This window comes from Uranotaenia lowii, chromosome 3, assembly GCF_029784155.1.
Source record: "Uranotaenia lowii strain MFRU-FL chromosome 3, ASM2978415v1, whole genome shotgun sequence".
Lineage (NCBI taxonomy): Eukaryota > Metazoa > Arthropoda > Insecta > Diptera > Culicidae > Uranotaenia > Uranotaenia lowii.
In genome coordinates this window covers 275,974,499-276,551,214 of record NC_073693.1, presented here as the reverse complement: position 1 = coordinate 276,551,214, position 576,716 = coordinate 275,974,499, and the positions used below count along the sequence as shown (strand labels likewise).

The 576,716-nt window shown below is 35.5% G+C and overlaps 10 protein-coding genes across 10 annotated transcripts; all 10 read right to left on the bottom strand.

Moving 5' to 3' along the window:
* Nucleotides 1-65,572: 65,572 nt before the first annotated feature.
* On the bottom strand, nucleotides 65,573-67,120 carry LOC129753461 (uncharacterized). The gene is made up of 2 exons (XM_055749279.1): nucleotides 66,832-67,120; nucleotides 65,573-66,708 (listed from the first exon to the last, which is right to left on the bottom strand). The coding sequence occupies exons 1-2, from the start codon at nucleotides 67,118-67,120 to the stop codon at nucleotides 65,573-65,575; spliced, it is 1,425 nt and encodes a 474-aa protein (XP_055605254.1).
* A 6,652-nt stretch (nucleotides 67,121-73,772) lies between these two features.
* On the bottom strand, nucleotides 73,773-78,374 carry LOC129755047 (myotubularin-related protein 9-like). The gene is made up of 4 exons (XM_055751351.1): nucleotides 77,793-78,374; nucleotides 76,020-76,960; nucleotides 75,344-75,957; nucleotides 73,773-74,509 (listed from the first exon to the last, which is right to left on the bottom strand). The coding sequence occupies exons 1-4, from the start codon at nucleotides 77,940-77,942 to the stop codon at nucleotides 74,496-74,498; spliced, it is 1,719 nt and encodes a 572-aa protein (XP_055607326.1). The 5' UTR covers nucleotides 77,943-78,374; the 3' UTR covers nucleotides 73,773-74,495.
* An 8,223-nt stretch (nucleotides 78,375-86,597) lies between these two features.
* On the bottom strand, nucleotides 86,598-88,168 carry LOC129755410 (peptidyl-prolyl cis-trans isomerase D-like). Its single transcript, XM_055751898.1, has 4 exons — nucleotides 87,981-88,168; nucleotides 87,651-87,898; nucleotides 87,269-87,586; nucleotides 86,598-87,203 (listed from the first exon to the last, which is right to left on the bottom strand). The coding sequence occupies exons 1-4, from the start codon at nucleotides 88,069-88,071 to the stop codon at nucleotides 86,733-86,735; spliced, it is 1,128 nt and encodes a 375-aa protein (XP_055607873.1). The 5' UTR covers nucleotides 88,072-88,168; the 3' UTR covers nucleotides 86,598-86,732.
* A 12,153-nt stretch (nucleotides 88,169-100,321) lies between these two features.
* LOC129753460 (uncharacterized) lies at nucleotides 100,322-103,921 on the bottom strand. The gene is made up of 2 exons (XM_055749278.1): nucleotides 103,401-103,921; nucleotides 100,322-100,856 (listed from the first exon to the last, which is right to left on the bottom strand). The coding sequence occupies exons 1-2, from the start codon at nucleotides 103,919-103,921 to the stop codon at nucleotides 100,322-100,324; spliced, it is 1,056 nt and encodes a 351-aa protein (XP_055605253.1).
* A 6,668-nt stretch (nucleotides 103,922-110,589) lies between these two features.
* Nucleotides 110,590-439,430, bottom strand: LOC129756435 (neuropeptide SIFamide receptor-like). Its single transcript, XM_055753311.1, has 11 exons — nucleotides 438,329-439,430; nucleotides 381,600-382,326; nucleotides 364,925-365,364; nucleotides 330,713-330,863; nucleotides 259,932-260,222; nucleotides 250,146-250,322; nucleotides 249,569-249,640; nucleotides 202,876-203,020; nucleotides 154,499-154,667; nucleotides 134,471-134,572; nucleotides 110,590-111,909 (listed from the first exon to the last, which is right to left on the bottom strand). Exons 3-11 carry the CDS (start codon nucleotides 365,312-365,314, stop codon nucleotides 110,896-110,898), a joined length of 2,511 nt encoding a protein of 836 aa, XP_055609286.1. The 5' UTR covers nucleotides 365,315-365,364; nucleotides 381,600-382,326; nucleotides 438,329-439,430; the 3' UTR covers nucleotides 110,590-110,895.
* A 36,014-nt stretch (nucleotides 439,431-475,444) lies between these two features.
* LOC129753457 (uncharacterized protein K02A2.6-like) lies at nucleotides 475,445-476,287 on the bottom strand. The gene has a single exon (XM_055749277.1). It carries the CDS (start codon nucleotides 476,285-476,287, stop codon nucleotides 475,445-475,447), a length of 843 nt encoding a protein of 280 aa, XP_055605252.1.
* A 7,875-nt stretch (nucleotides 476,288-484,162) lies between these two features.
* LOC129756440 (CLIP domain-containing serine protease B4-like) lies at nucleotides 484,163-503,109 on the bottom strand. The gene is made up of 5 exons (XM_055753315.1): nucleotides 502,950-503,109; nucleotides 502,718-502,884; nucleotides 484,923-485,188; nucleotides 484,572-484,864; nucleotides 484,163-484,510 (listed from the first exon to the last, which is right to left on the bottom strand). Exons 1-5 carry the CDS (start codon nucleotides 503,014-503,016, stop codon nucleotides 484,209-484,211), a joined length of 1,095 nt encoding a protein of 364 aa, XP_055609290.1. The 5' UTR covers nucleotides 503,017-503,109; the 3' UTR covers nucleotides 484,163-484,208.
* Nucleotides 503,110-515,097: 11,988 nt separating this feature from the next.
* Nucleotides 515,098-526,992, bottom strand: LOC129756443 (CLIP domain-containing serine protease B4-like). The gene is made up of 5 exons (XM_055753319.1): nucleotides 526,819-526,992; nucleotides 526,537-526,703; nucleotides 515,999-516,246; nucleotides 515,649-515,941; nucleotides 515,098-515,586 (listed from the first exon to the last, which is right to left on the bottom strand). The coding sequence occupies exons 1-5, from the start codon at nucleotides 526,889-526,891 to the stop codon at nucleotides 515,285-515,287; spliced, it is 1,083 nt and encodes a 360-aa protein (XP_055609294.1). The 5' UTR covers nucleotides 526,892-526,992; the 3' UTR covers nucleotides 515,098-515,284.
* An 11,537-nt stretch (nucleotides 526,993-538,529) lies between these two features.
* LOC129756441 (CLIP domain-containing serine protease B4-like) lies at nucleotides 538,530-549,118 on the bottom strand. The gene is made up of 5 exons (XM_055753316.1): nucleotides 548,935-549,118; nucleotides 548,684-548,850; nucleotides 539,339-539,589; nucleotides 538,992-539,284; nucleotides 538,530-538,925 (listed from the first exon to the last, which is right to left on the bottom strand). The coding sequence occupies exons 1-5, from the start codon at nucleotides 549,011-549,013 to the stop codon at nucleotides 538,624-538,626; spliced, it is 1,092 nt and encodes a 363-aa protein (XP_055609291.1). The 5' UTR covers nucleotides 549,014-549,118; the 3' UTR covers nucleotides 538,530-538,623.
* A 629-nt stretch (nucleotides 549,119-549,747) lies between these two features.
* LOC129756442 (CLIP domain-containing serine protease B4-like) lies at nucleotides 549,748-563,748 on the bottom strand. The gene is made up of 5 exons (XM_055753318.1): nucleotides 563,547-563,748; nucleotides 563,290-563,456; nucleotides 550,520-550,764; nucleotides 550,168-550,454; nucleotides 549,748-550,099 (listed from the first exon to the last, which is right to left on the bottom strand). The coding sequence occupies exons 1-5, from the start codon at nucleotides 563,626-563,628 to the stop codon at nucleotides 549,798-549,800; spliced, it is 1,083 nt and encodes a 360-aa protein (XP_055609293.1). The 5' UTR covers nucleotides 563,629-563,748; the 3' UTR covers nucleotides 549,748-549,797.
* Between the last annotated feature and the right edge of the window lie 12,968 nt (nucleotides 563,749-576,716).

The window sequence follows — 576,716 nt, the reverse complement described above, 5'->3', positions numbered from 1 at the left end:
CAATTGCAGCCCCAAAACCATTCCCTCCCTCGAGTCCATTTAACTTCGACAAATCAGTTCAATCAAGGCGATCCAACTACTCATATGGAACGCAAAATAGCTTCAAGACTTCAGCCTCACCGCAAAGCAATTTTAGAACTTCTCATCCTCCATCTTCGCAATTCCGAAAATCGGGTATGTCAAAAAACTCTTATAATCAACCAAGATTCCAATCGGAAGAAATCCAAAACTCGGAACAATGTTTTAATGACTACGAACCAAACAACTTTCTCAATACCTATCCACATCCTTATTATTATCAAAACCCATACGATCAGCCAATGTATCGCCTTCACCCTATTACTAACGCAGAAATTGACCAAGAAGAAAACACAATTCCCAAGTTAAATCAAACCCCAGAACAAAGAAATGCGACATCAAATGATCAAGATCAGCTAAATTTTCAGCTGGTAACATCAGAAAGGGATCCGGTATGAACCCCCAAAATTTTATCCCATATATAAAAATCCCAACAGCCCAAAATTTTGACTTAAAACTTTTGATTGACACAGGGGCAAACAAGAATTATCTGTCCCCTAAGCTTGTGAAAAACTCAATCCCTCTCTCTACCCCAACGATAGTTTAAAATATTTCTGGCAAACACAAAATAACAACTTATGTAGAATTTAACCCTATCCCGACAATATCTTCAAAAACATACAAATTTCACGTATTCGATTTTCACAAGTATTTTCACGGTCTGATTGGCTATGAAACATTGCAAGAATTAAGGGCAAAAATCGACACCACAGACAACACCCTAGACATAATGGGTACAAAAATAAAAATGTTTCGGAAATACCCAGAATTACTTTCAAAAGTTATATCCCAAAACTCTCTTATGAACATCGAGATACCCGTTTCCGAGCAAAATGGAAACTTTTTGATAGAAACTGATATAGAAATACAAGAAAAACTACTACTCTGCGCAGGTCTTTACAATGCCAACGATGGCAAAGCCACCGTTGTTGTAAAAAATACCAGCCAAGAAAATCTTACTTTTATACTTAACTCTCCCCTGGAAGTTAACATTAATAATTTCGAATGCCTTCAAGAAACAGAACTTAACCACATGGAAAACAAAATTCTAGCAGAGAGATATAAAAAACTCATTAACCAATTACGTTTATCTCATCTTACAAAAGGAGAAAAAACTGAGCTGCTATATGTTATCAATGAGTACCAATCTATATTCCATATTGAAGGGGAGCCCCTTTCAACAACAGACACAGTTAAACACAAAATTCCTACGGACAACGAGATACCAGTATACCAAAAAAGTTACAGGTATCCTCATTGCCACAAGGAAGAAGTTTGTAGACAAGTAGAAAAAATGCTCAAAGATAACATTATCAGACCTTCAACTTCTCCCTGGAACTCCCCAATATGGGTGGTTCCCAAAAAACTAGACTCAGCTGGCATCCAAAAATGGAGAATTGTCGTTGATTATCGCAAACTAAACGTGAAAACGACCGACGACAAATTTCCCATTCCAAACATCAGCGACATTTTAGACAAATTGGGTAGAAGTCAATATTTCTCTACCCTGGACCTTGCCTCCGGTTTCCACCAAATTATGATGGACGAAGAAGACAGTAAAAAGACAGCTTTTTCTACAGAAGACGGTCACTGGGAGTATCTCAGAATGCCGTTTGGCTTAAAGAATGCCCCGGCAACTTTCCAGAGAACTATAAATTATGCTCTTATAGGCCTTACTGGGAAAATCTGCCTTGTATACATGGACGATATAATTGTCTTCAGTAAAAGCCTGCAAGAGCACTGCATAAATCTAAAAAAGGTATTCAAAGCACTCAGAAAAGCGAACCTAAAAATCCAGCTCGACAAAAGCGAGTTCTTGAAAACCGAAGTCTCTTTTCTCGGACATATTGTAAACGAACAAGGAGTCAAACCCAACCCAGAAAAAATCGAGACAATTAAAAATTGGCCTGTTTCCAAAACTGAAAGAGATATTAAATCCTTTTTAGGAACGTTAGGTTACTACCGTAAATTTATACGAGACTTTAGTCTAATAACCAAACCCCTCACCCAATGTCTTAGAAAGGACGAGAAGGTGACACACTCTCCAGAATTTCTCAAAACATTCAACAAATGTAAAGAAATTTTAAGTAGTAGCGATATCCTCATACACCCAGACTTCAAAAAGCCTTTTGTCCTCACAACTGACGCATCGAAATATGCAATAGGAGCCGTCCTATCACAAGGCCCTATTGGCAAAGACAGACCAGTAGGTTTTGCGCCTCGAACGCTCAATAAAAGCGAAGAGAAATACTCCACTATAGAAAAGGAGTTATTAGCAATCTACTGGGCAACAAAACATTTCAGGCCTTATCTATTTGGGCATAAATACATACTATACACAGATCACAAACCACTGACATGTGCAGTCAACTTGAAAGATCCTTCAAGTAAAATTGCTCGTTGGATGATCGCTCTTCTTGATTACTCGTACGATATCCAATATCGAGCGGGAAAACAGAACGTTGTAGCAGACGGGCTTTCACGGATCCCACAGGAAATTAACGCTACCGAAGAAGAAGAACAATCCTCCTCAGATGCGGCCACACAACATTCGGCAGACACAGATGTTTCAGAATTTATACCATGTACAGAGAAACCAATAAATTTTTTTTCAAACCAGATTATCCTAAACATAGGTTCCGACGAATGCGAATCAACAGGGGAACAGATATTTCCCAAAGTATTCAGACACACCTTTACAAAGATTAACTACGGTGTTCCTCTCCTACTTAGAATTTTCAAAAACTTCATGGACCCGAAACGTATAAACTGCATTTATTGTCCAGAAAGCCTTATAAACTCTCTACAGATAGTTTACAAAAATTACTTTTCGCGTATTAAAACATTCAAAATAGTTATTTCCCAAAAACTTCTGACTGACCTAACCTCCGAAGATTTGCAAAACGAAATTATGCACAGCACCCACGATAAAGCCCATAGAGGAATTGAGGAAAATTTAGCAGTAATCAGCAGAAACTACTTCTTTCCAAATATGAAAAGGAAAGTACGAACTCATGTATTACTATGTGAAACTTGTAAAACAGCTAAATACGAACGTCATCCATACAAAGTGCGTCTCGCAGAAACGCCCATTCCGGAAAAACCATTAGATATTGTACATATTGACTTTCTTATATGTGCCCCTTGTATCTTCTTATGACGTTGACCCATCGATAAGGTCACGTCACATGAATTACATAAATAGACCACATTACCAGCTAGAACAGGAATATGCATGGTACTATCCTCAAGACCCCTCCTTACATTTGTACGGCGAACATAGTGACCCAGTTAACAGCGCTGAAATGGAACAGCAACAACCAGATCAAATTTATACTGACACAGCAGAGTCAACGACCAGCGAGCCATCATCAGCTGATGTGCCACAAGATGAAACAGATGATCTAAATTTTCAAGCGGTCACACGTTTACTGCCACTAACGTAAACAATTTCATACCGTACATCATAATTGAAACCACTAAAGGCCCTCTACGATTTCTTATCGATACAGGAGCCAATAAAAATTATATCGACCCAAACCATGTTAATTTAGAACGATGTAAAACTACAACACCATTGCGTGTTCGAAATGTAAGCGACTCACATGAAATAAACCGCTTTGTAAAATTCAATCCCTTCTCTCAATTTGAAGACCTAGAAAAGTCAACATTTTTTGTATTTCATTTTCATCCTTTTTTCGACGGCTTAATTGGCTATGAAACGTTGAAAAATGCCAAGGTGAACATTGCAACTGAAACAAATGAACTTCAATTCCCAAATGGAAAAATTAAAATGTATAGGAAATATCCCGACGTCCAAAACATCCATTTGAATTCACACGAAACTAAAGTTATCAGTCTACCCATGGATTCAGTCTCCAGTGGAGATTTCTTGCTTGAAAACGATCATGTACTTCAATCACAAGTACAAGTGATGATTCATTCTGGATTGTATAGTGTATCTGATAATCAAGCTCAAGTAGTAATTACGAATTACTCGAACGAGGCCTGTAAAATTAGATTGAACGAACATTCTTTGAAACCAGAAATTAACAATTTTGAATGTGGAACACGAACTTCAGAAAAACCTATCATAAAAAAATCTCTTCTCGAACAACTTCGACTCTCGCATTTAAACGATGAAGAGCAAAGTAAACTTGTAAAATTAATCCATAAATATGAGGACGTATTTTTCATTGAAGGCGACAAGCTTACCTTCACCAGTGCCATAAAGCATAACATAAAAACAAAGGACGATTTGCCAGTGCATGTGAAATCTTACCGATACCCTTTTTGTCATCGGGAAGAGGTGCAACGGCAGATTTCCAAAATGCTCGAGCAAGGTATCATTCAGCATTCTAGTAGTCCCTGGACGTCACCTGTGTGGATCGTCGCGAAAAAATTAGACGCTTCCGGACACAAAAAATGGAGACTAGTGATAGACTACAGAAAACTGAATGAAAAAACCATCGAGGATCGTTATCCGATTCCGAATATAACAGACGATCTCGATAAGCTAGGCCGTTCAATGTATTTCACCACACTCGATCTCGCCTCTGGTTTTCACCAGGTCGAGGTAGAGAAGACTGATATTCCAAAAACTGCATTTAGTGTCGAAAACGGGCACTATGAGTTTTTGCAAATGCCCTTCGGCTTAAAAAATGCCTCTTCAACATTCCAGAGAGTGATGGATAACGTATTAAGGGAGCATATTGGTGTCATCTGCCTTGTTTACATGGATGACATTATAATTTTTTCTACTAGTCTTACAGAACATCTGGATAATTTGTCGAAAATTTTCACAACGCTTCAGAAGCATAATTTGAAAATTCAGTTGGACAAGAGCGAATTCTTACGTAAGGAAGTCGCATTCTTGGGCCACATTGTAACTTCTGAAGGAGTAAAGCCAAATCCTGACAAGATTGAAATCATTCGGAAATGGCCTATTCCCCAAAACGAAAAAGAACTCAGAGGATTCCTAGGAATCTTGGGCTATTACCGAAAGTTTATTTGAGATTTCGCCAATATAGCGAAACCTCTCACTAATTGTCTCAGAAAAGGTGAAGCAATTGTACATTCGAAAGAATTCGAAAGCCTTCGAGAAATGTAAGAATATCCTTTCTGGAAGTGATATTCTTCAATATCCAGATTTTGCCAAACCTTTTATTTTAACGACGAATGCTTCCAATTTTGCAATTGGAGCAGCCCTATCCCAAGGTCATGTTGGAAGTGATAAGCCAGTAGCTTTTGCTTCCAGGACATTGAACAAGTCAGAGGAGTAGTACTCTGCCATCGAAAAAGAACTTCTTGCAATAGTTTGTGCCTGCAAATATTTCCGGCCTTATCTTTATGGGCGAAAATTTGTTTTGTATACTGACCACAAGCCTCTTACTTACGGATTGAATTTAAAGGATACAAACAATCGATTAGTTCATTGGCGTTTAGCGCTGAGCGAATTCGATTATGAGATCAAGTATCGGCCCGGAAAACAAAACACCGTTGCTGACAGTCTATCTCAGTCTATTACGCCTTGAAGCGGCTGGGGCAGCTGAAGCTGTTCTTCAAGCTCAGTCACAGGCAAGAATTCAAATGCAACCTAGTGTTACTCAAAATAGTGAAATCCAAAGATTGAAAGTATCCTTAAAACTATGCAAACACCAAAAATTGTTAAAGATTTGCCTTCGTTTTGCGGTGAACAAGTAAAGTTACATGTTTTCATTAGATCTATTGACAATCTTATGCCACGTATTGAGTCAGTTCAAGGCACTCCTGTGTATCAAATTTGGCAACATTTGGTTAACTTTGAGAGATATTCCTTATATGGCTGAATTGTCGTTTTCTATCTTAGAGAAGCACGCATCCATATTGACATGCAAGGGAACCTGCGGACTTATCAAACGAGCTGATGCCAGTTTGAGTCACTTCGAACTACAACCTTTCCTAAAAGTTCTAGAGATGAGATTAGAGTCGGAGCTTCCAGGAAAAGAAAGTGGAGGGATTAGAGGTTGGATTGTAAATAAGAAAGATCCCTCAACCCACACTCCATCTAGACTACCTCAGTTAAGTTATCCCATCAGGGCTAAGCTGAGGCTTCCTCCTCGCTTCAAACGTTTGTAGACTCAAAAAAAACCAACTAGTTGATTTAACATAGAAAGAGTAAGACAAAAAATTTTTTAAACAACTCTTCCTCTTGTATACAAATGATCTTATCCTCACAATGTTGAAAACTCAAATCTTAAATGTGATTCTGCTCTGGATCTCATTGGTTCATGAAACCCTGTCAGGCAGTTGTAAAATCACAGATAGGACCTTAGACACAATAAACAAACAGCTAGCTGAAAAAAATTTCATTTCAAAAGTAGAATATGTTGACACTGGGTCTCATGAGGGGTTTCTTAGGCCCCCTTTTCACAATTATCACCTTGTGGACAAGAGTCATTTGACCAATCCCAATATACTTAATCTCCATTCCAAAATTTCCATTCCAGTTTAGAATCAAGTGAATAAAGTTTAAGAAGTGAAAGTGTTAAAAAGTAATATTAAAGTTTTTTTTATTATGCTCGCCACGACTAGAGCAAAACTTTCGCAGTCTGGACACAGTTGAAAAGTAATGTTACTAGTGAAGTGAAGATAAGTGAAAAAAAAAACTCAAATCGGAACAGCAACTAGCCACGAAAAGCGGCTCATCCAAATTCAAGGCGAATAACTAAAGGCCCGGGAAACCACTGACAGGAGGATACTGATCAACTTGCGACCTTTAGGGAGGAGAAGCAGTCAACTGGAACTAAAACCTACAACCATCACTAAACAACGAGGCTAAGACTCCGGGAGAAGTAATTTTTCTATACATAAAAAACAAGGGACTACTAACGATCATAAGATTGAGAAAAAAATATTTTGGTTTCTCACTCTTAATTTCTCGACAAAGAATTTTTCCTTTCATGAAAAGAACAGAAAGATTTGACCAAAACAGAGAAATGTCTGAAGAGATGTCAAGGGAAGAGCTAATCGCTCATTTGAAAAATCATACTGATAACCAAAAAAGTTTAATTCAAATAATATATGAACTGAAAACAAGGGCAGACACTAGATCTTATTAAATAAATTGCCAAATTTTAAAGGCAATAAAAAAGAAGCGCAAGCTTGGGTAGAGGATGTAGAGAATACTCTCGAGCTATTTTCGTGGTATTTACACAGCCCGCTCTACCCACAAATAATTAATAGCTTCAGGAAACCGCAATACGTGGAAAGAAATCAAAGAAGCGAACCTTAACTCCTACGGAGATCGCAGAGATTCATATCCAATCCCTCTTCTATATCCAACAGGGAAAAAGAACCATTACGGAGTTCTACAATACAATAAAAGGGATTGACACCTCAATAAAAGCAACGGCAGAGTCCGTACGGTGGATAGTATTCCTGTACACACCAAGTCATACAAATATCTAACGTGTGTGAAGAGGAAGTACAGAATCAAATTTAAAAAATGGCTAACTCATCTGGATCAAGAAATTTCGTTTATTTATCGACTATCGAAAACTTAACGAAAAAGAAACGATAAATGAGAAATACCTTATACCTGAGATATCGAATATACTCGATAAATAACGAAGGTCGAAATATTTCTCCACAATACACTTAGTTTCTGGCTTCCACCAAATTGAATTGAATGAAGCAGACCAAAAAACGGCATTTTCAGTGAACGGTGGCAAATACGAGTTTACGCGTATGCCATTTGGACTCAAAAACGCACCAGCAACGTTCCAGAGGATGATGGACTGTATTCTTAGAGATTTAATTGGAAAATGTTGCTTCGTCGACATGGACGATATCATAATATTTTCCAGCTCTCTACAAAACCATTTGACAGATTTAGCACTTGTTGTGGACAAACTTCAGGACGCCAGGTTGAAAATCCAGCTGGACAAATGTGAATTCTTCAGAAAGGAAACACAGTTCTTAGTTCATACAGTTTCTGAAGACGGAGTCAGACCCAACAGTAATATATAAGTTATAGACAGGTTGACAGAAGCGCAACACAAATTTGCAGAAACACTGGCTTCTCTAGAAACAGCGACAACATCGCTGTCGCGGTAGGATAGTGCGTGTGTGGAGTTAAATACTTAGTTTTGTTATCGGCAGCAGCCATTCTCAGAGGTTTACCGAGAATTTGCATCGCGAACGAGATAATTAATTCCCCCGCAGAAGAACTACCAAAAACATCAGATGAATAGGGTAAGTCATTTTTAATTATTATTACAAGTTTAGAGTTCAAGTGAAAATAACGGTGGCTTACTGTTAAATCGAGAAGTTTTTAAAATAAAAGTTGATTTATATTAGAAACTAAGCTTCAAGATAAAGTGTACAAAACGAATAATAATTATAAAACGGTGGTTTACTGTATAGTGATTATTCAACCTTAATCAGGAAAATTTAAAAGCAAAAAGCACACTTTTCACAAAAAACAAAGTGGAAGTATCAAAGATTTCCAGTGATTATAATTAGCAAAAAAAAAATGGCTCCAACGACTAGATCGGATGAATTACAACAGAGAATCGAAGAGTTGGCTGCATTGATTGAAAACCAGCGCGCACAGCTGGAAAGACTTTCAATTAACTCAGCATGCGTTGCGACAAATTCGAGCGAACACTTTCAGGCACATTCTAATTTAACTAAAATACCCGATCCGCTCAAATTAATTCCGACCTATGACGGGGACGCTAAATACCTCCCCGCCTGGCTGAATTCGGTAGAGATAAAACTAAGTCTCTGTCTAAGGGACGTGAGAGCTAGTGACGTTTCAGTAGTGATGCCACTGTGGGAGAACATAATTAGGTACAAAATAATCGGTAGGGCAAGTGAAGCGTTGCTCGCACACCATTGTGGTTCAACTTGGGAGAATATGAAAGCCCTACTAAAAGAAATATTTGGAGATAAGCGTGATTTGCACACACTAGGTGCAAAAATACCGTCTCTTCGACAGGGTAACAGAGACGTTACATTGTTTCACCAAGAGTGTAAAACACTCTTAGTCGATATACAGGCAAAAATAAATCTTCACGAGGAGATGCGCCCCTGTGCAAGAATCATTTCTGCTAATTACGAAGAAATGATCAAACAAGCCTTCATTGACGGACTACAGGGAGAAATTTCAAATTAAAAAAAAATTGTATTATAAAAGATACAAAACACCTTCTTAATATTTATATATTCAAGTTTATCAATTTAACCTTGATTTTTAACGATTTATTTGAAAAAAAAAATTATAAAAGAAAAAAATCTGTAATGCTGCCTACATTAAGGGGCAAAAATTATAATGCTTGCTAAATAGTTTAAGCTTCAAAATACAAATGAAATTTTACCTTAACACATTCTCCTACGCCCTTCCACTATTTCCTTTTTAATTTTTTCTTCAAAGTTTAAGAATTGATACGGTTCCTATCCATTTGTCCAAAACGGGCTTACTTTTAGAAAATGTCCTTATTTTTTAAATATCAATAATTTATCATAAAATGACTATAAAAATAGCACTATAACTGTTCATATACAAAGAAAAATAGTTGTTCTTTCACATTAAACAGCCTGTTTGCTTCCAAATGCTTTTTGGTTTCATCAGGAGAACTGTTTGTTTGCGAGCCTTTTAAATATAGATATTTTAAGATTTTGAAATTAGAGTTTTTACTTGCAGAACAAAATTACAAATACAAACCAGATTGTGCCTATTTGATACTCAATTCATAGGCTTTCAAACGTAGCAAACAGTTTTCGAAAATTCAAACTATAGACTGAGTTATTGATGATATTGTGGAAAAGTTTAATGTTGGTCAAATTTACCCCGGTAATCAAAATTACCCTGTTTTACGGTACCAATGCGACTAACGACTTTATACCTTACGTAGCAATCATAACATCTAAAGGTGAAATAAAACTCTTGATCGGTACTGGATCAAATAAAAATTATATTTCACCAGAGCATGTTAACATCGCAAATTGCAAGAGCGAAAAAGCAATAAGAGTAGGCAAGATCAATGGCAAAGCACATCTTTTGACCCATTTTTAATTAACAAGAAACTTAAATTTTATGTGTTTAAATTCCACAAGTTTTTCGACGGCTAGATTGGCTACGAAACACTAAGAGTCCAAATATTTCTCCACAATCGACTTAGTTTCTGGCTTCCACAAAATTCAATTGGATGGAGCAGACTAAGAAAAACCCGCATTTTTAGTGAACAGTGGCAAATACGAGTTTACGCGTATGCCATTTGGGCTCAAAAACGCACCAGCAACATTCCAGAGGGTGATGGACTGTATTCTTAAAGATTTAATTGGAAATGTTGCTTCGTCGACATGGACGATATCATAATATTTTCCAGCTCTCTACAAAATCATTCGACAGATTTAGCACTTGTTGTGAAAAAACTTCAGGACACCAGGTTGAAAATTCAGCTGGACAAATGTGAATTTTTCAGAAAGGAAACACAGTTCTTAGTTCATACAGTTCCTGAAGATGGGATCAGACCCAACAGTAATATTTATACACGTTACATCATTCCCACCGGCTCCAATACATGGCTAAAGAACAGAAGCTCGCCATGCGCTAGACATTACAATGGTCTGGCGTATCATGTGTCCAACACTTCGCCACTTGTGCCGAGGGCAAATCGGACGACGACGACCACCCTACGACGAGGATGGTCTACGTTACGAACGGAATTTCAAGATAGATGTCGTTAGTTAGTTAGTTAGGAAACAAGTAGAATCAGTTTACTTTTAGTGAGTGAGTCCTTTTTAAAAAGTATAAATGCTAAGTGTTAGCATAACTGGCGCAGTCTACGGAAGTGAGTGAAATTAGTGCGTTTTAGCAAAGTTTAGTGAAAGCAACTTACGCACCACGAAAGCATCGGTTAGCGAGCATCACACGGTTTGTGTACTGCAGAACGAAGACGACCCACCCACAACGAACCAACCAACCCGAGACACGAACTAGTTCGAAAACTCCTGGAGAATGTTGGTAATCCTGCTTTAAGTAATCAGAAAGAAATAAACCGTTGCTCACGAAAAGGCCTAAGCGCATAATTAATCATCCCAGAGTTAAACGGCAATAAAAAAACAGCAAACGTTAGAACTTTTTGCGGAATATGAGCTCGAACCCTGCTATCAGCAAGTATTGCGTGTAATAAGGTCAAAAATAGTAGGCGAAGCTAGAGATGTTCTCTTAGCTAGAAGCAAATCATTGCAAAAAATCTTTGTGACATAAAAAGGAGACGGATAAGGTAAAAAAGTGCTAACAAGTGAAGAGAAGTAAATCATTGCAAAAGTCATTGTGACTTAAAAAAGACAGATAAGGTAAAAAGTCCTAACAAGTGAATAGAAGCAAACCATTGCAAGAAGTCATTGTGAGACAGATAAGGTAAAAAGTGCTAACAAATAAAGCTTAATTAATATAAGTTAAAATACATATGAACCAAGTGTTGTTGTGTAAAAAACAGCCGAAAACCCCATCGATTGGCACGCCAATCAAACTTCCGTCAACCGGCGCCCAGGGAATAGGCCCCGGAAAATAAAACAATTCCTAACTGGCGCCCGAAGAGCTCGTGTGTAAGCGAGAAAAATCCTAGTGCCCTGCACAAAGAAACAGAAGGTACCCGAAACACTTCCGATACCGATCCAGGAGACAAGCGGAGATTCCGTTAGTAGCAAGCCAGCAAAACCGAGAAGAACACCACTTCGAGAAGAAGTAAGTAGTCACCCTCCTTTTTCAAAACTAACCAAAGAAGAAAATGGCCCAATCACTGGAGTCCATCAATAGAGCAATGGTCGCTCTTACCGAAAGATTAAATTATCTTTTAAGGGTAGTAAACAGTGAAACGGAAAATCAATACGAACCCTTCGTTATCAAAAATGAAAGGGGGATTCCAGTAACGGTAACACATAGTGATCCGTTATCACTACTCAAAACTATAAACACTTGGATGTTTCATAAAGATTGGGCAACGCTGGTCCAATCTCACAAAAGTAGTTGGTGTAATATCCGCCTGGTGACTCCATAGGGAATGGATACGAGGAGGATAGAATGACCATATCAGCAAAATGATCCAATAAATCGAATTGATCACCCGATTTATTGGTCAGTTATTCGATACCAGGACAAAGCATGTGGCCATTCGGAGGCGACACCAACGTGGAGAATTCCATTACGATGCACGATGTGGCATCGTATTCGATGGATGGGGCCTTCATTGTGGCCCTAATCATCGCAGCGATCATCTTTCATTGGCGGCGCAGCCAACGCCGGCTGCGCCAACTAGAAGAGCAGGCCAAGCGCGCGAAACTTGGCTTTGCTCAAGTATAAGGAGCCCGCGCACATTTAGTGCTGACGCGGATCGCACATTTACTGCTGATGTCAGCAGCAGTAAACTGTGAGAAAGTACAATACGTGTAGAAATATTTCGGAAAATATATTCAGTCTAGTTTTTAGCACTCAAGAGAACGGTTTGGTCTTAACCGTAGAATTTATCACCGCCCTCGAATTAAGTGATGTAAAAAGTGTTAAAGTTTTTCCCTCGAAGATCTTGTGAAAGTTCTCCCCCCGAAAGTCTTGTGAAAGATGTAAGTGCAACATAAACTATTGGTGACCCTGACGTGATCACCCGCCGCGCGCGCGACGCGGGTGAATCAAAACGTAAGAATTTTATTCCCAAACGGAGGGAGAACTTGTCAAAACGAAATAAATGATAACCCACCACGTGCGCGACGCGGGTTAATGATAATCTAGAAATTGCTCTCCCACACGGGGAGAGAACTTCTGAAAGTGAAATAAGTGCGCAAAGCGCGCGACGTGAATTAATCATTACGTAATAATTGCACTCCCACACGGGGGGAGAAATTCTGAAAGTGAAATAAGTGCGCATGGCGCGCGACGTGAGATAATCATAACGTAAAAAGTGCACTCTCACACGGGGGGACAACTTCTGAAAGTGAAAATAAGTGATTAGTGAACCAGCAAGAGGTTAACATTCGCGCTGCCCACATTTGCAAAGATGGATGAAGAAGAGCTTAACGTTGTGAAAAACCAGCTTACCGGCTTGGAAGCAGCGATCAAGTAGCTTCGCGATGACTTCATCGCACCTGCTGCAAGAACACTTCCCCGAGTGGAATTGAAAACGAATATCGCCGTGCTTGACGGACTGTATACCCAAGCTTCCGCGGTGCTTGTAAAATTGGAAGGTTATGACGGGCCCAAACTTGAAAGAAGAACCATGCTGATGAAAATCTACATAGAGATGAAGTGTAAAGCTTCTCCTAGAAGACGATCCTAGAGAAGGCTCCTCCGGTCACGTGCTAGACCAAACACTACAACACCAAACTGGCAGAGGTGATCATCTCCCAAGGATAGATCTGCCTCGGTTCACTGGATCACCAACAGAATGGTTGTCGTTCAAATGGCGGTTCGAGAAGCGAATCGCCAATATCGTTTGGAGCTTTTTGAACCCACAAGAATATTAATCAAGGTAAAGGGTCTCCGAGCAGACTAATCGATGCTATGGAGGGACATAAGCCACCCTCAATCTACAAGATTACCAATAGTGGTTAAGGGTATCCTAGTAGACAAATCGAGGCTAAGGAAGGACATAAGCCACCCTCAACTCACAAGATTGCCGATCAAGGTAATCAGTCTCCAAGCAGACACAAATTTGCCCTTGATGAGGGGAGAATATACAACTCACGTCCAGCCAGCGACATTACTAAAAGGCAATTAGCATCGGAGATACTTAGATTATATGATCCACTAGGGTTAATACAACCACTTATAATCACAGCAAAGATCATCTTCCAGTAACTATGGAAACACAAATTAGGTTGGGACGAGAAAATTCCGAAAATCTATCAGGCTCTACCAATTAGACCACACTACTTGGAACTTCATGGCTTCTCCGATGCATCAACACAAGCATACGGAGCTTGTATTTACTTTTCCCATATAGATGGAGAAGCGAATATTTGCACCAACTACGTGATTACGCCAAGTGGACGAAACAACGAGCTTATGTCAAGGTCGGTGACATCATACTCATCGGAGACGACCATGTTTCCATATCGAGATGACCTATGGGAGTTATCATTTATGTAAATCCAGGCGAAGGTGGAATAGTTCGAGTAGCCGTAGTACGAACCTCCTCCGGAACATACAAACGCAATGTTCGAACTCTCGCTCCACTACCGATAGAGGAGGAGTCTGACATTGCGAACACAGCGGAAAATCGTAATGAAACCACTCACAACGAACAGCAACCTCAAGCCGAAATCATCGAATCGGGTGATGATCCCGCACCTCAGCTCATCGAACTTGAAGACGATCCCCCTCCTCAAGCACCTCAAATGATTTGGGACGGCAGACTACGTCCACGTCCCGAAGGGGGGAGAAAATGGAAGTACACAAATTCAGAGTGGGTGACCACCCTATGATTTCAAAGGCACAGCGATCAGCATGACGACTGATGCGTCGACTGAGTCAGCGAGAAAGCGCAACGTTCCAAGTTACCACGAAACTCGGAACTTCATCAAAACCCTAAAACGAAAAAAAAAAACAAATAAATTACGATTTGAATCCGGACTCAAATCAATACGCTGAAAGTAATCGATAAGCAACAATGTGGCCATCCAGTAGTGATGAAGCGGTAAAGAATTCGATATCGATATCGATATTGCATCATACTCCGTGGATGGAGTCTGCGTTGCGGCGATCATCATTGCCATCATCGTGTATCTGTGGCTAAGAAACACCAAACGTTTGAAGCAATTGGAAACCGCGAGTTAGCAACGGAGCTAGCCGATAGGCGACATCGATAGGTTGCTAACGTTGGTTATTGGAAAAAGCGTGGCTGCACGAGGACGGCGAAGTTGCTGAGCATATCATTTCGAGTCGATGGGAACCATCATGTAAACTAGCACCTTTTGGGCAGAAGCAGCTTGAGTGTGAACTGCAATTGAATTAAATAATTTTTGAATAAATCAGTTCGTGTTAGACTAGCGAGTAGAAAAGTTCGGTTTTTTTTAAAAAGGTTATCACATCCGTAAAAACTTAACTGGAGGCTCCGGCGAGATCCTCTTGAGCGGGAACAGTATAAAGTGTTAAGTGCAGTGTGAAAATCTTAAGAATAACTGCAGGAGATTACCTCCTACACCAGCTCCTAGAAACTTTCATCCATTCCAAGTTCCTCAAACATTCAGACAAAGCTTTCAACCTGTACCCCAATTCTCTGCAACTCCTAAACCTTCATTTTATTCAGGTACTCGAAACTTGCAACCACCAGATTTAGATTTTCTGCTTATTCTTTGAAATATTGAGATTTTCCTGTGTGACCGGACTTTTTTGTCACTCTGTACTTCTACTAAGTTAAGAGTAGTTTTCGATGCGAGTGCCAAAACTACTACGGGAGTGTCACTAAATGACATTCAAATCGTGGGACCCACGATTCAAAGAGACATATTCGATCTTCTTATCGAATTCAAAACACACGATAAGGTGCTAATGGCAGACGTAGCCAAGGTGCGAGTGGAAAAGATACACTCAGTAAACAATCCAGAACACTGGAAGTATATCTCTACGAAGGAGAACCCGGCTTAGCGTTAACCCGTTCGAGACCGATTGCACACCGTGTGTGCAATGGAATTTTTGTGCCTTTGTCAGAACAATCTTTCATTGTGTGTTTAGTATTGCTCGGAAAAATAATATTCTTATACCAATGGAATCCGCAAATGTTAGGCAAAATGTATTGGGAAATGGTTTTGAAGAAAATCAAACGACATAAAAGTTATCTAAGAGTAAAGTACTATGAGCACGAACATCGTGAAAAGGCCTCCGTCTCGAATGGGTTAATAGAACGAATCATGCAAGCTACTTCATACCCAAACGAAGTATCCGAGATAAAGAAAACAGCACGAGTGCCGATGAAAGGACCCTTCCAGCACCTGAATGCAACTGTTAAAAATGGAATCATCCATGTCGCAGGAAGACTGCATAATGCGGAAATGACGTCCGCACAAAAAAATCCAACTGTGATCCCGAAATCACACCCATTTTCCCGTGTGATACTAAGAAACATTCATGAAAGTAGTTTCCATGCTGGATTGAATCTGACAATGAATGAGTTCAGACAAAGATATTGGATGAAGGACCTCCGAAGGACCGCCCAAGGAGTCTTCCAACACTGCATCCTATGCACACGAGCTCGACCCAGACGGTTTCAGCAACAGATGGGTCAACTACCAGCACCAAGGGTGATTGAATCACCAGCATTCACACACACTGGAGTGGACCTGTTCCTTTCGAAGTGTTAATCTGTGGTGGATGCGGCCCTGCAGTAATGCGCACAGCGCAACGATAAACTTTAAACAGCAAGATCAGCATAACGCCACTCGACCTATGTAGGGCGATCGCGGCTTATGCTGATCCAAGCAAAAAGGGTCACGTAGCCACCACCGAAAGCGAGGCCTCGGTAGGAAATAAACTTAAGAATAAAGAGTTCTGATCGTAACGTTACTGGTGTGCAGTTGTGCTTTTGAAAAGATATCACGGCAAAGTTTGGGGGTTCTACGGACTTAACATGGCGATCCTAAGCCAGTTTGAGTTTAAAAACAAAAAATAATTAGGGATAATAATAATGGGAGCAGTGAAGACTTAAAGTGAAACGATTCGCGCGTGAATAAAACTTTGAGACGATGGGTTGGTTTTCGGCGGACGAAAAGTCAATCATCAGCATTCGATTGTAAATTATGCCGCAGAGCAGCAACAACAAAGGGACCGAGTGTTTGTGACTAATCAAGCGAAGTAAATAAGAACTCAACATGATTGAAGCGGAGGCAAGGCAATTGTTGTACACGATGTGCTTCGTGCAACTGGGTAAAATGAAAAAAAAAAAAACTACGGTGAAAATCGGCGGGATTTTTCACTCCGGAAGCAATCTATGCACAAACGAAAATTGCGAGGGCGTTGTTCGATTTAGCAGCCGGAGCAGCAGTTCAAAATCATCTGAAATATAGTGCTATGGAAGCACTAGTACAACAGTTACGGGATATTGAGGACATCCTAGAATGGAACGCAAGGCCGAGTCAATAAAAATAAAAATAAAAATAAAAATAAAGGAAACAAAAAACGCAGAGGAGCGAAAAGAAAATAATAAAAGGAAGTATAATTCCAATTAATGGATTTTTTTTTTATAATATTAAATGAAAATGTTGCCTAGACAGTCAGAGAAAAAAAAAGTAAGTCGATTTTTTTTTATTATTATTACTAACCACCACCACCGCACATATGTATGGAAGATGACAAAATTGAACTCGAGAATCTGTTGGGGAAATTAATAACTATTTTGAAAAATTTAAGAAAATCACCCAACAGAGAGTATCAAAAAATAACTCTCGTTAAAAAAAGGGAACAAGTAGAACCTTCGTTCAGATTATACAGGGAAAATTGAAAGCTCTTAAAGATCAATTGACTGAGCTTGAATATAATTTTTATAGAGAGAGCTCGAAGAAAGCTTTCAGAGAAATACTTGAGATAATAAACCCGAAATTAGACAGCATTAGAAATTTGATAAAATTTAGATCTGTTGTTTGGTCGCTCATTTTGAGCAAAAGACTAAAAAACACACTAAAAAATAATCTAAAAATGGCGAACAGGTTGGACCTATCCCTGGCGATGAAAGTCGTGGACAAATTTAGCAGGGAAAGTCTACAGCTGGGACACTTCCTAGAAACCATAGACCTTTTGAAAGCCTATTCGGAGAATGTACCTGAAGGTGACATTCTGGTATTTCTGAAAACCCGGCTGGTTGGTGCAGCACATGGGTCAATTGAGGGCTCAGAAACGGTTGAGTCTGCGAAACAAGCCCTCCAGAATAAGTTTGCGGTAAAGTTAACACCGATAGCGTGTGAGGCAGAATTAAAATTAGCCACACAGAAGAAAATGACAATAACCGAATTTGGGAAGGAGGTGGAGCAACTTGCTGCGCGATTAGCGACAGCACATGTTTCCACTTAGACTTTCCCAAACGAAGCAGCTGCGGATGCCATTGTGCGACCGGCAGCTATAAATGCCTTCATCAGTGGATTGAACAATCCACAGACATCGTTTTTTGTTCGGGCAAGGAACCCGCCAACATTAAATAGGGCGATATCAGACGCATTAGAGGTTCTGACAACAAAAACCGATGAAGTTAACTGGTATCAACCATCAACATCCTGGAGATACCAAGGGAATCCTGGTAATAGAGCCAGAGGATTCAACCACTCGGGTTTCCGAGGGAACTTTAGAGGAAGGCAAAATAACCAATACCAGAACAATAACAATAACTACCAGTCACAAAGGGGAAATAGTACTGGTACAGGAAGAGGCGGTAGAGGTCAGTTTCCTAGAAACAACCACTACAACGGACACACTAACAACAATAACAGCTATCGTAACAATAATCGAAGAGGAAATGCACAACATTCGTGCAATTGTTTGCAACAGGGGCAAGATCGGGAAAATAACGATCGCCCAGACAATCAAACGAGAGAAGAGGTGAACACACTTCAGGAGTTATTTCGTGAATAACCCGGTGGTAGCCTCTAGAGCGTATTTTCAAATAGACAAACAGACCCGAAACATAGAATTTATAATCGACACAGGAACATCCTGTTGTCTGATTAAAAAAGATTTAGTACCCAAAAATGGCAAAATAGACACGAATGAAAGATTACCAATAAACGGAATCGGAGGAGCAATAAGTACAATAGGCACTACTTTCCTAACACTTACGTTGAATAATTTAAAATTTTTGTGCAAGTTTCACATTATTACTGGTAATGTGCTAAACTCAGTGAATGGAATTTTGGGGAATGATTTTCTCACCAAATATGGAGCACGAATCGATTTTGAATGTAATAAATTGTCCTTAGAAAATGGGCAAGGAAGAACCGATTCCTATTTAAGAAACACTGCTTCGGAGATGTTTTCAATACCTTCGAGGAGTGAATACATTACACATATAGCAATGGATGTTCAAGGTGATTACGTGATTTTTCCAAACGAAATCGCCAAAGATGTTTTCGTTGCGTCATCAATTGTGCGAACAAATAAAGGTAAAATTCCTGTGAGAATTTTAAACACACGGGAAGAAATTATTCAAATAAAACATTTCAAGCCAATTATCTTAATTTTTATTATTACAAAAAACGGATTTCGAAACTGAAGGCAGAGAAAAATTACTTCAAAAAGTTGTCAAAAGTTGTCGAGGAAGAAGTAGAAAAGATGCTACAAAACGACATAATTGAAGAAGCATCATCACCCTGGTCAGCGCCTGTCCTTTTAGTTCCAAAAAAGGCAGACGAAAAAGGCCAAAAGAAATGGAGATTATCGGGCTCTTAACGGAAATGTTAAAGACGATAAGTTTCCACTACCAAATATCACTGATATTCTTGATTCATTGCCAGAGGAGCTATTTATTTTTCGCATCTGGACTTGAATCAAGGTTACTATCAAATGCTGGTTGACCCTAAGGATAGAGATTGCACAGCATTCTCCACCAATAAAGGTCAATATCGCATGAAAAGATTGCCAATGGGATTAGAAATAAGTCCCTCAGCTTTTTCACGATTAATGACAATTGCAATGTCAGGTTTGAATTATCAAAAATGTTTTGTGTATTTAGATGAACTGATTGTTTTTGGTAAAAACATTGAAGATCACAATAAAAATCTTCATGAAGTTTTTCAACGATTAAGAGAGTCAAATTTGAAGTTGAATGCTAAAAAGTGTGAATTTTTGGAAACACAAATATTATATTTAGGATTTGTAGTGTCAGATAAAGGAATATCTCCCGATCCGTCCAAAATTGATGTAGTAAAAAACTACCCGAAGCCTACAAAGTCAGACGAATGCAAACGATTTGTGGCATTTGCCAATTACTATCGGCGACATTTAAAAAACGTCTCGCAGATTGCCTACCCATTAAATAAGTTGACACGGAAAAATGTACCATTCGGGTGGAGTGAAGAACACGAAACAGCTTTTAAAACACTTAGAAGTAAACTTATTAGCGCGGAAGTGCTAGAGTTTCCAGACTTTTCGGAACAAAATGTATTCGTTGTAATCACGGATGCGTCAAAGCATGGTTTAGGAGCGGTATTACAAAACAGCTCCGGAAAACCAGTGGCTTATGCTAGCAGGATGCTCAACTCTGCTGAACATAATTATTCAACTATCGAGAAAGAATTGCTAGGGATCGTATGAGCAGTCCGACATTTTAGACCATATTTATATGGCAGAAAACTCAAAATATTTACGGATCATCGTCCCCTTTTTTATTTATTCAGTATGACAGATCCTTCTAGTAGATTAACCAAATTTCGATTAGCACTAGAGGATTACTCATTTGAGGTATTTTATAAGAAGGGAACGGATAATGCAGCTGTAGACGCATCATCAAGAATCTCTTCTGATGAATTAAAGCAAATAAGCAAAGTTCATGATAACGAATGTATGATAACAACCAGGTATCAAGTACGCCAAAAGTTACAAAAAATGGAAAAAGAAAATAAGGAAGTTCCTGTCGATAGGATTGATCACCCTTCGATAGTTGAACTACTTAAGAAACCATAAGACTCATTAGAGCTAGAATTTCGAAAAAAGCCTAAGCAAGGAGAAGTCAAAGCTAAGGAATGTGTCGGAAAAGAGTTATGCTATTATGTCCCGAAAAGTGGAAAAATAATTTTTAACTGCGCAAAATACGTACAAGGAAAAACAGCTATTGAGGAACGAAAAGTAAAGCTAGACATCATGTTCAGGCAGTTGTCAGCAGAATTAAAGTCCTTATGTAAAAGAATTAACCAAAATTCGGTAGTTATCGTACTAAGTGACGATAATCCAATAGCAAAATTGTACGTTCAATTTATAAAAAAGAATAAAATACGGGATCCCAAATTAATCATTATTAAAGCGCGCAAACGATAACAAAACAAGCGAACAAAGAAAGAATATTAAATTATTTCCACACTGGAAAAACAGCGGGTCACATAGGCATACAGAGGATGTATAAGACCATACGTCAACACTATTACTGGAAAGGTTTAAAATCTGACGTGGAAAATTTCGTAAACAAATGCATTATGTGCAAAAAGACAAAGCACCATAAAACAATGAAGCAACCATTGGAAGTGACTACAACAGCTAGGCATTCCATGGAAAAGCTTTATTTAGATTTGGAGGGTCCTTTACCAAGGGACAACCACGGAAAAGAATATATTTTGACCGTGCAGTGTGAACTAAGTAAGTTCATTATTGCCAAACCTATCGGAGACAAGCAAGCTGAAACAGTAGCTCAATTGCGACGGATAGAGGAGCTGAGTTTATAGCACAGGTCATGAAGGACGTGGCAGATCTGCTAGGTATAGATATAAACACACGCATCACTTACATAATGGTTTCTAACGCTACTCGTAGATCAAGAGCTAGAGCCAACGGCGCGCAACGATCGTTTTTCGATACGTTGTGGTTGAGTGTGTTGAGGTGTGCAGCGCATCCCCTCACTTTTTGTGTTGTTTTATTCCTTGTTTTGTTTGTGGTTTCTGAGGTCGTTATCTCGGAGGGACCCTTCGAATACATCGATAAGTTGCTCAAGGCGGAGCTTAAAACTGAATTATCCAAGACGGAAAAGTTTCTGCTCACTTTGATAGAGAAATTTTTCAATATCATAACTGCGCAAAAGAACAAGGTCGCGGCATTGTTGGGATATTTAGTTCCTCTGGTGATTAACCCATCCAGAACCAAGTTGCTTATCTTTGTTACTACAGCTATTATTGTTGTGGCTTTCCCTTCGATTAGCGTCTACTCACATTTAATTACAGCTCTGGCCCTCTTTTTCTACCTTAATATATCTAAGATAGAACACAGGGCTATTATTGCCTTCCTTTATGTCGTTAGTATTACGATTTATTTCCACGTTGTGGTTAGCCCTAACGTTTCAAAGGACTACAACATTCGTGGAACTAGCACCACTGTCAAGTCCTAAATCTCTTGGTTCCTGCCGGTCGGATATCGATTTTAGTTCCGCCTCACCGGTTTACAAGATGTTGGTGCAGTTTGGGCGTTTAGAGTTTTCTTCTGATTGCTTTAAAGCCACTATCGGCAAAACTTGCAGTTTGCCGTCCCATTGCAATTCTGTCACTACTCACCACTTGAGTGTTGACAGTAAAATCATTTTAATTTGCGTGGGGTACTTGGGTGACCCCACCACTCTCAGAACTATTCGGTTTTATGAATTCGCACCGCTGATTACGATAGTCCCGGAGGATCTCTTGTTTGTAGTGGTTGAAAAGCTAAGTGGGGGCTTCGATCATGCCTTTCTCTTACCGGGAGCGCTTGTTCGTGCTTTTGCCCCCCACCCAGTTCTTTCACATGATTTTTACGTTAACAAGGAATTCAAAATTTGTAAGCGGGGCGATTCTATTTCGGCTCTATTGCCTTTTACTAAGCGTAAGCTTACTTTAGGCAAAGGGTTGATTCATGAATATGTTCTGGATTATAATCACGTACCTTTTGTGTGTCTGACCGATCGCAGATATAATTGCGTTGACACTCAGCTATACTTGGATGAGAATTTTAAAAGGAGTACGTTCAGATCGCTCTTCGTTGTTAATGCAACTCATGCTCTCTGTAGTCATGTTTGGGTGCAATACCCTGATAAATTGTGTCCCACTGATTATAAGTACAGGACTGGAATGTTTGCGTATCCTGAAATGTGCACTTCCATTTCTGAATCAGACGAATCTAAAATCAAAACCGAGGGCAACTGGTTGACCACAGCCTTAGTAGCTGCCGTTGACTGGTTGTTTAAGGCTGCTGAGAAAGTCATTGATTTTCTAGAGAATTGTTTGATGATAATATTCAGCAGGCTATGGGTGTTAATCTACAAACAGATAGAGAGCATAGAAGCCTTATTCGAAGACTGGGACGAGCAATATTTGTTGTTCGAGTTATTATTGATAAACTTTATCATAGTTTATAAATCTAATTCGATAGCAGCTTTACTGTTCACTTTAATTTTTGGTATATTGTTTGGATATAACAGAAACAGAGAAATGGCTGAAGAGATGTCAAGAAAAGAGCTAATCGCTCATTTGAAAAATCATACTGATAACCAAAATAGTTCAATTTAAACAATATATGAACTGAAAACAAGGGCAGATTCATTTTAGGACACTAGATCCTATAAAAAACATGCGAAATATTAAAGGCAATAAAAAAGAAGCCCAAGCTTGGGTAGAGGATGTAGAGAATACTCTCGATCTATTTTCGGGGTATTTACACAGCCCGCTCTACCCACAATTAATTAGGGCTGTAAAATCTAAAATAATTGACGAAACTAAAGAAACATTAATAGCTTCAGGAACCCCCAATACGTGGAAAGATCTCAAAGAAGCGATCCTTAACTCTTATGGAGATCGCAGAAATTCATATCCAATCCCTCTTCTATATCCAACAGGGAAAATGAACCATTACGGAGTTCTACAATACAATAAAAGGGATTGACACCTCAATCAAAGCAATGGCAGAGTCCGTACGGTGGATAGTATTCCTGTACACACCAAGTCATACAAATATCCATACGTGTGTGAAGAGGAAGTACAGAATCAAATTTAAAAAATGTTGGAAGATGGGATCATCAAATAGTCCTATACATCAAAGAGTCCGATACATCAGAGTCCTATATGGGTGGTTCCCAAAAAGGCTAACTCATCTGGATCAAAAAATTTCGTTTATTCATCGACTATCGAAAACTTAACGAAAAAGAAACGATAAATGAGAAATACCCCATACCTGAGATATCGAATAAACTCGATAAATTACGAAGGTCGAAATATTTCTCCACAATCGACTTAGTTTTTGGCTTCCACAAAATTCAATTGGATGTAGCAGACCAAGAAAAACCCGCATTTTTAGTGAACAGTGGCAAATACGAGTTTACGCGTATGCCATTTGGGCTCAAAAACGCACCAGCAACGTTCCAGAGGGTGATGGACTGTATTCCTAGAGATTTAATTGGAAAATGTTGCTTCGTCGACAAGGACGATATCATAATATTTTCCAGCTTTCTACAAAATCATTCGACAGATTTAGCACTTGTTGTGAAAAAACTTCAGGACGCCAGGTTGAAAATCCAGCTGGACAAATGTGAATTCTTCAGAAAGGAAACACAGTTCTTAGTTCATACAGTTTCTGAAGATGGAGTCAGACCTAACAGTAATATATATACACGTTACATCACTCCCACCGGCTCCAATACATGGCTAAGGAACGGAAGCTCGCCATGCGCTAGACATTACAATGGTCTGGCGTATCATGTGTCCAATACTTCGCCACTTGTGCCGAGGGCAAATCGGACGACGACGACTACCCTACGATGACGATGGCCTACGTGACGAGCGGAATTTCCAGATAGATGTCGTTAGTTAGTTAGTTAGGAAACAGGTAGAATAAGTTTACTTTTAGTTTAATCGTTGAGTTCGTTTTAGCAAAGTTTAGTGTAAGCAACTGACGTACCATGAAAGCATCGGTGAGCGAGCACCACACGGTTTGTGCACTGCAGAGCGAAGACGACCCACCCACAACGAACCAACCAACCCGAGACACGGACTATCTCTAAAACTCCAGGAGGATGTTGGTAATCCTACTGTAAGTAATCAGAAAGCAACAAACCGGTACTCACGAAAAGGCCTAAGCGCACAAAAAAGCCTAAAAAACAAACGCTTGCTTGGATAGAGGATACCGAGCAAACGTTAGAACTTTTTGCGGAATATGAGCTCGAACCCTGCTATCAGCAAATATTGCGTGTAATAATATCAAAAATAGTAGGCGAAGCTAGAGACGTTCTCTTAGCTTCAGGAAATCCGAAGGAATGAACCGATATTAAGGAAATTCTAATGAATGCGTTCGGCGATAAAAGGGACATTACATCCCACATACAATCCCTGTTTTATAGAAAGCAAGGAAGCAAGCCTATAGCCGAATATTTCCAAAAGATCAAAACTTTTGACACCGCAATTCAATCAGCTGCAGTGCAAATGGACGATTATAGAGGATCCATGGAAGCAGGTAACAAACTAATTAGCCTGATGGAGCTTACCAGGTACATTGATGGCCTTAACAGCGAGAACCTAACAATGTATGTTAGAAGTTACAGACCAAAATCTCTTGAAGAAGCACACGAAACTACGGTTTCGTCCCCGAAAGGGAGACGAAATAAATTTTCAAATAGCCGAACGGGCAAAGGCAAAAGATTAAATAATTTCATTCCATACATTACAATAAATACTACTAAAGGAGAAATGAATTTTTTTATAGACACTGGAGCTAACAAAAACTACATTACTCCTGAGCATGTTAACATCAAAAACCCTAAAAATTAAAAGGACCTCAAAGTAACTAATATTAACGGAACCTTTAACATCAACAAATCCGTTTCGTTCGATCCGTTCTCTATTAACAAAAAAATAAAATTCTTTGTTTTCAAATTTCATCATTTTTTCGATGGACTCATTGGCTACGAGTCATTGAGGGACTTGAAAGTCCAATTAGACATTGGAAAAAACAAAATTAGAATTGGACGCAAAACAATTGAGTTAAAGAAAAGGTTTCCGGAAAAACAAATTATGAACTTAAATGAACAGGAGTTTCAAATCATAAAAATAAAAATTGTCAATGAAGGAGACTTCATCGTCAGCGAAGAAAAAGTTTTGGGAAAATTCTCAATTTTACCGGGAATTTACCAAAGCAAGAATAAAACTGCTTTTGTAATGACTAGAAATCACAACAAATGCAGCTTAGAAATCAACACAACAGAAATGGAATTCGATGACGAAGAATATTTTTAAATAAATCATCCAAGATTTACTACTAGAAATGAATTTGAAATATCGGATTCTTCACTTAATAGCAAAGAAAAATCGGCTATTCAATAAATACTCAGAGAAAACTTTGAAATATTATTTTTTGAAGATAAGAAACTTTCGAAGAAGATGTTGAAATACGGGATCATTGAAGAATCTATCTCGCCTTATACATCACCAGTTTGGGTGGTACCGAAAAAACTTAGTTTCTGGATTTCATGAAATCCAGCTTGATAGCAAAGACATCGAGAAAACAGCTTTCTCTGTAAGCTCAGGGAAATACGAGTTTACTCGCATGCCTTTTGGGTTAAAGAACGCCCCAGCGACCTTTCAAAGGGTCATGGACGCAGTTCTCAGAGAACTGATTGGAAAATGCTCATTTCAAGAGCATGTTAAAGATATACAAAAGGTCTTCAAGAAATTACGAGAAGCATGCCTAAAAATCCAACCAGACAAATGCTATTTCTTGAGAAGAGAAGTGCAATTTCTTGGACACACCGTCACAAAAGACGGCGTGAAACCGAATTCTGACAAAATTGACGTCATCAAAAGTTGGCCAATTTCCAAGAATGAAAAAGAGCATAAGCAATTTCTCGGCACTATCGGATTTCATTAAATACTTCGCCAAGATGGTGAAACCATTAACGAAACTGTTAGGAAGAATTCTCACTACAGACGCTAGTGACTTCGCGATCGGAGCAGTTCTATTACAGGGTAAAATAGCCACAGACCGTCCTATTGCTTACGCTTCCAGGACCCTGAGCGAAACAGAAGAAAACTATTGCACCACTGAAAAAGAACAGTTAGCTATAGTTTGGGCAGTCAAACATTTTCGTCCACACTTGTACGGAAGAAAATTCAAATTTGTCACGGACCACCAACCATGTCTATTCCATGAGCAGTGCAAACCAAAAAATTATCAGATGGAAAATGATAAACCTTAGCAAATTCGACTTCGAACCAATTTATAAACTGGGAAGAGAAAACGTACTGGCAGACACCCTTTCTAAATTAAAACCCACAGAATTAAATGCCATCGAACAAGACGAAACAGTCAGCGACGACATGACAGTACACTCAGCTGAAACCAGCGATGACCATTACATCTGGATGACGGAAAACCAATTTAACTATTTTCGAAACCAACTGATATTCAAAATCTCTGACTTAGATATGGACACACACTATGAAGTTTTTCCAAATTTTCCCGATTTACAATCTCAAGACCCGAGCACAACGAACAAAACGTGGTAAAATGCCCATTGTAGAGCAGAAAGAGTACACGCTGATGCAGCTAGAACCAATCAATTTTAATTTATATCTTACCATGAATGATAGAACGTTCAAGTTTGATAAACCTACGAGCCAACATGCGGAACTGGATGTATGCATGTATGGAGGAAATTAAGAGTTAAAAAAAAAAAACAACTCCAGGGGAAAACTTTCTTTGGAAGTGCAAATTCTGCAATAAAAAATACCATGCTGCCCGTGTCGGAGTTCAAAGACAACGGGAGCATTATATCACCGCATTTATGGTACCGATGGCCGACTGCCAACCAATTTTACGGAGGGAAGTGGACGTAAGAAAGTTGCTTTATCAACAGGAGCAACTAGTGGATGCAATCCATTCACAAACCGACGCTAAAATTCTGCTTAGTCTCAGAATTATTCGACAGCATTGAGCACCTGTTCAACGACGTAAAAGAAACGTCGGCATATTTAAATCAAAACAATTCACACATGCGCAGCGCAGCTGTGGCCTCGACTGATTGGTTGGAATGCAGCGTGGCGAGCTTCATTGGAATTATATTATTTAAAATACAAGTGTTTAGCTAATTGAATTAATTAGAAAGAACCATATGTTCTTTGTGTTAGGATTGTATAAAAAGGATTATCATTTGGAAGTAACTTCAGAATTAGTTCTGACTTAGTCAGGTTAGGAGTGGTTCTCATAATCTAGTGTTAGGTTATTATGAATAAAATATATTTTTTTATTCAAACTTTGCGCGTGATTATTAATTGGCGCCCGAATAGGGACTAGTGTAAAGTGAAAGTGTTTAAAGTGAAGAAATATCCTGAAGAATCGGTAAACTGTAAGAGGATTTTACCTAATTCAGTTAAACAACAGCACTTCGAATAATAAGAACTGTTAGAGGTTTTCTTAGTTCGAAAAACCTTTCAAAGTGTCTCTAATCGCGTTAAAAGCAGCCGTGAAAGTGGAACCTGAGTCCGAGAGTACTCGAAAAAGGATTTTTCTGTTTTCACTGAGAGGAGATTCAACTTGTGCTAGTTCATCGTTCCTATATTTCCCGTTGACCCGGAACGGAGGAGTTTCTTTTTAGAGAAGTATAAACAACTCATCGTGTGCCCCCACTTCTCCACGAGTTTGTTGGTGTTTCCAACGAATGATGAGGCTTTACATGTAAGTACAAAGAAAAATAATTACTCAAATAAGCGTGAACAGGGTGCATACCCCTAAGTGCATCGGCAATCCGTAATTTGAAAGAAATCAAAAGAAATCAAAGAAAAATAAAAGTGAAAAAGTTTTACACAATTAACACACGACGTATTACAGGACACGACACTTAACGTTCTTACAAACGGAAAAAAGGATTCAAAATTACCTTTTTTGTCGACCGGTTTCGGGCTCGATGTTGCCCATCTACAGGACTGATCACACGAAGACATTACTGGCAGGATCGTACTACGACTGTCATAGTATTCGTCGAAGGATGGTTCCTTTTTTAAATTTTTCTTTTGGTGAAGGTGAAAAGCGGCGACATAATTGGTGGGTCATCTTCATTCTTTTGCGGTTTCTCTGAAGTGCTAATGAACATCGACTCACATGCGTTCAAATGTGAGGCTTTTCTTACACATTTCTTATAGCTCACTTTTTCCCAGTTAATGGAGTGACCCATTTCCGTTGCGTGGGTGGCTACGCTAGATTCATTGGCCCTGTTGTTGTCTACAGCGTTTCTGTGTTCTTTAAGTCGAACTTTAAATTTACGACGAGTTTGGCCAATGTAAACAGCTGAGCAACTCTCACAGGGAATTTCATAAATTCCGGATCTCTCATCTTGCGGGATCTTATCCTTCAAGGAGACCAACCGATCCTTAAGCGTGTTGCCGCTCTTGTATGCCGTTTTCAGACCATGTTGAGAAAGAATTTTTGTTATCCCATTAGTTAGTTTAGGGTGGAACGACAGGCTAACTCTATAGGGCTCTTCTTTCTCTGGCCTAAAGGTGGTGGCATCACTTCGGTACTTTTTTTTGGCATGTTTCCGGAGAATTTTTTTTCAGCTCATTAATCAATTTTTATTTTCAGCATAATAATATTTTTTGTTTTCAGCATTTTTCAAAACACCATCAAACATTGACGAACTAGTCAATACTTTCAGCAACCTTCAAATTAAATTCCCAAGAATTCCTAAAACGAATTCTGAACAAATTTCTGCTCTTCTAAATAGGATAAGTGAGAGATTGGCATTTCCTACGGAAATTGATGATAGTGATCCACCAATTCATTATACAAAACCTGATTGATCACCAGTTGATCTACCAATTTTAGAAAAATTTTCAGATTTAGTAAAAGGTTTACCCGTTTTTACTGGAAATCCAACTGAACTTAGTCATTGGATCCAAGATGCGGAAACTCTTGTAAAATTATACACACCGAAAGAAAATTGTAATATTGATTCAATTAATAAATTTCACATGGTTTGCAGAGCCATTAGAAGAAAAGTACAGGACGAAGCTAATGATGCTTTAGTTGCATCTAACGTTAACATAAATTTTTATAGTATCAAAAAAGTTTTATTGATTTATTATGGAGAGAAAAGAGACTTAACAACATTGGATTATCAGTTAATGAATACGCAACAAAGAGGAAGACCTTTGTCGATATTCTATACGGAAATATCTAAACTGTTGTCCCACATTTCCAATCATGTAAGAATCTGTAACGAATATTCTCATCCAGAAGCAATAAAGGCTATCATAAATTGCTAGAATAGAAAAGCAATTGATGCTTTTATGAGAGGATTGGATGCCGATATTGGAAAATTTTTAAGAAATTTCAATCCAGATTCTTTAGCTACTGCTTATAATTATTGCATTACGTATCAAAATGTAGAATTCGGAAAGAACATTATTCGCAGAGTTCCAGATGTCCCACCAAGACCACAACCCAGGATTCAACCTCAACAACAACCTCAACGGAATCAACCTATATTTGTTCCAGTACCTATACAAAATTATAAATATCCCAATAATCAATCTTTTCAGCCAAGACCGCAACATCAAACGTTTCAACCACGACCACCAGTTCCAGCTAAATTAAATAAACCAGAAGCTATGGATGTAGATCAATCCATAAGATCTCGACAGGTAAATGATGTAAATCGGCCTTCTACTTCAAGACCTCAACCACCCTTCAAAAGACAAAGAGTATTTAATATGAATACTTTAGATCCTGATCCCCAAAATTCCACAATATTGGAAGAAGAAGAAGAAAATATTCAAACTGAAAACGATTTTTCAGAAGATGTAGAGTTAGATTCTCTAACATTTGAAAAGTATATGCAGACATACGAAAAGCAATGTAACAAAACTGAAGAAACTGAAGAATTTGTGCAGGAATATGAAGATTGTGTAGATTGTAATTTTTTAGAATAAAATCTACTTTACCATATTTTTTATTCTATGGTAAATTGAGAGAACCGTTAAAAATTTTAGTAGACACTGAGTCTAATAAGAATTACATTCATCCCAAGTTTACGAGAAGATTTCATAAAGTTAAAAAACCTTTTAAAGTATCTTCTGTTGGAGGAGATCTTACAACTGAAAAATATTCACAAGGAAGATTTTTTCCATGTTCTAATCTTATGGTAAAATATTATCACATGGAAGAATTAAAAACATTTGATGCAGTTTTAGGTCATGATACCTTAAAAGAATTAAAAGCAATTATTGATGTAAATAATGAAAAGATTATCTTGCCCAATAATTATGAAATTCCATTATTACAGAAAGAATTTCAACAAATTAATAAAATACAAATTAGAGACGATCATTTAAAAATTTATGAAAAAATGGTTTAATGAAAATTTTAGATAAATATCAAGATTTATTTCAAACCCCTGATGAAAAATTGCCATTTACAACTAAAATTAAAGCTACTATCAGAACAACTGATAATGATCCGATATATAGTAAATCATATCCTTATCCTCAAACTTTTAAAGATGAAGTTGAGAAACAAATTCAAAAATTATTGAATGACGGAATTATTCGAAAATCTCATTCACCTTACAATTCACCTGTATGGATTGTTCCCAAAAAAATGGATGCCTCAGGACAAAAGAAATTTAGAGTTGTTATTGATTATAGAAAATTAAATATCAAAACAATTAATGATAAATATCCGATACTAGATACCGCTGCAGTATTATCAAACTTAGGAAATAATAAATATTTCACAACTTTGGATTTAGCATCTGGTTTTCATCAGATTGCAATGTCAGAGCATGATATTGAGAAAACAGCTTTTGCAGTAAACAATGGTAAATATGAATTTTTAAGAATGCCCTTTGGACTTAAAAATGCACCTGCAATATTTCAAAGAGTTATGGATGATGTTTTAAGAGAACATCTTGGAAAAAATTGCTATGTTTATATTGATGATATAGTAATTTTTGGAAAAACTTTAGAAGAACATTTGAAAAATTTACATACTGTATTTGAAACTTTAAGAAAAGCTAATTTTCGAATACAACCAGATAAATCTGAATTTTCAAAACAAGAAGTAGAGTTTTTAGGATTTATTGTATCCCAAAATGGTTTAAAACCTAATGACAAAAAGGTTCAATGTATTAAGAATTACCCTCAACCAAAATGTTTGAAAGAATTAAGAGCATTTCTAGGACTTTCAGGTTATTATAGACGTTTCGTCAAAGATTATGCAAAAATTGCAAAACCCCTGACAAAACTCTTAAGAGGTGAGGATGGCCATCGCCAAGTTCTTAAAAATGAATCTAAAAATTTTAAAATTAATTTAGATGATGACGCAATTAAATTATTTAATTTTCTTAAAAATATTTTGAGTTCTAAAGACGTATTAGCGTTCCCAGATTTTACTCGTCCATTTATTTTAACTACTGACGCCTCTGATAAAGCTATTGGTGCAGTACTTTCACAAAAATTTGATGATGGAGAAAGACCAATTACATTTATTTCGAGAACTTTATCTCAACCCGAAGAAAATTATTCAACAATTGAAAAAGAAATGTTAGCAATAATATGGTCATTAAACAATTTAAGAAATTATATTTATGGTATGAAGATTAAGATTTATACAGATCATCTACCATTAGCTTTTACGATTTCTCCAAGGAATAACAATGCAAAATTAAAAAGATGGAAAGCTTACCTTGAAGAACATGATTATCACATTGAATATAAACCAGGTAGAGCTAATGTGGTTGCAGATGCTTTATCTCGCATCCAAGTTAATTCCTTAACACCTACGCGACACTCGTCAGATGATGATGACAATACTTTTATTCCCTCTACTGAAGCACCTATTAACGTTTTCAAAAATCAAAAATTATTCCTAACCAAAATTCAAATTATCAATTAGAAACACCGTTTCCAGAATTTAAAAGACATATATTATGTGAGCAAACTTTTGATTTTTATTAAATAAACTAAAAAGATATTTCAATCCAAGAGTCATAAATAGAATATTTACCAATGAACCAATCATGGGTAAAATTCAAGAGTTATATAAACAACATTTTAATCCAAAATTGATTAAAGCAAGGTACACAAATCAAAGTAAGAGATATTTCGGATGAAAATTTACAATTAGAAAAGATTAAAGAAATACATGAAGTTGCTCATAGAAATTCAAAGGAAAATGTGTTCCAATTGTTAAAAAAATGTTACTTTCCCCAAATTGGAATTAAAACACGAAACTTTATTCGTAATTGTCAAATTTGTAAAACAGAGAAATATGAAAGAAATCCCCAAATGTATATTGATATTAAAACCCCTAATCCCACTTATCCAGGAGAGATAGTTCATATAGATATATTCGAATTCAGTACACAAAACTATTTTATAACATCATTGGATAAATTTTCAAAATATGCCAAAGGCAAACCGGCGAAAATACTACTCCGGCGAAAATCGGCGAGATTTTTCACTCCGGAAGAAATCTATGCACAAACGAAAATTTCGAGGGCGTTGTTCGATTTAGCAGCCGGAGCAGCAGTTCAAAATCATCCGAAATATAGTGCTATGGAAGCACTAGTACAACAGTTACGAGACATTGAGGACATCCTAGAATGGAACGCAAGGCCGAGTCAATAAAAATAAAAATAAAGGAAACAAAAAACGCAGAGGAGCGAAAAGAAAATAATAAAAGGAAGTATAATTCCAATTAATGGAAAGATTTTTTTTTATAATATTTAATGAAAATGTTGTTATTTTAGGTACAAGGAATTCCCATAAGAGAGCCTAGACAGTCAGAGAAGAAAAAAAAAATGTAAGTTGATTTTTTTTTATTATTATTACTAACCACCACCACCGCACATATGTATGGAAGATGACAAAATTGAACTCGAGAATCTGTTGGGGAAATTAATAACTATTTTGAAAAATTTAAGAAAATCACCCAACAGAGAGTATCAAAAAATAACTCTCGTTAAAAAAGGGAACAAGTAGAAACCTTCGTTCAGATTATACAGGGAAAATTGAAAGCTCTTAAAGATCAATTGACTGAGCTTGAATATAATTTTTATAGAGAGAGCTCGAAGAAAGCTTTCAGAGAAATACTTGAGATAATAAACCCGAAATTAGACAGTATTAGAAATTTGATAAAATTTAGATCTGTTGTTTGGTCGCTCATTTTGAGCAAAAGACTAAAAAATAATCTAAAAATGGCGAACAGGTTGGACCTATCCCTGGCGATGAAAGTCGTGGACAAATTTAGCGGGGAAAGTCTACAGCTGGGACACTTCCTAGAAAGTAGAAACCATAGACCTTTTGAAAGCCTATTCGGATAATGTGCCCATGTATTTATTGCAAATACAATGGCAAATCCAATAAATGGTACAATTCCGATACGTATTGTAAACTTGAAAAATAAGCCAATAAAAATCTGAAACTATAAAACCAACATAAACCCGCTTCAGTTTATAATGTTTTTGATTTGAAACAACTTAAAAACAACAAAGACAAGATAAGAGCAGAGAAACTTTGAGCTTTGAGCTTTGAGCTTAGATAAACCGTACATTTCAGTAGTTGCAACTCCGTGATTGACAAGAACCATCAAAATTGTACATAGATCCAAATAAATGGGGCTTGGGATTAGCTTACCATTCTCTGTGTACACGTTTCGAAGGTTTCTATTCTTATATGGTCAATAACGGCGCCGGCCACGTCCTTACGGTTCATCGGGGAAAGGGAAGGATTGTTAGTTCCACTTCCGTTGCTACTAGAGACCGAATACACCTCTAAATCTCCACGGTCGTCACAGGAAGGGTGGTTTGTTAGTGGGGAAGGTAAATAAGATCTGGATTCCCTTTGGGAAGGGATGTGATCAAAGCAAAGTGAAATATTTAGTGATCGTCGCGTCGCACGCTATCGAGTACATCGCGTTTTTATTTAGAGCAAATACGTCCTAACGTGGTATTTTAATACGCGTACAATGCCACCGATGCAACTCACCGAATATTACCGCGCACTCAAAACGAGAAAAGCAAAGCGTCCTAACGTGGCACTGTCATACACGTTCAACGCACTTGGAACATGTTCAACTCACGGAATTTTACCGCGCGTTTATAACGAGAAGAGCAAGACGTCCTAACTGGGCATTGTCGTACACGTATAATGCACCTTGCACCGTTGCAATTCACCGAATTTAACCGCGCGGTTATAACGAGAAGAACAAAACATCCTAACATGGCATACATGTACAATGTACTTAGCACCGGTGCAACTCACCGAAGATTATCGCGCGCTAAAACTAGAAGAGCAACAAACGTCGCAACGTGGCATTGTCATATGTACAATGCACTTGACACCGGTGCAACATTCCGAATTTTATAACGCGTTTAAAACGAGAAGAGCAAGGACGACCTAACGAGCAAAAATGTTCTAACCCATTATGCAGTCGGCGAGAGAAAGAGAAAGAGAGAGAGAGAGAGAGAGAGAGAGAGAGAGAGAGAGAGAGAGAAAAAAAACGCATCCGATCGCGCCCCGCTTGCCTGATATACTCTGTTTCCAAGCAACTATTCTTCTTTGCACTCCTCGCAGCCTTAAGACATTTGTAAACACCGACGACTGAACCAACCGATCACGTCAAATGACCCCACACACAAGCACACACACACACACACACACACACACACACACACGAGTTTCATAAATAATTTATAATACTGGTACGCAGGCATCGCGAACCAATGGATTCCTTCCTCTTATTTAACATTTTTATTTATGCTACCCAACTTTGACCCAAAAATACATTCAAACATCAGTCAGTTTTATTGCGCCAAAATTATTCTCGCTCAAGTGTTTGTATGCATTCACAGCAAACGCTAAAGGTAAAGCTCACAAGAAGCTGGTTCATTTGGGTTAGTTGGTTCTTTTTCGTGTGCAAATATGGATCTTGAGAGAGACAATAACGGGACGCGTTTTTGGTTACTGAAAATACCGGGAGATGGAAATTGTTTATTCGGATCCATTGTGCACCAAGTTTTTGGGGTAACCCCGAAACACCCGCTCACAAGATAAGAGCAGAGAAACTATTGAAAAAGTTAAATTTTAACCATTCACATAAAGACGAAAAACAATTGATTAGCAAAATATGTCTAAAATATTCGGATATATTTTGTTTGGAAGGTGATAAACTTGAAACAACAAAAGTATATTGCCCCTCTATATCAGTGAAAGCTAACACACCGCCAGTCTATAGTAAGCCATATAGACTGCCTATTTCACAAAAAACTGAAGTGGACAACCAAATTGACAAAATGCTAATAGATGGAATCCTCGAAAAAGCGCAATCGGAGTGGAATAGTCCCATTCTCTTAGTACCTAAAAAGTCTGCCAACGATGAGAAAAAATGGCGACTCGTAATCGATTACAGGAAACTAAACAATGTGTTAGAGGATGATAGATTCCCTCTACCGAACATTGAAAACATAATTGATTCACTTGCAGGTGCGAAGTATTTCAGTCATCTCGATTTGTCGCAAGGATATTATCAGTGTGAGTTAAAAGAAAAAGACAAACCATTAACAGCATTTTCTACACCAACCGGTCAATTTCAAATGACTAGGTTACCAGTAGGACTTAAAACAAGCCCATCAAGTTTTTCTAGACTAATGACTGTAGCAATGTCTGGATTGAATTTTTATAAATGCCTGATATATCTTGACGATATAATCATATTTGAAAGAACCCTGGACGAACATAACAAAAATTTAATGGAAGTTTTCCAGAGGTTAAGAGAAGTAAACCTTAAACTTAATCCGTGCAAATGCAACTTCCTAAAAAAAAGAATTACTCTACCTAGGACACTACATATCTGCAGAAGGAGTCCAACCAGACCCTGAAAAAACTGAAATCATTAAAAAGTGGCCTAAACCAACAAACGCAGACGAAGTAAAAAGGATTGTTGCATTCGCAAACTATTACAGAAAGCATATACAAAATTTTGCTTTCCTTTGTACACCATTGAACTATTTAACGTGGAAAAATGTAACTTTTGAGTGGAATATGGATTGTGAAAGGTCATTCAATTTGCTTAAAGAGAAATTTTTAAACACACCAGTTAGCACGCCTACCCTATTTGGAAAATATAAAGATTAGGAAACGAACGCGACTTATGCTGTGCGCATTTATTTTGCTCGCAACAACATAAAATTGCCACCCGGTCGGATGATAAACAAAACAGTGACCGTGGAAAATATAAAGATTAGGAAACGAACGCGACTTATGCTGTGCGCATTTATTTTGTTCGCGACAGCATAAAATCGCCACCCGGTCGGACGATAAACAAAACAGCGACCGAACGCGCATTTTGTTTCGTCTGTCACAAATCTCTTTGCCCATGGGAAACGTTATGCTTAATCATTCGCATAACATTCCGATGCTAAGTAATAAAAGGGCAGTCAGGAGAAAATACGCCGTTCAGTCCGTCGTATAATCGTTCTCGTTTAGTTCGTTCAGTTTAGACCGCAATAAGTGCAAACCCTAGAAGAATACAAGTGTTAAGCAGAACTTTCCAATTGCTTTCAATAAGTGCAAACCCTAGAAGAATAATAGTGTTAAGCAGAACTTGCTCATTGCGCACAACAAGTATAAACCTTAGAAGAACAAAAGTGTTAAGCAGAACTTTCCAATTGCTTTCAATAAGTGTAAACCCTAGAAGAATAAAAGTGATAAGCAGAACTTTCCAATTACTTTCAATAATTGTAAACCCTAGAAGAATAAAAGTGTTAAGCAGAACTTTCCAATGGCTTTCAATAAGTGTAAACCCTAGAAGAATAAACGTATTAAATAAACTCTCTAATTGTGTTACGCTTGTGATAAAACATCCGAAAGTCAAAGTATCAAAGTTGATGTCCATAGTAGACATCAACATTTAAGAACATTCCTAACTCACCTATTTTAGATTTTCCAGATTTTTCGGAAGATTTGCATACAGACGCATCTTGCTACGCAATCGGAGCAGTTCTTTCTAATAAGAATGACAAACCCGTTGCTTACGCCAGCAAAATGCTCAACAGTGCAGAAAAGAACTACCCAACAATAGAAAAAGAGCTTTTGGCTATGGTTTGGGGCATACGACATTTTCGACCATATATGTATGGACGGAAATTTGTGGTATACACCGATCATAGACCTCTAGTCTATCTTTTTACATTAACTGACCCTTCAAGCAGGCTGACGAAGTTTCGTCTAGCGCTTGAAGAATACAATTTCGATGTCTATTACAAAAAAGGTTGTGGGAACGTTGTAGCGGACGCGCTATCACGTATTTCAACAGCCGAATTGAAGGACATGAATAAAAAATTAAGCCAAGAAGCATTCATAACAACTCGAATGCAATCTAGAAAAGAAAATACGGAATCTTCCGCATGTAATGTGGTCAATGGCCATGATACTTCACAGGGAAAAAAAGCTCAAATTAAAATACAAAATAATGATTTTCAAGAGAACGTAACGTGGATCCCTGAGAAAGAAGAAATAATTATTAAACCAACAGAATCCTTGGTATCGTTACGACGAACAATGGATAAACTTGGAGCAATATGCAAGATTAATAACGTCGACGAATTATATATAAAATCAACAATGAATATGCGCACAAACACAAAAATAATAAATCATGATTTAATTAGAGGGATACCAAATATAATAAAAATCTCAAACAAGGTGAAAATTATAACGGACGAATTAACTAAAAAGTTGATCCTTAATGACTATCATTTGTTGTCAACTGCAGGACATGCAGGCATCAAAAGAACAACAAACACGATCAGACAAATATACTACTAGAAAGGCATGAACCAAGATGTAGCGAGATTTATTAAATCTTGTGTAAAATGCCAAAAATATAAGTCAATCAACAAAGACAAAATTCCTATGACAGTTACCACAGCAGCTAGCGCAACGTTTGAAAAGATTTATTTAGACCTTTTTGGACCGTTGATTCCTTCAGAGGGCTATAAGTATATCTTGACCACGCAGTGCGAGTTGACAAAATTCATTACCGCAACTCCAATAAAGGACAAGGCAACTGAAACAGTAGCCTCAGCTTTCGTAAAAAGCGTCGTATTAAAATATGGCGTGCCAGAGAGGATTGCGACTGATAGGGGAAAACTCCTGAATATTGAAAAACTGAATAGCACGACATACCACCATGAATCAATAGGAGCGTTAGAAAACTCACACAAAGCATTTGGAAATTTCCTAAGAATCCAGTGTGATAACAAGTTATTTTCATGAAAAGGCTGGGTACCGTATTATGAATTTGCCTATAATAATACGGTTCATTCTACTACACAATCTACACCTTTCTATCTCGTATATGGCCATCATTCTAGAATGCCATCAAATCTAACAGACAACAAACCTGAACCTATTTATAACTTTAACGATTATAGTAAACGCATGAAACTACGACTACAAATTTGTCACAACGAAGTAAAGGAAAGATTAATCCGAGAAAAAACCGTCAGAACAGAACACATAAATAGAAACGCAAAAATAAGGAACTATAAACAAGGAGATTTGATCCTACTAAAGAATGAAACAGCAAGGAAATTGGATGAGAAATATTCTGGTCGTCTGTATATCGACCAAAGTCCAATGTGAGGGCTCAGCGCAAGATGCTGACTACTCACTTTCGGACTGTACCATGTTCGGACGATCATCGCTCTAGAATTGTAAAGAGGAATTAAAAATAAAGTTAGTCTTAAGTGAACCTCGAACGAGTCCAGTTGATTATATCACAGCTCCTGAGAAAAGCTTATAACCTCACATAGGGTAATACCTCATCACTGCTAAGCAACTCTCCGAATTTTCGGGCAACCGAAAGGAGCTCACCATGTGGATCGACTGTATGAGGCTTTTAAAATGAAAAGGTAGAGTGGCGCTCCTGACTCGATGAATTTATTTTACATACAAACTATTAAAAATAAAATTAAAGGCGAAGCTCGCGTCACTTTGAGCACGAACGGGAACCCATGGAACCCATTTGGGTCGTACCACAAAATAAATGGACAATTACGTGTAAAAAAATCGGATAGTACTGATAGTAGTCGATTACAGGAAGTTCAACCAAAAAAACTCCTGCCGATCGATATCCCAGTCCAGAAATAAGCGAAAGCCTACATAGCCTCGGAAAGGCGCCATATTTTACCTTCTTGGATATAGCAGAGACATTCCGAAGACAGCGTTCAATAAAGACAACGGAAAACTCGAATTCGTTCGAATGCCGTTTGGCCTGAAAAACGCCCCAGCAACTTTCCAAAGACTGTTGGACTCAGTCCAAAGGAGGCATTTGGGAATAAGATGTTTCCTCTATTTGGACGACATCATCGTATCAAAACTTCTCTCAACGAACACATCAAGGACATCACGATGGTCTTACAAACCTTACGCGATGCGAACTTAAAAGTGCAATGCGATAAATCGAAATTTCTCCGAAAGGAGGTGGAATTTCTAGGTCACACGGTCACCAGTCACCACCGAGGGCGTTGGGCCTTATGAGAAAAATCGACTCTAAACCCCCAAACAGTTTAGGTTCTTCCTCGGGACGGTTTCCTTCTAGAGAAGATTGATTCCAAATTTAGCGAAAATTGCAAGACAAAGAAAAAATATTAAATAATTTCCACACTGGAAAAACAGCGGGTCACATAGGCATACAGAGGATGTATAAGACCATACGTCAACACTATTACTGGAAAGGTTTAAAATCTGACGTGGAAAATTTCGTAAACAAATGCATTATGTGCAAAAAGACAAAGCACCATAAAACAATGAAGCAACCATTGGAAGTGACTACAACAGCTAGGCATTCCATGGAAAAGCTTTATTTAGATTTGGAGGGTCCTTTACCAAGGGACCACCACGGAAAAGAATATATTTTGACCGTGCAGTGTGAACTAAGTAAGTTCATTATTGCCAAACCTATCGGAGACAAGCAAGCTGAAACAGTAGCTCAATTGCGACGGATAGAGGAGCTGAGTTTATAGCACAGGTCATGAAGGACGTGGCAGATCTGCTAGGTATAGATATAAACACACGCATCACTTACATAATGGTTTCTAACGCTACTCGTAGATCAAGAGCTAGAGCCAACGGCGCGCAACGATCGTTTTTCGATACGTTGTGGTTGAGTGTGTTGAGGTGTGCAGCGCATCCCCTCACTTTTTGTGTTGTTTTATTCCTTGTTTTGTTTGTGGTTTCTGAGGTCGTTATCTCGGAGGGACCCTTCCAATACATCGATAAGTTGCTCAAGGCGGAGCTTAAAACTGAATTATCCAAGACGGAAAAGTTTCTGCTCACTTTGATAGAGAAATTTTTCAATATCATAACTGCGCAAAAGAACAAGGTCGCGGCATTGTTGGGATATTTAGTTCCTCTGGTGATTAACCCATCCAGAACCAAGTTGCTTATCTTTGTTACTACAGCTATTATTGTTGTGGCTTTCCCTTCGATTAGCGTCTACTCACATTTAATTACAGCTCTGGCCCTCTTTTTCTACCTTAATATATCTAAGATAGAACACAGGGCTATTATTGCCTTCCTTTATGTCGTTAGTATTACGATTTATCGATCATCGCTCTAGAATTGTAAAGAGGAATTAAAAATAAAGTTAGTCTTAAGTGAACCTCGTACGAGTCCAGTTGATTATATCACAGCTCCTGAGAAAAGCTTATAACCTCACATAGGGTAATACCTCATCACTGCTGAGCAACTCTCCGAATTTTCGGGCAACCGAAAGGAGCTCACCATGTGGATCGACTGTATGAGGCTTTTAAAATAAAAAGGTAGAATGGCGCTCCTGACTCGATTAATTTATTTTACATACAAACTATTAAAAATAAAATTAAAGGCGAAGCTCGCGTCACTTTGAGCACGAACGGGAACCCATGGAACCCATTTGGGTCGTACCACAAAATAAATGGACAATTACGTGTAAAAAAATCGGATAGTACTGATAGTAGTCGATTACAGGAAGTTCAACCAAAAAAACTCCTGCCGATCGATATCCCAGTCCAGAAATAAGCGAAAGCCTACATAGCCTCGGAAAGGCGCAATATTTTACCTTCTTGGATATAGCAGAGACATTCCGAAGACAGCGTTCAATAAAGACAACGGAAAACTCGAATTCGTTCGAATGCCGTTTGGCCTGAAAAACGCCCCAGCAACTTTCCAAAGACTGTTGGACTCAGTCCAAAGGAGGCATTTGGGAATAAGATGTTTCCTCTATTTGGACGACATCATCGTATCAAAACTTCTCTCAACGAACACATCAAGGACATCACGATGGTCTTACAAACCTTACGCGATGCGAACTTAAAAGTGCAATGCGATAAATCGAAATTTCTCCGAAAGGAGGTGGAATTTCTAGGTCACACGGTCACCAGTCACCACCGAGGGCGTTGGGCCTTATGAGAAAAATCGACTCTAGACCCCCAAACAGTTTAGGTTCTTCCTCGGGACGGTTTCCTTCTAGAGAAGATTGATTCCAAATTTAGCGAAAATTGCAAGACAAAGACAAAGAAAAAATATTAAATAATTTCCACACTGGAAAAACAGCGGGTCACATAGGCATACAGAGGATGTATAAGACCATACGTCAACACTATTACTGGAAAGGTTTAAAATCTGACGTGGAAAATTTCGTAAACAAATGCATTATGTGCAAAAAGACAAAGCACCATAAAACAATGAAGCAACCATTGGAAGTGACTACAACAGCTAGGCATTCCATGGAAAAGCTTTATTTAGATTTGAAAGGTCCTTTACCAAGGGACCACCACGGAAAAGAATATATTTTGACCGTGCAGTGTGAACTAAGTAAGTTCATTATTGCCAAACCTATCGGAGACAAGCAAGCTGAAACAGTAGCTCAATTGCGACGGATAGAGGAGCTGAGTTTATAGCACAGGTCATGAAGGACGTGGCAGATCTGCTAGGTATAGATATAAACACACGCATCACTTACATAATGGTTTCTAACGCTACTCGTAGATCAAGAGCTAGAGCCAACGGCGCGCAACGATCGTTTTTCGATACGTTGTGGTTGAGTGTGTTGAGGTGTGCAGCGCATCCCCTCACTTTTTGTGTTGTTTTATTCCTTGTTTTGTTTGTGGTTTCTGAGGTCGTTATCTCGGAGGGACCCTTCGAATACATCGATAAGTTGCTCAAGGCGGAGCTTAAAACTGAATTATCCAAGACGGAAAAGTTTCTGCTCACTTTGATAGAGAAATTTTTCAATATCATAACTGCGCAAAAGAAAAGGTCGCGGCATTGTTGGGATATTTAGTTCCTCTGGTGATTAACCCATCCAGAACCAAGTTGCTTATCTTTGTTACTACAGCTATTATTGTTGTGGCTTTCCCTTCGATTAGCGTCTACTCACATTTAATTACAGCTCTGGCCCTCTTTTTCTACCTTAATATATCTAAGATAGAACACAGGGCTATTATTGCCTTCCTTTATGTCGTTAGTATTACGATTTATCGATCATCGCTCTAGAATTGTAAAGAGGAATTAAAAATAAAGTTAGTCTTAAGTGAACCTCGTACGAGTCCAGTTGATTATATCACAGCTCCTGAGAAAAGCTTATAACCTCACATAGGGTAATACCTCATCACTGCTAAGCAACTCTCCGAATTTTCGGGCAACCGAAAGGAGCTCACCATGTGGATCGACTGTATGAGGCTTTTAAAATGAAAAGGTAGAATGGCGCTCTTGACTCGATGAATTTATTTTACATACAAACTATTAAAAATAAAATTAAAGGCGAAGCTCGCGTCACTTTGAGCACGAACGGGAACCCATGGAACCCATTTGGGTCGTACCACAAAATAAATGGACAATTACGTGTAAAAAAATCGGATAGTACTGATAGTAGTCGATTACAGGAAGTTCAACCAAAAAAACTCCTGCCGATCGATATCCCAGTCCAGAAATAAGCGAAAGCCTACATAGCCTCGGAAAGGCGCAATATTTTACCTTCTTGGATATAGCAGAGACATTCCGAAGACAGCGTTCAATAAAGACAACGGAAAACTCGAATTCGTTCGAATGCCGTTTGGCCTGAAAAACGCCCCAGCAACTTTCCAAAGACTGTTGGACTCAGTCCAAAGGAGGCATTTGGGAATAAGATGTTTCCTCTATTTGGACGACATCATCGTATCAAAACTTCTCTCAACGAACACATCAAGGACATCACGATGGTCTTACAAACCTTACGCGATGCGAACTTAAAAGTGCAATGCGATAAATCGAAATTTCTCCGAAAGGAGGTGGAATTTCTAGGTCACACGGTCACCAGTCACCACCGAGGGCGTTGGGCCTTATGAGAAAAATCGACTCTAGACCCCCAAACAGTTTAGGTTCTTCCTCGGGACGGTTTCCTTCTAGAGAAGATTGATTCCAAATTTAGCGAAAATTGCAAGACAAAGACAAAGAAAAAATATTAAATAATTTCCACACTGGAAAAACAGCGGGTCACATAGGCATACAGAGGATGTATAAGACCATACGTCAACACTATTACTGGAAAGGTTTAAAATCTGACGTGGAAAATTTCGTAAACAAATGCATTATGTGCAAAAAGACAAAGCACCATAAAACAATGAAGCAACCATTGGAAGTGACTACAACAGCTAGGCATTCCATGGAAAAGCTTTATTTAGATTTGAAAGGTCCTTTACCAAGGGACCACCACGGAAAAGAATATATTTTGACCGTGCAGTGTGAACTAAGTAAGTTCATTATTGCCAAACCTATCGGAGACAAGCAAGCTGAAACAGTAGCTCAATTGCGACGGATAGAGGAGCTGAGTTTATAGCACAGGTCATGAAGGACGTGGCAGATCTGCTAGGTATAGATATAAACACACGCATCACTTACATAATGGTTTCTAACGCTACTCGTAGATCAAGAGCTAGAGCCAACGGCGCGCAACGATCGTTTTTCGATACGTTGTGGTTGAGTGTGTTGAGGTGTGCAGCGCATCCCCTCACTTTTTGTGTTGTTTTATTCCTTGTTTTGTTTGTGGTTTCTGAGGTCGTTATCTCGGAGGGACCCTTCGAATACATCGATAAGTTGCTCAAGGCGGAGCTTAAAACTGAATTATCCAAGACGGAAAAGTTTCTGCTCACTTTGATAGAGAAATTTTTCAATATCATAACTGCGCAAAAGAACAAGGTCGCGGCATTGTTGGGATATTTAGTTCCTCTGGTGATTAACCCATCCAGAACCAAGTTGCTTATCTTTGTTACTACAGCTATTATTGTTGTGGCTTTCCCTTCGATTAGCGTCTACTCACATTTAATTACAGCTCTGGCCCTCTTTTTCTACCTTAATATATCTAAGATAGAACACAGGGCTATTATTGCCTTCCTTTATGTCGTTAGTATTACGATTTATTTCCACGTTGTGGTTAGCCCTAACGTTTCAAAGGACTACAACATTCGTGGAACTAGCACCACTGTCAAGTCCTAAATCTCTTGGTTCCTGCCGGTCGGATATCGATTTTAGTTCCGCCTCACCGGTTTACAAGATGTTGGTGCAGTTTGGGCGTTTAGAGTTTTCTTCTGATTGCTTTAAAGCCACTATCGGCAAAACTTGCAGTTTGCCGTCCCATTGCAATTCTGTCACTACTCACCACTTGAGTGTTGACAGTAAAATCATTTTAATTTGCGTGGGGTACTTGGGTGACCCCACCACTCTCAGAACTATTCGGTTTTATGAATTCGCACCGCTGATTACGATAGTCCCGGAGGATCTCTTGTTTGTAGTGGTTGAAAAGCTAAGTGGGGGCTTCGATCATGCCTTTCTCTTACCGGGAGCGCTTGTTCGTGCTTTTGCCCCCCACCCAGTTCTTTCACATGATTTTTACGTTAACAAGGAATTCAAAATTTGTAAGCGGGGCGATTCTATTTCGGCTCTATTGCCTTTTACTAAGCGTAAGCTTACTTTAGGCAAAGGGTTGATTCATGAATATGTTCTGGATTATAATCACGTACCTTTTGTGTGTCTGACCGATCGCAGATATAATTGCGTTGACACTCAGCTATACTTGGATGAGAATTTTAAAAGGAGTACGTTCAGATCGCTCTTCGTTGTTAATGCAACTCATGCTCTCTGTAGTCATGTTTGGGTGCAATACCCTGATAAATTGTGTCCCACTGATTATAAGTACAGGACTGGAATGTTTGCGTATCCTGAAATGTGCACTTCCATTTCTGAATCAGACGAATCTAAAATCAAAACCGAGGGCAACTGGTTGACCACAGCCTTAGTAGCTGCCGTTGACTGGTTGTTTAAGGCTGCTGAGAAAGTCATTGATTTTCTAGAGAATTGTTTGATGATAATATTCAGCAGGCTATGGGTGTTAATCTACAAACAGATAGAGAGCATAGAAGCCTTATTCGAAGACTGGGACGAGCAATATTTGTTGTTCGAGTTATTATTGATAAACTTTATCATAGTTTATAAATCTAATTCGATAGCAGCTTTACTGTTCACTTTAATTTTTGGTATATTGTTTGGATATAACAGAAATTCATTAAAAAAAGAAAAAAGGCTCTGCGAAGTAGTTCCACCTCTTCGTGGTGCAGAGTGGAAACGTGTCTGCTTTATGCAGATGTACGGCCGAGAGAACTACAACCCCACCCCCCCGTATATTTACCTCGCGACTCGTGGGATCAACATGACAACAAATAATAATCGAAACAACAGAACGCGGATGGATGTGAGTGAGGCGGAGAGGGACACTTGTCCCAATCCGTTTGGTAGAAGCGGGCTAAGGCGCTCGCCGGTTAGGCAACCCGCCGAGCCGGTGAGGACGCCGGTCGAAAGTGGTGAGGGCGGTGACCCCCTTGCAGAGGTTCAGCAGGCAGTCGAGGAACTCCTAAGCTCTCCGGAGCTTCAGGACCCTGAGACCCCTGCTGAACTGGCCGTAGCGATGGCCGGGATGGAGGACCTTGTGGACTGCGTTAGGAAAAAATCTAACATCCACAAGGAGGTGCGAGAGAAGCTCGCAAACGTGATGGCCCTGTTCGTGAAAGCAAACAGGGCGGTGGTGAGCTTGCTCACAGCTCCGGAATGCCGGACGAGGGCACGCGAGGACGCTGCGACTCCCCTTCGGGCAGATACAACCCGCCCGAAGAAGGTCAGCGTCTGCGTACAAACGGACGGCAATACAGAGGTAGCCGGAAACGGCAAGAGGAAAAGGGGGTCACCAGGCGAGACGAGGCCAGGAGCCCCAAAAAAGCGGGCCCGGGATCCTACGGTCCGGCAGGATCCGGGCGATGATAACGAGAGTGTTGGAGACGCGGGCGGCCAAAGTTCCTGATGCGCCAACTGGGTGGCAGACAGTTGGGCGTAAGAGGAAAAGGACCACCAAGGCCAAACCCAAACCCAAGCCCAAGCCCAAACGGGTCAGGGACAAGGGGGAGGCTTTGGTGGTAAAGGCCCCCGAAGGCACCTACGCTGACGTCCTCCGTCAAATGAGGACGAGCGATAGGCTGGTGGGCCTTGGAGGGGATGTGAGGAGAATCCGCCGAACTCGTTCCGGCGAGATGATCCTCGAGCTCCGACGTGGCTCCCAGATCGAGAGCTCGGAATACAGCGCCCTCACGCAAGAGATTGTGGGGGGAGCTGCAGAAATCCGTGCCCTCAGCACCACGGTTACCGTCAGGGTGAAAAACCTTGACGAGATAGCCGCGGATGTTGAGGTGCAGAACGCGCTGAGGGATCTCTGTAATATCGGGACTGACCAGATCTCGGTCAGGATGCGCGACGGCCCTCCCAAATCCGGGACACAGGTGGCCTTTGTGAAGCTTCCGGTTGCAGCAGCAAACGCCGCACTCAAGTGTGGGCGGCTAAAGGTGGGTTGGTATATCTGCCAGATAGCCATCCCCCAGCAACCGGAAAGATGCTTCCGATGTGTGGAATATGGGCACAAGTCTTTTGCGTGCAAGGGCGCTGACAGAAGCGGGTTATGTTGGCGGTGCGGCGAAGCTGGCCATCAGGCGGCTAGCTGCACCAAAGACGCGAAGTGTCTCCACTGCGGTGGAGGACACAGGGCTGGCAACCCTAGGTGCCCCGCCTTTCAAAAGGCGTCGGCTGCACCTTCGCGGGGATAGAAGCGGTTCAGCTCAACCTCAACCACTGCCAATCAGCACACCAGCTGTTGCGGCAGTTGGCATTTGAGGAAAAGTTGGACCTGGCGTTAGTGGCAGACCCGTATCGCAGGACCACGGATGGCAGCAATTGGGTAACCGATAGAGCCAAACTGGCCGCGATATGGGTTACAGGAAGATACCCCATACAAGAGGTGGTTTCCGCTGGTGAGGAAGGCTTCGTTATAGCCAAGGTCAACGGGATCTTCGTCTGTAGCTGCTACGCCCCCCCGCGGTGGTCTCTGGAGAGATTCGGCGTCATGATGGACAAAATCGTCGAAGGTCTCACGGGTCGGAGCCCCGTTGTCATAGGCGGGGACTTCAACGCGTGGGCCGTAGAATGGGGTAGTCGCCTTACAAACCCCAGGGGACAGCTTCTACTGGAAGCCCTGGCGAGGCTGGACGTTGACCTGGGGAATGTAGGCAACACGAGGACCTACCACAGGAATGGGAGCGAGTCCATCATCGACGTCACCTTCAGCAGTCCGGGCTGGACGAGCGACTGGAGGGTAAGCGACGTGTTCACCGATAGCGATCACTTCGCGATCCGTTATCGTGTGCGCACAAGTTCGCGGGCAGGTAGAAGAGGTACGACAACAGGAGCACGTCTCTGGAAGACAACACAATTCGACCAGAACGTCTTTGTCGAAGTGTTAAACTGGGAGCGGACCTTGGAAAACCTGTCCGCGGAAAATCTAGCGAGGGTACTCGCACGTGCATGCGACGCTGCGATGACGAGAAGGGCGAAGCGGAAGGACACTCGACAACCCGTCTACTGGTGGACGGCGGAAATCGCAGACCTGCGTACAAGCTGCCTTCGGGCTCGGCGACATATGCAGAGAGCGAGGTCCCCGTCAGCGAGAGCGGAGCGGAGAGTGCCCTACGCAATTGCGAGGTCTGCCCTCTGCAGGGCAATTAAGGCGAGTAAAAAGGCACGATTCAGGCAACTCTGCGAGGACGCCAACGACAACCCCTGGGGCGACGCCTACAGGATCGTCATGGCCAAAACGCGGAGTGGAGGTGCGCCACAGGAATCGTGTCCGATAAAGCTGCGTGAGATCGTCAACGAGCTGTTCCCACAGCACGCGGAAGTGACATGGCCGAGGGTCCCATACGTCTGGGACACGATGCCTTCTGCTACGAGAACAGGCACGTGCCCGACGTGCGGAAACATGCCAGAGAGAACTCGCTGTCCAACTGGCAGCACCAGTGGGACAGCTCGGAACGTGGCCGGTGGACCCATCGCTTGATCCCTAATATCGGATCCTGGATGGATCGAAGACATGGTGAGGTGGACTTTTGCATGACACAGTTCCTGACTGGTCACGGATGTTTCATGCAGTACCTCCATCGGTTTGGACACGTGGCTTCGCCATCCTGTCTAACCTGCGGAGACATAGTTGAGACGCCAGAACACGTAGTGTTCAGCTGTCCAAGGTTCGAGGAGGTACGTGCTAACATGCTTGCCGCCTGCGGACCAGACACGACAGCCGACAACATCGTGCAGAGGATGTGCGAGGACGCCAACACTTGGCGCGTGGTCAGCGATGGGTTCACCCGAATCATGACTGCCCTGCAGAGGAGTTGGAACCAGCACCAGTCCGCGATCGGTGTAGGGTGACTCCTTCGTCGGGGAGCACCTGAGTAGTGTGCGTCCGACCCTGGCAGTAAAGCATACAAAGATAAGACTCTACCTTCTGCGTATGCCGAGCTGCTAGGTACGTCGCGCGTCTGTGTGTAGGATACCTCCATCGTTATCGTCGCGGAGTATCCGAGTCGAACGCGCCCTCTGCGACGGAGGCTGTGGGGATAAGACACGACCTTCTCCGCAGTCGAACTCGTAGGGGGAAGAGTATTCACGTCGCGGAGTACTCTCGGGTAGAGTGGTCTCACGTCGCCGCCGGATGAGCCACTTGAGTCGGGTAGGATGACATCACCGTCGGGATTCATCTGAGTCGCAAGCGTCTAAGACCCGTACGTGTGCTGTGACAGGCGCGAGTCTAGGATAAGCTGCTCTCGATTCGGCACACGGCGGGCAAAAACCCTAGGGTTGCCAGCCAATAAGGGAGGAGGAAGACCGGACCACGGTCGGAGTAGAATGTCCTTTCGGCGGGGGGCATTCGAGTAGTGTGCGTCCGATCCTAGCAGCAAAGCATACAAAGATAAGACTCTACCTTCTGCGTATGCCGAGCTGTTTAGGTACGTCGCGATCGTTGTGTAGGATACCTCCACCGCCGCGGAGTATCTGAGTAGAACGCGCTCTCTACGAGGGAGGCTGCGGGGATAAGACTTTACCTTCTTCGTAGTCGAACTCGTAGGGGGAAGAGTATTTACGCCGCGAAATACTCTCGGGTAGAGTGACTTCACGTCGTCGGCGGGTGAGTCATCTGAGTCGGTGTAGGATGAATTCTTCGCCGGGAATCATCCGAGTAGTTTTTCGTAAAGCCCCGGACGTGTGCTGTGACAGGCGCGTGTCTAGGATAAGCTGCTCTCGATTCGGCACACGGACGGGCAAAGAGGAGAGGGCCTCGAGCCAAGCCAGGCGGAGCCAAGACCTCAAGTCGTTAGAGGCGAGGTCATTGGTCTCTTGCAGTGGTCTCGAACAGAGGCGGAGCGCACGTTTTTCGTGGGAACCAAGCTAGTCTCGATTTGCGAGTAAAGGCCGGATCTCAAGTCGTTAGAGGCGAGGTCCTTAGTCTTGAATCGTAACAAGAGGCAGGGTATATATGCTGGAGTTTGACTCGAACTGGAGTTTGCCGAAGAGCGCTTAAGCGCGGACTTGGTCTCCCATCTTGGGTACAGCCTTCGTTGCAGGTCCGGATGGGAATTATGGCCAGAGGCCCCAGGTGGACTTTATGGCGTAGGGGTACATAGTATCATGAGTCGTCCAATTGCACCCATGGACCCAGAGTAGCATACTGGGGGGACTCGGTCGCTCGCCGTGCCTTGGAATGCAATCCGTAAAAAGGATTTACCACCTGGGTGATCAACTAATAAAAAAAAGATCTGCTAGGTATTGAAAAATTTACTAGTACTGCTTACCATCATGAATCCATTGGAGCTCTCGAGAACTCACATAAAACTTTGGGAAATTTCTTGAGGGTTAACCAAAGAAATCAACCTTTTACATGGTCAGAATGGATACCATTTGGGACATTCATGTCCAATTCTAGCCATAATTATTCCCCGTTTGAACAACTGTTCGGAAGGAAATGTATTCTTCCCTCACTGAGCCAAAATGAAACAGAACCTATGTATCATTTTGAAGATTACGCAAAGGAGCTTAAGTATCGATTACAAAAAGCAAATGACGATGCTAGAAAAACGATAATACTTAACAAAGTTAAACAAAGTAAGGAATCCCAAAAGGGTGCAAAAAGGATTGTACTTCAGGAAAATCAAAAACATTTCATAAAAAAGGCACGTCACCCTGAACAACGTGAGTGCTCTGTGATCGAGCGACACCATCGATGGCACATTTTGTGCTTACCACGCACTATTCAAGTGCACATTTTATGCCGACGGAGGCATCATCAACTGCCATCATCGAATAAGTTTGAACCATTGTAAAATTTGAATAATGAAGTTTCTTATTTATATCACATTCCTTGCACCTCCGGGAGGTTTCCCGGAGTAGGTTTTGTATAATTTCAGGATCTGACTTTGGGGGATACCATTTTTGGTGACCCCGACGTGATTGCGCGTGCAATCACGTTTGTTCTAGGCCAACGAGGCCTACAAATGTCGAATTAATCAGTTTTTTTCCAATCACCCGTCAGCGCGCGATACGGGTGATTGCGAAATTGAATAAAGCTGCCTCGCGCGCAGCACAGTGAAAGTAAGTCCCAACGAGGGCCAAAAAATAGTGATCTGACTCAGCCGCTAAGTGTAGTGTAAGAGATCGAGAAATCAAAGTGAACGATGGAAGGTTTCCGGCCGTGTGATTGAAAACCATAACGCAAAGCTTCCCCCGTCGGGGAAATCAAAACGCAAGAAAATGAAACAAATTGAATAGTGATGTGCATCGCGAAGGCAAATGAAAGTGAAAATAAGTGATTAGTGAACCAGCAAGAGGTTAACATTCGCGCTGCCCACATTTGCAAAGATGGATGAAGAAGAGCTTAACGTTGTGAAAAACCAGCTCACCGGCTTGGAAGCAGCGATCAAGAAGCTTCGCGATGACTTCATCGCACCTGATGCAAGAACACTTCCCCGAGTGGAATTGAAAACGAATATCGTCGTGCTTGACGGGCTGTATGCCCAAGCTTCCGCGGCGCTTGTAAAATTGGAAGGCTATGACTTGAAAGAAGAACAATGCTGATGAAAATCTACATAAAGATGAAGTGTAATTTGGAAAAGCTTCTCCTAGAAGACGATCCTAGAGAATGCTCCTCCGGTCACGCGCTAGACCAAACACTACAACACCAAACTAGCAGATGTGATCATCTCTCAAGGATAGATCTGCCTCGTTTTACCGGATCGCCAACAGAATGGTTGTCGTTCAAAAGGCGGTTCGAGAAGCGAATCGCCAATATCGTTGAGGATGCGTACAAATTCGCATTTGTGGTAGATGCCCCCCCTAGCTACGCCCATGCGAACATTCTATCGCGACGATCTAAGGTTCAGTCCTTTATGCTGACACAAGCAAAAGGAAACTGTACTTCGATCGTCCGATGTTTGTTTATGCGAGCTAAGCATACTTGATAAACATCCTACATCGACCCATGGGCAATGGACTGCATATGCTGACGCGACGGATCATGTTCAGTCTGTCACCGCGCGATAGATTTAAGTAAACGAATAATAAAGAGTTCTGTACCAACCACCAACGACTTAAGGTCTACATTTTATCACGTCCCCAAAAAGTTCAGTTCATAGTTGAGGAGACCAGTTCATGGCGATCCAGGCAGTGTAAAAGTTAACCTGAGTGAAATGCGAATTAGTGTAGTACGAAAATTTTCGGAAAACCAGTGTTAAGGACCACGATGAGACACAGTGAAAAAAATAAGTCGGTGTGATTTTTCCAGGGTGACTGAAAACAGAAGAAACCCGAACTTTGCACCCAGGGGCACCCAGTGAACAGAGTGCACGAATAACACAGTTTCGCGTTAAAACTCTGCATTAGCTCTAACTCTAAGTGAAACCGAATCAAGCGAGGAGCAGAAAAATTAAATCTCGAGCCATGCTAAATCAATAATTGACGCGTATGGAGAGTGTAGCGTAATTAATTACCAGTGCAATGGGCTGGTTCTCGGCGGACGAGATCGTCGCGCCAACAAGTAGTGCGGTGGGAAACAGTCAGAATCACACAATTCAGACCATCGCGCTATGTGCGCTTGCCATCACGGCGGCAGGGTACATTGTCGTAAAAGCAGTGACGAAAATTCAACGCCAACACACAGAAAGAGTAGCAGACCGAGTTGCCCGGCGTGTCGTTGCACAAGTGTAGAAAAAAAAAAAAAGTTACACAGATAAGCGAATGGAGAAAAGACGGTGATGGACAAAAATGAACAGTTATATCAAAAGTGATAAAAGACGCTAAGAAAATCGCACAAAATGGCTAGTGACAGAAGCCTTGAAAAAACAATCATTAACGAGTGCATTGAAGCCCTAGAGCGTGAGTCAAAATATTGGTCTCGACTGGGCGCAGAAGAAATATTCAAGCTAGCAGCAGCGGCAGTAACGAAAAATCAGCAGCGATACGGGAACCACGAGGAGACATCGAAAGTCTATTATGGGACTACCGGGAACTGGAAATGGTTCTCTCGGAGTACGAGCGTCTACAATTATAGGGAAGTATCCATAATTAAAGTTATCGTAAAAAAAAACATATTTATGCAGATTACTATTTTTATGTTCTATCATTCCAATGATGACGCAGTAATTCAAATATAAACGTGAGTAATTGATTTGGATTTAGTGAATTAGTTTAGTGAGTAATTAATGGAAAAATTTTTTGAGGCTGGAGATCGTGTGAAAAACCTTCAGCTCCAACTCAAGAAAAAATCAACATACACAGAAGAAACAAAAAAAGCAAAAGTGAAAGCTATAAAGCTTATACTTTTAGAATTGAAAGAGGTCATTTCGAAAACGGGAAAAGATAACTGAAGAAAAAATGGTAGCCATCCTCGATTTATCGTTAGCTATGAAGCTAATTGATAAATACGATGGAGAACCATCGAAACTGTCTCTGTTCATAGAGACAGTAGAGCTCTTGGTGATGGTGGAATACTCCACGGATGTTCCACCAACAGCCATAATCAAATTTTTGAAAACAAGGTTAGTGGGCGCAGCCCATGGTGCAATCGACAATGCACAATCCGTCAAGGAGGCATTCGATGCACTAAAAGCCAAATTCTCGATCAAAGTAACACCGAGGGCGGTGGAAAAAGAAATGTTGTCTAAGAGACAACAATCCAAGACTATTTCTGACTATGGATCAGAGTTAGAAAAACTATCCGCTAAACTAGCCGCCGCTCACGTCTCAATGGGAACATTCCCAAATGAGGCAGCGGCATTAAATATAGTAGAACCCGTAGCGGTCCAGGCCTTTGTCGAAGGACTGAAAGATCCCTCGACAAAATTTTTCTTGAAAGCGAGAAACCCTACCTCACTAAACAAAGCCATATCCGATGCGTTGGAATGCCAAAGTGCTCCAAACGCAGATGCAAGTATTGAGAACATGATGGCCCTATGGTGCACTGCTGGAAGCAGACACTATAAAGGAAATTTCAGCAATTATGGAAATTACTGGAGAGGCCGGGGAAACCCTAGAGGCCGCGGTTTCTCCAGGGGAAACGGGGGTTACCGAGGAAGAGGCAATTACTCAAATTTTAACAACGGTAACTACTCCAATTTTAACAACAATCGAAATAACTATTACGGAAGCTCCAGAGGTAACGGTCGTGGTCGTGGACGTGGAGGTTCACACACTGCAAACGTTGCCGAAGAATGTCCTCAAAGACAGCAAGAACAACAACAACAAAATAATCGACAAGAGGACGCAAATCTCATAGATTTATTTCGTTGAGTTAGACCAATCTAAACTCATAAAATCACCACGAACAATTTTTTCTGTTTTTAATACAAACATAAATTTTATTATAGATAGTGGCGCGTCCTGCTGTCTAATTCATAAAAAATATTTACCCGTTACTGCATATGCTGACGCGACGGATCATGTTCAGTCTGTCACCGCGCGATAGATTTAAGTAAACGAATAATAAAGAGTTCTGTACCAACCACCAACGACTTAAGGTCTACATTTTATCACGTCCCCAAAAAGTTCAGTTCATAGTTGACGAGACCACCAGTTCAGCTGTATGAACATCCCAAACTGACCACCATTGAAGGTGCTGTTGGCACACCATTCCAGAAAGGGCCCATTTTGTGCTGATCCAGCGACACCCGAGAAGGCACACGAGGAGACAAAGGTTTGGTGCGCGATCGAGAAATAAAGTGGAATAAAAGTCAGTCTAGTTTTTAGCACTCAAAAGAACGGTTTGTCTTAACCGTAGAATTTATCACCGCCCTCGAATTTAGTGATGTAACAAGCGTAAAAGTTTTCCCCCGAATATCTTGTGGAAGTTCTCTCCCCGAAAGTCTTGTAAAAGATGTAAGTGTAACACAAACTACAGTGTATAATGTGAAAAACTACAGCACACCGTTACAAAAGTGCGTTATAAAGCCGGAACGAGTGAAAATTGTATTCTTTCCGTGGCTAGAAGATCGCGCGAAAGAAAATATGAGGCAATGGGCCAATTGCATCAAAGTAGATGTAGGAAAACTTAAAGCGTTGGCAGAAAAATTGAGTCAAAAAAAAAGCAAATATGATCACTTAAATGCTCGTTCTCTTTGGTTCCCGACCCGACAGCAGTAAGTGCTTCATCAGTAGGAATTGATTTAGACTAAGCTAGTCTAGTGATAGTGATTAGTGGATAAGTATGAGGAATGTGAAAAAAAAAACCTTTTTAAAAACATCCTCGGAGACTCGGTCTCATAGGGCCCTATTACATAAAACGAGTCGAGCAACTCGACTCGACTCCAGTCACTGACGAGTCGAGCAAAATATCGTATTATGGTAGTCCTGGGGGAGGAAGACTGGAATTTGCTGTATCGTTTTCTGTATCGTTTTTTTACTGTTCGGCAAAAAGCCAGCAATTATTGAAAAGATTTGTGATCGTTCAAATTGTAACTTTAGATGATCAGTTTCGTGTAGCGAGTCATGTAACTCAGTTGTTTAGGTGCTAAATTTAGATTTAGCTATATTTTTGGAACAACCATCAATCAAACCATTTTTATTTATCAGCTTCAAAACTTTGACGAAATTTGAGCGACTCAATACGCCTGATCATGAAAGAATTTGCCAGAGCAAAACAAAACCTAATTAAATTTTTATTTTTTATTTACATAGTATTCCGTCTCACGACATAACTTGACGAACATAATTCCTAAAATTCACTCGGTTCATAGCAACCGTTCTCCAATTTCTCGGGCACCCCACGTTCGCCAGATCACGCTCCACTTGGTCTAACCACCTCGCTCGTTGCGCCCCCGCTCGTCTTGTTCCTACCGGATTCGTAGCGAACACCTGTTTTGCAGGACAGTCGTCCGGCATTCTCGCAACATGTCCAGCCCAGCGTATCCGGCCAGCTTTCACCACCTTCTGGATACTGGGTTCGCCGTAGAGTCGCGCGAGCTCGTGGTTCATCCTTCGCCTCCACACTCCGTTCTCCTGTACGCCGCCAAAGATGGTTCTTAACACTCGTCGCTCGAATACTCCGAGTGTACGCAGGTCCTCCTCGAGCAATATCCTCGTGCCCGTAGAGAACAACCGGTCTAATAAGCGTCATATACAGGTTACACTTCGTACGAGGGCAAAGTCTTCTCGACCGCAGTTGCTTGTGGAGTCCATAGTAGGCACGACTTCCGCTGATAATTCGCCTCCGGATCTCACGGCTGGTGTCATTGTCTGCGGTCACCAGTGAGCCGAGATAGACAAAGTCTTCGACTATCTCCAGCTCGTCGCCGTCGATCATGACCTTGTTATTACTGGACAAGCGGGTTCGGTCGGTCTCGGATCCGCAGGCCAGCATGTACTTCGTCTTGGACGTATTAATCATCAACCCAATCCTTCCTGCTTCGCGTTTCAGTTTGCGGTAGATCTCCTCCACCGCCGCAGATGATCTAATTAAATTATTGTTTTATACAAAACAAGTGCTTTACAGCATCAAACAAGTTTTAATAAAAATCACTGAATAAGAAAGTACAATTTTGAACCTTCGCACTGGTCGGTAGATTAATGAGAGAAATTTGACTTTTGAAAGATTTTTTTTATTTTTATTCAGTCTTCCTTCCCCAGTGGTAGTCGAGTGAAACTGATCGAATTAATTTGACTGCTCGAATGGCAACTGTCATTTTTCAAACCGTATTTGAAATATTTCCTCATGTCAAATATCAGCAAGGGTGTCAGATGTCCCGATTTTGCAGGATTTGTCCTGATTTTCGAGAGGCCTGATTTTTCAAAAACGCTTGAATTGTCCTTATTTTTGAAAAATGCCCTCTAAAATATCCTAATTTGTCCTGGTTTTTCAAAAGATATCTAAACTATAACTAAATTCATTGTGAAATGGTGAGAAAATCAAACAAATCTTTTTAGAATTTGCGGTCTCTCGAAAATCAGGACAAATCCTGATAAATCAGGACACCTGGCACCTCTGCTGCAGGACCATACCAAAACAAACTTGGCTCGCTTAATCGTGACAGCTGAGTCACGAACTTTCAAGCAGTCGACTCAGTCGAGCTACTCGACTGAAGTTTGACTCGATTCGACTACTATAATGCCAAAATGGATCACTCGAGTAAAATGACTCGTGACTCGTCTTATGTAATAGGGCCCATAATTGGCGCAGCCAACGGAAGCAGCTGTAGTGAGTTCTGATGTTAAAAAGTGGATAAAGTCGATCAATAACCGACTTCCAAAAGTTATCTCGCGAAGAAAGCATCGGGACAACGCGGATGACCTGTCATCGTCTCGAGTTGAGGATCGATCCCCCCGTGTTTTATTACTTTTCACCTCAAATAAAAAAGATTGGTGTTTATCTTAGTGAAAGCACTACCAGATAGGCCTCTTTTCACTCGAGTACTACCAGATAGGCTCGAAAACTAAGATAATCGTTTATCGTTTTGCGCCCCGAAACTGCACAGGGAGTGAGGCGACATATTTTGTGTGCTCCCAGTTAAAACAAAGTGCTAGCGTTTTAATTTTTTTTCCCCAGAGTACTACCAGATAGGCTCTGAAGTTAAGAAAATTGCTAAAATATTGTTGGTATTGATCTGTACTATCAGATAGGCAGATCTCTACAAAAAGTTAAAATAAACTACATAGTCATCATTTGAAACGCGCATAAGGCGGACTAAGCAAAGCGCAAAGTGTTTACAAAAGGAGACTGAAATAAGATTCCCTCTGCTCGTTCATACTGATTGAGCCAAAAAAGTGTCGAGTTCTGCGGATTTATTTTTGTTTCGGCGTCGTTTTATATGTTTCGCAACCTACTTCCGAATATCACTAAGTACGTCCGTTCGATACAACTATATTCAATCAACTGACGCTTGTTCGTCGTTCTTCGGTTTTCTTTGAAATAGGCCTTTTCGAAATACACGCAAACCAATACAGCCTGAATCAGATATGCGTGGATTCACTAATCCTAGTATAATATAACCGAATCAGATTTGTCGAATAGTTTCGGGTTTCGTTATGCGTTGTTGTGTGTTCACAGACAACGTATATTTTTACTAATTTTTTTATGTTCATTTGTCAACACAATGATAATAATCAGAATGTTCGTTTTTTTTACTCATTTTTATGCTATGATCTCTTATTCTCTACATAAAAGTATTACATCAAGTAAATTAATGCCAAAAGAAAAAAAGCTAAGCGCTTTGAAAAAGGTAAGACAATTATTCAGTTCGGAAATTATCTTTAGTGATATTTCGGAATCATAAATTTGGGAAGAATCCGCTGAATTTTCACACGTTTCTATAAAAAAATCCCCCCGATTTAGGAGCACTGAAACTAGAACAAACTAAAATGGAAGACCTCGTGGCACAAATCACGCACCTAACCACTATGGTCAGCCAAATACATTCAACCTAAGACCAACAACAGTTGGCAATAAACGCACTAGCAAACAATAATCCAAATTCAGTTAATGAACCAACAGGGAGATTGGAAAATTTATTTGCTATACCAGACCCCATCAAATCAATTCCTAAATACGACGGAAACAGGAAGAAACTTCCAGCTTGGCTGGATAACGCTGAGAGAACACTTAACGTTTTCAAACCGCTGCGCATTGTAGCCGATACTGATGTCAACATTCGTCGCATAGCCAGATGACATAAGATGAACGAGACCACCCAGTGAGATCATCCTTCGGATCGCGGGGACCGTACCAAAGATTGGATTGTTCCCACAGTCGTGCTGTACTAACCAGAACTAACACGTTAGCATAAGGCACAAATGTAATTTAGTCTTAAGTGAGAACTCAAATAAAGCAGAGCATAGCTCTGAAAAATATATTTTATTGATCTTCTCGAAAGAGAAAGTTCTAACTGGCGCCCGAATGGGGACCAGCCGTGTGAAAGTAGTTCAAAACTGTTAAGTGTTGAAAACAACTGTTAGAATTGCTACGTAAGAGTATCGCAATCAAACAGTAACATCACAGTGAGTACCAGTTAGTGAAAACCGTTAGAAGTTTATCACAGCTTGTTACCAACTCGGCAACATTGTTTTGTTTTTTTTTTTTAAATGAATTGTTGGATGGGTTGGAGTTAGGTTTAAATATTGTAAACAGCTAGCTAATGGCAACGCAACGGCGAATTCGAATTCGAGCCCGTGGTGGTCAGCAGCGCAGAACAAGGCGATAACGAAAACGCACATGGCCCGAAGCGTTGCGTATAAGCCGAACGCAACAACCACTCAAGCACGCGTTCAGAAAAAACGCACAAGTAAGCGAACATCGAGACTCGGAGGTTTCTTGGTGAGTCAAGACGGATCACCAAGCCTCTTGGTTCCCGGCAGCGGTTGAGTTCAGACGTGCCTTGCGATTGCTCTCATAGTTCGAGTTTCCACGGTCCGAAAACAAGATCAACGAAAGCCGTGCGCGAGGTACCGAATAGTGTGTGGTGAAACGAAACCATAGTCCGAGGTGTGCCAGCCTATTCGCGCAATACCCCCAAAACCAAGCAGCAGTTCAGTTGGTTGGACTTGCCATTATTTGCGATCAGCCTTGTGTGCGCGTGATCGATCAGCTAAACCGAACCTCATCGAAGACTGTACGCGCATAGCCATTAGCGCGTGGTTGGTTTGCCCATCCGAGCCGAAGAAGAGAGACAGAACCGCATCATCTAGCCGGTAGTGCGTGGTATCGCATTATCGCCTCCATCTCATCCCGACGATCGATCCAGCCGAAGACCGAGGTACGCGCCTAGTCCAAAGCGCGTGGTCGGTCTGCCAGCCATAGGAGAGAGACCGAACCGATCAACCGTTAGTGTGGTGCGTGGTACCGCGCCGCTCCTCCCGTTCCATCCAGGCGTCGCCCGTCCCGTGGCGATTCCTACGTTCGACCGAGTGGGCGATTTCCCAGCTACCAGCCCGACCCCCGTGTGCTTTCTACCCGAGATCGTGAATTCGCCGAATACATCGATTTTACCAAAGGTATTTATTTTTACTAGGAATCCACCCCTCCGAAAACTCCCCCAGCCTAACATACGCCCTGAGACCCAGGAACAAACGAGGCCTTGAGCGCCCAAACCCGTTAGTCCCCGTGGCTTTAGACCAGGGACTGGGTGTTGCTGGGCAGCCCCTTCTGGGTTGACCCGTTCCTGGGGAAAAAGTAAAGTTTCAAGCTGCAGTTTTGAAAGAAATCTTCCCGGATCGCGATAAGCAGCCGTCGATTTGGTTCCCAAGTATCCTGAGCAGCTAATCACTCGCTCAACGAAAAAAGGGCTCACTCAACCAATCGTACTGAGAAGGGGGAAAGTCACAGGCACTGGTTCTACCTTGATTGGGTTTCCAACTGCAAGCCCGGTGGCATCGTAGTTGATCGAGGAGGAGGTAATAGGATTCGATAACAATCGACACGCGCTCCAGAGTGTTCCTGGTTTTCACCGTAAGAGGCCCGGAACTGGACATACGTATCCCCACAAGATGTCGAAAACTAGTTGGTAAGCATAACTACCTAATAAAAAGAATTTTCTTCACTGCTATGAAAGAAAAATAGTGAAGTGAAAACAAATATTTAAAGTGAAACGAAAAAGTGAAACAAAGAAGTGAAAAAAAAATAAAGCACAAGTGAAACAAAGAAGTGAAGAAAAATAAAGCAAAGTGAAACAAATAAAAAAAAATATTTAAAAATATCAAAGTGAAACAAATAAGTAAAAATAATAAAAATATTAAATTAATAAAATACTCGAAAAGCTAAAATAACTAATAAAAAAATAATAATACAAATCAAAGTGAAAAAATCAAATAACCCACAAAGAATTCTGCACAAGAAAAAAAAAGTAAGTAGAACAAAATTTAGTTTTTCAAATAAACCGATTTATTTTTCAAAAAAATAACCAGGATCAATTAGCAGAGCTTTTGAATAATTTTCATCTGAAAACAAACAAAATGGCTCGAACCCCAGTTGTGGAAGACATTTTGAACAGGATTGCTGCACTAGAAGCAAACAATTTTTAATAACATACTACGGAGAAACACGTGACTTAGAAACACTAGACTATCAATTAATGACAGTACAACAAAGAGGGAAAACACTTGAAATTTATTATGACGAAGTGAACAGATTACTTTCTTTAATTGCCAATCAAATCAAAACGGGCGAAAGGTACGCTCACCCTGAAGCTTCGAAAGCCTTGATTGAAACGTATAATAAAAAAGCAATTGACGCCTTTATTCGAGGTTTAGACGGAGACATTTATAGATTCATACGAAACTATGAACCTACTTCTTTAGCAGGGGCTTATAGCTATTATAATGATTTCCAAAATGTGGAATGCCGAATAATGCTCACCAGACCAAAACATTTCGAACACAATACAGCTCCTAGGAATCTAATTCCACTCAGCCCTCCAAGGCTACCACCAAGACATTTGAAACCTTTTCACAGGATTCAATCTCAACAACCACAAAATTTCAAACCAATCCAAAGAAATTTCCCGCAACCTCAATTCCAGAATTTCAGACCTTTCCAACAAGCACCATCAAATTTTAAAAATTTCCAAAACTCTTTCCAACAACAGCCTAAAATACAACAAAGAAACCAAATCTTCCACCACCAGAACCCATGGATGTGGGTAGATCAATTATATCGGAACAAATTAATTATGGGATATAGCTCTGAAAAATAAATTTTTTTGATCTTCTCACGAAGCGGTTTGAACACCAACCCAGCTATGAATGAGATCGAGCAGCTGAGGGAACCAGTTGCCCAGCTTAGCGAACTAGTTAGGAGGAGCCATAACCATTGTTTGGTTTCCGATCGCATTAAGCAACTCTCCGAATTTCCGGGCAACCGAAAGGAGCTCACCATGTGTGAGGCTTTTAAAATAAAAGGCGAGAATGGCGCTCCTGATCCGATGAATTTGTTTTACATACAAACAATTAAAAATAAAATTAAGGGCGAACCTCGCGTCACTTTGTGCGCGAACGGGAACCCATGGACATCGCCCATTTGGGTCGTACCAAAAATAAATCGACAATTCCGGGAAAAAAATCGGATAGTAGTTGATTACAGGGAGTTGAATGAAAAAACTCCTGCCAATCGATATCCCATTCTAGATAAAAGCGAAATCCTAGATCGCCTCGAAAAGGCGCAATATTTTACCTTCTTGGATCTAGCAAGCGGTTTTCACCAAATAGAGATAGATTCCAAAGACATTCCGAAGACAGTGTTCAATATATAGACCACAGAAAATTCGAATTCGTTCGAATGCCGTTTGGCCTAAAAAACGCCCCAGCAACTTTCCAAAGACTGATGGACTCAGTCCTAAGGAGGCATTTGGGAATAAGATGTTTCGTCTATATGGACGACATCATCGTATTCTCGACTTCGCTTAGCGAACACATCAAGGACATCACGATGGTCTTACAAACCTTACGCGATGCGAACTTAAAAGTGCAGTGCGATGAATTGAAATTTCCCCGAAAGGATGTGGAATTTCTAGGTCACACGGTCACCAGTCACCACCGAGGGCGTTGGGCCTTATGAAAAAAATCGACTCAAGACCCCAAAACAGCTTAATGGAACACGGGGTGCACGCGTAAAGTCTTAATTAAGCATTGATTACTTGAATGCAGCTCAAAAGGAATAGTTACAAAGTGGCTAGTGCGTGAGAGTTAACTGAATAAATCAAAGTAATAACAGAGCCAACATTAGCAAAAAGATGTAAACAACAGCACGAAACACATGTCAACAAAATAAAAGTTAATCTATCTTATATGAAACTTCCAATTAAATTACATTAGTGAAGAGTGTCGAGAAAATTACGATCTTTTTACAACCAATGCAAAATACTCATTACGATATTTGGCTACAGGCCATAAGAGGAAAAATTATCGGCGATGCAGACATTATCCTTTAAATGTATGGAACTCCTCTTTTCTTGGGATTCCATCAGAACCAATTTAATAACATATTATAGGGATAAAAATATGCTACTACCTTAACAAGAGAACTCTTCTCCCTTACCCAACGGACAGGTTGAAGAATTTCATAAACAGGTGCAAAGAATTTTATCACTGCTCATAATTTGGGGAAACATTAATATTGAAGATGGCAACATTCGAGCTGACCACATAATACTCTTCAGGTATTCCTCTCCGGGTTGAAGGAACCCATTGATGGTAATGTTCGGGCTAGACAGCCTAACACCATTGAAACTGCGTTGGACGCATGCCTCGAAGAACAAAACTTTCTTCGTAGAGTAATCCACACTAGACCGGACTTACCTCCGAGACCCAAAAATTTATTCCGTCCTTTGAACCACCACTTATTCCCTTCAGAACAAACCAAATGCCATTCCATTTTAGAAGTAACCCTTTCCCATTCAAAACAAATCCATTTACACCACGAAACTTTCCTCAACCAAGCCCATTTTCACCTCAATTTTTTTTCCCAACAAAACGCTTTTACCCAACGAAATAATCCACAACCAAGACCTACTCCAATGGAAGTAGATCAATCTATAAGGAGTCGACAAGTCAATTATATGAATCGACCCACTCCAAACTTCCAATATAGATTTAATTCGTTTTTAACTCGTCAAGAATTATATAATTTCAATGCAATGCTTGATGGAACATCTAACGATCCGTTAAACTATCGAGACTGCGATCCTTATTAATATTGGAGAATTACACGAAATCAACAAGTGTCCTTATATCAACATTTTCCACGAAATGTCAACGTTCGGACAGCCCTTCACCAGTATGAGTTGTTCCGAAAACACTCTGGTCTGGTCTGGTCAACATAAGTGGAGGTGAGTCATAGGCTATCGAAAGCTTAATGAAAAGACCATTGAGGACAATTATCCCATACCGAATATATCCGACATACTGGATAAACTCGATAAATGTCAACAATATTTTCCCACTTGGGACTTGCATCTGGTTCTCACCAGATAGAAGTTCAAGATGAAAATATTGATAAAACGGCATTCAGCGCACTACGCCTTTAGACGCATGCCATTTGGGCTTCGTAATGCACCCTCGATCTTGTAGCGCGTGATGGATAATATTCTGAGAGAACACCTTGAGAAAAGATGTCTTGTTCCATGTAGACAAGACATAATAGTGTTCTCTACTAGCCTCCAGGAGCATATGGAAAATTTATCAAAAAATTTCCATGCCCTCTTAAAATATAACATGAAAGTACAACTCGAGTTCCTTCAAAAAGAAGTTTACTTCTTAGCAAAACCGGGATTTCATTAAATTCCAATGTCAGAAAATGATATCGACTGATATTGACCGCATTCTTAGTTAACAATGGAAAATGCGTTCACGTTTGCCGTTTGGTTTGAAAAATGCACCTGCCATTTTTCAACGAGTAATGGATTTTTTTTAAGGGAGCATTTGGGAACAATTTGCTATTGTTTACATACATTACATTATCAGCTATGGAAAAACTTTGGATGAACATTGAGGAAATTTGAAAACAGAAAATTTTTTTCGTTTGGGGGTTCTCGTTGATGTTGTTCGGTGATGTTTAGAAGAAAAGATTTGCTTGTTTTTTACGTTTCGGTTTACTGCTTTATTTTAACCATCTTCAGAAACTGTTTTGTAATGTAAAATGAGGAGAATTTTTTTTTAATAATAACTATAGCCTAATTAATAAAACGTTAAAGTACAAAAGTAAAAACACTCACAAAAAAGCTATTTTTCCGCCTGCTAAGGTCGTTGCTTAAATTGGAAAGGAAGTCAAGTCTATTGCTGCTGCTGCTGCTGGTTGTCGTCGGGACGTCGGTTTATCAGAGTTTTTTGGATTCTCTCGTTCTTTCTCCTCTCTGAGTTTGGTCCATATTCCGTTGTAGGCATTGGAAACTCCCTTCGTATCAATCTAGAGATTAACCGCTTGGTTCCCTCTCAGTTTGATGTGCAGTTTTTCCGCAATCAACCTATGCGACTTGTGGCTGATCCTCTCCAGAATTTGGGTTTTCGCAAAATCGAACGTGTGGTCAGCGTCGTCTTCCAGTGCGTGTTGCGCTAGGCCAGTTTGTTTGTTTTTCACTCGTATGCTGTTTTCATGCTGTTTGGTCCTTTTTTCCAAGGTTTGCGACGTTTGGCCGATATATTCTTTACCGCAGCTGCATGGTACTGAATATACGACGTTGGTTTGCATCATTTTAGGGATCGGGTCTTTCAATTTCGTGAAAACTGTTGACTTTATTTTGTCACATGGTTTGAAGGCGGCAATCACATCATGTTTGCGAAGGATTCTGGCCACCCTTTCGCTCAGTCCGGGTATGTACGGGATCGATGCCATTCTTGAAGATGTAGATTCGAGGGGGTTCTGGTTTTCTAGTGTATTGTACATTGCATGTGTCCTTTTCTCGAAGGTGTTATGTAGTATGTATTGTGGATAATTGTTTCTGCCGAGGATGTTTTTCACCGCATCGATACTTGTCTTCCTGGTTTCTGGATCAGATAATTTTAGAGCGCGGTCCACAAGAACGAAAATTGTATTTTGTTTGTGCGTGAACGGGCTCTCCGAATTGAAGTCCAAGTATCGTCCGTCCGGTTGTTTTGTTAACCATGTTTTGATAATTTTATCATGTTGTCTAGATAAAGTCATGTCCAGGAATCGAATGATTTGTTGTTCCTCCTTCTCGAGCGTGAATTTGAGGGTTTTATGCGCGTTGTTAAATTCCTCGAAAATCACATCTATATCACTTTCCTTGGCGACTACAAAACAATCATCGACGTAGCGTTTGTAAACAATCAGCGAAATATTTTTTTGTTTCAAACGTTCGATGCATCCTTGTTCTAATTTTTCCATGCAGATTGAAGCGATGCATCCCGATATTGATGATCCCATGGGTACACCGTGTATCTGTTTATAGTAGTTGTTGTTGTATTTGAAAAAGGAAGATTTGAGGACAACGCTTAGGGCTTGTTGTAGGGAGGCAAGGGAGAGTGTTGTGTACTTGCGCAGCCTGTGCCATTGGTCCTCTATGAAGTCATACGCGTTTTCTGCTGGAACATTGGTTTATAGCGATACGACATCAAGAGAGAACATCACGCAGCCTTCGGGGATTCGCACCTTCGAGATGTCTTCGGCAAAAACGAAACTGTTTTTCTCATGATATTCCGTTTTACCTACGATGTTGTTCAGAATGTCCGTGAGATATCGCGTCACGCTATAGGTAGCCGAACCTATCGTGGAGACCACTGGCCGAAGTGGACGATCGGGTTTGTGGATCTTCGGCAAGCCGTAGATTCTTGGCGGGTGGCAGTGGAAAGTTTGTAGTTTGGTTTTCGTGAAGTAGTCGATGTGTTGGTCTTGGTGCCATTTTTCCACAATTGCGTTGAGTTTTTTTAGTATTTTGGAAGTTGGATCACAATTCATTTGTTGGTATGTGGTGGTGTCCGAGACCAGCAGTGACATTTTTTGGCGGTATTCCTGTGCTGATAGTATGACCGTTTTATTACCCTTGTCCGCCCGAGCAAATCTTTTCTTCTAAACATCACCGAACAACATCAACGAGAACCCCCAAAAGATAAAACCAGCGGTGATCTAAACGGTCGTAAATAAACAGAAAACTTTGAGCGAAGCTAATTTTACAATCCAACCAGATAAATCCGGATTTTTGAAAATTGAAGTTAAGTTTCTGAAGAAGAATTAAAACTGAACATGAAGGTAGCGTGTGTTCGAAAATAGTCTGAACGCAAAATTTGAAAGAACTGAGAGCCTTCTTGGGACTCTCTGGTTATTATAGAAGTTTTCTGAAGAATTATGCGAAAATCGCAAAACCACTTACGAAACTTTTAAGAGGGAAGGATGGCCATCGCGAAATCTTCTAATTAAATTCGAAAACACAATTATCAAACTTGACGACGACGCAATTAATTCTTTTAATACACTTAAAGAAATATTATCCTCTAATGACGATCTTACCTTTCCAGATTTTAATAGACAATTTGTCCTCACAACAGATACATCAGACATAGCTTCAGGTGCCGTAATTCACTAACCCCAAGACAGCATTCAGCAGATGATGATGACAGTTCCTATATCCCTTCCACCGAAACACCTATCAATTTCAATTTAGAAATCAAATTATCTTTCAGACTGAGCCCATTTGATCCTATGAGCATAATGTCCCCTTTGAAAGATATAATAGACACATATTCATAGAACCAGAATTTGATGTAAAGTTTAACGCAGGAGTAATAAAAAGAATACTCACCGAAGAACGAACTATAGGAATCATACAAGAGGTCTAAAAATCTCATTACAGTCCCAGAACCGCGAAGGCTAGATTTTCTCAAAAAAAGGGTCGAAGATATTGAAGATGAAGAACGACAACTACAAGAAATAAAGGACATACATAACTTTGCTCATGGTAACGCCAAAGAAAATTAATTACGAATGATAACAAAATATTTCTTTCCTCGAATGCATAAACGGATTGATAAATATGTAAAAACATACAAAATTTGTAAAATGGAAAAATACGAACGTCAACCACAGAAATTTATACAAGTTAAAACACCAATACTAAAATACCCTGCTGAAATTATACACATTGACATATTTGCATACAACGCAAATTTTCTATTTATAACATCCCTTGATAAATTTTCTGAATATTTCAAAATGAGACCTATAAAATCGAAAGCAATCTCAGATGTAAAAGAGGTTCTCATGCAACTTTTATATAATTGGGATTTACCAGCTCAAATTGTAATCGACAATGAAAGTTCTTTTGTATCCAATGTTATAGAACAACAAATAAAAATTTAGGTGTACAAATATTTAAAATGCCTGTCAATCATTCAGAGACAAATGGCCAAAGACAAAGTCGAAAGATGCCATTCAACATTGAGAGAAATTGCTCGATGCATCAAAAATATTCATATAGGAGAAAATGGGTATTCTTCCTATCAAGAAATAGCGAGGAACCGAGAGAAAAACAATGAACGAATATATCAACTGTACAAACAAAAAAAAAGAAAAAATCAAACCAAAAAATTATCAGTCATATAAAATCAATTCTTATGCATATAAAAAGACAAATTCAAATAGCAAACGCAAAAGCAGATATAATATGGTTAAAGTGAAAGAAGATCATAATATTTATATTATTGATTCAAAAAAATAGAAAAATTCATAAGTGTAATCTACGAAAAAACTCCACTGATTAAATAATGTTTTGTATCGTTTCAGTGCTAGCCTGCTTCTTTTCGTGTCTATTATTCAGGCTGCAATCCAAATACACGACCTTACAAATAATCCATTAGCCATTGTACCTCTCGGTGAAGCAAAGATAAAGATAGGCTACGTATATTTCACCATATTGATTTAACTCAGATAGGAGAAACAATAGCCAATATTAATAGAGACATACAGAACAATCCTTCTACTAACCCACTCTATGAACTAATACAAATTAAAAATTATAAATTGCACGAAACATTCTTAAAAATTAAACCATTTGTAACTCGGAATAAAAGGTGGGACACAATCGGAACAGTTTGGAAATGGATCGCCGGAAGCCCCGAAGCAGAGGACCTACGAATGGTGAACTCTTCAATCAATTCCTTGGTTGAACAAAACAACAGGCAAGTTCTTATCAACGAAGCCATCGATAAGCGAATTCAAGAGATTACCGATATCACGAACCAAGTTCTAAAGATCGAGAACGAGCGAGAAAAAAATCATTCCATTGAAATAAGCCAGCTGATAATTCTTTCAAACCTTGAATCCTTGCAGAATCAAGTGGAAAACATTAGAAGAAGCTATTCTAATGGCCAAACATGGTATACCCAGCAGCAAGCTTCTATCTATGAGAGACTTTGCGAAACAACATTCAACATCAAAGTCATGATGTGCATATAAATTCTTTTGAAGAATTATTGTCACAATCAAAGGCGCAAGTTTTGTAAAATAAAACCCACATTATTTATATGCTTAAAATCCCACAGATGTCTAAAAATGTTCCCGATATGATTACATTGATACAATTATCAAAAACACGAAACGCATAAAAATTAACAATAACTACATAATTAGAAATCTTTCATATGTCTACAAGTTGACCGAACATTGTGAAGATCGAGACGATTTCTACCTATGTGACGACACCAAGCTAGATCATGCCAACGAATGCATCTACAAACTCGCAACAGGGAAACATTCTAATTGTACTTTTGAAAAAGTATATTCAGAAGGACTTGTGAAACGCATCAACGAAGATACCATCCTTATCAATAACGCTGTAGCTGAAGTATCATCAAATTGTACTGAATCAAGCCAAGTACTCACCGGATCATTCATAATTCAATTTGGTCAATGCAACCTTCACATCAACGGAGAACAATATTCAAACTTCGAGTTAACCGTACCTGGAAGGACATATTTTCCAACAACTGGTCTTCGAGTTAACGAGCTTCATACCATAGATGCACACCCTGCGGAATATATTCAGAACCTAATCATCGAACATCGAGACAAACTGGAATACCTGAAGGTGCAGAATCATTCATTAACATGGAAACTGAACCTTTTCGGATCATTTGAAACTAATACAATAATTCTCGTAATTCTCACAATAATAGTTTTTTGCTATTTCTCAGGACGCAGACCAACTTAAATTTTTTTCCATCAGATTCAACAAGTCAACAGAAAAAAATTAAATCAAAGAATTGGATACATTACTGACATCGAACAAAGGAAATAAAACAGAGTCCACAGAGGAATTATCAGAAGAAAGGAAAAAAAGAATTTCAAGCTTTTTTCGATGCTCTAACTCCGTTAAGAACAAATCAAAAGTAATCTTAGCGGACAAAGATGCTTAAGAGGGGAGGAGTTAGCAACGCATCCAGAATCGGTTCGATATCAATTAACAAAACATAAACACTTTCGCTTATTCGCGACGTCTGCATATTAGCAACATTGTAGCCGATGCTGATGTCAACATTCGTCGCATAGCCAGATGACATCAGATGAACGAGACCACCCAGTGAGATCATCCTTCGGATCGCGGGAACCGTACCAAAGATAAACACTTGGATTGTTCCCACAGTCATGCTGTACTAACCAGAACTAACAAGTTAGCATAAGGCACAAATGTGATTTAGTCTTAAGTGAGAACTCAAATAAAGCAGAGAATAGCTCTGAAAAATATATTTTTTTGATCTTCTCGAAAGAGAAAGTTCTAACTATAGGTAAGGTGAATGGAATCGTAGAAAGGTTTTTTTCGACGTTGACAGAAACATATCGATGCAATCAACACAAATTTGAAAATCTGACGGAAAAAGAAAAGTTATTGATATCATGTTCATTGGACAATAATACTATACACACTTCAACAAAAATGAAACCTCGAGAAGTATTTTACGGTATAAAAGATGGCCAAGAAAGACCTCTGGACCGTAATCTAATGCTAGAATTCAGAGATAACTTGCACAAAGAAGTAGAAGAAACAATTTCCAAAAACTCAAAAATCACAACATGAACAACGCAATGTAAGAAAAGAGGACGCTCCTATATTGGAAACGGATCAAAATGTTTTTAATCGAAAGCAAGGTATTAAATCCAAATTAAAAGAGAGGTACCAATGCGTTAAAGTACACTCAAATAAAAACCAAACATATAGTTACGGTAGAACCCAACCAACGATAAATCAATCAGCGATCACCTGCAGATCACCTGACATGGAGACATGCCAGCCATCAGCAGCGCACCTGCGAGAGTGCAAGCTCAGCAGTTAATCCCAAAAAGTGCAGTGAGCAGTTGGACAAAATGAAAACAGACAATACAGTGTTGAAGTTCACTCAACAATCATCAATAGAGTACATCAACCCAGCTAAGGGCTATTGTTTTTTTAACAGAAAAGTATGCAGTAAGAGTGGCGCGACGAGTCCATCGCCGGGTGAACTCCCCGGTATGACAATACCAAAATGGACGGATCCACAAAACCTGCACGGACGATTGTATTACTTGACCCTGAAAGCTGCAGATGGACATAAACTTCCACAAAAACGTTTACATTCCCGAAAATATACCACATCCACACCCTGCTTATTGCAACAAATTTAATAGAAATTTTAGTAGTTGATTCGAGAAAAAAAAAAACAGATAAGTTAAATAACCTAAAGACAATGAAGACAATAAATTGGTACGTTTGGGCTTTATCTTCGATTCATACTGTAACCGCATGTTACATATTTTTGTGCGTGGCTCCGCCACAAAATCCAGTCATCCCTGTCCTTTAGGAAAAATATCACAACAGTAGCTCAGTAATAGAACGGCTAACATCCCACCTATCTGTCATCTCACAGCCACTCTCTTTCTGGGTTATCCATAGGCGTCGTGCTCAACCACTGGTGTTACGGGGAAGTGTTACCACCCGGAGAGCGGCGCCCTTTTCTCAATTCTCGCAATCTTTGCCGACGTCTTGATACATATCGGCATTGCAGAGTTGGTTCTTTCTGTTCGTGACCGTTTTAGATGTCTGAAGTGCGCGCGTTTTAGAGTACGTTAATTTTGGTGAAAACATGTGGTGTAAAAGTTTCAATGTATTATTTCTACTATTTACAGGCTAGTTAGCATAATCAACAAAGCTAGTTGAACAGAAACATATATACTAAAAGTTAAAAGTGTACGATTTGTAAAATAAAAACAAATATAGTACGGTTAGTAAGGTACAAAAAGTAAAATATAAGTGAACATTGTTAAAACTTATTCTATTTATAAATAACAGCTAAAACAGTGGTTAAAATTACAAACACAATTATAAGGAATAAGCCGATACAAACAAAAACTGTAAAAAAAGGTAAATTTAATGGAAAAATGTAAATGTTAAAAACCACGTGCAAATCCTATGACGTCACAAGTATTATAACCTCTTGCGCAGGTCCAAGAGGGCCTTTTTTTTGTATGTTTCGTTTCACAAAACAGCTCTCGACGCACCTAACCTAGAAAGCGGACAGAAAGGGTTAATCGGACTACCAATATTTCCGATTTAACCACGAATCGGAACACAACAACGTCCGATCGACATCGAATCGGAACCCCAAAAACTTCCGATCGAACGACGAGATTTACCGACGCAGTTTCCACCGTTGGCAACAGGACGACGAGTTTGGAGGCTGACAATCGCTGGTCGTGGGCTCTTCCGGGACGCCGGAATTGAGCCTGGGACACTCCAGAAGTCCATCAATTCGTCCCACGGGTCATCGTTCGTCGCATCAACAGACCCCGAACAGAAAATTAAATGGAATGCCCGACTACCTGTAAAGTGCCCGTAGTAAACCGCAAGTATAATCGAAGCATGTGACGTCTTCAGGGAAATTTTTGTTAATAAACCCCAAAAATGTACAAATTGAACCCCTTGGTACCGTTAATGTAGCTAGTAGAATAATCTCGATCCTTTTACACTACTTCTGCTCGTGATTCCGTTTGTGGCTGAAAGCCCCCCTTTGCTCTTCTCTCTAAATCGGTCCGTTCTGGGAATTATCGACTCCGCCCACTTTGATCCTAAAATTTAGTTGCAACGGTTGGTGACATGAGAGGTACCCACCCGTCTACGCCTTTGGTTGTCTGGCCCCGAGGGTTTCCCTAAGGTGAGTTCCTCCGAAGGAGAGTGCTGTGTTATCCCGACCCTGAGTTCCCTTGTTTACCTCTAATTACATCCACCCACCCACCAAACCACCCACTGAGCTTTCTCCGAGTTATAATACTTAATGGAGAGGTTAGAGTTATGACAACACCATCAAGCAGTTTATCAACACCATCCAGATGGTCAACGGTCAAAACAGCTGTGGTCTCGAGTTGATTGATTGGAATACGACCAGACGAGCTTCATCAGAAGTGTATTATTTAAAAACAGATATTAGCTAACGAAACTGATTAGGAAAAAACCGTATGTTCTTTGTCAGAGAATGATATAAAAGGGGTTTTACATTAGGGAAGCTTTAGAATTAGTTCGGACATAGGCAGGAGTAGTTCTCACTTGTAACATAGTTTAGGTTTATGAAGTGAATAAAATATTTTTTTTATTCTAACCTAATCCTAAATTATTAATTGGCGCCCGAATAGGGACTAGTTAAAAGTGAAGGTGTTTAAGTGAAGAAATAAACTAAAAAAACGGTAAACTGTAAGAGGATTTTATCAAGTTCAGTTCAACAGCAGCACTTCGAATTTAAAAGGACTGTTAGAGGTTTCCTTAGTTCGAAAAAACCTTTCAAAGTTTCTCCAAAGTGCTTGTTGCAACAAATTTAATAGAAATTTTAATGGTTGATTCGAGAAAAAAAATAAGTAATATTAACTACAGACCATGTAGACAATAAATTGGTACGTTTGGGCTTTCTCTTCGATTCATACTTAATGGGGAGATTAGTGTTCGATTTTTTTTACCTTGCTTGTTGCAACAAATTTAATAGAAATTTTGGTGGTTGATTCGAGAAAAAAAACATATAAGTAAAATATCCCAAAAACAATGTAGACAATAAATTGGTTCGTTTGAGATTCGATGTCTTTCTCTTCGCTTCATACTTAATGGAGAGGTTAGCGTCCGATATTTCTTTTACCCTGCTTGTTGCAACAAATTTAATAGAAATTTCGGTGGTGGTTTCAAGAGAAAAAAATAAACGGATAAGTAAAATAACCTAAAGACAATAAATTGGTACGTTTGGACTTCGATGTCTTTCTCTTCGGTTCATGCTTATTGGAGAGGTTTGCGTCCGTCGTGAGGTCGTCAAGTAGTCAACACATCTTGTTCCAAAGATTAAAAAAAAACAACTGGTGGTCGTTTTAACTAGTCGAGAACACCTGGAACACAAAAATTATAGGTCAAGAAAGCGTTTTGCCTTATGTTCAGATTGATGTCGTTGCTGAGTCACGTACACGGTCCAGTATTCCATTGTCACAAAAGCCATTGGAATCAACCCGAAATTCTTAAGTTTTAGAATTAAAAATTATACTTAACATAAACAAATTTCTGAGTCGTTAGAGCAAACAGCAAGAATTCAATGTGCACTGCCTAGATGTGGGTGTACCTTATTTGCAATCTTCAATAATGGTAACATATTCAATGTGTTTTTCCGGACTACGAGCTTTCGAGCTTTGAGCAACTTTTTGGTTTCTGAAGTGTTAAAGGCCCTGCAACTACTATGCGTTGGACTGTCTCCGTTTTCTACTTTCCTGTGTCAACTCGAGACTATTACGGGACAAGAGTGAGTTCTCAGATTGCTGATTCTACTTCATATTGGGATATTTTTCCGTTCAACAATTTTTTGTTTTCCCATTCGTCAAGGCAAGTGGGACACGAATCACACTTTCGATATTTTTGTTTGTTTGAATAAAACGATACGAACTCTTCTTTACGTAGCACGCGGTATGAAATCGAAAATTGACTTTGAGGATTCGATCGGTTTTGGTTTAAAAGTTTTAAAAAGATTAAAATTATTTCTTATCAGTTTAGACGGGAATATTGCGTATCGCGGAACGGGTTGACTTGTTTCCTAAAATAATCCTAACAATCTTAATAAAAACTGTTTTTTTCTTTTGTTTTTGCAGAAAGAGATCACGTTATATCCATCTTATGTTTGTCATTATCATTTTAGCACCTAAACGTTAGCGAATGAAGCTGTTTATACTACTTACTGTCGTCGATTTCGTCCTCGGTGTCAACTAGTAGACTTTCCTCCTCCTTCAATCGATGGAATTCGCGTTGCAGTTCCGACAGCTCCCGTCGCATTTTGCGGACCCTGCTCTCCAGTTCTCTTTCCTCGGACACGATCATCTGCATGCCCGTTCGGAAAGACTTTGACTGGGATTGGTCGACAACCCAGCGGAGATATAGCTCGGACCAAAGCGTGAGACTGAGAGGAGCTACCGAAGGCCAAATAACCGTCATGTTCGGTACATACATCGGGTTGAGCAGGGTATCGATCACTTCCGGTCGGTTGATATGGCTCCAAAGACTAGTGGTGCGTTCCCGTACTCGCAGTTCGGTACGTTCCCGTTCGCTATCGCCCAGGAATGTTCCATACTGGCTGCAGTAACTGTGCTCGAACAACATCACCAAATAGCGTGAATCGAACTCGAAACTTCCGGGAAACTGATGGAATAGCTGATAAACACAATCCAGAAAAAGAACAAACGTGGCACTCGAGGTTTTGTGGCGCTGCGAAGCAGGCGTGTAGCAAGAATGCTTGTGCCGGGTCGAAAAGGGAAACCCGGCTTGGAGCCACTCCCGAAAGATTAAAGCTTGCAGCCTGTAATAACAAAAAAAATAAGATCAATCAACAAGAGTGTTTCTAACTTCTGGAAAACCTACCCTTTTATTGTCCTGCAGTCGGGGTTGAGTATGATTTGCGTAATTGAGCTGATGATGAGCGGGGTGTCCAGTCCTTTGCCTCCATGCAGCACCACCGGAACACCTTCCATGGCTAAGCACTGGGCCACGGTGCAGGAAACATTCATCGCACTCAAGACGTAACTTAACCACCCGCAGGCATCCAACCGGGAAAGCCACTTGTCGGAGCTTGAGTTCAGATCGTTGCACGCCTCCATCAGCTTACAGAAACTGTCCAACAGAACGGAAATCGAGCTGGACAGGGGTCCAATGGGCCTGTTTAGTACCCTCCACTGGGGATAATGTGGTTCGACTTCTGTGTTGGTGGATTTAGTTTTTCCCCAGGTATCAAAAATGCATCCCTTCTTACCGCCCGGTTCGACAACCGAGTTCAGAATAGCTTCGTCGGCGCGGCACCGTTTCACTCCGGGTCCTGCCAATGGCTGGGAACACCGAAACAGCACAGCCCCATTCGAGTGTCTGTAGGCAAGGACAGGAAAACGACCACCATCTCGGAAGGCAGCCGATTGGATCAATTGTTCGTCCGTAATACATTTCGGTACCACCACCTTCTGTCCGTAACTGGGACAAACGAGAAAATCCTGATTCACTGTGGACAGCCGCCAACAATCGTCCTGGTCGCGGAGTTGCCGCGCGAACTCCGTTTCAACGGCGTACTCCGTGTGACCGTCCTGCATCACACTGTACATGGGAATGTAGAAGAAGGGATACAACTTCTTCGTTTCCTCCAGATTCGACAACTGCTCTATCGAGTTGGAAATGTTGAAATACTCCTGGGGGCTGTTGATACGCAGCTGGATGATCCGAAGGTCTTTGCATTTCAGAATTATAACGCCACCTTCCAGAATGTTGTTGGTGATGTTTGGCTTTCGTTCAACGATATCCACGTTCTGGTGGAGAAGCTGGAAAGAAAAAGAACAAGATTTATGTAAGGTGTTTTCAGGATTTACTAAATATGATTTTTAGGTTGACTGTTGTAGATCGCAAAAGTTAGATCGGCATTAGAATAAGTCATGTCAAAAGATTTCGGTGGAGTGGAAGCTTGAAGTGGAACCCAGGAAACCAACCGATCGTTGGTCCTCGGAGGATCCTCCGACGATCTATGTGTGGACACCCGGAGGACGTAGTTGGTAATACGTTGATTTCTGGTTTTACCTTTATGATTCAATAATAAAGAGAGAATAAAGAGAGGTCATAAAGAGGAATCCAGAAAATAAGATACACATCGTTGAAGCTACACAAACATAATGTTCCGTACGTGGTTTGCTGATGGTGAAACGAAATATGAATACCTACGTAGGTTTAATTTTTACAAAGTATTATTTTATGATCCTTAAGCCTAGTCCACACTAGGAGACGATTCGTCTCGAGACGGTCTCAGCGTCTCCCATTTTCTTCGGGAGACACTGAGACCGTCTCAGGTTTCCAACAACAACAACAGACGACGAAGTTTGTCTCATAACAAAAATCGCAGTTCATGTTGCCTAGTGTGGACTAGGCTTTATATTTTATTGTATACATTATACTAGCTCCATCAAAAAGTTCTGCGGTTTTAAAGTCGCGTATCGAGTTGCTGTACAGAACACAAAGAAGCTGATTGTGTTTCGATAGTTGAGTCTTTCTCGGAAAAAAGAACACAATCTTCAATGGTTGCCTTGCACATTTCAACCATATGGAAGCCATACCAGCTAGCATTAGACTATTTAAAACAGAAAAAAAAACCGAATCACTTACCCACAGCTCTCGAGCCCCTTCCTTCCGGGTGCTGAGGATCAGATAGTGGCCGGTGATGCACAGCGTTCCGTCGATCGGTTCCCGCCTGAGCTGCTCGTACAGCAGAACGCCATCCAACTTGGGAGTTCTTATTAGCTCGGCGAACTCCATTTTGTTGCTGCCGTTTCCCTGGTCCTTGCACTTCCAGTCCGACCGATCACGTTCCGCCCGTTTGCCGGTTGGTCGAAAACCTCCGAGGGAATTACTTTTTAATGTTCACCCGGCGAATCAGAGCGACATGGGACGGAGACCGACGAATAACACGTATGCAATTTGCACCGCCCGCGACAGGAAATTATGGGTTGACTCAGCAAAATGTCATTCTGATGTTTTCCACTCGCGGTCGAGTTTCTTCGCAGGAATAAACGTTCCCGTACTTCTCCACTGACAACACTAATCTAATTATGGAATTTGTGGTCGTCGTGAACAAACGCAGTTCAAGAAGAGATTCCGTAAACGAGAACGCCGACCGCGACGATTGACAAAAGAAACTGAAAACGGAATCGGCGGAACTCAAAAATTTCTTCAACCTCGCTCGCTCGCAACTGGTACGCACGATTAGAGTTTTTCAAGCATTGTGCGAATTATTTCTAAACATCTTCAACTGCTTTGAAACTTCAATGGTTCGAAAATAACCATTGAGGTAAGTTTTTTTTTTTAAATTTGTACTTCCGCCAAACCGTTTCGAATTTAAGACCAAAGAACATAGAATTATAAATAGACAAACCTTTTCGAATAAACAAAAACTCAACATAATTCAGATTTAAATTCCATAAAATTAAAATTTTTGTTTAGCAGACGGACCAGCCGGAAATTAACCCACAGATTAACCGTCCTGAAATCAAATTTGACGTTATAATATTTTCTTGATAAATCGCATATGTCGGTTCAAAAATATGAAGAATTTGTCAGTTTTCAGAACCAGTGGGTGATTTTCGATGCGGAAAAAAGTTTTAAAAAATTAACAAAAAGAATTATTGTAAATAAATTTTCTTTGCGGTTGATTAATATCAGATTTCATATTTTTTGCATAACATTACAGAAATACGTTTATACTTTTCTGTTTAAAAATATTTACAGCCACCGTACAGTACTCCCTCTTTAATCAGACCCGAATACGAAAATATTGTAACATAACAGTTCCTGTTGAAGTTATAAAACGATTAGAAACAGCGTAAAAAAACGTTTAGAAAATGATATCTGAAACCATAAAAAACATTGCACTTATCTTGAATTCCAAAACGACGGTCTGTTGAATATGGCGTTAAGTTATGTTACTGTTTAAAACTGTTGAAACAGTTGTATGGAAGAACTATACTACAAACAGTAAGGTTAAGATCCAAAATCTGCTTATGGAAAACGTTTTTCGTTCATCAAACAATAACTGTTACAGTTTTTTTTTAAAAATTTTCTCGTAAAGAAACATTTACTGTAATGGTTTTTTACCAATCTGACACGTCGTTCCTTCCAACATTATTAAGACTTTTCTCCAAACCGTACTTTAATAAAGCACACACACATGCATAAGTTTTTTGTTTATTTTTTGCAAAATTAAAAACACATAATGTATGGTTTAAAAAATACAAAGATTTTAATTGATTGCCATTGAGATTTCACAATTTTTATTTAACATCACACTAATCACATTATCTATCCTCCTTCTGGAACGGCCAGCGCCGTTGAATACCCTTCCGAAAAGAGAACTAGGTACCATCTCAATTCACATCGAGTCCTCATTACAAGGTTCCTTCTTCCGACGATGAATATCCTGCAGGAGAAACGCTAACGGGGCGGAGCAGGTCGCAGGAGTTTTGAAGCACCGCCAATAGGGCTTATCGCATTGGATGGGATTAGTTTCCCCCCAGCGGGTCAAAGTTTTTTTGGCCGTCATTTCTCCTATGCAAAATCGATGAGTATCTGAAAACGAAAACGGTGTAGAAGTATTGAAATTATAGGAAATTTTATCAACAACTTACGTGATGTGTCTAATGATTTGTGTTTCGGGGTATTTACTTATATTAGAATCAGTTGTATAATAAATGTTACGTTCAATCAATTAAAAATCGCGAGAACAAAGACGGCTGGAACACAATTCCGAAGCACAAAACTTTCCGGCTGTGGGCAGTGGTGTCAGGCATATCGCTTTTCCTATAATCTCATTGATGAACTTTGTAGACTTTTCCAAAATTTTTTATACATATACATTTAAAAAAACTTAATCAATTCTTTTATGCAAAATCTTATTTAATAAGTAGTGGTAGCAAAATACTTTTCACTTATTCTCAAAAAGAGATACTGATCGATAAGCCTATTGGTCATATATATTATTTTTCATATTAATAAATGGAGATGTTTGAAAAACTATAGCTGGAATCTTAATAATTTATTAACGAATGTGAAATATTAAATTCAACGCGTATTTTGGAAGTTCTTGGAAACATCTTAAAAACACGATTGCTGACGAAAACATTAATAAAAACAGCTTCATTGAGAGTCTGAGCTTAACACCTTAAGAATGCTTAGTACGCATTTTATTCATACAAGAATGAATGTGGTGTAGTGTAATTTAGTCATTAACCATAGTTTTATATGATGTAATATGTAGCTTCCAAGTTCAATTATTGTCGTTGAAAGTACTCTAGAGTCGTAGGAAATTTCAAAGATATTTCCATAAATGAGTACTGATTTCTGTGCTAAATCATTTGGCATCTCTGGCCGGTGTTCTTTTCATATTTGACGTGCGTATGAAAGAAGAAATGAACGGTAAGGATAATGGTTTGAAATCCTTTTAACGATTAAAGATAAATTAAAGGAAATCGTCCAACCATTCTATCACCTTTATTGATACCATCACTTTTTCACAGGAACGTTTATGTTTCGTTCTTATCAATGTCGAAGTAAAGTTTAATAGAACAGCTGCGTTTACAGAGACAGTCACTATTTCTGAAGCCGTAGATGTTTCGTTTAGACTGTTTAAGCTATAGTTTTTTAGTATGCGGGGACGCTTTTGGGACCGAAGGGTGTGTCGGAATACCGAAATATGGATCTATATGTTGTAGGATACAGATGAACCATATAGGAACTGAATAAAAAAAAAGGTTAAACATTTTAATGATCATCAAATTGATTATTATTTGTTGAGTGTGTAAAAGGCCTTTTTAGAAAGTGTAAAAAGAAAAAAAAATGAAAAGCGAATGTTCGTGAAAGAGTCAGTCGATTGACGAATTTTGGCGGCAACGGTTGCATTATAGTGAAGTTCTTAAAATTGCTGTCCGAAGAGGATCAACGAATCCGACAATGAACCATATAGGAACTGAATAAAAAAAAAGGTTAAACATTTTAATGATCATCAAATTTATTATTATTTGTTGAGTGTGTAAAAGGCCTTTTTAGAAAGTGTAAAAAGAAAAAAAATGAAAAGCGAATGTTCGTGAAAGAGTCAGTCGATTGACGAATTTTGGCGGCAACGGTTGCATTATAGTGAAGTTCTTAAAATTGCTGTCCGAAGAGGATCAACGAATCCGACAATGGCACATTCGGTAGGACGAAGTTTCCCGGATTAGGTAAGCATTTCCCGGATTGAAAGGAGAACTTTGAGAGATGGGCGAAGTGAATGTGAAGATCAAATTGAAATCCAAGTAATTCTACTTACGGAAAAAAAATAGAAAGTGCACGTAAATTTTTATGGATAGGAAAGATACCTTAGAAGCTCATTCCTCAATAGAAAGAAACAGTAAATTATATTAAATGAAAGAAATGTGTTAGATTTAATGTTTATTTCAAAACCAGGACTTCGATGGGAAGGCGAAGATCCTAATTATTGATGAATAAAAAAAAATAAAATTCAGTAATCATGAAACTTCGATGGGAAGGCGATGTTTCTAAAAGAAAAATAATTTCACTCAAAAAAAAAAGAAATATGAAAAATAAAATTGAAAAAAAAAATGATTGAACGGACTTCGATGGGAAGGCGAAGTTCATATTAAACAATATTTGACTTCGATGGGAAGGCGAAGTTGAAAAAATTTTTCACTGTAGAATTTCGATGAGAAGGCGAAGTTCTAAAAAAGATAAATGAATAAATCAATGCGAATTAAAAAAAAAAAAGAAAGGAAAGCTTCTAAGGTTTCTAACAAGTATTCAGAAAAAAAACAATCTTTGGTTAAAAAAAATGAGACTGTACATACAAAAATTGAATAAAAAGTTTTCAATGGTGAAATTTAATTGGTTTTAAAACAGGAATGGTAAAATGCTACGAAAGAAAAAAAATAAAAAGGGACAAAAACAGAAAAATGGAAGCGTTTGAAAATCGATTATTACGATGATTTGATAGTCGGTATTAATTGAGTCTAACGGTTCAAAATTTAGGCTGCCAGAAGGAGATTAGAAAGAGGAATGGTTAAAATACGTTAACGAAAACTCAGAATCCACTTATTTTAATTTAAAAAAAAGTTCGATAAAAAAAAAGAAGATAAGTATAAAAGGAAACGAAAACAAATCAAAGGAACAATTTATCAAGCAAAAAGAAAAATAATGAATTGAAGGCGGTGAAGGTGGCAAACGAGAGATTGAAAGCTTAATAACACAAAAAAACTAAAAAGAAATTAAAAAATTTAATTTAAATAAAAAAAATCCTTGAAAAAGTTCTGGACAAAATAATAGAAACTTAATTGAGTTGAAATTTTAAAAATCGAGGCTTCAAGAAAATGAATGGAAGAACAAATAATGAAGAAACAATATCGTAAAATTCAAATTTATCAAGCAAAAAGAAAAATAATGAATTGAAGGCGGTGAAGGTGGCAAACGAGAGATTGAAAGCTTAATAACACAAAAAAACTAAAAAGAAATTAAAAAATTTAATTAAAATAAAAAAAATCCTTGAAAAAGTTCTGGACAAAATAATAGAAACTTAATTGAGTTGAAATTTTAAAAATCGAGGCTTCAAGAAAATGAATGGAAGAACAAATAATGAAGAAACAATATCGTAAAATTCAAATTTATCAAGCAAAAAGAAAAATAATGAATTGAAGGCGGTGAAGGTGGCAAACGAGAGATTGAAAGCTTAATAACACAAAAAAACTAAAAAGAAATTAAAAAAATTTAATTTAAATAAAAAAATCCTTGAAAAAGTTCTGGACAAAATAATAGAAACTTAGTTGAGTTGAAATTTTAAAAATCGAGGCTTCAAGAAAATGAATGGAAGAACAAATAATGAAGAAACAATATCGTAAAATTCAGCATCCACATTCTAGAGTTTAATGATTGCAGTATGAATCAATGATGAAGATGATATGGCAAAAAAAAATTTAAAAAATATTTATGAAGGCTTAGAAAAAATTTGAAAAAAAAAATTTCAATTAAAAAAAATAAAAGAAAATGTAAAAAATAAAATTAAAGAAATTTCAATTAAAAAAAAAAAAAAACATAAAATGCTTGCTAAGTATAAAAAAATAGCTCTAAATCATAAAAGCAAATGGAAACAAATTAAGAAATATTACGAGGAACAATTTATCAAAAAATAAAACGAATGAATTGAAGATGTTGAAGGCAATATCAAAAGTAAAAGGGGAAGATTAACAAAAACAAAAGTTTAATGAAAAAAAAAATTGTGCTTAAAAGAGAAATTTTATTGATTTCAAATCCTGGAAAGAGAAGGGGCTACGAAAACAGTTTTCAAAAAAAAAAAAAAAAAAATCAATTAAGTAACATAGTAACAAAAAAAAAAAAACGAAGATTATTACGAAGAACTCATAATGATTATTGATTTAGTTTAAATTTGTTTAATTCAGGCAACAAGATGTATGGAGAGGATATATGTGGAGGAGGATGTAAACAGAAATAATTAGGAATAAATGAATGATGAAGATGATATGGCAAAAAGTAACAAAAATTGCGAAGGTTTTAGAAAATTGAAAGAAATTTCGATCTGAAAAAAGTGAATGTAAAAATAAATTGAAATTGATAACTTAATAAAAACAAAACTGAATTTGTTCTTAACGTTGAAAATTTTATGAATTCCAAATCCTGGAAAGGATAACTTTCATGTAAAAAGGGTTGAAATATATCAAGTGACAAAACAATCAGACTTAACTGAGATGAAATTTTAAAATTTAGGCTTCAAGAAGAAGATTGGAAAAAGAAATAGATACGATGTCGTAATATTCATATGGCATGATATGGCAAAAATTACAAAATCGTTTCATGAAAGCTTTGAAAATTTGAAAGAAGTTTCAATTTGGAAAAAAGATTTAAGAAAATTATGTTTCAAAAAAAATGCTTGCAAAGTATAAAAAATAGCTCTTAAGATTAAAAGCAAATGAAAATAGAATGAGAAATATATAACGAGGAACAAATTATAAAAGCTAAACGAGTGATTTGAGAACGATGAAGGCAATATTAAAAGAGAAATGGAAAGGTTATCAAGAATAAAACATATTTTTTGAAGATTTAAAAAAAATGGAATTTAAACTTACAAAAAAAGTTGTTTGAGAGTCACTTTCTCGAAACAAAAATTGGGTAAAAAAAAATTATTTCTTGTAAAATTTCTATGAGTAGACGAAGCTCAAAAAAAAAACTAAACTTTATGATTAGGAACCAGAAACGAACAAAAGACAAGGACAAGAAGTAAACTCAGTATTTATATTGGCCTAGTATATAGAAGTTAATTATTAGAATTAAAAAAGTGGAACCAAAATATAAGAGATTCATCACATTCACAATATGACATAAAGACATCTATAGTGTATATTCGGCAAATTTAAATTCATGTAGCGAAGATTATATATTTCTGATATCGTTCTAGAACATTTTTGAAAACAGTTTTTAAACTTATTGAATACAATGTTTATTTTTTTAAGCTTAAACTCAAAAAAAAAAAAAAAAAACAATGCTCAAAATTCTTATAAGCAGTCTTAGTATCATCAAAGTCGAAGAGTAGGGGCGAAGGAGATTGTAGGATACAGATGAACCATATAGGAACTGAATAAAAAAAAAGGTTAAACATTTTAATGATCATCAAATTGATTATTATTTGTTGAGTGTGTAAAAGGCCTTTTTAGAAAGTGTAAAAAGAAAAAAAAATGAAAAGCGAATGTTCGTGAAAGAGTCAGTCGATTGACGAATTTTGGCGGCAACGGTTGCATTATAGTGAAGTTCTTAAAATTGCTGTCCGAAGAGGATCAACGAATCCGACATATGTAATAGCTCAAATAAATCCAAGTACAGACCCCGTTCGATTTTGGCATCACGCCCGTACAATTTGTGTTGCCAAAATCAAATGTTGCCAAAATCGAACGGATTTTTAAATCAATTTTTTTTTCAGTTATTTTTACAAAATAGTTGTTATTATTATTAAAAACGATATTTTTAGTCAATTTCCGACCATTTGAAGTAATTTCTAATTTTTTTCATCATGTTTTTGATGCATTTTGCATTTTTCTTATTTTGTTTAGAATGTTTGTTTTCATTCGTTTCATTTGCAGTTTTCATCATTCTTCATCATTTTCCAGTTGTTTTTTTTATCATTTTCAGTCTTTTGTTTGAATTTGTTTTTTGACTTTTTGAATTTTTCATCTTTTTGTAATTTTTGAACACCTTATAAATTTTTTAAAAAACTTTTGTTTTTGTTGTTGTATTCTATCACCATTTCTGAACGTAAAAACGTATTTTTGGTTTTTGTCTAAATTATATTGGTCCTGTTATACAGAAAACGAAAAGGTCATGTCGTTTCTAAAAACCGTTCGATTTTGGCACATGTGCCAAAATCGGATGTTGCCAAAATCGAATGTTGCCAAAAACGAACGGGGTCTGTATATACTTATTGAAAAGATTCCTAATTCCAGCTCTGACCTGAATGACTTATAAAGTTAAAGGGTCATTAATAAATATAATTAGGCCGGAACAAATTTCAAATTCTTCTTTTGTCAGTCGGAGTTGGAACATCGCAAGGGGGGACAATAAAAAATAATGCGAAAAACAAATAAAATAGAATAAATTGCTTTAAATCTTGTAAACAACAAAATTGCATTCTATATCATTGCACAAAACATACAAATCAAGTAATTTTTCATCGATAAATTCAATAAAATTAAGAATACATAAGGTGAAATAACTCTTATCTTCCAAAATTTAGTTTATTGGTCTTGTAATCTTTCGTATACTTTAATTTTTTGTCGAAATTTTCATAAAATACTTCAAATTTTATTTATTTCCCCCTTCGGGTTTTTTGAAAATTTCGAAGGGGGGGGGGGGGTGACAAAAAAAGCAATTGATATTTGTTCCAGCCTTATTATAGATTCTTAATTCGAAATATAAATTTTGAATACGAAACTGAATTCTCGTTTTGAAACCTGAAAACAAATTCAATTTCTGAATTCATTTTCTATCTGAACCTTAAATTCTAGTTCTCAATTTTCTTTCAAAATTCAAACACTAAGTAAGTTGTAATCTTTTTCTTCATTTTGAATCTCAATTAAAAACTTAATAGGATGATCTTTTAAAAATTCTTGTTGAAATATCAAAAAACAGATACCTTGCTATTGAATGTTTAAATATATTATGTATTTAACCTTAACTTGTGTCAAATATTTTTTCATCATTTCCTGCTATTGCTTTAGAATGAAAGTCAAGAATTCATATCTTGATTAAGATGGATGAACAATCTGAAATTATTTCTAAAATGTCTAAAATCTGGATGTAAATCTAAACCTGTTTGATATTCCCAATAATTTGCGGAAATATTTCAAGTAAGAATAAACGACAAGCTAATAGATCTGCAATATGAATATATTTCCATAGAATAAATTTAGCTTAAACAATGACTGCACAACACATTTAGACATAATATGTCTAATTACTTATACTTTGGGGAAAAAGTTGAATAAATCACGGGTCACGGAGGAATTATTTGAACAAATTAGTGAGAGCAATCCGCTGCTGAGCCCGGTAACAACCTAGATCGGTCTTGGCTTTGTCGAGCTCAGCTTGGACGAGCCTATCGGTTGGAGCCTTTGCTTGGACCCGACGTAAATCGTCAATGGCCAGCTCGTAGTTCTGCAGACGATTGTGGGCCTGACCGCGTCGAAACAATGCCTTCACATTATCCGGATACAGGGCCAAGGCAGCGTTGCAGGCAAAAAGCACAGCCGTGGAGTCGTTCAACTTGAGAAAAACGGCCGCCTGATTCAGGCAATTGGTCAGCTGAAACTGCTCCAGAAGAGTGCGATCTTCATAGCGACGAATTTTGTTGTTAAAAAAGTTAAAGTATCGTTCGGCTTTTCGATACCGTCGGCAGGCTTCGACCCAATTCCGTTGAGCGAAGTATTGATTTCCTGCCGCTTTAATCATTTCCAAGCGAGAGAGCATTTCCGTTACCTACAATCAAAAGAAGAGAATTTGGCAGGGTTTCCTTTTAAGACTCTTTAAAGACATTTTCCTACATCAAAGTCCGCCTCAAATTTCTCCCAGTCCTTCGGAAATAACGGTAAACAATCTCCAGTCCCATCGTTATCGTTCAAACCCCAATCTTGTCCGGGCATCAACTGGCCGCAGTCTGCAATCACAATCTCCCTAGTTGGCTCGCCCTCTTCGCTAGCAAAACGTTCCATTTCTCCGATAACTCCGATTCCGCGAATAACGTAACCGACGACCACATTGGTACCGTTCAGATGGGGACACTCCCCGGAGGTAATGAAAAACTGAGACTGATTTGTGTTTGGTCTACCCAAATTGGCCATGCTTACTGCTCCATCTTCATGCTAAAAGAAATAAAGCAGTTCTCTTAACACGCAAACCAAAAAGCAAAAAAAAAAAAACACCAACCAAAAGGGAAAAATTCTCATCCTCGAAGAATCGCCCATAGATGCTTTCCCCGCCGGAGCCGTTATAGTTAACGATGTCCCCTCCCTGGGACATAAACAGCGATTTAACCTTGTGGAACTTGCTGCCCCGATAGTGCAACCGGGCCCCGGTCGTGGTCGAATGGCCCCGCTCTCCGGTGCACAGGGCCCGGAAGTTTTCCGCCGTCCGCGGAACGACATCAGCTCGCAGCTCTATAAGTAGTCTTCCGACTTTTCGAGATTATAGAGCGATCAATAAATTTATGAGCTTTACTATACAGGTACGAGAAAATTAAACTTGTCAGTATCTTACCTCGTTCCTCGCCGATTTTAACGTCGAGATATACCAGCGGGTTGGTGGGATCGTAGATTTCACGGTTCAAACGGATGAATTCTTCCGGCATTTTAGATTTTTCGTTGCTCGATAAATGCGGAGTTCAGAAAAATTTATTGTTTACAAAACAGCTGAAAAAAACATCAACAGGTTGCAAACGCTCGTTTCGGGACAATCAAATTCGGATAAATGTTTACTCAACACGCTCACCTGATTTCCGCCATTTTTCAATAATTTGAAAACCGTTTGAAACATTTGCGGTTAGTAAAAATATTTTGACTGTTTTCAATATAATATATTATGACGAAATATTATTTAAATTCAAAATTGTAGTGATGTATTTTTATGAGGTTAACAAAACAAGAATCAAGCGTTTAAAAAAAGATGAATTATTTTGATTCAGAAGTTGCATTAGCCTACAAAACTATTATTTTTATATTTTCATTGAATATTCTTTATTAACGGAGATCAGTTAACTCTCCTGAATTCTGCAATTTGGTAGGACATATAAATTTTATTCATGAAATTGAATAAAAACTCATGAGATGGTTTTAAATATTCATGAAATGATTTAACATGAACGAGCGTGTTATTGTTTATTTAAATACACTTCGTCTAGATTAGTCATCAGTGGTTGAAAAACAAAAATTATACACGGAAAAAAATAAACCGAACAAATCAACCGAAGGGGCTTATAAATAATCGGAAACCGTTTGTATAAATTTGGAAAGCTGTTTTTGAGCCATTCTTCTTTTTTTGGATTGCTAAACAGCAATTTTCTGACATAAATTAATGCTATTTGTACACTTTAATTGAAACCAACAATGATTTTTTTTTAATGATAAAACACGCGTTTATGAAAATATTTATTATATTGCCAACAATCACTTTAAGAACTTTTGCTACTTATTATAATAAGCTCTAAAATCAAAAAAATGACAAAAATGACAAAAATGACAAAAATGACAAAAATGACAAAAATGACAAAAATGACAAAAATGACAAAAATGACAAAAATGACAAAAATGACAAAAATGACAAAAATGACAAAAATGACAAAAATGACAAAAATGACAAAAATGACAAAAATGACAAAAATGACAAAAATGACAAAAATGACAAAAATGACAAAAATGACAAAAATGACAAAAATGACAAAAATGACAAAAATGACAAAAATGACAAAAATGACAAAAATGACAAAAATGACAAAAATGACAAAAATGACAAAAATGACAAAAATGACAAAAATGACAAAAATGACAAAAATGACAAAAATGACAAAAATGACAAAAATGACAAAAATGACAAAAATGACAAAAATGACAAAAATGACAAAAATGACAAAAATGACAAAAATGACAAAAATGACAAAAATGACAAAAATGACAAAAATGACAAAAATGACAAAAATGACAAAAATGACAAAAATGACAAAAATGACAAAAATGACAAAAATGACAAAAATGACAAAAATGACAAAAATGACAAAAATGACAAAAATGACAAAAATGACAAAAATGACAAAAATGACAAAAATGACAAAAATGACAAAAATGACAAAAATGACAAAAATGACAAAAATGACAAAAATGACAAAAATGACAAAAATGACAAAAATGACAAAAATGACAAAAATGACAAAAATGACAAAAATGACAAAAATGACAAAAATGACAAAAATGACAAAAATGACAAAAATGACAAAAATGACAAAAATGACAAAAATGACAAAAATGACAAAAATGACAAAAATGACAAAAATGACAAAAATGACAAAAATGACAGAAATGACAAAAATGACAAAAATGACAAAAATGACAAAAATGACAAAAATGACAAAAATGACAAAAATGACAAAAATGACAAAAATGACAAAAATGACAAAAATGACAAACATGACAAAAATGACAAAAATGACAAAAATGACAAAAATGACAAAAATGACAAAAATGACAAAAATGACAAAAATGACAAAAATGACAAAAATGACAAAAATGACAAAAATGACAAAAATGACAAAAATGACAAAATGACAAAAATGACAAAAATGACAAAAATGACAAAAATGACCAAAATGACAAAAATGACAAAAATGACAAAAATGACAAAAATGACAAAAATGACAAAAATGACAAAAATGACAAAAATGACAAAAATGACAAAAATGACAAAAAAATGACAAAAATGACAAAAATGACAAAATGACAAAAATGACAAAAATGACAAAAATGACAAAAATGACAAAAATGACAAAAATGACAAAAATGACAAAAATGACAAAAATGACAAAAATGACAAAATGACAAAATGACAAAAATGACAAAAATGACAAAAATGACAAAAATGACAAAAATGACAAAAAATGACAAAAATGACAAAAATGACAAAAAATGACAAAATGACAAAAATGACAAAAATGACAAAAATGACAAAAATGACAAAAATGACCAAAATGACAAAATGACAAAAATGACAAAAATGACAAAAATTACAAAAATGACAAAAATGACAAAAATGACAAAAATGACAAAAATGACAAAAATGACAAAAATGACAAAAATGACAAAAATGACAAAAATGACAAAAATGACAAAAATGACAAAAATGACAAAAATGACAAAAATGACAAAAAATGACAAAATGACAAAAATGACAAAAATGACAAAAATGACAAAAATGACAAAAAATGACAAAAATGACAAAAATGACAAAAATGACAAAAATGACAAAAATGACAAAAATGACAAAAATGACAAAAATGACAAAATGACAAAAATGACAAAAATGACAAAAATGACAAAAATGACAAAAATGACAAAAATGACAAAAATGACAAAAATGACAAAAATGACAAAAATGACAAAAATGACAAAAATGACAAAATGACAAAAATGACAAAAATGACAAAATGACAAAAATGACAAAAATGACAAAAATGACAAAAATGACAAAAATGACAAAAATGACAAAAATGACAAAAATGACAAAAATGACAAAAATTACAAAAATTACAAAAATTACAAAAATGACAAAAATGACAAAAATGACAAAAATGACAAAAATGACAAAAATGACAAAAATGACAAAAATGACAAAAATGACAAAAATGACAAAATGACAAAAATGACAAAAATGACAAAAATGACAAAAAGACAAAAATGACAAAAATGACAAAAATGACAAAAATGACAAACAATGACAAAAATGACAAAAATGACAAAAATGACAAAAATGACAAAAATGACAAAAATGACAAAAATGACAAAAATGACAAAAATGACAAAAATGACAAAAATGACAAAAATGACAAAAATGACAAAAATGACAAAAATGACAAAAATGACAAAAATGACAAAATGACAAAAATGACAAAAAATGACAAAAATGACAAAAATGACAAAAATGACAAAAATGACAAAAATGACAAAAATGACAAAAATGACAAAATGACAAAAATGACAAAAATGACAAAAATGACAAAAATGACAAAAATGACAAAAATGACAAAAATGACAAAAATGACAAAAATGACAAAAATGACAAAATGACAAAAATGACAAAATGACAAAAATGACAAAAATGACAAAAATGACAAAAATGACAAAAAATGACAAAAATGACAAAAATGACAAAAATGACAAAAAGACAAAAATGACAAAAATGACAAAAATGACAAAAAATGACAAAAATGACAAAAATGACAAAAATGACAAAATGACAAAAAATGACAAAAATGACAAAAATGACAAAAATGACAAAAATGACAAAAATGACAAAATGACAAAAATGACAAAAATGACAAAAATGACAAAAATGACAAAAATGACAAAAATGACAAAAATGACAAAAATGACAAAAATGACAAAATGACAAAAATGACAAAAATGACAAAAATGACAAAAATGACAAAAATGACAAAAATGACAAAAATGACAAAATGACAAAAATGACAAAAATGACAAAAATGACAAAAATGACAAAAATGACAAAAATGACAAAAAATGACAAAAATGACAAAATGACAAAAATGACAAAAATGACAAAAATGACAAAATGACAAAAATGACAAAAATGACAAAAATGACAAAAATGACAAAAATGACAAAAATGACAAAAATGACAAAAATGACAAAAAATGACAAAAATGACAAAAATGACAAAAATGACAAAAATGACAAAAATGACAAAAATGACAAAAATGACAAAAATGACAAAAATGACAAAAATGACAAAAATGACAAAAATGACAAAAATGACAAAAAATGACAAAAATGACAAAAATGACAAAAATGACAAAAATGACAAAAATGACAAAAATGACAAAAATGACAAAAATGACAAAAATGACAAAAATGACAAAAATGACAAAAATTACAAAAATTACAAAAATGACAAAAATGACAAAATGACAAAAATGACAAAAATGACAAAAATGACAAAAATGACAAAAATGACAAAAAATGACAAAATGACAAAAATGACAAAAATGACAAAAATGACAAAAATGACAAAAATGACAAAAATGACAAAAATGACAAAAATGACAAAAATGACAAAATGACAAAAATGACAAAAATGACAAAAATGACAAAAATGACAAAAATGACAAAAATGACAAAAATGACAAAAATGACAAAAATGACAAAAATGACAAAAATGACAAAAATGACAAAATGACAAAAATGACAAAAATGACAAAAATGGACAAAAATGACAAAAATGACAAAAATGACAAAAATGACAAAAATGACAAAAATGACAAAAATGACAAAAATGACAAAAATGACAAAAATGACAAAAATGGACAAAAATGACAAAAATGACAAAAATGACAAAAATGACAAAAATGACAAAATGACGAAAATGAAAAAAATGAAAAAAGAAAAAAATGAAAAAAAAATGAAAAAAAATGACAAAAATGAAAAAATTACATAAAATACAAAAATTACAATAATTACAAAATTTACAATTATTACAAAAATTACAAAAATGACAAAAATGACAAAAATGACAAAAATTACAAAAATTACAAAAATTACAAAAAATGACAAAAATAACAAAAAATAACAAAAATAACAAAAATAACAAAAATTACAAAAATTACATAAATTACAAAAATTACAAATATGACAAAAATTACAAAAATGACAAAAATTACAAAAATTACAAAAATTACAAAAATTACAAAAATTACAAAAATTACAAAAATTACAAAAATTACAAAAATTACAAAAATTACAAAAATTACAAAAATGACAAAAATGACAAAAATGACAAAAATTACAAAAATTACAAAAATGACAAAAATTACAAAAATTACAAAAATTACAAAAATTACAAAAATTACAAAAATTACAAAAATTACAAAAATGACAAAAATGACAAAAATTACAAAAATTACAAAAATTTCAAAAATTACAAAAATTACAAAAATTACAAAAATTACAAAAATTACAAAAATTACAAAAATTACAAAAGTTACAAAAATTACAAAAATTAAAAAAATTACAAAAATTACAAAAATTACAAAAATTACAAAAATTACAAAAATTACAAAAATGACAAAAATTACAAAAATAACAAAAATTACAAAAATTACAAAAATAACAAAAATTACAAAAATTACAAAAATTACAAAAATTACAAAAATTACAAAAATTACAAAAATTACAAAAATTACAAAAATTACAAAAATTACAAAAATTACAAAAATTACAAAAATTACATAAATTACAAAAATTACAAAAATTACAAAAATTACAAAAATTACAAAAATTACAAAAATTACAAAAATTACAAAAATTACAAAAATTACAAAAATTACAAAAATTACAAAAATTACAAAAATTACAAAAATTACAAAAATTACAAAAATTACAAAAATTACAAAAATTACAAAAATTACAAAAATTACAAAAATTACAAAAATTACAAAAATTACAAAAATTACAAAAATTACAAAAATTACAAAAATTACAAAAATTACAAAAATTACAAAAATTACAAAAATTACAAAAATTACAAAAATTACAAAAATTACAAAAATTACAAAAATTACAAAAATTACAAAAATTACAAAAATTACAAAAATTACAAAAATTACAAAATTACAAAATTACAAAATTACAAAAATGACAAAAACGACAAAAATGACAAAAATGACAAAAATGACAAAAATGACAAGAATGACAAAAATGACAAAAATGATAAAAATGATAAAAAGGACAAAAATGACAAAAAATAACAAAAATGACAAAAAATGACCATAAAATTCAAATTTTTGGTTAGATTCAAATCCACTTGGTTGAAATAGCATTCGAGAAAAAGTTAGTAATGCACAAATTATTCACCGACAGAAATTTGAAAAACAGCAGCAAACCTACAGGCTGGATAACTTTTTTGCCGGCTGTTGATAAGACTCCTTCTGAATTTGTTTGTCGCAAAGTCTATACAATGACATCGCAATAATAGTTGCATCTTTTGTAACGAGGTTTGCCTTTTAAACGCATAATGAAGGAAAAAAAATGGTAGTGATTCTATGGTGATTCATTTATGTATCGTTAACAAAAAAAAACAATGTGCAAACATAGAAAGCTTTCGTCTTTCTAAAAAATGGTCTCGCGTGAGCGACATTTCGGTGAACAGAAAAATAGGTTTGCCTCGACTAGATTGTATGCACACAATATCAACATGAGCCGAAATTATGTTGAACGGAATGATACTGAATTTTAGTCGTTGAAGTAACGATTATAATAATTATTAAAAGTTTGATTTCAATTATATACAAAAAAAAAACCAAAAATATGTTTTAATTCTGAATTCACTAGGAATAACAGTAAACGGACATAAAAAATAACAAAATCTATGGGATGTGAAGTGGCTCTAGAGAAACGTATCAGGAGCCACCTTTATATTTAAATACGAATACTCAAAGCTCAAAGTTAAATTGAACAGAGAAACAGAAATCTTATTACGAAAAAAAAAACAAGACTTTAAGAATACATTTTGGCAGACGATTAGATTTTCAATCTATATTACGAAAAAAGGAAATCTAAGGGCCGTACAATGCTTATTAAGATGATAACCAGAAAATATTCTATTTCGAATTGTAGTTCAATTGAAACTGTCACAGTAAGGCAATTCATATTTGTATAAAGGCCAAAAATGTGTTTCGAAAATAAACGGATCTAGGACTAGATTCATTTGTCAGTACATTTGGCCAAAACGATGATGCAAATAAGCTAAAATTGAAATCACACTTCCATATGTACTGATGAGTCGTCAGGAACTTTTTACGTTTTTTCAAATTTTCTTATCTGTTTTTCAATCTGCACTTCTCAGTGCTAAATAAAACTATTTTCATTTTATTCTATTAATATTTTTCTCTTTTCTTTACAAAGCATGAGAAAGTCATCGGCCGGCGCAAAACCCGGAAGAAAAAGAATTGCCGAACCTTATTCAGGTCCATCGGCCAAAAAAAGTTGATATTTCCAATTCATTCGATGTCCTTAATAATATCGGTGATGAGGAAATATTCATATTTAATTCTGATAATAGTAATAAGAAACATTCTCCATCTTATACTCTTAAAAATGAAAAGATTCCACCAATTACGGTCACGGTTCCTGACTTCAATGCCTTTTCGAAAAGATCATCAGTTCTGTCAAGGATGTGCAAATTTCAGATCTTTCAAAGGTTTTAACATTATTTTGAATTACTTAAACACCAAAAACATTCATTTTTTCACGTACGACACGAAAAGTGATTGTCCGTTCAAAGTTGTTGTTCGTGGTCTCACCGGCGATCAAACACCTCTGATGAAGTCACAACTGAATTTTACTCTTTGCTTGGTCCAATCAAAGTTTTTAAAATGAGGAAAAGGGCCAACAAGAATAATCTTAGTATGGGCTACCTTCCTGAACTTTATCTGATACATTTTAAGAAGGATTAGATTAACAATTTTAAACCGCTTGAGAAGGCTCGGCTTATGTTTTTTGCAAGGTTAAATTTGAACCATTTCCTTGAAAATTCTAATGTTATTCAAAATATTACTCAATGTCATTGTCAAGCTTTTTGTCACGGCGCTTAGAAATTTAAGAGTGAATGCCAGATGCATGCTTTGCGTCTCTTTTGAGCATGAAAAATCGAAATGACTTTTTGACGGTGATAAATCACAAGCTGAATACTTCAAGTGTGAATGTCACAGGTAATCATTCCTCCAATTCCATGCACTGTCCCGTTAGAGCAAAAATTATTGCTTCTAAGAAAAATCCCAAAGTTGTCAGAAAAAATTCTTCTCTGCCTTCCTCTTTCTCGTCTACTCGCGTCAGGCCGACAAACAATCTGCCTGTTTGCGATCAGCCTCGGTCAAATTTGGAATCACGACTTGGTAATGTTCGATTTGATTTCAATGTCACCTGGGCTGATTCAACACCACAGACTTGTTGTTTGACGTTCTCAGCGGTTGTTGAAAATGGGTTGCCTGCTTCCGTATACCTAATGAAAAAAAAAACCAAGTCTCAACGTTCATGCGAAAGCTTGGGAAAATCCCCAAAATTCAAATACCTTTTCTTCTCCTTCATTTTCTGAACCTAACAATTTTGTTGATTTAGGTGAGATTATTGAGGAAAATATTTAAATATTATGAATTGGAACGTTGCTGGCTAACCAAGATGAATTCTTTTTATTTTTGAAAACTCAAAACATACATATTGCTGCCATCACTAAAACTTTTTTAAAGCCGCACAATAACTTGAAAAGCAATGCTTTCTTAAAAATTTTGCGAAATGATTGACTTGATCGACAAGATGGGGGTGTAGCTATTGTAATCAATAGTCGTCTCAAATTTAGACTTCTTCCTTCTTTCAACACAAAAGTCCTTGAAACAATTGGAATTGAATTAGAAACGTTTATGGGGAAAATTTGATTCTAACGGATTTAGGCGAGCATTGTAGTCAATTAGTTACTCATGCGGACCTCGATTCAGACCACCTTCCAGTAACTTTTTCTTTATCCCAAAGTCCCATTGAAAACCCTTTAAAATCAACTTTTAACTTTCAAAAAGCTGACTGGGAGCAATATAGGAATTTTATTGAACGTTATTTAGATGTAAACGTTCCACTGAATTCAATAGAGGGTATTGATTTAGCTGTCGAAAATTTGACAACTTCAATAGACGATGCTAAAGCCGCTTCAATACCTAAAGTTAAACATACATTTAATCAACCTTTGATCGATGATGACCTTCAGTTTTTGATACGACTGAAAAACATTCGTCGACGCTAATATCAACGTACTAGGGATCATTATTTGCAATTTATTTATTGCGACCTTCAAAAAGAGATGAAACGTCGTTTAAATTTTATTCACAATGAAATTTTGCAAAAACAGTAGAGGACATAAAACCTTACTCAAAGTTATTTTGGAAATTAACTAAAATTCTGAAAAAGCCCCAGAAGCCAATTCCCAATAGCCCATCAGTTTGAGTCTGCTCATGATTTTAATTTAAACGTTGTAGGTCCAATTGATGCTCAAATTTCCCTAGAATTTGATGATATTCTTTCTAAGCAAAATGTATTTGAAAGTTCTTGCGAGACAAATATTGATGAACTGAGATTGATTTTCAATAAATTTAAAAATATGAAAGCTCCGGGGAATGATGGGATTTTCTATGTTCTTATTAAAAAGTTGCCTGAAAGCACTTTAATTTTTTAGTTAAAATCTTCAATAAATGTTTTCACTTAGCTTATTTTCCCAATAAATGGAAAAATGCCAAAGTAACTCCAATTTTGAAACCTGGAAAAAGTGCTTCAGAGCCTTCAAGTTATCGACCCATTAGTTTGCTTTCTTCTTTAAGTAAACTATTTGAGAGAATTATTTTGAATAGAATGATGATTCACATTAATCAGAATTCTATTTTCCCTGATGAACAATTTGGTTTTCGTCATGGGCATTCTACTACACATCAACTTTTGAGTGTAACTAATATGATTAACGCTAGTAAATCTGAAGGTTATTCAACTGGTGTTGCTCTTCTAGATATTGAAAAAGCATTTGACAGTGTTTGGCACAAAGGTTTAGTAGCTAAATTAGCTCGATTTGATTTTCCCGTATAACTCACCAAAATTTTTCAAAATTATTTGACTAGCCGAACCTTACAAGTAAGCTATCAAAATTCATGCTCTGAAAGGACACCCATTAGAGCTGGTGTCCCTCAGGGTAGCATACTTGGGCCAATTTTATACAATATTTTTACTTCTGATCTTCCTGATGTACCAGAAGGAAAAGGTAGAAGATTATTTGCTGATGATAATTTGCTTTCAGTCAAAGGTCGATATTTACGGATGGTACGCAGTAGATTGCAACAAAATTTAAATTTCTTTTTGAATTACTTGAAAATGTGGAAAATTTCTCCTAACGCTTCCAAAACTCAACTTATTTTATTTCCCCATAAGCCAAGAGCTAAATTTTTAAAACCTAATGAAAATCATTCCATAACTTTTAATGGGGTTTCATTAGAATGGTCTGATCACGTGAAGTACTTGGGACTCACACTTGATCGGAATCTTACTTTTAAAAATCACATTGAAGATATTCAATCTAAATGTAATAAATACACTAAATCTCTTTATTCTCTCATCAACAGGAAATCCCGCCTATGTCTGAGGAATAAACTACTAATCTACAAACAGGTGTTCCGACCAGCGATAATGTATGCAGTTCCGATTTGATCTAGCTGCTGCGCGACGAGGAAGAAAGCCACACAGAGGATTCAAAACAAGGTTTTGAAAATGATTTGGCGGCTTCCATCTTGGCACAGCACCGAAGATCTTCATCGGATTGCGGGCATTGAATCGATCGAAGAGATGGCCAACACAATCATCTCTAACTTCAGAGGCAAATCGATGCAGTCTTCCTTCGGGACATTCGTTCACTTAATAAATAATTAGTTTGATTTTAGTATAGAGGGTGTCCACGATGAAATCGCCACACTGTGAAATTGCTCTCACTTTTTAACCGTTGGGTAGAATTTAATGAAAATTTGGGTGGATTTAGTTCATAGTGCATTGTTTACATCCTACAAGTTTTAAAGTTCTGCATGTTATCAAAACTCGCGGAAATGAAGTCGAAAGAACAGCTCGTGCATGATAAAATCGTGCGCATTCATCACGGGAATAAGGAAATGCCCCTAATAGCGACGAGAAGCAGAACAAGTCCGCCAAAACCCGTGCCAGGAAGTTGTACCTCAACATGTTGACAAAAGTTGAATGCTGCATCATGGACGACGAAACAGATGTGAAGGCCGACTTCAAACGAATCTCCGGCAACCTGTTTTTCCTGGTCAAGCATAAGTTCAGCCTTCAGGAGAATGTCCGCACACAGAAGATGTCCAAATTTGCGAATAAATTCCTGGCTTGGCAAGCCATCTGCATGTGCGGGAAGCAGAGTACACCTTTCTTGACCCAGGACATGATGAAAGGACAGGTGTGTCGAGACCGACCCGTTTTTCTACACATATTTTGCTGTGTCCAATCTCAATAACTTTTCTTTTCTACATCAATTCAAAATTTAACTTTTCTAGCCATCTTCTCTCACTCAAATACGTCTGTAAACTGGTTTCATTTTTCACTTTCCTGCCGTCACACACTCCTCTCTTTTTCCAAAAACTCTACACAGTCCCTCTCGCTGATTACCACGAGACACGAATGCTCTTACATTCTCTCGAGTAAATATCGGACATGTTTTGCTCTCCTAGTGTTGCCAATCTTACGGTTATTCATTTTTCTTTTATTCCATTCAAGATACTCGCTATATTCCCTACAAGGTGTGCATGAAAGAGTGCCTCCAGAAGCGGCTGCTTCCACTCCTGAAGGCCCTCAACGTCCCAACAATCTTCTGGTCAGATTTGACGTCATGCCACTACTCCAAGGACGTGCTGAAGTTTTTTTTTTTTAATTTATTAATTAATCTGACCTTTACGTTTACCGCCTTAATTGGTCAAGCGTTGTTTGTTTTTTTTTTGTGTTACATATCAATATTACAATTCATTATTATTTGACACACACTTTTATAGAGATTATAATTCTTCTGTTGTAAAATACTTTTTATATCTGGAAGAACACCGAATTTCCTCAATTCAATCCAAAGAAGTCGCCTGTCCCTCGATTCAAAGTTACAGCATTCGAAGATCATGTGATTCGGTGTTGCCTCTGCACTCCCACACAAACAAGATGCTGAAGTAACAATGTTGTTCCTGTACAGGTGTGCTGGTAGTCTCGAGTGATTGGAGATAACTTCTCGTCTGGTAAGATCGTACGTCACGAACCATGGATTATCTTGGACTTCAGGAATGATATCATTCCTTTACTTCCAGTACTCCACTGATGTTGCCACTCATGCAGTGCATTCCTTTTAGATGGGAAATAGAAATCGAACTTTGACAATTCCGCTGTGTTGAGAGTTCCATGCTCAGCTGCGTATTTCGCAGCCGTATCAGCCGATTCGTTTAAGGTAATTCCTTTATATGCTGGAACCCACAACAGAACAATTTCGTATCCCAGGTCGGACAGATTAGCAATACATTTTCTTATGCGAAACCACATTTCGCCCATAGCACTAACAACCTTATTATTCTGTAGGTACATTAAACTGCTTTTACTATCTGACATAATCAGATATTTGCTTTGAGGCTGGGTTGAAATTATTTCGAGAGCGCATTGAAGCGCAAACAACTCAGCTTTGAAGACTGAAGCCACTTTTGGTAGTTTGTAGTGTGTGGGATGAATACCAAAATTTGTCACTAATCCTGCTCCGACATTCTCTCCGCTCTTGGATCCATCTGTTGCAATCTGCCTAAAATTTTCGTATTTAGAAAGAACCAACTGGCTCAAAACACGATTTCATTCATCGCTGCGTAACACTCGTTTTTTAGTAAATGTAAGCACAGAGAACAGAGTTCGAGCTGGAGCTCAACACGTGTGTTTGAATACCAACCTAAGTTTCGAACCAAATTCGTAAGTGGACTAACATCCATAAGATGTCGCTACCGGTACACCTATTTTTATTTTCATTTTTTTGACACGCTTAGAAATTAATACTCATAGCTTATCTCAAATGAGGCCAGTGCAATGTATGACAGTAACACAATTTTTTGTGTAATAAATTTTAAAACATCATGATTTAAAAAAAAATGCAAATCATATTTCAATCACACTTGAACGCTGTCATATGCACCAATCAAACAATTTTGGCGCTGAATTGAAAGTTGAATTCCAAGTGTTAAAGTATGTGTTGGGATTTTACTATCAGTTAACGGTTTACTAGAACAGAAAATATGAACATAAATGTTATAATTGTAAATTATGGCTCGATATTCTGGTTGATGTTACCTCCCAACAAACACTTTTTGCTGAATAAACGCTGAAAAAATATCGTGGTTTAATTTTTAATCAGCAATCTGGCTAAAAGAAGGTCTCAAAAATTCACTAATTCACGTGTCTTCAGCCTTTAATTATCTTGATCTGAAGAAGTTATTCAGCAAACGTCATTAAACGTCAATTGACGGATCATCAAAAAAAAAAAAATAATAAAAAAAAGGCAAATGTCTGTCTGTCAGATGTTCCGCACACACTTTTTCCCCTCTGTGTTGTTTTTTTTTCGTTTCAACTGTCCCGACTTTTAAACTTGTTGGTCGCATGCCGCAGTACGCAGAACCAATCATGAAGTCTGCGGCGAGATGAAAATTTGTCAATCTTAAGCGACCAACCTGCCTCTCAACCGAATTTTTTTTTCAAATAAGTGTGCGAGAAATGATCTTTTTTTTCAGTTTTGGGCACCAAAAATAAAATTTGTGAGAAAATTTATTCTTTATTCTTTATTTCAAAATTAAGCTAAATGAGAAATCATAAAAAAAATCTCATTGCATAAAGAAAACAAAAACTCCCCTCTCATTTCAATCAAGCCGCCATCATGCAGGGCAATTTTACCACAGTTCACAGTCTGTCAAATTCCAATGGTAGCGAATGGTTGAACAAAGGCTGAAATGGTGTTATGGAAGCAACTCTTGAACTCCTTTCATTGGATGCACTGAGACTTCTTTAAACGCTGAAACATGGTTATAGTTTGTCTTTATTCAACCATTAAGCTGTAGCAGCAATTACGCTTTAGCTCAGCTTTTGTTCAGCGAATTGCCATTCTTAAGCAGCCAAAATGTTTATTGGGCTGAGATCGATACATGAGGACTTGTAACTCAGGGTTAGTAATCAGTACAAATGAGTAAATAATAACTGAGTTACACATGAGATAACATCAACCGGAATACCGACCCATAATTAACAATTATAGCATTTATGTTCACATTCTCTGTTCTAGAAAACTATTTACTGACAGACATACTTTAAAACTTGGAGTTCAACTTTCAATTCAGCGTCAATATTGATTGAACAATATGGGGCATATGCTGGGACATATGACAGCGATTAAAGTATGATTGAAATATGATTTGCATTTTTTTTAAATCAAGATATTCTTAAAATTTATTACACAAAAAGTTGTGTTACTCTCATATATTGCAATAGCCTCATTTGAGATAAGCTATGAGTATTAATTTCTAAGCGTGTCGAAAAAATGGAAAAATATGTGTACTGGTAGCGACATCTTATGGATGTTAGTCCACTTACGAATTTGGTTTGAAACTTAGGTTGGTATTCTCACACACCATTTCAACACATTTTTGTTCGGGGCTCGATGTCTGTTCTCTGTGGTGTAAGGTCGATGGTCGGGGTACAATTACTAATTTCTCTCTCGTAGATGAAACAGGGTAATGTCGGTAGTATATTTACATTAGGTTCGTGGTTATTTATTTCCAGTATGCTACGTTGTATTTGTGTAACAGGCGTTGCTCCCAGTACAACAGGTCTGACATACTCGTTGTGCCAGTTTTCAAGAGAAAATCTTTTGTTTACGAATTTGTCCGAGGCAATGATTCGCCTATGCTTGAGAGGCATCAAACCAGCGATAACCTCTAGAGATGAAGTGTGTGTAGTTTGGGTCGCACCTATGCACACTCTTATACACTTCCATTGGATACGGTCAAGTTGAATAGCAATCCATTCCGAGCAGTCTGCCAATAAGAGACCTCCGTACTCTAGAATTGCTCGGATATTTGATTTATAGACCTTCAGAAGCACAGATGGATGGGAACCCCATTTCTGACCAGCCACACTTCGCAGAAAATTTATGTAAGGAGCTGCACGTTTTTTTAAATAGCAAACATGTCGATTCCACGATAAAGTTGTAGTTAAATACATTCCAAGAAATTTGACATATACGTCATACTGTGCAACATATGCATTGATTCTCAACACAGGGAGGTGGCCAGGTTTTCTACTTGCAAACATCAATGCTTTGCATTTCTGAGGAGAAAGCGCTAAGCCCAGATCGTCTATCAGATTGGAGAAACATGAAATTCCGTCTTGAACAGTCGATCCAATTTGTTCAATATCAGTTCCCTTTGCAATGAGCGAAACATCGTCGGCATAGTTCACCACAATGAGTCTAGGAATAGCAGCGGTTGTCCGGATTGCATTGTTGATGAAAATGTTGAAGCAGATTGGGCTCAACGGAGAACCTTGTGGAAGTCCAACCCACGTAGTCCTGTGTATCACTGTTGAAGCATCCAAAGTGACTGCCAGATGCCTTTCACGAAACAGTTCGTAGACCGCTCTGACGATTTGTGGAGGAATCTCCCACCTTAAGAGCTCATCGACTAGTTTGTTTATGTTCACACAATCGTACGCGCTTTTGATATCGAGCATACAGAAAAGAGATCGTTGTCTGGTAGTGAGAGCTTGTTTGGCAGTATTTACATCCACATGTAAAGCATCTTGAGTCCCTCGCCCCTTTCGAAAGCCATACATCTTGTTAGCAAAAAGACCCCTTGATTCCATATGCCACTCCAGACGAGCTTTTAGCATACCTTCGTATAGTTTCCGCAAACATGAAGCTAAAGCTATAGGTCTGTACGATTTAGCTTCAGTAGACGGCTGATCGGGCTTTAAAATAGTCACTATGCGAAACGTTTTCCATTCTTCCGGAATAAATCCAGAGTTGAAAATTGCGTTGAACGTTTGCAGAAATATTCTCTTAGCAGCATATGGCAATTTCCGAATGGCAATGTATGGGACTAAGTCAAGACCAGGAGAAGTATTTTAGGTTTGATCTATAGTATTCGTAAGATCACTCATCGAGAATATGTCAGATGTTGAGGCTCGTTGTCCAATACACGACATGTGGTAGGGTTCAAGAACTGAGGGGGGAGCAAGGTTATTTACTATTTGTTCTACTAGTAGAGGACCTCTCAGTTTATTGGATTCTCCAGTTCTCACTTTGAAACGTTTTGCCATTCTCCAAAGACTCGATAGAGAGGTTTCGCCTGTGAGAGAATCACAAAAACTTTCCCACGAAGCTCTTTTCTTTTTCTTGAAGAGGATTTTCAGCTCCTTTTCTTCCTTTTTATAACTTTCGTATAAACTGTATGTGTATCCGTTTTCTCTCCATCTACTGAACTTTGATTTCACTATCACTACTTTGGATTCCAACTCTGAATCACACCATGGTTGGAGTTTTCTCCGAGTATTGTTTTGAGTTGAGGAGATGGAAGCACCCATCATAGCGTCAGTGATCACACCCCTAAAGCCCTCGTAGGTCAGTTCACTGTTTTCACTCACTTTATCGTTCACTATTTCACTGTACACCTAGGTTTTTTTTTACGCGGTTTTTTTTTACACGGTTTTTTTTTACACGGCTTTTTTTACACGGTTTTCGGGAATTAACACGGTTTTTTTTTACACGGTTTTCGCGAATTAACACGGTTTTTGAGAGAAAATCCTTTTCAAAGGAAAACACTTAGAATCTTTTTGAAGTTGGGAAAATCTTAGCTCTGAGACTAAGAACGTGAAACATGAGACCCCTGAGACCTGGAACATGAGCCTTGGGACCTTAGACCTGAGACCTGAGACCTTAGACCTGATACCTGAGACATTAGACCTGAGACTTGAGACCTGAAATAAGACATTAGACCTGAGACATAAGACATTAGACATAAGACCTGAGACATGAGACCTGAGATCTCAGACACGAGACACGAGACATGAGACTTTAGACCTGAGTCATGAGACTTGAGACCTGAGACATGAGACATGAGACATGAGACATGAGACATGAGACATGAGACATTAGACCTGAGACATTAGACATGAGACATGAGACATTAGACCTGAGACATTAGACATGAGACATGAGACATGAGACCTGAGACCTGAGACCTGAGACCTGAGACCTGAGACATGAGACCTGCGACATGAGCCCTTAGACATGAGACATGAGACATTAGATATTAGACATGAGACCTGAGACCTGAGACATGAGACCTGCGACATGAGACCTGAGACTTGAGACATGAGTAATAAGACATTAGACATGAGACTTGAGACATGAGACATTAGACCTAATGTCTCATGTCTAATGTCTAATGTCTAATGTCTAATGTCGAATGTCTCATGTCTCATGTCTCATGTCTCATGTCTCATGTCTCATGTCCCAGGTCTCATGTCTCATGTCTAATGTTTCATGTCTCTTGTCTCAGGTCTCAGGTCTCATGTCTAATGTTTAATGTCTCATGTCTCATGTCTCATGTCTCATGTCTCATGTCTCATGTCTCATGTCTCATGTCTCATGTCTAATGTCTCATGTCTCATGTCTAATGTCTAATGTCTTATGTCTTATGTCTCATGTCTCATGTCTCATGTCTCATGTCTCATGTCTCATGTCTCAAGTCTAATGTCTAATGTCTCATGTCTCATGTCTCATGTCTAATGTCTCATGTCTCATGTCTCATGTCTCATGTCTCATGTCTCATGTCTCATGTCTCATGTCTCATGTCTCATGTCTCATGTCTCATGTCTCATGGCTCAAGTCTCAGGTTTAATGTCTAATGTCTCATGTCTCATGTTTCATGTCTCATGTCTAATGTCTTATGTCTCATGTCTCATGTCTCAGGACTCATGTTTCATGTCTCATGTCTCATGTCTCATGTCTCATGTCTCATGTCTCATGTCTCATGTCTCATGTCTCATGTCTCATGTCTCATGTCTCATGTCTCATGTCTCATGTCTCATGTCTCATGTCTCATGTCTAATGTCTAATGTCTAATGTCTAATGTCTCATGTCTCATGTGTCATGTCTCATGTCTCAGGTCTCATGTCTCATGCCTCATGCCTCATGTCTAATGTCTAATGTCTCATGTCTAATGTCTAATGTCTAATGTCTAATGTCTTATGTCTAATGTCTAATGTCTAATGTCTAATGTCTAATGTCTCATGTCTAATGTCTAATGTCTAATGTCTAATGTCTAATGTCTAATGTCTAATGTCTAACGTCTAATGTCTAATGTCTAATGTCTAATGTCTTATGTCTAATGTCTAATGTCTAATGTCTCAGGTCTTATGTCTAATGTCTAATGTCTAATGTCTAATGTTTAATGTCTAATGTCTCATGTCTAATGTCTCAGGTCTCATGTCTCATGTCCCAGGTCTCATGTCTCATGTCTAATGTCTCAGGTCTCATGTTTTGTGTCTCAGGTCTCAGGTCTCATGTCTCATGTCTTAGGTCTCATGTCTCAGGTATCAGGTCTTAGGTCTCAGGTCTCAGGTCTCAGGTCTCAGGTCTCAGGTCTCAAGTCTCAGGTTTTAGGTTTCAGATCTCAGGTCTCAGATCTCAGGTCTCAGGTCTCAGGTGTCATGTCGAAAGTCTCAGGTCTCACGTATCAGTTCTCAGGTCTCATGTCTCAATTGTCAGGTCTCAAGTCTAAGGTACCAGTTCGCAAGTCTCAGATCTCAGGTCTCATGTCTTAAGTATAAAGTCTCAAGTTTCAGGTCTCAAATCTCAGGTCTCAGGTGTCAGGTCTAAGGTCTAAAGTGTCTAGTTACATGTCTTATTGTTTCAAGTTCCAAAGCTGCATAAATTTAAAGGTCTTTTTTTCACGGTTTTCCTCAATTAGCACGGTTTTTTTTTACACGGTTTTCGGGAATTAACACGGTTTTTTTTTACACGGTTTTTTTTTACGCGGTACGTATATCAGTGTAAAAAAAGACCTAGGTGTATTTGTTCCAGTCAATCTTCTTGAAACTGTTCACATAGCTCATTCCAACTAAACTGTCAGTTTCGATCAGGATAGGGATGTGATCACTACCATACGGATAATCCAGAGTATTCCAGGTAAACTGCAAGCTTATTTCCGGCGACACCACTGTTATGTCGATAGCACTGGGTAGATGTGATCGGTCGAATCGGGTGAAGCTTCCATTATTCAGCACCACAAGGCCTACGTCGTCTACAGCCTCATGCATGATTTCACACCTCCTGTTGTTCTCTCTGTTGCCCCAAACCGTGTGTTTCGCATTCCAATCGCCACCAATGATACATGGCTTAGGTACAGTAGTTAGAAATTCGGTCATTTCATGGCTGCTAACAGTCGCTTGTGGGTGGATGTACAGTGACACAACATATAATTTCCCAATGGAAGTTGTTATACTACAGCAGACCGCTTGTATTGTTCTTGGACTAGGGATGGTCAACGCAATTGGAGATAAATTGTTTCTTGCAGCGATAAGAACTCCCATCGAGTTTCTTCGGTTGTCCAATCTGAAAACACAGTGATCTTTGATGTTAAAATTTGTGGTGGTGTCAAGGTGTGTTTCCGAAAGAAGAAGTAAGTTTGATTGCTGATCGTTGATGAGACTTTCAATAGCGTTTTTCTTGGTTAATGCTCCCCTGCAATTCCATTGAATGCACCGTATAGGAACGGAAACGGCTAGGGTGCCTTGCGTGACCATTATAACCTATTAGGGATTGTTTTTGGATCAGTTCTTTCCTCGTTCTCTGTTTCAACCAGCCACGTCTCCACCACCGGCGGTGGACCGTTGTTATCGTTGATCTCCTGAGCATCGAATTCTACTTCGTTCTCTTCTACAATCATCTCCTTTTCTGTGGAGTTGGTAGGAAACGACGTTCCACCACTACACGCATTTGCCTCACCATTATTAGTATTGACGTCAGAGCTTACACTGATGGTATCTTCGTCTACTGTACGTACACCCAAAATAATCGGCACGTTGCTGCTACGTGAAAAACTACATAATATTTATCCAATTGATTTTCACGTAATTTGTACGGATAAAATAAGTAAACGCTCCCCTAATAGGAATTTTGTTCTATGAACATCACGTGCAACTTACGTGAATTTTTCATGCGTTCAACGTTTTATGAAAATGAAAGCTACGTGAAATGAGTTTAGTATCGGAATGATATTTAGATTCTTTCTATTATTTTCTTCGTTTCGATTTCTGATAATTTAAAAGAAAACAAATTGAATTTAATCAAAAATGAGATTTATTTTCATTACCACCATATTCGTCACACTGTCACTACACTTAAAACCCATTATTTAAACACAATTCTGGAACTTCTTTCCATCGAGCTGCATAGTTTGTTGAATTCTGTAAAACATGGAAAATATTTAACAATTAAAAATAGAATCATCAAATTGATAAATAATTTACCTGGTTAGGATCAGTAGAAACTAACTTCCGTCCGGGACGACTTGGTGCTTGGGCTTCCTCTCACGGCTCTTCCTCGTCTTCTCCATGGATTTATTGGAGCTTTATTCTAAGCTGGAAAAAACACAAACCACAGCATAAATTGCATGAAATTTCGAAAGGGAAAACAATTCACACTTACCACTTTGCTCCAGAGGCTCGGGTTTGTATTTCTCGTGTTTGGGACCCGCAAGACGTCCTTTGTGGTGTACTGCTCGTCTTCCGATGCTGAATGCTCTTGAGCTGCCGCATCCAGACAAAATCAAGTTAGATAACTGACAACAATTCCCTTTTCCAATAGGAAAATACCACCACATGCTTGAGAAAATGGCAAAAAATGTATTCAAACCCATCCACCTAGACTTTACGTGAAATTCATGTGACAGTTATATGCAAGTACAGTAGTTACTACAAAGCATACGTAGAAGCGATGTGATGCCACAAAAGCTTAGTTTACGTGAAAAATCCCGTATAAATAATTTCTAAATTATTTTGGGTGTATCTTTATCGGCGGGAATTCCTCATCATAATCACTTATATCTTCAGTGCGATCAGCGCTCTTCCTCTTACTTGCGGGCTCGATAGACACGGTTGTTACAAGTGAATGTTGTTGAGAAGTGGGAGGTAGCGCTGCAAACCAGTCAGTTTTTCCTTGGGAAAGACTGCTCTCACGCTTTTTCTCTTCTTCTTTCTTTTGTGCAAAAAGAGGGCATTTACTCCGATCGTTGGCTCTGTGGTTACCAGAGCAGTTGATACAGATCGGATTACCCCCGCACTCATGTGTTTCAGCAACTTCTTTTTCTTTGCAGAAACTGCATCTTTTGTTACTCTTGCACTGATTTGTCACGTAACCGAACCGCCAACATTTTTGGCATTGTCGGCAATATATTTTCTTACTGGATATAGAACATTATCCAGTTCAACATGGGATGGTAGTTCATTGCCAAGGAAAGTAAATTAAATCAGGGAAAGAGGCTTGAACCCCGATTCTTCTTTTTTTCCATCCGCCTTGTTTCGACAATTGGTAGATTGTAGAGTTGCATTGATTTTGATTTTTCGAAAACTTTTACACGATTCATATCCGCGTCATCTACGCCTTCCATGGACACTACCCCAAGACATTCGACAAGTCTTTGAAGGATGTTGAAGGTAACGTTCGGATACACTTTTTTAACCAGTTCATTTGCAGCAGAAGCCGATGCCATGAGCACTTTCATCTTTTTCCGCGACATACTAATAGCTTTTACATATGATCGATTAAAGTCTTTTATGATACGTTTCGAGATCTTAGATTTTTCTAGATTGTCCTCAGTAGATTCCGCGATTACTAAAAACGGTCCAGTGTGCAACTGGCCGTATTGACGAATCCGGCGGGGCTTTTCTCTTTCGACGCTAGACATTATCTCAAGGTCACCGATTGGAAACGAATGTAAAAACACGTCTGTCTCCTAAGAAGGTTCGATAGAAACTGACGTGCTGAAGTTGTATGCGGACGATAAGGTCAATTTCGTGCCGAAAATGTTCAACACTCCGGTGCTCCGCCACATCGAGAAGTAGGTACTGGGCGGTTATGAAACAGCACCTTCTAAAACGACCTAAGGTAGTGAAGACAGTCGAGGAACTGAAGAAAGAGTTAAATGTTACAATGAAGTTTAATAGTTATGAAAATCCCGTACAAAGACAAAAAACTTTCCAGTTTTATCCACAGCACGTGTGTGAAGAACAGGAAAATCGAAAACGTTTATTATTATTGTTAACAGATCAAACTGTACGCTGTACGGATAGCCTCAACAATGACAATGAAAAACTTCTAAATACCAACCTGATCAGAGCAGTTTCCGGTTGCTTGAAAAAGTTTCGGACTTACAATAAATGCTTGAAAACGATAAATTAATCTTTTAACATAAATTCAAATATTCTGATATGATTTATTTTCAACAAAGCCTCACATACACTTTCTTATGCCTAAGATTCTTTCGTTCCGTTTTCTTCTTCTTCTAAAACAACACATGGAAGCAGCACTGTTCCTAATAGCGCTCAGATCTATTTGGAATAGGGTAGGGGGTAGGATTCTCAAATTAGAGATCTCACTTGAGCAAACACAGCAAAACCGAAAACTTCCGTTTTCCGTTTTTTTTATTCTTTTGATTTTTCATCTGTATTTAGTCTCACAATAATTAATAATCCATCACAGCATAGCAGCGTTAGCAAATTAACATCTCTTAACTTCACTCGCCCTAAATGCAAGTTTCCCGCTTAAGGGTGGTGGTGGAGGTTAGGTCAGCACCTCCGCCGGACTTGTCTCCTCCCGCTGTTTCCGGATCGTCGTAACCATTTACAATTAGCTGCGGGTAATGATGAAGATGGTGATGATTCGTTGTCGTCGTCGTCATCTGGTGAAAGTATGCCGGCGGTTGATGATGATGGTGGCTGCCGTAGAAATGATGGTGATTATAATGCTGTTGTCCTTGTTCTTGCTCCTCCTGCTCCATTGGGAGATCTGGGGAACTTCCGGCACTGGAGCAAGACGATTGCCGCTGCCGCCGTTCCTTTGGTGTCACTTGGCCGTTGTTGGTGGGTTTGGTTTCTTTGGAATGTAAGGAGGACCTGGTCCTGTCCTGGTCCGGTGGGAGTAGTACTAGTTGAACATTTTCGAACGATTCGGTCGACAGACTGGAGGAGATGGAGTGGCGGCGATGGTTTCCATTTTCTCTGACCGTCACCGCCACTATTCCTTTCAATCTGGTGGGTTGGTCATCGATGCCGGTGGTATTTCCGTTCCGGGTGTGATTGCCGGTGCAGTTATTTACATTGTTATTACTACTACAATTAGCACCGGCTCGTTCCGGATCGGAAGCTCGGCAATTGTCGTCGTCGTCTTCGTCTTCGTTGTTGACAAACGATATCGTATGCTGCGGTAATGGCACCTGCAAGCTTACGTCGGTTTCGTCCGAATCCGATGCCACAACAATGGTGTTGGAGCACATCAAATTGGCCCCAACCGATGGAATCGTCGTGGGGTCGTCACTCGGAATCAACATCGAGGGGGAGCAGGAGCTGGTCGTATAACAACGTGGTCGGTTGTTGTTTTCCAGCATGACCACCAGGTCGGATCCGCCATTGGTCGTCGTGGCCGTTTGCCGAACCGACGATGCGGCTGGTGGAGACGATTCGATGAAGGACGAAGGCTGTTGCAGGTCCCGATGATGGGTGCTGCCGGCAGGCGAAGGAGTCCGAAGGTTGCCACCGATCTGTGCAGAATAAACGAAAACGGAGGAGGAGGACAATGAGAAGAAGAAATATGGTTATTGTATCACGTGCAGAGCTATAAGATTTAAGTTATGGATGGCGGAGGGTTTTTTTTAGGGAAAAGTGAAATTATGAGTCGACGTTGTCATGTTGTAAATGTGCGATGAAGGTCCATCCGTATTCTGGACCACCAAATTCTTCAATTATTTTTGTCCTTCATTTAAGACAAACAAAACGTAACTTATGGCAGAGCTAATCGTAAGCATGGAGCTCCATGAAAAATTTGTTTTAGGGAAGTGAAAGTGGAAAGGTGGAAAGAACATTTTTCAAATGTGTGCAACACCGCACACAGGAGTATTTCACTCAAAAACCTGGCCAAAACTCAAAATTTTAGTTTCATTAATTTCTTGCATGTCAATGTTTATTTGATTGTTGAATAAATTTAACACCATGTCAATGTTTATTTGATTGTTGAATAAATTTAACACCATGTACCGGTAATTTTTTTGACATCTAATTTGTTTATAAGCTGTAGCAGCTGTCCAAACTTTAGTATTTTTATGAGATAGAATTTTTCTTCAAATCGTTGAATCAGCGGGACTAAGTCAAATCTTTGAATAAAACTTTCATAAGCGACTTAAAATGAAAATTTTAAATGGAGAACTTTAATAGAAGAATGTCAAACACTTTTAAGTATAGTACACGGTAATTTTAAATTATTCAGAGACTGCTTTGTTTCGATTCAGGTGTCGCACCATGTATGAAGATGAAACAGACTGAGTGAAAAACCTTCAAAATTCTGAGTTGTTTTCATCTAGCGAGTTCCAAATCCTGGGACTTAGCAAAGACTCACACTTTTTCGAGCAAAATAGATAAAAACAACTCAGAGAGATTCAAAACACAAAATGATTGTCGGTATGCGACGCTCGGAGTGATTGACGAAAAAATAATGGTGAGTATAAATAAAATATTTCGAATTTAAATAATAATAATGTGATTTTAAATGGAAATTCAACTAATTAATCTTTTCTTATAGGAATCGCTACGGTAGTCGGATAAAATTTCAAGTTTCGAAACTCGAGGTTCGCCGGAACACTAATGGCAGGGGCTGTAGCATCAAATGTTAGACACCGGCAATCTACGAATCTACCTGATGTAGTAGCAGGACTATGGCGAGCATTAACTAACATAGGAAGATCCGATGCGGGCAGTGGCCGTCTGTTAAATTAAAACGAACATCTCGCCCTGGTCATAAAGTTGAACATTAATAGTGAGACTGGAAGTGGAAACAGAGAAACTTCTCCGTTCAAGGAAACTGAGAGTTGCAGATGAAGTAACAATCACGATAAGTACAACTTTTAGTTACTTACATAAAAGATTTTATAAACGACAAAGGGAAAACTTGTCTATGGCTGGACAACATAAATATTTCCAAAACGCATTATCCCAATAATGTACGACACCATAAAAGATAGTAAATAGTGGGCTAATATGGTTATCTGATCTGCAAAATTTAACCAATATTAGACGTTGAAAAATTTTGGCTAGTACATATTACGATAATGATCGCCTAAATATTCCTAAATTTTTGTGCCATTTGTGCAAACATTGATTGATCAAGTTATTTTTGTGACCATTCATCACTTGTGGATTTGATTGATAACTATTTTATTTCGTACTGCAGTGTCCTTATCGTAATATTGTTACTCTTCAAATCAGTGGAGGAAAATATAATAACAAAAAAATATAATGTTTGGAGGTATATGACTCAAATCCTTAATTGTCCGGTAGTAGACAAGTTCCCCCTATATTTACAAAATATTTAGATAGGGTAGGTGTACCCTCCTCCGTCGTATCCCTCTGATTCGTCGCAATTCAAGAATGCATGTTTCAGAGCCGAAAAATCACTTTCCACTTTAATTGGCTACTTCACATGATAAACTTAAGCTTGTGAATTTATTTTCTATCACAAATTTGTCACTTTTAAAACTATTTCCTAATTTATTTGATATTGAAATCGCGAAGTGAATTGAATTATTGACGCACTCCGCCATATTGTAAAACGAACTTAGTGATCCCCCCAACGTGTTTCTTTTTTTTATCGCTTCCTGCCAATGCATATAACGATCAAAATCATAAAATTCGACAGAAAAGTGTTGAAATAAAATTAGAAAAATGATTTCAAACTAATCTGAACTATATAAATTTGCCAATATTCGATTGAAATCGAACCGCTCGGGCCCCATAATTCGTCGTAATTTTGCGACAGGAATAGGAAACCGTTTTGCAAGAATTGGAATTAGACCGGTTCATTTTTACTATTTTTTGCTGAACACAGTCGGACTTATAGAGAATGAACATAATGGGTTTCCAAGTAATCACAACACAATACAGTAATTTGTTTATTTTGAAGCTAGAAACTTGATGCGCTGGGAGATAAGTGCAAAAAGTCTATTTATATTAATAAATTACTTGAATGTATTCAGCATTGCTTATGATGCATGATTTCAAATTAACAAAGAATTGATGGATTTTTTAGCTTAGTGGTTGGTGTTTTACAAAATATTTACTAACAGTATCGTGCATTATTAAATAGACGTTTGGGTGCACGCAAGAATATCTCCAACTTTCACATTTCTAACATTCAACTCCAATGACATTGTTTCTTCAAAATTATTTCATATTTTAAGATTTGATTATATTTTGTTCTATTATCTGATGGCACTAAACCTTTCTCAAGTGTTTGAAACATGAGATACATCAATTGTTTAAAAATTAGACTATTTGCATTCAAACTGCAATATCTCACATACGACCAAACGCTTTGCTCTACGGAATGGTCTGCAGTTTACAAAAATTCTCTAAATTGGGATCAACTCGAGGAAAAAATTTCAATTCCTGGACCGAAAACCTCGATTTTTATTGAATCTTTACGATGCATAGAAAAACGATGCAAAAAAATCCCGTTGTAGGTCAAAATGACAAGAGAATTTGGATGAATGGATCATTTAAACTTTGAAATAAGAGTTCATGAGTCTCTGGTTTGGATCTAAATACAAGTTTGGATAAAAAATCGGTAGATATGATTTTTTGTACATATAATCGTTCAAAATTAAACAAAATCAAACCCGCTTATATTCTGATTCTAAGTTTTAATACTTGACTCATATTTGCTGCATTTTTATAAATTCTCAGTGAATTTTCAACAAAAGATGTTTTGTCGTTTTTGACATATTACAATTTGAATGAAAAAAGTCGAAAAGTTTAATTTCAGTTGGATTACTCTACGCCATTTCCCAAAAATTTGAACCCAAACAACAAAATGTTAGAATAACGAAGCGTCAATTTCCGAAAAAAAAAATTTTTTTGCAAAAATTTTTATCGCTCACAAAAATACTTGAATAGATGAGCTGAACCAGTCTAATGCGTATTACTCGCATCAACGTGGCTTTGCTTTGTGTCGATATCCTTCGCCAGGGTTCCCACATGTATAAGAATACACATGTTGACAAAACGCAAGTGTGATTCTGCCTCTCTTCAAATGTCTTACTATTCAGTCTCATTGCGTAGAAAAACATATAGTACTATTACAAATGTTGATGTTCTTTAAATATATGCAGTTACTGTGTAAATTTGTGCCATTTAATTTGTGAAAAATGTCTGTTTGAATGTTATAAAATCTTAATTTACAGACAAATCTTGGATCATGGCAGCTCTGTCCGTTGGAGAGTATGTTGGTATAAAATACATTTTCAGGGTGGATTCAATTTGTAAGGTCTAATATTGTGCTGCCTGCAATTGCCTTAGGCAAGCAATGGTACCTAGCTACAAAAACGCTACCTTGGGATTTCTTGGCAAGTCAATTTTATTGCGACTTAGATCTCATTCGAACTTTGCAGTTATCCTGCGCGGTCGATCCGTGCGAAGTAAATATTCGCATTTATATGAACCGCAACCACAAAATTTCAAATCTATACCTCATGAGGGAGGAATAGTTTGAGACAATTTCGGTATAACTGAATTGAAGGTAAAATATTTTGCTGCCTGCAGATGCATTAGCCAAGCAATGGTAGACCTGTTTAGAATAAAGCTATCCTAGTTTCATAGCTTATTGCGACTGGTTACTCGAGAGAACTTCTGCTGTTATACTGCGCGGTTGATCCGTTCGATGTAAGCTGATGCCAATTGCGTGAACCGCAACCGCAAAGTTTTAAATGTATTTCTGAAGAGGGTGGAATAAATTGAGACAATTTCGGTCTCCTTGTACGACGGAATTAGGAACCTGGTACGACAATGAAGGAACTTGAATGAGGAAAATAAATCATAAATTGACTCAAAAGTACGTAATGGATTGATCTATTTCCTTCATAGTTTCATAAAACAGTATTTGAAATATAGTTCAATGAATTATTATCAGTTTCAAATCAACATGGAAGGCAATTCTATTGAATTGATGAAAAAAGCTTCCTTAAGCCGTTGGCTTAGGTACATTTACCCTATTAATTAATGTTATTTCAAATAAAGAGATAAAAAAATCAACCAATTTATCCTTTTTTTTCTATAGAAAGGAATATAGGAATCATAACGAAAGCTGGAAAAATTTAAGTTTGTTTTGTTTTTTGTTCTATTTATTTTGTTTCCCTATAGGTTAATTTCCAACCGATGCGGCGCAGCTTTTCGCCACTGGGATCGGTGGAAGTTCCGGCTGAACAGCAGATGCCTTTAGGACTGAGAATGTATTTGAGAACGAAGAAAATGCTGGTTGCTGATCATCCACTACGACGATAAAAGGCAACGGGTAAGATTTTAAAATTCACGAGTTTTGTTTATTTTCAGCCATACTCAATCTAGCTCTTCCTATACAGGTACATTCCAGTCGGATGCCGCAGGGGAATCTTGTTCCTATCCGCAGCAATCCTCAATCGAGTTAGCACGAAGAACAGCCAGGATCGGTACTACCGGAAGGTTAGGCAGATTACACGGTACATGAACAGTCGTGATAAAAGTACCGATAGAGAAGTAGACAATACCGTACGCTCCCTTGTACCAGTGCTTGTACATCATCGAATATTTTGTCGAATTGTCAGGAGTCAGAAATATGCTATACTCGTCAACATCAGAATATGGTATATGCTTGTTGTCACACATCAAATAAGGTGAAAAATTTACGACGGGAAATAAACTTATTTTCTGACTTTTTTTTTAATTAATTTTGTTTCATTCGAAATTTCAATTTATTTCTCAAAAATTTATAATCCCTTTCGAAACCGTGTCAAAATTTTAAAAATTCTGAGTTGTTTTGGCTCAGACCGTTAAGACGCACCTTTAAAATGCCTGATTGAAAATAACTCAGAATTCGCGAAAACCCCTACTATTCATTTCTGAGTTGTGCCGTTCTAATCAAATTTTGAGTTTTCCCAGTTTTGGCGCATTTTGAATTGTTTTCCTTCAAATCTGAGTCAAGGAGAATTAGAGTGTAGATAAAAATCGATGATTATACACAGCAAGAAAAAATCGTGTAATTTTAGACTGAAAACGATGCACGAAAACGAAAAATCGATTTTGATGTAAAATTCTATCACGATGTATTTTTTCCAAGAATGTAATTTTTGAGACGTGTACATTAAGTTCGAAAACAATGCACGAAATCGGACGACGAAAGCCGTCGTGTAAAAATACACAGGGATGTAAATTTTAGGATTTATTATCGTAAATATTAGAAATCTGCTAGTATTCAGGTTTTGCTGTTGTCGATGAATGAATACGCTGCTTTTAAAATTTTAATTGCGCTTGTATTTCCATAAATAACCTAAAAAAATATGCACCATCTCGCACAGCGTCAGCCTGGAATTTTGTTTCATCCGATGATTCCCAGCACGATGATGTTGTACAGATGACCGTCACCAGGATCCTCGATTCGTCCCAGAACCATTATTTTTCGGTCAGCGTCACCTCCGCCTGACGAAAATTTCTCCGAAAAATCACTGCCGCTGCGAAAAATCTGATCTTGCTGCAATAGAGAGAAAACTAATTAATTACAACAGAATTCTTTTTTCAATGACATTTTTATGAACCTACCAGCTTTTGAAGGATTCTGGAAATGCTAGAGCTACGCCTACGACTCGTTTTCGAATAATTTTCTTATTTGTTCATACTTTGTATCCGACGCGTGCCACACAAGTTAAACATTTCCATTTAATTTTAAATCAAACATACAATTTTACACTGTTTGTGATATAAAATTCATTGACCGCTTGATCTTTACATCGCGGAATGTAAAATTATAGCAAAACAATGTATTTCTATTAACTTTTTGAAAAAAGACTAAAATTACATCAAAAGGATTTGAAAATTACATCGTCTCCGATTTACACTTGTAAAAAATTAGACTACTCGTGTTTTAGATTACGTATACTTTTAGAAATTTTTTGCTGTGTAGAGACAATATACAGTGCTTTGAAAATTCTTCTATTTATTTTTGTTTTAAACGGTGATTTTTTTTACAAAATAGTGTTTTTGTTTATGTTCCCAGCAAGTCCCAGCAAAATTTTTGCTATCATTTGAAAATTGATAACTTCAATAATCATGCGCAAAAGAACTCGCGCATTTTGGAAAATTTAAAGTTTGAAGATTAAAAATTTTGATAAATTTTTTCCACAAAAAAGTCATCTAGGGCTTCGTTTAATTTAAATTCAAGCTCAGTAGAATTTATGTTCTTTTTCGAATATTATCAAATGTTATTTAACTTTCATAAACAAATAAAAAAATTCTATATTTCTTTAAATTTTACAACTTTTGTAACCTGGATTATCTATCATGTCATGTAAAAGTTAGAAAATTGCTAATAGTAAATTATGAAAAATTACGAAAACGGTGAAAAATATATTAAATGATCTTGAAACCGCTTGATAAGTCAAAATAAACTTTTTTATTGATTTCATACCTAAAAACTACTTTTGGCCAACTTTTTCTTCTACGTACTCCTGTGTGCACCGGCAGAAAAATGATCCCCAAAATGACGCGGAAAGTTATTAACGTGAAATTTGTGAAAAAAAAATAGGTCTCTCAATTACAATCATTTTAGCTTCAATTTCCTTTTTGAACATTTTTGGAATAAAAAATAAATAAAATTTATGTTTATTTTGCACAAGATGTTACGGCGACTTTCACATCTTCCAGGGGGATAATCCACCTTTTTGCAGCTGTACCACTGTAAATTTATTAGAATTCAAAATTTACAAATGTTTTAGTCTCTTCTCGATTGTTATTACTTATGATCGATCGATCGATTGATCGGTTTTGAGGTTAGTTCTTTTTCTGTTGATGGTGTCTAGTAATCTACAAATTTAATAATTACTTTGCTATTTTTGTTAGAGAGCAAGCAACGCAAGATGAGTTTGTGGAAATCTAGGCAATCCATGGTTTTCCACTTTTTGCTATGTCATGTTAAATAAAATCATTCTTCATAAAGCTATTGAAGAAAACAGCCTTTAATTTACAAGACACAATAGTTTTTTGCGACGAGAATTGAGAATGTCTCCAGCGTTCGAAGGTAGACTTCTGCGGATACTCGAGAACCAAATCCGAATGCTAGAAGAATTCAGCCGGCAACGAAACGTTCCAGCTCAAACCACAGGCGAGGGATCCAGCCAAAAAAAATGGTCATTAGAATCCGGAAAATCCACGCCGGCAGAACCAGAGCAAATATGTGATCGAATTCCTGTCAAGTGGAATCCACGAATTCAACCACGATCCGGAAGCCGGAGTTACATTTGAAGCATGGTTTGCGAAATACGAGGACCTTTTCGAAGAAGATGCACGAGACCTGGACGATCCTGCTAAAGTCAGGCTCCTTCTCCGAAACCTTAGCACTGTAACTCATAAAAAATATGTGACACTAGCTGACCCGGTGTGCTTTCCTACACCTTCTAAAAATCAAAAAAATGTGTGAAAAAAATTTCATCATACATTTTTTCCTCGATATCTTTATAATGAGAGCTTTCACAATCAAATTGTTATTGGAATACAAAGAACCCGAATAGAATTATTCCGTGAAAAAACCATGAAGTTCATGTTCACATTACCATCATGGTTGGAACAATCATTTCTATGGTCCACGATACCGTGAATGCACATTGGAATTCTTAGTTTTCGACCATAAATTTCATCGTATTGACGAAAATAACCATGAAAAAGGGGTATTGTTATGCAGCGTGACCATGAAAAAAATGGCGATTTTCCATACATTCAGAAGTCAAAAAATATCAAGTTCATGGTAATAACAACTTCCATTTTTTCATAGTAAAACCATGAAAATCCATTTATTTTCATTGTTAACCCACTGAAATAAAAAAATCTGCTCGTAGTGGGATTTATTATTTACTAGCTGATTTTACCCGGCCCTGCTCGGGTTCATGTAAATAAATTTAATCAAAATGAGTCGTTTGGCTTTTCTAAACTTTAGAAGCTTTATATTCATCATTCTGAGAAATTTAACCGATTTTTGGTCATGTAATTTCAGTTTTTTTTTTAAATTTTTTTAATGAGATTATAAACTGTGTTTATTGTTTTCATGTTATTGGAAAACGTATAGATATTAGGTTTTCAATAAAAGAAATTTAACATGATTTCCCATGCATAAAATCCCATAACAAAAGACATTATTTTTACCCACCATTTTTTTTAGAAAGCTTAACACTAAACGTACCGGAGGCGGTCAAATGACGGTTTTTGAACTTTAAACAATGATTACGCCTTATATAATTGTTTTTTCGCAAATCTAACGACAGGACTATTTTTATTTTTGAAATGCAAGTATTTTTGCGTTTTTAAATTTTTTTTAAGTCTTACGGTTTTCGAATAACGCATGTGGTATACCTATTCATACCGCGAGCGGTCAAATGACGGCAAACACCGTTTTCGCTAAAACTCCCTTGTTTCTCAGCCGATTTCTACCAAATTTATAGTTTTGAAAAGCTTATAATTCGACTCAAATATGTTTCTCAGACAATTTTCAGCTACAATCAATAACTATAAAGTTATTTACAGTACAAGAAAAATTTTATGAAAAAACATGCTTCAGGAAAAAGATTGTAAATCAGCTATTTAGAGCTCAAAAAAAATTTCACTTAGTGCTTGAGAAAGCTGAAGTTAAAAGCTATATGTTGCACATATGGAACATTTTTTTTAAAATTTTCTAAGGTCATGGCCACAAAAAATGTAAAAAAGTTGTGTAAAACCCATACTTTTCAATCAATCAACCGCCAAAGCTGTTCCTGTTACAGTAGAAAATTTTGAAAAAGTGAAATGAAAAGTAGACGTAATTTGTCACATTTTGGCATCTTTAGATTTTTGAAATACGAAATACATAATTTATGACAACTTTTCAAAGGTAGCTGTTTTTCAAACATCAATTTGGATTTTCTAAGACAATTCCTACACCTAAGCTCAGCTTTCACTGGATTTTGAGTAAGTTAACGTAAGGTTTAGGCAATAAAACTATATGCAAAAGAAAGCTTATTTTATACTGGTTCTAGTGGTGTAACTGCATTGGCGGTGCAATGCTTGACAAAAATATGATAAATAAAACAGTGAACTAGTTTCTGAATTTTGAGAAGTCAGCACAAATTCTTGCTTGGCAGACGGGCGCAGTGGGTGGTAATATCTCAAAGCTATTTTGCACACGAAGACGGATGAAAAGAAACGAAAAAACAAACAAGCATTAGCTCAAATTTTCTAGTTTTACTTTCAGAAATATATTTATTATATTTTTGTAAAGCATTGCACCGCCAATGCAGTGACATCACTAGAACCGGCATGAAATTTGCTTTCTTTTGCATATAGTTATATTGCTGAAACTATACGTTAACGTACTCAAAACCCAGTGCAAAGCTGAATTTGGGTGTAGGGATTGTCTCAGAAAATCCAGATTCATAAAAAGTTTGCAAAACAACTACCTTTGAAATGCCGTCAAAAATTATGTATTTAGTATTTTAAAAATCTAAAGATGCCAAAACGTGACAAATTACGTCTACTTTTCAATTCACTTTTTCAAAATTTTCTACTGTAACAGGAACAGCTTTGGTGGTTGATTGATTGAAAAGTACGGGTTTTACGCAACTTTTTTACATTTTTTGTGGCCATGACCTTAGAAATTTTAAAAAAAAATGTTCCATATGTGCAACATATAGCTTCTAACTTCAGCTTTCTCAGGCACTAAGTGAAATTTTTTTTGAGCACTTAATAACTGATTTACAATCTTTTTCCTGAAGCATGTTTTTTCATAAATTTTTTCTTGTACTGTAAATAACTTTATAGTTATTGATTGTAGCTGAAAATTGTCTGAGAAACATATTTGAGTCGAATTATAAGCTTTTCAAAACTATAAATTTGGTAGAAATCGGTTGAGAAACAAGGGAGTTTTAGCGAAAACGGTGTTTGCCGTCATTTGACCGCTCGCGGTATGAATAGGTATATACAAAGTGTCGGTATGTTTAGTGTTAAATAGATATTTTTATCTTCAAATGATAAAACTGTTTTTTTTTTATCTTTCTCATCCGCCATCCAATAAAAATCTCTTTTGGAGATTATCCCACTATTCAAGATGTACCCCGTACATTGCTCACACACAAGACTCACTTTGCATTGTATTTGTGCTTTTTTTCGCTGTTTAATTTCACACTGTCTTATGTTCAGTTTTAATTAAATTGAATGTTCCACTAATAGTAATTTAAGTAATCAAGAACAAATCATTTCGGAACTGAAAACGTTCATTTTATAATATTATGATAAAGGTTTAATTTAAATTTTTCAATTCTTGGAAACAATTATCAAAATAATTATTGTTTAGAGTGACCACTGTAAAGATTTTTAGATTCTACTTGTTTGAAATCGCAGTAATGCACGGCTGTACAATAAGTTTTCTCAAAATTGGATGGTAGAATTGAACACATTGATGACCAATAATAACTCAAAAGTGATAAATTGATCAATGAAATTTAATTGTATAAAACTAAAAACTAAAGATTGAATTATATAATCAATTTTCAAATCCCTCGATTAAATTTCCCGACGGCTATCAAAGCGTTGCAATCGTAGCCTTCAACTTTTAACTCTGAATCTTATTAATTTTTCTTTCTCTAAGAGGAACTCTAAAAATATGAAAATGGTTGGTTCTAAAGCTGGATTTTATGAAAATCGGTCCATTAGCTTCCAGCACTTAGTCTGAATAGTTTTTCAGGTGAAGAAGTCAATTCTCTGTTAACTTTTCAGTTCACTGTATATTCATATAGTCTCTCAAAGCCCCCCAGCGGCGGTAGGGAGCACTTCGAAAACCACTCCATTTCAAGTCAATATATTCCTAACAGGCTAGTTGTATTTTTCAAACCAAAATGTAGGCTCTTTATTGCTTCCAAATATCTCGTACCGATAACACGTGCTTAAAACTGTAGAAGGAAAAAAGCCCGCCAAAACTATCCGCCATCAAATTTTCCATCAATAGCAGGCTTGGATTTGCTATCCAGTACACATGAACTCTGGCTGGATGGTTGCTTCTAATGCCCGGCCCATGGTGATGGTGAAAACAACCCCGCCAAAGGAAAAAAAATTGGTTCTGAAAAATGGGTGCCATGACTTTTGGTTTGTGGAAATAAAAACGAAAGTTGTATGGGAGGGTCCCTTTTCTCAAATGGGAGGGGCTCGAAACTATTACTAAAACCTTACCATGGTCCAAACACATAACTGTACCAAATTTCAGGCTGATCGGTTAAGTGGTGTGGATTTGTATAAGGTGCATACAAACATATATAGTCCAACTCATCTTTATATATTAGATTTTTTGTTTGTCATCATTTTTCTAGAATGTTTTGATTAAAAATAAATTAATTTATTTCATTTATTATTTATTATCAACACTTGATTCATACATCCCGGTTGATAATCCGGGTTTTTAGAAGAAAAAAATCACTATGATACACTTAATTGGCATTAATTTGATTGTTTTTTCATCACCTGCACTGCGACCGGCTGGCTACATCCCGCGCATCTATTCTCGGGAGACGGATCTGGCGCACATTCTAACCACAGGATGTGCGAATATATTCGCACGGGTTGTGCAATTGCATGCGCCCACGGCTGAAGCTGCTGAAACTACCTCTGCGAAACTCTGCAGCATGCTCTCTCCATCTGTATCTGGAAGAAAAAAAAAATACAAATAACTTTTAAGCCTTATGTAATATACTCCAGTACTCACCGCTATCACCATAATCCGTGCCGTCGCTTTCCGATCCCATTCTTTCACCTTCATTTCCAGCAAATCAGAAATTGTCCGGAATAACCCGGTTCCGACCGCAAGAAATGCAAAACATGGCGCCCAAATTTTCCATTAGGGTATTTCGGGGGAATATGCACCTGCTAAGGGAAACGACCGAGTATGCGGAATACATAAGCTGAACACCCGAATACATTGCAACATGTGTTTCGTATTTCTATCTTCTACTCATATTCTGTCAAAAATATCACTTTTTAATGTAAAAACTATGAGAATATTCGATTTTTTACAAACGCCTTCAAAAGCAACCTTTGAAATCATTGGATGTTAAACGCCCCAGTGTAAGCAAATGATGCTCCAAAACATTGGATCAAAACGACTCGAAAACGACACAATATTCACAGTGAAAAAAAAAAATTCTGTTATTTGATTCGGAAAAAAAGTGCAAAAAATGTGCAAAAAAGTGCAAAATTTTTTTGTACAAGTTTGTCTACACATAAAAACAAGTGGTTTTTTAACATTTCTCAATGAAAAAATGAAATTTTTTGAAATTCTTGACTGTATTTTGAACTGTGTCAGTTTCAACCAAATTTTTCTGCTGCTTTTGGCGACAAATTTAGATAACCGATTCGATTTTCTGTGCACGTTTTTTTACTCAAATCCAATCAAAAGTTATAACTATTATGCATCCTAATGATAATTTAGGACTAAGCAAAGAAGAAGATCGATATATCATTTCGATAATCGGTCTGTATTCATGGAAAACTGCACTCCAAAATTTAGAATAAAACACGTGGTTTTGTTTACATCTTACCGAACAGCACCTTGAGAGGAGGGCGATTTGTCCATACATTCATGGGGGCATTTTAATCGGATATTTGAATTTTAATATGTCTTCGGTTTACCATAAAACAACAATTTCCTACAGTTTTTCATCAATTGATAATTCAAATATATGATTTGAACTATCAATAAAATCAACGGTGAGGATGTTTTAAGCAATCATCTTGGTTTAAAAGCCTATTTCATTTGATAACTTTTTACAACTTATGTGATGGATAGCCACCTCAAAATTTAATTTAATTGTTATTCGTGTTTTACTGAATATCTGATAACCCTTTTTATTAAAATTACAAGGTATTGGTTTTAAGAACACATTTGTGTAAAAAGAATCCACTTAAAACTTCGCAAATCTTCAAAATTTATCAAAATATAGTCGCTGGCGTTTTACCCCGCAAGGGCATTATGGACAGAAGTACCCTACACGAAAAAATATGAAAATGTAAAAAGAGCTAAAGTTTACCGTTTTCCATTGTTCGGATTGTCATTTTACCTTAAAAAACACTGTTACATTGAAAATCACAAGAAGATTAATGAAACATGGTGATTAAAGTGGTTAATAAAGATTATGATGTTACGATGAAATTTATAGTTACATTAGAAATCATTGTTCGGTTATATTAAAACCACGGTCTTTGCTATTCGGGAAGATAAGATTCTCTGAAATAATTTTTTAACATGTTTCGAAATTGTATTTCAATAATGGTTTTAAATTTGATATTAATAACTCGTTTTTATTTTCCTTTCTTCCCTGCAATGTGGGAAGGGTTCACGAACTGCCACTTTCCTTCATCCAGTTTCTCCTCTGGAAGAAGGAGAGGTCTTGAATCTTAAAAAGAACCCTTTCATGTAAAATATGGTTTCTATAGCTTAAACAGTTTCAAAAACTATGTGGCTTGGTACTGTATGGAATCTCTCCTTTAAAAAAAATTGAAAAAATTTTCAAACTCGAGTTATACAAAAAATTGTGCGGAACTCCTTTTTCTTTCTCTCATCCCCCACTGAAAGGTGAAAAGGGTTTTTTTTAATAACAATAGAATCATTTCAAGTACACTTAAACTCTCCCCTGTAAAATTTGGGTAAATTAATTTGATGAGCTCTTCAATTTATCAAAACAAATGTGTGACACATCATTACTCTTTCGGGTCCCGTGAGGGGAACCAAATCATTTTGGAAATATTTCTTGTATTTAAATACTCTTCGGCAATTTGTTACCATCTGCTAGATTAGCCCTCGAGTTATTAAAATAAAATGTATGGTAGCTCCGCCTCCCCCTTCCTATCGAATCAGTGAAAGGGAGAACACGCCTTAAACAATCATAGAAAAAAATTCTACTCCAATACCCTCTGCTATTTTAATAAATAATTAGTTTTCGAGTGATCCAAAAATATTGAATGAAAAACTTCTTCCTCCTTCCCCTCTTCCTGCTGGAGAGAGGGAGAGGTCTCGAAACATAAAAAACATTTCTCGTACTTTAACCCGATCAGGAGGGAAAAACTAAATTATATCAAGATGAGATATTTTGAAACTTATATTTTTCCTATCTAAATGAGTTATTATTCAGTACTCGTAGGATGTTGAAATATCTCAAATTATATCAAAAAATCTATGCGATCATAGCTAAATTATATCAATTTTAGATATGCTCCTTACAAGATTATATCTCGTTCAGATAGCATAGTTTGATATTGGGCAGAACAAAACCTATCAATATTATAACTTATCAAGATATGAATGCTTCGAGAAAATTTTCTAGTGGAATGTCAATAAACCACATTATTTGCTTAAACCATACCCCATTTTTGGTTTCCCAAAACTGGGATTCAATTTTATGAATCTGTTGAGCGAAACTCATAAACGTACGGTTTGGGTCGTTGACTTCTATGTCCGTGTTTCAGAAAAAGTTGTACGTATATCAAAATAAGATATAATCTTTTTTTTAGGACAATCCGAAAAAAATCTTGATCATTGAAAATGAGCTCAACCCCATCCAAGTCTGTCAATCAGAATAAGATATAATTCAGATTGGAGAAACTTAAAATCGAAAATTTGTAGTACTTAATTATAACTGAATCAAATGTAAATATCTTGGTGAGATACGCTTAAGTTATTATTTTGATATGCTCTCCTGATCGGGAATATACTTCCATGATAAATTTAGTTTTTATGTTTGACAATTTCTCGAGTGATGCATGAAAGCAAGATCCCCTCCTCCCCTCCTCCCCTCCTGAAAGGACAGATGATTCCCAAAACTTCGGAGAAACTTGACTCGTAGCATTATACCTTCTGATGTGAAATTTGGATTCATTTGCATGATTATCTATAGAATAATGCATTAAATTGTATGTAAAAACCCCTCTCCCCCACTTTGTATTTCCCCAATCGAAGAGGGTGGAGCCCCTATTAATAATAGAAACAATTCTCATACCCAGGTAACCACCCATGTCAAATTTGGTTCCATTTCAGGGTGGCCACAGAACCGAAAAAACCGGGAAAAAACCGGGAATTTAGACCTAAAACCGGGAAAATTGACCAAAGGAAACCGCAATTCAGTTTTGGTTCCAAGATCAGGGATTCAATTCAAAATTCATAATTCTGTATTATAATTTAAATTTCCAAGACAAAAATGAACAGTTAAAAAAACATTAAATTCAAAAAGTCTTCTAATTTTTTTTCAAGTATCGCACATCATTATTCATTAAAAAAACACTATCAATCATTTAAAAACAAGCGAATCAAAGTTAAATTTTTGTTTCAAATTTAAATTATTTTCGAGAGTTAAACACGAGACAATCATCTTTACGCACGTCACGGTGTTTTTGTAGCTCAATAATAATAAATTTGACAAGTTGTGCTTTGAAAAATAACATTTTCCGATGATTGGTCATAATTTATCCAGAAAAATTCGAATTACACTTTTTAAAGCTTGGATATGTTGAAATTCCTTTGAAAATTTTCGAAAATCGTGACAACAATTTTCAAATCTAATCTTAGTAACACTGTTCAGAATTTTTACGAGCTTTTTTTATGAGGATGCAAATTCTTTAAAAATGTTAAAATCAGGGTTGGCATAATTCAACGGTCAACGGTAAAATGGTCCTTCAAACTCATTTGACTGTTCCTTAACGACCAGTCACTTCGTTTGCCAGTCATTCATTCCCCAGTCATTTGAAGCTAAAATAATAACCTAGTCAAGCAATCGCATTTCAACGACCGATGACGAAAAAGAAACGCATTTATTATTATTGTTACTCCTGCCAGCAAGCCCGTTTTCAGTTTTTTATTGCTATTGTTGCTCTCTGCCAGCAAGTCGTTCAATTAGTTGTACCTGCCGGCAGCAGCCGATCGAGAATGTGTAGGAGCTTCGCCAGTCGCATGACGGAGAAATGATGATTGTTGTCGTGCTTTATCCGTCATGCGAGTAGTGAGGCTCCGTCAGTTGAGTAAGGTGCCGGTCGTTTGATGAAAAAAAAAACTAGTCGGGTCAAGCGTTACGGGCGAAATTTACCAACCCTGGATTCAACATTGCATGGTACTTAAAATATACATATTTCTCGCGTGAGCTTTCATTACGTCGTATGAAACAAAAAAAAAACAAAGAGTTTTATTACGAAAAAAATACAAAAACTGACATAAACTAGTCGCAATTTCTTTTCATTTAGAATATTTGTAACCTGGACAACATATTCTAGATGTACAATACAAATTTTAAAATTGTTTTGATAACTTTTTCATCAGTTTTCTGTGAATTCTTTAGATGTTTCATACGACGTAATGAAAGCTCACGCGAGATTTGTGTTTCGAGTAAAATGTTTAAACAAAAAAAAAAAATTACGACATCATTGATTATTTTTATTTTTTTCTTTTTTATGGTACACGGCAACAAAATTTACGTTTTTCCGTTTGAAAGGGTTTAAGAGCTGATTTTGACTGATTTGAGGGCGACATATCCAAATATGCAGTTTGGTTTTTTTCCTGCTAGCTCTAGTTTTTGAAATTCAAGGAAGCAGAATGAATTTTAGAACTCTTCTAAGATACCTAAATCGAAGGTTTCAAATCAACGATCAACTTTTTCGAAGACCGCGAATAGTTTAAACTTCTGTGAAAACTGAGGCGTCCTTTAAGTTTATTCATCACAGTATGGTAAATTATGAGAATTAAAAGATATTTTGGATTCTTTTAAATTTAAAATTTAAAATTTTCCAATGCATAAGTCGAAAAATTCACAGTCTCCAACAAAGTTGTTAATGAAATTTGAATCTTTGATGTTAAATGCTCATAAATGTTCTGCAATGATGTCAAAAATAGTTATATTTTTTCTTTTATATTTTTAACACTATAGAAAATTTTTTCTAGTATTGTTTCTTTGAAACTAGAAATGCTTGGTAATGTATTAATCCTCTATCAAACGAAGGACAATAAATAGATTTCAAATCAGTTTTTGTTTTTTAAAGAGGGTTGTCGGTTTATTGATTGATTAAGCTCCAAACTTAGTAAAACCCAATAGCACTAAATTTGATAGAGTCTGATAAATTATTCGAATTCAAGACGGCAAAATCAATTTTTAAAACAATGGCTTTATTTATTGTAATCTGCATTTTATAACTAAGCTTAAAGTTTTAAAAAGAGTTATGTACACTGTTAAGTCTTCTTTAATTCAAAACTTTTAAACCTTTAAACTTCGTAACCTTTAAAATTGGTTTTTCATAAATCCTTAGAGTTAGCCTTAGCTTAGCATGTGTTTGCAAAATTTATAAGATTTGTTTGTAATTTCATTACTTTATCATTAACCAGAACAGTTATTTCTTCATAATTTAACCCCAAAAAACTGACTCAAAATAAAAATGTAAGTTGAACAATCAACAGTAACTTTTTTCACTGAAATAAAATCCATATTTTTCTGCAAAATGAAGCTATCCATCTTCTGAATGAACCATAAAAACGATTAATATTTTTTTTAATGAAAATATATTATTTTGCAAAAAAAAAGATCAGTGTAAATTATGTATGAAATTACTTTTTTTTAAATTATAAATATATTCTTCAATTATTTACAGAACTTAATCATGCTAAAAATATTTCTAAAGAAGTTCGAGACCATAAATGCAGTAGAGGATTTAGAATTTTTTCTTTAAAACATTTATGGCTACTACAAAAATTACATTGTTCCTTTTTAAATTTCATTCTAAATTTTCAAATTCAATTTTAAATCCAAATTTTATCTTAAACTTAAAATTCGTGGGTTCTAAAGTTGTTGTTTTTAAATTGAATAGTTATTTTAATTAATTTTTTTTATCAATTTTAACTGTAAAATTATAAATTACAATATTACAACGCTATGAAAATCGAAAATAAATGTTTCTAATTTTTATTGATTTACGATAATAAATTTAGATATCACAATTTTGAATTCTTTATGCATTTTGTTTAAATATTCATTTCACATTTGAAATTCCTTAATTTGAAATAAAAAAAACAATGGGTTTTTTATTTTTCTTTATCTCAAACTTTGATATACTTTGATAATCCCTAAAACTGTTAAATCAAGACGATGCAACTCGTTGTCCATATACTTTTTAAACTTTTAACTCAGAATTTAAAATAGATTATTTCCATGTTCTGCACTCAAAACTTAACGACATGCAAAACTACAAATTTCTGATCAAGTAGATTGTGGACTGCAGGCAAAAAAAAATAGGTATCGATAAATTATCGCTTTTCGATACAGTTTTCAGTGTCTGAAAGTTAACTGTGCTAAAACTCAATTGTTTAAAAAACAATAATAACATCGATTCCAATTTTTTTTTTCAAATTATTGGCATTTTTATTTAAAAAAAATCTTTACTGAATACTAAAGAAAATCTTTTTTAAAACTTGGCTGAAAACAGAAGAAAAGTTTTTCGGAAAAGGTTAGGGTAAATTGAGGTTATTATGAAACAAAGATTTTTCTTGTTTGGTCCTATCTGTCCATTAAGTGCAATTTTAAGTGTTGGCTATATTTCTAGATAAATCTAAACACTGCGTCTAGATAGGATTAATGGTTTTTTTTTTTCAGAATTTACCCTTAATTAGTTATGGGCAATTGTAAGATAGGAACAGGGTATCATGTCCTACAATCTCACATTTACAGAATTTTAGAAACTGATTAAGTTATGTATAACGGTTTGTTTTCGAGATCTTGATGATTATTGGTACATAATTAATCATGAAAGATAAGTTTAGATAATCAAAGAATGCCTAAAAACAAGTGCTCATAATTACCCCATATTTTGAAAAACATGGGAAAATTATAAATCATCCTTTGTGAATCAGTGAGATAAATTTTTAGTAAAAATTTATATTACACTTGAAGATGCATTTATTACTGAATGTAAAACCTCTGGAAAACACATTTTAACTGAATTTACTGTGAAAAGAGAGTTACATGATTAAACGCCCTCAGAACAATTTCGAATATTCTCAGAGACGTGGATTAAGCGACCTGTAGTAACACTCTCGGTATCTGTAACTTATGAAAAAATGGTAGAATGTCACATGACGAATGATTGATTGAAAAGTCCTGACACACCATTTTTTAATTTTTTTGTAAACGTAACTTAAAAAGGATTTTTTTAAATTATTTTAAGAAAATGTGATGAAAAGCTGAAAATAGGATCGTGTTCTTCTAAGTATTCAATGATTTGAAACAACCAAATCAATGAAATATATTGGAAATTTTGCTATGTCCCGACGAGAGTGGACAATAAAAGCCTGGAAAACCTTGAAATTTTGACCGGGAAAACCGAGAAAAAACCGAGAATTTCAAAATGAAAATGTTGAGGCCCCCCTGCTTAATTTTTGTAATTTTTGTAAATTTTGTTATTTTTGTAATTTTTGTAATTTTTGTAATTTTTGTAATTTTTGTAATTTTTGTAATTTTTGTAATTTTTGTAATTTTTGTAATTTTTGTAATTTTTGTAATTTTTGTAATTTTTGTAATTTTTGTAATTTTTGTAATTTTTGTAATTTTTGTAATTTTTGTAATTTTTGTAATTTTTGTAATTTTTGTAATTTTTGTAATTTTTGTAATTTTTGTCATTTTTGTAATTTTTGTAATTTTTGTAATTTTTGTAATTTTTGTAATTTTTGTAATTTTTGTAATTTTTGTAATTTTTGTAATTTTTGTAATTTTTGTAATTTTTGTAATTTATGTAATTTTTGTAATTTTTGTAATTTTTGTCATTTTTGTCATTTTTGTCATTTTTGTCATTTATGTCATTTTTGTCATTTTTGTCATTTTTGTCATTTTTGTCATTTTTGCCATTTTTGTCATTTTTGTCATTTTTGTCATTTTTTGTCATTTTTTGTCATTTTTGTCATTTTTGTCATTTTTGTCATTTTTGTCATTTTCGTCATTTTCGTCATTTTTGTCATTTTTGTCATTTTTGTCATTTTTGTCATTTTGGTCATTTTTGTCATTTTTGTCATTTTTGTCATTTTTGTCATTTTTGTCATTTTTGTCATTTTTGTCATTTTTGTCATTTTTGTCATTTTTGTCATTTTTGTCATTTTTGTCATGTTGGTCATGTTGGTCATTTTTGTCATTTTTGTCATTTTTGTCATTTTTGTCATTTTTGTCATTTTTGTCATTTTTGTCATTTTTGTCATTTTTGTCATTTTTGTCATTTTTGTCATTTTTGTCATTTTTGTCATTTTTGTCATTTTTGTCATTTTTGTCATTTTTGTCATTTTTGTCATTTTTGTCATTTTTGTCATTTTTGTCATTTTTGTCATTTTTGTCATTTTTGTCATTTTTGTCATTTTTGTCATTTTTGTCATTTTTGTCATTTTTGTCATTTTTGTCATTTTTGTCATTTTTGTCATTTTTGTCATTTTTGTCATTTTTGTCATTTTTGTCATTTTTGTCATTTTTGTCATTTTTGTCATTTTTGTCATTTTTGTCATTTTTGTCATTTTTGTCATTTTTGTCATTTTTGTCATTTTTGTCATGTTGGTCATGTTGGTCATTTTTGTCATTTTTGTCATTTTTGTCATTTTTGTCATTTTTGTCATTTTTGTCATTTTTGTCATTTTTGTCATTTTTGTCATTTTTGTCATTTTTGTCATTTTTGTCATTTTTGTCATTTTTGTCATTTTTGTCATTTTTGTCATTTTTGTCATTTTTGTCATTTTTGTCATTTTTGTCATTTTTGTCATTTTTATCATTTTTGTCATTTTTGTCATTTTTGTCATTTTTGTCATTTTTGTCATTTTTGTCATTTTGGTCATTTTTGTCATTTTTGTCATTTTTGTCATTTTTGTCATTTTTGTCATTTTTGTCATTTTTGTCATTTTTGTCATTTTTGTCATTTTTGTCATTTTTGTCATTTTTGTCATTTTTGTCATTTTTGTCATTTTTTTCCCGCCAAGACTGCAACACGATTGAACTTTAAAAAAAAAAATTATTGCGGTCTAAAGATAGTATTTAAGCCACAATTTATCGTATCAAACACAATAATGTACTTGGTGTATTCGTCAATACTATTTTTGATATTTGCTTTTTTACAGTTGGACCAATCTTCTTGAAATCTTGTTGTTCACATGTTTTTCGATAAGTTTTCTTCTTGTACGTCTATCTAATTCGTTTCAGCTAATGTGGAGATCGTAACCCTTTCAGGATCTACCATCCAGAACATAAGAGTCCTACAGTTCTGTACCTGTGATTTTAGCATTTGTAACGCAAGGTCTTATCTTTTATTAAGTTTGAATGGACGAAAATTTTCATTTCGGCTGATTCCTGATTCGGCTGAATTCACTGCTTCTTTTTTTTTGCAAAAATCTCAGGGAAGACTATCGAGTAGTTTTTTAAACTTTTTTTAGACACCTTCAGCTCTTCCTGAGATCAAGTGCGAAGTTGGAAAAGTCGAAAAATCTTGCTGGCTAAAACAGGAATATACCTGTGTATCTGGTGAACAAAAATTATTCATTGATGAATATTTAATAAGATGGAAATAAATGCGTTATTGTATGTTTCTGGTAAGTATTCAACGAGGATTTCAATTATTAAACCATTGTTCAGATTTTCCCCACCCTGTGAGTGAACAAAAAAATTGTTCGAAAATCAATTAAAAATCCCCATTTGTTTTCCAATTTTTTTTCCTTCAGTACTGCTGAACAAAATACACCATTTAAGTATAATCGTGGGCTGACATTGCAGAAATATTTCGAAACCAGCCGGAAAACCGCACTCGTTATTCGAAGTTTAACGATATCTGAATAATATAAATCAGCACCCCGCAGCTCGTCACAAAACGAGAATCAATCACGTCTCGTCGACTTTCGAGAGCTCAAAATCGGAACCCGGCTACCGGTAACTGCCAGGTTAATATTTTCCGCTCCCCGAGGTTTCCATTCATGAAAACGAGAGAGAATCAGAAGTTGTGGGCAACCGAGGGAGTAATAAAGTTAATCTTTACCTGTAACGAATTTCTCCGGATGCAGTTATCGTTGTAACGGACGCTGTTTCCGCTGCCTTTGAATCGGGTTCGCTTGGATTGCATCATCGACCGGGCCCGGAGCTGCAAAGTAAGCACAATGCAAGCAAAAACAACAGTTGCAGTTATATGTTGGTATGTTTATTGAAAGGTAGGACGACAAGTTACAATATGACACGATATGGCAAGTAGGTAAATGGAACTGTTGGAAAATTGGTAATTGGTAGTTGCTGCGGTAACTCCCACAACACAACAGCCATCGCCACCCTTTGGCACTTTCAGACAATTGCAATTCATAAATAAAGCGATTGCGGTGAAAGACTAAAGGTGGGTGGGTGGCATAAAGTGAATGGAGCTACCTTTTGGGCTCCCTACCGAGTTTCTAGTATGTGGGGATATTGTTGTTTCTCCTAGTCTAGAGTTGCAGACGATGATGGCGTGAACTTGCACTTTCCGGTAATTGGGGGAGACGTTCGGTTATTCTCTTCTAGACTCGCATGTGTGACTGCTTTTGAATGAGTTGTAGAAATAGTACTTGAGATTTTGACTAATATCTTGCAAGAAAACTGTGTAGTGATTTGAACCTTACTTGCTTTCTTTCAATTGGAAAACTTTGTTTGTCGAACAAAAATCATTGGCAAAACACTAACTCAAGTGGCTCCAGAGAGTAAAATTTTATTGATTAATTTGCAACTTTGCCTAAACCCACTATAAATTCCAGAAGACTCATTATAAATACGAATCTATTTATTCTTTAAATATTTTCATCAAAAGCTATCAAAAACCAAAGGTGGCTCCAGAGAAAAAACAAATTTCAAACTACTTCATAATAAATAATTTGAATTCGTAATCCTATTTTTGTAGCAAGGTTTTCCTTCATTGCAAACAATATTTCTGAATTCAAATTGTTTTCAAGAACGGTATTGCGATAATTGTGCATGTCAGGCTTCAGATATCTCTCTGGAGCCACCAGAAGGGGGCTCTTTAACCCTCTACTGCATGCAATATGAATCCGTTGAGAAAAAAAATTCGCCAACGGAAATAGATTTGTTGACCTTTGAATAAGCAATTGCTTAAAAAAAAAGTTTTCATTGTTTAAACAGTGTAAAAAATAAAATAAAAAATTTCAAGTTTAACGTATAATATTTCTGATTATATTATCAAAATTGTCAAAATTGTCAAAATTGTCAAAATTGTCAAAATTGTCAAAATTGCCAAAATTGTCAAAATTGTCAAAATTGTAAAAATTGTAAAAATTGTGTTAACTGTCAAAATTGTCTTAATTGTTAAAATTGTCAAAATTGTCCAAATTGTCAAAATTGTCAAAATTGTCAAAATTGTCAAAATTGTCAAAATTGTCAAAATTGTCAAAATTGTCAAAATTGTCAAAATTGTCAAAATTGTCAAAATTGTCAAAATTGTCAAAATTGTCAAAATTGTCAAAATTGTCAAAATTGTCAAAATTGTCAAAATTGTCAAAATTGTCAAAATTGTCAAAATTGTAAAAATTGTCAAAATTGTCAAAATTGTCAAAATTGTCAAAATTGTCAAAATTGTCAAAATTGTCAAAATTGTCAAAATTGTCAAAATTGTCAAAATTGTCAAAATTGTCAAAATTGTCAAAATTGTCAAAATTGTCAAAATTGTCAAAATTGTCAAAATTGTCAAAATTGTCAAAATTGTCAAAATTGTCAAAATTGTCAAAATTGTCAAAATTGTCAAAATTGTCAAAATTGTCAAAATTGTCAAAATTGTCAAAATTGTCAAAATTGTCAAAATTGTCAAAATTGTCAAAATTGTCAAAATTGTCAAAATTGTCAAAATTGTCAAAATTGTCAAAATTGTCAAAATTGTCAAAATTGTCAAAATTGTCAAAATTGTCAAAATTGTCAAAATTGTCAAAATTGTCAAAATTGTCAAAATTGTCAAAATTGTCAAAATTGTCAAAATTGTCAAAATTGTCAAAATTGTCAAAATTGTCAAAATTGTCAAAATTGTCAAAATTGTCAAAATTGTCAAAATTGTCAAAATTGTCAAAATTGTCAAAATTGTCAAAATTGTCAAAATTGTCAAAATTGTCAAAATTGTCAAAATTGTCAAAATTGTCAAAATTGTCAAAATTGTCAAAATTGTCAAAATTGTCAAAATTGTCAAAATTGTCAAAATTGTCAAAATTGTCAAAATTGTCAAAATTGTCAAAATTGTCAAAATTGTTAAAATTGTCAAAATTGTCAAAATTGTCAAAATTGTCAAAATTGTCAAAATTGTCAAAATGGTCAAAATTGTCAAAATTGACAAAATTGACAAAATTGACAAAATTGACAAAATTGACAAAATTGACAAAATTGACAAAATTGACAAAATTGACAAAATTGACAAAATTGACAAAATTGACAAAATTGACAAAATTGACAAAATTGACAAAATTGACAAAATTGACAAAATTGACAAAATTGACAAAATTGACAAAATTGACAAAATTGACAAAATTGACAAAATTGACAAAATTGACAAAATTGACAAAATTGACAAAATTGACAAAATTGACAAAATTGACAAAATTGATAAAATTGACAAAATTAACAAAATTGACAAAATTGACAAAATTGACAAAATTGACAAAATTGACAAAATTGACAAAATTGACAAAATTGACAAAATTGTCAAAATTGTCAAAATTGTATAAATTTGTATATTCAAGTTCACAAATTTTACAAGCCACGCAGTTAAGCTTCATTTTGAAAACAGTTGACTGAAACTAGTGTTCGAATGGTTTTATTTTGCTTCTTATGTATTTGAATCAAAAATTTATTTATGAAAAATCTAAAATTTTTCACTGGAGCCACCATTTTTAGTTTAAAAAAAATACAATTTTTCACATAAGTCTCAAACAAATGTGCGCGTATACTAGTTCCATGCAATGGAAGATTTGTTTTGATGTGATACAGTTCAGCATAAATAAGTCTACGACACGCACAGTAAATGCTTTCTCTCTGGAGCCACTTGCTTAAAAAAAAATGCCATAGTGGATTTGTTAAAAAAATGTAAAAAGTTTTAAATGTTGCTCTGGAACTACTTTAGCAAATTTCAGTTAAACTATTGACTTGAATTTTAAATGGTGGCTCCAGAGATTTTTTTTAAATTGTACTACAGATTTTTTATGATTTGAACAATAGGTAAATCTTTGCTTTTCAAGGAATGATATTTTTCTTGTGCAGTGCCATTAGTAACAAAAAAAAACTACCTTAGAGTCCCTAACTTTTAAATAAGGCTGAGTGCTGAGCATGTTTGCTAGCAACTTGCGGAAATAATCAGTTCGTCAAGAGCCTTAAATGATCGGGATTCGCAATTCAGATTCAGTAACTTTTCGAGAAAAAAATACTCTAAACTAGGATTCCATCGAAAGGCGAAGAATAGAAGCAGTCAATATTTGCCTCGATAGCGAATCGATCTCCTGGGGTAGACTTCCTGGAATGCCATCCACCTGATGCATGCTGATGGTGACGATGCGCCTATACAATGCATATTCGTAGTAGGAGAGTGTCTGATTTAAAATGTCATTGTTATCGCATATTTTTGTTGCCATCGTCCGAACGAGGCATTGAAGGGCTCACAATTTATGCTGCAGCGTCCGCATCGGTCCGTTATTGTGTCGGCAATTTCCACTATTCATGAATAAATTCTATCCGCCGCCTCATACTATTCAAAGTTGCTGTTGCACTACTGTTTGCCATCGTCATGGAGCGGTAAACACTTGGCAATTCAACGCAACCGAAGCGAGATGCGAGGGTCGGATTCAGCATTGCTTTGCCATGCTTTGTATCGATTCATTGTGTTTTGGTTTGTTATTCCTAAGAATTTCATAGAAATACTGCCGGCTTTAGATTGGTTGGCATAGTTTAATCTGCATTGTCGAATCCTGAATGACAAAGAATTATGTCAAACTGTCGTATCATTGTCAGAAAGTTGAAAAGTCGACAAATCTGAGCTTAGCTTTTGAGTGAGAAAAATATTAAAAACTGAAATTGAACTTGCAGACTTGCTTCACTTTTTTTTAAATATTAAAATTGTAGTTCATCTTCTGTTTTTTCTCCACTGAGCAATTGGAATGGAGTACCATTCCATGTATGTAATCGTTTCAGTATCATCACTTTCAAAACATCAGTTCTTCAACTCCATTGGACTTTGTCAGGGAAAAAATTCAGTTTAATCATAAGATTTATGTTAATTTCTTAATGACAAGAAACTTTCTTAAATTTCTTTTAGAATAACAATTCTAAACTTTCATCATTATCAAGGATGAAGAAATTGAAGAGAATACAATACACAAAACTGAACCCAGCTATACAAAAAATCAAAATATAAAAAATGACTTTTTCCGCTCACCGCCCCCTTTCGCCAAATGTCTGAACTCAACGTCCTTCCCTCCTTTTTTTTGATTCCAGTAAGATTTTGGGAAAACCCCTGAACAACCAATTAAATTTCCAAAAGATCAACATGACAAAAAAAATATACCTCTAGATTGGTTAACAAAAATTTCTAACAGATTTTGGTATTGGAAATATGAAAGAAAAAGCAAACTGTTTTTTCCTAAAATTCAAGTTTGTACTTAAAACTATACAATTTCAATAAAGTTTTTTTGTTTTTCTGTCTAGGTTAGGTAATCATGTTTTAAACGATTTCAAATAGATGAATCCAGAAATTTTTATGAACCCTGTTATGGATAGTGCTGTTTTAAAACAACACTAATTAAAATCCAAATACCTCGGAAACGCTAGAATATCTTTGAGTTAGGCCAAAGCAAACTAAAAATTCTTTTCTTGACACCCCCTCCCCCTAGATTTTCCCGAAAATCCCAGATGCCTTCCCAAAACTAGAATATCGAAATAAGAACTTGAAAAATAAAATATTGAAATATAAATATATCTATTCCATTCTATTTTTGTTTATTTTAAGAGGATTTTAACCTTTCCAGTCATTCGTCCTCTGATCAATAAATATATCTAGAATAGTTCATCTCTTACTTAAGTTAAGGAGCAACCTAGAGTAAGCATTCGAAGGAGTTTTCTCGCATTTTGCGGGCTGCGAATATCAAGATTTCAAAGAATCGAAAAAATTAAGAAGAATATGAAGAAAATCACCTCAAATTTCAATTTTTTTTCTCATCGAAAATTCCAAAATTATTTTTTTTTGAAAATTATTTTCCAAATTTAATGGACCATAACTTTTATAATATTCAAAACAATGACTTCTAACGTGTTCAGTTGGGTTGTTCGAATTAAAATGTTAATATTCCACTGAACCAATAACTGCTATTCTAATTTAAAAAAAAGTCATTCATTACAGGGTTAATACGTTTACTTTATAAGTAATGGTAACTGCACTAAAACAGCAGCTAATTTTGCCGAACCTAGCTCACAGCGCTAAGAAGGAACAGAAAAGCTCTAAAGCTATTGTTGAATATAATTTTGACAAGTTGTAGTGCTTATGGTTTCTTGGGTTAAACTTTAACATTTTTTGACAGGAATGTTAAAAATATGCAAATTATGAATATATTCACGTTTACTTAATTGAACTTTGAGTCTTTTTGGTTTCTGAGTTTTACCCGGGCAATATCTGAGTTAATATCGGGTATTATTATAATTTTTCTCTTTCCAATAATTATTATTGAAATTTCCGTTGGTTAATAAATTCTTAACCCCTTTTTCTCTCCTTTTTTTTGTTTATAAAATCTGTAAAAAAATCTGTAGTTGCTTTTATTAGACCAATCCACAGTACTGAGTTCCTTTGTTGAATGTCCATACCATTTTAGACATGAAATTCGGGTCGAAATATTTTCAACTGATTTATCCTAAATTTCATCCTCTACTGAAGTAAATATCCTGAATTCAGCCTATCATTTTTCAAAAGATCATTCTCGATTTTTTTATCATAAAAACGATCTCATAGTTGAGTTGCTAATATCATTGAGTGATTCTCTCAACATGAATATTTCTTTGTTTTTAATCTTATCTTTTTCCAGATTCAATTCATTGAGAAATTCAAGTCTCGTGCTGTTTCTTCAGTTACTGAAGTTTAGTTATGTGGTTTTCCTGAATATTGAGAACTCAGGATCTTTGTTTAATATACGAATAAATTTGGTTTCCTTATCTGACTTTTTTCAATGATAATTGATTCTGTGTTTTAAACATTTAATCTCTGTTCTGAATTTTCTTTCAATCGATCATTTTTGCACTTATTACCCCTTTGGCTTTGAGGGCATCTAATGAAACTTAATATTTAGAATAACAACTAGATAACTGAATCAAAGCAATCGAAAGATTCCTTTTAATCCAACCACGGTAAATGAAAAGGTCAGATATCGATATTACGATAGCAACTTACTATCTCCTTTAGTGAGCGTTTTCGATTGAAGAATATAGTTAGTATGTTGCTATCGATATACCGGTATCTGAACTTTTCATTTACCTTGGTTGAATTACATAAAAGGAATCTTTTGAATGCTTCGTATCAGTTGAACATTCAAACAAGTAGGCTCACAACTCACAACACAATATAATTAGATAAACGCACTTCTGGATAGGAGAGAGTCTCCTCTACAATGTGGCAAATTTTCAGAGATACTGATTTTTTTCTTGAAATTATTCTAAACAAGACACCATGCCAAAATTAAAACATGATGATTGGCAGCAAGATTGTAAAAAAAACTGCTTTCATAACAGAGAGAATCTCAAATTTTGATCTTTCAACACAAGATGATGATAATGCCAATAATGACATCAAAGTTTATAAATAAAAAAAAATTACAAAAATTAGAGAATCTTTCAAATTTGTTTTTTTTCTGTAAAATCTATGACCTAAGACACGGATTCTATGGCAAAATCTACCTTCTAATGGTTCAAAATATCACAGAACTAAAATTTTGAAATCTTTTTCGAGTTGTTCCATGTTTTGGAAAAAATTTGAACCCTAAAATCGATTAAATTGATGTTTAGTGAAACTATTTAAACCAATAATTGAATTTATTTCGATCTTCAATAAAGAAGCCAAGCTAAATACATAAGACCGTTGCCAAAAATGACTTTTTGCTCCCATACGTTTTTTCGATGCCTTCAGCATCAGTGTAAAATTTGAGATGATTTGGTTGATTCATGAGTTAGCGCAATGCATTTCAATTTTGTATGGAAAATGAAATTTTTGCACATTTAATCATCCAGAAAATTCAAATAAGCTTGAAATGAAGTCGGTTTTTGATTTTTGGTTTTGACTATTCTTAAGCTTCATTTTTCGCTTACATGATAAGCAGTTAAGTATTTCATAAAAAAAGTTATAACCATTTCAAAATATTAAATCTGAATTCATTGAAAAGTATTTAAAAATGGAGGACTTTGCATTCTAGAACCTTAAATAATTTCATGAAATATTGTTGCATAAGTTATATAAATAAAAAATTCCCTGGCTATGCAAAGCAGTTTTTTGAGATTTTTTATTTTCATCCTACGGTTTCACAGCTTACAAATAAGCAGTCAAAAACGCTAAAATTAAAAAAATAGCAAATAAAAAAAATACAAAAATTTTGTATAACATTTAACATCTTTTCTGGGATAGAACTTAGGTTTTGCTTTATTCACATCAATTGTACTGCAAAAATCAAGGAATATTTTTTATGCAAAGTTATATTTTTCAGATGTACTGAAAGTACATCTCTGGGGATTTTCAATGTAAATTTTGATTTCCCATAAAAATTTCCATAAAAAATTAAAACTCGTTTTGCTAATTCAGAACTGGATGAATCACTTCCAAATTTGTTATTGATATTTTTGGCAGCAAAAACAACCAAAAAAAAGTTATGGAAGGTGTAAAAATTTAATAATTTGAATTTCCATACAAAGCTTGCAGCGGTCTTACGCTACATATATTAAAGATGGGTGTTTCTGGTTGAAAACACTTTGATTTTTTTAATACTTTGTTAAAATTCTGTGTAAATTTCACAAATGCCCTTAACAATTGAATTTCAATTGTAAACTTAAATAAGAGTTCCTTACAGCTCATTGTGTAGCAAAAAAAATGTAAATTTTCAATTAACTACCTAATATAACGCCGTTTTAAATTGTAATAATGTCAAATTTAATTTGAGATAATTCACAAAAATCTATGAATTAAAAATTGCTTCACAAAGTTTGTGACACAAACTCTGTGTAGACATCTTTTTGTTCTGTTTGACATTGCCGACGTTATAAACCATAAATTGTAAAATTATAAGAAAAAAAATTGGCTGATAAATTTTGATAACAAATTTTAATCACTGCTTGAAGTTTTGCTTTGTAATTTCTAGAAATGTACCGAATATTCAGCCGGCCGAATACAGCCAAAAAACCGTTTATAATAATTTATAAAGTTTCAATCGATAATGTTGAAATAGCTACAAAATCACCAAAAATTTATGGTTTCAGTTAAACATCTTAGGTCTGTCTGTAGATAGAAGATTCTCTCAAAACAAACACACTTAATAAATACAAAGGTAAAGAAAGAACAACATATTTATATTGAGTTGAGTATTGAGTAGGGTGGCAATAGATGTATAGGAAAAATTTCATGATCGCAAACCGATCCTATTCGTTTTGTAGATTGGCCCAAAAAAACAGACCTGTGCTAAATTTAAGCTCAATCGTTTTGATATAAAGAAGACCTCAAAGGGCTTAAAATTTCGGTTTTTAACCTTCAAAAATTATCAAAAAGAGGGCCAAAGAAAATCGGAAAATTGAAATTTTATGCCAAATGTTCTGAAATGCATTAAAAGTCGCTACCTGGAAATCAAATCCGAATGGGCTCTCAACTTCACTTCATTGGTTGTTCTTGACCTTTATGTGTATTGAGTATATTTGTTTTGAGAAAATTTCCTTTAAAATATGATAAATTTTCAGAGATGCCAAAATAGTGTTTTCTTGAAATGGTTCTAAAAACCATTTGGCCATTTGGCTGCCACACTAGTGTTGAGTGAGTAATTTTTTCAAATTTTCGATAATAATCAATCCTACTAAATACTTCAATCATATTTTTTTCATGCTTTAATTTATTGTAACTTCATATATAAGTTGATTAATTTACGAAACATTAATAAAAAATGAGATTACGAAATTTATGTTTTGGGATGAAAAATTTAAAATTTACGATACAATTTATCTAGAAACTCAAAAGTTGATGATAACTCTGTTAAAATCTCTCAAAAGAATTCTAATGAAGGTTTTTGTTTACAGAATCAAAGCAATACAAAGATTCCTTTTAATTCAACCAAGAAGGATCACAAATTTTATATCTATTACTATCAAAACCAGAATTCCCAGATAAAACCATCTTTTTGATAATAATAATTGAAAGTTTGTAACTGTGTTTAGTATAGAGCTGGTTTTATCTGGGAATTCTGGTTTTGATAGTAATAGATATCAAATTTGTGAGCCTTCTTGGTTGAATCAAAAGGAATCTTTCGATTGCTTTGATTCAGTAAAAAAAAAGCCTTTATTAGAATTCATGAAGACATTTAGCTAAATTTTCATGAACATTGTTACCTTTAAAAGTCAAGTTTTTTTTTATTTTTGTGAATGTTTTTAAGCATATAATTAATTTTTAAGATCATAGCTGGTTGTCACAACGTGTTTGATAAACTTCCAAAAAGCCTTGTATCCTTCTTTAAATAGATTTTCAAATTGAAATCGGAATATTTTTTCCAGGAAAAATTAAATGTTTTTTTTTTTGGGAGGTACAAAACATAATTAAAGAATAATTCCTAACTTTCTTCCTCAACTCAAAACTCCATTTTCTTGTTGAGGAATTGGATGATCAGTCAATAGGATGAAAATCCCTTTAAAAAAATCTTATGTTGATAGAAATGAATGCGGCAAATATATTGTTATTAAAAAGTACTTGTTATGTTATGTTTAAATATGGAAAGTTAAAAAAAACTCATATATGCTTTGCTACAACTGTAAAAACAAATGAAATTTGTAAAAATTATTAATTTTTTTTCTGTTGGCGTCATTTTAAATTAATTTCAGTATAAATCAGAAGCGTCCATTTTGGAACGAGAACTGCAGCATGAGTTTCGATTTGCCATTCAAAGATACTATCGTTTAAGGGGGGGGTAGGGTCTAACGGGCACAAAAAAACACCATTTTCACGATTTTTTTCTGGAGCTTTCGTCCAAACAAATGTATTCAAATTTTTTGCATTATACAAAGCATTGTTAAAAGAACATTTAGTAATTTTTTCGTAGAAAAATATTGAGAAATGAGCCAGTGACGGAGCATTTTCGAGGATGCCTTTTAGAAAACAGGATTTGCGGTGGACACTGTATCTCTGCACAGAATCATCTGAAGTCAAAAAATCAGAGCAAAATATTTTTAATAGATGTTTTTCTGGACCACAACGTTTTTATTTAACTTAAAAATATTTTTATGAAATTTTTGTGGCTGTTTGAAGTAAAAACTACGATTTTTCACGAAAAAATCCGCCATTTTTCACCTGTAAAATCTCCCCAAAGTAAAAAAATCAAAAAAGAAAAACGTTGGGGTCTGGTATTTTATATATAGAAAATATGTTCCAAATTTGAAAAGAATCGGATAAGTAGTTTTCAAATGACGATGTCCACGGTCTTTAAAAATGTGCTTCGAGAAAAACGCGTTTGAAGTTTCTGCTCTTGCTTTCTTGCAGTATTAGATAGGAGGAGATAAAGGCCTATAACTTCTACAGTTTTGCTTCAATTGACTTGAAAATTTGACACAACATTCTTGAAATGTTTTACAATAAGAAAATAACAAAATAAAAAAATCGATTTTTTGAAAATGTTAGACCCTACCCCCCCCTTAATTTAGTTAAACTCATTTTTTTAAATTTGGTTTTCAAGAGCTGAAATTTTAATTTTTTTTTATAAGTTTCATGAGTTCTACAATTATGTCAAAATGTATGTTTTAAGGTTATGAATTTTCCTCCCTCTTCCTCTTCCAAAGTTATTGAACTACCATAAAACATTGTTTTTAGTATCTTAATAACGCCACATTCCACACTTGGCTTCATTTATTTGAAAAGTGGGCTAACCAAAAGTGCCATATTTACGTTCCCAAATTTTGTATTAAATATCCGAGCAAACCCGGATAAAACCGGGCAATCTGACAACCTTAATATAGATTAATGTGGCAAATTTTCAGGGCTGCTGAATTTTTCATTTTGAGGGACCTTAAAACGACACTATGTAAAATTTCAAATATTTGAATGTAAAAAGCTTTAAACTTAAACGCTTCCAAGAATAGGAAATCCTTCAGCTCAAAGACAACAAACTGCCTAAGGCAAATGATTCGGGATCGATCGTTTCCCATTATTCACCCACCGCCATTGCAGCGTCACTCAATCACTTTCCAATTTATGGCGGGATAAACTCCTGAATGCTCATTACCGTATCGTGCGTTCATCCCTAGCCAGCAGCAAAGGTCAATCCTGGAATTTGGCGCTTGGCACGGCAAAAACGTTCTACCTTCGCCTCATACCTGTTGTGTGTAGCTAGTAGATACCTGCCAGGGTATAATTTTTTGCCATCATTTCTCCCCAGCCGGAGATTTATTGAAGCTGGCTAAAAGTTGAATGATGAATTTGCCAACCGACGACCGGCTCGATAAACAAAGATTGATGTTGCGGAGCTTGTTTGATGATTTTTCGGATGATGGTGTGTTCAACATTATTTTAGATTTGATCACTTTCCACTTGTAGATTGTTTGATTTTTGGGGTGGAATGGTATATCAAAAACTTCGAGCTAAAAAAAAGAAAGCGGAATTTTTTTGGAAGACTTTAAAAACAGATCTCCCTTGCCAGCTACAAATAAAGATAATTTCCTAGTAAATATGATGCTCAGAAAGAATCATAAAATGTTAAGAACCGGAGAAACCTCAGAAATGGTTTCTGTTCATAAATGATCCTCTTCGTAGAACGTTTGCGCCCCTTTTTTGCGCCCATCGGAGCAACTGAGAGATAAGCCGATTCCAAATATGCACTTGTAACAACGCGCAAATGCGTGGGTGATTTGCTTGAATTTTCGCTTCTGCCTGATTCTTGACGGTTGAAAAACATCACGCAGGAAGCATCAATCTCGCAAAGCTCGGGCAAATAAATTTTAGCGTACCATATTCCTACCAGTCAGTCAGTGGCTTCACCTCAGAACCAAAAAAAAAAAGCAAAACAACATCAACAAAAAAGGAGGAAGCATCATCAGAAAAACAATATATGGGGAAGCTAAAGTTACTTTCAATCCGCGTGTTTCGTATATCAAGTAGGAAAATCCCAACCAGAATCTCAATCCTCTCCCTTCCCATACTGCGGCCGGGTGAACTTTTCGTTATTAAAATTATTGTTTTTCTCTGCACTAGGTTCAGGAAATGATGATGCAAACGTACTTAAATATTATTCTAACAACAGTGTTTATTGTTTAAGCATTTCCTCTTGACAACAAATGATTATTAATACATCATAATACCATCTTTTTCCATTTTTCATGTTTCAGAAAAAGATTGAGGATGTAGTTTTAACACAATGTTTTGAAAAGTATGGAAATCAAAAACTGGCTGCAAAAATTCAAAAAACATCTGAATCTGATTTCTGTATGAAACTTATTCGAGCTCTTACTCTTATATAAGAAAACCGAATTTAAATTTTTTGTTTAATATATTTCTATTAAACTGAACCCAAACTATTAACTGAATATGTTCGAGCTATCAAGGAAGATCAGTCATCGGTTCGCAGTGAGGTACGAGATGAGCTTCTGAAAACCCGTGCTGTCGTAGACAACTTGGTTGAAACAAACAGGCACATCGAGGAATCACAAGAATTCTTATCCAGCAAGTTTGAAGAGCTTAGAGGAAACTTTAAATCAGTTAGTAAGGCGATAAGGGAAATGCAGTTAGACAATGAAGAATTGAAAAACACTGTTAGTATTTGGCAGCAAAAACATAGCGATTTGTCGAACAAGCTTGAGCTTGAGCTTGCTATCAACTACGGTCCACCTACGGCCCCTCCTGGCCAATGGCATAATGGTTGCACTCCGTGATTGGTTCGAGATAATCACCATTGCACAATGAACCAAATGAAAGGTGCTGGGAACAAGCATCACAATCTCACTGTGCAGTTTTGAGAATCTCATACATTTATTTGAACCAATAACGACGCCGGCCAAGTCCGTGTAGTCGATAGGAGGAAGGGAAGTGCAGCACATGTGAAGATATGTTTAGCGGAGGCCGGCTGTACGCCATCCCTCCACAGATCTCCACGCTGAATGTTTGGGGGGAAAGGTATTGTGGCATGGGAAATTACCTTGGTAGGTAAAGTAACCACTTTGAACCTATGCTCCTAGTCTCCTATACTTCCTACGTTTCCTATTGAAACTCCTATTTGCTCCTAATGAGGCCTTGTAATGAATTCGCATGAACATGACTAATGTACGATTGAACTATATGAGGTTAAAATAATCACATTTTAACCCTAAGGATTCTAAACTGTTTTTCTGTAGCAGAGTGTTAACAACCAAAAATAAATAACAACAACGAACAGAACAAAGCATAGCAAGCAAAAAAGATATTATTTTTTATTTAACCATGTTATTTTCCTTATAGTTGCTCTGGGTATACCTATCTACGCTACGGCCTCATCTGTTAATTCATCTGACCACCGAAGAGGTCTGCATTTAGAAATTCCTGTTTTGAAAATTCCTTATCGAAAGATTTACTTTTAACCTGAATGTCTTAAAGTTCTTTTTTTCATTTCTAGTAAAACTTGGCTGGTACTTGAAATTTTCAATTGAACCTAATTCGTTGAGTTTAATGATGGATTTTATCTGTGAAAAAAAGTCCGATTCTACAATATCCAAAAAACTTAAGAGTCGTGCGATGAACAAGCAAGTACTGTATGCATAACCTATAAAGCAGCCTTCCAACACACGGATGCTTCTAATATGTCAAGTACTCATTATGTACATATATTATTAACACTGAAAATAAAAATAATTGAAAAGTTTCAAAATAAACATATGTTGGTTGGTCCCCTTGTCGGAAACAGAAAAGTTAAGCGTATTTTGTTACAATTAGGTTTGTTCCAATTCTCGGTGATGCAAAGCCGATTCGATCTAGTCCAATGCTTGATGTCGCAAGGACAGTTTCTCTATATATATGTCACATTATTTCAAGAATTGTAAATTTTTAACGGTAAATTTTGAGCATATTTTACAGCTAAAAAGACCAGGGTTTCTTTTTGACTAACCCACGAGCTGACGTTAAATACATATAACTAATTATAAACAATTGAGAAGTGGTAGTGTTTATCATTAACATGTTATTGAGCCTGGACCATTTTCAAACACTTAACATGATTTAAAACCAAGCAAATTGTAATAATTGCTTGATAACTTCAGAATCGATTACCGATCAATTGCATGAATCTATATTAAAATAAAATTCGAAAAGTTCCCTCGCATTTTTAAAAAAACTGTTAATTTACTTGCTCATTACTTTGATCAATTGTCCAAAGATTTATTTTGAGCACATCTTCAAAACGCCTAAATTGCTGCAAAAGTATAGTACCGTTCGAAGTTGCTCAAATAGCTTTTTCTTGCATGGCAACTTGCGTTCAAGTTTCCAAGTATTCCAATTAGATCTTGAAATATTTCGTGGCGTGACATTTTTTCCAAAGGGAAAATTTTGTTGTCTAATTTTCTAATTTATCAAGTGAAATAATCAATTTTCTTATGAACCATAAATTGGGCTATGAGACTGCAACAACATAAAATATAAAATTATCTACTTATCTTAAAGATTGATCTGCAATATGCAGTAGTACAACTCGCTGGTTCAGTCCTTAGGCTCTTCCAACTGAGCATTTCTCCTCGGCTGATCCGGAGGGCATAGCGCCAGCACCATCGTCTCGTCGTTTGGAAATAAAATTCACAAAATCACACTTTGTTCATTATCTAACATCACTCCATTTTTCCACAGGTAAAGATTTCATTGCACTGAATTGTGTCCGGAATTGATAAATTCTCGATTTTATGCACAATTTCACGATTTTTTTGGCTGTTTAAACTATTATGTTGCTAAATTTTCACGGAGCACGAAAAAATTACCACATAGCGATTTGTCGAACAAGGTAGAAAAACTAGAAATGGAGTTAGACAAGGCAAATAGAACTTCTCTAGAGAAAAATGCAGTGGTGGTCGGGCTTCCGACAAGTGCAAACGAAAACACATTGAATACTGTTCACAAAATGGCTGCTGCTATAGGTTGTCCCCTGAAAGAAGGTGAAATTACCGAGGCCAGACGACTAGTAAGCAAATATCCTTCGAACAGAACCACACCAATCCTACTTTCCTTCGAATGCGTTACTACCAAGGAGCTACTCTTTCAAAAAAAGCGTGAACATGGAGTCTTGAAAGCGGCGCAAATCGACGAAGCTTTTACGGGGTCATCCAATAAAGTTTCAATCCGAGATGATTTAACTAATCTTGGAAAAGAGTTGCTGACGGAAACAAAGAATTTGCAGGATGAGCTTGGAATCAAATTTGTTTGGCCTGGTCGAGATGGCAAAATTCTATTTAGACGACATGAAGGGGGTAAAATTGAGCAGATTGGAAGCAGGAATGATATTCGTAACCTTGCTAGGTCTACCAAGAAACGTTCTTTGAATCATTCGATTGATATGGAAGCATCTAACGCCACTATGCCGGAAATGTCATCACCAAAACGGGTTAACACTGGAGCAGGAGGCAATTGATTATTGTATTAAACCGTTTACGCTGATACCTAGATCTTAAGTCAATAATGGATAATAAAAATCGAAATATATTGCATGACTCAATGGATTCTTTGAATAATAATAGCCGAAATAAAAATAATCAACATTTTTTAAGAGTACTACAACTTAATATCAGAGGCCTCAATGATCCGAACAAATTGGATTTCATTAGGATGTTCCTAGAAAAATTCCCAGCAACTGTTGATATCTTAGTGTTGGGAGAAACCTGGTTGAAAGAAGATAGAAAACACTTCGCCTGTATAAATGGATATCGTAGTTTCGTTTCCTGCCGCCCTGATTCTAGTAGTGGAGGTCTCGCTGTTCTGGTTAAAGAAACACTTGTAGTTTCGGAAGTTAAAAACACGCATTTTGAAGGTTTTCATTTTATTCACTTGCGCCTTGAACCTGGAGGTTCACCTATCGATATCCACGCTGTTTACCGACCACCTTCTCAAAACTCACAGCTATTGTTCGACAAACTTGACTCTGTACTTGCATCCCTTAAGCCCACCTCAAAGTTCCTAATGGTTGGAGACATCAACATCCCAATAAATCATGCAACTTGCCCCAATGTTCAGCGGTACGTAGACCTTTTGAAATGTTACGGTTGTTGTGTGACCAACACGCACATAACTCGTCCAGCCAGTAGCAACATACTAGACCATGTTGTTTGCTCGGATTCTATTGTAGAGCAAACTTTGAATGAAACACTTCCGCTTGAAATTAGTGATCATAGTTTGATTCTTACAACGATAAATTTGAAAAAAAACTCTAATGCACCGAAAGCTGGAAAAAGTAATCACCCAGCACGAACAACTGAATGCCGCTTTTCGAGTTGAATTTGATGAATTACAAGCGCTTAATCCCTCGGAAAAACTTAACAAAGCGATAGACTTATATAATGTTCTGAAAAATAGGTACTCGAGAACAGTATCTATTAAAGCAACAGTTAGAGGATACTGCCCATGGATGTCGTTCGATGTGTGGAAACTGATGCAAATTAAAGATCGTGCTCTTACCCGATGTAGAAAATTTCCTGCTAACGGAGGCTTGAAGGACCTTCTGTTGCACGTCTCAAAAAAACTACAACGTTCCAAAGCAAAAGCGAAGCAAGAATATTTCCACAAACTGTTCAACAAATCAAATCAAAAAACGATGTGGAAACATTTGAACGATTTGGTAGGGCGAAATGAGTCACAAGGCGAAGAAGTTAAACTAGAATTGGATGGAGTTATTACATCAGAATCCAAACCCATAGCTAATGCGTTCAATAATTTTTTCTGTAATATTGGAACTCAACTAGCGGCTACAATCCCAAGAAATTCTCACACAAATCACACTTCAGCAGTCAACCACCACAGCAGTATCTACTTACGACCAGCAACCGAACAAGAACTTATTGTCCTCATAAACAAACTTGATTCCTCAAAAAGTCCGGGACCAGATGGGATCACCACGCAATTTGTCAAAGCTCATCACAGTATCCTAGCACCGTTAATGAGGGATCTGTTCAACGAATGTGTTCGGACCGGGGAATTCCCAGATTTTCTTAAGACTGCACGTGTCGTTCCAATTTTCAAAGCGGGGAAAAAGACGAGCTGTAGTAACTACCGTCCAATATCGGTTTTATCGGTTTTTAGCAAGATTTTGGAACAACTTCTTGCAGCTCGTGTTACGCAATACCTGAAACAACACAATTTGTTGTATAGCTATCAATACGGGTTCCGGGAAGGCTCAAGCACATTAACTGCAGCGACCGAACTGGTCGACGATATTCACACTGCCCTTGATCATCGAAAATTCATGGGAGTATTGTTCCTTGATTTAAAGAAGGCGTTCGATACGATCGACCATTCGATACTGCTCAAGAAACTGGATGCGCATGGAATCAGGGGTGTAGCGAATTCTCTCTTTGCAAGCTATCTCACGAATAGGAGACAGTTTGTGCAAATCAACCGCACGACAAGCGATCTAGGAAACCTACCTGTTGGAGTTCCTCAAGGCAGCAATTTGGGGCCCCTCCTGTTCATCCTGTACGTAAACGATTTAAACAAACTTCAGTTAAATGGTAAACCTAGACTTTTTGCTGACGACACTTCATTGTCGTATGAACACACTGATGTTAGCAGAATAATATCTCAGATGTCAGAGGATCTCGTTACCCTACAAGGATACTTCGACGCCAACCTACTGTCTCTGAACCTTGATAAAACTAAATACATCATCTTCAAATCAACAAATCGACCAATCGACTGTCATAGCCACCTCCAAGTTGGCCAAACGGTGATTGAAAAGGTCCAAAGTTTCAAGTACCTCGGGCTAATCTTTGATGAGCATATCAAATGGGATGTCCATATAGAACGATTACGGAAGGAACTTAGTGCTATACACAGCATAATGTGGAAGATATCGAGATTCGTTCCTACCAAAAATCTTATTTGCCTGTATCATGCATTTGTGCAATCTAAATTGCAATACATGGTTCCCATTTGGGGAGCCGCAAGAAAAACCAATATAAGATCACTACAAGCTATGCAAAATAGATGTCTCAAGGCGGTCTATAAAAAATCCAGACTTTTCGGCACGCTTCGCTTGTTCCAAGATGCATCGCCGTCTATTCTACCTATAGCCGCACTAAGAGAACTTCAGAGTATCGTACAGATCCACAACCTGCTGCACAATCCGCTGTTCCACCACAACAAACAACTTTTGTACCAGGATCATAGGTTTCCAACACGTTCGAGAGGAAATCTAACACAAATAAGGGCGAACACCGAGCATATGAAGAGATCTCCTGAGTATTTTAGCAAAATGAAATACAACAGTCTACCACAACACCTTAAACTCATAAAAAATAGAGCCAGTTTCAAACGACAAGTTACAGTCCACCTGAGGACTAATTTACCTAACTTTCTAGTGTAAAGTTTTAAAAACAAACTCGATCGCTGTACCAGCTACAGATCAACCAATTCTCCAAAGCCTCCTTAACAGAGAGTAATCTCACTGGAGGCTCAGAAAATGTCAAGTTCCTCACTTGGAAGATTACTGTCACTAATTGCCACAAACCATTTTTATCTCGCCCTCTCCACCAGCCACCTCCGCCACAACCACCACCGCCGTCACCCTCCACAACCGCCGCATGCCGCTAACCACCACCCAAAAACTGAAAAAATTAAAATTATGAAAAGTGAAGAAAAGAAATATTGTTAAACTTTACAATTGTATTATGCAAACAAAATAACTAAAAAAAAAAATGAATAAAAAGTGAGGAGGTTTTATGCCTTCGGGAGAATGGTCTTGAAAGTAACCAACTCCCGGGGGCTTTTCCCTGCTCAATTAAAAAAAAAAAAAAACCCAGCAAAAGAAAGTTTGGGTCAAAAGTTTAAAGAAATTTCTGAAACTGTAACCGCAGACTTGATTTTATCCTGCAGCATACAGGAAGCTCACTCACAATCCCCAGTCAGTACTGATTCTCTGAGACGTAATATTCCAATCGGTTTACACACATATGACTCGACATTAAGGCGGAAAAAGCTGATTTATAATCCGACGTAATGAGAAAGAATAATGAAAATCGCAAACTGGAAGCCATCGTCGGGGGAAATCTGAAACCCGATGCTTGTATTTTCTTTTTCCGATATTTCGCCGTCGTCCTAGAAATCTCATCAATCATCCATATCTTAGACACACACTCGTCAGATTTCACATATGGTTATTAGTAGTTTAATCTTCCTTCGGCTTCCGTCCTGTTTTACCTGACTGAGAGTTTCAACGTTACCGATTTGTTCTCATCTTAAAGAGATTTCTAAGAAAGTACGAGCTCCCTCACATTTGTACGTTATGGGATTTGCTAAATTGGATCAGAGACCGCCCAACTGTGGGTGAGCTCTGTGCATGATTTGGGAATTAATTTGCTCTTTACAGTCTTCTAGAAGGTAAGAATTCTTTTCTCGAAACATAAAATAACAATTACCAATCGTTGGAATTGTTTTCCAGATGACTTTACTAGATCGGTGTCACATTACTTCGCTTCTGCGAACAAAAAAAAACAGCAAAAAAAAACCCGGAAAACCCCACGAAAGTAATTAATCTTCCAACAGTCAATAGGCCACCTACTGGGAAATGTTTGACACCCTCGCTCTCGTTCAGTTCAAAAGTGGTAGGTTGGTGGGAACTTTCCAGAAGCTTACCAGTTTCGAGTTCTCGCATCCGGCATTGATGTCAATGGTAGTTTCCCGGAAGCTCGATTGATCTCGGGCGAATCCGGCTCCGAATCCGCGCTTTCGACCGCAGAGCGTCTCCCGAAATGCGACCCGATAGCGGTGGGACATCACGTTGTACAGGATCGGGTTGATGGTGCTGCAACGACAAAAAGATATATCAATCAATAATGTTGTCCTTTTTGGTGCAGTTTTTTGGAAAAAACAAAGAAAATGTTTAAAAAGGTCCAGTTTGAATGTTTTATTTTTGAAAAAAAAAATGAATGAATTGCTAATTTTTTCATTTGTTCATTTGTTCATATGTTCATTTGTTCATTTGTTCATTTGTTCATATGTTCATTTGTTCATTTGTTCATTTGTTCATTTGTTCATTTGTTCATTTGTTCATTTGTTCATTTGTTCATTTGTTCATTTGTTCATTTGTTCATTTGTTCATTTGTTCATTTGTTCATTTGTTCATTTGTTCATTTGTTCATTTGTTCATTTGTTCATTTGTTCATTTGTTCATTTGTTCATTTGTTCATTTGTTCATTTGTTCATTTGTTCATTTGTTCATTTGTTCATTTGTTCATTTGTTCATTTGTTCATTTGTTCATTTGTTCATTTGTTCATTTGTTCATTTGTTCATTTGTTCATTTGTTCATTTGTTCATTTGTTCATTTGTTCATTTGTTCATTTGTTCATTTGTTCATTTGTTCATTTGTTCATTTGTTCATTTGTTCATTTGTTCATTTGTTCATTTGTTCATTTGTTCATTTGTTCATTTGTTCATTTGTTCATTTGTTCATTTGTTCATTTGTTCATTTGTTCATTTGTTCATTTGTTCATTTGTTCATTTGTTCATTTGTTCATTTGTTCATTTGTTCATTTGTTCATTTGTTCATTTGTTCATTTGTTCATTTGTTCATTTGTTCATTTGTTCATTTGTTCATTTGTTCATATGTTCATTTGTTCATTTGTTCATTTGTTCATTTGTTCATTTGTTCATTTGTTCATTTGTTCATTTGTTCATTTGTTCATTTGTTCATTTGTTCATTTGTTCATTTGTTCATTTGTTCATTTGTTCATTTGTTCATTTGTTCATTTGTTCATTTGTTCATTTGTTCATTTGTTCATTTGTTCATTTGTTCATTTGTTCATTTGTTCATTTGTTCATTTGTTCATTTGTTCATTTGTTCATTTGTTCATTTGTTCATTTGTTCATTTGTTCATTTGTTCATTTGTTCATTTGTTCATTTGTTCATTTGTTCATTTGTTCATTTGTTCATTTGTTCATTTGTTCATTTGTTCATTTGTTCATTTGTTCATTTGTTCATTTGTTCATTTGTTCATTTGTTCATTTGTTCATTTGTTCATTTGTCCATTTGTTCATTTGTTCATTTGTTCATTTGTTCATTTGTTCATTTGTTCATTTGTTCATTTGTTCATTTGTTCATTTGTTCATTTGTTCATTTGTTCATTTGTTCATTTGTTCATTTGTTCATTTGTTCATTTGTTCATTTGTTCATTTGTTCATTTGTTCATTTGTTCATTTGTTCATTTGTTCATTTGTTCATTTGTTCATTTGTTCATTTGTTCATTTGTTCATTTGTTCATTTGTTCATTTGTTCATTTGTTCATTTGTTCATTTGTTCATTTGTTCATTTGTTCATTTGTTCATTTGTTCATTTGTTCATTTGTTCATTTGTTCATTTGTTCATTTGTTCATTTGTTAATTTGTTCATTTGTTCATTTGTTCATTTGTTCATTTGTTCATTTGTTCATTTGTTCATTTGTTCATTTGTTCATTCGTTCATTTGTTCATTTTTTCATTTGTTCATTTGTTCATCTGATCTTTTGAGCATTTGTCAGTTTTATAGATTAGAAAAGTGCAAAAATAGACAAATTTTCAAAATAAATAAATAAACTTAATCCACATATGAGCCGAAATACGTAAATAAAGAAAAAAAAAACAATATAAATAAAGGTAGAAAAAACAAAATTGACAAAATAAACAAAAGGAAGAAAACAAAATGTTGAAAATGAAATAATGACAAAAATGACAAAAATGACAAAAATGACAAAAATGACAAAAATGACAAAAATGAGAAAAATGACAAAAATGACAAAAATGACAAAAATGACAAAAATGACAAAAATGACAAAAATGACAAAAATGACAAAAATGACAAAAATGACAAAAATGACAAAAATGACAAAAATGACAAAAATGACAAAAATGACAAAAATGACAAAAATGACAAAAATGACAAAAATGACAAAAATGACAAAAATGACAAAAATGACAAAAATGACAAAAATGACAAAAATGACAAAAATGACAAAAATGACAAAAATGACAAAAATGACAAAAATGACAAAAATGACAAAAATGACAAAAATGACAAAAATGACAAAAATGACAAAAATGACAAAAATGACAAAAATGACAAAAATGACAAAAATGACAAAAATGACAAAAATGACAAAAATGACAAAAATGACAAAAATGACAAAAATGACAAAAAAGGACAAAAATGATAAAAATGACAAAAATGACAAAAATGACAAAAATGACAAAAATGACAAAAATGACAAAAATGACAAAAATGACAATTTGACAAAAATAACAAAAATTTGCAAAAACGACAGAAATTTTAAAAAATACAAATATTACAAAAATTACAAAAATAACAAAAATTACAAAAATTACAAAAATTACAAAAATTACAAAAATTACAAAAATTACAAAAATTACAAAAATTACAAAAATTACAAAAATTACAAAAATTACAAAAATTACAAAAATTACAAAAATTACAAAAATTACAGAAATTACAAAAATTAAAAATTACAAAAATTACAAAAATGACAAAAATTACAAAAATTGCAAAAATTACAAAAATTACAAAAATTACAAAAATTAAAAGAATTGCAAAAATTTTAAAAATTACAAAAAAATCAATATTTGAAAAATTATAAAAAACACAAAAATTTAAAAGAAAAACTCGAAAAATACAAAAATGACAAAATTAACAATAATTACTAAAATTAACAAAAAAATACAAAAATTATATAAATCACACATTTACCAAAAATTAAAAAAAATAACAAAAATGACAAAAATAACAAAAATGCCAAAAAAACAAATATTATAAAAAATCAAAGAAAATTGATAAAAATGGTAAAAATGATATTGAAAACCGACCAATGAAATGCTGAAGTGAAATCTGAATCTGAAATCTGAATCTGAAATCTGAATCTGAAATCTGAATCTGAAATCTGAATCTGAAATCTGAATCTGAAATCTGAATCTGAAATCTGAATCTGAAATCTGAATCTGAAATCTGAATCTGAAATCTGAATCTGAAATCTGAATCTGAAATCTGAATCTGAAATCTGAATCTGAAATCTGAATCTGAAATCTGAATCTGAAATCTGAATCTGAAATCTAAGATAAGTTAACCACCGTTAATTAATTTTGTAAATTTATTTTTCGGCATATCGGTGAAAAGTAGTTATGAAATTGATAAAGATGGATAGAGAAGTGAGAAGAAAATTTACAGATGTTGAAAAGAGCGAAAGAGCATTTTTGCGAGGAAACTTATTAACGTACACCATACTTTACCCTGCAACATTTCATTATTTAGGAGAAGTAGTACCGGGATAGAGGTGGCACTACCTTAACCTATACAATGAAATCTGGTTGGTCCGAAGTCTACATGTGGTGAACACGTATACTCCGGACGGGCAAAATATGGCGTACGTTAAGCTCCAGAAAGCTTCCCTATTGCGCGCAATGGTTCTATCGATGCGCTAGCCGTGTTGATATTTCGTTATCACGGCATGAATGCACTGTATGAGTGCTAATCATTAGGGTCAACGGTCCAATTTGGCTAAGCCCGAATTATTTTGAACCATTGATTTGATTTGATTTTTAAAGCCTATTATTATGATTTTTAAGATAAGTTAACCACCGTTAATTAATTTTGTAAATTTATTTTTCGGCATATCGGTGAAAAGTAGTTATGAAATTGATAAAGATGGATAGAGAAGTGAGAAGAAAATTTACAGATGTTGAAAAGAGCGAAAGAGCATTTTTGCGAGGAAACTTATTAACGTACACCATACTTTACCCTGCAACATTTCATTATTTAGGAGAAGTAGTACCGGGATAGAGGTGGCACTACCTTAACCTATACAATGAAATCTGGTTGGTCCGAAGTCTACATGTGGTGAACACGTATACTCCGGACGGGCAAAATATGGCGTACGTTAAGCTCCAGAAAGCTTCCCTATTGCGCGCAATGGTTCTATCGATGCGCTAGCCGTGTTGATATTTCGTTATCACGGCATGAATGCACTGTATGAGTGCTAATCATTAGGGCATGAATGCACTGTATGAGTGCTAATAGGCTTTAAAAATCAAATCAAATCAATGGTTCAAAATAATTCGGGCTTAGCCAAATTGGACCGTTGACCCTAATGATTAGCACTCATACAGTGCATTCATGCCGTGATAACGAAATATCAACACGGCTAGCGCATCGATAGAACCATTGCGCGCAATAGGGAAGCTTTCTGGAGCTTAACGTACGCCATATTTTGCCCGTCCGGAGTATACGTGTTCACCACATGTAGACTTCGGACCAACCAGATTTCATTGTATAGGTTAAGGTAGTGCCACCTCTATCCCGGTACTACTTCTCCTAAATAATGAAATGTTGCAGGGTAAAGTATGGTGTACGTTAATAAGTTTTCCTCGCAAAAATGCTCTTTCGCTCTTTTCAACATCTGTAAATTTTCTTCTCACTTCTCTATCCATCTTTATCAATTTCATAACTACTTTTCACCGATATGCCGAAAAATAAATTTACAAAATTAATTAACGGGTGGTTAACTTATCTTAAAAATCATAATAATAGGCTTTAAAAATCAAATCAAATCAATGGTTCAAAATAATTCGGGCTTAGCCAAATTGGACCGTTGACCCTAATGATTAGCACTCATACAGTGCATTCATGCCGTGATAACGAAATATCAACACGGCTAGCGCATCGATAGAACCATTGCGCGCAATAGGGAAGCTTTCTGGAGCTTAACGTACGCCATATTTTGCCCGTCCGGAGTATACGTGTTCACCACATGTAGACTTCGGACCAACCAGATTTCATTGTATAGGTTAAGGTAGTGCCACCTCTATCCCGGTACTACTTCTCCTAAATAATGAAATGTTGCAGGGTAAAGTATGGTGTACGTTAATAAGTTTCCTCGCAAAAATGCTCTTTCGCTCTTTTCAACATCTGTAAATTTTCTTCTCACTTCTCTATCCATCTTTATCAATTTCATAACTACTTTTCACCGATATGCCGAAAAATAAATTTACAAAATTAATTAACGGTGGTTAACTTATCTTAAAAATCATAATAATAGGCTTTAAAAATCAAATCAAATCAATGGTTCAAAATAATTCGGGCTTAGCCAAATTGGACCGTTGACCCTAATGATTAGCACTCATACAGTGCATTCATGCCGTGATAACGAAATATCAACACGGCTAGCGCATCGATAGAACCATTGCGCGCAATAGGGAAGCTTTCTGGAGCTTAACGTACGCCATATTTTGCCCGTCCGGAGTATACGTGTTCACCACATGTAGACTTCGGACCAACCAGATTTCATTGTATAGGTTAAGGTAGTGCCACCTCTATCCCGGTACTACTTCTCCTAAATAATGAAATGTTGCAGGGTAAAGTATGGTGTACGTTAATAAGTTTCCTCGCAAAAATGCTCTTTCGCTCTTTTCAACATCTGTAAATTTTCTTCTCACTTCTCTATCCATCTTTATCAATTTCATAACTACTTTTCACCGATATGCCGAAAAATAAATTTACAAAATTAATTAACGGTGGTTAACTTATCTTAAAAATCATAATAATAGGCTTTAAAAATCAAATCAAATCAATGGTTCAAAATAATTCGGGCTTAGCCAAATTGGACCGTTGACCCTAATGATTAGCACTCATACAGTGCATTCATGCCGTGATAACGAAATATCAACACGGCTAGCGCATCGATAGAACCATTGCGCGCAATAGGGAAGCTTTCTGGAGCTTAACGTACGCCATATTTTGCCCGTCCGGAGTATACGTGTTCACCACATGTAGACTTCGGACCAACCAGATTTCATTGTATAGGTTAAGGTAGTGCCACCTCTATCCCGGTACTACTTCTCCTAAATAATGAAATGTTGCAGGGTAAAGTATGGTGTACGTTAATAAGTTTCCTCGCAAAAATGCTCTTTCGCTCTTTTCAACATCTGTAAATTTTCTTCTCACTTCTCTATCCATCTTTATCAATTTCATAACTACTTTTCACCGATATGCCGAAAAATAAATTTACAGAATCTGAAATCTGAATCTGAAATCTGAATCTGAAATCTGAATCTGAAATCTGAATCTGAAATCTGAATCTGAAATCTGAATCTGAAATCTGAATCTGAAATCTGAATCTGAAATCTGAATCTGAAATCTGAATCTGAAATCTGAATCTGAAATCGGAATCTGAAATCTGAATCTGAAATCTGAATCTGAAATCTGAATCTGAAATCTGAATCTGAAATCTGAAATCTGAATCTGAAATCTGAATCTGAAATCTGAATCTGAAATCTGAATCTGAAATCTGAATCTGAAATCTGAATCTGAAATCTGAATCTGAAATCTGAATCTGAAATCTGAATCTGAAATCTGAATCTGAAATCTGAATCTGAAATCTGAATCTGAAATCTGAATCTGAAATCTGAATCTGAAATCTGAAATCTGAATCTGAAATCTGAATCTGAAATCTGAATCTGAAATCTGAATCTGAAATCTGAATCTGAAATCTGAATCTGAAATCTGAATCTGAAATCTGAATCTGAAATCTGAATCTGAAATCTGAATCTGAAATCTGAATCTGAAATCTGAATCTGAAATCTGAATCTGAAATCTGAATCTGAAATCTGAATCTGAAATCTGAATCTTAAATCTGAATCTGAAATCTGAATCTGAAATCTGAAATCTAAATCTGAAATCCGATATCTGAATCTGAAATCTGAATCTGAAATCTGAATCTGAAATCTGAATCTGAATCTGAAATCTGAAATCTAAATCTGAAATCTAAATCTGAAATCCGAAATCTGAATCTGAAATCTGAATCTGAAATTTGAATCTGAAATCTGAATCTGAAATCTGAATCTGAAATCTGAATCTGAAATCTGAATCTGAAATCTGAATCTGAAATCTGAATCTGAAATCTGAATCTGAAATCTGAATCTGAAATCTGAATCTGAAATCTGAATCTGAAATCTGAATCTGAAATCTGAATCTGAAATCTGAATCTGAAATCTGAATCTGAAATCTGAATCTGAAATCTGAATCTGAAATCTGAATCTGAAATCTGAATCTGGAATCGGAATCTGAAATCGGAATCTGAAATCTGAATCTGAAATCTGAATCTGAAATATGAATCTGAAATCTGAATCTGAAATCTGAATCTGAAATCTGAATCTGAAATCTGAATCTGAAATCTGAATCTGAAATCTGAATCTGAAATCTGAATCTGAAATCTGAATCTGAAATCTGAATCTGAAATCTGAATCTGAAATCTGAATCTGAAATCTGAATCTGAAATCTGAATCTGAAATCTGAATCTGAAATCTGAATCTGAAATCTGAATCTGAAATCTGAATCTGAAATCTGAATCTGAAATCTGAATCTGAAATCTGAATCTGAAATCTGAATCTGAAATCTGAAATCTGAATCTGAAATCTGAATCTGAAATCTGAATCTGAAATCTGAATCTGAAATCTGAATCTGAAATCTGAATCTGAAATCTGAATCTGAAATCTGAATCTGAAATCTGAATCTGAAATCTGAATCTGAAATCTGAATCTGAAATCTGAATCTGAAATCTGAATCTGAAATCTGAATCTGAAATCTGAATCTGAAATCTGAATCTGAAATCTGAGTCTGAAATCTGAATCTGAAATCTGAATCTGAAATCTGAATCTGAAATCTGAATCTGAAATCTGAATCTGAAATCTGAATCTGAAATCTGAATCTGAAATCTGAATCTGAAATCTGAATCTGAAATCTGAATCTGAAATCTGAATCTGAAATCTGAATCTGAAATCTGAATCTGAAATCTGAAACAGAAATCTGAATCTGAAATCTGAATCTGAAATCTGAATCTGAAATCTGAATCTGAAATCTGAATCTGAAATCTGAATCTGAAATCTGAATCTGAAATCTGAATCTGAAATCTGAATCTGAAATCTGAATCTGAAATCTGAATCTGAAATCTGAATCTGAAATCTGAATCTGAAATCTGAATCTGAAATCTGAATCTGAAATCTGAATCTGAAATCTGAATCTGAAATCTGAATCTGAAATCTGAATCTGAAATCTGAATCTGAAATCTGAATCTGAAATCTGAATCTGAAATCTGAATCTGAAATCTGAATCTGAAATCTGAATCTGAAATCTGAATCTGAAATCTGAATCTGAAATCTGAATCTGAAATCTGAATCTGAAATCTGAATCTGAAATCTGAATCTGAAATCTGAATCTGAAATCTGAATCTGAAATCTGAATCTGAAATCTGAATCTGAAATCTGAATCTGAAATCTGAATCTGAAATCTGAATCTGAAATCTGAATCTGAAATCTGAATCTGAAATCTGAATCTGAATCTGAAATCTGAAATCTGAATCTGAAATCTGAATCTGAAATCTGAATCTGAATCTGAAATCTGAATCTGAATCTGAAATCTGAATCTGAAATCTGAATCTGAAATCTGAATCTGAAATCTGAATCTGAAATCTGAATCTGAAATCTGAATCTGAAATCTGAATCTGAAATCTGAATCTGAAATCTGAATCTGAAATCTGAATCTGAAATCTGAATCTGAAATCTGAATCTGAAATCTGAATCTGAAATCTGAATCTGAAATCTGAATCTGAAATCTGAATCTGAAATCTGAATCTGAAATCTGAATCTGAAATCTGAATCTGAAATCTGAATCTGAAATCTGAATCTGAAATCTGAATCTGAAATCTGAATCTGAAATCTGAATCTGAAATCTGAATCTGAAATCTGAATCTGAAATCTGAATCTGAAATCTGAATCTGAAATCTGAATCTGAAATCTGAATCTGAAATCTGAATCTGAAATCTGAATCTGAAATCTGAATCTGAAATCTGAATCTGAAATCTGAATCTGAAATCTGAATCTGAAATCTGAATCTGAAATCTGAATCTGAAATCTGAATCTGAAATCTGAATCTGAAATCTGAATCTGAAATCTGAATCTGAAATCTGAATCTGAAATCTGAATCTGAAATCTGAATCTGAAATCTGAATCTGAAATCTGAATCTGAAATCTGAATCTGAAATCTGAATCTGAAATCTGAATCTGAAGTCTGAATCTGAAATCGGAATCTGAAATCTGAATCTGAAATCTGAATCTGAAATCTGAATCTGAAATCTGAATCTGAAATCTGAAATCTGAATCTGAAATCTGAATCTGAAATCTGAATCTGAAATCTGAATCTGAAATCTGAATCTGAAATCTGAATCTGAAATCTGAATCTGAAATCTGAATCTGAAATCTGAATCTGAAATCTGAATCTGAAATCTGAATCTGAAATCTGAATCTGAAATCTGAATCTGAAATCTGAATCTGAAATCTGAATCTGAAATCTGAATCTGAAATCTGAATCTGAAATCTGAATCTGAAATCTGAATCTGAAATCTGAAATCTGAATCTGAAATCTGAATCTGAAATCTGAATCTGAAATCTGAATCTGAAATCTGAATCTGAAATCTGAATCTGAAATCTGAATCTGAAATCTGAATCTGAAATCTGAATCTGAAATCTGAATCTGAAATCTGAATCTGAAATCTGAATCTGAAATCTGAATCTGAAATCTGAATCTGAAATCTGAATCTGAAATCTGAATCTGAAATCTGAATCTGAAATCTGAATCTGAAATCTGAATCTGAAATCTGAATCTGAAATCTGAATCTGAAATCTGAATCTGAAATCTGAATCTGAAATCTGAATCTGAAATCTGAATCTGAAATCTGAATCTGAAATCTGAATCTGAAATCTGAAATCTAAATCTGAAATCCGAAATCTGAATCTGAAATCTGAATCTGAAATCTGAATCTGAAATCTGAATCTGAAATCTGAATCTGAATCTGAAATCTGAAATCTAAATCTGAAATCCGAAATCTGAATCTGAAATCTGAATCTGAAATTTGAATCTGAAATCTGAATCTGAAATCTGAATCTGAAATCTGAATCTGAAATCTGAATCTGAAATCTGAATCTGAAATCTGAATCTGAAATCTGAATCTGAAATCTGAATCTGAAATCTGAATCTGAAATCTGAATCTGAAATCTGAATCTGAAATCTGAATCTGAAATCTGAATCTGAAATCTGAATCTGAAATCTGAATCTGAAATCTGAATCTGAAATCTGAATCTGAAATCTGAATCTGAAATCTGAATCTGAAATCTGAATCTGAAATCTGAATCTGAAATCTGAATCTGAAATCTGAATCTGAAATCTGAATCTGAAATCTGAATCTGAAATCTGAATCTGAAATCTGAATCTGAAATCTGAATCTGAAATCTGAATCTGAAATCTGAATCTGAAATCTGAATCTGAAATCTGAATCTGAAATCTGAATCTGAAATCTGAATCTGGAATCGGAATCTGAAATCGGAATCTGAAATCTGAATCTGAAATCTGAATCTGAAATATGAATCTGAAATCTGAATCTGAAATCTGAATCTGAAATCTGAATCTGAAATCTGAATCTGAAATCTGAATCTGAAATCTGAATCTGAAATCTGAATCTGAAATCTGAATCTGAAATCTGAATCTGAAATCTGAATCTGAAATCTGAATCTGAAATCTGAATCTGAAATCTGAATCTGAAATCTGAATCTGAAATCTGAATCTGAAATCTGAATCTGAAATCTGAATCTGAAATCTGAATCTGAAATCTGAATCTGAAATCTGAATCTGAAATCTGAATCTGAAATCTGAATCTGAAATCTGAATCTGAAATCTGAATCTGAAATCTGAATCTGAAATCTGAATCTGAAATCTGAATCTGAAATCTGAATCTGAAATCTGAATCTGAAATCTGAATCTGAAATCTGAATCTGAAATCTGAATCTGAAATCTGAATCTGAAATCTGAATCTGAAATCTGAATCTGAAATCTGAATCTGAAATCTGAATCTGAAATCTGAATCTGAAATCTGAATCTGAAATCTGAGTCTGAAATCTGAATCTGAAATCTGAATCTGAAATCTGAATCTGAAATCTGAATCTGAAATCTGAATCTGAAATCTGAATCTGAAATCTGAATCTGAAATCTGAATCTGAAATCTGAATCTGAAATCTGAATCTGAAATCTGAATCTGAAATCTGAATCTGAAATCTGAATCTGAAATCTGAAACAGAAATCTGAATCTGAAATCTGAATCTGAAATCTGAATCTGAAATCTGAATCTGAAATCTGAATCTGAAATCTGAATCTGAAATCTGAATCTGAAATCTGAATCTGAAATCTGAATCTGAAATCTGAATCTGAAATCTGAATCTGAAATCTGAATCTGAAATCTGAATCTGAAATCTGAATCTGAAATCTGAATCTGAAATCTGAATCTGAAATCTGAATCTGAAATCTGAATCTGAAATCTGAATCTGAAATCTGAATCTGAAATCTGAATCTGAAATCTGAATCTGAAATCTGAATCTGAAATCTGAATCTGAAATCTGAATCTGAAATCTGAATCTGAAATCTGAATCTGAAATCTGAATCTGAAATCTGAATCTGAAATCTGAATCTGAAATCTGAATCTGAAATCTGAATCTGAATCTGAAATCTGAAATCTGAATCTGAAATCTGAATCTGAAATCTGAATCTGAAATCTGAATCTGAAATCTGAATCTGAAATCTGAATCTGAAATCTGAATCTGAAATCTGAATCTGAAATCTGAATCTGAAATCTGAATCTGAAATCTGAATCTGAAATCTGAATCTGAAATCTGAATCTGAAATCTGAATCTGAAATCTGAATCTGAATCTGAAATCTGAATCTGAAATCTGAATCTGAAATCTGAATCTGAAATCTGAATCTGAAATCTGAATCTGAAATCTGAATCTGAAATCTGAATCTGAAATCTGAATCTGAAATCTGAATCTGAAATCTGAATCTGAAATCTGAATCTGAAATCTGAATCTGAAATCTGAATCTGAAATCTGAATCTGAAATCTGAATCTGAAATCTGAATCTGAAATCTGAATCTGAAATCTGAATCTGAAATCTGAATCTGAAATCTGAATCTGAAATCTGAATCTGAAATCTGAATCTGAAATCTGAATCTGAAATCTGAATCTGAAATCTGAATCTGAAATCTGAATCTGAAATCTGAATCTGAAATCTGAATCTGAAATCTGAATCTGAAATCTGAATCTGAAATCTGAATCTGAAATCTGAATCTGAAATCTGAATCTGAAATCTGAATCTGAAATCTGAATCTGAAATCTGAATCTGAAATCTGAATCTGAAATCTGAATCTGAAATCTGAATCTGAAATCTGAAACAGAAATCTGAATCTGAAATCTGAATCTGAAATCTGAATCTGAAATCTAAATCTGAAATCTGAATCTGAAATCTGAATCTGAAATCTGAATCTGAAATCTGAATCTGAAATCTGAATCTGAAATCTGAATCTGAAATCTGAATCTGAAATCTGAATCTAAAATCTGAATCTGAAATCTGAATCTGAAATCTGAATCTGAAATCTGAATCTGAAATCTGAATCTGAAATCTGAATCTGAAATCTGAATCTGAAATCTGAATCTGAAATCTGAATCTGAAATCTGAATCTGAAATCTGAACCTGAAATCTGAATCTGAAATCTGAATCTGAAATCTGAATCTGAAATCTGAATCTGAAATCTGAATCTGAAATCTGAATCTGAAATCTGAATCTGAAATCTGAAATCTGAATCTGAAATCTGAATCTGAAATCTGAATCTGAAATCTGAATCTGAAATCTGAATCTGAAATCTGAATCTGAAATCTGAATCTGAAATCTGAATCTGAAATCTGAATCTGAAATCTGAATCTGAAATCTGAATCTGAAATCTGAATCTGAAATCTGAATCTGAAATCTGAATCTGAAATCTGAATCTGAAATCTGAATCTGAAATCTGAATCTGAAATCTGAATCTGAAATCTGAATCTGAAATCTGAATCTGAAATCTGAATCTGAAATCTGAATCTGAAATCTGAATCTGAAATCTGAATCTGAAATCTGAATCTGAAATCTGAATCTGAAATCTGAATCTGAAATCTGAATCTGAAATCTGAATCTGAAATCTGAATCTGAAATCTGAATCTGAAATCTGAATCTGAAATCTGAATCTGAAATCTGAATCTGAAATCTGAATCTGAAATCTGAATCTGAAATCTGAATCTGAAATCTGAATCTGAAATCTGAATCTGAAATCTGAATCTGAAATCTGAATCTGAAATCTGAATCTGAAATCTGAATCTGAAATCTGAATCTGAAATCTGAATCTGAAATCTGAATCTGAAATCTGAATCTGAAATCTGAATCTGAAATCTGAATCTGAAATCTGAATCTGAAATCTGAATCTGAAATCTGAATCTGAAATCTGAATCTGAAATCTGAATCTGAAATCTGAATCTGAAATCTGAATCTGAAATCTGAAATCTGAATCTGAAATCTGAATCTGAAATCTGAATCTGAAATCTGAATCTGAAATCTGAATCTGAAATCTGAATCTGAAATCTGAATCTGAAATCTGAATCTGAAATCTGAATCTGAAATCTGAATCTGAAATCTGAATCTGAAATCTGAATCTGAAATCTGAATCTGAAATCTGAATCTGAAATCTGAATCTGAAATCTGAATCTGAAATCTGAATCTGAAATCTGAATCTGAAATCTGAATCTGAAATCTGAATCTGAAATCTGAATCTGAAATCTGAATCTGAAATCTGAATCTGAAATCTGAATCTGAAATCTGAATCTGAAATCTGAATCTGAAATCTGAATCTGAAATCTGAATCTGAAATCTGAATCTGAAATCTGAATCTGAAATCTGAATCTGAAATCTGAATCTGAAATCTGAATCTGAAATCTGAATCTGAAATCTGAATCTGAAATCTGAATCTGAAATCTGAATCTGAAATCTGAATCTGAAATCTGAATCTGAAATCTGAATCTGAAATCTGAATCTGAAATCTGAATCTGAAATCTGAATCTGAAATCTGAAATCTGAATCTGAAATCTGAATCTGAAATCTGAATCTGAAATCTGAATCTGAAATCTGAATCTGAAATCTGAATCTGAAATCTGAATCTGAAATCTGAATCTGAAATCTGAATCTGAAATCTGAATCTGAAATCTGAATCTGAAATCTGAATCTGAAATCTGAATCTGAAATCTGAATCTGAAATCTGAATCTGAAATCTGAATCTGAAATCTGAATCTGAAATCTGAATCTGAAATCTGAATCTGAAATCTGAATCTGAAATCTGAATCTGAAATCTGAATCTGAAATCTGAATCTGAAATCTGAATCTGAAATCTGAATCTGAAATCTGAATCTGAAATCTGAATCTGAAATCTGAATCTGAAATCTGAATCTGAAATCTGAATCTGAAATCTGAATCTGAAATCTGAATCTGAAATCTGAATCTGAAATCTGAATCTGAAATCTGAATCTGAAATCTGAAACTGAAATCTGAATCTGAAATCTGAATCTGAAATCTGAATCTGAAATCTGAATCTGAAATCTGAATCTGAAATCTGAATCTGAAATCTGAATCTGAAATCTGAATCTGAAATCTGAATCTGAAATCTGAATCTGAAATCTGAATCTGAAATCTGAATCTGAAATCTGAATCTGAAATCTGAATCTGAAATCTGAATCTGAAATCTGAATCTGAAATCTGAATCTGAAATCTGAATCTGAAATCTGAATCTGAAATCTGAATCTGAATCTGAAATCTGAATCTGAAATCTGATTTTGAAATCTGAATCTGAAATCTGAACCTTGCATTTGAAACGTGATTCCGAAATTTGGAATAGGACAACTGAATTCGAATTTAGAACCTGAAATCTGAATCAGGAATGCGATTTTGAAACATTTTTTTAATTTATTTGATTGAATAAGTTGTTGTCAATTAAAAAAGCGTTGTCTGTTCGGTTTTTATTCTATTTTTTCCCTGATTTTTTTTTATCCGGATGGGTTTTTGTTTGTTTGCTTTGTGTTGTCGAATTTGTCAGCTTAATTTGATTGGAATTTGTTTGTCTGGTTCCTGGATTTTTTTTTATTTTGAAGGTCTATTGACAAATGATTTCCCAGGATTTCGTAACAAAGTTTCCCTTCGGGCCGGTGATCAAAAATACAAAATAAAACGATGTTATGCTGCTCTTTTGAGCTCTTTTTTCGGTTTGTCAATCGATTTGTCCGGCCAACAATTTGGTTTGGTAAAACCTTCCCGATTGGGTTCGGTGGCCTTCGTGCTGACCTTTGATTTGCCGATGACCCTTCCGATTGGATCCGGAAAATGTCCTCCAATTTGTAAACAGTTTTGACGCTTGAAAAGATCAAAGCTCGCCGGCTGGAATGGGGCATTTAACTTTCGATAAACATGCGTGAGTGTGGAAGATTTCCGAAGGTAGAATCACGAAAGGTTCCATTCATTGGAAATCTGTTTCAATTCCCAAAGCGATTTTCGAGGACTTGGACCCATCATTGCTCTCGATACCGATAAATTGCTTGTAAATATGTGCTTTTTGCTCTTCTCAACAACATTTGCATACAAATAGAAGCTTATCAAAGCTCAGAAATCCCCATGCGTATGGATTAGTTAGTTGGACTTTACTCGAAGCTACTGGCTCGCGCGTATGAAGAGTGTTTAGAAAACCAAAACAAGAGCAAAAAATTGCAAATACATTGAACGTACACATAAACAGATGTTGTTTTTTGGGTTGATATGCATCTCACGTTTTGCTTGCATAAACCGAGCAAAGTCTACCCAGTTTCCGATACATTTGGGAAGCTTTCCCAGATTCGATCTGGGTTGGGGGTGGCAAATTATCAAACCGGGTGCTTTTTCTCGAAATTGAAACTGAAAAACTTCCAATTGCTCGTATTCGTTTACTTTTACTGTTTTGCATTTAAGAAAAAAGGAAACTAAACTGAGCAAAACTTTAGATTATTTGATTTGAATTGTGACGTGAATTTTGATAGCTACTGGAAAGAAAAAGGTTTCACATATGTTTAAGGATCGGAACCGAGAAGCAAATTAATCATTTCCATGGGAGAACTTTTAAAATTTTCTCCCCTCCCCCTCATTTCTACTTTGAAAAAGGGGTGCTTGGGTTTCGAGTTTCCAATGCTCGGTGTGTAGAATCAACATGCAAACCAAATTTACAGCAGCTCAACATTCATCGAAATGGGGATCGATTGGGCTAGTAGTGTTGGCCATTGATTCGATTACATTGATTAAACGTCGATGTAGCTTCGATGGTATCGGGTTTGGAGTTCATTTATGAAAGTTTTCCCAAACGGGTTACCAAGTTAGCTAGTTGATAAAATTACTAAAATCAGACTCACAACTTTACCGTGCTAAAGTTGACTGTAAAGGTGTAAAGGTAAACTGAATCAAATTGACTTTTTTTTAAATTTAAAAAAGAAAATCTCAGGTTAATTTTTTTAAATTATTTCGAATTCACATTTAGTATTTTCTCAAAGTGAAAATAAATGTGCTCTCTTCTAATTTTTAACAGTTTAAAAAAGTATCAACCCGCTTACCTGTCCTAAAATTCTAATTTGTTCCAATGTGTTTTATGTGTGAACTCGTTAAATGACCTAATTTTAGGCTGTTTCCTAGCTTTTAATTAAACACAATTGTGCTGCATTATTCAAGTAATAAGGTCAACTGCCCTGAATTTCTTTTTTTTTTTAAAGCTGTCCTTTTAAATCGTTTGAATTGCATTTTTTTTAAGCAGTCCCCTCAACTCGCTTTGTGTAACAACTCCAAGCAGTCCTCTCAACTTGATTGAATTTCTTTCTGTCATCTCAAATCTTCTGAATTGCATTTTTTTTTTAAATCTGTCTCACAACTCGCTTTTAGCCACAACTTCAAGCTGTCATCTCAACTTGCTTAATTGCTTTTTTTTAAGCTGTCCTATCAGCGCGCTTTGTGTAATAACTTCAAGCTGTCATCTCAACTTGATTGAATTGCTTTTTTAAGCTGTCATCTCAACTCGTTTGAAGTGTATTTTTTAAAGCTGTCCTCTCAACTCGTTTGACATGCATTTTTTTTCTCTAAAACTGTCCTCTCAACTCGCTTTGTGTAACAACTACAAGCTGTCCTCTCAACTTGGTTGAATTGCTTTTTTTTAAAGCTGTCCTCTCAACTCTTTTTAATTGCTTTTAGTTTAAAATCTGTCGTCTCAACTCGTTTTGTGTAACAGCTCCAAGCTGTACTCTCAACTTACTTGAATTTTTCTAAAGCTGTCCTCTCAACTCGCTTTGTGTAACAACTTCAAGCTGTCCTCTCAGCTTGCTTGAATTGCATTTTTTTAAAGCTGTCCTCTCAACTACTTTCAATTGGTTTTTTTCAAGATGTCTTCTCAATTCGCTCTGGGAAACAACTTCAAACTGTTCTATCAACTTGTTTGAATTGCTTTTTGAGCTGTCATCTCAACTCGTTTGAATCGCATTTTTTTTAAGCTGTACTCTCAACTCACTTGAAATGTTTTTTTCCAAAGCTGTCCCCTTAACTGGCTTTTTGTAACAACTCCAAGTGGTCCTCTCATCTTGCTTTGATTGTATTTTTTTTCCAAAACTGTTCTCTCTACTCGCTTTGTGTATTAACTCCAAGCTGTCTTCTTAACTTGCTTGAGTTGCTTTTTTTCAAAAGCTGTCATGTCAACTAATTTTTTTTTAAATTGTCTTCTCAACTCCCTTTGTGTAACAACTCCAAGCTGACCTTTCAACTCGTTTGAATTTTTTTTCCAAAGATGTCCTCTCAACTCGCTTTGTGTAACAACTCCAAGCTGTCCTCTCAACCTGCTTAAATTGCTTTTTTAAAGCTGTCATCTCAACTTCTTCTGATGCTGTAGCTTATTTGAATTGCAGTTTTTATTTAATCTGTCCTCCCAACTCGCTTTGTGTAACAACTTCAAGCTGCCCTCTCAAACTCACTGGTATTGTACTATTTTCCAAAGCTGTCCTCTCAACTCGCTTTTTGTAACAACTCCAAGCTTGCTTGAATTTCTCTTCTTTCAAAGCAGTCCTCTCAACTCGTTTTATGATAAAATTTCAAGCTGTCTTCTCTACTCGCTTGAATTTTATTTTTTTCCAAAGCTGTCCTCACAACTCGCTTTGTGCAACACCTTCAAGCTGTCCTTTTAACTCGATTGGTTTGTATTTTCACCAAAGCTGTCCTCTCAACTCGCTTTGTGTAACAACTCCAAGATGTCCTCTCAACTTGCATGAATTGCTTTTTTTTAAAGCTGTCATCTCAATTCGCTTGAATTTTATTGTTTTCTAAAGCTGTCCTTCCAACTCTTTTTGTGTAACAACTCCAAGCTGTCCTCTCAAATTGCTTGAATTTGCTTTTTTTAAAGCTATCCCCTCAACTCGCTTTGTGTGACAACTCCAAGCTGTCTTTTTAACTTACTTGAATTGCATTTTTTCCAAAGCTGTCCTCTCAACTCGCATTGTGTAACAATTCCAAGCTGTCTTTTAAACTTGCTGGAATTGCTTTTTTAAAAGCTTCCATCTCAACTCGCTTGAATTGCATTTTTTCCAAAGCTGTCCTCTCCACTAGCTTGATTTGGTTTCTTTTAAATCTGTCATCTCAACTCGTTTGAATTGCATTTTTTTAAAAGCTGTCTTCTTAATTCGCTTTGTGTAACAACTCCAAGCTGTTCTCTCATCTTGCTTGAATTGCATTTTTTCCAAAGCTGTCCTCTTAACTCGCTTGAATTACATTTTATTCCAAAGCTGTCCTCTCAACTCGCTTAGTGAAACAACTCTTATCTGTCCTCTCAACTCGCTTGAATTGTATTTTTTTTTCCAAAGTTGCCATCTCAACTTGCTTTGTGCAACAACTCCAAGCTGTCAACTGAAATAGCTTGAATAGCTTTTTAATTTAAAGCTGTCATCTCAACTTGCTTGAATTGATTTTTTTAAAAGCTGTCCTCTCAAATTTGCATTGTGTAACAATGTCAAGCTGTCCTCTCAACTCGCTTGAGTTGTATTTTTTTCCAATGCTGTACTCTCAAATCGCTTTGTGCAACAACTCCAAACTGTCCTCTAAACTTGATTGAGTTGCTTTTTTTCATCTGTCTCGAAAGAATTTACCAGATTTCTCAAATCGGAATTGGGTAATTTTAATCCTTTTTTTATGATTCAATTTTTTTATCTTTAGGTTCGAGAAAGAAAATATTTAAGATTCGTTTTTAAGAATGATTGCTATGAATTTTTATACTCTGATATTTTGTTTTTGTTCTAGTATATTTTTCTGAGTTGGTATTTGTAAATAAATATCGTATAGGTTTTATCAATCCTGAAATTCATTTCTCATTTTGAATTGTGGTCGAAGAATTTTATTTCTTAACCTAAACTTAATTCTGAAAAAAAAGCTTTTGGAATTCTACCTTGCTCTTGAACTTTAACCTCTTGTATTACATTTTTTATCTTAATTGAATCTGAAATGAATGAAATTAAATTTAAGCCCTTCGTTTCGAATAGTTACAAATTTGCAACAAAGAATGTAAGGATAAAATGAAAAATGTTTTTCATCCCTTCTTGATGAATACATTATTCCTGTATTTTTCAAATGATTATAAATTATAAATCAATTATGGGATCAATTTCTGCTAGCAAAATTCACAACTTCCAATTCAAAACAAATGTTTTAAATCTTTGTCGAGGAAGGTGAGAAATTTTGATTTCTGGAAAATGTTACATAACTTTTTCTTTCTTCTTAGCGATGAATCATCCGTATAGGATTAAAACCCCAGAAAAAGACAAAAAAATCAGTTCTACGAAAATCTTGAAATTTCATAAAATTTTCAAACAAATTTTAAAACAAGATGAATCTTCGGTATTTTTGAAAGCAAATCTTTTGCGGTCTTTATCAAATTTGTTAAATAAATTTAAAACTTAAATATTAAAATTATTAAAACGCCTTTTTCTGATGCCAATATTTAAAAAAAATTAAATTAAATTTTCAAAAATTTTAAGAGTTTCGTTTTTTTTAAAGTATTATATCTCTAAAGCCAGAAATTTGTTGTTCGACCGGGAATAATTTTGAGGGTATGTATTGGCTTTTCGGTCTTATTGTTTGAGTTTTCGTAGCGTTTTCTTTACCGCCAGAACCCGGCGTCCATGAGTGCTTGCGAGTGTTTGCGAGAGAGTGAAACACTCCGCCGTACGAGATTGCTCTCCCGTCTGTGTCGCTCTGGATGTTGACGGTATTCGGGGTACTTTGTATGTAGCACATTTCGAGTACCTCTAGGTGCCTACGGTGTTTGTTGGAACTGTCTAGGACGGTGGCTTTATCGAAGTCAAACATGTGCTCCTGTTCGAAACAATGTTCAACAACAGCTGACTGCCGCAGTTCCCGGATGCTGGGGTTTGACGCTGTGGCCCCTGTTGTTAATATGCGTTTCAATTTGGTGACATCACATTTATGTTTCGACATTCTAGTCCGTAGTTTATAGCTGGTCTGGCCAACATAGCATTTGGAGCATTCTTCATCTCGTTCGGGAGCGCCTGCGCATGGGATATGGTAGACCACATTGGAGCGATCGATCGGCGATATCGGATCTTTGACCACAGGCAGTAGGCTGCGTATCGTGTGCTTTTGTGTGGTGCCGATGCGTACATGCGGGTAATCCGTCTTAAGTGCGCGGATTACTTTTGCAGTTAGGCCGTCGATGTGTAATATGGATCGGTAGTGTTGTGTGGGTGTGTCTTGTGTGTTTTGGGGGGTGTCGGTTTCGTTCGCTTTTCGAATCAATCTGTTGATCAGGGTCTTCGGGTAATCGTTGATTCTCAGATTCTCATGAATTAATTTGATCGCCTCCTCGGGGGAACATTGGTTGAAAAGTTTTTGACTCGTTTTATAAAATTTAACGCTGTGTTGATTTTGAGGCGCGTGTTGTGTGCTGATCGAAAGTTGAGAAATCGTCCCGAAGCTATTGATTTCTGGTACCACTCGGTTTTGATTGATTGGTCGGGTTGTCTAATCAATACTAAATCTAAGTACGGGAGACGACTCGCAAACACTCGCAAGCACTCATGGACGCCGGGTTCTGGCGGTAAAGAAAACGCTACGAAAACTCAAACAATAATAACAAACAGTGAGTTGAGTGATAGAAGTTTTGCCACGGACGTGTTCCAAAACGACGGAGTAGGCGCCGACGCCCTGGCCGATACCAGAATATTGGACACGTAAGTCACATGCAAGCTTTCCTCCTCACTTCCGACATGAAATGAGAGTTCAAATTCAAAATTTATAGCCAGAATCCCGACGATTGATGAACGCTGTAGGAGTGCATCTGCTTTGGACAATAACACGAATGTCCGAGTGAGTAATTAATGTTAATATTAATTATGAGAAAATGTGTTTTATGCTCCTGTATTTTATTTTAGTTCCTTGATAAAGAATTAATATAATTCGAAACGTTGGATGAAGCACATATAAAAAGTGTTATAATTGACCTGATAAGACCGAAAAGCCAATACATAACCTTAAAGCTAGAAAGTCTGGGCAAAACCTGGATCCTTCATGGAGTAAAGATTTTAAATCAGTTTGTAGTTTTTATGCAGGTTCATTATTTATCAGGTTTCAATGACTGATTTCAGTAAAAATTTGTCAATTTTAAAATTTCTAGAAGATAAAGAACTAAAACTAGAAATTATTGATAAAATCTGAAAAAATATTCGAATTCGCGACGCAAAAACCTTTCGAAATCAGAAACTAAAACAAATCATGGAGGCTTACCCAGTTATATCGATTAAAATTAACTTCAAAATCTTGAAGCCAATTTTTATTTCAAACTACTTTTCGCAAAGAATATTTGACAATATGTTAAATTAACAATCTATGCTGATTGCAACTGTTTGACAAGCAGTTATCAAAAGCTACAGCTAAGAGAAACTTTATAGCATTGAAATCCTGGAAATGGACCTGTACTTTTCGAAAATTTTGTTGATGTCAGAAATATTTATTTCATGTGTTTTTAGGTCTAAGGTAGCAATTGACAGTTAAGCCCAAAATTTACTAGCATTCTGTTATGAATTAAAAAAAAAAAGATTATATGTAAGGTAGAACAGAAGAAATATAAATCCCATTTATTTGAAAAAAATGTTTTTGAGCTATAAAAAGTTTCGTTGAACTGAAGTTGTATGTACTCATAAAACAAACCTTAAATATAAAAATTTATACTGGCAGTAAGAAAAAAGTAATAAAAAGTTTAAACAGTTTTATTTTTTTTTAGAAATATGAGCATTTTCGTTTTTTTTTATTGTTTTCTGCCGCAGGGAGGGAGGCGGTGATCACCTCGATCACCCCTCCCCATAGGGCCGCGCATGTCAAACTGGGAAAGTGATTGCTCTAGGATTGTTCGATGGAAAAGATCGATTCTCAAGATCGATTCAGCTCAACTGTTCCAGGATCGATCCACATAAAAAAATTGAAGGAAAAGAATCCTTCTGTGCAAGATCGATCTGACATTTTTTTTTTGTTAAAGAGGGGTGATGCATGGAAGGGTTCAAAATGACAGGATAGTTCAAGCATTTGAATACGAAATGTATGAGCAATATGTTTTCAAATTTAACATCAAATGTTTAACTTTTCATGACTTTGATTGAGTGATAATGACATATAAAAAAAGAATAAATATTTATATGCATTCCTCCATACGGCATATTCTTAAGTTCACACTAACTTCATCAAAATTTAGAACTTCTCATAGTCGGTATGCCCATGAATTTTCAAAATTTTTCCTTCCGTAAAAATGTTTCCCAAACAAATTTCGGTCAAATTTTCCATTGGAGTGATAAATTTTCCAAAAGGTGCTTTAGAACCGTAGGAATTGTATTATTTAGTGTTAAACCCAAGTTTTTGTTGAAGAAATCACAGAAGTTTAGTCTTATGATTACATACCACTTTAGGTCTTCGAGTAACTTTATCGTTTAGGAACTATTTTTTTTTTCAAATTGCATAACCACATGAGCTAAATATCTAAATTTCAGTAATTTTTTTTTTCGGTTGTTACAATTTAACCTATTTATCGATTTCTTGTCATTTTCTCAAACAGCGCCTTTTGGGGTGTTTTATATTTCTTTTCTTTTTTCTACATAACATCATATGTTTTCATAAAGGAAAATCGGAATGGTGGGAAGTTATAAATCTAACTGTCAACAGCCCTTTTTAATCGAAAAACACATGGACCAAGGATTTCTGACCAAATTGATAATTTTTCCTAAAATAGATCCATTTCCAGTTTTCTCATGTTAAGGTTTTCTTATACATGTAGCTTCTTGACAACTGCTTGTCAAATAGTTGTCATTAGTATGGATTATAAGATTAACCTATTTTGAATCATTTTGCACAAAAGTAAGTTAAAATAAGCATATCGGTAGCAAATTTTGAATAGAGCGAATGCGCCAAATGTAAACAAACTGAGTTATCAGCTGGGTGAAAAAGTACGTTCGAAGACCTACAATTTGATTATACAAAGTTATCTAAAGGAAATTTGGTTTATGAGAAATAAAGGAAACAAAATAATATTTTTGCTGGGAGCTTATGGAGCTGTCAAACTTTGAAAGCGTTTTTTCTCTAAACAGCGATGTTGGCGTATTCGCCGTATTCAAAATTCGATATCGATATGCTTAGGTTTAATGCCGATTGAAGTAAACCCTGTTTAAAAGCGAGCTTTAGAGGGTTAATAAAATTCAATTTTCGATTTTTTTTTCATAAACTAACAAATTGAAAACGGACTTGTATAGCATAGAGAGGCAAAAATTTTTTTTCAACTGTAACTCCGTTCCATGTGAAACATGATTTTAATAAAAAAAAAAATAGAAACTTTGAAATAAAGAGAATCAATTTGTTTTTCTTTCTTGTGATTGTCTTGAAAGTAATTTCAATTCTAAATTTTTTGATCCGTTTTTAGTTGCAAGTTTCGATTTTGGCAAAAAGCAAAATAAAGACAACAAAACTAACTAGAAAACTTTAATTAAGAAGATGCATTTAAATTTTAGAATCATACAAGTAGTCTAAGATATCCACAACAAAAAAGCCCACATTTTCCCTATTGTTTCCACCTTCCATTTTCATGTTTGTCTAAGACCCATTCCACGGTGACGTCACGAAATTTTTTAGCACTTTTTCAGTAACTCATTAACTTTTCCGTAAAAGTCAATGTAAATAGCGTACAAAACTAAAAGATTTATCGATTACTTAAGACTTTTAGGCTTTACATTTTGATATTAAAAGGTTATTTCTCGATAAAGTTGTAATTGATGGGAGTTATTGAAGTCGTGAAGTCACAGTGAGCATATTTTTTAATTTATAGTTCTGAAAATTTTACATTCCCAATTCGTATGTTCTCAATAAACAATTTAATGAAAAAAAGTTAAGTTTGAAAATGGTTTGACAATTTTATTTACATCTAGGTATGCAGAAGACTGCAAAACGTTTGGTATTTAAAATATTTGAGATTCAAATTCCTGTAAATATTATCGTTGAACTGTAAAAAAATCAAACAGAAAACTTATGTAACTTTTTGTCAGGAATCAAAATAACACGCAGTCATAGAGAAAATTGAAGCATTCAAGATTATGTAGATTGAAAACAACAAAAATTCTGGCGATCCAGTTTTTCTTGAGCGACTGCCAGATGCTTCATTTAATCAAATCCTTTATTTTAAATGGCTTTGTAACATTTTAAAGTTTTTTCATAAAAATGCACAAAATTTTAAACATTCCCATGTAAGTCAAAATCAGCTCTTAAGTTTTTTGCACTAATGTGATATTTGTTGGCTTATGCTATAAGTAATTCATCCTTTATTTCATACAGTGTCGGACAAAAGAATAGGACCACAGTCAATCCAAAACAGAAAGTGACAAAACTTTGTGAAAAAAAATTCCATTTAAGTGCATCAAACCATTTACAAATTGTAAATTCCATTCTTCAAAGAAATTAAAATCATCCGTATTTAAAACAATTGTCCTTTATTTAAAAATGCGTTTTAAGCATACTTAATGACTAAAATAACGCGACATAAAATAGGACCGCTTTAGAATTCATGGTAAAAAAAATTAAAAATAAAGGAAATTCATACCGTGATCGATTTGCAGGGTTAGTACTTGGTGGTATAATTCTTATTACGTATCACTTCTCGCACCCGGTTCAGCATTGACTAAACCAGCTTTTGGCACGTTCTCACCGGGATAGCGTACCACACCGCCTGGATTCTCTCGCACAGCTGCTGCTTGTTTTTTGATTTTTCGGTGTACACCTTACGTTTAACTATTTCCCATAGGTTCTCTATGGGATTGAGATCAGGGGACTGTGCTGGCCACTCCATAACGTCTACCTTATTATCCTGGAACCACTTTTCAACCGTTTCAGCGGTATGTTTAGGGTCGTTGTCCTGCTGGAACTGCCACTTTAGGGGCATCTCCCACTCGGCCTGTGGCAGCATTACTTCCCGAAGTATCTGGGCGTAGAGATACTGGTCCATAATCCGGTCGATCCAGTACAAGGGACCCACCTCGTACCAAGAAAAGCACCCCACACCATGATGCTACCTGCTCCATGTTTGAAGTTTTTATTTGTATCCTGGGGCATATACGCACAGCCGAGTGGACAATGGACCCAACTCTTTCCGTCCGAGCCGATGAGGTTCACTTTGGTCTCATCCGACCACAGCACATTTCTCCATAGTTTCTCCTTTTCCGGACCGACTCAATCGAAGTGGTCCTTACTTCAGCCGTGCCTTCAAGTGCTTCGGCGTCAGCATCGGCACCTTCCGGGGACTTTTTCCTCCTAGTCCCTTCTCCGCCAACCGTCGCTGAACCGTCCGGGAACTCACAGATAAGTTCAACTCGTCTGTGATCTGCTTGGACGCTTTGAAAGGGTCCTTTTGTGAGGCGCGCTTGATTGCCGAATCGTCCTTCGGCGTAGTTTTGCGGGGGCGGCCGATCAGTTCCCGTTTGCCGGTGCTGTGAAGCGCGTTGAAAACGAAAATTTTCGACCTTCCTAAGTAGTCGGCAATCTCGCGTTGGCTTTTGCCAGCCTTGTACAGATTCCGGATGATCGCTCGCTGGACCTCCGTGCAGTGCTGTGCCCGACCCATCGCTTTTTCGCTGAAAACAGAGTAGGAGGAAGGAAATCTTTATTTTTTGTTTGTTTTCATGATTTACATGATTAATTTTATGGGAAATACTTACCAGGACACGAAAATGGACAAACAACACCGAAAACATCACCTTTTCTTCAAATCTAGAGCGCTGAAAATGCCGGAACAGCCGAACCGATGAGCTGGTCATATTTTATGACGCGACTTTTTTCACCCTCTGACAGCTTTCTGGTCGAGTAGAACAAACGGGTTGCTTTGATTGCAACAAACGTGCAGTATACAAAGTTGGCATATTACAATATGTGCTTGCCGCTAGGTGTCGCATTTTATAATATTTGCATTGGCAGTTTAAAGGTGATTTGAATATTTTGCCTTAGAGCGGTCCTATTCTATTGTCCGATACTGTATATTTTAAAATATTCATAGAAAATTGTTTTAAAAGTTTGTTAATATTGTGCCATCCAAGGAATAAAAAAACAATTTTTCATTTAATACCCTCTTTGCAAATTTGTTACTATTCTAAACAAATGAAAAAAAATTGATTTCGTTCGTTTCAGAATAAATAAGATATTTCATTATTTTATTCCATTCCAATTTAGATTTAGATATCAAATTGTTGAACAGCAATTCACAATGAGAAATGAATCTCAGGATTTATAAAAATAACACGATATTTTAGAATCACTATTCTGGAAAATTTAACAGATTTATAAAAAAATGTTTTAAATCAGGTTTAAGTCCAAAGCAATAATAAAGAAAAAAACTTAATTTTTTTAAAATTTGTAGTTGCAAAATGAGAATCATTTATTTCGTTGTGATGACCAGTCACCTTGCTTATGAAAAAGCTCAGAAAAAATAGATAACTGAAAAGTTTCCTAAAATTTTCCACTATTCATCAACATGTGTGCTTTTTTTATAAAATGTCATTTCTAATGAGAGATTCCTTAATAAACTCTTAAGTCAATTTTTTTATAGCTTCCTGGTATACAAAATATGAAAATCAACTTTTGTTAACTATGGGCTTAGTGATATAGCTTAGTTGGCGAGTCCTCCTGGAACGATGTCAGTGAGTTCGAGTCCAAGAGTCCAAACATCGGACACAGTTCAAAGAATATCGATAAATTTTGAAAAAAAAAATGGGTTTAAAAAGTATAAATTTTTTTCTCTGATTTTATAATGATTGAATATTCCTCAAATTTTGTTCTATAAGATCAAATTGGAGGAATAGGGACAGTTTGCAGCCTCCTTCTCGCCTCCCATCATTTTTTTAAAATGACGTTTATTCACTAGATAATTAACTTCTTTGTATTGACCGATTTTTGAAAAATTGTAAAATCACTGCTTTTGTTCTAGAAATACTTTCAATTGTGGTCGCATCTGAACAGAGGTTAAAAAACACTACACTCAGCTGAAAAGGAAACCTTAAATTCACCTATATTTTCACGTAGGCGCTCATTTTTGCTTGATTTACGTGAAGCATTTAGAAGCTTATAAAAAATCACTTGATATTTACGAGAAATTCACATAGCCGTTTGTTTCCAAAACCAAAACAAATCCGATTTACCTGAAAATCTAGCGATCCGCCAATTATAGTGGAGTCGGGTGAATTCTATGTGTTTTTCACGTAAATCTCAATGGCTAATTAAAGTAAAATCGATGTGATAAAATATACAGCACAATATGGCGTGGATCCAACAGTTGCTGCTGACAGATAGAAGAATTCTGGGTGATGGAGAAGCTGAATTTTTGTAAGTAATAAAAACTTGGTTATGTATTTGTTTCTTCTCAGAACATTTGATATTTTTATAGAATTGGAACTGGAGCATCCAAGACGGCCGGTTAACACTAAAGGGACACACCAAATGCCATTTTCGCGACGATGGTTTGTGCTGAAAAATTAAGTGAAGTGAAGTTTAGTTAGTTTGGAAGAGAGATTTAAAGTTTTGTGATAATCGTGTTTAATTTATCATTTATTCAAGGTAATAAAAAATTCCCGCCAACTTAAAAAAAAAATTATTTTAAACATTTGAAGAAACTCCCTATATTAAATATTTTAAGGGTGGGGTAGGGTCTAACACTTTCAAAAAATCGATTTTTTTATTTTTTTATTTTCTTATTGTAGAACATTTCAAGAATGTTGTGTCAAATTTTCAAGTCAATTGAAGCAAAACTGTAGAAGTTATAGGCCTTTATCTCCTCCTATCTAATACTGCAAGAAAGCAAGAGCAGAAACTTCAAACGCGTTTTTCTCGAAAGCACATTTTTAAAGTCCGTGGACATCGTCATTTGAAAACTACTTATCCGATTCTTTTCAAATTTGGAACATAGTTTCTACATATAAAATACCAGACCCCAACGTTTTTCTTTTTTGATTTTTTTACTTTGGGGAGATTTTATAGGTGAAAAATGGCGGATTTTTAAATGAAAAATCGTAGTTTTTACTTCAAACAGCCACAAAAATTTCATAAAAATATTTTTAAGTTAAATAAAAACGTTGGGGTCCAGAAAAACATCTATTAAAAATATTTTGCTCTGATTTTTTTAATTCAGATGATTCTGTGCTGAGATACAGTGTCCACCGCAAATCCTGTTTTTTAAAAGGCATCCTCGAAAATGCTCCGTCACCGGCTCATTTCTCAATATTTTTCTACGAAAAAATTACTAAATGTTCTTTTAACAATGCTTTGTATAATGCAAAAAATTTGAATACATTTGTTTGAACGATAGCTCTAGAAAAAATCGTGAAAATGGTGTTTTTTTTATACCCGTTAGACCCTACCCCCCCCCCCCCCCCTTAATGAAAACTACGTGAAATGCATGTAGCAGAAGAAATCAAATCCACTTACGCTCCATATGGATTTCACCTACAACTCACATGAAATTTACGTGAATTCTGCTTGCTGCGCGAGTTCTGTTTGCTACCTGAAATTCACGTAGGTTTCACGTGATTTTCATGGTGGCAAAAATCCATGTACATTTTCACGTAGCGTTCATGTGACGAGTTTTTTCGGTGTATTTTTTAGTCGCTCTCGATTATTAGCGGCATGGTTGCATCAATAATGAAAAGTAATCTTTCGGATGGTGCAAGTATCAAAATTCTGCATGAAACTTAATATCAAAATCTCCGCAATAAAGGAAAAAAACACTTCCAAAGATCGAAAATAAACCGATCCAATCGATTTTTCGAAGGCTATAGAAACGATCCAAAGATTCGGAAATTTGAGTTCTAATGGTCGATCTCGCAAAGATCGATCCAAGATCGACCAATACTAGATCGCTAATTGTGCCTTGGATTTAAATAAGCAAAAAAATAAAACTACCAAAAGAGTGAGTATTAAAAAAAAAGCTTCTTACAAGGTAAACGTTGAACATATAAATAGGTCAATTGTCGACCTCGAAGCTGTAGAAGCTGTAGAACGTCTTCAATAAGAGCATGGTAAACCTCTGTCACCTATGTTTGAATCAATCAATCTCACAAGTGTCTCATTGATGAGAACTTCGAATCTACACAATTTTATGCTGGGAACATTCGGGATTATATTTTTTTTGTTGGTAATACATACCTACATGAAATATCCTAAAGTTTGTTGATTAAATTTAACTCTGTAGTATTTTTTTAAACAGCTTCGATTCGATCCCATCGCCCTAGAATTTCTACAACCATTTTGTCAAGTAAATCAGCTCGCGTGAACTCTCTGGAACTAATTTTGAAACCCAGGATATCGAACTAAATCTATAATAAATAATGCTTCACGCTTGCATTCAAAAGTTTTGGGATCATTGTAACGAGCTGCAAACATTCGCCTTCCTAAGTTAAATTTTCAACCGAGCGAGCGAGCGAGGGTACGATTAAAGTTTGGTAATTAAATCGAAACCGATTAGCGCAATCTGGATAGTTTCTGCATGGTAACCCTCCTATCTCTCTTCTTGCTCGGAAAACACTGGAACCAAACTCAATCGAATTAGGGATAAACATGCAATGGCAGCCAGTGATCCCCCAGTATCGAGTTACTTGTTTGGGTTTGCTCCCTTTTGCTTGGGGAAAGAAAGTTTAGATTACTGCCCTAAGTAAACATTTCTTCCCCAGTTTTGTATAGTCTACACAAAACACCATTTGGTCGTGTTTTTCGAAATTGCATCTGTTTGTCGAAATTGTTTGGAAAAAATTGTTATCTTGAAAATTTGTTTTTTTTTGTTTATATAAATATTGACAAAACAGACTTGTAGTTCTTTAAATTTAGATTTAATGTTTAGCATACATGTTATGTTTTCGTCTGCCAAAGTTCTTAGGTAAAAGGATTCTAAAGTTTGTATTCATGTGTTATGATATCTATAGATCAAGCTGGCACCCTTAAACGAATAGCATAAATTTCAATTCTTGTCTCCTCGTTAAAATATGACCTTCTGGCTTTCCACACATCGGTATCTTTCCAGAAAGCTCATTTTCGTTCCCGGAATCTTCCTAATTATTGCCAGTCGAATCCCATTTTGGGGCCATAAACATCTCCCGAGTTGAGTGACAAACTTCCTTTTGCGGTGCCTGCTCAATGACGATGATGATATTTTGGGGTTGAGCACGTTTTGAATGAAGAAACCGAAGATAGGCCCCTGGTTTTGGGCATATATAGTTTTACCATCCCACCCACGCTTGTGAAGAAGCTGGAAGATAGAACTGAGAACCGAAAGATGCCAACCTCCGTCAACTGGATCAGTGGAAATGAACAATAATCTTCTTCGGTCGATGCGAGAAGAGACGAGTGATTCTCATTTAAAACAAGGAAAAACCACAAGGTGATACATGGTATGGGAGTGTGAAACATCACCGAATGGTATCATTAGTCAAAACGGGTGTTCTTGATGGTTATTTTCAACCCATTAAGGAAGAACCTGAGACATTTTTGGGATGTTTAGGTCTGATTTGAGTGATTTATTTTTTCTTAGTGAGAATTATGTTTTCAAGTTTTCAAATTCGAAAAAATAAAGGTAATATCTACACTGTTTTCAATTTTTTTTTCAAATCTCAAAACAGGATCTGATTGTTATCGATGTTGTCAAATCACGGCTGAACGATAAAAAGCTCTAAAAATTTAACATATAAATTGAATCACCTAGCCTTCATCAACGATCAAGTTTTTTCTTCCGCTTTCTCCGTCCAAACCAAATGGCTTCCACCGGCCATGCCTTCGCCCGTTTTGAATCACTCACTTTTAATGTCGTCAGTCAACTGGAAAACCATTAACGCTTTTCCAGCCCACCCATTCATTCTGTGTTATTCGGAGTCCCTTGACCTCCCACTTCCACACAAGGGGGTGGCTCGAGGTGTATGCGGGTCTCGAATATTTAAACGTCCATTGTAATTGGTTTGAGATCATAAAAAGAAGATAGCACACGCAGTCCTTTTACCCCTTTTCCGATGTTTGATTATTAGGTGCTAACATTGTGCTTTCCTTGCCAAGAGAAATCGATGACAGAGCTGACGAATTCAATTTTTTTCGAGTTTTAAGCGAGTTATTTGATCAGTATATTCTCAAGTGTTTTGGACAAAGACTTGTAGGTGTTTTCAAAATCTTGATCTATAAGTATAAAAATAATTGTTTATCTTTCTGTCTGTCTGTGCCCTATAAACTTGGGAACCACTGAACCGATCAACGTGAAATTTGTTAAACGGCCGTTTTGAGAATGGTTTCTTTTATATTTTCAAATGCTTCCGACTTAGAGAAGCGGAGCTCCCATACAAAGTAATCAAAAAATTGGACACACTCAATACAATTTTTATGTATTTTCTATTAAAATTGCTGTACAATCAAAATTTAACATGATGAGATAATATATTGTATAGGTGGAGACGAGACATGGATATTGCTCGATGAGGACCTGCGTACACTCGGGGTATTCGAGCGACGAGTGTTAAAAACCATCTTTGGCGTTGTACAGGAGAACGGAGTGTGGAGGCGAAGGATGAATCACGAGCTCGCGCGACTCTACGGCGAACCCAGTATACAGAAGGTGGTGAAAGCTGGCCGGATACGCTGGGCAGGACATGTTGCGAGAATGCCGGACGACTATCCTGCAAAACAGGTGTTCGCTACATTTACAAACATTTATTTAAAAGCAAACTGTTTTTTATAGCATCTGAGCTTCTAGATTGTCTTGAGTCTCAACATCATTTGAAGGTTGAAGAAGCCATCCTTTAAAAAAATAAAAGGGATCTTCAATAAACTCTTTACATTAAAAAAACGCCCCTTTTTGAAGCAGGAGGAATTTTTATTCACAAGAAAAATTTGAACACAATCAGTATTTCTTAAAAAAAATTGGTTTTGTTATTAATATGTATGTTACATTTATTGAATACTAGCTGACCCGGTGTACTTTGCTACACCTTCCAAAAATAAATTAAATTTCATCAAATTATTCATTTTTTTGTAGGTATAATTTTAAATCAAATTTCAATATAATTCAGAGACAACCACTTAAAGATGAGAGCCACAACGGGAGTTTCAAATTGCACTAAAAAGATGATTTAATCTAATTTTCCGGAACTTGATCTTTAAATAAGTTTTCCAGGATCTGCCATTTTTGCTCTGTTTTTATTAGCTTCATTAATAAAATTATGCCAAAATGTATGTTTCACTGGTATTGATTCATCACCGTTACCCCCTCCAATGCAAAGGACTCACGAACTTCTATAGACACATTTTGATTATCTTAATAACGTCACATTTCGCTCCATTTTTCTGTTAACTTTTCAAGATAAAAGAGAGGGTTTGAAATTATTCGTATGATAAAACCTATCTTACATTATTTGGTCTATATTTCATGCTGAGTACTCGATTTATGCCAATAAACTTTTGTGGAATCGCCGCTTTCCCCTTTCCATCCGCAACTGATGGAAGGTTGAAAAGATCCTATTTTTCGTAATCAAAAACCCTCTCATATTGAATTTGGTTTCATTGTTTGAAAAGTCAACATTTATATGGAACCAATCCCATGTCGAGTTTGGTTCTATCAGTTTGTATAATTTCTTCTACAACTATACCTAATTACTCTCTGGACGAATGCCGGTGTTTTAAAAATTCTCATACCCAAATGACTTTCCATGTAATATTTGGTTCAATGTGTTAGATAGGTTTTTGGTTTATGCAAAACAATTGTATGGGAGCTCCCCTCTTCCCTAACTTTATCCCCAATTGAAGGAGATAGGAGTCGCAAATAACCGTATTACCACTTTTCGCATCCAAATGCCCTCCCATGCCATATCTGGTTCCATTTGTTTGATCTATTCTTGAGTTATGGAAAAAAATGTAAAGGAGCCCCCCTCTCTTCTTCCTATCACCCCACTTGAAGGAGGCAGTAGTACCAAAACTTCTTAGAAACCAAATTTACTTCCGTTTGTTGGAGAGATTCTCGAGAAACATTAAAATTGTACAGTAGCTACCTTCTACATTAGAACTTTCCAACTGGAAAAACAGAGGGTTATCAAAATATCCTACACGCAGAAAAATATATTTTAGAAATAATAAGATTTCGGTCGAAAACAATAAAAATTTTGGTTGGGAAAAAGCACAAATATATTTTTGGCCACACTGAATAAAAGTATCGTTTTGATTTAAAGTTATCGTTTGATTGAAAACGAAATACACCCTTTTTATAAATGATTCACCATACTTGTCAAAATAATAATATTTTGGGTAAAACACACAAAAATTTTTTAGCCTAAAATTAAAAAATAGGGGGGGTTAAAAATTAAAAATAACTTATGATTTGAATTCATTTTTGTTTCAATTCAAATGAAAGCAAAGTTTTTATGGATTTTCGGATTTATTGAATTCGGTTACAATTTTTGTTTTTTGCATCATTTATTCGATACAAAATCCCTTGTTTTTTCCTTGGGAAGTTTCATGTTTCGCTTGGTACATTATGGTTAACTCCCGCCAATCGCTTGCCTTGGGGAATAATTACCAACCAGCTGTATACTGGATCAATACAGGGACCCATTTCCTTCATGAACCAGCTTCGTATGTTAGTCCGACTTCGATCTGTTCCTTAAACATAAAAATATAAAAATAAGTACCTCACCCAAACTTTAGTTTATGATACAAACCTGTTAGATGAGCTCTGGAACAAATCCGGAGGTCCGGCCGCACCGACGAATGAGCTGTTCGGATGAGAAAATTTGATCATTTTTTTCCCGCTAATTTTTCTTTTTTTCTTTTGTTTTTTATTTGTTGGTCTACAACACGATTATTGAAATAAACCGATTTATGATTTCGAATTAAACCAAAATTTATATGTAAGTAATAAAAAATGAGTGTGCAAGAATCACAAAATTTTATTTTTATTTCCGATCGATTTTTTAGTGAAACCTACACGAAAATTTGCATCGATATTGTAAAATAAAATAACAAAACGTTTTGTCGAAACCAACCCCCTTTCTTTTTCTGCGTGTAGAAACATTTCTCGTATTCGAACATCTTCCCATGCCAAATATAGTTCCTTTTGTTTGATTAGTTTTCCAATTATGCTGAAAATCGTAAATGAGCCCCCTCTCCCTTTCTCTCTCTCCACTGGAAGGAGAAAGGGGTATAAAATATTCATAGAACCAATTCTCGTACCCAACTACCCTTCCAAGCCAAATTTGGTTCCATTTTTTTAACGAACACACACTGAAGGATCTCAGTGAAACTTCATGTTTCTTTGAAGAGATCTAAATTGTACTTAAAACTAAAGCGTACACACCAAAAAATTTATAAAATTACTCGAGACAGAAACGCTTGAAGACCTAATTATATTTCGCCCTAATTAGGAATTGATTTATTTTCACATCACTTTCAATCTAAACTTAACAAACACCCAAGCTTACGGGCCATAATTTTCGAAAGACTTAACTGTATCATGATCTAATTCATTAAAGATGTAATTTTCAATCACATTGAATATAAACTTTTAAAAGGGACCTAAATTTAAATTTAAGAAGATGTAAAATTATGTGCGAGATTACAATTTGGCAATCCTGCGAAAAAACAAAAACAAAACAAATAAAAGCAAGTGCATTTTATTTTGGTGCGTATTGTCACGGAAAATTTAAGCCAGAAAGTGTTCTTTCGGGTGAAAAAGGAGATTCCCTCTTGTTGTGATTAACACAAATATGATTCGAACAACGAGCTGGTAGCTCGATTGCGCAAACAAAAACTTCACGGAACATTGGAAGCAGAAACGAAACCACAAACGGATAATTTGCGCAGTAAGTTTTCTGATTTAAGCTTTGTCTGTCGGAACAGTTCTTTGGTACTGCCTCTTAACAAATTAAGGTCCGCAAGAGTCCTATCGGTTCATCTTCGATAAGCGACATACTATACGTTGACAAAGAAACGACCAAATTAAAAAATACCCGATTTTTCTGAGTTGCTGTAAAAGAAATGTTGAAAGTTGTAGAATGTTACTAATTTGATATGTTCACTATTTTTTCTAGGAAATTCTTTCTATCAGCCTGGAGAGTGTTTTAGAAATTATAAAGGTTAAGAATAGTTTAAGGTTTTTTTTATAAATATTTCCCGTTATTTTTTTTTTAAATCAATTTTGTGTTTTTTTGGAATAAGCTGCATAAACAATTTAAGAATATGAATATTAAAATGAAATGTGTGCCTCTAAAATTGTGTCTCCGAAAGCTCCTATGACTAAAAATATTAACGACGCTGAATCAAAGCAATCTAGAGATTTTTTTTAATTCAACAACGTTATAGGCTATGTTCAGATACCGGTATTTGGATAGCAACTTGTGGCAACTTACTATTTTTATCCGTGAGTCCGTGAGCGTTTTCAATTGAAAACACTCACTGAAGAAGATAGTAAGTTGCTATCGAAATGCCGATATCTGAACTTTTCTTATACTGTGGTTAAATTAAAAGGAATTTTTTGATTTCTTTGATTCAGTAGAATTATTCACATATTAGAATGTACGATGCAATATTATATCATCAATGATCTAAATTTATGTCAAAAACGATGCTACGCTTTTGTGCGTCTTACTTGACGTTAATTTACATCATTGATAATGTAATATTGTGACGAATGTGCTATTCAATTATAGCCGAAAATTTTATGTCTTCAAGCGTTTCTGTATTTTCCAGTGTAATTTTATGTAAAAAGTGATGTTTCTTTTTTGTGCATCCTTTTTTACATAAATTTACACCAAAAAATTAATAGTGTGTACATCTTTCAAGCGTTGAATTATTAGCATCGTATTTGCTCGAATAGTTCTTAAGTTATGGAATATAAAAGGTATGGAAGCCCCCTTCCTCCGTTCCTTTATTCCCAGTGGAAGAAGGGTAGGGTTTGAAATAATCATAGAAACAATTCTCGTATTCCAATACACCCCCATGCCAAATTCGGGACATTGACCTTGATTAGTTCTCGAGTTATGTAAAAAATTGTAAAGAAGCCTTCCTCCCTACTTCCTTACTCCCCTCTCGAAAAAAGGAGGGGTACCAAATTATCATAGAAACATGCCTCGAACCGAAATACACTCCCATGCCAAATTTGGTACCAATTGCTCCCTTCCTGTGAGAGGGAGAGGTCTCAAACCATAATAGGAACCTTCCCCGGCCTCCAATACCCCCACCACAAATCGGTTCAGTAGTTTACGAGTTTATAGGAAACAGACCGACAAACAGAAATCCATTTATATATATAGATGAGACAACTGCAGCAAAAAGTTTTAAAAATATCTTTAAAATTTGTATTTCACATTTAGAATATGTTGTTCAGGCTAGAAATATTCTAAATGGAAAGAAGTTGAGACTAGTTTACGTTAGTTTTGCATTTTTTCGTAAAAAACCCTTTGTTTACATTTTGTTTCATATGACATATTGAAAGCTCATGCGAGATATATAGATAAACACATATACAAGTTTTTACATGATGAGATAACTTATTGGTTTAGCAAACAAGGTCCCATTTTTTTTCAAAGTACAAACCTTTAAACTATTATAACAATTGCTTGTTTGTTTTTCAAATATCGTGTAGGATGTAGATTTCAATTAGTAAAAAATTCACTGTATAAAAACTCCTAAGTTAAAAATTGATTAAAGTAAATATTGATTGAATAGAATGACACCCTCAATGTTTGTAAAGCCAAACGCTCATCCCGAATAATTCATTTTAAAATTTCCTGTATCTATAAATTGGTGCTTGTTATCCAAATAAAATTGTTAACATTTTTTTAATGTTTTAAAAAAAGAATTGTGAATGCTTCGAATCCCGAAATAATCAATTTTCATTTCAATATTCAAAGTTCATCACACTAGCACCAACTAAGAGTTAACGGGTTGGGGTTCAACCTGTACTTTATACACTTTTCACGCACACTCGTACACCAGTGCAATTCACATTGTCGTCACGAGCACACAATGTTACTCGATTACTCTATAAATCAATATCCTTTTGCTAAGTGTAAATCTCGTTTTTAGGCTTACTATTTGAAGATTTTTAAGTTTTTTTACCTTGATTGCATTGGAACTAAAAACTTAAAAACATCTGGAAAGCTTAAATCTGATCAAAAAAGCTTAAACAAAGTTAGTTAAACCAAACCATTGAAATTTATTTCCAAGTATTTAGACCAATAAATTTTTTGTGTTTATTTATTTGTGTTCATGTGTTTATACTACAATCAACAGACCAAGTATAGGTCGAAATGTCGACTTAAAGTTAAAGTTACATAAAAATTACATCTAATTAGCGATTTCTCGATATTTTTAAAACTTTTCATCGGAAAACATCCCTCGAATCGTCAAAGTCTAAGAGCTCGGAAATGCGGTTGAACGTTTTCATTACACCGATGAATGCACTATTGGCTAAGACGAATGCTGCCAGTAGCGTAGGACAATCGATACACGATGCCAGTAGATCGGCGACGAAAGAAGCTCGTGTTGCATTTCTTCGGGCTTGAAGAGTATCCATGTCTATGAGACGACATCGATTTTCGTAGCTTTGCATGTGGAACGGGTCGTGCCAGTTAACACGTTCGTCGCCACGGCACCCATATTCGGGTGACGGGTGTATTTCCTGGGGGGCCCCGTCACATCAAAAAGCGTGTGACGCTCTCTGACTTGAGTTTACCGCTCAGCTTCGCCACACGTTCCAAGCATGGGAGTTCTCCCTCTTTGCTTTCTCTCTCTGAAATTTTCTGGGAGCCCGGCTAGTAAAACTACCAAAATGAGCGTGGCGACGAACGTGTTAAGGTGTCTGGGAGCATAACGCAAAAAGCGCCTCTAGATAGCCTCGAGCCGCTCTTTACCGTTCTGGTAGCCCAACAGCTGATGTGTATTCGAGGATGGATCGACTATGCTGCAATACAAGCTCTTCAGGCAGTGCACGTCCTTGAATTCCTTGGCCACTCGAAGTAAAAATCCGAGGCTTCTAGAAGCTTTATCGACGACGTAGTTTGTATGTGTTTTGAATTCCAGCTTACGCTCAAATCATTGAAGTGGTCCATCCGCGCAATGGATTCATCTCCTAAGAAATGCTCCGCTGGTTTTGCAGAAAATCAAAGTCGTCCTGACCGTTTATGGCGTAGAACAGTTTAAGATCATCAGCATAACACAGTTGTGAGTACAGAGAGTGAGCACATCGTCAGTGAAAGATAGGTGGCTCTGTCGAAAGAAGCTTGAAAGATGAGTCTCACAGGAGTCAGTAAAACAGGTATTTATCGTTTTAAAAAGGTAGATGATATACCGTCCGGGCCAGTAGAGAGGGAGTTTTTGAGCTTTGCCGCTGCATTAGATATGTCCACATCCTCTACTACAATCGAGCTCATGCAGAAGCCGAGAGACGAAACATTTCTAACAACACTCTCCACATGTTCTGGGGATGTTGAAGCAGTAGCAAAGGTACTCGAGAATTTTTGAGCAAAGAGAGCACAGATTCCGCAATTAGAGTTCGCAGTGTTGCCATCCAGAACCATTTGAGTTGGAATTCCAGGTTCATTCCGCTGACTTTTGACATGCATCCAGAACGATTTTGGGTTGGACTTGAGGTTACGTTGTACTCGGAAAAGATAATTTTAGTAACAACGCTTACTGGCTTTTTTATAAGCGGAGTTCATTATTCGATATACATCCCTAGTTTAGGAGGATTTGAGTTCATGGTGATTTTTAAGAGCACATCTCTTCGCCGTCTTCAGTCGACGCAGTTCTTTCGTAAACCAGGAAGTCCGCAAATTCCCGTAAGTCGTTCGCTTTGGCACGTGGCGGTCGATAACGTAATTTAAGATATGCGAAAAGGTTCCGGCCGCAGCATTATTATTTATTTATTTTTGTTCATATTATTTTGGCATTGTGGAAACTTTTTAACTATCACAACACAACACGCTGGTGGGACTGTTCTCCTGTAAATGAACAAAACGAACTGTTACAATATTAACTAAAACGTCAGATGGCAATATACCTACCGATGCGCTGTGCGAAACTGGCGTATTCTTGAGTTTCAAGTCAAAGTGAGCAACTGAGTCATGCTAAATCAATCAAACATGACCCAAGATCCTGAGTCGTGGGAAGGAATTTGGCCCCGACTGAATCAGCCTTCCAGTCGTGTGAAGCTTCTGGTCAAGATTTTCGGAAGAGCTGGAACTTGATACAGGTCGCACGAAAGCACCGATCTGATTTTGCTCCGCTGGTCTCCCTTAAATTTTTACTTTCCCAATTTTTCATAGAAACTACTGCGGAAAAAAACTTTAACTCTGACATTCCGCAAATCGACTGTTCTTTGTAAACAATCAACATGTAGGCCGATAGAAGGGAAAATCTGCATCTACCTCTAGGCTATCTGAACAGCTGAAATTGTCCATAAATACCGTATGGCGCGTTATCAAATGGTATAAGGAAACATTGGCGACGATTCGGAAGCCTCAATCCAATCGTCAGAGTGGAACTGTCGACCGAAAACTGCGTGGTAAGATTTTGAAGACGATTAAGAGGAATTCCAATCTGTCGGACCGTGATTTGGTCAGAAATTTCGGTGCTGCCCATAGTACCATGAGGAGAATTTGACACCGTGAAGGAATCAAGTCGTATCGAGCTAGCAAACAGCCAAATTGGATCATAAAATACAATAGTGTAGCCAAAATCCGCGCTCGGAAGCTATACGACCAGGTGCTGACAAGTTCGAAGGGTGTTTTCTGATGGACGATTAAATCTGTGTCAAGGCTTACTTCGGGCAAATTCTAGGTCAAAGAATTAATTTGGCAACGGCTCGGAGGGATGCCAAATTTAAATTTATTTTTGCTACCAATTTGTACCAAAATTTTCGTAAGTAAAAAGACAATGACGTCGGAACTATACCAAAAACGAATTTGGTCGTTTATTCGACCCAACGACCATCCCGTAATGTTTTGGTCAGATTTGGCAAGCTGTCATTACAGCAAAGTCGTTCAAGAATGGTATGCAGAGAAAAGGGTCCAGTTTGTTCCGAAAAACCTTAACTGCCAACAGTTCCGCCTTATTGAGAAATACTCATGAAGAGGAGACTTAAGGCAAAGGGAAAGGTTGTCAAAGACAAAAATCAGATGATGACCTGGTAGAATAAGATAGCTAAAACGGTGGACGAAGGAGGTGTGCGCTGCCTAATGAGCCATGTTACAGAAAAAATCGAAAATTCTTTCGAATAATTTAATCCGTATTTTTTTCTTAAAACTATCGACAACAGCAATGTTATTATCTATCAAATCATAATAAAATATGATATTCCTTTAATTTTTGAAATTTTTTTACTGGAAAAATATTTCCTTAAACAAATAACTTTTTTTCCTCATATATTTAAAAAACTCTCTCCATTTGCTTTCGCGATATGGTGAATGGTACAAAACTGAAACGAAGATGATGATGAAGATGAATAATTGATTGAAAACGATTGATAAAATCTGAGAAAAACATCAAACTCCTAAGATAAAAATGAATGGCGATTGGCAGGGCCGTAGGAAGAACCGGCTCATGGGGGGGGGGGTTTGATAGAATTTTTTTTACTATAATATTTTTATATTGAACAATGCATACACTAGTGAAAAATGTATAAGTATTTAAGTGCAAATAATTCAGGTTAAAGTTATTTTGCATAAAAAGTTAAATATTTTTTAAAATAAGTTCTAGGAGTTGCCTATTTTTTTCATGAAGCTTCATAAAATATGGGGACTAGTGATATAGCTCAGTTGGTAAACCATTTGCCATTTATGTGCGTGAGTTCGAGCTCAAGAGTAAACATCGAACACAGTTGTTCCAGAAAAGTTTATCGATGCCTGGTGCGCCAACTGCATCGTTGATAAAAGTCGCGAGTGGCACAATGACGTAGAAACTACTATAATCGAAACAAAAAAAAAGGATTTTGAACGTTTCATTTAGAAAATTTTTTTTACTCACTTACATAAGCACGCTTATTCAAAAGAAAAACCATTTAAGCATGGGTGAAAATGTATCAAATATTCAGAAATATAAGTAAAAAATTACGTTTATGATTCAAATAAGGTCTCTACTCTACTAGATTAAAATTGAAGATTTTAGTTAGAACCTTTGAATTTCAAGAATCTTTAATATATGTAAAAACAAATTTCAGCAGAATTTTTACCTGAGGATAAAAAACAAGTTCAAAAATAATGATTTATTATTTTACACTTCATAATTTAAATTCTGTAATTAAAGTTTTCAAAACTAAAATCTAGATTTTTTTTTGTAGAGAAATGCATTCAACTGTGTTAGATGAAACTTCAGGGACTAGATAAGAGAAAATCGATATTGAAAAACATGCGAAAAAAAATTCACCTTGTCTCCCGGTAGGACTTGAACCCACATCTTGCGCCTCTCCAGGGCCCATGTATTAACATTCTACTACAGGAGACCAACCTGGCGTATGAATATTATACTGGTTGAGTGTCGATGTCTATCGGAATGAAGGGAATAGTTCTCCCATGTGATCATAATCATTTTTCTTGGTCTATTTCTATTCCCATCATTTCATCTTACGGTGGGTTCAAGTCCTACCGGGAGACAAGGCGAATTTTTTTCGCATGTTTTTCAATATCGATTTTCTCTTATCTAGTCCCTGAAATTTCATCTCCCACAGTTGGATTCATTTCTCTACAAAAAAAGTTTCGCTGACTGAATGTTTGAGTCAAGACCCATCTCTGGGTCGCAGTTTAAAAATTAAAATCTAGATTTTTCAGAAACCAAATTCTTTTGAATGAATCCAGATCTTATTTTTTATACGTAATTTTATCCAGGATTGTGTTTCTAAACTGACATTGATTTAATTTAAAGTTTTAATTTTGAATCGAGAATCAAAATTATGGATCAGCGATCTCCTTCAATTTGAATCCTTAATGGAATTTTAAAATTTTAATACTGATTATAAAACATAAATTTGGGCCAAATATGAATACAAACCTTGGATTGTAATCTGATTTTTGCATTTTGAACCCAAATTCATAATCAAAATCTTTATTCCAGATAAGAAAACCTATGAATATGAAACCATAAAGCGAAATTTGTATCAGACCCTTTAACCAGAAATCTTTCATTTGATTTTGAAATTATGGTTTTAAATATGAATTTTTTTTATTTATTGAATTTATTAATTTAAATTTAATTGTGAATAATGAAATTCTATCACATTTTTCATTTCTTGACTCATGAAACTTTCTTATGTTTAAACTCTGCATCTTTCAGATCCAAATCTTAAAAATGGTTTGAATTTTAAATATTTTCTTTTTTCATATTCCGAAATTATGGGTTTTGAATATGGAAGATTTATCAAAATTTAGATTGGAATGCAACACCAAGGTTCGAAGCAGGATAACAATAAACTGGATACTTACTAGATATTTTTCCGCATGTATCCGGGCTGGGCAAATCCAGGAGATTTTATCCTTAAACCTTGTGAAAATTTTGAAACAATATGCCCTTAATTGTTTCAAAATTTTCTCAAAAATCCGGCCAATATGCCGGCAAAATTTGAAATCGTTCCATTGAAATCAAGAAGAAAAACACATGAAAACTGTATATTATTTATTTTAAATATATCAGCCGATTCAAAATCATCAAAAGAATCAGGCTTCCAAAAAATCGTTTTTGTTTATTTTGACAAAATTTGTTTGAAAACATGATTTGAATGCAAGATACATAATTCAAAGGACTCAATTGAAATTTTCGTTATATTTTGCAATAGAGTGGAAAAATCTGGTCAAAATCCGGACAATCTGGTAATCTTAGTCTAACTTTATTGGGATTCAATATTTGGGACTCAATTACTATCAACGAGTAAGAAATTTTTTGAAAACCCGTTTTAGAATTTTGGTCCTGAAATTAAATTTCGAGGTTTTGGAGTCGAGATTGTACACTAGAGTGTCCCAAATGACCCGACTTTTGAAAAAGTTATGCGCTGCAGGCTAAAATTGATCCTTGGTCTAGTACAAGATCTCATGCCAAATTTGGGCCAGATCGGACCACGGGAAGGGGTCGCTCAACGAGTCTGAAGTTTGTATGGGATTTTGAGACATTTTGTTCGGGAGAAACATGAAAAACCAGTTTTTCATCAGTAACTTTGGTTTCCGTCATCCGATTTCTTTCAAAAACGGGTTTTCTTAAAGCCTAAACTATGAAAAATATTTCATCCGAAGACTGCATTTCGATAAGAGTTAAGATAAAAAAGTTATTAGGCTTCAAAAATGGGCTAACTTTTTTAAGGGTGGTATTCAGCACTGTTAATGAGGCGTCAATATGTTCGAACGCTTCGACCTCTATTGTACACTTTGTTACTCTTGAATAATTTTAGTAGTTCATAATTAATTTTAGATTTGAAATTTCAATTTTTTAGATTAGTAATAAAATTAAACTGGACATTTTTGGACCTTCATGGGGGGGGGGGGGGGAGGGGGGGTTAACCCCCAAAACCCCCCCCCCCCCCCGTTCCTACGGCCATGGCGATTGGTATAAGTACAAAAACCGCGGTTCAGTTGGATCTATTTCTAATTTGATTCACAATTTTAAATGATACGAAAATTCGACTGATACTGATATTGCACGTCTGGAGTTCTGTTCTGAAGCAAGAATCAAGTTTAGATTGCACCCACAATTTAACCGAAGGAGGACGTTCTAGAATTTGTTTTGAAAAACCAAAATATAATTTCACCAAAAATGTGTTATGATTGAAAATCTATTTTTGATTTTAGGTTGCTTTTTCTATTCTTCTTATTAAAATTCTGCTTAAATTCATAAAGGTATTCAGAAATCAAAGTATTATAAAAAAATTCAAATGTTTTCTAGGATAGGATTTGGCTCAATTTAGTATTCAACAATAACTAAAACAACAATTTTTATTATTGGCGACATTATTGATACATTCAACAAATTTCAACTTTAAAATCTTTTACCAACGTTTACTATATGTTTAACACAAAATTTTGCCATTATTTACATTAGGCAGTGAAAAAAGGTCATGTCGAGTTCCGAAATCAGACATTTTGTATATTGATGCCTTAAGAAGCTCGAAGTCATGTTTTTTTTCCAAATATCACATGAGAGGGGGAAATTAAGGAAAATCGAAAATTTAATTTTTATGCTAAATAATTTGAAAATGCATGAAACGAAAAAAATCTTTGGACAAAAAGCGAATTTCTGGGACAGTGAAAAAATTATGAAAATGTAAACATTGATAAAAACGTAAAAAAAACCACCCTGGTTTAAGAACATGTTCAATATACTCACTAAACATTCATGTAGTTAACATGTCGTTTGAAGCGGTTTGTTTTTTTTAGAATATGGGGCAACTTCTAAACCAGTGGTTTTCAAACATTTTTTACTCGCCGCCCCCCTGTTTCGATATTTTAGAGCTTACCGCCCCCCTTGGAGTATTTTTGAACAAATTTGTATAGAAATACAGCAACAATGGATAGTTCTGAGCTCTTTCGCCGCCCCCTTGCAGGCTCTCAACGCCCCCCAGGAGGCGGTAGGGACCACTTTGAAAATCACTGTTCTAAACTTTCCATTAAAGTCACCAGTTTTCAGAAGACCCAGACTATTGTTTTTTTCGCGAATTTCTGATGAGAAGTTTTATTAGATTTTTAAAACAAAAAAAAAAATAATCACTCTGTTAATGACATCAAAACTCTTTTCTCTTATTTATATCAAACTTTTATTCGACAAAATTGTAGCCAGAAAATTTTCCTATTATTCCATGTTATGTTTTCGAATGGTGCAAGAATTAACTTTACTTATTTAAGGTTTCTCCCTCAGAGACCATGAAGTGAGAATCACAACAGATAATAAAGAAAAAGTATCGCAAATCAAATGTTTTTGTAAGCGGACCTGAGATCTTAATGTCCTCATCATTTAGAGAGGCTTTGAGCAGTAGACACATAAGACTGAGTCGGTTTGGGGTCATTTTTTATTGCTTAAAACCTGGGGTTTAAAAATCTTTGTTTTGGTTCAAAACTCATCCATATTTTTTTGGAGAATGTTTTAAGTACCGTAATCCGGGGTAAGATTGATCACTTTTTTCAATATTTTTCGATTATTTTTTCTGTTTAGGGGAATGTGGCATGTTTAATATTTTTAAAACCAGTACTGGGCTCCTATGAACGTAAAACATGGTTGCAGAAATTTATTAGACTTCTTTAAATTTGATTTAAAAATCGATTTAGTCTCTGTTCAGAATTTGATGCTTTGGGGTGACATTGATCAGTCTCTATTTTGATGGTTTTATCGAGTTTTATTGATCATAAAGGATACAAAACTCCATCATAATAAAATTTAAAATGCTTGTTCATCAATTTTACCTAGTTTTTAACGTTTTCTTTAAAAAACATTTATAATCGTAAAAAGAACTGTGATGCATACATTTAGGGGCAAAAGTTATAACAATTGCTAAATAGTTTTAGCTTCAAAATACAAATGAAATTTTACATTCACACGTTCTTCTAGGCCCACCCGCTATTACCATTTTAATTTTTTCTTCAAAGTTAACCATTTGATAGGGTTCCTATCCATTTTTCCAATATGGGCTTACTCTTGGAAAACGCCCTTTATTTTTGAATATAAAAAATTTATCATTAAATTACTATAAAAATAGCACTATAACTTAACAAATACAAACAAAAAATGTTGTTCTTTCACATTCGACAACCCGTTTGCTTCTAAATACTTTTTGGTATCATCAGGAGAGCTGTTTGTTTGTCAGCCTTGGAAAAGATAGATATTTTAAGATTTTGAAATAACATTTTTACTTACCGAAAACAAATTTCAACTATAAACCAAATTTTGCTAATTTGATACTCAATTAATAAGCTTTCAAACGTAGAAAACAGTTTTCAAAAATTCAAACTATAAACTTAGTTATTGATGATTATTTGGCACAATTTCATGTTGATCAAAGCTACCCCGGTGATCAATGTTACCCCGTTTTACGGTAACGTTAACATCAGTAAATTTGCACTTTCAGGTTTGTATAAGAAAATTGAATATGTTGTTCTGAAAAATCAACATAATTTTTTTTCTTCTGTGGAACCGAGACTGCTAATGGTTTTTGTCCCAATTTATCAATTTTCTGAAGAAAATTTTCCGCTGAACAACTTTGTCGAAGACCGTAATTCCGTATCTTATTTGGCAATAAAGTTATTGACTATTTTTTTTTTACTTTATTCGACTTGATTACGACCGAAGATGTTTGAAAAACTGTTGACGGTCTTTTAACGATGATACCATTTTTAGTGCAGTGTGTGTTTGCTTTTCCTTAAATACTACTTAATTTTAAAGCTCTCTTAACTGCCTCTAAGGGAACGAGAAGGAAGGAATAAAGGATTGGGTTTAGGATAAATGTTTGGAAAAGGAAGAGTAAAGGATGGATTTGGAGTGATACTTTCACTTCCCACGCCAGGTTGCACACGGTTGTGGGTATGTCTTTTGGCATTGAAAAACAATACATTCAATTCAAAAATGACCCCAAATCCAATCAGTCTAATCAATTATTCAACAGAATTGATTATTAGGCGTTACACAAAAAATATAAAAAGTTATAAAGTGAACACACTTGGTAAGCGACAAAATTACTGAATTCCTAGAACGAATGTATTCCCGGATTGGCATGTGTAATTTCCGTTCGAAAGTTTTTTTCCTTGTCCCACAGAAAATGTTAATAAAAGCCGTTTCGCTTAGCGGGAAAACTTAGTAAGTACTCGAAGCTATTGGTTTTTTTTTTGGTTCGGATTCTCAGACAGCAAATCCAATCGATATGTAACAGAAAATGTCAGATCAAACAGATCCAACGAACAAACGAGCCAAAGCTTTGTTTAGTTTTAATCAAATTCCTTAGCTCGACTAAAAAGAAAGGTACCCATCTAAGAGGGAGACACTTTTTTCTGAAGGGCTGGAAAAGCCAAAAACCAATAATGGAACAGCAGCAAGAGAGTTTCTGCTGCTGAGATGTTTTTGTTTTGCGATTTTAAATTGGAAGGGCCTGTGTCATCCTGCTTCCGGATTAGGGATTGTTTGTCTGTAACTGAGAAAAATCCTTGACAGATTCTAGGGTTGAGGTACCAAAAAAACTATGAAATTTTTGTGAATAAACAATTCTGGGATGATTCAGATTCAGAGTAAAGATCCTGATTTGATTGTCAATATCTATTTGAAATTGATTTCTGAAAACTAGTTTGATTCTAAATAAATGATAAATTGAATAAATTGAAAAATTATCCTCACAAACAAGTATGCCTGACTCTCGTTATGTGAGCTTGATGGCTAAGAGATTAACGATTGTGGTTACGTCCCATAATGATGTTATAGCGGCTCCCGTTTATCGTAATGACCTATCAAAAATTGATTCCCTTCCCCGTTTGACTTACCAGGACACGTAGTAGAGCCAGCCGGCGACCGAAAACAGCCACGTGTTGACCGTGTTGAAGTGCTGCCAGTCACGTGCATACAAGTACAGCAAACGCTGGGCATGGAAGGGTGCCCAGCACACGAAGAAAGTTATCACAACGGCAGCTGCGAAAGATGGGAAGAAGGAAAAAAAAGGGTTACAGATTTATAGTCGAATTAAATTTTATGGCACCCCATTCGAGAAAGCCTTAATTAACGGGGGGTTAATTAGAGTGAAACAAATGTAAGCAGGGATTTTGGGTACAGATTTGATAAGTCAGCTTCTGGAACTAAGGTCCTCTCTAGAAAAAAAAAAACGATTTTCCCTTTCCCCAGAGCTGAAAAGCACCCATAAAATTATAAATACTGAAAGCTGAACTTTTTATACTCTTTATTTTATTGGTCACCGAGTGAGAGTCTCTGCGTCCCAGTCGTAAAACACATGAAACGAAAGCTTCGCTCCATCCCAAAAACAGAAAACGTCACTGGCTGCCAGCCAGCCAGCCGGAGCAACCCTTCGGATGAATTATCACGCCATCGCCATTCCCATCGACCTTCAAACCCACCCCCACCCACTTGGAAGCTCCCAGCCCCCTTCTGGTTAATTGTCTGCTGAATGGATGACGGAAATATCACAGTTGCGTGACAGTGGGATCTAAATTGCGAAGAAAGTTCGTTTTTGTTCCGTCGGTTTTTTTTGTTATGTTGGTTATCTTCAGGCATCCAGAACGGGCAACCTTCATACATTTTGTCAAAGTTGTCTACGAAAACTACACGGCACGTAAGGTGCGAGAATTATCGGTGTCCTGACATGTAACAGTATATTTTATCTTTCACCACTGTGTTCGGAAACAGATAGATAGGGATGAATAAAAATGTTGGAAGAGGTGAGTGAAATTTGAACGAAATAGGTTAGAGTTCTTTGTAATGAATTTGTTACAAAAAAGGCGAACACGAAATTATTGCGACACCGAAAATGTCATGCCAATTTTCTTATAATGTTTAGAATTAAACCAAAATTGTAGGGTAATTTTGGCATATATTTAAAGCAAAAATCAAAAGAAAAGTTAACTGATGGAGCCTTGAGTGTAAAATTGAACGCGTTTTTGCTTGATGCCCTCCATCAAAGCCTTTACAGTGTCATCCGGTACCAGTTTCTCAGATTTTTTCTATTTTTTTAAACATTTCCTTCTCGTCTTTGACTGTCTTCTTGCTTTTCCGAAGTTTCCGCTTCATTATTGCTTAGTACTGCTCCACCGGGCGCAGCTCCGGACAGTTTGGCGGGTTCATGTCCTTTGGAACAAAATGTACAGAATTGGCCTCATACCACTTTTAAAATAGTGGCATGATGCCAAATCTGGCATCATTTCATGGCATCATCTCTCGAGGCACTCAGATTTGTAGATCTCACCATTTACGGTGCCCTTTGTCACGAAAAGCTCACTCCTCAGTCCGCAAGAGTAGATGGCCTGCCAAACGAGATATTTGGAGGCGAACTTAGACGATTTATTCTTCTTAAATTTGTCGTCCACATCGAACTTACTTTTGCCGGTGAAAAACTCCAACCCCGGAATTTGCTTAAAATCGGCTTTTATATACGTTTCGTCGTCCATCACCAGCGGCCATATTTTTTCAGTATCTTCTCGTAGAGCTTATCGTGGTTTGGGAAGTTCTGTACATTGTATGTATGTATGTATGTATGTATTCCAGCTCTCTTCTTTGCATTCTGGACGTAGCTCTGCAACATGCCGATTTTTTTAGCCAAATCATGCTTTGAGACGTTGGGATTTGCTTTGATCATCCGCTTCACCTTTCCCTCCGTCTTTTCGTTCTCCGGTCCCGAATTTCTTCCAGCTCCTTTGCCGTGGTCCAACGTCAACTGCTCCTGGAACCGCTTCAACACTCTGGAGACGGTTGAATAGTGAATGTTCAAAATTTTTCCAAACTGCCGGTGCGACAGGTCAGGAAATTTCAGGTGTTTGAAAAGAATTTGTTCTCTCGACTCGCGTTGGTTGACCTTCATTTTCGTTCAATCGAAAAACACGACTTCGAGTTTGACAGCTTGTAAACAATACACGCCAATGAGAAAGTGTGCAAAATTTGGTTGATTTTTACCCAACGGTACAAAAGTTATGCCCTGTTGAATGTGTCGCAATAATTTTGTGATCGCCCTTTAGAGTTGCATCTACCATCACACATTAGAAGGCCAAGCGTGGTTCGCTACATAAGAGGAAAACTTGCAGTGCGAACGAACAAATAGGTCATATGTGATGGCTCAGATAAGCTCCCTTTAACTTTTTCACCGATAACGCCAATGAATTAAGTAGCATTTTATTTTATTTATATGAAATTTGATTGGTTTTCTGAATATCCTTCATCTCATCTCTACATTCCCTCTCACCTGCAATCTCAATTGAAACTTTTATTTACAGACTTATTTTGTTCAAAAAAACAATATTTTTCAAACATCCTTCACCTTCATTCTAAAACTCTACATTACAAAAATTCAGCAGAAGTTGGTCTAGAATCTGCGCTTCCTAAACCAATTCGTTTTTTTTACACGGCAAGGCCAAACCAAAACAAACAATCAGCAGCAGAAGCCTTTAAAATCTGCGCATCCTAAGTAAATTCCGTTTTTTTTCATTGGAAGGCAAAATCACAAAAAACAATCAGCAGCAGTCTTGAAAATCTGCGCTTCCTAAGCCAATTCCGTCTTTTTCCACTGGATGACCAAATCACAACAAACAATCAACAGCAGAAGCCTTCAAAATCTACGCCTGCTAAGCCAATTCGTCTTTTTCCACTGGAAGGCCAAATCACATCAGCAGCAGCAGCTTTAAAAATCTGCGCTTCCTAAGCCAATCCGTCATTTTCCATCGGAAGGCCAAATCAAAACAAACTATCAGCAGCAGCAGCCTTAAAAATCTGTGCCAATCCGTCTTTTTCGACCGGAAGGCCAAATCAGAACAAACAATCATCAGCAGCTTTGAAAATTTACCCTTCCTAAGCCAATTTTTTTTTTCCACTGGAAGGCCAGATCACACAAAAAATAAGCAGCAGCAGCCTTGAAAATCTGCGCTTCCTGAGTCATTTCCTTCTTTTTCCACTGAAAGGTCAAATCACAACAAACAATCAGCAGAAGCAGTCTTAAAAATGTGCACCTGCTAAACCAATCCGTATTTTTCCACTGGAAGGCCAAATCATAACTAACAATCAACAGCAGCAACCTTTAAAATCTCCGCCTGCTAAGCCAATCCGTCTTTTTCCACTGGAAGGTCAAATCACAACAAACAATCAACAGCAGCTTTGAAAATCTTCCCTTTCTAAGCCAATCCGTCTTTTTCCATCGGAAGGCCAAATCACAAAAAAAAAAAAAACAATCAACAGCAGCAGCCTAGAAAATCTGCGCTTCCTAAGCTTATCCATCTTTTTCCACCGAAAGGCCAAATCATAAAAAAAACAATCTGCGCCTGCTAAGTCAATCCGTCTTTTTTCCACCAGACGGCCAAATCACAAAAAACAATCAGCAGTCTTGAAAATCTGCGCTACCTAAGCCAATGCGTCTTTTTCCACAGGAAGGCCAAATCATAACAAACATTCAGCAGTAGCAGCTTTGAAAATCTGCGCTTCCTAAGCCAATTCGTCTTTTTTAACTGGAAGGTCAAATCCTAAAAAACAATCAACAGCAGCAGACTTTAAAATCTGCGCTTTTTAAGTCAATTCCGTCTTTTCCACTGGAAGGCCAAATCACAACAAACAATAAGCAACTGTAGCCTTTCAAATCTGCGCTTCCTAAGCCAATTCGTCTTTTTCCATCGGAAGGCCAAATCACTACAAACATTCAGCAGCAGCAGCTTTGAAAATTTGCACTTCGTAAACCAATTTCATTTTTTTCAACTGGAAGGCCAAATCAAAACAAACAATCAGCAGCAGCAGCTTTACAAATCTGCGCTTCCTAAGCCAATTCATCTTTTTCCACTGGAAGGCCAAAACATAACAAACAATCAGCAGCAGCAGCTTTACAAATCTGCGCTTCCTAAGCCAATTCGTCTTTTTCCACTGGAAGGCCAAATCACAACAAACAATCAGCAGCAGTCTTGAAAATCTGCGCTTCCTAAGCCAATTCCGTATTTTTTCACCGAAAGGCCAAAATATAACAAACAATCAGCAGCAGTTGTTTTGATAATTTGCGCTTCTTAAGCCAATTCCATCTTTTTCCACTGGAAGACCAAAACATAACGAACAATTAGCAGCAGCAGCTTTTAAAATCTGCGCCTGCTAAGCCAAACCGCCTTTTTCCACTGTAAAACCAAATCACAACAAACAATCAGCAGCAGCAGCCTTGAAAATCTGCTTTCCTAAGCAAATCCGTCTTTTCCATCGGAAGGCCAAATCACAAATAACAATCAGCAGCAGCAGCTTTAAAAATTGGAGCTTTTTTTTTTTTTTGTAGCGGCCCACCACACTCCCCCACACCAAAAGGCTCAATTGAGCCCCCTGGTAATGAACGCTACTGTTCTCAGCATGTCTGGCAGCAATGATAATAAAAGTTAACGCGAGCAAATTTTAATCATGCTGAGAACACAAAATTGTTTAATGTCGTGCGAAGAAATGTATTATTAAACTAAATTGACTACAATATGAATCTCAATGGAAAATAATTTCCTTTAAAGAGATTCATTATACTATATTTACTATTACACTAATTATATTTACTAATTTTATCAAGTTATGTTCAATAATTTAATAAGATAAAAATACAAACTACAATTTTTTAAAGAATAATAATATTAGAAATTAACGCTACAAATATGCAAAAGGTAAGCAAAACAAAGACTGGTTGATGATCGACTGTTTTAATGGTTCAATTTTTCTTTCAAAAGCTGTATCACTTTGGTTTTGAACATGGAACGATTGGTTATGTTTTTAATATCAGTTGGTAAGGTGTTGTATTTAGTAGGTCCAACAAATGAAATTCTTTTTTGCCCTAATGATGTTGTGGATCGGCTTCGTTGCAAGAAATCTGACTGGCGAGTGTTATGAGTTCGCAACCCCGTAGTAAAATGGAGGTTTTGAATATTTTCAGTTGAGTGTAGATTATCATAGATATATATAACAGTTTGCAAATCACAGAGTTCAGATATTGGAAGAACGTTATGCGTTCTTAAAGAGTATAGCTGAAGGGTAGGGAATAACAAAGGGAGTTTTAAGATGTTTTTCAAGCATCTATTCTGGAGCGTTTGAAGTTTCTGTAAGTGAGACAAAGAAGCTCTTCCCCATATCATAACAAGGTAGTTCAAATGAGAGTGAATAAACGCAAAATAAAATTTAAAGAGAACATGTTGGGGAACAAAATTTCTCAGTTTCCAAAGAACACCGCAAACGCAAACACCGCTTCCTAATCCAATTCCATCTTTTTCCACTGGAAGGCCAAATCACATCAAACAATCAGCAGCAGCCTTTGAAATTTGCGCTTCCTAAGCCAATCCGTCTTTTTCCTTCGGAAGGCTAAACTCAGCAGCAGCTGCTTTGAAAATTTGCGCTTCCTAAGCCCATTTAATCTTTTTTCCACTGGAAGACCCAATCAAAACAAACAATCAGGAACAACGTGAAGGTTATTAAAATTGGTAAATACAACAAACTGCCCGGCCGAATGTTCGCTATTATTGAACCCGATGCACAATCTTTTGCTCACCTTCTGAAACTCATGCACGTTACCATAGGCTGGAACCGATGTTATGTTTCAGAACACTTCGATGTCAAACGCTGCTACAACTGTTCAGAATATGGTCACATATCTGAAAATTGCACCAAACCGATATGCTGCCCACGATGTGCAGAAGGACATAAAGTCACGGATTGTAAATCTACCGTCGAGAAATGCGTCAACTGCGAAATAGCGAACAAAACTTCACAAGAAACGAGAGATCAACCTTACGATGTTGCACACACTGCTTGGTGTTTTGACTGCCCGATATATCAACGACGACTGAAGGCAACGAAGCACCGTACAGATTATACTGCTACCGCCTAGCAATCAACACAGGATCATCATTATCATCATCGTCAACTCTCAGAGCAAAGTTCTGACGACAACCAACGAAGACGACGACCATCATTTACCACCCATCCGACAGTGAATGTAAACAATGCTCTCATCGAAGATCTTCCCTCTGAACCCAATGCATCTATTGGTCTCCCGGATACCCGACTCAGGTTAGCGAGCCCAGCCACCCAACCAGCACTCTCCGAGCCAGTTGATTCTCCTGGTTCTCCAGGTAAATGCTTTAAGAGTATATGTCCCGCCGAAGCACTCACAGTATCTGCACGCCAATTAAATGAGCCCATTTTGCAGGCGATCTCTTGCACACCACCGAATGCTCCCGTAACTCAGGACAACTTCGCACGAATCTCTGTTTACTACCAGAATGTTCGCGGCCTCCGAACCAAGATTGATGACTTTTTTCTATCAGCACGTGACTCCGATTATGACGTCATCGTTCTCACAGAGACCTGGTTGAACGATGAAATCTTCTCCAGGCAACTTTTTGGGGATCGTTATGATGTGTATCGGAAAGATCGAGATCCACTCACCACAGGCAAACGTCGAGGTAATGGAGTTCTTATCGCAATAGCCACTAGATGGAATTCGCAGCGTATACCTATACAGTCAGATCCAGAACAGCTGTGGGTGAGATTTACAACAGCATCTCGCAATGTTTTCTTTGGCGCAACGTACGTGAGCCCTGATTTAGCCAGCAGTGAATCAGCAATAGAAATGCATCTCAATTCTGTTGCTGAGGTTTATGATAAAATTCAGCCTCGTGATTACTTCTTACTGTTCGGTGACTTTAATCAACCCAACTTGAGTTGGATAACAAACTCAAGAGGGCAAGTTTATGCTGATCCCAGTTCATCCTCATTTTCGGCAGCTAGCTCGATTTTGATCGATAGAATGGCCATGCTCGATCTAAGGCAATTAAATATCGCCAAAAATGTGAACGACCGCACACTCGATCTGCTTTTTGCAAACGACGTGGCATCACTCAATTGCATAATTGATACGGTTCTTGAGCCATTGGTCCCCTTTGATAACCACCACCCTGTTATTATCGCTGACATAGCTTTTGATTCTGCAGTTTTCTATCGCGAACCACCACCTGAACGGTCTCTGAACCTAAAAAAGATTGATTTCGGTGCTCTCAATGCTGCACTGCGAAATATTGATTGGAGTTTTATAGATAATTCTGAATCAATCGACGAAGCAGTTTCTATCTTTACATGTAAGATTAATCAGCTACTTGCGCTCACTGCACCACCCCGGCAAGCTCCCCGCAAGCCCCCCTGGTCGAACCGTGGTCTACGAATGCTGAAGCGTGCAAGAGCTGCAGCTCTCAGATACTATAGTACGCATAAGAATGCTTATTCAAAATCTGCATTCATCAAAGCAAGCAACGAATACAAGAAATATAACCGAATCCTATACGCGAGATATTCGATCCGTATCCAAGCCAGTTTGAAACAAAATCCCAAACTATTCTGGTCTTTTGTAAACGAAAAGAGGAAAGAATGCGGGTTACCAAGAAGTATGTTTTTAGAAGACGAAGTATGCGACTCTATAGACGGTCAATGTGAACTTTTCGCCAGACACTTTTTCAGTGTTTTCGCTCCGGTTACGCATACAAACGACGCGGCCCTAGCGTATGTTCCAGAAAATGCAATCAACATCCCAGTACCCCGTTATTCAGTTGACGAAATCCACGTTGCAATCAATAAACTGAAACCGTCATCATCGCCAGGCCCTGATGGAATTCAAGCCATTGTTTTCAAGAATTGTGCTAATCATCTTTGCCTCCCACTGATGCTCATTTTCAACCGTTCGCTGAATTCGGCCACGTTTCCAACGCTATGGAAAAAAATCGACAATGTTTCCCGTATACAAAAAAGGTAACAAACAAAATGTACAAAACTACAGAGGCATTACATCTCTCTGTGTTGGTTCGAAACTCTTCGAAATATTAATAGCCAAAACGATTATGTTCAATGCTAAGTCGTACATCTCATTCGACCAACATGGATTTTTTCCAGGACGATCCATAAGTACAAATTTAACACAGTTTACCTCTTTCTGCCTCAAATCTATCGAGAAGGGGTTTCAAATAGATACTATCTATACTGATCTCAAAGCAGCTTTTGATCGCGTCAGTCATAACTTGCTTCTCGCTAAGCTTGAAAGACTGGGTTTTGCGGACACATTTGTCTCATGGTTGGCATCTTATCTCAAGAATAGAAAAATGGCGGTTAAACTTGGATCCCAGATATCTTCTGCATTTAGTAATTGCTCGGGCGTACCACAAGGCAGCAATCTTGGGCCACTCCTATTCGCGCTATTCTTCAACGACGTGTTGCTGATGCTACCGAAAGAATGCCGACTAGGTTATGCGGACGATCTCAAACTCTTCCACAAGATCGGGACTGTGGCTGATTGTTTGATACTACAAGATTGTCTTAATATGTTTACCAACTGGTGTGCATTGAACGATTTAACTATAAGTATTCCAAAGTGTGCAGTTATCTCGTTCACACGAAAGCCTAGCCCCATCTCGTGGACTTATCAAGTAGCAGGTGTCCCAATTGAGAGAGTGTTTTCCTTCAAAGACCTTAGAGTCATTCTGGATGAAAAAATCACTTTCCACCAGCATTATGCCACCATCATAGCCAAAGCCAACAGAAATTTAGGATTCATCACCAGAATTTCAAAGGAGTTTAGAGATCCATACTGTCTAAGATCTCTGTACTATTCCTTAGTGCGATCTGGCCTCGAAACAGCTTCTGTCGTCTGGAGTCCTTATACGACATATTGGACGAAACGTATCGAAGCAGTTCAATCGAGATTCGTAAAATTTGCCCTGCGACAATTACCTTGGAACAATCCCGAGGCACTTCCAGACTACAAACATCGCTGCTTGTTTATTGATATGGAAACGCTAACTGACAGGCGCATAATTGCACGAGCTGTCTTTGTGAAGAAACTCCTAGACGGCGACATTGATTGTCCAGCGTTGTTGCAGCAAATTAATATGAACATCAGACCCCGGCTCTTCAGAGGAAGTGAATTCCTGCAAATCGGATTCCAGCGGACTAATTACGGTCAACAAGAACCACTCCGTGCCATGTTCAAAGTGTTTAACAATTTTTATAACCAATTTGAATTTCGTATGTCAACTTATGTTTTTAAGACAAAAATTAGGAAAAGCGATCAGTTAACTAACCTAATGATTATTTGATTGATGAAAGTTTTGTTAGTATAATGTACAACTTAGAGATAGTTTTAAAATTCATGTAGACAATATTGTCCGATGGAATACAAATACAAATACAAATACAAATACAAAACAGCAGCTTTGAAAATCTGCGCTTCCTAAACCAGTTCCATCTTTTTTCTACTGAAAGGCCAAATCAAAACAAACAATCAGCAGCAGCAGTCTTTAAAATCTTCGCTTCCTAAGCCGATCCGTCTTTTTCTTTCAAATCTGCCTAGTTCCATCTTTTTTCCACTGGAAGACCAAATCAAAATAAACAATCAGTAGCAGCAGCTTTCAAAATCTGCGCTCCCTGTGTTCACCGTCTTTCTACCGGAGGCCAAATCAAAAACATTTTTTTCGTAGCAGCAGCCTTGACAATACGCGCTCTCTGACTTTATTCTACCAACCATGCCTAGTGTTTCCAGTGTAGCAAACGTTGCCATAGAAATTTATTTTTGTAATATTATTTTAATCGCCGTAATTTTTATGAATCTGGAAGTAAGGAAACCTAAAAAATGTCTGACAAAAGTCCAAAAACTCTGGAAGACCCAGACAAAATCTGAAAGGTTGACATAGCTGCACATGACTGTAAGTAGCGGCAAACCCGAAGAAATCGATCATGAGTTCGCTCGGCCAAAATCCCGAGTCGATTGGTGGTAATAGTGAAACAAGAGAGATCAATAAATAGTTGGAAAGATCACATGGGATATATATGGTGTTTCGATAGAAGGTCCAGCAGTTGATCGGCGGAGCTCGATATATACGCTCGTGTCGTTCAATTTCATCACGTTCACCGTGGTGAAATTGGCTAACGTGCCTTTGTACTGAAGCGGAGATTGCGGGTTCAAGTCCCGTCGGTGAGCGTTGTATCTTTTTCGAGAAATTCATGATATTTTCGGCTTACGTTCTTTCTTTCTTTTATATCTCATGTTTCTCTAATACTTTCCATCACCTCTGCAAATGTGATAATTTTCAGGTATTTACGAAATGTACCAAGACGAATTCAGAAAATTCTATATGATAAAAATGGAGGCGCTTTCTTTGTAACAACATCACGTATGAATGGTCGGTCGAAATGAAGTGAAATTTGGTATCCGAGGGTTTTTTTGGGTCAGAGATGGTTTGTGTAATAGTTTCAAGAATCTCACTTTTTATGGAAGGTGGTCCCAATACAAATTCAACTTTATTTGTTACGATTTACATAAGAATCGATTCGCGAGCACGATGAATTTAAGAGCGTGTAGATGAAATCAAACATTTATTACGATTTATACATAAGAAGGTAAAACGAAGTTTACCGGGTTAGCTAGTTCTATATGATTCTCAATAAGGTTTTTAAGGAACGAATGTGTCAATCTTCCCACCAAACCGGAAAATTTACGATTGCCACCATCTGCTTCTGTTTACTTGTACGTATTTTCGTTGCGCTTCACGATGGTGAAGACGAAAACAATACCAACTCATTAAAGCCTCAGACCACACAGAAGGCAATAAAAGCGATTCTCAATAGCCGACCGACCGGATACAGCCAGATACGACCAGAAACCGGTGTGTGAAGAATCCGGAAACTTTCAACTGAGCTTATTGTTTACACTACCCGGTAAAGTCTTGTTACTAGTTGGTGGCTTGGTGTAGCTTTCTCGATAGAGTTTTCCTATCCGTTTACTCTGGCAACAAAAGTCAAGTTTGGATAGTCAAGAAATACGCTACCCACTTTCAGTTTCGATTAGTTGTTGTGCTTTCTTAGTTCACGTGCTGGCTTTTTTATCATATAAATGAGTTTCTGAGTTTTGTTTTTCCAATAGAATTTTATGAAGAAGTAAATCATTTTATATAAATTTTCTTTAAATTTTTCTTTTTCTTCTTTAATTATAAATGAGGAAAAGTCTCTGTGCATTTCTCGTAAGCATGTTTTGAATAAAATTCACATAATTCATACTTCTGTGTGCAATCAGAAAAAATTGCAAAAACCAGCACGAGTACAGTAGGTACGTTTAGTGAAATTGTTAATCAAACCAAGGCTAAATTTACATAAACTCATTCTGACAAACGGCAGAAAGTCCCTTGGAGCCATTCTTTCCGGGGTACGAAAGGCGTCAATGGGTTCTGGCTGTTGTTGTTTTTTTCCACCTTATTTTCTTTTCCGGAGCTCGCTCAGCTGAGATTTCACACCAACAGCCAACAGTCAGCAATCCAACCATAGCCAGTGCCAGTGGGGGGTTGGTTTCAACTCATTTCTCGCAAAAATGATACCCTTCCTGTTCGTCCTAAACCACCCTTTTCGCAGCAGCCCAGGACCATTGAATCCGGAAGCTGGCGGGGAAAAGGGAGCGTTTCGCCAGAATGAAAACAGCGGAACAAAACAAAAACAGCAGCAGAAAAAAATTGAAGCTGAAAGGCGATCGTTTGTCGCGGGTGTAAAACAATTTTCCGGTATGCTGGCTCGAAATTGTATCCCGGTGGTAAACCAAAGATTGTTCCGGGAAAAAAGCAAGCCAGCGAACGAATAAACAGATAATTTGGCTTCGTATTTTTCCTGATAATGAGATAACTTTCTAGCTAAGTAAGTTGAGGTGGAGAAAAATTATCTGCCAAGTTGTAAATATCCATATTTTCCTTGAATCGTTTCAGAACGGCTGGACATCACTCCAAGCAGAATCGATCGGAATCAGTAGCTGTAACTTTTACATTTCTAAGGAATCTGTAACGGTATCCAAGCATGGAGGCAAAGATTTTTTGTGCCGGCTCAATAGTGACGAATAAAACGCATCGAGTAGGGTACTTCAGTCCTAAGTGCCCTTGCGGGGTAAATGCACTATGGTAGATGAGGCGACTGAGAAACTTTTATAGAGAGTAATTTAGAATTTTGGAGCTGTAGTACGTAACATGTTTGAGATATTGATAAATAATGTAGAAAAATGTCCAAAAACATGACAATTTTGAGGAAAAAATATTATAAAATATCTTAATTACTAATGAAAATGTACAAAAAATCATAAATTTTGTACATCGTTGTTAAATCTATAAATCAAGCTTTCCAAAACATACTGATTTGTGTAACTTTGGAGCTAAAAAATTGCCGTATTAAGTTTTTGACTTTGAATAGTTTTGCTGATTGTTGTAAAAATTATGTTTTTTTTTAACAAGTATCATATAGCTGCTTGAAGAATAATCTCTGTCTCCACCCCTCCTTCTGAAATAAAAACGTTACTTATTCTGCTTTCTCGTTTCCGGATCTCTCAGTTCCATCTTTGATGGTTAAATTTGATAATGTTGTTGTCGCTTGAAGAAGGATCTTGCTGCATCTAGTAAATCTGGTCCGGTCCGGTCATTCAAATCCCCTGGCTTCAGCTTGGCATTGTACATTGGAAATAAGAATTCGATGATGCCCCTGCTTTCCACTAAATTCGGAGGACAATCAAATAGAAATAAATCTGATACTAATTCAAAACATGATATTGAATTTTTATCTCAAATTTTAGGTCCAATTTGAATTGTAAAAACCGTAATTTTTTTGAACAGAATCAAATCATTTCAACCAAATCCAACGAAAACAAAAACGATGGTCGTAAACCAATTTCAAATCACTGCACGAAATTGTCAAGTGTCAAAATTGTCAAAATTGTCAAAATTGTAAAAATTGTCAAAATTGTCAAAATTGTCAAAATTGTCAAAATTGTCAAAATTGTCAAAATTGTCAAATTTGTCAAAATTGTCAAAATTGTCAAAATTGTCAAAACTGTCAAAATTGTCAAAATTGTCAAAATTGTCAAAATTGTCAAAATTGTCAAAATTGTCAAAATTGTCAAAATTGTCAAAATTGTCAAAATTGTCAAAATTGTCAAAATTGTCAAAATTGTCAAAATTGTCAAAATTGTCAAATTTGTCAAAATTGTCAAAATTGTCAAAATTGTCAAAATTGTCAAAACTATCAAAATTGCCAAAATTTTAAAAATTGTCAAAATTGTCAAAATAGTCACACACACACACACACACACACACACACACACACACACACACACACACACACACACACACACACACACACACACACACACACACACACACACACACACACACACACACACACACACACACACACACACACACAGACATTCATATTTGACGGAAACGCAATCATACGAAACGCACAAACTGACAGCTCGCCCCGCCGAGCTGCCAGTAAACCAATCTCTCAAACGGAAAACACACTACAACTCGGCCATTCCTGACTAATGATCGTCTCGATCACATAAAGGTTAGAAAAGACGATTACCCGCGTCCTGCTCGGGGTTAGTAAACACATAAACACATACACATAACTAACTACAGCTGGCAAGTGTTGCTTTCTACGTCTACGTCTACGTCTTCAAAAGGGGTCCTCCAATCGGCTCATTTTTTTAATTCGAGCAGACTCAATGTTACCATCATAAGGAAGTTGGGAGATTTGACAATTCTCTATGTCTCGAATCACGTATCTGTCGTTAGGCAGCACCTTATGAACATATGCGAGCTGGTCCTTCACAAGGAATCACCCAACAAGCAACACACCTCTTAACTCCCGCAGTGTTAACTACTGAATGAAGCCCAGCGAGAGGTGGACGCTTACACATTCAAGCGTCGATCGGGAGAGCGATGGGACATAACTAACACTCTCACACTATACAGCTTTATGTACCACAATTGTTCAATAGACTACCACACATCTCCCCTCTTCTCCCAGGAAAAAGCAAAAAAGAAAATTATTTCGCTAAAATCCTTGACCTACCATTAGGAAGGTAGGTAGGAAATTCTTAATCGAGGGAATAACATTTACTAATGTCATGCTCTCAAAATAGTTTTCTGCGTATCCGGTTTTGCGTAATTTCAAACTATGCATCACATTTTAACTACTTACAATTTAGGCAAACTGGCAGCCACGCTCATAACTCCCAATTACTTCCATAGTCATAGTCTTCCATAGTTGGACAACACTTCTTATGACAATAAATGTTGGTAGCGGAATATCCAAGGCTTACATAATGGGTTTGACTATATTTGGCAACACCTTTCTTGAACCACTCGATCTTGACCTTCAGCATCAGAAGCTCATACTCTCTTGAACGAAATAATAAACTAAATGTTGATAGGCACAACCAAAGTATCGAGATACGCGGGCTATTTTTTTCGAACAAATGGATGGGATCGTTCAAGCTTTGTCGCTTTTCATTCAAGTATTGCAGTTTGCACTCAAGCATCGGATAAAATCTTATCACCTGACTATAATATAATGAAAATAAAATTGCCCTTCACTCAGAAAATGCTCGTGTTTACTTTGTTACGGCTGCAAAATTTTGTGAAAGTAATCAAATTTTTTATGTAACGTATGGTACTTGTTACGCTGGCTTATTTGGAAAAAGCCGTACATAATATGATGTACATGTGCAGTGTACTCCTTTACAACAATTCACAAGAAGCCATGATATTTTAAAAAGATTATTTTTCATAACCGAAAAAAAATGATTACAAGATATTTATTCTAACGTGAGCACTAATCTATTACGAAGCTTTTGTTTTGAAAACGGGGTTGGGTAGCAAACTGTTTGTCGCATCACACGTTTGTAATATACTTAAACTTTAAATAACTTTCCGGTAAATCTTAAATTAAATTTTATTTTCTAATGTTTCTCGGTTCAAATATGACAAATAACAAGTGTCTGTTTTAGGAAGAAGATAGAGAGCATAATATTTTAAGGACGGTAATGCACAATGTAACATTATGAAAGGGTAATGTGAAGAAAACGTTCGACTCAGCTACAGTAACGTTACAACTCATGCCTGTCGTGACTGGCCCAATTCAATTTCCGGTACCTTTCTATAGATGTGCCTCCTGACGCTGATACTATCATCGCGAATCCTCTACTTCACTTCTAAAAATCATCCTTTCTTCTTAAGCTCTCTCAGTAACTGATTTCCAATTTCCAACTCTTCAATTTCTCACCTTCTCTTTTCAACTCTTTTAGCATTTTCTCTCTCTCACACATAAAAGCTCCCTACACGCTCATTCCTGGACAGTCAAAGATATTTTTTTCCTTCAATCAGCCATTCACTATAAAATAACAGTGAACACTTATATCAATAATAAGACTTTCCTCCAAACACAGTTTATAGTACTGATTATAAGCAAGTCAAATTTTAGAGATAGATTGTGGGATACCGCTAAACCATCCTTGCCGTTACATCGACAATGTAATAAACAATTACTCAATATTTCCGAACGACCATTGTAACACCCCTCGTCAGTCGACAAACCGACAATATCTCCATCTCGCCTCGTTGCACGCATGCTTCCTCACTTTATCGTCGTCAATCAGTTCAAACCGAAACCCGAGCACGACCGGACAAGCATCCAGCCCAACCCAAGCGAGACGAGGTTCTCCACGCCGCGTCCAGGATGGACTAGAGATGGACACCGGATTTCCCGACGGTTTACCTAATGCTCCGGACCAGGCCCCACATTTGGCGATCCAGCCAGGAGCTGTTACATATTTTTGGTAACAGCGAAAGTTTATAGAAGTTCATGATCGTTGTGCTAAGAATTTTTTTATTTTGTGTGTGTATTTTTGAGGCGGCCATTTTTACACTGATTACAGGACTTTTACGCAACAGAAAGTTGGAATATGATGCAGGTAAGGCTACACATTTAGAGCTGAATCTTTTTTTTTCAAAACAGTGATGAAATTTGCTTGGACAATTTTAAATTAAAATTAGAAACAATTTATCACAATGCGTGCGAAATGCTCTTATATTTGTCAAATATTGGCATATAATAAAACCTTAACCGTTTCATATATGCCTCGCTGCTCAGTAGAACACACGCTCCATAACCTACTTTCTCGTCGTTTTAGAAAATCTTGTTAATGCAAAGTATATGAACTATATTAATCCTAAAAATAGTCGTTTTGAATTGATAGCCCCCGAAATTTGGTTATTTGATAAAAATCTTATTGAAATTTGGCTCCTGAAAGTATTGATTTGATCATGTTCATAAGGATGCTGAACGGCGCGATGCAGACTACCGCCTTGTTTGATTGTTTGCAAAATCTGACGCGATGCAGACTTCCGTCAGCAAGATAAATTTGAAGTTTGATCCCTTTCTGGCGCGATGCAGACTTCCGCCTAGTTAGATAGAGTGTTTGACGCGATGCAGACTTCCGTCAATAAAAAGAAAAAAATCAAGAGTATCCATAGTTTGGCGCGATGCAGACTTCCGCCTAGCTCGATTGATTGCAAAATCTGACGCGATGCAGACTTCCGTCAGGTAGGAAAGTTTCAAGATTTATTCCTTTTTGGCGCGATGCAGACTTCCGCCTAGTTCGATAGTGTTTGACGCGATGCAGACTTCCGTCAATGAATGAAAAAAATCGAAAGTATTCCTAGTTTGGCGCGATGAAGACTTCCGCCTAGCTTGATTGATTGTAAAATCTGACGCGATGCAGACTTCCGTCAGCAAGATAAGTTTGATGCAGACTTCCGCCTAGTTAGATAGAGTGTTTGACGCGATGCAGACTTCCGTCAATAAAAGAACAGAATCTAGAGTATCCATAGTTTGGCGCGATGTAGACTTCCGCCTAGCTTGATTGGTTGTAAAATTTGACGCGATGCAGACTTCCGTCAGCGAGATTCACGATTAATCCCCTTGTGGCGCGATGCAGACTTCCGCCTAGTTCGATAAAGCATTTGACGCGATGCAGACTTCCGTCAATAAAAGAAAAAGTTTCAAGATTATTGCTTTTTGGCGTGATGTAGACTTACGCCTAATTGAATGAATTGTCTGACGCGATGCGGACTTCCGTCAATAAAAATATGTTAAAGATTATTTCTTATTGATACAATGTAGACTTATGTTTGATTGATTGCAAAATCTTTTTCAATAGTTTTACAGGTTTTGTGCGACTTGCATTAGTCTTGCTGAACACAAGTATATTAGTTGTAGAATACGAATGCACAAACCTTTAACATATTAACACAACAGTTGGTGCTCAGCAATTGTTAAAGGAAGGTAAATTTCAGAGTTGAACACTTCAACCATTCAAAACTGCACAGTACCATCGTTGCATATAAGTGGAAGTATGAGTAAAATGGAGTCTTACCGGTTGCCATCAATAAACGAATGTAAGCTATAAGATTTAATTACCACCCTAAGACATTTTATTTTTGTGAACCACTAACGCGAGATGGCGTTTGAAAAGACGTGGTGTGGTGTGGTGATAATCATGATTAGAAATAAGAGAACCTTATATACCTTCAGCTTCCTCTAAACTGTTCAATCAGCATAAATGAACGTTTCTGAGACCGTATGCAATATGGATGATTTCATTTTTGCATAAGCATTGTGCAGTATAAATATTTTGCAGTACGACCGTTATTAGCTAATTCAGAGTGCGAACAGGTTTGGCATCAACTAGAAACGCAAAATGTTCGACAGAATACAATTTCAAAACGCTTCTCGATCATTGCATGCAGGCGCAGTTACAAAATCAGTTTTTTGACAATAAGAGCTTGATTCGGTGGAGCATTACGACAATAGATTGCCGTCAAATTGGAATGCTAGTTTAGAACATAGCAGTTTTTCTATGATGACAATTCCAACCAGAAGGACCGCGCATTTTAGAATGGATCTGAGAGATGCCCATTGAGATGCGATGTACAAGAGACGTACATAACCGTTGAAATGGTTTATTGAGTCTATTCGACTTGCAAAGGCAAAACATGGGCTGCACTGAGAACGCTTGGTACTTATTGTATTATTACCTTTTATTTCAATACTGATGTTATGAAATCGCTTGGTACATCTTTGTACCTGAAAATGATCACATTTTCATATGTGATGAAAGGAATTAGAGAAACATGAACTATCAAAGAACGAAAGAACATAAGCCGTAAATATCATGAAAATTTCGAAAAAGATACAACGGCTCACCGACAGGACTTGAACCTGCAATCTCCGCTTCGGTACAACGGCGCGTTAGCCAATTCCACCACGGTGAACGTGATGGAACCGGCGAACACGAGCAATCGAGCTCTGCCGATCAACTGCTGGACCTTCTATCGAAACACCATGTATATCCCCCGCATGTGATCTTTTCCCTCTATTGATCTCTCTTGTTTCTCTAACCCCACCCATCGACTCGGGATTTTAGCCGAGCGAGCACATGGTCGATTGCTTCGGGTTTTGCCGCAACTTACGGTCAGATGAAGAAGCAATCAGTGCCGCTCAAGGTTCCGAGCAGACCAGTTACACAGGGAGGTGTTGCTCTGTTGAAATCAATACTGATGTTATGAAATCGCTTGGTACATCTTTGTACCTGAAAATGATCACATTTTCATATGTGATGAAAGGAATTAGAGAAACATGAACTATCAAAGAACGAAAGAACATAAGCCGTAAATATCATGAAAATTTCGAAAAAGATACAACGGCTCACCGACAGGACTTGAACCTGCAATCTCCGCTTCGGTACAACGGCGCGTTAGCCAATTCCACCACGGTGAACGTGATGGAACCGGCGAACACGAGCAATCGAGCTCTGCCGATCAACTGCTGGACCTTCTATCGAAACACCATGTATATCCCCCGCATGTGATCTTTTCCCTCTATTGATCTCTCTTGTTTCTCTAACCCCACCCATCGACTCGGGATTTTGTGTGCTCGCTCGGCTAAAATCCCGAGTCGATGGGTGGGGTTAGAGAAACAAGAGAGATCAATAGAGGGAAAAGATCACATGCGGGGGATATACATGGTGTTTCGATAGAAGGTCCAGCAGTTGATCGGCAGAGCTCGATTGCTCGTGTTCGCCGGTTCCATCACGTTCACCGTGGTGGAATTGGCTAACGCGCCGTTGTACCGAAGCGGAGATTGCAGGTTCAAGTCCTGTCGGTGAGCCGTTGTATCTTTTTCGAAATTTTCATGATATTTACGGCTTATGTTCTTTCGTTCTTTGATAGTTCATGTTTCTCTAATTCCTTTCATCACATATGAAAATGTGATCATTTTCAGGTACAAAGATGTACCAAGCGATTTCATAACATCAGTATTGATTTCAACAGAGCAACACCTCCCTGTGTAACTGGTCTGCTCGGAACCTTGAGCGGCACTGATTGCTTCTTCATCTGACCGTAAGTTGCGGCAAAACCCGAAGCAATCGACCATGTGCTCGCTCGGCTAAAATCCCGAGTCGATGGGTGGGGTTAGAGAAACAAGAGAGATCAATAGAGGGAAAAGATCACATGCGGGGGATATACATGGTGTTTCGATAGAAGGTCCAGCAGTTGATCGGCAGAGCTCGATTGCTCGTGTTCGCCGGTTCCATCACGTTCACCGTGGTGGAATTGGCTAACGCGCCGTTGTACCGAAGCGGAGATTGCAGGTTCAAGTCCTGTCGGTGAGCCGTTGTATCTTTTTCGAAATTTTCATGATATTTACGGCTTATGTTCTTTCGTTCTTTGATAGTTCATGTTTCTCTAATTCCTTTCATCACATATGAAAATGTGAACCTTTTATTTATTGATAGTATTATAGTTTTATGCGATTGCACAACTGTTACCGTTTTTAAGTTCTGTTGTTCTTCCTGAATCGTGTTTTACAGTGGTATTCCACAATTGGTGTGTGCTCAAGTCTGAGGCGTTGCTCCCAAACACAATGCTAGTGGCCTTGAGTTGAAAGTTTTAGTATTTGCACACGATACATTTCAGTAAACAGTAACTACTTTTAAATTTCGAAGTGACGATTTATAGTTTAACGCTGGGTAAGCAGACGGATCATCATCTACATCTAACGGCCAGTGTCCAAGATTATTTTTCCATAGATAACCGCCGCGGAATCTTCCAATATTGTTCTCAAAGCCCATTCCTTCTCTGTACTGTCAGCGATGCTCCTGTGTTGCTTTCTTCGGAATTAAGGCGTGTCTCATCAAAAAGCACATCAGTCAGATAGGCAGGCGTCTCATTAACTTTGATGATATACATCAAGATGCTCTCGTACAGCAACACTCCGAGACAACAACCAGCAACCGTTTAATAGCCTACGGCTCCGAGATTGGCAACAGAGCGAAAGATTCGCTTAAGATAAAGAGGCACCCGCAACGGGTTGTCCTTGTATTTTCCCTGTAACCAACATTTTACATAGAATTAGACTGAAGTAGAATGAATGTACACACATAAATCACAGTTCTTGCATCGAGATCTTAACTTGATAGTGGCAAAAAGACTTATTCAACTATTGGACTATTGGATGTAAATCAGAACTACTGAGGTTGCATGAAGGAAAATGCCTATTTTGGAACCACACATTTTGGTTGACTGCTCCTCTTCTCCATTGGCAGCACACATGACGAGCAGCTGACTTCATCGAAACAGGCAATCCTTATGAGAGTGGGAAATCAACTTGCTGTATTCTTGGACTTCTATATTCCTGAATAAGCGCTTGAACGAATAAGATGCTCGTACTCATGAAAGTCGACTAGCAGGCTTGGGCATGAAATTCAATACCTTCTGGCAAATATGAAAATAAAAAAAATTGGACACCAAAAATTAAAAAAAAGCATAAATCCAACCTGAATTTTAATGCTTGTAATAGTCAAAAACAAGGATAGTCATTCAACAGTATAAAGTTATTTTTTGTTTTGGGCCCTGTGTAGTAAATTTCCAGAATTTTTCTGAGTAAAGGATTAAGTAGAACTTAACCCCATAGACGCAACTATAACTTTCGTCCATGGTAGCAACTATAATCAGGCAGCTCGGAACTGGAATAAAGTGAAATTTAAATAAGTATAAATAGAGAATGAATTAAGATATTTAAAATACCAATGTATATTGAATGCATATTGTGATAATAATTGGTGGTTCTTTTCATGTTTTCATTTCATAGGTAACAGTTTGGGAGCGTAGACGTTTTGATGTGAATCCGTGGCACTTCAAATATTTTGATACGCGGCGGATACACAGCTTGTTGAGGTCCAGTAAATCTAACCATTTCTTTGGTTTCAGGAAGGGGGTTCGAACCGCAGTCTCACTTTGTTTTGTTCCTGTGTTTTCAGTGAACAGGGCGAGCGAACAGCGTCAGTGAACAAGGAATATTTAAATTTCTTTCAATATTCCTTGGTCAGTGAATTGATTTTTCTCACTTTCACCTCTCACTTTTGGTTTGTTTTGGTGGGTTATTTTGTCAAGCGTACACGGTGAATTTAAACCACTTAATCTTTCGATAAATAAATCCAGGAAACAGATTTGAAAACGATATAAATATTTTGTTTGCACGATGGGAGTCATCTCAAAGTTTTAATAAAATGGATAAAAGTATATGTTTGAAATTAGAGGAGAGCTCTTTTTTGCATAAACCGGGCATGGTTAGAAGGCCTTTTTTTCTCATTTTTTTGGGAGCAAACGGGAGATGTGGGATACCGCTAAACCATCCTTGCCGTTACATCGACAATGTAATAAACAATTACTCAATATTTCCGAACGACCATTGTAACACCCCTCGTCAGTCGACAAACCGACAATATCTCCATCTCGCCTCGTTGCACGCATGCTTCCTCACTTTATCGTCGTCAATCAGTTCAAACCGAAACCCGAGCACGACCGGACAAGCATCCAGCCCAACCCAAGCGAGACGAGGTTCTCCACGCCGCGTCCAGGATGGACTAGAGATGGACACCGGATTTCCCGACGGTTTACCTAATGCTCCGGACCAGGCCCCACATAGATCTTTACATAGACGCTATCTTTCGCTGAACTAACTCAGCACTTTTTTCGAATACAGTTATTTTTTTAAATTCATTTTTCCTTTTTCTGTACAACACCAGCCATTGCAAGCTGTGCACCGAAAAACATGGTCAGTGTTGAGAAAATTAAATCCCAAAATTTTATTCCACATCTAATGTTCAATCCCAATGACATTCTCGGAAAAGTGAATACACATTCAGACTGAACTGTCAACTAAAATTGAGGCTTTTGTAGTTCATGCAATAATCAATAAACGAAAACTCACCCCGAGTCTAAAATAAGAGTACACCACGTGGTCTTCTGAGAGCGCAAGTTTTCTTATTAATCTTACGAAATGTATTCTATTTTAGTTTATTAAACTTAAGCAGTAATCTCATGAAATAGCTGTAGATCAGTGATTAAGAGAAACTGAATACCCTCACTTCTAGAATTTACTCATAAATTTGATGAGGAGTAAATAAAAGGTACTTATTTATAATTAGTCAATGTTATCATATTTGCTATTTTTCCAGGTTCATAAAGGCCAAGGTTTTTAATCAAGTCTATAAATTACCTTTTTTTTTTGCAGCAATGATTGATGACTTTCCCCGGTTTTTTTTTTGGGCCTGACCCTAGAATTAAGATTTCTTCCTAAATATTGCTGGATATTTCTGTTAGCCTCTGTTTTTTTAACGAATGGCTCGACCTTGAACTCACACGTGGGCGGAGTAATTGAACAGCATCTCACGGGTGCTAGTACACACCAAGAGACGTTGACGGTTTTGAAAAGAACAGATTTGCATCAACATACTACCGAACTTAAGGCATGAACAGGAAGACCAAAACCCAAAAAAAAGCACGAGAAAGAACAACACTTTCTATCTCTTTTCATGCACACTGTATTTTTTTAACTGATGCATTGTCCGAGCCTATCAACACGACGCTTGGGGATAACCTTTCAACATCACGATGCCATTCAAGTTCAAATCGCATATAGGGCGCGCCTTAAAATAGACCCGCACAATAAACGCCTAAATGTAGGCACGTTATCAAACCGCCCAAAATACGCTTGGCGCGATTTCGTTTCCTTTGTTGTTGGTCTTGGTGTCAGGTGTGTTCAACAAAACTCAATCGAAATCAATTGAAATGGATTGACAGTTGATCAGCTGTTTTTCCAATTGACTTCGATCGATTTCTATCAGGCTGCTGAATGAACAGCCAGACACTAATACTAATGCGCTTAGTTTGTTTTCATTTTTTATTCGGCTGCGCGCTTCAAGCATTTCCACAAATTTTGCGGACAGCAAACGCTGAGGCTAAGATGCGACGTCGTGATCGCGCAACTGGAATTCATCTAGACGATCGGGAACTTTTCTATGAAAAGAATGTCGATGACGATTATGTTCACCTATAGCCAAGCGGCTGAGAAAGCTGCTGAAGGAATGGCGGAAAACTTGGAAGATACCAAGGTGCATAGCATCAAGGAATGGGTTTCTATGTTGGGTACACGTACCGAAATCGCTAACCGATTTTAAAGCAAGGGTCAGTATGTCTACCGCGATAAAGTCCGACGAATGTGCGAACTGAAAAAATCGAGTTTTGTTGTTGCTTATCCGGATTTGGTGAACAACCAACATGTTCAGGCCTATTTTTTGCCAGAAACACCTTTTCAAAAATTGGAAATTAATGATAAAATTGCCAGGGAAATAGTCTTGAGCATCTATCCCACATACAAACATAATATTAAATGTCATCATGATATTAAGAAATAAAATTCAAAGTATTAATTTAAAATTTATTTTGGCATCTTACTCTATTTGACAAACACTTTCATCACACTTTTTGACCAGTTGCTGCAGCAAGAAGAAGAAGAAGTTGCTGCAGCAAGCACACTGACTAATGAGACCTACGCAGAAACACCGACACCGCACCGACGGATGCTACCAGCACCGCACCACCCAAGACGGACCACATCAACACGGACTCCCTGTAGCAACTGATTTGACTCACACCAGACTGCTAGCACTGCACCACCACCCCGGCACAGAACCACTGGCACAACACCACTGACACAGCACCACCGACGCTGCACCGGTTGACTCCACTGTAACTTGCACTGCACGACAGAAATTAAAATCAAATCGAACCAGCTGTTTTTGACAGTAAACAACTGCATGTGTGTTAGTGTAATAGAAATCGATAGAAACGAATCCTGCCTCTGAGCTTGATCGTTCTCGATTGGTTTCGATCGATTTCGATTGGCTTCATTGAACGTCAATTGGATTCGTTTTGATCACAACATTGGCTGAGTGAACAACAATTTACCAATCGAAATCGATTGAAACCGATTTCAATTGCCTGTTGAACACGCTTGTCGCTCGTTCGCAATAGTGCGACGCTCACAGCGTCGGGGGCCGGGGGTTCTCCTTGCGTCGTCGCTCTCTTTTGCCCCTAGATCGTCGTTGCTATTGGCTGTTGTTCGCTGCTACTGAGAGAGACAACATTTGTTTATGAATTTTGAGAAGGCCTCGCTCATTCGATATTCAACGCATCTCTCGAAAAGCACCGAGACTTGAGATGGGCAAGGAAAAACGAGAGCGACAATAAGGGTGGGGGATGACAAAGTTCGCTAAATTTCTCATCAACGAAAAATTTCGATTACCTGTGTGTGAAGACCAGTAGCTTCATTATGTTAGTGTTTTCTTAATCTGACACAAATCATCAATTATCATTACCATCATCGGATTAATTGTAATATGTCCTTTAAACCTTATAATTTCTCAACCCAATTCGAAGATTTGACAAAGTAGCTTCATCGACTTTTTCTCGGTTCCGTCGTGTACAACGCTACATACAACAACAATTTATTAGCTGTTGCCCAAAAGAAAAAGAGAAAGTTTGCTTTTCACACAAAGTTTTGAGTGTGTTTGTGTGTGAATGCATCGATCAGACCATCTACGGCCGCTACAGGCGAGCTATTGCGTGGACATTCGAATTACCAGAGCGACCAACACTCACATCTGCTGCCCCGTTCTCAATAACTTTGAAACTTCCGCCATATTTTCGCTACTCGTCTCGAGTCGTTTAATTCATGCTGCAATCGATCAATAAAAGGAATGTTTGAGTTGCGCATTCTGAGAAAAAAATTATTTCATAACTGCTCGTCACAAGCTATCATACATAAACAAGAAAAATATTTTCAATCATTTCCTTCCTGCTCGTCCCAAGCTATCGACAACAGACAGCATATAAAAATCATACTGCTCGTCCCGAGTTCAAGTTCATTTTTTTTATGTTCGTCCTTCTTTTTTTCTTTTTTTTTGTACTTGTCCAAACTCAAAATGTTTATTCTTTAATCCTCCCTCCGAGCTATCATACATGTAACAATTCAAATGCTCGTCCCGAGTTAGGAATCACTCTTTTAAATTTGTCCATGATCGACACACAAGAAATATTTCAAGATGCTCGTCCCGAGCTAAAAATCTTTTTCTTTTTTTTCAGTGCTCGTCCCGAGCTGAAAATATTTTTTTTTTTTGGTGCTCGTCCCGAGCTAAAAATCTATATTTTTCAGAGCTCGCTCCGAGCTAAAATTAATTTTTTTTATCGGTGCTCGTCCCGAGCTAAAAATCTATTTCTTTTCAGTGCTCATCCCGAGCTAAATTCAATTTTTTTATCGGTGCTCGTCCCGAGCTAAAAATCTTTTTTTTTTAAGTACTCGTCCCGAGCTAAATCTATCTTTTTCAGTGCTCATCCCGAGCTAAATTCAATTTTTTTTATCGGTGCTCGTCCCGAGCTAAAAATCTATTTCTTTTCTCAGTGCTCGTCCCGAGCTAAAAATCTTTCTTTTTTTTTGTGCTCGTCCCGAGCTAAAAATCTATTTTTTTTTCAGTGCTCGTCCCGAGCTAAAATATCTATTTTTTTCAGTGCTCGTCCCGAGCTAAATTTCTTTTCTCAGTGCTCGTCCCGAGCTAGCATTCCAATTGCTCGTCCCGAGCTCAATACAATACTTACAAATTGACATCAACAAACCAAAACCCTAGGCTCACGCACAGACAATTTTTGGCTCTACGCTTTATTTTCCGTCATCGCTTTCGTTTCGATAACGCACCACTACACAATCAACAGAAAAAAAAACACTATCAAATATCGCTGTTGCAAGTTGAGTGATTCCTAGAAGGTGAAAATCTTGTTCTTTAAATTTTTGCCTCGTCGGTAAACGAAAGCAAAACCTGACACGGTCGCCAATATGCGAGCTGGTCCTTCACAAGGAATCACCCAACAAGCAACACACCTCTTAACTCCCGCAGTGTTAACTACTGAATGAAGCCCAGCGAGAGGTGGACGCTTACACATTCAAGCGTCGATCGGGAGAGCGATGGGACATAACTAACACTCTCACACTATACAGCTTTATGTACCACAATTGTTCAATAGACTACCACACAGAACACGATAAGGCCCTCTGTACTTCGGAATAAATTTACTATTAGTGCCATTAGTAGTGTCAACATTGCGTATCACAACATAATCACCTTCAGAAAAGACTTGCGGACCTTTATGGTTCTTGCCTATGAGGCAGAATTCCTAAACTGAGAATCTTCAATACGACTAGAAGCAGCTTCACGTAATGCAGGCAAATCCCGAACAACTTTCAAGTCAGACCTATCTTCCAAATATTCAGACAAACTATCAACATCGCGGCCTCTTTGACCAACACCAAATAACAGAACAGAAGGTGTTTCATTCGTACTCGAATGAACGGAATTATTGATAGCGTATTCCACTTTACACAACATTCTCACCCAATCTGCATGTTGAACAGGTTCTGAAAGTTTCCCTTACATAGACTTAAGAACACGATTCACTCGTTCAACCTAACCATTGGCCTGAGCAGACGCTGTAGCTATTTTCACATGCTCAATACTGTTATCCAACAGATAAGCTTCAAAGTCTAACGAGGTAAAACACGATCCTCGATCACTGATCTACTATAACACTCAAAATATTTGTCCAAACAAGCGCATACTTCCTTCGTACTCGTAGAATTCACAGCGTACAATTTGACGAACTTCGTAAAAGCATCAACAACAACCAAAATATGTTTTCTTTTAGACAGAATCGACGGAAGGGGCCCAAAATGGTCAACATGAATTGTATCGAACGGAACAGGTTTCTTCGGAATACTATGCAGAATACGACCTCTATCGGAATTCGAATCGGATTACCCGCATCAAAAAGCGAAAGAAAAGTTCTAACTGAATGCACTCTTTTGCCAGAAAGGAAAGCAACACTTACCATATTCATTCCGGAGAGAGCTGCGATGGGTTGGTTGCTGACGTCTGGCGGTCTCCTGCGACTGAAGTCATCCACAAGCGCCACTCGATCTTTGTTGGTTGGCGCTTTTGTTTGGCAATCCTTGGTGCAGTGTTTATCGGAACCACAGCGAAAACGGGATCTCAGTGCTCGACCAGGTTTTGAGCACCAAGCAGAAATGTGACCCTTCTCGGAACAGTTGTTGCAGCGCCATTTTGATTCGGAACCACTTTTTATTTTCGTTGTCTTGCTTCTTGAGATCGGAATGGTGGCGGAACTGGAACGTATTTCCCAGAGTTTTGCGTACCGTCGAGACAGTTGCTTGAGTTGTGCCAGGTCCTTGGCCGGATACAGAACCGTAATATCTGCGGAACGATCCTGGAACCCATCGATGATGAGCAGAACGGTTTGTGCTTCTTCAATATTGGCGCGCGAAGCAATTTCCTCCATCATGAAAATGTATTCCAACACCGATGTCTTGCTGCTGGTGAAAGTAGTTTTCTTGAGCAATCCGATGATTTCCAATGCCGTACAGGAATGTCCCAAAGTCTCCAAAAAGCTTGTACGGAATTCTTCGTAGGTGGCGGTCAATTCGTAGGAACCACCCGGCTTCAGTGTCCGGCTGCATCAATCGGCGTATGCACTGCAGGCGTAATTCGGAATTTCCTCCGACGGAATCGCAAGCACTTTCGAAGTCGTCCAACCACCTCTCGGGGACGTACGTGTCGCTTCCAGCGAACGATGGGATGAGACATTGTATGTCTGGGAATTCGGCTGGCCGAGCAACTAAAGCTTCATTGCCAGCCAGCTCCCGACGCAAATTAGTAATTTGCTCTTTCTTCGAACGCGCGTACATCATGGCGACTGCAGCACCGAACGAATCCCACTTCTGATGTTGTAATATCGGGTGGGAAATAAAAACGCGCGAGTTAAAAGTAAAACAACTGTTTTATTCGACGGTTAGATTACAATTGACTTGTTCGTTCTTGTTTTCCACACAAAAGGCTTCTTTACTCACTCACACACACAGACATTCATATTTGACGGAAACGCAATCATACGAAACGCACAAACTGACAGCTCGCCCCACCGGACTGCTAGTAAACCATTCTCTCAAACGGAAAACACTACAACAGCAAGGTTTTTTAATACACTAGGTTCTCCTACTTTCACAGTAAGTAGGCAAGGAGTGAGCGGGGCTCTCAATGAGTTTGTTTATTATTTGCTCAGCTTTTCTGGGGTTTGTTGGTAATCAAACTTCATGAGTTTCGCATAGTTGCATAGTTGCATAGCCTAAATAGCCAAAATGGCTGAATCGGGAATTCGATATTCGGTAACACCTCCTGAATATATACACACCTTGGTCGACAAGTCATTTCTGAATTTTTTGTAAACACTATGGCGTTTTATTTCAAAAAACTTCAACCGTTTCCTAAAAATCTAAATTGTCCAATTGTATAAATAATATGAAGCAAGTTTCGAAGCAAGGAAATCTACAGTTTTAAAGGGTGCATATTCCCCCTAATTACCCTACCAAGAGGAGAAATGACAAATCACATTCCATTTCCGGTAATGAGATGCCGGCGCTGGCTGCCATTTGCAACCGATTGGTTATGCGTTTTCCGGGCAGCTCCAAGGGAATTTCCGCTGCCGGTTGCGTTGATGGAAAACTTTGTATTTCTCGTTTGATCTCGTCCGGTTTCATCTGGTGCCGGCCACTTGGGAGGGGAAAAGGGCACGCTAAGAGAAGGTTCTTATCCAACAGTCCCGATCTTGGAAGCCCTTGCTTTCCAATTGCTTAGCTAGGAGGTAGCTAGCCGGGTGTTTCTGCTTCGAGTGATTGCTGCTGCTGCTCCCAGGTCTAGGTCAGGTAAAATAATTAGGAATAAAAACGTTGCCGTTTAGCAGTCCAGCCTTTATTTATAGAAAAAGATTATAATTTTAATGGCATGTGCGGCGGAATGAAAACTAGAGAGAAATTTATTTTATAGAATTTGAAAGAAAGGTGGATAGACAGGCATTAGTGCGCCAATAGGAGAAAGCTTGATAGGTGTTGAAATTTTAGGCTAGAGGGCATGTTGATGAAAAGCTCCCATGAATTGCTCCCGCCTTTGCTCTGCATTAGCTAACTATACATGAGAAACCCAGAAAGAGAATTCCCATGTATAGCGAGCCCAATGGTTTGAGAGCGTGTTTTTACGCACACTTCAAACGAGCAAAAACGTAGCAACCCATGGGCCTACTGAGCTTTCCTTATGCGAGAACAGTTCTATCGACGTTGCCATTATTTCAGAATCGCTGCGAATAGTTGCTACTTGTCGATTTTTTCGCATTTCACATTTTATCTATTCCGCGTTCTAACTTTTTGGCCAAGTGTCAATTTTTTTTTTTTTTTTGAACCGTATTTTTCTTGTTGTATTTTTTTTTCTTTTTGCCAATGATTGTTTGTTATATGATTTTAATCGCCGTAATTTGTATGATTATAATTTTAATGGCATGTGCGGCGGAATGAAAACTAGAGAGAAATTTATTTTATAGAATTTGAAAGAAAGGTGGATAGACAGGCATTAGTGCGCCAATAGGAGAAAGCTTGATAGGTGTTGAAATTTTAGGCTAGAGGGCATGTTGATGAAAAGCTCCCATGAATTGCTCCCGCCTTTGCTCTGCATTAGCTAACTATACATGAGAAACCCAGAAAGAGAATTCCCATGTATAGCGAGCCCAATGGTTTGAGAGCGTGTTTTTACGCACACTTCAAACGAGCAAAAACGTAGCAACCCATGGGCCTACTGAGCTTTCCTTATGCGAGAACAGTTCTATCGACGTTGCCATTATTTCAGAATCGCTGCGAATAGTTGCTACTTGTCGATTTTTTCGCATTTCACATTTTATCTATTCCGCGTTCTAACTTTTTGGCCAAGTGTCAATTTTTTTTTTTTTAACCGTATTTTTCTTGTTGTATTTTTTCTTTTTGCCAATGATTGTTTGTTATATGATTTTAATCGCTGTAATTTGTATGATTATAATTTTAATGGCATGTGCGGCGGAATGAAAACTAGAGAGAAATTTATTTTATAGAATTTGAAAGAAAGGTGGATAGACAGGCATTAGTGCGCCAATAGGAGAAAGCTTGATAGGTGTTGAAATTTTAGGCTAGAGGGCATGTTGATGAAAAGCTCCCATGAATTGCTCCCGCCTTTGCTCTGCATTAGCTAACTATACATGAGAAACCCAGAAAGAGAATTCCCATGTATAGCGAGCCCAATGGTTTGAGAGCGTGTTTTTACGCACACTTCAAACGAGCAAAAACGTAGCAACCCATGGGCCTACTGAGCTTTCCTTATGCGAGAACAGTTCTATCGACGTTGCCATTATTTCAGAATCGCTGCGAATAGTTGCTACTTGTCGATTTTTTCGCATTTCACATTTTATCTATTCCGCGTTCTAACTTTTTGGCCAAGTGTCAATTTTTTTTTTTTTTTTTTGAACCGTATTTTTCTTGTTGTATTTTTTTTTCTTTTTGCCAATGATTGTTTGTTATATGATTTTAATCGCCGTAATTTGTATGATTATAATTTTAATGGCATGTGCGGCGGAATGAAAACTAGAGAGAAATTTATTTTATAGAATTTGAAAGAAAGGTGGATAGACAGGCATTAGTGCGCCAATAGGAGAAAGCTTGATAGGTGTTGAAATTTTAGGCTAGAGGGCATGTTGATGAAAAGCTCCCATGAATTGCTCCCGCCTTTGCTCTGCATTAGCTAACTATACATGAGAAACCCAGAAAGAGAATTCCCATGTATAGCGACCCCAATGGTTTGAGAGCGTGTTTTTACGCACACTTCAAACGAGCAAAAACGTAGCAACCCATGGGCCTACTGAGCTTTCCTTATGCGAGAACAGTTCTATCGACGTTGCCATTATTTCAGAATCGCTGCGAATAGTTGCTACTTGTCGATTTTTTCGCATTTCACATTTTATCTATTCCGCGTTCTAACTTTTTGGCCAAGTGTCAATTTTTTTTTTTTTTTTTTTGAACCGTATTTTTCTTGTTGTATTTTTTTTTTCTTTTTGCCAATGATTGTTTGTTATATGATTTTAATCGCCGTAATTTGTATGATTATAATTTTAATGGCATGTGCGGCGGAATGAAAACTAGAGAGAAATTTATTTTATAGAATTTGAAAGAAAGGCGGATAGACAGGCATTAGTGCGCCAATAGGAGAAAGCTTGATAGGTGTTGAAATTTTAGGCTAGAGGGCATGTTGATGAAAAGCTCCCATGAATTGCTCCCGCCTTTGCTCTGCATTAGCTAACTATACATGAGAAACCCAGAAAGAGAATTCCCATGTATAGCGAGCCCAATGGTTTGAGAGCGTGTTTTTACGCACACTTCAAACGAGCAAAAACGTAGCAACCCATGGGCCTACTGAGCTTTCCTTATGCGAGAACAGTTCTATCGACGTTGCCATTATTTCAGAATCGCTGCGAATAGTTGCTACTTGTCGATTTTTTCGCATTTCACATTTTATCTATTCCGCGTTCTAACTTTTTGGCCAAGTGTCAATTTTTTTTTTTTTTAACCGTATTTTTCTTGTTGTATTTTTTCTTTTTGCCAATGATTGTTTGTTATATGATTTTAATCGCTGTAATTTGTATGATTATAATTTTAATGGCATGTGCGGCGGAATGAAAACTAGAGAGAAATTTATTTTATAGAATTTGAAAGAAAGGTGGATAGACAGGCATTAGTGCGCCAATAGGAGAAAGCTTGATAGGTGTTGAAATTTTAGGCTAGAGGGCATGTTGATGAAAAGCTCCCATGAATTGCTCCCGCCTTTGCTCTGCATTAGCTAACTATACATGAGAAACCCAGAAAGAGAATTCCCATGTATAGCGAGCCCAATGGTTTGAGAGCGTGTTTTTACGCACACTTCAAACGAGCAAAAACGTAGCAACCCATGGGCCTACTGAGCTTTCCTTATGCGAGAACAGTTCTATCGACGTTGCCATTATTTCAGAATCGCTGCGAATAGTTGCTACTTGTCGATTTTTTCGCATTTCACATTTTATCTATTCCGCGTTCTAACTTTTTGGCCAAGTGTCAATTTTTTTTTTTTTTTTTTGAACCGTATTTTTCTTGTTGTATTTTTTTTTCTTTTTGCCAATGATTGTTTGTTATATGATTTTAATCGCCGTAATTTGTATGATTATAATTTTAATGGCATGTGCGGCGGAATGAAAACTAGAGAGAAATTTATTTTATAGAATTTGAAAGAAAGGTGGATAGACAGGCATTAGTGCGCCAATAGGAGAAAGCTTGATAGGTGTTGAAATTTTAGGCTAGAGGGCATGTTGATGAAAAGCTCCCATGAATTGCTCCCGCCTTTGCTCTGCATTAGCTAACTATACATGAGAAACCCAGAAAGAGAATTCCCATGTATAGCGAGCCCAATGGTTTGAGAGCGTGTTTTTACGCACACTTCAAACGAGCAAAAACGTAGCAACCCATGGGCCTACTGAGCTTTCCTTATGCGAGAACAGTTCTATCGACGTTGCCATTATTTCAGAATCGCTGCGAATAGTTGCTACTTGTCGATTTTTTCGCATTTCACATTTTATCTATTCCGCGTTCTAACTTTTTGGCCAAGTGTCAATTTTTTTTTTTTTTTTTGAACCGTATTTTTCTTGTTGTATTTTTTTTTCTTTTTGCCAATGATTGTTTGTTATATGATTTTAATCGCCGTAATTTGTATGATTATAATTTTAATGGCATGTGCGGCGGAATGAAAACTAGAGAGAAATTTATTTTATAGAATTTGAAAGAAAGGTGGATAGACAGGCATTAGTGCGCCAATAGGAGAAAGCTTGATAGGTGTTGAAATTTTAGGCTAGAGGGCATGTTGATGAAAAGCTCCCATGAATTGCTCCCGCCTTTGCTCTGCATTAGCTAACTATACATGAGAAACCCAGAAAGAGAATTCCCATGTATAGCGAGCCCAATGGTTTGAGAGCGTGTTTTTACGCACACTTCAAACGAGCAAAAACGTAGCAACCCATGGGCCTACTGAGCTTTCCTTATGCGAGAACAGTTCTATCGACGTTGCCATTATTTCAGAATCGCTGCGAATAGTTGCTACTTGTCGATTTTTTCGCATTTCACATTTTATCTATTCCGCGTTCTAACTTTTTGGCCAAGTGTCAATTTTTTTTTTTTTTTTTTGAACCGTATTTTTCTTGTTGTATTTTTTTTTCTTTTTGCCAATGATTGTTTGTTATATGATTTTAATCGCCGTAATTTGTATGATTATAATTTTAATGGCATGTGCGGCGGAATGAAAACTAGAGAGAAATTTATTTTATAGAATTTGAAAGAAAGGTGGATAGACAGGCATTAGTGCGCCAATAGGAGAAAGCTTGATAGGTGTTGAAATTTTAGGCTAGAGGGCATGTTGATGAAAAGCTCCCATGAATTGCTAATCATACAAATTACGGCGATTAAAATCATATAACAAACAATCATTGGCAAAAAGAAAAAATACAACAAGAAAAATACGGTTCAAAAAAAAAAAAAAAAAAAAAATTGACACTTGGCTAAAAAGTTAGAACGCGGAATAGATAAAATGTGAAATGCGAAAAAATCGACAAGTAGCAACTATTCGCAGCGATTCTGAAATAATGGCAACGTCGACAGAACTGTTCTCGCATAAGGAAAGCTCAGTAGGCCCATGGGTTGCTACGTTTTTGCTCGTTTGAAGTGTGCGTAAAAACACGCTCTCAAACCATTGGGCTCGCTATACATGGGAATTCTCTTTCTGGGTTTCTCATGTATAGTTAGCTAATGCAGAGCAAAGGCGGGAGCAATTCATGGGAGCTTTTCATCAACATGCCCTCTAGCCTAAAATTTCAACACCTATCAAGCTTTCTCCTATTGGCGCACTAATGCCTTTCTTTCAAATTCTATAAAATAAATTTCTCTCTAGTTTTCATTCCGCCGCACATGCCATTAAAATTATAATCATACAAATTACGGCGATTAAAATCATATAACATTATAGAAAAAGGTTAATGCATTCATGTTTCATCTTCAGGAAACGCCCATAACATAACTTTGATGAAAAATTTGTTTTAGACTTTTTGAAAATTCTGCCAAGTACTTATCGAAAAAGTTGATTGAATTAAAAAAGGGACCTACTCACTCTTGATAGCGAAATTCATTCATCTGTTTTATAGAAACAGCACAACAATTCGTCGAAACTGAAAGTGGCGGGTATTTAGCGAATTTCTTGACTATCCAAACTTGACTTTTGTTGTCGGAGTAAACAGATAGTAAAACTAAACCGAGAAAGCTTCGCCAAGCCACCAAGTAACAAGACTTTACCGGGTAGTATAAACAATAGCTCAGTTGAAAGTTTCCGGATCCTTCACGCACCGGTTTCCGGTCGGTTCTGTCTGTATCCGGTCGATGGGCTATTGAGAATCGCTTTCATTGCCTTCTGTGTGGTCTGAGGCTTTAATGAGTTGGTATTGTTTTCGTCTGCACACCGTGAGCGTATCAATAATAGCAAAAATGGGTGGCAGATGGCGGTGATCGTTTATTTATTTCAGGGGTTGGTTTCCCATCTTTGTAATAGTGATTTTTGGGAAGTGTAGGCACATTTTCCGTTGTAAAAAATCGATGTCGTCTTGGTTAATCGTTATAATATTTAGCTAAAAATTGAATCGAAAAATTTGAAGCACATAGAAAGGGGCAAAGTATTGCATAGAAAAGGTCTTTCCAGCACGAACCGATGATTTTCGTCTTGCTTTTTAATTCCGAACACTCTTCCGAGATATTAAGGGTGGCCGACGTTTGCCCATGGTCTACGATACCCCACTCTCCTCTACATAAGTTTAATGTGTACCAAATTTACAAACAAAAAAATGGACCATGAAGTTTTCGGTGGAAATTTGGTCGAGCTCTCTTCTTTGAGACCTTACTGGAATAAAATGTAACTTCTATTCAAAACTCTAGCATTTATGAAGTAAATTTTAGAGAGAATTTCAAGCCATGTACAAAACGTTGCTTAAATTGATGACGAGAATTTATAATTCAGACAGATTTTATCTCAGCAGAAACAGTCTTTATTTAAGACAAAAGTCTATTGTCGAATCCTTTTTTTTCTCAGGGATTTAAAATCAAGTTTGTTTATTCATCCCGAAAATTGTCGAATCTTGTTTCATCATATCTTTAAGTAGTATTTTTTCCGGTTTTTTTCGTGGGAAGTTTTGCTTGTTTTGATGGGAAATATGTGCTACTTTTCTGATATATTGTCCGAATAAAGTTAAAGCAACGAAGAGTCCTGGGGTTAACCAGTGATTTTTATCATTTCGTGAAATCGCCTTTTATTGAGCGTGTGAAGAATGGCCAAAAAGCAAATTAATTCCGAAGAAAAATGGCTGCCTTTATTAGACATTCAGGAAGACGAGACATGAGACATGAGACAGGTCCCATGTCTGAGGTGTCATGTCTCAGATCTCATGTCAGGTCTCAGGTTTCAGGTCTCAAGTCTCATGTCTCAAGTCTTACGTCCATAGTCTCAGAGCTAAGATTTACCCAACTTCAAAAATGTCTAAGTATTTCCCGTTGAAAAGGACTATTTTCTGTCAAATACCTTGTTAATTCGCGAAATCCGTGTGAAAAAAGCCGTGTAAAAAAACGTGGTATACTTTTATTTTCATAACCTACAAAGTTATGAAAAGCAGAAATAATCTGATAATTACTAATATCCTAGTATGAGTTTATGAGTTAATTCTATACAATGATATATTGATTAAATTTTATATCTAAATTTGTTTTTTTATTAAGTAAAAAAATGTGCATTGCATAATAGTTGGCTCCCTATTGTATTTTTTCATTTTTTCATAAAACTCATTTTATGATTTTTTTTTAATTTTAATTGTATTGCTATCATTATTATTGTTTATCAAAATGGTTATTTTTTATTTGATAATAAATTTTAACAGCCTTATCGGTGACTGTTATTTTCTTATAGTGAGAACATTTTAGGATTTGAAAATTATAGGTGGATAGAAGAAGATTAGAAGAAAGTATTAGGTGTTGAAAATAAGCGGGTAGAAGCATCATTCATGTCATTCTTAACTTTTGTTCAGGCACAGATCATATTTTGTTAGAATCAGATGTTCAAGTCTTAATATGTTCTCACTGTGAGAATATATCATTAAACTAGCTGATCCCATACGAACTCCGTTTCGCTTTCAACTTGGAATATGTCATGAACAGTTTGTATAAAAGCCAATTGCCAAGCATTTTCCAGATGCACTTCTGAATTCATTGTTAAGTAATAATTGTAAAAATATTGGACGATCACTTTTTCTGTCGTCTGCTACTAAATTTGAAATCAGAAATCCTTCGACCGTGCCAAAAAACCACGTGTATAAATTTCGACTCGATCATTGCATAACAACGCAATTATTGCCAAAAAGCTAAACCCCTTTTGATGACTGAAATCGACTGCTCTTCCCTCCAAACTCCCGTGTGCAAATTTTCAAAGCAATCCATTGTATAATAACGTCAATATTGCTAAAAACAGGTAAAAATTTATTTATATGGACGACCCCTTTCGTCGACCCCTGGCAAAACATTTGACATCTAAAATCGGTTGCTCGTCCCTGAAAACTACCGTGTGCAAATTTTCATCCCAATCCGATGTAAAATAACGACGATAGTGCAAAAATATTGAAAGGTTTATATGGACGACCCCCTTTGTCGGCCCCTTACACTGAATTTAATACCTGAAATTCATTGCTCATCTCTAAAAACTCTCATGTACCAATTTTCGTCTGAATCCGATGTTTAATAACGACAATATCGCATCAACAGTGAATAGTTAATATGGACGACCCCTTTGGCCGACCACTGATTCTAGTTTGGATAAGTGAAATCAGTTGTTTGTCCCTAATAACTCATATGTGCAAATTTTTACCCCAATCCGATGTATAAAAACGTCAATATCACTAAGATACTGAAAATTTAATATGGACGATCCCTTTTGCCGGCCCCTTACACTGAATTTGATACCTCAAATCGATTGCACGTCACTCAAAACTATCGCGTACCAATTTTCATCTGAATACGATGTATAATAACGTCAATATCACAAAAACAGCGAACAGTTAATATGGACGACCCCTTTGGCTGACCCCTTACACAAAATTTGACACCAGAAATCGATTGCTCGTCTTTTAAAACACTCATGTGCAAATTTTCAACACGATCCGACGAAAAGTAACGTCAATATCGCGAAAACAATATTTGTCTTGTATGGACGACCCCCTTCAGAAGGGGTCATCGGAAAATCTAAAAACATTTTTCATCATTACTGGTCCTAATGAGCATTCATGCCAAATTTCAGACTTCTAGCCCTTAAGACGGCTGAGCCTATAGAGGACAAACAAACAAACAAACAAACAAACAAACATACAGAAATTGCTTTTTATATATAGACTAGCTGATCCCATACGAACTCCGTTTCGTTTTCAACTTGGAATATGTTATGAACAGTTTGTATGGAAGTCAATTGCCAAACATTTTCCAGATGCACTTCCAAATTCATTGTTAAGAAACAATAGTAAAATTATTGGACGATCACTTTTTCTGTTGTCTGCTACTAAATTTAAAATCAGGAATCAGTTGACCGTGCCAAAAAGAACCCGTGAATAAATTTCGACTCGATTGTTGCATAACTACGCAATTATTGCCAAAAAGTTTAACTCCTTTCGGTTCTCTTTTATACAATCTTGGATATCTGAAATTGATTGCCCTTTCTTCAAAACTCCCGTGTGCAAATTTTCAAAGCAATCCATTGCATAATAAAGTCAATATTGCTAAAAATTAATTTATAAGGACGACCTCTTTCGTCGACCTCTGGCAAATCATTTGACATCTGAAATCGATTGCCCGTCCCCGATAACTATCGTGTGCGAATTTCACCCCAATCCGATGTCGAATAACGACAATATTGCAAAAATATTGAAAAGTTAATATGCACGACTCCCTTTGCCGGCCCCTTACACTGAATTTAATACCTGAAATCCATTGCTCGTCCCTCAAAACTTTCGTGTACCAATTTTCATCTCAATTACCATCATTTCTTAGGAAGCTTTAATAGATTTGGCCTAATAGTTTTATTTTCAAAAGATTAAACTGCTTTTTTATCTTTTCCATCCTCTATTTAATGAAAATATCTGTTGAAGATTATCCCACTTTTCAATATGGATGATCTAACAATAAAATGGTATATTTAAGTTCCATTTACTTAAAATTTTTTTAAAAAACCTCCGAACTTTGTTGAAGCATGTTTAAAACTCACTTCGCATGTTTTCAATTGCATGTGTGTATTTTTTCGCTTTTCCATTTCGCACTGCTTTATTATAAGTTTACCTAAAATGTTGAAAGTTCTACTAATAGCTTTTCAAGTAATCGAAAACAAATCATCTCGAAAACACCATTTATATATTATGAGGAAGGTTTTTTTGAGTTCTGTTTTTTTTTCGTGGATACAAACATCCCATTAATAGCTGGAAGAATCGACTACATTGGTCATCAATGGTAACTCAAAAGTTAGAAATTGGTCAGTGAAATCGAATTGTATAAAACTCAAAAACTCAAATTTTATTATCTTATCAATTTTCTAATCCCCCATCAAAATTCCAATTGAAGCGTTAAAATCGCAGCCTTGAACTTTTAACTCTAAATCTAAAAAAGTTCTTTTTCTATGAGGAATTTCAAAAATATAAAAATGGTTGACACTCAAAGCCCCCCAGCGGCGGTAAAGAGCACTTTGAAAGCCACTACTATTCTAGTCAATATATTCCTAACAGGCTCGTTATATTTTTCAATCAAAATGTAGGCTTATAATTGTATCCAAATATCTCGTACCGGTAGCATGTGCTTTGAACAGTAGAAGGTACAAAAAACACCCGCCAAAATTTTCACTTTCAAATTTTTAATGCTCAGCAAGCTTCGATTTGCTATCCAGCACATGTGAGCTCTGGATGGTCGTTTCTAGTAGCCTGCCCATGGTGATGGTGAAAATAATCCCGCCAACGAAACGAACGGAAACGAAAGTCGGTTCACAAAATGGGTGCCATGACTTTTGGTTCGGGGGAATAAAACCGTTGTTGTATGGACGACCGCCTTCAAAAGGGGTCATCCGAAAATCTAAAAACATTTTTCATCATTCCTGGTCCTAATGAGCACCCATGCCAAATTTCAGCTCTCTAACTCTTAAGGCAGCTGAGCCTATTGAAGACAAACATACAAACGAACAAACGGAAATTACTTTTTATATATATGGGAGAGTGGGGAATCATGGGCCACTTTTTTTCGTTGTTCCATAACTTCTTTATTATAAAAGATAAAATGAAAATAAAAATGGTATGGTTTTCTACATTTTCAAGGTATCATAAGGTATTTTTTTTAAATTTTTAATAAGTTGTTTTCCTCAAATTCTAACTGTTTGAAAAAAAGCGATATTTTTTAGATTTTGAAAAATGGTGGGGAATCGTGGGCCACCAAATCCAAATTGACCAAATAACATGCAAAGTTTATGAGTTGACCCAAAACTGTGATTTCCTAATTCATTTCGTTATTTAAAGTAATTTCAGATGATGAAATAAAAAAGAGAGCTGTGTATGATCGCATAAATTCCAAAATCTGGCTCGCGAACGTTTTGGCAAAATTTTTATATAGGATGGACAAAATATCTTTCATAACTCTTCATTTAGCATAAGAAAACTTTACAGATAGGTAAAACGTATTTAAAGTTCTGAACGTGTATAAAAACATAAAAATATAGGTGATTCAAGATGTGTGGCCCACGATTCCCCACAAGCTATGATTTGCAAAATGGTTGCGTTTGTGTGACTTATTGATGTTTCATCAAAAATTCCTTTTCCACGTGAAAGATCATGACAAAACTAAGATCATATGCGTATGAGCATATTTTTGTTATGCACTTTAGGTTCCCCATCGATGAAATTAGCGGGTGTTTTTTTAATTATGTAAGTAATTTTTTCTAACTTTTTTTAGCATGATAAATAAAAGAAGCATATGATGCGTATTTCAGTCAACAACATATAGGAATTTATGCACACGCAAAGCGACGACGATGACAGTTGGTTTGAGATTTTTATCTTAACACACATCTGAGATATTAAAAGTGGCCCACGTTTCCCCATGGCCCACGATACCCCACTCTCCCCTATAGATTAATTACACTAGTTTACAGCATTTTTGAACTTAGTAAACTCAAGGTCATTTCCAATGTGAAATCGGGCGCTGAATCCGAAAATGAAATTCGAAAAAAATCTCAGTAGAACCGTTTTTGAGTTATGCTCCAAATATGAAATTTCGAAAAAATTAAAAAAGTTCTTGTACTTAGATTGAAATATCTCGGACGGCATAACAGTAATTTGAAATTCTTCTTTTGCATATTGAAGGTGAATAAGTTTTCTATCGATAATCTGAACACTGTTTTGGCGTTTGACCTACAGTATTGCTGATATTAGTGACTTTATGAGAAAAAAAATTATAAAAAACGCATTTTTTTAGAGAAAATTTTGTTTCAACGAAAGTTTTAGACTCGATGGTAGCATTTAAAAAATCTGTTTTTCTTTTGCGCTTAAATGTCAATTCAAAACAAAGATTTCAAGTGGTTATTTATCAAAATCGGTTGAAAATTGAAGAAGTTATGGCTACTTTACCATAACTGAAATTTTTGGAGTTTTTAATAATTTAACGAACCGCAGTACACTTATCATAGTATAGGAAGAATGAAACATGATAAATCTCATTCGCTCCAAGTCAAAATTATTTATTAGCTTACCAGAAGGTCACATGCCAAGTTTCTGGAAGATCTGACCATAGGGAGGGGTTGCTTAAGTCACTAACGTGAATAAAATTATGAGGTATTTTCATCATTATTGTTTTTTATGGTTGATTTTCTTAAAGCTTAAGTTGAGGCAAATATTTCATCCGAAGACTGTAACTAGATTGGATTTGAAACAGAAAAGTTATTGCGGTTCAAAGATTGTATTTTGGTCGAAAATTGTCATATAAAACGCAATGCGTAAAAAGTACTCATTGCGTGTTGGACAAAATTTGCGGCCTTTGAACCGCAATAACTTTTCTGTTTCAAATCCAATCGAGTTACAGTCTTCGGGTGAAATATTTGTCTCAACTTAGGCTTTAAGAAAATCAATCATAAAAAACAATCAGCTAGTGATGGAAAAAGTTATTGATGAAAAACCAGTATTTTTCGTTCCTTCCGGGCAAAATACCTCAAAATTTTATTCACGTTTGAGACTTAAGCAACCCCTCCCTATGGTCAGATCTTCCAGAAACTTGGCATGTGACCTTCTGGTAATCTAATAAGTAATTTTGACTTGGAGAGAGTGAGATTTATCATGTTTCATTCTTCCTATACTATGATAAGTGTACTGCGGTTCGTTAAATTATTGAAAACTCCACAAATTTCAGTCATGGTAAAGTAGCCATAACTTCTTCAATTTTCAACCGATTTTGATAAATAACCACTTGAAATCTTTGTTTTGAATTGACATTTAAGCGCAAAAGAAAAACAGATTTTTTAAATGCTACCATCGAGTCTAAAACTTTCGTTGAAACAAAATTTTCTCTAAAAAAATGCGTTTTTTATAATTTTTTTTCTCATAAAGTCACTAATATCAGCAATACTGTAGGTCAAACGCCAAAACAGTGTTCAGATTATCGATAGAAAACTTATTCACCTTCAATATGCAAAAGAGGAATTTCAAATTACTGTTATGCTGTCCGAGATATTTCAATCTAAGTACAAGAACTTTTTTAATTTTTTCTTAATTTCATATTTGGAGCATAACTCAAAAACGGTTCTACTGAGATTTTTTTTAATTTCATTTTCCGATTCAGCGCCCGATTTTACATTAAAAATGTTGGTCAGTTAATCAAGTTCACGATTTTTTTTAAAAATTTTTAAACTAGTGTTATCATAAAAACTAGAAACATAAAAAAATATACGACCGATATTAAAATTATGTTTTCTCTAATTATATACACTTAACCACGTTTGTGGCGATCGCGTCTTTTATATTCCATAATCGATTTCGCACCCTTATTCTGATTGAAAACTCAAAAACAAAAATACGATCCAAACTCATAATTCAGATTGATTATGAAAAATATTTTGGAATTCATTGTTATCGACATAAAAATTCAAAACCTATATTGAAAATTATCCGATGGGTTCAGAATCAAAATTGAGAATTGGAATAACGATTAAGAATTTGTTTTGTCATCAGAAAGTATGACATGGTATGAGTATGGGGGAGATCACCCTGATCCGTGAGAGTGTTATTCAAACAAAAAAGTTTATTTATCACTTGAAGGTTGAAAAAAAATCGATCCTCAATCTCAAACAGCTATTACTTGCAATTTGATTTGAGTTTCTTTAAGTGTTGAGTTTGAAACGATTTAGAAATAAAAATTGATTTCGTTTTGCTTATATCATACCACTTGAACATGAACATGCAGTTTGTTATAAAACCTTTCCAATTAAATAAATGTAACATCCATTTTAAAACAGCAGATTTTGTACAACACCAAGATTTTGCAAAAAAAGGAACAATTTTATACTGGATTTTAAACTACGTTGCATGCCTTGATGGATTTTTCAAAATCTTATTTCAATGTTGTCTGACCCGAATGACCTCTCAAGGTTAAAAGATCTCTAATAAATATTATTATTATTATTATTTCAATGTTATTTTAACAATTCTCGCATTTATTTCCAAGATGATATGACAAAAAAAATAATAATATTCGGTTTTTTTGATCAATTTTATTTTTTGTTGCTATTATTCCAAACAGCAGTAAAAAATATATTTTTTCTCCAAAGCTGTTCACAAAACACCATTCTATGATAATCGTATCATTTTTTGTTTCACATATCCATGTACAATTTTTAAGAATGAATCCAACTTACATGGGCTTAAAGCATTTCATGTAGAAACTAGTAGCGCTGCTATTTTTTTTGCACACCACAATATGTATATTTAAATTCATCTCCAGAATTCAAAACATACATTACCATTTATAAAACAGAAACTAAATCCACTTTTTCCAAGGTGCATAAATTTGAAAACTAATTTGAATTATTTAAGGGCCCTTCCAAATATGTTTTTTTCTATCAGCTCTTGTTTTCGGTATACCTTTTGAAAAAAATCAACTAAAAAATTGTGCAGTTTTTGACCAAAGTGTAAAATATCACAAAGGTTTACAAAAAAAAGTTTTAATTTAATCATTAATTCTCTCGGAGCAAATTTTACTTCTGGGTACAACTTATAAAAATATTCGATTTGTTATTTTTTCCACTTTACAGGAATTAAGAAACCATTGCGGACCAAAATTAATCTTAGATATTGTTTATGCTTCAGTCAAAACTTCTTGCAGTCTTAGTAAACAGATAAAAATTGTAGTATCGAATAGTTAACTGAATAAACCTCATTTATGTGATGTCAGAAATAGTAATAATGATGTTCAGTTTTCTAGAAATTGTAAAATTGATTTTTTCAAAGCATTTTATCTCTAAAAGTAGATTTGCAATGCAAAATCTGTACTGTTTTTGTCCGGGAACTAACCACTTTGTGCAATTCTTCCCTTAGGGATTCTTCCCTTCCCTCCCCCTATTATAGTATAATCTTTATTGTGAATGAATGGAAAATAATTGATAGTTTCCAAATCACATTTTCCTGGAGGTTAGTAACTTTATCAGTTATCAGTGATTGATTTCACTCTAAATTGATTAACTTAAAAACTTATAAAAGCCATATTCCCAAAACTAGAGGTGGTAGTATAGACACAATCTGCAAAAAAATTGAATTTCGGATGAAAAAATCTTCCTAAGTAAGTTTTTAAGCCACAGGCCCTTAAAATTTGCCTATGTTTAAAATTTTCCCTTGTTTAGTAAAAGTATCCCGTTATAAGTCGAATATTTTCTTGGCTTCCAGACAAACGCTTAAGTTGAACATTCTTTGAATCTGAATGTTTGATTATTTCAATTGCAATTTAATAAGACTCTTCATTAAAGAATAGTTTAACTATCATAAATTAGCTCTTTATTTCATTTTTTTTATTATATTTAAAAATCATACAAAAATTTAAAAGTAATGTGTATTATGTGTGTCCCTTTTTTTTATAAATCATTTATAGCAAATTTAATTCTTTTTTATTCGCTTCAGTTCTCTAAAATAATAAATTTAGTACGAGAGCTCGAAATTTCCAAAGAAAATCTTTGAACAAAAGATTCAAAAGCTTCATGTCTCATCTTATATATAAAAATGGAATCGTTTTCTTTGTAACACCATCATGAATAAACGGACGGTCGGAATGAAGTGAAATTTGGAATACGAGGGTTTTTCGGGTCAGATATGGTTTGTATAATTTTTTCGAGAATCTCACTTTTATAGAAGGAGGGTCCCGATACAATATCAATTTAAAGTGGAACAGAAATCGAACAATTTTAATTCGATTTATTAATTAAAAAGTAAAACGAAGTTTACCGGGTCAGCTAGTTATCTATAGAAATCAATAAAAATAATTTTTAGAAATTAAGGAATTTGCAAATCACGAATTAGCTATTTACTTCAGAAAAGCGTTTGACAATCATTTTTAAATAACATAGCAATTAATAACAAAAGCTTTTCGCAAATTGATGGTTTGTTTAAACGAATAATTGCAAAATAAGCATCATGAAAAACAATTTGTGAGCCTAGCGCTGATATGAAAAAGTTCAGAAAAAGTATTCTAGTTAGTTATTTTTCAACATTTTTTCTCCCAAAAACGTACAATACATTTTTAATATTTGTTTAAAAAAAATCATAACGAAAGATTCTTGAAAGATAAAACTACCAGATTTACAAATTACGAAAATTATCTTTTTATCAATTTTTTTCTTAGTGATGCGATTCTATAATAGCAGATTGTTTTATGAAAATAACTAAAACAAATAATTCAAGAACGTACATAAAAAGGTGAAAAAAAGATTCATGTAAATTTTTCGACAAGTGAAAAATGTGCAAGCGAATCTAGTTATTGAAGAAAATCACAATATAAAAAAAAAAATTCTGAAAAGTTTTCACTATTCTTCTTTAATTTTAATACCTCAGATTTTGATCAATTAAATTATCGAGGAGGAAGAGGAATGTGTGCAGCAAATATTCAAGACTCATTTGCAATTACATCCTTCCCCTCCTTTCACCAGATATTGGTGTATATACATTTTTATTGACTGATTTTCGAAAATTTGGAAAATCACTCCCTCCTGCCCCCAAGAGCCAACTCTATAGGACCGCGCCTGTTAATGACCTGGCTTTTTAGAAGCAGATGCTGTTTCTACATTCTTAAAAAGTTGATCCGTTGATTTTTTGTGATGGAATTTAAAAAAAGGATAAACTTATGATCCGTTGTTTTTGGTGATGCAATTTTTAAAAAATTATCGTGCTAAAGCATTTTTGCTGTAAATTCGCGAAAATACCAATTGAAAATTTCGTAGAAAATAAGGAAACATTACTTTGTTGTGTTAATCCAAAAAATTCAACTCTGGATATGATTTATGAATTTGGTTTATGAACTTTATGTGAACAAATCATGAACCTGATTTGTAAAAAAAATGAAAAATCCAAATTATAGAAATAGCATCTGTTCAAAATACTTGTATTGGATTCAGCTTCTATTCATTCATACCTTAGGATAAAAAAAAGCTTTTTTGTATAGCGTTATTATCGTTTTATTTTATTTTATTTTATTTTATGTAGAATGTTTAAATGCTTAAACCTTTTCCAGGAGTTATTTGACTTCAATGCATATACAAAACGGACAAACACAACATAAGGAAAAGACATTTTCGTAATCTATCTGTCTATAAGCAATACGAAAAGTCGTCTGTCTTAAATAGCACAATCTTAAACTGATGAGTTCAAGTATGGCCTAGATACGATTAGTTATCCCCATCTGTCAATATTATGGATAGTCACGAATATTTGTGAATCATATTACCTATTACTTGGAATTTAATTTTCATTTTAAAGTAGCTAATGCAGCTGCGAAACTTGAATCTCTGCGGCACCTAAAAACTTCAGAGGGAAAATCACACGCGTGAAAGCTTTTTCAAATGTGGCACCATCATAAAATAACGTCCAACAAACATCTGCCTGTTGTGAGCTGGTATTTCATTCCGTTTTCAAAGGTACTCACCCAACATCCGGATGATGGCTTTTCGAGATTGAGAAATCCGCGAGGGCCCATTAACGGATCCGTTCCGGACGCCTTTCGTTGTCGTCATCGTTGTCAAAGCGTTGAAGCAGGCCGCAATCACAGATGGATTTTAAAATCGAATCAGAGAGGGATGAGACAGAGAAAAAAAACGGTAACAAACAAACAAACGAAACCGGGGCTTTATAAGAACATAAAGCTGTCTGTGCGGTTTTTCGTTGAGTCCAGTGTCGGAGCACTATGGGTCAATACGGCTGAGATTTGCTCACGATTGCTGAGATTAGCTTAGGAATTGTAATTTCGAAACTCGTGTTTCGAGTTCAGTGATTGTAGAATATTTTTAAATTTTTGTTTAAATTTATCCCATGAAAATTGACAGACCAACTGTTCGCAAACTTCAACAATCATCATCGGATGCAGCAGCCGACTTCCAATGAACTGCGAAACATTAGCTGGCAGTCCCCTGAATCGCACCGAGTTCGAGGCCACGTGGCAGATCTCAGCCGCAGAGAATCCATTATTGCTTGCTTGCTGCTTCTGGTTCCCTCGAAAACCTTACCCAGTTCCGCCGTCCGCTGCGTCCGGGATCGGATCTGCATGCCCATCCGCCCGTAGAGGACCACCATGACGACCATTGGCACCGCGAAGAACAGACAAGTGGACAGCTCCCACAAGGGAAAACCTTCCGGATTGCTGAGCATCGCACAGAACGCCGAGTCCAGGATTTTCTCCTCGGCTGCGGGAAATCGGGGAAAAGGGAGAGAGAGAAAGAGAGAGTTAGAAAATAGAGACAGTGATGAACTTCTGTACTGTGTATTAGGGTGGCTCTAAGATGTAGGAGGGGCATGAGGTTGGGATTTTATCCATTCAAATTTTTATTGTTAAAACTAAAAAAAAGTAAATATCGTTTCAGTATTACTTTGCACGCTGTTGGTTTAAAGCTGGTTCTTGGAATCGAAAACTCGGGAATCCGTGATACTAAAAAGGTTTCCCTAATTCGGGTTTCGATAAGATGTCACTGGGAGTTTTTAAGTTCATAATTTCCTTTTTTAGCTACAATGCACTCTCTACACTTTATATTCAATATGCATGGTTCTGAGCAATGGCATCTTGATTACAGTTATCAATATGTGGTAAAAACTAACACGTGAAAAGTGTTTGAACTTTGAAGTTAGGACAGGTCACGACACATAACGTTCTTATTTTACGTTTTTTGTTTTTTGGTGAAAAATTAAGACTATAGGATTAATTTTTCATCGAAAACAAATCTTCTTATCATCTCTACAGAAAGATTTAAACAAAACCATGCAGGTTCTCAAATGACGAAAATATTATAATTTTCAAGCACCAGGAAGTAAAGTTTTATGATCTTTGAATCATATTGATCTACAATGTACGCATTGCAACATGATATACACATTGTTCCTCAATTTTCACCATCATTAATATTTTCATTTTTCACTTAAATCAATTTTAAAACGCGTTTTAACTTAAATTTGTTGACTCGGGGCGAACAGAGCACAATTAATCGGGGCACGATGAGCGTTTTCTGCCGTAGCATCTAGCAGTGAATTCAGCTCGATGTAGTCAACTGATTAATAGAGCTACAGTTTCATCAGTTTACATCTGACGATTTAGCCTATAGATTGGATGTCGGAGAGGTAATCAGTAGGCTCGAGTTCGATTCCTGTTCGATGATTTTTTTTTTCATTTACCGCTCATAATCGATTATTTTGATTGTTGCATTTTATGACTAGTAGCATCTTGGCGGGTGATGCAAAGCACCAAAAACATAATGTATGAGTGTGTATTGTTAGTATTCTACAAAAAGTCATACGTTATTTTAGTATTGCTTTGTTTGATGGATCTACGCCTCACCGTTTAGTGTAAAATGCATCAATCATGAATGGTAAATGAAAAAAACCCCTCAAACAGGAATCGAGCTCGAGCCTACAGATTACCTCTCCGACATCTAACCAAAAGGCTAAATCGTCAGATCAAACAATTCAAGCTGTAGCTGCATTATTCAGATGACTTCATCGAGTGAAATTCGCTGCTAGATTCCACGGCAGAAAACGCTCATCGTGCTCCTTATAATTTTGCCTATACTGCCCCAGTGGGGGTTCTCATTATGCCCCTACAGTGACTGATTTTCAGCTTTTGGCAAAATAATAAAATAAAATGCTTTTTTAAACGTTTTCATCTACTTTTTCATGTATAATCCAGTTAGGAAATAGACTCTTTTAGTGTCTGAACAAGAAACAATGATGTAAATCACATATTATAGCTGTTTTCTATGGTTGGATAAGCGTCTTCCTTAAGGTGGTTATTATGCCTTTATCTCCGCTATTTATATACAATTCAAAATCTTAAGGGATTTGGATAGAGTTGGATCATGAAAATAGAAAAAAATACAAATATTTTTTTTTCCTGAAAACAGATCTCAAATTTGCAAGAGTGATTTAAGAATTTGTATTCATAATTTTTAACAAAATCATCAATTTATGATTCTTATGAATTGCCATATCCAAAAAGTACTTTGATTTCAAATTTTCATTCCATTTTTTTCAATCTTCAAATTTGAAAAAATCATTTGTTTTTCCATCTGAACTTTCAATTCTGATGATTGAGTTTCTTGAAAGTATGCCGGCCAAAAGTTTGGGATCACCCGCCAAAAAAAACATGCAAATTTTGATCATTCTTTCTCATCTAACATCGTATTGCAGATCTGAAGGGTTCATTTAAAAGCTTAGGAATTGTTGTTTTTTCATAAATTCATTCAAAAATTATATTTTAAAGTAATAACCATAAAAAAGTTCACCTTAAATTAATTGTTTTATGAAATTTCACACTTATGATTCTGAATTATTTATGGTTATCACTTTGAAATATAATTTTTGGATAAATTCAATTATAAAATTGTCTTTATTTCGGTTACAAATTCACTTTAGACTTCTATTATGTATTCTATTTTCGGCAATTCAAGATATAATGATCTTGAGAAAAAATTATGAAAAGTAAATGATCATCAAATTTGATTTCCATATTTAGAGGTATCCCAAGAAACAATTTAAGTTTTATGCCAACCTTCACACCTCGCTGAAAACTATTTCCTAAAGCTACTTTATAATCCATAGCGCATTCTATGCTTTAGCACAACTACTTTAAAGCTGACATATGTACTAGTTGTAAACGACTTTAAAGCTTATTCTATAAGCTATAATAAAACATCCGACAAAAAAGTTTTATTCGACCTTATAGACATAGCTTTAAGATACCCTTCAGAGCTCTCTTAAGCTCTTTTAAAACTACGTCATGGAATCTGATAGGAATTTCATTGTGGGAGCTTTCTCATTCGTGTTTTTTTCTTGTGTTATTACTTACTCTCCCAAGCATTTGGTGATTGGTGAAGATTCCATTTAATTTTTTTTAAAAACATTTTTATTTCCATTTCCAATAAATCTTAGCATAAAACTTTCTGCAACCTCAGATTTCTGGTGAAATATATACGAAATAGCATCAAAACATAAGCGCGTCCCAAGAAAAATCAAAGTTGACCACATTTTAAACATTTTTTATTTTTAAAAATAATAATTTAAGGAATACATTAATTTTCTTAAATGATGCAATTTTTGTTTTGTATTGAAATTGATTACCTATACAACAAATAAAGCTAAGTTCTTTTAGAAATGGTACAGTTACGAATACGTGTATCTCAAAAACCATTTGTTTGATCGAAAAACTTTCTATGAAGAAATTTGGGAAATAAAAGTTATCTTATGATAATTCATGAAAAAAAAATTTAGAGTTTTTGGTAAGAACTTTTTTTATTTTATTCTTTGTACCTACTATCGACAGGCGCACACTTTTTTCAGTCATGATTTTGATCAGTTTTTCAAACTTATGCTTCGTCTAATTTGTATTTTAGGTGGCTGCATCTTCCGGCTTCAATTTGTGCTACTTGTCGGTCCATTACTTCTTAGCTTAGCTTAGCTTGATCGACTACTCACATCCACCTTAAATTGTCAAATCCAAAATGCTTTTCAACTATAGAAATATTTGAATGAAAAAAAAAACAGTTTGATATTTTAAATTTTGTATTTTTAGTTGAGTTAAGTATTGCAAGGAATGCTTAGTGTGACAGTTCTAAAAACAATAAATCATAGCATTTTGAACTCAACGATCGCTGGTGTGGCTTTGTAGAACGAATTCCACATCGCCAATGGTTGCTACTCCGTGATTGACCGAGGCCATCAATTTTGCGCAAGGGTCAAAAGAATGACGCTTGGGACTAGCAACTCATTCTCAATGCACAAAACTGATGCTCTCTCTTTAAACGTCAATAACGGCGCCGGCCACGTCCTAGTAGTCTATAGATAGGTAGGAAAAATAGAGAAAAGGATGAAAGAAATAAATTTGTGCTTTAGGATCTAGGTTACCCCTGCATCTTAGCAAAAAAAGGTTTGTTTGGGAGTGTGGGTTCAGGGATATCATCGGGAAACACTTTTGACAAGTGCATGATTCTGAATGTTCAACCTATCCACCTAAAATGTCTACACAGTTCATTGCAAAATTCTTAAAACATGTTGTAGAATGTTTTCACGGGGTTCAATAATTTGCTTTGTTCTTGATCAAAAATAGTGTTCTAGTTTGGTTTGGACTTTTTTTTAATTTACGAATTCTCTGACTAACCTTTTACGTTAAATTTTCAATGGCAGGTTTTTTTTTTATATTATGAATATAGTTTTAATGTCGGATAAACTAAAATTTTCTTAAGCTATGTTCACAAACAAAACTCGTAAGTACATTTTGTAATCAACTTCGTCATCTCATTGTCCAATTTATAAAATACTATCAATAAACTTTCAATCCTTGAATAACTTTAAATACTAATACGAATCAATTAAAGTTGCTTCTAAACCCTATAATTAATATAAAAAAGTGTTTATCTGTAACTTAACTGTATTTTTAATTTTTTTTGAAATACTTAAACAAGATTTGAACGTGCATAATATTTTTCATGTTGTTAAAGTTACTCAATTAGGAAGTCTTTTTTAATTGAAATGCACCTTCTGTAAAAAAAAAAGATTGCTGTCCTACGCCTTGGGAACCTCCACAAAGTCCAATTATCACGCACAATCATTAACAATCAGGAAAAGTGGTTCAAAACAACACTTCTAATAACGGCTTGCGTCAACAATCCAATTTAAAAAAAAAATCACGTATCGAATTAAAGTTTATGTTAAGTTATTAAAATACCTTTTCATGTGATCAACTTCTATAGCGCTCTAAGAGCATATGTATTCGTGGTCTATTCTTGGGTCTAATTTATACGTGAATTGAACCAGCGAAATAAGATCCAATCCAGTGAAATAACGGGCAACCCCACTCGTGTTACATTAACCGTCAAACGGTTTAGAACTGCGTCACCGGCTGTTTGGATCTCGGATACAGGTGCTCTAAGATGTGAATTTTATTAACATTTTATAACAGTCTATTTAGAAAAACCTTAATATTGATAAAATTTACACCTACTATCAGACACAATTGAACAATTGTTAGTGTCTTGATTTTACTACCAACGCTGACAGATAACTTAAAGATACTTAGCTTAGTTTGGTTGTTTCCTTTGCCGAATCTTTTGGATATCCTTTCGATGTTCACAGCTATCACTCAGTCCAAATATGATGTTTGTTTTGCAGGCGCCGTCCTTTGGGTTGTTTTGTTTTTGCGTTCTTCTCATTCTTCTGACATTGGACGCGAATCTAACCGAGGCGTTACTTCCATTTTCCGTTCTACTTTTGAAACAAATTAGTAAATTTTCGAAGAAATTGAGGAGCTTGAAAATTTTGCGTCAGTTGTTGGCCATGGTTACTTTGATCTCACGTACAGCACGTACCCGGGCCGGAAAATCCGGGCTTTTTTTATCTAAACAGCAGGCAAAATTCGGGCATTTATTTCAAAATGTCGACCAAAAACCCGGGCAATATCCGGACAAATTTGGTCAAAATCCAGGAATTTCTCAACACAAATCAAGCAAAAAAAACAGGCAGAAATTTTTTTCCCTCAGCAGGTTTCAAATCGCATTGTAGGCTTTCAAAAAACTACTCATAATATTTTTATAAAACTTGCTCAAAAAATTTGTTATTTTTATGTGTGTGTGTTTTGGCAAATAAATTGAAATAATCCGGGCAAAATCCGGGCTTTTTCAATGAAATCCGGGCAACCGGACCGGGCCGGATTTTCGTCGAATTTTGTATTAAATATGTTTTATTCAAATTTTAGCAAAACTTTAAGGGGCTCTTTTAATACACACGATGAATGAAGCATTTTTTATGTTACAATGAAACTGTTATAAAAATTGGCCTACATGGAAAAGTCTTCATAAAACAATAATAAAACTCAAAAATCCAATTGGCTTAATCTGTGTTACTTGGGATCAGTTTATTTTTTATATCAAACTTTTTTCTTATTTCTGAATATTATGGTTTTAAAAAAAATTACATATTCAAAGAAATTAACAAATTAGAAAAATAAAATAGGTGTTGAATTTTATCTTCGAAAAAACAAAATTTGAAATTTTTACATATTCGAATGAATTGTCAATTCTTGATTGCTTCTGATGATCTTTTTATAAATTTTAACAATAAATTCATAATTCCATAAGTCCAAATGAAAAAAGGAAAAAACTAGTATGTTTTTTGGAATTCTTGGTGAAAACATCATTTCTAACTGTTTGTATTTTTTCTATGAACACAATACATAAAATTAGGAAATAAAGAGTTAATTATTTTGCCTTTTAATGCATAGTGTTGTTTTAAAACAACACGAATGTATGTCCAAATCAGAAACGCATTAAAGATTATATAATCGCAAAAAAATGTTTTTGAGATTAAATGAAATTTGCCAATGGTATTTTATCACAATATTTTAATGTGTGAGTGAGTGAGTGAGTGAAGTATGCAGAAAAATTGCAAAAATCAAATTTATTAATTTTTTTTTTTAAAGTAATTTTTAGAAAATCGCACTTATTTTTTCAAATTTAGTAATTCTAACAAATTTTTTAATCTCAATCGAACACAAACATCTTTCTGCACATAATGAACAATGTTTGGTAGAAATTTGCTAAATTGTATCTTTATAAATCAACCATTTCATAAATTATTTATCAACTTTGATGGGCCATAACTCTCATAAGGCTCAAAGTTGTGTTATTTGAATCATATTTTATTATTTCACTGACTCAATGTTTGCTGTTCTGATAAAAAAAAAAACGTCATGCATTGAAGGGTTAAGCGACAAGTTTTACTTAGTCTTGTTAATTTGCTAACGTTTCACACATTTGTTTTGGTTGCGAAAAGATGGAAGAACGATGGCCTCTTTTTAAAAGAATAAATCAAATAACAGTTTTTAACCCCTCTGAGGGATGCTCTTATTCAGTTTTTTGATCAGTAATTTGTCGTTAAAAATGGTTTAAAACACTTTTTCACCACATAAGAATGTTTATAATTTGTCTTGAATTAAAATATTTACAGTATGATTTCAAAAAAACAGAGTGAAAATCGGTAGTTACTACATTTACCTTCCAATAGATGTTAAAATGAAGTGAAGTAACTAAAAAAAAAAGGTAGAGATACAAATGAAGGGTTATAAAAACTTCACTATATAGCACCATCTTAATGAAATTTAAATTTTAATTCAAATTTATTGAATAAGATGCCTGATTGAAGCCATACTAAATTGGATAATTTTTCAAGGGTTTTTTTTCTTTGAATGCGGTTGAAAGTCATTTAAATGCATTTCATATATCACAGTTCGATAGGAAACATTTGAGGTGTTCTATCAGATTCGAAATTTTTTTGGCAAGATTAAAATTTGATTTTTATTTCTTTATCTAAGCTAAAGAATAATTCATTTCCACTTTGATCCATTGTTGAAATACAATCTTGAAATTTTTAAATTCAAAAACAAATAAACTCTAAGTGATACATTAGATAGAATGAATCCTTGAAGTGAAGCTAATTTCGAGTTTAATTAGCAAAAATACTGAAATAACCCAATTGTTTAGGAACAAAAAAGTATTGTTTTTCCAATTGTTACTTTTTTTCAAAAACTTATATCAATAAGTTTTTTATAAAATATTTGTTAAGCATGCTTATTAACAACAACATATTTACCTTTGTTGGCATTATTTTTCGAGATGCAAAAGAATTGAAATTCACGGATAATCGAGTCCAACCTTAAAACATTTTTTTTAAACTTTTTTCTATTAAAAATGTCAGTCAGATACCGTTTTTAGTGTGCGATTAGCAAATAGAGATTGGGTATTGCCTGAGTTAGTGATTTATATGGCCGCGCTAACTTTTCAGTTCCTTCGAAAGATTCTGACACCAAACTCTAAGCCTTGTCAAGGTTACCAGTTTTTATTCATAAATACTGATTGGAACAACCACATGTTCTTGGAACTAATTTATGACTACCACTGTAATACTTTTAAAAATTTATTGATTGGATTTGAAGGTTTATTGTTAAAATGTTAGGTAAACAGTTGTTTGTAGTACCTGCAGATGCCGCAGAGCTGTAGTGATTGTATCCCATTTACCCGAAAACCATTGCCCAGAACGAATTTTTCCCAGAATGACAAATACCCGAAATCAAACCCCAGAATGAACCATTTCCCAGAAAAAAATTCCCCAGAATGAACCATTTACCAGAATTTTTATTCCCAGAATGGGACATTTCCCAGAATTTTTTTTCTCCAGAATGGAACATTTCCCAGAATGGCACAAATCCCAGATTTTTTCCTCTTGTTTTTTTATTTGTTTTTTTTAATGAATTCTTGTAAATTTCATATGATTCGAAATTTATTTTTTCAAAATGATTTTTTTAAATGAAAATACAACTTTGAAATTTTCCAACTAAATTTATTTTAGAACCAATATTTTGCCTTGTTTATGGTTTATGGTACTTTAATTGATTCAATGCTTACCGGCCACCTCGGATTTGGGAGCTTCGGCGGCTTTGTACCGCCTCAGCCCCTTCATCCTCGTTGGTTGCGGCTTTACCGTCAAAGAATTAAGTAATGAAACCCCATTTTTTTGTTACAATTCCTTTTTTTATTTTATTAATTTCTAGTAAGGATAAATGTTTCCAATTTTCTGGGAAATGGTTCTTCTGGCAAAACTCTGATATTTGATCCTCAACTGCGATTTTTGACTCCATTCCTGACTCTCGACTCTTGTACGTCGACTTTCGGCTCTCGACTTTTGATTTTGGTGATTCAGTTATTAATAATCTAATCTATTATTCGGTGATCGTAAGGCGAAATTATAATAACGTTTTCAGTTTACCTAACTTTCTCCCATTCTCAGAAAAAAAGCGTTCGATTCCCGACTGTAAGCTCTCAATTCATAACACTCAACCTTCGACTCTCGAGTCTTGCCGACTCTTAATTTTTTGTTCTCGATTCTTGGAATACAAGTGATTCTCGATTAATGTCTGACTCTCGATTGCATATAGATTATAGACTCTTGACTCTTGATTCTCTACTCTCGATTCTCGATTTTTGCCTCTCGTTTTCTCTTATCTCGCCTCGAGACTCTCGACCTTTAATACTTTATTTTTGACTTCCAATTTTCGGCTCTTGATTATTGACACTCTACTGTCCACTTTCGGTATTCGATTCACGACTCTTGACATTCGACTTTTGACTCTTGATTCTCGATTTTCACTACTTTCGACTTTCGATTATTCGACTGACTGATTTTGAATTGGTTTATTATTGATTGTTAAAACAAGGTTACTGATTTTATCTTGATTTTTTTCATTTTAGAGATACATTGCATCAAAGTGATAAATTTCCATTTTTTCAGAACGTTCAATACAAAAAGTCAATGGTCTTTCAGGTTCGCCTTAGAGTTTTCCGAATGAGCTAAAATTTCGCCAGTATAATTTTATCATTGATTGGATTTAGATTAGTCGGGGGCTAGGTTTTAAGAAAATTCAAAAATATGGACCACCCTACTGTGCATCTAATGTGTGATTTCAAAGCCCCTGGGGGAAAATGGATGTTAAATGATTTAATACGTCCGTCGATGTGTGGAGCAGTGCTAGCTGGAATTGCATTTGCTCCCTCTAAGTAGTATGTTATTGAATGTAAGCGTTTAATTTCATTTCCAAAATCGGATTTGAAGTTGTCAGTCGGCTGAAATCGGATTAAAACCATGGATGGTGGCAAGATTGGAGCGATTTCAAATTTACCAAAACAAAAAACAACCGAAAACACCAATCAATTTCAACCGACGACGACAAACAGATTGAATCTGGAAATTTGCTGAAGACTCACTTGGTGGATACAGGAGGTAGTCGATGTCGGTGAAGACGGCAAAAGGCACTGCACTGAACAGACTGACAAGCCACAGACCGGCGATGATTCGAACAGGCCTCTGCAGTCCGGACATCGTGTACAGGTGCAGCGGATGGCAGATGGCCAGAAAGCGCTCCATCGAGAATGCCACTATCGTTAGCACCGACACGTAGGTGGACGCCTCGGACATGAGGGCCCGCATTTTGCAGAACGCCAGGCCAAGGTTGTACGGGTACTGGTGCCAAAAGAGGCTGATCTCGTACGGGAGACCTGGAAGAAAAAATTAATGGAACGTTTAATTGATTTCTCATAAAAGAAAGTGTTCACGATAACAGTGTAATGAATTGGATGACACGAAGTAAATGGAGACAAATCTTAAAAAATATAGATACCGTAAACTGGGGGAACTTTGATCACTTTTTTCATTAATTTTTAAATATTTTGGAAGGGGTTGCTTTTTCGTAATACCTAAAAGCTTTAAAACCCTAACTGAGGTGAGGAGTATCAAACATGATCATTGATTGCAGTAAATTCAAACGACATTTGTGGTCATAATTAAATGTTTGTTACAAAACCAGATTTCGAGTTTCGGGGTAATTTTGATCACTTTGGTTTAGACGTATCTCAACATCTTCAAATTTATTGTTTTGATGCCATTTAGCACAGAAGGCTCAAAATATCCATAACAGTATTTTTTGTTTGGACTCGATTGAATTTTTCAACGTTTTCTTTCAAAAACAAATATACTCAAAAGATGGACAATGTTGCTGCATACATTTAGGGGCAAAAATTAAAAACATTTCTTTATATTTTATGGCCTCAAAAACAAATGAAATTTTATCTTCATGCAATTCCCTGAGTCCTCGCACTGTTCCTATGTTCTTTTTTTCTTCAAACTTAATCATTGATAGGGGTTTTAGCCATTTTTTCTATACGAGCTTTTTCATGGAAAATGACCGATTTTTTTCAATATCCAAAAATTATCATCAAATGACCATAAAAATAACACTTAAACTAACCCAAACCAAGAAAAAAGTAGAACTTTCACATTAAACAACCCATTTGCTCCTAAATGCTAAGATTTGATCAGGAGAGATGTTTGTTTGTGAGCCTTCAAAAACCAAGATATTTTAAGATTTTAAAATTACATTTGAAGTAATATAAAGAATCTTCTAATAAAAACCAAATTTAGCTTATTTGTAACTTAATTTATAGGCTTTCAAACGTAGTAAACAGTTTTCAGATATTTTAACTTTAAACTTAGTTAATGATGATTATCTGCAAAAAATTCATGTTGAACAAAGTTACCCCGCTGATCAAAGTTCCCCCAGTTTACGGTACTTAGTTTCTCAAAAACGTTATAAATATATTCCCCAATTCTTTTGATACTTCCTTCGCTTATTCAAAAGACAGTCACCGCTTTAGCCTATTTTGATCAAACTTCCATAAGTATAACTGCAGAAAATTGAGAAACATTTGTTTAAGCATTTTGAAGTTTGAATACTACAAAATCGGGACACCAGATGATTCTAAACGACTGCCCATTCCAAGTACATTTTGGCAAATAAAAAACAATTTAATGAGGATAAATTTAATCCCAAAATTTTAGGACTCTGATGTCAATTACTTAGGTCTTTTCTCTCATGACAATATTTTGGATTTGTCTTGATAGCGTTGCTAAATTCTTATATGGAAAGAAAGAACAACTTTTCGCTTCCATCGCCCATACCTTGAAATACTGGACTGAAAAAAAGAATAACAAACCTGCAAATGACATGCATTTATACCCTTTGCCACCAAATTCAGTCACTTATACCCTTTGCCACAAAACTAATATACTTAAACCCCTTTGCCCCAACATATTTTACCACTAAGTTGATTGGTCTTGACAATTTTTAAGGAAACCATCATAATTTAGTTTTGTATGGATCCAAGTTATATTACTACATAAAAATTATGATTAATCAGTATCTTATCCAGTACAATTATCATCACTATCATTATCGTTCACTGAGTCACGGTTTGAGATGAAATTACTCTGATTGAGTGTTATGAATATATAATGAATAAAAAGTTATGATGAAAATATTTCTAATATCTTTATATTTGATTGATTTGATGGGAAGTGTATCCTGGTAAAGTTCGTTGAGAGTTTTAATGTCGAATTTGCAGCCACTATATTTCGTATACCTTTGATTAGTTTATTGCACAATAAGTTGTCCATTCTCGAAATGACTCAAAGTCATTATGATTTAATTTTATTACAGTACATTTCAGGCTTGCTTTTTGAAAATATTGACCCAGTCATCTGGTAGCCCGCGTCACACTCCATTGAGAGTGACCAGAGAGAAGAAATTTATCGAGGTAAGAATTTTTGATCATATACATCCAAAATTTCATAGTGTTTTTTTATTTGTTTTGGCGTCTACAATTATCACTAATGGCAATCAGATGTTTGACTGTTGATGGCAAATTTTCAATATAGTTCAACAAACAAGTGCCGATCTCCTGGGATCCGCGCATACCCTCACTCTCGTGCTACATCCTACATCGATGCTTTTCCTGTAGCCAAATAATGAACACCGAAATTCAGTGTTCATAGTTGATGAGAATAATATTTGAGAACCGTTGTTATGGTGGTAGTTGGCAAGGTTTTCTGCAAATCGAAACAAATCGAATGGACACACGGATCGTGATGTGCCATCTGTTCAGCTATTTGCGTGGCAGCTTTAGCTGCTTCCACGTCATTTAAATGGTTCTTTTTCTATATCGGAGATTGATTTTAAGCAAATGTAAGTTGAATGTCTAGCACACGTCGCACATGTATCAGAATGAGGCCGTTTTAAAATAAGTGTTGAAAATGTGTCTTTAAAAACTTTCTTTTACAGGTTCTCGATCTTCGATTTAACAGGCCTCACAGTAGAGTTTATGAAGCTTGAGAATATTCAAATCCGATTTCAAAAATTGTCAATCTAGAATAGTGGCTGCTGTATCTTGGGAACGTTTCTCATAATGTTTATGATTACTTGAAATCCACGAGCTCCAGATTTGACACAGCATTTTCATCGCGCATCAAATCGAACTTGCTGCTTACCGGTCGGCCGTTCGATGTTTGTTTGTGAAATGATCCTGCTACAGGGTGTGTCTGAATTTTTTTTTAGTTTCGTTAATACTTTTTGGAAGGATGATTTTGAAAATAGTTTCTCATTACTTTTCAAAATAGGTAGCACTAAGTTAATCCAGAATGTTTTTTGATTGATATTACTTGTTATTTGTTCGTTGTACTTTGAAATGTCCTTTGCAAAATGATGGAATGTGGAGAAGGAGTAATGAAGCTTATATTTTAATTGTATAAATATTAAACAATTCAAAACGATTCAAATCCAAGAACTTGATTTTTTGAATTCTCAAGTTTATACTTAATTCGAAGAATAAAGAGAACAAAAGCTTTATTGTGCTGAATCTTTTGTAACAAAAAATTGAGAATATTGTTGACAATTTCATGCTATATTTATTTGAACCAAAAGTTTACTACTTTTTGTGCTATTCATTTATAATTGTTAGATTTCAAATCAATGTTATCGGTTAGAGTTATTCCTATATATTTTTTAAAATACAAAGAATCAAAGACAACTGTTGCTAAGAAAAAAATATCCCTTCTCCAATAGAGGCTACAAAATTCTATCGAGTAATAGATATACCGTTTTAAAAATGTGTTTTTTACAATAAGCAATAAAACATAATATATTTTTGGTGAAAATTGTTAAAAGGATTTCACTTTTTTATATTTATTAAAATTGGCAAACAATAAGACACACCCTGTGCGCGACAGCAACGTGTCTGATTCCAAACATCGTTTCAAGCAAAAGTCATGTAAAATTACAACAAATAGACCCGAATGAGGCAACGCATGGTTTTTTTCAGGGCTGCGTTATAATATACAACACCTCTGCTGACCGAATTTTACATGAAATCAAATTTTACATCAAATGTAAAACTCAGATTTTTTTTTGTGTGTGCGTAATCGCTTTCGTGTATTTTTCTTCCACATGTTCGAGTTACTTTCTCATTTTTTCGTATTTTTTTTCCGAAGAATGAGAAGAACTAACTTTGAAAATGCCTTCTGTTTCTGGTAATTCCACTGTGATAAGGCTCTGATAATGTAGTATCCGGGCAGTTACAAACGATTGTATTTTAAAAACTATTCATTTGATCGAAAAACTTTCTATGGAGGAAATGATAGTGTTAATAGGACATCAAGGCCGTGCGAAGGGGGGGGGGGGGGTTTCGGCGGTTTTCAATCCTTTATCACTCTAGACATGACAATGACATGACATTAATATTAAATCCTATCTCGACTTTGAAATTGGTTTTTAATAAGAAATTTATAAAAATAAGTTCATCCATTACATTATTACTAATCACTTTGATAATAATAAAACACTTTTATATCATAGCATATAGCAATTTCAACATCAACTTTAATTTGAGTTTATTGTTCTTCCAAATACTCAACTCGACATTTGAAGAATTTTGATAAATTACACAAGGCCAAAAAATTCACATTTAATTCAGGTGCAAAGAATTTAAGAGCTAATTTCGATTAATTTTGGTGTCTTGAAATTTTTGAAAACATGTTGGTATTTTTCAAGAAAATTCTACACTTATCTGATAAAACTTTGAAACATTTCGAACAAACTCAAAACAAAGGTTTTTTCCTCAAGACCGTAAGTCATTTTGACTCCTGCGAAAAATAACTTATCAAAGTTTTCTTTTTGTTCAGTTTTCCCAATTTTGTAAAATAATAGATTTTAAACGAATTTTTAATGATGTATTAAGTAAATCGCATTTGATATTTTTAAAGCAAAAATAAAAGCGTTTTGAATATTTCGAAAAGTTAGTTAATTTGAATCATCTATTGAATTCAATAAATAAGTTAAAAAATAGTATGACGTTTTTATTGAAAAATTGTTTTCCAAAAATGTTAAAATTGTATCTAAAACACCTTGATTTGGATTCCTGAATTGACCGAGAAAGCTGAAATATTTTCTTGTTGTTTATATTTTAATACATGAAAATACCTCATTGATGAAAGTTATGTTCTTTAAGGGGGGGGGGGGGGGTAGGGTCTAACACTTTAAAAAAATCGATTTTTTTATTTTTTTATTTTCTTATTGAAAAACATTTCAAGAATGTTGTGTCAAATTTTCAAGTCAATTGAAGCAAAACTGTAGAAGTTATGGGCCTTTATCTCCTCCTATCTAATACTGCAAGAAAGCAAGAGCAGAAACTTCAAACGCGTTTTTCTCGAAAGCACATTTTTAAAGTCCGTGGACATCGTCATTTGAAAACTACTTATCCGATTCTTTTCAAATTTGGAACATGTTTTCTACATATAAAATACCAGACCCCAACGTTTTTCTTTTTCGATTTTTTTTCTTTGGGGAGATTTTACAGGTGCAAAATGGCGGATTTTTAGGTGAAAAATCGTAGTTTTCACTTCAAACAGCCACAAAAATTTCATAAAAATATTTTTAAGTTAAATAAAAACGTTGGGGTCCAGAAAAACATCTATTAAAAATATTTTGCTCTAATTTTTTGACTTCAGATGATTCTGTGCTGAGATACAGTGTCCACCGCAAATCTTGTTTTCTAAAAGGCATCCTCGAAAATGCTCCGTCACCGGCTCATTTTTCAATATTTTTCTACGAAAAAATTACTAAATGTTCTTTAAACAATGCTTTGTATAATGCAACAAATTTGAATACATTTGTTTAAACGATAGCTCTAGAAAAAAATCGCGAAAATGGTGTTTTTTTTATTCCCGTTAGACCCTACCCCCCCCTTAACTAAGAAATTTTAAGATCATTAAAATTTAGGCAGATTGAAAGAAATTAAATTAATAGATATTAAAAATTAGCGAGTAGAATTTGATAAGAATCATTTTCATCACATGTCATCAATTTGTTCCCAAAGGACAAATTTTCATATTCATAATTTTAAAATGTTCTTACTAAAATAACATGACTTTATCCTGAACTCGGATAAATTGAGTTATCGTATTATTTTAATTTCCAAAAAATTAACCAAATTCTAATGTATTTTTTTTTAATTAATTGACCGAATTTTAAATTCAAACTTTTTTATTTTTTTTATTTATTTATTAACAATTTTGTAGCAGTTGGATTAGTCTGAAGACTGTTGTCGACTGCTAAACCGGCGATACAAATGTGCACGTGAATAACACTCGACGCCTATGACTTCTTCGGGGGTGGATCTGTTGGTGTTCCGACAGGTAAACTTCAAAATTGTACATTGCTACATGGAATAGGATGAGCTATGGAAGGATTTTGGTAGGGTTAGAGGATTGCAAAGCTAGAGGATAATTTCCAATCCCTTTTTGCTTTTAGAAAATTTGAACAATTTTTAATAAGTTTGTCTTTTTTTCAAGTCTAAATTTTTGTGTTTTGAAAACATTATCTTCTTGGAAGCCCAAAAATCTAAATTTTCAATAAGAATAACTTTGTTTCTAGATTTTGTTCTTGAAAAGTTTGAAAAATGATTTGAAGTAGCAACTTGAAAGTTTAGTTTGAAGGCGCAATGTTGACTCAATAAATATTTGATTTTCTTTTCTAAAGCTTTAATTATGACAAACGTTACAACTCCAGATTGCATAAACGTTATCACAAAAAAGTTAAAGTGGCTTCAAATGACTTTTTTTAATCTTCTATCTTGTTTATTTAAAATTTCACCAATGTATTCACAATCATAAAATCCAAAGAGGATGGATTCAGATGGAACCATATATAGATTCATATAATTACAGATAAATTTAATGATTTCAGATAATTCAACCCTGTAGAACTGCTGACAAGATTTACCAGCCGCTTTTAAAATTCTATTATTAGGATATATTTTATTTTTAAAAGCAATATTTTTGTTTTAACTGCGTATTTTCTGTAACTCGTTAAAAAAAATTTTGATTAATTTCCATGGATTTGGATGAGAATGTTGAGTTCAATTAATATTATCGAAAGTTAAATTAAAGAACTAGCACCACTGAAACTGTAAAACGCTTAAAATAAATATATTTTTTTTATTATTTCAAATATAAAAAGTTCAGAAAAATATTTTGTATGGTAGGTCACCGACCAAATATTTTAACATTTGGTGGAAATTGGCGTTAATGTTGTTTTTTATTTAAGTCTATCTACGAAACACACCGTGCCTTTTTTTTTTGTTAATTTTTGTATTTCTAGCTAAATTTCAATTTCCAACCCCCCCCCCCCATGGACGAGTCCTTCGCACGGGCCTGTATGACATATAATATAAAAATATAAAAAAAAAGTTACAGTGGTTGTATATATGAAACGACCGAGAAGTTCACGTAGAATTACTACAGCCTATCCCGAGTCAATGTGTTTTTCGTTTCAAATAAGCATTCTAGAATAAAGTGTGTCGAATTTTTTAAAGGAACTTAACTTCGAAAAAAATCATTCTTCCATAAATTGTCGTTTTAATAACTATTAATGGTCTAAATCGACCCATAAAGATAGTATGCAGCTTTTTCAACTGCATAACAAAAGGCGAATTAAATATAAGTATAAGCAGAAACAAGGCCGATGTCGTCGAAATTATGCGCCCGGCAGTTATGCAAATAATGTGATAAACACATGAGCTTTGTATCAAACGCTTGCGAGAAAAGCCTACAATGACTGCTTTGATCTAAACGCTTGACTCAGGGCAAAAGCTCTCAAACTGTTTTTAGTCTCATGCGTCTCGTTGGATTGGAATCAGTATCATGTTTTCATTTCCCTTAAGATCACATAGCAATCACTAGCTTAAACTGTTGCTTAAACACGAGATTCCCGAGGAAGCGTTAGATTGACCATGTGTTCAGATCTACAAATACCAAAAAAAGGCCCTTTTCAGGGCCAAAATCTTAAAGAGAGTTGCGCTTGACTTTTCTTTTAAAATAGGTGGATGACGAGTGCGTTGTGTTGGTGGTGCGTGATGGGTGGGTGGTGTGTGATGGGTGGGTGGTGTGTGATGGGTGGGTGGTGTGTGATGGGTGGGTGGTGTGTGATGGGTGGGTGGTGTGTGATGGGTGGGTGGTGTGTGATGTGTGGGTGGTGTGTGATGGGTGGGTGGTGTGTGATGGGTGGGTGGTGTGTGATGGGTGGGTGGTGTGTGATGGGTGGGTGGTGTGTGATGGGTGGGTGGTGTGTGATGGGTGGGTGGTGTGTGATGGGTGGGTGGTGTGTGATAGGCGGGTGGTGGTGGTGTGTGATGGGTGGGTGGTGGTGCGTGATGGGTGGGTGGTGTGTGATGGGTTGGTGATGTGTGATGGGTGGGTGGTGTGCGATGGGTGGGTGGTGGTGGTATTTGATGGGCGGGTGGTGTGTTACGTGCGGGTGGTGTGCGATGGTGGGTGTTAAGCGAAGGGTGGGGATGCGGAGTGTGGTGGGTGAAGGTGGTAAGGGGGTTGCGGCTATGTGTGTGTGTGTGTGTGTGTGTGTGTGTGTGTGTGTGTGTGTGTGTGTGTGTGTGTGTGTGTGTGTGTGTGTGTGTGTGTGTGTGTGTGTGTGTGTGTGTGTGTGTGTGTGTGTGTGTGTGTGTGTGTGTGTGTGTGTGTGTGTGTGTGTGTGTGTGTGTGTGTGTGTGTGTGTGTGTGTGTGTGTGTGTGTGTGTGTGTGTGTGTGTGTGTGTGTGTGTGTGTGTGTGTGTGTGTGTGTGTGTGTGTGTGTGTGTGTGTGTGTGTGTGTGTGTGTGTGTGTGTGTGTGTGTGTGTGTGTGTGTGTGTGTGTGTGTGTGTGTGTGTGTGTGTGTGTGTGCGTGTGTGTGTGTGTGTGTGTGTGTGTGTGTGTGTGTGTGTGTGTGTGTGTGTGTGTGTGTGTGTGTGTGTGTGTGTGTGTGTGTGTGTGTGTGTGTGTGTGTGTATGTGTATGTGTGTGTGTGTGTGTGTGTGTGTGTGTGTGTGTGTGTGTGTGTGTGTGTGTGTGTGAGTGTGTGTGTGTGTGTGTGTGTGTGTGTGTGTGTGTGTGATGGGTTAGTGAGGTGGGCTAGTGAGGTTCTGAGCTGTCACAACACAACTTGCTTCCGCCGCTGTTGGTCAGCTCTGCTACTGCCCGTTTCACTAGTTTCAATTTCTCTGATACAATGAACCAAACCGTCAGTTGACCCCTTGTTTTATACCTTTCGTAGGCTGGAAATAACAAAACTCATGAAGGGGCGGGGCGTCTAATTTTTTTCCATTTTCGAATAGCCAATCAACGTTGAGCAGGCTTGGTATGTCTTTTAAGAGAGATGTCTTTGAAAGAGGCGTTTTTCGTGACGCGAGATCGGTTCGCGAATTTCAATTTGCCCCCCTATAGTGTTGCCGTAAGACGTAATTCTACGTCAAAACTATTTATCAATGATTTCAAGAAAAAATCTTACTTTTTCATAAAATCTCTTTTTTATCTTTGCACACTTGTGCCAGTCATGTATTGATCTATTATTTTTACTACAGAAGTAAAACCTTTACAAAATCATGATATTTTACACAAACTTATCTGGAAAAAGCAATTGGAATCTGGTTGGAACATTTTCATGAGTAGGCATCTCGAAAATTGTGATCTCTAAAATCCGGTTTTAACATAAATTTCTTCGTCCATCAAGACACATCTGTCATATTGCGTAAAAACCGGTTGCACATATTGTAATCTAAGGAACTATTCACTTTTAGTTATTAACTTGGTGTCTTCTAGTCAGACAACACTTTTTGACTGACGGAAATGGATTAATTGCGTTATTTAAGGGGTATGCATTCAGTTATCCCCAATAACCATACACTTTTTACCATATTAAAGATCAAGGGTTCCATTCGTGTGGATTCTAGAGTGGCTCCTTATACTTCTTAACCATTCGGTAAAAAAAAATCAAAAAAAAATCCACCCATCTTCGAGTTCTTTTTTTGATTTTTTTTCTACTTGGACCAGCAACTTCTAGAAATGTATTTGTATCTATATAGATATAGATATGAATTATTTGGTTCAAACTGGTCATTAGTTGAAAAATTTGAAACGAAAAAATCATTAATTTCATCAGCGGTGTAATTACAAATGGTACCAATATTGTTATCTTTGGTTATTCCCAGCCTCTTTACATTTTTCCATAATTGTTTGGGAGGAAGTTCAAAGTTAATGCTCTTTTTATCATGGTTTATTTTAGATTTCATAATTAGTGAAGTAACTTTATTGCGTAGCATTTTAAATGTTATCCTATTTTCGTGATTTTTATTTCGTATCCAATTTTTATAGGCTAAATCCCTGTTGACCATCTCCAACTCTATTTCTCGATTGAACCAGGGGCTTCTACGGGTTTTTATAAATCTCAAGGGAAAACAGCGTTCATGAAGTAAGCTTAAATTTGAATTCAAAACTTCCAGAAGTCGGTTCGGATCATTTATAGAACAGAAATCATACCATTCAAAATTCTGTGAAGTTTATAAAAATAATTCAACGTCGAAAGTTGCGTAGTCACGACGCCAAAATCCTGCAGATAAATCAGTCCGAGAATAGTTTAAAGTCTTAAAAATCAAATCATGGGGAGTTATACCTGACAGAGAAATTTGGTTGAATTTAATGATGTTCTGTAGCGAATTGGTAATAAATAAGTCCAGTAAAGAGCATCCATTGCGATGGAAAAAAGTCGGTTCAGAATTAACTATATGAAAAGAAGAACTTTCTAAGATATTCAAAAAATCGGCCAGCCTTCTAGAATGCCTATTCGGGTCTATATTAAAGTCACCGATGATGAATGTACTATCATAATTAAGAGCAAAAGCTTCAAAATGATTGACTAATACGTCCGAACAGTCAACATTAGGTGGATAGTAATAAACGCCTATCAACATTGAGCTTATTCCAACGAAAAGTTTTAGTAGCATAAACTCGGTTTGATAAGGTATATGGTTATCAGAAATTGAAACTATAAGACATTTCAAATCTTTTTTATAATAAGTACAAATTCCGCCTCCATGGCGATTTCGATCATTTCTTAGAATATTATAGTTTTGTATTTCGATTATTGAATTGGAAATAGTTTGATCAAGCCAACTTTCCGACAAGCATATCAGGTCAAGTCTACTACCCTGAAATAAAGTTTTTAATTCTTCAAATTTTTTTAGGTTACGAGCACACAAACTTTGGACATTCAAATGACAAATGTTCAACTTATCTGGACTCAGCGCAGCATGTAGTACTGCACTTGGTATATTCATAGAGGAGGCATTACTATGGATACGTCTAGCCTTTATCACACGCTCTGCGACGTAGTTCCACCTCCCCGTGGTGCAGAGTGGAAACGTGTCTGCAAGTCCGGCGTATTGCAGATGTACGGCCAAGAGAACTACACCAAACCCACTAGAGGCCGTCGACGGGTCCCGCCAAACCCGCGCGGAAGAAGTGGTGCACCCGGGTACTTTGGTACCAGTACTTGGGTGTGAGCGTGATGGTCCAACACGCTTTCGGGGGGTCATGACCCTGATATGCGGATGCGACCGGAGGGAGAGCGATCGCCAACTCGTTTTGCGCTTCGGTGGGTATAGACCCGTCTCGCAAAATGAGTAGATGCGCAAAGTGGTGGCCAATGGTGGGCCGATCACTTAGGGACGTGTTTACACGTCAGTGTCCGAGAGGCACATTCTGCCGGAGGTGTCAGGGTTCGACACGCGTTTCGGGAAATGTTGCACCCGAACCGCGAGTGCGACCTGATGAGGGCGTTCTATAGCTCGATCTGCGCTTCGGGTGGTCAAGCGCCCGACTTGAAGATCGGGTAGTTGCGCTGAGTGGTGACTTAAGTCAACACTATTTGTGAGTTCGGAGGAGTCTGAGTCCTACACGTGGCCTAGGGGGCTTACCCCCCCTACCCGCGTGTTTGAACAGAGAAAGTGCCGTCGACAACTCGCTTTGTGTTTCTGGATCTTGGACTGGATTCACAAAGTTAGTAGTTGCGCTACGTGGGGACCTCATTCACACGATGAGATGTCGGGTCCTAACTCGTCAGAGGAGGGGTCGCGCATCGAGTTGTGTTAGAATGAGGCTATGCTATCAGAGGGTTCGGAAACGAGTATTGCCTTGGAGCGCACTAGCGCGAAATGACCTCCCACTATTGAAGCAAAGTGTGTCAAACAGTTCGAGGTGGGAACAAAGGTCAGTGGCCCCAGGTGGACTTTATGGCGTAGGGGGTACAGTGTTCCTTAGCATTGTATCATGAGTCGTCCAATTGCACCCATGGACCCAGAGTAGCAAACTGGGGGGACGCGGTGGCTCGCCGTGCCTTGGAATGCAATCCGTAAAATGGATTTACCACCTGGGTTAACAACTAATAAAAAAAAAAGCCTTTATCACACAAAAAGATTAGCGAATTCAAGAAAGATACCCAGCATAAACCCAACAAGGAAATTAATTCTAGCAACTCACCTGATAACTTCGTACATATATGACATTGTTATAATCCAAAAACTCAATTACAATTTGTTTTTTTTTGTTTCTTCAAACATCGATCAACAGAAATTGTAAATAAACGAATTTGTATGGCAATGCGTAAATTTTTTTAGGTAAAGGTTTTTAGGTTTTTTAGATATACTAGATTTATATACAAATCGTGATCGAAATCCAGATACAAATCTAAATTCAGACTGTGGAAACCACATAATGCCAAAGTGAATCGCTATCATCTCATCGATGACTAGGTTCGGGCGAGCCCTGTTATAGCAGCGATTCCTAACAACTGTGGTAAGCTGCAGCGATAGACAGCATCCATATGAGCGCCATTGTATGTGGAAGTCATCCTATATTCGCACTCCGTTCGCATCCTATATTCGCACTCCACTCACAGACCACGATCAGGTTCAGATCATGATTCCGATTCTAATCCAGACTTTTACCCTTATTTAAATCGAAACTGTATCCCGGTTCTGCTCGAGATTTTGATCGAGAACATGATTCTGATTTTTATTCTGAACCATATCTAGCTTGTTATTCTGATCTTAAAATTGATCTCAATCCATATTCAGATCCCGATGCCTAACGCGATTCTGGGTCTGATTCTTACCCTGATCCTCAACTCGGTTAAGATCCAGATCCTGATCATAAGTCTGGCCCTGATCTTTATCTAGATTTTATTCTTAATCCTGATCCTGCTAGTGATCTTGATCCCAACTCTTACCAGTATCTTGATATTGAACAGAAACATACTGATCTTGATTTTTAACCCGATTTTTATCTAGATTTAGATCTGGACTCATATAGACTTGATATAGACTCTGATCTTGATTCATATCCTGAATCTCCGGATCTCCAGAGTTTGGATTTAAATTCTGATCCTGAACCAGAAATTCAACCTGATTCTGATCCAGAGATTGATATTCATCGTGGTGTTGATCCAGATTCTAAACATTAGCCTATTCCTTATCCTTATCCTTATTCTTATTCCAATTTCGATCCAAACCCTGTTTCTTATTTAAATTAAGTTTTTGATCCCGAAGAAGACGTCAAGAATTTTTATGAGTTTAGCTTAAGTGATCAATAGCTGAGAGACGATAAAAGTCTAGAAGCGTCCACAGAATTCGTTAGATTCAAATTCAATTGGCAAAAATCGCTAAGAGTCTTTGTTAGTCGTCAGATATCAACAGTCATAATTCCTCAAAAGTCAGCCAAGAGTCGTCAGGAATCGTCAGGAGTTTTAAAAAGCCATCGAATGCTATCAGGAGTCTGGGATTGTCAAACATTCTCTGGAGTCGTCAAATGTCCCCAAAAATTGTCAAGAGCTAAGAGTAAATTCTTGGCTTTAAGGATTGTCAATGTTCAAAAAGAGTCATCAAAAGTAGTCAGGAGTCGTCAGAAGTTAAAAATCTTCTTAAGACAAAATTTTTCTAAATGCCTATGTCATCAAATGAAGGATCATCAAGATGAATTGTTGTGAGAGCCAACATTCGTTAAAAGTCAACTGTCTTCAAGATTCAAAAGTCGCAAAGAGACAAAAGTCGTTGAGATTCGTCAAAAATCTTTACGAGCCGTAATGACATGTCAAGCCATAAAAAGTCAAGAGTCTTCAAGAGCCAAAAATTTCCACGAATAAAAATTATCCAAGAATCGAAAGTTGTTGAAAGTCAAGAGTCGTGAAAATTCTTCAGTTGTCCAAAACAAAAAGTATTCAAGAGCAAAGCCAAGCTCACAAAAAAAAAACGTAAGTCGTCCAGAGTGAAATTTTGTTAAGTGTTATAGTTAAAAATGTTTAAATTGTTAAGAGTTTCACAGTCCAAAGTATTCCACAGTCGTCAAAAATCAAAATTCGTAAACAGCAATCTGTGATCGTTAAGCGTCAGAAAATCATTAAAAGTCAAGAATCGGCAACAATTAAGATACGAGACCCAAAAGTCGATAAAAGTATAGAAAAATTATAACATTCAGGAGTTTTTAAGATTCCAGTACCGTCAAAAGCTACCCAGCAAACATGAAATCGTATCAGAAATGATAACTTACGACGTTTACAATGGTGTTGCGAATCTCCAGCTTGCGCTATCAGGCAAGTACGATATCGTCGACTGTTCTTCTCCGCGTGATGAAATCTGCCTTTTCAGCGATCTTCGTCCCGGTACTGCATCTGAATCGGACTACTCTATCAGCATTTTCTACCAGAACACGGGTGGCGTCAATACCTGCTTGATCGATTATCTGCTTGCTACTTCGTGCTGCTGCTACGATATCATTGCCTTTACCGAAACATGGCTTAATGACCGTACCCTCTCCAGTCAGATTGTTGGCCCAGATTATACAGTGTTTCGTTGCTACCGTAGCCCCCTCAACAGCAAAAAATCTACTGGTGGTGGAGTGTTACTTGCCGTTAGATCTAAACTTCCGGCTGTGCTTATCGAAGACGTTTCCTGGGACGATCTGGAGATTCTTTGAACCCGCATTGATCTCGGTAATCGGAAACTCTATCTATGCGTAGTGTACGTGCCTCCTGATCGTTCTGGCGACCTGGTTTTAGCAGAGTCCTTTTCGCATTGCCTGTCTAAAGTCAGCTCCTTTTGCTCTCCTGAGGATGACATACTTATCATTGGCGACTTCAACATGCCCGGTCTAAAATGGTGCTCCTCTCGAAGTGGCTTTCTGTTTCCAGATCCTGTGCACTCTTCGTTCTCGGCATCTTCTAGCATATACTTAGACGCCCTGAGTACAGCGACTCTACGTCAGATAAATAATATCGAGAATGAAAACGGACGTATGCTCGACCTCTGTTTCGTTAACGAAGGTTTCTGGATTCCGACGATTGACTTAGCTCCCGCTCCCCTTGTCAAAGCTGTTTCACATCACCCAGCCTTAGTGGTCTCTTTCGCTGCTGCAAGGAGATATGCTCCAGTGAAGAAAACGGCATCCTTCTATCAAGATTTCAAGAACGTGGATTTCGAAACTATATCTCTTGTTCTTGAGTCCATCGAATGGGAAGTTGAGCTCGATCCTTCTGATCCAAATGCAGCTGCTGAGACTTTTTCGAACATTCTTAACTACGTTATTGATCGCCATGTTTCGAAACGTAGGGTAGCTACTGATCTACGGGCTCCCTGGGTCACTAAAGAACTGCGGCGACTGAAGACGGCCAAGAAACGTGCACTCCGAAACTACAACAAGCACAAATCCCCTTACACTAAGGGAGAATACCGCAAACTAAACTCTGCTTATAAAAAAGTCAGTAAGCGTAGCTACTTGAATTATCTAAATCGGTTACAAAGGAATTTCAAGACCAGTCCGAAATCTTTTTGGAAGCACGTAAAAAATCAACGGAAGGAACCAGGGCTTCCGTCCTACATGTTCCTCGACAGCGACTCAGCGAATTCTGATCCAGAAATTTGTGAACTTTTTGCCGAGAAATTTTCTAGTATTTTCACATGTGGGGGAATTTCCTCGGAGCAACTGGCCAGAGCTGTACTGAATATATCACCCCTAGGGTCATCTTTGAATGGTATTCTGGTCGACGATGCAGCCATCCTAAAAGCGACAGCTAAGCTAAAAAATTCATCTTCTACGGGCCCGGACGGTATACCAGCTACCTTTCTGAGGCGTTTTATGCCATCTTTGCTGACACCTATCAGGCATATCTTTCAATCATCGCTGGACGGCGGAATCTTTCCTTCATTGTGGAAAGAAGCTCACATGTTTCCTGTCCACAAAAAGGGAGATAAGAGAGACGTGAGCAACTATCGTGGAATCATCACTTCTCTAACGATCAGCACGGGTTCATGCCTAAAAGATCCACGACTACAAACCTACTGAGCTTTACATCGTTCGTGCAGGACAGCTTTGCCAAGAAAAGTCAAACCGATGCCATTTACACAGATCTCTCTGCTGTGTTCGATAAGGTGAACCACGAAATTGCAATCGCAAAGCTCGAACGTTTAGGCATCTGTGGTTCCCTACTGGATTGGTTCCGGAGTTACTTAATGGGTCGAAAGTTATCCGTTCGTACTGGTGAATCCTTTTCTAGGCAGTTCGTTGCTTCTTCAGGAGTGCCTCAAGGAAGTCATTTGGGACCGACCATTTTCGTGATCTATTTTAATGATGTACTCTCGCTCCTCGGTGGCACAAAGCTCGCTTATGCCGATGACCTGAAACTTTTTCACACTATAAACGGCCAAGACGACATCAACCTCCTCCAACAGCAATTCACCGCTTTTGCTCACTGGTGCGATGTCAACTGCTTGCCCTTGAACCGCAGTAAATGCTCGGTAATATCGTTTACCCGTAAGCGCCATCCTCTTCATGCAGAGTACATCCTCGGAGACCAAACCATCATCCGGGTGGACCATATCAACGATCTGGGCGTTATTCTCGACCGAAGGCTGGAGTTCAAGATTCATACGAACTATGTTGTCGACAAAGCTTCTCGAAGCCTTGGATTCTTGTTTCGTATGGCCAAAGATTTCAAAGACGTATACTGCCTGAAAAGTCTTTATTGTTGCATAGTTCGTTCTATTCTCGAGTACGCTTCAGCTGTTTGGTGCCCTTTCTACCAGAACGGAGCTGAAAGAATCGAGGCTATCCAGCGGCGTTTCTTGCGGTACGCTCTACGACACTTAAACTGGCAGGATCCGTTTCGTTTACCAAGCTATGAAAGCCGCTGCCGTCTCATAGGCTTATATACGCTTCAAGCACGCCGAAATGCTACACGTGCTCTAGTTGTAGCGGACCTTCTAACATCTAGAATCGACTGCCCCGAACTGTTGGAGGCCATACCTCTCAGCGTACGACCCCGAGGATTACGAAACCAGAACCTGCAGCTCTACGTTCCGATTCGCCTGAACAATTACGGGGCTAACAGCGCTTTCATCGGCATTCTAAAAACTTTTCATCGGTTTTCCGAACATTTCGACTTCGACGTCTCAAGGAACGTATTCCGAAGAAAAATTTTAAGTGTATGAAGTATTGTGAAGTCTTATGTTGATATTAATTTTAATTTGTTAGTTAGTAATCATTAGGATCAACATGTGATCCGTTGATGTTTTAAACAATAAACAATAAACAATAGTGAAAAGATCGTATAAAATGTTGTCTGAAGTCAGTTTTAATCGGATATGATAAAAAAAAACCTTCATGTTTGAAAATTTTGAAATGATATTGCCACCGCGAGGGCTTCAAGTGAGAAAATTGAAAGGCTATGAGAGCAAAATCTTGCGCTCTCTTGCGTTCTTCCGAATGGTACGAATAAGGAGTCGGTTAGCACCCAGTTGGTGTATATTGCCTTCATTTTAGTAGGAAAATGCTGTTTTTTTTAACTTTCATACGATCATTCTATAATGTATCTGGAACGTTTTTCAAAACCACATAAGAATATAGCCACAAAAAAGTTGGCAGGGTATCGGAAGTCAAGAGTTGTGTAGAATCATGAAGAAGCAAAATTCGTCTTAGGTTCAAATTAGTCAAGAGCCCATCACACCCAAGAGTGATGACAGAGGAAAGATAAGAGTCTTCCTTTTCATAAATGAGGTAAAGAATTTTTTAAAATACAGCCAGATGTAGGTAGATACTGTTTCATTCAGTTTATAATTTTTAATTGTTAATAATTCATTTGATTGAAACAGTGCTAATATTCTGCAGAGAACGCAATCGTTTAAAATATGCTATAATCAATTCAGTTACCAAGAAAAAAAATCTCATCCGAACGGCTCTCGGTTCATAATTGAATAAGTCATGCTATTTCCCGCCCCAAAAAGATTCCTTTCCGTTTCGAGGGTATTAACATAATCCCGAATATGATAATGATGCCGATGGCTTCATAAAACTTGTTTATCCACCTTTTGATTACGGCGAATTACCGGAACCCAACCATTTCATTTGGTGGTACACACTGTTGGCTTGCAAGATGTTACCGAGCTAAGGATGAAAGCAAAATGGGAAAAAATATAATGATAACGACATCATCATTATTCGGGATCCACGTGGCGACTTGGCCAAATGCTTAGAGTATCCGGTTTCTTGCATTCCGGATAGTGAACTTAATTGTTGTTGGACTTCAGGAAGTTTCCTCAAATTCAATACATCCGAAATTGCGGGCTTTGAAGCAAATTGTTCGGATAAACATAAAATTGCACAAATCAAAGCAGTAAAGTTCCTAGCGGGTAGTCAAAATAATTCGGATTTTTTGTTGAGACAGGCAAAGCTCCTTGGAAGTCTGCCGACCATCAAATTTATTTATTTATTCCATTTGGGTGACCAAGGATGGATGGCAGGGGACAGTCGAAAAAAAAAACAAAATTGGCTTTTTCGCGTCAGCTGAGGTGTGAAACGAGAAGTCAAAAATGACAATCAATGGAATCTGTCACAGATTACAGTTGAAGAAAAAATAAAGGCGTTGATAAGGGATTGATGAAAGATTAGATTATTTTACCAACGGCGGTCGTATCGTTATTTAAAAAGGAGGAAATATTTAATAATAAGGGCACAACTATCGCAGTTCGTGAATAAAGTAAGCCTGATAAAAATAGAAGATAACCAACTTAAAAAAAAGGAAACAAATTCTCGAATATAATTAAAATCCTATAAACACATGATTAAGAAGTCTCTTTCCAAAGTTGATCATAATAAAATTGAGATACGACTCCAGCAAACTTTCCGGGCAAAACATATCAGATTGCCTTCCGAGTAAATTGAATTTAAAAAGAACTTTTGATCACACGACATGGCGACGCGAGAAACATTTCCACTCGGTTTGGTTCTACATTTTATTGCTTAATTTGCCCGAGCCCTGTGGCTAAATTTTCCACCCTCCATTATCAAAACATTGCCCGCTACCCAGCGTCTTGTACCTCCTTGACACTCCAATACTCGGGACCCCTCCCCCTCACAAACTGTTAATGAGAGGCTCTAATTTTAATTAGGCTTTTTTTGTCATCTCGAAAAATTCCTCCCCACTAAAAGACGACAGAACAGACATAATTTCGATGCAATGGAAGAAACTTTTTCTTAAATGGAACGAGCTGGGAAACGATTTTTTTAAAAGTCTGTTTCGGAAGACTTTTTATGTCTAGAGGTTGGGTGGTTTTATTTCTCGAAGTTTCTTACCACCTCCTTCCCTGTTATGCGAAAACCAAATATGTTCGTGGTTGTGCTTTTTGTGTTTTTGGTGTGTGCTACTGGAAACTTTTTTAAAGGTGAATCACTCTTTGGAGCCACTCTTGGTAGGGTAGGTGTACCATCCTCCGTCGTATCCCTCTGATTCGTCGCAATTTAAGAATGCATGTTTTGGAGCCGGAAAATCACTTTCCACTTTAATTGGCTATGGCACATGATAAACTTAAGCTTGTGAATTTATTTTCTATCACAAATTTGTCACTTTAAAAACTATTTCTTAATTTATTTGATATTGAAATCGCGAAGTGAATTCAATTATTGACGCACTCCGCCATATTGTAAAACGAACTTAGTGATCCCCCCAACGTGTTTCTTTGTTTTATCGCTTCCTGTCAATGCATATAACGATCATAATCATAAAATTCGACAGAAAAGTGTTGAAATAAAATTAGAAAAATGATTTCAAACTAATCTGAACTATATAAATTTGTCAATATTCGATTGAAATCGAATCGCTCGGGCCCCATCATTCGTCGTAATTTTGCGACAGGAATAGGAAACCGTTTTGCAAGAATTGGAATTAGACCGGTTCATTTTTACTATTTTTTGCTGAACACAGTCGGACTCATAGAGAATGAACATAATAAATTTCCAAGTAATCACAACACAATACAGTAATTTTGTTTATTTTGAAGCTTGGAACTTGATGCGTTGGGAGATAAGTGCAAAAAGTCTATTTATATTAATAAATTCCTTGAATGTATTCAGCATTGCTTATAATGCATGGTTTCAAATGAACAAAGAAGTGATGGATTTTTTAGCTTAGTGGTTGGTGTTTTACAAATTATTTACTAACAGTATCGTGCATAATTAAATAGACGTTTGGGTACACGCAAGAATATCTCCAACTTTCACATTCCTAACGTTCAACTCCAATGACATTGTTTCTTCAAAATTATTTCATATTTTAAGATTTGATTATTCCTTTCTCAAGTGTTTGAAATATCAATATCAATATCAATTATTTGAAAATTAGACTTTTTAAACTTCTTGCATTCAAACTGCAATATCTCACATACGACCAAACGCTTTGCTCTACAGAATGGTCACTGAGAGATTCTTGAAAACTAAAATTAAAACTTCTCCAGTTTTCAGAAATTCTCTAAATGGGGATCAACTCGGGGAAAAAATTTCAATTCCTGGACCGAAAACCTCGATTTTGATTGAATTTTTACGGTGCATGGAAAAACGATGCAAAAAATTCCCGTTGAAGGTCAAAATGACAAGAGAATTTGGATGAATGGATCATTTAAACTTTGAAATAAGAGTTCATGAGTCTCTGGTTTGGATTTCAATAAAAGTTTGGATAAAAAATCGGTAGATATGATTTTTTGTACATATACTCGTTCAAAATGCAACAAAATCAAACCCGCTCATATTCTGATTTCTACCATATAAGTTTTAATACTTGACTCATGTTTGCTGCATTTTTATAAATTCTCAGTGAATTTTCAACAAAAGATGTTTTGTCGTTTTTGACATATTACAATTTGAATTAAAAAAGTCAAAAAGTTAAATTTCAGTTGGATTACTCTACGTCATTTCCCAAAAATTTGAACCCAATCAACAAAATGTTAGAATAACAAAGCGTCAATTTCCGAAAAAAAAACATTTTTGCAAAAACTTTTATCGCCCGCAAAAAAACTTCAATAAATGAGCTGAACCAGTCTAATGCGCATTACACGCATCCAGTGTTCTGAATATCACTCATTTTCAATGAATGTTTCTGATTGCACTTCGCACCTGAACGTACAACGGTCGGGTTTCGTTATTGATTGCTACTGGACCTACCCGATCATCGATCGTTCAATTCATCGCTAAAATACAGATCACCTCGCACGATGCTTGCTGTCAAAACAGTGCAGCACCATCATCAAATTGGAATCTTACCAATGCGCTAATGCATATGGCGAATCTTGTTGGTCTTCGATCAGGAGTGAATGGATCAGGCAGTGAGTGAGTGATACATGAAGCCGATCATTAGCATATTTTGTTTGATTTGATATATAGCAAATTAATAAATTTATTTGTTGTTATAACGTTTTTTAACATCAGTATGATCAAAATCAAATTGAAGTTGTGTTTGTGAGGGAAAGATGTTCACTTTCGCCATGTTTTTCAAATTTTACAAGTTCTCTTATTAAACTGTCGTCCGTCACGTTAAAACTACTGAGAATTTATGGTGTCCCGCACAACTGTTTGATTTTTCTCGTCCTGCAAAAAATAATTTTGAATTTCAAATAATTCTGGCAGATACTGAGTGAGCTACATTCAGAATGGATCAGTTTGTATCTCACTCATCTCCGATATGCGATGTTTGCTAAACCGATGATTCTGAATCATGCGACTCGGTTTGCATAGCTGATAGGAGCGCTGATCGAGATTGCATACCAGCCAGGCGAAGCAGTTGCGAGAGGCGCTATCCCATTATACAATCTGAATGTTTCCAACAGGAAACGCATCCTGAGTGTTTGTTTTGATTGATTTTCAGAAGACTGCACGCATCAATGTGGCGTTGCTTTGTGTCGATATCCTTCGCCAGGGTTCCCACATGCATAAGAATACACATGTTGACAAAACGCAAGTGTGATTCTGCCTCTCCTCAAATGTCTTACTATTCAGTCTCATTGCGTAGAAAAACATACAGTCCTATTAAAAATGTTGATGTTCTTTAAATATATGCAGTTACTGTGTAAATTTTTGCCATGTAAGTTGTGAAAAATGTCTGTATGAATGTTATAAAATCTTATTTTACAGACAAATCCTGGATCATGGCAGCCCAGTCCGTTGAAGAGTGTGTTGGTACAAAATACATTTGCAGGGTGGATTCAATTGATAAGGTCTAATATTGTGCTGCCTGCAATTGCTTTAGCCAAGCAATGGTACCTAGCTACAAAAACGCTACCTTGGGATTTCTTGGCAAGTCCATTTTATTGCGACTTAGATCTTATTCGAACTTTGCAGTTATCCTGCGCGGTTGATCCGTGCGAAGTAAATAATCGCATTTGTATGAACCGCAACCGCAAAATTTCAAAACTATCCCTCATAAGGGAGGAATAGTTTGAGACAATTTCGGTAGAATTGAATAGAAGGTATAATACTTTGCTGCCTGCAGATGCATTAGCCAAGCAATGGTAGACCTGTTTAGAATAAAGCTATCCTAGTTTCATAGCTTATTGCGACTGGTTACTCGAGAGAACTTCTTCTGTTATCCTGCGCGGTTGATCCGTTCGATGTAAACTGATGCTAATTGCATGAACCGCAACCGCAAAATTTTAAATGTATTTCTGAAGAGGGTGGAATAAATTGAGACAATTCCGGTCTCCTTGTACGACGGAATTAGGGACCTGGTACGACAATGGAGGAACTTGAATGAGAAAAATAAATCATAAAATGACTCAAAAGTACGTAATGGATTGATCTATTTCCTACATAGTTTCATAAAACAGTATTCGAAATATAGTTCAATGAATAAATATCCGTTTCAAATCAACATGGAAGGCAATTCTATTGAATTAATGAAAACAGCTTCCTTAAGCCGTTGTCTTAGGTACATTTACCCTATCTAGATATGATTTTGCAACATAGCTACATATCTGAGATGAAATTCAAAGCATTCGAAAACGTTTGCAAAATAACTAATGCTATTTTCGAAAATATAATTTAATATACTCATTTTTTTTAAATGACTTGAAATTTAAACTACACCTGAAAATGTTCAAGGAACTTCAAAGCATCTAGATCTCTTTAAGTTTTCTCATTGATTAAAAGTCAATGACTGTTGAAATAACACTTAAAATTTTTTTTTGAAAAGAGGTATACTATTAGAACACTTGGAATAATGTGACCCAAATCAGCCGACAGTAATAAATCTTACGCGCTAGATAATGAAGTAGATAAATGACCTATTTAAGGGTCTTATGAATAATTCTAGATTTGAGGGTTAAAACACCTCAAAAGATGATCAACTCCAGACAATAGAATAAAAATAATAATTAATTTTTTCAAATGGCTGAGGTGATTCTGAAGATTTTTTGACTTGAAAAGTATTGAAGAAGGTAAACATCAATGCCAATCATTAAACTTGTACTACTATAACCATTCCAGATGCTTGAAATTATTAAAAATATTTTCGAAATTACACAAACTCATATTGGATGTCAATGGAACTTGATGTTTTCTCGAAGAGAATCTAAAACTTAATATTAAGTTATACATCATTTAAGGATATAATATCATGGATATGATAACATAAGGCTGCAAGAAATTTTTCAGTATGGAGCCGGGCCGGAAAATCAGGGATATCTTATTTAGAAACCTGACAAAATCCGGGTAATATCCGGGCAAATTTGATTAAAACCCAAAAATTACTCAATAAAAATCAAGTAAAAAAAACTTGAAAAAAATCAAATAAAATAAACAAATTTCTAACACAATTTGTTTTTCAGGTATGATTTGGAGAATAAAACCGAGCAAAATACGGGTTTTTTTCAATAAAATCTGAGAAACCGAACTGGCTGGACTTTAAATTTTGTTTTAAATATCCGGACAAAACTGGATAAAACCGGGCAATCTGGCAACTTTTTGCTAACACCACCAATCCACAGCAAGTGAAATATGTATGCCGTGACTGGGATTCGATCTCATGACCGTTGGCTTAGAAGACTTGACGGCTATTCTCTACGCGATGGATGGTGGCTTATTATTTCTTTGTCTCCAGTTTTCGGATTCTGTATCCAGCTCAGAATACGCAACTTTCATTGCGGATTTTCATTTTCTCGTGGCTCAACGATGAGAAAATGGTTGATAAGTTTTTTAAACAAATGATAACTAGAAACTTAGATCTAGAGTTGATAGTTGATTTCTTTTTTGATATATTCGATCCAAAACAGTATTGAATTTTGTTTCATATTTTAGATTAGAACTCACTTCCTTATCTTTAATTTTTTTATTTTTTTATTATCAAGTTTGTCACGGTAATCCCTTTGAACCTAGTACTCTTTTCAAGTTTAGGGGTTCAACCCCCCCCCCCCTTTTCATGGAGTTTTTTTCCAAGTTCAATTTTCAGATCAAGAAATGAATTTATTGTAGTAACGTGTTAGAAGATTGGCTCGCCTTCGGCGGAATTTTATCCGTAGTTTTGGCCTAACTTATTTTTATTGTTAAATTCGATTTATAATTCAATAAACCTTCTGTATTGAAACTTAAACCTTGACACACAAAAACCCTACCTCGCCTTATGAATGGGTTTTTATTAAGAAGTGTTATTGAAACAAGTTCAGAATTTGGAACCCATCGTTTTAACTTCAAATTCAGAATCAGTTTATTTTTTAAAAACTGATCCATTTTTATACTTATAAACTCCAAAAAAAAACTGAAGATGATAGACAAAATCTGACGAAAAATTGGAGTTCAGGACTATAAAATCTTCCAAATCAATCACTTAAAAAATAGGCACTTAAATGCTGTTCCCTTGCTTGAGATATCAATTAAATTCTTCAAACCTTTTTAAATGGTTTGACGATTTTATTGAAAAATAAAATCGTTATAAAATGTTAGAATTTTTTTTCTAATATTTTGGTAGGATTTTGAAATAAATGTATAAACATTTTTAGTCAAACTAATTAAATTTTGTGTAGTTTGTTTGATTTTTATTTACCTAATATTTAATTTTTTGTATTTTTTAAAAATATTAAATTTAATTATGTTAAACAAAACCTAGAAATCAAGTAGTGAGATTTGATTTTTGGTATTGTACTTTCGGTCGAAATTTTCATAAAATACTTTGAACTTTATCTACTCCTCTCTTCGGGTTTTTTGAAACTTTCGACAAAAAAAAATTATATTTGTTCCAGCCTTATGTGTATTGAAAAAATTCCGTTAAGTTTAAAGTGAAAATTTTCATTCTGATCTAGAGTTCACATCTCAAATATAATTCTTTAAAAAGAAAACAATTCTTTAATTAAAAAAAATAAGAATAGTTAAGATTACAACTATTTATGGGTTGTACTCCATTTACCCGAAAACCATTGCCCAGAATGAAAAATCCCCAGAATTCCAATCGCCAGAAAGAACCATTCCCCAGATTTTTTTCCCCCAGACGAACCATTCCCCAGAAAAATTTTCGCCAGAATGTACCATTTCCCAGAATTTTTTTCACCAGAATGAACCATGTACCAGAAATTTTTTCGCCAGAAGGACCATTTCCCAGAAAATTGAAAACATATATCCTTACTAGAAATTATTTAAAAAAAAGGAATTGTTACAAAAAAAATGGGGTTTCATAACTTTATTCTTTTGCGGCAAGGCCGCAACCAACGAGGATGAAGGGGCTGAGGCGGCACAAAGCCGCCGAAGCTCCCAAATCCGAGGAGGCCGCCGACCCGCCGTCGGAAGCGGCGGCCCTAAGACATTGGTCTAGGTCTGCCGGGGCTTCCTAGGTCTGCATGAAAGCTAGGGGTGATCCCTTAGCCCCGTCCGCCACGCGACAGCGTGAAGGACAAAACGTCTTTCAAGTTCGAACGCGCAGCGTGAGGAGTCGGATACCAAAACGGTTTTTTAAAGGACCATGTAAGCATTGAATCAATTAAAGTACCCAAACCATAAACAAAGCACAATATTGGTTCTAAAATAAATTTAGTTGGAAAATTTCAAAGTCGTAGTTTCATTTAAAAAAACATTTTGAAAAAAAAAATTTCGAATCATATGAAATATTCAAGAATTCATTAGAAAAAAAACAAATAAAAATACTAGGGGAAAAAATCTGAGATTTGTGCCATTCTGGTAAATGTTCCATTCTGGGGAAAAAAATTCTGGGAAATGGTCCATTCTGGGAAAAAAATTTCTGGTAAATGGTGCATTCTGGGTAATGGTTCATTCTGGGGTTTGATTTCGGGTATTTGTCATTCTGGGAAAAATTCATTCTGGGCAATGGTTTTCGGGTAAATGGGATACAATCCTATTTATGACATCATTAAAGAAATTCTTTGAGTATTTTTTAAGAAAATTTTTAGCTCGTTTAACAACTTTGTGGAAGACTGTGAATCTATTTGACTGATGCTTTAAGAAATATCAATGATTCAATTTGGTTTAAATCTTCTTTGAAATTTTGTCAAAATCTCGTTTTTTGCAGATTTTGGAAAAACTAACGAAAAGAAAACTTCAATAACTTTTTTCACAGAAGCCAAAATTTCTTGCAGTCATCTGAAAAGTTGATCATTGAGTTAAAAATTTACACTTTCATAATATTTTTAATGTTCTACAGTTTTGCAAAGAAAGTGTACAAATTTTATGTATTTTACGGTTTTTCAAAAGATATCTCGAAAACAGGGACTGATAGAAAAAAAACTTGGCGTTCCAAAATAAGTGAAAAACCAGGGCAGGAAAAATAAATAAAAAAAGGAAATAAAAATCGTTTAAACGTCTATATTTTCTAGTTAATCTACCGACTAGTGCGATGGTTAAAATTTTACTTTCTTATAGAGTGATATTCAATAAAACTATTTTGATGCTGAAAAACACCTGTTTTGCATTTCACTATTACTTAATTAGGTTCTGTTTTGTTTTGGCAAATAATAAATGTTTTATTCAAGGCTCTTAGACGACGTAGACGTTACGCTCTTGAAAATCGAAGAACAAATTACAGTCGCAACGAGCTAGCATTCCGATTTATGAGAAAAGTTAACAGCATTAATAATATTATAGACCGAATCAAAGCAATCGAAAGATTCCTTTTAATTCAACCACGGTACCGTGGTTGAATCAAAAGGAATCTTTCGATTGCTTTGATTCAGTTGAATCATTCAACCAAGTAGGCTCATACCACAACAGAGTGAATATTATAGATTTAAACTCCAGTGTTCAAACAGTGAAAAACAGTGAAAAAACTATATATTAGCTAATTTTTAAGATGTCGGTATGACGGGCTCAGCGCATAAATCCACCAATGAATCAAATATATTAATGGTTATTTTAAAAATAGCTAAAATAATTGAATTAGTTTTTGGTAGTTCCCATGGACCGAAACTCATTTTTATACAGTTATTAATTTACATTTACGACAGAGATGGCAGACTGGCATTGCATAATTTAGCTTGTGTATTCGATTTCAATGTTTATTTTTGAATCTTCTGCAATGAACTCAGATGACTTAAATTTAGCGCCTAAACCACTGATTTAACTCAGTCATTCGCCATACGTCAAATTAAGTTCTTGAATTCTGTGCGCCTCGGGAATATGTTAATTTTGTTGCCTTGTGTTATTAAAATTTTGCTAAATTATAAAATTATTTGGTTAAGTTCTGTCTTGATCTGATTTATCTAGATTCGGATTTATTTTTTAAAAAATCTAGTGTTATAATCTATGTGTTCTTTTTATATGTACTTATTCTTAAGGCAGAAGCTTTACATTCTGGTATAATTCAAATTTGAAATGGCATTCGTTTGCTGGTGTTTCGGAAATATTGTTTTCATGTTCAAAACTAGACTGCTTGAAATGCATTTTCAAGCAAATTTTTAGTTCTGAATGAAGAACATAATTTTGAATGATTTATTAATGACTTTCAGAAAATAGCATGGATTTGAAACTTTCATTATGATGTTTTTTTGTTTTGAGTTTGTGTGATGGCTAGTAGTAAAAAATTGGTTTTAGAAATCAATTTTCTTATTTTTTTGTTACTTACAGTCTATAGTTTGAATTTTTGAAAACTATTTTATACATTTTAAAGCCTACTAATTGAGTTTCAAATAGGCTAAATTTGGTTTGAATTTGACTTTTTTTCTGTTAGTAAAAAAATCTAATTTCAAAGTCTTAGAATATCTATTTTTCCAAGGCTCGTAAACAAATAGCTCTCCTGATGATCAAAACGCATTTAGAAGCAAACAGTTTAATGTGAAAGAATAACTTTTTTTCTTTGTATATGAAAATTTGAACAGATATCGTGCTATTTTTATAGTCATTCAATGATAATTTTTTTATATTTAAAAATAAGGACATTTTCCAAGAGTATGCCCGTATTGGACAAATGGATAGGAACCCTATCAAAAAGTTAACTTTGAAGAAAAAATGAAAATGGAAATAGTGGGAGGGCCAAGGGGAATGTGTGAAAGGAAAATTTCATTTGTATTTTGAAGCTCAAACTTAACAATTCGGTAGCAAATTTTGAATAGGGCGAATGTGCCAAATGTAAAAAAACTGAGCTGGGTGAAAAAGTACGTTCGAAGACCTACATTTTGATTATACAAAATTATCTGAAGGATAACTGGTTTATGAGAAATAAAGGAAACAAAATAATATTTTTGCTGGGAGCTTATGGAGCTGTCAAACATGGAACGCGTTTTTCTCGAAACAGCGATGTTGGCTTATTCGCCGTATTCAAAATTCGATACCGAATGGTAATTATTTTTTCACTTAGATGTAGGCAGAATAACAGTTCTTTTTTCGATACTTAATATTTTTAAAATAAAACGTTAGAAATCAAGGTTAAATTGCTAAACTAGCATATTTAAATATTATGAAGGTATTTTGTATGCTTTATGTTCAAGAAAACTCATTAAAACCGCCAGAATAGAGACTGATCAGTATCACCCCAAAGTATCAAATTCTGAACAGAGACGAAAAAGATTTTTAAATCAAATTTAACGAGTTCTAATAATATTCTGCATCCATGTTTTACGTTCATATTAAACATGCCACAATCCCCTTAACAGAAGAAAATAATCGGAATATATTGAAAAAAGTGATCAATATTACCCCGTATTATGGTACTTATAGGCAGACATATGGTTTCTATCCATTTTTATGATGAAATCTCCTTTAGTTTTTGAGAAAACGATTTTATTTTCAAAGTTTCCGAAATAGTCCAGAAAAAATACTTTTTTTAATACTTAGAACTTTTCCTAATAAAATCGATTTGAAAAAAAAAGTTTAGAACTTTTGTCAGCTATGTTATATTTAAGTGTTCTATGGATTTTTAAAATTGTCAATAATAAATCTTTCCAATGTATACATATGTTGAGGTCCAATCTAATTTTTGACTGCTATTTCGGATCTTCCGGAAGAAAAAAAACCTTACTAAAAATGCGACCTTCAACTTTTACTTTGCTTCGCTGTATCTCATTTTTCAATCATCAATTCGGTAAGTCATTGATGAGTTTTTTAAAATGATGTTCCTTATTCTGAACTAGAAATGTGCTTCAAAAGATTAGATCAGATTAAAAATCAACTATTATTAATTGTTAGGAGAATGATAATAATCATTTTTTATTATTCATCTTAATTTACATTTCTTTTCTTGATTTTTAACTGAAGGGTTGAATGCCAAATTCCTCTATATTGTTTTGAATTTGAAAAAAAAATCAATCGCGATTCCACATGTGAATTTTTGATTTGTAAAAATGTAAAGGTTTATGTTTTTAGAAAACAAAAATTTAGAATTGAAAATCATTAAAAAATATTTCTATAAATTTAAATAGCTTTACTTTAAATTTGCTAATTTACTTAAATTTGAATATAGAACTGTGCGGTAAATTCATTTGAAAATAAAAACAAAATGTTAAGATGAAAAAGAAATTTTTTTTTTAACATTTAAGGAATTTATTCAAAAAAAAAACGTCTTACCATTATAAAAACTCAAGGGAACAGCATGTTGGTATTGTTTTAATGATTGATTTGGAAGATTTTAGTGTCCTGAATTCGAATAAAGGGTGAAACGGTCAAAATTTGGTCAAGGGAAAACGCGTGTAAATTGGTGAAATCGTTTGTTTGAGTGTAAACTCACCGTGCGCCCAATAGTGGTGGTAGGGGAAGATATTGACACTAAATGACGGGAATTTAGACCTACCCGAAAGCAATCTAAAGGAGCTTTCGGGAGAAATAAACTCTGTTCAGAACAGGGAGAAAATGCACACAGAGTAAAATTTATGCTATTTTCTCAGTTTATCTTGCACTCACACAACCTTGTAAATGTGTTGATAGTAATGATAGGGTATTTTGTTTTGTATTCATTTTCTCTGTTTCGCCACTTTATGTACAACACAGTTGACTCAGGACAGTCCAAATCAATCATCCGCCGTGTTAAGATCGCGCAATAAAACCAACCGCTAATCGAACCGAAAATAAAGGTGTCGTTTTTTAAGTTAAGTTAAAACTAACCGCGAGTTCTTAATCTAGTTTCGAAAGTGTACCAATCCATGGCCTTTTTACCGTAATGGCAAGGCCGGAACAACCGTGTTTCTTCAGGAAAGGCAGCAAACAAACACTCTTTCGCGTAAATTTCTTGGTTGACAAGCTATGAAAATGCTGCTTTTCAAGCCACAGGTACAGATGGCTTGCCAAACCAGATATTTCTTCGCGAACTTTGACAGTTTCATGTGCTTGAAAATATCTGCTAGCTTTCCCCTTCCTTTTGCCGTATAAAACTCCTGTCCCGGAAGCTGCTTGTAGTCGGCTTTGACGTAGGTTTCGTCGTCCATTACCACGCAGTCAAACTTCGTCAGCATCGTCGTGTACAGCCTCCGGGATCACGCTTTGGTCGTCGTATTTTGTTTATCATCGCGATTTGGAGTCACTACCTTCTTGTAAGTCGATAGTCCGGCTCGTTTTTTGGCTCGATGCACGGTTGTACACACTACCAAAAAAATCTGTAAAATTACATCACATATGATGTAAATAGAAAGTAGCATCATATATGACGGAGTATTCAGTGCCAGTTGGAAATTATACGCCAGTAAAATTTTGCAACGTGTACAATAAAAAATGATGTAAAATTTAGCAACGTGTAAAATAAAAATGATGTAAATTATAAAATCACTGAATATTGGAAGAAAAACTTTCCCATTGGATTTTTGTTTTGTTTTATTTATCGTTAATATGATTAAATACTGGAATTTTCTCGTCTCTTTGTAAAAATAGAAATCTTTCTATAAAAAATATAATTCATTTTATTAAGAGACAAATTTTTTTTATCTCACACATAAGTTTTATTACTTTTATTTTCTTCCCCGACGTACCGGATCCAAAGTTGAGTAACGTGGATCCGCTTCCTGAACCGCATCCCTGCTTCTCGAAAATCTCCGGGAACCATCGAAACCGATTAACTTACTCGCACGCGGGGAAAAAACTTTGGCGCACGACTTGACTTAACAGTTTTTCTCACATTTATCTGGTCTTGTTCTTCAGTGTTTATAATTTTACATGACATTATCCCGTTCAGTGTATTGTAATATTTCATGTCGTGTAATTTTAAGAAATTTCCAATTCAGTGTTGTTGATTATTTTGTGTGACCAAAAAAAAGTTGTAAAATTACATCACATATGATGGAACAAAAAAGAAGCATCACATATGATCGAATTTTCAGTGCGAGTTGAATATTACACGTCTGTAAACTTCAACAGACGTGTAAAATTTGAAAGACATGTAAAATATTAAGACGTATAATATTTAATTCGCACTGAAAATTCCGTCGTATGTGATGCTTCTTTTTATTAACATCATATGTGATGTAAACTTACATCAAATAATCACGTTCCGTGTCAAGTAATATTTGTGTCATACGAATTCAGTGCTGTTAAGGATTCAACTTTTTTTAATTTGTAAATTTACATCAATAAATCGCGTTCCACGTCATGTAATGATACAGGTTTTCAATTTCAGTGTTGTTAAGGATTCAGATTTTTTTCTGTGTAGACGATACACCCAGCTTATTTGCGGCATCTCGGAGAGAGAGGTTAGGATTTCGGCTGGTCTGCTGGGTCTGGCTGTCAACAAACGTTCCCCAAACACTTTAATTACATTTGTAACGGTTGATTTGGCAACTTTTAGCGATTTTGCCAGCTTGGCGTGCGAGTAGCTCGGATTTTCGGGATGCGCGCGCAAAATTTTGATACGCTGCTCTTCTTCCTTGGACGGCATTTTGACAACTGAAGAGTGAATTCCAAAATCAAAATAGGAGCAACATTCTACACACACACACCTTCAAAATGAGGGGTTTTCAGGTTTTTTAAATGCAAAATTGAAAGAAATACGTCAAGTTGATATTGACCAAATTTTGACCGTATCACCCTTTAAACAGAGCATTCATAACTCTTTCAATAGAACTATAACGTTATGTTGTGTCAGACCATTTTTCTGACTTTCGGATGGGAAAGGGAGAACTTGTTTTCCAGTCGAGTGTTAAAAACGTAAGAGAGCTTTCCTTTTATTTTTCCTCATCATTACAGTTTTTGGAGCTTAAAATATTGGAACTATTCATTACAGAACAATAAAACAAGTTGGCAACATTTAACACTTGAATTATAGCAAACGGTACAGGGGGTTACAATAAGATAACAAAACTATTTGAAATCAGGGTGACCAATGTGATCGAGATCGATCACGTTATGTTTAATAAAAGCTTTATTAGCGTTTTCAAAACTACATATCTGTAAACATATGATCGATTTAAGAATATAAGCATTTTGCATGACCATAATAAACCGTCATAAAACGAGCTGCACAAAAAAATGCCATATTTAAACCATAATGAAACATCCTTATGATAGTAAGCTTAATCTGTGTTACTTGTGGTGCCCAGTACACCCCGGGTACTCGTTATGCCCTTATCTTCCTTAGTGTTTTTAAATCCCAAAAAAAATCAATTTGCTAGGTACAGTATATGATTTTATTCCTCTCTTTGATTGTCGTTTTAAAAACAAGCAGTCAAGTGATTCCCTTTGATTGTCATCGGATTTAATCAAGGACCCTAGCACTTGAAGAAACCTTTCAGCAAGTGTTATCCTTTTTGTTTTTCCGCTTTGTCCCAATATCACGGACCAAATCTCGGAACGCTAGGAAAGTGAATTAATTTCAATTTGCCATCATCGTCGGGCACCTGATGCTGCGGTTGGCTAACCGGAGTAATTACAATCTACAGGTGAGATTAGCTTGAACAATCTGATGTTTTCTTTTCAGTCAAGTGGCTTATGTTGGTTCAAGTTTTTTAGGTTGAAAATGTTACAAGTTTCCTATTTGGAACATGAACCACTTTATGGAATTTTATGTTGATAATTGATTTTGAATCAGCTTATTTGTAAAGATAAACTTAATCAGAAGAAATTTCTTTTAATTTTGTTTTCACTGCTTCAGTTTGAGGTTCCTAAATAGTTAAATGCTCAGAGCACAAAATTAAGGAACATGGTCTGAAATACTTTACAGCCTCTAAATTTGTTGTCTTAAGCAATCACTACCCAGCAACTGGGTTGTTTGTTGTTTGAGCTTTAAAATTCCAAACTTGATTCGGTTGTATGTTACCATTGTCGGAAGGAAAATTATCGCCCAAAGCATTTCGCTTTGATAGGAGCTTCACGAACAAAGTTTCGAATCCGTCTTGAAGTCTGTTGGTTTTGTTTGGGAATATTAATTTGTTCACACAACCAAATTGTGCTCCGTTTTAGGATCGGTAGCTACTCGATTGTTCAACAAAAGCTCCGAAAAACTGATTTACCGTTTTCATTAGGAACACTAGAAATTTCGAGAAGATTTAGTTGCAAAATCAATACAGTTGAAATATAGTAAAAAAAACGAGAAACGAAAGCTTAAATTGTATCCCATCTTAACCGAGTTGATTTTGATAATCAGAGAGCTGCCATACATGTGTGTACGTGTTTGTCTTGCCTCCTGTTTTATTTCCTCCTTCGAGAAGCAGAAGAAAATGATGCCATGCCAACTTAATCCGATAACCGGTTTTTGAGTCGAATTGGAAAATTAGATTTGCTACCGGATGTTGACTGACATCTGGAATCCAATTATCGCCGTGGAAGAGAAACCAATGCAAAGTAAAATGGTAAGAAATCGGGCTATGATTCTTAGAAGTTGAAACATTTGAGGGGATTAGCGCATTTTAAGATTCTTCAGGGGGGATGGTGTACACAGTTTAGAATCCCAACTCAGATTGGGAATTAAAAAATGTCTTTTTCAGACAAATGTTTCTAGTGAATTTTTAAATTTTTAAATTGGAAATTTGAAAATATGGATGGATTGGTCAAAATAACAGCTACTTTAACAAAATAAAATGTTACACGTTACAGTAAGTTTCAACTATACATAGAGTTTTTTTTTATCGAAAAGAAAATTTAATCAGATGACATTCTCTGAATAATTCAAATTTGTTTTCAGCATCAGTGAAACAACGCTTCCATTTTCAGAAAAAAAATTTTTTTCTTGGAACTAATACTATCGAGCACTCCAGTCAAGACTTCCAGTTTGATGTATTGAAATCTAAAAAGGGTTGATTGTATTATACACAGTGAACACGAATCGACGAATTAGGTTTTTTTTTACCGATTTCATTTTACAGTTTTAATTAAGCTCATAAATTAAGCTCAGAATTTCGAAAAAAAAACCCTTCAAAAGGCCAGAAAATGCATTTTAAAGTTTAGATCCCAAATTCAGCTCAGAATTGCGAAAAATGCTTCAAAAGGCCAGAAAAAACGCTTCATGAAGGCAAAAAATACATTTTAAAGTTTTGATCCCAAATTAAGCTCAGAATACCGAAAAAACGCTTCTTTAGGCCAGAAAATGCTTTTCAAAGTTTTGATACCAAATTAAGCTCAGAATACCGAAAAAAAGCTTCTCAAGGCCAGAAAATGCATTTTAAAGCTTTGATCCCAAATATAGCTCAAAATTGCGAAAAAACGCTTCTGAAGGCCAGAAAATGCATTTTAAAGTTTTGATCTCAAATAAAGCTCAGAATTGCGAAAAAACGCTTCTAAAGGCCAGAAAATGCATTTTAAGGTTTGATCCCAAATTACGCTCAGAATTGCGAAAAAACGCTCCTAAAAGCCAGAAAATGGATTTTAAAGTTTTGATCCCAAATTAAGCTCAGAATTGCGAAAAAACACTTCTGAAGGCCAAAAAATGCATTTTAAAGTTTTGATCCCAAATTATGCTCAGAATACCGAAAAAACGCTTCAAAAGGCCAGAAAATGCATTTTAAAGTTTTAATCCCAAATTCGGCTCAGTATACCGAAAAAACGCTCCAAAAGGTCTGAAAATATATTTTAAAGTTTTGATCCCAAATTCAACTCCGAATTGCGAAAAAAAAACGCTTCTCAAGGCCAGAAAATGCATTTTAAATCTTTAATCCCAAATTAAACTCAAAACGCTTCTCAAGACCAGAAGATGCATTTTAAAGTTTTGATCCCAAATAAAGCTCAGAATTGCGAAAAAACGCTTCTCAAGGCCAGAAAATGAATTTGTTAGGTTTTGATCCCAAATTAAGCTAAGAATTGCGAAAAAACGCTTCTAAATTCCAGAAAATGCATTTAAAAATTTTGATCCCAAATTAAGCTCAGAATCGCGAAAAAATACTTCAGCATTTTTAAGTTTTGATCCCAAATCAAGCTCAGAATTACGAAAAAAACGCTTCTTAAGGCCAGAAAAGGCATTTTAAAGTTTTTATCCCAAATTAGGCTCAGAATTGCGAAAAAACGCTTCTAAAGGCCAGAAAATGCATTTTAAGAAAACAATGCATTTTTAAATTTTGATCTCAAATTATGCTCAGAATTGCGAAAAAAATGCTTCAAAAGACCAGAAAATGCATTTTTAAAGTTCTGATTCCAATTTTAACTCAGAATTCGAAAAGAACGCTTTTAAAGGCCAGAAAATGCATTTTAAGAAAAAAATGGATTTTTAAATTTTGATCCCAAATTAAGCTAAGAATTGCGAAAAAATCGCTTCTGAAAGCCAGATGATGCATTTCAAAGTTTTTATCGCAAATTTAGCTCAGAATTGCGAAAAAACGCTTTTAAAGCCCGAAAATGAATTTTGAAGTTTTTAACTCAAATTAAGCTCAGAATTGCGAAAAAACGCTTCTAATGGCCAGAAAATGCATTTTAAAGTTTTGATCCCAAATTGAGCTCAGAATTGCGAAAAAACGCTTCTCAAGGCCAGAAAATGCATTTTCATGTTTTGATCCCAAATTAAGCTCAGAATTGCGAAAAAACGCTTCGAAAGGCCAGAAAATGCATTTAAAATTTTGATCCCAAATTAAGCTCAGAATTGCGAAAAAAAACGCTTTTGAAGGCCAGAAAATGCATTTTGAAGTTTTGATCCCAAATTAAGCTCAGAATTGCAAAAAAAACGCTTCTAAAGGCCAGAAAATGCAATTTAAAGTTTTGATTCCAAATTAAGCTCAGAATTGTGAAAAAAAAAACGCTCCAAAAGGCCGAAAAATGCATTTCAAAATTTTGGTACCAAGTTAAGCTCAGAAAACTGAAAAATTATTTTTCTATACCTAGCTTTTCTGTTTTAACTCTAATAAGTTGAACTAGTTTCATCCATAAAATAATTTCTATTTACTGTAAAGTTTGTGAATGTATCTGTAAGTTATTCAAATGATGGTCAGGGTGTTATTTTCCTTCTTTTGAAAGAAAAACTGTCCATCTCTGCTTTTTGTCTATGAAACCTGAAGCTATAAATCGAGGCGAAGCAAAAAAAAGTATTCCCCTCTATTGAGTTCCTGTAAAGTTCAAATAAGTAGTGCTTCTCACCGAATCGAGCTTGCAATTTCCCGTAGTTTTCCACTAGCCTGCAAGCAGCTTTCTTACCAGGTCATTCTCAACAAAATTCTGGTGAAAAAATTAAAATATCGTTCCACTTTCGGAAAGAAATCCCACTAAAGGAAACACCTGCAGTTTTAGAACCGGCAGCGCTGGATGATGATTCTCGAGAACTAGCTCGGTGAAGGTACAGATAGGTTGCTGGCAAAATAAATGTCGCGCCAGACTTGTTTATGTGGGTAACTGAAATTTGAGCTTTCCACCTAGCAGCGGGCAATAGCCGTTTTCACACGAGCACGGTAGGTATCGAAAATGGAACACTGAAAATCGATAAGCAAATATCGAGTATCGAGTACAGAATATCGAATATAGAGTATTAAGTATCGAATAACGAATGTCAAATATCGAGTATCAATTATTAAATGTCAAATATCGAATACCGAATGTCAAATATCGAATGATCGATATTGAATGTCGAATGTCGAATCCCGAATATCGGTTATCGAATATCTTTGAAAATCTAATATCGAACATCGAATATCGAACATCGAATATCGAATATCGAATATCGAATATCGAATATCGAATATCAAATATCGAATATCGAATATCGAATATCGAATATCGAATATCAAATACCGAATCTCGAATATCGAATATCGAATATCGAATATCGAACATCGAATATCGAATATCGAATATCGAATATCGAATATCGAATATCGAATATCGAATATCTAATATCGATTATCGAATATCGAATAACGAATATCGAATATCGAATATCGAATATCGAATATCGAATATCGAATATCGAATATCGAATATCGAATATCTAATATCGAATATCGAATATCGAATATGGAATATCGAATATCGAATATCGAATAACGAATATCTAATATCGAATATCGAATATCGAATATCGAATATCGAATAACGAACATCGAATATCGAATATCGAATATCGACTATCGAATATCGAATAACGAATATCGAATATCGAATATCGAATATCGAATATCGAATATCGAATATCGAATATCGAATATCGAATATCGAATATCGAATATCGAATATCGAATATCGAATATCTAATATCGAATATCGAATATCGAATATGGAATATCGAATATCGAATATCGAATAACGAATATCGAATATCGAATATCGAATATCGAATATCGAATATCGAATATCGAATATCGAATATCGAATATCGAATATCGAATATCGAATATCGAATATCGAATATCGAATATCGAATATCGAATATCGAATATCGAATATCGAATATCGAATATCGAATATCGAATATCGAATAACGAATATCGAATATCGAATACGGAATATCGAATATCGAATATCGAATATTGAATATCGAATATTGTATATCGAATATCGAATATCGAATATCGACTATCGTATATCTTATATCGAAAATTGAATAGCGAATATCGCCTATCGCATATCGAGTATCTAATAGGGAATATCGATTGTCGAATATCAATTATTGAATGTCGAATATCGAAAGTCGATTATCGAAAATTGAGTATCGAGATTATCGAACATCGATATCTCTTTATCAATAGCTTGATATCAATTTTCGAATATTCCCAAGTAACCAAAAGTTCCATAAAACAGGTTCTTAAAAGCTTACTCAGCTTTGTTAAACGAATGAGTAGCATTCTACTCAGCCTCAAATTTAAGTTCTTATCGATACTTCTAAAGTCCATAATAGAAGCTGAGTAGAAGGCTATTCAGCCTCCACATGAGACCTAAAAAAATGATTTATGAAAAAAAGAAAAAATCCTTTTCTTGCTATGGTTTTGATGTTGCTTTGAATGTGAATGAGTTTCATACTTACTTTAAAAATTTTCATGCTTGGAGATTTGAACTTGAACCGGGGTGAAAACTGAACACGCTACCTCTGTACCATGGCCAATGCTTAGATTGCTGTTATTTTAAACATCAATATGAAATAAACTTAGAATTATCGACTTTTCAAAGCAGGCGATAATTAAAAATGTAAACATTCGTACTTGATCACCACAGGATGTTTCAACTTTTTCCAAAACAAACTAGGAGGAATTGAAATTGAACGTGAGTATTTTTATGTTTTAAGTTGTTTTTTTGTAATTAATTTTCTTTCTATCTGTTTTCTATTTTAGTTTAAAAAATAGAGAGCGTTTAATTCCTCATCAAGAGTTCTCCCAACCACGATAATGAAACTTTTCGGACCTTGTTCAACTATAAAAAAGGCATACAGAAATTTCGAACCCAGCGTATCCTATTACAGAATAAATTGCCGCTAGTTGCAAGAGGCTACCGTCGATACAAGCCGGTAATTACGTTGCTCCAGGTGCAAGAAGAAAAATCGAATTGTAAACGAAAAGATGTGTTTTTCGGTTAGTTAAATATGAATATTCTTTAAAATGCAAAACAATGTGAAAAATATATAAGATTTATGTCATTTTTCCATTTTGATTAAAATAGTTGATTTATTTGTGGGTTAAATTCGTTGTACTTGTAGAGACGAACCAGCTAAAGGCTGAATAATAAAGACAAAAAAATCGTTGCTCGTACATTCGAAGTTCTGATATTCTGTTATTCACACTTGTGAAAAATCTCAACGCTAACGTTTGTATTGAAGTTCGATATAAGTTCCTCATGGAACCAAAAAGCTCGTAACAAGTTCTGTTTGGAACCAAAAAGTTCGTAAGAAGTTCTGCATTGAACCAACAAATTCGTAAGAAGTTCGTAACGAAGCACGACGAGCCTTATTGAATTCTGGATTTTTTAAGGTACTTGGAACGCACAAAAATGTTCTATGCTACTTGTTTAGACTTTTTATGTTCGGTCAGAAGTCCAAATAAAGCACCTATTTTCATTTCTCCTGAGTACCTTTTACTCAGCCAAATGTGAACTTCTAATGCACAAGATTAAGTATCTATGTGACTTGTGGTTACTTGGGTTACTAGTTTGTTGAAGCTCACAACGAGCAACGCTCTATTAAGTTTCTTGAAAATAAACCCGGATTCCTTACCGATACCTGTTCTTGGCGCACTAAAATAGTGTCACAAAGAGTCCAAGAAAAAAAAAACTATCAAGTTCAAGGCATCACTTTCAGCAAACGTTCACGAGACACGCCCACACGAACTCCCAACTGGTGTCTGCCCATGCCTGGCGGTTTGTGGGAATCCTGGCAACTTCAACAAATGCACCGGGACGGATGAGACGGAGCGGAAAAACTGTTGCAAGGAAAACTTTTCAATCGGTTCCGGTGAACATTGAACTGGAGAAAATAAAACTGCTGCTGCTGCTGGGCTGATGCCACACAGCTTTCTCTCTCTCTGGTTGGTGGTTGATGGTGGGATTCTGGTGCCATACTTAGTGTATGGCAATTTTCCCGGTAGAGCGGACAAAAAAGAAAATCTTTATGGCAATCAAAACGAGTGGAAAAATTGTATTTCTTCCGGATTTCAATCTTCGAAATTGCTCAAGTGTGTGGCCCAGCATGCTCGGGTGGTTTTTTTTTCGAGGTTATGGAAGGCTTATGGTCTATTTATGGGGAGGAATTGAGACGGTTCGGTAAACTCCCATTCGATAGTGATAAACTCTACTATTAAAACATCCTAAAGGGATTATAGAAAACGTACAAACGCCCACATCAATATGGAAAAAAATTCGGACGGTTTGTTTTAAGAAAATATATTTCTTCTTCGTAAATATTTAGGTATTAGAAATATAACGTGCACTGACATACTTTCAACATTCTATTTCAAGTTTTGACGTGTTCATATTTATAGGGAGTAACGTCTTCTTCATAACCGAAATTATATCCTTGTTCCTGGCATTCTTCGAAGCAAATTCTGTTTGATGTCACATAAAAGCTAAACGTGCAGTGCAATATTAAACGGCAGCTACACGTTCCACTTATAAAAAATGGTTCCCACGAAACGCAAAAATTCAGTACATATGTGTGTTTATGCTATGTGACACGTGGATATGTAGAAGTTACTTCCTCAGAATATCTTTCAAACTTAAAACCGAGAAATCAAAGAAAAAAGTTTTCAACAAATTTGAAAAGAAAAATAAACATTTTCACTCATTGATGATTCAAAAACATTAAAGGCATCTATATCAAGATTATGACTGCTTATATTTATCAAAACAAGAAATAGAACAAAGATATTCAAGTATCAGATGGTGAATTGATTGTTCGGTGATTTCTATTACTCAAGGAAGTTGAGAACCATCTTTGGCTACGTGCGGAGTGTGGAAGCGGAAGATGAATCACGAGCTCTCGCGACTCTACGGCGAGACCATTTTCAGCAATACCTCTCATCAGCCTGATCTCTCCTCTTGCGACTCGAGATCCAATCTCATATCGTAAAGACTCGGAGTTAATTCCACAAACCTCTTCTCCTGAAGACTTGAGACCTGACATTTTCTCTAACGACTCGAAGCCCGACCTTTTATCTCGAAGATTCGTGGTTTGCACACGAGCGAGATTCAACGCAAGTACTCGGATGAATCCCGACGAAGGCGTCATCCTACACGCACCGACTCGAATGGCTCATCCCGTGGGTTTTCCCCGATCGTGGAATAACCCTTTTCCAACGATTTTCACTGCGAATAAGGTTAAATCTTATCGTTGTCCGGTCTTCTTGTATCCTTTTGACTGACAACGAATTTTAAGAACAACACATGTTTCGTTAGGTTTTCCTCAGGTTAGTTTTGAGGTCAATGTGGGTTGAGACTAAAAAATTAATAAACTATCTATTCTCGACGTATGGAGCCATTCACATACCACGTGGACAACTTAGGGGGAGGTGTTGTCCACAGGGGCCGTAAAAAACACACTGTGCTGTGAACACTGTACGTGCAACACGAAATCTCATGTGCTGATACATAAAATTTTGTGTGCAACACTTCATTGTAACACGACTCAATTTGGGTGCCGTGCTGTACGAACACAGCAAAGTTTTCAAACGTGTTGTGTTGGGAGACGGCACTGTGTTTTTTAAAAGCAATACAGTTTTCTTTTTCGGCTAGTGAAGTAGACAATGTGCAACTCGAGACCCCATACACCCAACCTTCGGGTAGTGGTCATATCACCTCTTGTCTGCAACTCCGATTCTCTACCTCCCCGTGGTACTAGCTGGGGTGCGAGCAACCTTAGCGGAGATCGGGTACCCAACCCCGGTGGATGCTTTGGTCGCATGCAGAATGAGTTAGGGGGCTTCGCACGCGTCTGTTCTCCATGTTAGGGGCGGCGTGCGGAGTGCAACAACGTCCTGGTGGTGTTCGGGACCCAAAACAGCAACATCACGACGGTCCTCCTGCGAGATAGTGGGGTTAGCTGCGGGCCTTGCGAGCCTGTGACTACTAAAAAACATAAGCAACGAATAACGAACAACAAATTTCGGATGGAAATCGGCAAAGACCCACGCGACGAAAAGGGACTAACGATTGGAAACTTGGAACATGGAACTGCCGATCTCTAAATTTTGTGGGCAGTACCCACGTGCTCTCCAACGAATTGAAGAGCCGCAAATTCGACATCGTAGCGCTGCAGGAGGTATGCTGGAAGGGCTCCACGGTACGAACGTATCCAGATGGTCGTGCCATCTACCAGAGCTGCGGCAACACACACGAGCTTGGAACAGCTTTTATAGTGATGGGAAAGATGCAAAAGCGCGTGATCGGGTGGTGGCCGATCAACTCACGAATGTGCCGGTTGAGAATCAAGGGCCGGTTCTTCAACATCAGCATCATCAACGTGCACAGCCCTCACCTCGGAAGTACCGGTGACGACAAAGACGAATTCTACGCGCAGCTGGAGCGTGAATACGACCGTTGCCCAAAACATGATATCAAGATCGTCATCGGGGATTTCAATGCTCAGGTCGGCCAGGAGGAGGAATTTAAACCGACAATTGGAAGGTTCAGCGCGCACCAGCTGACCAACGAAAACGGCCTCAGACTCATTGATTTCGCCGCCTCCAAACGAATGGCCGTACGTAGTACCTTTTTTCAGCACCGCCTCCCACACAAGTACACCTGGAGATCACCGTACCAAACTCAATCACAGATCGACCACGTTTTGATCGACAGCCGGCACTTCTCAGACATCATCGACGTCAGATCCTGTCGGGGCGCCAACATCGAGTCGGACCATTATCTGGTGATGGTGAAGATGCGCCCAAAACTCTCCGTAGTGAACAACACGCGAAACCGGCGCCCGCCTCGGTTAAATATCGCGCGACTGAAGCAACCTGAGGTCGCGGCAGACTACGCGCAATCGGTCGAAGCAGCGCTGCCGGCAGAGGGCGAGCTTGACGAAGCCCCTCTCGAGGACTGTTGGGATACCATCAAAACAGCCATCAACAGTGCTGCGGAGAACGTCATCGGTTATGTGGAGCGATCTCGACGGAACGACTGGTTCGACGAGGAGTGTAGGAGGGTGATGGACGAAGAGAATGCCGCGCGGGCGGCAGTAGTGCAGAGAGGCACCCGTCGAAATGTGGAAAATCACCGACAGCGGAAGAGGCAGCGAGTCCGACTTTTCCAGGAGAAAAAGCGCCGCCTGGAGGAGGAGGAGCTCGAGGAGCTGGAGCAGCTGCATCGTTCCCAAGAAACACGAAAGTTCTATCAGAAACTCAACGCATCCCGCAAAGGCTTCGTGCCGCAAGCCGAAATGTGCCGGGATAAGGACGGGGGTATCCTGACGGACAATCGTGAGGTGATCAAAAGGTGGAAGCAGCACTTCGATGAACACCTGAACGGCGCACATGCAGGAGATCAAGACGGTGGGGGAAGGTACATCGCCGGCGTAGCCAACGACGAAGACGAGCCACTCCCAACGATGAGTGAAGTTAAGGAAGCCATTCGCCAGCTGAATAGAAACGAGTCGGCTGGGAAGGATGGCATCGCAGCTGAACTCATCAAAATGGGCCCGGACAGGTTGGCCGATTGCCTACACCGGTTGATAATCCGGATCTGGGACATAGAACAGCTACCGGAGGAGTGGAAGGAAGGGGTAATATGCCCCATCTACAAGAAGGGCGACAAATTAGACTGTGAGAACTACCGAGCGATCACTGTCCTCAATGCCGCCTACAAAGTGTTGTCCCGAATCCTACTCCGCCGCCTCACGCCACAAGCAAACAGATTCGTGGGAAGTCATCAGGCCGGCTTCATGGAGGGACGGTCTACGACGGACCAGATATTCACATTACGGCAAATCCTCCAAAAATGCCGTGAACACCAAGTCCCTACGCATCATCTATTCATCGACTTCAAAGCCGCATACGACACGATCGACCGTAACGAGCTATGGAAAATCATGGACGAGAACGGCTTTTCCGGGAAGCTAATCAGACTGATCAAGGCGACGATGGATGGAACGCAGTGCTGTGTGCGGATTTCGGGTGAATTGTCGAGTTCATTCGAATCGCGCAGGGGGCTTCGACAAGGTGATGGTCTATCCTGCATGATGTTCAACGTGGCGCTAGAAGGTGTTATTCGACGAGCGGTGGGCGAAATGCGGGGCACGATTTTCAACAGATCCAGTCAACTTATCTGCTTTGCCGATGACCTTGATATAGTCGGCAGATCATCTGCGGCGGTGGAGGAGATCTACCGCAAACTGAAACGCGAAGCAGGAAGGATTGGGTTGATGATTAATACGTCCAAGACGAAGTACATGCTGGCCTGCGGATCCGAGACCGACCGAACCCGCTTGTCCAGTAATAACAAGGTCACGATCGACGGCGACGAGCTGGAGATAGTCGAAGACTTTGTCTATCTCGGCTCACTGGTGACCGCAGACAATGACACCAGCCGTGAGATCCGGAGGCGAATTATCAGCGGAAGTCGTGCCTACTATGGACTCCACAAGCAACTGCGGTCGAGAAGACTTTGCCCTCGCACGAAATGTAACCTGTATATGACGCTTATTAGACCGGTTGTTCTCTACGGGCACGAGACATGGATATTGCTCGAGGAGGACCTGCGTACACTCGGGGTATTCGAGCGACGAGTGTTAAGAACCATCTTTGGCGGCGTACAGGAGAACGGAGTGTGGAGGCGAAGGATGAACCACGAGCTCGCGCGACTCTACGGCGAACCCAGTATCCAGAAGGTGGTGAAAGCTGGCCGGATACGCTGGGCGGGACATGTTGCGAGAATGCCGGACGACTGTCCTGCAAAACAGGTGTTCGCTACGAATCCGGTAGGAACAAGACGAGCGGGGGCGCAACGAGCGAGGTGGTTAGACCAAGTGGAGCGTGATCTGGCGAACGTGGGGTGCCCGAGAAATTGGAGAACGGTTGCCATGGACCGAGTGAATTTTAGGAATTATGTTCGTCAAGTTATGTCGTGAGACGGAATACTATGTAAAATAATAACAGTTTTCTTTTATATACAATGTCGGAATCGAGAAAACCCGTGAAGAGTCTCCTCGGGCAAGATCTATTCAACATTGATCTTGTAAATAAAGTAGGTACGTGTAAGTTATGTGGTCAAACATTAAAAAGCTTGAGAAACTGGGTGTTTGTTCGCCATTATACTACCAAACATAAACAGCTTTCCTCAACACACGGTTTATTGAGTGCCGGAGATGAAGACAAACAACCGGAAAAGTATAGATCCATATCAATACGTATGAGCAAATCCATTTACCGAAAGTCGGTTCTGGAACTTGTAACAGTTTATGGGCTACCGCTTGCTGCTTTGGACTACCAGGCTATGCCCAACTTGCATGATCCGATTGAGCAAGGATGGATTGAGAAAAAACTCGACTCTCGGACCATTAAACCGCTAATGAAAACTGCTTACAATCTTATAAAATTAAGAATTTCCTCCCAGCTTCAAGGAAGACTTATCTGTCTGAAGCTCGATGTTGCGACCCACTTGAATCGGCACATTCTTGGAGTCAATGTCCAAGTAATCGATAAGGATGCATTAAAATATTATACACTAGCTATGGGGGAACTTAAAGCTAGGCATACCGGTGAAGTTATCAAAAAACAGGTTCAGGATATTCTTGACAATTTTTCCACAAGCTTAGAGTGCGTGTACAGCATAACTGTGGACAACGGATCCAACATGGTTGCTGCATGTAAGCTGATGTCAGCAAATCATCAACAGCTTCTCGAGCTTGGCTCTCAATTTTTGGAATCCAGAAACATGTAAGTATAAACATTTGTAACATTTGTTGTGTTGTTACATTTTCCTATCGTTTAAGCTACGAGGATGCCGAGAATACTGATTCTGATTCAGAAAGCGACACGGAAAATAATGAAAAATATGGAACGGTTGATGAAATTCCTGTTTCATATGAAACTGATAATTTCAAACTTATTTCCGGAATATTTAGTACAATCAGATGCTGTGCCCATACAGCTCAGCTTGCTGTATACGATACATTGAAAGCACATAATCTGAGTGAAAATATTTCCCTAATTAAAAATTTTTATAAAAAAACTAAGGAAAATGCCATATCGAGCTATGTTTAGGAACATATAAAAAGCGATTCTAAACTTGAGCTGTGACACCCGTTGGAATTCGGCCTTTGACATGGTCAAGTCATTGATCCGGGAACAGAAATGCATAATGGACATGACAAAAAACGATGAAAAATGTCACCTCACCGCATCACAGTGGGATTTTGCAGTAGCTTTTGTTGAAGGATTTAAACCAATGGCGAATTTCACTAAGTGCGTGTAATCTTCTCAGCTTACATTTGGAGATTTTTATCTCAACTGGTACAGGTGTAAGCTGTTGCTGGAAAAAATAGACAATTGTTTTTCGAAAAATTTATACGAAAACATGACAAAGCGAGAATATTAGTATATCTGTCAAATTTTTCCCCCAGATAACAAGTATATTGCCGAAATCAAAAAAAATGTTGGACGCTTCATCTGGGAACCTGGTCAAATATTCAAAGTGGAGAGAAACCAGCTATATTTGGATTATGAAAAAGGTGGAATTAAACTTGTGGACGTGGAATCAAAGGCAAAAGCATTGTTCATAAAAGGTGCAATATTTGGAGGAACAAGTTCTGATATCGTCGACACAGTGCTTTTGAGTATTTCAAGGAAAAAATGCTTAAGCCGAAATTCACTAGAATGGTTGGAAACAGGACTTTTCTTAAGTCAAAACTTCACGTTAACAGAGGTGCGTTCGCTGTATGTCTACTTCATCGATCAACAGAACACCATTCCGAAAATAACAACAACATTTCCGGAAATCCAGTGGTCAAATGTGTGGTCTAACATCAGTCTCAGTTTCATCCCAAGTGAAAGCAAATCACAGCTATTTTTACTGTATAATGACCTTGTAAATAACAAAAAAAAGTTATTTGAGTATAACATAGGTAGATTGGCAGATAATCTTTGTGAAAATTGTCAAACAATCGATTCAAATAACCATATAATTAAAAACTGTATAAAATCAAATGAAATTTGGATTTGGTTGAAGAACATATTGCAACAACGGTTGAAAATAGTTACAAATGATCCCGAGAATATGTTGATGAAGAAAACAAATGACAATAACAAACAGGAAAAAGCCGGCCTTTGGTTAGTAGCAAAAGTGATATCATACTTGATAAAAAACCGTAAAAATCCTAGTTTGTATGTGTTGCAAAAAGAAATCAGAGAAAATAGGTGGAACAACAAAAATGCATTTTCTGCTAATTTCGGAAGTTGGCTAAATTTAAGTTAGTTTATATAAGTAGAGTAGAAAAATGAAGTATGTAAAAATTAGGAGATAGTCTTGTAGTAAATAAGTATTCCAATATAAAACTAAAACCCCAAAAAAAAAAAAAAAAAAACCTGTTACAGGTGTAAGCTGTTGCTGGAAAAAATAGACAATTGTTTTTCGAAAAATTTATACGAAAACATGACAAAGCGAGAATATTCTCTATTGGAATCCAAACCTTTCTTAGCAGCTATTTTTCTTGACCAGAGGATACATTTTAGGAACAGTCCCCTGATGACGGATGATCAGCGATCTTGTGCATTGGTATGATAAACTATTTTGATAATTGCGCTTTTGTTCCAATTATTTTTATTAACAGGAACATCTGAAAAACACATGGAAAATTATGCAACTCGCAGCAAAGACTGATGGCATGGAGGTAGACCCTGGCGAAGGTTCCAGTAATCATGGCAACTACAATGTACTCGAAGAGTATCTCCAATCAAACGATACATCCAGTGAGGAAAGATCTTCAAATGAGTTCTGGGACCAGGTTGAAGATTTATCTCGGTCTCCACGATTGTTCCTCGAACAAAGTCAAACGATTCTGAGCTATTGGTATAACCAAAAACCAGCAAGACCAGATATCTACAGATTGGTGTCTGTTGTTCTTTCGGCCCCAGCGACACAAGTGTCTGTTGAACGCGTGTTCAGCTCACTTAGTTCTGTCCTCACTCCCTTACGCAGATCTCAAGTTATAAAAAATTCAGTTTGCAATTTGTTTACTTACTTTTAATATTTTTAGTTACATACATACTTTTCATACTTATTCTTGATAATATACTGGCAGAATAAATATAATTAAAAGAAATTAAAGAAAATTTGTTTTGATTAAAAGAATAACTGATGAATATAAATGGAACGACACAACAGATCATACTCAAAACGAAATGGAAATTATGTATTGCGAACGTGGATTTCTCCTAACTTTTTGTTGTCTTATAAAGTTCAATAAATTATCAAAACATTATTTTTTAACATAAATGAAAACTGATAATCAATTAGCATTAAAATCATTCAATAAAGTTATTTCAACTTTCGCTAATCGGTTCATCATTGTGATAATGCTAGGGGCCACGGAACCATGCAATTAGCGCGAAGCATTTTTAGACCACTGAGACCGACGCTTTTATGAATCGGTCCTTCAGCATCAGAACTCAATTCAAATAGAAGTTATATTTCATCAAAACATTCTACTTAAATTTCGTTCTATGATTAATTATCAGTTTCATGATTGCTTAAAAAATGTTTCAATGATTATATGAACTCAAAAAATGACTACACTGTTCTAATTATCGAAAACTGACTCGTTATGCTGATAAGTTTGGTACGATGTCAGAATTATCAAAATGAGATATAAACTATTTCTATTCGATTGAACGATTTCATCGAAATTATTTGTAGATTAGTTGATTACCGTTTTCAAAGCATATTCGGAGAATCTGAAGTTCTGAAACTAACATAAGCATTTTAAATTTAACAATTTAGGAAGCTGCGCTTTGCTTTACAATTAGGAAAAGTAAATGTAAAGTTTGATAAAATATAGTCAATTTAAATGTCATGAACAAACCTGGACACTCCTGTAGTATTAACCCAAATTTCAGCTGACCAGTCTGAACATTTTTCGAACTTATTTCGTCATAGCTGTGGTGTTGTTCAAGATAGATCTTCCCCAGGTTTCCAGCTAAGAACAAATAAGTAACCGCATTTGAACTTCTGGTGAATCATATTTTTTTCTCAGATCTAAAAGATACTTAGAATAAGTTATATTTTACCTTCCCCTTACTTTTCTCTTCATTCAGTAAGATGTCTCACTGCGCTAAGTATCAATTTTTGAATTAAATCTCAAAGCTTCAATTTTCCGCATTACAAATACTAATGGCATTACAATTCAATTTACACTCGCGACAATCTAATTATTTTTGGGGAGGGCATTTTTTTCGATTATAGTCGTTTTTTTTTAAAGTTGTTATAATTTCTAAGGGCACATCTGTTTGCCTCGATCGAAACCGATCGCTGTTTTCGTCGGTCCTCGCAAGACAAAGGCTAATTGTTTTCGAGTTTGAAAAGTGCAAAGTGATAACGGCGCGATGAATTCATCCCCCAGATAGGATGTTACCAGAATGGATGGACCCACAAAACCTGCATGGACGTCTTTATTACGTGATACTGAAAGCAGCTGATGGACACAAACTTCCTCAGAATCCCTTCATCATAGGCAGGGGAATAGAGGAAGTTTTGAAAATCGAAGGGTTTTTCGAGAAAAAAACACGACTGGTACGTGATCAAAACAAGAAGTAAATATCAGAGTCTAGAACTTGCTAAGTTGACATGTCTAACCGATGGCACACCAATTGTGATCGCACGTCATCCCAGTCGAAAATGTGTTGTCACTTGCCAAGAAGCCCAATCAATGGATGAAAAAGAGTTGCTCGCTAAACTTTAGCATCAAAAAATGATTGAGCTGCGGAGAATCTCACAAAAAAACTCCCACTGGAGTTGTCGGTACATCCACGCTGATATTAACGATCAGTAGCACGGTCATACCGGAGTTTATTCATTATGGATTCCTCCGAGTCCGAACTCGACTATACTACCCGTTGCCCCTATTATGTAGGAATTGCCTTCAGTACGGGCATACAAAGCAAAAATGCACCAGCTCCCTTTCGTGCAGCAAATGCAACTCGAATGAGCATGACAGCCAGAACTGTTAAAATCATCCGTACTGTAGGAACTGCAAAATTGAAGGTCATTCGCAAATAAATAGATCGTGCCCGACTTGGTTAGCCGAAACAGCCACCTTGGAAATTACCTCCGAACAGAATATTCCGATAACAGTCGCAAGAAAAATGATCCAGCAAAAGAACAGCTTATCAACCACATTCGCCAGCATTGTAAGAACGACAGACCTGGACCAACAGAAAACATTGAACAATAGCACACCTCTACCAGCAGCCCAGACTCAACAGAAGGAAGCAGTTCAACGACAGCAGCACTCAACAGAAGCGAACAAATCAAATCAATACACATCTCAAACCATCTCAAACGTTGCGAGAAAGCAAATGGACCCCCCAGCCAAACCCCCTCAACTCCCTTCTCCCTCTGCTAACCCTTCCAACCTTTCCCTAATATTAAGATAAATGACCCTCGACCAGGGAGAACTTTCATAAAAAAAAAGTAATTAGGCCTTAATAAACGATATTTGAATAAAAAAAATATTCTGTTTACCGTCTTTAGTCGTCGTAGTTCAGTCGTGATCCAAGGAGTCCGTATATTGTTTTCAGTAGTGTGTTTTGGTACGTGACGATCGATAACGTAATTCAAGATGTGCGAAAAGGTTTCGGCCGCAGCGTTGGGATCAAATAAGTGGAGCTCAGATTCCCAGTCGACGGAAACCAGGGTACAAGAGATCTCGTCAAAGTCGACGTTCTTGTAGTCAAGATAGAAGGGCGCTAATTTTGCGACAGGAGCAAATCTATCTAGTGACATCGAGCGAGACCAACAAACCAGGATGAGGGTGTACCGCTTTAACGTACGGAGCAGGAGCCAAAACAACGGACGGTACACGAGTCCTATCGCTGGTAAAGCAGAGATCCATCATACGACCATTTTCGTTTGTCACGCTGTTAATTTGCCGCAAAGTCGCTGTACTCAGAGAGTCTAGTATGACGTTTGATAGAGTCGAAAAAGTTGATCCGGTTAGAGAAAATTACCATGGTTGGAACACCACTTCAAACCGGGCAAATTGAAGTCACCAATCACTAGAATGTCATCTTCGGGTGCACCGAGAGAGCTAACTTTAGATAAGCAGCGCGAAAAAGACTCAGCTAGAGCAACATCTCTCATGCGGTCAGGAGGCAGATACAGTACGCAGGCATAAAGTTTACGGTCACCAAGATCAATGCGGATCAACACAAGTTCCAGATCACTCCAGGAACTGTCTTCGATGAGCAACACTGGAGATCTGACTTAACAGCAATCAACACTCCGCCACCGGTGGTCTTTTCTGCTATTACTTGAACTGCGATTGCAACGAAATACTAAATAGTCAGGTCCTAATATCTGGCTCGAAAGAGTACGGTCGTTCAGCCATGTTTCCGTGAAGGCGACAACGTCCTAACAGCAACATGAGCTTGCAAGCAGGTAGTCTGTTAGACACGAGTTCATACCTCCGACGTTCTGGTAGTACAAGGTTATTGAGTCAGAAGTTTCCGAGGCAGAGTTAGATCCCTGAACACTGGAATAGAGAGTACCATCAGGCGGAGGAAACCGGTCGGGAGTGCCATACTTGCCTGAGTCCACAGGCTGGCGAACCCCACCCTGCGACGAAGTTCCACCTCCCCGTGGTGCAGAGTGGAAACGTGTCTGCAAGTCCGGCGTATTGCAGATGTACGGCCAAGAGAACTACACCAAACCCACTAGAGGCTGTCAACGGGTCTGCCAAACCTGCGCGGAAGAAGTGGTGCACCCGGGTACTTAGGTACCAGTACTTGGGTGTGTGCGTGATGGTCCAACACGCTTTCGGGGAGTCATGAACCTAATATGCGGACGTGACCGGAGGGAGAGCGATCGCCAACTCGTTTTGCACCTCGGTGGGTATAGATGCGCAAAGTGGTGGCCAATGGTGGGCCGATCACTTGGGACGTGTTTTACACGTCAGTGTCTGAGAGGCACGATTTGCCGGAGGTGTCAGGGTTCGACACGCGTTTCGGGAATTGTTGCACCTTAACCGCGAGTGTGACCCGATGAGGGCGGTCTATAGCTCGATCTGCGCTTCGGGTGGTTATGCGCCCGACTTGAAGATCGAGTAGTTGCGCTGAGTGGTGACTTAAGTCAACACTATTTGTGAGTTCGGAGGAGTCTGAGTCCTACACGTGGCTTAGGGGGCTTACCCCCCTACCCGCGTGTTTGAACAGAGAAAGTGTCATCGACAACTCGCTTTGTGTTTCCGGACTTTCTGGACTGGATTCACAAAGTTAGTAGTTGCGCTGCGTGGGGACCTCATTCACACGATGAGATTTCGGGTCCTAACTCGTCAGAGGAGGGGTTGCTCATCGAGTTGTGTTAGAATGAGGTATTGCTGACAGAGGATTTGGAAACGAGTATTACCATGGAGCGCACTAGCGCGAATTGACCTCCCACTATTGAAGTAATGTGTGTCAAACAGTTCGAGGTGGGAACAAAGGTCAGTGGCCCCAGGTGGACTTTATGGCGTAGGGGGTACAGTGTTCCTTTGCATTGTATAATGAGTCGTCCAATTGAACCCATGGACCCAGAGTAGCAAACTGGAGGGACGCGGTGGCTCGCCGCGCCTTGGAATGCAATCCGTAAATTGGATTTACCACCAACAACAAATAAAAAAAGGCTGGCGAACCCCTGCGCCACATATGAACTCAGGGCCGGGACGACTGAAGACGCTGACGGGAAACAGTGCGACTAAGTTCAAGGGCAAAGGTGTCTTCGTTAGACCTGATACGTTGCGTCCGGGGTTAAGAGGCCTTGTACAAGTTCATACATTTTCGAGGCTCGGAAAAGAGCGTGTCGAAGAAGTAGTGAGCGTAACACGTTCATAGGCTCGCAGTGCACTGGAAAGGGAGAGTCCATCCCGAGGAGGAAGGCCAACATAAAATGGATACTTGCCTGTAGTTGCAGGCTGGAGAACACCGTCGCCAAAATCGAACTCAGGGCCGGGACGACCGATGACGCAGGCAGGAATCATCGCGACAGAGTTGATGGGCTCAGGGGTCTCCGAAGTGCCTTGGTCATTGCTTCTCGGTGAAGAAGCCTATGAAGAAGCTGTAGCACGATCGTACTCGAAGGCAGGCAGCAGGTGATTCAGGCAAGAGCACGGCATGTCTGAGCAGCTGGAAACTAATATTTCGTCACACAATGGGAAGGATCTAAAACAACGTTTGTACTTGCTGGAGGATGCAGGCTGGAGAACCTCATAATAACAACCGAACTTGGGCTGGGACGACTGATGACGCTGGCCGGAATCAGCGCGACTGAGTCGAAGTTCTCCGAGGTCTCCAAAATGCCCAATTCGTTGTGTCCCGGTGAAGGACCATTGTCCTGGTGCGAGGAAGAGCAGATGTAGGGTCGTCGTCGTCGTGTCGAAGCGGGGTTGGGTGAACTGATATCCATCGCTAACAGAAGCTGGGCTTAGAGTCCCGAGGTCCCGGTTCCCACAGTAGGAGTAAATCGACTGGGTGCAGTTGTCGGTGTAGCATTGGCTTGTGGGAGCCTTTTGGAAATGGCGGACTTGGAAAGATTGCCTGAACAGATTTTTAAAGCCTGAATTCTCGAACTCGCGGAATAGCAGTTAGTAAGCAATCTAAACAATCCAATAGGAGAGAGCGTGTATGTACTTGAGGCAAAGTTAATAACCGCACAAGACATATGGTTGTATATCAGCCTTAAAAAGGTTATATCATACATATTTGATACTTAAATTGACACTTAAATTGCAGGCTAAATAAAACAAACTTCAGCTTATTAATTGAGCTGATTAAGCTGTGTTTGACCTGTTTAACGTGACTTTTGGTTGGTTGGGATTTTCCCTTTAACATACTCAGGTTTTGCAAAGTTTGAAACATGTCTCTGAATATCTCTCTTAGTATCTCTCTTTTTTTTCATTGTGTATGTTTATAAAAAATAATTGAAGAAATTGTTTTGAATTCATAATTTGTATGTAAGCTTTTTGTGAAACGGCAGAATTAGGAAGTTTTGAAAAAAGAGTAGTTTTAAACAACCGCAAAGCGGTAACCACTAGACCTATCAGTGAGAATATTTTAGACCATGTAGTATGTAAGTATTCGAATGCATCTAATTTGAAAAACGACACGATTCATACAGATCTAAGCGATCATCTCCAAGTAATTACTACCTTTGATTTGAAATCAGACAAGCAACAGATACAATTGAGCAAAACCATTATAAATCATTTAGAACTAAACGAAAAATTTGGGAATTATTTGAGAGAGATTGGTGAAATTGAAGATGCTAGCACATGTATTCAAAATATTGTGGCAACTTATAACTCTTTGCTTACTACTTGCTCCAAAAAAGTGACTAAGTCAGTGAAGCTCAAGGGTAATTACTGTCCGTGGATGTCTTTTGACCTCTGGACGTTGATAAGAATAAAACACAATTATATCAAAAGAGTGAAAAGGAATCCTGAAGATGCTCACTTAAGAGAAATGCTTAACCATATCTCCAAGAAAGTTGAAGTTACCAAGAGAAACTGTAAAAAGAACTATTACGCAAATATTTTGAACAACACACCTCATTCAAAAATCTGGAAAAACATTAATTCAATGCTAGGTAGATCTCATACTAACTCTGAGATAAACTTGAAAGTTAATAATATGATTATAGAAGATCAAAATGAAGTATGTCAGACATTTAATCACTATTTCACCAACGTCGGGAAAACTCTTGCAAATAAAATAATCGTGGATCCAACATATAACAGTTTAGCGAACATTGACCGTGTGTCAAACTCTCTATTTTTACACCCAGCAACTGCTAATGAGGTTATCACAGTTATAAAATCTCTTAAAAATAAAAAAAGCAATGGTCCCGATAACATACCTACGCTTTTACTTAAAATTCACCATTTGTCATTTTCAAGCATTCTTGCCAAATGTTTTAACAAAATGTTAGAGTCTGGCATCTATCCTGAATGCCTAAAAACAGCTAAAGTTACTCCAATCTTTAAATCAGGTGACATCCTTGAGGTGAACAACTACCGCCCCATATCAACACTTAGCGTCGTGAGCAAGGTATTTGAAAAATTATTAATACACAGAATTAATTGTTTTCTGAACTGCAACAATGTGTTGTATAATCTCCAATATGGATTTAAATCTGGGTCGAGTACTCTAACAGCTATCTGCGAGTTATTGGACTCCGTAATTGAAAAAATTGACTCTAAAAAAATTGTAGGTGCACTTTTTCTCGACTTAAAAAAAGCCTTCGACACTCTCAACCATGAAATTCTTCTTCAAAAACTAGAGTGTTATGGTATCAGGGGCACTGCGAACAACTTGATACGAAGTTATCTGGCCAACCGTAAACAATTTGTTTGTTTAGGAACTGCAAGAAGCTCTTTAAAAGTTTCAGATATCGGTGTCCCGCAGGGCAGCAACATAGGGCCTCTCTTATTTTTATTGTACATAAACGATATCAGCAAGCTACCTCTGCATGGTGTTCCCCGCCTATTTGCCGATGATACAGCTCTTTTTTACTCTGGCACCTGTCCAAATAGTGTTACCATGCTTATGGAAGAAGATTTAGAAGTTCTCCATAAATACTTTTCCACAAACCTTTTGACTCTCAACCTCACCAAAACAAAGTATATGATCTTCCACTCTTATCGGAAAAAAATTGAACCCCATAATAATCCCAAAATCACCGAAATCGCGATCGAAAGAGTGAACAACTTCAAATATTTGGGTATAACTCTGGATGAAACTCTGTCATGGAGCAATCACATTGAAAATTTACAAAAAAAGATCTCATCTTATAGCGGAATCTTATGGAGGGTCAAAGCATTCGTCCCACGCCACGTTCTGCTAAAATTCTATTTTGCCTTCATACATTCTCATTTATATTATTTGATCGCCATATGGGGAAGGGCATCTCTGTCCCTTTTGTCACGTCTACAATCCCTACAAAACCGATGCCTAAAGACTATCTTTAATCTTCCCCTACTCTATCCAACCAATCTAATCTATTCTAACAGGTCACACAATATATTACCTCTAAATCAACTTTGCGATTTACAAACAATAATTTATGTATTTGATAATTTGCACTCTTCAAACAGTAGTCAAAGCCTGAGATTTACAACAGGAGTTAGAATCCATAACACCCGCTTTTCTCATCACTTAGTACGCAGCACATCTTCAACTTCTCGTGGTCAACGCCGAATTTCTTTTATTGGTCCAACCAAATTCAACGTTCTTCCTGAAGATATAAAAAAATTCAACGAATAGAAACTGTTTCAAAACCAAACTTATACATTATTTCAAAGAAAATTTAAGCCGTTGAACATCCAACCACTATTCAGAAGTTATTTATTATTTGTCTTGTATTTTTCTTAGCTGTAAATTTAGTATAATTAAATGTAGTTTAATAAATTTTTTGTAGTATTTCGTATTCAATTTTAGTAATTAATATCAAAAAATGTACATGGATCTCTTAAAAGGAAATATTATTTCCACTGAGATTCATGTTGTAATTAAGTTTTGTAACGTAACATCTCCTCGAACTAAGTAACAATATTATTAAAGTTCTCAGCATGAGTAAATTTTTGTTCGCGTTTGTGTTTTTCCTTTTGCTGTCAGACATGCTGAGAACAGTTAGCGTCCATTACCAGGGGGCTCATTTGAGCTTCTTGGTGTGGGGGAGTGTGGCGGGCCGCTAAGAAAAACAAAATAAAAAAAAAAAAATGCTTATCAACTGAAAAGAAATTAAAAAATTCGAAATGTTATTAAGTGAAACTTTGCAGAAAAAACTGTGTAGCTGTGTAACTAATTGTTTAAAAGTTATTCAAGTTTTCCTGTTACTGTTATTGACTGAAGGACGTGTCACCCATTATTAGGTGACAGGTTGGTGAACGTTTAATGGGTACCACAAAGTAAAAAAAAAAATGACGGCCACCTGCTTGACATGGTTCCTTCTAGTAATTTAAGAATCGTAAAACAGATAAACAAGTGTGATCCTAATTTAGCTTGCTCTCCAATACTGTCACACGAAGATATTCGTAGTCAATTTAACTGAAATGCTCTTACTTAATTGTTTCTCACATTTTAAAACGTATTTTTGGAACTGCAATTTTTTAGATTGAATCTTTTCAACTCTTTTGTTCTGTGCAATTTCATTTTGAGCATTTGCCAACTTTGTTGTTGACAGTCAGCTCTTTGATGCCAGTTTATCTATATTTTTTTAAAAGCACACACACTTTGACAATCATCATATACTGTATCGCTTTTCTTGCCAGTTTTCATTGATTCAAAATCACTTCGCTCTAGAGAGGAGGTTCATCGATTCCAGTAATTGGTTCCCGTCACAGCCAAGCAGAGCGGATATTGCGGTTCAGTGATCAGTGAAAGCAGCACCACATTCAAAAAGTATAACCTAACAAAAAAATTCCTAGCTTATCTAGACAGTGGCTGACTTGAAAAGGAATCCTTCATACACGCACACGAAAAACGGTTCATTTTATCGTTGAATGGTTTTGCATCGTTTTAGTTCAATGCGGAGATAAAGCACAAATGTATCAATGAAACACTTGTATCGGAACTTTTTTTGAGGCAGGATTTTCTTGGTCCCATATCCGTCAACCCGGCAACCGAATTCATCTTTTGTGGGATGAACGAACATAAAAAACACAGATTGTCTCTGACTGGCCCAGACTTGTTGACCGGATTATAAAAGTTTGTGAAAGGTCCCCCTTCTTTTTTGGGGATTTCGATGGTCCCCTTTTCGATGGATCGGACCGAGCGATAAATAGAGCTGATTGATCTAGTGCTTAGTCTCTTACGCCGAGTAAATCGCTTAGGAAATTTATGAAAGGACTTAGGAATTGAAACTTGTTTTTGAATTGTGAACTAGGGTTGACTGTGTTTGAAGATAAAATTTAAATGTGTATCTCGAATTTATACACAAATGCACCGAAAAAAACTTTTCGATAAGATTTCAATAAAGACCGATAATCGTAAGCGGCTTATGGGCAAAACTCAACCGCCATAATCACTTAATTCACTCTTCGGCTCTTCCTAAGAGATCCATTCGAATGCAAAAATTTGGCTGAATTTTTTTACATACATTTCGATAGGGCATTTTTTGCTCTCCCGAAGGATGGTTGTACAAATTCCTGTAGGACGTTCCCGGAAAGGAAATATTCTTTCGATCATTCTTCACCGATGTAAGCATATGGGGAAAGGTAGTTTATTTCCCACCCACCCACTTTTTTTTCTTGGGAAATTTTCCCCCCAAATCTCCCGGCCTACATCGCAAAACGACGGGAGGGAATCTCGTTTGCATAAGTAATTCGAAATTCAGCCATATTTTCCACCGTTCTTCTTCCTCGCGTGGCTGCCGAACACATTTCTATTTACATATAGTTTGTGTGTGAGCTTGTGTACGTGCGTGTTTTGTGCAGCCGGGAAAAGCACTCGAAGCTGATTTGAGAAAATAGGAATTTTTCGCAACAAATATTCGGTCGCGGGATCGGTTTTGGAGAGAAGGTCTGAAGAAAACAAGTAAAACAACAACACAGCAAAACAGAATCCTCGACCTTTTAGGTCCCAAGCATTTTCCACACGCCGCCGCCGCCGGAATAAAACAAGAACAGATTTTTCCCCGGATAACAAATTGCAAAAGATGTAACGACCAGGACCGGCGTCATATTGGCTGAAAGTAAAACATCTTCAACCAGAGAAAATTTATTGAACTTCGAACGGAAACGATTTCATTCTTGTGGAGGTGGTGGTAAGAGGGAAATTTACTGACCTGGCATCTCTTTGCAACTGACCTATTGCCATTGACCTAGAGCATTTAGGATGAATATGTTTCAACGGCCAAAAAATTAAAGCAATTTGAAGACGATAACATGATGAAGGTATCTTGGAATTTCAATATTTAAGCAAAACTAACCATTCTTAGCTCGAAAGTCTGTCGATACTAAAGGCAAGATTTCAATATTTTTTAAATTCTAGAAATAATAAATTCTATTTCCCACACATATACTTTTTCACCAAATCTTAAAATTAAAACTGTAGAGTATGTTCATTTTAGCCTCCATCCTATAAAACGCTATCCAATGCTTTGATTTTCACTAAGAAGGTGTTTTTTTCACTAATCCTTAAAATTAAACATTTTCTTCGCCTACATCTCTATTCCCAGAATTGATAATGATATTGCAATAGATTGAGTCGAACTGAGGTCAATAACTGTCAAATAACTGTCCCCCAACTGCAGTGTTGATATAAAGTCGCGAATGCCACAATTTTTTGCAATTTGTCATTCAAGGCGGCATGACAAATTTTACAGCGCGTAAATTTTCCAAATCCTAGATAAGTGGAATGTCGTTTTGTTTCAAAATAAAAAAAAAATATTTTTACACAGACTCAAATTTGGATTTGTGCTAAGGCAAATGATCTTGAACTCAAAGAGATCAAGTTTATTACCAAAGCGCGTTTGATTGTGAATGTCCCTGAAAAGGTGCGTGAACAGGTTTTTTAAGTTCAATATGGCTGGGACAATCTTGAAATCCTTCCTTGGTCACTTGTAGCTTAAAATTCACGAGAAGGGGGTAATAAAAAAAATCAAAATTTTCAATACGTTGGAGCAACTAGGAAAAAAGCTTACATGCAACAAACTTAAAAACAATCTATACTGCACAACATTGAAAAATCGAGTTAATCAATTTTTCGGTAGTTCATTTTGGTAAGTTCGAATTAAGATTTTGATTTCGGGGTAATATGGATTCAACATTAATTTAATAACTCCTCGCTATTTACAGGAGCTCCTAAAAAAGCCTGCCTTACGTTAGGCGCCAAACATAACGAGAGGCGCGACCAACTTCCGTTTCGTTAGCTTGAGCGCCATTTTCTTTCGGAAGCCCACCAACCTGATCATGATTTCTCCAGCTGAGACTCGGTCGCGAGTTCCTTTTAAACGGGCGAACACGAAATTATTGCGATACATAACTTTTTTACCCATTGGGTTAAAATCAATCAAATTTTGCACACTTTTTCATTGATGTGTATTGTTTACATGCTGTCAAACTCGAAGACGTGTTTTTCGATTCAACTAAAATGGAGGTGACCCAACGCGAGTCGAGAGAATAAATTCCTTCCAAAAACCTGGAATTTTCTGACCTGTCGCACCGGCAGTTGTGAAAAATGTTGAACATTCACCATTCAACCGTCTCCAGAGTGTTGAAGCGGTTCCAGGAGCGGTTGACGTTGGACCACGGCAAAGGAGCTGGAAGAAAACCGGGACCGGAGAACAAAAACGACGGAGAGAAAGGTGAAGTGGATGATTAAAGCAAATACCAACGTCTCAAGCCGTGATTTGGCTAAAAAGATCGGCACGTCGCACAGTGCAGCGTCCCATAGACAAAAATAAAAAATTCGAAATTTTTATTTCACCAAATCAAGTAGGCGGTGCTTTTCATATATGTTTGAAGTGTGCTGCATGTGTATAAGTAATCACGTGGGAGCTCTTATATGCCTGTATCAGGCTTATATTGTCAGATAGTATTAACGCAAGACGTGCACAGTATTTTTTCAGAAAAAAATACTCAATTTTACTAATTTTGCTCTAATCTGTTGATGACTTTTTATGTGTTAACCAAAAAAAAAAAAAAAAGAAGTAAGTAAGAAGAAGGCATTTAAGGGGTTATCTCTGTGATTTATTTCCATTTATACAAATATGAAGGTGTTATTGATAAGCGTATTTTATATTTCAAGAAATTGGACATTACAAAAATATATATCAAAATACCTCTCTGATTTTTTCTCCAGTTATCGTTTATAGTATCCTTTAAGAGCTCAGAGTGGTTTCAGTTGCCCGAAATTGCCCGTTTTACAGATATTTACGATTTTCTTGATGATGTTTTTTGATTAAATTTTTCACTATTCTTGTTTTAAAGGGTGGTACAAACTGGCTGTTCCAAGCAAAAAGGTTGATTATTTAGTTTTCTTTCACCTCAGATATTAGAAAAGGAGGGCAAAATACTGAATTGGCAGATATATCTTAATTTGCGCAAAAATCGTCATTAAACACGTGTTTTTCATGGTATTTAGGTAAAAATGGCGTTTAAGCTACTTTTGCAATCACGAAAAACAATGTTTGCCGAATAAATTTTTACTCTGATCTGAATGAGATATTGTTCAGAAGGTAAAATCATTTTGTACGATTTTTATGCATATATGCATATGAGTCACTTTTGTGAACATTGTTTCAACATACGTCATTTATGCCAATAATAGCTCACATCATTTCTAACAACTTTCTATATGACATGTATGAGTAAAAGTGCCAAAAACCATCAGTTTTGATTTTTGTCCCGGTATCCCATACATTCAACGCACTGTGCGTCGCAGAGCTACGTTCAGAATGCATACAATCGACGGCTTAAACTCGGGCACAGAAGCTCTACGAGAAGACGCTGACAAAATATGACTGCTGTGTGATGGACGACAAAACGTTTATAAAAGCCGATATGCAAATTCCGGGGTTGGAGTTTTCCACCGGTAAGAGCAAGTTCGATGTGGATGACAAATTTTAAAAGAAGAATAAATCAATGGCGAGATGGACATGTTAAGAAAATTGGAAATTGGAAATTGATGGAGTTTATCAAGCAAAATGGGTTCAATTTTACACTAAAGGCTCCATCGATTAACTGTTCTTTTGATTTTTAAATTTTGGTTTGATTCAAAACATAAGCAAATTGACATGACATTTTCGGTGTCGAAATAATTTCGTTTTTGCCCTTTATTCCCTATTTTGGGAAAGAAGCGGGAGGGTCTCTGAAAAGGGATTCATACTTCGGCTTCGATCTCGAATCCGTCCCGATGATGAGAACAGACCGCAAATTCACGTGAAGGAGATTTATTATTTTTATTATTAAACGGACGAATTCCCACCCTCTTACCTTGTTCAGGAATAGAAAGAGGCCGTGATTGGATGCGCAGCTAAATTCCGCAGAAAACGAAAAACTCCAACAACGAACAACCTGTGATCCCCTTCCCAAATACCCCAATTACATAATCATTTCGTAAATGAAAAAAAATCATTATAGACCTCTAACTGAGCAATTTAAGGAAAAAAAGTATTTATTTTTCAATAGTTCAATTATTCAAATCAGTGATGAGCAACTAGCGGCCCGCGAAACTTTTATCAGATTGAATTTTTTTAACTTTTTGTATTTTACTTTTTTACGATAGATTGTTAATAAGCATGACATATTAGTAGGGGAGAGTGGGGTAACGTGGGCCATGGGGAAACGTGGGCCACTTTGAATATCTCAGATTTGTGTTGAGATAAAAATCTCAAACCAACTGTCATCGCCGTCGCTTTACGTAACCATATTATTCTATAAGGGCATATACGGACGATAGTATTAACAAAAAATTGGCCTCAGCCATAACCTCAAATTTTGATTTGCTGGCGGTCTCACCAGTAATGCTAGGTGCGTTACTAAAATAAGTATTTGCGTATTTTGAACTAATTATAATATTTTTAAATTGAATAATTTTTTTTAACTATCAACAGCTAAAAGTTTAAATTCATTATACGGGGCGTCCCTTAATGGATGAAGATAAGCCATTATTTGCTAATGAATTTTCAGGTGAATTTAAAACATATGAAATATATTTTCATGTACTGCTTAGTAGATTAAAAAAGAGTTGTTTCTAACTTATAAACAAATGCAAAATCATTCACTGTTACAAACCAGTAAATTAATGAAAGTCCCGTCTATGTTGACTTTAAAAATAATCGCCTACATGCTTTTATTATTTTAAACATATCCACATAATTCGCTACATCGTTTAAGCACAGACAGTTGTTATTTCGTTCTGATAAATGATGCGTTTAATTTCACGTTCGAATACAAATGTACGGGAAAGTTGCAAGTACTCATGAAAAGGTTTTTCAATAACGATGCAATTAAAAAAATAGAATCATTTTCCAAATATCAATCCACTGAACGCCCGAAAAAAAATCAAAACACGAGCATTTGGTATTGCTTTTCCACAGGGCGAATTTTTCGATATTAGTACTGGAATATCGCGTTTATCGTGCGCCCTTCTCAAAAATCGATTCTGTCCTTCTATGGTTTGAGGTTAGGGCTGAGGCCTCCTGCTATGGTGGTGTTCGTGAAGAACTGTCAATATATCCTAATATGTTGTTGACTTAAATACGCATCATATGCTTCTTTATTTATCAAGCTAATAAAAGTTAGAAAAATTTACTTTCACTTTCACGTGAAAAAGGAATTTTTGATGAAACGTCAATAAGTCACACAAACGCTGCAAACTATAGCTTGTGAAGAATCGTGGGCCACACATATTGAACCACCTTTATTTTTATGTTTTTATAAACACTCAGAACTTAAAATAAGTTTTCCCCAACTGTAAAGTTTTTTTTTACACCAATTGAAGAGTTTTGAAAAACTTTTGTCCATGCTTTATATAGAATTTAGCCAAAACGTTCGCGAGCCAGATTATTGAATCAATCCGATCAAGGCCGTGCGAACGGGGGGGGTTTTAGGGGTTTAACCCCCCCCATGGAGATTTTTTCAAGGTAAAATTTTTCAGTTCAAGAAAGAAATTACCATAGTAACGGGAAATTACTTCATCCCAAAAGGTGTTTAAAAATAAGTGTAAACAAACATATCTTAAAATTTTCTCGCCTCCGCCGGTTTTCAGTCCTGTAGCACTCTAGCTAGGCCTAAGATATTTCATTCTGCTGCAGTACATAACATTACGAATTGAAACTAGTTTTTATCTTTTAATTTCGATTTTAAATTTTAAATAAAACCCTATCTTTTCTTTGAAATTGGGTTTTATTAAAAAATGTATCTAAATAAACAAGTTGATTCATTACGTTATTACTAATCATTAGTTAAATTATAAAACATTTTTATATCATTATAAATTTAATGCTGATCTGAAATATTCTTCAAGAGCCAACTAATTTCAACATCAACTTTTATTTGTGTTTTTTTTTTTCTAAATACTCAACTTTACGTTTAGAGGATTTTGATAAATTACACAAGGCCACCAAATGCACATTTAAATCCGGTGCAAAGAATTTAAAAGCTAATTTTGATTTATTTTGATGTCTTGCAACTTTTGAAAATATTCATATTCAATTATATACGAAAATTCTGCAATTTTCTGATAAAACTTTGAAACATTTCATACAAATTCAAATCAAAGGTTTTTTCCTTAAGACCGTAAGTAATTTTGTCTTCTGCGAAAGAAAACTTATTAAAGTTTTTCATTCGTTCGCTTTTCCCAATTTGGTGTAATACCTAATAGATATTAACCGAACTTTTAAAGATGTATTGACTAAATTGCATCTAAGTTACTTTTAAAGCAAAAATCAAATCATCTTGCAGATTTCGAGAAGTTTGTTTAATTGAATCATCAATTGAAGTCTATCAAAAATTAGGCAGATTGAAAGAAATGGAATGAATAAATATCAAAAATTTGCAAGATTTATTTTCATAATTTTGATAAGAATTATTTTCATCAAATGACATCAATTTGTTCCTAATGGAACTCATAATCTTGAAATGTTCTTACTAAAATAACATTACTTAAACATTTTATTATAATTTACAAAAAAAAAATAACCAAATTCTACTGTATTTTTTCAAAACAAATTTACTGAATTTTATAGTGACACTTTTTAGAAAATTTGAACACTTTTAACAAGCTTGTCTTTGTTTACAAGTTTAAATTTTTGTGTTTTGGAAACATAATCTTCTTGGAAGCCCAAAAATCTAAATTTTAAATAAGGATAACTTTTGTTCTAGCTTTTGTCCATGAAAAGTTCGAAAAATGATTCGAAGTAGCAACTTCAAAGCTTAATTTAAATGCGCAATGACTCAATTACAATTTGATTTTCTTAGTATTCCTAAAGCTTAAATTATGACAAACTTTCCACCTCTAAATCGTATAAGCGTTATCAGTATCACAAAGAAGCTAAAGTGGTTTCAAGTATTAAATGATTTTTTAATCTGTAATTTTGTTTATTAAAAACTTCACCAATGTTTTCACAGTCAGAAAATCAAAAGAGAATGGATTCATATGAAGATTCAGATAATTAAAGATAATTTTCATGATTTTAGAAAATTAAACACTCAAAGACTGCTGAAAAGATTTACCAGCCAATTTTTAAATTATAAGATTAGGAGATATTTTTAAAAGCAACTTTCTTTGTTTTATTTGCGTATTTTCTGTAACCAGTTTATAATAGTTTTGATTTTTATTATGGAATTTGATGAGAATGTTGAGTTAACCAGTTCAATTAATCTTATTGAAAGTTAAAATTAAAGAATTAGTACCATTATAATTTTAAAACGCTTAAAAAATATTTTTTTGAAAATCTATTAAAAAGAAACATTTTACAAAAATATTTTTATGGGGGTCACCAACCAAATATTTTAATATTTCGTGGAAATGAACTGGAAAAAGCTCTTCTTTCAGCCGATGCAAAAATTAGCGTTACTGTTTTTTTTTCTTTAAGTCCTTCTACTAAACATACCGTGCCTTTTTTTTTTTATATTATTGGTATTTCTAGCTAAATTTCAATTTCGAAACCCCCCCCCCCCCCCCCCCCCCCATGGACGAGTCCTTCGCACGGGCCTGAATCCGATCAAACACATGTCAATTTTTTATTTCATCATCTGGAAATGCTTTAAAATAATGAAATGAATTTTGAAATTACAGTTTAAGGTCAACTCATAAACTTTGCATGTTATTAGATCAATATGGATTTAGTGGCCCACGATTTCTTACCATTTTTAAAAATCCAAAAAATATTGATTTTTTTAAAACAGTCAGAGTTTGGGAAAAAAAACTTAATAAAAATTTAAAAAAAAATGATTAATGATTCCTTAAAAATGTAGAAAACCGTACCATTTTTTAATTTTCATTTAATGTTTTACTAGCTGACCCGGTGTGCTTTGCTATACCTTTCAAAATCGAATGATAGTTTCAGAATTTATTCAATTTTTCATTGTTTTGTTGGCATTATTTTAAATCAATATATAACATAATTCATAAGCAACCGCTATAAAATGAAAGCTGCAGCTGGAGTTTCGGATTGCTACACAAAAATAACTTAAAATTATATTCTGAATCTTGATTTGTGTTAAAGATCTGATAATTTTAATCTGTTTCTTTAAGCTCCGCCCTAAAAAGGAGGGTTCCAAATAAATCGTACGGATACAATCCAACTGATAAAATATGGTTGTTTTTGCTTGATATGTTCTGGATTTATGCTAACAAACTGGTAAGAGAGATTGATTTGATACCAAATTTTATTTCATTTGCTCTATCAATTCTCAAGTTATGCAAAAAATGTATGGTGTCCCCTTTATATCTTTCCGGCTTCAATTAATAATAGAAACATTTCTCGTATCCAAATACCCTCACACGCCAAATATGGTTCAATTAGCTCGATCAGCTCTCCAGTTATACTGAAAATTGTAAGGGAGACCTTTTTTCCCCCTTTTCATCCAACTTTTTGAAGAAGTGAGGGACACGAAATATTCATAGAAGCATTTCTTGTACCCAAATATCATTCCATGCCAAATTTGGTTCCATTTGTTGTTGTAGTTCTTGTGCTATGCAATAAAAATTGTATGAAACTTCCCTCCCTCTTTCCTTTCTCCCCGCTGGAAGAAGGAAGAGGTCTTAAACAATCTTTAGAACATGTCACGCTCCCAAGTATCCGCCCATGCCAAATTTGGTTCCATTTACTCTCTCTTTTTCAATTCGAAGAGGTCTGAAAGTATTTTAAAAATTATGCACGGTCTTGAAAAAGGCTTCACAACCAGTTTTATGTTGATCAGTTCAGTAGTTCCTGAGAACTGTTCGAATTGTGTCAATTTTTTATTTATTTTGTATGGGAGCCGCTCCCCCCACTCCGTTAAGTCGGAGATGTTTGTAAGTATAATAGATAGGGGAGAATGGGGATACTTGATCCCCTTCAGCGTGTAATTTCAAGTTTTATATGCTCCAAAAGTTAAATCGATACATGAATTCGTAAATGAAATAGAAGCATTTTCGTAAGACTAAATTTTTTATTGATATTTTTAAAGTTACAGGCGACTTGATCCTTTACTAAAGGAGACTTGATCCTTAATTCAGGGAGCTCTTACACTAGGCAAAAATCTAGTAAAATCCCAAGATAAAAGGCTCATTGACAATTTTTTACTGTTTTTGTTCTCATTTCACAGTTTGTAAATATCTGACAAAGAGAATTCTAAAAGTTTGTCTGATACCCTAGCGTCATTGCATACTTTAAGGCGCAATTTCCAGTTTTAAGATAATTACAGTATTTTTAGTCCTTTTTATCAGATAATTACTGGATGAACAAATATTAAAGATTTCATGATAACCAATGATCACAATCCATTCAGAAGAATAATATGTCTTTTTGGACTGCAGGGATCAATTGTACCCATAACATATATTTTAGAAAACTTCTCCTTAAAAAAAATCACAGTTTACTATTCCTTTGAAAATATGGCATTATGAAGTTCATATTATACTCTGATGATTGACATATTGGAATAAATATATTTATTAAAATTTTGTCATGTGAGAAACTTTTGAAAGTAATGAAAAAGATCTTTAAATCACATTTTGTTTAATTTTTTAAACAAAGTTCAAATATTCGAAAAATAAAATTAATAAAATTTGTTGAGATAACAGCACTGTTGTTTTGTTCTATTTGGCACATTTTTCTACAACATTTGATATTTGTAGGACATTCCTGTTTAGTCCCCAAGGATCAAGTTTCCTCATTCTCGCCTACCTATTTTCACCGTAATCGGTTCAGTAGTTTCCGAGTTTGAGTTTAACAGTATTTTTTTTAAAAAAATGTACAGTAGTCCCTTTACAAAAAACGGTAAACGTTTTGATATCTTTAAATATTCTCATAATATCAAGAATTTAGTCATGTGCCAAATGTGATAAAAATCGTTTGAGAATTGTTCGAGTTCTGATATATTTTAATATGAATATGTAAGAACCCACCGCCCAACCCCCCTCATTTTCCTACAAAAATATTTTTAAATACAATTATTGGTCCAAATACATCAAAACCTATCCATCACCATAATAAATCATTTTATTATGTCAAAATACGTTTGTGTGGGAAATTTGATGAAAATTACTAACAAATTGTATGGATTGTATCATATTTTATGTAAATTTTGTATAGGAATTCAAACTCTACCAAAATATATCTGGACAATACACTTTTGCTAAAGCAATTCAAAATCAACTATTTTGATACCTGATGAAGGTGTTAAACAACGCCGAAAACTTGGATCAAAATTAAAAGTTTTTGGATTCAATAAATTAAACTGAGTTGTGTTAATTTAAAAGTACCAAAACATTCAGTCAAAAATTTAAAATTCAACATTGAATGTTAAACTTTAATCAAAGGATATGGATGAATGCTCTCATCATTTAAACAACGAATAAAGTTAAGTGTTTAAATTTTGATTTTTTTTTTAAATCAGTACAAAGCAGTACATTAAAACTAAATTTAAAAAATCGGTGCAACTCAGTGCAGATCTGTACCGCACTACAAGAATGAGGACCAATCCTGTTAAATGAGTGCTTTTTGGCGTAAATTTTGTATTTTAGAGGTAGATAAAATTATTTCCATAAAGAGAAAAATGCTCGTTCAATGATTTTATAATTCACTCAGTATTTTTGTGTGATTTTTATGTTAACTAAATTACTAAAAGTAACTAATCGTATATAAATAACATAAACCAATACAAAAAAGCGATCGCTCGTTTTTAAACATTACACCATTTAGTCGTTTAATTTCAAAAAGACGTATTTTATAATGATATGAAACAGTTATTAACGATTCCTTCGACGAACCATCGGTCGTGGAAGCATTAAGAAGTTAATTCGAAGGCCAAGACTTGCTAGACCTTGCTACCGGATGGGGGAACCTAGCATACATATTTTCGTACATACATATGAAACGATTATTAAGGAAGTATTTTTTCCAAATACAAGTGATTAGAAAACTATTTTGGAGAAATTTAGAGAATTTTAAATAAAACAGTTCAGCCCCTAACATGGCAACCGTCACAAACATATTAAACAACTTTTTGAATGGGGTTAATCTGCATATGGCTAAAAAATTATTTTCTGTTTTTTTGTTCAGTTTTCGATCAATGCTTAAAAACTTTCTTACTAAGCAGCTAATTTGAAGAAGTGTCCATTAAAAAATTCTAGGAAAATTATGCCTGGTAGAATAAAACGAAAACAACAAAATATGAAAAATATGGAAATTTATTCACGTTTTATTTTTAAAATGTGACAATAACACCCAATAAGGATGCTCTCTCTTTTCACTGCTATTCCATTAAATCGAATCCCCTGATTGGCGTTTACCAAATGGCAATCGTAGAATAAAACAGAGTATCGAAATAAAGATGAAAAAAAAAAAACGAAAGCATAACGATGGCATTTGTAGAATGGATTTTCGCCTCTATTTTTAGCGATCGTTGGCTAAAGGCGAGGCGGCCGATGAAAAGCCTGTCTGACTGCCATTGGCGAATGTTTCTATTTCCGCGCATAAATTCCCACAACCGGAAGCCGAGGTTTTTTTTTCTTGCAATCGACTCACTCGAAAGCCTCCTGGGGATAGTAGGTAGTCGAATTCAGAGAAAGAGGCCCAACAAGTGGTTCCAATCAGGCAGTGAAAGTATTCAATGCGGCAGCTGGCAGTTGTTGTTCCGGTTAAATTTGATTCCACTTGAGATGCTGTGTGCCGATTCATTTGGAAGTTGTTAACAGATTTCTTTCACTATGTGTCTCTTTCAGCCTTTTGATACTTTTAACAATTTAAGAAGTGATGGAAATCAATTCATATTCATTAAGAATTTCGGAAACTCTTTCATATTGCTGTTTATGTCTTCTTAGGCTTTTTCTCGGGATGCCAAACTTAAAATTATCTAGACAATATTATGTTGAAAAATCTGTAAAAACTTACCTAGAAGTAGTAGAAACAGATCCGATACGGCCAAACTGAACAGATAATAGTTGGTGGCTGTATGCATAGAAGGATGCCGGATGATGACAACACACACGATTAGATTTCCGATGACTCCGGTAACAAGGATTCCCACAAACAGAATCGTGACCTGGATGGGAGAAAAACAATGAAACAGATATGGAATGATTAAGAAGATAATTTTATTTGAAAGCTGGTTTTCTGAAAAAAAAAAAAATCGTAAAAAATTCAGAGAGACACTGAAAAGGTTAAATTAAACTAAACTGAAACTGAACTGAGTCTGAATCTGTTTGAAATTTGGACAATTTTTTTTTCAGTAAATTGCGTTGAAGCCACTTAAATTAAATTACTTTCGACGGGGACTTATTGATTGATTGGTATGGAAATCAAACCGTTGTCATTTCTTTCCTTTTTTGACGTAGAATTACGTCTTACGGCAACACTATAGGGGGGCAAATTGAAATTCGCGAACCGATCTCGCGTCACGCGCGTCACGAAAAACGCCTCTTTCAAAGACATCTCTCTTAAAAGACATACCAAGCCTGCTCAACGTTGATTGGCTATTCGAAAATGGAAAAAAATTAGACGCCCCGCCCCTTCATGAGTTTTGTTATTTCCAGCCTACGAAAGGTATAAAACAAGGGGTCAACTGACGGTTTGGTTCATTGTATCAGAGAAATTGAAACTAGTGAAACGGGCAGTAGCAGAGCTGACCAACAGCGGCGGAAGCAAGTTGTGTTGTGACAGCTCAGAACCTCACTAGCCCACCTCACTAACCCATCACACACACACACACACACACACACACACACACACTCACACACACACACACACACACACACACACACACACACACACACACACACACACACACACACACACACACACACACACATACACACACACACACACACACACACACACACACCCACACACACACACACACACACACACACACACACACACACACACACACACACACACACACACACACACACACACACACACACACACACACACACACACACACACACACACACACACACACACACACACACACACACACACACACACACACACACACACACACACACACACACACACACACACACACACACACACACACACACACACACACACACACACACACACACACACACACACACACACACACACACACACACACACACACACACACACACACACACACACACACACACACACACACACACACACACACACACACACACACACACACACACACACACATAGCCGCAACCCCCTTACCACCTTCACCCACCACACTCCGCATCCCCACCCTTCGCTTAACACCCACCATCGCACACCACCCGCACGTAACACACCACCCGCCCATCAAATACCACCACCACCCACCCATCGCACACCACCCACCCATCACACATCACCAACCCATCACACACCACCCACCCATCACGCACCACCACCCACCCATCACACACCACCACCACCCGCCTATCACACACCACCCACCCATCACACACCACCCACCCATCACACACCACCCACCCATCACACACCACCCACCCATCACACACCACCCACCCATCACACACCACCCACCCATCACACACCACCCACACATCACACACCACCCACCCATCACACACCACCCACCCATCACACACCACCCACCCATCACACACCACCCACCCATCACACACCACCCACCCATCACACACCACCCACCCATCACGCACCACCAACACAACGCACTCGTCATCCACCTATTTTAAAAGAAAAGTCAAGCGCAACTCTCTTTAAGATTTTGGCCCTGAAAAGGGCCTTTTTTTGGTATTTGTAGATCTGAACACATGGTCAATCTAACGCTTCCTCGGGAATCTCGTGTTTAAGCAACAGTTTAAGCTAGTGATTGCTATGTGATCTTAAGGGAAATGAAAACATGATACTGATTCCAATCCAACGAGACGCATGAGACTAAAAACAGTTTGAGAGCTTTTGCCCTGAGTCAAGCGTTTAGATCAAAGCAGTCATTGTAGGCTTTTCTCGCAAGCGTTTGATACAAAGCTCATGTGTTTATCACATTATTTGCATAACTGCCGGGCGCATAATTTCGACGACATCGGCCTTGTTTCTGCTTATACTTATATTTAATTCGCCTTTTGTTATGCAGTTGAAAAAGCTGCATACTATCTTTATGGGTCGATTTAGACCATTAATAGTTATTAAAACGACAATTTATGGAAGAATGATTTTTTTCGAAGTTAAGTTCCTTTAAAAAATTCGACACACTTTATTCTAGAATGCTTATTTGAAACGAAAAACACATTGACTCGGGATAGGCTGTAGTAATTCTACGTGAACTTCTCGGTCGTTTCATATATACAACCACTGTAACTTTTTTTTATCAATCAAATCAGATACAAAACAAGTGCTTTGCATCAGGTGTCACTTTCTTCACTACTAATACCTCTATTTGAATTCCCATTTGTCCGCCATTCCATATGCGCGAAAAGGAAGAAGTTTTGACAGCGTACCCTTCATCTCAAAACATTTGATTTATATTGAATGTTCTGTCTTGTGTTGTATGTGTGCCTTTTCTTCCGATTCGATATGCTCGAACTATAATGACACAAATTGAATAGCGTCATTCGTCATCGAAGCGGTGGCACATCTGTGCTCATTTGTTTCGTTTGACTGATGGATGATGATTTGTTTTAAATGGTGATGGGGACGCAAAATTCGACAACCCTTTCCATCAGATCAAATAAAGAACAGTCATGGGAGAATATATACTTTTATTCGAGAACAATTTAAATGTCGTATAAAGGCGATCCAGAGAGGACTTTCATGTAAAAATCATACCAAATTTTGCTCTCATGTAGTGAAAGTGAAACCCTTTAAATAAAAAAAATCGCCTTTTTTACGCGGGAGGGGTATATGGAAACAGGCAATTATGTATAAAGGGTGATACGGTCAAAATTTGGTCAATATCAACTTGACGTATTTCTTTCAATTTTGCATTTAAAAAACCTGAACACCCCTCATTTTGAAGGTGTGTGTGTAGAATGTTGCTCCTATCTTGATTTTGGAATTCACTCTTCAGTTGTCAAAATGCCGTCCAGGAAAGAAGAGCAGCGTATCGAAATTTTGCTCGCGCATCGCAAAAATCCGAGCTACTCGCACGCAAAGCTGGCAAAATCGCTAAAAGTTGCCAAATCAACCGTTACAAATGTAATTAAAGTGTTTGGGGAACGTTTGTCGACAGCCAGGAAGTTTGGATCGGGGGGAAATCGAAAACCGGAAGCCGCTGAAACGACAAAGAGAGTTGCCGGTAGTTTTAAGCGAAACCCTAACCTAACCTAACCTCTCTCCGAGATGCCGCAAATAAGCTGGGTGTATCGTCTACAACCGTGCATCGAGCAAAAAAACGAGCCGGACTATCGACTTACAAGAAGGTAGTGACTCCAAATCGCGATGATAAACAAAATACGACGGCCAAAGCGCGATCCCGGAGGCTGTACACGACGATGCTGACGAAGTTTGACTGCGTGATAATGGACGACGAAACCTACGTCAAAGCCGACTACAAGCAGCTTCCGGAACAGGAGTTTTATACGGCAAAAGGAAGGGGAAAGGTACCAGATATTTTCAAGCTCATGAAACTGTCAAAATTCACGAAGAAATACCTGTGGTTTGAAAAGCAGCATTTTCATAGCTTCCGGGACTGTCAACCAAGAAATTTACGTGAAAGAGTGTTTGAATAAACGTCTGCTGCCTTTCCTGAAGAAATACGGTTGTTCCGTACTGTTTTGGCCGGATTTGGCATCTAGCCATTACGGTAAAAAGGCTATGGAGTGGTACGCCGCCGACAACGTGCAGGTGGATCCCAAGGACAAGAACCCTCCCAACACGCCAGAGCTCCGCCCAATTGAGAAATACTGGGCTATTGTCAAGCGGAACCTAAAGAAGACCAAAAAAAAAAACTGCTAAGGACGAGCAGCAGCTCAAGGCAAACTGGCTTTCTGCGGCGAAGAAGGTGGACAAGGTGGCTGTACAAAATCTGATGGCAGGGGTTAAGCGTAAGGCCCGGCAATTCGGATTTGGAAAAGCGGAAGCCTAACTGAATATTTTTCCTGATTTTTATACTAATTAAACCTGAAAAAGAAATTTAATTTGATTTTTTAAATAAACGATTTCACCGATTTACACGCGTTGTCCCTTGACCAAATTTTGACCGTATCACCCTTTAAGAGAGCGAATCAACAACTTCAAATCGCTTGTTATTTTTGGTGACTCTTTATAAATGGATAGTTACACATTATACAGATCCTTATGCTAGAGAATTATTTTGGGAACGTTCAATTTTAACCTCCGAATAAATTTGATAGTCGATATTGACAACGACTATCAAATTTATAATGTACTAGCTGATTTTACCCAGCCTTGTTCGGGTCCTCATAAAATATAAATCAAAAGGAGTCGCACGCCTTTTCGAAATTTTAGAAGCTTCGTATTCAAAACTATAACAATTTTGGCCCATGTTTGCTTTGTAAATATTGTTAGTCTTTTTGAAAATTTGATTGGAATTATTTACTGTGTTTATCGATTTCATATTACTGTTAATCTTTTAGTTATGATGTTATGTTGTTAACAGAAATTAAAAAAATCCATGTATTTTCTATCCCTAATTGATAAAAAAAGATCTTTTCGCATGTGTTATTTGAATAAAATCCAGTAATATATACGAACTACCCCTTTTAAAAAAATATCTCACTTTTAAAGATGGATGATCTCCCGTAGAATGTTTTTTCTTACATTTTTCTTACATCGAATTTCAAGCTGATCGGTCGGATCGGATCGGTGTGGATTTGTACAAGGTGTTGGTTGGACTAAATAAAATATGTACAAACATATACAGCGAGCGAAATAAGAATAGTACCTCTATGGGTTTTTTTTGTCAAAATTTTAATGATTGAAAATCATCAATATCTTCTTCTACAATTTGTTATAAATTTTTTTAACGAACAAACCAAATATAAGTTTATTTTTACTGGATGAAGCAATTGGCGTTGACGATCAAAATATGAGAAAAGTGCGAAATATGAATAGAACCGCTTATGTTTTTCTAGAATAATCAAAATTACTCCTTAAATTTTACAATTTGAAAGTGAACAACAATGCTTTTCCGAACAATTTGAAAACATAAATGTATTTTTAGGCGTTTTCTAGTATTTCAAAGGTTTGAAAAAAAGTTTTTAAAAGATTTTACTCTAGCACTAAGGAACTAGACATTTGAGAATGATACTTTATCAAACTGCTTAGTTTCTTTATAAATATGACGTGAAAATGTGTAACAAATATTCTTGGTCAATTTTGAATCAGAAAAAACAGGTTGAAGTTAAAAAAAAGATTTTTTTCTCCAGTTCACCATATTTTTCCAGTTTCAAATCGTAGATGGCAGCATTATCTTTCAGTTAACAGCAATTTAGGTCTCAATTTTGGTTTTTCGGGTTTATTCAGGCCCATATTCATTAGTTTTTAGTGACCTTGATGCAATTCTATTTAGGCCGGAACAAATATCAATTTCTTCTTTTGTCAACCCCCTACCCCCCTTAGAAATTTGCAAAAAAAAACCGAAGGCGGGGTGTAAAAAAAGTTTTAAGTATTTCATGGAAATTTTAAAAAATTTATCAATATTCGAAAAATTACAAGAGCAAAAATCTAATTTGGAGAATGTTATCACCTTTTGTATTCCTGGTTTTATTGATTTTTTCGATAAAAAATTACTAGATTCATAGGTTTTGTTCAATGATGTATTCTGTAAATTTTGTTGCATATTTATTCCAATTTGTTAGTTTTTTGCATTATTTTTTATTATCTCCCCCCCCCCCCCCCCCCCCCTCGCGATGTTCCGACCACGAGTGACAAAAGAAGGATTTGAAATTTGTTCCAGCCTTATTTGATTTGTGATCTTAGAATGTCAAAGGCGGTTACCATGTATTTCTTGACCAAAACCATCCAGCACACCTCGATTAACACTAGAAGGACCGGCAAATTGAATATACCTATTCGGACCGTGACCAGTCAAAATGACTGGTAAAGGGGAAATTTTTTCTATCAAAATATTTTTAAATTTTTTCTTTTGAAATTATTTTATTATTAATTCGATAGCATTTTTGTTATAAAATTGAAATATTTTTTCACCATGGGTGCCCGGAATCACCTCAGTTTAGCATAGTTGACGAATGCTTGTATGCCATAAAATGAATATGTTAAATAATTATCAAAAAATTGAAACACATTATCAATCTAATAATAAAAGCATGTTATATGGCTATGGTTATTGACCATGGGTGCACGGTTTCACTTCAGTTTTGATTTGATAGATGTTTTATAGTATCCATCGCTCTGAAGTTTTTCAACCCGATGGCTATAAATTATACCTGATATTGTAGGTTTTGAAACATATTTTATATATAGGTAGAGCAATGGGTGCACGGATTCACCGCCATTTATCCAAAATCAATTTTTTTGCATGTTAAAGGTAAAGAATAAAGACTTTTAAAGATTCAAATGAAAAATTTTATTATATACATGGTTATTCACTATGGGTGCACAGATTCACCGCGTTTTAATCAAATATTGGACTTTTTGCAATTTTTAAAAAAGCATTATTCCAAATCTTAACTAAACCAAAGTCGAAATCATGTCTTTCATGTTGAGACATAATTATTTAAATAACGATTTTTATTTTAAGCTCCGTTTTTTCATTCCTGGAAAAGAAATAATTCAATTATATCTTGAAATAATAAATTTATTTATTTATTACTAGCTGACCCGGTGTGCTTTGCTACACCTTCCAAAATCAAATGATATTTTCAAAAACTCTTCAAATTTTTATTGTTTTATTGGCATTATAACATAATTCATAAGCAACCGCTATAAATGGGTTTATGCTAAAAACTGATAAGAGAGCCTCCCCTCTCCTTTCCTTCACCCCCTGCTGAATGGAGGTCGTGGTCTTTAATAATCATACCCATTTTTTCGTGTCCAAAAATCCTCTTATATATCAATTATAACTTAATTGGTTTATAAGTTTTTAAGCTTCACAACATAATTTAAAAGGAGCCCCCTTCTTTCTTCCCCTCTCTACACTGTAAAGCGTAAGGGTCTATAACATTTGTAGAAACATATCTCGTAACCAAGTACCTTTCCAAGCCATATTTATTTCCATTTGTTGGTTTTGTTTGCATAAATTGAGAACTTAGGCCAACAAAAGTGTATTGGGCTCAACTCCCTCCTCCTATGTACCTACTCACTGAAAGGAGGATGGTGTGTCAGATATTCATAGAATCATAGCAAAATGATTTTCCATGTTAAGTTTTGTCCATTTCTCGAATTCAATAAAAAAAAATTTAAATGTAAGCCTTCTCTTCCCTTCCTATATTCCCAATTCTATCATCCTACTGCAAGAAAGGAATTGCTTCACAAAGAAAAAGTATTTCACGTACTCAAATTCTTTTCGATGCCAAATTTAGTTTGATTTGCTCAATTAATTCTCGAATTATGCAAAAAAATTGTATGGAAGCCCCTCTCATATCTTTCCGCTGAAAAAAAAATGGGGCTTAAATTTATAATAGAAACATTCCTCGTACCCAAAAACCCTCACATGTCAAATATGGTTCAATTTGCTCGATCAACTCTCCAGTTATACTGAAAACTGTAATAGAGACCTCTCCTCCCCCTTTTCATCCACATCTTTGAAGGAGTGAGGGATTCCAAATATTCATAGAAGCATTTCTCGTACTCAAATTTCGTTCCATGCCAAATTTGGTTCCATTTGCTGTTGTAGTTCTTGAGTTATGCACTAAAAATTGTATGAAACTCCCCTCCTTCTTTCCTTTCTCCCCGCTGGAAGAAGGAAGGGGTCTCAAATAATCATAAGAACATGTCACGTTCCCAAATACCCGCCCATGCCAAATTTGGTTCCATTTGCTTAATTAGTTTTGAGTTATGTAAAAAATTATAAAAGAGGCCCCTTCCTCCCTTTATATCTCCCTACTGGAAAGAAGGAGGAGTCTCAAATAATCATAGAAATATTTTTCGTATCCAAATACCCTCCCATGCCAAATTTGGTTCCATTTGCTTTAATAGTTTTTGAGTTATGTAAAAAAATATGAAAGAGGACCCTCCCCCTTTATACTGGAAAGAGGGAGGGGTCTCAAATAATCATTGAAATATTTTTCGTATCCAAATACCTTCCCGTGCCAAATTTGGTTCCAATATCTTGATTAGTTTTCGAGTTATATGGAAAATTGTAAGATAGCTCCCCTCCCCCCTTCCTATCACTCCACTGAGAGGAGGGAGGGGTACCTTATATTCATAGAAATATTCCTCGTTCCCAAATGCCACCCCATGCCAAATTTGATACCATTTACTTGATGGGTTCTCGAGTTATGCAAAAAATTGTCTTTTGTTTGGGAGGCCCCTCCCCCCCTTCATGAGAGAGGGAGGGTTCTCAAACCATAATAGGAACCTTCCCCGGCCTTCAATACCCCCACCTGCCAAGTTTCACGCAAATCGGTTCAGTAGTTTCCGAGTCTATAGGGAACAGACAGACAGACAGACAGACAGACAGACAGACAGAAATTCATTTTTATATATATAGATTAAAAAACAGGCCATCGTATATGATCTGATCAACATACAAGAAATTGGAAAACGGTTATCATGGATCGAGTGAATTTTAGGAATTATATGCATCAAGTTATGTCGTGCGACGGAAAACAGTGGAAATAAAAATAATGAATCAACATGGTCAAATGTACACATTGATTTGTTTTTCCTTAAAAGTTTTTCGATTGACTAATGTTACATTTCACATGCCTATCATATCTAACTCAAAAATATTTTGTGTTCTGAAGCAAGTTGAAAACTATTTATTTCTATATAATTAACAACGGCGAATTTACAGCCATTCCGTGCACCCATGTTGAAAAATCTTAGCGCCAATGTGGTCTATCAGATAGACTGGCGTGAGTCTAATCTAGGTATGCCAGGTGTACTGAGTTCGATTCCCGGTATCGGTAAGAAAACTCTAGGGTTCAAACCTCGTAAGTTGCCGACAGGTAAGATGTGTTTCCTCTTATAATAAGAATGTTCAATCAGTTGCCAGCTTTATACACGGGTTCCGGAATACCTGTAAGGGAACTTGAATTGGAAATTTGTCGAACCTAATAATCTAAGAATGCATGTGAATACATACTTGGGCAGAGACTGCGGTGAATCCGTGCACCCATGGTGGATAACCAACGTATGAAGAATAATCAAATATAAACAAAAATCATTTAAATTGTTCAGTTTCATAGACATAAGGTCTTCAAATTTGAATAAATAAGTACACTATTCATAACTAGTTCAGTATAAAACATATTTATCACCTAAAATTACTCGATTACTCGAATGGCCATGTATTAAAACTAACATAACTTTTACAAATCTTGATGAAATTTCGCCAAATTTTGACAGAAAGTTCGATTATAGTTGAGCAACAAAACAGACCAAAAAAATTGGGAGTCAAGTGCTTGAAGCGCCACACAGCGGTCGATCCGAGAACTTTTCCTACAAATTTCCATGACTTCGCATCGAAAATCAATAATTTCATAGCGAATGACACACTCCTGCCCACCATAAATCAACTAAGGCTCTTTGTCTTGAATGTAGATTGCAAATAAAACCAAAAGCAAGCGAAAAAAATTTATCTTGTTTGAGTTATAGGTTTGTAAATTTTACCAGTCATTTTGACTGGTCACGGTCCGAGTGTCCATGGCGAAATTTTTCTCGCTTATTAAAAGAGCTAGAAAAATAAAAAATACACAGTTTTGTAGAGATTCAAAATTCATGAAAAGTCGTATTTTTTGCGAATTTTTAGAGCGTAGTGTTTAAAAGATATTCAACAAACAAAGTGTCCCACCAGTCATTTTGACTGGTGCGGTCTTTCTAGTGTTAATGAAAAAACGCATTTGAGAGTTGTAAAAATATTCCAGACTTTGAAACGAATTGACTCATGGTCATGTTGTGTTATTCAAATAAAAATGACGTTATTTGGCTATACTAATATGAAAAATGGCTTGTGATATAACACAGTTGTAAGTCAGTTGCTTTCTGAGCCGATGTCCGTGAGTTTGAGCCCAAAAGTAAACATCGATCACATTTGTATCGGACGAGTTTTTCAATAACTTTTCGCCAACTGCAACGTTGATTTAATGTCACGAATGGCATAAAGACGGTAAAACGACTATAATCGAAACAAAAAAAGATATCAAGCGATTTTTTTCTATTGAAATTTCGAAATTTTTCATGGTTTTACACGTTTCATAATTATGATTTTCCAAGTTTCTATAACATTAGTTTATAATATGAAAACGTGGCTTATCACAAATATTAACAGTTTTGGAAAAACGAGATCAACAACCCTATTTTGAAATTATAATAATTTTAAACTTCTTTCGAGTCACATCACAAAAGTCAAAATTTTGGCTTATTCCTTACTAGAATGCTAGTAGCTGAAAATAATCTAAAATGTATCACGTGAAGAAAGGACTACTTCCAAAAATCGCGTTGGCCTATCGTTATAATAAAACTACATAATTTGCTAATTTGCTACAAATTTGTTTCCTTTTCGATATGAAATATCATAATCTTAAAAACTATGCAGGATACAAGTCTTTGAGTAAAATTTTTTTTTCTCCAAAGATGTGAAAATATTCTCCTGTATAACGGAAAAATTGAGCCTGGATGATTTCCAGCCAAATTTCGTTCAAATCAATTCATTTACATGTCTGTGAATAAACTTCTGAAAACTTTCGAAAATTCTGATGAAAAATATTCCTATGTTTTTAAAGGAGCTTTGTTATTATTACATTTCGTTGAACCCAAAAATTTCTTACATTCTTAATAGAATTTTTTTTATTTGTAGGAAAATTTCGAAAGAATGAAATCTTTTATGGTTCTTGCTGAAATTTCCAGTTTTTCTGGTTTGCTGGTGAAGAAATGACACTCCAAACTTTTTTCCGAAATTCTAGGTTTTCCCGATTTGCTAGGAACCCTTCATAAACAAACCAAGTTTATAAAATGCTGGATCCAAATTTGTTTTATGAGGACCTTCCAGACCAAAATGATGATAATTTTTCTTTAACTGGGTATCACATCACATTTTGAGGTGTTCCATTTGTAATAATTTTGGCAATAAGCTTACGTTTACGGAATATTGTGTTCTAAATGCATAGAAAATCAAACGATGCTTTCCAATATCTTGAAATCTGTGTCAAATTTCAATATCATGTCCAAACCTCAGCGTATTTTGGCATTTTGATGATGTTTGGCTTTCAATTCAAGCTTTTGAATAAATTTATACGTTGAAAAGTTCGCATGATTTTTCAAGTCCAATGAATCGACTTCCAACTGCCTCCAAAGCTACGAAATTATTTTATTCAAATTCTTAAGGGCGAATTCGGAAATAATGTTTTGTAACTTTTAAGAAGTTTGCAAATATTATGATCTTGCTCCCTGTTATAAGTATAATTCTATTTTCATAACATTGAAACTTATCAAAGCTCCGCGGGCCACAAATTGACGTTCGCGGGCTAAATGTGGCCCGCGGGCCACGGTTTGGCCACCCATGATCTAAAGGGTGTCTACGATGTAACTGCCAAACTATGAAACTGCTCTAACTTTTTAACCGTTGGGTAGAATATAATGAAAATTCGGGTGGATTCAGTTCATAGTGCATTGTTTACATCCTGCAAGCTTCCTGCAAGTCGCAAAACGTTGGAAATATCCTTCCAAAAACACAATACATGCTTGAAATTCTATAAAAAGTTAACAATTTCAATGATTGCGGGGTAAATGCAACTGTGCATTTTTGATTAATGTTATTGATTTGTCAGTTTTTTTTAAAAACCGGTTTGAGCTAATATTTAATGATGATTATTAATCTATAGTATGAAATTCAAGAAATGCTTCGAGGACCGCACGTTGATCATCCCTGCTCTAGAGTAAGAATTGCTGAATTTTCCCGATTTTTTTGGCTGAACAAATTAGCACAAATTTTAGCAATAGGTGATAATATCTGGGCATTTGATTCCGATTTTTTCAACATGAAATCCGGTCAATTTTAGCAGAATCCAGTGAAATTCGATAAATAAAAAAATCTATGATACAGTGGCTATAATTCTTTTTTTTTATCGAAACACGTCAGCAGCAGCGTTCAAATTTTATTTAAAAATAGCAAAAATAAAGGAAAAAACAATTTGGATAAAACAAGCACAGAAAAATTGAGCCTTATTTAGACCTTAGTATGCTTTGTATATATGTTCCTGGCATATATGTAACCCGTGCATGTTCGAATAAATCCGCCCAGACAACCAGAAGTCGTATATTATTTTACAGATTATATCGTATGAAAGTTATTTGAACTCATTTTCGTATATCTGCACCTACAATGTGCGTCCCATGCATATTCTTTATCGTATTTAAATACATAGCATGTTTTTATTACGACAAAATAAACCAAATCAAGAATATGTGTGCTAATGTACCTATATGGCCTCCAAAAAGATAAGTATATACTGGTTTTGCTGCATTATATACGAATTGTTTACACGTATATTTGCACGTATATTTGTGTTGCAAATTTGATATATCCACCAAATGGCTGTCTGGGCGGGGAATCTGGAATGCATTCCCTACAATTTATTAATGATACACCACTTTTTCTCTGGTGTATTGAATAAAGAAAATATTTCAGTAGTTTCCAGCGAATCAAGAATTATGTTCTGATAAAGAAGCATTTTCTCCTTGTTTAGAAAATTGTTACAGCTTTTTTGAGGGGGAAATTAACTTTTTCTCAGATTGTCTAAATTAAAAAAAAATACAGAAATTATCAGTTTTTGAAAGAAAATTTTCAATAACTAGGAAAAGTGAAGAAAGTGACGAAAATATTGAAAATCCTTTTAAATTGTTAGTTTCGTCGGGCTTGTTGGGATTAAAACTAAAAAAACCAGACAATCAGACAATCTGGAATGCTCACTTTGAAAGCACAAATATTAGTATGAATAGTGCAAAACTAATGGTAGTTTTATTTTCAAAATACCAATAATGCCGTTCATCTCTAGTTATAAGCTTTTTTTGTGAAGAAGACTTGCGACTTACAGCAAAACTATTTGAATACACGTTGAAGTAACCAGGGAAATTTTGAAGCAAAAAAGATGACACTTCGAGAAACTTTCGATCGATTAACTGAATTGTTGAGAAAATCGCATAGTTGTGGAACGATTGTATGTATTTAGAAATTAAACTTTGTCGATTAGTCTTTGGGGCCTAGATGATTTCAGTGATAGGTAGTAGGAATCCTCTGACACAACGTTAAAATTGATAGAAAATTTTCAAATAAGTTCTAACAATAATTTAGTTCCTTTGCGTAATCTGTTATGAATGGAATAAAGTCAACTTCAGAAGGAATAAATTTTGAATGCGAAATTAAGAAATCTCACGATTTAGAATAAGGGCACCAAAAAAATATAAATTGGTTTGATATTGATATATTTGAGTTAAATTGAATTGGATAATTTAAGTACGATCGATTTGAGCATTTTTTTCATGAATCAATTGTCATGATTTATGGTTGCTCTTTCGAAAAGACTAAAAACTTCAAAAAAGTTTGTTTATCAGTGTGATAAATAAATATTTCAGCTCGTCTTTAAGATGTAGAAGTTGGTAGATGATTTACAATCGGTACTTTTTTAATTTTACTTCTAGCAAATCAAATTAGTAGGTTTGCGCATTGCAAGGTTATCATTTCTTCTCATAGGCAATATTGGGATGCTTTTTACTGAAAACTTTTCAAATAAGGAAACATATTAAGGCTTTCCTGTGACTTTTTTTTTAAAGAGAGGGTCAAAAGTTTTCCAAATTAAGAAGCCTACAAAAGTCTCAGCTAAATGACAAACAAAAAGTTGAATTTATTTGTACATGCCTTTTTTCAAATGCCAGGAGAAGATAACTAAGAAAAGGTTAAAAAAAACCTCCAAAACATAAACATCGCAGAAACTTGAGCGGTTATAATTCTACACAATCTGGATGGAACACACAAAAGTTCCTAATTGAATCATAACTTTCTGGCGCGTCGCTACCGGAAACGCCAAACGCCATCTCCAGGGGCCTATCATAGCCGAGCCTATCATCACCATAGAATCATAGCCGAGAAAAAAAAATCTGACCGTTTCTATTTTCTTCAAATAAAAAAACCGATCCTTTTGTCCATCCAAGACTCAGGACAAAAACATTGACAAACGAAAAGAGAAAAAAATATGGCGTTTGTGTGGTTTGAAAAGAAATTAAACAATTCTTGTCCCCTATTTTCGGGGTTCTTTACTTTTCGGTCCCCGGAACTGTTTTCCATTTCCCTAAGAAGCTTCCTCTCATTTCCTTGAAAGACTGCCGACTTGAAAGTGTTTCGACTTTTCCCAGACGCAGAACTTTTGCCTTATTCCTTCCTCTGTCTATCTCAAAGTTTTGGGATAAAAAACTTTTCCTCCTCGTGGTGGTGTGGATCACTTTTCGGCTCAGTGCACAACACTTTTCTTTTAGCTGCTTTTTTTTGTTTCTGTTCTATTTTCGTTGGTTGTTGCCTTGACCAGTTTCTTACTGAAATGAACTTCTCGAAGGCTATGCTTGCCTTGAGCTGGCCTAATGAATGACTGTTTCCTGATCCATTCGGGACAAGTTCTTTGTCGCTGCTGTCAAAGAAAAGGTGTTGACAAACCTCTCCGATCCCCGGTAGATTTCTTAATGAAGAGAAAAGCAAAACAATGGGATTGGTCATGCGGAAAATATAATTGTGAAGGCCGAGTTCAGCTTTTGGTTTGGAGAAACCCCTTTCCAGGTGGCTCATTGCGGTGAAGTTTAAGGTGAGATGACAGCATGATTAATGTAAAGGTGGATTTTTTAAGTGAGGACAATGGTGCCTCTAAGAGGTTCTACAACATAAAATATGCTTCAAGCGGTTCAGATCAACTTTCACGTAAAAAATAATAATCAAAATTTGATCTGATTAAAAATTGTTAAATTGATCCAAAAATTAAACAATCATCCCTGATCATTTATGGTATTTAAATTAACTGAGATTTCAAATTAGATCAAAAGTTGATCAACAATTTTCCAGTGATAACATTATTGAAGGGTACAAAAAATTCTGAATTAAAAAAACTGAAAATCAAAAAATTTATATTTTTTCATAAAACTTTGAAAAAATTGTAAAACATTTTTTTTATAATAAAAAATATCCAGTTTTTTTATGTGACGTACTGTAAAAAACATGGACAATGTGTAGAAATTTTTTGAAGAATTTCAAGAAAACGATACGTTTTATTTCTTAATACCTTTTTGTGAGATTTCGAGAGACTATATCGTAGTCTTATAAATTAATTTATTTCAGAAATGTATGCAAGCTGTCGAAGTAAGGTTTCTAAAAAATGTTGGGATTCTTAAAAAAATCTTTCAATTGGTGTAAATATTAATATAAACTTCCATTACTATCATGATTTTGTGAAATTTATTTTCTTTTCGAAAAGATTTGTTCAGTGTTGATCAATTTTGAATTTTTTTTTTGATTTTCAAAAAATTGCTTCTGTTTAAAAATGTATGGTTTTATACAATATTAATTGATTTTTATTACATTATTCAAATATTCGGTAAGTAGGTTTTTTTTTGTAAAATTGCATACAAATTAATATGATTATTGAAAATCAACCTAGTGTTCTTAAAAATTCTGCATAAAATTAAAAAATTCTCAAAAATTTATTCAATCAAGAATTTTATTGAAAAAATATATTTTAATTACTGCATATAATTTTTTTCTCAGTTCTTTAAACTTTTTTTTTTTTTTGGGGTTCTTTTGTTGATTTTGCGACCGTCGTCAGGAAAAAGCATTGTTACCGTCTGCTAGGGACGTCACTCTGCTCTAATTGGGGAGAGAAGAGAGACGGCTCTAGCAGGCGGAAAAATTGACTGAAGTAGACTGAAGTAGACTGAAACGTAGAACTAACGAAACTCAGAAAAATTACACCCAGCAGTGATCCTAATGGTCGTGAATTTTGATTTTTGAATTTTTTCCTTGAACTAATAAATCTCATGAAGAATTTTGTTAAATATTTTGATTCTGAGTATTTTTAACAAAGTTTTTGTAAAATGTTGTAACAATTTAATAAAAATTGAAATTGTTTCTTAAGTTAAATAAATTTTTGTGAAAATCGCTTAGCTTTAATATAAGTTTGCATAAAATATTATCGTAGAATTGAATGGATATATACAGTTGCGTTCAAAAAGGAATGAAATCGCATGAAGCTGCGCACCCACTTCCAACTTTGACAAGCTGCCATTTCTCTCTCGGTTTATATTATTTCATGAAAATTTAACACAATCTAGTGCAACTATCCAACTAACACTCCACAAAATTTGAAATCTTTTCAATGACGAGAAACAAAGATACAGCTTTTTCCGTGAAAAAGGGAAATTTAGAATTGCTTCACTAAATTTGCTGTATCTTTAACAACTTTCATTGAAAAATCTCGAAATTTGGCCCAAAAATGTAAAAATGTTTGATCTAATATCAGGCCAAGTTTCGTCAAAATCGGTAAACGTGATCAAAAATGGTGCCGGATTGAAAATGAGGTTCATTATTGCTTAGCAGACGATTTCATTCTTTTTTGGACGGATGTTTGTATGGAAAACATCGTAATCCATGTATTCTTGGTTTTCTCTTTCACAAAACCAACATTTATTACAAAGAATGTTGTAAATTGATAGGTATTTCATCCTTGCTTTGTTTAGAAATAGAAATTGTTCCAACAGAGCCGGTATTGAAACAAAAGAGCGAATAGAATATTCGCTTTAATTGTGGATCTAATTTGTTTATCGGTATAATTAGCACGTCATTTCTGAATCTCTGGTTTTTTTTTATTTTGAAACCTGTTGAAACATTTTCTCTTTCGAAACAAAGTAACAATGAAGTTTTTAGCAATTTACAACATTCTTTGTGATAACTTTTGGTTTTGTGAAAGAGAAAACCAAGAATACATGGATTACGATGTTTTCCATACAAAAATCCGTCCAAAAAAGAATGAAATCGTCTGCTGGGCGATAATGAACCTCATTTTAAATCCGGCACCATTTTTGATCACGTTCATCGATTTTGACGAAACTTGGCCTGGTATTAGATCAAACATTTTTACATTTTTGTACCGAATTTCAAGATTTTTCGATGAAAATTGTCAAAGATACAGCAAGTTTAGTGAAGCAATTCCAAATTTCCCTTTTTTGCGGGAAAAGCTGTATCTTTGTTTCTCGTCATTGTAAAGACTTCAAATTTTGTGAAATGTTAGTTGGATAGTTGAACTAGATTATGTTAAATTTTCATGAAAAAATATAAACCGAGAGAGAAATGGCAGCTTGTCAAAGTTGGAAGTGGGTGCGCAGCTTCATGCGATTTCATTCTTTTTTGAACGCAACTGTATATATATATATATATATATATATATATATATATATATATATATATATATATATATATATATATATATATATATATATATATATATATATATATATATATATATATATATATATATATATATATATATATATATATATATATATATATATATATATATATATATATATATATATATATATATATATATATATATATATATATATATGTATATATATATATATATATATATATATATATATATATATATATATATATATATATATATATATATATATATATATATATATATATATATATATATATATATATATATATATATATATATATAATATTTTGAAAAATGTTGATATATTTTTAAGAAATATGGTAAAACTTCGTAGAATGTAGTTAATTTTCATAACATTTGTTAATTTTTGCAAATAATAAGAATTTTATTCGAGATTTTTTGAAGCTATGATTTTGTTTGTAAATTATTAATAATTTTTGTTAATTAATGTAAATTTCTGTTAAAATTGGATAAATGTTTGTAAAATTTTGAAAAGTTTTGAAAATTATTTTTGCAATTCTTTTTTCAATTTTTGTAAAAATTTTTTATAAATGTTTTTAATTTTTCGTAATATTTTGTAAATTTTGTAAGTTTTTGATATTTTTCGTAAGTTTTTGCAATTTGTTTAAATTTGTTGTAATTTTCAGTGATTTTTTGGAAATTATTTTAATTTTGTGATAATTTTTGTGAATTCTTGTTTATTCAAATATTCAAAACTCAAGCATTTTATTCTAAATTTGCTAGGTTTTTGAAAATTTTTGTCATTTTATGGAAATTTTTGTAAATTTTTGTATTTTTGGAATCTTTTTGCAAATTTTTGAAAATCTTCGAAATTTTTCTATTTATTTCAAATTTTTTTTACATTTTTCTTATATTCTGTAAATTCATGGTATCCTTATTTTTGCAATTGTTTTTTGTAATGATCTGTAGTTTTATGATTTTTTTTATTGTTGTAATTATTTTTCAAAATTTGTTTGTTTTTTTTTGTTTATTTTTGTATTTTTATTGTAATTTCTTGTTAATTTGGTAAATTTTTGAAAATTTTTGTTAGTTTTTGCTATTTGTTGGAACTTTTTGTAATTTTTAGTGAATTTTAGAAAACTATTTAACATTTTTTTAATTTTTGTGAACTTTTGTAAATTTTTATCATTTTATATATTCTAAACTGAAGCATTTTTTAAAACTCTGAAGGTTTTTGCAAATTTTCCAAAATTTGTTAGTTTATATATTTTTTGATGTTACAATACTTTTGTTAATTTTTGTAATCTTTTGTAAATTTTGTAAATGTTTGATAATTTAGTAAGTTTTTGCAATTTGTTGAAGCTTTTCAAAATGTTCAGTGAATTTTTGAAAATTGTTTTAATTTTCTGTAATTTTTTGTGCGTTAAGTCAATTTAAATTTTCCAAACATTATTTTAAAATTTTGTAGGTTTTTGAAAACTATTTGAGGTGTTAATTTTTGTTATTTTTTGAAATTTTAAGTAAATTTTGAAGGTTTTTTAATAAATTTCTGTGATTCTTTGTAAACTTTATTAATTTCTGAGAAGTTTTATGAATTTCTGTAACATATAATAAGTGAATTTTTACAATTTATTTTATAAACTTTCAAAAGTTTACAACCAATTTCAAAAATAAGCATAAATTTACGAAAATTCACAAAAGTTTTCAAAAATTTACAAAATTTTACAAAAATTTACAAAAATTTACAAAAATTTACAAAATTTACAAAAATTCACAAAAATTTACAAAAATTTACAAAAATTTACAAAAATTTACAAAAATTTACAAAAATTTACAAAAATTTACAAAAATTTACAAAAATTTACAAAAATTTACAAAAATTTACAAAAATTTACAAAAATTTACAAAAATTTACAAAAATCTACAAAAATTTACGCAAATTTACAAAAACTTACAAATATTTACAAAAATTAACAAAAATTTACAAAAATTAACAAAAAATTACAAAAATTAACTAATGTGAATAAAAGATTACAAAAATTTACAAAAATTTACAAAAATTTACAAAAAATTACAAAAATTTACAAAAATTTACAAAAATTTACAAAAATCTACAAAAATTTACAAAACTTTACAAAAATTTAAAAAATTAACAAAAAATTACAAAAATTTACAAAAATTTACAAAAATTTACAAAAATTTACAAAAATTTACAAAAATTTAAAAAACTTTTCAAAAACTTACAAAAATTATCAAAAATTTAAAAAAATTTAAAAAATTTAAAAATTTACAAAAATGTACAAAAATTTACAAAAATTTTAAAAATTTATAAAAATTTACAAAATTTACAAAAATTTACAAAAATTTACAAAAATTTACATAAGTTTACATAAATTTACAAAAATTTACAAAAATTTACAAAAATTTACAAAAATTTACAAAAATTTACAAAAATTTACAAAAATTTACAAAAATTTACAAAAATTTACAAAAATTTACAAAAATTTACAAAAATTTACAAAAATTTACAAAAATTTACAAAAATTTACAAAAATTTACAAAAATTTACAAAAATTTACAAAAATTTACAAAAAATTACAAAAACTTACATAAATTTACAAAAATTTACAAAAATTCACAAAAATTTACAAAAATTTGCAAAAATTTACAAAAATTTACAAAAATTTACAAAAATTTACAAAAATTTACAAAAATTTACAAAAATTTACAAAATCTTACAAAATTTTATAAAAATTTACAAAAATTTACAAAAAATTTAAAAAGATAGCAAAAATTATTTAAAATTTACAAATGCTTGTAAAAATTTACAAAAATTTACAAAAATTTACAAAAAATTACAAAAATTTACAAAAATTTACAAAAATTTACAAAAATTTACAAAAATTTAAAAATTTACAAAAATTTAAAAAAAAATTCAAAAATTTTCAAAAATTCACAAATGTTTATAAAAATTAACAAAAATTTAAAAAAACTTAACAACAATTCCAAAAAGTACAAAATTTTAAAATATTTACAAAACTTCACAAAAATTGTTTATGAACTTTTGTAATTTTTTTCAAGTTTTTGTAAATTTTTGTGAACTTTTGTATGTTTTTGTAAATTTATGTAAACTTTTGTAAATTTTTGTAATTTTTTGTAAATTTTTGTAAATCTTTGTAAATTTTTGTAAAATTTTGTAAATTTTTGTGAATTTTTGTAATTTTTTGTATATTTTTGTAAATTTTTGTAAATTTTTGTAAATTTTTGTAATTTTTTGTAAATTTTTGTTAATTTTTGTTAATTTTTGTAAATTTTTGTAAATTTTTGTAAATTTTTGTAAATTTTTGTAAATTTTTGTAAATTTTTGTAAATTTTTGTAAATTTTTGTAAATTTTTGTAAACTTTTGTTATTTTATTAAACTTTTGTTAACTTTTGTAAACTTTTGTGAATTTTTGTAAATTTTTGTAAATTTTTGTAATTTTTTCTAAATTTCCGTAAATTTTTGTAAAGTTATTGTTAAAATTTGTAAATTTTTGTAAATTTTTGTAAATTTTTGTAAATTTTTGTAAATTTTTTATTTTTTGTAAATTTTTGTAAATTTTTGTACATTTTTGTAAATTTTTGTAAATTTTTGTAAATTTTTATAAATTTTTGTAAATTTTTGTAAATTTTTGTAAATTTTTGTAAATTTTTGTAAAATTTTGTAAAATTTTGTAAAATTTTGTAAATTTTTGTAAATTTTTGTAAATATTTGTTATTTTTTTAAACTTTTGTTTACTTTTGTAAACTTTTGTGAATTTTTGTCAATTTTTGTCAATTTTTGTAAATTTTTGTAAATTTTTGTAAAATTTTGTAAATATTTGTACATTCTTGTTAATTTTTGATATTTTTTTACAATTTTTGTAAATTTTTGTAATTTTTGTTAATTTTTGTAAATTTTTGTCAATTTTTGTAAATTTTTGTATTTTTTTTGAAATTTTTGTAAATTTTTGATTTTTTTTTGTTTTTAAAAACTTTTTTAAATTTTTGTAATTTTTTGAAATGTTTTGTTATTTTTTGTAAGTGTTTGTATATTTTGGAATTTATTTAAATTTTTTTTAAATTTTCGTTAATTTTTGTGAATTGTTTTTAAGGTTTTGAGAACTTTGAAAACAAATGTTTATTTGTTAATTTTATCGATATTTTCAGACGTTTGTGAATTGTTTATTTTTATTTCTCTCTAACGTTATGTGATTTTTTTTTTATTTCTATTCATTACTGTGCGCATTTGTGAACTTTTGAAATTTTTTGTAATTTTTTTCAAATTTTTAAATTATATTTATGGTTTTTTTTTTTTGAATTTCTGTTTTCATATTTTTTGTTTTTTTTTGTTATTTTCTGTATCTTTTTTGAATTTTTTAAATATTTCTTAAAATTTGTAAGTTTATGTATTCTATTTCACAATTTCTATTTTTGTAGTTTTCTGTGAGTTTTTGAAATTTATTCCAATTTTTTGTATATTTTTTAAAATTTTTGTTATTTTATAAAATTTTGAATTTTTTTGTAAATTTTTGCAAATTGATAACCTTTCTCATTGTTTTTTGTTATCTTTTGTAAATTTCTGTTTTCATTATTTTTTTTTTGTTATTTTCTGTATCTTTTTGTAGTTTTTTTTTTAATTTTTGATTTTTTTTTTTAAATTTGTTGGGGTTTTAATTCTTTTTGTAATTTTTTGTTATTTTCTGTTATCATTTGTCAATTTTTGAAAAAAATTGTAAGTTTTTGAAATTGTTTGTTACTTTTTGTATTTTTCTGTAATTTTTTGAAATTTATTTAAATTTTTTCTGTATGTTTTTTTTTAATTTTTTTCAATTTTTTTTTTCAAAATTCAATTTTTTTGGAAAATTTTGGTCATTTTATAAAATTTTTTGAGACTTTTGTAATTTTTAATTTGTTTATTTTTGTAAATATTTGTAAATTTTTAAATTTTTGTAAAGTTTTTTAAATTTTTGAAAATTGTGTAAGTTCTATATTTTTTTTTTAATTTTATTTGTTAATTTTTATATATATATTTTTTAAATTTTTGTTAATTTGTGTTAGTTTTAATAATCATTAGTAATTATTTCTGTAGATTTTTGAAAATTTTTGCATGTCATTGTAATTTTTTGTAAAGTTTTGCAAATTTTTGTAATTTTTGTAAATTTTTGTAAATTTTCAATAGTTTTTGTTAATTTTTGTCAGTTTATTTTTACTTTTGGTTTGCTTTGGTAATTTTTTTTTAAATTTTTCGTTATCTTTTGTGAAATTGGATTTTTTTTTGTAAGTTTTTGTAAATTTTTGAAACTTTTTGTAAATTTTTGTAACGTTTTTTAAAAAATTTGAAAAATTTACAAAATTCACAAACGTTTTTGTTAATTTTTGAAAATATTTAAATTTTTGTAAGTTTTTGTAAATTTCTGTAAATTTTTGATTTTCTTCGTGAGTTTTTGAAAATTTTCGTAAATTTATGGTTTTTTTTAATGGAAATTTTGAATATTTCCCTGAATGTTTGTGAATTTTTGTTAATTTTTTTTTCAAAATTTTCTTATTCATCTGAATATTTACCTTTTTTGAAAATTCTTGTTGTTAATTGAATAAAATGATTGATTTTTGTTCCAATTATAAGCCGAAAAGCTCTTTTAGAACAAACCATATGCTTCAAAGAGCGTTTTAATTCGATAAACAATCCAAATTGTTTCAAATTTCTAATTTTATTTTGTGTCTGATTTAAATCTTCTAATAAAAGACGTTCTTCACTTGAGAACACTAAAGATGTTCGATTAAAGTACAATAAACACTGTAAACTTTCCAACAGCCGCAAGCAAACATTTTTCACGGCCAATCCATGCCAGCTGGTCTTTCGATTTTTTCGTCGTCCATCTCTGGCACCGGATCCAGATGGCAGAAGCAGGAATCGTTCCGTCTGGATTCTGTGAAAATGGCGGCACGCACACGTATAAAAGTCAATGAAATGAACGGGGCCATTAAAATTGGCAAATAAATCGCCCCATTTATGGGTCCCAGTGGAAATTTGTTCCCCCGAAAACATATCGAAAGATATGCTGTGGATCACGATTTAAGATTTCTGGAGCAGTCTATGGGAAGACATTATGGCTTCCAGCTAGTTTAGGATGTTTTTATGAAACATCTGGGAGTGTTATTTCATGACCACTTGGAACCATTATAGAATTGAGCTTTTATCGATGCGGGGGATGAAATATTGAAATCAATGACCTTCAATGGGGATTTTTATCTGATGAAATGAAAGATGGGAATACACCATCCTTCAAAATTCGATGGAAAATCACATCTGAAATGACTTTTCTAGCATAAAATCAAATCACTCCATCTTAAATCTGTTTCGAGTAAGGTGCGGTTTAAAGTTTTTCACTTCTCCCCTCGGGGCATATCTTTCGAGAAGATGATCTGCAGATGGCTCGAGACAGACAGCGACCAAACACGTCATCTACTTGGCTGCGTTAAGAGCTTCGAAGCAAAAAGCCAGCGACTTGCTTCAGTTCCAAAAAGTGGCAAAATGTTTAGGAATTCATTTCGCGTGGATATAACATTTTATTTCCACCAGGTCATCTTCAATTCAAACAGCTTTTGCTTCCCAGCCTCACTTATTTCTCACAAACATCAGCCGGAAAGTTCGACGATACTAAAAACGAAATCTCACCTTTCGGGCATCCCGAGATAACCGAATAAGACTTGAAGCCTCGCTTTTCCCGGCTCTTTTGACCTCCCCCTCTGGCCAGACCCCAGGAAAAAAGTTAAAAGTGAAAATAAGCACAAATTTTATCGGTTTTTTTTCAGATCTCGTTTCGTTTCTCGCACTTTTAGTTGCACGTGTTGTGGTTTTGGGAATAAATATGTACTGACGTAGCACGCGCAAAAAAGAAACTTTTTCCATAAGCGAGGGAATTTCCCGGCTCTAGATGATGGTTTTATCCAGTTAAGGCCAATTTCAGAAGAATATCATCATCCCGACTTGGCCACCCCACGATTCGAGTGCAATCAATCCGAATCCGGACTGATGATGTGCCCGCATGAAAATTTAATACTTGCCTGCACTCACAAATTGCTGCTCTCTCGAGTTTGATATTTGTTCATTCGTGAAGTTTGCGGTTTTATTTGTTGAGTTTTGGAACTTATGTGTGCTTTTTTAAAAGGATTTTTTTTCAAAAAAACTTCTATCAATTTGGATGTTTTAACAAAAGTTGAATATTTAAATTCGTAGAAACCCAATCATATAATCTACGTCTTAACCGAAGACATGCAAAATTGCCCACCGCAGTGCCATTAAAATATAAAAATGAATAATTAAAACGGTGATAAAAATCTGAATCAACTCCTGACATATTGATATCAACAATATACTTTGGCCAAATTCGCATCAATAGCATCGGCGTTAAATACCTGCTATAGTACCTACATGTTTGGAGAGTCCAAAAAAAATTGATTAACATATTTTTTTTTATCATCAAAATTCATAAAATAATAAATATTAGGGGAAATCGGGGCATCGTTGGCCAGGGGTTACCGTGGGCCATCTCTCGGATGTGATAAAAATCTAAATTCAACTGCCATCTTCGCTCTGTGTAAGCTCTTTTTCGTTCTAAAGCATGGATCTTCTTAAAACTGGACGCAATATTTATTATACCATAGCGCTCCTAGTTGTCGGATCTGGAATGTTTTGGAAGAACTTTATTCAGAAATATTTCCTCTATTAGTGCTAAAAATTTCATTACGATTCGTTTTGTTCCATATAAGAAGCACGTGATGGAAGCCGCGAGACAAAAAATAATTTTGAACACCCACGTCAAAATCGCAAAATCTGTAAAGATGGTCAAATCAACCGTGTGCAGCGTTCTCTAACGTTTTCGTGCGATGCATACTATCGATCGACAGGTTCATACCAAGCGTTATAGTGAACCTAAGGATCGTAAACTGCATTTGAAGGTGAGAACGATTAAGGTAAACTCAGGGCAATCGGACTCTCACATCGCCAGGAATTTTGATGCCGACCGGTGCACCGTCGGAGGATTCGTCTGCGTGAAAGGATTCGTCTGCGGGCCAGTAAGCAACTAAGCCGGACATTGAAGAAGAATATAGAAGCCAAAGCCTCTGGTCAGGGTGATGTCCCCGCCAAGTTCAAATTCGTTTTTGCCGATAAGTTGGCAAGAGAGTGTTTGATCTGGTAAGGTACTTGCAGTGGCGGACGAAAAACCCCGGTTTTTGTGAAAAACAAGACCATGGACTCCGAAATGTACAAGGAGGAGTGCCTGAAAAACGTGAAGTTTTCGCCAGATTTGGCAAGCTGCCACTACAGTTAAGAGGCACTACAGTGGTATCGGGACAACGGGTGGATTTTGTCGAAAAGGACATCAACCAACTCAACTGCCCTCAATTCCGCCATATCGAAAAAGTTTGGGCAATTATCAAGCTGAAGCTGAAGAAGAATGGTAGGACGACTCGGGATGCAACAGAGATGAAGAGATTGTGGAACAAAATGGCCGCTGAGGTCAGTGAATAGAGTGTCCAAACCTGAACCTTTTGTAACTTTCATGCTCACATTCGAGAAAATTTGGTACCAATTCCCTTTGAAACCTTTATTCAGCGAAATTCGAACATTGGAGGAACGAGTTTAAGTAGATATGAGACTTTTGGTTGCTTGGGCTGTGTATTAGGGTGAACCAAAATGGCATAATGTCGGGAAATCAGGGGGCTCACTTTTCAAATGATAGATTAGAATGTAGAGAACAAACTTTTGTATTGGGCCGATTGAAATAAAATCATGTTTAGAGGTTCTGCAAACGCGATCTTTGAAAAAAGCCTACTTTCAAAAGATTTGATTATAAATATATCCTGTATCCAAAAGTTTTCACGAAAGTAAAATATTTTATAATTTTTTTAGATTTGTTTGGGTTGAATACTAGGTACACGTAAAAAATGAAAAATGGAACAAATTTGTATCAACATTTAAAATAAGCAAGAATTTTTTTTTAACCAAAAACTTTTGTATTCAACTGAACAAAATGTATACCTAGCGTAAAATATTTTTGATACCAATGCCATCAAAAGATGTGGATTTTTGTGCACTAAATCTTTGTTAAACAAAGCATGTTGTTTGTATCATCATGTATAGAGCTATTTACGGTTAAATCTATATATAAAAATGGATTTGTGACTGTCTGTCTGTCTCTCCACTATAGACTCAGAAACTACTGACCCGATTTGCTTGAAAACTTACAGATAGGAATATTGGAAGCCGGGGAAGGTTCCTATTATGGTTTGAGATCCCTCCCACTCACAGGAAGGGAGGAGGAGTCTCCTAAACAAAAGACAAATGTTTGCATAACTCGAGAACCGATCAAGCAAATTGTACAAAATTTGGCAGTAGATGGTATTTGAATACGAAAAATATGCCAATGATAATTTGCGACCCCTTATTTTTTCCAGAAGGGTGATGGGAAGGGGGGAAGAGGGGCTCTCTTATAATTTTTTACATACCTCCAAAACTATTTAGGCAAATGGAACCAAATTTGGCACAGAATGGTATTAGGGTACGAGAAATGGGTCAATGAATATCTGGTACTCATCCCTTCTTCCAGTGGGAAGTAAGGAAGAGGGGAGGAGCCTCTCTTACAATTTTTTTTAACATATCTGGAGAACTAATTGAACAAATGGAACCAAATTTAGCATGGAAGGGTATTTGTCTACGAGAAATGTATTTATGATAATTTGAGACCTCTTACTCTTTCATATGGAGAAAGAGGAAAAGGAAAGGGGGGTTTCCATACAATTTCCATAACTGATGAAAAAAATCAAGCAAATGGAACCAAATTTGGCATGGGAGGATAGAAGGGTACGATAAACGTTTCCCTGAACATTTGATATCCCTCTTTCCTTCCAGTGGGGTCATAGGAGATAGAAGCGATGCTCCTTTACAATTTTCGATTATTTTGACTCCTCTCTTCATCCAATGGAAAGTTGGGATGGGAGGAGTGAGACCATATCCATAATATTTTCATTGCATATCTCGAGAACAAAAAAGGTTTCTGTTGATATTTGGTACCATTCCCTCCTTCCAATGGGGAAATAGGAAAGGGGAAGGGACTCTTTTATAATTTTTTTTCATAACAAATCAAACAAATCTAACAATTGGAACCAAAATCGTCATGGGTATTTATACATGTGATATGAGAAATACATAGTTATATGATTGTTTGAAACCCTCCTTCCATTGGAGATAAAGGAAGGGAGGAGGGGGGCTCCCATACAATTTTTTGCACAACTCAAGAACTTATCTTAGAAATGAAAGAAAGGAAAAATTATTACATTATTTTTTGAGACACCACCATTTTTTCAGTGAGTTCATAGGAAAGGGAAACATATAGAATTTAGTTGATGTAACTTGGGAATTAATCAAGCGAATGGGATCAAATTCAGCATGAGAAGGTATTTGAGTACAACATATGTTTCTATTATCGTTATAAACTATAAACCCTTCCACCTTTCAGAGAGAATAGGCAAGGGAAGGAGGTGTTTTAAATCATTTGGTTGTATCGCTTAAGAACTTATCAACCAATGAAACCAGATTCGATTTGAAAGGGTTTTGAGTACGAAAAAATGGGTATGATTATAAGCAACGCATACCTCCTTCAAGAAGTGGTGGATGGGAAGGTGAAGGAGGGGGGTCCCATGCTACTTTTTTTGTATAAATCGAGCACTTATGAATCGAAAGGGATCATCTTTTATCAGAGAGGTTGTTTGGTTCCTTTTTCCAGGGCGAAGTCGGAAAAGAAACATTTTTTTTCATTTTTCATTTGGCATAACTCGAAAACTTATCAACAATTGATGTCAAATGTGACATGTTACGTTACAACAATGTTTTTATGGTAGTGAGCCACTTTGAAAGAGGGAGAGGGTTCAGAATCTAACTGAAGTGCTACATTGGAACTAACAAATAATTTGATAAAAACAAAAATTTAATACGATTTACATCAAAACAGATCATATTTTCAAAATCCATTGGCGCCTTTGGATTTTTTTTGTCCTTGAGCTTAACCACTCGCTGCACAAGCTCAAAGCAGATATTCTAAAAAGCCCGCAGGTGGTTTTTGTGGTATTTTATCCCAGGACTCAACTAGATTGCGCTTCAGAACTTCCAACCTTTCATTTTTTGTGCACTGCAAAAATTCCACACATCAGCGCTATGTGTGAGCCTATATAGATTTTTGCAATGTGACTCACATATAAAAAAAAATATGTCGGCATTTCATATCCAGGCGACACATAAAAATTACAAAGTTACACACATAAACATTATAAGAGTACTACAACTGTTTGTAAACGCCCTAAAATAGGCAAGGATATAGTTCAATGCATATACATAACTTTAGGCGTATTCGGAATGGGATTCGGAAAGTTAAAAAATTTATCGATTTCGATTTTCAATCATGATTTTATTATTTTAAATTGTATTTCACTGTAAAACATTTGGACTTACTGTTAAATCCGGTTTTTGGCCTCATGTTTAAAAAAAAATTTTTTTTTGTATTCAAAATGAGTCTTGTTGCTTCGAATTCCTTTCATTAATTAAAAATATTTGTTCTATCCTGGAACGAAAACGAAGAAATTGGGGACACTGCATTTTCTTCATCTGGTGTCAGATACTCTGTAAACGAATGTAAATGTGAGGTAAAATCTGATGAACAAATTAGCAATGAACTTACCTTTACTGAGCCAGATTACAAATGAATCCATTCAATTGGGCTATCCGCCCGACAACGATCAACAATATGTATCTGTAGTAAAGAATGAAATGAACCAATAAAATATGTACACATTATTATTTCAAAAAATCGAATACTACTCACTTTATTTCTGTTTTTTGGGTCATTATCGGAAAGAGCACGCAAACTTTTCTAAGGGTAGCCATTTTGAGAATGTGAAAATTTTCAAAGCCGAAAACTATAGAATTCATGTGTCAACAACAAATGAATTTTATATTTCGCATATAAATCGTAAATGTGGCATATAAATATTATAGTATTTTAATACAATTTATGTGTAGAGCAATTTAAAGACGTATGTGCAGGGAAATATACTTTTTAAGTGTCGAATTTTTGCAGTGTGGAGTAGACTTCGGCCTTCTGTATACGCTAGACAGCCAAGTCCATAGGGTTCAGGTCCGGCGAACTCCCCGACCACTCCGTACTCGAAATTAACCCTAAAAAAATCCTACACAATAATTAGGACCTCTTTCCTTGGTAAGCCAATGTGAAGTTCTGTTGAAAAACCACTAACCAAAACCAAAATTGGGACGTGTCTACAGTTCGAGGATATGCCGTAGAACTATTCTCGATACGTAAATTTATTGATCTACAAACCTTTAATAAGACAGTTTTCTGTCGTCTTGTGGCCTTCAATACGTTTGCATAGGTTCGTGATCTTTTTGGCAACCAAAATCTGCGCCGCTGTACGGCGACGAATTCATCGGCAAAAAACACGAAATTCTCCTAATTTTTCAAGCGCGGGCTGCGTAAGCTGCGCCTTCGTCCTTTCTACCCGCTCTTGCTTCTGTTCAAACGAGAGGTCTTGAAATCTTAGGATCTTTTAAGGCTGAGCCTAAAGATCATCTTCCAAGATCCGACGGCGATTTTGATCCGGTGTATTAAAATCTATCGCCAATTTAGTGTTACTACGCCAAGAAATTCTCTCAGGGCGCATCTTGATGATCTTCACTATGGTCCCCACCATACTATACTTGGGTACTTCTGATCTCCAGGTACCTTCCAAGTGGGAGCCAAAATAAAAAAAATACATACACTCATTGGACAACTCACTAAATATGTCTTTCTACCGTTTCACAGCCTGGAACTAGGCAATCAAAGCACTACGTTAAGGCTCGAGGACTATTTTTCCAAAAAAAAAAATTAACACTTAATTACAAAATTTGACAAAATATTCTCTGACATCTTAGACATAATAGTTGCAAGGTGACAAGGTGTCATCTAACTCGGTTTTGTATACTTCGAAATAATCACTCCTAAAGTTTTGTAGCAATTCAATTGCCGGACCCTGTACAGTTTTTTTTATAATCAATGAATTCAAGTTTCATCATTTTATTGCAACTCGAAACTCTAGCTAAAGTTCTCATTTTTAAATAGTTGCTTCTGATTTATGCTGAAAATAGTTTAAAGTTATGGCTACCAAAATATATCGAAATTTCAAAAATTTTTACAAATTTCATTAATTTTTAGAATGTGTAGCAAAGCACACCGGGTCAGCTAGTCCTTAAAAAAAATCACAATTTAGGATATTATTTTATTTAATTTATCAAATTCGTCTTAATGAATACCTACTTGAAAATCAAAACACTTACATAAAAGACTTGGATGATTCCCTTAACCATCAGAAGCCCATATGCCTAATTTGAGCTGAATCTGACAACGGAAAAGGTTGCACTGAATCTCAAGTGTGAAAGGAATTCTGAGACATTGTGTTCTGAAGAAGCATAAAAAACTGGTTTTTCTTAAAATTTTTGTTTCTTTACCAACTGATTACTTGATTATGTTGATTTTATTAAAATTTTAATTTTGACTAACTTAGACTTCAGGTGAAATGAAAACTGCAACTCGATTAGACTTAAAACAATGGCGGTCAAAGACTGTATTTTGGTCGCAAATTGTCGTTTTGACACGCATTGAGTACATTTTACTCATTGGGTTTTACAGGATTATATGTTATATGATTAGAATCATATTTTTCAATATAAAAAACTCTTCAAGTTATCTACCAGCACATGATTCCTTTTAGGTGTGATCTGTGATTGTTTATTACGTAATGAATGTACATTTTTTGTGTTTTCAAAATTCTGAAAATTCTTAAATATTTGACTTCATTAGATTAACCACAGATGAAGATTAACTTCGCCGGCTACCTAGGCGCAATTATAAATATTATAGAATAGGTTATAGAAAACAACAGTTTTCCAACATTCTCCATAAAAAAATATTTCCTAATTCCAACGAAAAGTTAGCACTTTGTTCATGGACTTGTCTTCAAACATACAAAAAGGCTTCTTTCCTTTAATATTTGAGAGTTATTTCATTGAAATATTGAAACACGTTCACTTATCATAAAAGACATAAAAAAATCAACTAACTTTTTTATGATCCCGCGTCGATTCTCCGGTGCATAGGGCCGGAAAAAAAAATCACGGTCAAAGAATTTCGTGGTTGAATAAAGGGAATCCATCGATTGATTTGATTCAGCAGAATTATTCAGCTAAGTAGATTCACCACACATATTAGAAGATAAAAGGGAGGACTCGAAAATGTCCCATCTGAAAGTGTGAACTGGAGAATTACTTCAGTTGTTCAGCAAACACAGTAGATTTTTTGGGTTGTGTGATAGCTACACTTTTTTTTATAATAGTGCGTGGGAAATCTCCAAGTGTAGTCAAGTGTAGCTGACACCAAATATCATTTTAAGGTCTTTTATTTAACAAAAATTTTCGATAGTCTTGCTTAAACTGAAATATATATTATATTTTGTACCAAAATCTCAAAAATCGTTATGAAATAGGTATGTTTTGCCAAAAATTGGTATTCAGTATAAACAGATTCTTGGTCAAAAGATTGCTCAAAAATCGGTGTATTTACACGGTATTTACCGATTTCTATCACTAATTTGTCACTTTTAAAACAATTTTTTGAGAAATTTGATTTAGAAATCACGAAGTTAAATAAATTATTGGCGCAATCTACCATATTGATAGACGTACTTAGTGATCGCCTCAACGTGTTTCTTTTATAAACGAACCTGGTAATGTTTGTTTCTATCAAAATCATAAAATTCAACAGAAAATTTTGAAATATAATTAGAAATATGTTTTCAAACTAATCTGATTTATATAAATTGGTTTTGCAATTGAAATCAAATCGCTCAGCCCCCATAATTCGTTGTAAATTGACGACAGCAAATAGTAAACTGATTTGCAAGAATTGACATTAGAGCGGTACCAATATTCAGCATTGCATAATCCCAAGAAACATTTAAAGTTTTATAGCAGGCTACTAGATAAAGTTTTGGTTTTATAGGGGGCTTGAACAGTCTAATAAAACTATCGGTGTTACTTGGGAATGAACAAAGAACCGATGGTTTTTTTTAGCTAAGTGGTCGGTGTTTTATCAAGAGGATTGTTTTCAAGATATTCAACAACTTGTACAAATTAATAACTAACAGTACCGTACATTAATGACAATTTGTCTTAAATTTTTTTAGATTTTATTTTTTTTTTGATTTATTATCTGCCGGCATAAGACGCATCTCAAATATTTGAAACTTGAAATATGTACAACAATTCTATGGAAATTTGACTTTTGGAATATCTTTCATTCAAACTGCAATAACTCACAAACGATTAAACACTTTGCTCTGCCACTTGGATAAAAAATAGGTAAATATGATTTTTGTATGCAAAAATTCGTTCAAAATTTTATGAATTCTACCCCGTTTATATTATGATTCGTTCCATAGAAGATTTACAACATGACATATGTGTGCTTCATTTTTATAAATTCATGGTGATTTTTCAGCAAAAGTTGTTTTGTGGTATTAAATACAGTTTGATTAAAAAAAAAAAAAATCAAAAGTCGAATTTTCGTTGAAATATTGTACGTCAACTCCCAAAAATTTGAACTAAAAAACTTGCATTTAGCTGATTTTCATTACATTTTTTGACAACAACAAAATGATAGAATAACCAAGCGTAAATTTCCGAAATACACTTCGATATCCGAGGGGTTAGGATAGGATCGATTGGTCTCGAGAAGTTATTGCCAAATATACAAATTATTTGCTATGCAAGTCTCTGTAGTCCCCGCCCTCAAGGTTTGTTTTAAGAAGAACGCATCAAACAGCAGGAGAACTTTGAAAAAAAGAGGAACATGGGGTGGCAACCCTACACTAATCTGTCATTTGAAATCCAATCAGAACACGCGTCAATTTGTTACAACAGTCTTGAAATATTTGGAAAAACTTATTCTGGATTTAGAGTGCTCAAGTCTTTTAAAGCTTAACATTTTATTTTTCTATTATTTATTCATTTATTATTATTAATTCAAATTGATTAAAGCATTTTAAACTTTGAAAAATAAACTTTCAATGATTGGCTGGTTTAATTGCCCATTTGTTCGGCTTCAAAACTAATGAAAAAAGTTAACGAAATACAATTCTCTTTTAAATTTTCAACCAGGTCTTACGTGAAATTGTTTTCTGGTTATTTACTTCAAACCAATCTTCCTAGATGATGATTTCGTATTTCATTACAGCCGGCAAAATTTTTCCTACCAAGCCTTAGAAACTTCCGGAGCCAAGAATAAAACCTGTCAATGAAAGTTTCAGAAACTGGTAGGTAGGTAGGTAACCAAAAGAAGCAATCAGGAAACTTTCGTCAAAGCCCCCCAGGGTAGGAACGAAAACATTGAAGCAGTGATAGGCAGGTACCTGCTGGTACCGGGAAAAAGCTTCAAGTACAAGTAAGTAAGCAAGTGGGCAGACAGATATTTTGGTACTCACCATAAGCGCCATCGTGAGGGGCAATTGCTGCGGACCTCGGGCATACTCCAGATACTCCTTGACGGTGCAGTTAAAACTGTCCATAAACGTCGGATCACACCGGTAGGGCTCTGCTGTCGGAAGTTCCAATTCGGTGCCACCATATTGGTCGTAATCACCGAAAGTGTTGCTGCTACTACTGAAATTGACGGCATCCATCGACGTCGTCGTTGATCCGGGTTCAGGGTAGGACCCCGGAGGGCCAACGGTCGAAAGCGTCGACAGAAGGGCTGTCAGGAGAGAAGTGGCCAGCACCGTCGTCGTCGTCCCCGTCGTTGTTGTTGACGAGTTGTTCCCGAGGACAGGTGAAAATGTCGGAACGAAGAGGCTGGCAGCTGAAGTGGGTTCCATTATTATCTAACTTTTACGACTGTTTTGTTCCGGAAGATTATCAGCTCCGACTGGACAAAGGGTGAATGAGAAGAAGAAACTGAGTTAATGACTGAACTTTATTTTTATCAAAAAAAAAAAGGTTTTTCATGTTCCATGACATAATTTTTTGTGTTATTGTGAAAATTTTCTAGTAACACTTTATAAAGCACGATTTGGGTTGTTTTCATGAACAAATTCATGGTGTTTGGAACAGATATTACCAAAGCGAGCATAAATGGAAGAAAAAACTGAGATGCATAAACTAAGAAAACAACACTAAACTAGAAATTTTCATGGGCTTGCGATAAAGTTCAGTTGGCAAGTCCGTTGCCTTCTGAGCCGATGTCCGCGAGTTCGAGACCAGAAGTAAATAAATATCGAACACAGTTGGGATAAGTTTTTCAGTCCACCAATTGCCACATTGATATAAAGTCGCCAATGCCACAAAGATGGTAAAACGACTACAATCGAAATAAAAAAGTAAGTATTTAATCTTTGTTTATTTTCCTATATTTTAAGCCCAAATGCATAAATGACAATAAATTAACAAAGATTGCATGTAATAGGTGAATAAATTGGTTATCGGTTAATTGGTTGGTGAATTAATTGGCTATCTGAAGTTTATTTTTGCATATGATCAACAGTTTTGTTGATATTATTTCAGTCGTGATAGAAAAAATGATAAAAAATGCATTTTTTAGAGAACATTTCGATTTAACGAAAGTTTTAGACTCGATGGTAATATTTTAAAAATTCTGACTTTCTATAAACCTTAGGTGTCAGTCAGGGCCGTAGGAAGAATCGCCTCATAGCACAGTGGTCAAAAATGCGAAAAACGTGATCGTTGCTTATAACTTTTTTAGTTCACATTTTAGGTTATTTGTGTCTTCAGAGAAATTTTTCAGTAAATCAGCTCTATATTTAAAAAATACTTTTTTTCTGATTAATCCCCCTACAAGTGAGATAAAATTTCAAACTTCTCTATTCTAGGTTTTAGCTCATTGATGCTTTCGACAAACTTGTTAAAAATTAAATTTCCTATAACTTTGTCTCAGATGTCAAATTTTTAAACTAATTTCTCTCTAAGCTATAGGCTAAATAAGAAACTTAACCTCCAAAAACCAGTTTTTTAATAATAACTTTTTTCAGTGAATTTCATGCTTAACAATATGTTCGACAAAGTTGTTTGATTTGTAGAACTACACCACTTTGTGGGAAATTTCAAATTTTTAAAATGTGATACAGCAGAGCTATGTGGAAAAATTTACCGTAAATAGTTCTTTTTCACGCCTAATTTTTCAAATACCGGGCAACATCGGGCAGCCCGCTTTAGATGCAAATTAAAGTCAAAGAATTCGTCTAAATGATGCAGGTACAATCGTCTGTATTCACTAGTATCCAAGCGAGATACATCAATTTTAGTTTTCCATGTTTGCATCAAAAACAGCGATTTCTATGAAACTATGGCGTATTCTACTACGTGTGTTTTCATCTAGCTTGGCTGGGTTATTCGAAGGTGAAATCTGATACATCCTTATGGTGCACCCTGTAGAAACAAGTATTTTTTCATTTAAAAATGGCAAAATAAACTCAAATTTTACTTTAAATTTGTAAATTTCTGAAGAATCATGCATTAAAAATGACAAGAATCATGTATTAAAAATGACTTGGTGAAAAATTTAAAATTTTGTATTGTAACTAACAACCCAAAGTTATAATAATGCGAATTTCTGCAGTTTGAATTTCCCAACGAAAAAGTCATCTTGATAATTTTATCTTGATTGTTAAACTCATTTACGTGCAGAATCTGAATCTGAATTTTGAATATTAATTCTAAATCCTAATTCTGCACCTGAACTTAGAATGTGATCTGTTTCCGAATTTCTATACGATTTTTAAAATTTACAAAAAAAAAAACCATTTCAGAATTAAGAATTGCCATTTTGAAGCTTTTTTTTGTTTATTTGAGAAACTTTACCACATTTGCGGCATTCGTGTCTGTTTCTGAAGCTTTTTAATTTTTGAAATTTGCATAAGATCCTTTTTTTAAATAAGATTTCAAAGAATGGAGTTTAGAACTTCTATTGAATATCAAAGATAAACTCAGGATGGTTTCTTCTTTTTTTTCATGTTTGGAAAATTATTATCTAAGTATGAAAAATAAAAACGAGTTAAAAAAAAAACAAGAATCAAATTTTGAATGAAATGCAAAACCAAATGTGAAAGATTTAAAATGGTGATTCGGACCGATAACCAAAAATGGATACGAAAAAAAAAATGCAATTAAAAATTTTATTATATGGAACCAAAGCCTCTGGAATGATTTCAATTTCATGTAAAATTAAATGTTCAGAAACGAGTTTTAATCAACAAGAAAGAAAACTTCGAAAATTGCAGCAGAAATTTGAGCCCGTAATAAGTTTTTGGCATTATCTATGAGTCAAGATTGTTACTCTTGAATAACCTTACTCAATGATCAAAATTTGATTAAAAATATCAAATTTTTAGTGCAGAGTGGAATACTTCGCTTGCCTTTCTAGGCCGTCATGGTTTAACTCCCACAACCCCCCCCCCCCCCCCCGTTCCTACGGCCATGATGTCAGTTCAAAACAAAGATTTGAAATGGTTTTGAATAATTTAACGAACGCAGTATACTAATCTTAGCCAAAAAAAAAAAAATAAAAATAAACTTGATAAATCTCCATCGCTCCAAGCTAAAGTTGATCATCAACTTCTTCTGGTAAGTTACATGCCAAATTGCAGTTAGATCTGAAAATGGGGAGGGATTACTTGAGACTCAAGCGTGAATGAAAGTATGTCGCTCGAGGGAAGAAGATATCTTTTTCTTCATTGACTTATAGCTTTTTGTGAATATTTTATTTAATGCCTCAATAAGAACAAATATTCCACCCATAGTCTACAACACGATGGGGCTTGCAACAAAAAAGTTCAAAGATTATATTTTTTTTGCATATTGGCGTCTAACACGCAATGAGTACATTATACGAATTGCGTTTTAGGCAACAATTTGCGGCCGAACTTTGAACTTCATTAACATTTTTGTTGCAAGTCCAATCGTATAGCAGACTTTGGGTGAAATATTTGTCCTTATTTAGGCTTTAGGTAAAATATTCATAAAAAAGCAATCAGTCAATGAAGAAAAACGTTATTTATGAAAAACCAGTATATTTTCCTTCTTTCGAGCAAAATACCTTAACATTCGATTCCCGCTTTAGGCTCAAGCTCAAGTAACCCTTCCTCATAATCAGATCTTACTGCAATTTGGCATGTGACCTTCTGGTATGCTAATGATCAAATTAAGATTGGAGCGGGAGCAATTTATTATGTTTAATTTTTTCTTTACTAAGATTAGTACACTGCGATTCGTACATTGTTCAAAAAATACTACTGTAGTAAAATAACCATAACTTCTTCAATTTTCAATTTTGATAAAAAAAAACCCTTCAAATCCTTGTTCAGAATTAAAATTTAAAGCCTATGGAAAATTAAATTTTTTAAATGTTACCATCGAGTCTGAAGCAGTCAATAAAACAATTTTTTTTTCTCAAAAAAAAGGCATTTTTAATCATTTTTTCTATCACAACGTCACGATATTAAATGATAAAAAATGTATTTTCTGCCTTGCAATACTATTTTTTGTTCAAACGCAATAACAGAGTAGAGATGATTGATAGCAGATTCATTCACCTTCAATAAGCAAAAAGAGATTTATTTTTTTTTAAACGAACACACACCTATAGAACCTCAGTGAATTTCATGTTTCTTTGAAGAGATCTTAATTCTACTTGAGACTAAAGCGTAACTCTTTCAATGATATTATGGCTAGCATCTTAATTATGCTAAAACCACCCACCCACAGAAAGAGTACTATGTATGCCGTGACCGAGACTCGATCTCATGACCTCTGGCTTAGAAAACTTAAACGCTATCCTCTAAGCCACGGCCGGTGGCTCATTATTTATGTTAAATATTAAGTCCGAGACATTTGAAAATAAGAACATACAAGTAGGGTGGGTGTTCCTAATTTAGCATGTGTACCTAATGTTAACATACCGTTTGATTTTGACTGTTTGTGACGTTATTTTCGTCTTATCACAACTACAAAAAAATTAATAATGTAACGGATCATCTTAGCTTTAATCATACACATAATTGAGTTTTTTTTTTTAATTCAATCATTTATTTTTCTTTCGAAGGCTCATTTGCAGTAAAGCCTAAGGAGCCGAGTGATATTTTACATCTTTCAGATGGGAAACCTTTTCTTGGTTAACGATTCGATCCACTCTTCCATTTATCGCCAACCTCCAATAAGACCGCTTCTAACGCTAGGCGTTCCAACTTGCCGTGGAAAGCTGTCCTCGATCGGCTGATGTTGCACAGTGGGAACCATCGATGAAGCTCGTAGAGCAAAGCTTAAGCAATCGTGAAAACGCAAGCAAACAAGATTTGATAGGAAAGAAAGTAGGAAAGGATGAGGAAAGGTTTGTTCAATAGGAATTAACTTTTTGATAATATAGATGCTGAAGTTCCAGAGTTGAAGAAATTGTTTTGTGGATTTCCTTCAATCGACGACCTGAATTGCGTCAGAAATGCTCATCACAACTGAATTTTGCTTGATTTTATGAAATCGTACAACAGCTTCATGTACTCAAGGTCCTGTCGGGCCAAAATATCCCGAATTGGTGTATCCGTATTTTTCCCATAATGGTGGAGGGAAGCTAAAAACTTCGATCTGGCATTCATATGTTGAGGACAAACCCACACGACATGGTCGATGTCGTCATAAGATTTTCCACAACCGCAAATGTTTGTGTCCGACATATTTATACGAAAATGATGTACATTTGATCTGTAATGATTCGACATAATCCGAGACATCACACGGATAAAATCTCTTGTCAAGTCCAATCCCTTGAACCAAGCTTTTGTTTTAACTTTAGGGTGAATTGAATAATGAAACCTTCCTTTTTCGCTTTCGTCCCATGAACTCTGCCATTCGCTCATAGCCATTTCATGGGCGATTGCGAAGTACTCGTGGTATGCAATAAAACGTTCAAAAAAGGTACCATCTGTTGCTCCTTTTTTTGCCAATTCATCGGCAAGTTCGTTCCCAGGAATTAAACAGTGTGCGGGAACCCATACTAGCGAGATCTTGAACAGCTTTAACCCTAGATCTGTCAGCCTTTTCCGTATCTGTAGAACGAAATACGCTTGACGGTTAACAAAATTGATGTTCTTAATGGATTCGATCGAACTAAGACTGTCAGTGAAAATAAAAAAGTGATTCGCTGGCAACTCTTCGATAAGCTCCAGAGCTCGATTGATTGCAGCTAACTCAGCAACATATACTGAAGCTGGCTCTGCAAGTTTGTGGAATTCGTTATAAATAGTATTCACAATCCCGAATCCGATTCCTCCATCAATGCTTGAGCCATCAGTGTAGAACATGTAACGTGGATCGATTTGACTGTATTTATTACTAAATAGACCGGGTATGACTGACCGTTTCATGTGTTTTGGTAAATTATTAATTTCATTTCTCATAGAAAGGTCAAAGAAAACGTGCTCTCTTTCCGTAGCTATGGTATTACTATGATCAGTGTAATCGAATGGTGTTATGTTTAATGTCAAAAATCTGTGATAAACTCTAACAAACCTTGATTGCTGTTTGAAGCCAAGCAATTTTTCAAAATTGTTTATAATTTGAATGTTTTTAATTTTTGAACGGATCAGAAACCTTAGAGAAAGCTCAAGAAATCGACATTTCAGGGGAAGTACTCCTGCCAATACCTCCAAACTTTTGACATGCGTTGAATGCATACTGCCAAGTGATATACGAATGCATTTGTATTGAATCCTCTCCAATTTTTTTAAGTGCGTTTCAGCAGCATCTTTAAAGCAAAAACTACCATATTCCTGCTACCATATTCCTGCTGCTCCCCACCATGTCCCAGTTATAGTTCTTAAGAAGTTTATTCTCGGTTGACATTTCTGGATTAAATAATCAATATGGGTTCTCCATTTGCATTTGGAGTCGAAGTAGACTCCAAGATATTTATGAGAGAATGCATGAGTTACAACCTCGCCCAAGAGATAAAGTTTAAGTGAAGATGGTTTATGTTTCCGAGAAAAAACCACTAGTTTGGTTTTTTCTGCAGAAAATTCAATGCCGAGTTGCAATGCCCAGTTGGATAAACAATTCAGAGTGTCTTGAAGGGGCGTTTGCATATCTTTTGATCCAATTATTGAAACAACAGCATCGTCAGCTAGTTGCAAAAGTTTACAAGATCCTTTGACACAATCATCGATGTTACTAATGTACATATTGTAAAGGAAAGGACTAAGGCATGAACCCTGTGGAACACCCATGTAACTTGTTCGGCTTATATTTGATGTTCCATAGTTAAAGTGCATACACTTTTCAGAAAGTAAATTAGCTAGAAAGTTGTTAAGTCTTGGAGAGACCACATTGATTCAGCTTCTCAGAAAGAACAGATATTGCAACATTGTCAAAAGCGCCTTTGATATCTAAGAAAACCGATGCCATTTCTTTTTTGCTTTCGAATGCTATCTGTGCCTCTGTTGTCAATAAACCTAGACAATCTAGAGTACCTTTACCTCTACGAAACCCGAATTGGGTGGGTGAAAGGAGATTATTGTTTTCAGCCCAGGCATTTAATCTATTCAAGATCATTTTCTCCATAAGCTTCCTTAAACAAGAGAGCATTGATATTGGTCGGTAAGAGTTGTGATCCGTTGCAGGTTTACCAGGTTTTTGAGTCGCGATCATTTTTACTTGCCTCCATTCCGTAGGAACGAGGTTTTGTTCTAGAAGCTTGTTAAATAATTTCAATAAGCGTCTCTTGGCGATATCTGGCAAATTTTTTAGTAAACTGAATTTAATACCATCTAGTCCAGGAGAGCTATTATTGCACGAGAGCAATGCTATTGAAAATTCAATAATTGAAAACTCAGAATCTCTTACGTCATCAACTGAATCGTATAACCTTATGCTAGGTTGAACTGAGTCTGGGCAAACTTTTTTAACAAAGTGATGGGCCCACCTCTCCGAATGTTCAACTGCATTAAAGCTTAGTTCTTTTAGAAATGGGACACTTTCATTTGCTAATAGCTCGTTAACTAGTTATTGGATATTAAAAATTTTGACAGCATTTTGTTGCCTGTAAAAAGTACTATTCGACCTATTTTTTTCAAAATTTAAAATTTACTCGTTTTTGAGATATGTACGATGCAAGAGAAAAAGAAAAAAATAATTTTGCACAGTTTCCTTTAAAATTCGTCATTATCAAATTGATAGCTGACAAAACCGTTGATTATTCAAAGAATTACTGAGTTTTTGTGGTGGATAAGTATGCAAACACTGTCAATAATGTCCACAAAGTTCAAATCAAGTATTGGAGTGAAGCACATGATCGGCAACAACGGTTAAGGGTCATCAAGGAAGTCAAGTCTCATACCAGCCTTTTTAATTTTCAATAAACGAAAAACTAAGGGTAGATCGCTGAAATGTCCAAAACAATTTTCTCCGATAAGCTGAAAGTGTTGCCTAGTGATGACTCATTGAAACCCAACCTCAAACAACCATTTTTTGATAGTTCCAAAGCTCTTAAGCTGTTAAACCGGTACAAAAAAAAAACGTTAAAAAATGTGATCAAAAATAATCAAATTTGTTCATTTCGAAACAACTGTATATTCACTGAAATGCTTCCAGTTTCTTTTAAAAGAGAAGTATTGGACCGAAAAGTATCAGAAATTGAAGAAGGAAGGTGAAGCCACCTAAAATATAGATTTTACGAAGTATAAGTTGAAGAAACTGATCAATACCATGACTGAGAAAAGTGTGCGCCGGCCAATGGGAGATACCAAAAATAAAGTAGAAATTTCCTTAACAAAAAACAGTAAATATTTTTTTTCAAATTTTTTCATGAAAGATCATAACATTACCTTCATTTTCTTCATAGAAACTATTTCGTTCAAACGAATAGTTTTTGAGATACAGGCATTCGTAACTGTCCCATTTCTAAAAGAACTAAGCTTTATTTGGAAGTGGAACGTGATTTCGTAAGTTCCTTGCCGTTCTCCAAAGCGTGCTCATTGCTGTATCTGGCGTCAAACCTTCAACAAAATGTCTCCAATAACCCTGTTTTTTCTTAGAACATACACGTTTGAGTCGACGTTCCAGAGCTTGATATCGATTGAAATCTACTATGAAGCCATACTTCCGGAATATCCTAAAGGCTTCGGTTTTAGATTTATAAATATCGGTACATTCATTATCCCACCAAGGTGCAGATGGTCTTCTCTTTACTGTGGAACGCAAAGGTTTTGTTTGAGCTTGCACTGCGCTATCATAAATAGAAGAAACGAGGAAAGTATACTCATCGAAAGGACCCGTTTCACCTACCCCATTCAATCGCTCAGAAACACACTCCGTGTATTTCTTCCAATCGATGTTACGTGTTAGATCATACGCTGTCTCAATTGGACTGTCCCGTTGAGTTTGTTTATGGATTACGACCAGTATCGGTAAATGATCACTTCCATGAGGATCTTGAAATACTTCCCAGGTACAATCTAGAGCTAAGGTTGTCGAGCAGAGTGAAAGGTCTATTCGACTAGGTCTATTCGGAGGTTTCGGTAATCTCGTTATCTCACCAGTATTTAAAATTGTCATATGATAAGTGTCACAAATATCATATATCAGATAAGCTCTAGAATCATCCTCTGCTTCGCCCCATTCTGTGCCATGAGAATTAAAGTCCCCAAGAAGAAGTCTTGGTTCAGGCAGTGATTCAATAACATCAGAAAACTGTTTTTTAGAAATACTTGCACTGGGGCTAATGTAAACGGATGCTATGCAAAAGTCTTCCCCTCTGATTTGGACTTGACACGCAACAACTTCTAAACCGGGAAAAAATGGAACCTGAGCTCTATAAAAGGTATAAGAATAACCATAAGAATCTGCTCTATCTAACCTAACGATGTTAAACCCTCGAATGTTGACTTTTGTCTCACGAGAAAGCCATGTTTCTGAGAGAGCAAATGCGTCGCAGTCAAGGTTTGCTATAAGATGTTGGAATGAGTCGCAACGGGGCATAAAACTCCTGCAATTCCATTGAAGAATTTTTATTCCCGGTATAGATGTTCTTTGATTAAGCATTAAAATCAATTATCTCGCTTAAAAGTGGCCACTTCGAAGCGATACACGTGCAAATTGTTTGCACTAAGGGAAACAGGTGTTTAAAAATTCTAGTGATAGAATCTGGAAGATCAAAAAACTCTGATATCAACTTGATCAAAGACGAAAGAGTTATAAGCTCAGTCGAATTTGAAGGTGAAGAAGGAATGGATTGGGGAAATCTGGATGAGGTTTTCTGGAGTTTTGAAGCAGAAAAATCAGGGGTTGGAAATTTTTTGTTGTATTGAGGATTATTGTAAGTTGGGGGAATAGTTTGGTTAGATGGAAGTCTGTTGGTTTTATCATTTAGATTTCGGGTAATCTTTTTGGGGACCACATTTTTGGAAATTATTTTTCTCTTCTGAGCTCGTTGTCTTTCCTGGGAAATATAATTGTCCTCTACTGATCCTGCGCTATCCTCCTCGCCTGAGTCATCGGTTAAAACCTCGTAACGATTTTGCTCGGCGGTTTTAACGATATCTGCAAACGATCGTTTGGAACGTTTCATCAAGCTTTGTTTAAGCTTGGTAGAACGTTCCAAATACTTGAGGCATTCCACCAGAACATGTTGACTCCCTCCACAGTGGAAACATTTGTCAGTTAATTGATCACATTGATTATTCTCATGATGTCCACCGCACTTTGAGCATTTAGGTTTATTACTACAACGAATCGCTGTATGTCCAAGCTGCTGACAGTTTGAGCAGTTCATTACTTTTGGTCGAAACAAACGAACTGGTAAGCGCAGTTTTCCGACCATAATGAAATCCGGTAGAGCTGAACCTCCAAGTCAAGCGAAATGATGATGAAGGTATAAATGATCTCTTTTCCCCTTCCATATTTACTGTGTGCAATTGTCGGTATTCAATAACATCGATAGATGGAAGCCCTGGTTTTCGGAAGAAACCTTTAACACCAACAAGATCTTCCATGCTAAGAGAATCCTCTGTCACCACTCCGTCAATTTCAACAATATGAGCAGGGATCCAAACACGATAAATTGAAGAAAATAAAGTGTCCATAACAATGCTGTTAGCACTTTTGGCATTGTTAACGACAATAGCAATTTTGTTGTTATTAATTCATCGAACTGTTTCTATACCCGTGTGACGTCTATCCAAATCTTTGGCAATTTTAATACGGTTCAACATGTTTCCCGCTTTTGGCCGAAAGTAAACCACATATTTTTTACCCTCGCCAAGAGGATACTGACGAATGCGCGGTGTTTTATTGTCGCAGGTTTCTACAAATGAAGATAGATTTTCTTTCGATGATTTTTGCCCTAAAGGACCCATAAGGTTTTGGTTCGCTTTTGGATAAGCTCCCAAAGAAATAGATATTTGTGAGGCACCTTTTTCTACAAGCTGCGGACCTGCAAAAAGCAACGGTGAATGAGCATTCCTTTCATAACGGTTTCTTTTCCGGCTTTTAACCGGGATGAAGCAACCGTTCACAGAGTCAGAAGACTCAGGAAGATCCGGAACCTCTTCATCGCTGGCTAGGGCTGATGAAGAGGCTGAAAAAGCAACATCTTCTAGCTCCTTCCCTTCAACATCCATATTTGGCCATCCGGCGAAAATATTCGCCAGTTTGCAATCACAAAATTAATACCAATTGTTATAGCGGGAAACAAAGAAAAAAGAAGAACAGGGAAATGGAAAAATGAAATGTTAACTTACGATTGCAACGATTACCTTCAACTTTGATCCTACACGTACCTCGTCCTCGAATTGGGTTGGGTTCGGATGGATCGTACACGCACTTCGTTCTCGGATTGGATTCGGGAAGGTCTTTCCCGCTGCCCACTCGTGGGAGCCGCAAGTCCAACGGCCGTACTTCCAGGGTACCAGAACCAGTTGGGAGTCGGATGTTTCGTACCACGTTGATTCCTTGGTTGCCCGGTAATAAATCGGGCTAATCACCTTGGCTTGCCCCGAGCGGCACCGACGGCCCACAAAACCGGATGATTGGAGCTGCTAGGGAACTAGTTATTTCCGATACTTTTTCAGTTACGTATGAATTTTCAACGTCTTTACTTCTCGTTATAGGGAGAAAAAATCGGACGAAAATTAGAGACGTGATGTCAGTTCAACGCAAGCCTACTAAGTGATAATTGAGTTTTCTAACTCCAAATTTTTTTAGTAAATCCCATTCTTTTCGAAATATGTCCAAATTGAACGGGTTTCTTAGCATGTTCCTTAAATAAACACAGTTTTAGAAATGGAAGATAAAAGCTGAACTTTTTAACCGATTTTTTTGATTTTTTTTGTCGGATTTTTAATTACAATGGTTTTTTGTGATGAGTCAATTTTTTTTTTCAAGTAAAAACTAAAAAAAATGCTATGTTCATAATTAAGAACACTTTTTTCAGTGTGTTCCTAATGTTGGACATAGTCAAAATTTTCCAACTATATTGAAGTTTTAGCGTTTTTTTTAATGAAAATGAGAAAATTAAATAAATGATTGACGTAAAGTTGTTAAAACTTATTTTATCTTAACTTTATTTTCAACTAACTGTAAAATAAATGGTTGTAAGTTGAAACATCATTTTTTAAACTATAGTGTAGCTATATCTTTGTGTCGAAAATATATTTTTGAAAGATTTTACAGAGCACTGTTTAAGAAACCCGAATCAGTTCCGGAAATAGACATGAAGCTTCACAGCTTGGATGAAACATGGCAATAATTGAATTTAAGTAAGCTTTTCATAAAACCATGTGTCTTTTCCAAAACAAAAACTTATCCATATTCATGATTTGATGAGCATGAGCATTATAAAACAGTTAAAGAAAATCGTTGTTCGAAAAATTCAAAAGAACTAATTTGATTCATTGAACCGTCTTTAACTTTTAAAATAAAATTGTTTTCTCGAAAATTGCAGTAGATTTCAGCATAAAAATTACTCCTAGATATATATTGAGAACAGATATCTGCTCAAGTGTATTAAGAATTTTTAAACACATATTTCAGCTGAAAACTGCTCGAAGCAGAGCATATTGATGTTAACGATATTCCAATAATTGCAGAAAAACTTCTTGGAGTCTGCTACAAACGAGGAAAATATAAATTTGTCACATGTAATTCATGGGCGATGATAGTCGAAAGCTTCTTAATTCGACCGATCTGAGAAACATACACGCGATAGAAAAGCACTCAAAGGTATTTTTTTTACCGAAGCAAATCATCTAATCCCTAATATTTTTTATTAAATCATTGAACATGTAACAAACTTGCAAAGCAGATGATTTTACTTGATGATTACCTCAGACACCACAAAAAAAGAAACATCGTAGTTACAGGAAAAAAAAAATTTCCTGGAACCCGCATTGACGAACTTACAAAAGTAATGGTTAGAGTGTCCATTTCCCGGCCATTTTAGCGTTCCCGGGAATCGGGAAATCTGACGATCCTTTTCCCGGGAATTCCCGGGATCCCGGGGAAAATTGAAAATGAAGATTCCATCATGAAGATGTTAACCCTCTACTGCATACGAATTTTCATCAATATGGTATTTTTAAATTCTAATGTAGTACCTAGTATTGCAAAACATTTCAGACTTGTTTAATGCCTAAAAAATCAATAAGAAAATCAAAGACCCATAAACAAAGTACTTTAATCGAAAAACTGGTCTGATTCTAGCTGCAGGCAATTGAAAAAGATTTCTCACTATCGATGGAAGTTAGTAAGCTAAACTTCAGGTTATTCATCAAATATCGTAAATTTTCAGATAATTATCCATTTGTTTTAGAATATGTCATTTTTTGCTGTTGATTTTGCTGACCTCAAAAGTATCCGAAACGGAAATTCTAAATAATAAGTGCTGCAAAATAGAACATCCAGATTTTTACCGTAGCGTTTCAATGTCGGAATTGTTTGGTTTTACAGACTCTTTGTCGTTTTTCACTTTTACACTAAGTTTTCGATTAGAGATTTTTTTTTTCAAATTAAATGTTTTAACCAGATTTGAGAAAAAATTAATAAATACCCCATCAAAGTAGAACCACTGATCACACTGACATGACACTTAGAACAAAATTGTTTAGCCCGATTTTATCGTAGAAATTGCCTATTTTTTTTGAAAGTTGGGTGCCACTTTCTAACTAGGACTGCATTTCTTCAAATCGATCGATGCGCACTCTGGAATCGATATTGCGTACTGTTGGAAAAATCATCCAACAAACGAAATCGAGTGTCCAGTCAGTATGATCAGTTGTAAAAGTAACATTTTTCTTGCTCAATTTGATTCATTTTTCCAATTATGATCGTGTAAATTTGTAGTACTTAAGCACATTTTACTGGCTTCGGGAATTCCCGGGATTTTTTAAGCGCTTCCCGGGATTCGGGAATTCACGAATTTTTCTAATTCCCGGGAATTCCCGACCGGGAAATCCCGGGTAGGACACTCTATAATGGATGCCATCAAGTAGTTTGAAAAAGAAAAAACAAAGGATTGAAGAATGACTCAAAAATATAAGAAAAGTAATCCAAGTTTCAGAAAGCTTCTCAACGAGAACAGAATCGAAATGGAAAATTGAAAAAAGTTTCTGAATGAAATACGTTTTAAACTTATTTGTATCCATTACTTTAAATTTTCTACTTATTCAAATATGATAAATGTTAAATGAAAAAAAAATTGTTGAAAAAAAGAAAATTTCATCTGTTCGAATTGAAAAATGAAAAGCTTGATTTTTTATCATCTTAACATCCACTACTTTCTTTAAAACTGACGTAAACGAACTTGTTGTAGAATTTTAATAGGCATGTTTTCTCTGGTCGTTTCCCAAAAAAATATTATAAAAGTTACCATAAAAAGGTATGTTTTAAGAATTTTCTCATTAAACTAATAAGAAAGATATGAATGCAGATTTAGGAAAAAATATTGGGTACGCTGATACACTTTTCTTTTATATGTCCATAATAAGGAACACATATGTTAACAATTAGGAACAATTAGTGCCAAATTAGGAACATCGACACACTTTAAAAAACAAATAAGTTTTCGACAATTAAAGCTTAAAATGATTATTTCAAACTTCAACCAAGTGTCTTAAAGAATTTAGAACTTAGCAACCTAAAAGTTTCATAGCTCACAGTTGAAGATTTGGCTTATTCCTATCAAATCTAAAAACCCCTGACACAATATAGCGAAATTAGCCAAACTTTATAGGCAAATTAATCATAATTTGAAATGTGAATTCATGAATTGGAAAAATATCCATTTTGAGCTTAGTTGAATATAACTGAATTTTATTTGATACAAAGAAAAAAAACTTTAATTATCATCAAAATAAAGGCTAAAAAAGTTCATTTTTGAAGTTCGAAATAAAACTTCATATATTACTGCTACTCTTTCGAATCATTTTTTGAGCTATCTAAAGATGAATTTAAAATCATGGTCGATTGAAAAACATTATTTAATATAATGAAAATTAAGGAAACGTTTATAAATTTTCAAACGAACCATTTCAAGTTGAGAAATTCAAATTCTAAAATTCAGAGTCTGAATATATTGTCGTTTTCAATTGTAATGTTGGCTCCTGGAAACTATGTTTTTCTTATGGAAAATTTTGTTTCAAATGCTTACAAAAAGATTTAGTTTTCAGAACATAGAAATTCAGAATTAAATACATTAACAAACTTATTAACAATATTTCATGAAATTTAAACAGTTTAACTTTAAAATTCGGTAAATTGATTTTAAAATTCAATGAAAAGATGAAGATGATAAATATAATTTTTTAACATTTTGAAGGATTTTTTCAAACTCGTCCAACCATTCTAAAAACTTATTAATAGTATTTAGTTAATAACTCAAGAGAACAACATTTTGATGCCAATGCATGGTTTAATAATTGATTGGATAGATTTAAGCGCTATGTTCTCGAATCTTTTGTTAAGTTTTGTCTAAAAACTTTCATTTTGGCGATGTGGAATTTATAAGCTTTAAAATGTATGAGTTTTGATTGAAATCAACCATTGATAACTGATGATATAGAAACTCTACGTTAAAGAATACAATCTGATTCTGAATTTGTTATTATAACTATTTCATTCAATTAAGGAGTAGTATTTGAAAGATGATGGTGCATGATCTAAATAAGTGAAGCTCTACAGTTCTTAATAATTCGGAAATATATCCGTGAGTTTCTGACATTACTGTATGAAATTTAAAAAAAAAAGAATTCATTGATCAAAATATGTGCAAACCTGCAAAACGCGTTTGCTTCAAAAAATATGTAAAATTTAATTGTGTTCAAAACTTCTTTAAAAATGGAGAAAACTAAATAAATAGAATACTTATATAACTATCGCAGAACTCAAAATTCATTGAAGTCTTGGTGAAAGTTACTAGTTGATTTAAAACCTCAATTTTAAAATGTAGTGTTGTGTTTTTGTGTTAAAGGTTATTTATAAAACAAAAGATGATAGAAAAATTGCAAATTTAGATCCAGATTAGTCCAAATCTAAATTGGTCCAAATTAGCTAAGAAGAACAAAAAACACTTTATGTTTAAACTGAAATTGGTATCTTTAGGAATATATCATATCAGCACGATTTTTTGTAGATCAAAATTTTATGTAATTGAATAGGGGATAAATATAATTTTATTTCAAAATTTCCCATTTGAGAGGATTTCTAGCCTTTTTTCCTAGACTGGCTTACTCTTGGAAAAGGTCCCTTTTTTAAGTATCAAAGATTTACCTCAAAATACATCAAAAACTACTCCAAAACTATACATTTACTGTGGAATTAAGTTGAACTCTTACATAAATCAACCTGCTGTGTTTGTTCTCGTGCTTTCGAAAAAATTTCAAGATTTTGAAATTACATCTTTACTTCCATTTGAAATTTAGAAAAACAAACCAATTTTTTCTCATTTTGAAACTAACCATGTTGGTTTTAAAACATAGAAAAAAGTTTTATGATATTCTAACTTTAGACTTAGTTATTGATGATTATGTGGAGAAATTTTATGTTGATCCAAGTTACCCCGGTGATCAATATTACCCCCATTTACGGTAATGTTTATTTTAAACAACTTACCCACTATCCAAAAGGACAAACAAGCCAGCCGACTGCAGTGCTGTCGAGACAGGTGTATTTAAGTAAGATGATATCCTTTTTCGCCGGCAATTTGTGCGTCCGCCCGCTTACAGCTCTATGGAGCCACCCCTGATGGAATGGTTGCAAATTTTTAGTTGCGGTAAGCGGATTTTCTCACCGAGATTGCCCTCAGCCGTAACAAACTTAAACCCAGAACAAACACACTTATGCCAGCAGCCCTCATTTGGCACCGGGAGATTTTTCATTTTCATGAACCTTCCGACCTAGACCTTTTGAAGGTATGTTGCAGGATCAGTTACACGAGGGGGTAAAAGAGAAAAAAATGGAATAGATTTATCTACGAATTAGCACCACACCAGACGATGGACTCTCGTTTCACAAACAAGGTGGTTGGTGTTTTTTTCTCGACACTTTTTTATTTGTTTCACCGCACTTCCTCCACTAAAGTGGACTTTCTGGGTACCTGCAGGATGATTTATAAGTTTGATACACCTTCACACTTTTCTTTCATTCTTTCGGTTTGAGCTTGTTTTTTCTTCTCTTCTCTACTTACAAAGGATTCAAGTTTTAAGCCATCAAGGATTAGGTTGGCTTTGCTGGGGGTAAAAAAATTTAAGCCACTCAGTAGACGCAAATCCCAGATGCAGCTGCTGCAAGATGATGTTTTCTCTCAACGCATAATATGTTGAGCAACGGAAGTTGGAAGCTGCAAAAAAGGTAGAGAAACAAAACAAACGTTATTACTATGCTATACTTGGAGGAAATGAGAATGGATAAGCATATTCATATTGTATTCTGGTTTTTGTTTGCATTTGAGAGCATGTGTTTTGATGATGATTTATTAAACGACTGATTTCGTATATCAAACATGGTTGAAAGTATGATAAATGAATTCATACATGAGATTACGAATTATTTTGAAATAAATTTACAAAAATCATGCAGGATTTAAAATAAGGTTCCAACTGAAAGCTGAAAATCTCTATAATAAAGACATTAAAAAAAAATGGTTGAGAGAATTTTTTCAGCACGTACTTCGGCCGCACAGATTTATATAAAAACCTGGCAAAGTATGGGCATTTGATTTCAAAAATGACGATCAAATATCCAGGTAAATTTTGTCAAAACCCATAAATTGCTTAAGAAACATAAGATAAAAATTGAAAAAAGGGGTTTCATCAAAACTCATGGACAGATTTTAAATCATATTTTAGGCATCCAAAAAACCTTGCACGATTATTTTTATAAAATCTGCAAAAAAACCTTTTCGGAGGCATAATTTTTTTTTATTTGAAATTTGTTTGATTTGCAAATAAAGTGAATTGATCCGGGACAATCCAGGCATTTTTCAATAGGCAACCGGGCCAGTCCGGACTGTTCCTAAATTAAAACCACCTAAGTTCCTAAAACCACCTAAGTAACCTCTATCCTTAGTTAAACCCCCCCCCCCCCATGAAGTGCAAAAATGCCAAGTGAATTTTGTTTGCTAAACATAGAATTTGAAATTTCTTATCAAATGTTGATGAACAACTGAAATGATTCAAGAGTAACAATAGTGCAACAATCTCAGCTCCAAAACCTCAAAATTTCATTCCAGGACTACAATTCTTCAATAGTTTTTCAAAAAACATTCTCACGTGTTGGTAGTAATTTAGTCCTGAATATTGAACTCCAACACTAAGCTTACCATTTAGTCCGGATTATGATCAGATTTTCTCAATATAGATTGCAATGTCAAACGAAAAATTCAGTTTAGTCCTTAAAAATATGTATCTTGCGCCCAAATGATTTTTTAAAATAAATTTTGTCAAAATAAACACAAACAATTTTTTGTAAGCCTGAAATATGATTTTTAATCGGCTGATGTGTTTCAATAATATATAAATAGTTTTCCACGTATTTTACATCTCGATTTCAATAGAAAAATTCCGAAATTTTCCTGCAAATTGGCCAGATTTTGGCTAAAATTTTGAAACAATCTGCCCTTATTCCGCATGGTTTTAGATTAAACACTGTCTGGATTTGCCCAACCCCGAATCTAGCGGAAAAATACCTAGTAAGTATCTAGTTTATTGTTCGTGATTTTCAGTTTGGATCAATTTCAGTATTTAATATACAAACCATTTTCAAGATTTGGATCTGAAATTTTATTCTTCAATGAATACGCAGAGTTGAAACATAAGAAAGTTTCATGAGTCCTGAATTGAACAATGTGAAACAATTTCATCATTAACAATTTTATTTGAATTCACAATTGGAAAAAATTATATTGAAAACCATAAATTCAGAATCAAATAAAAGATGAGATATCTTTTATTTAGGGGTTAAGGGGGTTAAGGGTTCTGATACAAATTTCACTTATCGGTTTCAAATTCATAGGATCTCTTATCTGGAATTTAGATTCAGGTTTTGAATTTGGGTTCAAAATGCAGAATTCAGACTAAAAGCGTATTAAGATTTAGCTTAAATTTAAGTTTTAAAATCAATGTTAAAATTTCATTAAAGAATCAAATCGCAGTTTTTTGATTGACTTTTTTTTTAAATTAAAATTTTAAATTCAAACATCAGTTAAGAAACAGAAAACTGGTGAAAATCGCATATAAAAATAAGATCTGGTTTCATTTTAATTTGTTTTTGTAAAATCTAGATTTTCATTTTGAATACTTTAACCACAGGATTTAAATTATGAAATATAATAAATGATAATTTTTGAACTTGTTTTTTATCCTCAATTAAAAATGCAGCTGGAAATTTTATTATACATATATTGCAGATTCTTCAAAATCAAAGGTTCTAACTAAAATCTTTACATCAACTAAAATCAGAGTTTACGAGAGTAGAAAATTACCTTTTTTAAACCGTAAACCTAACTTTTAACTTTCATTTCTGAATATTTAATACATTTTCACTTATGCTTTAAAATGGTCATGTTTGGGGTTTAACAGAATAAGCTTGCTAATTTAAAAGAGTTAAAAGGATTTTTTTTCTAAATAAAACATTAAAAATCCTTTTTTTTGTTTCAACTATAGTCGTTTCTACATCATTGTGTGACTAGGGCCTTTGATCAAAGATGCAGTTGGCGCAACAGTCATTTAAAAACTTATCTTGAACTTTTGGGCCCGAACTCACAGACATCATCTCAGGAGCCAATAGACTTTCCAACTGAGGTATATCACAAATCTCAATATTTTTTAAAGCTTAATGAAAAAAAATTGGCAACTCTAGGACTTATTTTAAAAAAAACTTTTAATGCAAAACAGCTTTGATCTGAATAATTAGTACTTAAAACATATGTATATGCACATTTTTTTTACTTGTGTATGCATTGTTCAAGCTAAAATGTTATAGGAAAAAAAAAATTGTCATCAATACCCACAAACCCCCCCCTCCCCTCATGTAATAAAATAATAAAAAAAACCAATATAAAGATACAATTATCCATTGGTGAAAACATAAACCAGCAAACTAGCTCAAATCGTTAACAAATTTAATGCGAATCGCAATTCCTTTCAAATAAGTAAACGATCGTATAAATGGTTATTTAAAATCGGTATAAATTGGATATGATAAAAAGTCCGCCATGTTTGAAAATTTGTCCTCTCGCGCAGGATTCAAGTGAGAAAACAACTTTTTTTTTCTCTCTCAGTGAACATTTTGGTTTGTATATTTCAGTTGTTTCTAAGATATACACACTTTTGTACAATCTGAAAAAGTTGTATAGAATATTCTATATGAGCCTGTACGTACCAAAGTGGAGGCAATATACGGGCCAAATTTTGCTCACCTTGAAAATATAAAACTTTGTTTTGCGTTTCCAACAATTTGATGGCAAATCTAAGGATTGTACAACTTACAACTTTCTATTGCTTGTTTTACAATTTGATTACATTTTCCTTTTGCAGGTAGCCTGAGGTTTGTACAAATTTCTTCACCATTTAATATAATTTCTTGTTACTATATCCCAAAACAATTATAGTTTTCCCTTATTACGATTCTACTATGAATCGCCGTGAACATAAATGCAACAGAACTTAATGTTTACTGCGAATAAAATTGAACCATATACAACTTTATGTGTCTTCGATTAAATTGATGAACCTTGTTATAAAAATACTGAATGCCAATATCCAAACACTGCGTATGTATATTGTCATCTTGTGAACGTCCACTTTAACTGTTGGTTTAATAATGCATATGTTGTTGATCAATCTTCCCTTAGTCTCGAACTCACAACGTTCCGATCCCTGTCCTTCGATACTTCCTCGGCGCCATTTCATGTTTATACAAACAAGCAAATTTGTTCATGTACAGTTGAGAGTTCCGTTTAAAATCAGTTGCTCGTATAAAATACAACTGACTGCATCATTTCGGACTCCAAATCTATTTATAGATGCCGTTTTATGATATACATTTTGAACCTTTCTCATAGACGATTCTATTACAATCAATAATAGACTTTGAATGACACGTACGAATAGATTGTTTAAATTCCATTATACGATGTTCTCACAATTACTGTACGATCTTTTATGGAAACAATATGTCATCACAGATCGCAAGCATGAAAGATTGCTTAATTGTACAGTGGGATTAAATATTGAGCTTTACACAATTCTACTGCGAACCAAAACAACTTTATTGATCTTTCTATACGATTAACAAAATGTTATCGTATATAATGAACTATACAAACCATAAACGATAAAATATAACTTGATTTAGCTACATCATGATGTTTATACAATTCATCTAGAAATAATACAACACCAAAAAAGCACAATAAATAAAGAAATTGATTTCTAAAACTATTGTTCTACTTATGACTATCACAAGAAATTGGATGAATAATAAATTGTACTGTTATGATTCAAAATTAATAAGAATTCAAGTTTCAGATCAAAACTTTTTTCGGTAAGTCATTTATTTATTATTAAAAATGATATTTCTTATTCAAAAGTAGAAAATTACTTAGAAATAAATGTTTGGCAGTGTAGTTTACAAATTTGAAATCAATACTTTTGAAACACCAAAAAACTAATACGAATTAAGATGTCGAAAAAAATCAGAATTAAAAATGTTTGAACTTTAGTAATTTTATTTAAAACACGTTGATGATGGAATTCAATTTGATAAAAAAATAGATAATACGTAATTTTTTTTAAGAGAACTAGTGATCAAAGTTAGAGATTAAACCATATTCTTACTCTTCCAGTTATCATAATTAAAGACTTATTTGGAGTTTATAAAAATAACGTTATATATTTATAATACAACAGGTTCAATCCATCATTAAAAGCTTAGAATGACAAAGTATAAATTGGGAAATTTAGTTTTTCGCACAATCAATAAGAAACTGTTAAAAATAAAATAGGAAGTTTCAAGTTTTGTTGCTTATATTGAAAGCACAAAGCAGATACTTATTTCATTAACATTGCCCATGAAAATTAAGGCTTTATATTGTTACTTTGAATCATTTTTTGAACTTTCTATACATTTATTAAAAAGATTAAGATCGATTAAAAAAAAAATTAAATAGTGAAAATAAGTGAAACGTTTTAAAATTTTCAAGCGCAGGTTCAGTAGTATAATAACTTCAAACTTGAAAAATTGAAATACAAAAATAAACTTATTTAAAAAAAAACAAATTGTAGGACCATGAAATTCAGAAAATTTGATTGAAAACCAGAGAAAATATGAAGAAGAAAAAGATAAGCATTTTACCATTCAAGAAAGACAAAGGCCCAATATGTTGGTACCGTAAGACGGGGTAACTTTGATCACCGGGGTAAGTTTGACCAACAATAAACTTTTCCACATTGTCATCAATAACTTAGTCTAAAGTTTGAATTTTTGAAAACTGTTTTCTACGTTTGAAAGCCTATGAATTGAGTATCAAATAGACAATATTCGGTTTGTATTTGAAATTATTTTTCTGTTAGTAAAAATCTTATTACAAAATCTTAAATTATCGATTTTTCCAAAGCTCGCAAACAAACAGCTCTCCTGATGATACCAAAAAGCATTTAGAAGCAAACGAGTTGTTTAATGTGAAAGAACAACTGTTTATCTTTGTATATGAACAGTTATAGTGCTATTTTTATAGTCATTTAATGATCAATTTTTGATATTTAAAAAATAAGGACTTTTTCCAAGAGTAAGCCCATATTAGAGATATGGATAGAAACCCTATCAAATCGTTAACTTTAAAGAAAAAATAAAAATGGAAACAGTAGGAGTGCCTAGGGGAATGTGTGAAGGTTAAATTTCATTTGTATTTTGAAGCTCAAACAACTTAGCAATTATTACAATTTTTGCCCCTAAATGTAGACAGCACCTTAGTTCTTTTTCCGATTATAAATATTTTTAAAATAAAACATTAAAAATCAAGGTTAAATTGATAAACTAGCATTTTTAGATATTATGAAGGTGTTTTGTACCCTTTATGATCAAGAAAACTCGTTAAAACCGTCTAAATAGAGACTGATCAATGTCACCCCAAATCATCAAATTCTGAACAGAGACGAAAACGATTTTTAAATCAAATTTAAAGAGGTCGAATAAACTTCTGCATCCATGTTTTACGTTCAAAGGAGTCCAGTACTGGTTTTAAAAATACAAAAAAGGCCACATTCCCCTTAACAGAAAAAATAAGCGAAATATATTGAAAAAAGTGATCAATCTTACCCCGGATTACGGTACCCATGTTTTAATGATTGATTTGAAATATTTTGACTCTATTTTTTACTTCTGAGCTCTAGTTTTGGTGATATAGCGTATATAATTTTATAAATGAATCTGATTTGAGTGAATTCAATGATTGATAACTGATGAACACATAAAAAAACCTGATTCTTAATTTGTTTTTAAACCACCATTCAATCAAATAATAATATTTTGCCTAGATATTTTAATTTCAGATATCAATGAATTAACTCTACAATTTAAAGACATTCAAAAAGATGTTATTACAAGTATTTACGACATTACTGAAAAATGTTTGGGAAATGGTTTTTTTTTTCATTTTAAAAATTTGTTGAATACTTCAAAACTATTTGACTTTTGTTTCGAAAAACATCTAATATTTAATTTGGAACAAATCTTTTTTTTAATAAGTTTAATTGCCTATTTTGTATACTGTTTTTGCTTGAATTGATTAGGCACCGGAACACTATTCGGACACGATTAAGAAACTCGCGAATTTGTACTTAAAACGCAACAACTTTATTTCGGTTCATAATTGGGGGTTTATTATTGGGGGATCGTAACACGGCGGTGGTTTCGTTTGGACTGTGCCTCAAACTGTGTTGTGTATAAAGTAGCGAATCTTAGCACAAAGTTAACTAAAATACTATCTGATACATACAGTTACATTTTGTATTAGTGTTGTGATAAAAAATGAAAAGCTCCTGTTCGAGCAGTGAACAGAGCTTATATCCATCCGAAAGCCTTTTTAGATCGCTTTCGGATTGATGCGACTTTGACGTTTGCGATGTTTTTTCTCTGTTCCTACTACTACTATCGAGCGGTGAGATTACACTTAAACATGAATAATTCATTCATAAAAATAGTAAAAAAATACTAAGTTTATCAAGATTCAGGTTTAAGTTTTTTTTTAAACAGAAATCAATATTAATTTAATAATAACAACTTTCAAAAATAAGTCCTTAAAAGTTTTTACTACGAAGCTGTTAAAAATAATTGAAGGGTCTCGAAGGCTTCACTTAAAAGAAATACTTTCTGTTTTTACTTGAACTAAACTTAAAACTTTGTTCAAGAATCTGCAGTATTAGTTATGATCATCAAACCAATAGGAACAATTTCCAGCTGAATATTTTCCGGGACATTGAGTACAAGTTCTTTTATTAACGAAAAATTACCTTCAAAAACATATATCATAATTAAAATAGGGGAGAATGGGGTATCGTGGGCCATGGGGAAACCTGGGCCACTTTTAATATCTCAAATGTGTGTTGAGATAAAAATCTTAAACCAACTGTCATCGTCGTCGCTTTGCGTGAGCATATATTCCTATGTTGTTGACTGAAATATGCTTCTTTTATTTATCAAGCTAAAAAAAAAGTAAGAAAAATTTACTTACATAATTTAAAAAATACCCGCTAATTTCATCGATGGGGAACCTAAAATGCATAACAAAAATATGCTCATACGCTTATGATCTTAGTTTTGTCATGATCTTTCACGTGGAAAAGAAATTTTTGATGAAACATCAATAAGTCACACAAACGCTACCAATTTGCAAATCAAAGCTTGTGGGGAATCATGGGCCACACATCTAGAATCACCTATATTTTTATGTTTTTATACACATTCAGAACTAAAAATACATTTTACCTATCTGCAAAGTTTTCTTATGCCAAATGAAGAGTTATGAAAAGTATTTTGTCCATCCTATATAATTTTTTTTTGCCAAAACGTTCGCGAGCCAGGTTTTGGAATCTATGCGATCATACACAGCTCTCTTTTTTATTTCATCATCTGAAATTGCTTTTAAATAACGAAATGAATTAGGAAATCACAGTTTTGGGTCAACTCATAAACTTTGCATATTATTTGGTCAATTTGGGTTTGGTGGCCCACGATTCCCCACCATTTTTAAAAATCAAAAAAATATAGCTTTTTTTCAAACAGTCAGAATTTGGGGAAAATAACTTATTAAAAATTTAAAAAAAAATACCTTAGGATACCTATAAAATGTAGAAAACAATACAATTTTTTATTTTCATTTTATCTTTTATAATAAAGAAGTTATGAAACAACGAAAAAAAGTGGCCCATTATTCCCCACTCTCCCATACTTTAATTTTATTTTTAATTTAAATCTAGATTTTTCAATGAAATGAATTCAGATTTGACTGATTATTTGCGCTATTGACCTGGATTGTAATTCCTAACTGTCTTTGATTAGATAGTTAAGCTGAAACTAAATCTGAACTTTGAATTTATATTTTGAATCTGATTTCTGAATATTGAACCTGAATTCAAATTTAGAGATTTGAATCTGAAGATTGATGACATGACAGGCACAGTGAAAAATTTTAGTAGTAGCCTTTTAAATCTTATCAATAGTTTACACCTTAAAGATGTAGAAAAAGAAATATTGAAAACAAGAAGCAATTATACTTTTATCCGGGGATCAACAAAGTCCCGCTTGGACCGCGCGTATACCACTGATTTGATTTTGAAAAATATATCTAACATACAAACAATACCCCTCGCTTTCTCAGATCATTACAGTTTAACTTTCAAACTCAAACTAGTAGATCAATCTAATATGATTCAAACCGGCCGCGGATATTGGAAATTAAACTCCTATTTTTTGAAACATGATTACATTACTAATGAATTTGAAATACTTTATCAAAACCTCAAACATAGAAATTCGTTTATAAATCTCAGTTTCTGGTGGAACTCTGATTTTAAAAACAATGTTAAAAAGTTTTTTAAGAAAATGAGTTTTCAGAGAAGTTTACAAATAAATCAAGAAAAATCCTTTTATTATAAGTGTTTATTTGAACTAATGGAAAAGCAAAAATTAAACGAAATAGTTAATGATGAAATTTCTGTTGTGAAAAGTAAACTGATGCAAATAGAACAACAAAATATTGATTTTTACAAACATAACTTTAAACCATCTTCCATTTTGGAGGATGAAAATATGAGCATTTATCAAATATCATCAAAAATAAATCAAATTACATCTTCAAAACTAATATCGCTTCGCATAAATGATCAATTAATAACTGATACATTTGTAATTAAAAACACAATACAGGACTTTTACAGTAAAATTTTTCAAAAAAACGAATCAAACCCAAATAGGGCTAATGATATTCTCAATTCTTTAACTCGAAAATTAAACGAAGAGGACAAACTAAACCTTATAAAACCAATAGAAGAAGAAGAAGTTAGTCTTGTGTTAAATAATGCCTCCAAAAATACTTCTCCTGGACCCGATGGTCTTAGCTATAGTTTTTATAAAAAACATTTTGATATCCTCAAAAATGATATGATTACGCTATTTAATATGTATCTTCGTGAGAATATTTATCCACCAGGATTATTTACAGCAGGAATCATAACTTTAATACCAAAAAAAGGAAACTCCCATGACCTTGAAAATAGAAGACCAATCAGTATGCTCAACACGGACTTTAAAATTTTTACAAAAGTGTTGTGGAATAGGTTACAACCTCTCTTAAGTAAATTAATTGGTTCAGGGCAAACAGCCAGCCTCCCGGATAGTTCTTGTATTCAAAATCTTCAAATCATTCGCAATATTTTAATTCAATCTCAGAAATCACGAAGTTTTAAATGTTTACTTTTAAGCATAGACCTTGAAAAGGCTTTTGATCGCGTCGACCATAATTTTCTTTGGAGCATCCTTGAAAAATATGAGTTTCCACCTGAATTCATTACATGTCTACAACGACTTTATTTAAATGCCACATCAAAAGTACTATTTAATGGATTTCTGACAGAAGCTATTCCAATAAAATCATCGGTCAGGCAGGGATGCCCACTAAGCATGGCACTGTTTAGCTTATACGTTGAACCTTTGATTCGAATGCTTTATGATTCAATCAGTGGCTGCTTGATAGATAACCAATTTGTTAAAATAATGGCATATGCAGATGATATCACTTTATTGATAAGGAATAATCACGAATTTGATAAAACTTTAGAAATTATTAACTACTTTAGTATTTACGCTAAAATTAAAATTAATATAAAAAAGTCACAATATATGCGATTTAATAACTGCTTATCAGGACCGCATTTGATAAAAGAAGTCGATAAAATGAAAATATTGGGAGTTAATTTCAATAAAACCTTTCGTAATACCGTTGAGAATAGCTATTCTGAATTAATAAAACATATATGCCTAACAATTTCTGTTCACAGTAAACGTCATCTTAACATCTTACAGAAAGTTTTTGTTTTAAACACTTATATTCTTTCCAAAATTTGGTATATTGCACAGGTTTTTCCACCCGAAAATAAACATATAGCAAAAATTAGACAGATTTGTAGTAACTTCATTTGGAAAGGCTTCATTTATAAAGTTTCGAAACAACAATTATACCTTCCAACATTCAAAGGAGGTTTGTCTTTGCAAGATATTGAAATTAAATCTAAAAGTCTCTACATTAAAAATATTTTATTCAAAAATAAGCACTTAGAGCCAGGTGATGATAGTTTCATGTTGAATCAATTAAATAATCCCAATCTCACAAGAAATGCTCGCGAATGGATATCAGTTGCTTTAAATTTAAAACCCTTAACTCATCTTTTTACTTCTAAATTGATTTATGATTACCTACTAAACGAAATGAACATTGTTCCAAAATGTGTTAACGAGTTTCCTAATATGATGTGGGATAATATATACGACAATTTTTCAAAAAATTGTATTTCAAGTGAAGCCAAGAATTCTTTATAATCATAAACCAATTGGCGAAATTTTTATCTCATCCCTCAGCAGGAATCTCTCATTTGAATCCTGAATTTTTTGATCCCAATATGAATTCTGGAAAATTTTTTGGCTTTCAGTAAAATTCTTAAGAAAAACAGCGTTTTCCTATTTCATCCGACGTTTCGGCGTAATGTATTTCGCCTTCTTCAGGATTTTATAGGGTGCTATTTCTTGTCAAAATATGTTGTGACAAGAAATAGCACCCTATAAAACCCTGAAGAAGGCGAAATACATTACGCCGAAACGTCGGATGAAATAAGAAAACGCTGTTTTTCTTAAGAATTTGACTGAAAGCCAAAAAAATTTCCAAAATTAACAAACAACAGTCGCAAAAGTTTTATAAATATGAATTCTTCCTTTTATTATTTATTGTACTTCAACCCATGAATCTGTATGGAAATTTCGAATGATGAAACTGTTTCTGATATTCCAACTTTAGTTCAAAATTATGGAACTTTCTGCTGTTTAATTTTTGCATACGAATTAAGAGCTCAAATATGAAATCCAAATTTTGAAAAAAGTTTGTAATTTAAAATATGTTCTTTCCTACTCCAAAAGAAGAGCCTTAAAAATAAAATTCAATCTTTTTTTAGTTTGAAATGTAAAGTCAGGATTCGAAAAAGGATCTGGTCCCAATAATGAACCGAACTGAAAATTAAAAATAATATACTGAATACACAGTCCCAAATCCAATAACAAGACACAAACATTAAATTTTAATTTTCATTATCAAATTTGGAACCAGAAAATATATACCATAGCGAATGAAATTATTTAAAACGCTAGCGATCAAAACCTGACATGTTTCACTTCACCGCATTGGTTCAAGATTGAAGTTTTGAAATAATTTCTTCTTTTTGGCCAATTCACGCTTGAGATGCAAATGCGATAATTTTACAGATATTTTATTTAAAGCTTCTCTTATTTTTCTGGATCAATTAATATGCCAAAATGTTTTTTTTTTTGCAACTCCGCACTAAATAAAATGTTTATTTCTGGATACAAAGTTTGCTTCAAAAAGTCCTGTTTTTACTACCGAAAAAATCATTGTAGAAAAGAGGTACTTTTCGATACAGTTTTCAAAACAGTGTTGAAAAGTGCTGTTTTCGACACTGTTTTGGTTCAGAAGGAAAAAAACTTAAACCTTAAAAACTTGATTCTGCGGAATATTTGATCCCTTTTTTCTTATTTTCATCATATCATTTGGAAAAATTAGCAACTCGCCGTCTTTTGCCTTTTCTGATAGCGTTTAATTTCAAATTTAAAGCCACAAAAGTTAGAACGTTACATGAACCCTTAAATGAACTAGAATCATTTTCATGAGACGAATAAATTTGTGATATTTTTTTAGTTACAGGAGACTTGATCCTTGATACATATTAGTTATTCGACAAATATTAGTTTTTTCGTGATAATCAATAATCACGATCCATTCAGAAGAAAAATAAATTTTTCTGGGGTGTAAAGATAAATTTACCCCATAACATACATTTTGGAAAAAATTAAAAAAAAAATCGAGAGTTTACTAAGGCTTTGAAAAAATGGCGTTATGAAGTTCTGTTATACTCTAACGATTGACATATTGGAATAAATATTTTTATTTTGATTTTTCATTTGGGAAATATTTTAAGTGATAAAAGTATCTTCAAGTCACATTTTGTTAAATTTTTCAAATAAAGTTCAATAACTCAAAAAATACAATTTTTAGATTTTTTTTTATATAACAGCTATGTTGTGCTGTTCAATTGAATATGCCAAATTTGGCACATTTTTCTAGAACATTTGATATTTGTAAGACATTCCGAATTAAAGATATAGCGAAGAAATCAAGTGCTCCCCAATTTCAAAAAATGTGTATGCAACACGTAGCAAAACTCGATTTTTCAGCACTCAAAATGCTTTGAAAAATCCACTTTTTGCAAATTGTGGTGTGGCACTGTTTTTAGACTTATTGGTTTTGCTCCATATTCTTACACGACTTAAGTTAAAATTTTTAGTCATAAGATCATTTTTTTGCACGGTTTCACGGTTTCTGAGAGAAAATATTTTAAATCCCATGTCTGACAGGCGGATTTCATGCCGTGTAAAAAAACTTGGTTTAAGAATTTTTAATTTGAATTATTTCAAGATTTTGCCTAAATGCCCTTGTAAGTTCCAAAGAAAAAAAATGATATTTTAATAGACAACTCATAAAGCATCACTCAAGAACTTTTTTTCTGAAATAAACAGTTTCAAACCAAATATTTTGAAAAATAAAATTCGTCATAAATTTTGTGTCACTAATAGCTTATTGTTGAGTTTTTCAGTGTTTCACAATTTTCAGAATGTTTTTAATTTTCTCAATTTAAATTACGTTTGAGACGTTTCTGACTTGAAGTTCTGACTAAATTTCATGAAAATTTTATGATCAAGCCTTGATCATCGAGGTAATGCAATTCGTTGTATTTTTGTTTAATGTAAATTGATCGTTTTTCAATAAGTTTTAAGAAAAACTACCCATCTTGATACGACGGGACATGTTTTGCTAATGGAATTCACTCCGTTTTTAATTTCAAAAATGTATAATATTTATGCTTTTTTCAGCTAATGCTAGAATAAGTCACGGTCCTTAAGACAGTTAACTTTTGATTTGAAATTTTCTATTTGAAAGACTTAGTAACAATCAATAGCGTTGCTAAAGATATGTTTTAAAATTTAAAAAAATCAAATCTAGTACTATAATTTAACCTCTGAATCTAAAAAGATACAGCTGCTTCAAAACCTGCTACCTAATATATTTTTTTTATAAAATAAGGCATTTTCCCATTTGATTATAAGGGATATGAAATTGGATTACAATTTTTTGCATCTAATCCAATGAAATTCATTTTCAAAATGTGCAAATTTGTTTACGCCCACTGGTCAGGTAAAACATCTTTCCGCATGTTTGTTCAAACAGCTGTTTCCGGCTTAAGTTTTATTCAGTTATGCAAGCATCGATTCGAGTAGCATCATTCATACCTAACGGTGGGCGTCGAGCAAACCTTTTCTGAGCAATAAATTTTTTAAGAAGAAAAAAAAACGTTAAAATATTCCTCCCCCACATCTTCTCACATTTGAGAAAGGCGTTTTCTTTCTTACTCGTAGCCGTAAATCAGGGCACATTTTCCTCAACAAACAGCTTTCAAAAATATCAACTCTAGCGTAAACAATGCTTTTTTGGTGCCTTGGCAGTATTTTTTAATTATTTTCTCAAAAAGTATTTTTTTTAAATTGCTTTCTCGAAAACAAAATCTTAAAATTGCAAAGTTTGGTTTATTTTGAAAAAAAGCTTTGCAAAAATTAATTAGGAAGGTATTTAAATTATCAAGACTCGAACCAAAGTCACAAGTTTTTAAGTACATTTTATAAAAAAAATCTCATTTTCGATTTTCCACACTTATATTGGCATCAAAGTGATGTTGACATTAAGTTACACCTCATAAACCGCTCACCTCTCGACTTCCGTCATATAAATTGGAAGTTTCCTTCCTGTTCGAAGCAAAGCTAGAGAAAAAAAATCTCTTTCACTCAATGTGTGGGATGTGGAAATTTCTCAAAGATTTTATTTTCAAGGAATTATTTCCAGCCAAATCCGATCACCGTTCCACTCCATCTGCCCCCATTTGGCCGGCAAACGCGGGAGTTTTCCGGGAAAATTTAATCAGCCGCTACCGGATTCGATGGAAAAGGCGATGATGGTGGAAAAATTCAAGTTGCCAAACGGCCCACCACTTCCGATTTTCCCATCTGACTCATTGACTGACTGACTGTTGCTTGACGATGTTTCCACGAGTCGGCATCGTCGTTTTCCTCAAAATTAGACGCCAATGGTGATGATGATGGCGATGATTAAAGGCTTGACGAGGGATTGAAATGTCACAAGCGTATAATTAATTACTTTTTGAGCGTATCTATGGCAGTTTGTTTCGGAAGTTTTTGAGGTGACTCTTTAGGTGGGCGTATTTTGGAAATTGGTCAATGTTTACAAGCATCATGACTATTAGACGAACTATTTTGGCGTACCTTCGCCGAACGATTTGAAAGTTGTAATTTGTCGTATTTAAAACTTTTTAGGTAATTAGTAGCTGTTGAAGTTTCCAGTTGATTAAAAATATTTGGAACCTAAAGCCTCGTCTATTTGTCGCAAGAACTGAAACCATTCCACAAAGTTAGCTTTCCTTCTTATTTTTCCCACCCTTCAATTTGTCCAACGTCCATCATTCGCTGGGCTCTTTTTCATCCTCCCAACCCACCCACCTTTAAGCGATTTCGATAAATTTCGGGCGATTTGTCATGGCAATTAAACTACAAAGAGCACTCTGGCGACCATAACCGGAAGTCATCGAGAATTTGCCCTTCTTCCTTCGTGTTTCAACCTACTCGTACCGCCTAATTTGCCATTTTTTACATTTAAGCTTGTCGTTTTGGAGTGGCTCTTTAAGAAATAGAATATTTATCAGAAAAAATAATTAAATGTGGGGATTAGGGTGGCTCTTAGCTGTATGGAGGTTTAAAATACCCAAAATTGCACTGCTTCCACCCCCTTATATTGATCCTTTTATCAAGATAACAAACTGGGCAAAATTTCACTTTGATTGGACAGCTCTGAAGCGACCCTCAAATGCCTTTAAGCTTGTGGATAATTTATGAAAACACGAAGAGAAAAGTATAAGTTCTACAACAATATTCAGTCCATATTCAACTATATTTCTGATTGATATTCGACCAATTATAATTATTAGTCTCAAAATTTCAACTGTATATCTGATATATTATCTGCTTTATGTTTTGCGATCAACAATACATGAAATATACTCAACTATATAAAATATAAAAGATTCAAATAAAATCGTATGATTGATGTTAAGTATTTAACAATAAATGTAGTAAATTTAACTATACAGGTATAGTTGTAACTGACTTAAATTAAGCTTTTGAGTGGAACATTTTTCAAAAACCGAACCTGAAATTTCAACCCGATCATCTCAGGGTGGGGTGGACCAAATTTCAAAATTCGAGTGGCACGGTCAGACTATTTGGTCAAAATCATCATAAAATGATGAAACTTTAGCTAAAGTTCTAAAGAAGTTAGTCTTTAAAAATATTTCAACTAAAAATCCATAAAGCAAGTTCAACTTATTAGCTTCCAAATCAGATCAACAGATAAACAATACGTCGTTTGTTAACAGAAATACCGTAAACTGGGAGAACTTTGATCAACATGAATTTTTTGCAGATAATCATCATTAACTAAGCATAAAGTTAAATTATCTGAAAACTGTTTACTAAGTTTGAATGCCTGGAAGTTGAGTTACAAATAAGCTCAATTTGGTTTCTATTATGAGATTTTTTATACAACTTTTAATAAAATTTCAAAATCTTAAAATATCTGGTTTTTTGAAGGCTGACAAAAAATCATCTCTCCTGATCAAATTTAAGCATTTATGAGCAAATGGGTTGTTTAATATGAAAGTTAAACTTTTTTCTTGGGTTAAGTTAAGTTTAAGTGTTGTTTTTATGGTCGTTTGATGATAATTTTTGGATATTGAAAAAAAAAAACAGTCATTTTCCATGAAAAAGCCCGTATAGAAAAAATGGCTAAAAACCCTATCAAATGAATAAGTTTGAAGAAAAAAAGAACATGAGAACAGTACGAGGATTTAGGGAATTGCATGAAGGTAAAATTTTATTTGTTTTTGAGGCAAAAAAATATTGAGAATATTTATAATTTTTGCCCCTAAATGTATGCAGCAACATTGTCCATCTTTCGAGTATATTGGTTTTTCAAAGAAAACGTTGTAGAATTCAATTGAGTCCAAACCAAAAATTACTGCTATCGATGTTTTGAGCCTTCTGTGCTTAATGCCATCAAATCAATAAATTTGAAGATGTTGAGATACGTAAAAACCATAGCGATCAAAGTTACCCCGAAACTCGAAATCTGTTTTGTAACAAACATTTGATTATAACCACCAATGTCGTTTGAATTTACTGCAATCATTGATCATGATTATTACTCCTCACCTCAGTAAGGGTTTTAAAGCTGTAAGGTATTACGAAAAAGCAACCCCTTCCAAAATATTGAAAAATGAATGAAAAAAGTGATCAAAGTTCCCCCAGTTTGCGGTACGCGTAAAATAAAAATGCATGTTTCAAATACTGATCCCAAACCTTTAGACGATGACTTAAGTAGCAATTATAATAATTTTTAATTACATTGCAGATTTTTCGCACAAATTTTAATAAATTTACTTTAATGAGTATGAAAAAAGGATTCGAATGCAACTCGAATTTTGAAATTTGGTCCACCCAACCCTGAGATTAACGGGCTTGAATTTCAAGTTCGGTTTTTGAAAAATGTCCCAACTTTAAGCTAAATTCAAGTCAAATTAACTGAATATTAACATTATGTCAAATAAATATACCTAAGGTTTTTTCTCAAGATCTCTTGAATGAGATGAAAAGAATTCCAGAATGTAATAAGATGGCTGAGATATGGCCGATCAAAATTTGCATGTTTTCGAGGGGGTGATCCCAAACTTTTGGCCGGCAGTGTTTGTGCATGTAGTGTTTGGATGTGCATGTATTTATCGAAGTATCACTGAATCAATCATAATAATAAAGTTGAATTTACTATATTTTTAGTTTAATGTCTAGAATCAATCATACATTTGTTGTTAAATCAATTATGTTTACAGTTGAAACAATCATACCATTAAATGTGATATTTCAATCAGCAATGTATAGTTGAATCTATCATATTCATAGTTGAATGCCTAAAATCAATTATACAATTGTATTTGAATCTGTTATATTTTCAATTGAATTAATCATACAATTACGGTTGAATCCATTATATTTATAGATTATTAAGTAAGCTCAACCAACAGTATGTATGAAGAACTTTTAAGAATAAAACAAGTAGTTTTAGGCTTAGCAAAAAAAAAAGTTATAGACCTTTTTGTTTTTATTTTTCCATCCATTTTGTGTTACTATTAATTTATATGAGAAATGAAAAATTAAACAAAAAGTATCTGCAACTTTTCTCGCTTAATTTAATTTCTTTTCTTCTTCGAAAAACTTTCTCCGGAACTAAATATCTTGTAAATGGAACATTCGAAATGTTTAAAAGTGTTTCCAAGAACGTTAAAGTGAATTAAGTAAGAATTATCTCTTTCTTCTAGAAAATTTTGAAAAAAATATATAGTCTATGACAGGGCCCACGAAGAGCAAAAAAAGATTTCTGATTTTAGATTTTAGAATCAAAATATGGAATTTGCGATCATCGATGGTTAAAATCTTTGAATTTGTTTAAGACTCTGGAAGATCAAACTTATTTGATTAAAACTTCAATTTCAAAAAAAAACTTATTTTATACTCAAATCAAACAAGCTCAATCTTCTAAACTCTTTTGTAAATTTCAAGATTTGAAGACCTTTGATAAAAAAATATTTATAAAAAATATTAAGCGATAAAAATTTCTTGGCTCAAATTTGCTTGATGCATACTTAAACCAAACTTATGATTTTAGTTTTAGATCTGGCTTTTAAAAAACTGCAAAATAAATAATGTTTAACAATAAACCGAGAAAATATAGAATTTTGTGCATATTTTTCAGGTGAAGATCTGGTACATCTTCTTTCCCAGCAAACATTTTTCACAAAGAATCAATTTCATAATGAAAACCCTGTGGATAATGTTTTTGAAATAAAATTGGGGTTTTTTGCCTAAAAAAAATTTTGAAAATCAACCCACGTTCTACTTTACATTTATTATTCACAGCTAAATCGTGTGTACTAACTAATTTTGATTAAAAAAATTGAAATCTAGAAATTGAGTTGACAAGTTAAAGTTTTCAAGTTCATATTTTCTTCAATTCCTCAACAATTTTATGTTGATTGAAAAATTCATTCACATGCTAAATCTTTTTCTGAGTTTGAAATCTGGATTTAAACCTGAATTCAAAAATTGAACTTTGAATCTGTTTCTGAATTTCTATACGATTTTCGATAAACAAAAAAAAAATCGATTTCCGAATCTTAATTCCAGATCAGAATTTCATGAGCCAAAACTTAGAGCCCTCATTCGTGAATCTATTATTTAAATTCTGCTGCTTTAATCATAATTCAAAATTCCAATTATTTATTTTTAATCTGTTTAGTGAATCTGATTTAAAATGTGAATTTCTAATGATGAATCTGAATCTTGTTTTCAATTTTGGATCGCCACATAGTAGCTTTTAATGTTAAAATTTTGTGTTAGAAATTTTTTAAAGAACTTCGAATTTGAATATAGAACAAATTTCTTCTTATCCATATTCGGAAAACTATTATCAAAATATTGAAAATGCATTTGATCTTCGAAAAACATGATTCAAATTTCATAAGAAATGCAAAACCGAAATCGAACCCGGGTTTCAAAGCAGCTTTTCATTCCTAATTTCTTATGATTTTTCGAACTGAAAATCAAGAATCCTAAACTTGATATAAAATAAGAAATACGAAAATATGTAGAAATTCAATTCTGGTTATAGGAATTTTAAACCAGAACCTCCAAAATTGGGTTAATATAAAATTTAATATTCAGACCTGAATTTCTATGATAAGGTTGGCAAATTTCCTGGCTTTAACCAGATTGGCCCGGATATTTAATATTAAAATTGGGAAAAGTCCGGTCCGACCCGGTTGCCCAGATTTCATTGGAAAATCCCGGATTTTGCCAGGGATTGTTCTCATTCTCATTCTTAAATCAAACTTAGAAAAAAAAAAACAAATTGTGTTTTAATTTTTTCTATGCGTCCAAAATTATTGCAGCAAGTTTCAAAAAATAATCATTAAAGGTTTTTTAAGTGTTTTTTTTTCTAGATTTTTGATGGGCAATTCCTAGGTTTTGACCAAAATTGCCCGGTTTTGCCTGGTTTGGGCAACAATTTTTAAAATCGAATACACGGATTTTGCCAGGTTTTTATATAAAACATTTGTCCTGCCCGGATACGTGCTGAAAAAATCTGACAACCTTATTCTATGAACAAGTTAGAAAATTTTGAAAAACTGTTGCAGAATTTTGAACTTGAAATGGGTTTTTGAGGTTTTTGTATTAGGTTTTAGTCCTGATAGTTATTATTGAATATCTTTGTTCTACTATCATAATTTGACAATGAATTTAAAATTTAGAGTGTAGAGTAGAATATCTGCTTTTTTGACACTCATGAGGGGGGGGGGTTGGTGTGTGTTAAACCCCCAAAACTCTACTCTTCCGTTCCGACGGCCATGATGAACATTATTTGGAAAAAATGGGGGAAAGTTTTGGATTTAAGGTATTACAGATCAAGAGAACCAAATTAAAACACTGGATGCTTAAAAGAAAAATAAAAGCTCAACATAAGATTTAAATGGAAAGTTGAGATTTTGAATTTATTCAAGAAGCAAACACACTACAATCAATCAGCATCGAAATTGAAATTTCAAATGTTTAATGTTACATTCAAATCATAGTATAGAGTTCATCAAAGTAAACAATAAGACACACATAATGAAAATTCCATTTTTATAAAATAGAATAAATATAATCAAAATGAATAGTAACAAAAACAAAAACTTAGAATAAACCGTGAATGCAATAAAAAACAATTTATGTTAAACAGAATACAGAAAGTCAGTTATACAAAAGGTTTTGAAAATTTTCCACGGTTTGTTTTTTTGCCATAGGAAATGTTAGATTTATTCTTTCAAATTTAACAAAAAAATTTAATTGAAAACTAAAATTCAGAATCAAGATTAAATGTTCAAATCACAGATTCAGTCGTGCCGTTAAAAAAAGAAAGAAAGATAATTAACTTAATTGAAGATGTTTAATTATATTACACTAGCTGTCCCGCTGAGCTTTGCTACACCTTAAAAAATAAATAAAATTTTCAAAAATTATTAAAATTTTAATTGTTTTGTAGGCATTATTTTAAATCAAATTAAAAATTAAAATAACAACATAATTTAAAAGCAAATGCTATAAAATAAGATCTACAAGTGGAGTTTCGAATTGAAAAAAAAAAATTACTTAAAAATATTTTCTGAAACTTGATCCCTGCATATGGTTTCAAAATTAAAAGTTTTGAATTTGTTTTTTCAAGCTTCATTAGTTCTTCAATAATTTATTATACTTCTAAATTATCGACGTTTTTCGGTGAGTTTTAATCAAAATCAAACAACTTACCAGTTGTTCATAAGTCTCGAGCTACTCTGGCATTCACGCCTCTTCGGTGGAAAAATTGACTGGCTTCCTTAAAAAATACTCAATTCCTAAAAAAAAATAAGGAATCTATGCATCTTTGAGTACTGATGCAAAATTTAGTTTCATTTGCTCGATTAATTCTCAAGTTATGCAAAAATCTGTATGAAAGCCTTTCTTCTCCCTTCATATTTCTCCGATAAAAGAAAGGGGGGCTTCAATTTACCATAGAAATATTTCTCGTATTCCGATAACCTCACTTGCATAATTTAACTTTATTTGCTCGAACAGCTCTACAGTCATGCTGAAAATAATACATAACGCTCAAAATAAATTATGTAATATCCTAGATTAAACTTTAAAGCAAATATTTTTCAGATTTACATGCTTTTTTCTACCATCGCAACGTGGTCCTATTTCATCGTTTGATACAGCTCAAATAATTTGTCTGTCTTTTTTCGTTCAAATCATGTTAAAAATATTAAAAGTCAACTACCGATTATTTTTTCTAAACATAATACTTTACTTTTTCTAAATGATTTTTTGATTAAGAAAATTCAATTATTGTTTGATGTGAATCACAAAAATTTTCCCACTATTTGACACAATTCACCCCCTTTTACGGTTCCAAATTCCAAGAAAATATTTCAAAACCAAATTCAACCATTTATCACCTCATAGATCGATAGCTCCGAGCATTAAATTCGATAACCAGATGGGAATCGATTCTGACTCGAGAAGAAAAACTTGTTCGATCAACTTCATTGGATACAACTTCTGGTTACCGGGGCAGGAAATAATTTCTTACGCGCCAAACTGATTCGCCGATTTTATGGGCCCTGCCATTGAATGTTAAGTAGTGCCAAATAACCGACTGGCCGTCGAGCATTGCCGCACGTTTCCAGCCGACAAATTACTCAATCAATCACCAAAAGTTTTTACGAATCCGAAAATCCTAAACCAGAGGGTTTGCTCACATCTTCCGCCAGCGAACACCAACGTCATCGTCGAAGTTGTAACCTGAAGAACGGAAGCCCACAGAACCAGCAATATTTTGCCTCTAGCTACTGTGTTTAAGAGTAGACGTAAAACTTTTCTGAGCCATTTTCCCATTTCGCGGCCTAGCTGCTGGAAACAGACGGAAAAAGCTCTCCTCCGGAATCGGCGAAACGCAAAAGAATATAGACTTAACTTTCTGCCGTTTTGTTTACATTACACTCATGAAAAGTTGCACCACCCCGACATTTCGGTTGATGGCGTGGATGAGTGTTGTTGCGTAAATGCGAACGGAAACGGAGAAATCGCCGGATGAAGTTTTTCCATCAGCCTTACTCTATTTATACCTCACATGGCACCATGTTGCATAATTTGTCAGTATTAAGAGGGGAGAAACGCGTCTAAGAAGTTTGGCTTAAAAGTTGAACTACTTAGTTCACTCCAAATACATAGAAGGATCTGATTTTTCCTTTGATATGCATTTGCCAGGACTGTCGAAGGTCATCTGAGCATTATTCAACATATCTTTTCGCATTACGGCATTCGCATCCTGTAGAAGTTACACGCCACGAAAACTGTTACATTATAAGTAAGATATCCTAGTAAGGATATTTTTCGGTATCTCATATGTAGTATGCTACCAATTAATCAAATAAGTCCGGCCACTTGTATTCAAAACTCTGGCTCATAAGAATGGTTTTGGAACACTAATCCTGATCCAAATCCTGAAGCAAACTGAAGAAAATCCAGCAAAACTAGCTCCATGGATATTCATAAAAGGGGATTTTTTTTATTATCTGACGGGTTTGCGCCGGGGGTCTTCAGATTTTCCCCAAAATTGAAAATTTGGTTCATTTTTGCGACTTAAAAACACATTTATTTTTTCAGATTTCTAACATTTTTATTTTTTGAGTTAGCTTCGGTTAGATTTTTTTGTAAATAAAAAATAACCATTTTTCAAAGCTACATAACTCTGTTGTTTCTCAACGGAAATTATAAAATAGCACATCAAAATGCATTAAAATTTTATCAGCTTTCCAAATAGAATAGCTGAAAAAAAAAAATAAATAATGACCTTCAACATGAAAAGTTGTAAATAAACTTTAAATGGCGTCTAAAAGTACCGTCTGCACCACCGAATATTTTGCAAAAAATACCATTGTATAGATCGATTTATGATGCAACTTTCATCTGAAAACATAAAAGTGGGCCATTTACACCTTGAAGAGTTATGGAAGAAATAATGACAATAAATCTCTTTTTTTGCATCGAAAACAAACAATGGTCGAACAACTGCACTCACATATGGAGATAGCAAGCACTTCTAACAACATGGAAACAAAAGAACTTATCAAAGCTGGTAAAAAACACTATTTTTTCGTCCTTTTCAGACTGCCCCTACTCGCATAACAGTCCCATATGAATTTTCGTCATTTTAGGTCAACATAAGGCTTCAACATAAAAGACTAAAAAAAGAGGTTTTGTTCTAGAAATTTCGAAAAAAAATTATCAATTCGTGGCTGTCCTATATGAAATATACCTGAATAACAGTCCCATATGTGAAATACCACGGATTTGGTTACTTTTCAATGTTTCTTTCGGCGAAATAGTCTTTAGTTTATTGCTTTGAATCATTTAAACATTTTTTTAACTCACTTGATGTCGAATGATGCACACTAGTTTTCGAAGGCAGGTCCAACTTTCTTAGGAATGACTTCCTGAGCGAAAAACTATCGGATGCAATCAAAAATCGTAAAAAGATTCATCTTACAATGTGGAATTCATGATATTTTTTGCAAAAGTATGTTTCTTTTTCTGACAATTGCATTTAGAATTTCAAAAATGATCAAATTTAAGTCTTAGAAAGTAGCTTGGTGAGAAAAATATATTTTGTATGGGACTGTTATGCTAGTAGATTCGAAAAAGGTTTCAAATATGGTCGATTAACAGTCCCATAATGAATAAAAATGGTGCTCTCGACCTTACCAATAACCCAATTTCGAAAATTTCAGGTCTAACAATTTATTATGACAACCTAGAAACGATTTTCGTTTATGCTGAAAGTGGTGGTCACAATTTAAAAATATATTCCAAAACAGAAAAAGCTGATTGTCTCGCTTGCTTATTTTTGTATATGGGACTGTTATGAAAGAAGGGGCGGCAGATTGTTGCAACTTAACTGACTTCATGTTATATAGAAAAATCTAATAACGTATTCGTTTATACCCAGTTTTGCACCAGGTCACAACAAGTTATGCACATTTTACTGTCATTTTTAGAAGTTTATGCGCTAAGTATTGCATCCGTAATTCCCCAGATTTGATTTAAAATGGACGGTGGAACACTGAAGATTCGTGTGTGAGCGATCGAGGTAGCAAAACACTGACGACGAATTATGTTCGTTCTAGTATGGTAAACCTCAAAACTGGGCGAATGAAGAAAACGAATACGGTAAAAGTATCATATTTTCATCATTTTACAGTCTGGGCTGGCCATACTGAGCTCTTTGATTATTTCTACAACATTTGTGCCACTTTCTCATACTTTTTTGATCAATGGGAAAGGATTTTGGTGTCCAGTGCTTAGCTCCCGATATAAAAACTATGTAAAGCACGTCTATATTTCTTTTTTTAATCACATTTTTGTGATCCTAAACACAGGGACTGAGCCTTCGACTATTGGCATTGATTATGCTTCACAATGATCTTTGATCGCAAAATTAATAAGTTATAAAGCACATTCCCATTATTAGTTATATCACATAAACAATACGATACTTTGAATTTTGGTTAAAATTTAAAGTCAGTTTTGCTGCAAACACTCTACAAAGCACGAAAAATTAGTGTTTTTTATCTGCTTTGGTAAGTTCTTTTGTTTCCATGTTGTTAGAAGTGCTTGCTATCTCCATATGTGAGTGCAGTTGTTCGACCATTGTTTGTTTTCGATGCAAAAAAAGAGATTTATTGTCATTATTTCTTTCATAACTCTTCAAGGTGTAAATGGCCCACTTTGGTGTCTTCAGATGAAAGTTGCATCATGAATCGAGCTATACAATGGTATTTTTTGCAAAATATTCGGTGGTGCAGACGGTACTTTTAGACGCCATTTAAAGTTTATTTACAACTTTTCATGTTGAAGGTCATTATTTAATTCTTTTCAGCTATTCTATTTGGAAAGCTGATAAAATTTTAATGCATTTTGATGTGCTATTTTATAATTTCCGTTGAGAAACAACAGAGTTATGTAGCTTTGAAAAATGGTTATTTTTTATTTACAAAAAAATCTAACCGAAGCTAACTCAAAAAATAAAAATGTTAGAAATCTGAAAAAAATACATGTGTTTTAAAGTCGCAAAAATGAACCAAATTTTCAATTTTGGGGAAAATCTGAAGACCCCCGGCGCAAATTGTCAGATAATAAAAAAAATCCCCAAAACTTAACCAATTTTGGTTTTGGTTGGTTGGTTTTCAATAAAAAGAAACTGAATGGCACTACAATTAAGAAGTGTGGCACTAGTATCAAAACATAAAGAAAAATTACACTTGTTCAAGCAACACTTGAAACAAAACATAATAAGCAATTATATGATTTTTTTTTATAAGGACATCTGTAGGAACGCACATGTTTAAACGCTTTTCGTAGATATGAAACGTGAAAAAAAGTAAAGAAGAAATACAGAACAGAGTAGTCGGAAGTATATAAAAACAAAACTAAGCTTTCGTTTCCACTGCTTTTCAGGATAAGGATCTAAAATCAGCCTCCGAGATCAAAATCAATGATCAGGAAACGGGTTCGATACAGGATCAGAATCAAGGATCGGGATTTTAGATTAAATTTAGCATCAAGCCAGATTATGACCCGGAAACGGAAACATAAGCTCGAAATGGGATTCTGGATCAAGATAAAGATCAGTGTACAGCATCAGGCACCAGAATCGGGAACCGGGATCAGAATTCTAGACATTCTAGAACCAAAACTCAGCATCTGGAATATGAATCACGATCCAGGATTAGGTATCCAGAATATAGGATTAGCGGTTAAATTCAGTAACAGGACGTGGAACTATCGCGGATTATCCGGGACCAGGGTTCACGATCCAGGATTGGCATCCAGGGTTGCCACAACTTTTTAATTTTGAAATTCGCGGGTTTTTCCCGATTTTCCTGGTCATAAATTCAATGTTTTCTAGGCTTTGACTGTCCGATTTCGTTAAAATATAACAACATTTTCAACTTTTTTCTTTCAACTTGATGCTTTATCACACTTATATCATTGAACATTTAGACGAACTCGATTCTATTTTATAGTTTTCATCTCATTCTTTAAAATTGATTAAGAAAACATCCTTCACAAAATAGTTATCTATGTGTACAACAAAGCTGGAAAAAACGACACTGTAATAAATTTAAAACATATTTTCGAAGGATGTTTTTTAATCACGCTCCCAAAAAAGGTGTATAAAACGGGACATTTCATTCCCTTTTTGGACACAAAAAGTATTCAAATGCGATATTCTATAGTTTTTTTTATCAGTTTCACTTATGAACTGGAAGTCTGACTTTACCAAGTGTGTTTGAACTGTGGTAAACAAAGCCAATAAATAAAAAAATCGAATTGAGTTTTCAAATATGTTGTTGAAATGTTTAAAACAAACTTTCAATCAAACATTGTTTTTGCATCTTTTGAAGATCTCATTGCAGAATTTAGAAATCACTATCTGAATTTTGAATTCCAATTTTAAAAGTTGAACAAAATATGCAATAAGTTCCATAGACTAGAATATACAGTTCTGTGGATTATTTAACAGCATTTCTATGTTTTATATATTAAAACACTACGAAAACTTTTTTCAATTAAGATTCAGGCAGATATTTTTTTGAAAATTTCAGCTAATAAATTTTAATTTTGTAACGAATTATTTAAGAAAAAATATGCAAATGGATTTCGAAATTTGAAAATTTAAATTTGGCGGCATCCATAAATTACGTAACGCAAAAAATGCATTTTTTGACCCCCTCCCTCCCGTATGTCACAAATTGTAACGCTTCGACATACCCCCCTATGAAAATTACGTAACGCTGACAATTACCCCCCCCCCCCCCCCATCTTCTCACGATTTTCGAAGAAAAAAAACGTTCTTTAAAACGGAATTATTATCCATCCAAATCGCTTTTTAGTACTCATTGATGATAACTCTCTGATAAAATAAATTAATTGTTTTATTACGAGTTGCTCTGTGCTTGTTAACTGGTACCGTCAACTGGGGCAACATGCAACACTTTTAAACTTCAATGGCTTCTAAAATCTTAATGCTTACAGACAATCATACCTCTTGTTCATCAAAAGTTTTAAGGTTGATGGGACACCAAATTGTCGTAGTCAGAAAAATTATTGGTTTTACCAGTTATTTTTAAATTTACAAAAACATGCGATTTTCACAATACTAAGAAAAAAGGGTAAGTTGCAACAAACTCTGTAATTGATGAAAAATCAAATGAATACGTTTGAAAATTTAAAGTTTTTTATACATTTGTGATGTCATAATAACGCATAAAGCACCAATTGCAGTAATTTTTGGTTTTGTTCGAATTAAATTTTACATTTTTTCTGTCAAAAATGTTCTTAAGAAAAAAGGGTAAATCTGCTGCATACATTGAGGGGTAAAAATACTACTAAATATTCTATTATCCTAAATCATCTAAATAAACCTTAGGATGGATGAAATTTTTATTTCACAAACGCATAATGCAAAACAATCATATCCCACCATATAGAAACGCGATTTATGAGATTTAGTACTGATTTGCATTTTGTTGCATTTTGCCCCAGTCAGCTAACTGAATTATAAAAATATTTGGTGATTGTCCGAGAAAATATTTATACACCATCAGTGTTGGTGTTGGATAATGACAGCAATATAAAGTTTGTAGGTGATATCATTAAGGGGGGGGTAGGGTCTAACGGGTATAAAAAAACACAATTTTCACGATTTTTTTCTAGAGCTATCGTTTAAACAAAAGTATTCAAATTTTTTGCATTATACAAAGCATTGTTAAAAGAACATTCAGTATTTTTTTCGTAGAAAAATATTGAAAAATGAGCCGGTGACGGAGCACTTTCGAGGATGCCGTTTAGAAAACAGGATTTGCGGTGGACACTGTATCTCAGCACAGAATCATCTGAAGTCAAAAAATCAGAGCAAAATATTTTTAATAGATGTTTTTCTGAACCCCAACGTTCTTATTAAACTAAAAAATATTTTTATGAAATTTTTGTGGCTGTTTGAAGTAAAAACTACGATTTTTCACTTAAAAATCCGCCATTTTTCACCTGTAAAATCTCCCCAAAGTAAAAAAATCAAAAAAGAAAAACGTTGGGGTCTGGTATTTTATATGTAGAAAATATGTTCCAAATTTGAAAAGAATCGGATAAGTAGTTTTCAAATGACGATGTCCACGGACTTTAAAAATGTGCTTTCGAGAAAAACGCATTTGAAGTTTCTGCTCTTGCTTTCTTGCAGTATTAGATAGGAGGAGATAAAGGCCTATAACTTCTACAGTTTTGCTTCAATTGACTTGAAAATTTGATACAACATTCTAGAAATGTTTTACAATAAGAAAATAAAAAAAATAAAAAAATCGATTTTTTTAAAGTGTTAGACCCTACCCCCCCCTTAAGCCAATCCGTAAACGAGGTCAAGTTTTCTACGGCATCGAAAAATGTAAAAATTTGTACATCTTTTGCTCGATTTTTTAAATTTGATATGAGAATCAAAAACCTTAAAAACTCTTTTACGGTGTTAAAAACTATGTCATCATCAATTTGTTATCATTCAATGATAACTTTATTACAGAATATTGAAATAAAAATTGAATGAGTGTTGTGGTATACAAATGTTGCATCTAACCCTGCTTTTGCATGATGCCTCGTTTGACGGTAATCTACCTTATTTAATTTATTTGGTTCAAGCAGCATAACTTGTTATGCAAAATATACTCCACTTAGTAATATTCGTCAGAATAATCACAATAGCTGATCGGAATAATCAAAAACAATTGAGAAAAAAAAAATTTCAGTCTTAAGATTGGATTGAGTTCTTGGGGGTAAATGTACCTAATATTCGGTTTTCCAACGGTTATTTCACGGATATCCAATCCATTGGTTACAAACCAGTTTCAATCTTGTTAATGCTTACAAATTTTAAGGTAATTTTAGTTTGCATAGCATTTAGCGAAAATTGCATGATATCAAAAATGCTGCGATTAAACTGAAATTTTTAAGGAAAAAATCGTTACGTAACGATGAGCATACCTCCCCCCCTCCCCTATGTCACAATTCGTAACGCTAAAGCTTACTCCCTCCCCCCCCTAGGAGCGTTACGTAATTTATGGATGCCCCCTATGGGGCCATTGGAGCCAAGGAAGTGTAAATGAATAAAAGCTAAATTTCAGAAAACACGCTTTTGAGTTGTTGTGTTTAATCATTTTTCATACATTTTTCCGATAATTTGTAGTTTTCTTTCGAAAATAAAAGATATAAATAAAATTCTAAAAGTCTTAAAAAATCACCAAATATACATTGGATAGATGAAGAGAATCGCTTGGCTTTACTTAAAATTGATCATACTTGCACTTATAATACCACTTACGCTCTGAGGGCCTTTTATATGATAAAGAAATCAGAAGTATCTTTTAATTGTTTTTTTCATTGGGTAGTACAATTTTATATTATAGCATTGCAGTTTAAATTCGTTAGAAACACGAATTCAACTACACTATTAAAAAAAACTCGAGTTTGAATTCTGAACCCATGAATTAAAAACCTATTATTTTGGTAATCATAGATTGTTTTCTTCAATCAGTGATTCTATTCTGAGTTGTACTGAATATTACCCGAATTTAAATTTTCCGAATAATTATGTTCATGTTCATCTAGCTGCGGCTCTTTCTTTTTACTTCGACGCGTGGAAATTTTTAAAATCTCCGAAGTTTAGGGTATTTCGGGGGAATATGCACCTGCTAAGGGAAGTGAACGATTATGCGAAATACATAAGCTGTGCACTCGAATTCATTGCAACATGTTCTTCTTATTTCTTCCTGCTACTCTTATTTTGGCATAAAATTACTTTTTATTATAATAAACTATGAAAAACATCGATTTTTTACAAACGCTGCTCAAAGCAACCTTTGAAATTGGATCAAAACGACTCGAAAACAACACAATTTTCGCAGTGAAAATAAATTAATTCTCTAATTAAATTCGGAACCAAGTTAAAAAAAAATCCAATTTTATCTGGACATTAAACAACATTTTTCTATGAAAAAATAAATAAGGCCGGAACAAATATCAAATTCTTCTTTAGTCACCCCCTTCGATTTTTCCGAAAATCCTGAAAGGGGGGATGATAAAATTCATGGTATTTAATTTGAAAATTTTATAAATTCTTGTATACAAATACAGTTGCGTTCAATAAAGAATCAAATTCCGTGACGCAGCGCACTCGCTTCCAACTTTAACCAGCAGCCATTTCTATCTTAGTTAATATTTTTTCCTGAAATTTTCACAAAATCTAGTTCTATTCAACTAACACTCCACACTTTTCTTTCACAATATCAAAATTTACCACTTAAAATTTAGTAAATTGATAGAAACTTCTCCTGCTTTGTTTGGAAGTATCAAATATTTAATTAAGAAGAGATTCTAACGAAAGAGTAAATATAATACTCGCTTCAGGTTTATATCATTTTTTTTCAGGTCGTTTCTGAAATTCTGTTCTTCTTATTTTGAGCTCTGTTAAAAAATTCTATTTAAAATCAAATCAGTAATGAAGTTTATATCAATAACATATAGCCAGGCAGGTTCATATTTAGTCCTAAATTAAACACGTCCAATGCTTTAGCAGGCAGTCTTCCAAGCACACAATTATTCATGAATTTCTAGCAACACTGCGTGGTACCCATTTGCGTAGTGGCTGTTCTTGATACATACATATTTTATAAACCGAAGTGTTGAAATTTTCAGATAAAATTTTTGACGGCCGCCATGCTAGGAAAACGGACATTGAACGTTTGTTCACTTTCAACACCTGTTAACATTCACTCTACTAAGATTCAATAAAAAAAACTTGAACCAATTAAGCTGTCCATATTCACTAGCTTGAGCATCAGTCATATACCAAAACAAAATACTTCTTTGAGGGACACGTTTAAAGTTTATCGATCAGAAAGCAGGAGTCAAAAAATAACTGACTTCTTTGAATTTTGTTTTTATCTCGTGCCAACCAATCTTTTACATTTGTTTTTTTTTCTTTGATACGAACATTCTCCAATTCACAAAAAACAGAAACTCGAAGAGCCTCGAACATTCCTCAACAAAAAACATCACCGCCAACATTCCATCTCTCGACGACTGTCAGTTACCCATCATTAACTCGGTTATCTTCCGTAAAATTAAATAATCAACACCGGTGCCGTTTTTTCGTGGCAGCTCAGTACAACCTTCTGAGGAAAGTCCTAGCGAAAATAAAATGAACGAGGAATGAGCACAAATAATCACCTGTCATCGACCGTTGTCACCTAGTCCTTTCTTCCTAGAAGAATAAAAACAAATAAAAAAACGAGCGACCGTGAAAAACCCTTGCCGGGTAACAATTTCTACCGGTGCTCAGGTAAAAAACCACTAATCAACGTTTGGAAACAGGGGGAAAAATGTTACGGAAAAATAAGCTGGCTAAAGAATAATGAGAGTTGGTATGCTTGCACAGCTCGCAATCTCATTATTGTGGTTTCATCATTCATATTCATCTGATATTTTTCAAATTTGTCTGATAGCATCATGAGGTTGATCTAACATCTCATTAGAGCTTTCCGTTCGTTTTTATTTTGTTTGTGACGTGGATTAGTTTTTTATTTTATTTTATGTCTGCCAAACATGTTCTCATTTTCATATTTAAATATGGATTTTGTGTCATTTGCCAGCGCATGTAGGTATACCTACCTACTTGTTTCATAATTTAAAATATTAAAAAAAAGTAAAAACTCCGAAAAAAAATTTCCTTTAAACTTTCCATTTTTGTTTAATCATGCAACTAATCGAACTATGAAAGCAGCAGTTTTTCCGCGTTGCCGCCTAGCAAAACCTCTTTTAGCACTTAACCTTTCTAATAGGGGGGAAAATATTTCAACCATTCCTATCCCAAGTTTTCAGAAAGGTGCTGCTTTTAGCACCTGGCTGGATGGCTGGCAGCCATAGATTACGGTGCATTTTTGCTTCCCAAAGAAACTTTACCAACCACTCACTCAAAATTGTCGACCATGCCATGGTGCAACCATGATGCTTCTTAGCGGCACTTTGGTAAAATTTGTTTCCCGTTCTTTCTCGCTGTCAAAGGAATATAAACTTTCCCTTTCGCGATAGAAGTGTTAAAATTCAAAATATGTTTTATGATTTTTCTTTTCAATGGAAGTGGCAGTCTTTTTGAGTCAATTTGATTCCCGTTATTTAAAACGGGAGAACGAAGAACTTAGTCTTTTAAGTTTATTGATTTGAATAAAGACGTACTTAAATTGATTATGTTTTAAGGTCATGAAAAGTTTTACTCGTTCTACCTAAAGACTGGCAATGTTTTTTAGCAAGTGTGACAAACCGTTGGGAAAATGACGCCGTTCAATGGCTCAACTTGGGCAGCTTGATAGAAAACTTTTCCGGTTCCTTCAACTCGATTCCGGCGACAATCGCGATGGCTGTTGGCTGAAAATACAGAGGAATACTTTCCTCCACAGGTGTTAAAAATAACCAGTCTAACTTGGGTGGCAAGGAAATTTGTCAGGTGCAACGACTTTGGAAAAACACGAAAGCACTTACCGGTTACAACATCCGCAGCCGAATGATATCGAGAAAGTATTTTTTGTGGAGTAGGGCCAAAGTTACCTGGTTGATTGATTCGATAGAGTTTGGAGGTACAGGAAATTTCGAGATGTGCAGTTGCGAATGGAAAGAGTCCCGCCGTCCAGTTTTTCCTCATAATGTCCTGCTTTTTTTTGGAAAACTTTTACAAAGTTCACTGGCTTACACTAGATTATGTCAAACTTTAGCCTCAATTCGAATTCATTGGCATAATACAGAAAATCACTTATACGAGAAATACGTATTTTTGTTCTGAAAATAAGTACCATTTTTGATAGGTTAAATAAGGCAATAGTGAATAACTATAATGTTTTTACAGTAAGATTCGGATTCAGTTGACCGTTCAATCAATGAAAAATGTGAAATAGACTGAGTCGATTTTGGGTCATTTTATGAATTTCTTAAACCCTGGTGTCTAATCAGCTTCGTATTGGCTCAAAACTCATCCATGATTTCTAGCAGAATTTTAAGTAACGTTTACATGAGTTAATTTGAAATTTTTTGTTTGTATGAGAAAATTGAATATTTGTACTGAAAAATCAACACCATTTTTGTTTCTTCTGTGGAACCGAGCCAGCCAATGGTTTTGGTGCCATAAATTCTCTTAAGGGAATTTTCCGCTGAACAACTTTGTTGAAGACCGTATCCTCGTATCTCATTAGGCAAAAAAGTTATTAACTGTTTAAAAGAGGTATGTCATTTGGCATCGATAAACCGAAAATTCAATTGACATCACTGCTGGTTGCCTAGCGAAGTATTTCATGACTACTTAGCATGGAACATTCGCAAGGCTCCATCAGTGATGTCAATTGAATTTACAGATTTTCAATGCGAAAAGACATACCCCTGTTAAACCACTAATAACTTTTAATTATTTAATCAATGAATGTGTTCATATTTTGGTCAAACTGCGGTGAATCCGTGCACCCGTGTTTATCATCATACAAGACATTTCATAAACAACACTAAATCGAAACTTCGAATTTTGAATCGCATTTCAAAACACTTTTGTTTTGAAACTGAAATCTCGACTCTCAAAACCCCTACCTCGTCTTTAAAATGGTTTTTCTTAAAGAAGTGTAACTAAATAAGTTCATAATCTTATACCAACCATTTTAATTCATAAAATACTAATTTAGCACTTCAATAAGCTAGTAGCCATGAGACAGGCGATTACTACTAACGATAGTCAACTGAATGAGCAGATTTTTTTTTTAAATACATAATATTAATTGCCTTAGGTGTAACAAATCACTTTCGTGTATGTCATTACAAAACTTTTGCTGTACTGACAGAATCAACGAAAAACAATTTCAGCCTCAATTTTAAGTTGCGATTCTTGTTCTCACATTACACAAGGCAACAAAACTCACATTTTTCCGAGCTGTACAGAATTTTAAATAGATCTAATTTTGATTAATTTGGGTGCCCTGAAATCAAATATTCAAATTGTTTTTTTTTTACTATAAGTTTATGATTTTTAAATAACTTTTGGAAAAAGGAAATATCATTTGCAAATTTTGCATTTTCTCTTGCATAACTGTAAAATATTATAAAAGTTGTACAAACAAAGTTTTGAAATAATTTATCAATTTTCCCGGAGACCGCAAGTAATTTTGACATCTGAGAAAAAAGTTAAAGAAGTTTTCTTTCGTTTACATTTCGCCATTCTTTAAAAAATGGGAATTTTGATGAATTTTGAAGGAAGTTTTAAACCAAATTGAATCATCTCTATTTAAAAAAAAATGTCAAAAAACTCGTAGTGATATCTTTTAAAATAAATTGAAATTGTGGAATTTTACTTTTTAAAATCATTGTATCTCTTAGTATCTCTTGATTAGGTTTTTTGTTTGTTCAGTTATCAACGGTTGATTTCAACCAAATTTAATTCATTTTTTTGATTGTGAACGCTATATCAACAAAAATTGAAGTGATAAACAGAATCTGACAAAAGATTCTAGTTCAGGGCGCCTTATTCTTAAAAATCAGTCGTTGAAAATATCTTTTCTTATGTTTTTCTATGTTTTGTATTTATATTTTGAATGAATGTTTAAGTAAAATCACCAAGTTTTACATAGAGTCTTTATATAAATTCTTGAATATTTATACTAAGGTTGGCAGAATATTTTCCACTCCCATCTGGGCCTAGCAATTCCGGGCATTTATTCAAAAAAAAAACCTGGCAAAATCCGGGCATGGATTTCAAATTTTCAAGTCCAAAAACCTGCCAAAAATCGGGCAAAAACCGGGCAAAATTTAGGTGTTATTATATATAAAAGCAAAGAAAAAATGCAAAAAATGAAATTAATATTTCATTAATGTAATTGCAGACCTCCAAAAACTTTTTGGAACACTTAAATATTTAAAGGTTTATAAAAGTAAACCAGCAAAATTATTTGAAACAACCGTTGAAAATTTCCATACCGTTAATCGATTTTGCTGAAACTTACTCAAAAATTTTAATTTTTTTTGGTTTCTTTGTGAAAATTGTGAGAAAATCCGGGCAATATCTGGACTTTTTTCACGATATCCGGGCAACCTGGCGGGACCGGACTTTCTCGAAATTTTGAATCAAATATCCGGGCAAACCCGGATAAAACCGGGCAATCTGGCAAGCTTAATTTATACCTATTAATGTAACTTAGTTCTATAAATATTGTTTGAAGTTTTCAAAAACGAAATCTTCTTGGAAAAAGATCTTCTTTCTATTAGAAAAACACTGTATGTACATTTTATCCATTACACTTTTCTGGGACCCAAGTTTTCAATTGATGGCGACAAAATATTCAGAGCTTGAAATTTAAAAGTATGATATTTGCGCTTAAAAATTTCTAAAACGTTTAACTCATTACTGTTATTTATAATTTTCTTTTTTGAATCGATCAAGATTTTTTGATTAATCTTTGAAAAGATCTTAAAATGATCCAAAGTTGCAACTACAACGATAAATTTAAATGTGCAATTTCAATATAAAAAACAAAATTGGAAAATCTTTATTTTCACTTTTATCAGTAATCTTTTTATGACTACAAAATGATGATGACATAATTTCTCACAACTTAAGCTAGTTTTTGAAAGTTCTGGATTTTCATATCAAATTAAATAAATCGAGGAATAAATGTATACATTTTAACATTTTTTTATGGCGAAAAAAACTTTACCCAGTATGACGGATTGGTTCAATGATATCACGTACATACTTTTTACTGGTTAACACAAATATTTGCTTAAAAATATTTTTCGGACAATCACCAATTTTTTTCTAATGAATATATAATTCGGTTACCTGTCTGGGATTCAATGTAACAAAATGCAAAACAAAGAGACAGCTTGTAAATTTCCTTCCATAAGCCGAATTATGATTTTTTTTTGCATCACGCTTTTTTAACCATTGAAATTTCATTCATCCAAACATTTATTTTTATGATATTAGCTTTTAGAATTTTTTGTAGTATTTTTTATCCCTTAATGTATGCAGTACCATTATGTTAAAAAAAATGTAAAAAAGAAACCAAAAATTACTGCAACTATTCATTTTATGCACTATGGCTTATATGGGAACATACATTTATCGAAAACTACAAATTTTCATTTGTTTTCATTACATTTTTTATTGAAATCAAATTATATTGCAAGTGATCATTTTTTCTAAATATAATAAAAATCTGTTAGAAAAACAAATATAAATTTAAAAACCAATAATTTTTCTGACTTCGTCAATTTGATGTCCCATTTACCTTAAAACTTTTGATGCATAAGGAGTATGATTATCTGTGGACATAAGTTTTTTAAAAGCCATTGAAGTTGAAAAGTATTGTATGTTGCCCCAGTTGACGGTACGTGGTTTTTTTTGCAATAAACAAGACTGCAAGCCGAAAAAACCCCGAAAAAAGGAAAATTATAAATTAACAATTAATATCGTTTTGCTAAACAGTTTTGATTCGGTCTGAAATTATTTTTAAGAATTTTGAATATATAAATCATTTTTAAATCTGGTGTTAAGTTTTATGTATTCCATTTCTGTGCTATTTTAATTCGTATTCGTGTTTTTGGTGCTTTGGAAAGGTCGATTTTAAATTTCTAAATAAGACCACTTTATATTTATCTATCAGCAAATTTCCAATTCAGAATATAAAACATCAATTAGAACAAGGGTGAGCAACCTTTTGGAGCAACGAGCCAAATTGAATTTGAAATATTTTCGGCGGGCCGTGCTCAAAGTAATATGAATTAATAATGAGCAGTGCCTAAAGACATTTTTTATAACCACAAATTTTAGACGAAAAATATTGGAAATAAAACGAATTCATGATTTACAGAAAACAGAAATTTTACTCCGTTTTCTCTTAAAAACGGGTGAATTATATCAGCCAATATTGAACAAGTACCTGCATTACTAAATCTTGATCATTTTTAATAATTTTAATTATAATCGATTTGAACTTTTGTACTTAACTTTCTTACAAACAAAAACTTCGTTTGTTTCCCTTTTTTATGAGCAACGAAAATTATAACCTTTTCCGAACCACAGATAGATCTTCAACTTTCTGTGGTTCGAAAAAGATTTGAACCCCTTTATAGGAGAAACTCTTTTTTGCAACTGATGCTACTGTTCGTCATCATTTCAGTTTAAACCGGAAGTATAAAGCTAACACTTTTTGTGAGAAAAATATATTTTTAAGCAAATAACTGTCTTCCCAGCGTTAGACGTTGAATCGTTATTTAATTTGTAGACTTAAAATCCCATAAATGTCCATTTTCGAAAAGCTTTTTCACATTTCATATTTTGTCATCGATGACCAGATGTTTTTTCTACAAACGATGAAAAAAAAATGTTCCGTTTAAGATCATTTCATTGCTGCATATTGAATCATGTTTTTGAAATCACAAAAAAAATTTATAATTTCACAGATTTTTAAACAAACTTCGTCAAAGTTATAGTTTACATTTTTGATTTTTTATAACATATTTTATGAATTTTCATGAATTTGTGCCACTGGGATAGGCTTTTCACAGCTGATTCATGAAAATCTTACGACTATGGTTATGTCGATTGCCTAATTTTAAGAAAGAATATATCGATATTTGGCATTATTTTTCTGTGAATTTACTGAAAATGGCATCACAGATAATCGTCACAAAACTTTTGGGTAGAATCACAGAAATATAAATATTGTTTTTGTCGAGAATTCAGACTGTTTGTCGGAGACTTTAATGCTTAGTCGTGTTGATAAGAAATCTGAAATCATTCCCCCTGTCTTTATTATTCAAAATTTAAGAAAAATCAATTTCCTTTTGTTCTTTTTTTAATTTTCCGATATTTGAATGCTTATAGAACAAGCCATTTTCCCGACGAAAATGAAATAATTAAATTTTCAATAAAAAATATCTGCTCAGCATATTCATAACAAAACTTTATCTTTGCTTGAAAGGAAAGAGAAATATAATCTCACTAATGGACTTAGAAATGCCAGTGATCATCTGTAGCCTAGCGACTTTTTGAGAACTATCCCGCCCGATTCGCTTTTATGGATTTGAATTTGAAAGTTGCATAGTTAGGGTGAATGTAATCTAGCCAAAACAATCCTATATTACGTTTTCCCAATAAATTTTATTGCATCTATGCCTTTACTATAACACAATTAATAGGGGAAAGTGGGGTATCATGGGTCACTTTTTTCTTTGCTTCATAACTTCTTTAGTATAAAAGATAAAAAGAAAAAAAATAAATTTAAAGGTTATCTACATTTTCAAAATATCATGGGCTTTTTTTATTTTTTTAAATACATCAATTTCCCGAATTTTGACTGATTAAATAAAAGTATTTTTGTTTTTCTGAAAAGCTGTGGGGAAACGTGGGCCACTTAATCCAAATTGACTAGATAACTTGCAAAGTTTGATAGTTGGCCCAAAACTGAAATTTCAGAATTCATTTAGTTGTTACAAAGCAATTTCAGATGGGGAAATAAAAAAGAGAGTTGTGTATGATCGTATAGTTCCTTATTCCTGGCTCGCGAACATTTCGACAAAATTCCATATATAAGATTTATGTTCGTTTCTATCGCATTAGAAAAAAATAGACAAAACATTTAATTTGGCATAAGAAAACTGTGCAGATGGAAAAAACGTATTTTAAGTTCTGAATGTGTATAAAAACACCAAAATATAGGTGGCCCACGATTCCCCACAAGCAATGATTTGAAAATTTGTTGCGTTGGTGTGACTTATTGATTATTAGGTAATCATTTTTATAGAATTTTTGTTAGAACGAAGTCTATCGGAGTTTTTATTGATATCCAAATTCTATTGGCAAATTTTAAAATTCTGAATTTGATAAATAAGTTACATACCTACAACTAAACTAAGCTTCTTTTCTGATATTGTTTATCTTGAATATTTTCCCATAATGTTTTACTACATTTGATCCAAAACTTGATTAATTCCTTTGCCAGCTGCTCAACCAGGAGGAAAGGTTATTATAAAAACGATTTATGTGTTAACAGTTTATCACCGCTGGTTTATGATTTTAATTTAATGATTAATGGCATTTCGGTGAATTATACATTCTAATAGGAAGAATTTCAAATGAAAGTAATGAAAATTATAGACGGATAGATTAGATTAGGAAGCATGAAAGGTGTTGAAAATGAGCCAAGAGCGTGATTTGAGAAAACTTCTTGCCGCACAAAACCATTTGTCCCACATCGTATTATTGTCTAGAAGAAGCAAAGTCGATAGGCTGACTTTCGCCTATCGACTTTGCTTCTTCTAGACAATAATACGATGTGGGACAAATGGTCTTGTGCGGCAAGAAGTTTTCTCAAATCACGCTCTTGGCTCATTTTCAACACCTTTCATGCTTCCTAATCTAATCTATCCGTCTATAATTTTCATTACTTTCATTTGAAATTCTTCCTATTAGAATGTATAATTCACCGAAATGCCATTAATCATTAAATTAAAATTAAAAACGATTTATGTGGGCGTAAATTCCTGTGTTCTATATAAATAATAGCACGCAACCCCGTTTCAGTAAGATTGTAGGCCTACATATAGGTATGTAATGAAATGATGCTCGATTTGCAAAACTGCTCCTATTTTCCTGGGAACCGGTCCGGATTTATATCGAAACTCCTGAGCCTGAGGGCTGGATTTTGCTGAGGCGCATAAATCAACCGGGACGAGATTTTCTTCCGTTCTGTTATTTATTTATTTGTTGTATTTTTTTCTTAAACTTTTTTTCATTCTTGGCGAATAGCGAGCGATATCTCACACAATCAACGCCATCGAACGCACGTTCAGTGAGCGAATGTAAAATATTGTGGCAAATAAGCGAAATACTCGCTCCGGCTAGGCTTGGCAGTTGCTGCATTATAATACCTGCACAAGAATAATAATTGCCAGGTCTCGTAGTCGTTTAGTCGAGCTGTAAAGATAAAACTTGCTGAGCCGTTGTTGTTGTTATTTTTGTTCTTGTTGTTGATCCTGAGGCTTATCATTGACAGTGCTAAAGTACCCCCAATGTTTGCCGTCGTCGTCTCTCGAATGTTGTTGGCCCATATGATGTGTCAGGTTGAAAGATTGTTTTCATTCTTGCTCCCATTCGCGGCCTATCTAAGCCCAACTGAATGTGATGAAATAGAGCGAGACACCTTCAATCGTGTTTCCAAATGTTTTCGAAGCGGTGTTTTTTTTGTCAAAGAAAGGAAAGCGATTTTATCCTATAAGCTTTGTCTATCTTGTTACATTGAACGACAGCATGTCCATGAAATACAAAATGGTGTTTCAGTTCTGAGAAATGAATTTTCTTACCTTGACAATACAACAATCTATCAGAAGAAAAGTACTAAAAGTCGGACAAAAAAACCGTCACAACGATCTTCTGGTGATCTTGCTCCAGTTATCTTTTGTTTGCTCGAAATGTCTCGTCGAGCAGCGTTGATTTGCATTACATAAAATGAGACGAGCATTTTGCTGGTCTTTATCTAGGCTCACGACCGACAAAACCGCCTAAATGTGTTATTTTAAAAATGGATTAAATCACAGTCAAGGTGAAAAAAGGTAGAAGAAGATATCTTTGAAACATTACAAAATCTTCGAAAGCACTGGTTTTCTCAATCTGTACTATCTAAAGCAGTTGTCGGGGAACCGGGGTGTATAACCACGATTGGGGTAAAAGTGAAGATTTTGGGGGTAAAAATGATTTTTTTTGTGATTGAAAAGTATGTATTAGGGGAGAGTAAGGGTAACGTGGACCACTCTATATATTTCAGCTGTGTATTCGGATAAAAATCTCAATCCAACTATCATCGGCATCGCTTTGCGTAAACATATATTCATATATGTTGTTGGCTTATGTACACATCGTATGCTTCTTCTTTTTAACCAGCTTAAAAAATATACTTACATAACTAAACAAGCACCCGCAAATTTCATTGGTGGGAAATCTAAAATTTACAACAAAATATGATCATATGCTTATTGGACTGAGTCGATTTGGGGTCATTTTTGAATTTTTCAAACCCTGGGGTCTTAAAAGCTTCGTTTTGGTCCAAAACTCATCCATGATTTTTTGCAGAATTTTTAAGTAACGTTTACATGAGTAAATTTGAGCTTTTAAGTTTGTATGGGAAAATTGACTATTTTGTACTGAAAAATCAACATCATTTTTGTTTTTTCTGTGGAACCAAGCCTGCTGATGGTTTATGTGCCAATTTATAAATTTCTTCAAGAAAATTTCCCGCTGAACAACTTTGTCGAATATTATAACTTCGTATCTTTTTAGACAAATAAGTTATTAGCTGTTTAACAGGTGCATGTCTTTTTGGATTGATAAACCATAAATTCAATTGACACCACTGCTTGTGCCCCACGAAGTATGGCATGAAAAGTGGTCATGCAATACCTCGCTAGGCACCAAGCAGTGGTGTCAATTAAATTTATTGTTTATCAATGCCAAACGACATACACCTGTTGAATAGCTTATAACTTATTTGTCTAAAAAGATACGAAGTTATAATATTCGACAAAGTTGTTCAGCGGGAAATTTCCTTGAACAAATTTATAAATTGGCACAAAATCCATAACCAGGCTCGGTTCCACAAAAGAAACAAAAATGATGTTGATTTTTCAGTACAGAATATTCAATATTCCCATACAAACCTAAAAGTTCAAATTTACTCATGTAAACGATACTGAAAAACTCTGCAAAAAATCATGGATGAGTTTTGGACCAAAATGAAACTTTTAAGACCCCAGGGTTTGAGAAATTCAAAAATGACCCCAAATCGACTCAGTCTAATGTGGTATAGCTATTTTTGATGGCTGAAAAGCGATGATGAATAGTCAAAATTAATGCATTGATTCTGAATACTTCGACCTCATTCCAGTCGTTCTACCGTGAGCGAGACTGCCATTAATAGGTTAGAATGATTGGGAATTGTTTTTTTTTTTAATTAAAAAATATACTAAAACGATCATCTTGCCAACTTAATAATTATGTCATGAAATTATTCTTTCTCGAAAGTTGGAACTCTTCTCAAACATTCGACAGGAACTTGTCAGAAAATGGAAAAATGGAAAGTATGGTAAAGCAATAATTAGTCGAAATAAAACGGCAACGCATCGCGAGCTATGCTTGAAGTGATTTCAATTATTTATAAACGATACTAATCAGCAATGTATACCTTCTCATGTGAATTTGTATCGTTATCGATGCAAATATTCGAATCTTTGCTTTCTATTAATTTATGTATTGCATATAGATTAAGGTTGCCAGAATTTTTCGAACGCGACTTTCAAATTTCCAACCAAAGAAACCGGCTAATATTCGAGCGAACATTGTTGAGACCTCGGACATATTCAACAAGAATGAGGCAGAAAAAATTTGAAATTTGTTTCTTATAAAACTTGTCAACATATTTTTAATCAAATTATAGGCTTCCAAAAAACCGATCATGATAAGTTAATCGTTTTTAGATGCAACAATCATAAATAATGACAATTTCATTGGATTTTTTGTTGGATTTTTATAAAAATAAAATAAATCCGGATAATTTCGAGAATTTTTCAACGCAATGTGGATAACCAGGCCGAACCGGAACTTTCCCAAATTTGGTATTAAATATTCGGGCAAGTCCGGATAAAACCGGGCAAACTGGCAAGTTTTATATAGCTTAACACATGATAGACCAAATACGAGGATTCTCTTTTTCCATTTTCCACTGTTGTGCTGCACTGAGAGACACAATTGAAATGGTCCAAAAATGAAACTTTGATCTACAAATTTATACACAACACCTCCATTAACTCATCTGAAGGTATATAAATGTGAATGTTTGTCTGTCTGTTCTCTGTAAAGTCGAAAACTACTTAACCCATCAATATGAAATTTCGAATAGGAGAGCTTTTGGGGTTGGAGATGGGTTTTGAAATGCTTTAAAATAATTCAAAGTAGGGAGAGAGGGGGCTTCCATAATTTTTTTTTATGATATTTCCATCAAATTTTCTACACCAAAAAATGTTATATCATGAGATGATTTATTGATTTGTTGTACAGTGTTTGTCATATTCTGATGATTTTTTGTATTGAAACACTCTATTGTTAAAATAATAATAAAATGTGAGACTACTACAACAAGTTTCAAACTGTTTTAACACACTTCTAAATTTTTAAGTTATGGGATGATTTTCAATAAAACAAAGCGTGTTTCGTTTTTAAAGATACAACAAAACTCTAATAGTTTTGCCATTAAAAATAAACATGAAAGGTTTGACATGATTTGATGGTTGATTGTATTGGCAAACAAGTTTTGGTAAAATAAGATAGCTTATTGTATAGAAAAACCTTTCAATTTTTTTTTAAATCAGCTGTCGTAGTAAATAAATCTAATGTACAGTAAACAGGCTCGATTTTCAAATATTTTTCATGAAGTTTGAATTGAAAGACTTCTTTTAATTTTAAAAAGAGTTGAAAAGTATTTTGATTCCATCCGATGATTTTTTATATTCAAAACTCTTTTTTAATTTTTTGAAAAGAAAACCTCCCACATGAAACCTACATGAAGTATTGAACAATTCGAATCACTTAAAAAAGATTTTCTTTAGAATTTGATTGTAAACATCTTTTTACAGAATAATATGACTGGTTGTATTGTAAACCTTTTCAATTATTGAAAAATGACGCTTTAGTCCTAGAATATTGACTTGAAAAAAAAAATTCCTTTACAATCCCTGCAAAGTATTCGAATTAAACTGTTCACAAGAAAATCAAAAAAGAACTGATTTTTAAATATCTTATCAGCTAACAGATTATGATAAACTTGCCAGATTGTCCGGTTTTATCCGGGTTTGTCCGGATATTTGATACAAAAATTGAAAAAGTTCGGCAGTGGATATCATTGAAAAAAGTCCGGACTTTGTCCGCATTTATTCAATTTGCCTGGATATTGCCCGGAGTTTCGTCAACAATTTTGAAATCAAATCGTTAACGGAATTTGATGAAAAAAGCCTAGATTTTGCCCTTGCAATTTGAAATCTGCTGATAAATTTTGATGAAAAAAAATTTTTTTTCTAAAGTTTTTTGTTTCTACATTTTTGTTGAGTAGTTCCTGGGTTTTGACTAAATTTGTCCTGATATTTATCGACATTTTGGAATCAGATGCCCGGATATTGACCGGTTTTAAGATAAAATTGGATTTGTCCGGCGTGGATACGTACTTAAAAAATTCTGGCAACCTTCAATAATTAATTTATAGAATTTGATACAGTACCTAGTTTCTAAAATCTATATATATATAAAAATGAATGTTTGTCTGTCTGTCTGTTCCCTATAGACTCGGAAACTACTGAACCGATCATCGTGAAACTTGGCATCTGAGGGTTTTTGGGGCCTGAGATGGTTTCTATAATAGTCAAAACCCCATCCGACTTAAGAGAGGAGGGCCTCCCATACAAAATTTGTAGTTTTCCAAAACAAATTAAAGTCATGACATCCATTTTCTCGAGATTTTTTTTCCTTTGGCGGTTTGTTTTTCGTCTCCATGGTTTAAGGGACGAATGCCTCCTGTGGAGTTAAAATCCCTTTAAAATAAATAAACAAACAAAACGTCTCCATGGTCGAGGCGTCGCAAACACACGTCGCGAGAGGATAGTAACCATGGCATAGCATACTGATCAGTGGGAATATTTTGGCGCGTATTTCTCAACCAAGCATATTTTCAATGCAAGGGGTGGCGATATGAAGCCTTGATGTGATTTTTTTTCTACTTGATTCCTAGCTCATTTGTACAGCACATGGTTATGAATGACTCCTAGATGTGATCCAGATTGACATTTTGCCGATCGAATAAAACATATACATTATTTTTGCCAAAATCTGAAATTGAACAGTCATGGCATCTATTTTTAGAGATTTTTTTTTCTTTGAGGGGTTTGTTTTTCGTCTCTATGGTTGAGCAAACGTCGTCGCAAGTGGATAGTAACCAAAGCATAATGTTCATTGATCGCTGAAAAAATTTTATAATTAGGCGCCTGTTTCTCAATCAGGTAGGTACCTATATTTCTTATGCACGTGGGGGCGATATGCAACCTAGATATGTTTTTTCTTACTTAATTGTACACAGCATGTGGAAATAAACGGCGGACAATTGAAAAAAAAATACTGAAAGTAAAGAATTTACATACAGCTTTTTAACTCATTTTGTCTACAAGGTTATTTTTGAATCATATTGATAACACTAACAGAAATATGAATAAGATGTTTTCAACAGAGGTAGATCGGAAACATTTTGTTGAACATGTAAAAATGTACTTAACTGAAAAAGAAGTTCAAAAATTCGATCCGACACATGAACTGATCAAGAGCTTTTTCTTCAAATTAGATAACATAAGACTGACGAGTTCATAAGTGAAAGGTATCAGTGAAATAAACTGATTTTTATTGACCAAAAGTGAGGTAATTCATTGTCCGAAAGAATTTTCATTCAAGTATTCAAGGAACACTTGAACTGATATTCAACTGGAAGCAAACATTTTATGAGAAATATTAAGTTTACTTTTAAAGTGTTCAAAACAATATTCCCTTCTGTCAACTTACACGGTGGGGCAAGGGCAAACGTCGAACTTTTAAGAGATTCATCTTCAAAATGATTCAATATGTTGGAAAGACCAGAAGGGGTATTCCGAATGTTGAAACTGAAGCGGATATTTAAAATTCTTAAATGTCTTTGTAAATGAAGGTCATTTGCTTTGAACAGCATTCGTTAATAGTGGAATAACAAACATAAATATATACTGCTGGAATACTGCAGATATATCAATGAAACTTGATAAAACAAACAAACAGAAATACGTATTAGATCTAACTTAAAGCCATTACTCTGACGCATCTGAAAATAAGCTTTGCGTTTACACTTGCCCCAATATACGGGACAAATGTTAACTTAGAATTGGTTTTTGCCAACGTTTTTGAATATTTGACTTTAAAAGAGAAAATAAAAAACGCGAAATTGTTTAGTGATGCAACTGATATTTTTTGCTTTAATAAATTGTTGAAAAAATCAATTTGTACTGTATACAATCAGTAATTTTCATACCATGATAAGTGTTGTTTGGGAAAACTTCAAGCTATAATGCCTCATGTCTACGAGTTTGTTATATAGCGAAACATTTTTTAATCATAATTTTGGCGCAAAAAGAATAGATATTCATACTGCTTCGAAGGCCGAGGATGGTGAAAAAAGCTGTTTGAAAATGTGTATTAAAAATCCTTTTCATCGTTTTTTTTTTCAAATTTCGATAGCTTATTTTTTAGCAAAAATTTTGAACTAAAAAAAGTCCATTCAGCAAGCAATAGTTGATTGCATCTCAGTCACATTAAAGCAATTAGCTGCCAAATTGACCGCCGAAAAAAATCCGCATCAATCGGTGGTTATTCCCAACATTCCAAATTCATATCCACAAATTTCCGGTTACCTCACGTTTCGCCACTTAATCGCGTAGCCATCTACTGGCCACTAGCAGAGGGTCAACCGTGTTGATTCGCCACTTAATTACATGTAACTGACAGGTCTTAACGAGTGAATTGATGATGGTGGTCTGTTTGGTTGGTCGTCGTTTTTATTTTCGACTCTTATCACCACGGCATAGAACAGAGCGAAACGACCGACCGGCCATCATCGACGTCAAAAGCGAGTTGCCCGGCCGCACGACCAATTTAGTCCCATAGCTTGACTCCTGAATTCAAACGGTTCCAGTCGTCGATGCGGTCGCCATGCACTCAATGAGTTAATTCAATTTTTATCGACATCTTACGGTCGCCGTGCCGCGCTACGGGTCATAAACGGTTTTCGGCACATGACCTTGGGGAATTTTAGAGAACCGCCAAGAATGGAATTTGCTTCAGTTATTTAGACAGATTCAAAATATTGATAGAATTTTCCGACTAGTTCACGTTACAAATTTTGAAGATTAACCGCAATTATTTTCTTCAACCTTCTGAACGACAGTAATCATCACTCATCAATCCGAAAATCAAAAACAATTTTGCTTTCGTTCGATTGAAACAAACATGAATAGGGGAGAATGAGGATATTTGAACCCTGGTGATATTTGATTCCTAAGCTATATATCGAAACTGGAATGACTTACAAGGATCAAATGTTTTACAAAAATGTGCTAAATGGCGCAAAACAACTATGCTAAAAGCTCAAAAAATTTCAAACAATATAATTTTTTGAGTTATTGAACTTTGTTTGAAAAATTTCACAAAATGCGACTTTAAGACCTTTTATTATCACTTAAAAATGTTTCTGACTTGAGAAATTAAAACAAAAATAAACATATATTCCAATACATAAATTGTTAGAGTGTAATATGAACTTCAAAATATCATATTTTCAAAACAATGGTAAACTCTCAATATTTTTCAGATGAAGTTTTCTAAAGTGTTTATTATGGGTTCAATTGATCCCTAGAGTTCAAAAAGGTTTTTTTTTTTCTAAACAGATCGTGATCGTTGCTGAATAAAATATTACAATTATTTATCCAATAACTGATATTTATACAATAAGGCTGGAACAAATTTTAATTTCTTCTTTCGTCTTTTAGATAAAAAATAACATGATCTATAGATTTTGTGCAATGATATTGTATGCAATTTTCTTTCAAACAAGATGTCGTGCAATTTGCTAAGAAAGTTAATTTTCTCTTCAATTCACAAAATAACGCCTTAAAATATGCAATGACTCTAGTGTTGAGACATAGTTTTGGAATTTTCTTCTTCTGCCAATCATAAATTATGAAATGGCGAAAACATGACCAAAATAGTCAATTGACATTCTTTTTTTAAATTTTATTTGAATCTTTCCAAAGACTAGGGCCCCCGGGAAGAAGAATCAAGTCTCCTTCAATAAACGATCAAGTCTTCCTTAACTTCAAAATTATCGCAATTTTTATACTTCCACGAAAATGTTTCTAGTTCAGCTAGGGGTTCGTGTATCGTTCCAACTTTTGGAGCATATAAACTTGAAACTACACGCTGTCAGAAAATACAGAAGACGACGAGTTGCTAAATTTTTCCCAAAAAGATATGATTAAAATAAGAAGAAGGGATCAAGTATCCCCATTCTCCCCTAAAAATCATAAAATATTGTTAATTTTTAACCGGCCCTCCTATTTTTTTTATTTAAAGCTAAAAAATATTTGTGTAATTGACCCAAAATTTTATTACTTTGACAAGCATGTAAATCATTTCAGAAAAGGGTGTTATTCGTTTTCAATCAAACGATAAGTTTGAATCAAATCGATATTTTTATTCAGTGTGGCCAAAAATATATTTGCGCCTTTTCCCAACCAAAAATTTTATTATTCTAGATCCAAATTTGACTGCTTTTACAATATAATTTTTTGCGTGATGGTAACAAGGCGAGGCATGTCATTCCATCGTTCGAGAAGGGACTTGCCTTCCTGCAGGAACATCCGATCTTCATCGAGATGAAACAGCTGCTTCAGGAGGACCCCTGCCTGTTGCTATCGCTAGTCCAGAAGATCCAATCGAGTAATCCGGATCTGAAGGGTATCATTTGGGAAAACCAGATGGAGTTTTTGTCCCTGTTAATCGAGGGAACCGATGAGCTGAAGGGTGTTGAAGGGGGCGGCGTCAGCGGTTGCAGTGACATAGCGCATGATGTAGCCTCGACTGCAACTTCGATGGTGAACATATTGAGTCTGACCTTGATGCCATCGATCGAACAAGCAACATCCGGTTTAGGATTTTGGTTGTTTTGTCCACCCTTAAAAGATCCTTCCTATTATCACGGTTAAGCACAGCTATTTCGAAACATCGAAAAAGTACGGAGTCTTTTGTAATTCAAGATTTAAAAAAGTTTTTCGAATAAAATTAATTCATTGAATACTCAAATCATTTCTCTGTTTCCGGAAGTCTAATTTAAATAAAATAAAATAAACTAAAACACAATTTGGTTTTAAATCTTTTGATCTTTGGTCTACTATAAGCTTATCCCAAGACATATGTACAAAGACTTTTTTTTCCAAATTTTGCTGAATTGTTATTCTAAAAACCCGGCATCCATGGACCCCCTTTTTCGTAAACACTTCAGCCTGCTGTCAAAACTTTTTTCAATATGGCTGAACGTGCGATTTGGCTTTTGAGACCACCATCAGAAAAAAGTCCAACTTCATTCATCATGGTCGGAACAGGAGTGTTGTACCGCCTTCATGTCAACTTTGTGAATACATCTCTTGATTTTACCAATCAATTGTTTGCAGTTCTTGGCCCTCCAATTATTTTTGTACACCAATGAGCTCAAAATTCCGAAAAAATCTTCGATTGAGCGACACTGAGGCAGATTTGTCGGGTTGTGGTTCTTGGGTACAAATGAGATCGTATTCAGGAAAGATTTATTGTCCATTTGCATTATGTTTGTGGAGAAACTGCATCGAAAATGTCTTCAAACATTCATTCTGGTACACATCTTGATTCATAGCCAAACCATAAGGTTTGAACCATGGCTTAGAAATACCTCTCTCGGAAATGGCGATGAACAGCATCATTTTCTGTTCAAACGTACATGTATGTTTGAACTTGTATCTAATGTTCGGAGGTGTAGTAGTATTATCCTTGGAGTAGTATCGATCGTTACCCGGGATGTTCGTCTTCGAAAGAGGGCAGTAACTTTCGTCGCCCAAAACAAAACATTTTCCGAAATATTTTTGTATCATCCCAGCGGCATTGGGATTTAAGTGTCGAAATCTGATCCTCAGTGTATTCTGGGGCTCCTGTCTTCTTTCGGCACTTAATTCCAACTGGTGAGAACAACTAGCTTTTGGCGGCATACCGTTGGCTCAGTGAATCCTTGTTGTTGAAGGCACGACCATTTAAGGGGGGAGTAGGGTCTAACACTTTAAAAAAATCGATTTTTTTTATTTTTTTATTTTCTTATTGTAAAACATTTCAAGAATGTTGTGTCAAATTTTCAAGTCAATCGAAGCAAAACTGTAGAAATTATAGGCCTTTATCTCCTCTTATCTAATACTGTGTCATTTGAAAACTACTTCACCGATTCTTTTCAAATTTGGAACATATTTTCTACATATGAAATACCAGACCCCATCGTTTTTTTTGTTTTACTTTGGGGAGATTTTACAGATAAAAAATGGCGGATTTTTTCATGAAAAATCGTAGTTTTAACTTCAAACAGCCACAAAAATTTCTTTAAAAAAAAATTAAGTTAAATTAAAACGTTGGGGTCCAGAAAAACGTCTATTTAAAATATTTTGCTCTGATTTTTTGACTTCAGATGATTCTGTGCTGAGATACAGTGTCCACCGCAAATCCTGTTTTCTAAAAGGCATTCTCGAAAGTGCTCCGTCACCGGCTCATTTTTCAGTATTTTTCTACGAAAAAATTACTAAATGTTCTTTCAACAATGCTTTGTATAATGCGAAAAATTTGAATACATTTGTTTGAACGATAGCTCTAAAAAAAAATTCGTGAAAATGGTGTTTTTTTTATCCGTTAGACCCTACTCCCCCCTTAAATATGGTAAACAGTGGAAGCCGCTACATTTTCACTTTTAGAATGTTGTACTGTATACTTTTTGCCGAGATGTTTGTGCAGTTCATAGAACTTTACAACGCGCTTGTGAAACGCTTCTTCTTTCGACGGCATTTTGAGCACAACTGGGCTGGGCAAACATAAACAAAACAAAAAATACTGGCAAAAACGCGGAGAGGAAAAGCTAACACCTACACACTCTCATTTTTCTCTGAGCTTGTTTATGTTTGCGTATTGGGACCTCGAAAAAAATTCAAAATTTTAGTTTCCACCCGATACGATCAAATTATTGATATATTTTTTTTGTTAGTAGGGACTGCTATTTTCTGTTAATTAACAATCGATCGTACAAAAAATCGTTTATAAATTTAATTCTAGAGGGCCTTAGAAACATGCCACGAGGGCCGCGGTTGCTCATCCCTGTTTAAGATTAAAGATTAGAGTATGAGTAAAAAAAAGTTGAGGCATTACTTGATAAACCTAAATTCAAAACTAATTATTCACGCAGCGAAAAAAGATTTTTAGGACAGAGTAATGTTCCTTTGTTTAGTCGCCAAACCAAGGAAAATAACTTTGATTCTGGGACAAATAAAAAATTCTTTGTTTCTTAGCTTTTTTTTTGTTTCGATTATAGTCGTTTTACCATCATTATGGCATTCGCGACTTTATCAACGTTACAGTTGGCGGATCGTTATTGAAAAACTTATCCGGTACAACTGTGTTCGATGTTTACTCTTGGGCTCGAACTCGCGGACATCTGCTCAGGAGGCAACAGACTTGCCAACTGAGCTATATCACAAGCCCAATTGTTTCTTAACTGTTTTCCTTCATTGCAAAGAATTTTTCATCTTTGAAATTAAAACAAATTCTTAGATTCTCAGTATATTTTAGTTCAAAGAATAAAACCTCTGTTTCAATTTATTGTTTAGAATAATACTCATAATACCTTGTATCAAATAAAAAAAAGTTTGTTACAATAGAATATTTTTTTGAATCAAAATCAATTTATTTTTTGTTCAAACACCAAGATTTTTCTGAGTGTTGGATACCTTAAAACTCGTTAGACTTCAATTTCCTAATTGTAAGATTAGTGTAACAATTTTAGCTTTATTATGGTCAGTAATTTTTCGTTAGACTATAACATTAATCTTCATAAAATGGTAAAGCGCATTATATGCATCACCAGAACTGTAATTAATCTGAAATCCTAGAAACGTCATCCTGACCAATTTTTCAATCTTCGATAAAATCATTATGCTTAAAATCAAAGCTTTTATAAAACACTAGCTGATTTTACCTGGCCTTGCTCGGATTCACATAAAATACGAATCAAAATGGGTCGTTTGAATTTTCAAAATTTTGGAAGGATCCATCATTATAAGAAATTTGTTAATCTTATTAAAGTTTTTTTTTTTAGATTATTCACTGTTTTTATTGTTTTCACTGCGTTTATACGTTTCATTTTTTTTTATCTTCAAATGATAAAAGTTTTGTTTATTTTTCCTATCTCCCAACCAATAAAAATCCCTTAATTTTCAATATCGTTCCATGTACTATGTATATTCAAGTTTTATTTACTTAGAAATTGCTGAATAGACTTCAGAATCTTGTTAAACCATGTGAAAGGCTCATTTTTCATGTTTCAATTGTACGTTTGCTTTTTTCGCTAATTTATTTCACACTGTTTTATGAGTACTTGTTTTAAATGTTGAAAGTTCCACTAATAGTTTTTTGAAGTTATCGAAAACAAATAAGTTTAGCCAAAGTTGCCATTTTCATGTTATGAAAAAGATTTTATTTGAGTTCCCATCCATTATTGTAAAGAGTGATCAATGTTAAAATTTTTATTTATAATTTGTTTGAATTCGCTGTACCCAACGGTTCTACAATAAGTCTTCTCATAATTGGATGGTAGAATTGAAAACATTGATAACGAAAAATAAGTCAAAAAATTATAAATTGACCAATAAATTTGAAATATTTATAACTTAATATCTCAGATTCAATTAGCTTATCAATTTTCTAATCCCCCGTTTAAATTTCCCGACGGTTATCAAAGCGTTGAAATCGATGCCTTCAACTTTAAACTCTGATATTTATTTATTTTTCTTTCTCTATAAGGGATTCTAAAAATATATAAATAGTTCGTTCTTAAAAGCTGGAATTTATGAAAATCTGTTCAGCACTCAATGCAAATAGTTATTCAGCTGAAGAAGTCAATTCAACATTCACTTTTCAGATCTTTGTATGAAAGAAAAGTAATGTAAGCTAATTTTTGCATCCAAAAATCTCGTACCAGTACCACGTGCTTTCAACAGTAGAATGTACAAAAACCACCCGAAAAAAAATTCCTCTTTCAAATCTTTGATGCTCAACAAGCTTTGATTTGCTTTCCAGTACACGTGAACTCTGGACGGTCGTTTCTAATGCCCGGCCCATGGTGATGGTGAAAACAACTCGCCAAGTGTAAAAAAGTCGGTTGACAAAATGGCTGTCATGACTTTCGGTTCTTGGGAATAAAATTAAAAGTTGTATCGGAGGGACCTTTTTCTTAGGTGGGAGAGGCTCAGAACTATTACTAAAACCTTACCCTGGTCCAACTACATCTCTGTACCAAATTTCAGGTTGATCGGTTAAGCGGTGTGGATTTGTATAAAGTGCATACAAACAAACAAACAAACCAACCAACAAACATATATAGTTCAACTCATCTTTATACCTTAGATGTTTACACTTTTTGTTTTTTTTTCGATTCTGGGAGTTCTTCGAGTTTATTTTTATTTTTTCCAGCAACCATGATGATTGATGAGTGATGATTATGATGTATTATTGAGGATAATGTGATAAAATTAATATTAAAAAAAAAGATGTATTATATATTATATGTATAAAATGGTTATGAGCATCTTTTTTACTGCCAGTCAAGATTTTGGGAAAAATGTGTATAAAACAGTATCTTAAAATAAATGCGCCTAGTAAATCTGACGGTGAATCATGATGGAATTGATAAAAAATAGGCCTAAAAAATATTTTCGAACAACATACACTGTGAAACCATCACAATGACATCATTTTGTGCCCATGGTGTTAGTCAATTTAATGCTCAATAGCTTTATTATGGTCTGATAAATAGCTTATTAGCTTTATAATAGTTTCATGAGAGCCATATAAAACGCTTAAATTTGACGTTTTTTCTCGAAAGCCAATCAAATACATCCTAAGGTTGAGTTCCTCATTTCTGAATTGTTGATCATTGGTACAGTAAATGAGGACAGATTCTTTATATGAAAAGGGATTGGTTGTGAATGACCCGTGGAATAAACCATGAGTTGAAGTCGAATTTCGTTGTCTGACGCTATCTTAAAATCCAAGATGTCGGCTTCTGCTGGACTTCAAAAGATTGAAAAGGGCTTAAAATCGCATGAAACCTCAACAATCAATACCAATATTGGTGAATGGGCTGAACGAATAGAAGTCTGATTAACCTATCTGACACCATCTTATCTTAATCCAAGATGGCGGCTTCCGCTGAACTTTATATGTTGTGAATGACTTAAATTCACATAAAACCCCCAAAATATGGACACTCGGGTATGGGTAACGAGCAGAAGTAATATTTCGTTATCTGACGCCATCCAAGGTGTTGATTTCCGTTGATCTTTTATCTATAAAATGTGTCCCTCGATTCCGTTTTTGTGACTTATTGATGTTTCATCAAAAATTCCTTTTCCACGTGAAAAAATATTACAAAACTAAGATCATAAGCGTATGCACATATTTTTGTTATGCACTTTAGTTTCCCCATCGATGCAATTAGCAGGTGCTTGTTTTATTATGTAAGTACATTTTTTAAATTTTTTAGCTTGAAAAAAAGAAGCATATGATGCGTATGTTAGTCAACAACATTAAGAAAAATATGCTTACCCAAAGCGACGGCGATGACAGTTGGATTTAGACTTTTATTTCAACACTCATCTGAGATATTCAGAGTGGCCCACATTACCCCACTCTCCCCTACTTTTTTGTTCCGTTGTAGTTTTTTGTAGTTAAAAGTGAAAAAAAGTTAAGAAAAAAACGGTCGCTTTAGGCAACATAAAATGTTCGCGCGTGTTGCCAAAATCAAACGGGGTCTGCTGTATATATTGATTTTTTCAAGTTTGTTTTCAATTTTTTAGTTTGGTTTCTTCTGGGTTGTTTTATCATGATTTGTTATGTAATGTCTTGTTTCAGCATGATTCAACTTGTCTCATCTTGTTTATTTTTTTTAAATAATTGATATGCCTTGTTTTAATCTTTTTATCTTGTTATGTTTTATATTTATGTTACCTTATCTTGCTAAATATTATTTTCAATTATTATGTCTACACATTTTCTTATTTGCTTTTGTGCTGTTCAGTTTTAATTTCAATCATGTAGTTTTGTCATGTTTTATCTTGTAAAATTTTGCTTTCTATTGAAGATTCGTCATCTTGATCTTCATCAAGTTTTATCTTGTTGTATATGATTTCAACTAGTTATGTCAAGCTGTTTTTTTATCATTTTTACCTTGTTGCACTAAGTTTTATTAATTAAAGCAATTTAGAGCCGTTGGGCCCATTCACCATATATTGTGGTTGTCGTGATTATCAGTGATTAACAACATTTTCAAGTTCATTACACTATTTTCAATTTTGCATTTTTATATGGCAAAATCTAAAGGTATCAAACTCTACACACAAATGTTTTATACAAACAATTATTATCTATAATCTAAAATTGGTTAATGTTTCAAAGCTTTTCATAATTTTAAATCGCTCGATTTGATGATAGTTTCACCTTCGAGATCGGTTGAACATAAATTGTTTATGTAATTTCACACAGCAGATAATCACCTTAAAATTGTGCTAAGAAATCTAATCAAGTAATCTCATCTTTAAATCAGATTTATTAAGTAAGTTTCTAGCAAAAATCAACAAATATGATGACAAAGTTCATTTGAGGCTGTTAGAATTACCTGATAATTTCAGCTACGTTAACAGTTTTATCTTTTCCATATCACAACTTTAAATTCAACTTCTTCACCACACTAGAATACTGAATGCAGTAGTTAAATTGCACAAATATTTCTATTCACACTGAACAACTATTGGCACCAAGACGTAAATACAATTTTCGATTATTAAATCAATATCATAGCGCGCCGAAACAGTAATGCAGAATCTATCTTCCTCAGTTGTAATCGTCGGTTCAAACTTTTCACTAACAATAACCACTGGTCCCTGTCACGTTTTTCCAGGACCAAAAGAAAAAGTGCGTTCGCTCACTCACTCACTCACAGACTAGACACAGGTCGGTCATCGGCAGTAAATATTACATTTTACAACACTGCAGTAACAGCTCCACATCGGTAAACTAACTTGGATCTCCAATCGAATGACATCCTGGAAGCTATTTTGGCTTGAAGTCGACCAAACAATTTCAAACTCGTGTTGTGCACAATTTTTCACCGCACTGCCTAATCCACCATGCCAGCTGAAGATAGATCACCAGTTGCTTCCGGAAGCTGCTTCCCAGGATGTCGGCAGTGGCTGTCATCAGCATTCGAACCCCTTAATTTCATCCGGCTCCTCATCGTTAATCCACTGCCTACTGGGCCCAAAACAGGAAACGAATGAACGAAGGGATCTCTGCCATCCACACCGCAGCACAATGATAAGAGGCTTCTATCGGATTACTCTTCAATTACACCCAGAGGGAGCATCCATCTCCCTAAAGGTCGTATCTTGGCCATATCAGGCCTCGACTTTCCTCGACTTATCTTCACCGATTCACAAAATGAAACACAGCAGAAACCAGCAGCAGCAGCGCCGTTAAAATCCCATCACAAAACCCAAAACACGTATGTCGAAGGAAGCATGCAAGACGTGTCGCCGTGCCAATGACGAATCGAAATTTCCACGTATCGCGACTAGCGGCCCGAGTAAAAAAAAATCGAGAAAGGAAAGAAACCGGAAGGACTCGCTATCACGGTTATCCGGCACCGCAATCCGAAATCCCTATCGGAACAACCAGACTAGACTAGACCGGAGCCAGCCAAAGCAACCGACCGGCGCGACAATCCGTTGAAAACTGAACCGAGATGGTGATCTTTGAGGTATTTTTTATCATTCGCCACCCTCGCTTCGCCATGCCTCAATCGTCTGTGTGTTATCCTCCGCCAGACGGTCTTGAACAGGCGACGAGACGAGCTTCCGTTGCTCCGAATTCTCAACGCACTAGCAAACACCAGGCTGCTCCATTGGTTTCGACTAACCGTCGTCGTCGTCTCTGGTGAGTGACAGACAGCTTCCGCAGTTCTCTTGCCGCCCTTGACTCTCCTTAATAAAAGGCGGTCTTTTTCTACTGAGAGGGACTGGTTCGGTGAGATTTGTTTACATTCCTGCCTGCAGTTCTGATAACTGATAAGTTAGCCGGTTAGCTGGCTGCACTGGTTTTGAGTTGGAACTCAGGAGAGGTTAGAAGTTTGAACCGAAGTAGGAATGATTAATTCGAAGAGAGGCCTAGATTATCGTTGGGGACCAACCAGACAAAGATTTAATTGAATTGGGATTGTTTCGGTTGGAGTCGAATTGACTTGAGGTATCGTAAGAACCAGGTACCGTAGGGTGGCATTGTGGGATTCTGGAGGCTTAACCTTCAAATGATAGCTTGAGAGTGTAAGGAACAAACTTTTATATGGCGACGACTCAGAAAAATTATGAAAACTAATTGCGGATTGAATTGGGGATTAAGATTCCATTCGTACTCTTTTAATAGTACATATATGTACTCTTTTTTATCGAGAAATGGGCGAACCCTTTTTTTGTGAAATTTTACGAAATATACTATTTTTTCATCAAAGCCATTTAATCAGCAAAATGAACTTGTTTGTTTCAGTTTATAAAGTATATTTTCAGCATCTTATACAAGATATACGAAAAAAAAATTTAGATACAAAAACTTTCATGTACGTCGTACTTAAGATTTCCGGACAAATCCGAGCATTTTTACCGAAAAACCTGGCACAATCCCGGCATTGCAATAGCCAATTCGAAAATCGGACAGAATCCGACAAAATCTTGCTAAAATCCACTACTGTAGCACTTCCTAAGTAACCAACAGTCACATAGCTACTTAATCTTGTATGTTTTAATTTCACATTTCGCTGAGTAAAAGGTACTCGAGAGAAATAGAATCTGTTTTTCTAAAGTGCTTCATTTGGACTTCTGAACGAACATAAAAAGTCTAAACAAGTAGCATTTAACATAATTGTGCGTTCTAAGTACCTCAAAAAGTCCGGATATCAGCTCGGCTTATCGTGCTTCGTTACGAACTTCTTGAGAACTGTTTGATTCTATGCGGAACTTCTTACAAACTTTTTGGTTCCATGCGGAACTTCTTACGAACTTTTTGGTTCCGTGCGGAACTTTTATGGAACTTCAATGCGGATTGAGCTGTGTCAAAATTTTCAAATGGTTTGTTTACATTAACTTAGAAAATTTTTCGAAGGCGTTTTAATTTTTCGCTTTCCGTAGAAGAACAAAATCATTCCTAACTAACCGTAATTAACTGTCCAGCATGTGCTACGGCTTTTTTCAACATGTGGTCCTGGTATTCCTTCAGATTTTCCTTCTGAGACATTAATGATCGTCTATCAACAACGAACATTATCAACAATGATGCGAGTATAGGTCTTATTGAATGATTGTGGGAACGACGTTCAAAAGTTATCATCAAGTATGTCGATCTCCGTTGATTAGCCACGTGACGAATAGCAACGGTAGCCCCCGAAAGGGCATTGTATATTTTTATGTATCTAGTTAGTGTTGATGTTCGACAAATATTCAACGGATACGTTCACCACGTGCCTATCACAGCACTCGGAGGTAAAAGTATGCTAGCTTGAAACGAATCCTGATTGCTTTTCCTGAGCGATTTTCCGAACATTGTGTCAAACACAAACCCTTTAGTTTTAGAACATCAAAAAACCTTTCTTTACCCTTCATTTCATGTTTTTTTTTATAATTTTTCCTTAAAAAGCATTTTTTACAGTTGAAAATGATGAGGACATAAAAAACAATTCGATTTCTCATTTTTACCATGTATTAATTGTTGCAAATTTGTTACTTTATGAAACGAAGGGTTAATTGGTAACAGTTCGATCTATCATTTTCATTCAGAAGTTTTGCCAAAAAAAGTTGCTTTATCCCTACGTCGATGGTGAATTGGACAAAAATGGGTGAAGGGAGAAACATAAATAAAGTTAAAATCATTTGGAAAATGCATATTTATCAGCGATTGTATATTATTAGGTCATAAATTTAAACCACATATAACTATTCACTATCAGACTACATTTCATAGTTTTGTCGGCAGAGTATTTCGACGGGAAGTTCATCGATGGACACTTAGGAAATGTGGGTCGATTGAGCTCATTATTTTTCCAATGTTGAATGCGAGGATTTGCCGTAAAAATCGAACAATTCTGATAATTATCTTAATTTTTGTTTTCTGAATTCAGCAAATCTAAAATATATATACAATGTGTTTTAATTTTGGAAAATAATAAGAAACTAGAAACAAATTACAACTTCCTCCTGTAGAATTTGTTTCTGCAGTTTTTTTTTAAATTGGATTGCATTGTAACAGAAATTACAGCGGCTTGTCCACGGCCCACATGTTTAGGTATATTCCTTTTTTTAACTGTAAATAAGCATTATACAATGAGATACAAATGTCACAAAAAAAATTTCTGTCGTGCACTTACGTTCAAATTTGCGGATACGACTCACACGGAAATTATCTATTCAGGGTGTGCAAAATCAAAGGCAAGGATAATTTATTTCGTACGGCAGCCCTCGTTTCACGACTGCTGTTTGTACTTTTTGAAGCTGATTGTTTACTACATTTCACCCCGCCAACTTTTAAAAGGATAACCCTTAAATTATTTCAAATATATGTTTTAAATACCATTAAATCAGAAATCAGCCATGGTTCAACGGTAACGTGCTCAGCTTTCATTCCACAGGTTCAGGTCAATTTTGTTTTTTTCAAAGTTTCATTTGAAGCTGAATAGACTTCTACACAGCTTTGTTTATGGAACTTGAAAGTATCAATAATAACTTAAATTTTAGGTGAATAAGCTTCTAAGAGACCATTCGAAAGAATGCTTGAATTTTTCCTGAAACACGGCTCATTAGGCGGCGTACACCTTCTTAGTCCGTCGTTATAGCTATTTGATTCCACCAGGTCTTCATCTGATTGATGTGTCTTTGCTCGTGGTCCTAGAACTGCTGGAGGGGGGGGGGGGGGAGGGAGGTAGGAGAGACTTGTGGTTTTCCAAAATTTCAAAAAGGATCGTAAATATCTGGCGAAACAACGTACATTTTGAAAGAGCGCGTGGAAGGAAACGGGGGGACAGGTTTAAATGAGACTTCAATATTTGCTGCACACCAGACCCGTGCGAAGGACACGTCCATATATTGTAACTCGTAATCATCACACAAACTCGAAAAAATAATAAATTTCACTGATACTTGAATACATAACACACATAAAATACATCCCATTCAAAGTTTCTAATCAATTTTATTTCCGGTAAGTTATTAAAAAATATTCAAAATGATCACATTTTCAAAGGTGATGTGTTTATTTTCAGGTACGAAGATGTACCAAGACGAATTTAAAATCGGAATCGGAACTAAAAAAATTCAAGTGAGTATTTTCAAAATACCAGACAACGAATGCGAATCAAAATTTGAAATCACACCAGAATTTGAGGCTTTTTCTTTCTTTTTTTTTTGTTTATTTCAAAAACCTTACAACTAATTTACAATAATTATCCAACCTAACATCCTGAGTTATCCTTTTTCTTTCCACATACAAAAGCAATTTAAACGATCTCCATCTTCTCTTTTTAATTGGTACAATGAAGCATTCAGGAAAAATTTAAAGCAATGCGTCATTGCTTTGCTACAAAAACACAGAGCAGCCTTTTCGTTCTTATTATTCGAAACCACTATTTTTAAGAGAATACTTATCAAAGTAAATCCCAATCAAAGTTTCAAATCAATTTTATTTACGGTAATTTATCAAAAATTAATCAAATTAATCGCATTTTCAAAGGTTATTTGTTCATTTTCAGGTACGAAGATGTACCAAGACGAATTAAAACATAAGATTTAAAATTATTCTTATTCTGAACTAAGAAATTTCATGTAAGTACTTTCAAAAAACCAGAAAACGAATGCAAATTAAAATTTGGAATAAAACCTACATTTGAGGCTTCGGACATAACAATCAGTGCACAGAAAAAGAATACATAAAATGTATGATTTATTTGAATATAAGATCTACAAAGAAAATAAACTCAAATTTTTACCGAAATTCAGATCGGGACAGATGCATGATTGAAAATTCTTCAGCAACCAGGCCCGTGCAAATGACCCGTGCAGGGGGGGGGGGGGGGGGGGAGTGTTTGAAATTCGAATTCTACTAAAAATAATAACATTACCAAAAAAACACAACAATAAAGGGAAGGGACACCGTTTCTCACTCATGATTACCATTTTTATTATCGCAGGTTTTAAAGTTTAAATTTACAAACTCTGTGTATATTGTCACATTCAATTGAAATATTTGGTCGTGGAAAGAACAAAAGCTTGAAACTATTGTTTTATTTTTAAAATTTAAGATTTAAAGGCTTATGTTTCAAGGACACTAAAATTCTGAATTAAAAAAGAGACAAATTTGAAAAAAATATTTTTGAAACTTTGGCCAAATTTTATTGAGCACATTTAGTTTTGGTGATCATGAGTTTTACAATATATCAGTTTTAAGTGAAGCTAATTGACTGATTAACTAACAAACAATTTGTGAAAAAATCTTATCTTGATTCTGTTTATCATACTTCCAGCATAACATAATGATGCATGAACTAAAATAGTAAAATTCAACAGTTAAAAAAAATGGAAATATATCATTATCAGTATTTTTGACATTACTGCAGAAAGTGTAAAAAAACTTGATTTTGTTCAACATACTTGTTGAAACCTGCAAAAAAAAAAATTTATGCTTTAAAATTATTTAAAATTTATTTTGGTTTAAAACTTCTAAACATTTAAGCAACGAGGAATAGTTAAAAAACATATAACCTCTAGAACTTTTTTCACAGAACTCGAAATTACTCGAAATCTTGAGGGAAGTTTAAAAAATCCTTTAAAACTTTTATTTTTGAATGACTTGTTTTTGATTTAAGTTTTTGTAAAATAAATGTGCAGACAATTCTTAAATGTTTTTTACTTAATTTCAAAACCATTTCATTAACCAAAGCTGATAGAAACATTGCATATTTAGATTAGGGCACCCAAATTAGTCAAAATTACCTTTTAAATTCCTTGCACCTCATATAAATGTAAATTTTGTGGCCTTGTGTAAATCATTCAAACCTATTTGGTTGAGCATTTAGAAGAACAAAAAACACGAAATTCTGGAGACGAGATAGGGTTTTTGTATATCAAATTTTGAGTTCCAATACAAAAGGTTTAAATTAAAATTGCACAATAAAAGTTAGTTTAAATTCGCGAACGTCAAATGGCGTCGGATATCGGAATATTTCAAGCCAAGGGTGATTGAAGAAAAAAAAATTCTGACTTGCCTGGAAACATTTAATTGCAAATACATTTTAAGATCAAGTAATTTTCTGTTACTGCGGTGAAAATTTTACTTGGAAAAAATCTTTAATTTAATTTAAAAAAAAAACATAATTTTTATTTAAGAGTGCCGGTGATCAAAGAAAGAGATAAAATCCAATTCTACCAGTCATCAAAATAAAAAGCGAGAAAAGTTATTTTTGATTGAGATCGCAATTAAAACTTCATACATCATATTCAATTCTTCTTCACTGATAAAGTACTATTTGAGAAATGAATGATTTCTTTAATGATCAAATACGAAACTGATATGGTTATGCTTATGCTTATGATACACACACAGCCAGATCTTGTCAGCATCCCGGTGAGTAGTAAAAGTACATTTATTATTTTACAGAATTGGAAACAGTAAACAAATAGAAAACTTCTATAACTTTTTTCGCGGAAGTAGTAGGAGCTCATATTTCAAATTAAATATTGAAATGTTTAGAAGTTTTGTCAGAAAAGTGCAGAATTTTTCCTTATAATTTTTAACCTATTTAAAAAAAACCAATGCACCAACATTAATCAAAATAAGACCTTGATTAAGAAAGAGGCTAAAGTTATGTTCTTGAATAATATTTTTCATCAGAATAAAATTTGTAATTATATAAACGATTGGTTTATCTAAGTTTTTAATCATCAAAGTAATGAATAAACTTGATTACATACACTTATTTAAATAAAAACCATATTAAAAACGAGATAGGGTTTTTGTGTGTCATGGTTTGAGTTTCAATACAGAAGGTTTATTTGATTGTAAATTCAAATTATGAAGTAAAATTTAGATTCGATTGGTGAACGTCATAGAGTGCCGTAGAATGAAATGTTATATCAGACTAAAATCCGCCGGAGGCGAGCCAGTTTCCTGACATGTTTGCTAACATTTATTTTCAAAACACCTGTTGGAATCAAGTAATTTCACGTTGCTACGGTAAATGAAGGTTGCCAGATTGAACGGTTTTATCCAGGTTTGCCCGGATATTTGAAATGAAATTTGGGAAAAGTTTGTTCAAATAAAACTAAAAAAATCAAAATGTTTTGAAACAAATATTTATGAGTCTCAATCCAAATTTTCTAAGCAAGTTTCATATTTGTATCATTAAAAGTTTTTGGAAGCCTTAAATACGATTCAAAATCTGTTGATAAATTTTAATGGAAACATTTTTTTTACAATTTTTAACTTTTTGATAAAAAAATCCTCGGTTTTGACCAAATTTACCCGGATATTGCGCGGGTTCTTCGTTGATAATTTAAAAATAAAATACCCGGTTTTTGTCTAGTTTTGATAAAATAGCCCGGATATATGCTGAAAAAATTCTGGCAACCTTTCGGTTAATTCATTTCTTGGACTGAAAATTTTACTTGACAAATATATCCATGGAGTGGAGGGGAAAATTTAGAAAATTCAAAAGTACACCTACTAGGAAAAGTTTAAAGTTTTTATAGAAATTCCAGCTATTGCGAGAATTTTGTAACGGTTTCTTGCGCTTTGGGGGGTTGGGAGATGATTACCCCTATCCCCCCTCCCCCCATAGGACCGTGTATGGCCTTGAGTCTCCTCTTCATGATTGCCCAGTATTTCTCAAGAAGGCGGAATTGGGGGCAGTTGGGTTGGTTAAGGTTTTTCGGAACAAACTGGACGATAATCTTTTTGGTATAGATCCGACGCCATTGCACAGTGGGGATTTTCGAGCCAAAAAAGGAACCCAATTCAGGCCAGAATGTCTCGCTTGAAAAAACAACCATTATTTATGTAAAAAACACGAGGAATCGAATGGTCTACACCGCTTTTTGATAAAATGTCTCTGAACCTCTCATTTTGCCCAGTTTCCCATATTTCCGATTGTAGCAATCTACATTGCCACAAAAAAGTCAAACAAACCAGACATATTTATGTAAAAATGTCGGCTGAATCGATTGGTATACTCCAATTTTTGTTTTGACTACGAAAAATGGCTCATTTTGCCTCTTTTTTAGGGTGGTCGGATTTACCGGTTTTTTTCGAATCCGGTATTTCGGTATTCGTAATTTAGAAAACCGATAAAACCGGTAAAACCGGTATTTTTCAAAGCATATCATTTTCATGAAAAAGTTTCTTCAAATTGCAGTAGAAATGGCATTAAACGCTCAGATTTTATAACACAATAGATTTAGCAACATTTTTGATTGAAAAATATGGTATTGTGTCTTTCAATTATCCCTTTGTCATAAAACTATCATCATCCTCATGTTAATCATAATGTTTATCATCTTCATTTCATTATGATAATTTCGCTGTGAAGTTGCAGAAATTATAGAAGTTTCATATTATTTTCAACGATTTTTTGTCCTGAACTCTATAATACAGTATTCAGATTTAAGAACAGATTTAACAGATTTAGTAAAAGTTTTTAAACGTCTTTCATGAAAATGATATTCTGAATATATATATTTTGATATTCGAAAAAGATTTTACGGTAAAAAAATCAGGCAAAACACAAAACTCTGTGACAAAGTTTCTGGTTGACTTTGCAGATTTTTGTTGTCCAAAATACGAAGGTTTTCCCGGTAGCTTAGGTCGTGATCGCATTCAGATTGCCTTTCTACCATTAAAACGAACTTCCTATTCTGAAAATTCCTATATCCTATATCCTAGTTTTATTATAATACTGTTGCAAATTTATAAAAACTTTGTTACTGTTTTGTCTGCAAAAAAAAAATGCTTCAACAGCGTTAAAAATAAAAATAACAGAATTCCATCAATTACCTTGAAAATATTGATAGATAAATTTCTTACAAACATTTGACCATGTGTTTAACTGCTGACTCTACTGAAAAATTTGAGGTTTTAAAACAAAGTAGGAAGTTTCTTATCAGTTTTCAACATTTTTGGTATAAAATTTTAAATTTGTGAAAGCCTGGCACCGTTTAGAACGATTTTGATAAACTGTTTATAGATAAATCATTTTTGCATCTTTTGACCAAATTCCAGTTTTTCAATGAAAAATACAATGATAATTGTGAAGCAATCTTAAATTTCTTGAAGCTGTATCTTTTCTTCAGTCATTGTACACTTGAACAGTCTTTAAATGTTGTGGAGCGTTAGTTTGAAATGTATAAAGTTTAATGAAACAATATCTTCTAAGAGAGATATTGCAGCTTTTTAATGTTCTTTTGAACGCCACTATAGCTTTAATCCAATAAGTTACATCGACAAGTTTTAGCAATTATCAAATCTCACATAAACCTTGCAGTACGGGTTATTGAGCTTAGATTTTGAAGTTGATTGAACAAAATTTGAGTATTTGCACTCATAGATATTTGGTAAAAAACATTTAACAGTGTCAATTTTATTTCAATGCAAAAGAATAATGAAAAATTTACCGGAAATACCGGTTTTTTACCGTCTCAATAGCCGATATTTCCGGTATTGGAAAATGAACGGTTTTACCGGTTTTACCGGTTTCGGTAAAACCGGTTAGACCACCCTACTCTTTTTCCCTAAACATAAGAAATTTTTCAAAGAAATGCAGTCAAACAATGTGTAATCCAACAATTTTTCATCGTTAATGATCATTTCTGGTAGATTTATTCATCCTCTAGCTAATCGTGTTGCTGTTTTGCAGAAGATTGAATAGAAACGGCTAAATATCCCCAACTTCCCCTAGCTTTTTTAAATTTTCGCATAAATTTCACTGTAACAATCGAGCAACTCACATACCAAATACAAAAACCAAGTGATTAAGTGTAAAATTTGTCGCTGAGTCGAGTCGTGTACACCGTTTAGTGCTCAGCTTACGGGAAAACCCGCAATCACCCCGATTTCCCCTAAAGTCGAGCGATATGTTGAAAAAAATCATCATGACAAATGACAATGCGTAAGAAAATGCACAAAAATGACCGAAACAGGTGTAAAATTCATTGGTGAATCGAATGTTGTGCACCGCTTAGCATAAAGTTGACGAGAAGAGCCTCAATAACCCCAATCGACACTGGTTTTAGGTTATTAGGTTTACGAGGAAGGTCTCATTTTCTTCGATTTTCCCTTAATTCATACATAAATTCATCCAATATAATTTAAATTAACATTCGATACACCAATAAATTTTACACCAGTATGCATTGTCATTTGTAATGATGATTTTTTTTTCAACATATCGCTTGATTTTAGGGGGAATCGGGGTGATTGCGGCTCTTCCCATTAGCTGACCACTAAGCGGTGTACACGACTCGATTTAGCGACAAATTTTTTACTTAATCACTTGGTTTTTATATTTGGTATGTGAATTGCTCGATTGTTACAGTGAAGTTTATGCAAAAATTAAAAAAAAAAAGCTAGGGAAAGTTGGCGATATTTAGCCGTTTCTATTCAATCTTCTGCAAAACAGCGATACGATTAGCTAGAGGATGAATAAATCTACCAGAAATGATCATTTATGATGAAAAATTGTTGGATTACACATTGTTTGACAGCATTTCTTTGAAAAATTTCTTATATTTAGGGGAAAAGAGGCAAAATGAGCCACTTGTCATAGTCAAAATAAAAATTGTAGTATACCAATCGATTCAGCCGACATTTTTACATAAATATGTATGGTTTGTTTGACTTTTTTGTATCAAGGTAGATTGCTACAATCGGAATTATAACTTTACACCCTTAAATATAGGGGAAATTGGGCGAAATGAGGAGTTCAGAGTCATTTTATTAAAAAGCGGTTAACAAACGATTACAGAAATTATAAAATACATTGCCTGAATTGTGAATTCCAAAATGATTGTATTGTTTTATAAAAGCTTTGGTGACCAATTTTTTCAGGATAGCGATTTCATCGTAGTTTAAAAAAATTGGCCATGATAACGTTTCTAGGATAGGATCATAAAGCTAGATTTGAGCTTTATTAGAGTTCTGGTGATGCATAGAATGCGCATTAGTTTTTAATGAGGATAATTGCTATACTGTAAAACGGGGCATCATGCAACAGCAGAATTAGATTCAATATTTGTATACCACAAGATCTATTCAATTTTTGTTTAAATATAATGTTATAGAGGTATCATTTAATGATAACAAAATGATAATGACATATTTTCTAACATCGTAAGATAGCCTTTTTTAAGTTTTTTATTCTCAAAGAAAATTTAAAAAATCGGAGGCAGTTTAACACTTTTCGATGCCATAAAAAACAGTACCTTGTAATTTATCGCATTCAATTTATTTGCATCAAAATGCAAATCAAAGATTCACCTTGTAAATCTCGTCTCCATATGCTGGAATATAATTGTTTTGCATCATGCGTTTTTTTATTTAAATTTTTTTCCATCCAAACATTAATTTTTATTTTTACAGCTTGTAGAATTTTTTGTAGGATTTTACCCCAAAATTTATGCAGCACCCTTAGGCATTTTCCTTTGAAAAACATTTTTGTCAGAAAATATCTAAAATTCAATTAAAACAAATCCAAAAATTACTGCGATTGATGCTGCATGCAATATGACATCACAAATATATCAAAAACTAGAAAATTTCAAAGGTTTTCATTTGAACTTCATAATAACAAAGTTTCTAGCAACTTAACCCTTTTTCTTGGTAGAGTGAAAATCGCATGTTTCTGTAAAATCAAAAATAACTGGTCAAATTTATAATTTTTCTGATTACGTCAATTTGATGTACCATCAACCATAAAACTTTTGATGTACAAGCGGTAAGATTATCAGTGGACATAAAGTTTTTGGAAGCCATTGAAGTTTAAAAGTGTTGCATGATGCCCCAGTTGACGGTAGTTCTAACGAAGTTGTGCTGACCATAATAAAGCTAAAACTGTTACTTGGAAACGCATGCCCAAATTTTAAAAAATCAGTTTTTGATTTTTGAAGGCGTCTACTTGTAAATCAGTTATCAACGAATATTTTTTCCTCAAAACTGATACAGCGCGATTTAATCAAATCCAGTGATAGAAATGTTGTTCCCTTGTGTTATCATTCATTCTTCGTTTCAAAATAGGAAACAGCTTCAGTGGTTTGACTGTTTGATTTCTCATCTATTTTTTGATAAAATATATCACATCTAACACACCGTTTGATAGAATTTCGAAGGTGCTCAATCTCATGTTACGTTTAATTTCATTGATAACCACGTGGTATTACTGTGCTCAGAGAAAGATCAAAGCTTCATACCCAATGCTTTACAGAGCTCGAAGAGAGTGAGTGCCACGGAAACCCAAGCAGATCCACGTGTTTGTTGGGAATCTTTTTTTTTGTATTTTTTTTGCCACCCAACCGCATTCCACTTGTTGCTAAAGCAATACAATACTTTTTTCGATGATTCCAAACGAGCTAAGCTATATCTAGGTAGGACCTATCGTGTCCATTCATGTGTCATATTTCGATATTCTCAATTTCCAGTATTTGGCCCCCACGGACATACATACATAGTACATACAAACGTACAGACAAACATACACGAACCTATACACACACAACAAACTCGAAACGAAGCCGTTAAATTTGCCCCGGAAATGACACTTGGGTGGGATTCGTTTCTGATCCTTCCGGGAGATCATCCATCAATGCGGAAACGGACACATTTGTGGGTGTGTGTGTGTCTAGATATTTGCGGCCTGTTCCACCCGTTAAGCGTCAAAAGTAATTCGACCGAGGACGTTTGCGGACGGAGGATGATGATTTTGAGCAATGGGCAATGGTACCTGAATGAAATATGATAATACCTTGGATAGGTTTGGACTTATTTTTTTATAACCCTAAATGGGATTATTCGGAAATGGACTAGCCACACACACCGGTTTGATTGTGGCAGGATATTTTTCAAACAGCTCAAATCCGTCTCCAATTGGTGTGGAAAATAAAATTTCGACCTAAATCGGCTGAATGGATCCACGCGCGCACCACCGTCATTCATTGCTATTTTGTTGGGTAAATAAAAGTTTCGAATGGGAGCTCAAACAAAAGCTACTGCACCAAGAGCTAGGACTAGACCAGCAATCGATGATCTGGGATCCGGGATCCTTCTCAACTTTGAACTCTTTCGTCCGTCTCATCTCGAGGGACCATTGAATGACAAATCGAGAGACGATGAGCTGCAAAAGTTTTTATACACTTGAGAGATTATTGGAAGAATTGATAAGTTTTTATTGTTGCTGTTAAGTATGAGCATGACGAACTCCAAATGGGATTTGGATATTGAAAAGACAAGTCAGAAAAGTTTGGATATGTCAAAATAAATATTATGTCATTTGATTGAACAAAAAATTATGGGTGTTGCACTAGTTGGTGTAAATTTATTTGAATTGATAGTACATAGCATAGTTCTGACAAAACAACCAATCGAATTACGAAAAATATTTATTTCAATATTATTTTACCACTGGATTGTTCTCTGGTTGAATGTTGAATGTTCATTCAAGAACGTGTAAGTTATGATGACTAAAAAATCATGAACCTTTCCATCGATGTTTAAGTAGGTACCGTAAAACGGGTTAAGATTGATCACTTTTTTTAATACTTCTCGATTATTTTTTCTCTTAAAGGGAATTTGGCATGTTTCGTTAGACTTAGTCGATTTGGGGTCATTTTGGAATTTCTCAAATTCTGGGGTCTTCGTCTTGATCCAAAACTCATCTATGATATTTTGTAGAATTTTTAAATAACGTTTACATGAGTAAATTTGAACTTTTAGGTTGGTATGGGAAAATTGAATATTTTTTACTGAGAAATCGACATCATTTTTGTTTCTTCTGTGGAACCTAGCCAGCTGATGATTTTTGTGTCAATTTATAAAATTCCTCTAGTTCCTTCCGCTAGTATTTGATAAACTAAGGCAGTTCGTGTATTAAGGCTGAACAACAATTAAAATCGAAAGATTGACCATGATGCTGCATAAATTAACGGGCTAAATTTTTTAACATTACATATAGAATTTTAACTACAAAGAAAAATATGTATTTTACCTTCATTCAATTCTCTGGACCCTCGCATCATTCTCCTTCAATTTTTCCCTTCAAACTTTATCATTTTATGGGGTTTCTATCCTTTTGTGCTAGACTGGCTTACTCTTGGAAAACGTCCCTATTATATAAATGTCAAAATTTTACCTCAAAATATATCAAAAACTACACCAAAACTATGAATTTACTGAGAAAAAAGTTGAACTGTCACATAAATCAACCTGCTGCTTCTAAACGATTTGATTTCATCAGGAAGGGTGTTTATTTGAGAGCCTACGAAAAAATTGATATTTCAAGATTTTAAAATAGCATTTTTACTTACATTTGAAATTTTCAAAAACAAATCATTTTTTTACCAATTTGATACTCAACCGGTACGTTTTATAAAATCAAGGTTATTTCTTAGAATTTACTATATATTGGTGAACAATAATGCTTAAACGAACAATTTGAATAGATAATTGCATTTTCAGGCGTTTTCTAGCATTCCTAAGGTTTTAAAAGAGGTTTTTAAGAGATTAACCTCTAGTCTAGTACTAAAAAATTTAACTTTCAAACTATGAACCTTTATCAAACTGCTCCATTTCTTCATTAACGTCACGAAAAACGACGAAACACAGATTCCAGGCTGATTTTGAATCCAAAAAACAGTCTTTTTATTCAAAAATATTTTTTTTTAATCATTCAAACACTCTGTTTTCATTTTTAAGTTGTAGATGGCAGCACTATCTTACTGTTAAACAGAATTTTGACCCAGATTCACCTATCCAGGGTTAATCAAGGTGTACTAGATGATTTTGAATAAGTTCCGTAAACTGAGGGAACTTTGATCACTTTTTTCATTCATTTTTTAATATTTTGGAAAGGCTTGCTTTTTCGTAATACCAAAAAGCTTTAAAACACTGAGGTGAGGAGTATTAAACATGATCATTGATTGCAGTAAATTCAAACGACATTGGTGGCTGTAATTAAATGTTTGTTACGAAACCAGATTTCGAGTTTCGGGATACCTTTGATCACTATGGTTTTTACGTATCTCAACAAATTGATTGTTTTGATGTTAATAAACACAGAAGGCTCAAAACATTGATAACAGTATTTTTTGTTTGGATTCAATTGAATGTTTTAACGTTTATTTTTTAGGAGAAAAATGTACTCATAAAAAGGACTATTTTGCTGCATATATTTAGGGGCAAAAATTATAAACATTTCTCAATATTTTTTGGCCTAAAAAACAAATGAAATTTTACCTTCATGCCATTTCCTAAGTTCTCACACTGTTCCCATGTTCTTTTTTCTTCAAACTTAACCATTTGATTGGGTTTTTAGCCATTTTTTATTCTATACAGACATTTTTGTGGAAGATGTCCTTTTCTTTAAATATTCAAAAATTATCATCAAACGACCATAAACATAACACTTAAACTAAACCTGAACCAAGAAAAAGTTGAACCTTCACATTAAACAATCCATTTGCTTCTAATTGCTTAAATTTGATCAGGAGAGATGTTTGTTTGTGAGCCTTCAAAAAACCAGATATTTTAAGATTTCGAAATTACATTTTGTGTAATATAAAAAATCCAAATTTAGCTTATTTGTAACTCAATTTATAGGCTTTCAAACGTAGTAAACAGTTTTGAGATATTTTAACTTCATTCTTTAATCTCCATCCTACATTTTTTTTTTAATTTCTGTATATCGTTCATCTCATCTCTACTTTCCTTTTCAACTCAATTCTCAATAGATTCTTTGATTTACAGACTTTTGTTTTTCTTCTATTCAAAAAAAAATTATACAAATATTCCTCATCTCAATTCTACATTCTATTCCCTGCAAAAGCTTTTCAAATCTGAAAATTTCATTTATTTTTTGCATATTCTTCATCAAATTTGAAAATATTCTTCACAAAAACCTTCCCAATCCGTGCTTTTCCTGTCGCTCTGTTTTTGTTTATCAGAGCCGGAACAATCCAAAAACATTCTTAGCAACAGCTTTCTCAAACTGTGCTTTTCTTAATACTCTGTCTCCAGTGTTCGGCATCGCTAATTGAAAAATTAGCGGCGCTAATTAAATCGCTAACTCATTCAAATTTAGCGATCGCTAATTAAAACCGCTAAATCAGCTGAAAAAGTTATCGCTCCAAGTTTAAATCGCTAATCGCTAACTGTTGACTAACAATAACGTAAACAGCATGGCCAGAGGATGGATTATTGTTGCATCTCAATTCGTTTGCTCAAAAATTTACAAATATTCATTGTGCCCAGTCTGATGAAAAATTTTTTTACCAGGTTTCACTTTTTTTCAAACTTTCCAAAAAGGAATGCAAAATTCTTATGATAGGAGCATTGCCAAACGTGGATCTATAAAAACTAAATGAAATGAAAATCCAAATTCATTCTATGGCGATTTTATCTTATCTTTATTCTACCTGATTTGAAATACCAGTAAAAAACTGTATTGTGAAAAGTAAATATCTCATCCACTTCAAACAAGTTATAGAAAGTGGATTTTTCCAGCACGATTGTACATGTATTAAACGAGACTTGCCGGGTGGGATAGTAACCTAAAAAGCACATTTCAACAAATCACCACATGTGGACGACCATGCTAAAGTCACGTAAAATATTGATCAAGTAGGCCGTGGACTGTACTTTTGCAGGCAAAAAAAAGTATCGAAAAGTTGACCTTTCAGCACTGACTGGTCAGTGCTTCTAGCTATGAATTACATAAAGGATGTTTAAAATATTTTAATACTGTTTAACTATATTTCTTGAATTCTTTTTCTAAGAATGTTGAGAAAAGAAGTCCTACTAAAAGAGAAAATAAAAGTAAATCTGTATGAGGCATTCCTGCCCTGAGACCATTCGAAGTGACCACTTTCACTTGAAGCGCATATTGGTGAAAGAATGATACCCGATGTTTCCTTAACTTGTCAAACGACAAAAAGTTTTCTTCTATCAGTAAATATTCGTGAATTTTAAACAAGTAAATGGAAGTTAGCGGTCTTCATTTAGCGAAACCAAAAAATAGCGGAACTTTTTAATTCGCTAGCTCGATCAAAATTTAGCGGCAAAATTAAACCGCTAACAAAAAGTTATCGGACTAACTAGCGATTAGCGGATTAGCGTTTTTGTGCCGAACACTGTCTGTCTCTGGTTACGAGAGCCGGAATTCGATAGTATTCTTAAAAACACCCTTCCCAACCAGAAGGCCAATTCAACACAAACAATCAGCAACAGCAGCCTTAAAAATCTGTACTTCTCTAGAAGAAGACAAACAGCAGCAAGCCCCTGAAAAATCTGCGCTTCCAAAGCCAATTCCGTCTTTTTCCACCGGAGTGCCAAATCAAAGTAAGGCAGAAGCTGCCTGAAAATCTGCACTTCCAAATCCATTCGGTCTTTTTTCACCGGAAAACCAAACCAAAACAAACAATCAGCCGCAACAGTCCTGAAAATCTGCGCTTCTAAAGCCATTCCGTCTATATCCACCGGAAGGCCAAATCATAACAAACAATCAGCAGCAGCATCCTTAAAAATCTGCGTTTCCAAAGCCATCCCATATTTTTCTACCGGAAGGCAAATCAGCACAAATAATCAGCAAAAACAGCCTTTAAAATCTGTACTTCCTGAGCCAATTCCGTCTTTTTCCACCGGAAAGCTTAATCAAACCAAACAATCAACAGAAACAAATAACAGCAGCAAAAGTCTTGAAAATCTGTGCTTCCAAATCCATTCCGTCTTTTTTCCACCGAAAAGCAAAATCATAACAAATAATCAGCAGCAGCAGCCTTCAAAATATGCACTTCCTTAGCCAATTCCGTCTTTTTCTACCGGATGGCCAAATCAAAGCAAATAATCAGCCGCAACAGTCCTAAAAATCTGCGCTTCTTAAGTCAATTCAGTTTTTTTTTAACCAGAAAGCCAAACCAAAACAACCCGCAATTGAATTTGATTCATATTCTGCATATCTTTCATCTCACCCCTACTCATAAGTGGTATTATTCTTTATGTTTGGTCCTCATCAAAAATTGTTTCGTCCAAAAAACGTAAACATGTGCTTGATTTATCCGTTTAATAATTTAAACAATTTTTGAATCATTCACATTTTATCATTCAAAACACATAGTGGTACTTTCGCTCACTGTATAAATAATGTTAAGCAACAAACCAATAACATATACCTATGTACCTATTACCAGCTGAATTTTCCTTTACCTGAAAATTAAGTAGGGGAGAGTGGGGTAATGTGGGCCATGGGGAAACGTGAGCCACTCTGAATATCTCAGATGTATGTTGAGATAAAAATCTCAATCCAACTGTCATCGTCGAAGCTTTGCGTTGGCATATTTGCCAACGAATATTGCCAAAACTTTCGCGAGCCAGGTTTTTAAATCTATTTTAAACTCACTTTTTTATTTCATCATCTGAAATTGCCAATTGAACGGCCAAAAAAATTTCACCCCGCTGCTGGGGGAAATTATGAATTCCCGAAATGAAACCATCAACTGCGTCCAGCCTGTTCAGTCTCTTTGGCGGTGTTTAAACTCCTGCGACCTTACCCATTGCTGTTCTCCAACTCCCGCAGAATGTTTAACTTTGGGTGAAGGAATCTCGGAGCCACTCGATATTCAATCACCACCAACATTCTCTTTTCGGAAGCGAATTTAACGACACTATATTGCCAATTGCCGTTCCTGGAGGAGGGCTAGTTAGAAGAGTAGGTTGGTATGACTGTGATATTAGAAATTTAGAAACGAAGAAATAATTAAAAGAATTAACTACATTCTGTGTTTTCATTTTGCAAAAAGTAATGTATTACCAAACGGTTTAGAGGAAAGTCTGAATAATTTAAGTGTTGATTTTTGACTGAATTATTTTTAATTTTTGGGGATTGAACGGCTTCGTCAGTCAATTATGGGAATAAAAACGAGTGATTTTTCTTATAGTCCAAACGTTTCGGCCATTTATTGTGGTCTTCTTCAGTGGGTAATAATTGTCGGGTTCCATTTTTGTCTAATTTTTGTTGTGATTGAATATTGTAGTGTAAATTTTATCTGTAAATGTGCGTCGAAAATTGAACTGCAACGCTTCACCACTAGATAATCTGTTTAACACTCCGTTGATTCCAGAAAAAAAAACATCAAGTGTGTTACTTTGGTTAACAAAAAACAGGATAAAATAACAGTTTTTTCAACCAGGTTTTTGCTTGTTAGAATGCTTTCCAAAACAGAACTTTCGTAAATTTAGTTTATCTCCAACATTTTTTTAGAATGAAAGTTTTTGTGAAAATATCACTTTTTCATTCAAAATCTTTTAAAATACTTAGATGTGTTTTCAATCGCAAAAAAATCACCAATTTTTAAAACTCAATTTATCGCTTAGTAGCTATCAATATTTTTTCAAAAAATATTTAAAACACTAGATGAAGATCTAAAAATTGATTCTTTTTACTTTTTATAAAATCTCTGAAGTTAAAAGCCTTAGTAAAATGAGTTTTAAATTCATCGAAAATTTACACGTTTTTGTTTAAATTTCTTCCTAACTACAAAACGTCAAACATTTACACACACAAACAAATACCGTAAAACTACTAAATCCGTGGTTTCAATGAACAACAGGCAACCATATTTTTGAGTCAAATATGTTTTGTTGTTTATAATACCTTACGCATAGCTATTTTACCATGTGCTCAATTTGGCTGCGCATAGTAAATTCGACAGCGTATTAGTAAAATTACCAATGAAATGATGCATTGATTTACTTCGTGCCTAGTAAAATTGATATGTTTTTTTGTTGAAACTAGTATGTGTTATGATAAAGATTAGTATGCGCGAGGAGATTGATGTAAATAGTAAAATTACTATGTATGTTTGTTTGTTTATTTGCATGCATGTATTAAAACATTATTTAAAACACTAAAATTTACACTTCCGCAGAAATGGTATCGCGGATTATCGTTTGCTATAGCACACACGTTTATAAACGTATTTTACACTTTACCAAATCGTCGGTTGACTATTTAGGAAATCGTTTGGTAACAATCCTTAATTATGCGGGTAATGTTAACGACTTCCAATTTATTAAACAGCGGGCAGTGGAACGAAACTGATTTTTTTTATATTTTAAAACAAATTGTCGCAGCTTGAGTTATATTTATTATTTTGGTCCCTGAACTCCAGTGTTATCGGGAATACACTGTGTAAAATTATACTCTCTAAAGTTAATGGATAGTTTACAATGGTATATTTAAACTTTATTCAGCCACCATCATTTAGTGCATATACATACGGCATTCCTGAAACAGAGATGTGGCGCATTCATTCTTCACTCAAATCGAAGCAAATTTGTTATTCATATCTCGCGTGAGCTTTCATTGCGTCGTATGAAACAAAATGTAAACAAATAATTTTATTACGAAAAAAATACAAATACTGACATAAACTACCCAAGCAACCAAAAGTCCCATAAAACAGGTACAAAAACGCTTACTCAGCACCATCATTGATATGAAGTACGTTCTGTGCTGCACAAAATTAAAGTTCTTATTGATACTTTCAAGTTCCAAAACAATTATTAATGATATTCTATTCAGCTTCCAGCGGCCTTTCAATTCAGCTTCGAAAAAATCGCAAAATGAGAAAAAAAATCTCTCTCTATCTCAATATGATTGTTTACTATGTTCTGTACATGGTGTCGCCATGATGCCACGCGCCGGATTCCAAACTCGAGAAATTACTCAATTGCTTCTTTCCTACATTTCCTACATATATCGCATCAGAATGGTCACTCAATTACCAAATTACTATTGGAAAAAAAAATTGCCCGGCTTGAGGATCGAACTCCGACCTTCGTGTTGAGAATCGAACACGCTACCACAAGACCACGCCTAGATGTTGTTCTAACTGAAACTAAATCTCGAAGTGATGATTTGATTTTGAAAGCACATCACTGACTGACCAAATCCCGTTTAGAGCACTTTTGTGCCCTTTATGTGACTTAAGTCCTGTAAAACGTACGTATACATCACTTTTGCAACTTTCAAGCTCGTTAATGAGTACATATAGATCACTCATGGGAATTGGGCAAAACAAGTCACATACAACGTACATATTGATCACTTTAGCAACTTTCAAGCAATGGTCAGAAAATCAATCAAAATAAACACTCAGGATACGTTTCTTATTTGAAACATTCTGACTGTATAATAGGAAAGCGCCTCTCGCAACTGCTTCGCCCGACTGGTATGCAATCTCGATCAGCGCTCCACTCAGCTATGCAAACCGAGTCGCATCATTCAGAATCATCGATTTTGCAAACATCGCATATCAGAGATGAGTGAGATACAAACTGATCCATTCTGAATGTCATTCACTCAGTATCCGCCTGGTTTATTTGAAATCGAAAACACGGCGGAAGTGAACATCTTTCCCTCACAAAAACAATTACAATTTGATTTTATTCTTACTGGTGTAAAAAAAAAACGCTGTAAATTCAAGTAAATTTATTAATTGGCTATGTTTAAAAACAAACAACATTTGCTAATGATCGGTTGAATGTATCACTCACTCACTGTCTGAACCATTCAATCCTGATCCTAGACGAACATGATTCGGCATATGCATCGCTCTTTGGTGAGATTCCAATTGGATGATAGTGCTGCACTGTTTTGACAGCAAGCATCGCGCGAGGTGATCTATATGTTAGCGATGAATAGAACGAACGATGATCGAATAGGTCCAGTAGCAATCAATAACAAAACCCGATCGCTATTCGTTCGGTTGCGAAGTGCAATCAGGAACATTCATTGAAAATGAGTGATATTCGGAACCCTGCTTTCAAGTTCATTAATGAGTACATACTTTTCACTAAAGGCAAATGGGCAGTTGATTCACTTTGTTGCTTGGGTAGTCGCAACTTTTTGCAGCAGTTTTCTGTGAATTCTTAAGATGTTTCATTTGACGTTATGAAAGCTCACGATATAATCGATGAGGTTTCAAAGCTGTTGATTGCTTCAAAGAAAAGTTGCTTCTTAGTGAAAACATGGTTTTGTTAAAATTTAGTCAAAAGCTTTATCATCATTTAAAAACAAACAAATATGGAATGGTTTTTTATCTGTTGATTTAATGTTTTAAAAACTATTCTTATATTCTCGCTTCTGTTTCCTGTCAGTTTATTAAACTGCCACATGTGTAAAATTTCAAATTAAAAAATATCGATTGTATAGATATATCAATTAATGAATAATATCAGGATGTAACAACTCAAAAACTTTTCTAATATCAGACGATTATTAATTTGAATAAGTTTCATTACAGTTTTTAAAAAGAATCTTTATTAACTTATGTGAAAGGGAGTGCCACCGAAATATTAAATTGATTCTATCATTTCAAAAAGTAAGGTTCTTGAGCTATAATTTTTTTTATCTTTTCGTAATGAACTGTGAACATATCTTTAGTATAACATTAATAGAAATCCACTAATTGAGAGTGGATATCTCACTTGTATACTATGAAAAACCAATTTTTTTGGTTGATTTGTTTTCTTCGTGCAATCGTGAAATCAATATGAGGCAAAGAGTTGAATTGCATAGATAAGTTTCCAAAAACGATCTTATTCAGTTATCATAACCTGCACAACAAACTAAAAATTAAAAGGAACAAAAATGAAAATCAATAAAACTTTAAAAATTTAAATATCTCCTTCTAAGTATTCTTCAAAGTTTGATGATCTAAAGGATCGTTTTTGAAAACACATAAGTTTACCAGTAACAAGAATTAGGAAAACAAGTTAGCTTAATGAAAATTTAAACACATTTTATGCTATACGTTTAAACTTTTTATCACTGCCTCAATGTTAAAATAGGAGTTTCCTACAGAAAAAACTTGGAGCGTAGGAGGTGTAGCAAAACTCGATCGCACCATTCACTGTAAGACAAGCCTGAGTATTGCGATGGAACTAACTTTATTGTACGATGGTATCAATACATGGTATGTAAGGTGTGGCTAGTATTATAGTTTGTGTAGTGTAGAGGTGTAGTATGTTTGGTGAAGTGTAAGTGTATGATATTACGTCACATCTTCCCTTTTTTAACAAAACTAATAATATTCAAAATCCTGGCTCCTTTTCGGTTTGATGGATCTTCCGGACCGTGTCATCTGGGGTTGCACCGAGGGTCGAACTTCACTTGGTGAGGGATGGGATTCATCATGACCAATTTTCTGATTCTCGAATCGTTCAGAAGGCTGCTCGGTTAATGTAGGCTGCTCCACTGGTTGATCGGCTACTGTTGGTCGCAAGTGGTTGTAACGGGTATGCCAAGTCGAAACAATTTATTTATAACTTTGCTGAATATACTTAAAATCAATTAAACAACTCATTCACTTTCATTACTTAAATAAACAAGCCCTCCTTAATTCAACAATAATTTAAGCAACGTTTTCAAATATGCCAATAGAAATTTCGCCTTAATTAAAACAATTAAAGACTAGAACGAAACAATCACCCATTACCATTTGAAGCAACACCCTAAATGAACAATCATCAATCATCAATAGCACATCTGAGTGACCGACACAATTCTGGTGGCGAGCACGTGACTTTCGATGCCATCTTCTGTAGGCCACCGACCACTTTCTTATTTTGGCGTCAGGTGAATGACCTCTTTCGGGGGCTTTTGTGAACTTATTTTGGCAGAGCAAAAGTTGGGCCTCTATTATTCGGGTGCAGAAGGGGAAGACGAGGACTACTCGAAGAATTCGCGAATTGGGATGTAATTGTTTGACTTCGCGATTAGACTTGTTCGTATCGGGTAGTTCCGGTTGCGAAGTCAAGCTAGATCAGGTCGATCAGCGGACGATTGAGACTCCAAGCTCACTTACGTCCGGTGATTAGAAGTGTCAGGATCGAGTAGTTTTCAATTTCAATTGCGATTAGGTAATTAAAGTCAGAGTGTGATTCCTAGACCAGGTGTCCCTTATTTAAAAAGCCCTCTTTTTCGCTTTAGTCTGTGCTAGGAAAAGGAAGCTTAGGATAGTGCAGTGCAATAAAGTAGTGCATTTGAGAATAGGTAGGTGGAGACCCAAATGGGTCGAATTAACAACCCGAACCGCTTAATAATTAGACCCGACATGCGTATAACCCGACCATCAGCCACAGGTACGCACACTCATCGCAGCATCCACCCTAGAAGACGGACAGCGGGCCCGTCGCGAGCCACAGCGGGGTCCCGCAACTTCAACTCCCACCAGTTTGGCCAACCATACAGCCGGCCACCTTGAAGCGCGGCACCACAGCCACCCACGCCACGAGTGGCCGACAGCAGGCTGGTTAGCGGCTGATGGCCATACCAGCAGTCGCCGAACAACCCACCACAGTCAAACCATCACCGGATTCCATTCTAATTCCCAGCCAGTCACGCTACATAGCTGCGCAATTGCTATGCGGTGACCGGTTGAACAAAAAAGGTTCTGATCGCCCCGTCTTAGCTACCTGCATAGGCCTCGACCAGCGAACATCAGCCGGGAAGCCGTTAGGTAGCCGCAAAGGAGCGACCGAACACGACGAGACTTACATCAAATCCCGCCAACAGCTAGCAGTCCGACTTGCACCGTATCTTTTGGGCCGGATGTTCAAAGTGCTTTTTGCATTTTCTGGCCGGAAAATCTAGTTTTTCGGACCGGCGAGCCGACAAAAGTAGCCTTTTCACCACCCACGAGGTGGAAAAACCAGAAAATTGAGCAAAAATCAAATAATTTTTCTTCGCAAATTCTCTAAGTTCTTTTGCGAGAAACCAAGCGTCTCCACCGAAATGCACTGCTAGGTAGAAGTTTAAAAGAGGGAAAAATAGTTTAGGCCTAAAACAGTACTATGTAAACACAACACAACACACACAAAAATACAATAAATCGAACTAATTATTGTACCTAAGCAAAATGCGAATGTTTTCACGATGAGAACCTAATTGGGGTAACTGGAAAGGGAGTCACACGCTGTTCGTTGTTCGGGATTTATTTTGTATCTTTACTGCGGAGATTGGCCGCGAATCCAATCGATTTCTGTCTCTTCTGATCCAGGTAAGGGGTTTGGTCTTGTCCGATGATTAGCGCCCCTAGCTTGCTTTCGTAACGAACAGCTAACTCTCTTTTCCACGGATTTCTCCCGGGTTTTGTCTCGACTTCGGGGCGGCCCTTGGGGGTCGAAGTACGGATCCCTTTTTAGAGTCCCTTCCGCTTCTTTCCCAAAATCGGGAATCAAAAGGAACTCGCGACCGAGTCTCATCAGCTGGGCAAGATAAGAAAGGGTAGGTGGTCTTCCAAACGGAAGTGGCGCTTAAGCCACCTGCTTAAAACCGGAAGCGTGTCGGGCCTCTCGTTATATTTGGCGCCCAACGTGGGGTTTAGGCCTAAAACAGTACTATGTAAACACAACACAACACACACAAAAATACAATAAATCGAACTAATTATTGTACCTAAGCAAAATGCGAATGTTTTCACGATGAGAACCTAATTGGGGTAACTGGAAAGGGAGTCACACGCTGTTCGTTGTTCGGGATTTATTTTGTATCTTTACTGCGGAGATTGGCCGCGAATCCAATCGATTTCTGTCTCTTCTGATCCAGGTAAGGGGTTTGGTCTTGTCCGATGATTAGCGCCCCTAGCTTGCTTTCGTAACGAACAGCTAACTCTCTTTTCCACGGATTTCTCCCGGGTTTTGTCTCGACTTTGGGGCGGCCCTTGGGGGTCGAAGTACGGATCCCTTTTTAGAGTCCCTTCCGCTTCTTTCCCAAAATCGGGAATCAAAAGGAACTCGCGACCGAGTCTCATCAGCTGGGCAAGATAAGAAAGGGTAGGTGGTCTTCCAAACGGAAGTGGCGCTTAAGCCACCTGCTTAAAACCGGAAGCGTGTCGGGCCTCTCGTTATATTTGGCGCCCAACAAAACAGGCAATTTTTTTTTGAATCGTTCAAGAGTCACGGCTCGTCAAATACGGCGTTTTTAGCCATTCGATATAGCATTATCCATGATTTTCGTTGATAAAGTATCATAGGAAACATAGCAAAACCAATAGGGTTTCAACTCATACATTTCTCATTTCTAGGGTGATAATTATAAGGAGGTGCAAACAAAAAAAGAAAACATTTTTTGAATTTTAAGAATATTTATTGCTCTTCGAGCATTCCACCGCTCGTTTTTTTTTTCTTTTTTACATTTACTGTACATATATTATTTTTCATAATTATTAATTAAACATTTCTCACATAAACATTGGAGTTGTTTTTTTGAAATCACTTAAACTAACTTGTTCAAATATATACAGACATTTTTTTTCTCATTCTCAATTGGCCATCCTAGTATATACATTCATTTTTCTTTTCTAACCTTCTGTTAATTTTTTTTTTCTCACATTGAACATTCCGTCTTTATTTGGTTTTTTTTTTTCATTTCGTAGTTAAATCTAAAAGAGGCTCAGCGCCATTGTTTTGAGTTTGTTTCGGTTTTGGTATCTCGAGTATTTTTCCTTCCCATTTTTACATAAGACCGTTTTCCATAAAACCTCCAAGATGATTCGCTTCTTTCCTAGACCAGAGGACCTGAATGAAGAAGAAATAAATTATGAACTTATTATAAGAAATCAGGCAGACTCGGTCATGAAACTAGATTTGTGCGGGAAGCAAAGACGGTTGAGAAAGTTATTTCACGACGACAAGAAGGAAAAAGTAGATCACGCGTCCGGTATCAACATCATTGAAGAAGCTCCTCATATCGAAGGGAGAATTGAAAATCTTAGGAAATCCTTGGAAAAAAAAGTAGAAGCCAAATTCGAATCACGAGTACTTCATTATTGGATGAGGGTGAACCGTTCGCTCACCATGAACGAAGATCAGGAAATTTTAAAATCTGGCTTACTGGGTAAGATAGACAAAATGATTTCTCAATATAAGTTGGGTACTAGATCGTTAGACAAAGAACATGAACAAAGTCAAGATGAATTTGAAGGGGCAACAGGGCAAGAGCCACAACATAAAGGAACGGCAAAGAAAGGCTGGAGATCTTTAGAGCTCCCACAGGTCGATCAACCAGGGGAACACAAGCAAAGTCACGACTCAAGGCCAACTACGAGTACAGGTACAAGAAAAAAAATCTTTGAGGAAGCACATTCAGGTCACATCACGCGGCAGGAACTAAACGATATTTTGCGGGAAAATAACAAAAATTTGGAAGATAAGTTCGAACGAGAAAGGCAGATATTTAAAAAAACTCTCGATGAGAAGGACGAACTCATCGCGTATTTATCAAAGTCTAAAGACAGCAGATTACACCGGAATACAAACAAGTCTCAATCAAGCAGGTCCGAATCAGATTCGGAATCAGGGGTCGAAATACGTGGACACAATAGGACGCTTTACGGACCAATAGAAAGAGAAGAGTCAACAGACAGGTCACCAACCAGGACCAGTGTCCGGAACGGACATACATCCTTTCGACAAGCCAGAAGAAGTTTAGATTCTTCAGGCTCGGCATTGCTGCGTGACGAACACGTGTACTCTGCTTACAGGTACCCACGAGAACATACGGGGAGGGTGGATAAATGGAAGCTTCGATTCAACGGCGACCCGAGAGCAATATCGGTTGAAAATTTCCTCTACAAAACAAACAAATTGGCAGAACGAGAAGGAGTATCAAAACACGTTCTACTAAGAGACATACATATGTTATTGGAGGGAACCGCTGCAGATTGGTTCTTCACGTATGTAGACGACCTATGTACATGGGACACTTTCCAACAAAAGATCATGCACCGATTCGGCAATCCAAACATGGACCAAGGAATACGTTCGAAAATCCACGAGCGAAAGCAGTTGAGGGGAGAATCTTTTGTGGCTTTCGTATCCGAAATCGAAAAGCTCAATCGCATGTTATCCAGTCCCCTGTCCAAAAGACGGAAATTTGAGGTAATTTGGGACAACATGCGTCCCCATTATCACTCGAGCATCGCGACTATTCGAGTTAAGAATTTGGACCACCTCATGGTTCTTAACCATGGTATAGACGCAGCAGATTATCTTATTCAAAATAAGGCAATAGAACACTCGAATCGCAGATCGGTGAACAACATCGAAGGCGACGAGTATGAGTTTCTTTCAGAGGAACCACAACCAGTAAACGCGATTCAAGGACCTCCAGCGCACATACCGACTTACAGATCACAGCAGTCCTACGGGAACCAGGGAAGGATGCAACAGCAGAACAATGCACCAAACTGGCAGAACCAACAACCCAGTAGACATCAAGACAGGACAGTATCTTTTAATAGAACTTCCCCTAAACCCATCACAGGTCACTCCGCGAGCCCACAGTTCACAGGCAGGCAGCCGAACAGACAACCTAACGTACCACCAACTCACTTCTCACGCTGTTGGAACTGCAGGGGGGAGGATCACACTTGGAGACAGTGTACGAAACCACGGGTTATATTCTGTTTCGGATGCGGCAATCTGGGAAGGACGCTGAGATCCTGCGAAAAATGTTCGAAAGCTACACAGAGTACGCCATCGAACAGCGTTCGGGGAAACGAATAGAGGGGTGCCATGAGGGGAAAACTAACACTCCGCAATCCATCGAAATCCCCACCAAAACTAAAATTGAACCATTCGATCCATTCACCCAAATTTACCACATTAAAATTCACACAAAAAAATGTCCACACATTAAAGTTACAGTGTTTGACACAGAAATGGAAGCCCTTCTCGACTCGGGAGCGGGAATTAGTATCTTGAACTCTGTCGACCTTGTTGAAAAATACAGATTGAAGATACACCCAGCTAACTACCAGGTGTCAACAGCGGATGGGACAAAATATGAATGCTTAGGCTTCATCAACGTACCCTTCACGTATAGAGGCCACACCAAGGTGGTACCAACGATAATCGTTCCAGAAATATCTCGGAAATTGATCTTGGGAGCAGATTTTTGGGACGCCTTTAAAATAAAACCAATGATCGATTTAGGCTACGGTCCTGAGAACTTAGAAACAACGGACGAACAAACGGAATCGCTTTGTTTCGCCATTGAACCAGCCGGAAATCTACCAAAGATCGAGGATACGGACGAAGATGAAACACTGGATATTCCAATTTACGAGGGACCCACTGAGTCGACACCGAACCCAGAGGACATCGAGACGGAACATGAGCTTTCAGGCCAGGAAAGGAAACGACTCACCGAGGTCATAAAAAGTTTCGAACTGACTTCAACCGGAAAACTGGGCAAAACGCAGCTCATAGAACATGAGATAGTGCTAAAGGACGGAGCAGTTCTCAGAAATCCGCCCATGTATAGGTGTTCACCATACATGCAGGACGCGATTAAAGCCGAGGTAGAGAGATTCAAAAAACTAGACGCCATCGAGGAATGCTTCAGCGAATGGACTAACCCATTAGTTCCAGTAATGAAGAAAAATGGGAAGGTAAGAGTTTGTTTAGATTCTAGAAAACTTAACAAACTAACAGTCAAAGACACCTTCCCCATGAGAAACATGCAGGACATCTTTTGCAGGTTGGGAAAGGCAAAATTTTTTACCGTAATTGATTTGAAAGACGCCTACTTTCAAATCCCCTTGAAAGAATCTAGTAGGAACTTCACCGCCTTCCGCACCCCAGAAGGAGTTTTTAGATTCAAGGTACTTCCATTTGGGATCCAAAATGCATCCTTCAGCATGCAAAGACTGATGTCCAGAGCGTTAGGTTTTGATTTAGAACCTAACGTCTTTGTCTATCTGGACGACATAGTCATAGCTTCGAACACTTTCGAACAACACTTAATGCTGTTGAGCGAAGTTGCTAAGAGACTAAAGGATGCCAAACTAACGATTTCCCTAGAAAAATCCAGATTCTGTCGGAAGCAAGTGATCTACCTGGGTTACCTGTTAAACGAATCAGGAATAGCGATAGATTCCTCCCGAATACAACCCATACTCGATTACGTACAACCTAAGAACCAGGAAGACATCCGGCGTTTGCTAGGGTTGGCAGGGTTTTACCAAAAGTTTATAAAAAACTACAGTAAAATAACTGCGCCTATCACGGACCTTCTTTCTAAGGAACACAAAAAAATGATTTGGTCGAAGGAAGCAGAAGAAGCGTTCAGAGAGTTAAAATCAGTTTTGACGTCTGCGCCGATTCTGGGAAATCCAGATTTCTCAAAAATTTTTACAATAGAGTCGGATGCCTCAGACAGGGCAGTAGGAGCCGCACTCGTACAGGAGCAAGAGGGGGAAACAAGAATAATCTCATACTTCAGCAAGAAATTAAGTCGCACGCAAAGAAGGTATTCAGCGGTCGAAAAAGAATGCCTCGGGGTTCTCTTGGCAATTCAGCACTTTCGTCACTTCGTGGAAGGTGTAAAGTTTAGAGTGGTTACAGACGCGAGGAGCCTTCTTTGGCTTTTTAATATGGGAACGGAAACCGGGAATGCAAAATTATTACGATGGGCCCTAAGGATACAAGCCTACGATTTTGACTTGGAATACCGGAAAGGAAAATCGAATATAACAGCCGATTGCCTTTCAAGATCTTTCCCCATTGAAAGCATATCGATTTCAGCCATAGATGTCGAACAAGAAGAGCTCATGGACCAGGTTCGGAAAAACCCCGACAAACACCCGGATTATAGGATCATAGACGACAACTTGTTCCGCTATGTCACAACGAAGGCGAAGTTCCAAGACGCCAGGTTTGCTTGGAAAATGGTTCCTAAATCATCGGACACACGCGAAGTGATCAAAAGAGATTCACGAGAAAGCCCACTTCGGTGTCGAGAAGACTCTAGCGGCAGTAAAAGAAAAATTTTACTGGCCCAAAATGAATCGTGAAGTGAAAAACTTCTGCAAGGAATGCGTAACTTGTCAGGTTAGTAAGTCCGGAAATTCTAACACAACTCCTCCAATGGGGTCACAAAAACCGGCTGAACACCCGTGGCAGTTTGTCACGTTGGATTACATCGGCCCACTGCCTCCATCAGGGAAGAATCGGAACACCTGTCTGCTGGTGGCCACAGACGTGTTTACGAAATTTGTGTTAATTCAACCATTCCGCGAAGCCAAAGCACACTCTTTGGTAGAATTCGTAGAAAATAATATTTTCAACTTGTTCGGAGTTCCAGAAATTGTTCTTACAGATAATGGTTCACAGTTCATATCGAAAGCGTTTAAAAACCTATTAGACACCTATCATGTTTCCCACTGGCTTACACCAGCCTACCACCCACAGGTGAACAACACCGAAAGGGTCAACCGGGTGGTCGTCACCGCTATCAGAGCCACACTCAAAAAAGCGCACACCACCTGGACAGAAAACCTACAGGCAATTGCCAGCGCTATTCGTGATGCTGTCCATACATCTACGAAATTTAGCCCGTATTTTGTCATGTTTGGGAGAAATCGAATCTCAGATGGAAACGAATACGCGGCGATGAGAGGAGTTCAGCATACGCAGGGAACAACGCCGGAAACCCACGCAGAACGAATGGACCTACTATACAAACAAGTCAGACAAAATTTGGTTCAGGCTTACGAAAAACACGCGAAAACCTATAATCTCCGCTCTAATGCTAACTTTCCAAAATACGCAGTGGGAGAAAAGCTTTTAAAACAAACGTTCGACCTATCAGACAAAGGAAAAGGATTCTGCAAGAAACTTGCTCCTAAATTCGAACAGGCGGTAGTCCGGAAAGTGCTAAGTCCAAACACTTACGAGCTGGAGGACACCGCTGGAAAACGCATAGGAGTATTCCATAGCACGAATCTCAAAAGATTCCACACTTCTCAAGACACTTAAAACCAGGATTATTAAAGATTTTTTTCAGCTATGTCCATTCTTAAGAAGAAACCAGATCACAAAAAAAAAGACCACTTAGGGAGAAAAACCACTCACTTCGAAGGACTCGCGAGAAAGGATTTTCCGATCTAAGCTGAGGGTACCGAAACGAGCATTCTACAACAAGACAACTAATTTAGTATTAACAGCTATGCAGTAACAACAAGAACAAAAAAAAAAAACACCCAATTGGACAACTACATACAATTCGAAGGACTCGCAAGTAAGGATCCACTCCAAGCTCTGCTGAGGGAATCGAAACTCAAATAAACGGACTGACATCACTAACAGCTATGCAAAAATACTACGAGTAATCCAAAAAACACCGACAGGGTACAACACATTCGACGGACTCACGCGGAAAGGCGTAAACTTTTCCAAACTGAGGGAACCGAATACCTAACGAACGGACGTAGGTTTCTTTAGCGTTGAAGCTATGATTTGATACTAATCCACGGAACATAAATACCGGAAAGGGTACAGACAACGACTCGACGGAATCGCGAAGAGGGCGCAAGCCTTCCGAGCTGAGAGAACCGAGGTCAAAAGGAACAGCCCTAAAAGTTCAGCTTTCCACGCACGGAAAGGAACCATTGTCCGGATCGAACAAAAAAAAAAAACGGCAAAGGGCAAAACCTAAGTGCGCTTGTACAGTTAGTTGTAATTAGTTTTAATCTCCCTAGCGCTTAGTTTAGTATTAGTTCTAACATAAGTTAGTCATACAAAAACGAAAACAACTCACGGTTTTTTCCAGATAGTTTTGGGCATGGAACTTTGAGTGGCTGGAACTACATCCCACGGAAGACCAAACGGAGTGACGTCGTTGGGAACCTTATCTTGTTCTCAGTCCAATCAGTAGGCCATCATAGTTCGAAGAAACTTCAGTCCAACCAGCAAACCGATAGTCCACCGGTAGTCCATCTTCGTCCTAACGACACATCCAGCTGCATGATTAAGGGACAAATTAATATTTTGAATTGTGTTTACCTTACCTGAGACGATACAAGTATGTTGCTGGTCAAAACACTCAGGAACCGGCCAAACTCGTAGGAGGTACCATTTCGCACCGGCTAACAGCCCGTTAGCGATTGTTAACTAGCCCGTTGGATTCAGTCTCCATGCTGACCCTGGAAAGTAAAAACAAACAAACCAACTTTACACCCGATTTGGAACGAATAGCGCGTTATTTTCGGTCCTTATCAATCTCCCATGGATCACCGGGACACTAAACAATCGTCCATGGCAGGCACTCGGCAAGAAACACGACCGAAACCAATGTTTGGTTTAATTTTTCCCGGAGCAAAGCTGCAGTTTACGCGATCCACTCGTCGATTCTTTTTCCTTTTCGCTGCGTGTGTTTTGATTCAGTTTGACGTTTCAGAAGCGGTTGCCAGTTTGCTGGTTTAATGTCGGAATGATTGTCGGAGTCCACAGAGATGGATTCTGTTGTATGAACGGGATGAATGAATGCAAACGGAATATGAATGAATGAGTTAAATCTATAGTTTTAAGTTGTTACATCAGATTCTAGCTGGGATTAAAACTCAATCAAGAATCTGACTTTAAGGTTTTGGCTCTCTGTAAGGATTCAGACGAGTGATTCTTGTTGCACGAACATGGAGCAAAACCGGTTTGTTTTCGTGTGAGGAGGTTCGTTTACACATAATCCCGCCACGCGCAGGGGCAGGATGTATCAAGCCGACTTGCAGTTTTCTCGCGCATGATTGTTGTTTGAACTTCGTGATCAGGATATCCTAGGTGTGGAAGCGAATACAGTCAGGCGTGGTTCTACCCAGCAGTAGCGTTGTTACGGGTGATTTTAGTTGAATAAGGAAAATAAGCGTAGTTTTTTTTAGTACGAAAGGGGCTTCCACTACCGAAACATGTCAAACGGAATCAAAACATGCGTTCGAAAACCTTTTTCGCTTTCGCAAAAATCAATTTTTATGCAGAGTTAAATTAATTTCTTTGTAAATAGTTTTTTTTTTTTGGTTTTTTTTTTCTTTGATAGTAGTTCTATTAGTCTTCCGAATTAGTTAAAACTTACTTTAATTTAGTTCCTAATACCACTTTTCTTAGATATCTTTCTTCATTTTCTCGCGAATCATGTTTGAATCCAATTCACGATTGCTGTAAATAGAATGTTCTTTAATTTTTTTTTTGTAGAATAAGTTCAATTTGCTAACAAAACTTTGTACATAATTTCATTTTTTTTTTAAATTTCCATTCCGTTCACTTTAGATTAGTTTTTTTTTAATAGTTGCAGGTCCTTTATATTAGTTTGTGGGTTTTAGCTTTCTCTTTTTAAATTGTTTTGCTTCGATTTTCGCTGGAGACCGGAGACTAACGTCGTTGATGGTCAGTGGCAGGCCCGTTAAGGAGCTCCTGTAAACAGCGATGAGTTATTAAATTAACGTTGATTCCCTATGACCCCGAAAATCGACAAAACAGTTCAAACTGGGAAACCGAACCTACGAAAAATTTGATTGACTCTGAACCTTCGATTCAAGTCAATCAAATTTTTCGTAACTTTAGCACGGAGTGATGTAACGGGTATGCCAAGTCGAAACAATTTATTTATAACTTTGCTGAATATACTTAAAATCAATTAAACAACTCATTCACTTTCATTACTTAAATAAACAAGCCCTCCTTAATTCAACAATAATTTAAGCAACGTTTTCAAATATGCCAATAGAAATTTCGCCTTAATTAAAACAATTAAAGACTAGAACGAAACAATCACCCATTACCATTTGAAGCAACACCCTAAATGAACAATCATCAATCATCAATAGCACATCTGAGTGACCGACACAATTCTGGTGGCGAGCACGTGACTTTCGATGCCATCTTCTGTAGGCCACCGACCACTTTCTTATTTTGGCGTCAGGTGAATGACCTCTTTCGGGGGCTTTTGTGAACTTATTTTGGCAGAGCAAAAGTTGGGCCTCTATTATTCGGGTGCAGAAGGGGAAGACGAGGACTACTCGAAGAATTCGCGAATTGGGATGTAATTGTTTGACTTCGCGATTAGACTTGTTCGTATCGGGTAGTTCCGGTTGCGAAGTCAAGCTAGATCAGGTCGATCAGCGGACGATTGAGACTCCAAGCTCACTTACGTCCGGTGATTAGAAGTGTCAGGATCGAGTAGTTTTCAATTTCAATTGCGATTAGGTAATTAAAGTCAGAGTGTGATTCCTAGACCAGGTGTCCCTTATTTAAAAAGCCCTCTTTTTCGCTTTAGTCTGTGCTAGGAAAAGGAAGCTTAGGATAGTGCAGTGCAATAAAGTAGTGCATTTGAGAATAGGTAGGTGGAGACCCAAATGGGTCGAATTAACAACCCGAACCGCTTAATAATTAGACCCGACATGCGTATAACCCGACCATCAGCCACAGGTACGCACACTCATCGCAGCATCCACCCTAGAAGACGGACAGCGGGCCCGTCGCGAGCCACAGCGGGGTCCCGCAACTTCAACTCCCACCAGTTTGGCCAACCATACAGCCGGCCACCTTGAAGCGCGGCACCACAGCCACCCACGCCACGAGTGGCCGACAGCAGGCTGGTTAGCGGCTGATGGCCATACCAGCAGTCGCCGAACAACCCACCACAGTCAAACCATCACCGGATTCCATTCTAATTCCCAGCCAGTCACGCTACATAGCTGCGCAATTGCTATGCGGTGACCGGTTGAACAAAAAAGGTTCTGATCGCCCCGTCTTAGCTACCTGCATAGGCCTCGACCAGCGAACATCAGCCGGGAAGCCGTTAGGTAGCCGCAAAGGAGCGACCGAACACGACGAGACTTACATCAAATCCCGCCAACAGCTAGCAGTCCGACTTGCACCGTATCTTTTGGGCCGGATGTTCAAAGTGCTTTTTGCATTTTCTGGCCGGAAAATCTAGTTTTTCGGACCGGCGAGCCGACAAAAGTAGCCTTTTCACCACCCACGAGGTGGAAAAACCAGAAAATTGAGCAAAAATCAAATAATTTTTCTTCGCAAATTCTCTAAGTTCTTTTGCGAGAAACCAAGCGTCTCCACCGAAATGCACTGCTAGGTAGAAGTTTAAAAGAGGGAAAAATAGTTTAGGCCTAAAACAGTACTATGTAAACACAACACAACACACACAAAAATACAATAAATCGAACTAATTATTGTACCTAAGCAAAATGCGAATGTTTTCACGATGAGAACCTAATTGGGGTAACTGGAAAGGGAGTCACACGCTGTTCGTTGTTCGGGATTTATTTTGTATCTTTACTGCGGAGATTGGCCGCGAATCCAATCGATTTCTGTCTCTTCTGATCCAGGTAAGGGGTTTGGTCTTGTCCGATGATTAGCGCCCCTAGCTTGCTTTCGTAACGAACAGCTAACTCTCTTTTCCACGGATTTCTCCCGGGTTTTGTCTCGACTTCGGGGCGGCCCTTGGGGGTCGAAGTACGGATCCCTTTTTAGAGTCCCTTCCGCTTCTTTCCCAAAATCGGGAATCAAAAGGAACTCGCGACCGAGTCTCATCAGCTGGGCAAGATAAGAAAGGGTAGGTGGTCTTCCAAACGGAAGTGGCGCTTAAGCCACCTGCTTAAAACCGGAAGCGTGTCGGGCCTCTCGTTATATGGTGTGAATTTCTTCTCAGTACTCTTTCCCCATCTGTAACCACGTACGATCTTCTCCCGTCGGTGCACTTGAGAATGGTTGCGGGAGTCCATGTCTTTGTTTCGTGATTCTGAAGCATGATTGAGTCTCCTTGGTTGTATCGCTTGGACTCCACTGCTCCGCGATCTGCATATTGCTTTTGGTGCTCTCTCTCTTCATTGAGAGCCGTGGACACCCTGCTGACCGGTCTGGGTTGCAAGCTCATTTTGGTACATGGCAAGTTCGAACGTAGGAGGCGACCCATGAGTCTTTCACTAGATGATGGTAAATCGGCTGACCTTGGCGTGTTTCTAGAATGCAGCAGCGCGAGCTGCAAATCGGTTTTGTCCTCTGCACATTTCTTGAGTATGGCTTTTGCTGTTTGAACATACCTCTCGGCTAGTCCATTGGCTCTCGGGAAGTTTGGGCTGGAGGTACTGCGGTCGAAACACCATTCTTTCGAGAACTCTTTGAACTCTTGAGACGAATACTGAGGACCGTTGTCTGATTCCAATACTCTAGGGATGCCGTGTACTGCGAACCACTCTTTCAATTGTTGGATTATGGTACGAGATGAAGTATTCGCTAGCTCCTTGAAGTCAAAGTAGCTAGAGTAGCTATCAACTAACAATATGAACTCCCTTCCTCTGAAGTGAAACAAATCTGTTGCAACTCTCTCAAATGGTAGGCTTGGAATCTCTTTGGAAATCACTGTATGTTTGACATTGCTTCGCTGATGTTTCTGACAGACCCCACAAGCGTCCGTCATTTCCTGGATATCTCGCGTCATATTGATCCAAAACAGCAGCTGTTTTGCTCGCATAACAGCTTTTTGAAACCCCGGGTGTCCACTGTGAATTGTTGCTAGCATCTAACGTTGCAATGTTCGAGGAATCACTACTTGGCTCGATTTGAAAACTAGTCCTTCGTAAACTGACAATTCTTCCCGGAAACACCAATACTTGCGTATAATTGGCTCAACTTGGTCTCGCTCCTCAGGCCATCCTGACATAATGGCTGACTTCAACAGGGTCATTTCTTGATCATTTATAATATGTTCTCGTAGCTCAGAGGCAGCATTTTTTGACATCTGGAGCACCACGTGAACTTCTAGTTCGTCATCACTGTCGGCTAGATCAGCATTCTGCACATCTCGGCTGAGAATGTCAGGTATTGGTATGTCTTTACCTTTCACGTAGGTGACTCGAGGGTTATATTGAGCGACATCTAATCTAATTCTTTTGAGTCGAGGTGGTGCTCTGTCCAGTGGTTTACGGAAAATGGATTCTAGCGGCTTGTGATCAGTTTCAACCGTCAACTCTTTGCCATAAATGTACTGGTGAAACTTATTGCATCCGAATCTGATCGCTGCTGCCTCCTTTTCAATCTGGGGATAGTTAAGCTCTGCTGATGATAGGGACTTTGAAGCATACGCAATTGGTTTCCCACGTTGCAGCAAAACTGCACCCATGGCCTTCGAGCTGGCATCCACAGACAAAGTTACTGGTGCGTTTACATCGTAGAACGCTAAGATAGGAGGGGATATCATTAACTTTTTTATCTTTTCGAAAGCTTCGATTTGTTCTACATTCCAATCCCACACCACGTTTTTAGTGAGAAGTACTCTAAGGGGTGCTGTTATGTCGGACAAATTTTTGACAAACTTACCCAGATAGGTTATCATACCTAGCGCTCGTTGTAACTGTTGCTTATTTTCGGGCGTTCGAAGATTTCTAATTGCCATCAGTTTTTCGTCGTCAGCTTTCAAGCCCTCGGCCGATACAATGTGTCCCAAGAATTTCACGGATTGCTGTTCAAATTTGCACTTTTCTTTGTTCAGCTTCAACCCAGCATCGTGAATTCGCTTGATAACCCTTTGAGTCACTTCGTTCAGTTCCGAGAAGTTTCTGGCATGGATGAGAATATCATCCATCGAACATTCAACGCCGTCAATGTCACCTACTGTATCTTGCATGACCCGTTGAAACACTTCCGGTGCCGATGCGAGCCCGAACGGAAGTCTTGTACAGCAATATCTACCCCAAGGTGTGCTAAAAGTGAGATACTTTGAAGTGCGATCTGTGACTCGTATTTGCCAGAATCCACGTTTACAGTCTAAAATAGTGAACAGGGTGGACTTTTTCAGACGAGCAGCAATTTCTTCGATTGTCGTCAAGGGATGATGCCTTCTGAGGAGATTCTGATTAACTTGTGACGGATCGATACAAATTCGAAGTTTCCCGCTTTTTTTGACTATCACCATAGCGTTGACGACGGGTGTAGGCTCGTAAATCCGCTTAATCACGCCCAACCTTTCCATACAAGAAAGCTCTTTCTTGACATCTTCTCTAATGCTGTGGGGTACGTTTCTCGATGGACGAACCTCCCACTTAGGATTTTCCACCAGATCTATGTCATACACATAATTTCGCAGGCATCCCAATCCCTCATACAGATCGCTCTCACTAACTTCTATTGCATGAATTCTGGCAATCAGTTGAAGCTCGGTACAGGTCTTCCTTCCAAGAACTGGAGTGACATTTTCTTTGACGATCTTGAAAATAATTGGAATGGACCTACCTTTTACATGGCACACCGGGGAGATCTCACCCAAGACTGGCATTCTGTGTCCATTGAATGTAACCAAATTGGTCGTTCTCGAAGGCTTGATGGCAACTGGAACATCTCGTAAAACTCTTTCAGGTAGAACGTTGCATTGAGCGCCGGAATCCAGTTTTACCGTCAACTTTCTTCCTTAAATCTCGATTGTTTCGAACCAATCATCTGTCGCACCATCCTCCACTGTGTATACGTAGAATTCTTCTTCCGCTTCTGAATTTTCATAATCACTTTCACGTTGTATTTCATTCACTTTTTGTTCTCTGCTTTTAAAGTTCTTCTTCATTTCATTTCTTTTTTTAGATCCACACACTATCGCGAAATGTCCTTTCCCTCCACAATATTTACAATGTTGGTTGAACGCTTTGCAAGCGGCCCTTTTATGTTCCCGTCCGCAGCGTTTACAATCAATCAGTTCGTCACTAGTCTGAAACTTTTTGTTTCTTTCTTCTTCCGCTCGTTTCACTGATTTTACCACTTCCACTTTGGCCACTTTGTTCAACTCTTTGGATTGCATCGACGTTAATTCGAAATTTCGACACAACTCAATGGTTTTTTGCAACGTCAGCTCATCATTGAGTAATTGTGGCACTAGCTTAGTGAACTTTGTTCCGATAATTAACTTGTCTTTCACCAACGAGTCATGTAAAACACTGAACGCACACTTTTTCGCTTGTTCGCGAACGCGAGTCGCGAACACGTCAAACAATTCATCTTCTTTTTGCTCTATCTTGTTAAATTGATATCGTTCATAGGTTACACATGACTTGGGTGTAAAGTATTGTGAAAATCTTTCTACGATGATTTCCACATCTTCTTCTTGATCGGGACGCAATCCAAATGTGTCAAAAATTCTTATGCAATCGGAACCAATTGCACTCAGGAGTGTTGCTGCTTGCACTGGACCCGGTTTTTCGGAGAGTTGGGTTGCAATTGAAAACCACTTAAATTGTCGATACCACTTCGACCACTGTTCCGCCATGTTTTCACCCAAAACTAATGGCTCGGGAGGGCTCAAATTTGAGCCAACTGAATTCGAAGCGGCAGCCATCTTGCTGTTCCGCTTGATTCTCTATTTCACTCCGTTTAAATCCGTTTCGCACGGGATTCGGAACTTTTTTTTTCGATCTAACACTTCCACTGCGCGTTAACTTAGAAACGACGAATATCCCGTGATATTTTCGGCGATAATTCTAGCGAAATCCGAGTATTTTTATCTCAGCTTCTGACACCATGTAAGACAAGCCTGAGTATTGCGATGGAACTAACTTTATTGTACGATGGTATCAATACATGGTATGTAAGGTGTGGCTAGTATTATAGTTTGTGTAGTGTAGAGGTGTAGTATGTTTGGTGAAGTGTAAGTGTATGATATTACGTCACATTCACCAAAATGGATCCTGATCTATAAACTCTCCCCTTCTTACACAACCCTTTCTGGTTTCTATAATTGTTGATATTGACTTAGAGTAAGTGTTTCTATTTTGGCATGTGTCCCTAATGTTAACATACCGTTCGATTTTGACTGTTTTTGACGATATTTTTCACTTATCACAATTGTAAAAAAAATGTAACGGATCATGTGAACTTTCATTTTACAAACAAATTAGTTTTCTAATTCACAGGATTTTTCGTAAAATCCGGATTGTTTCAAAGTTTCAAATTGAATGGAGTTGTGAGCAAATTTCTTAAAATACACCTATTCAGAAATGGAAGATAAAAGAGGAATTTGTCAACCGATTTTTTTGAAATTTTTTGTCGGATTGTTTTTTATCATGATTTTAGTTATAAGTATGTTAGAACCATGATTCTTTCGTGTAAAAACTGAAAAAAACTTATGTCCGCAATTAGGAACACTATTTTCAATGTGTTCCTAATTATGACATAGTCAAAGTTTTCCAAACTATATCCATGTCATAGAATGTATTTTAATTAAATTTGATTGATTGAATTGCGTTTTAACATAATTTTCAACGATCCGTTAAAATAAACTGTTTTGAGTTAATAAAACATGATATTTTTTTACTTCAGTGTATCTCATAGCTAAAAATGTTGAAATAATATTTTTGCCAGGTTGTAAAGAACGAACCCTACGCGACAGAAAAGGAAACCATCAAGTTACAGAGAGTTTCTCAACAAGAACAGAATCGAAAGGAAAATTGAAAAAATAATCTAAATAAAATACGTTGTATATTGTCACATGGAGATCATGCAACACTTTTCAACTTCAATGACTTCTTAAACCCTAATGTCCACAGATAATCATACCGCCTGTACATCAAAAGTTTTAAGGTTAAAGGGACATCTAATTAACGTAGTCAGAAAAATAATTGGTTTCCCCAAACATTTAAAACAAAACATACGATTTTCACCCTACTAAGAAAAAGGGGTTAGTTGCAAAAACCTTTGTTTTTAATGAAAAATCAAATGAAAAAGTGTGAAAAGTTATAGTTTTTGATTTATTTGTGATTTCTTTGCGCATAAAGCACGATCTGCAGTTATTTTTGATTCTGTTAGAATTAAAATTGATACTTATTAGGCTGGAACAAATATCAATTCCTCCTTTAGTCATCCCCCCCCCCCCCCCCTTCGAAATTTTCAATAACCCGTAGGGGGAAATAAATAAAGTTTGAAGTATTTAATGAAAATTTCGAAAAAAAATTCAAGAATCCAAAATTACAAGACGAAAAAACAAATTTTGGAAGATGGAAGCTATTCCACCTTTTGTATTCTTGATTTTATTGAATTTTTCGATAAAATATTACATGTTTTTTAGGTTTTGTGAAATGATATTCTATGCAACTGTGTTGCATACAAGCTTTCGTGCAAATTGTTCCAATTTATTTGTTTTTCGCATTATTTTTTATTGTCGCGATGTTTCAACTCCGAGTGACAAAAGAAGGATTTGAAATTTGTTCCGGCCTTATTTCGGTCAAAGATTTTTAAAAAAGAAAGCATGAGGGTGCTGTATACAGTAAGGGATAAAAACTACTATAAAAAAAAATTAAAACCATATTCCAGCATATGGAAACAAGATTTAACCTTTGAATCATTGATTTGCATGTCGATGCATTTTAGCGCAGTTTGGTAACTGAATTTCGAAAATATTTATATAAAAAATTAAATGATTGCCCGAAAAATATTTATACACCAACAGTGTTGACATAGGATAATAAAATCAATATAAAGTTTGAAGGTGATATCATTAAGCAAAAATACTGTGTAAAGTATTTTACGGCATAAAAAATGTAAAAATTTTGATTTTTCAAATTTTTTATGAGAATGAAAAATTTAAAAAAAAAACTATCTCACGATGTGAGAAACTATGGCATCATCATTTTGTTATCATAAAATGTGATTTTAATATACTTAAATAAAAGTTAAATAAGTGTTGTGGTATACAAATGTTGCATCTAACAATGCTGTTGCATGATGTTCTGTTTGTCTGTATCTTATATGTATCCAATACAATGAATTTTCTTCTTTTTGAAATATAATAAATGTATTCATTGAAAAGGGAAAAGTTTGAATTTTAATAAGCTCAATGTCTACTACTTTCTTCAAAACTAGTGTGAACGAATATTGTGTAAGATTTAAATAATCCTATTTATCTATTCAAATTCAAAAAACGTTGTTAAATTTTTAAAAATGTGAGTTTTGAGATTTTTCTCATTAAAGTATTAAAAAAAACAGACCCATATGAAAAATGAGGAACAAATAGTGTAATATTGGGTACGCGGATACATTTTTCCTCATATGTTAACATTAGGAACACCCATATGTTAACATTAGGAACAATTATTGCCAAATTAGGAACATCGACACACTTTATAAAACATGATATTTCTCGTAAATTTAAGCTTTGAATGATTATTTTTTCAAACCAAAACAGAGTTCAGAAAAGAATTTGGAACTTAGTTACCAAAAAATTGTAAATCTTAGAATTAAAGATTCGGCCTGCTAATATCAAAGCTAAAAACCTCTACCTTTGTTTCTGGAATTTTCAAAATAGATCTTTGGAATATAAGGTTGTTGATTGATCCTATAGAATATCCTACTAAGGCTATGATCATTAAATACCCGGGCAGTTACAAACGTGAGTATTTTAGAAACTATTCATTTGATCGAAAAACTTTCTATGGAGGAAATGAAAGTGTTAATATGACATTTAATAAAAAAATATAAAATAATATTTATCAATGATTTTAAGAATTACTCTTACTTTTTCATAAAATCTCTTTTTTATCTTTGCACACTTTATTTTTACCACAAAAGCAAAACCTTTGCAAAATAATGATATTTTACACAAACTCACCTGGAAAAAGCAATTAGAATCTGGTTGGAACCTTTTCATGAATAGGCATCTCTAAGAATTTGATCTCTTAAATCCGGTTTTAACATAAATTTCTTTGTCCATCAGAACACATTTGTCACATTGCGTAAAAACCGGTTGCACAGATTGCGATCTAATGAACTGCTCACTATTAGTTATTTGATTAGTGTCTACTAGTAAGACTGCCGGAAATGGATTAATTGCATTATTTAAGGGGTCTGCATTCAGTTATCCCCAATAACCATAGACTTTTTACCATATTTAAGATCAAGCGTTCCACTCCGATGCTTGATTTAAACTTCGTGTGGATCCTAGAGTGGCTCCTTATACTTCTTAACCATTTGGTCCTAAAAAGTATCAGAAAAAAAATAACAGTTTATGAATTTTCAAGTCGACAATGAACAATTTTCGAAGCGCTAAATGCGCAAAAGGCACAAATTTGTGCAAAATTATTTTTACCATATCTTTTTGCATCATGAATATCTCAAACACACGTTAACTTAAAAATCTGGCAGGAACAGACAAGATAGCCCTTTTCATAACCAACACAACGCTAATGTTTTGCATATCCGATCTCTAGTTATGTAGCTGTCACTGAAATAAAGTGTCCGGATACTAAATGATCATAGCTTTAACAATCCTTCCTTCATTCCTCTTTGACTTCTAGGACGTGGCCGGCGCCATTATTGATCATTTTCATAGTGAGAGAACGAATTTTATGCATTGAGAATGAGCTGCTAGTCCCATTCTTTTGACCCTTGTACAAAATTGATAGCCTCGATCAATCACGGAGTAGCAACCATTATTGGCGGAGAAGAACTTGTTCTGCTTAGCCACGCCAGCAATCATGGATTTTAAAGTGCGTAAATGAGCAAAGTCTAATCAAAAATGTTATCTGAAGTTTTAAATGAATGATTATATCTAAGCACTTCAAGTTCAATGATTTAAGGTGGATATGAGTAGTCTTCTAGGGTAAACTAATAGTAACAAAACGATACAAAAACGATACAGTGATTTTCAGTCATCCTATCCTGTTCGACAAAAAGTCAAAAAAATTATAACTTTAGATGACAAGTTTCGTGTAGCGAGTCATGTGACTCAGTTGTTCAGGTGCTAAATGACTGAATAAAAAAAAATCTTCAAACGTATAATTTAATTTGAACCTGCTGTTATCAACCCAGAAGACCATAATTTGGCGTCTAAATAACTTAGTTACATGACTCGTTATTCTAAATTTACCATCGAAAGTTTACAATCGTTTAGTTAAAAATCATTTCGAAAATTTCTAACTATTTGAAAAACAGTAAAAAATGATACAACGAAGTTCAGTATTCCTCCCCTAGGTCTCTCGACGCGCGCCGGTTGAGTCATTCGGGGTGGAGTTGGGTGGTTTTTTCGTCGGGAATCAACCGAGTCGGTGCATTACGGTTCTCGAGTCAACACGAGGAGAAGTTGGACCATGAGCCGGGGAGAGGTGAGGTCGTCGATGAGAGATTGGATTAGTCTTTGAGTATGCCGTAGAGCGCACTAGCTGGAGATGGTCTCCCACCGTTAAAGGTGGGAACCAAGGTCTGCGGCCCCAATTGATGTTTATGTAGTAGAAGATATTACATCAATACGCGGAGTTTATTATGAGACCCCATTGCGCGAGGTTATACTTGGTTGAACTTGTTTTAATTTATAGACGTTTGTCGGATAGTAAGACCATGTTGGTTCAAAGCCATGAAAATTTATTATCTATGATTCAATCAAAACACCCTCACTCCAGCTTACTTTCGATCCAATCCACAAACTGCGATACATCGGTGTACACTCCGGGAGCATCCGGGGTTCCACACTTTTTCGGCCCAAAACTAACAATTCCAAACTGGTAGTAAGTGGCACCGATTTGTCTCATCAGGGGTCCACCGGAATCTCCTGAACAGGTATCCTCATCTTTCTTGCCACCGGCACACAGCTGCGTTTTGCGCAGGACGGCGCGAGCTCGTTTGTACAAATTCGAACAGCGATCCCAATCGGAGACTTCCAGTTGAACTTTTAACTTCACGTCACTTGGTTCATCTGAAAGGGAAGACTTGGATTAGGATTTTATTTAGTTGCGAGTATTTTGAAATGTTTTTACTATTTTCGGTGCGTCCCCAGCCGGCAGCCCACTGTTTGGTTCCGACATGGTTCAGGCTCTTGATTCGGTCCTCCAGAGGCAAACAGATCGGGGAGATGAAGTCGGACGTTTCGACGTTTCTGTCCAAGCGAATCAGGGCGATATCGTTCCATTGGGCGGCGGACTTCGGATCGTACTGTTCATGGATAATTATTTTGTCGACTCCAAAATCGACCGGAGGATCGGAACAAACATCTTTGTAACAGTCTTGCGCATCGTTGGTCAAGTTGTATTCCCCAAGTCGAACTCCGATTCTGTACCGGGAAATTATTCATTAGGAAACTTAACCACACAAAAAAAACCACCACTTACACTTTCCATGTAGCAGGGACAGCCTTAATGCAATGGGCAGCTGTCAGCACGTAGCGATTGTTGATAAGTGTTCCTCCGCAATGGTGCCCGTACCGATTCTGTGGTTTCCGGTAGTGTAACAGCGCTGTCCAGGGGAATTCATCCACAGCAGTTGGTTGGCCACCAAAGATACGATCCGACAAATCACGTCCGCAGTCGAAAGGCCGCGGAAGGACATTGGTCGGTTCACTCGGTTCCGCCGGTCTGCTGGCTCCGGCACAACAAACCTGTGGAGATGAAATGATTGTTATGTTCTGCCGATATTGTTCGAAATTTCAAAGAAAATTTTCAATCGCTTTTAACCAAGAACTGATGAAGCTTCAAATTGGCTTGTTCCAAATGATCCAACGTGAGTAGAGGGAACAAATTCTTTACAAACACCTGGAATTTCCTGACCTGTCGCACCGGCAGTTGGGAAAAATTCGTCTCCAGAGTGTTGAAGCGGTTCCAGGAGCGGTTGACGTTGGACCATGGCAAAAGAGCTGGAAGAAAACCGGAAGCGGAGAACAAAAAGACTTTGGAGGGAACGGTGAAGCAGATGATTAAATCAAATCCCAAAGTCTCAAGTCGCGATTTGGCTAAAAAGATCGGCAAGTTGCAGAGCTACGTTCAGAATGCAAAGAAAAGAGCCGGACTAAATACATACATAAAAGGTACAGAAATTCCCAATCCGCGATGAGCGGCAACAATCGACGGCTAAGACTTGGGCACGGAAGCTCTACGTGAAGATTCTGACAAAATATGGCTGCTGTGTGATGGACGACAAAACGTATATAAAAGCCGATTCTAAGCAAATTCCGGGGTCGGAGTTTTTCACCGACAAGAGCAAGTTCGATGTGGACGACAAATTGAAGAAGAAGAAAATGTCGAAGTTCGCCTCCGAATATCTCGTTAGGCAGGCCATTTGCTCTTGCGGACTGAAGAGTGAGCCTTTCGTGACAAAGGGCACATAAAATGGCGAGAACAACAAATCTGAGTGCCTCAAAAAGCGTCTTTTTCTGTTCTTGCAGCAGCACGACGAAGCTCCGCTATTTTGGTCATATTTGTCATCATGCCATTAATTAAAAGTGTCATGAAGTGGTATGAGGTCAATTCTGTCTATTTTGTTCCAAAGGACATGAACCCGCCAAACTGTACGGCAAGGTTGTCGAAGAAAATCTGTGTTTTGATGAAAAAAAAATAATTCTGGCATTCTCAAAAAATTCTGTGACGATTTTCTGTGATGATTTTTCCATTTATTTAATTTGAAAGTCATGTCAAATTGCGCCTTTTTACATTTTACTTAAGAAAAATCGATTGACCTTACAAATTTCATCTTATTTTTCCATTTCAAAGATAAGTATCCAAAATGAATATTGACTTAAAAATTAAATTTTGAAAAAACGTCCAAATTTTAAAAATTCTGTGAAATTTATGAATATTCCTAAAATTCTGTGTTCTTTGACACAGACTCTGTGTAGAAAATTGACTCATAATTCTGCAACATCATAGATTTTTCTGTGATTTTGGCAACCTTGCTGTCCGGAGCTACGCCCGCTGGAGTAGTACACTGATTAATCATTTCACACATTTTGCAAAAATATTTCACACATTATCGGCAAATGGATGGAGCTGTCAAACCGGTTTGTTATTTTTACAAACCATGCAGATTCAAAATTTACACATTATCCGGATCAGTCTGGATAAGATGAAAGTGGGTGAAATCGCACTTGTTGTTTCTCAATCAATTTGGTGTCAGCCGTGTAGAAACTACGTCGAAGAATTTATACGGCTGAATGGTCGTAACGAATCGGATGTAAGTTGGTCATTATAAAAACTTTAAACATCAACCAAATAATTTATTATAATTTTTATTTTCTAGATTTCGGATTCAGCTTGGCTGGTAAACGGTGGATAATGTGCAACACGAGACCCCATAGTGGTCTATCACCTCTTATTCACAACTCCTATCTCTACCTCCCCGTGGTACCGGCTGGGATGCGAGTAACCTAAGCGGAGATCGGGTACCCAACCCCGGTGGATGCTTTGGTCGCATGCAGACTGAGAAGGTGGTCGCACGCGTCTGTTCTCCAGGTCAGGGGCGGCTCAAACAGCGTCTGTCTTGTAGCAAGCGGCTGAATTTATGAAATGCGGCTCCCGCCAGCTAAGTCCAAGATGGCAGCCCCATCGCGGGATAGGGACTTTAGGCTAACAACCTACTGCTCCCGATTTGAAATTGTTACGGAATCCGAAAGAAATGACCGACCTGGAACTTTGGCGACGACTTTTAGCATGAAAACACGGACACGAATTGGAACTTGGAATGTTTAACCCTTGCCCAACAAGGCAAACTGGAACAACTTGCTAGAGAGGCTAGCCGCCTCAAGCTTGAAATTCTGGGACTGAGCGAAGTCCGTTGGCCTAATACTGGAGAACACAAGACACAATCCGGGCAAGTCCTGCTTTACTCTGGCATACGAGGAGAACATGCTACTCACAGGCCTACGCGGCCCTCATTAGATGGGAACCGATTAACGAAAGAATATTTAATCGTTGCCAGAATTAGAACTCGGGTTAGAAACCTTGCAATGTTCTAGTGTTATGAGCCAACTGACGTTTCCGATTTGCAGGAGAAAGAGCAGTTTTACAGTCAACTAAACAGCGTGATAGAGAAAATTCCGAAGGGTGACATTCAAATCCATTTGGGCGACTTCAACGCAAAGATTGGCTCCGATAATCAGATCCATGAGCGCATCATGGGGCGCCATGGCCTAGCAGGGAAGCAAACCGAGTAGATCTGATCATGATAACTGGTTTATCACTTGTTTAACATAAATATGAGAACGCGATGACTTCTCATCCCTTTCCAATGCAGATCAAAATATTGCGGAAATTGCACCTATTTAGACTCCTGTGCAAATAATTTCCACGCAGAAATATTTTCGCACTGACGCACACATAGACAACCCGTGTCAGTTTTTCAAATCAGCCGTTGCTCGCTTCTGATTTTCGAATCACATTTCCAAACGGCATAATCGTTATTGTTTTGGCGAAAATTATTATGAAAGCAAATCAAGGAGTTTAATAACGAAAATTGACCGATCAACAAATGAAAAGAAACGAACAGAAAACAGAATTCATTCTGTACATTCGGGTACAAGAATTTAAGTGGAACAAATAAATCATGCATTATTCGGGCGTTTTTCGAATTACTGAAAAATTAGCCAAAAAATTATGGATTCACTGACAATTTTTACTGACACACCAGTCGCAATTGTTTTTAATTCAATTTTATCCTAAGATGTAGAGAATATCGATATGTGTCTTTGTCTATGTATAGGTCTGTGAGCAGATTTTACTGCGCGCAAATTATTTGCACGGGGGTCTAAATAGGTGCAATCTGCGCAGTTTGTTGAAGACGGCAACGGTGCGTATGAAAGTTGATTTTTTGGTAGAAATAATATGAAGTAACTGAACTCTGATGTTGCTCCTTTTTTCATATAGTCCCTTTTCAACTTTTAGCACATGATAGTTTATATAAAGAATGTGATGGTGTTAGTGAGTGCGGAATTGTTACCTGTCAAATCAGATTCTCTCAATAGTCTAAAAATTCATGCAATTGACAATAACTCATCCGAAATTATTTTCTCTCGGTCAGTTCTAGTTCTGAGAATATTCTCTGAAAAAACTGGAAGCGATCCAAAGAACAAACGCACAGAGAGTGCTTTTTCTAGCTATTTACGTCCATTCAGACTCTCCGCGCCCTTTACGCCCTTTACAAAATAGTGAGAAATTTTCTCTCGTCCGGGAGCGAGAACTAATCCTTAACGTTACAAGAGACGATAAATTTGAATCAGAATAAACAACTTATCGAGAGCAACATTGAAGTTGATAAGCGCTTGTATAGTGTTCTTGTGAATGAAAATCTCTCTCAAGGGTATTTTGATCGGCAAATTCTATGGGAGGATAACGATTTTTGGATTCCTTGGGACTACGACAGATGAGCGAAAACGGAGAGCTGTTTGTAGAATTTTGTGGCAACAACAACACGGTGATCGGTGGATCGCTCTTCCCCCATCGACCAGCACATAAGCCGAAAATGGAGAATGAGCCTTCCTGATGTCTGCAACAAACGTAGCGCAGACATCGCATCAGACCATCACGTCGTCTTTGGCGAAATACGACTAAGAGTTGCGCGTGTGCAAAAGCGTGAGGAGAAAGTCGGGTGTCGATACCACTGATAAGCTGATATAACTTCCTCTGCGTAGGAGATAAATATCCTCCTCCTGGCGCCAAATAGCTTATCATTCCCTAAGCTTCGTTTTCCGATCATGTAATGATACCAATAGCTAAATTTCGTAAATCATTCATGTTTTATTTGACAATTCGAAAATATTTATTATGAAGAGTCATGTGACTCAGTAAGTTTAAATTTTAGTTTCAATGTATCGGATCAATTCTATTCTTGTTGAAAAAGAGTGTATGATCTTTTGAAAATTTTATCCAAAGGAGAAATTTGAAAAAAAAAATCAAATGATCTAAAAAGTATATTCTCTAATAAAATGCCAAGACTAAATCGTTCACCAGAAGATCATATTTTAAAAGAACTGCGATTTTTTCCTCAATAAGATAAAGAACATTTTCGCTTTGAAAATCTTTAAATCTATAACTTTTATTCATTTGCAAAAATTAATTCGTAAAAACTGTTAAACTTTAATTCAATTATATTGTTGCATTTTTTTTTTAAATCTTAATTTCCTTTTAATTGGAATAGTTTCTTTAAAATATGAAGTATTGATTTTCATATGTAGGAACGTTTCAAATTTTGTTCCTCAAATTTCAAAGCTCAATGAATCTAGTACACTTCAACCATCGGGAACTTTTTTCTCTGGGAGGAAAACAAAACAAAAATTGAACACCATAGCAACTTTTACTTTTGCACGTAGAAAAATTGACGTGTACGTGTCATTAGAACACGTCGAGTAATTTTTGAATGCTAGCGCCTCATCACAACCAGTGTATTAATCACTTACTAAGCAGTTAAGACACGAACCTTTGGTTGATGGAAATGTGGTTCAGAGTTATATCAGTTTATCAGTGTCGATACGACGTCCACCGGTTGTAGAATCCAGAGGTGAAAGGGGTATAGTTGAACAGCTTGAATACTGAGCCTCGGAACTGCCGACAGACGGAACAGTTGAAGAACAGTGGTGCGGAATCAAGAATGCTGTCTCCGCAACAAATTTTGTTCCGGAGATCATCAGAATTTGTTCTACATCACAAGATTATTTTTTCTGATAAAATACAATACATTTTTCTCTTGTAACTCTACACAAAAACACAAATACATACAAACCAAGAAGGTATAAATATAACACACAAATTTTGTACAAGAACTCTTGAATTATAATTGTCACTCTAAAACCACGCGTTTTTTTACTACGTCGTACCGGAATTTCACTAAGCTAAGTCCCAAATTAAGTTTAAGTTTTCTGAGACTTACAGTTACGGGAACCATAAATTTGCAGTAAATTCGTCGTTTACAGTGCGCGGATATTGTCGCTAACATTCTGGTGCCGAAACCCGGGAAGAAAATCCCAAAAATTGTGCTGGAAGAGCAACCACGTGTAGTGAAGTTACGGTTCCTCATAATCCTAGCCCGAACTTACCAATTGTCGTCGGTGCTAGTTCTTTATTCGATACCGTTGATTAATTCGCGATTGGATTGCAAGAATCCAGCTTAGTGTTGCTGCCACTGTAAAATTGTGAAATTTCGAGAAAAAAGTGGTTAAAAGAGTGATATTGGCTCAAAAAATGGCTCCCTCGAAGAAAGTCGTGAGGATGAATACGTTGCCATTAGAAACGCTGATTCGCAGAAGAAATAATATTCTTGGATCTGCTAAATTGATCCAGGAGTTTGACTCCAATTACGTTGTGGAACAAGTAAATCAAGTTCCAGTGCGAATCGAGCGTTTAGATGAGCTATGGGATCGCTTCGAAAGCGTCCAGGAAGAAATCGAGCTAATGGAAGGTGAAGAAGAAGTGTTCGCAGAATCTCGACAAACATTTCAGACTCTGTACTATGAGCTGAAAGCATCTCTCAATAGTAAAATTCCGAGATCTGCATCACCTGTCCTTAGCCGAAGAATTCCCGAAAGTGTTGTGCCCCCTGTGAACCCCACTCTGTCCGTGAAACTTCCTGAACTAAAACTCCCTGAATTCCACGGGAATCCCGAAGAATGGATCGAGTTCAGAGATCTTTTCAAATCAGTGATCCATATGAACAATCTGATATCTCCTGAGCAAAAATTGCACTATTTGCGTGGTTCCTTGAAGGGTGAAGCCTCTCGTATCATATCCTCAATCGCGATCTCTGCCGACAATTACGCGATTGCGTGGAAAGCTATTTGTGATCGATACGAGAACAAAAACTTTCTCATCAAGCGTCATATGTCAGCCATTTTGAAAATCCCCGCAATTAGGCGGGAATCTGCCGTTGGGTTGGCTGAGCTAGCTGATGAGTTCAACCGACACGTGGGAATTCTCGATAAGTTGGAGCAGTCTAGTGAACACTGGAACTCATTCCTCGTTGAGCATTTGAGTACCTTACTCGATGAAAAGTCCCTTATGGAGTGGGAAACACAGTGCCAAGAACAGGAATCTCCCACTTACTCCCAGTTGTATGAGTTCATCCATAAGAGGTCTCGAATGCTCCAAAAATGTAAAGTGTTAACCAACACGAACACAAGTGTGCAAATGAAGAACACTAGAGGAAAATCCTCTGCATCTCATGTCGTGTCGGAAAATGTTGTGAAGTGCCTAAGTTGTAAGCAGGCACATCAACTCTCGCAGTGCCCCACTTTTCTCAAGCTTACTCCGAACTCTCGTCTAGACTTTATAAAAACCCATCGTCTTTGTATCAATTGCTTGAGAAGTGGGCACTTAGCGAAAGACTGTCGCAGTAGTGTGTGTAGAAGTTGTGCCAAGAAACATCATACATTGCTTCATCTCCCCCCTCGAAACTTTAATGGCACAACTTCTGAAGAAGTAAGTGAAAGTGAGACTCCACAAACCTGCATAGCTGTATCGACTGCTGCGACTACCAACACATCATCAGCACAATCGTTCTCGGTATCGCGAGCACCGCCGGTGGTGCGATCGTGTCCGTCAAATTCGTCGTCGCCGGTTACCCACACCCGATCGAGTGGTGAATCGTCGTTTGGGTTGCTCTCACGGTCGGGAGAGCAGATTGTCGAATGCCCTCCTCTCGCGTCGCAGCAATATTCGTCGTCATTTGAAAATGAACCACCTTCCCCCCAAGAACAGCCCACATCACTCACACAAGTCACTTCTCCGGAAAATGCCACTACATTCCTATCTACCGCTCTGGTGCGAATATTGGATCGCCACGGTAATTATCATCTCGCACGCGCTTTGCTCGATAGTGGATCGCAATCAAATTTTATATCCGAATCGTTATGCCAACGTTTGGATTTGAAGCGCAACAAAATCAACTTACCCATCTGCGGTATCGGACAAGCAACAGTTAATGTCCATTACAAAGTGCATGCAAAAATCACTTCTCGTTTTAATCAAACCGAATTTACACTCGACTGTCTCGTTTTGCCAAAACTAACGGTTTGTTTGCCCAGTCGAAACGTTAATATTTCTGACTGGAAAATTCCTCGCAACATTTCTCTTGCTGATCCGAAATTCAATATTACCCACGGAATCGATCTATTAATTGGCGCTGAACTGTTCTTCTCGCTTCTCGAATCACACCAAATCCTCCTAGGCGGCGGACTGCCATTGTTACAGCGCACAGTTCTGGGGGCGCACAGTTTCCGGAAAATCGATTTCCCAATCCGTGAACACCTCGATATGCAACACCGCCATAATGCAGCCACCGGACTTAAACGAACAACTCGAACGCTTTTGGCAAGTGGACAATTTCGACGTCGGAAAAGCGTTAACCGCGGATGAAAAGGAGGTAGAAACGCACTTCGAAAAAACGTTTTCGCGGAGTAACGACGGCCGATATGTGGTTCGACTACCTCTTCGCGAAGAACTAGTTCCATTGTTGGGTGACTCATACAGCACAGCTGTTCGTCGTTTTTTGCTATTGGAGAAGAGGCTGTCAGCTGATCTGCTATTGCGAGACGATTACGAGAAGTTTATGCAGGAGTATGTGATGTTGGGCCATATGGAAGTGTGCCGTCGCGTCGCGGGCCCGCAGTTCTTTCTTCCGCACCATGCAGTGCGACGCCCTGATAATACCACCACCAAAACACGAGTCGTGTTCGATGCCAGCTGCAAGGCATCGGGTCAGCTGTCCCTGAACGACGTTCTCCACACAGGCCCGACGGTACAAGCGGCTCTTCTATCTACAGTTGTCAACTTTCGAAAGCCGAAGTATGTATGTCTTTACAGCAGACATAGAAAAAATGTTTCGCCAAGTATGGGTGCATCCAGACGATCGAAAATATCAACAGATCATTTGGCGAAAAGATCCCTTCTTACCCCTCCAAGTCTACCAACTCAAGACTGTAACATACGGTCTAGCCCATAGGCCGGCAACCTGCGGCTCGCGAGCCGTATGCGGCTCTTTTGATGTAAAGCTGCGGCTCTTTAGCTCACTGCGCTAATATTATATGTATTTTTGAACAAAATATTTTTTAAATCGTGCTGATGCGATAAATGAGTCTTGTGACCTGGCATACATATTTACATAGGTCCAGAAGTGAATTTTAAAATTTTATCCATTGTAGGAACAAGCGTAAAGGACCAAATAGCAAAATAGAATTTTAAAGACTAATTTCACTTTTATTTCTCGATTTTAATAGGGATCTAATGCATTAAAGTCATTAGTCCTCGACCAAATTTTGCAATTTTTTGCTTTTCACTGTTTTTTAAGCATCAGCTTTGAGATAAAGATTTAATTTATTAATAATCGTGAATGCAAAGAAAAACTGTTGTTTTAAAGCAACGAAAACTTAAATCCAATTATTTATTTCCAAAACTTGTGTTTATTTTTGAATCAGTCGAACGCCAAAGACAGAAAACTATAAAGGAAAATCAAAACAAGCAGTTCTGAGGCAGCCTCTGCGTAACCCTCATCAAATTTTATATTTTAGGCACTTGCAATAACGTTTTTGCCCTCTAGGAAAATTTATCAATTGAAATTTCCAAAATCGTCTTAGAATTGATCAACCATTTCGAAAAATAATCACAACTTTGACGCTTAACAACATAAAAAATTGATAATTAAATTAATAAATTTGAATTAAAAATGATAATATTAATGTTTCTGAATAAAGATAACTCAATAACGCATGCAAGATTGCCCGGATTAAACCGGCTTTCCCAGATTTTCAAAGGAAAAAAATGGGAATGCCTGGTCCGGTCCGGGCCCGAATATCGAGGAAAAAAGCCCTGTTTTTGTTCCAGAATTATTCACAATTTTCTTATTCCAAAATTTTTTACTTGTTTCAGCGCATGCATTTTTTGAAATTGTGAATTAATTGTAATTAAGATTTTTGATTTTTAATTTTTCAACTTTTCTCTTGCCTTTTAATGGAACATACGATTACATTGATTTATTTTTATTAATTTTTCTTTTGAAACTTGCATTGCTGAAAAATTAACAATGTTTTGAATATCATTTTTCATTCAATTGGACGCACAATACTGAAAATCACATGTGGCATAAAATGAGATTTTGGATTTTTCAAATGCATTAAATTTTGAGGACACGTTCATTTGATGTCCTGAATTTTGAAAATTCTGCCAGTTGTCAGGAGCATAATTTTTCAAGGTTTCGGCTAATAAACTTTATTTGAGTTTTATCTCATACTTCTGGATTTTGTAAAAGATTGGCTATTTGGAGAATGCAATAAAAAAGTTTCATAATTTTAAGAAAATACTTTCCATTTACTTGTTTTAAGCTTCTCTTTGCCGAAGAAATTATAAATATTCTGCTTATGTGGTTATGTGCAAATCTATCACTTTACGTAATGCAAAGTATTCACATAAGCTTTATATGGATTTCAAATTTTCTACACTCGATATTTGCCAGCGTATTAATATTAAAATAACATCAAACCTAGAGAAGAGTTGATGATTCAGAAGAAAACCCATGTACTTAATCGTAATTAGAATCAAAAGAGGAAGAAAAAAAAACAAGAATTAAGAAAAAAACTTATAGTTAGAGGGGTTTAGAATTATTTTCGTAAAACAAATGTTCATTGATCATTCATATATTTTGATTCTTCTAATCAAAAACAAAAACCAGAAATATTTCATGTGGCTCTTTAAAACCCGGAAACTTTTAAAATTTGAAGTTTTGGGCTCTTTCAACCCAAAAGGTTGCCGACCACTGGTCTAGCCAGTTCACCGTATCATGCGGCGCGCGTTCTCAACCAGCTTGCCACCGATTATCATCATGATTACCCCCTCGCCTCCTCAATTGTAAAGCATCGAACGTACGTGGATGATACATTAGCCGGATATGATGATTTAGCCGAAGCAACCGAAGCCTGTCGTCAACTTGTGGAGATGCTGAAAAAAGCTGGTTTTACTTTGCGCAAGTGGTGTAGCAATCATCCAAAGGTTCTTGAATATGTCCCTGAAGAGCTTTGGAATCATTCGTTGCAGACCGAGATCGGTCGGTCCACAACAACAACAAAAACTCTTGGCCTTTTGTGGAACCCTCAAACAGATACATTCAGCTTTAAAATTCCGTCGTTGTGTACCGCCAACCCAGTTACGAAACGTGTGGTAGTATCCGAAATGTCGCAATTGTATGACCCCATGGGTCTCGTCGGTCCTGTAGTAGTCAGCTGTAAAGTGTATGTGCAATGGCTGTGGGCTGCAAGTGTCGAGTGGGATGCTCCACTTTCCGAAGACGATCGCTCCTGGTGGAATGAATTTCGGGATAGTATACAAGATCTCCAACGTCTCTCTATCCCCCGTCGTGTTTTGGCTAACGTTGATAATGAGAACACATTGCATTGTTTCTGTGATGCGTCGGAACGTGCCTATGGATACTGTGTGTATGTGGTAAGCAAGGGATCAGATGATCGTACTCATAGCCAGCTGTTGATCGCTCAGTCTCGCGTCGCACCTCTTCGTAATCTGACCATTCCGAGACTTGAGCTGTGTGCGGCAGTTCTAGCCAGCCAGATGATGGAAAAATTACGGACAACAACAGAATTCGATGGACCAACGGTGTTTTGGTCCGACTCAACTGTCGTGCTACACTGGATTCGATCTCCACCCCCAGATTGGAAGCCTTTCGTATCGAATCGAATTGCCGAAATACAGAGGTCAACAAAAAATTCCCAGTGGAGACACATTCGCACCGATGTCAACCCAGCTGATATTCTTTCTAGAGGGGCATGACCCTCCCAGATTCTCGACAACGATCTTTGGTGGCATGGACCAGACTTTCTCGTGGCCGCTCCGGAGTTCTGGCCACCCGTTTTACCAACCTCCAACCTTCAGTCTGTGGACCGAGACGAGATGAACATTGAAAAGCGTCAACGTTATACTGTCGCAATGTTGGCTACTGCAATAGATGACTCGTTGCTCTCACGATTTGCCGAACTCAGCCGACTGCTGAAGGTCGTAGCCTGGTGCCTTCGTTTCTACCACAATTTTCGCCTGCCAGTTGGTTTTCGTCGTGTTGGAGTTCTGACCCCATCGGAAATTGAAGATGCGTTGAAAGCTTTGATACGTCTCGAACAACCTAGTGGCTTCCAAGCAGAGCTGCATCAAGTACAAGTGAGCAAACAAACAAACACTCCTTTGGAATTTCATGCCAAATCGCCTCTCAAGGGCATGAATATTCTTTCAGACAGCGAAGGATTTTTACGTTTGGACGGTCGATTGCGCAATTTGAACAAATCGTTCGATTCAAAACACCCATACATTCTCCCAGCCGACGGAAAACTAAGTTTGCTGCTGGCACGATCATTGCATCTGCAAACTGCTCACTCAGGACCATCTCTCCTACTCGCAACGATGAGACAGCGCTTTTGGCCCTTGCAAGGCCGAATCCTAGTCCGCAAGATAGTCAGAAATTGCGTGACTTGTTTTCGCTGTCGACCTACACTAGCACACCAACAAATGGGTCCTCTACCGGCAGTGCGACTTACTCCAGCTCGAGTATTTTCCAGATGTGGTCTGGACTACTGCGGGCCATTTAACGTTCGTCCGTTGTACGGGAGGGGGGCAAGCCTAAAAATGTACGTCGCGGTATTCGTTTGCCTTTCGGTTAAGGCAGTCCATTTCGAAGTCGTTCCGAACCTAACGTCGTCTGCGTGTATAAATGCGATCAAACGGTTCGTGGGTCGCCGCGGCCGGTTACTCGAATTGCATTGCGACAATGCAACAACCTTCGTCGGCGCTAACTCCGAAATGAAAGCAATTCGTCAGCAGTACCTGCAGCAGTTCCGCACGAATCAATGGGACAACTATTGTCTTGATTCGGGCATCTCGTTCCACTTCATTCCGGCTAGATCCCCACATTTTGGTGGACTGTGGGAGGCGGGGGTGAAGTCATTCAAATACCATTTCCGTCGCATATTCGGAGGACGATCGTACACCTACGATGAGTTCTCGACAGCTGTAGGCCAAATAGAAGGTACCCTCAACTCTCGGCCTCTCATCCCCCTCACAGACCACCCTCACGACCTTGAAGTGATGACGCCAGGACATTTCATCATTGGGGAACCGTTGTTCTCAATCCCTGAGCCCGAAATAGCAGAACCGGTGAAAAAGCTGACTAGACTACAAGAAACACGTCGATTCCAACAACAACTCTGGAAGCGCTGGTCCAGAGATTACGTTAGCCAACTTCAACAGCGATCCAAATGGCGAAAGGCGGTCAAAAATGTCGACGTGGGAAATCTCGTCCTTCTGCGACACAACAATCTACCCACGTACCAATGGAACCTCGGCAGAGTAGACGAAACAATCAAAGGCGAAGATGGGCTGGTGCGCGTAGTGCGGGTCCGAACTGCGCGTGGTGTGTTCCGCCGAGCTGTTACCAAAATCTGCGTGCTGCCGGTCGATACTGCTGACGGTGACGACATCGATGCTGACGAAGCTGGAGACCAAGGAGGTGCTGCTGTTCAAGAAGGTTGAAACTGACGGTTTCAACGGGGCCCGATATGTCTCCGCAACAAATTTTGTTCCGGAGATCATCAGAATTTGTTCTACAACACAAGATTATTTTCTCTGATAAAATACAATACATTTTTTTCTTGTAACTAAGCTAAGTCCCAAATTAAGTTTAAGTTTTCTGAGACTTACAGTTACGGGAACCATAAATTTGCCAGTAAATTCGTCGTTTACAGTGCGCGGATATTGTCGCTAACAAATGCCTTTATCCCGACGAGCCCCGTACTTTCGGTAAAGTTTGTGGACGAAGAAGTGAATGGATGTCGGATGAAACTGGGAGGATGGTCGATGATCGGAGAAAGACGAAAGTCGGAATTGAGCTGGCATGTACCGGGTCAGCCAAAGCAGCCGCCCGCTTACGATATGCGGAGCCGGAAAAGGCAGTTAAAGGAGCTTGTAGACGAGACAAGAGAGCCTGGACAAACTCCCTAGCCGAAAAGGGAAAAAGAGCCGCCGCCAATGGAGATATCCGATTACTTTATAACATTTCTCGCCCCCATAGTGGTGCAAGGACTAATGCAAGAATACCGCTAAAAGGTCGAGCAGGTCAGTTATTGACCGATCGAAAAAATCAGCTCAAACGATGGACTGCACTTCGAAAAACTCTCCCGAGTCACGACTAGCGATGGCCAACAGAACCTGCAACTCGAAGCGATACCGTCAACTGGGGCAACATGCAACAATTTTCAACTTCAATGGCTTCTAAAAAACTTATGTTCACAGTTAATCGTATCCCTTATGCATCAAAAGTTTTAAGGATGCTGGGGCATCAAATTGGCGTAGTTAAAAAAATTATTGGTTTCTTCAGTTATTTTTAATTTTCTAAAAACATGCGATTTTCACACTCCTTAGAAAATGGGGTAACTTGCAACAAACTTTGTTTTTAATGAAAAATCTTATGAACACGTACGAAAATTCATAGTTTTTAATATATTTGCGATGCTTTAAAGACTTTTAAGCATGACAACACCAATTGCAGTAGTTTTTGGGTCTGTAAAAAAAAAATTCACATTTTTTCTGAAAATAAGGATGCTGCATACATTTAGGGGTTAAATAATACTACGAAAAATTCTACAAGCTGAAATTATAAAAATAAATGTTTGGATGAATGAAATTTGAATGTTTACAAACGCGTGATACAAAACATTCATATTCCAGCACATGGAAACGAGATTTACAAGGTATTTCTTTGATTTGCATTTTGTTGCATTTAACCCCAGACACCTAACTGAATTTTAAAAATATACATTTAAAAAATTTGGGTGATTGTTCGAAAAATATTTTTACACCAACAATGTTGGTATAACATAAGGAAACCTACAAAAAATTTAAAGGTAATTTTATCATGCCGATCCGTCATACTGGGTAAAGTTTTTTTCGGCATCAAAAAATGTTAAAATTTGTACATTAATTGCTCGATTTTTCAAATTTTACATAAAGATAAAAAAATTAAGACAGCTAGCTTAAGATGCGAGAAATTATGTCATCATCATTTTGTTATCATTAAAAGATAACTTTATTACAATACATTAAATTAAAAATTGATTCAATGTAGTGTTATATAAATGTTGCATTGAACCCCGCTGTTGCATGATGCCCCGTTTGACGGTAAGTCGGATCTATGTCGTCAACTCGGAAGCTCCCTCGTTGGCTAAAATAAAAGCAGCAATCAAAGACATGAAATCCAATAATGCACCTGGGATCGATTGCATCCCTGCTGAAATGCTGAAAGCCAACCCTGCCTTGTCAGCACAAACGTTGCATCGTCTTTTCGGTGACATCTGGGATACTGCAACATTCCCGGCCGACTAGATGCAGGGTATCCTTGTAAAGGTCTCGAAGAAAGGGGACCTGACCGAGTGCGGTAACTGGCGTGGCATAACTTTGATCTGTACAACTCTCAAAGTACACTGCAAAGTGATCCTGGACAGGATCCAGGAGAAAATTGACGCTACACTCCGACGGCAACAAACTGAATTCCGATCCGGACGTTCATGTGTGGACCACATCACAACGCTACGAATAATACTGTTACAAATCAACGAATTCCAGGACTCTCTTCTGCTGGTGTTCGTTGATTTCGAAGAAGCATTTCGTGCATGGTCTTGCACGACGGTTTCTTGTCCGATCCAATCCCGGTAACTGCTGGAGTGAGACAGGAATGTATGTATCTTATCATCGCTACTTTTTCTAATCGTAATGGATGAGATTCTGACTGGGTCGATCAACTGTGCACGGAACCGATGATTGTCGTGGAATCCTTCAACAATGGAGCAACTAAATGACCTTGACCTGGCTGACGATATTGTTTTGCTTGCCCAAATACAACCAGATAAGCAGAGCAAACTCGACGACCTCACCGAAAGCTCCAAGGCAGCAGTTGAGGCCTGCTGTCAATGTCGGAAAAATCAAGTCGATGGAGATAAACACAGGAAATCCCTCCAGTTTCATGTTAGCTTGACACCAGGTTGAGACAGTGGAGTGCTTCCAGTATCTTGGTAGCCAGATAACGCCTGATGGTGGTACCTCGAAAGACATTGAAACCCGGATCATGAAAGCCCGATTTGCATTTGCGAGTCTCCGGAACATCTGGCGGTCACGTCAGACCTCTCCACGAACAAAAATCCGAATCTTCAACTCAAACATCAAATCCGTATTGCTGTATGGGTGCGAAACTTGGTGCACATATGTGGTAACGAAGCGAAAATTGCATACTACGTAATGAAAGCTCAAGCGAGAAAGGTTTTCATTCGGCTTCTCATCGAGGTATTGGCAATGATTACGAATGTGTGCTTAGGAAGTTTCCTAGCTTCATTTTTTTCAGCGATCAGCGTCTGCGACGATCACGCGTCCTAAGGGAAACTTACTCATCGTGCTCTCTTGTATCCTTTGGGGCGTTTCAAAGCATCTATACACGTACAAATAAGGATCATCGGCTGATTGCTTGAACTCGAGCTGCTTCACAACACTGTCCATTTTCTTGTACCAGACATGCCCTCCTTGGTTAAGGCCATATACATTTATCCTCAGAAAACATACGGTGTCCGGGCCATCCTTTTGGTAAAACAGCAGCTGTTGCATGTAAATCGTCTCTTTGATTCCTTCTTCCAGATAAGCGGTTATCACATCGCATGCTTCATCAACAAACCTTTCTGGCTGGCAGCCTTCAACAAAGTTTTTAACATGACTTTACGAATCACACTGATGCGAAGGCTTTGTCGTAATCGGTACCATTTTTGGCCACGAGACGCGCTTTTTATTGGATTACCTCACTCAGCAGTCTCATCCACTCTGCGTTTGAAGATCCATGCATCTTTGGTCAACTGGACCAACTGTCATGTACGCTTTCTTCTTCGTTCATGGCTGAATTGCAAAATTCTGATTCTTCACAGCGTTTGACTCCCTCGAACAACCTTGGTTCAGAGCAAATATTCCTTGCCATACCGGTAGTTTCAAGAAAACAAACTGGAACTTACAGGGTGACAAAAAAGTCCTGTCACACTTTTTTTTTTGGGGTCGCCTGTAGCCTATACGATGTACATATCTCTCTGGTGCCATCTATATGTCAAATGAAAGGGCTAACTTTGCTGCCCACAGTGGCAGAGTTTCGTTTCTGTGCAGTTTGTGTACATTATGTTGTGAGTGGCAGAGTTGAGAGCAGCTGTTTTCGTTGAATATGTGAGAGGGTACAAACCCAGACACATATTCAACATATCAAACACCTGAAACCGCTCGTAATCAACCGGAAATTTGTGTACCAGACCATAAATCGATCCCAGAGACCAGAGGCTTCGAGGACAAGACACGATCTGGACGACCAAGGTCTGTGAGAACTCCAAGGTTGAAAAAGATTATACGAGACCGGACGTGCGCGCCGCTTGCGACGACTTTCCGAGACGTCTGAAGCTGGTTCGATCAGAGAATGATGGTGTAATTTCGAGATATCGTGTGTGAAGTATCTTGATGAGTTACTGAATAAAGCTATGAAAGTCAGATTCTGATTTTCTTCTTATTCTTTGAAATATTAAGATTTTTCTGTGTGACCGGACTTTTTTGTCACCCTGTACTATTTTTGCAGCGGGATGAAAGTCTCAATGGTATCGGATTTTCAAACTTCATCGGAAAATACATCGTTCTGTGTGCGGTTTTACTTCCCAGTGGGATGTTCCCACACAGCACTCGCGCGCTAAGTCCTAATTTTCAGACAATTTCGTTCGATTTTTCGACAACAGCCAAAGAGTGCTCTTCAAAAGGGACAGGTTTATTAAGTGTGGAATCTTGCGTGGAACAGATCGAACACAAAAACCAGTCCCGTGTTCGATGAGAAGAATTAAAGTCGAGAAACCCGGAAAATTGAACTAAAAACAGAGGGTCGTAGCATCTCTAGGAGTTCAACGCGAAAAATCTTTGTAATCTAATAATTGAAATATAAAGACAACTCAAAACTACGAACAAACCTTTTCAATCTGTTTTTATAACCTTTAGTAAATACCAACAACTTATCTGCTCCATCAGATAAGCTAATCTATTCAGCGCACTGCCTAATCAATCTCTCCAGGGAAATTCCTTGCTATGTATAAATTCAAATCACTCACCAGTACTTTTCGGTTGGCATCCTTTCCGCATTGGCTTTGTTGAACGTACGCACTCTCTTCCGGGGACACAATCGGCTTGGTCCAAATGTCGGACAACTCCTTGCACTGCCTCAGACCAATACAGACACCAGCCTGTTTCCTGGGGTTGACACAGGCATCGTTTAGGGCTACAGGGAAAAACAATCATTAACGCTGATCCAAACCACCAATTTCTAATCAACACGTCACTCACAAGCGGCAAACGTTTGTTGGAAAACACCAATCACCAGAAGGCACCAAGCTAATCCGATCCTGTCCATTATGGAGCGTGACCAGTTCGAGACGGCTCTCGGAATCAACTACACGATCAACCGATCCGAGCGCTTGTAAATATCAACTTTACAAGACTCAACTAGTGCAAAAACAAAACGACTTAATCGGCCATAGATCATATGGTTAATATTTGTAATAATCTGCCTTGGGTTCAGGATGTTTCTACGTATGCAAACGACGAGTCGAGTCATTCGTTATCTGTTCCACACAGTTGCAGTTGCGATGATCGGTAGTAAAAGATTGATTAGCCGTAGTCTTCCCACTGTTTGTTGATTGTGTATTGCAACTTTTCCCTCATTGATCGAGGTTTTGATTTCAATCGGTTGATGGTGTATTGCATTTCAAATCAGATCAGCATTAAAGCACGAATGAGTCAATTTAACTTTCATATTTAGGAAGTGAGCCTTTTCTTCGGGAGTTTATCGCATTTTGGCATTCTTCCATTTACCAAGCCTCTTTGAAGGATATTGCATTTCAAATTAAAATCCTAAATATTTTTTAAACGTAACATTCACCGATCTATTCGAAACTTGGGATCTTATGGTGTAGTACATAAAAATTTCGCAAATCCTTCCACAAAATATTCATTTTTAACAATGTCTTCTTCAGATAAGGTCTTGTCCTATGTCCGCAGCTACAATCATGGAAACGTCTCGGATACTCCCCTCGACAGGACGTTTTTGATCACAGAGTGGTCAAACTAAATTGCGTGTTGATCGATTATTTGTTTATGGATAAAATCAAAGTATCTTTCTTTTTGAAGACCAGTATGTGTCCACTTCCTTTACCGCAGAACGTCAGGTTGCTTTGAACTGCTTCTCGCTGCTAATAGGTTTTTGTGTCTTCTTAAGGTTATTTTTCGATTGAGCAAAGTTCTGGTGTGTTGGGAGGGTTCTTATCCTCGGGCCCAACCATGGTCGTAGGAACGGGGGAGGGGGAGTTTGAAAGGAAAATGCCAACAAAGAATCAATTTTCTCCGATCAATCACTGGCACCTGGTGGGGAGCCCATCCGGAAGATCTTTTAAAGTTGTATCGTACAACGATTCTCTCAGTGATGGAATACGGTAGCTTCTGTTTTCAGTCAGCTGCCAAAACTCACCTCATCAAACTCGAGCGTATCCAATACCGTTGTCTCCGCATCGCTTCGGGCTGTATGCCCTCAACGCATAACATGAGTCTTGAAGTTTTGGCAGGAATACTTCCTCTGAAAGATCGATTCAATTTACTATCACTCCGGTTCCTCATCAGGTGTGAGGTCATGAATCCATTGGTGATTGTAAATTTTGAGAGGCTACTTGAGCAAAATTTTCAAACCAGATTTAGGGCTGTCCCAACGGTAGATGCAAAACACGGTTTTCGACCACGCTAAAACATTTTGGCTGGCACCGGTGGCGTAAATTGCTGTTTTAGCACAGTTATCGATTTCAAAATTCCCAACAGTTATACGCCTTTGTTCCAAATTCATGCAAATTTGGAACAGGATTTCAAATTATACGACAGACCGATTTAGTTCACGGTGAGAAAATTTTAACCAACAATGATTTCTTTCACACATGTTTGGGTAACAATGGGTGTGATAATAATTTCTTTTTGAGATATTATTGTCAATTGCATGAATTTTTAGACAATTGAGAGAATCTGATTTGACAGGTAACAATTCCGCACTCACTAACACCATCACATTCTTTATAAAAACTATCATGAGTTAAAAGTTGAAAAGGGACTATATGAAAAAAGGACCAACATCAGAGTTCCCGAATAGAAAAACATCGTGAAAAAACCATGAATTCCATTATCACAGTACCATGGATTTTATGGTTGGCACTATGAAAACATCTTACACAAAACCTTGAATGCATTGTCAAATTCATCGTTTTCAACACTGATATTCATGGTTTTGGCAAAATTTACCATGAAAAAAGGGGGTTGTTAAGCAACTTAACAATGAAAAAATCAACTTTTTTCCATACATTTTAGAACACGAAATTATGAAGTTTATGGTCATTTCAGCTTCCAATTTCATTCAAAGAAACTATGAAGTAAATGGCTTTCCATTGAATTTTTATTGTTTTAACGATGATGAACTTCAATGTTTATTCATATTATTTACAAACCCCCGTTACCGTGAAATTTCATGGTTCATGGAATTTATTTTTATTTTCTTTTTGAAAGAATATATGTAACAAAAGAAAAGGCTATTTTTATTTGCTTTTAGATTATTAATTTATTTTGAAAATGTTTTGAAATATGCTTACATATGTATGTATGTACATTGTATATACACTCACTTTATCACTAAATTATTTATCCTCTATTTCCACTACCTGCCGGCAGCCCGGTAAGCTTCCTCCTGAGCAACCATATTTTGGGAGGCAACCTGTTTTGGTCTCAGGCCTTGTTGAGTGTTGAGCGAGTACACTATGCTCCAGAACTCCGGATCTCTTGAGCGGCGAACCTCCATTTTCTGGAAAGACATTTTTCGATTACTATACTATTACAGCTATTTATGATCATCAAAAATACTCACCACGACTACCAATGTATGGGTCATCGTCTTCCTTCCAAATTTCGGTTGTTAAATTTCCGCTTCAACCCAGAACTTGTCCAGATATTCTGTGGTTTAATCTGGAAAAAACGCCTCGGAATCGTCCGGCAAAATGGCGCGCGTTGTATGAAAATTTGTATATACACGAAAAAATTTAAATATGTAAAAGGAGTAAAAATTTACCAATGTTCGCATTTGGATTTAAAATTTACCATGAAAAACTTTGTTACATTGAATATTACATGATATTCATGATCTTAAGCGGTTCATAAATACTGAGATTTTGCGTTGAAATCAATTGTAAAATTGAATAATAATGTTCGGTCATATTATTATTATGATCTTTGCTATTCGGGTTCAGTTACTTCAAATTATTTCTACCAAAAATCAACTTTCATACGCACCGTTGCCGTCTTCAACAAACTGCGCAGATTGCACCTATTTAGACCCCCGTGCAAATAATTTGCGCGCAGTAAAATCTGCTCACAGACCTATACATAGACAATGACACATATCGATATTCTTTACATCTTAGGATAAAATTGAATTAAAAACAATTGTGACTGGTGTGTCAGTAAAAATTGTCAGTGAATGCATAATTTTTTGGCTAGTTTTTCAGTTATTCGAAAAACGCCCGAATGATGCATAATTTATTTAAGAAAATTTTAATACTTTTCCGATGAGGTAAAATAAATGTTTATTGTTATTGTTAATATTGAGAGATTTTTAGTTTCGTATGGATTGCTCGGAGTTTTCGTCAATATCATTATATTTTTCTAACAGACCCGAATGACCCGGGTGGTTAAAAGGTCTCTAATAAATTATAATAATTATATTTTTCTGTATCCATACATAAATTTGCAAATAGTGAAACAAGTTTTTGTCAAACAAAAATGTCGACAAATCAAAGGAAAATTTTCTTTGACTTTGGGATAAACATTTCTCGTTTCCTTATCAACGCCAGCAATAACTTGAAAAAAAAAAATGCTTTTTCATTTCATTTTAACAAAATTTTATTTCATTGATTCAAAGAAATTTGATTGAATTAATTGAAGAATTGTTTCAATTGACGTTTTTTCCTCGTTGTGTAGCTTTTAAATAATCCTGGTAGAATAGTTGAAATCATTGTTCTGTCAAAAAGAATATTCGTAGAATTAATTTTAAGACAATTAACCGTGAAACTCAAAACTTATGCAATTTTTCTAATAAAATAGGTTTTTTTCTTCTCAATTATTGAGTGTCTGCAATGAAAGTGTTTCCGTTTTAAATTTGCTCCTACACCGGTGGGGAGTGGGTGTTTTAGCCGATTCTAAAAATTCAAATTTTGCTAAAACTGGTATACTTAAAACCAATATTTACGCCTGAACCGTTGCAGGTGCTCTTATGTCTATATACCATGTCCTCATGTCAATGCAGGTAAACCCTTCTACATTCTCTCCAACTCGTGTTTGTAGCCCAGACTACGATAACTCTTCTGTCCAGTTTGATTTGTCTATGCAGCAGGAAATTCGTGGAATCCCGGATCCGCATCGTCCACTTATGATTCCAAGAATTTTTGAACTAAATATAGACACGTCGATGCTGACAAAATGTACTTTACTGATGGATCACTTATAGAGGAATCAACAGGATTCGGAGTGTTCAACGAAATATCTAGCGCCTCCTCCAGCCTCGAGGCACCATGCTCTGTGTATATAGCAGAGTTAGCAGCTATTCATTGAGCTTTGGACAATGTCGCTTCAAGGCCAGTTGGGCACTACTTTATTGTAACGGATAGTCTAAGTTCTGTTCCAGCAATCCATTCAATAAAACCGGGAAAGCACTCGCCGTACCTCCCATTGCTCGATAGAGGGTAATGAGAAGGCAGACTCTCTGGCAAAGGTGGGGGCGATGGAAGGTGACACGTATCAGCGTGAAATCGCCTTCAACGAATTTTACTTTTTAGTTCGAAGAAACTCTCTTGTCAACTGGCAGCGCAAATGGGACGAGGATGAGTTGGGTCGGTGGCTGCACTCGATTATCCCAAGGGTAAGCCTTAAACCATGGTTTAATAGATTGAACCTGAGTCGAGATTTTATTCGTATATTTTCTCGTCTCATGTCCAATCATTATTCCTTAGACGCGGTACTCTATCGTTTTGATATTGCTGGCAGCAATCTATGTGGTTGCGGCTAAGGTTATCATGACATCGAGCATATTGTTTGGTCGTGCGAGGTCCACCTTGTCGCTAGAACGAACTTCATAGATTCCCTTCGGGCCCGAGGAAAACCACCCTATGTTCCAGTGAGAGATGTGCTGGCTGTGATAGACTTGGACTACATGTTCGAAATATTCCTTTTCCTAAAAGCTATTGATCTTCGTCTATAATTCTTTTTATTTTCATTCTTCCCTATCTATCTTCTTTTTTCTTTAAAAGTGAACTAGATATAAGCAAACAATTGTAATCAAACAAAACGAGTTTGGCTCCTTAAAGCCTAAAGGTATGAGCCGTTTCAAATAAAGAATTTACAAAAAAAAAAAACCATTTCGAAAATTTTGATGCCATAATTCCCATAAAAAAATAGTACCGTCAAACGGGGCATCATGCAAAAGTAGGATTAGATGCAACATTTGTATACCACAACACTCATTCAATTTTTATTTCAATATACTGTAATAAACTTATCATTGAATGATAACAAATTGATGATGACATAGTTTCTAACATCGTGAAAGAGTTTTTCAAAATTTTTGATTCTTATAAAAAATTAAAAAAATCGAGCAGTAGATGCACAAATTTTTACATTTTTCGATGCCGTAAAAAACTTTACCTAGTATGACGGATTGGCTTAATGATATCACCTACAAACTTTATATTGCTTTCATTATCCTATACCAACACTGTTGGTGTATAAATATTTTTCGGACAATCTCCAAATTTTTTTAAATAAATATTTTAGTAATTCAGTTAGCTGCCTGGGGCAAAATGCAACAAAATGCAAATCAGAACTAAATCTCATAAATCGCGTTTCCATATGCTGTGATATGACTGTTTTGTATTATGCGTTTGTTAACATTAAAATTTCATCCATCCTAAGATTTATTTACATGATTTAAGATCATAGAATATTTTGTAGTATTTTTTACCCCTAAATGTATACAGCAGATTAGCACTCTTTTCTTAAAAACATTTTTGACAGAAAAAATGTGAAATCTCATTCGAACAAAACCAAAAATTACTGCAATTCGTGCTTTATGCGTTATGACATCACAAATGTATCAAAAACTATAATTATCAAACGTTTTCATTAGATTTTTCATTAATTACAGAGTTTGTTGCAACTTACCCCTTTTTCTTAGTAGGGTGGAAACCGCATGTTTTTATAAATTTAAAAATAACTGGTTAAACCAAGAATTTTTCTGACTATGTCAATTTGGTGTCCAATCAACCTTAAAACTTTTGATGTACAAGAGGTAAGATTTTCTGTAAGCCTTAAGATTTTAGAAGCCATTGAAGTTGAAAAGTGTTGCATGTTGCCCCAGTTGACGGTATATCTGTTTTCGTTTTAAGATTCTGTATCCAGTTACAGAGTCCTGATTTTCAGTTTGAATAACCATAAGAAACTAGAAATGATAAGCCGCTTTGAAATACGGGCTAAAATTTTGTTTTGCATTTCATATCAAATCAAAACCATTTTTTTTCGAAATCATATGCATTTTCACTATTTTGATAAAAGTTTTCGAATATGGAATAAGGAAAAGTTATTTTTAATATTTAAATTCAAAGTTCTTAAACTTAATTCATACACAAAATTCTATATTCTAAGTAGAAACGTACCAGCGCGTGCCCGCCATAATCCCAAAAAATTTGAATGGTGGAATCGTGAGCTATCGAATTTAAAAAACCGCCTGAGGAAAGCTATAAAAATTTATAGAGGCAACCCCACCGACATCGCTAAGCAAAACCTCAGGGCAACTGAGATGGATTACATGAAACAAAAAGATAGCAGCTACCGTTGTTACTTAGCCGATTTACAACGGAAATTTAAAACCGATCCCTCTTCGTTCTGGAGCTACGTAAAAAACAAAAGAGGTAATTCAGGACTTCCGTTGAATCTTTCGTATCTCAATCGTCAATCAACGAACACGATAGAAGCAGTTCAACTGTGCACGGATTTTTTTAAAACTACTTTCGTAAAGCACAGGAATACCAGTAGTACTCAACACTTGGCGACTGTGAACTCGTTCAACATCAGCATTCCCGAAATAAGAGTCCCCCCAAATGATGTTAGGAAGGCGCTATTAGAAATCAACGAGCGTAAGGGAGCAGGCCCCGATGGTCTGCCCCCGATTTTCATCAAGCGGTGCAGTGACTCTCTGGCACTTCCGGTAAGCAGTATATTTAACAAGTCCCTGGAGACATTTACCTTCCCTAAACTCTGGAAAACTGCTGCAATCACTCCCATTCACAAATCTGGGAACATACATCTCGTAGAGAATTACAGGGGTATCTCTATATTGAATTGCTTGGCAAAGGTTTTCGAACTCTTGGTATTCAACGTAATGAGCACTGTTTCTTCACACATTATCGCAGAATGTCAGCACGGTTTTCGCAAAAAGAGGTCAACTTTATCAAATTTGATGGTGTATGTTCCCTTCGTCAGCAGCTGTCTTGCAAATAAAAAGCAAGTGGATGCAATATACGTGGATTTTGCCAAGGCGTTCGATCGGCTTCCCGACAACCTCTTAATCGACAAACTTGATAGAATGGGTTTCCCAACTTGGCTGGTTAAATGGCTCGAGTCATATCTTCGAGGCAGAATTGCCTTCGTCAGACAGGGCCACATCAAATCCCAACATTTCACTGTTCCTTCTGGGGTCCCCCAAGGTAGCCATCTAGGTCCTCTCCTGTTTAACCTATTCATGAACGACGTTTGTCAATTAATTGGTTCTGAATTAGTGTTTTATGCAGACGATCTAAAAATGTACCGCTCAAATACGCATTACTCAGACTGTTTGCTTCTTCAGCAAGACCTCGATAATCTAATGCTCTGGTGCCAAGTGATTCTTACGTTCACCAGAAGCAGGGTTGAGATTACCCATCTGTACACAGCTGATAGCGTCTCTCTTGAAAAAGTTGAGTCTATTAGGGATCTTGGTGTAATTATGGATAAATCTCTGACATTCAAGGAGCATTTAGCTGTAACCGTGGCCAAAGCAAAAACTGTGCTGGGATTTCTGGTAAGGAACACCAAAGGATTCAGTGACATTATCACTCTCAAAGCATTATACTGCTCACTCGTTCGCAGCGGTTTGGAGTACAATATCCAAATATGGGCACCTAATTCAATTGGAGGGCTTAAACTACTTGAGTCAGTTCAGAGGCGGTTCCTGCGATACGCGCTTCCAAATTTACCATGGAATGAACCTCAGCGACTTCCCTCCTACCATGACCGATGTGGAATCTTGAATATCGAACCAATCGGCTCACGTGTTGTGCTGCTTCGTCGTTTGTTTATATTCGACGTCATATCCGGGAATATAGATAGTGCCAGTCTCATCGAAAGGATACCGTATCATGTCCCATCTCGTTCCCTAAGAAATTTCGAGCCGCTATATTTTATACATTTCAGAAATTGTATAGCAATAAAGATACAGATTCAAAGCTAAATTTTTGAATTCAGGTTCATAATTCCGATTCATCATGAATGTATCAAAATTCTGAAAAACTATCAACATAGATTGTTGAAGTTTTCAAGAGATCATGACCTTAAGATTGTTTGTCAATTCAATTTCTAGATTTCAAATTTTTGATCAAAATTAGTTGAGCTGAAAATCACAAATAAAAAGTCAAATTTGAGTTAATTTTCTAAATTTTATTTATGCCAAGAACTCATATTTTTTATTTTCAAAAAACATCCATTAAGGAATTGATTCTTTATGAAAAATATTTGCTGTTAAAAAAACATGTACCTAACCTTCACCTAAAATATATGCACAAAATTCTTTATTTTCTCGGTGTATTATCATTATTATCAAATTGAAGGGCGCGAGAAAATCTAAGCCGCCAAACACCAAAATTCGGCACTTTATATTTCAGAAACCAATAGACAAAGCTATGCTAATTAAATATGGATATTTGAGAAACGCATAGTGCTGTGTTAAATTTTGTAGAATGGGGTTTCATTATTAGATTCATAACATTTTAATTATGCTTTTTAAAGGAATATACTCGCGGCAAGCGAAAAAACGAGGTATATCGAATTTGGTCTGCAATGTGATAGTATTGCAATTTTCAAAAAGCCAAATGTCAAACTTAAATCATCGTTAGTTAATTTGGTTTTAGTTTGCATAAAGCAAATTTGCTCCGACAAAATTTTATCTCTTACTTTTTTTAAAATTTTGATTTATTGTCATCAATGGTTAAATCTGGGATGGTGTGATTTGGGTATAGAATTTTGTTTTAAGAAATATAAGGCTCTCCTAAAAAACTTATTTTATGCTCAAGTCAACGAAGTTTGGTTTACCAGACTCTTAAGAAAAAATTCAAGTCACTAAGAAATGAATGAAATGTAAAAATGATTTTACTTATGAAAAAACAATCAACATTACCAATCTTAGCATGCTTTTCAAAAATAAATTTAGAAATCGTACAAAATTCAAAAAAAATGTGAAATCTGTGAATATTTTCAAAATTCTGTGTTCTGTGACACAGATTCTGTGATGAATATTTGTTCAAAATTCTGTTAACTTATAGATTTTTCTGTGATTTCGGCAACCTTGAGCACAATCTGAATATTGGTAGCGGCATACCACTCCATGGCTTTTTCCGTAATGCTAGGTTGCGATATCCAGTCAAAACAGCACAGACAAGGCATGTTTCTTCAGGAAAGCCAGTAATCCCTTTGAAGACACTCTTTCATGTAATTTTCCTGGTTGACGATCCCGGTTGCAACAAAAATTGCGCTTATCAAGCCACAGGTACAGATCCAAGAAATATTAAAGGACGGTTGTGCAAAGGCAGCCCTGCTCTAGTATTGGTACAGGCTGCGATGTCACTTTCATGAAATATCTGTCAAATAACAAACTAGCCTTTTTCGTTGATACCTCGAAGAATCTGCAGGCAATTTTCCACTTTGAAAGCATGTTACCGTGAACGGCCCTAATTCTGCGCAGTTAAGGATTTTTCAAATGTTCGAAGTTATAAAAAAATTACCTTTCAATGAATTTCCTCAAAATTTCGTGTACAGTTGGGTTAACTAACAAATTTAACGGCAAAAATAATGAGAGCTCAATTTCGGAGCAAAAATGTGGATTATTTACAACATTTGGAAAAAATGCAAGTGGCCCTTATTCTGCGCACTAATTTCGATTTGTTCCTAATTCTGCGCATATGTCCCATATTCTGCGCACCCAAATAAAACCAATATACCAATCCGTACTTGTAAGACAAACATTGAATATAATTAAAAAGTCTTTAAAACATGTTTTGCGCTTAATAAAGTATTGCAAATTATGAAAATGAGCCAATTCAAGCCTTGGATCTTTGAACCTTATGTGACACTTTCTTTCACTATTTCTTACACTTACTATATGTTACTTGCAGATGCTTTTTCCTGCAGCTCGCTTACCCAATATTTGTTGACCGATCACGTTCTTCGCCGGATCTGGTCAAATTAACTTGTTTCGTTGGTGTGCAGTGCACGCTATTCCGACATACAGAATAAGTTCCGGCGGGCCACAAAATCGCCCCAGCTGAGAAAACTACGCGCTGCTTCATTTGGTTTAATATCATTCAGTTGTTAATCAACGAGTGCGAGTGAGCGGGTGAACCGAGAGAAGCTTCGCGTAGTTCCCCCTGCTGGGGCGATTTTGTGGCTTGCCGGAACTGCTTGTATACAGTTGGAACAGCTTGTATACAGTTGGGACTGAACGATTAACACGCGAAGACGACAGAGAACGCAAATCAATATTTTCATTTTTTTTGTCAACAAAAGATATAGTTTCGAAGAGATTCCTAAGAAACTCCCAACAACTTTACCGATACACAATCTTCATAAAACTTATTAGAAAACTGTAATTGAAAGTCCCCTAACTCCCTGCATTCAATTCCTTGCAGCTTTAACATCAGTTCACTCCGATGCTTTTCATTCTGCGCATTAGGAACATAAGTATACAAATGGTGTCAAGTTCTGCGCATTGGTAAAATCATTGTTTTGATTTGAAAAACCATTTTTTTCCCTCAAATTTTTTAGCAGTCATGTTCAGAATGATTTTATCTTCCCCGTAGAGGCATTTCTAATGAGAAAATTCTGTTTAACACTGTTTCATTTGATCTTTTTGTTTTCCTAACACTGGACTGCTAACGGCGGCCATTTTTCAACGTTTGCATCTTACATTTATTTTGATTTTTTCCATTTCTCGCGAACAATTCATCAGATTTCAAAATAATTGGAAGCATTTTGAAGATAAAAAGTAACTGAAGAGTTTCAGCTTATTTCATGGATATTTTGTTCATCACATCTTGAAATATTTCTGTTTGAATATGAAAATGCGCAGAGTTTGGGACTGCGCAGAATTAGGGCCGGTCACGATATTCTAGAAAGATTCTTGTGCTTCAAGATCGGTACAAAAAAGTTCATTTTTTGAATAATTTTCTTTAAAAAAGGCTAGCGAAGTTAAAAAATGCTGGATTTTCCCAACTCTAATTTACAGAACATTAGAATTAGTTCAAAATATTCCATGAAAATGTTCAAGTCAGTTCAGATTTAGCTTTTTATTATAAAATGTAACAAAAAAATTATTTATTTTTTACAAAACCACAATCTTTTATTGGTTTTCTTTAGTAAAATGAGTTGACAATTATTTATTGATGTTAATTGTTCTACATTACAATTTTATTTGGATGGATGAAAATCATTTCAACCAGTTGAACACTTTTCATTTTAGCACGTTTTACCTTAAAGGTGACACTTCATTCAATAAAAAATGTGAATAGATACAAAATACAATCTTGAAATGGCATACACAATTCATCACATAATCAAACAGAAGCCTTACAATACAATCAAAATAAATTTGGTATTTTGGAAAGGAACCCAGGAAATTCAGAACCCAAAATCAGACCGACACAGGTCAGGCATCCGACGCAATCACAAAATGATTAGTTCATCGACGATTGCCCCTCAATGACTGATATTTTTTAATTAACTTACCTTATAAAGACTGCAAAATAGAACATGGTTAATAGGTTCTATAAGTAAATGAAGAAAAAAAAAACATGAATGAAAAGCATAAACAGATGTTTCATCATTCATCATTAGTATTAAGACTTTTTTTTAGATGTTAGGTTAGAGGTTCAGAAATAAAAAGAAAAAGTGTTAGGAAATTCCATATTTAGACAACTCAAAATAGTTATAAGAATCACCAATGGAAGTCTCTGAAATTATAATATTTGAACATATTTATCACTTTTGTTGGAGAACGAAATACATTTAGACGTGTGATTTGAAAAATATCAGACATATGCTATCCATTCTTACACACTTTATTTTACTTGAAATTGTCAAATTCAAAAACAAACAAAACTGACAAAAAAAAACCTTCAGTAATTAGGTTTTTTCTTTAAAAAATAGTTCAAATTTCATGCGGTTTTCCAGAAAGTTGATTATTGATTGAAATCTTCCATTCAAAATATTGAAGTAGTCCTTCACAAGATGTATGTTTCCATTTATTCCATATTTTTCTGAATCCAATCGATGTACTTCGGCACATTGGTATAGACTCCGGGAACGCCCGGAATGCCACACTTGTTCGGTCCAAAGCTAACGATACCGTACAGGAAGTAGTTGATGCCGTACCGTTGCATCAACGGGCCACCGGAGTCCCCTGAGCAGGTATCCTTTCCGGCCAGGCCACCGGCACAGAACTGAGTATCTCTGAGGTTCACCTCTTGGCTGGCATAAACGGCCGAACAACTTTGAGCATCCGCCACCTCCAGGTTGACTTTGAGTTTTACGTTGCTATGATTTTCTGTGAAGTTAATTAAGCTGTTAAATTGGGTTGAAAATACTCTATAAAAAGATTGTACTAACTTGTTTCAGTGCGTCCCCATCCGGCCGCAGTTAACTTTTTCCCAACCAAATAGCGATTCTTGGCAGAACTGGACACCGGAAGGCAAACCGGCTGAATGAAATCGGTAAACTGAACGTTACGATCCAGTCGAATCAGAGCGATATCGTTTAGATTATCACGACTTTCGAGGCGATAGTTTTCATGGATCTTGATCTTCTCGACTCCATAATCCTGGGGCAACTCGGCACAACCAATTCTGTTACAATCCTGGCCGTTGTTGGAGACATCGTGCTCCCCAAGTCGTACAGCAATACTGAAAAAAAAAATTAAACTAACCTTATTGATTTCAAAACGTTGGATCTATACTTACACTTCGAACTGTCGCGAATTGAAGCAATGGCCAGCGGTCAAAACGTAGCGCACATTAATCAGCGACCCGCCGCAATGATATCCGGTGGCTCCGTTCAACTTCCGGTACTGCAACAGGGCCAACCATGGGAACTCATCCAGTTCCGTTTCCTGTCCCCCTACGATTCGATCTGCCAGGTCGATTCCGCACTCGTTGGTCCCCGGCAGGGTGTTGGTGGCCGGACCGGAGGAAATGCCACCGCAACAAACCTAGACGGAGAGTGGAAAATTTAAGAAAAAATATGAAAACAAAACTAAAATTAACAACTAAGGTTTTAAACAAGATTTGAAACGAAAGAAAAATGCAATCGTTTATTAATTCCTGTTAATTGTTACTATTCAAATTACTATGCAAATCTCTCAGAATAAAACAACAGGAATCATATTCAAATCAATAAAAAGTAAAACCCTAGAACTCATCTTCCCGAACCGGTTTAACTGCAAGCAATAAGTGACACTTTCCATAGGTCAGCGTTCCGGTACCGCGAATACGTATCGCCGAAACCGGTCCACGATAAAGTTATATGAACTAGGGTAGCATGTTCGAATGATGCCATTTGCTGTGCATTTACTGATTCACATTTATTTTATGAATGAGGCTGAAATGCTTCTTTTTTTAAAGTGCACCTGTATATTTACAACATCTTTCGTAACTTTCAAACTTCTTTATGAAAATTAAAATATATGACATATAAACAAAATTACTGCATAATTTTCGACCGCATGAATTACAACAATTATTAAGTGGGATTATTATACAGTTTTCAACTTCAATCACAGGCCTTTTATTTGAAAAAGATAGCAATCGAAAATAAGCAAAAAAAGTTATGGGAAATTTCCATATTACTTTGTGATATTACTATTGTGATATGATTATTGTGATATGATTATTTTTTTTTGAATTTTTTAAAAATTATTTAAATAAACTAACTGAAGCCTTAGCTATTCAAATAAAACAATTTGCTTTAATGTCAATTTGCTACCAACCCCAAATCATAAACAAGGCTAATCATGGACTTTTAATGAAATCAATTAAAACTTTAAATCTCCTATGAAGAACTTAACCTCTTTTTGGCTTAATGTTCACTCTATTATGTGGCCATGTGATCTTAAGTAGCATGACGACCTACGGCCTGACGACCTACGGCCTGATGACCTACGGCCTGACGACCTACGGCCTGACGACCTACGGCCTGACGACCTACGGCCTGACGACCTACGGCCTGACGACCTACGGCCTGACGACCTACGGCCTGACGACCTACGGCCTGACGACCTACGGCCTGACGACCTACGGCCTGACGACCTACGGCCTGACGACCTACGGCCTGACGACCTACGGCCTGACGACCTACGGCCTGACGACCTACGGCCTGACGACCTACGGCCTGACGACCTACGGCCTGACGACCTACGGCCTGACGACCTACGGCCTGACGACCTACGGCCTGACGACCTACGGCCTGACGACCTACGGCCTGACGACCTACGGCCTGACGACCTACGGCCTGGCGTTGCTCCTGCCAGCAAGTGAGCCAAAATGGAGAAGGAGCCTTCTTGATGTCCGCAACAAATGAAGCGCAAACTTTGCATATTACAATCACCTCGTCCTTGGTGAGATACGACTGAGGGTCGCTGGTCCAACGGCGAGAGGAGGAAGTCGAATGTTGATACGATGTTAGCCAGTTGTAGAATTTAGAGGAGTAAGGGGCATACGTTGAACAGTTTGAATCCAGAGCCTTGGAAATGCCGACAGACAGAACAGTCGAAGAGCAGTGGTGTGGAATCCAAAATGCCTTAATAACGAAGAGCCATGGTACTCTCGGCAAAGTTTGTAGAAGAAGAAAAGAATGGATTTCGGATGAAACTTGGATGATGGTCGATGATCGGAAAAAGGCGAAAGTTGGAATTGAGCAGGCATGCACCGGGTTATCCAAAACAGCTGCCCGCTTACGATAAGCGGAGCTGAAAAAGGCAGTTAAACGAGCTTGTAGACGAGACAAGAGAGCCTGGACAAACTCTCTGGCCAATGTGGTCCAAGGACTAATGCAAGAATGCCACTAAAAGACCGAGCAGGTCAGTTAAATATTGACCAACCGAACAATTCAACTCAAACGATGGACTGAGCACTACGAACAACTCTTCCGAGTCACGAATAGAGTTGGCCAACAGAATTAGCAGCTCAAAGCGCCCACAGTAAGTCGCATTAATGGCGTCAACTCGGAAGCGCCCTCGCAGGCTGAAATAGAAGCGGCATTCAAAGCCACGAAGTCTAACAGAGCACCTGGAATCGATTGCATTCCTGCTGAGACGCTCAAAGCCGACCCTGCCTTGTCAGCACACATGTTTCTCATTCCCATTCCCGGAACATTCCCGGCCGCCTGGATGCAGGGTATCCTTGTAAAGGTCCCGAAGAAAGGAGACCTGACCGAGTGCGGTAATTAGCGTGGCATAACTTTGATCTGTACAACTCTCAAAGTACTCTGCAAGGTGATCCTGGACAGGATCCAGGAGAAAATCGACGCTACACTCCAACGCTAATAAGCTGGATTCCGATCCGGACGATCATGTGTGGACCACATCACAACGCTACGAATAATACTGGAACACATCAACGAATTCCAGGACTCTCTTCTGCTGGTGTTCGTTGATTTCGAAAAAGCATTCGACCGACTTAACCATCAAAACATCTGGGCGGCTCTGAGGCGACGTGAAGTCCCAGAGAAACTAGTCCATCTCTTCGAAGCACAGGCATTTTCGTGCAAGGTCCTGCATGGTGTCTTGTCCAAACCTATCCCTGTAACTGCTGGAGTGAGACTGGAATGTATCTTATCACCGCTCCTTTTTCTAATCGTAATGGATGAGATTCTGACTGGATCGATCGACTGTGTACCGAACCGAAGATTGCCGTGGAATCCTTGGAATACCACTTTAGCACGTCTTTGGAGTAGTAGCATGAGGCGAGATCCGGCCAGAAGATTGTTGGGATGTTGTGGGCCTTCAGGAGAGGAAGCAGTCACTTCTGGAGGCACTCTTTCATGTACACCTGTCCGTTCAGCGTGTCCAGGGTCACGAAAGGTGCGCTTCGCTTCCCGCGTTCGTTCCTCGAACAGCTTGATCGCTCGCGAGATCGTGAATTTGCGATTACCAAAGTTTTAGCGATGGAACCATTTCCGCGAGTTTTGATCACAGGACTTTAAAACTTGCAGGTTGTAAACAATGCACTACGAACTAAATCCACCCAACGGTTAAACGGTTAACGGTTAAAAAGTAAGAGCAATTTCATAGTGTGGCAATTTTATCGTGGACACCAGGTTGAGACAATAGGCCAATAAAGTGGAGGGCATCCAGTATCTTGGTATCCAGATTACGCCTGATGGTGGTACCAAGAAAGACATCGAAACCCGGATCAGAAAAGCCCGATTTGCGTTTGCCAGTCTCCGAAGCATCTGGCGCTTACGCCAGATCTCTCTACGAACTAAAATTTGAATCTTCAATTCAAACGTCAAATCCGTATTGTTGTACGGGTGCGAAACTTCGTGCACATATTCGGTGACGACGCGAAAACTGCAAGTTTTTGTGAATCGCTGCCTGCGGAACTTGGTGGTCTGGCTACTGGATCTCAAACGTGGAACTACATCGCCGGTGTTATCAAAAGGCGCTAAAAATCGAGAGTCGGGAACGTAAGTGGAGATGGATTGGGCACACGCTGCGAAAGATAAAAACGAGATTTGCATAGAAGCGCTTGACTGAAATCTAGATGGGCATTGAAAGAGAGGCAGGCCCAGAAGCTCATGGCGGCTTAGTCTAGCCGCTGAAATCCACACAGTTGACGAGAACCTGGACTCTGCGAAGTAGTTCCACCTCCCCGTGGTGCAGAGTGGAAACGTGTCTGCAGACTCGTCACCTGTAGGCGTAAGACCAAGAGAACTACACGTCACACTTGGTGCAGCCAACCCGCCGACGAGCTGCGTGTCGAGTGTGGCACAAAAGTGTTGCGACTGGGTGCCTTGGTACCAGTGCTCAGTTGCAAGAGGGAGGGGTCGTCACGCGTATCGGGTAGTCGCGACCCCGATATGCGGGACGACCTAGTGTTGGAGCAGGTTTTGATCGGTCTGATATGATCGACTCACGACTGGGAGAGCCTTGTGCCGAAAACATGTGGTACCCAGTGGTTGGGCTTCAGACTGAGTCTCGAAGAGTCGAGACGGAGAACAAGTTAGGTGTGTGATAATCTCCAGCCTCGAGGAGAGGCGAGTTGTTCTAGTCTCGAATTGTGTCAAGAGGGATGAGCGTGAGAGGGTCTCGAGTCACGAGGAGAGGCGCCGGTCCTTAAGCCTCAAATTGTGACTAGAGGCCGAATGTGGGCCTCGAGTCTCGAGTAGCGGCGAACGGATTGCCTATCTGTGAGTCGCGAATCGTAACAGTAGTGGGGAAGGTCTTTGCTGGTTTAGAACGAACAAATGAGTATTGCCGTGGAGCGCTTTCGCGAGTATGATCTTTCGTCATGGGTACAGACTTCGTTTTAGGTCCCTATAGGAATTATGGCCAGAGGTTCCAGGTGGACTTTATAGTGTAGGGGTACATAGTATCATGAGTCACCAATTGCACCCATGGACCCAGAGCAGCAAACTGGGGGAGAACGGTGGCTCGCCGGGCCTTGGAATGCAATCCCTTAAAAGGATTTACCACCTGGGTGATGCTAATAAAAAATATACTACAAAAATTCTACTATATGAAATCATATAAACTAATGTTTTGATGGATAAATTTTGTAAATTAATAAACGCCTGATGCAAAACAATCATATTCCAATATATGAAAACATGGTTTGAAAGGTGAATCTTTGATTTGTAATTTGATGCATTTTATCCCAGAGTGGTAACTGAATTATAAATTTAGTGATTATTCGCAAAATATTTTGGCACCAACAGTGTTGGGATTGGATAATACAAGCAACATAAAGTTTTCAGGTGACATCGTTAAGCCAATCCGTCATACTAGGTAAAGTTTTTTTTGCATCATAAATGTCAAAATTTGTACATCAATTTATTGCCCGATTTTTTAAATTTTCTATGAGATCCAAAAACGTTAATAAAACTACCGTCAACTGGGGCAACATGCAACACTTTTCAACTTCAACGGCTTCTAAAAAAACTCACGTCCTCGGATAATCATACCCTTTATGCATCAAAAGTTTTAAGGTTAGTGGGACATTATATTGGCGTAGTGAGAAGAAATATTGGTTTCTTATTTTAAATTTTGGAAAAACATGCGATTTTCAGTATTTTTAGAAAAAGGGGTAACTTGCAACAAAGTCAGTTTTTAATAAAAATTGAATAAAAACGTATGTAAATTTATAGTTTTTGATAACTTTTTATGTCATAAAAACCATTATGCATTGAAACACCAAATGCAGTAATTTTTGGATCTGTTAAAACTGATTTTTACTTTTTTTTCTGAACTTAAGCATTTTGCATACATTAAGGGGTAAAAAAATACTACAGAAAATTCTACTAGCTGAAATCAAAAGAATAAATGTTTGGATGAATGAAATTTCAATGTTTACAAACGCGTGATGCAAAACAATCATATTCCTGCATATTGAAACGAGGTTTGTCTCTTTGATTTGCGTTTGGTTGCAACTTACCCCAGATAGGTAACACTATTATAAAAATACTAGCAGACCCGGTAAACTTCGTCTTATCATGTTCAATTTGGCGTCCATTTTCTTTTTTCCTAGTTTTCTTTTCATTTCCCTTCTTTCCCTTTACTCGAATCGTCCCGCTCAATTTTATCAAAATTAATCCAAAGAATTAAAACTCAACGGGTCTTTTAAAATCCAATTTTTGTAACTTGTTCAATAAATAACTGTTTGTTGATAATATGTGCGTTTCATTTGCTGTATTCCATTCAGTAAATTTATTCCGTTTTGTTATATTGTTTTTAATATCGGGACAATTTTTGGAGTATTGGCCGAATATTTTGTCTAACGCAGTGCTTTCAGCTCCCAATTAGCTTTGGATGGTGTATTTTTTAGAGCTGGAGAAATAACAAAACATGACAAAAAAAATTTTACGAACCATTTTCACATAGCTTTTTATTCACCATCCTCATCCTTCGAAGCAGTTTGAATTAAAATCCATATTTTCACCAAAATCATTTCCAAAAAGATTCGCCTGATACTTAAGTTATAGACTTTACACATTTCAATTTAAAGTGTTCCCAAACAGCACTTGTCATGGCATTAAATCTGGCGATTTTGCGTATTGCAAATTCCTTTTTTTTTATTCAAGCAAAAAATGCAAATTAATTCCTTTTAATTCCTTTGAACTTTGAACAAAGAAACTATTGGTTTTGAAAAGAGGAAATCATTTGTTTAGATATATTCACCCATTATTTTAAAGATTTTAATTGAAGCAGTTCTGATTTCAAAATTTCCTGAACATTGTTGGTGGTGATCTGCGATTTCATTTAGGATTACGTTATATTTTTAAGACTTAATAACATTCAATTGAAAAGCAGATTTTTTAAATTCAATAGATCGGAAAGAAATAATCTGTTCAGGCTTCGATGGTTTCATAAGTTCATTTTGATTCCTGGAAATTATCATATAAACAAAACATTAATAAAAATTATTGTCTTTTTTACTGTAAATCTTAATTTTCAAAAATGAAACACCGGTTAAAGAATATCACCACAGTTCAACTTTCATATTCTCTGAAAAAAGGTATTTTTTCAAAAAAAAAAAATTAGTTATGTTGACAAAAAGAAATAGTATACATTTGTCCCACTTATTGGGGCAAGTGCAAACACATAGGTCTTTTTCAGATGCGTCAGTGAAAAAACTTTAAAATTAATTTGATACCTGTTCTTGTTTGTCTGTTTTATCATCTTTCATTGCTATATCCTAAGTTTTTCTCCGGAATAAATTAATGCTTGGTACTTCAATTTCACTGAATGCTGTTTAATCAAAAGACCTTGATTTACAAAAAACCTTTATAATAATTTTGAATATCCGCTTCAGATTCAACACTCGGGATATCCTTTCTGGCCATTCTGGAGATAAAATTCTTAAATTGTAGATGTTTCATAGCTAAATGGCGCGTTTTCACTTATTCCACCTAAGAAATTACAGGAATTTATATTATTTTTAACACTTTCAGGTCAAATTAAAAGTTCATCATTAAAATCTGCTGCCCCTGGAATATCAATCACAAAAAAAACTTTTCAACAAAAAAGTGAATCAAAAGTCTCTTTTATATAGCCAAAAAATGTGAAACAAAAACACACTATTCATGTTAAGTTTGTACTTGAATTGTGTGTAAACAAACAGTTAACGTGTAAACAGTTTTTTGGTGAATGATTTTAAAAAAAGAGTTTAGTTTATTTAATCAAATTTTTTTTTGGCCCAACTATGATTTAGATGAAGAAATCTTAAATATAAAAATGGAGGCATTTTCTTTGTAACAACATCACGTATGAATGGTCGGTCGGAATGAAGTGATATTTGGTATCCGAGGGTTTTTTGGGTCGGAGATGGTTTGTATAATAGTTTCAAGGATCTCACTTTTTATGAAAAGTGGTCCCAATACAAATTCAACTTTATTTGTTACGATTTCCATAAGAATCTATACGCGAGCACGATGCAGTTAAGGACGTGTAGATAAAATTAAACATTTATTAAGATTTATTTTTTAGAAGGTAATACGAAGTTTACCGGGTCAGCTAGTAATGTATACATTTTTTGTAAAAGTTGATAGTTTGCACTTGCTATAGTCTACTTTCTTATTTGAAAATTCTTCCAGAAAATGCATATTCTCACTTTTTGTCATTAAAAAGTAAATTATTTTATTGATAACTTCAATTTACGTTTGTAAAAAATCAAATAGTTCATTCGGCCTTTTAAAACTTCAATCTCATCTAATCTATTTCAAAGAACAGACTCTTGTTGAAAGGACGAATGATCAAGTTGGTTAAAATCCTTTATAAATAAACAAAATATAATAGAATAGACTCTTGTTCAGTTAATGTGTCTAGCGTTCTAGGCGTATTGGATTATACGGAATTGAATATAAAGCTTCCCAAATTTCTTATTTTCAAACGTCCGCAAAGTGTCATAACATTATTTCATATTTATCTTTACCAAATTCATATTTTTTGGACAACAATTTACTACTTAAATTAACACGAATTAAAAATGGTTTTAATATTTGAAATCGTTTATATGGTTTTAATTCGATCGATAAAATATCAATCCGTGTTACATCTAGGCGTCATTTATTACCATGTGCTATGTACAAATAAGCAAGAAAAAAACACATCTAGGTCAATGAGGTACACTTTTACTAAGGTGGCGCAAAGGAACGCACACTATTGCACGTCGGAGAGAAAAAAAGAAAAAGAAACATAAACAAGCCCCGCGTCGCGACGCATCGTTGTCAGGGAGCTCCATTTATCCTAGGCAAAATGCGTCGCGAAAATGGTCGGTAGTGACGTCACTTCTGTCATGGTAACTATGTTTACGAAGAAAAAACTTTACTTCTACTTTTGCAATGTTTCTTTCTCATCACCTCTCTTTCCACCACATTGCATCTAGGTTGCATACCGCCCCCACGTGCATAAGAAATATAGGAACTTGGTTGAGAAATGGGCGCCTAATTTTTTAATTTTTCCAGCCATCAATGAACAGTATGCTTTGGTTACTATTATCTTGCAACGACGTTTGCTAGCGACGCCTTGCCCATGGAGACGAAAAACAAACCTCTCGAAGAAAAGAAAATCTCTAAAAATGGATGCCTGACTTTTCAATTTCAGATTTTGGCAAAACAAATATTATATGTTTTATTCGATCAGCAAAATGTCAACCTGAGTCACATCTAGGCGTCATTCATAACCATTAACGAGCCTCTATAAACAAAAGAGACGAAATGTCACGATTGGAATTTTCGATTTCCTGTCAGTGTCATTCCAATCGAGCAAAAGACTTGTCAAACTGGAAAATTTGGAATTGCGAAACAAAGGGTAATCAAAATACAGTTTTTGGATGCTCTATTTCAATTACAAGCTAGATTCTCAAGGACTTATTTCTTGGTACTTAATTGGTAAGTTATGATTTTATTTAATAATAAATATGTAGGATTATTTTTTTTAAATTTTGAGTTTTCATTGACTGCACAAGATGTTCCCTAATCAGCGGAGTCGTTTTGTTAGAACAATTTTTTTGCCAAACACTCCATGATTGCACTTTTTTAAATTGATGACAATACCAAAAAACAGCTTGGTAAAACAGCAGGCTAGACCAAAAACCACTTCCGAAAAAAGTAAACGCAACAAAAATTGAATTAAGTCATGTGAAGTTTGAAGCAAAGCAGTGCTGCGCTCAAATGAAAGCGGGGTTGCTAGATGATTTATTCTTAAAAGGATCAGATTGCGTCTCTTTTGTTTTTATTACAGGCTCTTTAATAACCATGTGCTGTAGAAATGAGCAAGGAATCAAGAACAAAAAAAATCACATCAAGGTATCGCCACCACTTGCATTGAAAATATGCTTGGTTGAGAAATACGCGCCAAAATATTCTCACTGATCAGTATGCTATGCCATGGTTACTATCTTCTAGCGACGTCTGCTTGCGACGCCTCGACCTTGGAGACGAAAAACAAACCGCCCAAAGAATAAAAAGTCTCGAAAAAAATGGATGTCATGACTTTTATTTCATTCAAAAAACTACAAATTTAATTATTACGGACAATTGATGCGACTTTGTGTTGTTTTTATTCGATATAAACCGATTCGCATGACTACAGAATATTCTAAAAATAATTTCATTCGAATCTTTTGGGTAATTTCGAAGGAGTGGTACTACAAACACCGTTACAAGAGAATTTTATATAATAGATTTATTTAAAAAAAAAAGTTGATTGTTCGAAAAATATTTTCACACCAACAGTGCTATTACGGGATGATTTAACCAGTAAAAAGTTTGTAGGTGATTTCATAATCCAATCCGTCATACTGGGTAAAGTTTTTTACGGCATCGGAAAATGTTAAAATTTGTTCATTGTTGGTGGATTTTTTTAAATTTGAATGAAAATGAAAAACTTTATAATTCTAGCGTAAGATGTGAGAAATTATGCCATCATCATTTTGTAGTTATTAAAAGATAACTTGATCACATTATACAAAATGAAAAATTAAATCAGTTCTGTGGTATACAAATGTTGCATCCAACCCTGTTGTTGCATGATTCCCAGTTTGATGGTACGCCTGGAGACCTACGGCTTGACGACCTACGGTCTTATTCTATAATTTCTGGATTTTTGCCCAAATTTGCCATAATATTTGCTATTCGTGGATATTGATATTGATTACAGCACCCACAAGTGGAAACATTTGACACGATAATTGAAAAACTTTATGGTCTATTCATCAAACGAATGCAATTATGAGTACCGCTACCCTAAGCAAGATGCGTTTCCCTGCCTGAAGCAGCAACTTACCAAGGGTTTCCCATCGAAACTGGACCCGCACCGGCTTTGTTGAATGAAATTCCTGTCCTGAGCTGTGGGGGCCGGTTTTCTAAGAATGGCCGCAATCTGTGGACATTCAGCCAGGGACACACAGTTACCGGACCGTCCCAATGGGGTAGTGCAAGGGTCGTACTGATCTGTTGATCGAAGGAAGAGTTGTTTTTGTTTTGGTTGTTTTTTTTTACTCAAACCGGCTTTGTAGCTTATTTTTTAACATTAAAAATCTCTCTCTCTTTCCCGTCACTATCTCACCCAATGATAAGGAAGGCTGCACTTGAAGTACGGCAAGGGCAAAGGCCACGAAAGTGGTCACGTCCTTGAGCATGATCACTGTTCTTGAGCAACAAAAATCACTCAGAAGAATTTAAGTTAAGCTCAGATTGAAAGAATACAAGACCAACGTTTTACTTAAACTGATACCAGCGACCGATTCGCGTTTGGAGCACAACTGCCCAAGCAAAGCTCAGACGATTTTGGTTATTCCCAGCATGGCTGCGTAGCCGGTAGTAAAATTAATGTTGATACGATGAAATGGTCGAAGATCTTAAGATATGATGGTATGCCTAAACGTTGCTGTCGTTAACTGTTACACAGGGTAACATTATTTTTTTTTTGTTACTCTGCAATTAGATTTAAAGTTGCTGTTTCTTATTATTCAGCTGCATTGTTGGAAGTCACATTACGTGTTGAATTACAAAAAAAAAAAAAAAATCAAAAGATTCATCAAACAAAGCAATATCAAAATAATCTGGGTCTTTTTGTCGAATACAAACAATTAACACGGTCATACATTATGTTTCTGGTGCTTTGTTTGGCGGATGATGCTACTATCCATATAATTTAACAATCAAAAAAATCGATCATGAATGGTAAATGAAAAAAAAAACACTTCGAACAGAAATCGAGCTCGAGTCATTTGATTATCACACCAACACTTTACCAATAGGCCACATCGTCAGATGTAAACTAGTTATGCTGCAGCTCTATAATTTAGTTGACTACATCGAGTTGAATTAGCTGCTAGATTATACGGCAGAAAACGCTCATCGTGCCCCGATTAATAGTGCTTCTTTTGTTCCGAGGCAACAAATTTAAGTAAAAACGTGTTTGAAAATTGATTAAAGTAAAAAATCAAAAATTTTATGATAGTGAGAAACAATGTGTACATCATGTTGCAGTGCGTACATTATAGATAAAGATGATTGAAAGATCATAAGAGCTTATTTCGTGGTGCTCGAAAATTATAATATTTTCGTCACTTGAGAACCTAGATGGTTATATTTAAATATCTCTGTGAAGATGATAAGGAGAATACTTTTTTTTTGGTGTAAAATTAACACTATAGGGAGTACGAAACAAATCCTCATGAGAATTTATTTAAGAAAATACGCACTTTTGTAGAAAAGAGGAGTGCTTATTATGCCCTGAGTGCTCGTTATGCGCTTATCTCCCCTTAGTGATTTTATGTGAAAGTTCAGCTTTTATTTTTCGCATAAGCACATATTAAGTGTTTTTTTTATGGTCATTTTGTGATCAATCTTAAAATTTTAAAAATAAACTATTTTTAAAATAATCTGTATGGAAAAAAAACTTTGAGTTCCTGTCAAATGGTAAAGTAAAAAAAAAACGCAAATGGGAATGCCTAAAGAGTTATATGAAGGTGGTATTTCATTTGTAAGCCCGAAAATATTTAGCAAGAGTTATTAATTTTGTCCCTAAATGTATGCAGCATATATGATATGCATTTTGTCAAATTGTCAAAAAAGATAAAATTGACACAATTGACAAAATAGAATATTGACAAAATTGACAAAACATATTGTCAAAATTGATGAAACAGAAAATTGACAAGATCGATTAAACAAAATTGGAAAAATTGACACAAAATAACAAAATTGACAAAATTGAACAAATCTGACAAAAATGACGAAACTGACAAAATTGACAAAATTGACAAAACTGACAAAATTGACCAAATTGACAAAATTGACAAAATTGACAAAATTGACAAAATTGACAAAATTGACAAAATTGACAAAATTGACAAAATTGACAAAATTGACAAAATTGACAAAATTGACAAAATTGACAAAATTGACAAAATTGACAAAATTGACAAAATTGACAAAATTGACAAAATTGACAAAATTGACAAAATTGACAAAATTGACAAAATTGATAAAATTGACAAAATTGACAAAATTGACAAAATTGACAAAATTGACAAAACTGAAAAAATTGACAAAATTGACAAAAATGACAAAATTGACAAAATTGACAAAATTGACAAAATTGACAAAATTGACAAAATTGACAAAATTGACAAAATTGACAAAATTGACAAAATTGACAAAATTGACAAAATTGACAAAATTGACAAAATTGACAAAATTGACAAAATTGACAAAATTGACAAAATTGACAAAATTGACAAAATTGACAAAATTGACAAAATTGACAAAATTGACAAAATTGACAAAATTGACAAAATTGACAAAATTGACAAAATTGACAAAATTGACAAAATTGACAAAATTGACAAAATTGACAAAATTGACAAAATTGACAAAATTGATAAAATTGACAAAATTGACAAAATTGACAAAATTGACAAAATTGACAAAATTGACAAAATTGACAAAATTGACAAAATTGACAAAATTGACAAAATTGACAAAATTGACAAAATTGACAAAATTGACAAAATTGACAAAATTGACAAAATTGACAAAATTGACAAAATTGACAAAATTGACAAAATTGACAAAATTGACAAAATTGACAAAATTGATAAAATTGACAAAATTGACAAAATTGACAAAATTGACAAAATTGACAAAATTGACAAAACTGAAAAAGTTGACAAAATTGACAAAATTGACAAAATTGACAAAATTGACAAAATTGACAAAATTGACAAAATTGACAAAATTGACAAAATTGACAAAATTGACAAAATTGACAAAATTGACAAAATTGACAAAATTGACAAAATTGACAAAATTGACAAAATTGACAAAATTGACAAAATTGACAAAATTGACAAAATTGACAAAATTGACAAAATTGACAAAATTGACAAAATTGACAAAATTGACAAAATTGACAAAATTGACAAAATTGACAAAATTGACAAAATTGACAAAATTGACAAAATTGACAAAATTGACAAAATTGACAAAATTGACAAAATTGACAAAATTGACAAAATTGACAAAATTGACAAAATTGACAAAATTGACAAAATTGACAAAATTGACAAAATTGACAAAATTGACAAAATTGACAAAATTGACAAAATTGACAAAATTGACAAAATTGACAAAATTGACAAAATTGACAAAATTGACAAAATTGACAAAATTGACAAAATTGACAAAATTGACAAAATTGACAAAATTGACAAAATTGACAAAATTGACAAAATTGACAAAATTGACAAAATTGACAAAATCGACAAAATTGACAAAATTGACAAAATTGACATAATTGAAAAAAATTGACGAAACTGACAAAATTGACAAAATTGACAAAATTGACAAAAATGACAAAATTGACAAAATTGACAAAATTGACAAAAATGACAAAATTGACAATATTGACAATATTGACAAAATTGACAAAACTGACAAAACTGACAAAATTGCCAAAATTGACAAAATTGACAAAATTTTCAAAATTGACAAAATTGACAAAATTGACAAAATTGACAAAATTGACAAAATTGACAAAATTGACAAAATTGACAAAATTGACAAAATTGACAAAATTGACAAAATTGACAAAATTGACAAAATTGACAAAATTGATAAAATTGACAAAATTGACAAAATTGACAAAATTGACAAAATTGACAAAATTGACAAAATTGACAAAATTGACAAAATTGACAAAATTGACAAAATTGACAAAATTGAAAAAATTGACAAAATTGACAAAATTGACAAAATTGACAAAATTGACAAAATTGACAAAATTGACAAAATTGACAAAATTGACAAAATTGACAAAATTGACGAAATTGACAAAATTGACAAAATTGACAAAATTGACAAAATTGACAAAATTGACAAAATTGACAAAATTGACAAAATTGACAAAATTGACAAAATTGACAAAATTGACAAAATTGACAAAATTGACAAAATTGACAAAATTGACAAAATTGACAAAATTGACAAAATTGACAAAATTGACAAAATTGACAAAATTGACAAAATTGACAAAATTGACAAAATTGACAAAATTGACAAAATTGACGAAATTGACAAAATTGACAAAATTGACAAAATTGACAAAATTGACAAAATTGACAAAATTGACAAAATTGACAAAATTGACAAAATTGACAAAATTAACAAAATTGACAAAATTGACAAAATTGACAAAATTGACAAAATTGACAAAATTGACAAAATTGACAAAATTGACAAAATTGACAAAATTGACAAAATTGACAAAATTGACAAAATTGACAAAATTGACAAAATTGACAAAATTGACAAAATTGACAAAATTGACAAAATTGACAAAATTGACAAAATTGACAAAATTGACAAAATTGACAAAATTGACAAAATTGACAAAATTGACAAAATTGACAAAATTGACAAAATTGACAAAATTGACAAAATTGACAAAATTGACAAAATTGACAAAATTGACAAAATTGACAAAATTGACAAAATTGACAAAATTGACAGAATTGACAAAATTGACAAAATTGACAAAATTGACAAAATTGACAAAATTGACAAAATTGACAAAATTGACAAAATTGACAAAATTGACAAAATTGACAAAATTGACAAAATTGACAAAATTGACAAAATTGACAAAATTGACAAAATTGACAAAATTGACAAAATTGACAAAATTGACAAAATTGACAAAATTGACAAAATTGACAAAATTGGCAAAATTGACAAAATTGACAAAATTGACATAATTGACAAAATTGACAAAATTGACAAAATTGACAAAATTGACAAAATTGACAAAATTGACAAAATTGACAAAATTGACAAAATTGACAAAATTAACAAAATTGACAAAATTGACAAAATTGACAAAATTGACAAAATTGACAAAATTGACAAAATTGACAAAATTGACAAAATTGACAAAATTGACAAAATTGACAAAATTGACAAAATTGACAAAATTGACAAAATTGACAAAATTGACAAAATTGACAAAATTGACAAAATTGACAAAATTGACAAAATTGACAAAATTGACAAAATTGACAAAATTGACAAAATTGAAAAAAATTGACGAAACTGACAAAATTGACAAAATTGACAAAAATGACAAAATTGACAAAATTGACAAAATTGACAAAATTGACAAAATTGACAAAATTGACAAAATTGACAAAATTGACAAAATTGACAAAATTGACAAAATTGACAAAATTGACAAAATTGACAAAATTGACAAAATTGACAAAATTGACAAAATTGACAAAATTGACAAAATTGACAAAATTGACAAAATTGACAAAATTGACAAAATTGACAAAATTGACAAAATTGACAAAATTGACAAAATTGACAAAATTGACAAAATTGACAAAATTGACAAAATTGACAAAATTGACAAAATTGACAAAATTGACAAAATTGACAAAATTGACAAAATTGACAAAATTGACAAAATTGACAAAATTGACAAAATTGACAAAATTGACAAAATTGACAAAATTGACAAAATTGACAAAATTGACAAAATTGACAAAATTGACAAAATTGACAAAATTGACAAAATTGACAAAATTGACAAAATTGACAAAATTGACAAAATTGACAAAATTGACAAAATTGACAAAATTGACAAAATTGACAAAATTGACAAAATTGACAAAATTGACAAAATTGACAAAATTGACAAAATTGACAAAATTGACAAAATTGACAAAATTGACAAAATTGACAAAATTGACAAAATTGACAAAATTGACAAAATTGACAAAATTGACAAAATTGACAAAATTGACAAAATTGACAAAAATGACAATATTGACAAAATTGACAAAACTGACAAAACTGACAAAACTGACAAAATTGCCAAAATTGATAAAATTGACAAAATTGACAAAATTGACAAAATTGACAAAATTGACAAAATTGACAAAATTGACAAAATTGACAAAATTGACAAAATTGACAAAATTGACAAAATTGACAAAATTGACAAAATTGACAAAATTGACAAAATTGACAAAATTGACAAAATTGACAAAATTGACAAAATTGACAAAATTGACAAAATTGACAAAATTGACAAAATTGACAAAATTGACAAAATTGACAAAATTGACAAAATTGACAAAATTGACAAAATTGACAAAATTGACAAAATTGACAAAATTGACAAAATTGACAAAATTGACAAAATTGACAAAATTGACAAAATTGACAAAATTGACAAAATTGACAAAATTGACAAAATTGACAAAATTGACAAAATTGACAAAATTGACAAAATTGACAAAATTGACAAAATTGACAAAATTGACAAAATTGACAAAATTGACAAAATTGACAAAATTGACAAAATTGACAAAATTGACAAAATTGACAAAATTGACAAAATTGACAAAATTGACAAAATTGACAAAATTGACAAAATTGACAAAATTGACAAAATTGACAAAATTGACAAAATTGACAAAATTGACAAAATTGACAAAATTGACAAAATTGACAAAATTGACAAAATTGACAAAATTGACAAAATTGACAAAATTGACAAAATTGACAAAATTGACAAAATTGACAAAATTGACAAAATTGACAAAATTGACAAAATTGACAAAATTGACAAAATTGACAAAATTGACAAAATTGACAAAATTGACAAAATTGACAAAATTGACAAAATTGACAAAATTGACAAAATTGACAAAATTGACAAAATTGACAAAATTGACAAAATTGACAAAATTGACAAAATTGACAAAATTGACAAAATTGACAAAATTGACAAAATTGACAAAATTGACAAAATTGACAAAATTGACAAAATTGACAAAATTGACAAAATTGACAAAATTGACAGAATTGACAAAATTGACAAAATTGACAAAATTGACAAAATTGACAAAATTGACAAAATTGACAAAATTGACAAAATTGACAAAATTGACAAAATTGACAAAATTGACAAAATTGACAAAATTGACAAAATTGACAAAATTGACAAAATTGACAAAATTGACAAAATTGACAAAATTGACAAAATTGACAAAATTGACAAAATTGGCAAAATTGACAAAATTGACAAAATTGACATAATTGACAAAATTAACAAAATTGACAAAATTGACAAAATTGACAAAATTGACAAAATTGACAAAATTGACAAAATTGACAAAATTGACAAAATTGACAAAATTGACAAAATTGAAAAAAATTGACGAAACTGACAAAATTGACAAAATTGACAAAAATGACAAAATTGACAAAATTGACAAAATTGACAAAATTGACAAAATTGACAAAATTGACAAAATTGACAAAATTGACAAAATTGACAAAATTGACAAAATTGACAAAATTGACAAAATTGACAAAATTGACAAAATTGACAAAATTGACAAAATTGACAAAATTGACAATATTGACAAAATTGACAAAATTGACAAAACTGAAAAAAACTGACAAAATTGCCAAAATTGATAAAATTGACAAAATTGACAAAATTGACAAAATTGACAAAATTGACAAAATTGACAAAATTGACAAAATTGACAAAATTGACAAAATTGACAAAATTGACAAAATTGACAAAATTGACAAAATTGACAAAATTGACAAAATTGACAAAATTGACAAAATTGACAAAATTGACAAAATTGACAAAATTGACAAAATTGACAAAATTGACAAAATTGACAAAATTGACAAAATTGACAAAATTGACAAAATTGACAAAATTGACAAAATTGACAAAATTGACAAAATTGACAAAATTGACAAAATTGACAAAATTGACAAAATTGACAAAATTGACAAAATTGACAAAATTGACAAAATTGACAAAATTGACAAAATTGACAAAATTGACAAAATTGACAAAATTGACAAAATTGACAAAATTGACAAAATTGACAAAATTGACAAAATTGACAAAATTGACAAAATTGACAAAATTGACAAAATTGACAAAATTGACCAAATTGACAAAAATGACAAAAATGAAAAAAAATGACAACAATGACAAAAATGAAAAAAAATAAAAAAAATGAAAAAAATGACAAAAATGACAAAAATGACAAAAATGACAAAAATGACAAAAATGACAAAAATGACAAAAATGACAAAAATGACAAAAATGACAAAAATGACAAAAATGACAAAAATGACAAAAATGACAAAAATGACAAAAATGACAAAAATGACAAAAATGACAAAAATGACAAAAATGACAAAAATGACAAAAATGACAAAAATGACAAAAATGACAAAAATGACAAAAATGACAAAAATGACAAAAATGACAAAAATGACAAAAATGACAAAAATGACAAAAATGACAAAAATGACAAAAATGACAAAAATGACAAAAATGACATAAATGACAAAAATGACAAAAATGACAAAAATGACAAAAATGACAAAAATGACAAAAATGACAAAAATGACAAAAATGACAAAAATGACAAAAATGACAAAAATGACAAAAATGACAAAAATGACAAAAATGACAAAAATGACAAAAATGACAAAAATGACAAAAATGACAAAAATGACAAAAATGACAAAAATGACAAAAATGACAAAAATGACAAAAATGACAAAAATGACAAAAATGACAAAAATGACAAAAATGACAAAAATGACAAAAATGACAAAAATGACAAAAATGACAAAAATGACAAAAATGACAAAAATGACAAAAATGACAAAAATGACAAAAATGACAAAAATGACAAAAATGACAAAAATGACAAAAATGACAAAAATGACAAAAATGACAAAAATGACAAAAATGACAAAAATGACAAAAATGACAAAAATGACAAAAATGACAAAAATGACAAAAATGACAAAAATGACAAAAATGACAAAAATGACAAAAATGACAAAAATGACAAAAATGACAAAAATGACAAAAATGACAAAAATGACAAAAATGACAAAAATGACAAAAATGACAAAAATGACAAAAATGACAAAAATGACAAAAATGACAAAAATGACAAAAATGACAAAAATGACAAAAATGACAAAAATGACAAAAATGACAAAAATGACAAAAATGACAAAAATGACAAAAATGACAAAAATGACAAAAATGACAAAAATGACAAAAATGACAAAAATGACAAAAATGACAAAAATGACAAAAATGACAAAAATGACAAAAATGACAAAAATGACAAAAATGACAAAAATGACAAAAATGACAAAAATGACAAAAATGACAAAAATGACAAAAATGACAAAAATGACAAAAATGACAAAAATGACAAAAATGACAAAAATGACAAAAATGACAAAAATGACAAAAATGACAAAAATGACAAAAATGACAAAAATGACAAAAATGACAAAAATGACAAAAATGACAAAAATGACAAAAATGACAAAAATGACAAAAATGACAAAAATGACAAAAATGACAAAAATGACAAAAATGACAAAAATGACAAAAATGACAAAAATGACAAAAATGACAAAAATGACAAAAATGACAAAAATGACAAAAATGACAAAAATGACAAAAATGACAAAAATGACAAAAATGACAAAAATGACAAAAATGACAAAAATGACAAAAATGACAAAAATGACAAAAATGACAAAAATGACAAAAATGACAAAATTGACAAAAATGACAAAAATGACAAAAATGACAAAAATGACAAAAATGACAAAAATGACAAAAATGACAAAAATGACAAAAATGACAAAAATGACAAAAATGACAAAAATGACAAAAATGACAAAAATGACAAAAATGACAAAAATGACAAAAATGACAAAAATGACAAAAATGACAAAAATGACAAAAATGACAAAAATGACAAAAATGACAAAAATGACAAAAATGACAAAAATGACAAAAATGACAAAAATGACAAAAATGACAAAAATGACAAAAATGACAAAAATGACAAAAATGACAAAAATGACAAAAATGACAAAAATGACAAAAATGACAAAAATGACAAAAATGACAAAAATGACAAAAATGACAAAAATGACAAAAATGACAAAAATGACAAAAATGACAAAAATGACAAAAATGACAAAAATGACAAAAATGACAAAAATGACAAAAATGACAAAAATGACAAAAATGACAAAAATGACAAAAATGACAAAAATGACAAAAATGACAAAAATGACAAAAATGACAAAAATGACAAAAATGACAAAAATGACAAAAATGACAAAAATGACAAAAATGACAAAAATGACAAAAATGACAAAAATGACAAAAATGACAAAAATGACAAAAATGACAAAAATGACAAAAATGACAAAAATGACAAAAATGACAAAAATGACAAAAATGACAAAAATGACAAAAATGACAAAAATGACAAAAATGACAAAAATGACAAAAATGACAAAAATGACAAAAATGACAAAAATGACAAAAATGACAAAAATGACAAAAATGACAAAAATGACAAAAATGACAAAAATGACAAAAATGACAAAAATGACAAAAATGACAAAAATGACAAAAATGACAAAAATGACAAAAATGACAAAAATGACAAAAATGACAAAAATGACAAAAATGACAAAAATGACAAAAATGACAAAAATGACAAAAATGACAAAAATGACAAAAATGACAAAAATGACAAAAATGACAAAAATGACAAAAATGACAAAAATGACAAAAATGACAAAAATGACAAAAATGACAAAAATGACAAAAATGACAAAAATGACAAAAAGCACAAAAATGACAAAATTGGCAACATAAACATATTTGACAATATAGGCAACATTTACAAATTTAATAAAATTGAAAATATTGACAAATTTCACAATGTTGACAATATTGACAAAATTCACAATGTTGACAAAATTGACAAAATGAACTGAATTGACCAAATTGGCAAAAATAAAAAATATGAAAAAATTGACAACTTAAAAAAAAGTCGTTCTAAAATTGTCAATAATTTTAATATCTTTATTAAATTCGACCGATTTTTGTTGCCTTTTTTGCCGCTTCCTTTTTTACCCTTCCAATAGTAATTTTACCCAATTATTTTTTCAATGTATTATTTTCGCTTGAAACACGTGGTAAGGCATCTTTTTTTTAATTGTAAGTCTATTAGTCTTTATTTTTTAACCTCTTCCATTTGAAAGTTACCATATGCTAGGACTTTATAAAGTGTTACTAAAGTGAGATTAAAGTAAGTTCTCTGGTGTCGGGAAAACGTGGTTGAAATTTTGTCACTTTTTGCACCTATTGAATATTTTGCCATGCAAAAACATTTTCAAGATCTGTGGCCTTCAAGTTTTTTAACAACACGTGTCGTAGTTTCGCCTGCTGTGATGCAATAATAGCAATATTTCTATCACATAAGGCTGAAATAGAAACAGTGCTGTAAAAAAATACAACGTTCAAAGATCTTGAAAACATTTTTGCATGGTAAAATTTTCAAAATGTCAAAATTTCTACCACTTTTTCCCAACACCAGTAAACATGATCTTATAATGTCATAGAAACGGGATCATACAAGATATTCCAGAATCCAGTTATTCAAAAATCTCCATGTAGTTGTAAATTATGTTATTTATATGAAAATTATGATTTTATCAAAATACTTTTAAAAAATTGATCTTAAATTCTTGAGTTCATTGTGGTTTTACTGCTTTCAAAATTCTGTAATCATAATTTTAGAATTGATAAATCTATCATTTGTTTATAATTTTGTGTCATATGTATCCAAATATAGTTACAAGCTGTAAAAAAAAAATACAAATAAATATTTTTCAAGATTGTTTATATTCTGTTGTCGCTTATGAAATTATTCCTTTTTTGTTTACAAACGAGCCCTTCAGCAACAACACTCAAAGCGATTTATTCCAAATTCTTCTGAATCCAATCGATGTATTTCGGGACGTTGGTGTAGACTCCCGGAACTCCCGCCAGGCCACACTTGTTCGGGCCAAAGCTAACGATGCCGTATTGGAAGTAGTTGACTCCTGTTTTCTGCATCAACGGCCCACCGGAATCTCCGGAGCAGGTATCTTTCCCGGCCAGACCCCCGGCACAGAGCTGAGTGTCCTTGAGAATGACGTTCTGAGTTGCGTAAATTGCGAAACAATCGTCAGAATTTTCCACTTCCAGTTTCACTTTAAGTTTTACGCTACTGGGGTTGTCTAAAAACAATTTTAAAAAAAATTAAGACACTGATTTTCAAAAAGGGAATTCAAAATTATACACACTTGTTTCAGTACGTCCCCAGCCGGCCGCCGTCAGCTTTTTCCCAGTCAAGCCAAGGTTTTTGGCAGCACTGGATACCGGCAGGCATATCGGTTGGATGTAATCGGTGTACTCAACGTCCCGATTGACTCGGATCAAAGCAATATCATGCAGATTGTTGATACTATTTGGCTGATATTTTTCATGGATTTTGATTTTCTCGACGCCATAATCCTCCGGATCTTCGGCGCAACCCAGCTTGTTACAGTCCTGCCCGTGGTTATCGATATCGTGCTCACCTAGTCGAACGGTTGTTCTAAAATATATTAAAAAAATCAAAATTTGTCATACAATTTTCTCAAAAACTTACACTTCAAATAGCTCCGGGAGAAAGCAATGGGCAGCCGTCAGGACGTAGCGCACATTGATCAGCGTTCCGCCGCAGTGATATCCAGTAGTTCCGTCTGCCAGCTTCCGGTACTGCAACAGGGCCAACCAAGGAAACTCACCGATTCCCGTTTCCTGCCCACCGACAATTCGGTCGGCCAAGTCCAAGCCGCACTCCTCGGTTCCCGGAAGGATGTTGCTGGCCGGAATTGGTGCGGCTCCAGCACAACATACCTGTAAATTTAATTTTCGAATGAGATTCCATCGAAAAAAAATAAAAGCTAGTTAAAAATTACTTTAAATGTACCAGAAGTAACGAGTGAAAATGTAATCAATAGAATTTCAGTTATTCAAAAATTGTATTTATCAGGCACTTGAGAATCGCATTAAAATGATAACTCAAGTCATTAAAAACGTTACTGCGAATCGTTATTCCAACTAACGCAAGTAAAGAGTCGTAACAATCGTTACTCGAAGTCGGATTTAATGGTTTAAATCGGATATGATAAAAAGTCCGCCAAGTTTGCAGATTTTGAAGACGATTTCGTTCCTTTGCTTTCTCCCGCGTGGGTCAAGTGAGAGAACAGCTTTGTTGTACTCTCTGCGACCATCAGTGCAACCAGATCGCTTAAAATCAATGGTGTATGTGCAAGAATTGCCAATGACAGAGGCAGCAAATATTGTCGCTGGTAACGGTTCGCATACGTTGAGAGAAAAAACTTGTGCTCTCTTGCATTCTTTCGGATGTATGAATATGGTGTCGAATATCGTCCAAATCGTATACTCTTATCACTTAAGAAAGAAGTTGAAAGTATGTATGTATATCAGAGTTGCAAGATTTCAGATAATCATTTGAATTTGATACTCATCGTGATGAGTACCAATTAAGCAGCACAATGAATTTCGTTGTGATGCTCAAAGCTTTCGATGTCAAACGAAACTCACTGAGCATCACATCTAGAAAAAAAATCAGAAATCCAGAATCCCATTAGGGAAATCTTCAGCTATATTCCCCACTTTTTCCCCTACTATTTTTTGACGACAGTTAAATTTATAACGAATCTATGGAATATTTGAATGTATCAAATAATGTGATTAGCTTTTCACACTAGCAACACGCCAAATTGACGACTCCAAACGCTTTGATATAAAGAAAATAAGAGCGCTTTAATGATTGGAGTTTATTGAAACTTTTTAATAACGAAAGTTTTAAAGCTCGTGGTACCTATGTTTTAAAAATTGTCTATGTACACAACACACTACCTTAAAAATGTTGAGAACAACACTTTAATTTTATAATATTATTTGCAAATACGGCGCTTTGGTACTTAAAAATGTATAACATTATTTCATAGTCAAGACGACTTAAATGAAAAAATATAAAATTCAGTCGTTGACGTTTTGTTGGTTTTCAAAATTAAAAGCAACAACATAATATGGGATTAATAGCAACATTTCTAATCGATTTTCTGGCTATTTGAAATCAGTAAAATATGCTTAGTTAGCTAAGCATAGAATACATTAATAGAAAAATCGATATTTGTTTTAACTCTCAAGGGCTGAAATTTTTACAAAAAAAGTTCAAAACTCAGATTTTTTTAAGGTTTTTTTTTGTATTTTCTCGGCTGTTGACATACAAAAAAACATATGTTGAACTGTAATATGATCACAGTCATCAAATTTCATACGTTCCCTTCTTCAGAGCATGTTGTGTACGAGTGAAGGATATCTAAATTCAGGAATATTAATAAAGATCATGTATTCTAACAAATATGAATCTATACATTCAGAATTAAAACCTACTTTTTTATATCAACTAAATGAAAAAATAGAACCGTGATGTCAGTGATAAGCTGTCCTTTGTTTCAACTTTTATTTAAATCTCTTTTCTAACGATCTTTTTTTAAACGTCCTTGGTCCTTGACATCCCTTCTCTGTTCCAAACTACTCATTAGTAGTGCAATTTTCTGCCGAATTTTTGACAGTAATAGTCACTTAGAGACTGTAAAAGATCCGGAACAACCGTAGAGAAAACCAATTTTCGAAACCAATCTTAACATTCCCGATTTCACAAAAACCACTTCAAAATGATGTACTAGGCTGTGAATGATCAATTAACAGTCTAAACTAGTCATTTTAATTCAATTGAACAGTGTTTTTTCCAAGGGTTTCACGAATTTCTTTTGAAGGGCATTTTTAAACGTACTCAAAAATCGTTAAAAAAAATCCAGCTATGATAATTAAAGAACAATTCATCTCTGATGCATGCGTCTGAAAGCTCATAAGATAATAATCAAAAAATTAGAAGTAAGGCCGCTTAACAAAAGAAGCGATTTTACAATTACCCCAAATGGTAGTACAAAAATATATCATCAATCTTAATATTCAATGGCACATTATTATTTCTGTCATATTCTTTTTTCTATTTAGAATTCTATAAACCTTCTGGAAACGCTCTTAATAGAATAAGTGAATTTATCGGACATTAGATAGGCTGGTATGAATCATATCCTACTTTTTGGTGCAACGATCATGTTTTCTACTTCAGAAATTTCCCACAGGGAATTTCAAACATCACGCGAGTCGTGATAATATTTGAAAAAGATCTGTGAGCCGGTGCAAATAAAACCGGCTTTCCTTCTCTTGAAAAAGAAAATCGTTAAAATGCATAAAAAATCATTAAAATGTCTTTTTTAAATTGAAATAAAAAAGATTAACCATTAGGATAGAAGCTACAAACCGCCGCTTTCATTTGAAAGTGAAAATTTTGATATTTCTTTATTACTTTTTATTTGGTTCATAAATGCTTTTCATATGTGGTCGATTCCAGCCGGTTGCATAAGCTGGGATGCCATGCGTTTTAATTGGAATGGTTATTCGTTGGTAACAATCTTTTTTTTTTTATTTTTATATTTTAAAATTTAATTTGTTTGGAAGATTAAGAAACTATTTTCTTCATTTATATTAAAACTCTACATATGTAGCTACCTATAAATCTCAACTTCGTTTTTAAGGTTGTCGCTACAAGTAAAAGCAAAGCATAGCTCGAATGCTATGAATAAAATCATAAAACTTTTTCCTGCAAAATTGACAATAATAACTTTCGGTAGTTCAAAGATACTAAATTATTAAAATTAGGCCCGGTGGATTCTTATAATTTTAATTCTGAATTTTAGTGTTTCCCAGCTTAGTTGTCTTTGCGGTACTTTTTGTGTTAATATTTATAATAATCAAATATTTAGCAATTCAGATTTTGCTATATTTTTTTATAGTTTCTTGTAATGTCCAGAAGATTTGAGATGTTTTTTCTGGCAAGCACATTAAGCCATTGGGGGTTTTTGAAGAATTTTGAGCTTAGGCATTTCAATGTTTGCGGTTCTTTTCCATGATTGCAAAACTTTGCATCAACGTTTTTAAGAGATTTAAAAGTACATTACTGTAGGAAATACAATTTCATAACTTGCATGTCTTAAATCCTCTGAATACGAGCGATATTTGGTAATAAAAACTTTTAGCTCATTCTGTAAAACTTTCATTAAACTAAGATATAAATATTATAATCAGATTCTTACAAGTCATGGTAATACATTCTTCAGAAAGATGTTTTAAAATCAAAACTTTCATTCACAATCAACGTTAACGTTCACTGAGATTCAAAAAGGAAGAACCTCACTCGATAAAATATACTGAACGAGATTTCGCAACTTTGCTTAAGACATAAATAAAAAAACAAATTCTTATCATCAACCTGATTGTACTGAGCTTTCAATAGTATGTTCTCTATAAAAATGTTTAAAAAAAAGTATAACTGGCCTTTAACATTAATCAAGTATAACTGACAGTTTTTAAAAAGTCGTGGTATGTTCAGCTTTTTCTGAACCATAAAACTTGTTTCTTTGTTCAAGAGCTTGCACAAATATTATTCCATGGCATCTCTGCCTTCCAAAAAGTAGTTTTTCTGCTCGTGATTCTCAGTCTGAGAAAGCGTTGACATTCAAGACAAGAACCGTTTGTGATACTCACGATGAGATTACCTAGCATCACACTGAGATTCAAAAAGGGAAAATCTCACTCAAAAAAATCTCAATCTCATGAGATTTCGCAACCTTGATGTATATTGCCTCCACTTTGGTAGGTAAATGCTGTTTTTTTTCGAGTTTCATACGATCAGTCTATAATGTATATGAGACGTATAACAAAGTTGTTGAGAAATATACCTACAAAAATGTTTGCTGGGGCCTGCCCTCTAACGTGTGTTTACAAAAAGGTAAAAGCATTTCAATCCCTTTTTTTCCAAGATTAAAGTGTGTTATTTTTTTTCTCAGTAACAAAATTGCTCTCAACTTGAAAGTCTCCAGACTTTTAAAAAAATTGCCAATGAATGTTTTGCTTATTTTTTTTTTGTTAAATTTGTAAAGTTCAATGTCAAAATTACAAAATTAAAAAAAAAACGGTTAAGAATTGTTTATGTGATTCGAGGCGTGTGCTGAACGGCCAACACGGATTTTTTTTCGTGCAAAAAAATTTCATCAAATTTAGTTTAGCAAAATCTAGTAATTTAAACTATTTTGCGGAAAAAATGAAGATGAGAATATTGGGAATGTGCGAGAATATTAGTTATGAGTGAATTGCCCGGTTAAATTATACATGGAAGCTGTTCGCGGGGTGCCGTTCAGCGTTCACCCAACCTCCAGGTCGGCGTTCCGTGTGCGAAATTAATTTCTTATTTGGAATAATATAATATGGGAAATGGGAATTACATAGAAAATTATGTAGTGCGTTTTGGCATAATTTACTAAATGTTTTGACAATGGTGGCATATGCCTTGCCACAAGCTCTGCAATGATTATTTGAATAAGAGGAAAATAGTGACCAATTTTTTTTAAATTCTGCGTAAAGAAAGTATTGTTAGGTATATCGGGAAGAAATAATTGGATTGGAATAATTGATCGTACCGCATACTTGCAATTAAATTGGAGTTGGCCATGAGAAAAAAAAGTGATCGGTTGTGTTTATGACAGCTCTGTGAAAATTATCTCGATAGATTTTTTTGACTATGGAAGCGTTATTTGAAAAATTGAAAAATACGAAATTGGACCATGTTAAGAAGAAAAAAAGATTTGAAAACAAGTTCTTAAGAAGTTTATCTGTTTTTATTCAAATTTGGTTATGTCGTTACTGAAACTCGCTTCCGGTAAATTAAGCGCTACCAGATCAACCAACAAAAGAGTCCTGTTATCCTGTTATGCTGCCTCGGTGAGTCCGTTCCGATCTATTTTGTATTAGGATGATCTTATATATTAAGACAGCTCATTTTTTTTTGTAATTTCATTCTACAACAATTCTCCCTTTATAATGTTGTTTGTCAAGCATCATAAATTTAAGTAGTAATGGATTTGAGAAGTCATGAAAGTAAGTAATTATAAAAAAAAACTTTTAGCAGAGTCGAATTCTACCGGATTTGAAAATTTTGTCAACAGAAATATGTTTACATCAAAAAAATAAAATGATCAAAATAAAGATTTGTAGGTTTATGAATATCAGTGTTACATATGTATGATTTTTTTATATAAAGCTTGAAAATAATAAAGAAACCTCTAAATTCACATTTTTAACTGGAAAAAGATAATTTCAACGGGATAGGAAATACACTCGACTCGTCACCCAATTATGGCTCCCATGGCGACGAACGTGTTAAGCCAGAAGTCAAAAATATGTGTGTAGGGGCGAGGCGGGCCAAATGCGCATATTAAGGAAAGTACTCATTTGATCCCGTATTCCAATAGATATGAGTCTGAAAACTATATGCCCTTGATCGAACATCCGTTTTATATATGTTAAAGCAATTTTTTTGTTAAAATTTCTTACTGTTTCTGTGTTAATTTTTGCATAAAGGTAGTAAAAATATCCGATTTTTGAAACCGGGCGGGCTAAATCCGCATATTTTTCGTATAATTCAATTGAAATTGGTAGGAACTAATGATAAGAGTAGGTAAAAGCTGAAATTTTGGCGAAAATTTAGATGTCTCTAGTTTTTTGGCACAACACATTGTTAGGATGCCAAATGGCCATATTTTATGGTTATATTTTGATCACATCGAATTTTTATCGGATCAGTATTAAGCTTTTCTATTTTCACTGCAAGATTGTGATTAGAGCGTAGATTAAATGTTTCTGTTGAAACTTACGGTTAGTCTGCTGCTGTTCCGGACGCCGCTCCAGCATTGCTCCCGATTGCAGCAGAACCAAAACAGTATTTGTTTTGGTTCTTAACATGCTTTGGGCAATTCGCAATTGATGATTGCTGAGAACAATAGGTTGATGATGATGTACACAGTACAAATGTCATCATCGTACACGCAACGAGATGCTAATTCATATTGTGGTTAGCAGTTACACTGCAGTGTTGCCAGATATTCTGGGTAAGAATATCAAAGTACTCATTGAGAAATTAATACTTTCCCGGTTGGGGAATATAAGAAGTGGAAAGTGAAAATTAACTATCGCTTATTAATATAGTTGTATCCTACTGACCTCACAGACGAAACATGAATAAAGATAACTCTATTCCACCACTGAAACCTGCGTTTTCAACAGTTTCAATGATAAAAAGTAAAAAATGTGTAAAACTAATCTAGCTATTTAAGACGAGAAATCACCGTGAATTTGTTTTATGAAATGAATTTGCGGCTTTATCGGTGAGGGTTGAAGAGTTGAAGTGAAAGAAGGAAAGAAGATCAGAAGAAAATTCTAAGGTGGTGAAAAGAGCGAAGAGCATTTGAAATAGAAGCTTGACCACATACTAAATTCTTTGTCCCGCACCAATTAACTGTATTAAAGAAGTAGTACGCAACAGAGGAGGCACTACGTTTTTCGATACAGTTTATTATGGATAGTTTGACCGCCACGTGAATGCACATGTGTCGAACGACACATGCTTTTTCCAAAATCCTTAGAATTTTCTTCTGATCTTCTATCCGTTTTTCATTTCAACTCTTTAACCCTCACCGATAAAGCCGCAAATTAATTTCATAAAACTAATCTAGCTGATACGGGCATTCCAAACCGATTCCAGTATCCAAAAGTTGGTGAAGGCTGGACGGATATGCTATGAGTCGAAAAGGGACTAGCGATTGAAAACTTGAAACATGGAACTGCCAGTCTCTTAAATTTTATGGGCAGTATCCCCAGGCTCTCCAACGAATTGAAAAGCAGCAAATTCGTCATCGTAGCGATGCAAGAGGTATACTGGAGCAGCTGCATCGTTCCAAGGAAGCACACAAGTTGATGAACACTAGGACGTAAGCGACCAAGACGGTAGGGGAAGGTACATCGCCGGCGTAACCAACGACGTAGAGGAGCCACTCCCAACGATGAGTGAAGTAAAGGAAGCCATTCGCCAGCTGAATAGAAAAAAGTCGGCTGGCAAGGATGGCATCGCAGCTGAACATATCAAAAGGGCCCAGACCGATTACCTACACCGGTTAATGGATCGGATCTGGGACAGAACAGTTTCCGTTCGACAGGGACGAGCTATGGAAAATTATGGACAAGTACGACGCCTTTCTTGGCGAGTCAACCAGACTGATCAAGGCAGTGATGGATAGAACGCAGTGCTGTGTGCGAATTTCAGTTGAATTTCCGAATTCATTCGAATCGCGCAGGGGACTTCGACAAGGCGATAGTCTATCCGGCAAGAAGGTGTTAATCGACAAGCGATGGGCAAAATGCGAGGCACGATTTTCAACAGATCCAGTCAACTTATCTGCTTCGCCTAAGACATTAACAGAGTCGGCACATCATCTGCGACGGTGGATGAGGTCTACCGTAAACTGAAACGCGAAGCAGGAAGGATTAGGTTGACGATTAATACGTCCAAGACGAAGTACATGCTGGCCTGCGGTTCCGAAATCGACCGAGCCCGCTTGTCCAGTAATAACAAGGCCACGTTGACGATGCCGAGCTGGAGATAGTTGAAAACTTTGTATATGTCGGCTCACTAGTGACCGTAGACAATGACAGCAGCCGTGAGATCGGTGGCAAATGATAAGCAGAACCTACTAGCGACTCCACAAGCAGCTGCGGTCGAGAAGACTTAGCACCTGCACGAAATGTAACCTATACACGACGCTCATATTTCAGGCCGGTTGTTCTCTACGCGCACAAGACGTGGGTATTGCTCGAGGAGGACCTACATACACTCGGAGTGTTACGAGCGACGAGTGTTAAGAACCATCTTTGGTGGCGTGCAGCATAACAGAGTGTGGAGGTGCCACGAGCTCACGCGACTCTATGGCGAACCCAGTATCCAGAAGGTGGTGAAGACTTGACGGATACGCTGAGCAGAACATGTAGCTAGAATGCCGAAAGACCGTCCTGCAAAACAAGTGTTCACTGCGAATCCGATTGGAATAAGGCGAGTAGGGGCGCAACGAGTGAAGTGGTTAGACCAAGTGGAGCGTGATCTGACAAATGTGGAATGCTCAAAACTTGAAGAACGGTTGCCATGGGCCGAGTGAATTGGAGGAATATTGTCCATCAGGTTATGTCGTCCGACGGAAACGCATGTGAATTAAAAAATATATACAAAATAATGTGTATGAAAACTATAAACACATGGGCAAACATCTGTTTTCCATACATCGGAATTATTTCAATGTTGAAATCTTTAACAGTTTCCGAGAAAACAATTTCATTTTAAATGTTGTTTAAATTATCGAACATCAAATCGTACGGGCTAAATGTGACTATTGATGTTTTAGTAAAATGTTCCTTTCTCTGACAATATTTTCGTATAATTTCATTAAATTTATTATACTTTCCTGATCCTTTCCTTTCCTGATAACTTCCAAACGTTGTAGCTGTAATTTTATGAAAATCAATGTTTTTATAATTTCATGTGATTAAACCAAAGTTAGGGTTACCATATTTGGAGGTTTATCAAAAATTATCAAATCTTTTTTGAGATGTTGATAATTTAAGAGGAGTTTGAGGCGCCTATTAAAAACAAAAATTCATTGTGTCATAACTTTTGCTCGATCTTAATAATAACTGGAAAAGTAGGCTTAACTTTGCAAAATATAAACTATAGAAGGTAGAATTAAGTTTGTAATTTCCAATTTTAAGACACCAGACATGCAGCCTATACTTTTTGCCAAAAAAAACCTGAAAAAATTACTCGTTTCGCGAACTTTAGCTTCAATTTGCGAGTTGCTTTCTGGTAGGTCTAAAAATTATTTTAGCATGCGGTGCGTTTGATTAACTGAGTTTTACTATTCCCATACAAACTTACATCGGTTTTTTTATAGCAAATCTATCTACAACTTACTAGAATTTTTCCCTTCGAGCCAACACCACACTGACTTTTCTGAAGGAAAGTTCGATTTGCCGCGTCCGTGCTATTTTTCTTCAGAATGGCTGCCAACGATGGACATTCCGCCAAGGACACGCATCTTCCTGGCTGCTGCTTCGGGTTGACGCATGGCTCGTTCAGTCCTAAGTAGATAAGTACATTGAAGAGATTGTGTTTCATTCAGATTATCTGCAGCCTCCGGATTGTAAATCCAGTTTGTTTCTTGCCTAATGCGGAAGAAAATTGCACTTGAAAACCGACTAGGGCCAAGGCCACTAGAATGACCATGCCCCTGAAAAGTATCATAGTTCGAACAGCTTCAGGAGACGAAAATTAACACTACCGCGAAGACGCGAAACAGCGACCGGACAAAATTCTACTTTGAAGACAACTGAATTGATTGAGAGACAAACGTAAATTCAAGAAGGCAACTTTTGTTCGGGCGATTCCGGTTTTTCCATTTGGAATTGTGTTAGTGAAAGCTAATTTCAAAAGAGTAGCGATAATCAATTTGCATCGATTGCATAATGTAGCATTTTAAAACTGGTTTATGGTTTATGGTTATCGTTCGGAATGATTTGTTTTATTTCTAGGAATAAATGGTGATTAGAAGTCGTGTTTATGATATCATAAACAAGCTTTTTTTTTAACAATCAACAGTAAAGTATGGGTAATCTCAAACTTATTAAATGTGTAACGCTTAAGAACATATGAATATAAAATTGAAGTCGTTTTTTCGTGACACCATTACATAATGTATAAACGGTTCGACGTAACGATTATGATTTTTTAAAATGGGGCTATTTTGTTATCTTATTTTGGTCTCCGCTGGGATATATTCTAATTTAAATTTTGGCATTTCGGCGAGCTACGAAACACAAAGTAGAAATGTTAGAAAGGAATGAATGCATTGTTATGTGGAAAGTTCAAAGCTAGAGTGCTTTTGGTAGAACAAATTATATAGTTGGTGAAAATATGAACAGGGATTTTGTTTTGTCAAAAGCATTTGGACTGCTTTTTTTATTTTTATTTTTTCTTTTATCAACGATTTATCGACAGATAAGTTCCCGACCTCTCAAACCCTCTCACTCTACTCCATATTTTTCTTGATCCAGTCGATATACTTCGGCACGTTGGTATAAACACCGGGCACTCCAGCAATACCACACTTACTCGGCCCGAAACTGACCACCCCATAGAGGAAAAAATTGTACCCATCCCGCAACATCAGCGGTCCACCGGAATCTCCGGAACAGGTATCCTTCCCGTGATCTCCACCGGCACAGATCTGCGTATCTCGGATGCTAATACGCTGCTGTTGATACACCGACGTACAGCTGTATTGGTCCGTTACCTCCAGATCGATCTTTAGCTTCACTCTGCTGCCAGTTCCTGTAAATATTTGACGTTAGCTCAACAGTACTAAAGGAGACATTTTTTATTTTAAAATTCAAACAAACCATGCTCGGTTTTCCCCCAACCGGCCGCCGTAAGTCTGGATCCCTCAATATTTCGGGTCCTGGCAGTACTCGTCAAAGGCAAACAAATCGGATGAATGTAGTCCCCGAAAGGAATGTTCCGATCCATCCGAACTAGCGCTATATCGTTTACGTTGTCCTTGGTTCGATAGCCTTCATGGACTTTAACCTTGTCAACGCCAACGTCCAGGGGTGCATCGGCACAAGCATCGTTAATACAATCCGGACCCTGGTTCGAGGTGTCGTATTCCCCCAACCGTACTCCGATGCTGAAATCAGATAGAAATTAAAGTCACTAACCTTCAAATCCGATAAATTTTGCTCCACTACTCACATATCCCACTTCCCATGTTGCACGCAATGGGCTGCCGTCAGGACGTAGCGCACATTGATGAGAGAGCCGCCACAGTGGAACCCGGTGACCCCATTCGGTTTACGGTATTTTAGTAGTGCCAACCACGGGAACTCATCCAGATCCGTCTGTTGACCGCCGACGATGCGATCGCCCAAATCGAGGCCGCATTCGTTCGTTGCCGGCAGTTCGTTACTTTGTTCGATCACCGGATTAGCACAGCAGACCTGTGGGCGGTAAGGGAATAAATTAGGTTAGGATTGGTTAAGAGTTGTTTGGTGGAACAAAATGTTTTAAGCAGGCCAACGATAACGATTCTTGAGTTCTGCTATGTTTATAACCCAGTGATCAAGGTTTACTTATGCTATGAAGTCGATGGCACAATGATCGTTGAACATCTTTTCTTGGAACATAGCCTGATGCAGAGGCCATCAAGAAGTATCCATTGGAACGGTCCAAATTCGATTCAGAAGTATGGGGACGAAAGCACCTTCGTAGTCAAAAAAAATAGGCAGAAACCGGGTCCGGTGAACAAAAGTTTGGACCGGGAAGTCATGCAGGCTTACGCCAGTAAGAAAACTGCCTCAGTTCAGAATTCGGCCCAAATATTTGGATCCCCTCGCATCCCCTCCTTTCGTAGGGTTGCCATTCGTCCCTCAAAAGCAGGACATGTCCCGCTTTTTTGTTGAATGTCCCGCTGTCCCGCTTTTTCATCAAAATGTCCCGCTTTTTTTCTTGGAAAACTTTTACAAAAACCACTGACTTATTTATACTGGAAAAAATAAAACTTTGATCCCAAATCCAAATTCATTGATTCAACACATCTTTGAAATACGTCTTTTTACTCAAAACAAGCAGCATATTTAATAGTTTAAATGAGGCATTACTGAATAACTTCAAAGTTACAGTAAAATTCTGATTCAGTTAAGCGTTCTTGAAGTACCAAAGTTTCCAAATTTAAAAAAAAAAATTGAAATAGATTTTTTAATAGCACTTACGTTTTTATCACGCGGTATCAAATTCGTTATTTACGCAGGATATTAAATAATTTCTTTCAAATAACGTGTTTATTTGCGTGAACCGGGGAAACCGTGCTTATGCAAAAAAATATATAAATAGAAACAAATTTGTAGTAATTTTGGCTTTCTTCGGTCTAGGGATTCTATCAAACAATTATGCTTTTTAAAGCCCGACGTTTAGACCGTTTTTGGTGGTCTTTCTCAAGGGAATTATCTGTCAATTACAACGGACTGATAATTCCGTTGAGAGAGGCCACTAAACATGGTCGAAACGTCGGGCATTTCAAAAGCATAGTTGTTTGATAGAATCCCTAGACCGAAAATACCTAAATTGACTACAAAAATATCAATCACGATCGAATACATAAATTTGAATAGAAATTATTAAAAAAAACTGAGCATGTCCCGCTTTTTTGCGACTATGTCCCGTTTTTTTTCGTGAAATGTCCCGTTTTTTTTAAGTATCTGGCATGCCTAGTCTATCGTGAAAAGCTAATATTGGGTCTTGAAACATAAACATAAGAAGCGGAAGAAACCGAATCGGATTCAAATACAAGCTGCTCCTGTCATGATCAACTGCTGTGGGGAAAATCGGTGTGCGTTACCATCAACAACGAAGCCTATAGCAAGAATGGATTACAAAACACTTCCGGGTGAACAATATTGCACTGTTCGGGATGGCAAAAGTGTTGAAGAGACAGAGATATGAATTTTTACAGAAAAATGTGGTGAAAATTTAATTATATGTCAAGCCATACCTGAGTGTTGCATGCATTCCGAGCCGTTCTCGCTAAATTTGAAATATTCAGAGCCCGGCTACCTTTTACTCAGACGTCGCCACATGTATGAAGCAGCTGACGGCTGATCTTAATGAACTCAGAAATCAGCGGAAAGATTACTCAGACGGCAGGAAATTCGCCACTCAGAGAACTCGAGTGCTTGAAGGCGACAACTGAGTAAATGTTGAACAGTTTGTGCGAGGCGGTTGAACTTGGTTGGTTTTGTGCAGCCAAAACTTGAAATTTTACATGGTGAATATATTGATTTTAAAGGTAATTTCAAGATTTTGATACGGTTTTATTTATATTACAGAATTCTGCGACGAAGTACGGCATAATGGGTCCCGTACGGCATAATGGGTCCCGGCCCGGGAGACGAAACCCGACGGGCAAAAAAAATTCAAAAAGTTTGCGGATTTTTTTTTTAAATAAAGGTGTATGAACAATATTTTGACTTTTATTATTCATCAATCAACAAATCCATCATTTGTCTGAATAATAATATAGGTTTTAGTTATTCTAGCATGAAAAAAGCGGCCAAAAACCGCTTCAGAATTATTCGCGCATTCTGAGTAACCATGACTCAGTTGTCGCGAAAAGGGCTTTTAGTCAGTTCTGAGTAAAGGCCGTTTAGTCAGAACTGAGTAGGTGCGGTTTTGGCGACAACTGAGTAACCGCCACTCTGAACTGAGTAGCTGAAAGTTAGCGAGTTCGTTAATACTAAAACAATGACTACAGCTCTTTACGTCCGAGAGTGCACGGAGAAAAAAATATAGATGTATCAGTTATTTTACGAGTCTACATGAACATAAATATGGTTGTTTGGTTCTGACCCGAAAAAACGATCAAAACAACAATCAGATGATACTTTGCCACGAAAGGATAAATGGTTGATTTAGCGATCGCATCGATGCTAAGAATCCAACAGGAATTTTCATTCAATCATTCGTATGGCTGTTTCTACTGTACATGCTGCTCCCCGTGAACGTGGGAAATCGTTGATTCAAAATATTAATAAAATTAAATTGAACAGATAAAATGCATTGTTTTTCTTTTTAAAATGAAACAATTTTATTTTATTTTTCATTTTAATCAATGGCATGAATTTTAATTTAATTGTTTTTTGCTTCTGCTGGGGGAGCTGCAGCCATGGCCTCGAAACAAAATGCTGTTATTGTTTTTTTCGGTGGAAGCTAAACTGCCAGCGCCCTGGAATAAATAAAAGCTGTTATGAAAATATGATAGTGATAAATAAAGAATACTATGTAACTTACGTGATATGATCTTATTCATCGCTGTTTATTATTTCACCTTCCGGATAGGCTCTCGAGGGTCAAAATGCACCCACACATCTCTATCTGAAAACATTTAAAAAATTGAAAACAAAATCAACTGAAAAAAATAAATCATATTTACCTTTCCGCTTCGTGTTGGTTGATTTCTTCCACGAGAAATAACTACTGGCTTTTTTTCCTCTAAGTCGGACAATTTACTTTACAAACCCAAGCTCAGTCAAGCATCAGTGATATTAAAAAAATAACTATCAGATATTATAATGTAGAGTAGGAAAATATAGCCAAATCTACTAGCTGTTGAATTATTTTAGCGATATGCGGTTGAGAAATCCTCTACAGGGAAATCAACTTTACATAAACGCTAGTTTGTTTGTAGTTATCGATGTTGATTAAGTAATACTATGGGTTCAACCAAAAATATGTGATATAGATGAGCCAACCATACGAATTTTGATAACAACCTATGGAGTTTTTTATCCGTGTGTCTTAACCATATTGAATCTAATTTCAAATCGTATCCAAGGATAGAAAAAAAATATGTTGATTTTTAAACTGTTTCCTGTTTCAAGTCGTAGATGTCAGCACAATTTTGCTGTTAAACGGAATAGAGATCCATTTTCTGATACTCGGAAGTATTCAAGGTGTGCTTGATGATTTTTGTTAAGAAATTATTACTTGATGTGAAAGCTAGGTAATTCAAAAATCATTAAATCAAGTATGTAAGTAGAATTGCATCACTGCTAACATAAAACTTAATTTCTTGGACCTGTAATCGACAATCTGAAGTTTTTTCAGATTAAACTTGCTGGATCAAATGCCATGCATTCGATATGATATGAAATTGAATCGAAAATGGAGATGAACAGGCGGTGGTATATCCTTGTGCCGGTGAGTTTTTTTTCTATTCCAGAAACGCTTTCTTCAACGTGAAATTCAACCAGACTGTGTTGGAAAACTATGTAGAAATGCTTGAGATGGGCCTAAATAAACCCGGCAAATAGACATTGAGCCTTTATTAGGTGCAAGTTTGATTTTTTTATTTTCATAGTTTACCCAGAACGTGTGTTCCGTCATTTCACGTCATGTTCATGAAGAGCAGTTTGTCAAGTTAGCTGTTAACTTATGGTTGAGCTATCATAAGGTTGCCAGAATTTTTTCAACACGTATCCGGGCATTTTTTTTTTCAAAAACCTGGCAAAATCCGGGCACTTAATTCCTAAATCGAGACCGAAATTCCGGGCAAATTTTGTCAAAACCCAGAAATTATTCAACAAAAATCAAGATAAAATTATTGAAAAAATAATTTTTTTATCAACGTTCAAAAACAAATTTAAAATCGTATTTTAATCTTCGAATAATTATTTTGGTAGCCTAATAAAAATAATTTACAAAAATTTTTTTTTGTATTGTTTTATTTGGCAAATAAAGTGAAAAAATCCGGGCAAAATTCGGGCATTTTCAAATTTTGTATCAAATATCCGGGCAAACCCAGATAAAACCGGGCAATCTGGCAAATTAAGCTATCAGTTTAACAATTTTAAATAAATTGTACGAGAAAATGTTGATGATTGACAATCAATCATATTTTAACAAGCAAAACACATAGTGGTACAATTTTTGTTTCGCTCACTCTGTGCTGGAATACATCTAAAGCAAAAAAAAAAGTTTCTATTGATACTTTAAAGTTTCAAAAAAAGTTTAATAACCTTCTATTCATCTTTCAGCGACCTTTTAATACAGTTTCCAAGAAATCGTAAAATAAGCCAAAAATCTCTCTTTATCTCAATTGCACCCTTGACATTAGTTCATATAACCTTCTCTTGCATTAACTACGTTCAGTCAGTACATGGTGCCGCCATGATTCAAAGCTCCGGATCTCAAACTGGACAAATTGCAGTTTGCCGAGATTTGTACAATTTGTGCTCGATTGTTTTTTCCTACATTTCCTTAATATATCGCTTCGGAATGGTCACGCAAGTAATCATATCATATTAGTAATTATTGAGAAAAGAAACTGGCCCGGTTTGTAGATCGAACCCCGACCTTCGTGGTGACAATCGAACACGCTACGCTACCACAAACCCACTTCTAGATGTTGTTCGAACTGAAACTAAAACTTTAAGTGGTGATATGATTTTGTAGCATTCCTGCAGGGACATCACCTCAACCAGTCAGCCAGCCTGCCAAGTAGAAAGCACCTCAATGCAATTATTGTGACTTCGTGAATCCCGTTTTGAGTTCTTTTGTGTACTTTTTGTGACTTGAGTCTCTTAACGAGCGCAACTTGGAATTTTTTCGAGGCCTCAATGCCGAAACATAAACGAGCTCATGATAGTGTGTATGTGTTAGTGTTTTCTTCTCCTCCTTACACCAGTATTTTTTTTTGTTTTGTTTATGTTTGCCCAGTTTTGCTCATAATGCTGTCGAAATAAGAATCGTTATACAGTTATACAAACTGCAGAAAAATCTCGGCAAAAAGTATACAGTACAACATTTAAAAAGTGAAAAAAAGTGTCGGCTTTCACTGTTTACAATATCCTAAAATCCCCAACAACTACTCGCATGCAATATTGTGGCAGACCAGCGAAAATTATGGACGCAAAAGGACTTCTTTCTCGTTCAATTGTTCTCACCAGTACATTGGCAAGACATTGACAAAAGTTGGAAATAAGTGCCAAAAGAACGCAAGAGCCCCAGAATACACTGGGATCAGATTTCGACTCATAAATCCAAATTCCGCTGGATAATAAAGAATTATTCCGGAATATGTTATATTTTGGACGACGAAACTTACTTCTGATTTGTACCCAAGAACCCCAACCCGATAAATCTGCTTCAGTGTCGCCCGATCGAAGATTTTCTCGGAGGTTTGAGCTCATTGGTGTTCAAAAATAATTGGAGAGCCCAGAACTGCAAACAATTGCTTGGTAGAATCAAGAAATGAATTCACAAAGTTCACATGAAGGCCGTACATCACTCCTGTTACGACATAAAACGGAAGCTTCGGCGAAAACTTTTTTTCCAACAATGGACAATCCCAGATTACCAGAAATCGTAAAGTAGTGTTCATTGTAGATTGTATAAGCATCCAGTTTAGATTGGAATTGTATAAATATCATGTTGTAGCTAAACCAAGTTATATTTTATCGATTATGGTTCGTATAGTTCATTATACACGATAACATTTTGTTAAACGTATAGAAAGATCAATAAAGTTGTTTTGAATCGCAGTAGAATTGTGTAAAGCTTAATATTAAATCCTACTGTACAATTAAGCAATATCTCATGCTTGCGATCTATGATGACATATTATTTCCATGAAAAGTCGCACAGAAATTGTAAGAATATCATATAATGGAATTTAAACAATCAGCAGATTGTCGAATTGTTTAACAGTACAGTAAATAACTAGCTAAGATCGGACAGCATTGAATAAAATTGATTGTAATAAAATCGTCTATGAGATAGGTTAAAGTTGTATATCAAAAAACGGCATCTATAAATAGATTTGGAGTCCGAAATGATGCATTCAGTTGTATTTTATACGATCAAACGGCACTCTCAACTGTACATGAACAAATTTGCTTGTTTGTATCAACATGAAATGGCGCCGAGGAAGTATCGAAGGACAGGGATCGGAACGTTGTGAGTTCGAGACTGATGGAAGGTATAGATGAAGTTGTGTATGGTTCAATTTTTTTTGCAGTAGATAAATATTAAATTGTATTGTATTTATGTTCACGGCGATTCATAGTAAAATCGTAATAAGGGAAAAATATAATTGCTTTGGGATACAGTTACGATAAATTGTATTAAATGGTGAAGCAAGTTGTACAAACCTCAGGCTACCTGCAAATGGCAATTGCAATCAAATTGTAAGACAAACATTAGAAAGTTGTAAGTTGTACAATCATAAAATTTTGTGCAAAGCAAAATTGCTATCAAATTGTTTAAAAAGCAATACAAAGTTTTATTATTTCAAGGTGAGCAAAATTTGGTCCGTATATTGCCTCCACTTTGGTACGTACAGGCTCATATAGAATATTCTATACAACTTTTCCAGATTGTACAAAAGTGTTTATATCTCAGAAACAACTGAAATATACAGACCAAAATGTTCACTGGGATGTACCTTCAATTCCAATGAATAAACTCTTCTTCAAGTTAAATACTTTCGATTTTTCCTCACAGTTTAAAAGAAAAATTCCAAAATTTTAGTTGCCATTCGTTACAACGTACATCTAAATCACTTCAACTTTCAAGTTCATTTATGAGTACATATGGTTCACTCAAAGGGATTGAGCAGTTGTTTCTCTTTATCAGCCAATGTTTAACTTTTATAGCCTTCATTTAAATAAATATATCTATGTCTTTTGGTTGCTTAGAATAGGGTAGATGTGGAAATTTGTACAAAGCTATTTATTGGGATTTTTGAGTATTCGATTTCAGATAATCATGCAACGAAAAAGGGTCATTCTTACGAACCACCTTCCCTTTTTGCGACATTTTTGTCAAAATGAAACGGGTGAATACACGAATTGAAGAACGTTGAGGAATCGTTTCGTCGCTTTTAAGGGTGGGTTTTCAACTATGTAATAAAAATAAAACATGGATCTTCTTAAATCTGGACGCACTGTTTATTATACCATAGCGCTCCTAGTTGAAGTTTTTTTTCGGTGTAAGGAATATCGATAAACATTTTTTTTTATCACAATTTATAATATCCTATTATTTCTTAACCCTCTACTGCATACAAGGCCATGTATGAACTCGACATTTTTAACATTGTTTAGCTGAAATCAGTACAGATTTTATAAAATTACAATTCTTCAAAATTCAATTTGCATTTATTAAACTTTAAAAATAAAATGTTTTCTTTCTTATTTCTTGAACTGTTTAAACAATTTGAAATACTGGAAAAAGAACTTTGTTTTTTATTTAAATATGCATAGTAAGAAGAAGCAAACGGAGTATTCTGCTCAAAAACTAAAACTAAAACCTCTAAAGCAAATCCCAAATTTAAAATTTTACAACAATTTTTCAAAATTTTCCCCCTTGCTTATAAAAAAAAGTTCTGAAAATAAAATTTTCAATTAGATTGAACTTATATCATAGGTTCTGTTTTCATAACACGAAAACGAAAATTGTATTTCTGTTATCATATTTTGGACCTTTTTTGAAGGCTTTATTTACCGAAGGATTTACGATGCGTTTCCACCCGCCTATTTCGGATCTGTATCCAGTTTAGGATCCTTCTTTCGAATCTTAATAAGGAATTAGAAATTAAAAACTGTTTTGAAATCCTGGTTCAAATTTGTTATCAATTCATTCCAAATATTTTTCATGTTATTCGAAAATCATATGCATTTACAATATTTGGGCAATAACTTTTCGAATATAAAAAAGGGACAATGTAGAGATGATTCAAAATTGAAGTTCTTGAACTGAATTTTAATGCTAAATTCAAATTTAACAAAGCTTTAAAATGACGTTTCGAAATCAAGAACTCCGAATCGGATTCATCGTTCGGGATTCATATTTTATTACAGGTTGAAAATTTGAATTAAAAAAGAATTGTTTATAATTAATTCAAATGGACACCCTGAACTATAGAATTTAAAGTAAAGATTCAAATCTGAAAAACATTCTGGCTCATTTCCCAAATTCTGATCTGATAAGGATCCGGAATTTGGATTTTTTTTGCATATTTCAGTTATTGCATTGATTTTCGGAAACAGATTTGAAATTGAAATTTAAAATTCAGGCTTAGAACAAAAATTAAAAATGCAAATTATAGATTCAGATTTACATGAAGCTGGTGAATGCATTTAACAATCAAGGTAAAAATATCGAATAACTATTTCGTTGAGGATTTAAAGAGATAGAAAACTCATTAATTTGCGTATTAATCTATATATATATAAAAAGCATTTTCTGTGGGTTTGTTTGTTTGTTTGTTTGTTTGTTTGTTTGTTTGTCCTCTATAGGCTGAGCCATCTTAAGAGCTAGAGAGCTGAAATTTGGCATGGATACTCATTAGGACCAGGAGTGATGAAAAATGTTTTCAGATTTTAGGATGACCCCTTTTGAAGAAGGTCGTCCATACAAGACAAATATTGTTTTCGCGATATTGACGTTATTTTTCGTCGGATTGTGACAAAAATTTGCACATAGGGGTTTTGAGAGATGAGGAATTGATTCCAGGTATTGAATTTTGTGTCAGGGTCGGCAAAAGGGATCGTCCATATGAACTGTTCAGTGTTTTTACTATATTGACGTTATTATGCATTGGATTCAGATAAAAATTTGCACATGAGTGTTTTGAGGGACGAGCAGTCGATTCCAGGTATTGAATTTAGGGTCAGGGGTCGGTCAAAGGGGTCGTCTTTATCAACTTTTTATTGTTTTTACAATATTGGCGTTACAATGCATTTGACTGAGATGAAAATTTGCAGACGGGGATTTTACGGAACGGACAACCGATTCCAGTTATCAAATTTTGTAGAAGGGGTTGGCAAAAGGGGTCGTCCATATCAACTGTTCATTGTTTTTGCAATATTGGAGTTATTATAAATATGTTTTTGATGCTAATTTGCATAAGAGTATTTTGAGGAACGATCATCCGATTTAAATTCAGGGTCAAAGGTCGGCCATATTAACACTGTTTTTGCGATATTAATGCTTAAATACATTGGATTAAGATGAAAACTTGGTACGTGGGAGTTTTAAAGAACAAGTAATTGATTTCAGGAGTCGAATTTTAATTCAAAGGTCTGCGAAAGGGGTCATCCATATAAACTGTTCAATGTTCTTGCGGTATTGACATTATTATGCATTGGATATAGATGAAAATTTCAACATAGAAGTTATGAGGGACGCTCAATTGTTTCAGATTTCAAATCTCGAATCAGTTCATATTTATCTGTGTTTGCTATATTGGGGGTTTATTCTGCGAGTCGAGTGACGTGACTCACAAAATTTCACTTCTTTATCCTGACACTAGGAAATGTTTCAGAAAAGAAACGTTAGTATGAATGAGCTCCAAAAATTTATCACAGGACATTTGAGCGGAAACTTCTAGCCTAGAGTGATTTCTGGAGTCGGCACAACGATGTGAAATTTTACACATCACGCCACGTGACTCTCAGAATAAGCCCCATTGTCTTGATTATACATCGGATTATAATGAAAATTTGCACATGGGAGTTTTACAGTACATGTAATTGATTTCACGTGTCAAATTTTGACAAGGAATCAGTAAAAGAATTCGTCTTAATATTTTTTTTTTGCAATAATTACGTTGTTAGGCATCATATAGAGGCAAAAATTTAAACACGAGAGTTTTGTAGGACGAGGAATCGATTACAGATAACAAACTTTCTATTAGACGACAGAAAATGGGGTCGTCCACATTTACTGTTTAATGTTTTGCAATATTTGTTTTATTATGCATGAGATCCAGACAAAAATTCATTCACGGGTGTTTTACAAAACGGACAATTGATGTATGAGTTAATTTTTTCAATCAGACGTCAGAAAAGAGGTCGTTAATATTACTTTTAAAATATGTTAGACATAATTTCGTTGATATGCATCCGAAAAAGACAAAAATTCGTACACGGGTGTTCTTTTCGACGATCAATCAATTTCTTATTTTAAATTTCCGTTTAGTAGACAAGCAAATAGGTCGTTTGCAAAATCTGGTTTGTATTTTAAGCAATTTTTTTTTGTGAAAATGCGTCCCAATTACCAACTAAATACAAAATCATCAGCTTTAAAGTTAAAAGCGAAACGAAGTTCGTACGGGATCAGCTAGTTTAGTATAAAAATTAGTTGGTTAGTTGAAATAACAAATATCTATAGGAATAAGGTTGATTTTTCATTTTCTGATGATTCGCAACAAGAAATGATTTTCATCAGATAGTTCGATCGTTGAAAAAAATATGCAAATTTGTTTTGACTCAGTAAATAATATATACCTACCATCTTTGAATTCCAATTCGGAACTCCAGTTGCAGCTCTAATTTCCAAGTTGTTGGTTCTGAAATATAATGATTTATTTTCATCGGAGATTGAATTCTTTGAATTTGCTCAAGTGTTGAGAATATGTAGCTTATTTGACTTGCAAATCTTATTTTTTTTTTCAAGAAAGTGAACGCTTCCTCAAACAACTATTTCTATGCTCCAATCAAATAACCTTAATCTAAAAACAAGACTGTTGAGCAAATCCAAAACCTTTAACCTTCAATCAAAGTAAATTTCATATTGTGTTATTTAAAACAATAATGAAGCCTTGAAGCTCACCGATACATGCGTTTATCTAAAAATGTATGATCAATGACTACCGAAATTAATTTGTTTTAAGTTTGTTTTATTCAAAGATTATTTGAACAAAAATTCTTTAGAAAAAATCAGTTAATAAAACTTCCGCTATGAGTGGATTCTCATGTTCCACTTAGCGCAACAATAAATTCATGACCAGGAGTGCGTCACCTATCATTTAATGGATTAAAGTCCAGAAACAAGATATAAAAATATTTTGAAGTTAAAAAAGCTCTTTACACATTTATGTCCTTAATTTTTACATAAATATCAAGCGGCCCATCACTCCCCCAAACAAAATTGATCATAAGAGCCCTCTGGCAATGAACAGTTTTAGTTTTCAGCAAATACAAAAGAAAACAAAAATGCGAGCAAAATTTAATAATGCTGAGAACCTTTTTTTAACTTATGGCGTCGTAGAAATTTAATTCTGAAATAATAAGCCAGAAATTATAAAATTTCACATCTGAAATCTAAAATAGTAAATACGAAATCTGAAATCTGAAATCTGAAATCTGAAATCTGAAATCTGAAATCTGAAATCTGAAATCTGAAATCTGAAATCTGAAATCTGAAATCTGAAATCTGAAATCTGAAATCTGAAATCTGAAATCTGAAATCTGAAATCTGAAATCTGAAATCTGAAATCTGAAATCTGAAATCTGAAATCTGAAATCTGAAATCTGAAATCTGAAATCTGAAATCTGAAATCTGAAATCTGAAATCTGAAATCTGAAATCTGAAATCTGAAATCTGAAATCTGAAATCTGAAATCTGAAATCTGAAATCTGAAATCTGAAATCTGAAATCTGAAATCTGAAATCGGAAATCTGAAATCTGAAATCTGAAATCTGAAATCTGAAATCTGAAATCTGAAATCTGAAATCTGAAATTGGGCTTTATTTGAAATCCTTCTTCATGTTTTGATTCCAGCCTAATTATGTGCATTTACTTGTGTGTTAAACCCCATTAGCTACACGAAAACTCTTTCATGATTAACATTCTGCTGATTTTAAGAGCCTAAGTACTTGGAACCTTTGAAATCTTCTTTTCAAATTCCTTGATTGCGTCATGTTTTGAGGTGGGTCAAAAATGGTTTTGATTTTAAAACTACAGCTTAAAAGAAGGAAGTGTTAATTTTTACCGTCATATGCAAATTTCTTAATGAGTTAATTTTGGTGATAAATGGAAAGCATGCAGGTGTTTTTTGCTGAACGATTCAAAATAATGTTCGGTCCTCGCAACCGGTTTCACCTCGTCGGATTAAAAAACCCAACCGTCGATTTTTGGTTTTCCCCAATCTTGCGAGTAGTTGACAATTTGAATTAAAAACTTACCAGGTTTCGACCTTCTTTAGTTTGGCCACATCGGCTGGCCTGCAGGAAGTTACGTTCTTCACGGGACATTAGTCGCTTCTTCAGGATGGCCACCGTTTGGGGACACTCATCCAGATAAACGCAGCTTCCGTCTGCCTGGGTAGGCGTTGTGCATTTTGCATGTAGAGCTAAAATCGAGAAAAAAAATCCGACTCAATTACTATGATGCTCAATATTTTTGTCCACATTTTTTTTCTTCAATCAAAATTATAACAAACCTAGCGATAAACCTGGCTGAAAATAGGTCACGATGCCAATTGTGACTATCAACAACCTCACGAATGGACCCACCATTCCCATATTTCAGAACTTAAAAAAAATCACAGATAATAAACGGCGAAAACGCGACGGGAAGACAGAATTTTTGAGATTTACGTCCGAATGGTTTTGCTCTTGAATTCGTACTAGCCTGAGCGTGGATGCGTGCCCTGTTTGGTTGTTGCGCGCGTCGAGGAGTTAGTTTTTCCCTTTTTTTTAAACAGTTTGATGATGGAATTTCCAATAGAGCTAATTATGGCTTTATTGGATCAATGGATTGAATTATTAATACCGGTTTTTTTTTACTCCGGTGTGATCTAGTAGAGTCGTTAATATGTCATCTTTGATGTTGAATACATGTTATTAATAAATTTTCCCAGTAACCACCTGCCGGTTATTATTTAAACTGTCTCATTATTTAACCGATTCATTCAGATTTAGTGCAGCTTTGAATTTTGAAAAGGCTGAGGGGATGGTTTAAGCCATATGAAAATTATGTCAAATCTAAAATTATCGTTTTACAACATTGTTTTACACAGATTGATCAAAATATGTTTATTGCAAAACTTATTGCTCCAATCAAGCCGCTTGAGACTGAATACGAAAAAACTATATTTGAACCATATCAGTGCAACTTCACAACGTTTGTCAAACAATTTTTTGGTATATTGTATGTGTGTATATTTTACTGTTCATAGCGCACGTTGAAAAAAAAAATAACACTAAATTGAGAATTTAATTTGCTACCATTTGAAACCAAAAATATTTTTATTGAACGAGTAGTTGGGGATTTTTTTTTATTATCTGACAATTTGCGCCGGGGGTCTTCAGATTTTCCCCAAAATTGAAAATTTGGTTCATTTTCGCGACTTAAAAACTCATGTATTTTTTCAGATTTCTAACATTTTTATTTTTGAGTTAGCTTCGGTTAGATTTTTTCGTAAATAAAAAATAACCATTTTTCAAAGCTACATAACTCTGTTGTTTCTCAACGGGAATTATAAAATAGCACATCAAAATGCATTGAAATTTTATCAGCTTTCCAAATAGAATAGTTGAAAAAAAAATAAAATAATGACCTTCAACATGAAAAGTTGTAAATAAACTTTAAATGGCTTCTAAAAGTACCGTCTGCACCACCGAATATTTTGCAAAAAATACCATTGTATAGCTCGATTCATGATGCAACTTTCATCTGAAGACACCAAAGTGGGCCATTAACACCTTGAAGAGTTATGAAAGAAATAATGACTATAAATCTCTTTTTTTGCATCGAAAACAAACAATGGTGGAACAACTTCACTCACATATGGAGATAGCAAGCACTTCTAACAACATGGAAACAAAAGAACTTACCAAAGCAGGTAAAAAACACTACTTTTTCGTGCTTTGTAGAGTGTTTGCAGCAAAACTGACTTTAAGTTTTAACCAAAATTCTGAATATCGTATTGTTTATGTGATATAACTAATAATGGGAATGTTGCTTTTACAACCTGGTCATATACTATATAACTTATTAATTTTTCGATCAATGCCAATAGTAGAAGGTTCAGTTCTTGTGTTTGGGATCACAAAAATGTGATTAAAAAAAGCACTGGACACCAAAATCCTTTCCCATTGATCAAAAAAGTATGAGAAAGTGGCACAAATGTTGTAGAAATGATCAAAGAGCTCAGTATGGCCAGCCCAGGCTGTAAAATGATGAAAATATGATACTTTTACCGTATTCGTTTTCTACATTCGCCCAGTTTTGAGGTTTACCGTACTAGAACGAACATAATTCGTCGTCAGTGTTTTGCTACCTCGATCGCTCACAAACGAATCTTCAGTGTTCTACCGTCCATTTTAAATCAAATCTGGGGAACTACGGATGCAAAATTTAGCGCATAAACTTCTAAAAATGACAGTAAAATGTGCATAACTTGTTGTGACCTGGTGCAAAACTGGGTATAAAAGAATACGTTATTAGATTTTTGGATATAACATGAAGTCAGTTAAGCTGCAACAATCTACCGCCCCTTCTTTCATAACAGTCCCATATACAAAAATAAGCAAGCGAGACAATCAGCTTTTTCTGTTTTGGAATATATTTTTAAATTGTGACCACCACTTTCAGCATAAATGAAAATCGTTTCTAGGTTGTCATAATAAATCGTTAGACCTGAAATTTTCGAAATTGGGTTATTGATAAGGTCGAGAGCACCATTTTTATTCATTATGGGAGTGTTAATCGACCATATTTGAAACCTTTTTCGAATTTACTAGCATAACAGTCCCATACAAAATATATTTTTCTCGCCAAGCTACTTTCTAAGACTTAAATTTGATCATTTTTGAACTTCTAAATGCAATTGTCAGAAAAAGAAACATACTTTTGCAAAATAATATCATGAATTCCACATTGTAAGTTGAATCTTTTTACGATTTTTTTTATTGCATCCGATAGTTTTTCGCTCAGGAAGTCATTCCTAAGAAAGCCAGACCTGCCTTCAAAAACTAGTGTGCATCATTCGACATCAAGTGAGTTAAAAAAATGTTTAAATGATTCAAAGCAATAAACCAACGACTATTTCGCCGAAAGAAGCATTGAAAAGTAACCAAATCCGTGGTATTTCACATATGGGACTGTTATTCAGGTATATTTCATATAGGACAGCCACGAATTGATATTCTTTTTCGAAATTTCTAGAACAAAACCCCTTTTTTTAGTCTTTTATGTTGAAGCCTTATGTTGACCTAAAATGACGAAAATTCATATGGGACTGTTATGCGAGTAGGGGCAGTCTAAAAAGGACGAAAAAATAGTGTTTTTTACCAGCTTTAATAAGTTCTATTGTTTCCATGTTGTTAGAAGTGCTTGCTATCTCCATACGTGAGTGCAGTTGTTCCACCATTGTTTGTTTTCGATGCAAAAAAAGAGATTTATTGTCATTATTTCTTCATAACTCTTCAAGGTGTTAATGGCCCACTTCTTGTCTTGAGATGAAAGTTGCATCATGAATCGAGCTATACAATGGTATTTTTTGCAAAATATTCGGTGGTGCAGACGGTACTTTTAGAAGCCATTTAAAGTTTATTTACAACTTTTCATGTTGAAGGTCATTATTTTATTTTTTCAACTATTCTATTTGGAAAGCTGATAAAATTTCAATGCATTTTGATGTGCTATTTTATAATTTCCGTTGAGAAACAACAGAGTTATGTAGCTTTGAAAAATGGTTATTTTTTATTTACGAAAAAATCTAACCGAAGCTAACTCAAAAAATAAAAATGTTAGAAATCTGAAAAAATACATGTGTTTTTAAGTCGCAAAAATGAACCAAATTTTCAATTTTGGGAAGATCTGAAGACCCCCGGCGCAAACCCGTCAGATAATAAAAAAAAATCTCCAGTTATCAAAATAAAATCAAGCCTTTCAGAAAAGTATTTTTTTCTTTACAACCAACAAAACACCGTTTTTGATTTTATTAAATTTTTTTTTAAATTTTAAATTCATTTTAGAGCGATCGTGACGTCACAATGCGCCATTTTTTTAAAACAAGGTTCTGCAAAGCTTTATGACGTCACGAAATTTTATGATCAGCTACATGAAATAAATCAAAGTATAAGCTTAAAATAAATGCCTAATTTACTTAAAAATTCTTTGAAACTCAAAAAATAATGTGATTTTGTGATAAAAAAATCCAATCATTCCCAAAAAATTAAGTGCATAGAATCCCATATAAGCAGATAAGGTTTGCAACACTGAACACATCAACTTTGTTTGAAATTTATTTGTGCGATCACGTGAATATTATTTGAATAAAAACTAATATTCGGAAAAACTTATTCGTAAAAGCGTTGAAATGTGTTTTTGAATCATTTTAATATTGAATTGTGAGTTTTAGAAAAAATAAATGATAATTTCAAAAGCCTTCGATCCATTAAAAGTTATTTACATATTTGACGCTAGCACGCTAGCTCAAATCAGCCGACTTATGAAAATCTTATAATTTAGAAGCTTATTAATTCTAGACCTAGCACAAAGTCCAATACGAAATTTGGAGAATTTGGACCAATTTCTTTAGTCTTTATCGGCCAATTCGTTTACATTAAAGTTTTCAACGAAGTCTTTATTATGAAAAACAATTTATCCCAAGGTCTCATTTTGATAAGGGTTATGATACAAAAAAAGAGTGTCAGAAACAAGCTTTTGAAGTATCAATTACAAAAAATGCACGAATGATCGATAACACTAGTTTAAAGCATTTTTGAACTAAGTAAACTGAAGGTCATTTTTAATGTGCCGTCGGGCGCTGAATCCAAAAATGAAATTCGAAAAATTCTCAGTAGAACAGTTTTTAAGTTATGCTCCAAATATGAAAATTTGAAAAAAAAGTACCGAAAAACTTTTTTGTTTCAAGTTCAATCGTGTTGCAGTCTTCGGGTGAAATATTTGTCTTAACAGCCATAGCTTTAATAAAATGGACCATAAAAAACAGTCGGCTTGTGATGAAAAAAATTAATAAAAAACCAGTATTTTTTTGTTCCCTCCGAGCATAATACCTTAAAATCAAATCCACGTTTGAGACTCATGTAACCCCTCCCCATGGTCAGATCTTTCTGAAATTTGGCATGTGACTTTCTGGTAAGCTGATAAATAATTCTGAATTGAAGCGAGTGAGATTTTCCATGTTTAATTGTTCCTATACTATGATTAGTACACTGCGGTTCGTTAAATTATTCAAAAACAGAAAAATTACTATAATGGTAAAGTAACCATAACCTCTTCATTTTTTAACCGATTTTAATAAATAACTACTTGAAATCTTTGTTTTGATTTGACATTTAATACCATTAGAAAATTAAATTTTTTAAATGTTTCCATCGAGTCTAAAATTTCCACTAAAATAAAATTTTCTCTAAAAAAATACATTTTTTATGATGTTTTCTATCATAAAGTCACGAATATCAACAATACTGTTGATTATACGCAAAAATGAAGTTTGAATGATCGGTAGAAAAATTTCAGATTCCAAATTACTGTTATGCAGTTCAAGATATTTCAATCAAAGTAAAAGTACTTTTTTTTATTTTTTCACATTTTCTTATTTGAGGCATAACTCAAAAAATGTTCTACTGAGAATTTTTTGAATTTCATTTTCGGATTCAGCGCCCGATATGAAGTTTACGATTTTTTTTTTAATTTTGTAAACTCGTGTAATCGACGCTTATGAAATAGTCGTTTTAGAAGCTCATTAACTGTTTTATAATAACTCAAATCGAAATACGTTCTTCAGATGAAATATTGTCATAAATAAAACTTTTATACACTTAAAATAAAACAAAAATCGGTTGATAAAGACCAAACCTATTACAGGAACCCTTTTTTTGTTCATGTTGAACAAAATCCACATAAATACAAACTTTAGATTTGTTGCGCGACCCCTTACCGTGATATAATGTGGCCAAAATTTTGCATGGGACCTTGTACCAGTTCGTATTTTAGTTTGTTCATTTATGTAATTCAGTTAAAAGTCTTTTTTGTGAGATTCTATGTGAATACGGGACTCGATTTCAATTTTATAGAAATATTCTTTGAGGTGGAAATTTAACTTAAAGACAGTTTTTTTTAAAATAATTTTATTAGAAATTTATTTTCTATGATAGTCTTATGAATTGGTTGGATATAAAAAAAAATCTTTAAAATTTACCATGTTAAAAGATTTTTTTTCATTTATTTCATGGAATTCATTTTGTTTGAACATTATGCCAGCAAGTAATAGAAGCTTTTTATTACTACCCGGTTTTATCCGGGGTTGCTCGAATATTCAAAACAAAATTTGGGAACAGTCCGGCCTGGCCAGGTTGCCAAATTTCAATGAGAATTTCCATATTTGGCCTGGATTTATACCCTTCATTTGGCAAATCAAACAAAAAAAAAAACAAAGTGTGTTGCAAAACAATTTTATTTCTGCTACCAAAACGAAATTTTTTAAGCTATTTTTATATAAATAATCATGAATGATTTTTTAAAAGCTTTAAATACGATTGAAAATCTTTCGATGAGTTTTGGTACAAATTTCCCGGATTTGATAGGTGCTGAAAAAATACTGACAACCTTTTATCAATGGGTTTTTTCACTCAAACATATGTACATAGATTTATGAAAAACTTGATCTTTGGGCAAGATTTTATTTCAAATTACAGATAAATACCTGCTTAATGATTCACGAATATTGTTCTTCTTATGCAAAAAGACAATTTCTAAATATGATAGTTGAATTCGTTTAATGAAGCACCTTGTTATGTAAAACTTATATTGAAGAAAAATTGTATGTTTGTAAGTGTTGAAGTAAAAAGTCTTGAACGTTTTCGAAAAAAATCAAATCAATTTTCGTTACGTCACAACTCATTCTTTACCCCAGTGCAACTCACAACCTTCTGAACCGATAATTATTCTGAAAAAAAAGTTTGTAGAGATCACCAATTTTAACAATTTATGACGTTTATGGGAATCATGAAATGAAAAACAAGAGAATTTTTGTCCTCACAATGCAACACTTAAAAATTTATACCTTTATCAAAGATTTGAGAGCACAAACTTACAGTGATTATTCTATATCTAATATCATGCTTAAAAAGCATCCTTTTACCATAATTGAAACTTGGCAGATAGAGGCTCTGAGACCGGGAATTATTTCTAAAATAGTTTGGGACCCCTTTCTCTCTCTGGAAGGGGGGAGGGGGTCTCTCAAATAAAAGTAATAAATCTCTATAATTCGAGATCTGATCATGCAAATGGAGCTAAATTTGGCATGGGAATGTATTTCGGTACGAGAAATGTTTTTATGATAGTTTGACACATCTTTTTTCTCCAGTGGTGAGATAGGAAGGGGGAAGAAGAGCTCTCTTACAATTTTGTTCAGACTAGAGAACTGCCGCCGACCGTGGCCTAGAGGATAACGTTTAAATCTCCTAAGCCAGAGGTGATGAGATCGAGTCTCGTACATGGCATACGTAGTATTCTTTCTGAGGGCTGGTGGTTTGCATTAGTACTATGCTAGCCATTAATCCCTTGAAAGATGTACACTAGGGTGGCCCAAAATTGCAATATGTCTGAGAAAAATTTATTTAGTGATTGTAGCCATAACATTTTCCGCAAACCATCACCCAAGTATGGGTATCACGACCTTCAATCAATAAAAAATTCAAAACTGGGGAAAGTTCTTTCTAATGATTGAGGGATCGATTAAAAGATGAAAAAAAATTGATATCAGGAGTTTATTTGGTTCTTAGATTGCTCGAAACTCATCTACATCATAATTAGAAGCATTTCTGAGCAAAATTTTGATAATTGTGACTGTTTCCCACAGTGAAACTTGAATAACTTTGAAACGACAAGACATAGCGTTACATATTCTTTTGCAAAGTTGCAGATCATGACGTTGCGCATCTTTTAAGTTGAATTTTGAATTTTGAAAATTTTAATCCAAAGTACACTTTTTTGTGAATTGTAAATATTTTTTTTTACAAAAATTCATAGTATTGCGTAATTTAAAAAATCATACCTAAACATTGAGAGTCCAAAATAGTCCCAATAAATTTTAAGTTCAAAACTTACATTATAAAGAAGTTTAAAATAATAACACATGTTTGGTACTTTTTCAAGATCTGAAAATGTTATAACGAAAAAATGTCGTGAAAATGGTCTCTTTCCAAAACCTCTAAACATCATTTTTCTGAGTCGCCGAAATATAAAATATTTCACTGAGATCCTCTGTGTGAGTGCTCGTTTTTAACAGAAAAAATCAAGCAAATGGAACTAAATTCGGCATGTAAGGGTATTTGAATACGAGAAATGTGTCTATGGTTATTTGAAACACCTCCCTTCTTCCAGCGAGGAGGATGGAAAGAGGAGGGGCTTCCTTACATTGTTTATGCAGAACTCGAGAAACTTATCGAGCAAATGGAACAAAATTTGGCGTGGAGGGTATTTGAATAGAAGAAATGATTGAGGCACCTCCTTTCTTTCAGCGGAGAGATATAAATGATAAAAGGGGGCTTTCACACAAATTTTGTATAACTTGAGAATTAATCGAGCACATAAAACCCAATTTGGCATAAAAAAGTAATTGGATACAAGAAATATTTCTATGAATATTAACTACTCACCCTTCCATCCAATGGGGAGATATGAAGGGTAAATGGGACTCTCTAACGTGTCTTTGCATAACTCGACTAACCAGCTAATCAGACAAATGAAACTAAATGTGGCATGGGATGTTATTTCAATACGAGAAATATTTTTATAATAATTTTAAACTATGTATTCCTTTCTTGGAGTAGATGAATAGGATTGAGGATATAAGAAGTGGGGAGGAGGACTTCCATACATTTTTGTTTGAATAATTCGAGAATGCATCTAACAAATGGACAATATTTGACAGGGAAAATTATTTTGATATGGTTGTATGGTTATTCAAGACACCACCATTCTTCCAGTGAACAGAAAGAAAGGAAGAGAGGAGGATTGCCCAATACAATTTTGTTTGAATAAGTTCTCAATTTATGTTGACGGAGCCAGCAAATGCAATCAAGTATGGCATGAAAAGGTATTTGAGTATGAAATATGTTTCTACGATTGTTATAGATCCTTACACCTTGCAGTGTGGAGAAGGTAGGAAAGAAAGGGGTACCATATAAATTTCGTTGTAAAGCTTAAAACTTATCAAATAATGTAATTAAATTTTATATTAGAGGGTTTTTGGTCACGAAAAAAATGGGTATAAGAATTAGAGACCCCGACTTTATTCCAGCAGTTTTGCTTAAATCGAGAACATATCAAGCAATGAGACCACATTTTATAAAATGACGTATGAATAATTTGGGACCCGTTCTTTTTAGGGTGGAGTCATGAGCGAAATGCAGACTTAATTCACATTTTATTTGACGTAACTCGAAAACTCTTATCAAACGAATGGAGCCAAATGTGGCATGTAACATTTATCAGATATTCAAGATATTTCCATGGTATAGTTCGTGAGCCCTTCCACATTGGAAGGGAGAGAGGGTGGGGATTTTCTATCAATTACTGAATCATGGCAATCGTAGAATTATTCAACAAAGTAGGCTCGCAACACATATAAGATTATATCAATTAATTGATTGATCGAAGAACTTTTGAAGCTTATAAAAAAAGATTTAAAATTTCAAATCTTGGAAACAAATTAAGATATCAAGTTTCAAAAAATTAGTTTCAGACTTGTATTGCAATTCGAGATTCCAGCAGCATCTCTCATTCTATAGCGGTAATTTGATTTAAAATAATGCTCACAAAACAATTTAAATTTGAATAATTTTTAGAAAACTTCATTTATTTTTTAAAGGTGTAGCAAAGCACACCGGGTCAGCTAGTAAAGATATCAAAAGACAGATCAAGATAAAAATCGGTAAAACAATATGGAAAAAGATAAAATCAGGAAGACAAAACTAGATAACTTGAACTACAAGATAACACTAGATCGAATAAAATGAAACAAGATCAAACTGAAAGAACAAAGTAGAACATGATTGAATAAGATAAAAGTAGAACAAAAAACCTAAATAAAATTCGGCTAAAAAATCTAAACTGATACAATGTAAAATAATACTAAACAAGACAAAATGAAAGTCTATCAAGACAAAATCAGATAAAAAAATAAAACAAATCAAAAGTTAAAAATTCAAAACCTATCCATATGTATTGAACATTTACTTAAAATTGACACTTTTAAATAAGGAATAGGTGAGATAAGGGCATCATCGCCACCTTAAGAAGGACGCTCATTTGACCATATAAAACAGCTATATTATATGAGTTACATTACTGTTTCGTATTCGGACACTAAAGGAGCCAATTTAATATCTGGCTGAAGCAAGGAATAGTAGACAAAAACGTTTAATAATACTTTTTCAAATTTTTTGTCGAAAGCCGACAATCGGCCGCTATTGGGGCATGATGAAAACTCCTCCGGGGGCAGCATAAGCACCATTAATCGAGGCACCATGAGCATTTTCTGCCGTAGAATCTAACAGCGAATTCAACTCGATGAAGTCAACTTAATAATAGAGCTACAGCTTGTCTTGTTTCATCCGACGATTTAGCCTATTGGTAAGGAGTTGAAAAAATAATCAGAGGACTCCAGTTCGATTTCTGGTCAAAGTGATTTTTTTTTTCAATTTACCGTCCATGATAAGTAACCATAAGCACTAAAACATAGCCCTAAATCAGCACTAAATTCCCATATATAACTCTGAGTTAACGCTTGTTTTGCACTACATGCGTATAGAATGCAGATTTAGTGCTAAAAAGGCGAAATAGGTGTGTGAATAAATGCTATCACGACAAAGCATTACAAATGCTGAATTAGAGCACCTTCAAAACGTCATTTTTAGCCAGCCGTATAAAAGCATTAATAATGCATACTTAGAACACCTTTTAATTGATTGATCATGATTGATGAGAAACGGAAATTCAAATAGGAAATTATTCTTTGATATATTAAAATGAACAAAAATTAAAAAATAAAATAATTATCTACAACATCAATCAACCTGCCGAATGAAGTATTATGCTTGCTTAATGAAGTGTTTTATGAAATGAAAAGTGATTATAATTGAATTATGAATTACTTTTGATGAGTCTCGAACCGAGGATCCCGCAGCAGCCTTTATCTTTCCTTGCGCCTTTACCATATCGATCATTCTTGATGCTAATAAGGTAGGTGAAAAAACCCGTACTTCAAGCACTGTTCGGGTCACATAACTTCATAGACAATGTATGCGTGAGAAGGTTTGGAAATGTATTGGAAAATTTCGGGAGAAGACAACTGCAACTGCCCGCTCTGATTGTTTTCGTTTGCTGTCTTGCTTACTCACACGCAGCAAATGAGAAAATCACTGTTTACTTTTCGAGGGTTTGACGTTTCTACGCTTAATAAAAGCTTTATATAAGCATTAACAGGAAGTTCTAGTGCTACAGTCTTAATGCTTGTTAACTTTATATGGTAGCTCTATATGTGCATACAGTGCCACCATTAGTGCTAATTTTTGTTATTGCTTCTATGCATTAATAATGCTTATATAAAACTAAAAAGCATTATGAATGTTGATATAATGCTAACTTGCATTAGAAATGTTGATTTAATGCTGATTAAGGGTAATGGCTTAATGCTTATGGTTACTTGGGAAAGCAATAACAAAATAACGTATATCTGTTTGTAGAATACAAACAACTCACACACACCCATACATCATGTCTCTGATGCTTTGTTTGACAGATGATGCTACTAGGCGTTTGATGCAATTATCAAAATAATCGATCTGGAATGATAAATGAAAAAAAGGCCTCGACCACGAATCGAACTCGAGTCTTCTGATCACTTTCCTGGCACCTTACCAATAGGCTTAATCGGCAGATGTAAACACATCAAGCTGTAGCTCTATAATTCAGTTGACTTTATAGAGTTGAATTCGCTGCAAGATTCACGGCAGAAAATGCTCATCGTACCCCGATTAATGGCGCTATGTTCGCCCCGAGTTAACAAGTTAAAGAAAAAACGCCTTTTAAAATTGATAATACTTAGTGTAGAATAGACTGCCCCAAATGACCCGACTTTTGAAAAAGTTAAACGCTGCAGGCTAAAATTGATCCTGGGCTCAGTACAAGATCTCATGCCAAATGTGGGCCAGATCGGACCACGGGAAAGAGTCGCTCAACGAGCCTGAAGTTTGTATGGGATTTTGAGACATTTTGTTCGAGAGGAAGATGAAAAACCAGTTTTCCGTCAATAACTTTTGTCTCCTTCGACCGATTTCTTTCAAAATTTCTTTCAATTTTCTTAAAGCCTAAGTTATGACAAATATTTCATCTCAAGGATGCATGTCAATCAGAGTTAAGATAAAAAAGTTATTAAGCTTCAAAAATTGGCTAACTTATTAAGGGTGATATTCATCACTGTTTTAATGATGCGACTAAATACCCAACCAGAACACTCAATGTAAAATGCTTGCCGTTTCGTCAAATAAGGACCGATTTTAACCATTGCTGTTGCGCTCGATTGCAATTTTTAATGTTGTTTCAATATTTGAGTTTGGATGATAGTTACTTGTTAGTTCGGAAAGAAGTAAGGACAAAAAAATGCTTGACAATTTAAGAAAATTGCATAACCACAGGGGCTTTAAAACATGACTGGACGATTTGTGATGCCAGTAAAAAGATAAATTTTCGAAAAACAGGTCCATTTACAGTCTTTTGCAGTCTTCATTTTCGAAGCATGCACGGTAGCAGAATTTTCAAATAAATTTCTTTGAAGCGTTATGCCTACATTTTTTAAAAAAGCAATTTCAAACTTAAACACAATTTACTCAAAACCGAATAAAACACTTTGTTAAAATCAATTAAGAATAAAAAAACAAAATATAACCTTCATTTTAAAAAAATGTAAAAGGACTTTTTTTCGAAAAATTATCATTTTTTGGCATCATAAAGCGTTGGTCCATGTGTTTTTCGATCTAAAAAAAAAAAAATTGTTGGCGGTTGAGTCTGAGAGTAACCACCATTCTGCATAGATTTTTTGAGAAAAAAATTATCCTGAGTTAGGTAGAAAAGATGAAACAAAAGCCCCGCCCAAAGGCGGAAATACCCCAAATTAGTATGGGAAATTCAAAACCTGTGAAATATTAGTACAAGGGTCGCTCAACGAACTTGAAGTTTGTATGGGATTTTGAGACATTTTGCTCGGAAGAAACATGAAAAACCATCATCATGAACTTTGGTTCCCATTGACCGAATTCTTTCAAAAACGGGTTTTTTAAAGGATAGTAGGTATTCATCACTGTTCATGAGTTGGGGCGGTCGAACATATTGACGCCTCATTAACAGTAATGACTAATGAATACCACCGTAAAAAAGTAAGCCCATTTTTGAAGCCTTATAACTATTTTTATATTAACTCTTATCGAAATGCAGTCTTCGGATGAAATATTTTTCATAATTTAGGCTTTAAGAAAACCCGTTTTTGAAAGAAATCGGCCGACGGAAATCAAAATTATTGATGAAAACCTGTTTTTAATTGGCATCACAAATCGTCCAGTCATGTTACTAAGCC

Bases quoted from the DNA above. Each gene is read 5' to 3' on its own strand.
- LOC129753461 (XM_055749279.1), bottom strand. From the start codon at position 67,120: ATGTCACTGCTGGTCTCGGACACCACCACATACCAACAAATGAATTGT. The intron at 66,709-66,831 runs GTAAAACGGAAT...CCAATGTTCCAG, and splicing joins CATTCTGAACAACATCGTAG to CAGAAAACGCGTATGACTTC.
- LOC129755047 (XM_055751351.1), bottom strand. From the start codon at position 77,942: ATGGAGTTCGCCGAGCTAATAAGAACTCCCAAGTTGGATGGCGTTCTG. The intron at 76,961-77,792 runs GTAAGTGATTCG...TTTTCTTTCCAG, and splicing joins AAGGGGCTCGAGAGCTGTGG to CTTCTCCACCAGAACGTGGA. The intron at 75,958-76,019 runs GTAGGTTTTCCA...TTGTTATTACAG, and splicing joins GACTGCAGGACAATAAAAGG to GCTGCAAGCTTTAATCTTTC.
- LOC129755410 (XM_055751898.1), bottom strand. From the start codon at position 88,071: ATGCCGGAAGAATTCATCCGTTTGAACCGTGAAATCTACGATCCCACC. The intron at 87,587-87,650 runs GTTGGTGTTTTT...TATTTCTTTTAG, and splicing joins ATGAGAATTTTTCCCTTTTG to CATGAAGATGGAGCAGTAAG. The intron at 87,204-87,268 runs GTAGGAAAATGT...TTTTGATTGTAG, and splicing joins AATTTGAGGCGGACTTTGAT to GTAACGGAAATGCTCTCTCG.
- LOC129753460 (XM_055749278.1), bottom strand. From the start codon at position 103,921: ATGTATGGCTTTCGAAAGGGGCGAGGGACTCAAGATGCTTTACATGTG. The intron at 100,857-103,400 runs GTTTGCAAGTAG...CGAAAATTTTAG, and splicing joins CAGAAATGCAAAGCATTGAT to GCAGATTGCAACAGATGGAT.
- LOC129756435 (XM_055753311.1), bottom strand. From the start codon at position 365,314: ATGGAACCCACTTCAGCTGCCAGCCTCTTCGTTCCGACATTTTCACCT. The intron at 260,223-330,712 runs GTAAGTTTTTAC...TTTTTCTTCCAG, and splicing joins TCTGTTTCTACTACTTCTAG to GTCTCCCGTACGAGATCAGC. The intron at 203,021-249,568 runs GTGAGTACCTTT...CATCTTTCGCAG, and splicing joins AGCCATCATCCGGATGTTGG to CTGCCGTTGTGATAACTTTC.
- LOC129753457 (XM_055749277.1), bottom strand. From the start codon at position 476,287: ATGACGCGAGATATCCAGGAAATGACGGACGCTTGTGGGGTCTGTCAG.
- LOC129756440 (XM_055753315.1), bottom strand. From the start codon at position 503,016: ATGGACAGGATCGGATTAGCTTGGTGCCTTCTGGTGATTGGTGTTTTC. The intron at 484,865-484,922 runs GTAAGTGGTGGT...TTCCCGGTACAG, and splicing joins GTCCCTGCTACATGGAAAGT to AATCGGAGTTCGACTTGGGG. The intron at 484,511-484,571 runs GTAAAAACATTT...CTTCCCTTTCAG, and splicing joins CTGGGGACGCACCGAAAATA to ATGAACCAAGTGACGTGAAG.
- LOC129756443 (XM_055753319.1), bottom strand. From the start codon at position 526,891: ATGCTCAAGGACGTGACCACTTTCGTGGCCTTTGCCCTTGCCGTACTT. The intron at 526,704-526,818 runs GTGAGATAGTGA...TTCGATCAACAG, and splicing joins GCAGCCTTCCTTATCATTGG to ATCAGTACGACCCTTGCACT. The intron at 515,587-515,648 runs GTTAGTACAATC...TTAACTTCACAG, and splicing joins ATGGGGACGCACTGAAACAA to AAAATCATAGCAACGTAAAA.
- LOC129756441 (XM_055753316.1), bottom strand. From the start codon at position 549,013: ATGATACTTTTCAGGGGCATGGTCATTCTAGTGGCCTTGGCCCTAGTC. The intron at 548,851-548,934 runs GCAAGAAACAAA...TTATCTACTTAG, and splicing joins GCAATTTTCTTCCGCATTAG to GACTGAACGAGCCATGCGTC. The intron at 538,926-538,991 runs GTGTGTATAATT...AATTGTTTTTAG, and splicing joins CTGGGGACGTACTGAAACAA to ACAACCCCAGTAGCGTAAAA.
- LOC129756442 (XM_055753318.1), bottom strand. From the start codon at position 563,628: ATGGGAATGGTGGGTCCATTCGTGAGGTTGTTGATAGTCACAATTGGC. The intron at 550,455-550,519 runs GTGAGTAGTGGA...ATCTGATTTCAG, and splicing joins CAACATGGGAAGTGGGATAT to CATCGGAGTACGGTTGGGGG. The intron at 550,100-550,167 runs GTTTGTTTGAAT...AAATATTTACAG, and splicing joins TTGGGGGAAAACCGAGCATG to GAACTGGCAGCAGAGTGAAG.